The 566,346-nt window shown below is 44.7% G+C and overlaps 5 protein-coding genes, 1 long non-coding RNA gene and 1 pseudogene across 12 annotated transcripts; 3 read left to right on the forward strand and 4 right to left on the reverse strand.

Annotated features, from left to right (window-relative positions):
• Nucleotides 1–14,780: 14,780 nt before the first annotated feature.
• On the forward strand, nt 14,781–66,490 carry CAPRIN1 (cell cycle associated protein 1). Of its 2 annotated transcripts, XM_074401297.1 has the most exons (20): nt 14,781–14,973; nt 15,523–15,738; nt 34,107–34,169; nt 34,281–34,367; nt 38,832–39,070; nt 39,154–39,236; nt 42,808–42,945; nt 44,316–44,426; nt 46,271–46,323; nt 46,402–46,488; nt 49,509–49,664; nt 49,755–49,863; nt 52,481–52,542; nt 53,262–53,372; nt 53,612–53,761; nt 55,266–55,416; nt 61,835–62,029; nt 62,573–62,673; nt 63,061–63,124; nt 64,650–65,838. In XM_074401297.1, exons 2-20 carry the CDS (start codon nt 15,523–15,525, stop codon nt 64,712–64,714), a joined length of 2,241 nt encoding a protein of 746 aa, XP_074257398.1. In that variant the 5' UTR covers nt 14,781–14,973; the 3' UTR covers nt 64,715–65,838. The 2 variants fall into 2 exon arrangements, with proteins under 2 accessions (XP_074257398.1, XP_003920023.1); XM_003919974.4 differs by lacking the exon at nt 44,316–44,426 and having other exon boundaries at nt 14,782–14,973; nt 64,650–66,490.
• On the reverse strand, nt 20,709–20,827 carry LOC120364886 (5S ribosomal RNA; annotated as a pseudogene).
• Nucleotides 66,491–66,580: 90 nt separating the features above from the next.
• Nucleotides 66,581–121,608, forward strand: NAT10 (N-acetyltransferase 10). Of its 3 annotated transcripts, XR_012518145.1 has the most exons (30): nt 66,581–71,076; nt 73,542–73,664; nt 74,036–74,127; nt 77,647–77,818; nt 79,362–79,484; nt 81,436–81,497; nt 83,817–83,931; nt 84,179–84,286; nt 87,947–88,080; nt 89,238–89,331; nt 89,479–89,577; nt 92,893–93,029; nt 95,996–96,120; nt 96,555–96,705; nt 96,978–97,074; nt 98,185–98,301; nt 99,506–99,607; nt 99,699–99,773; nt 100,425–100,541; nt 102,826–102,959; nt 103,159–103,207; nt 106,246–106,342; nt 106,439–106,549; nt 107,425–107,597; nt 108,127–108,246; nt 108,638–108,736; nt 109,184–109,257; nt 110,311–110,394; nt 113,090–114,684; nt 116,066–121,608. XR_012518145.1 is itself a non-coding variant. In XM_003919973.4 (29 exons), exons 2-29 carry the CDS (start codon nt 73,557–73,559, stop codon nt 113,199–113,201), a joined length of 3,081 nt encoding a protein of 1,026 aa, XP_003920022.2. In that variant the 5' UTR covers nt 66,581–71,076; nt 73,542–73,556; the 3' UTR covers nt 113,202–121,608. The 3 variants fall into 3 exon arrangements, 2 of the variants coding, with proteins under 2 accessions (XP_003920022.2, XP_010331596.2); XM_003919973.4 differs by having other exon boundaries at nt 113,090–121,608; XM_010333294.3 differs by lacking the exon at nt 66,581–71,076 and adding an exon at nt 71,083–71,428 and having other exon boundaries at nt 113,090–121,608.
• Nucleotides 117,778–330,638, reverse strand: ABTB2 (ankyrin repeat and BTB domain containing 2). Its single transcript, XM_003919975.4, has 17 exons — nt 329,316–330,638; nt 172,717–172,863; nt 166,275–166,488; nt 140,204–140,356; nt 138,441–138,606; nt 134,703–134,792; nt 134,079–134,180; nt 131,779–131,875; nt 131,194–131,329; nt 129,169–129,398; nt 127,209–127,387; nt 126,636–126,741; nt 126,285–126,387; nt 125,709–125,799; nt 121,537–121,605; nt 121,119–121,232; nt 117,778–119,392 (listed from the first exon to the last, which is right to left on the reverse strand). Exons 1-17 carry the CDS (start codon nt 330,196–330,198, stop codon nt 119,195–119,197), a joined length of 3,078 nt encoding a protein of 1,025 aa, XP_003920024.4. The 5' UTR covers nt 330,199–330,638; the 3' UTR covers nt 117,778–119,194.
• Nucleotides 330,639–332,460: 1,822 nt separating this feature from the next.
• Nucleotides 332,461–397,623, reverse strand: LOC141584878 (uncharacterized). 3 transcript variants are annotated; one of them, XR_012518148.1, is made up of 6 exons: nt 397,456–397,623; nt 397,020–397,159; nt 355,891–355,966; nt 355,084–355,247; nt 337,285–337,339; nt 332,461–336,979 (listed from the first exon to the last, which is right to left on the reverse strand). It is a non-coding gene; the product is annotated as an uncharacterized LOC141584878 (long non-coding RNA). The 3 variants fall into 3 exon arrangements; XR_012518149.1 differs by adding an exon at nt 357,190–357,385 and having other exon boundaries at nt 332,461–337,339; XR_012518147.1 differs by having other exon boundaries at nt 332,461–337,339.
• Nucleotides 397,624–397,735: 112 nt separating this feature from the next.
• CAT (catalase) lies at nt 397,736–433,727 on the forward strand. Its single transcript, XM_003919976.3, has 13 exons — nt 397,736–397,912; nt 408,596–408,767; nt 410,199–410,309; nt 411,272–411,402; nt 412,629–412,733; nt 413,439–413,564; nt 416,304–416,495; nt 416,944–417,096; nt 421,534–421,672; nt 424,589–424,719; nt 429,969–430,076; nt 432,623–432,706; nt 433,035–433,727. The coding sequence occupies exons 1-13, from the start codon at nt 397,847–397,849 to the stop codon at nt 433,098–433,100; spliced, it is 1,584 nt and encodes a 527-aa protein (XP_003920025.1). The 5' UTR covers nt 397,736–397,846; the 3' UTR covers nt 433,101–433,727.
• A 4,369-nt stretch (nt 433,728–438,096) lies between these two features.
• Nucleotides 438,097–472,750, reverse strand: ELF5 (E74 like ETS transcription factor 5). Of its 2 annotated transcripts, none has more exons than XM_003919977.4 (7): nt 472,656–472,750; nt 465,122–465,246; nt 452,544–452,777; nt 448,524–448,574; nt 441,024–441,092; nt 439,161–439,356; nt 438,097–438,712 (listed from the first exon to the last, which is right to left on the reverse strand). In XM_003919977.4, the coding sequence occupies exons 2-7, from the start codon at nt 465,240–465,242 to the stop codon at nt 438,616–438,618; spliced, it is 768 nt and encodes a 255-aa protein (XP_003920026.1). In that variant the 5' UTR covers nt 465,243–465,246; nt 472,656–472,750; the 3' UTR covers nt 438,097–438,615. The 2 variants fall into 2 exon arrangements, with proteins under 2 accessions (XP_003920026.1, XP_010331619.1); XM_010333317.3 differs by lacking the exon at nt 472,656–472,750 and adding an exon at nt 470,458–470,701.
• Nucleotides 472,751–566,346: the final 93,596 nt, after the last annotated feature.

Below are 566,346 nucleotides of genomic sequence, written 5' to 3' on the forward strand. Positions count from 1 at the left end.
ACTATATGCTCTCCTTGTACTTGTCTCTGAATGTGCTACAGCACATGCTAGACCAGCAGCATCCAACATTATCTGGGATTTTGTAATGTAAATTCTCAGGCCCCAACCCACTTACCTGCTTACTTTTATGAAACTTGTGATTCTTTACATCCCCTCTCATTCCCATCAAATAACTTTCACCTCTTAGTTCACGGGGCAGTGGGGAAGAGGGTTGGGGGAAGAATTTATTGTGCAGGAATTCCTTCAGTTTCCAACCACCATATCTACAAATGTCTGTAAATTATTTTCTTCTGGTCCATTCATATTAAAGAGGGATCCTTCCTTCCAACTGTGGCTGAGCCCTCTGTCTGTGCTTACCATTTATGCATGCTCAAGTCTCCACCAAGATATTAAAGCAAATAAATAATTTTCCCTGGCCAAGCACGGTGGCTCACGCCTGTAATCCCAGCACTTTGGGAGGCCGAGGCTGGTGGATCACGAGGTCAAGAGATCGAGACCATCCTGGCCAACACGGTGAAACCCCGTCTCTACTAAAAATACAAAAAAATTAGTTGGGCGTGGTGGCACGTGGCTGTGGTCCCAGCTACTCGGGAGGCTGAGGTGGAAGAATCGCTTGAACACAGGAGGCGGAGGTTGCAGTGAGCCGAGATTGTGCCACTGCCCCCAGCCTGGTGAAGAGCAAGACTCTGTCTCAAATAATAATAATAATAATAATAATAATAATAATAATAATAATTTCCCCTACCTCTGCCTCCAGCTATCACCCTGTCTGTCCCAAAGCAAAACATCTTGGAAGAGTTGTCTACATTCACTCTCTCTCCTCTCTAATCATCTCCCCAGTCTACTTGAACCTGCCTTTGGTTCCTGCCGTTCCACTGAATGATCTCTCACCAGGGTTCCCAATGATCTCTTGCTGCTAAAACCATAGAAAATATTCAGTCATGTCACAAGTATGCCTGTACTCCCTGTTAAATTACTGAAATACTTTGGCATCAGTTTTAAAAAGAGCTGCCACCCCAAGTCCCCTCAGTACCTCCTCTCTGGTCACTTCCTCAGACCTTCCTCCATAGCTTCCCATCATCTAGCAACTAAAGAGCTAATGCCACTCACCGCAAAGGCCTGCCTCATCCTGCTCCCATATCAGGCTAACATTCATTCTGATTGGTTGGTTTCCAAGCCATATCAGTTGTTACATATTTTTAGTGTAGCCCACCCCAGCAAAACTCAGCAAATTTTCCAATCTCCATCTTGACTATTCAGAATCATTTAACATAGTCAACTCTTTGAAACCCTCCCTTTGCTTTCTGTGATGCCATACTCTCTGGGTATTTTTCCTTCTACTTCTCAGTTTCCTGTACTGATCTTCCCCATCCATATAACCTTTAAAATGTCGGTATTGCCCTCAGTCCTCTTTGCTTTGATATCTTGATAGATCTCACTATTCTCACCTCATGTCTTCAATGACTATCAATACATGAATGAATTCCACATTGATTGATTAACCAAGACTTCTCTGAACTGCAGGCTTGACTCAAATGTCTACTTAGCTTATTCATTTGGCGGTCTCATAACCCCTGCAAAGTTAACACGTATAAAATTGAACTTCCCAGCTGTGCACAGTGGCTCATGCTTATAATCCCAGCACTTTGGGAGGCCAAGGCAGGTAGGATCACCTGAGGTCAAGAGTTTGAGACCAGCCTGGCCAACATAGTGAAACCCTACCTGTTCTAAAAATACAAAAAATTAGCCAGTCGTGGTGGCAGGCACCTATAATCCCAGCTACTCAGGAGGCTGGGGGAGGGAGAATCACTTGAACCCGGGAAGAGGAGGTTGCGGTGAGCCGAGATGGCACCATTGCACTCTAGTCTGGGCAAAAAAAGTGAAACGCTTATCTCTGTGGTAAGAGATGGGAATTTCAATTTTTTTAAATTATTATTATTATTAGAAGGATGAATGAATCTAGAAGGATGAATACATTTTTATTATTATAATTCTTTTTAGAAGGATGCTTGAATCTAGAAACCTAAGAGTCTGTGACTCCTCTCCCTTGCTGCCCTCTCACATTCAATCAATTACCATGTTCTATTTAATCTACCTGTAAAATATATGTAATGCATATTAAATCCATTAAAATCTCTCCATATGCCCTGCCAGTACTTTGCTCAAGCCACCATCACCCCTATTATTATGGTGGCCTCTTGTATTCTTACATCCATATTTGCCTCTCTCCAATCTGTTTTTTGTAAAGCAGCCAGAGTTATCTTTTAAAAATGCAAATCTGATTAGACTCATATCCTGTTGCATTCTCCTGGGGTTCAAAATGAGGTCACATTCCTCTCAATGTTCAAATCAGATGACTTGGAGCCTTCAACTTGTCTCCCTTGTGTGGTAACTTCAGATTCCAAAGGTACAGATTGTCTTGATAAACGGAACTGGAAAATTGGCTCATATTCTTTTTGCCTGCTGCGACTGTCAGTAAAATACCCGATTCTATGTGTTCTTCCATCCTTGTGTATTCTTTATCCATTGCCATTATGATGTGCTGTGACTGGGCACAGATGTCTACCAAACAGCCCAGGGTAATCCTTATTCAGTGAAAGAAAGTATTTTGATTACCCAGGAGCCCTACAGTGTTTCAATTCTAGAATTAGGAAAAGATACATATAACTCTTCAGCTATGATGGCTCAATGCCATGAAAGACCTAGGACCCAAATGTTCAGTCTCTTCCCTTATATATCTCTTCTAGCTTACATATGGGGATAAAAAGTGCTGGTGGGTGTCAGAATCAGCTTGTATTCCCCCAGGCAAAGCCTTGATGGCTTTGTGAGTTAGTGCATGTAAGATTTTTCTGCCCAAGTCCACTCCAGCAATCTGCCGGGCCCAATGCATATAGTTCCACAGGAGGCCAGCAGTGTGGGCCACAACACCAGTCAGAATGCACTTGAAGCCTCTGGCGTTAGGGTGTGGTCTACTTCTCTCCAAGCAGCATCTTGCCTCAGTTCATTTTTAACCAAAATGTCTGTGACACTCTAGTTCCTACCTTTGGTAGGTGGCCTGATCACTACCTCAACCATCCATTGCCATTATGATGTGCTGTGACTAGGCACAGATGTCTACCAAATAGCTCAAGGTAATCCTTATTTAGTGAAACGAAGTATTTTGATTGCCCAGGAGCCCAACAATGTTTTAATTCTCGAAGTAGGAAAAAATACATATATGTCTTTCAGCTATGATGACTCAATGCCATGGTAGACCTGGACCCAAATGTGGGAAACAGGAGAATCCCAGAAGCCACCTTCTCACATCTAATTAGTCACCAATCCTTGGTGACTCGATCTATTACTATACTTAGAATTAAGCTGGGACACTGTCTTAGTTAAATGTCTTATCTGTTCTTTTATCATTTTAATCAGTTCCTACAGGTTATCCTGACACAGCTTCCAATCTAACCTCCATATTGAATCCATTTTACTTTCTAAAATGTCAATAGGATCCAGCCTCTATTACAGGCGTAAGCCACCATGCCCGGCCTTTCCTGTCTTTAAGATATCCCAGCACTTTGGGAGGCTGAGGTGGATGGATCACCTGAGGTCAGGAGTTTGAGACAAGACCTTCCAATCTTTTAAAATAGGAAAGGCCAGGTATGGTCTGTCACACCTGTAATCTCAGCACTTTGGGAGGCTGAGGCGGGTGGATCACCTGAGGTTGGGAGTTCAAGACCAGTCTGTCTAACATGGTGAAACTCTATCTCTACTAAAAATACAAAAATTAGTTGAGCAAGATGGCAGGTGCCTGTAATCTCAGCTGCTTGGGGGCTGAGGCAGGAGAATCGCTTGAACCCAGGAGTCAGAGGTTGCAGTTAGCTGAGATCACACCACTGCATGCCAGCCTGAGCAACAGAGTGAGACTCAGTCTCAAAAAAGAAAGAAAGAAAGAAAGAAAGAAAGAAAGAAAGATAGGATCCTAAATCTGACATCTATGAACCAAGCATCAACAGATGGGCATCAGAAGAACTGAATTATATATAGGACTTTACATGTGCATTTTTCCAATAAGATAGTCCATAATTTTAATCAGAACTTCAGGGAAGGCAGGCGCAGTGGCTCATGCCTGTAATCCCAGCACTTTGGGAGGCCGAGGTGGGTGGATCACGAGGTCAGGAGTTCAAGAGCAGCCTGGCCAACATGGTAAAACCTATCTCTACTAAAAATGCAAAAATTAGCCAGGCATGGTGGTGTGCACCTGTAATCCCAGCTACTGGGGAGGCTGAGGCAGAGAATTGCTTGAACCCAGGAGGTGGAGGTTGCAGTGAGTGGAAATCATGCCTTTGCACTCCAGCCTGGGCAATAGAATAAGAGTCCATCTGAAAAAAAAAAAAAAAACAAAAAACTTAAGGGCAATGTATTTCTGTAAGAAGGCTAAGACCTATAGCTCGAGTTCAAGCTATGTAATTGGGATAAAGGAGTTTTCATGACCTGGTCATAGCTTACCTGGCTAGTCTTATTATTTGCCGCTTTCTCCCTGCCATCCCTCCCCAATTAATATTCCAATAATATAGAAACACTTATGATCCCTAAACCATACGATATGATTTTATGCCCTCATGTGCTATTGAGCATCCTGTTCCCTCTGCCTGCAATGTCCTTCCTCTTTCCTTTACCCACTTTTGTCTGCTTATAAAAATTATCTTTCAAAATTCAGCTCTGGTAATATTTCCAGAGAGCCTTTTCTGATTCCCACTCATAAAGAGTTACCCACCTCACTTATGTGTCACCTCTGTTCCTTGTACAGGCTTCTGGTTTGCCCATATTTTTGCCATAAAAAATGAAAATATTTTCAGTAGATTTTTATATTGAAGTATAACATACCTACAGGAGTGTGCAAACTGTAGGCATATTGCTCAATGAACTTTACAAAGTGAACACAGCTATGTAACTATCACTCTCAACAAGGGAGAGAATATTAGCCAGGCACAATGGCTCATACCTGTAATCCTGGCATTTTGGGAGGCTGAGATGGATGGATTGCTTGAGTCTAGGAGTTTGAGATGAGCCTGGGTAACACGGCGAAACCTCACCTCTACCAAAAAATTAGGCTGGTCTCGGTGGCTCACACCTGTGGGCACAGTGGCTCACGCTCCCAGCTCTTCGGGAGGCTGAGGCAGGTGGAACACCTGAGGTCAGGAGTTTGAGACCAGCCTGGCCAACATGGTGAAACTCATCCCTACTAAAAACACAAAAAGTAACCGGGCTTGGTGGTGGCTATAATCCCAGTTACTTGGGAGGCTGAGGCAGGCAGTTACTTGAACCCAGGAGGTGGTTACAGTGACCCGAGATTGTGCCATTGCACTCCAGCCTGGGCAACAAGAGTGGAACTCCATCTCAAAAAAAAAAAAAAAAAAAGAAAAAGAAAGAAAGAAAAAGGAAGAAAGAAAGAAAAATTAGCCAGGCGTAGTGACACACGCTTGTGGTCCCAGCTGCTTGGGAAGCTGAGGTGGGAGGATCACCTGAGCCCAGAAGTCTAGGTTGCAGTGAGCCATGATCACACCACTGCACTCCAGCCCGGGTGACAGTAAGACCCTAACTCAAAAATAAATAAATAAAGTGAATAAATAAATAAATAAGTACAAAGAGAATATTGCCGGGACCTCAAAAGCCTCTCTTGTACTTTATCCCAGTCATTACCTAATGAAAAAGGTAATTACTTTTCTGATTTTTTTTTTTTAATGAGATGGAGTGCTCTGTCTCCCAGGCTGGAGTACAATGGCAGGATCTGAGCTCAATGCAACATCTGCCTCCCAGGTTCAAGCAATTCTCTTGCCTCAGCCTCCTGAATAGCTGAGATTACAGATGCCCACCACCACGCCCAGCTAATTTTTGTATTTTTAGAAGAGACAGGGTTTTACTATGTTGGTCAAGCTGGTCTGGAACTCCTGTCCTTGTGATCCGCCTGCCTCAGCTTCCCAAAGTGCTGGGATTACAGGCGTGAGCCACCTCACCAAACCTGATTTCTTTTACCATAGATTAGTTTACCTGTTTGTGTCTAGTTTCTTTCTTTTTTTCTTTTTTTTTTTGAGACGGAGTTTCGCTCTTGTTACCCAGGCTGGAGGGCAATGGCGTGATCTCAGCTCACCGCAACCTCCACCTCCTGGGTTCAGACAATTCTCCTGCCTCAGCCTCCTGAGTAGCTGGGATTACAGGCACGCGCCACCATGCCCAGTGAATTTTTTGTATTTTTAATAGAGACGGGGTTTCACCATGTTGACCAGGACGGTCTCGATCTCTTGACCTCATGATCCACCCGCCTCAGCCTCCCAAAGTGCTGGGATTACAGGCATGAGCCATTGCGCCCGGCCTAGTTTCTTTGAATCAACATTATGTGTGCTGAATTCATCCATGTTGTTGCTTGTAGCAGTGGTTTGTTCACTTTCACTGCTATATGTATTAAATGAATACATCATATATTTGTCTTTTTCTACTATTGATCGAAATTTGAGTTGCTTCCATGTTTGGTTACTAAGGATAATGCTGCCATGAACACGCTTGTATATGTCTCTCAGTGACCATATCTCTGCTTTTCTATTAGTATATGCCTAAAGCAGAATTTCCGGGTTACAGGGTATGTGAATACTCAGCTTTAGTAGACACTGATAAATACTTTTCTAAAATGGCTGGGCCAATTTATACTCCCATCCTCAGTGCATGGAAATTCCAGTTGCTCTACATTCTTGCCATTCCTTGTACAGTTCAGGTTTTGCTTTGTTTTTGTTTTGTTTTGTTTTTAAGACATGGTCTCGCTTTGTTACCCAGGCTAGAGTATAAGTGAAATAAGCCAGGCACAAAAGGCCATTTATTGTAGAGTTCTATCTATCTAAAATGTCCAGAATAGGCAGTTCTGTAAAGAAAGTAGATTAGTGGTAGCCAGGGACTTGGAGGAGGGGTAAATGGGGAACGACTGCTAATGAGGTACATTTTACTTCCTGGCGTGATAAAAATGTCCTAAAATTAGGTAATGCCAATGGTTGCATTACTCTCAAATATCAAATATACTAAAAACCAGTTAATTGTACACTTTAAATGGATTAATTTAGGATAGATATATTAGAGCCCAATAGAAGTTATACAACACACTGAGCTGTTGTTTGACTTTTGCAGAATTTACTTATCTGAATTATTTGCAATAAACCTGTATTACGCTTGCAGTTTTTTAAAAATGAAGGTTTAAAAATATTTAATTACAATTTAGACTTTTTTTTTCTGCGAAAAGGCTGCACAAAACACATCCCTTGTCACACTGTCACCAAATTTTCTCTCATCAAATCGGCCCTAGCTATCCTAAAGAACAGTCCTCTTTTTGCTATAGGCGGACGTTAGCACAGTATTCACTAGAAGAAGCATCAACAGCTCTAGTTCCAAAGAACACCAAGGAATATGATCTTGCAGTGCTACAGGGCTGCCAGAGTCTGCATTTGGTTTAGACAAGGAGGGCCCAGAGAAAAGGCTGTTGCATTCTTCCTTCGTTGTCCTCTGTAGGCAAAGTCTAAATAGGGTATGACTAGCCCGTCCAATATCCTCTGCTATTTTTTTCTCTTCCAGCCTCTTTAAGAGGAAAACACAAAACAAAAAGTAGCAGCAGAAAACATAGTACACAACCGTCACCTTTGATTACTTTTTTTTTTTTTTTAAGACGTAGTCTCTCTCAACCAGGCTGAAGTGCAGTGGCACGATCTTGGCTCACTGCAACTTCTCTCTCCTAGGTTCAAACGATTCTCCTGCCTCAGCCTCCCGAGTAGCTGGGATTACAGGCATGTGCCACCACGCCAGCTAATTTTTGTATTTTTAGTAGACGCAGGGTTTCACTATGTTGGTCTTTGAACCCCTGAACTCAGGTGATCCACCCACCTCGGCCTCCCAAAGTGCTAGGATTACAGGCGTGAACCACTGGGCCCAGCCACTTTTGAGTACTTTTAAAAATTTCTTCTTACCCTTAGTTTTCTCCTTGTTCCAATAATTTCCCTAGACCTGCAGTACCAGCATCCATAGAGGGCTTATTAGAAACACAAATGATCAGCCGGCCCTCAGTCTTGATTAGTAACTTAGAGGGCAGGGCCCAGCCAGGAGCGCTTTAGCAACCTCACCATGCCATTCTGACTGTCCCCCAGGTTTGAGCACCACTGCTTTAATTATTGAAAGCCCTCAGCTTTACCATACAACAGCGGAAACTACATGCTTGCTAAGTCACCCTTCCTTTCTCTTGGTCACCTTAACCTTCCATTCACCATTCCACCCGGATTCCATTCTGCCTGGATTCTTTCCTAAGCATATTTCTCTTGACATTTTCTCTTCCATCTTCGAATCCGTTTGCCTCTTCCTGAATCAGCACCTCTACTTTCCTGTCCTTTTCCACCTAAATGGCGATTGTCAATGTGCCCTACTTAAGACAGTGTCAAAGCACTACCTGGGAAGAAAGATAGGAAGATACCATGAAAAGAAGAATTTTCGTTTGAACATTTTTGGCATTTATTTTTGTGAAAATGAGCAGCATGTACACTCTACGTCGATAGAGCAGAGATTTCACAAACTTGAAGATGCAAAGGGGAGTTGATTGTTTGTCTGTGATGGAATTTCACTCTTGTTGCCCCAGGCTGGAGTGTAGTGGTGGAATCTCAGCTCACCACAACCTCAGTCTCCCAGGTTCAAGCAATTCTCCTGCCTCAGCCTCCCGAGTAGCTGGGACTACAGGCATGCGCAACCATGCCCAGCTAATTCTTTATTTTTATTTTTAGCAGAGATGGGGTTTCTCCATGTTGGTCAGGTTGGTCTTGAACTCGCAACCTCAGATGATCCGCCCGCCTCAGCCTCCCAAAGTGCAGGGATTACAGTCGTGAGCCACAGTTGCCTGCCTATGGAGTTTGGTTTTTTAAATGGATGTTCCTAGGTTTCAGATTCTGGGATGTAGAGGCAATGTCTGGGGTGGAGTCTAAGAATTTTTATTTTGACAAGTACTCCAAGGTCATTTTGAAATTGATAGTCCTTGCCTACTTTGTGAAGCACTGAGTCAAAATGAGAATTGGGGTGGGGGGCAGGACTCTCTCCTTTGCAAATTCTACATCTACTGGAAATCTATGCAAGAAAAAAAACCAAAACCTGGAACCTACATCTTTTCATGACATTTTTTATGTCTCTGGTGATTTTGTGCTTAGGAGACCTTTAAATCAAGTTCTCCAGCTCTCAAGATAAAAAAAATAAGTTATCATCACACAAAGAGTAAACGGAGTTGTGCTGTTAGGTGTGAATATTATTCTTGAAATAATACACAACCTGACCAGCTATAGGAATATTCTTGAATAAGCTGATTACTTTTATACGTATATTCCCCTAGTATGTTATTAACTGAGATATGTAAAGTTTTATTCCTTCCAAAATTTGTGGAGCAGTTAGTAGCTACCTTGAAAGAAGTTATTTTTCTCAAATTGTTGTTCACAGTGGTTATATTAGTGTGAGACTTGATATATAGAATACTTTGTTGCCTGAAATGACAATGATTATTCATGTTGCCAAGATGCAAGTTCACGCTATGAACAGATCAATTTGTGTCTTGGCAACATACATAATGCATTTCTAATGGCATTTTAAATTCTGGCTGCCCGGGTCATCAGAGTAGTTTTACTTGTAAAGTACTAGAATAAATGACTATTTTTTTTTTTTTTTGAGACAGTTTTGCCCTGTCGCCCAGGCTGGAGTGCAGTGGTGGGATCTTGGTTCGCTCTAACCTCTGCCTCCCAGGTTCAAGCAATTCTCCTTCCTCGGCCTCCTGAAAAGTTGTGATTACATGCACCTGCCACCATGGCCAGCTAATTTTTGTATTTTTAGTAGAAATGGGTTTTACCATGTTGACCAGGCTGGTCTCCACCTCCTGACCTCAGGTGATATGTCCGCGTTGGCCTCCCAAAGTGCTGGTATTACAGGCATGAGCCACGGTTCCCAGCCAGTGACTACATTTTTCATCTCATAAAATAGAACAGTATTTCCCAAACTCAGCGTTATTGACATTTTGATCTGAATAACGTGTGCTGTTCTGTGCATTGTAATCTGTTTAGTAGCATCTTTGGCCTTTACACACTGGATGTAATTAACATCTTCCCCTCAAGTTGTGACAACTAAATACTTCTAGACATTGCAAAGTGTCCGTGAGGGACAAAATCACCACAGGTTGGGAACAACTGAAATAGAAACATGATGTTAAGACAACATACAATTCATATAAATAACTATATGAAAGATTTTAGTGCCTGTGGCCAAAGTGATTTTGCTTTTTAAAAATATTTATTTTTTTGCTGGGTGTGGTGGCTCACACCTGTAGTCCCAGCACTATGGGAGGCCAAGGCAGGAGGATCACAAGGTCAGGAGTTCGAGACCAGCCTGGCCAACAAAGTGAAACCCTGTGTCTACTAAAAGTACAAAAAATTAGCTGGGCATGGTGGCATATGCCTGTAATCCCAGCTACTCAGGAGGCTGAGGTGGGAAAATCACTTGAACCTGGGAGGTGGAGGTTGTGGTGAGCTGAGATTGCACCACTGCACTCCAGCCTGGGTGACAGAGTTGGACTCCATCTAAAAAAAAAAAATTTTTTTTAATTTTTACTTATTTATATTTTTGAGATGTTTTACTTATTTATTTATATTTTTGAGACGGAGTTGCTCACTCTGTCCCCCATCACAGAGATTGCAGTGGGCCAATCACCCCACTGCACTGCAGCCTGGGTGATAGAGCGGGACTCAATCTCAAACATAAATAAGCAAAATAAAATAAAAATTTTATTGTTTTTCTTTTTGTGATGAAATCTCATTCTGTCAGCCAGGCTGGAATATGCAGTGGGGCAATCTTGGCTCACTGCAACCTCCGCCTCCTGGTTTTAGGCAATTCTCCTGCCTCAGCTTCCCAAGTAGCTGGGACTACAGATGCACACCGCCATGCTTGGCTAATCAAAGAAATAAAAGACTTTGTTCCCAGAAAACACAGTGGAAGAGCAGAATATGTTTATAAATGGTTTATAAATCCAAAAACCTTGGTATACTTTAATATATGCTGATATTAAATATATTAAAATAACAAAGTGAATACAATATGCATAGTAATATATTTCAATAACAAATCTTTCAAGCTGACATTCACTTGTTTAATTCATTATATCACAGCACTTTGAAGTCTACACAGTCAAAGTGAATAAACTGTGTATCCTGATCATTTCAGCAAAATAATTCAACTGCTTCAGCTTGAATCACCCAATAAGCTAATGCTAAGCTTATTTGTAGCAAAAGAAGGGAATCTTCATCTGAATTACATGAACCGCCTCTTTGCTTCAGGTTGACAGAAACGTGGCCAAAGTGTGAGCTACACTGTTCACACAGTAAGGCTCTTAAGGTTGCTTAAATTTGTTTTTCAGTCATTTTACTACAAGTCAGCAGTAGGCATTTATATCATAATTTTTCCAGTACACTCTTTTTTTTTTTTTTTTTTTTTTTTTTGAGATGGAGTCTCCCTCTGTTGCCCAGGTTGAAGCACACGATCTTGGCTCACTGCAAGCTCCGCCTCCCGGGTTCAAGTGATTCTTCTGCCTCAGCATCCCAAGTAGCTGGAACTATAGGCATGCACCACCACACCCAGCTAATTTATGTATTTTTAGTAGAGACGGGATTTCACCATATCGGCCAGGCTAGTCTCGAACTCCTGACATCAGGTGATCCACCTGGCCTCAGCCTCCCAAAGTGCTGGGATTCCAGGTGTGAGCCACCACTCCCAGCCAAGATGTTATTTTCTTAAGGATGATTTAATTACCATTGGGAACAAGAGAAACTACTCTTTATTTCTTCAATGTTACGACTCCAAGCTACTGCATAGTTCTATACTAGAAAAAAAGTTTTAAAAAATAAGCATTTAAAATCACATGAACATAACTTCAGTCCTCTTTGGGTTAAGTAGGAAATAGAAAAATTTGGTTGACTGAGACCTTGGCATTGAGCTGGGCAGGGAGTCAGCCTTAGGACACAACTTTGCCTTAAATTTATTGGGTCTTTCTGGACTTGCTGACCTGAACAGACAACCACAGAATGTCAGAACACCAGTAAAACAGGATTGGGTTGATATAGAAGTGAGAGTGTGATGGCTACATATATTCACCAAATATTTCTGGTTCACCTCCTTCCTACCACGCATCTGACAGAATACCAACTCTTGACTCCCTTATGGTTGGATAGGGTCATGTGACTCTTTCTGGCCAATGAATTTAGGCAGATGTGATGCACATCTACTTGTCTAAAACATTTAATTGATTGAGATATTCATGAGTTCTCTTGTGGTACAGTGGTCAGCAACACTTGAGATTTGGCTTCCATCAGCCTGAATCTACTGAGTGCTATGAACAGGCCACTCTGTTGAACTGTGATGTGTACCATCTGTAGTTTTTTTTTTTGTCACTGTCTTGCTCTGTTGCCCAGGTCGGAGTGCAGTCGCACAATCGTGGCTCACTACAGCCTCTACCTCCCGGGTTCTTGTGCCTCAGTGTCCTGAATACCCAGCAATGTTTTTTTCTATTTTTAGTAGAGACGGGGTTTGCCATGTTGGCCAGGCTGGTCTCAAACTCCTGACCTCAAGTGATCTGCCAGTTTTGGCTTCCCAAAGTGCTGGAATTATAGGTGTGGGCCACTTTGCCTGGCCCATTTGTAGTTTTAAGCCAGAGATTGGCAAACACTTTTTATTGTAAAGGCAGAGATAGTATTCTAGGTTTTGCACACCCAGCTACTCAACTCTGCTGTGCTGTAGCAGAAAGGCAGTTATGGAATGGATGTACATAGTTAGACGTGGATGTGTCCCAATAAAAGTTTAGACATTGGCCGGGCGTAGTGGCTGATGCCTGTGTAATCCAAGCACTTTGGAGGCAAGGCAGGTGGATAACCTGAGGTCGGGAGTTCAAGACCAGCCTGACCAACATGGTGAAACCCCGTTTTTTTTTTTAAATTAAATTTAATTTTTTTTTTTTAAGTTTAGACATTGGTCAGGTTCTGAGGAATAAAGCAGTGATTCACACACAAATCCTCTGAAGATCTTGTTAAAATGCGGTTTAATTCAGTTAAGTCTGCTATGGAGTCTGAGACAGCAGTGACTATGGTGGTGATAGTGGTTGGGCTGAATCAACTTTGAGTTGCAAGGAGCTAAAGGATTACGGTCTCCCTTTCTAGCCTCTAGGCCTCGCATAATTGCTCAGCATAGTGCTAAGCATGGTTTAGGTGACTAATTTTGAAACTATGAGTTGCCATTAAATGCAGTAAAAGCCAAGGTCCTTACTGGCCCTACAAGGGTCTTTCTGGCCCTACAAGACCAGCCCCCTTTTACATCTTTGACCTTATCTTACTCTCTGCTCTAGCCACTGTGGTCTCCGTGTTCCTTGACCCCAGCAAGCACACTCCTTCTCAGATCTTAGTACTTCGTGTTTCTACTGCCCGAAAAATTCTTCCTCCAAGGTAGCTGCTTAGCCATCTTCCTCACTTCCTTCAGTACTGGCTCAGATGTAAGGCTTTCCCTGACCACCGTTTATTTTTTCTTTCCTCTATCATTTCACTATTCGACATGTACTTGTCTTCCCTTACTTAGAATGTAAGCTCCGTGTAAATACATTTGTTTTGTTCATAATCCCTAGCACTTACGAGTTCCCATCACACACTAAGGTGCTCAATAAATATTTGAATGAATATATAACAGACTTTGCAGCTACCCAGGATATCCTGAGGTCGAAGGCTGCTGTTGCTTCTCCAGTCTCCCTCAGGATGCACTGTTGCCAGCCAGCATTACTCATTTTATTCCCTAGGGAACAGTGGGTTTGGAAGAACTCTCTTCTAAATCTTTTTGACAGAATTTAAATTATAAATTGGTCATTTACTGTTGTCACACAATATTGCGTTGCTGAATTTTCCATCGATTATGTTCATTTTAATATATTTCCTTCCAGCACTTGGTTTCTTGTTTTTCTGCTCCGTGTCCACACCCACACCACCTCAAGGCTGGAATAATTCTCTAGGAGCAAAAAATCATTTTTTTCTTTGTATTTCATTGAACATTCTCTTTACAGTGTTAGGTAAACCTAAAACAAAAGGAAACAAAAGTCTAATAATTCGTAATACTCAGACATACTGGATACCTAACATCATAGGGTAGCTGAAGATTTTCAGGCCAGAGCTTTAGGATTTAAAAAGCCACCAACCATGACCACGTCCGACACGTTCTACAGATAACTCCTAGGCTACTGGGTGATTGTTTGGTGGGGAAGCGGCGAGTTACCTTTTTTTCAAAAGACCTTTTGGGGTATAGGAGTTTACTCGCTCTGCATACAGAAGGAATTCTAGAAGCTAGAATTGCACCACCCACCCCATGCACCCCTTACTGGCAGAAACCTTTGCCCCCCCCAACCCCCACCCCCACCAAATAAGGGCTCTTCACGGGGCAGTCGCCAGCTCCAGAGCCAGCTGCTTGACACCTATTGTCCCCGTTTGGGCGTCAAGCGATTTCGCCTTAAGGACCCTAGCTTCGATTGCGCTCAAAACTCAGGGCGCCGTTCCTTTGGCCTCGCCGGGGTCGTCCCCACCTGCGTCTAGTGGACGCCCCCCAGCGCAGGGGCCGGGGGACGGCGAGGAGGCAAGCAGGCGACCTCTTCCAGGCAGGCGTTCGCGCCGGGCAGCCCGAGCAGCCGCGAAGGCCCCCGCTCTCCGCTTCTCCCGCCCCCCGCGCCCCAGAGGGCTGCTGGCTGGCTAAGTCCCTCCCGCTCCCGGTTCTCGCCTCACTAGGAGCGGCTCTCCGTGCAGCGGGGACTGGGCGAAGCGGCTTGCGCCCACGGAGCGCGCGACATTGCCCGGAAGGCACTGCCACCCTTGCCCCTACAGCTGCCCACTCGGGATCTCCAGCGGCCTCCGCGCGCGCACGGTGAGCGCCACCCGGAACCGAGTAGCTGCAGGGGAAGAGGGCCGCTGCGCCCGAGTGTCCTTTACCTCCGGACCGGCAGGAGCTTCCGAGGGGCTTGCCCCCAAGTCCCCCCACCCCACCCCAGTCATTTCCCATGCCCTTCTCTGCCCCAGAGCCCCGGCCTCTCTCTTCCTTCCCTTCCTCGGAAGCCGGAGAGCGCTGGCCCTCCCCGGTGGGGACCGTTGCACTGGCCGTTGGCGGCCGGCGCGGCGAGGCCCCGCCTCCGGCGCGAGCCTTGGAGCCCCGGGACGGGTAGGCCGAGTCGGCGGCTCCGCGGGGGAGGGGCGGGTCGGGGGGCGGCGCGAGGCCGGGCCGGGCGCCCCGCTGGCAGGTCGCGCGCGCGCCCGCGCACTCTTCCTGCCCTCGAGGCGCGCGCCGCCCCCTCCCCCACGCGCTCGCGAAGGCTCCTGCCCGCTGCGCGTTTTGTCCCGCGTCTCGCCCCGTCCGTCTTCTGACTCGCCGCTCTTGTCCTTCCTCCCGCTTTTTCTTCTCTCTCCTCGCGGTCTGAAGATGCCCTCGGCCACCAGCCACAGCGGGAGCGGCAGCAAGTCGTCCGGACCGCCACCGCCGTCGGGTTCCTCTGGGAGTGAGGCGGCCGCGGGAGCCGGGGCCGCCGCGCCGGCTTCTCAGCACCCTGCAACCGGCACCGGCGCTGTGCAGACCGAGGCCATGAAGCAGATCCTCGGGGTGATCGACAAGAAACTTAGGAACTTGGAGAAGAAAAAGGTGCCAGGAGTTGGTGGGGAAGGGAGGGGTGGCTGCGGCGGGGCTCTGCGCCCCCTCCGACCCTGTGCGCTGGAGCCCTTGCTGCTTTCCGTCTCCGGAGCGTTACTAGGTCCCCTCCTCCTTCCACCCTTGGCCCCCACGCCCCGTCTCCACGGTCAACGGGAGCTTCGTTTCGTGCCCAGAAAACGGGCTCCTGGAGGAGGCACTTGTCACCAGATTGGGACGCGGCACTGTCCCCCGGGCCTCTTTATTACTCTTCCGCTCTGGGTCTGGCTTTTTGACCTTTGGGAGTGGGACCTGTGAGGGTGGGGGCCTGTCGTCAGGACTTCACTGTATGGTGCTGTTCTCGTCTCCGAGGCCCGATTTCTCTGACGAAGGCCCAAAATGAAGAGATCCCTGCTCGGGGGGGCTCCGGGCTCAGCTGACCGCCAGTTGGGGCGGCCTGCGTCCTGTAGACTTGGAGTCTGTGCACTCGGGTGCTTGTCGAGTGCCCCCTCTTATTCCGTGGGAGAGAAGTGTATTTAGAATCTTAAGCTAGAACTGCCTTTTCGGCAGGCGCATTTTGAATGGGTCTTCGATTTGCGACCCCCGCCCCCATGCGATGGGCTCCCCTGCGTTTCTCTCTTTGTTTCAGTTGTCTGGGCTCCCCTACGAGCCTCACGGTCAGCTCAATCGCGAGACGATTTTCTGCAGCGACTTTTTGTTCCTAGGGGACTCTGAAGGGGCGGGGGAACTGCCACGATTGAGATTCGTTGGGGGCTGGGTCCTGGGGAGACTGGAGAGGATAGCTGGGACTCGGGGCACATGGAGAGAGCGTCTAACATGGCGGCGGCTGCGGGGAGAGGGAAGCGCTTTACAGGAGCTGCATTGTGAGCACAAAGCGAAAGCAGAGGGGGAGGGCAGAGACCAGGCAGCCGCCACGGCTAGCCTCCCTAGTCCCCCTCCCAAAAAAATTCGAGTCACACCCATGATATTTTGGATTCTGTATTTAGTTCTTCTAGATCGCCCTGTTGAGGTGTATCTTCATTTGCAAATCAGCCTTTTGTTTTATGTTTTCATCGCAGGACAGTGTAAACTGTTGAGGGGCATGTGTATCTGTGTAGAGAAAAGATCTGGGCAGAGTGAATAATTGAAATGAGTAAGATCAGAGGTGGAAGGGGAGAAAAATCAGTTGTTTGTAAAAACGAGGTAATTACGTCTGTGACTCATGTTAACTTGAATTTTACCTTATAAAGTAAAATGTAACTTTCTTTTGATTACTTCTGCTTGTCTGCCTCTAGGAAAACATTTATAACATCTTGAATTTCCAGGAAATCATTTTGCAATGTTTGTGTAGCCAGCCACCTGATAGTGTTACTTGAGGTGCTGATACAGTAACTGGCTAAAATTTGGGCTGTGGGAAATAGGTAAACTGTTGATGTTTAGGTCTTATTAATTTTAATTGCTTATTTACTGATTTATTTTACATTTTGAGAGAGTTTTAAAACATTTAGCTTTGATACTTTCCTGTCTCATCTTCAGTACTGAAGGTTGGGAATTTTACTTGAATTTCATGGACTTTATGTGAAATTGAAAGATGCTCTAATCTTGGGATTTCTTTTTTTTTTTTTTTTTTTTTTTGCTAATCCTTTATTTTGGTAAACAAGTGTGTTTTATTATAGGTAATTGGAATAGTAGTTTTGTCAACAAAATAACAAAAAGTATTTTAAGTGTAAGGTAGCTACATTCAAATGTTGAATAGAATAAGCATGCCCAAGGCCAGTATCTTCTGAGTCTGACATGTGATTTAGTTTTTGCTACCCTGTTGAAATTGGTACTATCTTGGGTATCTTAAAAATTTTAATGCAGTAAGCAAGCTTGCTGATCTAGCTGATACTTGAATTTTTGATTCTTCAGAATTTCTTGGAAATGTTTTGTTCTGGTATAGTAATCTGGACATAAATATTAAAGATTATGAACATCAATAATGTATTAATAATTATGAACATTAATGATTAGTGAGGATTTAAAGTGTAGTCACATTAATGACTGAAAGATAGCTCTTCAAAGAAGGTAATACAAAGTTAGGAGCTGATTGGCAGCCAATCTAGCTGTGAGGTGGCTGTCAGATTCTAGTGTTCAAGTATGTCTGAAAAAAAAAATCTAGTTTATAAGCCCCTCCTGAGGACTTGAACCATGACAGGTCATTAAATGTGAATAGGGGTGTGTGTGTATTACTATACTTTGTCATACCTTGTCCTCAAGTTATTTTACTTATTTTTAGAGATGAGTCTAACTGTCATCTAGGCTGGAGTGTGGTGGGATGATCTCGGCTCCCTGCAACCTTCGCTTCATGGGTTCAGGGGATCCTCCCTCCTCAGCCTCCCAAGTAGCTGTGATTACAAATGTGCACCACCACACCAGGCTAATTTTCTGTATTGTTAGTAGAGACAGGGTTTCACCATGTTGGCCAGGCTGATCTCGGAACTCCTGACCTCACGTGATTCACATGCCTTGGCTTCCCAAAGTGCTGTGATTACAGGTGTGGGCCACAGTGCCCAGCGTCCCCTCGAGTTATAAAGGAGAAAGTAATGTAATTATTACATAGATTATTAACTAGACTGATGCATAAAGATGGCCGTGTTAATAATGGAGATTCAACAAACTGCGAAAAATAACTATTTTTCTGTCTTCTCACTGTTTTAAGTGCTAGATAGCAGCAAAAGTCAAGTTACAGTTAAGTGAGACTTCGATAACTGAACTACCTACTTGTTAAGTAGATAAGTTGGCAGTATTGATGTTGACTTAATTCAATTAAAACTGTGTATTTTGCTTTTTGAAAAACTCAGGGCATTTGATTTTTCCTCTAAATTTAAGCACATCTGGTTTTCAGTTTAAAATCTTTTTATATCTAGATGATTGTTAGAAGACTTAACTGTGGTTAGTTTTTAAATATGAGTGCGCATTTCTAATGCACCAAAACAGGATTGCTTTACAAATCAATTTTGAATTCCTCTTTAGAAACCCTTCTGGAGTAAAATAAGATACTATTTAGAATTGGATTTGTTTTGACTTGAATCCACCTAGCAACTTATATTTGAGCTATATTTCAATCTTGACCTATTCTTATTGGAGCCTTCTGGACCAAAATGTCTTTTTTATGGATTTAAAAATCAAGTATCCTGGCAAAAAAGGCTTATGGATATGTAGTATTGCTTACATTAAAACAGAATTGAAATCATTATTGTACTTTAAGAAACAAAGTTATTGAGCCAAGCATCTGCTCAATGAGAATGCATGCCTAACATTGATGAAATATGATCCTATTATGTAATGCAAGTAAAAGACTTGGTGGATTTTGAAATTTGGGCTTATAAGGAGTACACGAATGTTCAGCAAAAACAAAAAAAACAAAAAAACCGAAAAACAGCTGTGATAAAGAGGATCAAGAATAAAACTCCATTTGCAAATCTTACTGATTAAAGTACAGGTTAATATTGAGTTGAGTGATTAACTGCCCAGTTTTCTTTATCAGTTCATTGGTGCCGAACTGGGCCCTAGGCTATGCAAGATATTCTAAAACCAAGTCTTAATTTTAACTGAAGAGAGAGCTCATTTGATACTGTTAGATGTAATCAGTTGTAATGTAGAATAAAGGATGTTTCAATAGATGACATTTAAAATTGCTATATTATTTGTGAATATAATAGGTTTAGACTCTAGTGACTTTGGTGGGTGAAAGTTTAACCAATGTTCACTTTTGTAAAATGCAGAATAGCCTGACAGCTTTTTAAACAATATGTGTGACCAGAACTTACAGCCAGAGTATAGTACTTTTTATACTTCTTCCTGAAGGCTTTCTGCACTTCATCTTAGCAGTTAGTATTATTCTTTGAAAAGAATGCCGTTGTTGTGAGGGTGACATTTCTTTCTAGAGGATTGCAGTGTATCTGTGCTTAGAATTTTCATTGTAGCTGTTGTACAGCACTTATGTGTTTAGTGTTTTAAAATAAAAACATTCTTAACTATTTTGTAGTAAAATCTTTCCTTGAGGCTATTACCTGAAGCCTTCTTTGACATTAAGTTTTCTTGATGTGTTCGCTTCTCCGTGGGTTTGCAAGAACTATTCTGCAATGCAGAGGGTAAGATTATTTTGCATTCACCTTGTCACAGAAAAAGCTGTAATGCTTAATTTGTTTCCCTCTGCTTGAGTGTGTGTATTTGTCTGTGCAGCACTGGGAAGTATTTAAAAAGGCAAAGCTGTGAATTCCCCCAAGTGATAATGGGTACATTTTTCTGGGATGAGAGTAGAAGCCTAAGTATTAATTGAGAATGTATTGTTTTAACTTGATCGAATTAGTTTACTCTAGGATGCTACCCATGTGGCACATGTTTGAATGAGAATACATTTTTTTTGACTTACAGATTAAGCATACAATTCACTAGAATTTTATGTAATTAATTTCTTAGTTTATATTTAGAGCTAGATGAAGACTAGTACTATTTCATCTTCTAGAAAAACTAATACTTTTCTTTAGTGGAAGCGTTAATTTTTTTTTTTTTTTTTTGAGACAGAGTTTCACTCTTGTTACCCAGGCTGGAGTGCAATGGCGCGATCTCGGCTCACCGCAACCTCCGCCTCCTGGGTTCAGGCAATTCTCCTGCCTCAGCCTCCTGAGTAGCTGGGATTACAGGCACGCGCCGCCATGCCCAGCTAATTTTTTTTTTTTTTTTTTTTTTTGTATTTTCTTTAGTAGAGACGGGGTTTCACCATGTTGACCAGGATAGTCTCGATCTCTTGACCTCGTGATCCACCCACCTTGGCCTCCCAAAGTGCTGGGATTACAGGCTTGAGCCACCGCGCCTGGCCGAAAGCGTTAATTTTGCAATACTTTAACTTTTTGCAAATGTTAATTTACAGCAGCTTTGTCATAGCTATAATCTTATACTGTTATAAAATTTAAGAGATTTTAATTTTTTTTTTTTTTTTAAGCCTACAGTACCCGGTATTCCCAGGTTGTCTTCCATCCAAGTACTAACCAGGCCTGACCCTGCTTAGCTTCCAAGATCAGACAAGATGGGGTGTGTTCAGGGTGGTATGGCCATAGATAGATTTTTAATTTTTATTTATTATTATTTTTGAGACAGCGTTTCACTCTTGTTGCCCAGGCGGAAGTGCAATGGCATGACCTTGGCTCACTGTAACCTCCCCCTCCCAGGTTCAAGTGATTCTCCTGCGTCAGCCTCCTGAGTACGTGGGATTACAGGCGCCCACCCCCACACCTGGCTAATTTTGTGTTTTTAGTAGAGATGGGGTTTCACCATGTTGGCCAGACTGATCTCGAATTCCTGACCTCAAGTGATTCACCTGCTTTAGCTTCCCAAAGTGCTAGAATTACAGGTGTGTTATATCGCGTCTGGCCTAAGAGGTTTTTTTAGAGCTTAAACTACCTTAGAATTTAGTCCAGTTCATTTTATAGAAGACGAAATTGACAGAGTGACTTAGGTTGGAATGGGTGATTTCCGAAGTTTCTTTTAATTGTTTCTTTTTTGAGTTGGAATCTTGCTCTGTCGCTCAAGGCTGGAGTGCAGTGGTGCAACCTCAGCTCAGTGCAACCTCTGCCTTCCGGGTTCAAGCGATTCTTGTGCCTCAGCCTCCTGAGTAGCTGGGATTGCAGGTGCATGCCACCACACCCAGCTAATTTTTGTATTTTTAGTAAAGATGGGGTTTCGCCATGTTGACCAGGGTGTTCTCGAACTCTTGCCTGCCTCAGCCTTCCAAAGTGCTGGGATTACAGGCATGAACCACCACACCTGACCTCTTATGTGTTTTATGGGAGTAATTAGAATTTGTAATGTTCTACAGCATAAGTGTAATTTTCATGTTTATTTAGAACCAAGTAAAGCCTTTTGCTTCAAATCCTTAGAGTTTCTCTTATTTTATTTTTTTTGAAATGGAGTTTTGTTCTTGTTGCCCAGCTGGAGTGTAGTGGCACAGTCTCAGCTCACCACAACCTCCGACTCACCACAACCTCTGCCTCTGGGTTCAAATGATTCTCCTGCCTCAGCCTCAGGAGTAGCTGGGATTACAGGCATGTACCACCATGCCTGGCTAATTTTGTATTTTTATAGGGTTTCTCCATGTTGGTCAGGCTGCTGACATCAGGTGATCCACCTGCCTCAGCCTCCCATAGTGCTGGGATTACACATGTGAGCCACCGTACCTGGCCGAGTTTCTCTGTTTTAAAAAAAAGTGAATGCAAAAGAAAAATGTTTTCCATGTATTTATTATTAGACCTTTATTAATATCTCATTGTTAATCTGTGTTTGTATTGTCCGGGTAATGGGGTTCTGAGTGCGTCAGGTATTATTGGGACATCCATATTATAATGAAATAAACTTTTATTAAAGTTTAAACTTTAAAATTTTTCTTTATGTTTAGCCCCAAATGTGTATTTTTCAGTCTCTTCTCAAGCTTGATAGGTTGTAGACCAGAAAAATCTGGGAAAAGCATTAGTAGAGATAAATAAGAAGTGTGACAATTTTTTTCATCCAAATTACTGTATTTCAAGCTTCTGAGTATTTTTTGGTAATTGGTTCCTTTTTCTGGGGGAAATGAATGTTATAAGAGAAATTCAGCCAAAGTTGATACTGTAAATTGCTTGGTTTCAGCTCATTTCTTTCTTTCACTAGCTCTACTACAGTGCTTTTGTTAGATAGACTATCAGTATAAAAACATGGGTGAAAGATACTTCGCTGGGTAGAGTTCAAAATTCAGACTTCCTGAGGGAAGGGGAAGGTATGTTTCTTGACCATGCTCAGCTAAAGTAGTTTGTTTCTTTTTAACTTCTCCTGTTACCTATTGTCTGTACACTTCTTGACATTTTTATATTGCCTTGTGTTGTTAACCTTACACGTTTTTCTAAATTGGTAATAAGCTCGTTGAGGGCAGAGACTATTAACGTCACTCTGCTGTGCCTCCTTGCATGTGGTATATGCTGAATATGTACTTGCTAGTTTGGCCAAATCATTACATAGAAATATCTGTAGCTTCATTAACAACCCTGTTAAAATGAATTAATCCATGGAGTTATGGAAGAAATGCTTTTTGTACAGAGCTATTTACTTGTGGTGTTTTTTATTAAAATGAATTTTTTTTTCCTGAAAGGATTTTTTAAATTTTTTCAGGTAGATAGAGTTGATGAGTAGGCAAGTAGAACACTCTTTTTTTAAAAAAAAAAAAAGGCTGGGTAGCAGTCCTGGCACAATGGCTCACGCCTGTAATCCCAACACTTTGGGAGGCCAAGGCTGGTGGATCACCTGAGGTCAGTAGTTTGAGACCAGTCTGGCCAATGTGGTGAAACCTAGCCTCTACTAAATACAAAAAATTAGCTGGACGTGATGAACCTACAACTGTAGTCCCAGCTACTGCAGAGGCTAAGACAGGAGAATTGCTTGAATTTGGAAGGTGGACATCACAGTGAGCTGAGATCACATCACTGTACTTAAGCCTAGGTGACAGAATGAGACACTATCTCAAAAAAAAAAAAAAAAAAAAAAAAAAAAAAGCTGGGTAGCATAAGCAAGATACGTGAATGGTCTTAGGAGGACACAGATAATTCTTACTATTAGAACCATTGTACATTATTAGAAATTTCATGGCATTCTCAATACTGTTGTAAAGATACTTTAATTTAAATTTTTTAGCAACAGGGTCTCTGTGTCATCCAGGCTGGAGTTCAGCAGGGCAGTCATAGCTCACTGCAACCTTGAACTCTTTGTCTCAGGTGATCCTCCTGCCTTAGCCTCCCAAAGTGTTAGGATCATGGGCATGACCCACTGTGCCTGGCCCACCTCAGTACTGTTATCCAAACGTAGAAATAAGTGAAATATACTTTAGTCATTAAAAAACCCTTTTGGCCTACGCTTTTGAGTTACATTGAACTTCTTTTTACATTGTGGACAGGAAAGATAGTAATGTAAGCAAAAGTTTCCTCAGTTTTTAAAAGGGGGGTAGAAAGAACACACTGCAATCTGTAGATGATCCATAGCAGCTATTTTCAAATGCTGAAAACTTGCTCATGTAGCAGGAGTCTGTGCTGTTTTAGAAAAATGAAAAAGTATTAAACAGTGATGGTGGAGATGTAGTCTTTTTACATTGAACTCCCAAGGAATGTATTAATATAAATAGGTTTTCCAGATTTATACTAGGGAATAGCTTGCTTAAAGCAACTAATATTTCAAAAGATGCCCTGTAAGATTATTTATGATAGTTTGCTTTTCTAATCCACAAGCTTTAGACTTCTTAAGAATATAGTCAAAGTAGGTGATGCTGGAACTTGTTAACATTTCTTTTTCTTTTTCCTGCTAGAGTCAGCTGCTTCTGTTCACTCAGACTTACCTGCATAATTATAGTCTTTGACAAGGAATAAGAGTTTATACAGGATTGGCTTTTATCATTTTTTAAAAAATTGGACAAAAGGCTTGTCAAACTAAACTCCTGGATACTTAACCTGCTTAAAAAATTATCTTACAGTGGAACCTTAGGTAACATCTAATTTAGCATTCTTTTTTTTTATTTTTATATTTTTGAGATGGAGTTTTGCTCTTGTTGCCCAGGCTGGAGTGCAGTAGCACGATCTGTTTACTGCAACGCCCGCCTCCTGGGTTCAAGCAATTCTCCTGCCTCAGCCTCCCAAGTAGCTGGTGTTACAGGTGCCTGCCACTGCCCCTGGCTAATTTTTGTGTTTTTAGTAGAGGCTGGGTTTCACCATATTGGTCAGTCTGGTCTCAAACTCCTGACCTTAGGTGATCCACCTGCCTTGGCCTCCCAAAATGCTGGGATTACAGGTGTGAGCTACCGCACCTGGCCTAATTGAGCATTCTTACACCATTCTTAGAGTTCAGAAATCCAGCATTCCTGACAGGTGTTCATTCAACTTCTGCTTTAACCAGTCTTCTACGTAGAATGCTCATTTCTCAATGAAAGTTTCAGTGGTGTACCACTCTTTTAAGTTCTTGGTGTTAGAAGTATTTCCATACCGGCCAGGCATGGTGGGTCATAATCTGTAATCCTAGCACTGGGAGGCCGAGGCAGGTGGATCACCTGAGGTCTAGAGTTCGAGACCAGCCTGGATAACATGGTGAAACCCCATTTGTACTAAAAATACAAAAAATTAGCCGTGCGTGGTGGTGTGCGCCTGTAACCCCAGCTACTCGGAAGGCTGAGGCAGGAGAATGGCTTCAACCTGGGAGGCAGAGGTTGCAGTGAGCCGAGATTGCGCCATTGCACTCCAGCTTGGGCAACAAGACTGAAACTCTGTCTCAATAAATAAATGATTAAAAAAAATAAAAATATAAAAATTTGCTGAGTGTAGTAGTGCATGCCTGTAATCTCAGTTAAGCAGGCCGAGGCAGGAGGATTGCTGGAACCCAGGAGGCAGATGCTGCAATGACCTGAGATTTCACCACTGCACTCCAGCCTGGGTGACAGAGCAAGACTGTCTTTAAAAAAAAAAAAAAAAAAAAAGGCCGGGAGCGGTGGCTCAAGCCTGTAATCCCAGCACTTTGGGAGGCCGAGGCGGGTGGATCACGAGGTCGAGAGATCGAGACCATCCTGGTCAACGTGGTGAAACCCCATCTCTACTAAAAATGCAAAAAAATTAGCTGGGCATGGTGACACGTGCCTGTAATCCCAGCTACTCAGGAGGCTGAGGCAGGAGAATTGCCTGAACCCGGGAGGCGGAGGTTGCTGTGAGCCGAGATCACGCCATTGCACTCCAGCCTGGGTAACAAGAGCGAAACTCCATCTCAAAAAAAAAAAAAAAGTATATCCTTACCACCACTGTTTAATACTCTTCGTTTTCTGAAACAACATAGACTCCTGCTGCATGAGTGTGCTTTCACCATTTGAAGATAGCTGCTATGGATCAGCTATGGATTGTAGTATATGTTCTCCTTTTAAAAATTGAGGGAACTTTTGCTTACTATCTTTTCTGTCTCGGGGATTTCACTGGCTAACAATACTTGGTTAAATTTGTAGAGGGTAGATAGGAGACAGCTGCCTACTACTGTGGGCAAAGTCGAAACTGCTAATTGTCTAATTGAAGAACAGAGAATGTGGTGGTTAGGGACTTCAAATAATACCTAGAAAAACTGTTAAAGGTTATGGAAAGTTGAGAGGAAAATCTTTTGTCTTTGCAAAAGTTTGTACAGTACTCTAGAAGTGATTTATTTGGCCTAGATACATAAAGTATAGCTAGGTGCTCCAAACTACTTTCACTATTTTGGGCTTCATTTTTAAGTATTCTCTCCTGGTGTAGAGATCTCTTATTAGAGAATAGGAGTTAGTAGCTTTCCTGGATAGCCAAATTAGTTTTTTTCACATGTTGTTTCCTTCTAATCTCTCTTCTGACTATTTATAATTTTCTAGTTGAAGAATTTGGGTTTTTTTTTTTTTTAGTTGATCATCTCTTGCTATTTATTTTTAATTGCATAATTAAAATTTTTTTCTTAAATTTTTTGTTTATGGCATTTGTTGGCTATAACAATAAAGAAGCAAAGCTCAGGAGGACATCTGTCTTGGATATCCCTCTTCTGCCACCCTAATGGCACTGTACTGAACTTAATTTTAAAAATTCATTTCAAGAAAATAACTTTGGTGGTAATGAAAAACTCTTTGGGAAGAATGGAAGATCTAGATGTACTGCAATTCAGCAACATAATAATCTGACTGGAGAAAGGAAAGGAGGAAAAGAGCAAGCAGAGGCAGAACTGGAATGTAACAACAGCTGGAAACCCCAGAGTGACATTCTAAGGGGGGGGTTGTTAAGGCACAAATGATTTTTCTGGGATTTAAGACCTTAGGTAAGTTACTTAACTGTGTCTTTCAGTTTACAGTTAGGTGAAATATGATTGATAATAGTGCCTACCTGACAGGGTTAGCTACCTCTTAGTTTAAATTTGAATGTCTGTTAAATAGTAAATACTGTCAACTATTAAAAGCAATAAAGAAACAGGAAATAGAGTGAGACTGGATTAGCACTTGTTGGGGTAATTATTTCCCAGAGGTATGGTCACACCTCTGTATCACATGATTCTCCCTTGAAGACTGGGTAATCTGGGAAATGGCCTGATTTTTATCGTGCTCACATACGTGCTATAAATGGATTTTTAAATATACTTAGGATACTCAGTAGCTGAAAAGAAACTCTAAATTTAATTTCAAGATACAAAGGATCTAAGAGGGCAGGTTTGTGTTATCAACATTTTAGGGTTGTAGGCTTTTGTTGTAAGAAACTTTTTTTTTTTTTTTTTTGAGACAGTTTCACTCTTGTTGCCCAGACTGGAGTGCAGTGGTGCCATCTCAGCTGACCTCAACCTCTGCCTCCCGGGTTCAAGCGATTCTCCTGCCTCAGCCTCTTGAGTAGCTGGGATTGCAGGCATATGCCACCATGTGCGGCTAATTTTGTATTTTTAATAAAGATAGGGTTTCTCCATGTTGGTCAGACTGGTCTCAAACTCCTGACCTCAGGTGATCCACCTGCCTCGGCCGGCCTCCCAAAGTGTTGGGGTTACAGGTGTGAGCCATTGCACCCAGCCTGAAGATACATTTTATGCTAGGAAAATGGTTTTATTCTCCCAGGAAAAATGCTTAATATTTATTTAATGTGTTTCATGAGCAGTTGACCAGTTTATTGTTACCACTACTGTGTGTTAGCCATGTTCCAGCATAGGAAAGAGTAAAACTGTCTGTCTAGAGCCCTTTATTACTCCTATCTTTACCACTCTGTTCTTGGTATATATTGGATCTGTCAATGTGACAAGCCATTCCTTGTGTATTCATGTAGTTCATGCTGTAAATTTTAACACCAGTGGACAAATTTTCTGGTTGGACTTAATGTAACCCATTTGAATAGGAAGTGACAATAGGAATAAAGACACTTAAGACAGCATTATTTTTCTCTTGAGTAGTCTATGCTTTCAAAGATAAGGCATATTGTATTTCGAGAAATAGAGATACCATATTCTTTTCCTTATGGAAGGCCGCTTAGGAATGAGCTAAGACTGCAAGCTATAGTAATCTTTATAGCTATAGTAATAGCTCCTTTCATTTTGAAAAGTAGAAAATTAGGCCAATTGATTGTCCTAAGAGACTGTTTATAATATGGATTTTGACATTTACCACTTAGTTTAACTTCTGAGGTATCAGCTAAGACTGCAAGATTTAACAAAAGTACTACTTATAATGCAAGATGATAACCCTTTTTTTTTCCCCCTCTCTCATGACTCCTTTTCAAAGATGACAACCAATCATAAACGGGTCTTCTCTTTATGAAATAGTTACTAAGTTAAATAGATTTATAAGCTGGTCTAGAAACCCAACCACAATTCAACAAGTTTTCTGTTGAAAACTGTAAAGAACTTATCTCCAAATTAAAGCTGCCATATAATGGTTTTTAAGATCACTAATCATGTCATGTGTTTGAATAATTTATTTCCAGGTTCTGCTGGGCTATGACAAGGCAATTACACTATATTTGAATGAGATGAGTGTTTCTCAAACTTACACATCAGAATCACCCAGAAGACTGGATAAACTACAATTTGCTGGGTTCCCCCAACCCTCACTGAGTTTCTGATTCAGTAGGTCTGGGGCAGTGTCTGGGAATTTGTGTTTGTAACAAGTTGCCAGCTGATGCTGATGTTGCTGGTTTGGGGCCCACAGTTTTGGGAATTACTGACCTAGACCAACACAGGGTCTCTGCTCTGCAGAGGTCTGATTGTATATAATAGCAAAACAAAGTCCCTAACAGCTCAGATTCCATGGTGATAAAGTCTTCTGTATACCTTAATAGCCAGGAGATCAGGAGATACTATATATATTTTACTGATGAGGGAAAAGCTGGTGTCTTTTAATTAAGTTTTTATTGTCATCTTGCAGTTTTCTTAGTTTTGCTGTTTCCTCCGATGAGTGCTATTGCTTAGAAACTTTGATCAAACTTAGGATGCTCCTTTCCTAAGGCTTGGGCAAGGACAGGGTATAGGATATTTGTAACAGTGTAGAAAGTGTTAACAGCCATGGAAGAACATGTATAATGCTATGATGAAACTTTCTTTTTTTTATTGTGGTTAGAAAAATGTTATATGGATGATCTGTAGTTTTTTTTTTGGTCTCTCACCGTCGCCCAGGCTGGAGTGTGGTGGTGCAGTCACTACTCATTGCAGCGTCAACCTCCCCAGGCTCAGTGATCCTCCCACCTGCACCTCCTGGGACTGCAGGCGCGTGCCACCATGTCTAGCTAATTTTCGTATTTTTTGCAGAGACAGGGATTTGCCATGTTGCCCGGGCTTAAAGTCCTACTCCTGAGCTTAGATGATTTGCTCACCTTGGAGTCTCGAAGTGCTAGGATTGTAGGCGTGAACCACTGTGCCTGGCCAAGACCTATAGTTTCCGTACCTTTTTTAAATTTTATTTTGAGATGGAGTCTCACTTTGTTGCCCAGGCTGGAGTGCATGATCTCTGTTCACTGCAACCTTTGCCTCCCAGTTTCAAGTGATTCTCGTGCCTCAGCCTCCCAGGCAACTGGGATTACAGGTCTGCGCCACCATGCCTGGCTAATTTCATATTTTTAGTAGAGACGAGGTTTTGTTATGTTGGCCAAGGTGGTCTTGAACACCTCACCTCACGCAATCCACCTGCCTTGGCCTCCCAAAGTACTGGAATTAAGGGTATGAGCCATGGCATCCAGCCTTGTACCATTGATTTACTATATTTTTTTGATTGGGTAATTCAGGAACTATGTATGGTCTGCTCTTTGAAAATTCTGTTAAAGGTTTCAGTTATGATTTACATACTTCTTTCCTTCCAGTAAACTCAGTCCACCTTTTAAAAATCTCAGTTCTTCAATTGTAGAGCTAGAAACATGTTAACAGTAATACTAAATCAGAGTAAATAGGTACTTGAGCTTTAATAAAATGCATAGTTTTTTTTGTTGTTGTTGTTGTTTTTTTAAGATAAGATACTGCACTATCACCCAGGCTGGAGTGCAGTCATGCTCCTTGTGAGTTCCAACTCCTGGTCTCATGATCCTCCTGTCTCAGCCTCCCAGGTAGTTAGGAGTATAGCACTAAGTTTAAAAATTTCTTTGCCTGGATAATTTTCAAGTTTTTTGTAGAGACAGAGTCTCACTATGTTGTCCAGGCTGGTCTTTAACTCCTGGCCTCAAGTAATCCTCCTGTCTTGGCCTTCCAAAGTGCTGGGACTGAAGATGTGAGCAACCATGCCTGGCCATAGTGCATAGATCTTTATTTTGGCTATGCAGAGTTCTTTTTGCATACTTTCTTTTGTCAGAGTGTTCTGTGAAGATGTGTACTATGAGGCTGAGTTTCATATACTGGCTGTTTTCCTTTCTTTTCGTTTCCCCTTTAACCTTGTTCCAGTTATTTCCTTGTAACAGATTAATCTCAGACTTTAAGGGATTAAAACCATGATTTTCTTATGCACAAGGATTCTGCCTATCAGGGATTCAGACAAGGCACACAGGAGTTTTGATGTTTCTGTTTGATGACACTGGGGGCCTCATGTGGGAAGACTGACTTGTTCATTCGTTTGCTGCTTGGACTAAAATGAGTAGAACCACAGGGATTGCTGATCAGAAGCTGTGAGGCCTCTCTCTTCATGGCATGGCTTCCTTATGACATGGCAATCTCAGAGTTACTCTATTTGTATGATGGCTGAAGGCTATAAACACAAGTGTTTCGGTCGCCAGCAAATCAGGCAGGGATGGATTGCTTTTATGACTCAGCCTTGGAAATCGTACAGCATCATTTATATAGTACTTTTGGTTGAAGCTTACTCAGGTACAATGGCAGGGGAAGTGGACTAGTTGTTGATTGAGTAGTGCCAGGGTCACGTTGTAGAACGGTATGTGAGACTGCAGATTTTATAGCTATCTTTGGAAAATGTAATCTGCCATAGCTCTCGGTTTGGATGAATTCTAAATTTGCTATTATATAGAAAATTGGAGATTTTCTAATATAGGATAGCTTGTCCTATAATAGGACAGTGTAGGTTCATAATCAAGGATTGTTATTGGTGAGAGTCCTGACAATGTACTGAAGGCTGTCAATCTTAATTTTATATAGCATGGAATTCTAATTGTTTTCATTATACAAACTTCACTGCACAGTAGTTAAGTGTATAAAACAAAGCAAAAGGAAAACACCTCCACGTATAATTTCACCACTCAGGTACCATTCTTACCCTTTTTTTTTTTTTTTATCTTTTTATGTTTATTTTCATCTCTATACAAGCATTTTTTAGGAATTTGATTCTACATCCATTTTGGCTAGATATATAAACTCTACCGATATATAAACTCTACCCTATGAGGGATGTATGGTGTATTTCTAGATTTAGTAACAATTTCCTTGAAAAATGTACAATACTGTAGAAAAAGGAAGATAATAAATTGCCAGTTATAAGTTAATAGTGTTTTTTTCTTTGGTTCAGTATTAATGAACTGTGTACTAGAACTGAACTTTAGGCTCTCCTATTTGCATATTTTCTGTTGGTATATTTTTAAATAGAGGGATTGTGATTATAATACTTATTTTGGAATATCCTAAGTCATAAATTCAAATCTTGTTTAGTATTTTCTTTTGTTTTTTAGATGGAGTCTTGCTATTGCCCATGCTGGAGTGCAGTGGTACAATTCTCCTGCCTCAGCCTTCCCAGTAGCTGGGATTGTAGGCGCGTGCCACCACACCTGGCTAATTTTTGTATTTTTAGTAGAGACAGGGTTTCACCTTGTTAGCCAGGCTGGTCTCGAACTCCGAAAGTGCTGGGATTATAGGCGTGAGGCCCCACACCTGGCCTAGTTTTTTATTTCTTAAAAGGAAAATAGCCTACCCTTTAAAAAAACAAAACTTTTTATTTTAACACTTTTTTTTAGCTTCCCAAGCTTGTGAGTCTTCCCTCTTTAAAAAGAGAATGAACAGTCTGTTGATCCTCAGAGTATTGTGAGATAGTTGGACACATCTTTTGCACCTGGGGTCAGGTCTGTTGTATCAGTGCAAAAAACCTTTTTTTTGTTTTCCCCAAGTCATTAGACTGAAATTTTATACCTGTTTATTTGGAGGCTTAGAGATTTTTGTGAAGTAGTTCATCTAAGAATAAAATTGTATACGTTTAAAAGCCTTTAATGTCTTAATGATTATCTTGGTTTTATTTACTTCAAGTGTTACTTAAGAATTGTGGTAGGCTTTTCAATTTGGGGTTGAATGGCTAGGCAAGTTGACATTTGCTTCTGGTACAAAGAAAATATTTGACCTAAAAGAAAACAAACCTATTATCATTACTTTTAAACTGGCTTCTGTGGTTTTTATGCCGTTTATTAGAATTTAACTTTGTAGGCTGGGCACGGTGGCTCACGCCTGTCAATCCCACCACTTTGGGCGGCCAAGGCAGGCAGATCACCTGAGGTCAGGAGTTCGAGACCAGCCTGGTCAACATGTGAAACCTTGTCTCTACTAAAAGTACAAAAATTAGCCGGACATGGTGGCGGGCGCCTGTAATCCAAGCTACTCGGGAGGCTGAGGCAGGGGAATCACTTGAACTTGGAAGGCAGAGGCTGCCGTAAGCCGAGATCCCGCCACTTCGCTCCAGTCTGGGTGACAGAGTGAGACTCTGTCTGAAAAAAAAAAAGGAAATTGGTATTTCGTTTCACAGTTTTATTGGTAAGAGGGTAAGGAACTATATATGTTCATAATTTATTGGGATTATTTTGGGTATTTTTCCCCTTACTTTAGATTTCTCATCATTCCCTGTCCTCTGACCTTTACCATAATAACAGTTCATGATTCTTTTGCATTACCTGAATATCTGTGGGGTCTTACTTAATAGTAGTAGCCTGGAAAACCTGCAAAGTTTTAATTTTAGCAAGAAAGTATGATCTTAAACCAGATCAGATGTTAGTTTTCTGTCCTCACCCTTCAACTAACAGCAAAGCTGTTACTTGTGTACTATAGTGATGTGGTAGCTATCTTGTTCAAGGTAAATGAAGTACATTAAAGACAATATGCCTGTGAGTTTATTCAGGGAAAAAAATACTCTTTCTTCTTTCCTTTCCTTTTCCTTTCCTTTTTCCTTTCCTTCCTTTCTTCTTCCTTCCTTCCTTCCTTCCCTTCCCTTCCTTCCTTCCTTCCTTCCTGTCTGTCTTTCTTTCTTCTTCTTTTTTTTTTTTGAGACAAGGTTTCACTCTGTTGCCCAGGCTGGAGTGCAGTGGCATTATTTCAGCTGACTGCAAACTCCACCTCCAGGGTTCAAGCAATCCTCCCACCTCAGCCTCCTGAGTAGCTGGGACTAAAGGCTAACACCACCATACCCAGCTAATTTTTGTATTTTTTGGTAGAGATGGAGTTTTATCATGTGGCCACGCAGGTCTTAAACTCCTAATCTCAAGTGATCCACCTGCTTTGGCCTTCCAAAGACTCCTATATCCCCTAGTCACATGAATTCTTTTTCTGGGGAGAGGTAGAGACTGAAATTTAACTTGATAAATGTCTGATATGCTCATTTGAGTATAAGCAGGATCGTAACCAAGCTGTGGCTCTTTACCCATGCGGGTCGGAGCCATATGTCTAGTCTATCTAATACTCTTTTTTTGATTAATCTGAAGAGTGAGTAATGTTGTATCATTGGTTTACAATATAGTCTTTGATGTCATTCAGCAATAGCTCGAGTATATCTAAAAAGTTCTATGTACTTAGGCTGGGCGCGGTGGCTCACACCTGTAATCCCAGCACTTTTGGAGGCTGAGGCAGGTAGATCACCTGAAGTCAGGAGTTTGAGACCAACATGGCCACATGTTGAAGCCCGTCTGTACCAAAAAGTACAAAAAAATTAGCCAGGCGTGGTGGTGGGTGCCTTAAATTCCTTTTTTTTTGAAATGGAGTTTCAGTCTTGTCACCCAGGCTACAGTGCAGTGGTGCAATCTCGTCTCAATGCAACCTCTACCTCCCAGGTTCAAGCTATCCTACTGCCTTCGCCCCTAAAGTAGCTGGGATTACAGGCACACGCCACCATGCCCAGCTAATTTTTAGTATTTTTAGTAGAGACGGGGTTTCACCATGTTGACCAGGATGGTCTCGATCTCTCGACCTCGTGATCCACCCGCCTCGGCCTCCCAAAGTGCTGGGATTACAGGCTTGAGCCACCGCGCCCGGCCGAATTTTTTTTGTATGTAGTTAATGTGGAGTGTATCTAAAAAGTTTATTTAGGGCAAAATTTGAGACAAACTAGAGGATTGTGTGGGTTTTGTCAAGCATGCTTAAGCTGGTATAGATGTTCAACATGGAACTTAATTCTTTTTGTTCTTTTAATGCAGGGTAAGCTTGATGATTACCAGGAACGAATGAACAAAGGGGAAAGGCTTAATCAAGATCAGCTGGTAAAGATGTTGTATTTTTATTTAAGACCTAATGCTCACTATTTTAAATAAAATAGTTTTTTTTTTTTTTTTTGTCTTTCTAGTAAAGTTGGGTTTTATCTGTCATTTTAGGATGCCGTTTCTAAGTACCAGGAAGTCACAAATAATTTGGAGTTTGCAAAAGAATTACAGAGGAGTTTCATGGCACTAAGTCAAGATGTAAGTAGAAGAAAGTATACGTATTTATGAAATACTTTTGTTGTTTCTTTGGGTTTTAGTCCTATTACTATTGTTAAGTGCTCTGCAAGGTGAGAGAGTTGTATCCAGTTACAAAGATGCCTTTGCATTCTGTAAAGTTTATAACACCTGAAAGATGTCTTTTAAAAATACTGAGTTTAAAGCTGGGGGGCGGTGGCATGTGCCTGTGGCCCTAGCTCCTCATTAGGTGGAGGCCAGGAGTTCAAGGCTGCAGTGCATATGATTATGCTTGTGAATAGCCACTGCACTTCAGCCTGGGCTACATGAGAAAACCCCATCTCTTAAAAAAGATACTAAATTTAAAACATTTTTAAAAAGGACTGAGTTCAAGATTTGACGAATATGTATAGTAGCTATGCTAAAGGTCTTATTGGTTTAAAATGTTAAGCTTTGCAAATACATATAAATAAATGTCATTAGTCATTAGATATAAATAAATGTTTTTTATTTATCATGTTCCTTATGTCTAATAACTAACAATTTAGCTGTCAGAAAATGAAGCTTGTTTATTTAATTGGTAATCATTCTCTGCTTTAACAATCTTAAGGGATATGGCAAATGTGCTCTTAATGTCAGCACTGGATCCAACATTATAGTGGGTTTTTCATGTGACAAAAACCTTTGGCAATAAGGACAAAAGTTAAATGCAAGCAAAGTCAGATAATTTGTTGAGGCCAGAAAATTAAGCCATCTGAGTAAGTGTCAGCTTCTTTGGAAAAGACTAATAACATTGAAATACAGGAATATACTATATAATGATGTTTCATTCAACTGTGGGCCACATATATGATGATGGTCCCATTAGAATATAATAACTGTATTACTGTACCTATTATGTTTAGATATATAAATACTACTGTGTTATAATTGCCTACAGTAGTCAGTCCAGTAACATGCTGTACACATTTGTAGCCTAGGGGTTATATGCTATACCATATGGCCTAGGTGTGTAGTAGGTTATACTATCTAGGTTGTATAAGTATACTCCATGTTTGCACGATGATGAAATTCCCTGCTTACGTATTTCTCAGAATATATCCTTGTTGTTAAGCAATGTGTGAATGTATAAAGTTGCCTCTAATTTGTTGAAACAAAAAACAAGTTTATTATATGAGACATTGCAGTATAGGGATGAAGAGATCTGATTCTAGAAGGAGACTGCCTAGTTGAATCCTAATTTTGTGACTTAGTAGTATGACCATGGATGAGTTGCTTAATTTTACTGTTTTTGTATTAGTCACGATTCTCCAGAGAAACAGAACCAGTAGGTTAGAAAAATGAGGCTGATGGGCAGAGGCCATTACAATGCCTCCGTTTTCTAATCTGTAATATGGTGATAATAATTTTATCTACCTCATAGGGTTGTTATTTGATACATAACTAATGTATTTCAAGCACTTATTTTTTTTTTTTTTGGAGACAGAGTCTTGCTCTGTTTCCCAGGCTGGAGTGCAGTGGTGTGATCTCAGTTCACTGCAACCTCCACCTCCCAGCTTCAACCGATTATCCTGCCTCAGCCTCCCGAGTAACTGGGACTATAGACCTCAGTCACCATGCCTGTCTAATTTGTGTATTTTTAGTAGGGACAGGGTTTCACCATGTTGGCCAAGCTGGTCTCAAACTCCTGACCTCAGGTGATCCATCTGCTTCAGCCTCCCAAAGTGTTGGGATTACAGGCATGAGCCAATGTGCCTGGCTTCAAGTACTTAATCTTAGAATTACTTATTACAGTTGATTAGGGAAGGAAAATTTTTGCCTGACAGAAAAACTAATTTAATTTTGTACCTAGTGTCTTAGTCAACTTTGTGTTACTATAATGGAATGCCTGAGACTGGATAATGTGTATAAAGAACAGAAATTTGTTTCTCACACTTCTGGATGCTGGAAAGTCCGAGATGAAGATACTAGCATCTTGCTGCATTACTATGTCCTTACCTGGTGGTAGAAGGCTTAAGGGCAAGAGAGAATGATCACACTCCTGCAAGCTCTTTCTATAGTAGTAGTAATTAATTCTAGATAGCTTCCAAAAGGCCCAGCCTCCCAATACTATTGCATTGGGAAGATTAAGTTTCCAACACTTGAATTTTAGGGGATGCATACAGACCGTAGTACCAAAGTAGGGATTTATTCCACTTAGTTTGATGAACCCTGCCCAATTTCTTTTTCTTGTTTTTTTTTTGAAATAGAAGCAGGATTGCTATACAGTTTAATGTAACATCTATTTTGGAAGTTACTATCACTGTGTAATGAAAATACCTGTATCCTTTTTTTTTGTAACACTTTGATATTTTCAGGACTTTTCTCTGAGCTTTGACTTCATTAGCAGAGCTTTTATTTATCTTTGATCCTTCGGTATACTTTCAACAATTATTAAACACACTTTGTTTTGCATTCAGTAACTTCTTTAGTCTGGCTCAGGCCTACCTTTTCACCTTCTTCCTTCTTGAGCTGTTCATTTCATCCAGAATAGCTTGCTTTCTTACTTTATTTTACTTAACTTCCTTTTACATTCCTGCCTCTTTCCTATGCTTCCTGCCTCCAGTTACTTGTAAAGACCTTTCTGGGCAGGACGTGGTGGCCAACGCCTGTAATCCCGGCACTTGGGGAGGCTGAGGCAGGTAGATCACTTGAGGCAAGGAGTTTGAGACCAGCCTGGCCAACATAGTGAAACCCCATCTCTACTAAAAATACAAAAATTGGGCGTGGTGGCACGCACCTGTAATCCCAGGAGGCTGAGGCAGGAGAACTGCTTGAATTTGGGAGGTGGAGATATCATTGAGCCAAGATCTCCTTGCCACACTGCACTCCTCAGCAGCAGAGTGAGACAGGAAAAAAAAAGGAAAGACCTTCCTGTCCTGGTTGGGCATGGTGGCTCATACCTGTAATTCTAGTATTTTGGGAGGCTAAGGTGAGAGGATTGTTTGAGGCCAGGAGTTCAAGACCAGCCTCAGAAACAAAGACCTTTCTTCAAATTTTTTAGAAGTATTTTTAAAAAAAGAACAGTTGGCAGCTGGGTGCTGTGACTCATGCCTGTAATCCCAGCACTTTGGGAGGCTGAGGCGGGCGGATCACTTGAGGTCAAGAGTTAAAGACCAGCCTGACCAACAAAGAGAATTAATAATAATGCAAAAACGTATCTACTAAATGTCTTTACTAATAATACAAAAATGCCAGGCATGGTGGCACATACTTGTAATCCCAGCTACTCAGGAGGTTGAGGCACGAGAATCACTTGAACCTGGGAGGCAGAGGTTGCAGTGAGCTGAGATCGCACCATTGGACTCCAGCCTGGGCAATAAGAGGAAAACTCTGTCTCACTCTTTCACCCAGGCTGGAATGCAGTAGCCTCATTTCAGCTTACTGCAGCTATCACTTGCCATTTAATGCTAAGATATTATATATTCTGCACACTGTATTACCATTATAGATTTGCCTTGTTTTTATGGCCTTCATCATTCCTCCCACGTCTCGTTCCCCATCTTTGGTTTTCTGTGTCTTGGTTCATCTGATCGAGGCTTGAGAAAAGGGGAACAAGTGGAAAGGAAAACACTGCCGTGGCTCTTGAAAGACGGCCCTTCTCTGTCCTCAACTTGATGTTAGATATGAGAGAGAGGGAGAGAAATAATAAGCGTTTGACTGATGCCTTCCTTTCAGCCTTTCCAGGGAAGAAAAGAAGAATGTGGGAAAAATGTGTTAATAATTAGCTTTATCTGTTTTTCTCCACCAGCATCGCCTTATTCATAAAAACAAACTAGGCACTCTTTTAAGTCGGACGGAATGTCTGAGACTGGCAGTGGATTATGTGGGGCAAAGGGGCACTTGTGGCGTTTTGGCATTTCCTTGTGAGTCATTAGTAGATACCTAAAGTTAGAACTTTGGGTCGTTTGTCCATAGAGGAGCTAGATTGGGGTAAGATTTTTATTGTTGCTGTGGTTAGGTTTCTTTTTTAATCGGCCCAATCCTTTAAATTTCTCTATAATTTCCAAATTAATAAAATTTTTACTTTTTATACTAATCGTGAAAAACTTGAGACATGTATATCTAACTAAAGAAAACAATACAGTGAAACTGTTTGTACTTGTACCCAGCTTCTATATTTATCATCTCATGGTCAGTCGTATTTCACATAAATCTACATTTATTTCCTTTCTCCCTTTGCCCTCTAGATTGTTTTGAAACGGGCCCCAAACACATTGTTTCATGAGTAACATTTCAGTAGTTAAAATACCTTCTAGGGAAAGAGCTGTTATGAATTTTTAATAATTGCTTAAAATAGATCATGTTTAAAACTATTTGTAAGTCAGGAATCGTCCTTCTTTGTATTGGGGTCACATCTCACTCACTGAGTATGTTATGTCTTATTTAAGCTGGACCTGAAGTGGATTGAACTAAGTTTTGGTGTCATATGTTTATATTGTTTTGCAGATTCAGAAAACAATAAAGAAGACAGCACGTCGGGAGCAGCTTATGAGAGAAGAAGCTGAACAGAAACGTTTAAAAACTGTACTTGAGCTACAGTATGTTTTGGACAAACTGGGAGATGATGAAGTGCGAACTGACCTGAAACAAGGTTTGAATGGAGTGCCAATATTGTCCGAAGAGGAATTGTCATTGTTGGATGAATTCTATAAGTTAGTAGACCCTGAACGGGACATGACCTTGAGGTATAGTGGTATTTGATAATAGAAACTTCTGAATATTGCTTTGGCAACTGAAAGGTTATTAATTAGCTTTTTACTATTAAAAGGTTGAATGAACAGTATGAACATGCCTCAATTCACCTGTGGGACCTGCTGGAAGGGAAGGAAAAATCTGTATGTGGAACCACCTGTGAGTATTACTGATAACTTTGATTTCATAGCTTAGAATCTTTAACAATTGGTTTTCCTATGTTCATAGTTCACTTGGGAAAAAATAGTTTTCCTAATTTTTTTTTTTTTTTTTGGAGACAGAGTCTCACTGTGTTGCCTAGGCTGGAGTACAGTGGCACAATCTCAGCTTACTGCAACCTCTGCCTCCTGAGTTCAAGTGATTCTCCCACCTCAGCCTCTCAAGTAGCTGGGATTATAGGCATGCGCCATCGTGTCTACCTAACTTTTGTATTTTTAGTAGAGAGGGGTTTTGCCATGTTGGCCAGGCTGATGTCGAACACCTTACCTCAAGTGATTTGCCAACCTGGGCCTCCCAATGTGCTGGGATTTACAGGTGTGAGCCACTGCATCCAGGTAGTTTTCCTATTTAAAATTAATACTGAAAAAAAATTGGAAGTGTATACATAACATTCATCTACTATTTTTTGGTTTATTTCCTTTTTGTATCTTTGTGTGTTTTATCTGTATTGTGGAAATCAAAACACCAACAAGAAACAACTAAAACTGTGTGAATATGATAGTCCTAGCTTCATATGGTCTTGTATGTAACTAAACTGTGTTTGAGGTGGACAGATTGACATCACATTGACTTTCCGGAGCTTTTGGTATTAGACGGACTGTTTGTTTTATGGCCGAAGTTTATGAAACAATTACTGCATCTCTTTTTTCTTTTTTTTGAGATGGAGTTTCACTCTAGTTACCCAGACTGGAGTGCAATGGCACCATCTTGGCTCACCGCAACCTCCGCCTCCTGGGTTCAGGCAATTCTCCTGTCTCAGCCTCTTGAGTAGCTGGGATTACAGGCACGCGCCACCATGCCCAGCTAATTTTTTGTGTTTTTAGTAGAGATGGGGTTTCACCATGTTAACCAGGATGGTCTCGATCTCTTGACCTCATGATCCACCCGCCTCAGCCTCCCAAAGTGCTGGGATTACAGGCTTGAGCCACTGCGCCCGGCCTTACTGCATCTCATACATTCTACGCATGGTTATTGCCTTAGTCTTTTTTATTTTTTGAGATGGAGTCTTGCTCTGTAGCCCAGGTTGGAGTGCAATGGTGCCATCTCGCACGGCAACCTCCACCTTCCGGGTCCCAGTTCAAGCAGTTCTCCTACCTCAGCCTCCCAAGTATCTGGGATTACAGGTGTGAGCCACCATGCCCAGCTAATTTTTGTATTTTTTCGTTAGAGACGGGGTTTCACCACGTTGGCCAATCTGGTCTTGAACTCCTGACCTCATGATCCACTCTCTTGGACTCCCAAAGTGCTGGGATTACAGGCATGAGCCACCTCAGCTGGCCAAAGTCTTTCTTTAGTTTGTCCTAAACATCTACTAATTTGGGGATGTTAATATTTTTTGATATTTAAAATATGCTGATACTTGGTCTCGTTTTCTGTGTGAGTTCCTTATTCTCAAACATGCAGCTCTGAACTGATTTTTTAAAAAGGGGACATTTAAGTTTCATTCTTTCAGTAAACTAGTAATTTTTCGTTTTAATGGTTAAATCAGAGAATAGATTCTTTGCCATTTATAAGGTTAAATTAGTAAGACAGGTTTTTGAACATAAAATGAAAGTGTCTGTGTTTATGCCTTTTTAGCTGTTGGTTGATAAGAAATCAGATTGGATTATAAGCTTTAATCAGCAAAACGGGATGAGCTTTAATTGGCAAAATTTAGAAGAGTATATTTGCTTTAAGGAAATGAGTGCCAGTCCTTGTCTGTCTTATCTTCATTTAAGAAGTAATTTTCTTGGTTTGTTGACTTTTACTCTGGTCCATGTTTCTTTGTAAAATATGTGTTTACCTTCTTGTTTTTAGTTCTGCAAGTTCTACATATATAAGCTTGTTAGCTTAAAAAGGTAGTTTTAGGTCAAGCTTCATCAGATTTTTATGAGCATTGTTGAAGAGTAACAAAGGTGTTAATAAAAACCTTTAAGCTTATAGCTTGTTTTGGGGTTATTTTCTATCCAATCTTGTTCCCACATCTTAGGAATGTAACATCTTTACAATGGAAAGGTAGTAATATACCCAAATTAGCGTTTTTGTGTGCATTTGATTTGTATCTGTAAGTTGTTGAAAACAGTTTTGAGTCAGGAATCTCTGAAGTGAAATAAGGAAAACATGTGAAGTGTTCATTATTGAAAGACTTGTTGGCAGTTTATTAGGATTAATTTCGCAATGCTTTGATGTAATATGGTCCTTGAAATTTTACTTTTCTTTACAGTGACCTATCAGGAAGTGGACCTATTATATATATATCTATTAATAATATACAAGTCCAGGAAATTGAAAATAATAATTTTATATGTCTCCTCCTCTACCTTACACTTTTTCTTAATATCCTGGTACACCAAATTCTGATAGTTTTTGTTTGTCTTTAAATATCTTTTGACTGTCTACTTCTCTTTTCCTTTGCTTTTATGCCTTTCTCTTGCCTGATGCAGTTGCTCAACTGAGTCCACCCCTCTCCTTTTTAAAATATTAAGTGGCTTCATCTCAGTTATATTTTACGTAAGTTTGTCCTTAACTTCAAGGACATTCATGGTCTGGCTCTTAACCAGTTTTTCCAGCTACATCTTTCCCTGTGCTTTTTCTTTATTCCCTTCATTTCAGCCACAGTGGCTTCTTTTCCTTTTCTTGTGTTTGATACCCTTTGTATAGGACTTTGTAATGCTATTTCCTCTACCTTGAAACACTTCTTCCCCTCTACTCTTCTAGATTTCAACTCTTGTAGCACTCCTAGGAGAGCCTTTTGTGGCCTCACTCTGATTGGGTCCAATCCATTGTACTTCTGTGTAGTACTTTTCCCAAATGTAAGTTTTTTGTATTTGTATTTGATATCATCTCTGTTAGACCATAAGATTAATGAGGGGAGATACTGTGTCTTTACATACCTTTTTGTATTCCTATTGCCTAGCATATTGCCTAATATAGATTAGGCACTGAATAAATGCTTACTGAATGAATAAATGTTAAATGGTATCTTTTTCCCCCTATCTAATTTACTTAAAATACGTAAAGTTCAGGCTGGTAGTGGTGGCTTACACCTGTAATCCCAGTCCTTTGGGCAGCCAAGGTGGGCAGACCACCTGAGGTCAGAAGTTCAAGACCAACCTGGGCAGCTTGGTGAAACCCTGTGTCTACTAAAAATACAAAAACTGACTAGACATGGTGGTGCACGCCTGTAATCTCAGCTACTTGGGAGGCTGAGGAACGAGAATTGTTTCAATGTGGGAGGCGGTGGTTGCAGTGAGCTGAGATCATGCCATTGCACTCCAGCCTGGGTGACACAGCAAGACTGCATCTCAAAAACAAACAAAAAAAACCCATAAAGTTTAATATAACTACATTCTTCTTGTTCCGTGTCATTGCGTAATACATTTTTGTTCTTGGTGAAATTTAATCTTTTTATGTGTGTATGTGTTTTAGTAACAGTTGTTTTTTAACCACAGTATTTTGTAGAATGTTGAATCTTTTTCAAGCCAGGCATCCTCAGATAAGTCTAACGTTATAATTCATGTTCTTTTTTAAGATAAAGTTCTAAAGGAAATTGTCGAGCGTGTTTTTCAGTCAAACTACTTTGACAGCACCCACAACCACCAGAATGGGTTGTGTGAGGAAGAAGAGGCAGCCTCAGCACCTACAGTTGAAGACCAGGTAGCTGAAGCTGGTGAGTATTAGGTGGATGTGAACTTTAGTTTAGGGGCCTGGTTTTATTTGATTTTGCTACAAGTTTAAGCTGTACACTTACTTAGTTTTCATATATGTACATTAGATTTTATTTTATTATATATATATTTATATTTTAAAAAATTTCTTTATTATACTTTAAGTTCTGGGATACATGTGCAGAACTGAAGGTTTGTTACATAGGTATACACATACCATGGTTGAGGTTTGCTGCATCCATCACCCTGTCATCTACATTTGGTATTTCTCCTAATGCTATCCCTCCCCAATCCCCCTACCCCTGCTATCCCTCCCCTATCCCCCTACTCACTAGATTTTATTTTTAAAGAGACTTTAAGCATGACAACATGTTAAGACAGATTACCAAGAGTAATTCCTAGAAGTATTCATTATCAGTCATTTGTCTTATTAGTCTTGATCACTATTATAAACTGATAGTACTTTTGCAGTAGTATTGCTGGGCAGGCGTATGGGTGAGGCCTACTGTTATAAGGATTTTCAAATAGATTTTTGTCTGAAATGCCCAGATTTGCTATTTACCATGCCAGTGCATTGGATTAATAGTATGAGTTCGTTGTTTTGTTTTAATCATGGGGACATTATAACTCCATGATCTTAAACTATAAATTCCTCCAAGGCAAGGAGTCTTTTCCAGTTAATTGTAAAATTAATTAATTAGCTAGACACTTAACTGAATATTTTTATGATAACTCATAAGTTGATGAGTAAAATTCTGAATACAAGGAAACATTGGAGTATAAATTTTGCAATGGTTATGAAAGCATGGGTTTTAGAATCAGAGTGTCTGGATTTAAATCTTGGCTTCAATACTTACTAGCTCTGTAACTTTGGGCAAGTTAGTAGAACTCTTATACCTCAGGTTCCGCATTTAGAAAATATTTCAAGTGTGTATACAGTGCCTGGCACATGGTAAGCACTTAGTAAGTGGTAACTAGTAGGTGGAAACTAGAAGGGAAGATTGCACATTGGTGGAATTAATAGTTGGAGATAAACATAAGACAATCTTTTTCCCTCCTCTTACACTTTACTAAGTAAGATTTTTAATCTGTATGCTGCTTTTTATCCTATTACTTATGAGAATAGAGAGGGATTTCAATATAGTAGCTCTTTGTTTGCATTATACATTATCTGAAATAGCTATCATTGAACTTAACGTAATTCTGGAATAAATGGTAAAGAAAACTTTCTAAATATGTTATAAGAGATATATATATATGTATATATATATATAAAATACTGTTAATTAACTTTGTAAATAAGTTTGTAAGTAAGTTTAGATTATGTGGTGGTGAACTATTTACTTATTGGCAATTTTTTTTTTTTTTTTAGACTTGTTGCCCAGGCTGGAGTGCAAGGGCGCTATTTTGGCTCACTGTAACCTCTGCCTCCCGGGTTCAAGCAATTCTCCTGCTTCAGCCTCCCAAGTAGCTGAGATTACAGGCATGTGCCACTATGCCCAGCTAATTTTGTATTTTTAGTAGAGACAGGGTTTCACCATGTTGGTCAGGCTAGTCTCGAACTCCTGACCACAGGTGATCTGCCCGCCTCAGTCTCCCAAAGTGCTGGGATTACAGGCGTGAGCCACTGTGCCAGCGTACTTACTTGGAATTTAAGTTGATTTTTTTTTTTTTTTTTTTTGCGGAGCATTGGGGGCAGAGTCTAGCTCTGTTGCTAAGGCTGGAGTGCAGTGGCATGATGTTGACTCACTGCAGTTTACACCTCTCAGGGTCAAGTGATTCAACTGCCTTGGCCTCTCGAGTAGCTGGGATCACAGGTGCATGCCAGCACACCCAGCTGATTTTTGTATCTTTAGTAGAGATGGGGTTTCACCATATTGGCCAGGCTCGTCTTGAACTCCTGACCTCAAGTGATAGGCCTACATTGGCCTCCTGAAGTCCTGAGATGACAGGCCTGAGTCACTGTGCCCAGCCTTAAGTTGAATTCTTTTTATTTCATTTTTATTTTTTTGGGTTGGGGTGGGGATAGGGGACTTACTCTCACTCTGTTGCCCAGGCTGGAGTATAGTGGCATGATCTCTTAGCTTGCTACAACCTCTGCCTCCCTGGTTCAATTGATTCTTGTGCCTTAGCCTCCTGAGTAGCTGGGATTACAGGCGCACACCACCACGTCCGCCTAATTTTTGTATTTTTTAGTAGAGCCAGAGTTTCACCATGTTGGTTAGGCTGGTCTCAAACTCCTGACCTCAGGTGATCCCCCTGCCTTGGCCTTCCAAAGTGCTGTGATTACAGGCGTGAGCCATGACGCCCGGCCTAGTTGAATTCTTCACTTCAAAAATAATTTCTTATACTTTATGGCATCATTTCTAAAAATAGACTTTATTTTTATTTTTTGAGATGGAGTTTTGCTTTTGTTTCCCAGGCTGGAGTGCAATGGCCTGATCTTGGCTCACTGTAACATCTGCCTCCCGGGTTGAAGCGATTCTCTTGCCTCAGCCTCCTGAGTAGCTGGGATTTTAGGCCCCTGAGTAGCTGGGATTTTAGGCATCTATCACCACACCCAGTTAATTTTTTGAATTTTTTTTTTTGGAGATGGAGTTTCATTCTGTTGCCCAGGCTGGAGTGCAGTGTTCTCTGGCTCACTGCATCCTCCATCTCCTGAGTTCAAGTAGTTCTCCTGCCTCAGCCTCCAGAATAGCTGGGATTTCAGGCATGCACCACTACGCCTGGCTGATTTTTGTATTTGTAGTAGAGATGGGATTTCGCCATGTCAGTGAGTCTGGTCTCCGTCTCCTGACCTCAAAAGATCCGCCTGCCTCGGCCTCCCAAAGCGTTGGAATTACAGGCATGAGCCACTGTGCTTGACCTAATTTTTTGTATTTTTAATAGAGACCGGGTTTTGCCAGGATAGTCTTGAACTCCTGATCTCAAGTGATCCACCCTCCTCAGCCTCCCAAAGTGCTTGGATTACAGGTGTGAGACACCGCGCCTGGCTGACTTTATTTTTTAGAGCAATTCTAGGTTCACAGCAAAACCGAAGGGAAGGTATAGAGATTTCCCATTTACTTTCTATCCTCACAGATGCACAACTTCCCTCATTATCAGCATCACCCACCAGAGTGGTACATTTGTTAACAGTTGATAAACCTATACCGACACATTATCACCCAAAGTCCGTATTTTACATCTGGGTTTACGCTTAGTGTTGTAATTTTATAGGTTTGGACAAATTGTATAATGACATGTATCTACCAGTATTAACACAGAGTAGTATTGCTTACCTAAAAATCCTTTGTTTTACACCATTTTTTTTTTTTTACCTCTTAGAACCTGAGCCAGCAGAAGAGTACACTGAGCAAAATGAAGTTGAATCAACAGAGGTATGATTTTAATTTAATGGCTGCCTTTACTTTGCTGCCTTTCAAACAAATTTCTCAAATATTTACTTTGCTTTGCAGTATGTAAATAGACAGTTCATGGCAGAAACACAGTTCACTGGTGGTGAAAAGGAGCAGGTAGATGAGTGGACAGTTGAAACAGTTGAGGTAAGAGTTCTCTGTATTGCAAGGTTGCTGTCTTTGTCTTCAGTTAGTAATTTTTATCTTTACTGAGAACAGATTAAGATTGTTTTTTGCATCATTAGCACATTTATTATAGTAACAAACTCATTACATTAGACTGTTACTTCAAAAAAAAAATGAATGTTTATCCCTGTAGATGTTTAATAGGATCACTGCTTTGCGGACCCAGTTTTAAAAAATTTATTTTATCCAAAGTTACCTGTGGATTAATCTATCAATTAACATAATTTGTCTCTTTCTGAAATTAGGTTGCTCTGTAAAAATCTGGGCTCCCACAGCGATAAACTGTGTGTTGGGGTATCATCTTGTACTCCTCCTTTACCCTAATTCTGTTTGGTCACCAGGCTGTATGTAGACTTCCTCTAGTGTTTTCTAATGCTGTCTCTCAACTGAGATGATGCTTTTTTTCGGGTCCTCATGTCTAGTTCAGTGATTCCCTTCATATTACTCCTCTGTGACTGCTTCTGAACCATCCTATTGATTGTCACAACTTAATCATTGGAAAAGTTAGCTTTAAGTTACTTGTACTTGAGGTTCTCAGTGATGCGTTGTTACTTGTAAGCCTTACCAATTGGTCCTGGCCTACCTTTTGATCCTCTTAGATGTCTGTCTTGACACCTCCAAAGTGCAGGAAAACAGCTTTAAGCTGAGGGCAGTATGCTTTTCTTTTTAGTATGTTGTTATTCTATCAAGACCATTCTCATGGCTGGACATGGTGGCTCATGCCTGTAATCCCAGCACTTTGTGGGGCTGAGGTGGGTGGATCACATGAGGCCAGGAGTTCAAGGCCAGCTGGCTGACATGGTGAAACCCTGTCTCTACTTTAAAAACAATTTAACAAAAACCTGGATGTGGTGGTGCATGCCTGTGATCCCAGCTATTTGGGAGGCTGAGGTTTGGGAATTGCTTGAACTGGGGAGGTAGAGGTTGTAGCAAGCTGAGATCATGTCACTGTATTCCAGCCTGGCTGACAGAGCGAGACTCTGTCTCAAATAAAAACAACAACAACAAAAAACCCATTCTCTAAAGATTTTTTTTGTTTGTTTTTATTTTTGAGTGAGTCTCACTCCTACCCAGTAGGGATGGGGTTTCACCGTATTGGCCAGGCTGGTCTTGAAGTCCTGACTTCAAGTGATCTGCCTGCTTTAGCCTCCCAAAGTGCTGGGATTACAGGCATGAATCACTGTACCTGGCCCAAAGATGCTGTAATTGTGCCAGCAGCTTCATCCCTCTATTGGAGCACCAAAATCTCCCGTTGACAGATAAAGAATTAGGTACTTACCCCAGAGAGGTACTTTGGATGAAAATACTGCCCTACAAATTCCCAACAAAATAGTGTATATTTACTGAATTAGAAAGTACATTTCAGAAATGTCACAGGAGGGTTAGAAGAGAAATCAATCAAAAAGATTAATAGAGTGGTGATTTACAGTTGTTCCTTGGTATACGAGGGGCATTGGTTCTAGGACACCCACACACACCGAAATCTGCTCATACTCAAGTTATGCCATGTATATGCGGGACCCACGTATATACAGCTGTTTCATATCTCAGGAGTATTGGTTGAAAAAAAATCTGTGGATAAGTGAACCTGTGCAGTTCAAACCCATGTTGTTCAAGTGTCAGCTGTATATTTGAGGTGTACAAACCCATTGAGCCTTGACTGAGTAGATGGGATAGATGGTTTTAGGGAAGCCATGTAATCGAGATGAATTAGCGTGGATGTAGAAGTAAAAATAAACTATTAGCGTATTTGTTTTATTGAACATTAGAATGAAAGATTATCATTGACATAGTAGGAAAAAGTTGGGAAGCAACGTTTATTGTGTTTTGTAGTTTCGTATTTTTTGCATTTGGAGAAGAGCATACTACTTTGTGCCAGCGTGGTTTGTTCTTAGTGTCTGGTAGGTAGGCCTTTCTAAAGGCTATCCACATGAGATTGCACAAATTTTTGGAGCATCTTGAAGTTGGTACTACACAGTTGTTGGTTTTGCTTTGGTAGCGATTTTTATCTGTGTTGTTTATAAGGAAATAACTGATTTTGCCTAGTTTCAACTGTTATGACGTGTCCAGTTTTAAATCCAGACAAAATAATATAAATTTGATGTAATAAAAGTTAGTGAGGATTTCCTTGCAGAGCAGGGAATAAGAACAATAACCAGAGGAAATTATTAGAGCTAGGAAAAGACTACTTTAATGAGCTTTGGCTTCTGCAGCAGTTCAGATGAGGTGGTAAAGCTTGATCCTGTGGTGCTGGCTGAGAAAGTGGAAGGATGATAATAATAGCTAACATTTCTTGAGTGCTATGTACTAGGTTCTGAGGCAGATATGTTTGACATAGATATGTAAATTCAGTTACTATAGAAAACCTAGCAGTTTCAAGAAAAATACATTATTTTAAGATGTAAACACACACAGGTAATCTTCCTTTGAAAGTAGCTTATAAAATCTGAGGCTGAGCAAGGTGACTTATGCCTGTATTCCCAGTGCTTTGGGAGGCTAAGGCAGTGGTTCATGAGGTCAGGAGTTCAAGACCAGCCTGGCCAGCATGGTGAAACCCTGTCTTTACTAAAAATACAAAAATTAGCTGGGCATGGTGACAGGTGCCTGTAATCCCAGCTACTCAGGAGGCTGAGGCAGGAGAATTGCTTGAATCTGGGAGGCTGAGGTTGCAATCAGCCAAGACCCCGCCACTGCGCTTCAGCCTGGGTGACTGAGCGAGACTGCCTCAAAACAAAAATAATTAAAAAATAGATAAATAAATCTGAAATGCTACATAGTGATCCTGTGGAACTGAAACAGTGTAGAAGTGATAACATTTTTCAGAATGTTATATTTGTCATAAATGTAGTCCATTTGGGTTACATTAAAGCCTGTTCTGTTTACAGTATGGATAGTATATATAGTTCGGGGACCCATCATGATGGTAATGAGTGGAGCTTTTTTGCTCTCCTATTTCTTTTCAACCTTTTTTCCTAACTTAGGTGGTAAATTCACTGCAGCAGCAACCTCAGGCTGCATCCCCTTCAGTACCAGAGCCCCACTCTTTGACTCCAGTGGCTCAAGCAGATCCCCTTGTGAGAAGACAGCGAGTACAGGACCTTATGGCACAGATGCAGGGTCCCTACAATTTCATACAGGTATGTTCATTTTAGTCAAACACTGTATCAGAAAGTTTAAGTGTTTATATTATTTGACTTTATTCTATTCTAACCTAACTTAACCTGTAGGATTCAATGCTGGATTTTGAAAACCAGACACTCGATCCTGCCATTGTATCTGCACAGCCTATGAATCCAGCACAAAACATGGACATGCCCCAGCTGGTTTGCCCTCCAGGTTAGTAGTGGTACATTTTTATGTGAGAGAGAAGTATAAGGCCAGTACTTTCAGGTTTTATAAAGTTTGTGAAAATTAATTTTATTTTAATGACTGTTTAATTTTGACCCTTACCTTTTAATTTGATTTAAAAAATGTTATTATTCCTATAATTTGAATTTAAAACGGAGTCTTGTAATTGTTTATTTTTAAACTTTTTATTGGCATGTAGACATAGAAAAATACACTCAAGTTTAATGAGTTCTCATAAACTGAAAACACCTGCACCTAGATTAAGAAATGAAACATTACCAATACCCCAGAAACCTATGTTGTGTTCCCCTCTCAATCACTAGTTATCCTCGCCCGAATGATGTAAACACTTCCATACTTCTGACTGTAATAGACCAGTTTTGCCTGTTTTTGTAACTTTAACAAGTGAAATTGTGCTTGACTTTTAAAATTTCAGAATTAATCTAGGAGTAAAAATAATAGAGGTGTCTTTCTTTGAATGCTTGTAGAATTCTGGGAGAATTTCTAGATTTTATTACCTTAAAAAATAATACACAGCAGTGAAGTGGGTAAGGGAATATGTAAGAGGCAGTGAGAGAAAACTGCAAGACAGTTTCAGCCTCTTTTTGGACTTAACCATTATTTGAAGTAGTAGCACTAAATAAAATTGGTGTCTTCCATTGGGTTAAGTGGACCTTCTCTCCAGGACTATTAGCGATTGTGAGTCATCTCTGTTTTTTTCCCAGAACACATCAATGTTAATGGTATATAAGTGGAACTAAATAAAATAACCTATTTAATGTTGCATAATCTTTTTTTTTTTTTTTTTTTTTTAAGATGGAGTTTCGCTCTTGTTACCCAGGCTGGAGTGAAATGGCGCGATCTCGGCTCACCGCAACCTCCGCCTCCTGGGCTCAGGCAATTCTTCTGCCTCAGCCTCCTAAGTAGCTGGGATTACAGGCATGCACCACCACGCCCAGCTAGTTTTTTTGTATTTTTAGTAGAGACGGGGTTTCACCATGTTGACCAGGATGGTCTCGATCTTTCAACCTCGTGATCCACCCGCCTCGGCCTCCCAAAGTGCTGGGATTACAGGCTTGAGCCACCGCGCCCGGCCTAATGTTGCATAATCTTAAATATCATAAAATGTTGCTGAGTAAAAGTGTGTTTAATGACAATTATTTGGTGTAAGGTAGTTAGGATTTTTCTGAAGTAAAGGGAGCTCGTATCTCACATTTCTACCAAGAGTTAGGAAACAAAGGTGAAGCCTGTAAGAAAGCCCTCATGGTTTTTAGTGTTCATTTTCTGAGCTCTACTAAAGGAAGAGGTTATGTCGTTTTCTCAGCTGGTAAATTGTGTGAAAATCAGTACACATAGCACTGATGTGACCTGTAAGGCTATTTAGATATTTACATAATGCTAAGTCCATTAGACTGTCCACTACTGAAATGGTTGCTTTCTAAATGACTAACCAAAGATTCTGTAATTTTGATTATCTGTTCAATCATTGTTGGCAAGGGAGGTGGGAGAGTGATGGGAATTGTCAAGAAGGTGCATGCTGAGTTGAATATAGGCTCTCAAAAAGAATATGTCTTAAATTTCCTTTTTCTATGGAAACATTTGAAATTAATTGGAAATTGGTAATGTTATGTTGAGCCAGGTAGCTCACGCCTGTAATCTCAGTGCTTTGGGAAGCTGAGGGGAGAAATATTACTTGAGCCCAGGAGTTTTGATACCAGCGTGGACAACATAGTGAGACCTCACCTCTGCAATAAATTTAAAAATTAGCAAAATAGAAAATTTACATTGGCAGGGTGGCCTGCACCTGTAGTCCTAGCTACTGAGTAGGCCAAGGTGGGAGGATTGTTTGAGCCCAGAGTTTAGGGCTGCAGTTAGCTATGATGGCACCACTGCACTCCAGCCTGGGCAACATAGTGAGACCCTGTTTCAGAAGAAAGAAAAGATGAAAATGGAATACTATGTATCTGAGGTCTGGAGTATGAATAATGCTGCTTTATTATTACAGCTTTAAATGTTTTTCTCATGGTACCGATTATTTGTTAGTGCATTCTCGTTAACACTTTACTCTTAGAAAAAGAGCAATTGTGAAAGTAAAATGTTAAATAATAATCACTGCTAGTAAAGGAGATACTCACTTGAAAGCTAAAATTATATCTGCATTTCCCAATTTCACGATTGCTAAAAAATTTAATCGTAGTTTGAGTATAGAAATTTACCTTTAATTGCCAGGCATGGTGGTTCATCCCTGTAATCCCAGCACTTTGGGAGACTGAGATGGGCAGATTGCTTGAATCTAGGAGTTTGAGACCAACCTGGGCAATATGATGAAACCCTGTCTGTACTAAAAATACAGAAATTATCTGAGTGTGGTGGCACATACACCTGTGGTCCCACCTACTTGGAAGGTTGAGTTGGCAAGATCATTTGAGCCCGGGAGGCAGAGGTTGCAGTGAGCCAAGATCACACCACTGCACTCCAGCCTTCGTGACAGAGCGAGACCCTGTCTCCAAAAAAAAATTGCCTTTAATGGCGAAACAGAAGGTATTTAGACGCTTCTCTAAAAATGCAATTTTGTATGACAAAAATTTTTTGGTCACATTTGCAGTTCATTCTGAATCTAGACTTGCTCAGCCTAATCAAGTTCCTGTACAACCAGAAGCCACACAGGTAAGAGTAGCTATTTTTTCAGGACCAGGTGAGTTAGCTCATGCCTATAATCCTAGTACTTTAGGATGCTGAGATGGGAGGATCACTTGAGGTCAAGAATTCAAGACCAGCCTGGGCAATGTAGCGAGCGAGATACCATCTCTATTTTTAAAATGTAATTTTAAAATATTTTTTCACTTTTGTTTTAATTAGTTCCTTGGTTACTTTCTTAGCTTATGACCAAAAGGTATGAATTTCATCAGTGTCCAAGTGTTCTGTTGGAATTCAACAAATTCATCGTAGTGGATAGCTGTCGGCCTTTATTTCCATATTTAGGTTTATTTTTCTTTTGATGACTTTTAAAATTTTTCTTGTGTTTTGCATTTTAAATAATTTATTATAATGAAAAGCTTTTTTTTTATTTAGAATGGAGATTTCCAGAAGGCATGATTTAGATGTTAATTCTAAAATTTAGTGCAGATATTGCCATCTTAGAAGTACCTGTGGAGGGCTTTTATAATTAGACTTGGGTTTATTTAATGTTGAGCTTCAAAAGTAGGTTTTTTGCAATTTTTATGTTTTATATTATACAAATTTAAAGAGAGATGGTAGTATTTCTGCCTTCTTTAGCAGTTATATCTATTTCTTAGCGCTATGTGTCTTAAAGGTAGCTTGTGTTTTTTTTTTTATTGTCAATTTTGTAAGCAGAAAGAAGCTTTGATTTCTTTACTTATGTCTAGGTTCCTTTGGTGTCATCCACAAGTGAGGGGTATACAGCATCTCAACCCTTGTACCAGCCTTCTCATGCTACAGAGCAACGACCACAGAAGGAACCAATTGATCAGATTCAGGCAAGTTCTGTTACCAGGCTGCATACATTTGATGAGGCACTTACTCATGAATTGGACAGAGGTACATTACCATTAATATAGTGATTCTTCTTGTTGGACCTACTTTGCTTTCATGAAATACTTGAGTTTGTTAATATACATAAGTTTGAGATTAATTTACCACTTTAGTACATCTGTTCACTTTATGTTTGGCTAAGTTTAGTTTACCACTAAAGTGCATCTATTCACTTTGTGTTTAGGCAACAATCTCTTTAAATACAGACCAGACTACAGCATCATCATCCCTTCCTGCTGCTTCTCAGCCTCAAGTATTTCAGGCTGGGACAAGCAAACCTTTACATAGCAGTGGAATCAATGTAAATGCAGCTCCATTCCAATCCATGCAAACGGTAAGCAAATTAACTAATATTAAGTGCTTAGCGTATAATGTAAATCATGCTAGATTTTCTTTTTTTTTTTTTTAATTTTTTTTTTTTTTGAGATGGAGTCTTGCTCTGTCGCCAGGCCGAAGTGCAGTGGCACGATCTCGGCTCACTGCAACCGCCACCTCCCGGGTTCAAGCCATTCTCCTGTCTCAGCCTCCAAAGTAGCTGGGACTACGGGCGTATGCTACCATGCCTGGCTAATTTTTCTATGTTTAGTAGAGACGGGGTTTTGCCATGTTGGCCAGGCTAGTCTTGAACTGACCAGGTGATCCGCCCACCTTGGCCTCCCAAAGTACTTGTATCAAAGTACTTGTATTACAGGCGTGAGCCACTGTACCTGACCTCCTTTTTTAAAAAAATTTTATTCTCTTAGCTCATTCCATTTTGCACATTGATGGAGTTTCAACAAAGGTCTTCATTTAGTTGTACTTGAGTCTGCGTCTTTCATAATTGTAGGGTATATTTAATTGAACATAAACTGATTATTCCAGAGATTAACAGATATTTTAGAGATAAATTTTAGCTTTGTGAGTGATGAATCGCATCATCTTATTTTGTAGTTTTACCCTTTTGATTTGATTAACAGAATTTTAAACATTGAGAGAAATAGGCTAATATAACATCCACAAAATTGTTACCTAGATTTGATAGTTGCCTTATTTGCTTAATCTTTTATTTTACTGAAGTATTTTGAAGTAAATTTCAGATGTTATGCTTTACCCTGATTCTTCAGCAAGTACCTTTACAGAATTTCTGGAAAACAATAATACAATAATCTGTGGGGCACAGCTAAACCAGTGCTCAGAGGAAAGTTCATATGATTAAATACTAAAATATTTAACCTTTGATTAAAATGTCAATAAAAATGAACAAACATTTCACCTAAAGTTCACAGAATAAATTTCTGTAAGTGATACTGCATCAGGAGTTTGTCTTACTGATAATTGATTGATTGAGACAGAGTCTTGCTCTGTCGCCCAGGCCTGGAGTGTAATGGCATGATCTCGGCTCACTACAATTGTATTTTTAGTAGAGACAGGGTTTCACCATGTTGGCCAGGCCAGTCTTGAACTTTTGGCCTCAGATGATCTGCCTGCCTCAGCCTCCCAAAGTGCCAGGATTACTGGTGTGAGCCACGGTGCCTGGCCAGAGTTTATATTTTAAAGATTTCTCATATATGTACAAGTATTTCCAAGGCTGCTGATTTCATGTCTTTTTTTTTATTTTTTTTAATTCTCTACCTCCATTTCACAGCATCTTACTATACTCCCCTTTAAGTGCTATATGGTATATATGTCTTTTTCCACATTGAAGCACTCGAAGGGTTTTTTTGTGTGTGTGTGATGTTTTTGTGTTTGAGACTTCTGTGATGTCTATTTATGTCTGAGGTAAAACCACCATTGAGTTTGGCCATGTTAAAAGCAGAGAATAAAAGGATGAACTAATCATTTACTTTATTTACTAACAGGTGTTCAATATGAATGCCCCAGTTCCTCCTGTAAATGAACCAGAAACTTTAAAACAGCAAAATCAGTACCAGGCCAGTTATAACCAGAGCTTTTCTAGTCAGCCTCACCAAGTAGAACAAACAGAGCTTCAGCAAGAACAGCTTCAAACAGGTACGAAATCCAGTGTCACCTCGTTGGCTCCTTGCTTTCCAGCACAGTTATTGACAGTGTTAGGACAGTGTAGACTTCAGAGTGGTGGTGTTTAAGAGTTTCTGTTTTAGTAGTAGACCGTAGGAATTTTTCATTGCAGATCATGAGTTAAATTGAGTCTGTACTTGTATATGTGAATTATATGCAATTTTGGGAGGCTTTATACCCATTTCCTTTTGTCACTGAACTTTCATAATATCTCTGCTGCATTGTGTAATTTATATGGAATTAAATTCGTTGCTTGAATTACCATAAACTACACTTTTTTTCTTGAGATGGGGTCTCACTCTGTCACCCAGGCTGGAGTGCAGTGCTGTGATAATCGGCTCACTGCAACCTCTGCCTCCTGGGCACAAGCAATCCTCCCTACCTCAGCCTCCTGAATAGCTTGGGAATACATGCATGTGCCACCACGCCCAGCGAATTTTTTGTATTTTTGGTAGAGTTGGGATTTCACCATGTTGCCCAGGCTTGTTTTGAACTCCTGAGGTCATGTGGTCTGCCCACCTCAGCCTTCTGAAGTGCTGGAATTAAAGGCGTGAGCCATTGCATTTGGTGATAAACTATACTTTTAATTGTTAATTGATTAAAGGCTTCTATCATGATATCTGGCATTTAAGTCAGTTAGACAAGTTAAGAAAAAACTCATGGTGGCTGCATTTCGTGGACTGGGTTGAAACGTAATCTGTTTTGTCAAATAAGGTCATAATTTGGCTAGTTACCATACCTGTTATAATAGTAATGTAGGTAGAGACACTTTTATTTATTTGAGACAGGTTCTTACTTCGTTGCCCAGGCTGGAATGCAGTGATGCCAGCATAGCTTACTGCAGCCTCAGACTCCTGGACTCCAGGACTCCAGGATCTTCCTCCCTCAGCCTCCTAAGTAGTTGGGACTACAGGTGCTTACCAACTCCCTGACTTAACTTTTGTGTTTTTTTTGTAGAGACAGGGTCTCCAGGAGCTCACTGTGTTGCCAGGCTGGTCTCCAACTCCTGGCCTCAAGCGAACTTACTGCCTTTGTTTCCCAGAGTGGTGGGATTATGGGCATGAACTACCTTGTCGTCTAGCCCAATAGAGATTCTTTAGATTTTTTTTTATTTTTAAGAAACGGGATCTCTGTCTGTCTCCCAGGCTGAAGTACAGTGGTATAATTGTGTACTGTAACCTCTAACTCCAGGGCTCAAGTGATCTTCCCGTCTCATGCCCACAAGTAGTTAGGACTACAGGCTTTTCTCAAAATTGGGGCCTCAAGTAGTCCTCCCACCTCTACCTTTCAACACGCTGGGATTATAGGCATGAGCCACCATGCCCAGCCAGATTCTTTAAGTCTTCTTAGGTCTTTTAATGTCTTCTTGAGGTCTTTGGTTCTTTAATTATTTGGAATTTAATTGGAATCCCACAACAAACTAGCAATTTCTGCTGAAATCAGAGGAGTTAATACTTTAGTCAGTCTGATTTTAAAAAGTCGTAAAATTTTCTAATTATTCAATTTATTGGTAAACTTGGATTAGCATTATAGATTTTTCAGTAGTAAATTCTTACATATCCTGTAGTATTCAGTATCACTAGTACGAATCTTGAATCTTCCATGCTCTGATAGAAATTACAGAAATTTTCAGTTATACTATGCTCAGCTTTTCAATGATAAAAACTAGTAGCGTGATCACGGCTCACTGTAACCTCTGCCTCTGGGTTCAAGGGATCATCCTACCTCAGTCTCCCAAGTAGCTGGACCTGTAGGCATGTGCCACCTCGCCTGGCTAATTTGTTTTTTTGTGTGTGTGTTTCACCAAATTGTCCAGGCTTGTCTCAAACTCCTGGTCTGGCCTCAAGTGTTCTGCCTGTCTCAGCCTACCATGGTGCTGGGATTACAGGTGTGAGCCACCATACCTGGCCTGCCAGGTGTTTTAAAGCTCTTTCACTGCCATATACTCAATAAGTTGGTTGTGGAGAAGGTATATTTGGAACCTTTGGACATTGTTCTGAATTTTTTTTGTGGTTTTTTTTTTTTTTTTTTTTTTCAGATGGTGTGGTGAAATTAAAAGCAATCAGTCATTTGACTTGGTTACTTTTGCCTTTGTACCCACTGATTTGAAACTGTCTTGCCCTTGCATCCTGCTTGACTTTCCTAATTGTGAGGCACTTGAGCTAGATAAACTTCTGTTACCATTTCAAAATACACATTAATTATAAATAATAATCTGATATTTTCAATGAAAACATAAAATCAGCCCATTTACCTTGCTTTATAAAGCACGTTCATACTACTACTGTAATTTTAGGTAGCCATTACCTCCTATTTGGAATATTGCAGTTGTTGCCTAACCTGACTCTTGACTCTTTTAGCTCACTCTGTTCTCAACACAGTAGCCAGAGTGATTTTTTTTTTTTTTTTTTTTTTTTTTTTTTTTTTGAGACAGTTTCCCTCTTGTTCCCAGGTTGGAGTGCAAGGGCACAATCTCGGTTCACTGCAACCTCCACCTCCTGGGTTCAAGTAATTCTCCTGTCTCAGGAGAATCAAGGGTTCTCCTGTCTCAGGAGATTTAAGAGTTCTCCTGTCTCAGGAGAATCAAGAGTTCTCCTGTCTGAGCTTCCCGAGTAGCTGGGATTACAGGCACTCGCCACCATGCCCAACTAATTTTTGTAATTTTAGTAGAGACGGGGTTACACCATCTTGGCCATCATGGTCTCGAACTCCTGACCTCAGATGATTTGCCTGCTTCAGCCTTCCAAAGTGCTGGGATTACAGGTGTGAGCCACTGCAGCCAACCTAGAGTGATCATTTTAAAATACAAAGTCAGATGTCTTTCCTATTTGCAAATCTTCTAGTGGCTTCCCATTGCATTTAGAAAAGAAATCCAAAGTTCTTACTTTGGTTTACAAAATCCTATATGATCTGGCCCCTGCCTTTATCTTGTTCTATATGCATATACTATATGCTTTTTCTTCCTTATACTCACACCAGTCAGGTATGCAGCAAGTTCTCTTTATTCTCAGGCCTTGATACTTTCCTTCTTGGCAAAACTTTATCCCACTGATAAGTATATGGATTGCTTTTTCTGTTTTATTTATTTATTTATTTAAGTTCATTTATTTTTAATGGAAAAATAGAAACCATAAATATATGTTTTTTTTTCTTTTTTAAATAATCACATACAGCATGCTGTGTTGAAAATGTGTGTACATTGTGGCCAGGCTTAATGGCTCGTACCTGTAATCCCAGCTACATTTGAGGTTGGGGTGGGAGGATTGCTTCAGGCCAGGAGTTCATGATGAAATAATATGTATGCATTGTGGGATGGCTGAGTCAGCCTAATCAACATTTGCATTACATTACATACTTGCCTTTTTTTGTGTGTGTGTGTGGTGTGAGCTCTTAAAAATCTACTCTTTATTTTCAAGAGTACTATAATACATTGTTATTAACAGGAGCCATCATGTCGTATAATAGATCTTTTAAATTTATGTCTCTTGTATTGCTTGCTTCTTGACTTCTTTCAAGTTTGTGCTTAAATATTGCCTCTCTTCATCACTTTTTCAAGTATAGCTCACTCATTTGGTACCTCATTTATCCTGTTTGGTTTTCACTTTGTATGTATACTTTATTCATTTATTATCTTCCATTAGAATAAAGCTTCAGTAGGCAAGATCTATGTGTTGGTAGGGTGAACTATGTGTTGGTAAGGTATCCCTTGTGTCTAGGACAGTGTCTGGCATGTTGTAGGCACTCTGATTTTTTTTTTTTTTTTTTTCCGAGACAAGAGTTTTGCTCTTACTTCCCAGGCTGTAGTGCAATGGCGCAATCTTGGCTCACCGCAGCTTCCGCCTTCCAGGTTCAAGCAATTTTCTTGCCTCAGTCTCTTGAGTAGCTGGGATTCCAGGCATGTACTACTACGCCTGGCTAATTTTGTATTTTTAGTAGAAATGGGGTTTCTCCATGTTGGTCAGGTTGGTCTCAAACTCCTGACCTTAGATGATCCACTCACCTCGGCCTCCCAAAGTGCTGACAGGCATGAGCCACCATGTCTGGCCTTTGTTGGTCTGTTTCTTTTTGAGATGGAGTTTCGCTCTTGGTGCTCAGGCCGGAGTGCAATGGCGCGATCTCGCCTCGCTGCAACCTCTCTCTGCCTCCCTGGTTCAAGTGATTCTCCTGCCTCAGTCTCCCAAGTAGCTGGGATTACAGGTGTACACTACCATGCCTGGCTATATTTTTATGTTGTTAGTAGAGACAGGGTTTTGCCACGTTGAACAGACTGGTCTCGAACTCCTGGCCTCAGGTGATCTACCCGCCTTGGCCTTCCAAAGTGCTGGGATTACAACAGGTGTGAACTACTACGCTTGGCCTGATAGTTGTTGAACAAATCATTTCAGTATATCACATCATTCTGGAAATTTTGTTTTAATTTGAATTAGTATCTAATCAGGAACAACATGATAAAAGAATCTTTGGCTTTTTAAAATGGCCTATAAGTTTATACTTTACCAAAATTTAAGTAGGAATTTGGGTATTTTAAGATAAAATGAAGGCTGGGTTTGGTGGCTCATGCCTGTTATCCCAGCTTTTTGGGAGGCCTGCTTGCTACCAGGAGTTTGAGACCAGCCTGGGCAATATAGAGCCCTACCTCTATAAAATAAATACAAAAATTAGCAGGACGAGGTGGCAAATGCCTGTAGTCGTAGCCACTCAGGAGGCTGAGGCTGGAGGATCACTTTGAGCCTAGGAGTTCAAGGTTGCAGTGAGCCATGATCAGGTGACTGCACTGTAGCCTCAATAACACTGGGTGAGAGAGCTAGACCCTGTCTCAAAAGTAAAAATTAAATAAAGATCACACTTAAGTTGTTCCGCTGTGAGTTCCTTCCTTCCTTTCCTTTTTTGAGACAGGGTCTGGCTCTGTCACCCAGGCTGGAGTGCACTGGTGCCATCTCAGCTCCCTGCAAACTCTGCCTCCCAGGTTCAAGCCATCCTCTCACCTCACCCTCCCAAGTAGCTGGGACCACAGGCATGCACCACCATGCCTTGCTATTTTTTGTATTTTTTTTGTTGTTGAGATGGGGTCTCACTTTGTTGCCCAGCTGGTGTCCTTGAACTCCTTAGCTCAAGCAATCTGCTTGTGTTGGCCTCCCAAAGTGCTGGGATTACAGGTGTGAGCCACTGCATCCAGCCTTGTTATCAATTTCTTACAGTGAGATTTGATCAAAATTAATAAAAGTTGTTATTGACAAAAAGTGATTTTAATGCATACAAGTGAACCTTTTTATATGGAAAATGTTATGTGTACTTGTCATTCACTTATTTTAAATTATGGGAATATAGTATAAGGCAGTCTATATAAAAAGATGACACTGAATGATTTAGTCGGTTTATTAAATAGTTAAAGAGGAGCCATGACTCTCTGTTTTCCTTCTAGATATTCCCTAGTGCTTTCATTGCAAAATAGAATTCTAACAACTATTAATGTATTTGGAGTTTCTTAAGGATGTAAAATAGGTCAGGTAAAGATTTTCAAGGGGAGATTTGGGTTGGCCAACAGCTTCTGACGCTTGTTGTTAATGTGTGGGCCTTCCTTTTTTCTGTTGTCTTCCTCACCTCCCAAAGATACTTTTAGCACCCTTTTTTTCTCCACTTTGAATTATAACATGGTTCCTTAGTATTTAATTTTTGAAAGTTTCTAGATTCTAGAACTCTCTCCATTACGGATGGAGCTTGTATATATGTTAGTGTGTACCTTCTAGAACCTTACCTTCAAGTGGGTTGAGTGCCATGTAATTGTCTTCTAAATTGGCCCTACTTGCCACTTAAAATACTTTCAATTGGAATTTGGCATTAAGGGCTATAAGCTGAAGGCCTCCTCTGATTAAGCTATGTAACTGATGGCATGTTCTATCATATGGCTGTTTAAATATGAGACAGTTGTTTTGCTAAGTACAAAAGGTTATTTAAAAGAATAAGAAAACTTCCACCACTAAGGAGCTTTATAAGGAAAAGAAGTAATTAAATGGTACTAAATGGTAATTGTAGTAAGTGTAAATCTTATTTTGGGTCTCTTGTGCTAAAAGGTAGATGCCTTTCAGGAGACGTTAATATAGCCTTTCATATAATTTGTTGTGAAAGCACCCTGCTTTCAAAGGTTTGGAATTGTGGTTGGAGAATTTTACCCCCATTAGATTAGTCTAAGGGTAGGAGAAAGGTAAGAGACTATTTATGTGTAGTTTTCCTTATTGTTGTATGCAAATTTAAGGATTAAACTTAAAGGAGACTGTATAAGACACTTCATATATATATATATATATATACACACACACACACACACACACATATTTGTCTGTGTGTACATACATGTGTGATGTATACTTTTTCTTTCTTTTTAAAATTATAGTGGTGGGCACATACCATGGTTCCCCGGACCAGTCCCATCAAGTGACTGGTAACCACCAGCAGCCTCCTCAGCAGAACACTGGATTTCCACGTAGCAGTCAGCCCTATTACAATAGCCGTGGTGTGTCTCGTGGAGGTTCCCGTGGTGCTAGAGGCTTGATGAATGGATACCGGGGCCCTGCCAATGGATTCAGAGGTAAAAAATAAAAAAAGGAAGTTCTAATGACCTTTTACTAGTTCAGGTTATTTCTTTATTTGTAACATACATCATGCAGTTTTTTGGGAAGGATGTGTCTGCATTAGCCTCTTATGTACAATTTAAACAAAATGTATAGTTTTGTACAGTTGTTATAATTTGTGTATTTGTATATTTGGTATAATTTATTTAAATAACAAATCATGGAATTTTTGTTCATTTGGTTATGTCAATTTCATGTCTACCACTATCTTGGAGGATAGTGTTTTCCACATTACCAAACCTTATGGGGATTGTTTATTATGTTTGTATGAGTGTGTGTGTGTGTTTACATGCATAGGTAGGTTAAAAGTTTATCTTTGGAGGGACAGTTAGTACTTACAGAAATTTATAAACAGATTGGATCAAGATAGGAAATTGGAAATTAATTTGAATCACTAGCCTGGCTTATAATTTTTTTACTGTTTTCCCATCTTCATTAATAAGAAGGTAAAATTTCCTTGTGAATAAGAAAATTATTTCTTTTCTTGTCCTAAATTTTAGGAGGATATGATGGTTACCGCCCTTCATTCTCTAACACTCCAAACAGTGGTTATACACAGTCTCAATTCAGTGCTCCCCGGGATTACTCTGGCTATCAACGGGTAGGTAAACCAGTTCTAATATAAGCGTGAGCTAAATAACCAATGAAAGTGGCTTAGTGTAGTTGCTTAATGAACCTAAGTAACTAATTTGGGGTTAACTTTATAGTGTCCAAGATACTCTTGAAACAAAAGCTTTTTAGCACTCACTATAAGTACTCCTTCAGTAAAGTCTGTTAAAGACAGTGATTTCCAAGAGCAGAGAAATACATTTCACTTAATGTTCTTGAGAATAGTAGAAGCACAATTACAAAATATGCTGTAGCTGTGATAAACTGAAGTGTCTAAAAGATTAAGGAAGATTTCTGTATTGAGTGTTAGAATGAAAGAATAGATGGGTAAGCATTTTTTAAAAAGTATCTTTTCAATACTAACTAGCTTGTCTTTTAGGATGGATATCAGCAGAATTTCAAGCGAGGCTCTGGGCAGAGTGGACCACGGGGAGCCCCACGAGGTAATATTTTGTGGTGGTGATCCTAGCTCCTAAGTGGAGCTTCTGTTCTGGCCTTGGAAGAGCTGTTCATAGTCTGCATGTTAGGAATACATTTATCCTTTCCAGACTTGTTGCTAGGGATTAAATGAAATGCTCTGTTTCTAAAACTTAATCTTGGACCCAAATTTTAATTTTTGAATGACTTTCCCTGTTACTATATAAATTGTCTTGAAAACTAGAACATATTCTTTTCCTCAGAAAAAGTGTTTTTCCAACTGAAAATTATTTTTCAGGTCCTAAAACCTGCTAAATGTTTTTAGGAAGTACTTAACTGAAACATTTTTGTAAGACATTTTTGGAATGAGATTGAACATTTATATAAATTTATTATTCCTCTTCATTTTTTGAAACATGCCTATTCTATTTTAGGGCCAGACACCCTTTAATGGCCAGATAAGCCATAGTTAACATTTAGAGAACCATTTAGAAGTGATAGAACTAATGGAATTTGCAGTGTCTTTTGGACTTCTATTAGTGATATAAATATCAAGTCTGACTTTTAAACAAAACTCCCAAATTCCTAACTTACTGAACTTTACTTAAAAAGGTTTGAAGAGTTTTTGTTTTTCTTTCACTATTAGAAAACTACTTCCCATTTTGACAGGATGTTAGCCTATTTAACAGTTAGAGCTAGCATTTCATATAGTCTGAAATTCTAAATGGTTCTCTGATTTGAGGGAGGTTAAACATCAAATAGGTTTCCTCTATTTATTGGCCATAATGTGTAAAATGTGTGTTAAGGAGGAATTACAAAGTACTTTGATTTGAATGCTAGTAAAAACTGGCCAGGAAAAAGGTACATTTTTCTAAAAATTAATGGATCACTTGGGAATTACTGACTTGACTAGAAGTATCAAAGGATATTTGCATGTGAATGTGGGTTATGTTCTTCTTTCCCACCTTGTAGCATATTTGATGAAAGTTGAGTTAACTGATAGCTAAAAATCTGTTTTAACAGCATGTAAAAAGTTCTTTTATCTGTTAAAAGTCATTATACAATTTTGAATGTTATGTAGTTTCTTTTTAACAGTTTAGGTAATAAGGTCTGTTTTCATTCTGGTGCTTTTATTAATTTTGATAGTATGATGTTACTTACTACTGAAATGTAAGCTAGAGTGTACACTAGAATGTAAGCTCCATGAGAGCAGGTACCTTGTCTGTCTTCACTGCTGTATCTATTCCCAACGCCTGATGACAGTGCCTGGCATATAGTAGGCACTCAATAAATACTTGTTGAATGAATGAATGAATGAGTACTGGTGGAATACTCCATTAGCTCTACTCTTCTTTTAGCTAAGAGAACATGAGCAAATTTGCGCATGACAACTTCCAGGACAGGGGAAACTTGAACACTGAAGAATTGACCTCTTAAGCCTAATAATGTGGTGACAGCTGCCCACATGCTTCTTACTTCAGATGAAAATCTGCTTGAAGGCAAAACAAATACTATTTGAAAGAAAAATCAAATGCCATTTTTGTCTTCTAGGTCGTGGAGGGCCCCCAAGACCCAACAGAGGGATGCCGCAAATGAACACTCAGCAAGTGAATTAATCTGATTCACAGGATTATGTTTAATCGCCAAAAACACACTGGCCAGTGTACCATAATATGTTACCAGAAGAGTTATTATCTATTTGTTCTCCCTTTCAGGAAACTTATTGTAAAGGGACTGTTTTCATCCCATAAAGACAGGACTACAATTGTCAGCTTTATATTACCTGGATATGGAAGGAAACTATTTTTACTCTGCATGTTCTGTCCTAAGCGTCATCTTGAGCCTTGCACATGATACTCAGATTCCTCACCCTTGCTTAGGAGTAAAACAATATACTTTACAGGGTGATAATAATCTCCATAGTTACTTGAAGTGGCTTGAAAAAGGCAAGATTGACTTTTTTGACATTGGATAAAATCTACAAATCAGCCCTTGAGTTATTCAGTGGTAACTGACAAACTAAAATATTTACCTTGAAAGGAGTGGAGTGTGGTTTGGCAGAACAACTGCATTTCACAGCTTTTCCAGTAAAATTGGAGCACCAAACGTTTAGATGCATACCAGATTATGCATGGGTCCTAATCACACATATAAGGCTGGCTACCAGCTTTGACACAGCACTGTTCATCTGGCCAAACAACTGTGGTTTAAAAACACATGTAAAATGCTTTTAAACAGCTGATGTTGTATAAGACAAAGCCAAGATGCAAAATTAGGCTTTGATTGGCACTTTTTGAAAAATATGCAACCAATACGGGATGTAATCTGGATGGCCGCTTCTGTACTTAATGTGAAATATTTAGATACCTTTTTGAATACTTAACAGTTTCTTTGAGACAATGACTTTTGTAAGGATTGGTACTATCATTCCTTATGACATGTACATTGTCTGTCACTAATCCTTGGATTTTGCTGTATTGTCACCTAAATTGGTACAGGTACTGATGAAAATCTCTAGTGGATAATCATAACACTCTTGGTCACATGTTTTTCCTTCAGCTTGAAAGCTTTTTTTAAAAGGAAAAGATATCAAATGCCTGCTGCTACCACCCTTTTAAATGGCTATCTTTTGAAAGGCACCAGTATGTGTTTTAGATTGATTTCCCTGTTTCAGGGAAATGACAGACAGTAGTTTCAGTTCTGATGGTATAAGCAAAAGAAATAAAACATGTTTATAAAAGTTGTATCTTGAAACACTGGTGTTCAACAGCTAGCAGCGTATGTGATTCACCCCATGCCACATTAGTGTCACAAATTTTATGGTTATCTCCAGCAACATTTCTCTAGTACTTGCACTTATCTTTTGTCTAATTTAACCTTAACTGAATTCTCCTTTTCTCCTGGAAGCATTTATATTCAAAGTGATGATTCCTTCCCTTAGATGCATAGGGAGAGTCTCTAAATTTGATGGAAATGGACACTTGAGTAGTAACTTAGCCTTATGTACTCTGTTGGAATTTGTGCTAGCAGTTTGAGCACTAGTTCTGTGTGCCTATGAACTTAATGCTGCTTATTGTCTCATTCTGACTTCATGGAGAATTAATCCCACCTTTAAGCAAAGGCTATTAAGTTAATCGTATTTTCTGTGCAAAAATTAAATTTTTATTTTCAGCATTTAGCCAAGGAATTTTTCCAGTAGGTGCTCAGCTATTTAAAAACAAAACTATTCTCAAACATTCATCATTAGACAACTGGAGTTTTTGCTGGTTTTGTAACCTACCAAAATGGATAGGCTGTTGAACATTCCACATTCAAAAGTTTTGTAGGGTGGTGGGAAATGGGGTATCTTCAATGTTTATTTTAAAATAAAATAAAATAAGTTCTTGACTTTTCTCATGTGTGGTTGTGGTACATCATATTGGAAGGGTAAACCTGTTACTTTGGCAAATGAGGCTAGCACCTCCCCTTGCGTGCTTTAAATGACATCTGCCTGGGATGTACCACAACCATATGTTACCTGTATCTTAGGGGGATGGATAAAACATTTGTGGTTTACTGGGTAATCCCTAGATGATGTATGCTTGCAATCCTATATAAAACTAAATTTGCTATCTGTGTAGAAAATAATTTCATGACATTTACAATCAGGATTGAAGTAAGTTCTTTACACAGTGATCTCTCTGAATCAGTTCAGACAAGGGATGGGGGAAAATGCCTTCTAGGTTTTGAACTTCTGTGCATTAGTGCAGATGTTGTGAATGTGTAAAGGTGTTCATAGTTTGACTTCCTATGTATGTTTTTCAAAGAATTGTTTCTTTTTTTTGAACTATTTTTCTTTCTATTTTTGGTTATTTTGCCATCACAGTTTCAATGTGTATCTTATGTCTCTACTCAGACCATATTTTTAAAGGGGTATCTCATTATGGGGCAGGGAACTTTTTAACAAGTCTTATTAAGATCTGAATCTTGGTTCTAAGTATTGTGTATAATACGTGAATGCTTGTCCTGGTTGCAGAAGGCCTTTTGTTTGGTCACAGAGTTTCCAGGAAACGATGTCACACGTCACTGTAGCCTCTTGGTGTAGCAAGCTCACATATAAAATACTTTTGTATATGCACAATATAAATCATCTCATATGGATATGAAACTTTAAAAAAAAAAAACTCAAAAAGGTAGAATGTAATTGATTACCTTGATTAGGGCAGTGTTATTTCCAGATCCTAATAATTCGTAAGTACTATGGAAAAGTTATTTCAATCATTGTACCTTGATATTAAAACAAATATCCTTTAAATATTTCTAATCAGTTAGCCTCTACAGTTCTTTTGTCTCCTCTTATATGTAACTCTTACGTGGGAGACTTTTCCACTTATAGGAGACATGAGAATGTATGCTTATTCTCAGAAGGTTCATAACTGAGATGCTCAGTTAACAACTAGTTGAGCAGTCAGCTTCCTAAGTGTTTTAGGAAGTTTGTTCGTTATATTTTCAGTAATATAACTAGGAGAAATGGAATGCAGGTAAGCGCTGAATTCAAGACTTTTCATTTTAAGTTCCTGAATCTGCATCCCACTTGAGTTCTTGTTAAGCATTTTAAGTTTAACTGATTGTAAGTTAGGTTTCAAAGAATCAGTATTGCCCTTGATCTTTTCCTTTTTATGGAATTAATGGGGGAGGAACCCCCTCCCCAGCAAAACAAAAGTAAATTGTTAAAGCTCATCTTCATAACTTTTTCCATTTTGAATTCTACAGAAATACTGGAAAACACTAGTGAATGTTTAAAATTACTTTAGATTAAATTATATGAAAGCCTGTTTTTCTCACTGTCCTTGAACGAAGTCTGCTTAAGTTGTTAAAAACCATCAAGCAAAGCTGTTTAGTGAAGAAGTGCTACTGGTATGAGGAGAGGAAAAGCTTTATTTAAGAAATCTGATAGCCTCATCTATTACACTTCTCAACCTCTACTACTACTACTATCCTACTTTAACAGGCTCTTTTGAAGTCCATTCCAGTTACGTGCAGTAGTATGGCTGTTTTGAGTATAGGGAGTAGAAGATCAGTTTGTTCCTGATGATGTAGCAAAGGCATTTGTGTATTATTGCTTATTTGGAAATACCAACTGTAAGTAATGTGTTTAATAGGGATACACACTGTTTTAAGCCACTGAACTAAGGCTTTATTCAGCAAATTACAGTGTATCCTTTACCCAGCATCGTGCCAAGCACTAGGCATTTATTGGTGTCAAAATCACTGTGGTTTCTGCTTTCCTTGAACTGTCTAATCAAATACACTGATGTGACACCAAAGTGTAGCAAATGCCATGATGGAGCAATGTGTTGATGATAGATGTTAAAGCCATGACAGAGTTTATGCTAGTTAAAATGATGAGAGAGGTAACTGAGCTAGATTTGAAGGATGAGGAGTAGTAGACTAGTCAAAGGGGAGAGAATAAATAGCTAAACATCTGATCACCAGTGACTGATAAAGTTACCACGCTCAAGTGGAAAGAAAGGACTAGCAGAGTTACAGGTTAGAGAAACAGGTAAAGGTTACCAGGGGCAGTGTTAATAGTTGCATTCCACGTTAAGTTTCGTCTCTTAAGGACAGTTCCAAACTATTCTGTGTTTTGGTTGGGCCAGGCACGGTGGCTCACGCCTGTAATCCCAGCATTTTGGGAGGCTGAGGTGGGCAGATCAGAAGTTCAAGACCAACCTGGGTAATACGGTGAAACCCCATCTCTACTAAAAATACAAAAATTAGCTGGGTGTGGTGGCGTGTGCTTGTAGTCCCAGTTACTCAGGAGACTGAGACAGAAGAATCGCTTGAGCCCACGAGGTGGAGGTTTCAGTAAGCTGAGATTGCGCTCCACTGCTCTCCACCCTGGGCAGCAAAGCAAGACTCCGTCTCAAAACAAAAAAAAAAGTGTATTGTTTGGGGTGGGGATGGTGGTTCACTTAATAAAATTGCCATTTAAAGAACACAATGCAGTGTTGAGAACAACATGTGGGTCAAGAGATGGTGAGGCTTGTTGGAGTGGCTCATGAGAAATGGACTGCAACATTAAGGTGGGGATGGGGTGGCGGTGGTGAATGTATTGTATAGATTCCCTGTCTCACTGGACACTACTCAGTATCCTTTGCCGATTTCTCCAGGCATTGGATGTCAGATTAATCTCTAGCTAAAATATTCCCTGGGTAATCTCATCTAGTCCCATGATTTTGAAGATCAACAGCGTTTTAGTCCTAAATATTTCTAGGTCCCAAACCTCTCAAAACTCATATTTACCATCTTGATAGGAATTTCTCAATATTCCAAGTCAACTTGATTACCCAACACCAGTTCTTCATTTGTCCAATTGCTCAAAGTAGATGTTTTGGGTGCCATCTTCAATTTACTTTTGTATCCTATAGCCTTAAGTTGAGTCCATGTGCTTCCAACTTGAATCTCCAGTCATTTAATACTGTTAACCACTACCACGACTACGATTCTAGCACAGGTGACTAAAATAGGTTATAATTGTGGCCCTTGTTTCTACCTTTGCCTTCCTGTGGTTTAATTTTTGCATAACCAAATAAGCCTTTTAAGAGGGCAAAGCAGATTTTCTCATTTCTCTGTTCCCCACAAACTCCAGCGGTTTCTCATCATACTAGAATTAAATTCTGAATGTGGTCCTCATGCCATACTTTTATCTGGCCTGCCTTACTGTTACTTCACTTGCCCACTGCTTCGGCCACACTGACTGCTTTGCCAGGATTTTTTTTCCCCTCTTGGAGCTTTTGTATGTAAATCTTAAGGCATGGGAAAGCTTTTCGCTCAGATATTCTCAGGGCTCATTCTAAATTTCGGGTCTTCGCTCTAACCAGTGTCACTCCCTCAGAGGCCTTAGGTGTTCGCTTCTGAAATAGTGTACCCTTAGTCACTTTACTCACTGGATACTTTTGCTTAACAGCATATAAAACTTAAAACTAGAATTAACCACGAGGGCCAGGAACATTTTGGTCACTATCCCTTGTGAGCAGACTAGTGTATGGCATATTGAAATTTTGCTGAATTAGAAAAGAATTTGGTGATGGATGTTGGACTAAATGGGTGGTGCTGCTGATACTAAAACTGGTAGTGTCTATCTGGGGAAGGGGTTTGGGTTCAGACATTTGCGGTATCCAGGAGGAAACATCAAGCAGCTGATAATGTTTTCTGAAGTTCAGCGATCTGCCCCGAAGTCAAGAATGCAAAACTATGTATAGGTAGCCCTTGCAGTCATGTTCTTGGAGGAGTTCAACTGGAATCCCTGGGGGAGTAACTTCATTTGACGACCATACACAGGCTTATTTAAGGGAGCCTGCAAAGTACAGCGGCCGCAGTCATGAGTAGATTCCAGGATTCCCATCTGTAAGATCAGAACGGTGGGGGTGGAGAGCCCAGCGAGACCAATAAAATAGGGCTGTTAGCCGAGTTTCCTCAACTCAACGGGGATCGGTTCAGTTGAACACAGATTCCTGGATCCGTCGCGTCTCGCGTATCCAGGCTAACGCTGAAAACCCTGGACCTACATGGGCAGACTCGGGGTGCGAACTTCTATTTTTCCCTTCTTAGCCAAGGTACCTTAGTTCGGATATAAACAGTGAAGGGAGGCAAACAGCACCCATCACCGCGGCTTCGGCGAGCAGTGAGACTAAAACGTGCAACTGCGCTGGACGTCTAGGCCGCAGCTCCGCCTCTGGAGCCTTACGTCATTACGCAGCGACAGCGATGAGGATGGTCCCTTCTCGCTCGCCGTCGCCGGCGACTTTAATGCGCTTGCGCACGTGGTACCTACTAGTGCCAGAGGACGCATGCTGCCAAGCGAGGCTAACTCCGAGAGCTGGCTACCAGGCATCCACTAGGGGCAGTCAGCTGTGCCTTGTCTTTCGGATTTGTTCCGTGCTCCCACGTGCTTCCGCTTCTCCACTGGCTGGGATCCCGCAGGGTCCGGGCGCAGGTACCAAACGCGGGAGGGCCGGGTATGGATGCCGATATTGGCATCTGTCTTCTTTTTGGACCAAGAGGGGACCGGCCTGAGGATGAAGGCTCTGCATCCGGATAGATAACTGGCCTACCCCTACTGCCCTCCACCCCTGTTTTGGTGCGCTGCTAGATAACAGAATCACCTCTCCCAAACGCAGCCGTTCTCGGCGCGTGCTTCTCGAGCGTCCTCGGGGGTTGCGTGGCTTGATACCCACCCTCTTAAGTGCCTGTAACTGGGGAGTCGGGGTGAATGGGTGGGTGACAACACTTGCTTTCCGTGGAGCTTGCCCGCAGTGCCTGGTTGCAGCTCTGGGCTTTGAACTGAGGTAATGTGATGCCAGATCCTTCTGCGTTGTGAAATGCTTCACTGTGCGCATTCCTTTATACTTTTTTTTTAAAAAATCAGGAGTCACATCATTCAGGACTTGGTTTTGTTTGCCAATGCACCTAAAGTGGTGCCTGGCACATAGATGTTAGGTGTAGATAAATGAAGGAGTGAGTGAAAAATAATCTCCTTCAAGGCCTTCCCCTCCAGGCCTTCCATGACAACTTCAGCCCATAGTAATCTCAGCCCTTCCTTCATTTGACCCCTCACTGTAGTTATTATTTTTACATCTAATTTATCTGTGTTCTTGTTCCTCATCTCATTCCCTTAAATATCTTCTTCAAGAAAAATGCAAGCTTGAAGTAATGGGCCTTCTGGTATTACTTCTGGGGGTCCCACAGTAGCTAGAGCAAAAGGCAGCCCCCATTAAAATTGGTTGTTGATTGATTTTGCGGAATCTTTATGTGGCAGGCAACACAAGGTTTACAAGTTGAGAAGATTGGTGAACTGGGAAGAGCTCAGGCTCTGGAGTCAGGAAGACTGGAGTGTGAATTCTGTCTCTGTCGTTTTTCTGCCTCGGGTTACTTGAATTCTTTATACTTTCTCCTTTATTTGTAAATTGGGGTCCTTGATAGTGACTTAGTGTGTTATAGTATGACATATACTAAAATCTTTGATTGGATTGGGAGGTTAGAAGGGACAGTTAATGTTCAGTAAATGAGCTTTGTGTTTAGAATGCAGTAGGTACTGGAGTTTCTAAGTTTCATATTACTTTTACATTGTAGTAATATAAGTGATATTTCTGATGGTTTATTGATGTATTGTGATGATACAATATTTTACTGTAGGTAATCACAGAACTTTTTTTTTTTTTTTTTTTTTTTTTAGACAAGAGTCTTGCTCTGTCATCTAGGCTGGGATGCAACAGCACAATCTCAGCTCACTGCATCTTAACGCCTCTCCAGTTCGAGTGATTCTCTTGCCTTAGCCTCTCCTGTAGCTGGGACTGCAGGCGCCCACCAACACTCCCGACTAAGTTTTGTATTTTTAGTAGAGATGGGGTTTCGCCATGTTGGCTAGGCTGGTCTCGAATTCCTTACCTCAGATGATCCGCCCATCTCAGCCTCCCAAAGTGCTGGGATTACAGGTGTGAGCCACCACGCCAGGGGAGAACTTTTCAGGTCTGCCTGTACAAAGGCTTCAGTATAGTTTTCCCTAACATGAGGAAACAGTTGGACACATTACATCATGGAATTATTCATTGATATTTATTGACTTTGTTTACTTGACTTTATTAGTAAAGTGAATTTTTTAAGACTCCTCAAAAACAAAAGAACAAGGTAAAAGTCCCACCATCCAGAAATAGCTATTTTACACTTTGGTATTTTTTTCCAGTCTTTTATGTGTATGTATAAGAAATGGCATCATACTTTATTTTGTCTTGGTCCTGTCATAAACATCTGTATCCATATCCTCAGTTATTAAAAATGCTTGGCCAGGTGCGGTGGCTCACACCTATAACCCCGGCACTTTGGGATGCTGAAGCGGGCAGATCATGAGGTCAAGAGATCAAGACCATCCTGGCCAACATGGTGAAACCCCGTCTGTACTAAAAATATGAAAAATTAGCTGGGCATGGTGGCTTGCACCTGAACTACTCGAGAGGCTGAGGTGGGTGGATCACTTGAACCCGGGAGGCAGAGGTTTCAGTGAGCTGAGATTGCGCTGCTGCACTCCAGCCTGGTGACAGAGCAAGACTTTGTCTCAAAAACAGACAAACGAAAGTGCTTTGGATATTTGGTTATGCCATTATTTATTTTAGTCATTCTACTTTTTTGAATATTTAAGTTTCTGACTTAAAACACTTTTTTTCTAATAGAGTTGAATTGCAGGCTTCCCAGGCTGAGGAAAGATTTTTCTCACTTCCCAAGCCCAAGGTTTTCTAAGTTTAAAACTAGAGGCTGATCTCTTCCCTATGGAGCTCTTTGAGGGTTAAGTAAGACAATGCTTATGAATATGCCTAGCACAGCCCCTGGCCCCACAAGAGGCAGCCAGCTAATGTTCCTTAGACATAATCTAGTGCACATGGTCAGTTGTATTTCTCTCTCTTTTAGTAATATTTGTTCACCATGCATCGGAAAAAGGTGGATAACCGAATCCGGATTCTCATTGAGAATGGGGTAGCTGAGCGGCAAAGATCTCTCTTTGTTGTAGTCGGGGATCGAGGAAAAGATCAGGTATGACCTGGCAAATGCTTCCTGAATTACTTTTTATCTTGTCTAGAGAGTCAGCATATTTAAGCACCCCGGGGTTTCAGGACATAATGGCATTAAGACCTCTGGCTGGTAAGATGCCTAGTGGGAACCTTTCTTTATTTCCTGGAAGTGGCGAATTCTCTGTATTTAGACTTATTAGCAATTTGTTAGCAGACAAGCTAATACCTTTTGAAGCCCGGGATGGTGGGTTGACCACCAGGTTAACTGTCTGTGACCTGGCTTCTAGTCCTGGCTCTCAATTTAGTTTCCACATCTGTCAAATGAGGTCTTAGGTCTGGCAGTCTCTAAAGTCTCTTTTGTGTCTGAAATTCTGTGACTTTTTTGTTTGACAGGTTGTAATACTTCATCATATGTTATCCAAAGCAACTGTGAAGGCTCGGCCTTCAGTGCTATGGTGTTACAAGAAAGAGCTGGGGTTTAGCAGGTAAGCTGGGCTCTTCATGTGTTTTATCCAGCTCACAATTCCTGCTCATTAAATGCCAGGAAATGATTCCTTGACATATTTCTTATGGGTCTTTAGTGGAGCTGCTATCTCTGAGGACATATGGAGTTGATAACCTTTCTTCATTCCTGAAAATAAGTTTCAGATCATTTTCATGCTTTTTAAGTCACCAGTCCAATGCCTTGCCTTTGGCATATGGTTTTCCTTCCTGCTTTTCTAGTCTGATTAAGCCCATCTCATGCAAGTTCCTTCAAATTGTCTTTCCTACCTCAAATTTATTCCACCTTTTCATTATCTCTTTTTTACTTCCCATCCTTCATGGAGGGGATGTGCCTCATCCCATGTCCAAGGAAAACCCCTTTATGTAGCTGTATCTCCCCGCCCCACCTCTTTCTGGACCTTTTGTCTTTGCTTTACTGGCCACTCCATACCCTTTGGGAACTTTCTCCTTCCTGTAAACATGCCCAGATTTTTCTATGATCAAAAGCTGATTAGATGCATACCCAGATTTCTCTCTCAGGTTAGCATTTTCCCCCATTTTTATTGCCATACACTCTAAAACAGAAATCTTTGCACTTAGTAGCCACTTTTGCAATCTGGTTTCTGCTTCTGTAATGGCGATCAAATTGTGCCGTTAGATATCCCTAGCATCTTGTTGCCTAATGAATCAACTTTTCTCTCTCTCTCTCCCCTCTTCAGAGCTCTGCCTCATCTCCCAGTTCACTGCTATATTTGACAGTTGGCTGTTTGAAGCTGTGGCAGTCAAGACTTTTAGTCATAGATAACGAAGTTCCAATACAAACACAATTTGGCACAAAGGGATTCCATTGAAGTATATGGGGTATTTCCTGGAATCCAAGGGGATAAGATTTCAGTCCTGCTCACGGGTGTTGTAGAGCCAGAGCGCTAATGCTCCCAGCTTAATTTGTCATCTCGGCATATCTGCTCTGTGTAGACCAGCTTTCTCACTGCAGATCTGCTTTCCGTTTTCTGTTGTCCCCCTCGCAGAAACAACACTTGCATTTTCCATGTTTCAGGCCCATCCATGAGGAAGTCAGACTTTTCCCCAGAATTCTAGTGGAAAGATGCCCAACCCTGGCCAGAGGAGGGTAGGGTTTGTCATACTATAGTAGGAAGTTGGAAGTTCTGCCTGTAGCTTTGCGTTTGGAGAAGTCTGGGGTGGGTTGGGGAGTGATGTTCCCTGGGAGTGACCCACTGTAGCATCACCTCAGAAACAGTCTCCCTTCTTGGCCTCAGTGTCTTTACTCAGACCACCTTCCTGAGCTCTTCTTTTTCCCTGGATCTTGTCACCTTACTCTAAACCTAGCTGGCAATGTGATTCTATCCTTGGGCCTCTTCTGATTTCCAAATGTGCTCGTCTCTGATCTGACTCTGAAAGCCTGTCTCCAGCTCTGGCTGCTTTATGCTGTAAGTAACCTCCTTGCTTCTGTTTGCTCATGTTGTCTCCTCTGCTTGGAATGCCAATTCCACCTCTCTGATATCACCTATTGAAATTCTCCCCGTTTTTCAGGGCCTGCCTCCTCCATGAAACTTTTCCCGAGCCCCCAGTCATACCTGATGGTTCCTCTACCTTCCTCTGCGCTTGTCCTTCTCCTGTAATGCTTGTCACCAGATGCTGTTGTTTTGGGGTAGCGTCACTTCGTACTGTGACTTATGTTCTTTTTTTTTTTTTTTTTTAAACTTTCAGGTGATAAGCTCATTCAGATTGGAGCCCTCTCCTATTTATCTTTGTATTTTCCTATTTTCAGCTGATTTAGCATGTTGTCATAGGTACTCAGTGTATGTTGAGTTGGGTGTATTGTTAACAGCTCTAAAATTATTTTAATTTAAATTAGTACCAGAGGCTAAACTCTTCCTTGTCCTTTGGGCTTAAAGGAAAGGGATTCTGCCTAAAAGAAACCAGACAGTTAGAGCCTTACTGTCGAAATGTGCGAAGTGCAGAAAACCCAAAGAGGAAAATAAAAAGCATCTTGCCGTCTAGGCATTGTCAGCATCTAGGTGTATGTTACTGGTCTAGTTTTGAACCATAATTGGTATTCTGTTATATGTACATTCATAATTAGAGAGGTAGGCATTTTTAATACAGATTGAGAATAAGGCCTGTTGCCTATCCCAGAATTTTAAGTTTTTAGGCCTTCTGGTTTTCAATATTTTTCATTAGACAAATGTGAGATGGATGTGGAATTAGGCAGTTCAAAGTCTTCCGGGAAGATTTGCCTTTTGAATTTAAACCACCTGGATTTACTTCTAAAAATCTAGTTTTGTTCCTCTATGAGCTGTGAGCTCTTCTGCCCCACCCCTGTCTTCATCTGGCAGAGCATTGTGTTCAAGCTAATGCCTGCTCGTAAGTCATGGGCTTAAGGCCTGAACCAGAAAGGACAGTGGAGATAAACTCAGCCACTGCCTTGGTTCATAGATGAGAAAGTGGAGGCCCGCAGGAGGATGGGCCTTTGTTCTAGCTTTTAAGTTAAAAGAACTACGGTAAAGGTAGCATTTTGATCAGCTGTAATCCTCCATTCTAAAACATTCTAATACTCTGTTTTGTTAAAGGAAAGGTAAATAGCAGCTGGATGTTCAGGGTTTTTAAGACCAAACGAAAATTCAGGGATTCCTTAGAGACGTCCAGATTCCATTCTAATCCCTTGTCCTGTATCATTATTATCTTACGTGAGACCTGCCCTTGAAGACATAATGCCACCTTCTCGGGGAGGAAGTCATCTGGGAAGGATGAATAAAGTAACATGCCATCACCTCGTCTTTCCCAGGATCTCTGGGACACAGCACAGTGTAGTTGAAGCATTGGCTTATGACTGAGGTAATGAGGCCACTCAGGTTTGGTTTCAAGCTCTGGCTTTGGCCAAATGTGAGGGTTAGCTACCCTATTACCCATCTTTTAAAGAAAAGTATTTGTTGAAGGTCACAGCAAAATAGCAGTGTTCACACATGGACTTACCACTCTTTTTTTAAAAAATTTTTTTTGTGTTCTTATTAGAGACAGGACTTCACTATATGTTGGCCAGGCTGGTCTTGAACTTCTGACCTTGTGATCTGCCAGCCTTTGCCTCCTCCAGTGCTGGGATTACAGGCGTAAACCACTGCGCCCAGCTGATTTATCATGCTTACTCCAAGCCCTTAAGCCAGGCATCCCCAAACTTTTTACACGGGGGGCCAGTTCACTGTCCCTCAGACCATTGGAGGGCTGCCACATACTGTGCTCCTCTCACTGACCACCAATGAAAGAGGTGCCCCTTCCTGAAGTGCAGCGGGTTGGGGGAGGGGTGCGGATAAATGGCCTCAGGGGGCCGCCTTAAGCACTCTAATGCCTCTCTACTGCCTTCCACCTGAAAGTGGCCTCACACTTTCAAGTTCCCTACTAGCTCTGAAGGTCTATGTGGGTGATCACTGAACCTGTCCCTGGTTCCAGCTCTTTAGCTTCTCTGGTTAACTGGCTCTCATGGGATTGGGGGCATGTGATTACAGTCACCGGAAGAAAAGAATGCGACAGCTGCAGAAGAAAATAAAGAATGGAACATTGAATGTGAAGCAGGATGACCCCTTTGAACTCTTCATAGCAGCCACAAACATTCGCTACTGCTACTACAATGAGACCCACAAGATCCTGGGCAATACCTTTGGCATGTGTGTGCTGCAGGTGGGTGGCTTCCTCTAGCCTGTGATTGAAGTCAGAGTCTTGAGGGTTGCATGGGCTGCCTGGCTTTCCACTGGGAACAAGCATACAGTAAGGAGAGAAAAGTCCCGTGTTCCCTGTCCCCAAGCATTATTAGTGGAAGTCCTGGCCACTTTCCAAAGTACATTTAATCACCTACCCCATATAAAGAGAGAATTTTCTACTGAAATCAGCACTTGTCTAGAGACACCAGAACTGAAGCGATGCTGTGTTATAACTGGTTCTAACTAGCTAAAGCTGATTAAAGCAAATGCCAGAGACTTGAGTGCCTCTAGGACCCCGTGTCCTTTTTGGCATTCATTGAAGACTTTCTTGTCCAGTGAGCAGTGGGACTTGTTTTCCAACTGGGTACAGACCAATGCACTTAAATGTTCTGTCCAGAGTACCTGAGTATCATACCCACCATGAAAGCCCCTCTACCCCTTTCTAGCCCTTTAGTCCTTAAACACCCCTCACTTTACCTCTCAGAGACTACTTGGCGGATTTCTGCACCAGTGTGTATTCTCTTGCCTGGCAAGTTAATAGACTAAGTTTCACTGTGTGTGTGTGTGTGTGTGTGTGTGGTTGTGTGTGTGTGTGTGTGTGTGTGTGTATGTGTGTGTGTGTAAGCTCTGTGGTCTTTGTTTTATTCTTTGTTTCTTTGACTCCTCTGCCACCTCCCTACCCCATCCTCCCAAAAAAAGACAAGACAAAATTAAGCACAAATCCCCACATTTTTGTGTGTTTATCATATATACCTACGACTGTTTCTCGTATCATATACACCCATTATTATGTCAAGTTACATACCTTGCAAAATATGGGTTGTCTCCTTTATTGCTGGCTTGCATCCCACCTTGGAGACCAAAAAAGAGCATTTTGCCTCATTTTCAGCTTTACTGTGGGGAATGCCCTGGGTGATCACTGATTGGTAGGGAGTGGTCTGCTTGCTACCTTGGTTAGTTTCCTGAATAATGACTCCTGTGAGCAGTAGCTACCCGATGTGGTATAGTTTTGTCAAACAAGTTTGAGCTATAAATGCCAGAAAACGATTGTAAGAAGTTTCTGAAATTCAAGTATGAATCAATGAAGGTTGGAAAATCTGTTTCCAAATAGGATTTTATCAGAGACATTTTGACATATAAAACTAATAATGTCTCACATATATTTTTTTATTTTTGGCATATAAAACCAGGTATTTGTATATTCGAGGGCTGGGCCCTCATCTGTGGTACCCCCTACGTGTGTATCCTGAGAGTCAAGGTGAGAATGGTCTTGGCTTTGTGCTCTGAAGTCCTATTTTTGCCTTATCACTTGGCTTTTGGTTAAGAGTCCCTTCGGTTGGGCCAGGCGCGGTGGCTCATGCCTATAAAATAGCACTTTGGGAGGCCTGGGTGGGTGGTGAGCCAAGATTGTGCCACTGCACTCTAGCCTGGGCAACAGAGCGAGACTCCATCTCAAGAAAAAAAAAAAGTTCCTTGGTTTGCTATTTGAATGACCAGCCCTTTCTAAAGTCCCTTTCTTCCAGGATTTTGAAGCCTTAACTCCAAACTTGCTGGCCAGGACTGTAGAAACAGTGGAAGGTGGTGGGCTGGTGGTCATCCTCCTACGGACCATGAACTCACTCAAGCAATTGTACACAATGACCATGGTAAGCATCTGTCTTTTAACTTAATTTTGAAGGTTCAAGTAAGTCTGTTTTTGCCGTGTTCCGCTTTCTTTGAAGAATTCCTGTTGTGCAGCTCCAGTGAGCAGTCAGCACAGCCTCTGGGCTAAGAGCTCTTTGAAGAAGTCACTGCAGTTAAATCTCAGGGTCCCTGAGTGTGCCTAGGCATCTCTGAATTTTGTTTTCAGGCACTTGCAAATTCTACACCAGTGAGACTCAGATATGATGCAGCTTTTATGTAGTTAAATGTTCTGGAATGATACTGTGCAAGGAGCAGTGCCAGTACCTAAATTTGTGTATTGCAAAAACAGAACCATGTGCAGACTCCTCTGGCCCTCATCCTAATGGATGACTAAGGAACATTTGCTAGTTGTACCCCGAGTTTGGCAAGAATTTCAACTCCAGCAGAGACTGTGTTCTCCCAAAGCAAAAGACATTGAGGACGTGGTGAAGGGTTAGGGATATGTCTCACCTGATGCAGAGCTGGTCTCACTCCGTCAGTGTTGCGAAGTCCACATTCAGAGGCAAATTTTTTAGTCACGCCTGTGCCCAGCAGCTCAGGAATGGTGGTTGGATTGGACTTAGGGTTTCTTGAGCTGCATTTATCTGATGAAATGGACTTTCCTCAAATCTTAGGGGCTGCTTCCTGTCCTTTCTACTCCCATTATCACTTGCACTACAGCCCTTTTGGCCTCCTGGAAAGTCCTCAGACATGCCCAGCACACACTCGGGCGAGGGCATTGGCAGTTCGTGTTCCCACTGGAATGTGCTTCCTCTGGGCCTCTGCCTGGCTCACGTCCTCATTGCATTCAAGTCCCTGCTCAGATAACGCCTCATCTGTGTGATCTTTCCTCACACCCCATTTACAGTAGGCGGCCGTGTCTATCACTCCCGAACCAGCTTTATTTTTCTTCAAAGCAATTGACAGTTATCTAAAGTTATTATTTTTTGTCTGTCCTCCTGTACTAGTCTCTAAATTTCATTGGCGGGCGAGGTGCAGTGGCTCCACTCCTGTAATCCCAGGACTTTGGGAGGCTGAGGTGGGCAGATCACCTGAGAACAGGAGTTTGAGACCAGCCTGGTCAACATGGTGAAACCCCATTTCTACTACAAATACAAACAAAAAATTAGCCAGGTATGGTGGCGCATACCTGTAATTCCAGCTATTAGGGAGGCTGAGGCAGGAAAATCGCTTGAGCTTGGGAGGCAGAGTTTGCAGTGAGCTGAGATTGCACATGTGTACTCCAGCCTGGGCGACAGAGTGAGACTCCATCTCAAAAAATAAAAATAAATAAATTTCACTGAAACAGAGAGTTTTCCTTGCTGTTGCGTTCCCAGATCTTAGAAGAGTGCCTGGCATTTAGTAAGCTTTCCTTAGATGTTTGAGAGTGAATGAATGACTTTGTGCTCACATCAGTTTGTTCTTCTGCTCCCTCTTACATGGCTACCTACTTATCCTTCAGGTCTCAGCTTATCATCTCAGGCCTTTGCTCACTACCCTACATAAGTGACCCCCACTTGCTGTCTGTGTACTCTATATTTCATATGTAGCATTTGCCAAAATTTGTATTTATCTACTTGTTTTTCTTCCTCCACCCATGACACTCCAAGCACCATGAGAACAGAGGTCATGCTTTGTTCACTAGTGTATGTACACAGCATGTCTGGCACACAGCATGTCAATTTTATGAAATAAATGAATACAACTTAGGATGCTAGAAAAAACGTGGAAAAGTAAAAGATTTTAATAAGAATTGTTGCATTCAGTGTCTGATCCCAGCTTCAGCAAATACCATGTGGCACAGCAGGTTATGTAGGAGCGATTTTGTTTCCAGCAAGGTTGCCAGTGTCTCCTTTGAGAGAGCTTTGTATGTGGACCCTGGTCCTCAGCTCTGTGTGCATGCCTTTGCTAATGGATGTTGTCTTTCTTTGTTAGGACGTGCATTCCAGGTACAGAACTGAGGCCCATCAGGATGTGGTGGGAAGATTTAATGAAAGGTAAGTCTATAGTTCCTCCCAATTGTGGGGCAGCCACATTGGGAGGGATATTTTTATGTTGGACTCAACTGAAAGCTTTGCTTTTATACTGGGGAAAGTAGTACAAGATTCCAAAAATGATGAGATTATTGACAGCAGCAGTAGTTGTGAAACTAGCTGGAAGCAGTAAAACGTAGTAGAAAGTTGGAGCTAGGAAAGCTCACTTTGTCTTTGCTAGCCCTGACAGTTCAGTTAAACCAGGTTACTCTCTCTGGCTCTTAGCTTATTCATCTTTTAAAGGAGTGATTTTTCTGGATCACTGTTTCTCAGAGATACTTCATAGAACACTAGTCTTTCCAAACTTTTTGTAGTGAATATGACATGTTGGGATAGTAAAAATGATGATTAAGAGAAATATGGGAGGAGTGAGATGTAATTAGAGGCAGAAAAAGGCGACAAAATGTTTCTTGCAAGCAAAGGAACACCCATAATTTCAAATACGGAAATTTTATTTGTTATCCAAAATTAAATATTTATTTATTTTTATTTTTATTTTGTTTTATTTTTTTGAGACAGAGTCTCGCTCTGTCACCCAGGCTGGAGCATAGTGGCATAATCTTGGCTCACTGCAACCTTCACCTCCTGGGTCAAGTGATTATTTTGCATCAGCCTCCTGAATAGCTGGGATTATAGGCACCTGCCACTGCATTCAGCTCGTTCGGCTCATTTTTTGCATTATTTATTTATTATTTTTTTTGAGATGGAGTCTTGCTCTGTTGCCCAGGCTGGAGTATAGTGGCACAATCTTGACCCGCTGCAACCTTCGTCTCCTGGGTTCAAGTGATTCTTATCCCTCAGCCTCCCGAGTAGCTGGGATAAATAGGAGTGTACTACCATGCCCAGCTAATTTTTATATTTTTAACAGAGACGAGGTTTTACCATGTTGGCTAGGCTGGTCCTGAACTTCTGACCTCAAGTGATCTGCCCGCCTCAGCCTCCCAAAGTGCTGGGATTACAGATGTGAGCCATCGTGCCTGGCCATTTTTTGTATTTTTAGTAGAGGTGGCGTTTCACCATGTTGGCCAAGCTGGTGTCGACTAGCTGCTGACCTCAAGTGATTCACTCACTTTGGCCTCCCAAAGTGCTGGGATTACAGTCGTGAGCCACCGTGCCTGGCGGTAGAATGCTAGTCTTTTAAGAGGGGACCATATGAGAAGGGTTTGGCCATGTATGTCTGGGAAGCACTGATACTGTTTTTCCTTTATGAAGATTTACCCCGGTCTGTTGTAATCTCTGAAAAGTCTTGCAGCAACAGGGACCTGTTTAACTGATTGTTTGTTTGCCAAATTTATTTTACCACAGTCTTTTCGGGGTGGGCGGGGCGGGGGGTGGGGGAACACCAGTTAGCACCATGTGAAACGCCATGAGAAATTTTGACCTAAATCAGTGGTTCTCATCTGGAGCTGTTTGGCCCCCTGGGGACATTTGGCAATGTCTGGAAATGTTTTGATTGCCATGACTTTGGGGCTGGTGGTGGTGGGTGCCGTGGGCATCTAGTGGGTAGAGGCGCGTATGCTGTTGAACAACCAGTGGTGTACAGGACGGCTCCACCCCAAAGAATTATCTGGTCCAAAATCTCAGTAGTGCTGAGGCGTAGAAATCTGGGTCTTGATGAACCCTGGGGGCCTCTCTCATTTTAACCCTCTGTGATGTTCTAACTTGGAGGACTGAGCAGAGCAGGAGGAGCAGCTGTGTGCTACTGAATAGAACAGACGCCTGTGAAATCTTTTTCGTGCAGTGAGAGGATGTTTGAATTTTGTAGTCAAACATTTTTTCTTGCATTCAAGAACATTTGTATTATATTTCTTTGGGGAACCTTCTTGCCCCCTTCTTCCTTTTATATCTTTCTTTTTCCTAGTGACAGCAGGTGATTTCATTTGTGTTTTTTCCCTGTGTGACTGGTGATCATATGGGGGTGGGGTTTGGAATTCCTCATTTAAGGATGGCCTGAAACACCTCAGTGCTAAAGAGCAAGGCTGGGAGGATGAGGGGAAGGCCACGTGGTTTAGGGAATAGTGGCAGTCACGTGGAACAGGAGGGCTTATCATTGATCTCCTGGGACGAGTCCTCGGGTTTTCTGATTTGCTGTATAAAGCATGTTCAGGTGCCTTGTGGAGAAGGTGTTGAATCATCTCACACTGCTGTCCAACTGGGTTTTGGCTTTTTCTGGCTTTCTTAGAAACCCTTGGGGCCAAATGATTTTTTTTGAAGAAAAGTTATACTCTGTGTAGACATTGCGTGCCCTCCTCAACACGTCATTGCAGTGGTTTTGTTTTTCAGGTTTATTCTCTCTCTGGCCTCTTGTAAGAAGTGTCTCGTCATTGATGACCAGCTCAACATCCTGCCCATCTCCTCCCACATTGCCACCATTGAGGCCCTGCCTCCGCAGACTCCGGTGAGTCTGTGCTGGGCTCCAGGAGTCTGGGGGAGGTTTCATTTTCATTTATTTATTTGTTTTAGAGACGGGGTTTCACTGTCTTGGTCAGGCTGGTCTTTGAATTCCTGACCTCGTTATCCACTCACCTCGGCCTCCCAAAGTGCTGGGATTATAGGCGTGAGCCACCACACCTGGCCTGGAAGCTGTGTGTTCTATGTTGATCCTCCTGTGGCAGTGACAGACCTTCCCCTTCTCTCTCTGGTAGGATGAGAGTCTTGGTCCTTCTGATCTGGAGCTGAAGGAGTTGAAGGAGAGCTTACAGGACACCCAGCCTGTGGGTGTATTGGTGGACTGCTGTAAGACCCTCGACCAGGTGAGTGTGGTGTGCAGAACTTCCAACGTAAAGATACAATACAGCATATGGAGTGCAACAGAAACCAACGTACATTGACTCGAGACCTGGACCCTCCCTGGAGAAGGGGGCTTTTTCCTTTGCTCATACTCATGTGTGCTCAGCAACAGTAGGGCTATTTCACATTTTCTGGGTACACAAAAGAAGTCTAGGGATTGCTTCCCCCTAATCAGGGGACAGATGAAGCAAATGAATTATTATTAGTATTATTTTTTTAAGAGACAGAGTCTCGTTCTGTCACACAGGCTGGAGTGCAGTGGTGTGATTGAGTTACAGTGCTCACTGTAACTTCGAACTCCTGGCCTCAAGCAGTCCTCCTGCCTCAACCTCCTAAGGTACTAAGATTACAGGCATGATCCACTGCGTCTGCACAGATTACACTGAAAAGGGAATCCCCTCAGCACTTTTTTCCAAGAGAGGGCAATATACCTACGTTCTTCAATTTCAGCTAAGTTTTGATGATATAAAGGTTTTTGATTACAGCGTATTAAGAAGTGAGAGGAGAACTTGAGGCCCTAGTCTAGGACTTAGCCTGGTTGCAGTGTGAGGCCTGATGAGGGCCTTCTGGGGTGATATGTACCTGGTCTTCGAAGCAAGCAGCAGGCTGGGGAGAGCTGCCAGGATGCATTTCTGTGCTCACCTAGGTGACCAGCGCTGGTAAACTTGGCTTCTCTGGTGGTTTCTGGGTCGTGGTGGGAACTGATTGGGCACAGCCCAGAGGTTTTGAGTTGGGTGTTTTCAGGGTTATAGGTCAGCCTGAGCCAAATGAGCAGCATGGGTCTCTGCCCTCGAGAGGGAAGACAGCTGCAGTGACACTTCCCACTTGGGGCTGAGTCCCAGCAGGCTGGCTTCCCTTTTCATTCTGGAAATAGAATCAGCAGCTACATAGCTCTCTATGCAGCCCAGGCTGCAGGCTGCAGGCTTTTTTGATTCACTTCCTGGTACCCTCTTTATCACAAAAGAGAAGGAGCGAGCGACTGGATGAAGCAGGAGAAACTGATTCTAGTAAGTAGTGTTATAAGAAAACGAATGTCAGCACTCTGGTTAAAAATACAAAGAAAAAAAAGAAGAGTGAAAAAGAAAACAAACGGCCTATGACAAAAAAAAAAAAAAAAAACAGAAGAAAGTTAATAGAAAAGAGTACATAAAAAAATAAGAAGTGTTTCCACTTGGCAGTTGCACTCTGCCGAAACAACTGCTATTAACAGTTTATTATGTATCCTGCTGCATCTTTTTTCATGCACATAAATGAATAAAATGTGAAGGGATCATACTACAGAGTATAAATAGTCCCCTGTTAGACATTTGGATTGATTCCAGCATTTCCGCTATTAGAAACAATGCTCTGAGGGGATTCTTACAGATATGTTTGGGGGTACTATACTTAGGATACATTTCCAGAAGAGAAATTGCTGAATCAGAGATTGTATGTATTATAATGGGCGTTGTACCAGTTGATGGAACTATCCAGTGTGTGGAAATGCCTTTTTCCAAACTACAGCCTTGCAACTTGTCTTTACCAATCTGATATGAGAACATAGGATGGTTGTTTTCATTTGTGTTGCTGCTTTTTTTTTTTTTTCTTGGTCTCACAACAGAGGCTAGAGTGCAGTGGTGCCATCTCAGCTCAGTGCAACCTCCGCCGCCCGGGTTCAAGCGATTCTCCGGCCCCAGCCTCCCAACTAGCTGGGACTACAGGCATGCGTCACCATGCCCACCTAAGTTTTGTATTTTCAATAGAGACGGCATCTCACCATGTTGGCCAGGATGGTCTCTTTCGATCTCCTGACCTTGTGATCCACCCGCTTTGCTTCCCAAAGTGCTGGGATTACAGGTGTGAGCCAGCACACCTGGCCTTGTGTTGCTTCTTTAGGAGAGAGGAAGGCACCTTCTTCGAACAATTATTGGTCATCTATTGGTGGTGGTGGTGGTGGTAGTGGTTGTACGTGGTTTCTTTTGTTGTTTTTTCTTTTTTAGTGAGCCAGTCTGCTTGCTTATGTCCTCTGCCTACTTTTTAGTTTGATATTGGCCTTTTTTGTGTTGGTTCTTCATTTTAGGATGCATTTTAGTCTAGATTTCATACCTTTCTGTTATGTCTTTAGGTTTCTCGGTTTATAACTTCCATAATCTAAAACAAAAGGGTAAAATATAGCCTTCAGGCAAGGTCAAATTAAGACAACTAGGTCCTGGATCTCCTTTGAGTGTTTTCATCTGGAGAAAATCTGGCTTCCTGAAGCCTCTCCCCTTCCATTTACCTGGGCCTGTGTTTCTTCAGTGTCTTAGCATCACTGCCTAGGCAAGCATGACAACTTCCTCGGGATCATCTGGCCTTCTTCCCACCTTCAAAGACCTATTCCCAGCACAGATCCCAGCTGAAGAGCAAAGTTTGGTCCCTAAGTAGTTAGTGGCTCCTGTCTTTCAGTGTCACTGGCATCTTGCTTTTACTTCTAGGCTGTCCTCTAGGGACTGGGGCCCAGCAGTAAACAAGAGGGATGCACCTGCTTCATGGAGCTTGCCTCACAATGAGATGAGACAGACAGTGGAAAAAGACATGAGCAGATCATTTGGTGAAGCAGAAGGTGCTACATACAATGGGAAAAAAGAAAAAGTGGCAAAGAGGGATAGGACATGCCAGCCTGCGGATGGGGTTCTGTGGTTCTGGGTATAGGGGGCAGGGGTGGCCTCATGTAGAAGGTGATTTTGGAGCCAAGCCATGAAGGAGGTGAAGAAACAAGACCTGTGGCTCTTGGGGAGCCAGTGCTTCAGGCAGAGGAAGCAGCATGTGCATGGGCCTGGGGAGCCCTGGCAGGGAGGTTGAGGGGCTGGAGCAGGGTGAGGGGGTGGAGGAGGAGGTTTTTGGAGGATCTTGCTGACCACTGGCAGGGCTTTGGCACTTACTCTGTAAGACATGGGAGCAGTGAGGCTTTTATGTCCACAGTCTCCTTTCAGCACAGCTGCCAGAGGCATCCCCAAGCTGCTTTTTAAGAGGATCTCCTGGCTACTGTGTTGAATATAGACTGGTGGAGTGAGGGTGGTAGCAGGAAGACTGGGCAGGAGGCTGCTGTCATGATGGAAGAAGGATACGGTGGTGGCTTTGAGCAAAATGGTAGAGGAGGATAGTGGTGTAAGGAATGGTGGATTTTATGTGTGTTTTGGAGGTAATAGGATTTGCTGATAAATCAGTTATCAAGGAGGAATTGAGGAGCCTTTGGCCCAAGCAGTAGAACAGTTAACTGAGATGGGGAAGACTAGGTGGAGGAGGTTTGGGACAACATTAAGCGTTCAGTTTCAGGTTTGAGATGTGTAGTGTACAAGCGGAAATATACGGGAAGCAGTTGCATGTGTATAAAAGTCTGATGTGCAGGGAAGTGGTCCAGACTGAAGCTGTAAATTGGAGTTATCAGCATGTATTGATGATTGGTACTGAAGGCCTTGAGACTGAGATGAGATGACCAAGGGAGTGAGAAGTCCAGGTGCTCAGCAGTGCTTTCTGGCCTGCAAGAACTGCCACCCTTTTATTTAGCCTGGCGCCAACCTCACTTCTCTACAGTGGTGGTGATGAACGGCAGAAACTTGGGCCTTTTTTGGAGTTCGCCTAATAATATGTCTCTCTTTCCACAGGCCAAAGCTGTCTTGAAATTTATCGAGGGCATCTCTGAAAAGACCCTGAGGAGTACTGTTGCACTCACAGCTGCCCGAGGACGGGGAAAATCTGCAGCCCTGGGATTGGCTATTGCTGGGGCGGTGGCATTTGGGTAAGGGGATTCAATCCCCCATCTTTAGAAACTCTGGCTCTGAGGGGGTAGTGTGCAGGGTTCGGGTCAGAGGACTGGGATTTCAGGTTCCTAGTCTGAGTTCTGAGTGGGTTCAGTGTGTGATTTCTCTAGGTCTTGATTTCCGGCCAGGAAACAGCAACACTTGTTTCCCCAGCCCACCCTAAAGGTGCACATTTACTTGTGTGTACACACAGATACGTACATACCAGGGCCTTTGTAATCACTATTTACAGTTGAACAAACATGCAGAAGCAAAGAAGTGGAGGTAAGAAACTTTACAACTCTGAGGGATTGAGAATGTGTTTGACAAGCCTTGCAGACTGAGAAAAATACAAGTTTGACATTTTAATGATTTTGGTTAAGGGAAGCTTTCTTTGGCTTCTGAGTAGCTGGTTTCAGGTGTGATGTTAGTTTCTGTTCTTTTCTATTGGGTATGGGAGATACATGCAACTGCCAGTAGAGTATGTTCTTCCAACTTCTCAGCCATAATAAGGAACCTAGAACTTAACTATGTTCGCCTTTGTGCATTATCTTCCTTGGCGCTCTTTAGAGCTCTGTGGGCATTTTATAGATGAATCAGCCCAGGCTAGGAGAGTTCCAGTGATTTACCCAAGATTCCCCAGCAAGTCAGTGCTGGTAGAGCTGGGGCCTGAGCTCCTGACTCCCTTGTCCTTTGTTCTTTCTGCTGCTATAGCTTTAACAGTCAGCCTCTTGGCCCTTAGCGTCTGCTATTAGCATCCTGTATACTCAGCAAGGATCCCTTGGAGGTTAGCTTTGGCCTTGGCCTAAGCACAGATTGAGCTTTCCAGCTTCACCGTTTGAAAGCCTCAGCACAGCTCACGATGAGTATGAAAGTACTTCTTAGAGCAGGGCACTGGACTGGGGAGCAGTCTGTTGTGCATACTGAGAGGGTTGTCCCCATAGTGCTTCTAAGCAGTTTGCTTTCACAGATGTTGGTAGCTAAATGTCTGGAGTTACTTTAGTTTCCTTCCCAAAAGGTATCCTGACATGTTCCCCTGCTGTTACCTCTGGTTATCACCTTCGGGATAGGAGCAAACAAAATGTTTCCTTTTTAAAATTATTTCTTTAAAATGTCCCTAATTTCTTAAAAATCCTCCTTTTATTTTGTTCTGTAGGTACTCCAATATCTTTGTTACCTCCCCAAGCCCTGATAACCTCCATACTCTGTTTGAATTTGTATTTAAAGGATTTGATGCTTTGCAATATCAGGTAGGAAATCTGGTTAAGAATTTTTATTTTGATACAGTGCTGGGTTTAAATCCAAGGGAAGTCTTAAGAATGCTTGCTTACTTTCATAATATTTAGTTTCCAAAACTTGTTTCTAAAGTTTGTCATTGGTTTGACTTTCCCCACCAGGAACATCTGGATTATGAGATTATCCAGTCTCTAAATCCTGAATTTAACAAAGCAGTGATCAGAGTGAACGTATTTCGAGAACACAGGCAGACTATTCAGGTGAGGCTTGTTCTCAGACCCTGATGTGCAGGACCAGGGTCTTGCTGTGTTTAATGCGCTGAGACGCTGCCTGTTACAGACATGTATGTCTTGTGTAATCGCATGTCTTTTAGACAATGGCGGTATTGTATGCTAAACCTGTTCTAGATTTTCAGCCTCTTCTAAAGAAGAACATTCAGGCAAACTAACAAATATATGTAGTTAGATTGAAAACTTGTGTTTTTGTCCTTTGAATATGGATTAAGTGGGATAGAAGGTATGCTGATTAGCTAAAAGAGAATCTTTGTTCTGACATCAGTTCTAACTTGGCTTAGTTACTGCAGTTTTTGAAATGTTGCATCTGTAACTAGAACAATAACCTTATAGCTTAAATGAAAAAAACAACTTTGCAAAATGCGCTCTGAATCTTTGTGGTTTAGCCAGTGGCCTATTTTCTTTTTTAAACAGTGATTTCCCAAAAGTTCTAAAAATTTCTAGCACTCTGGGAGCCTGAATGGTCTGCCCTTGTCCAAAAGCTGCAATTCTGCTGAATCTCTAAGAGAGGCATCTGGTGACAGGCTTACAGAACGGACTGAGACTAATGGGCTCTTACCGGAGGAGGGTCATTAATTATTTTTGGAATCGGATTGGGTTGGGAGGTGAGCCAGGTGAATTTGGCAGTTTATACCCTCACATTTTATGCCTGTCAAAGCACATGTATATGCATGTCAAGAAGTTGTGCCTTTTTATCAGAGGCCAGATTATAAACAATGTTAAGTGTTTATGCCTTTTACTTTTCATTTTTTCTTACTAGTCCCCTTCTATTTTCACTTTTGCTTGATTCCCTCATCTGGGAGGAGGAAAGGCTGCTTTTGGTGTGAGACGAGGGTAAGGGTCAAGCTGCAGGCAATGAGAACACAGAGACCTGTTAAAACTCAAGAAAAATACACAAAATGAGAAGAAAAATATTTCCCTGAAATGCCCTGGCCCGGGCCTTACTCCTTCTTGAGTCTGTAATCAAACGCTCTCATATTCCGAGAGTTCTTTTGTCTCCAGTTTAAGCACAGAGGAGGTGACCTTACTTTATGAGACTCCATTTTTATTCCTTTCAGGCCTCTCTTTGGGCTCAAGATGGAGAGAAAGGAGAATATTAGATAAAAGCTGGCCTCACTTCCCCTGGGGAGTTGCTTTCTGCTGCTTTTATGAGATGCTGGGGCCCTTTTGTGGATGTACCTGCTGCTAGAAATGAGTGGGGTTGGCCAGGCGCAGTGGCTCATACCTGTAATCCCAGCACTTTGAGAGGCTGAGGCGGGCGAATCACTTGAGGTCAGGAGTTGGAGACCATCCTGGCCACATGGGGAAACCCCATCTCTACTAAAATGTAAAAAATTAGCCAAGTGTTGTGGCGTGCGCCTACAATCCCAGGTACTTGGGAGGCTGAGGCAGGAGAATTGGTTGAACCTGAGAGGCAGAGGTTGCAATGAGCTGAGATCACACCACTGCACTCCAGCCTGGGTGACAGAGTGAGACTTGGTCTCAAAAAATAAAAAATAAAAAGAAATGGGTGGGGTTGCCGCCTCCCTGGCCCATCAGCTTGTAGCAAAGCAGTTAGAACATCTTATTTGTAATGAAATACTTCAAATGTATAGGAGAGTGCAGAAACCAGTATATATTCAGGTGCCCAATACGCAGGCTCCCAACACTAAAAATTGTTGACATTTTGAGGTTTGCTGTGTTTGTTTCATATTTTAAATGTCATTTAGATTTTTGTTTTAAAGAGCTAAACCATCACAAATACAGTCGAAGTCCCTCAGCCGCTTTCTATCTTATTTCCTTCTGTCCCTTGTAGGTAACTCATTTCTGAGACTGGTGTGTGTCCTTTCAATTCATGTGTTTACCACATAATTATGTATCCATATGTGATACCATGCTATACTTACCCTTCTTCAGCTTTCCTTTTTTAATGTTTTGTTTTCAAGACCTATCCAGATTAAAGCTTGTAGATCTGGTTGATTCATTTTTAGGTATTGTATGAGTAAATTATATTTACACATATGTTTCCCTAAGTGGAATTGTGTTTTAGAATTGTGTAGTTTTCTGGCTTTCTTAAAATTTGCCAAATTCTCCTTCAAAGTGTTTTATACCAGTTTACCCCCATGTCAGCATTCTTTTAATTTTTAATTTCTCTTAAGACCTCACCAACTCTGGATGTTTTACAGCTATTTAAGTTTTGCGAAATGGTATCTCCCTCCTGTCTTTAGCATTTCACCTATTGTTGGTGAGGTTGAGTAACTTTGTTTATGTTAACTGGTTATTCAGGTTTCCTATGAATACCTCTTCATTGCTTTTCAAACCCCTTTAAAAATAGCAGGAAGCCCTGAAGAAGCTGAAGAGGTTGTTTGTATGCATAAAGATATGTACATATGCAGGTATTAAGAAAATAGTAAGTTCTAGAAATGTCTGTCAGTGCAGGGAGACTTGGCCTTTTATCATCGTGCCGTGAGAGCAGGGAGCACAGTTCCCAGCATGAGAAATCTGACATCTTCCTCTTTAGCCATCAGTGGGGTCCAGCTATGTATGCCTCGAGCTCATCAGCTTCCCTAATCTGAGGCTGGGGAAAAACATAAGGAGACAGGTGAGAAAGGAAAGGGAGTCACTGTCTGTCAGCACTGAATCAGGCACTGGGCAGGGCATTTTTACATATCTACTTTATTTTTATCTCAGGCAGCCATAAGGTAGGTATTTCCTTCATTTTACAGGAGGAGGAGTCTGAGGCACCATGGGATTAAGTGACTTGTCCAACGTCACATGATCAGTGGCTGAACTCTCTGAACCCAGGTGTCTGACTCCAAGCCCATGCCATTTTGCCCTGCCAGGAAAAAGTAGAAAGGAGGAATGAGAGGAGAGAAGGGAACAGAGAGAAAGAGGAAAGAGAACAGTCTTTGGGCCAGGCACGGTTGCTCAAGCCTGTAATCCCAGCACTTTGGGAGGCTGAGGCGGGTGGATCACGAGGTCAAGAGATCAAGACCATCCTGGTCAACATGGTGAAACCCCGTCTCTGCTAAAAATACAAAAAATTAGCTGGACATGGTGGCGCGTGCCTGTAATCCCAGCTACTCAGGAGGCTGAGGGAGGAGAATTGCCTGAACCCAGGAGGTGGAGGTTGCTGTGAGCCGAGATCGCGCCATTGTACTCTAGCCTGGGTAACAAGAGCGAAACTCCGTCTCAAAAAAAAAAAAAAAGAAAAAAGAGAACAGTCTTTATGATGAGTCACCAGTAATCACAGCTGTGACGTTAGTTTGCTATGCTAATAATCCAAATTTTCCTTCTTCATAGTATATACATCCTGCAGATGCTGTGAAATTGGGCCAGGCTGAACTAGTTGTGATTGATGAAGCTGCCGCCATCCCCCTTCCCTTGGTGAAAAGCCTACTTGGCCCCTACCTTGTTTTCATGGCATCCACCATCAATGGGTAAGGCACCATGGGTGGGAGTCCTTAGTCCTGTGGCAGGCTCTTGCAGATTTGGGGGCATGTGGTGGATGTGGCCTGGGTCTGGACAACTAAGTCTGAGTCTCAGAGAATTTCAGTCTTATGTACTGAGTGTCTGCTTCTGTCTGTAGGTGTGATAAAATTTTGAAAAATACGTGGATGGCAGTATCAGTATCTTATATCTTAGAAAATATAGTATTCAAGTAACTATAATTATAAGAAAGCAAGCTTATAATGACATGAGTGTTTTTTAATTTGAAATATTTAATTTTTTAATTTGAAATATCTAGTGTTTGCTGTAGAAAAATTAGAACAGTTAAGCAAAAGAAAAGTCACCGCAATTGAACCATCTGGAGATAGATTTTGTTAGAATTTTGGTGTATATTTTCTCTGCACTGTTTTACTTTTTTCATTTGAACAAGAAAAACATTTTTAATTTGCCTTTAGAATATATATTGTGAAGTCTTTTGAGGTCAGTAAATACATATCCCCAATGTGGGAAAGATTTCTGTATGGAAATCACATCTTGAAGAGATCATTCTGTATTGCAGATTTATTGTGACTGCTCTGCTTATACTGAAAATGCTGAAATAAAATGGATTTTTACTTTTCAAACAGCTTTATTGAGATATAACTCACATACTGTACTATGTAGCCATTTACAATGTGTAATTTAATGGTTTATAGTATGTTCACAGAGTTGTGCAACCATACTCACCACAACCAATTTTAGTTAACGTTTTTACCACCCCATAAAGAAAGCCTGTCATCCTTCTCCAATCCGTCCTCACCCCCAACCCTAGGGAGTCACTAATCTACTTTTTGTAGCTGTAGATTTGCCTATTTTGGACATTTCATATAAATGGAATGATAAAATATGTGGTATTCCATGACTGACTTGTAGCATGTATCAGTATTTCATTCCTTTTTGTGGTTGAATAGTATTCTGTTGTATAGACATACCACATTTTAGTTTTCCATTTATCTGTGGATGGACATTTGGGTTATTTCTCCCTTTTGGCAATTATTAATAATCTTGCTTTGAACATTAGTGTGCAGATTTTTGCATGGATATGTTTTTCAGTTCTCTTAGGGATATATTTAGGAGTGAAATTATTGGGCTAGCTCTGTGTTTAACCATGTGAGAAGCTGCCAGACTCTTCCAAAACAGTTGCACCTTTCTGCACTCCCGCGCAGTGGATGAGGGTCTGACTCTTCTGTATCCTCTCACACACTTGTGACATATTTTCATGATTATAACCATTCTAATAAGTGTGAAGTGACATCTCATTATAATTTTCATTTGCATTTCCTGGTGACTAATGATGTTAGCATCTTTTCATGTGCATATATGGCCATTCGTGTGTCTTCTTTGGAGAAGTGTCTGTTCATATCCTCTGTTCATCTTTCTAATTGGGTTGTCTTTTTTTATTAATGATTTGTAAGGGTTCTTTTTTTTTTTTTTTTTTTTTTTTTGAGACGGAGTTTTGCTCTTGTTACCCAGGCTGGAGTACAATGGCGCAATCTCGGCTCACCGCAACCTCCACCCGCTGGGTTCAGGCAATTCTCCTGCCTCAGCCTCCTGAGTAGCTGGGATTACAGGCATGCACCACCATGCCCAGCTAATTTTTTGTATTTTTAGTAGAGACGGGGTTTCACCATGTTGACCAGGATGGTCTCGATCTCTTGACCTTGTGATCCGCCCACATCGGCCTCCCAAAGTGCTGGGATTACAGGCTTGAGCCACCGCGCCCAGCTGTAAGGGTTCTTTATGTATTCTTGATACCAGGTCCCTTATCAGATGTGATTTACAAAAATTTTCTCCCATTCTATGGGTTTTTTCACTTTCTTTTTTGTTTCCCTTTTTTTTTGAGACAGATTCTTGCTCTGTTGGCCCAGGCTAAAGTGCAGTGGTGTAATCTTGGCTCACTGCAACCTCTGCCTTTTGGGTTCAAACAACTCTCCTGCCTCAGCCCGAGTAGCTGGGATTACAGATGGGTGCCACCATGTCTGGCTGATTTTTGTATTTTTAGTAGAGACGGGGTTTCGCCGTGTTGGCCAGGCTGGTCTTGAACTCCTGACCTCAGGTGATCCACCCAACTTGGCCTCCCAAAGTGCTGGATTACAGGCGTGAGCCACCACACCTAGCCACTTTCTTTATAGTAAGCTTTGATGAGAAGAGTTTTTAAGTTGTAATCCTTGTGCTTACTCTTTTCTCTTAAATAAATAAATTGGAATACTTTTTTTGGGAAATGTTTGTTATGTGGGTTGGAGAGTGGGAATAAAACACTCAAATTCTAGCTTTTATCATTATTTGAGTAAGAGAAAGTATTTTTCAGTCTTTGAATATGATAATGAATACTATGGAATGATGTCATGAAAAAAAGTTCTGTGTGTACCCGGTGGTCACATATGCTTGTGACCGAAGACAAGAAGAGGAAGACAATGAAAGCTGGTTTGAGTTACCAGATTATTGGTGATTTAATTTTTTCCCCAGATTTTGTTAGCTGTTTTGTGTCGCCTTTTAAGTGAGCATAGTAGTGAAAAGAATTTCTGAGGTGGTGGATTTGTTTTATTTTCCAAACTGGAAATGTTGTCAGTTCATTTCCTTGTGCACTGTACTTCCGAGAGCAGCTCCGTTAGTTGACCATTTAACTTTGTTCCAGCTTCCACTAAAACTGCTTAAAGCCTGAGCTCCTTGCCCAAAGATTCTAAGTAGATGAGAGTAAGACGTGAGTCCAGGCCTAAATGGCCCCAAGCTGAGCCACTGTGCCACCCTGCCTCCTTTGGACAGGGGCCTGCTGTGCTGGAAGTTCAGAGATGAGCAAGACTGTCCTCGGGGAAGCAGGGGTCTGGTCTTCCAGCACAGGGAGGAAAGCAGCTCTCTGTTCCCTCCTAGGCAGTGGATTTGGGACCTCATGCCTGATTCCTTTTGCCTTTGTTTCTAGCTATGAGGGCACTGGCCGGTCACTGTCCCTTAAGCTAATTCAGCAGCTCCGTCAACAGAGCGCCCAGAGCCAGGTCAGCACCACCGCTGAGAATAAGACTACAACGACAGCCAGATTGGCATCAGGTACCCCAGAGCCTGACCCAGGCCCTACAGTTCACAGCAAGGCCCTTCAGTCTTGCTGATTCTCACTTCCCCTGTGACATCATGGGTAGCACTCAACCTTCAGGCTGAGAGGTTTAGTCCCCAAGAGGAGAAGTAGCTTTTCTCTGGGGAACAGCTGTCCAGTGACCAGCAGGGAGCCAGACTAGGGCCTTCTGATGACGGGGCCCTTGTTTGTCCCTGTCTCAGGGCATGGTGGCATTGAGATCCCTTTGGAGTTGGTATCGTGGCAACTTGAGTATCCACCAAAACAGTTTCAAACCACCCAGTTTAAATTCTTACCACACGTCTCTGGGCACCGTGGGACAAACATAAAGTGAAACATTTTTCCTTGCTTTTTAGACAATACATATTTAATCATTGTTTCTTATTTTGTGTGTGTGATTTGTGGGGAGCAGCGCGGACATTGCATGAGGTTTCCCTCCAGGAATCAATCCGATACGCCCCTGGGGACGCAGTGGAGAAGTGGCTGAACGACTTGCTGTGCCTGGATTGCCTCAACATCACTCGGATAGTCTCGGGCTGCCCCTTGCCTGAAGCTTGTGAACTGTATCCTTCTCCGGGTTCCGCTGGCCCTGTGCGAAGGAGAGGGCGATGACGGGATTCAAAGGATTCGGGCCCTTTGTTTCATAGGATGCTGCTCTAGAGAAAGGGGAAAGTTGGACGTTTTCTATTTCCTTTTTCTCTTCTTCCTTTGATGTGTTTCTGCTTAGGACACTGAGTTCCTGTTCCCAGTTAGGGAAATCTGTTCTGCTTCCAGAGAACCGTGTGTCCTTTCTTGGGCTGTTTGGTTTGTTTTGGTTTCTTAACTCCAGACCCAGCTACTATGTTAACAGAGATACCCTGTTCTGCTACCACAAGGCCTCTGAAGTTTTCCTCCAACGGCTTATGGCCCTCTATGTGGCTTCTCACTACAAGGTGACTGCAGCTAGCCCTTGGGGGAATGTCAGCAGGGAGCTTCAGCACTTGGCAGTCCCCTTTTACTTGATTTATATCTTTATTACCCGGTGGCGTAGGTGACTGTTGCATTGGGACATTGATGAGGTCCATCAATCTTGCTGTGCCTATGTATAGAGCATGGAGCTCCGTGCAGTAGCTGGACAGGGTGGAAAGCTGTGCCCATTTTTTTTTTTTTTATTTGAGATGGAGTTTCACTCTTGTTACCCAGGCTGGAGTGCAATGGCGCGATCTCGGCTCACCGCAACCTCCGCCTCCTGGGTTCAGGCAATTCTCCTGCCTCAGCCTCCTGAGTAGCTGGGATTACAGGCACGCCCCGCCATGCCCAGCTAATTTTTTGCATTTTTAGTAGAGACGGGGTTTCACCATGTTGACCAGGATGGTCTCGATCTCTTGACCTCGTGATCCACCCGCCTCAGCCTCCCAAAGTGCTGGGATTACAGGCTTGAGCCACCGTGCCCAGCCCAGCTGTGCCCATTTTTAAAGGAGTGCTTTCGTTTCTTACCTGCCTACTAAACTGATAGGATGAAGTGACATCACAGTTGTGACCCAGTGGTGCTGTTTGACCTGAGACCAGCTTTTTAGCTCTGGGCTGTTTTTATGGCACAGTCATTTGAGGGTTTAGAATATCTGAGACTCTTAAAAATTAAAGGGAAAGTTAGAAATGATATTTTTTGAATGTGTAGATAGTACTTTTATGAACAACATTTAATGGAAGGCTTGAAGAGTTGGTGTTAGAAGAAGTGGTGACAGTTTTTCCTGAAATAGCAGCCTCGTATCTGTAAAAAGTTCACTTCCTAGCTGTGAAATAAGTAGTGCTAAATAAATTCTCTTCTGCCGTCAGTGCTCAGGGTGAGAGGACAGTAGGCGTTTGAGGCTAAGTTCCACTTAACCTATTATCAAGAGTCTCAGGCTTGCCAAAATACTAGAAAGTTGGTTTGCTGGACCTCAGCTCCTCACTTGACTTTGGAGAAGGCAATACTCCAGTCATCCTGTGATTCTGAGTCGAACCTCTTGCGTAAAGGGCAAGAGGAAGCGTGCTTCTCACTGTCCCACGTTTGGCTTCCACAGAACTCTCCCAATGATCTACAGATGCTCTCTGATGCCCCTGCTCACCATCTCTTCTGCCTTCTGCCTCCCGTGCCCCCCACCCAGAATGCCCTTCCAGAAGTGCTTGCCGTTATCCAGGTATAGGAGCAGAAGCATCCTTGTGGCAGTGATTTGGGGAACCACTGAGGCATCAGGAATTAGTGGCTCGGTAACTGTGGTGTCGGGTACTGAAACTGTAGAGTCCTAGTCCGAACCAGCTGGCTGGGTCTGCGGATTCAGGGGACTAGGGTGCCCTGGAAGAAGTCAACACTGCTGGAAACCCGGAGCTCCACTGTTCACACACGGGGAAAAGCCAGAACCGACCACTCTCTTATTTTGACTCACAGCTTCTTCCACAAACAGACTTGTTTTCTCCCTTTATTACAAAAGCAGTACATGGTGCTTTTTGAATTAGAGGCTACAGGTTGGGGGAACAAAATTTTAACACCTGGCAGGGATGTATTTATGCATTTCTGTGTCAGTTTTCCTTTTTATATACAGGCGATCGTAGTATTTAGTAATCTGCCTTTTTTTTTTTTTTTTTTGAGACGGAATCTTGCTCTCTCGCCCAGGCTAGAGTACAGTGGCGTAATCTTGGCTCACTGCAACCTCCACCTCCCTGGTTCAAGCAATTCACCTGCCTCAGCCTCCTGAGTAGTGGGATTACAAGCACACGCCACCATGCCTGGCCAATTTGTTTTTGTATTTTTAGTAGAGAGGGAGTTTCACCATGTTGGCCAGACTGGTCTCGAACCCCTGACCTCAGGCAATCCACCTGCCTCAGCCTCCCAGAGTGCTGGGATTACAGGCATGAGCCATTAGTAATTAGTAACCATTAGTAACTGTGCCCAGCCATTAGTAATCTGCTTTTATTTTTAGGCAGTATGTAGATTACTCATAATCTACATAAGTTTTAAAAGCTGTATAGTATTTCATTATATGCATGTACTATGATTTGCTTAACAATTCGCCTGTTAGACATCTGAGTTGTTTTGAACTTGTGCTGTTCTGTAGAGAGCCTCATGAGCATCCTGTGTCTTAATTGACGTCCACACGTGCATGACATGCACAGAGACTCTTCTAATGTGGCTTTCACTTTTGCGTCAGGAGGCTGTCCGTCTTCTGCCTTGTCACATGGGGCATGGTAATTAAGCTTCTGTTAGAAATGGATGCGTCAGTTGGTGTCAGCGTTAAACCTGAACACGGGGGTGAAAACAACTGGCCTAGCCTGAGAAGCTATATTCTGTGAGTGGGCTCTGGATCAGAGCTGGCCATTCTGCCTGCTTTCCCGGTTCCCCCACAGGTGTGCCTTGAAGGGGAGATTTCTCGCCAATCCATCTTGAACAGCCTGTCTCGAGGCAAGAAGGCTTCAGGGGACCTGATTCCATGGACAGTGTCGGAACAGGTAACGGGCTTTCCCTGGCGTGTCGGAAGGAAGCTGGCAGTGTCCAAAGATGTCTGTGTTGCTAAGTTACTGGTTTGTATCTCCCACACAGTTCCAAGATCCAGACTTTGGTGGTCTTTCTGGTGGAAGGGTGGTTCGCATTGCTGTTCACCCGGATTATCAAGGGGTAATATGTTGCTGGCGTCACTTTAGGGCGGAGGTACTTGGTGGTTGGAATAAGACGCTAGTCAAGCAGAAGCAAGTGAAGTGTAGGCACTGCCCCACTCTGGAGAATTCAGCCAGGGTTTGGGGCGGACGGGTGGACAGAATGACGGCATATGCTCATTCTTTCTTTGTGAGAACAAGGGCTTGTGAACCAGATCTGCATACCGAAATTACCTTCTTAGAATACCTCACTGAATAATTGGCTGTGGAAACTTCCTTTCCAGGCAGTAGTACAGGAACTGTCTCTCTTTGGGGCCTCCTTATCTGGAGACCAGAAAGCACAGTTATCCTTACCTTCATGTTGCTGTTCTTTTTTAAAAAAAAAAAAAATAAATATAGACTTTATTTTTCCACATAAGCTCTGTCAAGTCCAAGGCACTTTCCTAAGTGGCTGTTCTTGACTGGCTAGAGCAGTGTTAAGAACTCAGGTCACACTACTTTCCGTCTTCAGTGTCGCTGCTTTGACCTCATTGAGGGATTTCATTGGTTCTCTTACCCCATGCAGTTTGACCGGGAGGGAAGGTTCTCTAGAAGCAATACAGGGGAGTAAACGTGGCTTCGACTGAGAGCAGCTCTCTTCCCTCTGCCTCTTGCCCTTCATGTTTGTTTCTAGATGGGCTATGGCAGCCGTGCTCTGCAGCTGCTACAGATGTACTATGAAGGCAGGTTTCCCTGTCTGGAGGAAAAGGTCCTTGAGACGCCACAGGAAATTCACACCGTAAGCAGTGAGGTAAGCGTCTTTCCACAAACCTCCTGTGTCCTGGTTCTTGGGAGGATAATTCTCTGGCTCTTTAGGGACATCAACAAAAACCAGTCCAGAGCTTTGGGCCCTTCTGTCATTTTCTTCTACTGCTGCTTTCTCCAACCAAACACTTGAGATCCTCAGATCAGTATCATTGGGATCATCTGGCAGCTTGTTAAAAATCTTAAGTTCTTCAGCCCCACTCCAGACCTACCGAATCAGAAACTCGGGTGGACCCCGTAATCTGTAGTTTAACAATCTTCTGAGGTGATTCTGATGCTCATTCAGGTTTGAGAATCGCCGCAATAGATCTATAATTTTTTTCATGTTAAACTCAGACTAAGGGCAATTCTGTGTTTCCTTGATAAGAATGACTAGTGCCGGGCGCGGTGGCTCAAGCCTGTAATCCCAGCACTTTGGGAGGCCGAGGCGGGTGGATCACGAGGTCAAGAGATCGAGACCATCCTGGTCAACATGGTGAAACCCCGTCTCTACTAAAAAAATACAAAAAATTAGCTGGGCATGGTGGCGCGTGCCTGTAATCCCAGCTACTCAGGAGGCTGAGGCAGGAGAATTGCCTGAACCCAGGAGATGGAGGTTGCAGTGAGCCGAGATCGCGCCATTGCACTCCAGCCTGGGTAACGAGCAAAACTCCGTCTCAAAAAAAAAAGAATGACTAGTACTAGTAACTGTTGACAGTCCTGCACGTGCATTCATTGCTTTTCACAGTATGTCTGTTTGGGAGTTAGACAAGGGGCTTTTATTTAAGTTGAACCAGCTGGGCAACATGACGAAACTGCATCTCTACAAAAAGTATGAAAGTTAGTTGGGCATGGTGGCACACGCCTGTAGTCTCAGCTACTCGGGAGGCTGAGGTCAGAAGATTGCTTGAACCCCAGAGGTTGAGGCTGCAGTGAGCCGTGATCTTGCCACTGCACTCCATCCTGGGTGATAGAGCCAGACCCTGTCTCAAGCAACGAAAAAAAGGTTCAAGCTCAGAGGTTTGTCACTTCCCAGGGCTGTCAGGTGATAGAAACTGGACTCTGTGCTGGATCATAGGAGCCTGCTTGTCCCTTTGTAATCTGATCTGTCAGACTTTTTTTTTTTTTTTGAGACGGAGTTTCGCTCTTGTTACCCAGGCTGGAGTGCAATGGCGCGATCTCGGCTCACCGCAACCTCTGCCTCCTGGGCTCAGGCAATTCTCCTGCCTCAGCCTCCTGAGTAGCTGGGATTACAGGCACGTGCCACCATGCCCAGCTAATTTTTTTGTATTTTTAGTAGAGACGGGGTTTCACCATGTTGACCAGGATGGTCTCGATCTCTCGACCTTGTGATCCACCCGCCTCGGCCTCCCAAAGTGCTGGGATTATAGGCTTGAGCCACTGCGCCCGGCCTTTTTTTTTTTTTTTTTTGAGACGGAGTTTCACTCTTGTTACCCAGGCTGGAGTGCAATGGCGCGATCTCGGCTCACCGCAACCTCCGCCTCCTGGGTTCAGGCAATTCTCCTGCCTCAGCCTCCTGAGTAGCTGGGATTACAGGCACGCGCCACCATGCCCAGCGAATTTTTTGTATTTTTAGTAGAGACAGGGTTTCACCATGTTGACCAGGATGGTCTCGATCTCTTGACCTCGTGATCTACCCGCCTCGGCCTCCCAAAGTGCTAGGATTACAGGCGTGAGCCACCACGCCCGGCCCAGGCTTTTTTTTTTTTTTTTTGAGATGGAGTCCCGCTCTGTCTCCCAGGCTGGAGTGCAATGGTGTGATCTCAGCTCACTGCAACCTCTGTCTTCCGGGTTCAAAGCAATTCTCCTGCCTCAGCCTCCTGAGTAGTTGGGACTACAAGCATGTGCCACCACCCCTGGCTAATTTTTGTATTTTTAGTAGAAACGAGGTTTTGCCATGTTGGCCAGACTGGTCTCAAACTCCTGACCTCAGGTGACCCACCCACCTCGGTCTCCCAAAGTGCTGGGATTACAGTCGTGAGCCACCATACCCGCCTCTGTCTGGCATTTCTAAACTCTGTGGCCATCTTCCTGCATTCTGGAGGTCCAGAGCAGTGTGATTCCATGCATATTGAGGTGTTTTGTGTACTTGGGGGAATGATTGCTTGAATTTGGTGTTGCCATAGTTTGAAAACCACAGCATCAAACCAAGAAACCACTTCTCCCAGTTTTTGTTGTGCTTAGTCCAGAGTGCGCTGTGCCAGGGGTGCTTGAAGATGTCTCTCTCCCTCTGCTGAGTGGATTGTGTTCTCTCCTTGGCACCTCCGCAGGCCGTTAGCTTGTTGGAAGAGGTCATCACTCCCCGGAAGGACCTGCCTCCTTTACTCCTCAAATTGAATGAGAGGCCTGCTGAGTGCTTGGATTACCTGGGTGTTTCCTACGGCTTGACCCCCAGGTTACTCAAGTAAGTGCCTGCCCTTCTTCCGCGGCGTCACTCCTTGGCATTGGGAAGGAACCGTTCTGTGGGATGTGTGTCTCTGTTGGTAGCTGGTGTCTGCTAGCCCGCTGTTTGGGGCCTGCCCTTCCTGGCTCTTGCCCTTGTGTGTCTGTCAGCCATTCCCCAGAGGCACACACAGTGACCTACTCTCTTTGTATCTTTGCAGGTTCTGGAAACGAGCTGGATTTGTTCCTGTTTATCTTAGACAGACCCCGGTGAGTGAGGCATCAGCAGAGGAGAAGTTTAGGTTTGCTGTTACAGTTGGTGACAGGCCTGTCCTTGCAAAGAGCCCTTGTGCCTCCTTGCTGCTTTGCTCTGAGCAGGTGGCTGTGCCTCTGAAGAGGTTTATTCTGATGGACAGTGAAACAGCCATCCTCATTGACAGGCCACATCATCACACTTTTCTTTCCCGACTACACAGTGCACGCCTTGTGCTTAGTTATAAAATGGCAGAGGTGCACGTGGACTTGTTCATCAGATTCTGCAGTTCTGTACCCAAAACGACTGGTCTTAGGGGAGTGCCGTTGTGTGCACTCACAAGGCAAGCTGGTATCCGAGAGAGGGGAAATACGTGGATGACGGAGGCACAGAGGACCACGGAGGGAAGCTGAGAAAGTTAGAGACTGTCAGTCATTTTCGAAAAATTTTATTTAGCATCTGTAATCGGTGAATAAGACAAGCCATGAAGCTTATTTTCTAATGGGTGAAAATAGGCAGCAAAAAAGTGAACAAGGCCAGGCACACATTATGGTGGCTCACACCTGTAATTCCAACACTTTGGAAGGCCGAGGGGTGAGGACTGCTTGAGCTCAGGAGTTTTGAGACCAGCCTGGGCAACATAGACCATGTCTCTACTAAAAATTAAAAGAATAACTGGACATAATGGTGTTCACCAGTAGTCCCAGCTACTTGGAGGCTGAGGCGAGGTCACTTGAGCCTGGGAGTTTGAGACTGTGGTGAGCTGCATTCATGCCACTGCACTCCAGCATGGGTGACAGAGTAAGATACTGTTTCAAATAAAATAAAATAAAATAAAATAAATGTTGTGAAAGTAGTAAGTGCCATGAAGGAAACCACACTGAGATTACAGGATAATGAAGGGTCGGGCTTCTGAGGGGTGAACTTGCAAGCTGAAACCTGAATTCAAATTGGACATCCATGTGACAGTCCTGGAGAAAAGGCCCTTTCCCGCCAAAGGGACAGCACGTGCAAGGCCCTGGGGTAGAAATGAAGGTGCTGATTTGAAGGAAACCAAAGACCAGCGTGGCTGGAGAGTCCTTAGAAAGGAAAGGAGCGTGGTTCATGGTGGTTCATGGTGGTTCATGGTGGATCATGGTGGATCGGTCTTGTTGAGGAGGCGGGGTGTTCTTCCCATTCCCTTGGCGGGAGGGACAAAAGGAAAGGTTCTGGCAGCTGTGTGGATGGTGGACAGTGGTGGCCCAAGCCTGGAGGCAGGGAGTGCCGGTGAGGATACGGTGGGCCTCGTGACAATGGAGGGAAGTGGCCAGTTGCGGGATGCGCTTTGGAGGCAGAGCTGACTGGAATTGTGGAAGGAGAGTGGACGGGAGGATCAAGGGTGATTATTAGAGTTTTGGCCTGAGAAACTGGGTGCTGGAGGTGCTGTCAGAGATGGGACTCAGTGCAGGAGGAGCAGATTTGCAGGGAAGTGGGGGAGTTCTCTTTGATACTAATGTGAGATGCCTTTTGGACATCCCAGTGGAGATGTGGACTAGGCATTTATTTGACTACAGGAATAGGGAGATAGGGAAGTTTGGGGCTCGGGATGGAGCTTTGGGAGCCATCAGCATAGTCATAATCAAATGCACTGCATAAGGGCGCAGAGCTCTTGCCTGTTTTGTTCATTGCTGTATGCCTTGCACTTAGAGTAGCAATTGCTCTGTAGTATGTGTTCAGTAAATACTGTTGTTGAGTGAATGAAAAATATCTGGAGCCAGTGAAAGGACATGAGGGGAACTCTGTGGACTCTAACATTTAGAGGAGTGAGGAGGAGGACACAGCACACGGGACTGAGAAGGAACAGCCCTGATGTGCAGGAGAAAGTCGCGGTGTGGTGTCACACGTCGAGGGGAAAAAGTGTGTGGGAAGGGGAGTCGGCCCTGCTCAGAGGATGAGGAGGATGCGGGCAGCTGGCCGCTGGATTTGTCAGCAGCGGTGAGCTGTGGAAGCGGCTGCAGTGGAGTGGAGGCTTTGGCCTGGTCAGAGGGAAAAGGAGGTGAGGAAATAGGTGAACAGGCGATTCTTTCAGGCAGCGAAAGGGAGCAGAGAAACAAGGTTGCTGGAGGCAGATGGGAGCTGAAGAGGGATTGTCGGATAGGAGATTCTAGAGAATGTCTGTTTGCTGCTGGGTTCGATCCTGCACGTAGTGATGGGCTGACTGCGAGAGTGCAGGCCTTGAGGAAGCGGTGTGTGGGACTCGGGATTCAGGATGTGAGGTGACCACCTCCTTCATCCTTAAGAACAGGGAAGGCAGAGAGCATGGGTATGGAAGGCGTCAGTTGGCTGGCTGATTTGGTGCGCTGGTGTTGTTGGGCGTCCGTGCGGGCAGGGAGCCGCAGAGGTGGGTTGGGTCTCTGTCAGTGCATTCCGTAGTGGCTGGGGATGTAAATCTGCCTGTCAGCTGCCAGGAGAATGCAGGCCAGTGAGCTGCCATGTGGTCTGCCATGGGTTCGTAAGGTCTTGCACTTTCACTGTTCCTTTGTGACTTGATGGTGGTGTTTTTATGGTATGGGGCTTTGTTGTTACATAGTAAAACATGTAAAAATAGTCGCAGTGTTAGCACCCAGAGAAGCCTGCACTTGAGACCGGCTGCCAGCACTGAGGTATCGGTTTTGGCTCTGCAGTTCCTGCTGTGAAGCACCAAACCCATGTTGTTCGGATTGTGTAGAGCCTAAGCCCTAATGACGGAGTTCAGCACGTATCTGAGAGGAGCAGCCTTTTCCCTTCTGCAGGTCCTGAGCAAGAGGCAGGTCCAGAAGAGCGAGCAGCTCTGTTCTGTGTCTGTGACACTTTTGAGGAGGTTGCAGGGCAGTGATCTTTGCAAGCCCTTGCGTGTGAACTGAGGTGATGTGAGGAAGGTGAAGGTGAGGGCTGTGTTCCAGAAGGGCGTCTCCCAGCCCAGGAGGGAGAGGGCCACGGAAGCGCCAAGCCTTTCTTTGAGTGTTTGCCCTTCATCAATGATGGGCTGTTCAAAAAAGGGGCTTCTTGGTGTGAGTTAAACATTTGTGTTTCCCAGAATGACCTGACCGGAGAGCACTCATGCATCATGCTCAAGACGCTCACTGATGAGGACGAGGCTGACCAGGGAGTCTGGCTTGCAGCCTTTTGGAAAGGTGACTGAGGAGTGGGGGTTCTGGGGGGACAATGAGGTGATGAGGGGACGGGGGGATGCCTCCAGACCTCTAACTTTGCATGAGGGCGCCTCACAGATTTCCGGCGGCGGTTCCTAGCCTTGCTCTCCTACCAGTTCAGCACCTTCTCTCCTTCCCTGGCGCTGAACATCATTCAGAACAGAAACGTGGGGAAGCCAGCGCAGCCAGGTGAGCCGGGCGGCGACAGGGAGGAGGGTTGGGAGAGGCTTCCTGTGTGGCAGGTAGGAGGTGGGTGTGGTGTCCTAGGAAGGATGTGGTCTGGTTCTAGCCTGCAGTCACTCGTTGGCCACCTCCTGCTTGCCAGGCCCCTGCGCTGTCCCAAGCTGTGCTGTCTTTCATTTTCATGGTCAGACTCTGGCTGTGCAGTTTGACGTCAGGAGTGTCCAGTTAGTTCAAGAAGCTGGTTAGTTATGGAGGCCGATTTACATCTGTGCTCCAAGGGAGTGAGGTGGTCTCTCTCTGAGGTTTAGTTTCCTCATTCATGAAATCGTAATGAGAATATGCTGCCAGCCTTCTGTGGCCAACAGTACACACAAGTGCTTTGTGCATAGAGATTCTGTTTGAATATTTAAAAAGCAAAAAGTGTGTAGGAGATTATTAGTTTTATTGCATATTTTATATATAAGTATGTAGGAGTAATGTGCATATGTGTGTGTATATACTTTTTTGCCCATTATATTTTGATAGAGAAATCAGTATTTCTTGAGCTGGGCAGAGCTTAACACTTTCTGTGATGCTGAATGAAGTGACAAAGCAGAGAAAGAGTGTAGTTGTGTTCCCCTGACCCTAGGGCACAGGGAGCCTGCCTTGGTCCATGTGTTCAGTATGGGAACTGAGCAAGGGTCCTGTGGCAGCTGTCCCCTCCCCGCAAATGGCCTCTATGGCAGGAGTAGGTTTGGTGCCCTTCTGGTCCAGGGCTGTGTGGTGTGGCTGCCAGGCCCTCTGAGATGCTTGTGTGTGTGAGGGCGCCACCTGGGGGCTGTGTGCTATCTTATGAGGGTGCTGGGTGGCCTGACCGGTCTGGCTCTGTGTCCCGTGGACAGCGCTGAGCCGGGAGGAGCTGGAAGCACTCTTCCTCCCCTATGACCTGAAGCGGCTGGAGATGTATTCACGGAACATGGTGGACTATCACCTCATCATGGACATGATCCCGGCCATCTCCCGCATGTACTTCCTGAACCAGCTAGGGGACCTGGCTCTGTCCGCGGCCCAGTCGGTAGGCTACCTGCTGCTCGTGTGGAGGAGAAGAAGTGAGGATTGTGGAGCTGTTCACTTGCTAGGTGTTGGGTTGGGCACTTGGACATAATTTTGTGCCTTTAATTACTCATGGATCTGATAGGTGGGTAGTGGTCTCATTGTGCAGATCAGGAAACCTGGGCTCTGACCCCGAGTAACGCATAGCCACGGTACAAAGTAAGTGAGAGAGCCGTAGCTTCCACCCCACACTGCGTTGCCTTGACACTTAACTCCACCTTAGCAGAGAGTCAGGAGCACCCCAAACTTTGAATGTAGTTGTGAAGCAGGTATTTGTCACCTACATAATAAAAGTTATTTTGGGGATTTCAGGAAGAGAGTATTTCTTGGTGGTCTCAGTAACAGGATGAAAGAGAAGATGCCAGTATATGCAGTGCTAGTCTACCTTTGTACCAATAGCTTTGGCCAAGAGAGTACTCTGGTTCTCGGTGCCATTTTAATGGGCAAGGGCCTGTCCTGGAGGCCACCTCAGCAGATTTTCCATCCTCTAGGCTCTTCTCTTGGGGATTGGCCTGCAGCATAAGTCCGTGGACCAGTTGGAAAAGGAGATTGAGCTGCCCTCAGGCCAGTTGATGGGACTTTTCAACCGGATCATCCGCAAAGTTGTGAAGGTAACCTTGGCCTGAGGCAGATCAAGCAGGGGCTTGATCTCTTTCAAATAGTACAGTATACCCACTCCCTGCTCCTGAGATGAACAGATGGTAGCATTTAGCTGTATTTGCTGCATCTTGTCGCACACACACACGCACACACACACAGAGGACTTCAGCTCTAAAGAATCAGTGAAGTTCTGTGTACTCTCCCAGAGGCGTCCCTTTTAGGATTTGGTACATATCCAGTCTGTGTTCTTAAACTCTTTCTATAAATATCCATATTCCTAAACTGTAGAGTGTTGCTTTGTGTCTTCAAAACGTACACCTTTCTATAAGACACCAAGTGTCTGGGTCACGGATGACTGGGCCCTGTCTTCATCTTCTGCTTCTCTGTGGTTTTCTTTTGTAGCTATTTAATGAAGTTCAGGAAAAGGCCATTGAGGAGCAGATGGTGGCAGTGAAGGATGTGGTCCTGGAGCCCACGTTGAAGACCCTCAGTGACGACCTGGTACATACCTGCTCAAGGCTGCGGGGAGTCCTGGCATTTCCATCAGTTGCCTTAGGCTGTGAATGCAGACTGTCTTCCCCTTCCCCTTTAGAAAGAGTCCTCTGCACTCACTGAGCTAAGTGCTGTTCCTGAGGTTTGATTGTGCAAACAGACCCAGCGTTGTCTGAGCACAGTCAGGCCTAGAGTTGTGCCTCCCACTGATTGTGTGTGAATGTTGTGAATGCAGGATTCCAGCATCTGTTGTAAATGTTTTGTCTTTTTTTGTAACTTCTTAAATGTGTGTTTTATATACACATTTAATCAATCAGAGCTGCCTACAAGGCTTTTGCAGGTAAACGGAAGAGAAGGAAACGTTTTCTTCATTGTGCTATTCCACCCCAGCTTCTCCTTTTCCTGTTTGGTTCAGACCATGACTCTGACTTAGTCTCTATGGGCCCTTAACCACAGGATGAAGCAGCAAAGGAATTTCAGGAGAAACATAAGAAGGAAGTGGGGAAGCTGAAGAGCATGGACCTCTCCGAGTAAGGCTTGTGGGAAGCAGAGGCTTTGCCTTGGCTTCTGGGGCTCTAAGAATCTGCCTGCAGGTTTCTTCTAATCATATCCCAGGTGCCCTGGCAAGTGTCTTTTATGGGATGAGTTTTAGGAGTGCTGTTAGCACTCCTAGATTAATACTGTATAATTTTGGAAGTGTGGCAGGCCAGTGCCACCACTTTGATTTTCAAATTGCGCTCTCCAATCCCTAAGGCTCCGGGTCACATCTGAGGGGTCCTTCCAGGAATGGGGGTGCTCATTGGAAGAGCATACACTTTAATGGCCACTTTGCTCTATTTGGCTTTTACTTGTGACTTTGTTTGAAGAAAGGATTCTGCTGTGAAAACCAAACAATCAAGTAGAACCCTCCCTGCTCTAAAACCCTCTGGGATCCTGGTCCCTTTTGAGCTTCAGCTGTATGGTGTGGCCCCTCCCTCCACCGCCTGGATTGATGTGAATGATAACTCCACAGTCATGGCCTCTGAGCCTCTGTGACCTGTAGTGCTATTTCTGGGTCATTAGTGATGACGGCTGTTGGGTATGTGAGATGGAGGTGACCAGGAGTCCTTGGTCAGAGAATCAAGCTCTAGTTTCTGCCCTCAACTTTGCAATATCAAATCCTTGATTTACCAGGACTGCTAAACCTAAAAGAGAAGGGAGGGAGGGGAGAGGCACAGTTCAAGGGCTTGTGGACAAATGCCTGGGGGTGGGAGTGAGTGGGAAGATTGTGGGGGTGACAGGAAGCTTCTTTGGTGGGTGTTAATGAGAGTCACGTGGGAGAAGTCAGGCAGGCTGCCTTCTGTACAGGACTGTCCTCACTGACCCCTGCCAGCAGGCCTGGTGACCCCCGCTGCTGTGGAGCTGCCATCCATAGAGCTAAGTGCCATGTCTCTCGGCCCTCCTCCACGCTCGTCCTGCTGACACAGCCCAGCCTGGCTTTCATGACAGGAAGTGTCTGATAAGAATATTGTCACTGTCGTATTTTCTCTTACGCGGTCCCCTCTTCTTTCAAGCAGGCTTTGATGGTTCCCTTCTTTTTTTAGATACATAATCCGTGGGGACGATGAAGAGTGGAATGAAGTTCTGAACAAAGCTGGGCCGAACGCCTCGATCATCAGCCTGAAAAGGTGAGGGCCCAGGGTCTGACCTGCATCCGGTGGAAGAGGCATTCCGGCCTCTCTGCTTCTTTTTAACTTTGACTAGAAAATAGGAGGTTGGAGCAAAAGCTTTGAGAGAAAAGTCACGGTTCTTCCCTTTGAGAGCCCCCTGGTCACTACCTTGGCAGTGCGTCTCCCACAGACCAGGAGGCCCGTCTCTTAGGCATGGATCTCTTCACTCTCTGTATTCATCAGCCATGCCAGGGCACTGGGCCTGTCAGGGAGGAGGGCTTGAGGGAACAGTCTAGAAGCTGCCACTGACTAAGACTTGCCTGTGGGCTCTTATCCTCCAGCCCTCAGGAGGACAGCATGAGGGGGCTGTTGTGTTGCTGTCATTGCTTTAAGATGAAATAACCACGGCTCTAAGGGGTTAAGTAAGTTCCCAAGAAGCACATAGCTAGTGAGAGCCGGTTTCTCCATGGCAAGGCCATAGGTTCAACTGTTACATGCCCTTCCTTTGAGCCAGCAGTTCTCAAGGTTTTGGGTCTTAGCATTCCTTTATCTCTTAAAAACAATTGAGGCAGCCGGGCATGGTGGCTCATGCCTGTAATCCAAGCACTTTGGAGGCCAAGGCAGGCGGATCACCTGAGGTCGGGAGTTCAAGACCAGCCTGACCAACATGTTGAAACCCCGTCTTAAAAAAAAAAAAAAAAAAAAAAAAAAAAAATTGAGGCACCCAAAGAACTTATGTTGGTTATAACTATTGAAATTTCCCATATTACAAATGAAACACTGGCCAGGTGCAGTGGCTCGCGCCTGTAATCTCAGCACTTTGGGAGGCTGAGGCAGGAGGATCGCTTGAGCCCAGGAGTTCAAGACCAGCCTGTGCAACACAGGGGATCCTGTTTCTACAAAAAAATTTTAAAAAGAAAATAAATGAAAAACTGAGAAATTTTTAAAAAATATTCATTTGTTCACAAGAATGACTCAGTCATTGTTCTGAAAATCATAAACATTGTGGTGAGAAGAGTGGCATTGTTTTGTGTTTACATTTTCGCAGATCTCTTAAATATCTGGCTTAACAGAAGCAGCTGGATTCTCATGTCTGTGTCTTCATTCATACTCTTGTGCTGTCACATCTTACACTCTGGAAAGCTGAATATTTGTGAGAGAATGAAAATGAAAAAAGGCAGATAACTATTTTCATACTAAGACAAATACATTTTGGCCTCATGGACACCTGAAAGAGTCTTAGGGACCCCAGTAGTCCCTAGACCATGCTTTGAAAATCTTCACTCCAAGCTGCTTATCTGCAGAGTGGCGCATTTGTAAATAACTTAGGCTGGAACCTTCTTCAGTTTTCCGTGGGAACACAACGAGGCCTCCCCTGCCCAGAGCCCCTGGAGTTGAGGCTTTCAGCGCTCATTTGGGGGTTGATGGGGAGGGTGAGTGTTTGGCAGTCCCCTAGTTACTGGTTTCCTTAAGAGTTTGTATCTTGGAAACATTTGGAAAGAGGAAACCTTGTGACTGTAGAAACTATAGATCCCAGAAATCAGATACTCTCTTCCAGAGTCTCATAAATCACTGTGGCATCTTGAAGGATCCAGCATTGATGCCAGCCCCATTTCCCAGATGCTCTGTGGTACAGCACAGAAGCCCACTGTCGGTGTGACCTGCCTCTGGTTTGGACAATATGGCAAATGTAGCACAGGGCCCATGATGGCTTTGGCCTTGAGCATGGTGGCTTTGACTGGAACAGAAGCCCCCGGAGCGGGCTTGCTGTGGAGACGGCCCCGGGGCCTTGCTCTGCAGAGCTTGGCCTCCCCGGCCATTTGTTTGGCCATTGCTGGTATTGAGAAGCCTCTTGAGTCCAACCAGCCGGTGTTGTGTGCTTGTTCATGTGCTTGAGGGTTCTGAGTAAATGTGAAAGCTTGAACTTTGTGAGCTAAAAACACTGGTAGCTCTTATTAAATATTCTCCGAGGCCTTTCTTTTTCTTCCTTTGAGAGGCACTCCATTCATAATGGTCTGTGGATGGCACTCTTCGCTGTCTCCTTGTAGGGGAGTATTTATTCCCAGAGCAAAATTAGACCTATATGTTTCTTAACGGCAGGTGGCTATTTGCTGCGCAGTTCCTGTGCCAGTCTATCAGTGAAGAATCCAGGGGCTGGTCGCAGGGTGTCACCTGAGTTACTGTTATTTGGGTTTTCTTCCTCTCGTGTAGGAAAAATAAAATAACAGTAGCACCTCAGAAAGTATGGCGGGGTTTTCCTTGGAGTCTCGTGGCTTGTATGAGGGACTGTCTGCAGGGTCATTGGGATAAATATGTCTGGTTTCCAGAGTCGCTGCAGTGGTGAGAGTGGTGGTGGGGATTCCTTGTGGTGCCTTAGGAGAGGTCACTGTCTTGGGAGAGGGGAGCGTACCGCACTCTGAGGAGAACCTTGAGGTTCTCGAGGTATTGACTTGAGGGATTAAGATCGAGATTTGTTCTTCCACAGACTGAGAGCTGCCTCAGGGCAGGAACGGGGCTGTGTGGTGTGTCTCCAGCCCCAGCATAATGCCTGCCCCCAAGAGGTGCGCAGAGAACACTGATGTTCAATTGGGCGTCCTACATCAAGTTCCAGACGGTGGGAACCCTTTTTCACAAAGCAAAGCAATGCGTAAAGCAGTCTCAGATGTTCAGATCTGTACATGTTTCATTCTTGCTGTTTTCAATTTTTCTCTAGTGACAAGAAAAGGAAGTTAGAAGCCAAACAAGAACCCAAGCAGAGCAAGAAGTTGAAGACAGACAGAGATACAAAGAACAAAAAAGATATGAAACTGAAGCGGAAAAAATGAAGAGAAACTTGGGCGTCAGTGCTTGACCACGGGAAGGTAGTCTCACTTCCTGAGCCCTCTCTGGCTGGACTGAAGTTGGCCTTGGACTGAATTCAGCCTTGGGCTTGTGTCAGACTGTGCCCTCAACCTGGCTGAAGGCAGATTCTCTCCCGAATGGGTCTGCTCAGAACTTGGTGGCTGGATACTGCCACGTCTGGCATTGCCAGGAGTCTCTCTTGCCCCTTCCCCCTCCCCAGTTCCGGGTCCTCCTTTCCCATAAGTTCATACTTGGCTTAGTGCCAGCTTTTTTAGGCTCCTTCCCACACATGTGGAAGCCACGTTGCCTGTCATCCCTCTGAGGCCCTTAAGTATATTGCTTTCTGGTGGTGCCCAGGGGGCTGCTGCTGGGCCACTGGGTCTCTCTTTGCGGACTTGTGCAAACACCCGGAGGCCTGGAGCAGGAGGAACTCCAGTCCGACCCGGCGTCCGTGGCAGCCCGTGGTTAGGTGTGCGGGGATTTGCTGATGTCGTCTTGCGCTCATCCATTCTTGGCTCCAGCAGAGCTGCTGCCCCACTGTCCCAGAAAAGCCTGAGGCTGTAGTTTAGGTAGGATGCCACATCTGTGTCCTCAAGACCTGTCATCTCATCCATTTGGGAAAAGACGTTGGGAAAGGCCATTTTGCTAGCAGGGGTGAGGGGAGGGATAATCTATTTTTAATAAATAACATCCTAGAAAGACCAGCTGCCTGTGAGTGTTCTGAAATCCACATATGTGGAAGTTTCTCCTGGTTCTTGGCTGCCTGGTAAAATATGGAAGGTGTTGGTGTCAAGGCCAAAGGTAAGCAGTGTGTCTAGGGCCTCCCAGCCCAGGAGTCCGTGGGAGAAGGGGCGGGCGGGTATGGTCACCTCCAGGGGCCTGGTGCGGTGGCTGGAAGCCACCTGGAACTGCCTTGTTTCCTTCCCAGCTCCTGCCAGGTCACTTGGTCCCTTTCATTTGTTGGGGACAGAGATTACTTGGTGGCTTTACACGTACTTTGGTATGTTTTTTAAATGGTATCCAGGCTAATGAGCCTGCAGCTCCAGTATGTTGTCTGGGTTCAGAGAAGTCTAATGGAAGGACAGAGAAGGAAACAGTAACTTCTGAACCTAAGGGCACTTCACGTGTAGCTCCTGGGACTCGACCCCAGAGCGAGAAGAGCAGGTTCTGTGTGCGACCCTAGAGCTGCCAAGCCTTGTCACTGAGGCTGTCAGGACATGAGCCGAGGGGCCTTTCGTTTCTTGGAACTGTAGTTTCCTGGCCACAGACCGCTGTTAGGTCTGTAGGAAATTTTGCTGCAGGCAGGGAGAGGGCATGAAAATAATTTCTATTTATTTTCTCAGGTGGGTACCTGAGCCTGCCTTTCAAAGAGGGTTTTCTTAGAACGTGGTCAAAAGCAGAGTCACATTCTCAAATGGTCAGAGCTGGATGGGATTGTGAAAGTTGTCCAGGCATATCATCCTGCAGGTAAGTCTCCCAGCTGGCTCTGCTTTGGGGTGCAAGGTGAGAGGGCTCTGGAGCCAGGCTGCTCTGCCCTGACCCTCACCGTGGCCTTGGGCAGGTTACTGCATGCTACCTGCTCTTCAGGTCCACTTCTGCAAAGTGGGAGTGGTAGGAATAGCACCCCCCTCCCAGGGCTGTGGTGAGAAGTGGGTGGGTAGAGTGGGAAGCACTTAGAACAGTGCCTGGCACATAGCAAGTGCTCACTAAATCTCTCAGGGTTCTGGGCACTCGTCAGATCTGACTAGAGGAGCTGCTCGAGTTCAGTTACATGCCAGCTCCAAGAATCCTCAGGAAGGACTAGCTGTGGTATTTTTTTTTTTAAATGAGACAGGGTCTTGCTCTGTTGCCCGGGCTGGAGTGCAGTGGCTCAATCATAGCTCACTGCAGCCTTGAACTCTTGGGCTCAAGCCATTCTCCCACCTCAGCCTTCCAAGTAGCTGGTACTGTAGGTTCTCACCACCACACCTGCCCATTTTTTTAAATTATGCAGAAGTGGAGTCTTACTCTGTTGCCCAGGTTGGTATGGAACTCTGGCCCCAAGTGATCCACCTGGGCCTCCCAGAGTATTGTGATTAGAGGCATGAGCCACCACGCTTGGCCAGGACTGGCTGTGTCTAAAACCACAACCTAAGCTAGAAAAAGAGTCTGACTTGGGCAGCAAAGAGCATGCATTTTGCAGTCAGACACGTCTGGCTCTGTGTAATATCTCTGTCCTTGGACAGGCCCTCTTTGTTTGTAAAGCGTGTATTCCTAAACACACGCTTGGGCCTTTGCGTGTTGTGGTCATGATCTTGGTTCTCCTTCAAACCTGAAAAGGCATGCCTCCCTGAGACCCCACCATCTGGCCCCCAGACAGAGTGACATCTGTAAAGCTTGGCTGTCTTAGGAAATGTCACTTGCAAAATGAATTCAGATAGGCCAGCCATGAATGCTGTCACCAGAAGGGGAAGAGGCTGAAGAATTCTGAACAAAGAAGATTACTAAATGGTCGTCCCCCGTACCCCCCGCCAGGCGGGGCTGATGCCGGCCTGCTTCAGTGCTTCCACTGCTCATCTGGCCCTGCAGTCCCCGAGGACTCTGGAGTGACCAGGAGGCGGGACACAAAGGGGGCCGCTGAGGCTGGGAGGTGGGGGAGGGGCAGAAAAAGTGACCGTCACCTTGGAAAAATGTAGACTCATTAGCTGAGGCCGTTAGAGCACCGCAGCCATTCTGCAGGCCTAGGGGGTGGGGGTAGGGTTGGAAGCCCCTTGGGCCCGAATAGGCAATTTCAGACTATAGGGAAAAGGGGCCGCCCTCGATTCTACAAACAATTGGTTCAAGTTAAACATCATCTGGATCCTCAAAGGGGACATGAAAGGCAGCCTGAAAGGAAGAGGCTGGAGGCTTCCTGCTACCTGCCACCTCTGGAGAGGCTTTTCTTCGGAGACGGCTAAGGCACCAGCTTATAATTGTCTGTGGACCCGCTGGAGCGGAGTGAAATCCCTGTGGATGCAACCCATGCTCTCAGCACCTGTGTACTCAAGGGCTCCTGTACAAAACTCCCCCCCGGCCCCCCTGTGGCTGCTCTTCGCTGGCGGAGCAGGGCAGACTGAGCAGCGGTCCTGAGTTAGGAGGAGGCCCACCTCCCTGGGGTAAGTGATCATTTCCGTTCGAGTCCTAGCCCCTTGGAAGAATGTCTGATTTTTTTTCTAATTTAATTGTAAATGTTTATTCAAAAATGTGTTCCTGCTACTTGCAGGCTCAAAGGGGCCTCTTCCTCCCTCCTCCCTCCACTTTCTCTAAACCCGCAACTCACCCTCTCAAAAGAGGAAACGGCTGATCCCACGTCTGGATCTAGGAGCCAACTGGATCTTGCCTTCTAGGCTGGGTACTGACCAAGGCGTGTCCTGCAGGGATGGGGGAGCTTGGGCTGCTTGACACAGACCCGTGAAGGGTAGCCAGTTCGTATGGCAAGTGCTGGGGAGGGACAGCCCTCTCCACCACCTTCGCAGGCCATCGCACAAGGTGCGGGGAGTGTGCTACCTCCCTGTGGCCCCCAGAGGGCACCATGGGTCTGTGTGGCCGCTGGGCCCCGGGCTGGGCCTGAACTGCCCTGCATGGCCCCTGCTGGAATTGGGCCTTCCCAGGGACTGGGATCTTTATGTCATTCCCCCCAACTCCTGAGTCATGGCCAGTCACTGACCCAAAGCCACTTTGGTTCAGGTTCCCAGTGACCTTAGAAATTTCTGTACCTGCTTCAGGCAGGCAGGCGGGCGACTTTTGGGAGAGTCTTGCTGTGTTGCCCAGGCTGAGGTGCAGGGGTGATCATAGCTCACTGTAGCCTCGAACTTCTGGGCTCTCTGATCCTCCCACCTCAGCCCCCACAGCAGCTGGGAATACAGGTGTGCACCACCATGCCCAGCTAATTGGCAGGGAATGTTTTACAAACTAGTATTGGTGCCTGAACTTTGCATCTAGAACTACAGCCATAGTCCCAGAACACTCTTGAGCCTCAGGCGGCGCCTCACCATCTCCCTCCATTACCTCTGCTAGTGTCCTTGTGGTAGCACAGCCAGCTTAGCTCAGCAGGGCCTGGAGGCAGCAGTCACCCAGGGATAGGTGCCTCATATCAGGCCGGGTCGGGCCTGGGTGGAGGAGGCCCTGCCGCCACTTTGGTGGGCTATGCCATTTGGGGATGTGCCAGGGTTTGCAAACACCTCTGAAGACAGACAGCCCCCAAAATAGCTCCCACATAAAGGGCCACGGAGGCGCGTGGGAATGGAGATCAGGAAGGCCTGGTGCTGTCATATTCCGCAGTCATTTGGCTCCTGTCCAGCTCCGTGGCACATATGTGCTTAGTTAAATGTGAGCGAGGATGGGTGAGGAGCAGATCCAGGCTGAGTTTCTGGAGAGAGGCGAGTGTTGTGGGCACAGCAACAGCTTTGGTAGGGTCTTGGCTCTGAGAGGCGGGAGACCTGAGTCAGAGTCAGCTCTGGGATCCCTTCCTGGTTCTAAGGGGTTCCCCCCGCCCAGTTTTGAACTCTGAGTAACCCTCTACAAGGACCCATGAGGCCAAGGTCATTGTTAATGAGTGTTTATTGTTAATAAAACCAGGGTACATTTACAGTAAGTGACAACATTATTGTACAGTTAAAGTATCATACAATATTACAGCAATAAAATAATGACTATTTCTTTGTACATCCAGCCAAGCAGCTAGTCAAAATATTTCCCAGGATTGCAAGCCCCTGGGGGCTTTTCAGGGTGGCCTGAGTGACACCTCCTGAAATGTCCAGGGCTTTTGGTGAATAAATAGTTTCTAAGGTGCGGCCAGACAGCTGAAGAAGCTGCACCCAGACAGGCTGTGCCTGATGCTGCCCCAGTGTCTGGTCCATAAATACAACAGGTGTCAGGGGAGCCCAGGGGGACTACAGAATTTGAGGGCAGTGCGGGGAGGGGACTCAGCAGAAGGGCCTCTTCTCCCAGCACTTGTCCCCCACCAGTACCCTGTCCTTTATCTCCAAGAGCCACAGTCCCCAGTGAGAAGTGTTCACCCAGCTCTCAATCCTACATTAAGGGAACCTTTCCCTTGAGAGACCTGACCAGGGAACTCCGCCTCTTGGCCCCCAAAGGCAACCTAGTCTATAAGCCTGAGGGTCCAGAATCCACCCATTTACTTTGGCCCCTAAAAGCAGCAGCAAAACAAGAGCTGAGGCCACTAGGCTCCTACACGGTACCCCATCCCCTACCCCTTGCCCCTCCACACCAGACTTAGAAACCATCAGCTGGGGAACTGCCCTCTGCCACCAACTGAGCAAGGTGATGATAGTCCTGATGGGAGGGACTCTGGAAGCCCAGGCACCAAAGACAATGGGGGTGGGGGGGACTCTGGGTGGCAGCAGTGGTGGTGGCAGGGGGATCCTCAGGCCACTGGAGGCCCACATCAAGCCTTTCAAACCTTTGAGGAATAAGTTAGGGATTTGGACAACTTTTCTTACGTGACATTTAGGAAGAAAAATACCAGCTTTTGAATTACTATAGAAGGCCGGGGGCCTAGACAGTATACATTCCATACATTCATAAGGATTGCCACACCCCCAGGTACCCCAGTGGGGATGGTCTGAGTTTACTGAGGCCCTAGGGGTGGGTAGAGCTTGGGGGGCCTAGGCAGAGGTGGGTCAGGACCAGCTGCTTCCCTGCAGAAGAGGGGCACGCAGGGGAATGCATGGCCGCCCTCGAGGTACACACTGGGACGGGGAGAAGGGCCGCCAGCTATGTCTCCACTTTGCCCATCACTGATTGAACAAACAGCTCTGGGGCAGAGGAGCTGAGGGTGAGCTGCCTGGTGATGGGAGCTCAGGCACATCTGCCTACCCAAGGACAAATCAATGCCAGAGGAAGCATCCGGGTAAGAAGGAGGAAACAGCCCCGTGAACCTGGCTCCAAGGGGGCCTACAACCATTCCCTGACCTGGTGGGCCCTGGCCTTGGCAGCCTCACACCCGGGAGGTGATGTAGACAGAGTGCACGCGCTCGGCCAGGGTGCTCTGCAGCTCCTGCAGTGGGTCCAGGCCCTGTACCTTGCTGCTGCGGCCGTAGATGAGCTGCCGGAAGGCGTCCTGCTCCAACAGGGCCTTCATGTGCTTGAGGAAGAAGCCCTCGCAGAACAGGGCCAGTTCTGGGGCGTTGTGGATCTGCAGGGCAGAGAGAGGAGGGGTGAAGCCCATGACCTTAGTACAGCCCCACTCGCCCTCACCCCCAAATATTACCTACCTATAGCCACGGCCCTGCTTAACCACCCTGGCCGGCACAGGCATTTCCTGTCCCTGCATCTTGAGGTCGGCTCTGCTATATCTGAATTCCTTCTGTAAGCCTTTCCTTGGAGTGGGACCCATCTAGGTTCAAATCCCAGCTGTGCCACCAGGCACTGTTAACAGCCCTCATCATTTTCCCTGCCTGCATCACACTGTCATGCTGCCTTGTTAAGTGGCAGTCATCCTTGTTGGGTTGGAAGTTCTCTTCCTAAGGGTGGGAATGGGCACTGTCCACTGCTGGGTGTCCTGGAGCCAGCACGAGGCCCGGCATGTAAGCGTGCACGTGGTAAATGCTGGATAAGGACGTTCACTCAACAGATAGCAAGGTTTTAAAGTTGCGCTCTGGGTTTTACGTTCTGAGGTCAAGATATCTGCAGTGTTGCTGATGTCCTAGTTTGGAGGAGAAAGAATCTGAGAACCAAAGAAAAGGTAGCTGCAGATGGCATTGAAGACTGTGAAGGAGGTAAAGCCAGCGTGACAGGATGGCTTGTGGGAGGCCTGGGGACACCAGCTGATGAAGGGCTGGAAGGAGCTTTACAGGAAAAGCCCTGGGGTCGGGGCAAGGAAGGAAGCATGGTGGAGTGAGGGGAGATGTGGGCGGGGCCTTGGGGGCTTTGGAAGACATGGTAAGGGCTGGCTGTTATTTAGCTTGCAGCAGGTAGAAAACCTTTGGTGAGATTAGGTTTGGGAGTAACACAGTCTTTGTACCTTTTTGGGTGGGGGCTGAGTTGAGACAAGGTCTTGCTCTATTGCCCAGGCTAGAGTGCAGTGGCATGATCACAGCTCACTATAGTCTTAACCTCCTGGGCTCAAGTGATCCTCCTGCCTCGGCTTCCTGAGCAGCTGAGACCACAGGTGTACACCACCACCCTCGGCTAGTTTGTAGAGACAGGGTCTTGCCATGTTTCACAGGCTGGTCTAAATTCCTGGTCTTCCTGCCTCAGCCTCCCAAAGTACTGGGATTACAGGTGTGAGCCACTGTGCCTGGCCATGGTTTTTGAACTTTTGAAAGAACCTTATGGATTGCAGGGCTAAGGCCAGGCAAGAGGGAGGCTGGACTGATGCAGTTGTCAAGAGAGTGATGCTCGTGGCTTGGGGCAAAGAGAGGGCAGTGGAGAGGAAGGGAAGTGGAGAAGCCGCTGATGTGTTTGAGGTGGATGGCCTGCATGTGGGAGGGAGGGTTTTTGCAAATCATATAGGATTCCTAAGGTTTGAGTCTGAGCGACTGAGCAATCACCGTGCGGCTTGCTGGGATGGGGCAGCTGGGAGGGACAGACAGGTAGGGAGAAAAGTAAGTACCTGTGGCTTTGATTTGACTCAGAGGCTCAGCAACTTGCCCAGATCCCACAGTCCAGGTGGCAGAGCTGGACTGGGAACCAGCACGCACCTGGCTCAAAAGCTCACCTTTAAGCTACCATGTGGCCACTGGGCAGCAGTGATGCCAGGCTACAGAGGGAGTTGCTAACCCTCCCCCAGCCCCCACACTGCCCTCAGAAGCAACCCGGCCACCTGCATCTCCTAGCTTATCCATAGCGCGTCCACACGGCCAAGGCCCCATGGATCAGACTGTGGTGGGAGGTGGCCAGCAGGCATCCTTGGCTCTTACCTTGGCATATTTGTAGGTGTTCACAGCACTCTCCACACTGAGGGTCTGGGAGCACAGGATCTCACAGTGCCTCTGCAAGGCGTCCAGCTGGAACAGGCTGGCAGCTGACAATAGCTGGCAGAGAGGCAGAGCAGGCCTTGGGGACCCATGGCCAGGCTGGTGGCCAGGGCGGCATAGGAAGCTCCCGAGTGCCATGTGCCCTGCTGCCTCCCGCCCTCAGGCCCCACTGCCATCTGATTCCCCTGGGCCTAACCATCCCTGCTGGGGCATGCACCGAGGTTGGGCCCGGCGGTGTGCACAGTCCCCGTTTCTCAGAACTGCTCTTCCTGTCAGATGGAGAGGAAGGGCCACCTTCCCTCTGTGAGCGGGGTGAATGGGAGAACTGGCCCAGACCCCCTCCTCCTCTCCCAGGTCTCACCTCCAGGATGTCAGCGGTGGGGATCTCCATGGATTCTGTTCCTCCGTAGTACAGATACTGCATCATCAACTGCGGTGGGAAGAGGCCGGTGTGAATGCCATGTGGACCTGACGCCTGAAAGGCCTCACTTGGCCCACAGGGTACTGCCCCAGCTGCTGCTTCCAGGGGACTATCGCTCTGCAGGTCCCCAGCTCTCTCTCCCTCCCTGTCCTGCTCAGGCTGAGACTCTTGTGTTTTCCCCGGACCACTACCTCTAGAAGCCAGCTCCAAGACCCTCTTTCCTGAGTCCCTGCCTGAATGACAAGCTCCCGCCATGGAGTGTTTTCCGTACAATCCTCATAACCCCGTGAGCCCAGAAGGGAATTCTTGTCCACAGTTGAGGAAACTGAGGCCCAGGGAAGGAAGATGACCTGGCTCAAGTCCCTCAGCTCCCCTGATGCCTGCAGCAGGGCTCTCGCATGGTGCTTGCCCCTGTGTGGCTCGCTGCTGGTGTGATCTAGATTCCACACAGGGAGACCAATGGGGGATCTGAAGGAATGTCAGAGGGGCCTGCCTCCTGCCTTCCCCTGTCTGCACTAGGATGCCAGTGTGGAGGTGAGAGCCCCATCCTGACTCTCAGATGTGCTCCCTCAAAAAGAAAGCAAAGAGCCCAGGCCCAGAGCTCCCCTGGACAGGCTGAGCCCCACCTTGGGCTCCCAGGAGCAGGGGAGCCCTGGATACCAGATGAGGTGGCCCAGGACTGGGAACTGTATTTAGTTCTGCTGAGGTTTCAGTTACAAACTCTGCTATCAGGCTGGAGCCTAGTGAGGTTCCCAGTTGGAAAAAGAAAAACAATTCTTGCTGGCTGGCTGAAGAAACGGCCCCAGCAAGGAGCTGGCAAGTGTGTAAGTAAACACAGCTCTAGCCGGCACAGTCGGGCTCTGTCGGAACTGCCCTGAGGCCACAGAGGCACCAGAGGGTCTAGGAGAAGGCCCAGCCTCGGGGAGAGAAGGGGGGAGACCGGCCTGCCAGCCTTGTCCAGGCATAGGAGATGTTGGCCAAGGCCCACCCGAGATACCAGCCTCTCCCCATCTCTAGAGGACTGGGAAACGACCTTCTGCAGCCTCTGCTGGAGCTTGTGTGGTGAGCTCATGATTGCACAGTAAGTGTCCATCTGCTTCTTCCAGACAGTGTGTGCCTTGGGCAGGCCATGCCGGCTCCCTCTGCCCTCCCCATGCAGGGCACTGAGTGGGTACTCAGTAAGGTGTCTGCCCCTCACATAGGGTTGGGGTTGGGGGCCCAGGAAGGCAGGTCAGATCTTCCTGGTGGGATTCTTTGTTAAGGGATGGCCTCAGGGCAGCCCCTTGGGCCAGGCCTACCGGCCACCTTAGGCCACAACTCCTGTCCTGGCCTGGAGGGCACTTCGTGCTGCATTTTGGGATTTGGTGGATCTCCCTAAGGCCACTTAAATGCATGAGGCCACAGAAGTCAGATCAGAATGACTCACCTGGAGCCTTGCCATGGGAGCTGGGCAGCAGGCTGGCAGAGGTAGATGAATTTTGCACAGCCTGGCAGCCCCTATTAGGATACAGGTCATGTGCCTCCTGGAACCAGGCAGCCTGTGGGGCTATACAAGCTGCTCAAGGAAAGGCCCCAGACAGGACCAGCTGCAGAGGGGCAGCAGGGTTTCCTTCTCCCTGAGTGGGCCACATGGAAGCTGAGATGGTAGAAACCATGTTGGAAGAGCAGGGTTGCGGCCCTCTGGCCTCTGTGCCCCCAGTGCCTGGGCTTAGTTGACAGTGACCTTGGCACATCTCTAGACCCACGCTATCCAGTAGGATAATGACTGACCACACGTGGCTTCTGAGCATTTGAAATGTGGCTGGTCTGGATTGAGATGTGCTGTGTCAAATGCACACTGGAGTTTGAAAACTCAGTATTTTAAAAAAGCAAAATATCTCAGTAACTTTTTATATTGATTACATGTTGAAATAATATGTTGGCTATACTGTAAATTCAAAAATATTAAAATTAATTGCACCTGCTTTTTTTTTTTTTTTTTTTGAGATGGAGTTTCGCTCTTGTTACCCAGGCTGGAGTACAATGGTGCGATCTCGGCTCACCACAACCTCTGCCTCTTGGGTTCAGGCAATTCTCCTGCCTCAGCCTCCTGAGTAGCTGGGATTACAGGCACGTGCCACCATGCCCAGCTAATTTTTTGTATTTTTAGTAGAGACGGGGTTTCACCATGTTAACCATTATGGTCTCGATCTCTTGACCTCGTGATCCACCCGCCTCGGCCTCCCAAAGTGCTGGGATTACAGGCTTGAGCCACCGCGCCCGGACCGCACCTGCTTTTTTTTTATGTGACTAGTAGTAAATCTTAAATTACGACATGGCTCACATTCCATCGGACGGTAATGCCTAGAGGTCCTCGGGTCTGTGTTTCCTCCCCCCAAAAACAAAGACAATAATGATCCATCTACACACTCCCACCTACCCTCCCAACATGAGAACCGATGAGATATGTGGGCTGGGCACCGTGGCTCACGCCCGTAATCCCAGCACTTTGGGAGGCTGAGGTGGGCAGATCACAAAGTCAAGAGATTTGAGACCATCCTGACCAACATGGTGAAACTCTGTCTCTACTAAAGATACAAAAATTAGCTAGGCATGGTGGCACGTGCCTGTAATCCCAGCTACTTGGGAGGCTGAGGCAGGAGAATTGCTTGAACCCAGGAGGCAGAGGTTGTGGTGAGCCAAGATCATGCCATTGCACTCCAGCCTGGCAACAGAGCAAGACTCCATCTCAAAAAAAAAAAAAAGTTAAAAAAAAAAAAAAAAAAAATATATATATATATATATATATATACACACACACACACACACATAGATAGATAGATAGATAGATAGATAGATAGATAGATAGATAGATATAGATATATATGGGGGTTGCTGGAAACCTTTCAGGCTTTGTTAGGGAGACCTGACCCCAGATTGATGGCTTCAGGCCAGCCCCTCCAGGGAAGCCCGGAAAGCTGAGGTCTAGAAGCACCATCTGAAATGATGCCCCAGATACGGCAAAGTTCTGCATCTAGGGGACCCACGGGGCAAGGCCAGTGCCCTGGGGCTGGGTAGAACAGTCGGTCAGAACTTGGCGAGAGGCCCAGCGGAAGGCACGTGTGTGCTGTGGACATGCAGCCTGTCCCCTGTTTGCCTTCCCAGCAACCCTGGGAGGAGCCAATGGGCTGCTGAGACTGTTTTGTAACAGATGCCCTCCTTTGGCCTGGCCGGTGAGCACAGGGGGCCGAGCCCGCACACGTCCCCTTATAGGCAGCGGTCACCCGTGGCCACACATGTGCGCTCCGCACTCTCCAATGATCCCTGCAGCCCCTCTAGGTCCTGCCTCCTGACTGATCTGAACATGACTCCACCTCCCACTCCCACTCACCTGCCTATTCTCCAGAGAGTTGGATTAAGGGGTGGGAAAAGAAGGAAGGGGAGACACCACCACTCTGGCCTATGCCAGAACCCTGGGCCTCCCCTCCCCCACACCCATCAGCTGGGATCCCAGCCACGTCTCTTCCTCTGGACTTTGTCTGCCCTGACTTGAGTTTCTAGTACATAACCTTGTATGTTCTGCAAAGCTGAGTGCCTGATAGACCTTTGATCTTCTACAGTCAGGATGTGTGCCTCACGGCCTTTTCTGCCTGACCAGCGTGGCTGGGGTTTGATGTTTGGGAGAAGTGATGCAGCCTCCACCAGCACCTCCCAAACTGTACTGAGCACGCGGCTGCCTGGGGATCTTGTGAAGATGCAGGAGGGCTGGGGTGGGGCCTGGGGCTCTGCATTTCCAGCAAGCTCTCAGTAATGCCCATTGGCTGGAGCCCACTCTGATAACAGGGACTCATAACCTAGGTGTGTGGCCTTGCACATCTGTCTGCAGTCCGCCCAGACCACCTGTTCAGCGGTTAGAGTTCAGGACCAGTGCGACAGGCTCTGAAGCTGCAACCCCACAACGGGACGGCCACCTCTGCACAAGGAGAGACCTGGATGCTCTACTGCTTCAACGAAATACAGAAGGCACTGGGAATAGAGTGGACAATTACAACTAACGTACAGCCGCCCACAAAGGTGAGCTCCTGGGGGAGGGGCACCCCTCCGAGAAGAGGATGGCACCAACACCCACACACCTGAAAAATGTGGTACTTCATATCGCTGATCTCAATGGTCTTGCTGCTGTCCCCATCCTGTTCGGATTTATTGGTCATTAGTGTCTTGAACCTGGAGCAAAGGAGACAGAGCAAGACAGGTTTTAAACCTTTTCTCCACTACTGTGTGCAATGGCATCGTTGTCACCTGACCGGCTACCAGGAGACGGAGCATTTTACAAATTACTGCTGTGCTCCTAGAATAATTTTCAGCGAATGCTATTTTACATCGTCCTGGGAAGACATCTGGGCTGAGCCTGATTCTGTCCCCCATACAAGTGACCTGACACCTGTGGCCAGAATGTTGACCCTTCCTCCCAGAATATGTTTTCTAATAATCAAAAGCAATAACTCAGCCAGAAAGAACACCACCTCAGAACCCCCCTTTCCTGCTACCCCTTGTCCACCCTGCCTCATCCTGCCATGAGGCAAATGGGGCTCTCTCAAGGACAGAGGGGTCAGGGTACAGCCCCAGCCCGTCACTCTCTGTCACCTCGAACCTGAAACAAGCTGCTTCCGTGCCCCTGGGCTGGGAGTTTGTTATCTGAGGCTGCCTACCTGTTGGAAGCTGTCACCAGCAGGACTTTATGTGCATAAAACAGCTTTCCTTCCACTAGGAAGGTCACGTCTGACATCTCCTTATTGTTCAGAAAATGCGGATCTGCGAAAACGGGGGAGACTGAGGGATATGGCCAAGGAGTCCCCTGCTAGGGGTTGCTTGAGTGTGCTGTGAGATGCGTTGTCAGGGTTGGGAGTGGGACACACAGGTGAGGAACAGAGAGACAGGCTGGGGCCTTGGCACTTGGAAATGGAGAAAGATGGCAAAGCGGGGAGGGGGTGAGAAAGGGAAGAGGGGGAGGGGGAGGGGGAGGGGGAGGGCGTGTGGCGGTGCAGGGGGCGGGTCTTCACCTAGCCTGGCTGGCAGGGTCTTCCGGATCTCTGGGATGCTGGGGATGGGGCTGCTGCCATAGCAGTGGGTGAAGATGGCAGCCAGTTGCTGGATGACGGAATCGTTCTGTGGGGAGGGGAGAGAGGGCCTGTGAGCTGCCTGTCTGTTCACAGACGCAGATACATCAGGCGAATTTCAAAAGTCCAGGCCAGGATTAGAGCAGCCGCTGTCTTTTGTTCCTGCTGGATGTGGCTTGGCAAGAAATGTCTGTTCCTTCATCAGTGATTCCCCAATGGCTTTTTTGGCTAAGTTCCAGCCCAGACGCATCCATGGCCTATGACCTCTACAGCCAGGCAGTGCAAGTCTAAGTCTGGGTGCTAGGGGTGGGCGGGTGTGTGTGGGGTGTGTGTGTGTGTGTATGTTGGGTGGGAGATTCCTGTGTGTGTGTTTGTGTGTCTGTGTGTGTGTGTGTGTGTGTGTCTGTGTGTTGGGTGGGAGATCCCTGTGTCTGTCTGCATGTGTCCATCTGTGTGTCTGTCCCATGATCTGGGTCTGGGCTGTGGGCTTGGGAACCGGTCACTGGCCACACTCACCTTACTGGTCTTGAGGATGTCAAACATGAGCTGCAAGCCCTCGGTCACCAGCTCCTCGTTGTACTCTTCCTCTTTGATGGAGCTGAAGTCCCGCAGGAGGCTTTGCACCATCGAGTACCGTGACTGTGAGAAGGAGGTCCTCAGAGACTCAATCCAGATGTGCAGCTTCCAGGGGACCCCTGGCCCAGGCAGGAAAGAGTAGGCAGTCACACACCACAGCTAAGCACTCCCGGCACAGACCGAGACCACAGCCTTTCCCAGGCAGACTCCCAGGACACCCCACTGTTGTCTGTAGAGCACCCTGTCTCCTCCCGCCTGCCCCCTTCTTGTGCGCCTAGTGGCCCTCTCAGGATGGCCATGGCATGAAAGCTTTAATTCATTCTGATAAGCCTTACTGGCAGGTCAGAGTGGAGTTTCAGGTTCTCATGAGATGAGGTGGAGGAATAGCTCCAGCCCAAATGCAGGGAACTCAAGCTCTGAAAGTTAGCCTAGCCCGGGGATTTTGAAGTGTTGGCCCAGCACCCATAGCAGCCTTGTCATTTATTGGGCTCAAGAATTATTTGCTAGAGAGGTCTCAGTCGTGGAGGGGTGGCCAGGAGGGCTTGGATGGCCAGAGAGTATGCCAGGCGCTCAAGGACACAGAGGCCTCCAAGCCTGCGCAGAAGCCCGGAACCAACCCAGTCTTGCAGCTCACGGGAATGCCACTGCACATACCCAGGTGCATAATTACTGTTTACCAGTTCCCAGTGTGTGTCAGTGGGGCTATAACTTAGCATTGTTGTGAGAAGTTCATGACATAAACTAGTCATGTCCCTGGTAATTAGAGAGACAGCTTCTTACCCCCCAGCCTCACTGTGGGTTAAAAAAGAACTGATGGGCCGGGCGCGGTGGCTGAAGCCTGTAATCCCAGCACTTTGGGAGGCCGAGGCGGGTGGATCACGAGGTCGAGAGATCGAGACCATCCCGGTCAACATAGTGAAACCCCGTCTCTACTAAAAATACAAAAAATTAGCTGGGCATGGTGGCACGTGCCTGTAATCCCAGCTACTCGGGAGGCTGAGGCAGGAGAATTGCCTGAACCCAGGAGGCGGAGGTTGCGGTGAGCCGAGATCGCGCCATTGCACTCCAGCCTGGGTAACAAGAGCGAAACTCTGTCTCAAAAAAAAAAAAAAAGAACTGATGGCGTTCGCCAGTGACACAGTGACAGCAGTGTGGTGGTGGTGGCATCCTTGGGTTACTGACTGCAGGTGGGAGTGACCTCTCCATTTCAGTGAGGAACACTGAGGCTGACTCACTACTGTCTTTGCCCAGCCCTGGGGGTTTCTGGTCTTGTGATGACAATGACAGTGCTATCATCCACCAAGTGCTCACAGTGGCCACCACGCCTTGTACTTTAGATGATGTCACCCCAGTTTTAGAAAAGGATCATTAGCACCAAACCCACAGAGAGAGGCGAGAATTGAGGCTGGGAGAGGTGATGTGGTGCACGGCTAACACAGGATCTGACCTGTCTGTCTGTCTATCTGACCGGCCTCCCTAGAGGACACCCAAAGTCCACAGACTCACAGACCCAAGGAGTGAAAGGTTAGCTGAGTGTCAGGCCTGCTGCCTCACAGTGTGGAGTCCTGGGGCTGCAGAGGCTCACAGTGCTCCACATCCCTGGGCTGTGACTGCGGAGGAATAGCAAAGCTCCAGCCAGGCAGAGTGGAGGGCCCGAGGGGAGAGGGCTGGGCCTTGACGCCAAGACGTGGCACTGCTGAGCACAAAGGCCCAGGGCCCCTCCTGACCTGGCCGTAGCAGGAGCGTCCCAGCCTCCACCCTGTCTGCGCTCAGCTGCCCTGGAGCTTGTCTGCCCTGCGGGACCTGGCCCTCTCAGGCCTGCTGGAGAGCAGCACAGGGAGTGACCGTGTGTGTCTGTATGCACGCACAGACATGCGTGTGCACGCCCGCGAGGCCTCACCCAGCGCCCTCAGCTCCATGGTGATGTCCACGTAGCCGTGCTCGGCGCTGTAGTACATGGCCTCCTGCAGGGCCTTGGTGCGGGTCCGGCTCAGCCGCACGGGCCCCTCGCTGCCGCTGCCCTGGCTTGACGTGTCGCTTTCCTCCACACCCTCGGCCAGGATCTCCTCCAGGGACAGCACGTCTGCTTTAGCCTGCTGCGGCTGCGTCAGGAGCTTCCTCAGGACATTCCTGCAGGCCCAGGGATGAATGAAGGCGAGGGCTGAGGTCCCACAGGCAGTGCCCGCCTGAGCTGCCCCCCACACCCCCTTGCCCCGACAGGCTGCTCTGCGGCATCTGAGGGCTCAGAGGTTCATGGTCTTCCTCCTCCAGGCAGGTAGGCCAGGGCTCTCAGGGTCACCAATCCCCATACACCTCCGAGAGGCAGGGCAGAATGCAGGGGGACCCACCCTTCCACCATCCTGGCATTGCTGAGAAGTCCCAGGCTTTGGGGCTGAGTGAACTCTGCCATCCCGGGTGAACCCTGACCGCTTTGGTATCTGTATTGCAGGGTGTCAGTATCACACTTTCCCAGGGTTAACGTGAGGCTGGTGTAAGGCTTTAAATGCAGAGCCTGAAACACGGCAGGTCTTCCTAAATAGCAGCTGACTCTGCATGTAAAAGCGTCTAAAACACAGGAAGAGCCCGGTAAGTGCTTATGTCCCTTCACGTTGATAAGGATGAACTGAAGATGAATGTCATGTAGAACTTCTTCACATTTATGAATGAAGACACAGAATGTTAGACCCGGTGGAGGACACTCCCCTGCGCTGCTGCTTTTAGCCTCGTCAGAGCCCACATGCATTGCCGTCACAGGTGACAAATCTGTCTTGCTCAAGGCCACTCTGGGTGGGGGTACAGACCCAGGACTTCTGGTTCCAAGCCTAGGCTCATTCTGTCACCTTCTGTGGCCTGGGGCTCTGGGATGGATGCAGCATGGGTGGGACTGCAAGATTACTGGGGGGCTGACCTGCTCCGGCACCACCTGGCAGACCCTCATACCTGCCAACCCATGGCCTGGAGGTACCGTTCCAAGGACCCAAGGTCCCTCCCAAGGGAGGGACCTCCTCATGTGTGGACTCTTGAGCTCAGGCAGTTTACAGAGCTGGGCACTGGCATGTGAAGGTGAACTAGCCACCCTGCCTGTCCCAAGGGTCCTGTGCTCAGAGTGGGCAGTCTCTATACATGGTGACGAGGCCGCCACCAGGGGATGCAGGCCCTGGGTGGGGTGGAGAGGCCTAGAGGTGGCGACGTAGAAGATGGATGGTGCCTGGAGGGTCGGGGCTGCTGAGGTGGGTGAACGTGAGGGTGGGTTGGAGATAGTCAGAGAGAAAAGCATTCTAGGGAAGGGGACCCCAGCCTGAGCACAAGCCTTGGGACGAGAACAGTGTCCGGGAATTGGAAGTCAGTGTCCTGCCAGCCAGCCCTGCTTTTCCAGCCCCATTTCTGCCCTGTAATCACCTCTTGTCTGGTCTCCTTCTGCCCCTCTGTGCTGCCTCTGACTTCGGCCGGCTGCTGTCCCACACACCCCTGGGGAGGCCTGGTCCCCACAAAGCAAATGCTACCATCTACACCTGAGGCAGGGTGCAGTTTCATGCCAGGAGCCTCTGCGTGGCTGAGCTGTACGCTGTCTGGACACCCAAGGCCACTTGGGCACTGGTGGACCACCAGCAGGTGTGGGAAGCAGTGTGGTCCTGCGTGGGCTGTGGCAGCTGCAGAGTGGTGTCTCACTGGGAAAGGGGACAGTCTTCCCTGGGCGTCAGGAGGCCCAGGCTCCAGTCCCAGCCCTGCCAGGAACCAGCTGCGGGGCCTCCCCCATCTCCGGCCCCGGCGCTGGCTCAAGGCCCTCATCTTTCTGGTTTACTCGCACACAGGCTTGGAAAGGTCTCCGGGCCTAGTTTTTTTGCTCCCATTGGGGAAACTGAGGCTCCTGTGAGCTTATTTCAGCGCCCTCACATCACATAGGGTAGGAATCCCAGGCAGGTACCTGTGGCCGTGGGCAGCTGAGTGGCTGAAGCAGTTCATGTCCTCATGGAGGGAGGAGCCCATGCCGTGGGCCTCGAGCATGCTGAGAAGCGGGTCGGCACCGCGGCTCAGCAGCAAACTGACCAGCTCGTAGTTTCCTGAAAGGGAAGGCGGGCAGCATGGAGGACACTGAGATAGTGGCTGCCAGGGCAGCTGAGGTGAAAGGGAAGGGAAAGCGGGATTCTTGCAGCTCTGAGTAATGGAATAAATCAGCAAACCCCACGCTCATCTGCATTTGGCAGATGAAGTGGAGGGAGAGGAACAAGGCTGTCCATGCCCTGCCCCTGCGCCCCCTCCCCGGGTCCCCAGAGGGAAGGGCCTCCCTGCTCCGCTGAGTCCTGCCAGATGCTGAGCCCAAGAGAAACTGATGGATGGGGCCAGGGGAAGCCCCCCAGTGGCCCAGAGAAGGGGTTTCAAGGACCGCTCCCCCACCCCCCGCCAGGGTCTGTGTGTGCCACAGAGACCCCTGCACGTCCAGCTGCATGCCTGGCCAGGCTGGAGGACATGCAGGGAAGGGCAGACAGAGCTTCCGGGCAGCAGCACCTACCTGCCGCAGAGGCCAGCTGCAGAGGCGTCTCCGCGTAGCTGTCCTCACCGCCGTTCACTGCCGAGCCCTCCACATGGGCACCAGCGTCCAGCAACAACTGCCAGGGGCACAGAGTGGGAGGGCACTGCTCAACATGACAGGGAGCACCTGGGAAGGGCCAGAGTGCTTTGGGGGACAAGGCCTTTAGTGCTCTCCAAGCATGTGACCAAGAAGACATGGTTCACCCCAGCAGCTGAGGAACTGGAACTTTAGAACTCTGGGTTATCCTCGGGGCTCAAAGTTTCTAGAATCTTCAACTCCATTCTTGTGGCTCAGGACCAAGCCCCTAAGCTGTTAGGACCTCTGAGCTTTTTCTGTCTTTCAAATGCTTTCCCATGAACCGGCTGCGGCCACCTTTCCGAGAACGAGAACTCGTGTGCATGAGCAGCATAGAAAATGTTGCCCTCAGACTGGGTGCAGTGCAGGAGGATCATGAGGTCCAGAGTTCAAGACCAGCCTGGCAAACATGGTGAACCTGTCTCTGCTAAAAATACAATATATCAGCTGGGTGTGGTATTGTATGCCTGTAATTCCAGCTACTCTGGAGGCTGAGGCAGGAGAATTGCTTGAACCCCGGAGGTGGAGGTTGTGGTGAGCGGAGATCATGCCATTGCACTCCAGCCTGGGTGACAAAGCAAGACTCCGCGTCAAAAAAAAAAGAAAAAAAAAATGTTGCTCCCGAGCTATGGGGTAAACCACGGCTCTGGGTGGCAGCAGGTATTGGAGTCAGAAGGAGCAGGGTACCAGTGCTGGCCACTGACCAGTGAGTAACCCCTGGCAGGTACTTCAACTCCCGGAGCCTCAGTCTTTCTCATCCACAGAATGGGAAGAGGGGGCCGCTTCCCTTCAGCTTCTCATGGGAGAGGTACAGCAGCTACCCCAGGATGGCAGATGGTGTGGCTGGAGCATAAAGTCCCAGTCTAGGACAGGAGAGGGCCTCTCCCCATGCTGGCAAGGGCTGACGCTGACAGGGGACAGACGGGGCAGGGTTAACAGATACCAGGCAGTTCCAGATGAGCCGGTCCTGGCTCTGCCTTGGGGCAGGGGTGGGGTCTGCGTTACTCCAGCTGGTGACTTTCAGCTCCCGTTCTACCTTCCCTGCCCAGCTGCTCTGGAGGGAGCAACTTTCCAGCCCTCCCAGGCTCCTGGAGACCAAACCTTCCTCCAAGCATGCCTGGCAGCCTAGGCAAGCCCCACCCGACATTTGCCTGGATACCAGGAGTGGAGTTCGGGCTGACCGTTCAATCCCACGGACTGTGTGGCATGCAGGACCGCCATCACTGGACATGCAGCAGTCAGAAATCAGTCATGGCCCCATTCTCTGCACCAGTGCCAAGGCCATGGAGGTGGGGGCCTGCTCACTGCGGCAAAACTGGGCACGAGTCCAGGCAAGCCCGGGGCATAGCCCCGCAGGCCCAGTCTGAGCTGAGGTTGGGATTTTGCTCCAGTCCTCATAAGGCAAAGGCAGCAGGATGTGGCAGCCAGTGGGTAATGGCCATTCACGGAGCCCTTGGGATAGGCTAGGGCTGTGAATCAGCCAGACATGATCCCCACCCTCAGAGGCCTTGCAACCTAGTGGGGAGTGAGGGCGTCACGCCAGCTCCCTGGAAGAGATGCCATGAAACCCTGTGCGTGCCAGCGATCTGAGGACCTGGGAGTGAGAGTGCATTTGGCTGGGGCGCCTGCTGGCATGGGGAGCTGCTCTGCCCACAGCTTCTGCTTCTAGAACCACCACCTGTCCCGATGCTAGCACAGCTACCTGGGCCGAGGTGGGCAACCTGTGGCTTGGCTCGACAGGTGAGTGGCACCAATCTGAGTCTGAGTCCTCAGGAACTGGGGAGGGGACAGAATTGCACAGACCGCATCACACAAAGCCAGCCCTGCAGTAGAATTCACGAGGGAGGAAAAAAGGGAAGGGTTGGAAAGATGGCTGGAGGCAAGAAAGCCGAGCTGGACCGGGACAGCCCCAGTGTGCCCGACCCGAGGAAGACAGAGGTTCCGGAGGGTAAAACAGAACCCTAGTGCTGCCTGGCCCCAGGTCCTGTTTCCTAAAATTCCACGTGTCCTTGCACTAACCCCTCTCCTTGAGGTAACTCAGGTGGGCCACTGCCTTACTGATCAGGTGAGCCGGCCTGAAGCAGTGCCTTTGGGGTCTCTGATTGAGGGCACCTGCCCACTCAGCTGAGGCTGGGGCTGTGCTTGGGGCCCAGCCCACCTGGTAGGCTGGGGCCACAATGTTCACCTGGACCACAGGAGCTCACCTGGACCACAGAGATGTGTCCATGCAGCACAGCAAATGTCAGCGAGGTCCAGTGCCGGCTGTCGGGGTGGATGGAAGGGTGCCTGGGAGAGTTGCTTGGAACCTGGAAAATACCACAAATCATGTGTGTTTCCTGGGCACCGGAATGAAGGGAGCGCCCTGCAGGGAGGGGGAACAGGAGTCAGGTAATGTTTGCCTGGAGCGCTGAGTGACAAGGCTCAAAAAGAGAGGATGGGTATTTAACTGGCAGTGTCTGCCCTGGGCAAAAGACGGTGGTGGGGCAGGGTGGTGCTTTATGCCTCAGAGGGAGGCAGAGCTAGAAGTATTTGGGGATGGAAGGAATGGCGGGAGATTAGGCTGGTCAAAGGAGAAAGATCTATAAAAACAGTGTCACAGCCTGTCTCTCCACGCAGCTCCCGCCTCAGCCCACTCCCTCTCAGACAGAAAGCCCAGAGCTTGGTAAGACTCCCCTGTGCTAACAGTGGCCTCTGTGCATCTTGTCTTTCTCGTCTTTTGATGCACATCAACTCAATTGCCCAAAACACCACACCCAGTGTTTGCTGGAGACCTCGGGGTGATCCCTGCTGGCCTAGGACCCGTGTGCAGCTCTGTGGGGCTTCCTCACCTGGATGTCCAGGTTGGCCCCGGCATCAATCAACATCTGGACCATCGCCTCGTCCCCCGCAGCGCAGGCGTACATCAGCGGCGTCATACCCTGAGCAAATCAAACACACATGCTAAACTTTTTGCAAATGGAACACAACACTGTGTACCCACAGGCCTCTGCCCCAGAAACCACAGATTGGGCCCCACCACCCTGTGCTCCCCTGGGTTTTGTGCTTCTGGGCTGCTGGGGACAGGGCATGGGGAGGGTGAGCGGGGGCACTGCCATGGGGAGCTGTAAACTTGGTACAAGTTATATGCCCTCTCTGTGCCTCAATTTCTTTGTCTGTAAATGAGTAATGACAGCAGCATCTTATCTCCCTCAAAGGGTTGTTGCGGACTGTGGATTAATATGTATAAAGTGCTTAGTTCAGAGTGAGCTTACCTTAATTAAGAACTACCTAATGAAAATACTCAGCCCTGGATCAGGAGATCATTGAAGTAGATCCTGACACTAAGGAAATGCTGAAGCTTTTGGATTTTGGCAGTCTATCCAACCTGCAGGTCACTCAGCCTACGGTTGGGATGAATTTCAAAACGCCTCGGGGCCCTATTTGAATCAATGGCTGTATTATTTTCAATAAACCTGGGACAACAGCAAAAAAAAAAAAAAAAAAAAAAAATACCAACAACACTCTGACAGCTAGTATGCCATAGAGTCTCATAGCACCATCCCAGGGCTGTGCGTGGAAATCACTGTGCCCGTGATTAGCATGCAGCCTCTCCCTCCATCATCGTAATATCCTGTTCTCCCCAGTTTACGGCTGAGGAGCAGAGAAGGGGAATTAACTGCCCAAAGTCACATAACTAGTGAGAGGTTGAACGCGGGGCAGGACCCAGCCTCCATAAGCTGTGAAGCCCATGCTTTGCGACGTCTCCCGAGACAGTAGAGGAGGGGTTTGACTTCAGCATCTTATGCTCCTGAGCAGTCCAGAGCGTTCCTGCAAGCTGAGTCCCACTGTCTCCCTGGGTTAGGTGGGCAGTTGGTGGGCCACCTCCCTGGCTGGGAATCCTGCTCTGTGACTGGCAACAGCAAAGGCCGTGGCAGCTGTTTATTCCGCGGCTGGGTCCCAGCGGGTGTTTGCCTGGTGCCCCATGATGTTATTTGTTAGGATTATTTGTGTGTAGACAAGATCTCCTTTCCTTATAAACCCTTGCCTAGTGCCCAGAGATAAAGCCATGGCCTGAGATTAATCACGGGGTGAGAGGACTGTTTTCCTCCAGATCATCCTATAAATACTAAGGTTTCTGGAACAAACAGGACTGAGCACTTATTCCTAGACGAAGGCCAACACCACAAAATAGAAATCTGGCTTTGTTTCATCTCCCTGTGGACAGGCTTGACTTACTTTTTTCTCCACACATCTGTACACAATTTGGAGTTTAAACCAAGTGATGAGCCCTGTGAGGAGACACTGCTTTTTCCCAGGTCCCTGTCCCCACGCACTCCAGGCATAGAAAGAGGCCAAATAAAACCAGGCTGGCTTGCAGATTTCAGGCATCAGCATCATATCGACAGCAATACAACTAAAACAATCATCATATTGGCAACCCAAACCGGAATGAACATTTACTGAGCGCCAACTCTGCGCTGGATGCAGGATTCCCCCTAACCCTATGTGGCAAGTGCTGCCATCCCCTATCTTACAGGGGAGGAAACTGAAGTGCCCTGGGGAGGCAGAGTAACTTGTTCAAGATGCTACAGCTTGCCCAGGCGCAGTGGCTCACACCTGTAATCCCAGCACTTTGGGAGGCCCAGGTGGGTGGAACACAAGGTCAGGAGATTGAGACCAGACTGGCCAATATGGTAAAATCCTGTCTCTACTAAAAATACAAAAAAATTAGCCAGGCGTGGTGGTGCACACCTGTAATCCCAGCTACTCAGGAGGCTGAGGCAGGAGAATTGCTTGAACCCGGGAGGCAGAGGTGGCAGTGAGGCGAGATCACACCACTGCACTCTGGCCTGGGTGACAGAGTAAGACTCAAAAAAAAAAAAAAGATGCTACAGCTCTTACATGGCCAGTAAATCGGCTGAAGCTAAAGTCCACGGGCTTCCACACTGTGCTGCTGAAGAAGGAAGACTCCACCAGGACGAAAGCTCCCACAGAGCCCTGGAACCTGTGTCGACGGAGAGGTCCCCAGGAGACCCCACAGCAGCCTGCCACCTGCCGCTGCCCTCTGGAAGCCCAGCACTGGGTCTGTGGTCCTTCCCCAGCCCCTGGCCCGGGCACACACCCTGACTGCCCCACCCCACGTTCTTTACATCCCTTTCCCTGGAATGCCTTGCCCACTCCTCTCTGCACCACCCCCGATCCTGCCCTCCCCCAGGCTTGGCTCAACTGCCTCCAGCAGGAACCCTCCCCTGGCAGCTCGTCCCATCCGTCAGAGGCCACACTGGCCTTATGGTCTGCCTGGAGCTTCATCACAGGCTGCACCGTGCCATCACCTCATCTGAGAACGCTGCCTTAACTGGCCACTGTCATTTAACTGCCCCCGCTCTGCATGGCCTTCCAAACCCCACAGGGCCCCTCTGCACACAGTGAGTGCTCTCAGCGCAGTGTCGAACACACAGGATATTCCACAGCGGTTGAGAGGCTGGGTCCGGCTGCTCAGATTCTCCACCCAGCTCTGCCCCTTACTAGTTGTGTGACCTTAGGTAAAGCAACCTCTCTGTCCCTCAATTTCCTCATTGATACAATGGGGAAAATAATAGTGCTACATCACAGGGCTGCTGTCAAGAGGAGATTAGTTCATCTATGTGAAGCACTTAGAACAATGCCTCGAACACAGTAAATGCTATCTAGATGTTAGCTGTTCACAACAAAAGTAAAAAGCAAAACAGATGCAAAAGTCAAAGCCTATCTGAATCTGTACATCACCTCCCACATCCCTACCCATTTTCATGCTTCATTTCAGTTCTCAGCACGTTCAGTCAGCATACTCTACATTTTTTTTTTTTTTTTTTTTTTTTTTTGAGACGGAGTTTCGCTCTTGCTACCCAGGCTGGAGTGCAATGGCGCGATCTCGGCTCACCGCAACCTCCGCCTCCTGGGCTCAGGCAATTCTCCTGCCTCAGCCTCCTGAGTAGCTGGGATTACAGGCACGCACCACCACGCCCAGCTAATTTTTTGTATTTTTAGTAGAGACGGGGTTTCACCATATTGACCAGGATGGTCTCGATCTCTTGACCTCGTGATCCACCCGCCTCGGCCTCCCAAAGTGCTGGGATTACAGGCTTGAGCCACCGAGCCCGGCCCATACTCTACATTTTACATGTCCGTGTTTCTTATTATCTGTCTGCCCCACCAAAGCGTTAGCTCCATGAGGGCAAGGGTTTCTATGCCTGGGCGAGTAGTCAGCACACAACAGGCTGTAACACAGGGTGGGCAACTGTATCCCTAGCTGGAGAGGAAGCTCACTCTCCTGGACTCATTCCTAGCCTTGCACCGCCTGGAGCAGTGGCCTGCTGTCCAGCCAGGGAAGCAGAAGCCACAAGACAAAGGTTTTCCAAGGGAAACTGGACGTCTCCAAGCTGACATTCCACTTGACCAGGCAGGGCAGGATTCAGGAGGTAGCCCGCCTCTTCAAAGAGCAGAACTGAGCAAGTCTCAGGGTTAGGACCCAGGGCCGCCAAAGCTGAGAGCTGAGAATTCGCAACTCTGGTCCCCATGCCTGGCCTAGCGGAGCTCTAGGGACATACCTGATCATCCATAGTGTTAACCCCATCCGGCCCCAGGGCCTCGATGGCTTGGTTGATGAGGTCTGTCCTCCCACAGTTGAGCATGCGGAAACCCAGGTCCTGGTTGAATTTTTCAGTAGCTGCTCGGGCATCCATCCTCCGGAAGGAACTGAAACAGTGTTCAGGTCTGCCCAGAAAAGACCCAAACGTGTGTGTGACTATGCAGACAGCAACTTTCAATGACACGACACAGATGTGTGAGGCTTACGTGTGGAGTGAGGATGAGGATGGGTGGGGAGAAGGACCAGGGAGTTATGATCAGATCAGCAATGACTGTCCCCATCATGTTCTGTGACATGAAGAGCACATATTTCTGCTTTTCTATAAATCCATTTTAAAAAGTGCCCAGGGGCCAGGTATAGTAGCTCACCCATAATCCCAGCACTTAGGAGGCAAAGGCGGGTGAATCACTTGAGGTCAGGAGTTTAAGACCAGCCTGGCCTACATGGTGAAACTCCGTCTCTACTCAAAATACAAAAATTAGCCAGGTGTGGTGGCGCACGCCTGTAATCCCATCTACTCAGGAGGCTGAGGCAGGAGAATCAATTGAACCCAGGAGGTGGATGTTGCAGTGAGCTGAGATCACACCACTGCACTCCAGCCTGGGCAACAGAGTGAGACGCCACCTCAAAAATAAATAAAAAAAAAAATAAAGACGTACTCTGAGCTCTTGCTGCTTCAAGTGGCAGGAAACAAAGACTCGTGTAAACCAATGTTATGGGGCTGCCCGAGGAGAAAGCAGCTCCCACCCGGACTCGTGCCGCAGAACTTGGCTGTAAACTATTTGTATGGAGCAGGCTGCTCTCGGCCTAGAAACGGTCACTGTGGCCAAGTTCTAGCATTTGGCTCCACATTCTTTCCCTTTCTACTAAAAATACAAAATCACCTGCACATGGTGGCATACACCCATAATTCCAGCTAAAACTGAGGCAGGAGAATCACTTGAACCCGGGAGGCAGGGGTTACAGTGAGCTGAGATCACACCATTGCACTCCAGCCTGGGCATCAGAACAAAACTCCATCTCAAAAAACAACAACAACAACAAAAACAAAAACAAAAAGATAAAAGGCTCTCACAGGCCAAGGATGGCCAGGGAAGCTTCCCTAGAAAAGCTCCTCAGCAAACGGGTCTACTATGAGAGGCACTTAGGGAAGGAAATTAGGAGCACAGGCATGGAGGCCTTATGGACCTGGGTTCAAATCTGAACACAATAAAGTGCTAGCTGAGTATCTGTGGGCAAGCTACTGTTCCTCTCTGACCCTCAGCTTCTTCATCTGTAAGATGGGCATGATCACCTCTTCTCTGCACTTGTCACGAGGACTAAGATAATGCACATAAAGAAGGGCTCACAGCACCTGCACCCAGGAAGGGTCCATGTGGTGTCAATTACAGGAACAGAGGAAAGAGCGGGCCCATTTCTGCCCCTCAGCCCCCAGGTATCCCAAAGAGTCAGATGTGTGGGTCTCCTGCCCCAATCCTAGCGTGGCTCCTCTACGCAGCAGACCAGCGGCTGCAGGCGTTGCCAGACAGCAGCCAAGGTCTAGAGTAGATCCGTTCCCATACTCAGGCTTGGCCTTTGCAGAGAACACCCTTAGAGCAGCTTGAATGCTCTGCAGCCCCTGCTCTCTGACCCCTCGCAGCCACCCGGGAAAGAAGGAACACTTGGGAGCTGCTGGGGGCGGGACATGGATGTTGGGGGCCCTCCCTCCTCCTGGGTTCCTACTTGAGCTGCCGAGGTTCACAGTCCAGACCAGGCAGCAGCAGCCGGGCCGCCTGGCGGATGTCGCCGCTGTCCACAGTGAGGCTGCGGCGGTGCTCTGCATAGGTGATGGCCACACGCATCCATTCCATGAGGGGCGGCAGCAGCATGAAGGGCCTGCGGGGCAGTAGAGAGAGGGTCAGGATGGGGGTGGGGTCCCTGTGGGGCAGCAGAGAGAGGGTCAGGCCTGAGGGGTTGCTCCCTGAACGGAGACCCCTTAAGCACACACCACATGCTCATAGGCGGCCACCAAGGCTGGTCACCCCTTGCAGGAGACCTTCTCCTTCTGCTCACAGAGACCCTGATTGTACCTGCAATGCACAGATGGAGTTTCCATCATGGGGCATTAGCAGAACCCGAGGGCCCTAGGGTGGCCCAGAGAAGGGGGATTTCCCAGTGTGTGGAACTGGGGACCCTTGTCCCCTCCAAAGAGGTCAGTTGGGGGTCCCCAAGTGTTCCTCTCCGCAGAGGGGAAAGGCTGCACAGCTAAGAGTCTCACAGACCCAGGTCCAAACCCAGGGCTGCCACCAGCAGTGTCACATCACTGCCCCCTCTGACCAGCGCACCCGAGCCTGTTTCTCCACCCGCAGCACGCGTGTGATACCTCCCCATTGAGGCTGTCACGAGGCCAAATGGGACGACACATATCACGCTGCCGAGCAGCATTAATGACCACTCCTTCCTCATCTGGCACCTAGGCCAAGTTGGGCCAACACCAATTCCTGTGCCAGGCCAGGGTTGCCCCCAGGTTAGCACTCAGAGAAGAGTAGCAGTCTCAGGCCCCATAGGGAGGAATGGTCCCAGCAGCTGGAGTATCACTAAGAGCCCGTGAGGACAGGGAGAGGTGGGGGCAGGCTCAGAGCTGCAAACTCCAAGGGGCACCGCACACAGGTCCGCTATGTGCCGCCAGGGAGCGCCACACGCACAGCCTGTGTTGGTTCCTGACTGCAGCTCAGGCCAGGCCCACCCCTCGTGGCCACCAACTCTGATTCAGCCAGGGAGGCGGGTCTCTACCAGTCTGGGACGCGTTTCTGTCCTCGGCCAGCTCTGGCAAGGCTCCTGAAACCCCTCAGGAGACCACTTCGCCATCCAAAAGACCTCCCCGCTGCCGAGGAGCCCGGACGGCAGCCTGTGGCTTCGTGACTCCATGGACGCCCACCTGCCCTGCCCAGAATGGATGGAGCTCTTCCCCGCTCTGTCACAGGAGCGAGATAGCCCTGAGGCCCTGTGCCTCCTCCCTCATGCTGTTCTCTCTGATGAAAGCCCAAAAGTCGGCCTCCCGGCTCCTGCCTGTTCCCAACCCCTCCCGATGCCACTCTTGTCCTTCCTTTCAAACTAAGCCAGGGAGCGGGGCAGACAGCCAGGGGCAGGCGGACAGGCCTCCAGCCATCCCAAGTCCGTCAGGGCTCTTGGAGCGTTCCGCCTGTGCTGTCACTTCAGTCTCTCCCCTTGACACGCAGCTAAGTGCTCCCGCCAGGAAAAAGATGCCTCCTTCCAGAGAACTCTCCTCAGCTATGAAGAAAGCCACCTCCAGGGAGTCAGCCAGGGCTGCCCTCGGAACCTCTATCTCAGGTCTCCAAAAACTCAAGTCATCTCCTGAGTTCCAAAAGTTTCTCTCCTCAAGGGCAAAGAATGCTTTTGTTTTAAACATTAGCAAACAAAATGAAATGCTCCTTGACTTAGGATGGGTTTACATCCCAATAAACCCATTGTAAGTTGAAAATATCCTAAGTGGAAACGCATTTAATACACCTCACCTAATGAACAGCCTGTCTTAAACATGCTCAGAACACATATATTTGCCTATAGTTAGGCAAGATTATCTAACCCAAAGCCTATTTTATAATAGGGTTGAACATCAATGTAATTCACTGAATGCTGCAATGAACATGAAACACAGAATGTTCACTGAAGCCAAGTGTGGTGGCACACGCCTATAGTCCCAGCTACTTGAGCCCAGGAGCTGGAGGCTACAGTAAAAAAAAAAAAAAAAAAAATGCTAGGTGAGGTGGCTCATGCCTGTAATCCCAGGACTTTGGGAGGCAGTGGTGGGTGAATCATGAAGTCAGGAGCCTGAAACCATCCTGGTCAACATGGTAAAACCCCGTCTCTACTAAAAATACAAAAATTAGCCGGGTGTAGTGGCACGTGCCTGTAATCCCAGCTACTTGGGAGGCTGAGGCACGATAATTGCTTGAACCCAGGAGGTGGTGGAGGTTGCAATGAGCCGAGATTGCACCAGATATGGGTGACAGAATGAGACTCCATCTCCAAAAAAAAAAAAAAAAAAAAAAGATTATTAGAAGAAAGTTTTGCTGAGTGATTAAAAGTATGGATGAACATCAGTAACTTACTATAATGTACCCAGGTTTTCAGTTATAGACCAAGTCATGTTTCTGCCCAGAAAAGAATGGTGTATAATTTTCAAGAGCCTAGTGTTGACTCATTAGAGTAGTAGCTGCAATTCAATGGGGGGAATTTGTGTAGTCTAGGAAGAAACAACAATCCATTCATGAACTATCCCTCTGTTTACAAGAGTTCTCTTAAACATAAATGTCCAATTCCCCCCAAATATTTTTAGATTTCACATTTTTTTTGTTTTTGAGATGGAGTCTCACTCTGTCGCCCAGACTGGAGTGCAGTGGCACAATCCTGGCTCACCGCAACCTCTGCCTCCTGGGTTCAAGCAATTCTCCTGCTTCAGCCTCCTGAGTAGTTGGGACTACAGGTGCACGCTGCCATGCCCAACTAATTTTTCGTATTTTTTTTCAGTAGAGACGGGGTTTTACTGTGTTGTCCAGGCTGGTTCCTAATTCCTGAGCTCAGGCAATCTGCCCACCATGGCCTCCCAGAGTGCTGGGATTACAGGCATGAGCTACTGCACCCGGCCCACAATTCTTATATTACAAGGCTGGAAGGCAAGCTTAGAGACATGCTTCTATACAACAGTCCTTCTGATTGCAGGACAAGCCTTTATTTAAACCATCAGCATTGGAGACTGAAGTGTAAACAGAAAGATACTCCGCAGACTTGCCAGCCATCCTTCCCTATTGCGGCCAACAGCCAAGACAAAGCCCCATGTGTGGCTACCAGATGTCTAAGAGGGCATCTCCTAGTTGCACTAGGGGAAATCCAAGAGGGAAATCATGAAGTCTAATCATGTGGCATTTTGGCTTATTCCCCTACTTTATGCTCCTTAGAATGCAGCACTTGGAAAATGCAGTATTGATGATTCTGGTGGGTATACACTGGGGATTGGCTCCTTCAGCCCTCACTTTCCATCTTGGCTGGAGACGTGGAAAGTTAAAAACTGCATTTCCTTTGCCAACAGGTGCGGATCATCTGAGGTCAGGAGTTCGAGACCAGCCTGACCAACACGGAGAAACCCTGTCTCTACTAAAAATACAGAATTAGCCAGGCATGGTGGTGCATGTCTGTGATCCCACCTACTTGGAAGGCTGAAGCAGGAGAATCGCTTGAACCTGGGAGGAGGAGGTTGTGGTGAGCTAAGATCTTGCCATTGCACTCCTGTCTGGGTAATAAGAGCAAAACTGTTTAAAAACAAAAAAAACAAAAAAGTAAAACCCACAAAAGCCCTGCATTTCCCAGACTCCTTTGCAGCTGGGATTCTGGATGCAAATTAGGTTTTATCATTAAGACATGCCGCATGAGAGTCGGTAAGTGAATGGGAGGCAGAGGCCATCTTTGTGTGCACATTGTTTTTGCTAGCAAACCAGGTCATGAAAACATCAGGTCTTCTTTTCCTATAGAACATTCCAGTCCAGTTTCCACCTACCTGAGACTTCAGAGGCAGTGGTAGTGATGGTGAAATGATGAAAGCAATAGCAAAGACTTTTTTTTCTTTTAAAAAAGCCTCTCACCTCAGCCTCCCAAATAGCTGTGACCACAGACGTACACCACCATGCCCGGCTAATTTTTTGTTAGAAGAGATGGGGTTTCACCAATGTTGCCTAGGCTGGTCTTGAACTCCTCAGCTCAAGTGATCTGCCAGCCTCAGCCCTCCAAAACGCTGGGATTACAGGCATGAGCCACTGTGCCTCTCGATTCCAGCTTTACTTCTGAATTGCAGCTCCAGAGGTGTTGTTCAAACTCATAGTTCTGGGGACCGTCTTAGAGGGAGCAGCTCGCCTGATGGGCGAGCTCATCATTCCTGGATGCTCAGCCTACACCCTGCTCCATGAGCTCTTCCGATGATTCTGTGAATGCCCAATTCCCTACATTAAATCATCTCTTGCTCAAAATACCTACAATACTTTCTGCTTCCTGAATTAAAAACTGATTAATACTTTCAATATAGAGAAATCTAGATGAGCCCTCTGTCTCTGGGGAGGTGGCTGGTGCCCACATGTATAAACAAGGCCATGCCAGCCCCCAAACTGACCTCTTCAGGCCTTTCTCCTCTGCCCACCGACCTCCCCGGCCTGGGATCTATGGGAAGGTAAAATGAGAAGAAATTCATGGACTTTCTTAGGAACGTGCCTCCCATGGGCTACCGTTTCCTTCCTGGTAATGCCATGGAGTCTGCTGGGCAGGCTGACATGAGCTGGACATGCACGTCTGGCCATTCTGGAAAACCCCTCTAAAAACTCCCATCTGCAACAGCATGGCTGTCAGAACTCCAGGGTGAAAGAGCCTGAAGGAGCAAGACTGAGAATGACCAGCATGTGTGCTGTCCTCAAGGTCCCAAAGAGGTTCTTCTTTCCTGCTTGTTGCCTTTCCCACCATAGGCTGAGCTTGGCCGTTCCATGCCCAAATGCAGATATCTGCAGGGCCAGAACCAGGAGATTGGGTCGAGGCTGAAAAAGCTCCCTTTGTTCAGCCTTTCTGCTGCTGGATTTTTCCTTAGCTGGATCTGATAACTCGGAATAGTGGTTTTCTATTTTTTCCCCTGGTTTCAGGACCCTATACATACCCTTAAAAATTGGTTGGGCATGGCGGCTCACACTTGGAATTCCAGCACTTTGGAAGGCTAAGGCGGGCAGATCACTTGAGGTCAGGAGTTTGAGACCAGCCTGACCAATGTGACAAAACCCCATCTCTACTAAAAATGCAAAAATTGGCTGGATGTAGTGGGGCACACCTGTAGTCCCAGCTACTCAGGAGGCTGAGACATGAGAATTGCTTGAACCCAGGAGGTAGAGGTTGTAGTGAGCAGAGATTACACCACTACACCCCAGCCTGGGTGACAGAGCGAAACTCCATCTCAAAAAAAAAAAAAAAAAAAAAAAAAAAAAAAAAATTACTGAGGACCTCAAAGAGCTTTTGTTTATGTGTGTTATTCTATAGATATTGGCTGTCTCAGAAACTAAAACTGAGAAAAGATTAAACACATAAACATACACACTCATGTCCCTTTTGCCAGAGTGATGACATCATGATGTCACACAGCTTCTGGAAAAGTGCCCTGGATACTTGTGAGAAAACAAGAATAAAAAGACAAATAACTTCTTGTTATGAAAATAGTTTTGGCCCCGTGGACTCCTGGCAAGAGTCTCTGGGACTTCAGGGGTCCCCGGACCACACTTTGAGGAATGCTGCTGTGGAAGACCACAGCTCATCACTAGGACAACACTGCTTGGGGCTGGCAGGCAGCACTGGCACAGGGCTGGCATTCCGCCCCTGGTGGCACACAGTCTGGTGCATCCTAGAGTAGTGTATGGCTCACATGCATGCTCCTGGCCCAGGGATACGAGGGTTCTAGAACCCTTCCCTGTGGCACCCTTACTGGGAGAAAGTTCTAGTTTCTTTGACACAACTGGACTGTCTCTGTAACCTTGGGCAGATCATCCTCCTCTGTGGGCCATATTTTCTTAAAGAAAAAACGGCCAAAGTTCATGGTTTTTAACTCCTTTCGTTGTGAGAGCCCTTTTGCTTTTATTTCACAGACTCCATGTGACAATAGCTGTACCTACTGCATGCTGACCAAGAGCATGGACAAGAGCATGGACTCCCGAGGGAGGTGGCCTGGGCTGGAATCCAGTGTATTCCCAATGAGTTCAGCTGTGTGGTTCTATGCAAGTTACTTCCCCTCTCCCAGTCTCAGTTGTTCCATCAGCAAAATGGGTATAAACAATAGGACCACCTCACAAAACAGCTGGAAGTATGTATGTAAAATACTTAGCACAGTGTTTGGAACATGGTAACTTCTCCATAAATGTTAACTATTATTACTAGTTTAGTGTCTGTTAACAGAAAATACACAATAGCAAAAAGGGCTACAGGAATCTGGTTCTATTACATGCCTCAGCTCCAGCCTTCTGAAAGTCCAGCCAACTCTTTGCCCTCCCCCGACAGCAAGTATAAACATGTAAAGCCTGCAAAGCCTGCCAGCAGGCTGCCCACCACCCACTCCATCCCAGCTCATAAAACAGAGAAAACAAATGCAACCACTATGTCGAGTGTGAGCTGGAAACCTTCTGGCAGTGCAGCCTCTTGGCCTTGGCAGTGAAAAAACTCACACAGGGGAAGGGGCAACAGCAAAGAACAGAGACTCAGAGGCCTTGGGTCATGAACATGTGTGGTGGGGAAGGTGGGTGGGCAGAGAATTACTTCAAGGGATCAGCAATCTCTGATCTGCCCCCAAGTGCTGCAAACAGCCCAAAGGCCTAACCTGAATACCATCACATACACACATGCAGACAAATCCCAGAGAGCGACAAAGCCGCTTAAAAGTGTCACTAGCATGTGTCTTTGCATGCATTAAGGGGAGCACGTGAAATAGACCAATGCAAATGGGTCTTTTTAAACAAGGAGCATGGAAACTCCCTGACCAACTCCTCTCATTGCTAGAGGAGGAAAAGGAAACCCAGCGCGGCTCAGTGCCTCACTCAGGGACACACGGCCAGTTCAGCTGCAATAGGGATGCTAGACCCAGGTGCCGTAACCGTCTCTCTCATCTGTCTTAAGTTAATCACGCAGGTGAGCCTGGCTGTTCAGTCCAATGGCACCAGGACTCAGAAAGCTATTTTCGCCCTTAAAAAAATGGCCGGGCACAGTGGCTCATGCCAGTAATCCCAGCACTTTGGGAGGTGAGTGGATCATGAGGTCAGGAGATCGAGACCATCTGGGCTAACATGGTGAAACCTTGCCTCTACTAAAAATATAAAAAATTAGCCGGGTGTGGTGGTGAGCATCTGTAATCCCAGCTACTCAGGAGGCTGAGATAGGAGAATCACTTGAACCCGAGAGGTGGAGGTTGCAGTGAGCCAAGATCACGCCACTGCACTCCAGCCTGGATGACAGAGCAAGACTGCATCCAAAAAAACAAAATTAAATTAAATTAATTTTTTTTTAAATGAAAGAGAATAAACTTCTCAAGGACTTTTTGTTGTTGTTGTTTTGTTTTTCGAGACGGAGTCTCGCTCTGTCACCAGGCTGGAGGGCAGTGGCACAATCTTGGCTCACTGCAACCTCCACCTCCGGGGTTCAAGTTTTTCTCCTACCTCAGCCTCCTGAGTAGCTGGGATTATAGACATGCACCACCACCCACGGCTAATTTTTGTATTTTTAGTAGAGACGGGGTTTCACCATGTTGGCCAGGATAGTCTTGATCTCTTGACCTCATGATCCGCCCACCTCGGCTTCCCAAAGTGCTGGAATTACAGGCATGAGCCACCACGCCTGGCTAAGGCCTTGGTTTTAAGAGGTCCCTGAAGCCTGGGAAAAATTAAATAAATAAACCTTGTTGCACTCAGCAAGCATATGATTTATTGGGATGACAGTCCTATAAGCGGTGTCTTAACAACATGAACAGGAAACCTCTCCAGTTTCCAGCTGAAAGCAGGCTCTGTTCTTCCCTGGGGTGGGCAGGAGCCTCAGAGTGAGTCAGGATGGCAGACGGAGCATAGGCCTAAAACCAGAGGCGACATGACCCAAGCCCCAGGCACAAGCCTCGGGTCTCTGTTCCCATCCTGGCAGGCCAAGCGTATGAGGCCAGCAGGTTTGTGCCCTTTTCCACCCCCACAGGAGGAGCTAGACACGAGGACTCAGGCAGGCCCTGGACACACTCACCAGCTAAGAAGGGCCTCGAGACCAAGCCCAAGCTTAGCTCTGGGAAAGACAGTGGGGATGTGAGCACACAACGCTCTGGAGCGCAGGTCCGGCTCCCAGGGCTGGGAGGTCCTAAGAGATCTCCTCATTGCCCTTTAAGCCGTGCCCCGCCCCGCCTGTAGTCATCCTGGGAGTCCAGGAAAGGACTGGCCAGAAATGACGATCAAGGGAGAGGGTGGCTCCAGTGGTTCCCATCTTCAGCCCTAAATTCTTCCACTAACTTTGCCCCACCTTCAGTGGGAGTCAGAACCAAGCACTGGGGTTGAATGGGGGCATTTCCCCCTGCACTCAGCCCTTTCATGGATGGGGCCGTGAGACATACTGCTCCCACACCGTCCCTGTCCTGTCTGGGCGTGGGCTGGGGGTGCCAAGTGGCACCATCAGGAACTTGCAAAGATGCCAAGCTTTTCCTAAGCAAGTGACAGCTCCACGAACAGACTTCTTTGGGAAGGTCAGGGCTGGCTCTGCAGTGCTGGCAATGAGACCCTCACCATCACTTCCCCGAGATGTCCACACAGCCACCACCGCCTAAAACCAAGCCAGAACATCCAGGCAGGATAAAACCAACACTGCCCCACTAAATCAGATTCCACTCTGCACAAAGGAAGCATTTCTAGCCCGGCTCACATCTTGGACTCATTCTTTTTCTCGAATTGCTGGGTAAATCGGAATGGTTTGGTGTGGCTTGGAGGCAGCGTTGGGCATCGTTCCCTCTTCAGCCCCCCAGCCTCATCTCCAGCAGCCGAGCTCCCTCAGAACCACAGCTGACCCCACTGCAGAATCGCCACTTATGCCCAGGTGACTTCTACTTGAGGTGGGGCCTTGGGCTCTCTCTGGGGGAAAATACACTTTTCCTATTAAAACTCATCTGGTACAGATTAGAGGCACTAGATGAAGCTTACCCAGATACACATAGGGATACAAATTTAGAGCCAACCAAGTCATGACTAGCTCTGGGTGATTTCTCTAGTCTCCTCCCAGGGGTCGCCCTTCAGGTCTCCATGGGAGCCCAAGGGTTCCTGTTAGCAGTGGGATGGGAGGTCCACTGTGTGACAATCAGGGCCTCCAGGAATAACAGAAAAGTGCAAATAACTGACATTTCCGGAGCGTTTATGAAGCAGCTGCCGCAGTGCCCTGAACATCCAGTGACTCATCTCCTCCGCAGAGCCGCCTGATGTAGCAGGTGCTATTATTATTCCTGTTTTACACATGGGGAAACTGAGGGCCAGAGAAGTGAGGTCACTTGCCCCATGTCATGCACCTGCCAAGGAACCGAGCTGGGATATGAACCTGGGGAGTGTCCCTGAGTCTAAGCTTCTGAAGAGAACACTCTGCAGTCACTCATTCCTCACCTGGCACTGGCCTATCTCCTGCATCTTAGAGATGATGAGTGTTAGGCACAACATAATTTGTCATGCAAACTGGATGACATTTTTCCCCCTTCTAGTCAGGGCCTCGCTCTGTCGCCCAGGCTGGAATGCAGTGGCACAATCACGGCTCACTGTAGCCTCAACCTCCTTAGCTCAAATGATTCTCCTGCCTCATCCTCCCAAGTAGCTGGGACTACAGGTGTGTGCTACCAGACCCAGATAATTTTAGTGTTTCTTTGTAAAGCAGGGTTTCACCATGTTGCCCAGGCTGGTCCTGTCCTCCTGGACTCAAGCCATCTGCCTACCTTGGTGTTCTAAAGTGCTGGGATGGCAGGAGTGAGCAACTGTGCCCAGCTGGATGACTTTTGAGAGGGAAAAAGGCAGCTAGTGCCAGCACTGGGACTACCCGGGGTAAACCAGAACTGGGCTGGGCAAATTGGAACATATGGTCACCGTACTGGCCTCGGCTAGAGAGACTGCCCACGGTGGCCTGCTGCTGGGCTCGTGCTGCCTGCAGGCAGGGGGAGGTGCTCCTGCTCACCCACTCTGAAGCAGGTCTCCTCTGCCCTCCAGCACTCAGCCCTAGCTTAGTGTCGGTGCAGCACTCGCCCAGTTTGTAATTACTTGGTTGATATGGTTTTGTACGGTCTCTCCTCTGGACTGTAACTTCTCTGAAGGCAGAGACGTTTTTGCTTACTTATGTTTCCTCATCTCTCAGTGCAGAAACCTATGTTAGAAACTCCATTTTTAAATGTATAAACAAAAGGTGCATTTCTCACTTTCGGAGGCAAAGTCCTCCAGCTGCTAACATGGTTTCAGGGGCTGCTCTTACTCCAGGAGTGTTTTGTTTTATTTTATTAGTTTTATTTTATTTATTTATTTATTTTTGAGATGGAGTCTCACTCTGTTGCCCAGGCTGGAGTGCAGTGGTGCGATCTCAGCTCATTGCAACCTCCACCTCCCAGGTTCAAGTGATTCTCCTGCCTCAGCCTCCCCAGTAGCTGGGACTATAGGCGGCCGCCACCACAGCCCGATAATTTTTGTATTTTAGTAGAGACCGGGTTTCACCATGTTGGCCAGGATGGTCTTGATCTCTTGACCTTGTGATCCACCCACCTCAGCCTCCCAAAGTGCTGGAATTACAGGTGTGAGCCACCATGCCCGGGCCTTATTTTATTTTTATAAGAAAACAAAAACAAAAGACAGTGGGGGCTCCATCTGTTGCCCAGGCTGGAGTGCAGTGGCATGATCACGCGACACCACAGCCTCAACCTGCTTGCTGGGCTTCAGCGATCGTCCCATGTGAGCCACCATGCCTGGTAACTTTTAAAAAGTATTTTTTTGTAGAGACAAGGTCTCACTATGTTGCGCAGGCTGGTCTCGAGCTCCTGAGCTCAAGAGATCTTCTGCCTCAGCCTCCCAAAATGCTGGGATTACAGGCATGAGCCGCTGCACCCAGCCTCCAGAACTGTTCATGAAGGGCTCCATAGCACTCTCACAAATGGGGGAGCTGCTTCATCTTTCATTTCTAGAAGCTTCAGTTGGCCTGGGTTTTGCAAACAGTTCTTTTCAGGAAAAAAAAAAAAAAAAAAAAAAAAAAAGGAAATAATTCCCCAGTAAAAAGATAGCCATTTCACAGGAGAGTGTTCCAAATGCAACAACTTCCTAGGGGAAGCCCAGGGCCAAGGCGGCTTCTGGGAAGGCAGCTAGATGTAGGGATGGAGCTGTCACCAGGAAAAGGAAAAGGCCACTGTGGTTCTGCAGATGTCACCATGCCTGGGCCTCGATGGAGGGGACACAGCCATCTGTCCTTGGGAACTGGGCCTGGTTCCAAGGCAGCATCTCATGTGGGTGAGTTGCTAGAGATTCCAGTGGAGACTGCGCGTGGGCCTCCACCCCTCCATGCTTTCCCACGCAGCAGGGAGGGCTCCTAGCCCGGCAAGGGCCAGGCCGCCTGCCCTGTTTCTCAGGCCAGAACTCCCCAGCACAAGGGCAGGCAGCTGGTCCTGCAGGCCCGGGCCTCAGTGCTTCCCACACCCCGAGTGGCAGGTGTGAAAGTGGCATATCTGCACCTTGCCAGCAAGCAGCTCCCGGCCCTACCGGCCATGCCCCATCCACGGGGCTCACTGCAGCCATGTGCCAGGGACCAGCTTTCTTCTCCCGTGTGCAGTGTTTGTGGTGGCTCACCAGAGACCACGAGCTTTTACACCACATGGAAGCCAGACAGACAAGGACCTTCAACCTGCTCAAACATACCTCCCTCCTGAGGGCACCTGCCACCACCCATTGGCCTCTCCCAAGAAGGCAGACCTGGGAGGACCCTGAGGTTTATCCCATCTGCTGGGCTGCAGGCCAGGGATGGGGGACTTTCGTTTAGGTCCTTGGGATGGGTAATCCTGTTTGGATTCAGCTAAGTGTAATCACACAGCACTCACTTTCCCCAACTCTCAGAGTTTAAGGCAGAAAGATGACCCATTCAGACTGTCAGGTGAAGAGTTTCTAGAAACTTCTAGGAAGAAACAGAGGCATGAGAGCTCTTGAACCCTGATATGAGGGTGAAATTCTTGACTGGCAAGCAGTGTTTTGACCTGTGCTGTTGATGGGATGGGGGTCATGGAGGGGTGGTGCACTCCAGCCCAGCCCAGCCAGAGAGAAAGAAAGAGATGGTGCCAGCTCCGAGGATGGGGCCTGACTCTGCTTTGTGCATCCACATCCCAAGGGCAGCTGCAGGGAAGACTGGCACTGGCTTTCGAGCAGCAAAGTCACCTTGCCAAGATGCGCTGAGCGTCTGCTGCGTGCAGGTGGGCGTGAGGCCATGTTACATACGTGGCCTCTGAAACAGCCACCCTGCAAGGGAGGTGTACTTATTAGTCCGCATTTTACAAATGCACAAACAGACTTTGAGAGGCTAGGACACATGTCCAAGGTGACACAGCTAGCCAGTGGTGATCAGTCTGGCTCTAAAACAAACCAAACGATTCTAAGTGGTCACTGGAGACTGGGATGGGACGGCGGGGAGAGGTGGGTCAACAGGTATGAAGTTACAGTTAGACTGGAAAAATAAGTCCTGGTATTCCCTTACACAGCACGATGACTATAGTTAATAACAGTGTGTTTCAAGACAGCTAGAAAAGAGGATCTTGAAAGTTACCACCACTAAGCAGCGATGGAAGTTTGACATGCTAAGGACGCTGATTTGATCATTATATAACGTGTATATGTATTTAACCATCACACTGTACCGCATAAACATATACAATTATTATGTGTCAATTATAAACAACAACAAAGAACTCCAGATCACCCTAGGGGTCTTTCAGGATACCAAATTGCAGGCATAAAATGCTCTGAGCCCTGGTGGGTATCCAAAATGGGCCTCATTTAACAAGTCCTCTGATGTGGCCTTCCTGTCTACCTTATCTTCTTTGATTTTTCTATTTTGTGATATGGAATGTTGCCAGGGTGTTGCTCTGCCACCCAGGCTGAGTGCAGTGGTGAGATCATATAGCTCACAGCAGTCTCCAACTCCTGGGCTCAAGCCATTCTCCCATTCAGCCTCCTGAGTAGCTAGGACTACAGGCGTGCACCACCATGCCCAGCTGAGTTTTATTATTTTTGTAGAGATGGGGTCTCACTATTTTGCCCAGGCTTGTCTTGAACTCCTAGCCTAAAGTGATCCTCCCACCTCCGCCTCCCAAAGTGCTGGGATTACAGATGTGAGCCTCTTATCTTTATCACTCACCTGGCTCCCAGCTACTGTCAGGGCTGAGTTAAGACGGAATTAAAAGCAGGGGCTGAAGGAGGAAGGCATGTATGAGAAGGAGAGAAAACACGCATTTTGAGATTTTTTTTCTGAATTAAATTAAAGCTCTGCTGAAGAGAAGATAAGATTTTTAAAGTCACTAATGTTTTTGGAAAGCTGGAAGGAGGTGCGATGCAGAAAGGCTTGCTGTGGGGCCCCTGGCACTGCTCTGCCCTAACTCCAGCTTTTGCTCTCACAGCTTCATCAGACCCTGAGCTCAGCCAGGAACAGGAGGCTGGGCCCCAGTGCCTCAAGGGGCATACCCTAGGTCCCTTGAGAGTCCTTTCCCCGCAAATCTGCAAATATTAAAGCAGCGAAAGTGGGGAGGGGCAAGTCACAGACAGCTGTCGGGCAGCTGGTCTTGTAAGAGGACAGAAATCCCAAGAGCTGCCTGGCAGGCAAGTGAGAGCAAGCCAGGAACCAGCCCGGATCGGCTCCAGAGACTGCCCAGCCCCTGTCCTCCCCTCATCCTGAGGGTCTGAATGCTCTCCAGTTTCGCCTCAGAAGCAGGCTTCTTTAAGAAAGCAAAATCAATTCCCTTTAGAGTTGGGAATTCCCTGCCTTGAGAATCCTGGCAAGACCGCAGACAAAGGGGATTGTTGCTGCCCATGTTACAAAAACACTCCAAATGAATGAAGCTCCCCGGGCCGGCCGGCAGTTCCGTCTTCTTTTCTGTGAGGGCCGGGGGTCCAACAATAGGACAGGAAGTCCCAGGCAACCGCCAGCCCTGGGGGGCGCTTGTCAGAGGCTGCGCCAGGATTCTGTCCTGTCTCCATCCCTGTTATGTGGCACTGACACTTCCTGCCCCGAATCCCTGGCTCGCTCCTTCTCGGATGCTGAGCAGACACCCACCCTCAGGCTGGCCTCCCAAAGCCGGCCAGTGCAAGCCTGCTGAGAAAGGCCCCACGTAGCTGAGAGCAAGCTGGCCACTCTGCTCTGGGAAAAGGAGGTGCTGAGTGAGATCCCCGGCTCTGGGACCTCACCCTCTCCCTCCTGGGAGGGGAAGGGATTTACCACTCTGAGCAATGTGAATTCACTGTATTATCACTATTATTATTTGAGACAGTTTCACTCTTGTCGCCCAGGCTGGCGTGCAATGGCGCCATCTCGGCTTATTGCAACTTCTGCCTCTCAAGTTCAAGCAATTCTCTTACCTCAGCCTCCCAAGTAGCTGGGATTACAGGCGCCTGCCACCACGCCCAGCTAATTTTTGTATTTTTAGTAGATATGGGGTTTCACCATGTTGGCCAGGCTGGTTTCAAACTCCTGACCTCAGGTGATCCACCTGCCTCGGCCTCCCAAAGTGCTGGGATTACAGGTGTGAGCCGCTGTGCCTGGCCCACTGCATTATTATTAACACAACTGACCTCCATGCCTGAGCTCAGATCTGTCTTTTACCAGCTGTGATGGTGCGCATGCCTCAGACCCCCTCAGGGCCTCAGTCTGCTTGCTATAAATGGGAGTGTCATGGCTTCCCCCAAGAGCTACTGTAAGGACCTGTTAGAGAGCTGTGTGCTAAACATGCTCTGTAAACTGTAAAGCTTTGTCTAGACACTTCCAGACCATGTAAAGTTGGATCAGGTCTCTCCCAAGCTTGACCTTCAGCAACCACAGTCGCTCACAGGCACTTTGGCTAAACCAGCAGGCGTGGAGCCAGGGACACCACCAGGCTTAAAGAGTGATAATAGTCAGCTTTGTCTTTGGTCCTGCAGGTAAATGAAATCCAGTTTTTTTTTTTCTTTTTTTTGAGACTGAGCCTCACTCGTTCGCCCAAGCTGGAGTGAAATGGCAAGGTCTCAGCTCACTGCAATCTCCGCCTCCCAGGTTCAACTGATTCTCCCACCTCAGCTTCCTGAGTAGCCGGGATTACAGGGGTGTGCCACCATGCCGGGCTAATTTTTTATACTTTTAGTAGAGACGGGGTTTCACCACGTTGGTCAGGCTATTCTCTAACTCCTGATCTCGTGATCCACCTGTCTCAGCTTCCCAAAGTGCTGGGATTATAGGCATGAGCCACCACACCTGGCCATGAAATCCAGTTTGTAGGGTTCTTTGAAATCCTTGGGTGGTAGGTTGTGATAAGGCTAAACTGTCCAAAATGGGCCTCATTGAACAAGTCCTCTGTGATGTCATCTTCCTGTCCACCTTATCTTCTTTGCTCTGTGTGTGTGTGTGTGTGTGTGTGTGTGTGTGTGTGTGTGTATGTGTGTGTGTGTGATGGGGTGTTGCTCTATCGCTCAGGCTGCGTGCAGTGGTGAGATCATAGCGCATAGCAGTCTGGAACTCCTGGGCTCAAGCAATTCTCCCACTCAGCCTCTTGAGTAGCTAGGACTACAGGCGTGCACCACCACACCCAGCTAATTTTTATTTTTATTTTTGTAGAGATGGGGTCTCACTATTTTGCCCAGGCTTGTCTTGAACTCCTAAAGTGATCCTCCCACCTCAGCTTCCCAAAGTACTAGGATTACAGGTGTGAGCCTCTCATCTTTATCACTCAACTCTGGCTCCCAGCTACTGTCAGGGCTGAGTTAAGATGGAAATAAGAGCAGGGACTGAAGGAGAAAGGGATGTATGAGAAGGAGAGAAAACACGCATTTTGAGAAGATATGATTTGTTTTTGTTTTTTTTTTTTTGAGATGGAGTTTCGCTCTTGTCCAGGCTCAAGTGCAATGGCGTGATTCTGGCTCAGTGCAAATTCCACCTCCCGGGTTCAAGTGATTCTCCTGCCTCAGCCTCCTGAGTAGCTGGGATTATAGGTGTGTGCCATCATGTCCAGCTAATTTTGTATTTTTAGTAGCGACTGAGTCTCTCCATGTTGGTCAGGCTAGTCTTGAACTCCTGACCTCAGGCGATCCGCCTGCTTCGGCCTCCCAGAGTGCTGGGATTACAGGCGTGAGCCACCGCACCCAGCTGAGAAGATACGATTTTTAAAGTCACTGATGCTTTTGGATTGTTTGTTCATTGAACAAAACTTGGTCCCTTTAGTCATTACACAGGTTTATAGTAACAGTGGTTTATACTGATAACGGCGGCTGCCATACATAAACACCTGATTCTCTGCCACATCCTTAACAGCTACCGTATTTGACCCTCACAAAACCTTCTGGAAGTACTTCAAGTCATTTTCTATTTCAAGCTAGGGAAATTGAGACTTGGCAAATCACATAACTTGCCCAAAGTCACACAGCTAGCAAATGGCAGAGTAGGGACCCCATATCACGGCCTTTTTAACTCCAAAGAACCCAACTAGTAGGCTCTACTGCCTGTTTCATTAACTTAACAAAATATTTAACCACCTACTATATATGCTTGGGACTGTGCTTGAAGACACGGCAGGAACAGGGCAGATAGAGGGCACTTATATTCCGGAGGGGTGGGGAGGGAACAGACATGAGCAAGGTGACTTCAGACAGAGGCAGGTGCTCCGAAGGAAATAAAATAAGGTACAGTGAGGGGGGCTCCTGGGGGTGGAGGGGGAGCTCCCCGTGTGCACCCTAGACTGTAAACAAGTCATTTCAGAGGTGAGTGGATATGCCAGCCTGGGGAATATATGGAAACAAGTACTTAATTCACTCAATAGCTATTCTTATTTTCATTTACTTCCATTTTGGGTAAACAGATGGAAATTTAATGCACAAAAAGGGGGAGAGGAAAAGAGAGAAAAGAGCTTAACATTGCAAATCTTGAAACGGTATTTAAGGAACTCAGAAGTCAGTAGCATAAAGCCACCACTGCCATCATCTCTATTATTTGATAAGAAAACACTTTCGCAAGCTGAGCAAAAGATTAACGAGCCCACTTCTTTAGACTGAACGCACAGCCTATTTGTGGGCGCACCGTCTTTATGTAAAGTGCTGTCTGAGGGAAACAGCCTCCCTTCCGCATCTGGAAGGGAACAAAGAGGCACCTCAGTGTGGCACCTCACTCGTGTCAGGGGCATTTCCCCAGAACCTGGGAGCCACCCTAGGAAGCAGGCACGGCTCAGATGTCCACCTTACGCAGGAGGAAACGGAGATTCTGAGAGGTAAGGTGATTTGCTTGGATTATCGAGCCAGAAGAAAAGAGCTGGGGTTTGATCCTCATCCCATAGCCACTCGGAGGATGTACTTCTTTCTCTACTGGGAAACCATGACCTATAGCTTGATCTTGAAGCATTTGCCTAGACAAATAATGATCAGTGATGACTTAAAAAACCAAGTGCTGGTCTGAGTGCAGTGGTTTTCTCAACAAGTTGATCACAACCAGTTAGAGATTTCCTTGTTCCTTCTCCACTCCCAGTGTTTCACCTGACTAGCAAAAGAAAAAACAAACATGCACACACATACACACACACACACACACACACACACACACACACTACAAATGCTTTGCACTGTGGCTCACGCCTGTAATCCCAGCACTTTGGGAGGCTGAGGTGGGCAGATCCCTTGGCCCCAGGAATTCAAGACCAGTCTGGGTGACATGGCAAAACCCCATTTCTACAAAAAATAAAAAAATTAGCCAGGCATGGTGGAGTGAGCCTATAGTCCCAGCTACTCAGGAGGCTGAGGTGGGACAATTGCCTGAGCCCAGAAGGTCGACACTACAGTGAGCCATGATCACACCACTGCATCCCAGCCTGGGTGACAGTGAGACCCTGTCTCAACAACCACCACCACCACCCAACTAATTTTTATGTTTTTAAAGTGTAGATCCATTTCTGTTATAAAATATGGGCTCTAAAACAACGAAAGTCCTTCTGTGACTTTTGCTGCTTGTGCCATTCACCTCTCCCAGTCTTCTATGGCTGTCCTTTAAGGTTCAGTTAAAAATGCCACGTCTGCTCCGACAGGTCCCCCAACTACTCCAGCCGTCTCAGAATACGCTTCAATGTGATGCCGCTGCTGCTGCTTCTTACCATGTACCAGGCACTAGGCTAAGTGCCTTATGTGTATTAACTCAATTGATCCCCACAACACCCCTATGAGGTTGGCACTATTAATCCCCTATTAAGAAGAGACGGTGCTGGGCTCAGTGGCTCATGCCTGTAATCCCAGCACTTTGGGAGGCCTAGGAAGGTGGATCACTTGAGGTCAGGAGTTCGAGACCAGCCTGGCCAACATGGCTAAACCCCATCTCTACTAAAAATACAAAAATTAGCCAGGCATGGCGGCACATGCCTATAATCCCAGCTACTTGGGAGGCTGAGGCAGGAGAACAGCTTAAACTCAGGAGGTGGAGGCTGCAGTGAGTCAAGATTGTATCACTACACTCCCACCTGAGTGACAGAGTGAGACACCATCTGTGCCCCTCACCACCCAAAAAAAGAAGACGCTGAGATGCAGAGGCTAAATGACATGCCCGAGGCCACCCAGCTCGAGAGTGGCAGGGCTGGGATTGGAATCTGGGCAGGCTTCAGAGCCTGAGGGATGACCTCATGCACCATCATGCAGCTGAGCTTCATCCTGCGTTGTCTGGTGGGTTTTGCTCATTTGTTTACTTCCATCTTGCTTTTGCCTCCCTCGTCAGGCTGGAGACTCGATCACATAAGCCACTCTTTATCATTCTCCTAGAGCCCTTCTCCACGGTTCACAGGAGTCCAGGGAGAAATAGGAGCTAGTAAGTCAAGCACTTAAGACAGTATCTGCCTTTGAATGTGTGCTCTATAATGCTCGCTGTAGCTAGCAGTAGTGGTAGTGCCAGTAGTAGCAGTGATCTTGGTAATTGTATTATTATGATTAGTCACAGTGGCAGTGGTTAATTAGTAGTAATATCATCAGTAGTAGCGTTGGTAATTGTATTGGTAGTAGTATTACCGACCCGGATATCACTTGAGAATCACATTTTAGGAAATGTCATGCTACCTCAATGAAGACAGCCTGCTCTGAGTGTCAAACATGTTGTCTAAATGTGTTTATGGCCATTATAATGGGGAGGAGACACCATTTAATAAGCACTTTTAATGTGCCTGGCATTTAGCTAAGTGCTTTACTGTATTATCTCATTTAATCATAGGAGCCATATTACTATCTTTACCCTTTTACCAATAAGGAAACTGAGGCCCAGGAAGATGAGCTGACATGGTCATACTCCTAAAAGGTAGTCAAGATAACACCTCCGGGATGACCCAAGAGGCTCACTGCACCCTCCTCCCCTTGGTTGCCATCAGAAGCCCCAGGTGGCAAGATGGCATGCACCTATAATCCCAGTTACTCGGGAGGCCGAGGTGGCAGGATCACTTGTGCCCAGGAATTCAAGGCTGCAGTGAGCCATGATTGTGCCACTGCATTCATTCCAGCCTGGGTGACAGAGTGAGCCAGTCTCTTAAAGACAAAAAAGCCCCAGGTCTCCATTTCCAACCAAGTGGCTGGAACCGAGAGCACTGACACTTTTGTTGGCTCCAGCAATTTGAAATTCTGTCCAGCCTGGCATGGAACAGGGAAACCAAGAACCAGGCTGGACACACACTTATCTTCTGCCAGGATCTCACCCGGACAAAGGCGTCAACCTCTGAGCAGGTCCTGGTAGCCCTAGCAAAAAGAGCTCTATGGGAACTGGAGAGCAAGATTAGTGTTACGTCAGCACCCTGGTCTCATCTCTCCTTAATCTGTCTGGGGGTGCAGGACCACAAAGCAAACTTCTCCAGGGCAGACCTTTAATAGGAGCATCAAGCATCAAGACAAGCAGCATGGGAGGGGCTTCCTGGACCCTCTGCTGCCCTCATTCTCAGAAGGGTTTAGGCCCCAAGGAGGGAAGTACGGGAAGAAGGACGATAAAACCTGGCCAATCACAAATAGCTGGACCATTTCGGGCAGGCCACAGCCACAAGCTCAGTCCTGTGTGTCTTGGCCCACAAGGTCCATCCATTTCTATGCTCCATCCTGCACCACGCTGCCCGTGTTCTCTTGCTCTGCTCCTCCCCGTCACCCTCTCTCCTGGGTGCCTTGCTTCCTCTAGCAACTTGGTCTCTGTATATGCTGCTACCCTGCCCGACACAAACCACTGTGTTGATCATCATAAGAGCAGACACTCAGTGCATCCTCGACCCTGTTCTAAAAGTATGTCAGGCACAGTCGCTCATGGCTATAATCCCAGCACTTTGGGAGGCCAAGGCAGGAGGATCACTTGGGCCCAGGAGTTTGAGACCAGCCTGGGCAACATGGCAAGACCCTATTTCTAAAAAAAGAAAAAAAAATTTTTTTTCTAAAAAAAGAAAAAAAAATTTTTTTTTTCTAAAAAAAGAAAAAATTTTTTCACTGCAACCTCTGCCTCCTGGGTTTAGGCAATTCTCCTGCCTCAGCCTCCCAAGTAGTTGCAACTACCAGCACGTGCCACCACACCCAGCTAATTTTTATATTTTTAGTAGAGATGGAGTTTCACCATGTTGGCCAGGATGATCTCGATCTCCTGACCTTGTGATTCACCCGCCTCGACATCCCAAAGTGCTGAGATTATAGGCGTGAGCCATTATGCCCGGCCCAAAAATTTTTTTAAAAGTTAGCCAGGTGTGGTGGGCATACCTGTGGGCCCGGTTACTTGGGAGGCTGAGGTGGGAGGATTGCTTGAGCCCAGGACGTCAAGGAGGCAGTGAACTGAGACTGTGCCTCCACACTACAGCCTGGGAGACAGAGCGAGACCCTGTTTCCAAGAAAACCCCAAAAGTATGTTAATTCATTGGGTCTTCATGTCTTAGAGGTGATTAGGAGCCTTGAAGAGGTTAAATGACTGGCTGAAGGTTATAAAAAATGGCAAGGTAGATCTCAAATATACACCTTTGAATAGCAGTGCCTTCCTCAGATGGGGCTATTCCGGCTGGCTAAGAAGCCACAATACCAGATGTTTCTAGCCCGACCCCAAATCAGAACTCTGGGAAGGGCTGGACACTCCTCCTGTTTTCGTGTCCTGGACACACCAGCAGGCTCCAAGCCTCCTTTTTTTTTTTTTTTTTTTTTTAATGGGGTTTCACCATGATGGCCAGGCTGGTCTTGAACTCCTGACCTCAGGTGATCCACCCACCTCAGCCTCCCAAAGTGTTAGATTACAGGTGTGAGCCACTGCGCCCGGCCGCTCCAAGCCTTCTGAGTGTGCCTCTCTCCACAGAGGTGGAGATGTGCCACGCGGGCTGGGGAAGAGGAGGCAAGGGGCCAGGATATGAGGCACACGGACCGCTCTGTGGACCAGTGGCCCTCTGCCATTCCTACTCTCCCTGCCTGACCACCCCTCAAAGGTCTGGCTTTGGCATCTGTGCTGCTGTTCTCAGTAGATGCCTGGGGGAGCCCAAGCCTCCAGCAACCCAGGTTCTGATGCGGAGCCACGGTCCCCTCCTGTCGACCTCAGGCCCTCTGCACCTCTGCCTGCATGGCTTCCTCTGGCTCCTCTGCTTGATGACGCTGCCTTTCAGCAATTCACTGGCAAGCTGGTGGGCCTCCTGCCTGCCTACGTGTCTGTGTAGTCTTTATCCCTACCGCCCCAGACCTCTCATTCCCCAGGAGGGTGATGGCTGAGGAGGTATCTCCTCTGCCAAAGATTCTGTTCCAGCTAGCCCATCTCTCTGCCCCCAGGCACAACCAGCCAGGGCCACGTCTAACCAGATGGTTGTCCATTCTCCTCCAGACCTCAGAGGAAGGAGGCTCCCGATCTCCCTGGGCAACCTGGATCCCTGACAGGAGACTCTTTCACTTTCTGAGCTTGATCTCGGGTGATGACACACCCTGCAGGGCAGCAGCTGTGACTAATTCTGTGTTTTCCACTCTGCCTTGTGCCTGGCTGGTGCCTGGGATGCAAAGCTGCCAGCAAGAAAGGCACCCTGGGAGCGTGTGGGACGGCTCTGCTGCAGAGCTTTCCCAGGATAGCGAGGGGCGGGGCTGGAATGGCCCCAGAGAAGGTGGCCCCAAGGGCCGGGGCTCACCCAGCATGCCTCAGAGCTGCAGGATCAGATCTCAGCAGCCAGCTGGGAAAGCCACAGCCTGGCACCCAGAAAGGTAAGGGGCATGTGAGAGAGACCTTGGGTTTGAATCCTGGCCTTGCCACTTATCTCTGGGTATCCCTCGGCCTCCCGTCTTCACTTGTAAAATGGAGGTAGTGATAGCATCCAACTTGCTGATGTGCTTTGGGCAAAGAAGTAGGTAGAAATGGGCTTTAAAGGAAGGGCGTATGTGATCTCACTTTGTCCTACTGGATAGAATTACTTAGCCCCATTTCACAGGTGAGGAGCTTGAGGCATGGAAGCGCCCTCTGTGGCTCTGAGCCCAGGCTTCTGCCCCAAAGTCTGAACTGTTTCTTGATGCACCAGGCTCACTGCAGCAGTGGATGAAAGCAGGTTGGAGGCTTCATCATTCCCTGCAAAGCTGCCTGCTCGCCATGCTGAGTTCCTGCTGCTTCTGCCACTCCCTCTTCCCATCATCGTCTCTCCTCCCAAAACCAGAGCAGAGAGCTCTGGGGAGAAGGGCCCTTACAGAAAGATATGAATGGAATGCCACAGTGAACTCCATACACAAGAGATGGACACACATCCCTTCCCTTAGTCGGCATGGGCGTGGTCAGACACAGCCCCTAATGGAAGGAATCAGGGTACCTTTCTTCAAAGCAGAAATATGAGTACAGACTTGAGTGGTGCCATCAATGGTGTCCTGCTGCAAAACCCATGTCACCAAACTGAGTTCCTTCTCCCATGTGTGCAAGGCAGTAGACTAGGAGGTCACTTAATCCCAAACAAACCCAGAGAGCCACCAATCCCCACCCAGATGGCCTCTACAGCCAGACAACCACGGCCACACTGAAATCAGGGGCTCTGTCCAATTCTAGCTGGGTGAACACAGTCTCCCATACTTCTAGGCGGGGCAGAGGATGGAGCTTCAAGGGGACGAAGTGTAGAGAGAGGCAGAGATGGAAAGACAGGTGTACATCCCCACACTCACAAAAGCAAAGCTCTCTTACTCTGGAACCCTAGCAAACTCCAGCTGCTTTTCCCATCAGGAGAGGTTTTTCCCCAGAGCTCTGGCGAGGGTATCATGGTGCTTGGGCCTTGATGCGACACTGGCGCAACCCAGCCTGCCATAATGCTGTGAGCTCAGTGCTCCCAGGAGGGATCCCCACAGCCTCTAGGGCCTTCCCTGTGAGAGTGAGCCAGAGGGCAGCAGGTCTGCTCAGCTGCCAGGCTGTTGGCTCCCCAAGTATTTTTAGGGTGTCTTCCTTTTGTGTCAAAACCTAAAAATTTTAGATGCTTTTTTTTTTTTTCTAATGGGGTTCCAATTTCCCATGTGTCTGCTATTCATTTGAAATGATTCATGGAAAAAGATCTTTGCTACCAATTTATTTGTGCTACAGATAGTGTGGTTTTTAAATAAACGGCAATCTAAACACATGCACGTGTGTCTGTTACCATGCAAGCTCAGCTGCTATAACCACATAGGGCCACACAACTCAGATCAGGAAGAAACCGTGATGCTGTGTGTTAGAGTACTGGGGGCTGGGGGCTGGGACCCTCCTGGGGGAAAGCCACAGGACACGACGCAGATGCCCAAGGAGGCTGAGGAAAGTGCCAACAGAGGAACGCCTGCCCCCAGGCCTACAGCCATGACAGTCTGAGGGCCCAGCAGCCAGGACAACCGGCCTGAAGAAGACTCCTGTCCTCTTCTCCAGTCACCTTTGTGTGGGTGACCCGGCCTCAGCCCGGCACCTTACCAAATAGCAAGCAAGCCTCCTGCCTCCTCCTTCCCAAACGTCTTCCCTGCCCTTTCTCCCTCCCAGCCCACTCCTTCAACCACAACACTTCCCCACAAAGCAGGAACAGCTGGGGCTTAGGGCCTGTGCTCTGGCCCCAGCTCACACCAAAAGCATCTTTGAGGATGCCCCGGCTCCACCTCCAGTCTTCTTGCTGTGTCAGGCCCGGGGTGGCCCTCCTCAGACTTGCATTTGCCTGCCAGCTCTCAGAGAAATAAAACAATGATGACATAATAAGGATACTAGCACTGATAACAGCAATGGTAGCACTTACTAGGCTCCTACGAGGTGAGTGCTGGGCCACCACTGTTTTACATTCCTCTTAGTGACAGGAGGTACAGTGTAGTGGTTATGAGGGGCACAGCTGTGTGGTGGGGCCAGTTAGTCTCTCCGTGCCTCCACTTACTCATCTGTAAAATGGGGCTCTGAAGAGCACCTCTTTCCTGATAGTATATGAATTAAGTGAGCATCCACCCGCAAAGTGCTTAGCACAGTGTCAAGCACATAGTAAATACTTAGTAAATCCGCCTTAGTGCCTTTGTTTTCTGGGGCACTGAGAAAGCAGACCTGGCTGTGGAGCCAGCTGTGGATTGCAGAGCTGATGAGACTCAATGCCCCACAAAGACAGCAGGCAGTTAGGTAGGGCACTGCAGAGCCTCCAGAACTTCCAGTGTGGAGGTCTCAGATTGTCTTCCCGGTAGGGTGCCGAGTCCCGTGGGCTCTGCCTCTCCTGGGCCTCACTGTGTAGTGAAGTGTGTGCAGACAAGCCTTCCCAAACCAAGTGCAAGCCTTTCCCACTTCCTGGACCCTCAAACTCACAACTCTTGAGCCCACGAACAAACCTTACCTTAAGTGGCCATGCAGTGGCCTCCATGTGAGGTTCATGCCAGTACATACGAGGTTGTGGACAAGTTATAAAAAAGCACATTTTTGCCCAGCGCAGTGGTTCACACCTGTAATCCCAGCACTTTAGGAGGCCAAGGCAGGCTGATCACCTGAGTATGGGAGTTCAAGACCAGTCTGACTAACATGGCGAAACCCCATCTCTACTAAAAATACAAAATTAGCCGGGCATGGTGGCAGGTGCCTGTCATCTCAGCTATTTGGGAGGCTGAGGCAGGAGAATCGCTTGAACCTGGGAGGTGGAGGTTGTGGTGAACCGAGATCGCACCATTGCACTCCAGCCTGGGCAACAAGAGCAAAACTCCATCTTAGAAACAAAACAAAACACAAAACCAAAACAAAACACAAAACCAAAAACCAACCAAACAAAAAATAATAAAAAAGCATATTTTCCAGGCAGAAAATGTCAAAAAAGCAGCCCTCTGAGAAGACCAATTAGAAAAGGTATCCTGTCCTCAGGCTGACACGGCTCCCTGTGCATCCCCTACTCATGCCCCTCACTGGGTTCTGTTGTGCAGTACACAACCTACACATCTGTTCTTTGTAGCGCTGCCTCCAGCTAGGAAAGTGTTGGGACCCTCTAGTGAAAGTACCTGACTAGGAGCCCACAGGCTTGGGTCCAGGGGCTATTCAACTCCTAACCTGCTGGAGATCAGACAGCTGCCAGGGCCATGATGGTCTCTGTAATGGATAGGGCAAAACACGCCCAAGACCCCTAATAACAAAGATGGCAGCAGTGGTCATTTCATCACTTTTGAATGGGATAACCCCAGGAAAAGAGGTGACAGCTACCACTGGCCAAGGGCCAGTTACCACCCAGCCCCCATCCTACATGCTTTTTCTCAGAACACTAACATTCCTAAGTGTGTGTGGCTATCACATTTTATAACAAGGCAGCTGAATTTCAGAGAGCCCAGTGAGCACGTGCCAGACTGGGCACGAGGCCAAAGCCCATGTTCTGAGCCTCAGTGGTTCCACGGTGCATCAGCTTAGGGTATAGAAAAAAAAAAAAGTCCCGCTGCACACCAGTGCAGGCCTTCATCCGTCGGAATTCCTGGCCGCCTCCTCACAGGCACAGAGCACAGCTCCAGAGCCCCTTTCTCACCCTGTCAGTCAGGCATCAGTCAGTCGGTCAATGCATATTTGGGAGCACGTCTCACCAGGTGCTCAGCCCAAGGAAGATCCCTACCGTTCATTGTTCAGGGTCATTCTCGGGGGGTCCAGGTTGGGGTTCTCCATGGACTCCATCTGTGGACATCGCAGGAAGTAGTAGAGCGTGTGGAGGGCGTCGGGGGACCAAGTGATGGGCTGTGGCGGCTGGCGGGCCTGGCGGGCAGGGCTGGCACCCGGGCAAAGGGGGTGGCGCCCCTGCATGTGGTGCATGGCACGGGAGACCAAGTCACCTGGTGGGGGGAGGGGGCATGGAGGGCAGAGGGGAGGAAGAGGAAAAAAAGAAGACAAAGTCTGAGTTCACAGCCCGTATTCTTCCAAGGATGCTCCTGGCTGAAGCTCCCTAGCCTTAGCGCGTAATTACTGTTTACCCTGCAGCTAACAGGCGGGCGGAGGTGGAAGCTGTCACCTAGATGCACAATAGCAATTTCGTTTCCCTTTCATTTCCCTCTGGCTGAATTAAATACTTGGCAGGGCCTGTCTCCTCCAGAACTTAGGCTAATGTGGTTTCTTTTTCGACATCCCCACTCTCTCCACCACCCCCATGGGCCTCTCCCCAGATCTCTGACCGAGGGAATCTCTCTGGGTCTCTTTTCCCAGCCTCTACCAGCCAGAGCCAGGCTCTGTGGCAATTCTCCCCTGCACTGTCTTGTGCAAAACTCAGACTATTTCAGCAGAGAAGGTCCCTCTGTCTCAGCACCAATTACAATCACCATCACCACCATCATCACCTGCTGAGGACTCATTATGTGCAAAGTATGCAGTTCCCTAGAAATATGATTTAACTTAATCCTGACAGTGCTAGGGGTAAGTATTATTCCCATTTTACAGATAAAGAGCTTGAAGTTTATGGCCGGGCACAGTGGCTCATGCCTCTAATCCCAGAACTTTGGAAGGCTGAGGCAGGCAGCTCATGTGAGGTCAGGAGTTCAAGACCAGCCTGGCCAACATGGTGAAACCCCGTCCCTACTAAAAATACAAAAAATAGCTGGGCATGATGGCACTAGCTTGTACTCCCAGCTACTCAGGAGACTGAGGCAGGGGAGTCGCTTTAACTGGGGAAGCGGAGGTGGCAGTGAGCTGAGATTGTGCCACTGCACTCCAGTCTGGGTGACAGAGTGAGACATCGTCTCAAAAAAAAAAAAAAAGGACTTGAGGCTTATCTGATAAACAAACATTTCCTGACCCCATGCACTCATTCTGGTCACCGATGCCTCAGAGCCCACATATTAAGTTAACTAATCATGGCTGTGTGGCTAGAAAACGGAAGAGTCTAGACTTGAATTCAGGTCTGTTCGACTCCAAAATCCATGGACTTCACTGTGAACTATAGGCTGCAGCCTGCTCTGCTGGAGCCTGTGGGATCCCCATGTCCTGTGTTGTGTCTCTACCCAACTCAAGTCTTTTCAATGTCTCACCAGCCCCAGACAGGAAATGCCTATCATTGTGTGAGGCCACAATGCTGAGGAAGGATGAGCTGAAGCAGCCCCAGAACCTGCAGGCACCTCCGCTCCAAGAACAGCAGCTCCTTCCCACTCTCATGGGCCTGAGCTCTCAGGGAGGCTCCCTGGGGGTCAGCTTCAGCCCCATCCCTGGTGATTCCTTACAGAGAAAGAGAAGTCCCCCCTTACATAGTGATCAGAGCCTCAGTTTCCTCATCTGTAAAGTGAAAATGGTAGTATCTACCCCACCGATTCTGAGGGCTCAAAGAAATAATAAATGGAAAGCACTTTACATTATGCTTGGCATAGAGTCAGTACTTGGTAGGGCTGAACTTAGATTTAACTTACAATTAATGTCCTGTTATTATTACTCCTTTATCCTACAGGCTGCCTCCTGTGGACTCTTCCTTCCAGGCCCACTGCCTGCCATCAAACTCTGCCCCACATTTCCCAGGACAGGAGGAGTCTGTGCCCTGAAATGCCAGATCCCAACCCTGCCCTTAGGCTTCATGGGTGGCAGAAACTGGCATCACAACCATCAGCCAACCTACCTCACAGCAGCCAGTTATACAGCTAGGTTGGCTGCTAATAAGTTGAAACCTGGCTCCCATTTCTCCAGGTCTAAATGTCATAACTTTTGGCAGAATCACAGGACCACAAGGAGGAGAAATCAAAGAGTCTGTGATAGCATCAAAGAGAAATCTTGTTGAAATATCATTTCCAAGGCTCGACAAGGTAGAAGGCATCATCCTTAATTATTTTTATTGTTATTTCATTGTTATCGGTGGAGAACCCTTTGGCAGCATACTTCCTGCTGCATGTAGATAAGAAAATCAAGGAAGAAATGGAATCTCCCTTCCAAACTGAGGGAGATAACCCAAAAGTTCAGAAAAACCATGAAGACAGCTGGAGGTGGACATCGCCCACTGCTTCCATTCAAGCCCTGCTGTGGCCAGTTTCTCTCAAACACCAGAAAGACAGAGGCCTGCAGAGAACTCTGACTGTGACGTCTAAAAACTTAATGCTGTGTGGCAACCCATTTATGGGTAAAAAAAGTAGCTTGCTTTGAACATTCTCCCAGGGTGATTTTTGCCTCCTGCCACTTTGTATTTTCTAGGCTTCATGATAGACGTGAAAAGATAGACAAAATGTCACTTAACTTTTTCAGCCACCCCTGTAAGACCTTTCTACTCTACAGACAAGGAAACCAGCTTACAGGAGTTAAATGATCCATCCCAGTTCCACAACTAGATAACTAGTAATCAATCAGCCAGGATTCAAACCTGGGGTCCTGCTTCCCAAATGCATGCTCTTGGCCATTGCATGGCTGCTACTAAAAGTGTGATCTGTGAATGGGGACAGGTCCACACATTACTGGTTTGTAGCACGTTAATTTCAGAAGAATGAATTTTTTAAAACTTACATAGCAATTGGACAGTAATTTTATGTCTAGCTAATGTAATAATAATTTTAAAGATTGGGCTTGCATTTCACATGTCTTATTTCCCTTTTCTAGACATTCATTTTGATTGTACATTATAAAGGTTTCATTCTGCAGCAGAGTAGGGGAAATAAAATCTCTGATCCTTTACCATAGCTAGTGTGAGAAGTCGTGATCCAGGCTGGGCTGGGCTCTTGGTTTAAGCATGGTGGCAATCAGAGCTTCTTCTGAAACTTCCCTGTACTTGAGAATCAGTGGATCCTACACTCAATGAAACCTTAGTCTGTAGCCCAGAAACACCCACCAGGCAAGGAAAAACAAGTCCTCCCTCCTTGTTAACCATGAAAGACTTGATTAGAGGTGCTAGGTTTCACTCTGGTCCTTCCACCCCTCATTATGAGCCATCAAATAAAAACAGCAGGAGAGAGTCTGGAATTCAGCACCGGATTCAATATAAGGCCTTGAGCATCTGGCTCCCTTCAAAAAGAATTGTTTTGTTTTGTTTCTTTTGTATCCTCTCCCTTTAAAATTTTTGTGGGTACAGAGGGACAGAGCAAAGGCACAAATCCCAAAACTCCCTGTGAAGCTGGACCTCATACAAGAGTGAAACTTCTCACCCTACCTGGCAGGCTGGTGTTGGCGAGGTGCAGGGAGTTAATGCATGTCAACCTGGGGTACACGCTGAGGTCCAAGGGGCTCAGTGCCAAGTATCACTGGCCTCATTAAGTTCTTTAGTCTCAGGGAGAAAAACTGCAATATCTGCCTCCACCTCCGTCTCCTCCCTCCTCCACAGCGGGTTAGCAAAAACCCTGGTTTCAGAGGGAGGGACAGGGCAACGTGGCATGTGACACAGCCTGTTCTCTGGTCTGTAAAAAGATGCTATGAGGGGGCTTCTTCCCTTGGCCCTGAGGAGTGGCTGGGCCAGAATGTGGACCAATCCTAGGTGAGTTTTAGGAGAAAACGTTTGGTGGGACAGACCTCATTATTCCTAACACATGCATACTCACAGGCATGCACGTGTGCACGCGCGAGCACACATGCACTCACGCACACACACATGCGCACACGCACATGCACGCTGCACCTCAGGTACTGTTCTTTGTACCAGGTACTGTTCTAAGCAATGAGGACACAGCCATGGAAAAGGGAGATCAAGTCTCCAATCTCATGAAGCTGACTCTTCTAGTCAGAGGAGAGAGATGACAAATTATTCCTAAGTAAATGCAGAATACATGTCATGTGGTGATCAGTGCTTTAATGAAATCAAAGTCACAAAAGGGAAGACAGTGGAATGAGGGCGTGGTGTTCACGGAAAGCCTGAATGAGAAGGTGCCATTTGGGCAGAGGCTTGAAAGTGTGACGGACCAATGTATTTGGGTATCGGGGGAAAGTGTTGTAGGCAGAAGGAAAACCAGTGCAAAGGCTCTGGAGTGGGAGGGTCCCTAGCCAGGAGGCCAGGTGGCTGAAGTGTAATCCACAGAGAAAAGATGAAGTGATGAGGTCAGATCACATACGGATCCTGGGCTAGAGTGAGGATTTTGGATTTTACTGAGTGAATCAGGAAGCCACTGTGGGGTGATAGAGGGGGTAGATATTGAGCAGATAAGTGACAAAACTCAATTTAAGTTTTAAGTGGGCAGCTTGGGGCTGGGTGTGGTAGCTCATGCCTGTAATCCTAGCACTTTGGGAGGCCAAAGCAGGGTGCTCGCTTGAGGTCAGGAGTTCGAGAATAGCCTGGCAAACATGGTGAAACCTCGTCTCTATTAACAATACAAAAATTAGCTGGGCATGGTGGTGCACACCTGTAATCTCAGCTACTAGGGAGGTTGAGGCAGGAGAATCTCTTGAACCCAGAGGCAGAGGTTGCAGTGAGCCAAGATCGTGCCACCACACTCCAGCCTGGGTGACAGAGTGAGGTTCCATCTCAAATAAAACAAAACAAAAAATGGTCAGCCTGGGCTCGGTTGGTAGCAGTGGGGGTGGTGAAAGGGGCAAACTGAAACTCAGGATCGTTTTAGGTGGTAGAGCCCACAGGTCTTGGCCCCTTGGCCAGTGGTAAAGGTGGAAAGATGTCAAGCCCTTCCCAGGGGGAGGCCTCTGAATGCTCCTCCCTTAGGCTGGCCTGGGGCTGTAACGAGGATAGGGCTGCCATGAGAAGAGGCAAAGGATCAGCCCCTGATCTTGACCTCAGCTGTCCCACGGAGCTAATGGCTGGACTGCTCATTTTATCCAGGAAGCCCACAGCCCTAGACATGTCCAGAGTCAAGCCCCCGGCTCTGATCCATGTGACTCGGAGAAGAAAATCACTTTTCTTTTCTAAGCCTCAGTTCTCTCATCGGGATATACCTTGCTGAGTTGCTCTGAGGAACAAATGAGACAAAGTGAATATGGTGCTTCACAATGGTGCCTCGCACACAGAAGGTGCTCACTTAATGTTCAAGTGTAAAGTAAAACCAAAGTGCTCTCCAGTGGACTGAGGGCTGTGTCCTCGAGGCAGGAGAACTCACCAAACCACGACTGTGCTAGGCCCTGAGACAGTCCATTGTCCAGGAGACACTTCTCAGGGGTGGAAATGGAGCCGTACACCAGAGCCCACTTCCTGTGGGGTCCCTCAGGGGACAGGGGACCCAGGCGACAACATCCTGACCCTGCCTGCTTTCATGTCACCAGGAGACAGGGAGTCAGAAATCCTGCTTTCTCTCCCACCCCTATGGCGGCTCTGCTCTGTGACCTTGAACCAGGCACCTTCATTTCCCGTCCGGAGAGGGGGCAGAATAATGCAGGGAAGGAGGAAGCCACATCCTGAAGAAACAGAGGCTTGCCGTTTATTGCTCAGGGGTCAGAAGACTCAAGGGAATCACGATGGGGAAGGCAGGAGCAGAGGGAAACTCAGCGTGTGCCCGTGCTGTGTGCTGTGGCCCCTGCACTTGGTGGGCTCAACAGAGCAAGGGGGAATGAAGGCAGCAAGGTATGTAGCTCGATTTCCCAAATAAAATGGGTCATGAGAGGGGGAGCTCAGGAGCCAGCAGGGATTTCACCCCTCCTAACACCCTGGAAGCAGCTGTCAATGGTAAAGAGCCACATCAAGATCCAGATGTGTGCCTCAGAGCCCCGAGTCCTGGGAGCTGCCACCCAGCCACACCTGCCTTCAGCCAGAGGAACACTGTTATCTTCCTTTTTCTACACTGAGGCTTTGGGGGTGCTTTTTACTGAAGGAGCACCAGTTGTGAATTCAGAGCCTGTGGGGCCAGGCAGGTGAAATAAGTGAAACTGGCCGCCTGGGTGAAACCCAGGTCTCTGGCAAAATGGGGAACACACGCCGCCCACTTCACTGCTACCTAGCTCCTGTGGATCACTGCTGTGCCGGAATGGGGTGCCATGTCGCTAGATCATCTGGTTTTTCAAGAGAAACCAAAAATCCAGATTTGTGTATTTGCAACCTCTTGATCTTCAAGGAAGGCAAGGCACTCGGAGGAGGAGGAGGCCAGAGCCTAGAGGGCGAGCTCTCCCTGCCTTCCCCCCACCCTGGGGCCTCGCTGTCATGCTGCCATCTAGCTAGACACTGAGGCCACACTTACTCAGCTCTGAGATGCTGCCCACGCAGGTGGCCAGGAGGGACTGCTCCAGGGTCCGGAGCTCCAGTTGGGCATAGGCGTCGGCTCGCTCGTCATGGCCCAGGGACCCGCCATTGTAGGGGCTGAAGTACGCAGGGAGGGAGAGGACACCTGTGGGAAAGAAGGCACACAGGTCACACTTAGGAAGGAGGGGAAGCTTGGTGGGCCCCAGCCTGCTGTGGGCAGGGCTGAGCCCTGCTCCCCTGCTCTTGAGAGCGGTTCAGTAGGCAAAATCTCTTTGAGCCTTGAGGACTTGGGAACTTTGACTGTGGATGACGGTGCTACAGGGACCAGAATGAGAAATAGCTCACTTCTAGCTGTGGTTTTAAGCACGTGGAGGCCGGGCGTGGTGGCTCAGGCCCGTAATCCCTGCACTTTAGGAGGCTGAGGTAGGTGGATCACCAGCCTCAGGAGTTTGAGACCAGCCTGACCAACATGGAGAAACCCAGTCTCTAATAAAAATACAAAATTAGCTAGGCATGGTGGCGCATGCCTGTAATCCCAGCTGCTCGGGAAGCTGAGGCAGGAGAATTGCTTGAACCCGAGAGGCAGAGGTTGCAGTAAGATGAGATTGTGCCATTGCACTCCAGCCTGGGCAACAAGGGCAAAACTCTGTCTCAAAAAAAAAAAAAAAGAAAAAGCACATGGAGACCATCCTTTCTTGGAAGTGCCCAAGAAACTGGCCTGCTTGGGCTCCTGGATCATACAAGCATTCATTCATTCACTCACTTGCTGAATGTTTACAGAGTGCCTGACTCAGCACACGTGTTGTGCTACACACAGGGTTCTGGGGTGACAAAGAGACTGGCTTTGTTTTCATACAGCTCAGGGATGCCCGAGTCAGATGTAAATGCCCATCTTGCTTTCCTGAAGGGCAGTGCCACCCTGAGTCCTGTCTTTTCCCCATGCTGGGAACAACCATTCGAAAGGGATAGTGCCTTCCCCACTCCAAGAAGGGGACGTGTCCTAGCCATGGGCCAAGTCCAATTAATGTTTTTCATTAACACTTCAACAGCAGCAGAGCAGAACTGTCAGAATCAATCCCAGAGGGTGACAGCCTGTAAATTTCTGCAACTCCCTATGCGGCTTCTTAGAAAGCACCAGAAAAGCAAAATCAGACTGGTTTAAATACATGTTGGCTCTTAAGAGCATGTGGCCACAGAGATTGTAGTTGTAGTCAGAACCTAGGTACGGATTCCCAACTTTCGGTAACCACTGTTTCTTTAATGGACACATCTTTTTCCAACACTTAGTCACAACCATTATTTTTTTCCTTTTTTAAAGAAACCCACAGGAATTTAATCACTTTTGGAGAAATTCTCTGAAAACTGCTTGAGATAACTGGAGAGTCCTGGGATGTGGCCATGTCTGGGTTTGAATCCCCCAAACATGTGTGTTGTAACAAGGACAATAGCAGCAACAGGTACAGCAGGCAGGGCTTCGGAGCAGAATGCTGGAGTTTGTAATTCCGGCTGCCGCTTAACCAGTGGTGTGATCTTGGTCAGGTTACTTAGACTCTGCATCGGTTCATCATCTGTTAACTAGTGATAACTAGAGTGCCTAGCTCATAGGGTTGCCGTGAGGACGAAGTGAGTAACTGGAGGTCAGTGCTTGGAGCAACGCCTGGCTCAGAGTACCTGCTCTATCAAGTGCTGTTGCTATTATTTTTACTTTGTGCTGGGAACATAGGCCTTATTTACATAATCTCATTTATTCTTTCAACAACCCTATATAAGGCCAGGTGTGGTGGCTAACACCTGTACTCCCAACACTTTGGGAGGCCAAGGTGGGCAAATCTCTTAAGGTCAGGAGTTTGAGATCAGCCTGGCCAACATGGTGAAACCATCTCTCTACTAAAAATGCTAAAATTAGCCAGGTGTGGTGGCAGGCACCTGTAATCCCAGCTACTCGGGAGGCTGAGGCAGGAGAATCGCTTGAACCCAGGAGGCAGAGGTTGCAGTGAGCTGAGATTGCACCACTGCTCTCCAGCCTGGATGACAAAGACAGTGTCTCAAACAAACAAACAAACAAACAAAACCCTAAGAGATAGGTACTACTGGCTCCATTTGAGATATTGGGTGACTGACATTCAGAGACTTTGAATAACTTGCTCAGGTAAGCGGTAGAGCTAGGATTCACACGTGGGATAGACGGGCTCTACAAGGTATATACTTAACTCCTCTGTGAGCTCACAGTCCAATGAACACACCACCAAAGCTCACTCGTGGCTGTCCCTATGTGCGGCTGGTGCCTGTGACAACATGGCTGTATTATTACTGCCCGTTTCACACGTGGACACCCCCATGCTGAACGCCATGTGTTTCTCTTTCTTGAGCAAACATGCACAGTCGTCTTCCTCCAGCCCAGGGCCTTAGTGCATTCTCTGGCCATTCTGTAGGTTCAGCTGATGGTCAATCTTGCCCTCACAGCTCCACCTTCGCCTGACCCAGGCCTTCCCACTCTCCTCCAAGCTGATGTGGTGGAGCCCCCTCTCCATTTGTCTCTGCCTCTCCTGGACGGCAGCGACCCCTCTCATCACATCCAGCACTGACTTAGCTAAGCACCGCTTCAAAGCCCTTCCTCCAAGCTTTGTTTCTGTTGGAGGAGGGGGAAGCGTTCATGACTGGGCTCTGCCCCGTAACCCCCTAGCAGGGCCCCAGTCCATAAAGCAGAAACTCTCTCTGGCAGCTGAGTAACCAAACACATTGGGAAGAGCTGGCTGTAAGCATTAAAACAAGTAAAACAAAAGGGAAAACCACCCCAACTACAAGCTGAAACCCACGACAGCCCGAACGGCTGGGAGAGCCCCACTGCAGGCCAGACTCCTCCTCCTTTCTCCATTATTAATCTACAGAAACAACACTGGAGACATGTGGATCAAATTTACAGAGCTTAGGACAAGGGAATAGGAAATTCAGCTGATTTGTCAAAGGATTCCCAGAGAGAAATATTATGTCAGTGGAGCTGGTAACAGGAGCTGGCAGCTCCATTAATAATAGTTCCCATTTCGCCAGTCGTCACCCACCCAAAGAGGCCTTCACTTAATACCGTGGCAAAAGTAATTAGAAACCTATTATTAATAATAGTTATTGATAGCACCACAGCTTTTGCCTAGTACCTTTTGCTTTTAAATGACTTTTTACATCGAGTAATTTGTTCTTCCAGCAAGGGAGGTAGGGTGGTCATGATCAGTAGCAACCACAACTGACTTTTATTGAAGGCTTACTATGTGCCAGGCATTTACATGTATTATCTCATTTAACACCCCAGAACTGCAAGAGGTACATTCCTACCCATCTTACAGCTGAGAAAACTGAGGCCTGAAAAGGCACAGTGGCTTGCCCAAGGTCTCTGAGAGTCTGAAATGGAACGGGGACTAGAGTTTCAATCTCTTCATTCTCAAGCTGCTGAAATAAATGACATTCTAACTTTGCTCATTTTGTCCTTTCGCAAGCTAAGCAGTGCCTAGGATACTGGAGAGGAAAGGGGTTCTGTTTGGGCCTGAGGTTTAAGAGGAGGAAATTCAAAATAAGACCCAGAAATAGGACTTTCCCTTTCATGGGTCTCCAGGAATCTCCTGCCAAGGGTCCCTGGAGGCCTCCCATGAAACTCTACAGACAAAAAGCTGTCTGACTCCCTCTGATCTTTGCAGAATGCAGTTCCACAGCTTGTCTTCCAAATCTGCTCCATAAGAAAGTCCTCTCTACGTAAATTCTAAATTCAGTCTCCCATAGCAGCTCATTCCTCAGCAGTTCTCATCAGAGATGGAAAATATTTTCTTTACATTCTCTTAACACCTCGATGTCTTCCTTTTCACATACAAATTCCCAGCTCTAGGATAATGGGCCCAGGGTAAGATCATTCTAGGGAAAAGTGGTCTTTAAAAAAAAAAAAAAAGAAGAAGAAGGAAAGGGCATCTATTTTTTTCCATTCAGTAAAATCCTTAGGAAAAATTCTTCCTTTCAGTCATGATGGAGAAGAAAGCATGCGGGGCCATTTCCCTCTTTCCCTTTATTAGAGGGAGTAGGGGCAACTGCTTTGAAACCCTGTAAAAGCCACAGACAGACCGGCTCGCACCGCCCCGTGCTGTGACTGTGAGTGAGTTGCAGAGTGTGAAGCAGTGAGTATGATCCAGTTACCCTTCACCTCCCGCCTCTAAAACAGCAGCATTTCTGTTCAGTGTGCCACTCAAATGTGCTGCAGACTGTCCTGAAGCTGGATGTTTCTCAATCTCTACACAGAACCCTAATCCTCCATCGCTCAACTTTTCTCATTCTGGTTGCCCAACCCTTGAACCTCAGACTCATTATCTTGTTCCCCAAAGCCTCCACCTTCTCTTCCACCGCCTCTCTCTGCGTACAGCACTGTGACCACCCCGCAGCCCAAGGAGAGACCTGTCAGTCACTCTTACTGGTTCTCTCCCTTCTCAGGCACTTCCCATCAACCACCAAGCCTTGCTGTGTTTACCACCAACATATCTCAAAAATCCTTCACTGCCACCACCCCAGTCAGGGACCATCTTCCCCTGCCCGCTACCCTGGACCTGTGGCAGCCTCCTCACCCATCCCCGTCCTCCAGGCGTGCCCCACCCCTTACTCTGGTCACCTTGCTCTGGCTTTGTTCTCTTCAGTAACTCCCCATCAGCTTCATGAAGAAGTCCAAACTCCTTTGCACATCTAACTATTCTTTAAGAATCGTTAACATCCTGGCCAGGCGTGGTGGCTCATGTCTGTAATCCCAGGACTTTGGGAGGCTAAGACACATGAATCACTTGAGGCCAGGAGTTTGAGACCACCATGGTGAAACCCCATCTCTACTGAAAACACAAAAATTAGCCAGGTGTGGTGGTGCATGCCTGTAATCCCAGCTACTCGGGAGGCTGAGGTAAAGGAGGATTGCTTGAACCTGGAGGTTGCACTGAGCAAAGATCATACCACTGCACTCCAGCCTACAGAGCAAGACAGTGTCTCAAAAAAAAAAAAAAAAAAAACTAGATAACATCCTTCTCTGCTTTTTGAAATTGAAGGAGAAAAGTAAGTCTGCCAGTAAACTGGAAAATTTCCCAGCACCTCCCAGCGTATCAGCAGAGTTAGGCACCCTGTGCTCACTTGACCCTCACTTCTCTAAGCTGCTCTTTAGTCTGCTCTGCTCTATTCCAGAGGGGTTGGGGTAGGAGTAAGGGTAGGGGTGAGGATAGGGTGGGGGTGGGGGAGGAGCAATGGTAGGGTATGGGTTGGGGGAGCGGTGGGACTCTGGAGGACAGCAGCCTGCTTCTTTCCTACGTGATTCTTCACCAGGGCCCAGAGAGGGTGCCACTGAGTTAGAAGAGAAACCCAGTTCTCAGAAGACTGGGAAGCTGCCTTCTTGCCAATTGCCAACCAGGAAGTGAGCTGAGTTTCAGCTTGCAGAGGCGCTGTCTCTTCCAGGCTGGCAGAAGCTGGTGGACTGCACTTTGGGACGACAAGCCAGACTTCCAAAGGGTTTTTAGAAGCAGGGCTTAGCCTGAAGGCCAAATTGATGGGGGTTTCATTCCCTTCTCCGTAAACTGTGGGGGTGCAGTCAGTGGCTCCTCAAGTCCTTTCAGCACCGGGATTCCAGATTCTGACCCCCATGTGTGCGACAGCACTCAAATGCACCCCTGAAATCCTTTTTACCCCTTTTCATTCCACCATTTAGCTTGTGAATTGTCAACAGTGAGAACACAGAGACCTTGTTATTACTATTTCCTATGGTTTAATTTCCTCCGCAGCTATAACAACACCACCTTCCCCCATAACCACACACACAACTTTAAATGTAAAAAAGATGTCCTTTCTGTGTAAAACTGGATAGCTTTATGGTTGAGCTTTTCTGACCAGGCATCAAAAAGCCGCCGAGACTGTAACGTAACTGTCCTCCAAATTCAACAACCGTTAGCAGCGCCCTTCCCGGACTTGTAAATGTTCTTTCTGGGGCAAGGGACTGTGTGCAGCACCTGCTGCCAGTGGCCCCCGCGGACCACCAGCTACCCGGCTCAGGGAGGCTCATGGCCAAGGCAGCCAAGGCCACCGCCTGTCCCCAGTTTCTTTGAAAGAAGAACCGGGAAGCAGAGGATCACTCCTTTATGGCCCTTGCGAGGAAACTTGGCAGGGCATCTTCTGCCAGCCTTCTTAGGCGCATGGGAAGCTTGGGTGGGGTTCAATCCATAAGCTTCTGAAAATAAAAATTATACTGCCCCACTGAATGGTTTCCAAATAGCCCGCATAAGCCAACTCCTTTTTTTTCTTTTTAAGTGTTTCCATTCTCCGATCTGGAATCTTATATATAGTATATTTAACGCCCAGTTGTTACATATTAGTCATGCCAGAACAAAGTGCAGAAAAGTTGAAGCATGAATAGTTTTCAGGGAGACCCAAAAGGGGTATAAGGATAGTCAATTCTTTCTTCCTGTTGGTTTGTCTTGAGACAGGGTTTTTTACTCTGTCACCAAGGCTGAAGTGCCACGATGGGATCACAGCTCACTACAGCCCCAGTCGTCTGGGCTCAAGCAATCCTCCCATCTCTGCCTCCTGAGTAGCTGGGGCTACAGGTGCACACCACGGTGCCCAGCTAATTTTTGTATTTTTTGTAGAGATGAGGTTTCATCATCTTGACCAGGCTGGTCTAAAGCTACTGGGCTGAAGTGATCTGCCCACCTCAGCTTCCCAAAATGCTGGGATTATAGGTGTGAGCACCATGCCCAGCCAGGACAGTCAGTTCTTTAAAAAAGCCTCCAAACCCTTCACTGGATAGTATTCCACCTGAAATTTTAAGTGCAGAAAGGCTGGGGAGATGGGTGTTGAGACATGAGCAAGATGAAGGAAATAAGAGGCAAAACCTGAAGTGGAATGGGATATGCCCCAGGAACTGTTCAACCACCTATGTAAAGTGATTCATCAAGAATAATCAGGCCAGGTGCGGTGGCTCATGCTGGTAATCCCAGCACTTTAGGAGGCCGAGGCAGGAGGATCACTTGAGTTCGGGAGTTCGAGACCAGCCTGGCCAAACTGGCAAAACCCTATGTCTACTAAAAATACAAAAATCAGTCGGGCATGGTGGTGTGCGTTTATAATCCCAGCTACTCAGGAGGCTGAGGCAGGAGAATTGCTTGAACCCGGGGGGCAGAGGTAACAGTGAGCTGAGATCACGTCACTGCAGTCCAGCCTGGGCAACAGAGCCGGGGTAACAGAGTGGACCCTGTCTCAAAAAAAGGGGGGAAAAAAAGACAGTCAAAAGCTCATCTAATTTTTGGACAAAACCCATCTCAAGACATGGCCATGATACTGTGAGGCCCAAAAGTTCAAGTAGGGAGAAAATGCTGGGAGGCAGGGAGAGATATGGGGGAGTTTGAGAAGCAGGTTCTATTTATTTATTGAGACAGTCTCACTCTATCATTCAGGCTGAAGTGCAGTGGGGCGATCTCAGCTCACTGCAACCTCTTCCTTCTGGGTTCAAGTGATTCTCCTGCCTCAGCCCCCCAAGTAGCTGAGATTACAGGCATGCTTAGCTAATTTTATATCTTTAGTAGAGATGGGGTTTCACCATGTTGGTCAGGCTGGTCTCAAACTCCTGGCCTCAAGTGATCTGCTGGCCTCGGCTTCCCAGAGTGCTGGGATTATAGGCATGAGCCACTGCACCTGGCCAGAGAACAGGTTTTAACCATGGCCAATAATAAACTGACCTGGACCACCATGCATTGAATAGGTCTTCTCTGTCAGGGATTGGATGAATGAGCAATTGAAACCCCAGAAAGACCCTTGCAGTGGAATACTATTACTAACCCCACTTGCCAGAGAGGGACACTGAAGTTTAGATGGGCGGAGTCGCTTGGCCGTGGTCCACAGCTAAAAATGGCAGAGGTGGGATGCAGACTCAGTGTGTCTGACACTGGAGTCCACACTGGCTCAGTCTGGAGCAGGAGAGCACTAGGCTCTCCCCAGGCCAACTCAGGGACAGAACATTTCCTTTAGCACTCACCACCCGTTAAAACTGCACTTTCCTTCTTTTTCTAAGGTCAGGAAATTAAAAGCAATCATGTTCCGGTTAACACCTCTTTCTGGCTAAGTTATCAGAACACCACTGGCAAGAGGTGGTCTTCTGGTGAAGTCAGCCCGGGAGCCCAGGAGCTCACTGTTAAACAGTAAAATAATAACACATACAACTGCCTAAGAAGCTGGTGGCCACAGAAGCCAGGGTGAGATAAAAGGCTGGCGAAGGGTGACATGCTCATGGCCAGCAATCCCAATTTCCCTATAAAAAGAGTGGCACAAAGCAAATCTCACCCTGAACATCAGGCTGGCTTCACTTCCCTTTGGAATCTTTGGGCCTGCTAGGAGTGCACCTGCTGTTGAGTTGGTGTGGGAGCTGCCTCTCTCCCCTCCAGCTGGCTCCTCCAATTCTCAGAGGGCTCCAGAGTGGGAATTTAGATGGACAGAAGAACCACCATAAAACTCAACGGCCCTGGCCAGGCTGGTGGCTCACGCCTGTAATCCCAGCACTTTGGGAAGCTGAGGCAGGTGGATCACTTGAGGTCAGGAGTTTGAGACCAGCCTGTCTAACATGGTGAAACCCCTTCTCTACTAAAAATACAAAAACTGGCTGGGTGCGGTGGCTCACACCTGTAATCCCAGAACTTTAGGAGGCCAACACAGGTGGATCACGAGGTCAGGAATTCAAGACTAGCCTGGCCAAGATGCTGAAACCCCATCTCTACTAAAAATACAAAATTAGCCGGGTATGGTGGCACGCACCTGTAATCCCCGCTACTGGAGAGAGAGGCTTAGCAGGAGAATCACTTGAATCTGGGAGGTGGAAGTTGCAGTGAGCTGAGATCATTCTACTGCACTCCAGCAGCCTGGGCGACAGAGCAAGACTGTCTCAAAAAAAACTTTGGGAGGCCGAGGCGGGCAGATCATCCAAGGTCAGGAGCTCAAGACCAGCCTAGCCAACATGGTGAAACCCCATCTCTACTAAAAATATAAAAATTAGCCAGGCACGGTGGCAGGTGCCTGTAGTCTCAGCTGCTCAGGAGGCTGAGGTAGGAGAATTGCTTGAACCTGGGAGGCAAAGGTTGCAGTGAGCTGAGATCGTTGCCACTGTACTCCAGCCTAGGCAATAGAGCGAGACTCCATCTCAAAAACAAACAAACAAAAAAAACTCAACAGCTCCACAAGTGTGGCAAATCTGGAATCCCCACTGGGAATGCTGGCTCACTGGAATTTTGGTGATTCATCTAAGGTAAATATCAGTTCTGACATAGACCCAGCGGATGCCTATTAGGTGCCTGTAAGAAAAAAAAAAACTAGCAGAGATCCTGCATCGCTGTTTAATTTTTTGAAGCAAAAACCTAATAAAACACCGTCTGTTCACTGCCATTTCTCCTCTTTGCAAAAGAGTGAAAATAAAGCCAGCGTAGCCAAGCAGATCAATTTCAGGAAATTAAACCTAAAGGTGAACCCTGGAAAAACCAGTGCAATAGTCACAACATCGGGCAGTGTGGGGCAGAAAACTAAGATTCGAGCACTGAGCTTTTTCCTGTGGAAAAAGATCTCTGTGTTATTCAGAATGCTTTTTAAGAGATTCTGGGTGGCCTCTCTCCAAAGTATTGATGTAACACATCAAGAACTTGAGTGACCCGGGGGGCACGTGTCCTGGAAGCACAGCCTCTTTGAAAAGAACAGTCTGCCACGTGACCAGGGTCCTTTGTCATACGCTGTCCTTGACCCACAGTGGGTGAGCACACTAATTCCTGTGAGCCAACAACACAGAGCCACTTTTATATTAAGGCAGCACATTCAAAACACACACACACACACACACACACACACACACACACACACACACACAGAGTAAATGGAGAAATTAAGGATGGAGATGAAGCTGGCACAGAATCAGTACCTAGGGTCATAAAAACGCTTTCTGGCCTACTATGCTTTCCAAACTTTTCATAATGAATATGACATACTGTCATAAGAAAAAATGTTTTGAGAAATATGAGAGGGTGGATGAGATGTAATTAAAGGCAGAGGAAGGTGACCAATGTTTCTTCTGAGCAAAGGAACAAACATAATTTGAATTATGGTATAAAATTTGTCACCTGAAATTAAATTTTTAGATAAAGGAAAAAGTAAATGTTAAAAATACCACTTTTTTTGTTTGTCACTACCTTGGTAGAGAACCACTTCATTTTTTTAAAAGTCAGGTTCTCACTCTGTCTCTTAGGCTGGAGTGCAGTGGTGCAATCTCAGCTCAGCACTGCAACCTCTACCTGCTGGGCTCATGTCACCCTCCCACCTCAGCCTCCCAAAGTGCTGGGATTACAGGTGTGAGCCACTGCGCCCAGCCAAAACTACCACTAGTATCTTGTTACCTATAAAGAGCCTAGAATTTAATTCTTCATGGTATACTTTTAGATGATTCTTCTCCTATTATTCTTCATATTTTTAAACAAAATATTACAATCACTGTCAGTTCATGGAGGTTAAAAAAAAAAAAAGGTACATGAAAGGAAAACCTGGTTGTTTTATAGAAATTTTACCAAAAAATGAGGGGGTACTGCTTTTGGAAGAAACTCAAGGAGAACCCATTCTAAATTGCTAACCAGTAGATGAGACACTGTCTGCATGCCTCATTCCAAGTATCTATCAGCTGGCCCCTTTACCTGGCCCCAGGTGGTGGTGACTCAGGCACTGCATCACCAATGGGACTTTCTGTGGCATCTTGCTGATGCTCTGCCTTGTCATGTACCTACTGCTCTGAGCCTGTGTGATCATTCCACAGCGACAGTGGCCAAATCGCCTCTGGTGGGAAAGGCGGCTGGCTGCTGCCAGTGCTGGGCAGGGGGTGAGGGCGGGAGAGGAGGCAAAGCCGGCACGTGGAGTGACAGCTGAGCTGCGTCCTTCCCCTGCTAGGGATCAGTGCTGCCAGGGAGAGAGAGAGGGCAGTGGACGCGGCCTCTCAGTGCCAGCTCAGAGAGGAAGAAAGGGATCAAAAGAGCACAAACACAAGTCACTCCTTGAGAGTTTAACGAAAAGATGCAAACATCACAAGGCCCAGGGCAGATGGCCAAGCTGTTTATTAATAGAACATGAGTATATTCATCAGAGATTTACTGCACTGGAGTCCTGCTTATAAACATAACCTGCTTCATCCGGGCGTGGTGGCTCATGCCTGTAATCCAAGCACTTTGGTGGCCAAGGTGGGCAGATCACCTGAGGTCGGGAGTTCAAGACCAGCCTGGCCAACATGGTGAAACCCCGTCTTGAAAAAAAATAAAAATAAAAAATAAACATAACCTGCTTCTATCAGCTTTTGTTCCAATTCCAAAAGGGATTGACCATTAGACAATTTAAGGGCATGAGTCAGAAAGATGAGATTCAAAACCCAGCTCTGCCACTTACTAGCTGTGTGACTCTGAACTAGTTATTTAACCTCTCTGAGCCACAATTTGCTCCTCTATAACAAGCCTAATGATACTTCCTAATTCTCAAGATTGAGCATTAAAATACGTAAATAAGCACTTAGCAAAAGTCTTGGCACACAGTAATGCATATAGTAAATAGAAATATTTTTATTAATAGCCTGATTCCCAGGGCTGATGGCTTTAAGATAAAGTTGTCACATACTATGTAAAAGCTATTATCACTATTAGGAGGAAGGGATGGACCCAAGGCCACTCTATTCTGTAATTTTCTTAAAGGCCGCTAGGATCCACAGTGATTAAAAAAAAACTCTGCTTACTTACCACAGATGGGTCATTTATTCCGCATTCATTCACTCATTTATTCAACAACTGTGTAATGATTACCTAATAATGCGCCAGAAGCAGAAGCGAATGAGTCAAGGTCCCTACCCTCATGAAGTCTGCAGTATAGAGGAGGAGGAAAGACAGTATGCCAGCCAAGTAAATATTGGATACAATGGGCTGTGATGCAGTCAGCACAAGGAGTGCAAACTAAGGATCTCTACGTCAGACTACCCAGGCTTGATGGTCAAGGAAGGCTTCCCGGAAGAGGGGACATCTCAGTTGATGATGAGTAGGTATCAGTCTGCTCTAAAAATCCTCTATGCTCTGCCTGTTCATCCCTCCCTGCCCAACCCCTGGCAACCACTATCTTTTTACTACCTCCACAGTTTTGCCTTTTCAAGAATGTCATATAGTTGCAATCATACTATACATGGCCCTTTCCAATTGGCTTAGAAATAGACATTTAAGGCAGGGTGCAGTGGCTCACACCTGTAATCCCAGCACTTTGGGAGGCAAAGGCAAGTGGATCACTTGAGGTCAGGGGTTCAAGACCAGCCTGGCCAAAGTGGTGAAAACCCATCTCTACTAAAAATACAAAAATTAGACAGGCCTGGTGGCAGGTACCTATAATCCCAGCTACTCAGGAGGCTGAGGCAGGAGAATAGCTTGAACCTGGGAGGCGGAGGTTGCAGTGAGCTGAGATCATGCTGTTGCACTCCAGCCTAGGCGACAAGAGAGAAACTCCATTAAAAAAAATAAAAAAAAGAGAGAGAGAAAAGAAATATATATTTAAGTATTTAAGTTTCCTCCACGTCTTTGCATGGCTTGACAGCGAGGTAGGAGGCGGGACTCAATTCCAGAGGCAGGGCTTGGACATCGGCCCAAATTGAGGGCTAGCTAACACAAGTCCTGGGCAGAAGCAGCTTTCCATTAAGACACGCCCACCAGTGGGCCATGGTCAGTTTACCATTTCCATGGCAACACTTAGATGTTACTGCCCCTTTCCATGGCAATGACCTGATGACCTGGAAGTTACCAACTTCCTCTTAGAAATTTCTGCATAAGCCACCCCTTAATTTGCACATAATTAAAAGTGGGTATAAATATTACTGTACTATTAGTATGGAACTGCCTCTAAGCTGCTATTCTGGGCACACTGCCTATGGGATACTCCTGCCCTCAAGGTACCTCTGCTGCTGCTATACACTGCCACTTCAATAAAAGCTGTTTAGTAGCACTGGTTCACCCCAGAATTATTTCCTGCCCTCCCAGCATATGCCCTAATTTTGAGGTTTGCCTATTGCACATCATCAGCTCATTTCTTTTTAGCTCTAATAGTATTCCAGGGTCTAGATGTACCACAGTTTATCCATGTACATACTGAAGAACATCTTGGTTGTTCCTGAGTTTTGGCAATTCTTTTTTTTTTTTTTTTTTTTTTTTTTGAGACAGAGTCTCACTCTGTCACCCAAGCTGGAGTGCAATGACGTGATCTCGGTGCTTACTGTAATCTCTGCCTCCCAGGTTCAAGCAATTCTCCTGCTTCAGTCTCCCGAGTAGCTGGATTACAGGTACCCACCATCATGCTAAATTTTGTATTTTTAGTAGAGATGAGGTTTCACCATGTTGGCCAGGCTGGTCTTGAACTCCTGACCTTGTGATCCGCCCACCTTGGCCTCCCAAAGTGCTGGGATTACAGACATGAGCCAACACACCTGGCAGCAATTCTTAATAAAGCTGCTATAAATAACTGTGCATAGGTTTTGTGTAGATATATACATATACACACACATATTCAAATATATATATATATATATAAAATAGTGTGTGTATATATATATATATATATATATATATACATATATATATATATATATACATATATATATATATATATATTTTTTTTTTTTTTTTTTCCCAGATGAAGTCTCACTCTGTCACCCAGGTTGGAGTACAGTGGCACAATCTCAGCTCACCACAATCTCTACCTCCTGGGTTCAAGAGATTCTCCTGCTTCAGCCTCCCAAGTAGCTGGCATTACAGGTGCTTGCCACTACATCCAACTAATTTTTGGGAGTTGTTGTTTTTTTTTTTTTTTGAGATGAAGTTTTGCTCTTGTCACCCAGGCTGGAGTGCAATGGCACGACCTTGGCTCACCACAACCTCTGCCTCCCACATTCAAATTATTCTCATGCCTCAGCCACCTGAGTAGCTGGGATTACAGGCATGTGCCACCACGCCCAGCTAATTTTTTTTTTTTTTAAAGTAGAGATGGGGTTTCTTCATGTTGGTCAGGCTGGTCTCAAACTCCCAACCTCAGGTGATCTGCCCACCTCAGCTTCCCAAAGTGCTGGGATTACAGGTGTGAGCCACTGTGCCTGGCCTTTTGTGGTTTTTGTAGATACAGGGTTTCACCATGTTGGCCAAGCTGGTCTTGAACTCCTGACCTCAAATGAGCTACCCACCTTGGCTTTCCGAAGTCCTGGGATTACAGGTGTGAGCCAGCATGCCCAGCAGATATAAGTTTTTAACTAACTTGGGTAAATACCAAGGAATGTAATTGCTGAATTGTATTGGTAAGCATATACTTATGAGTAGATAAGGAATGCCAGATGATCTTCCAAAGTGGCTGCACCATTTTGCATTCCCACCAGCAATGCAGGAGAGTTCCTGCTGTTCCACACTCACCAGCATTTGGTGGTATCAGTGTTCTGGATTCTGGCTACTCCAATAGGTGTGTGGTAGCATCTTATAGTATTGTCATTGTAACTTGCAATTTCTTAATAATGACAAATGATGTTGAACATTTGTTCACACATTTATTTAGCATCTACGTATCATCTTTGGTGAGATGTCTGCTAAGATCTTTGATCCATTTTTAAACTGGTTAGTTGTTTTCTTAGGGTTGAGTTTTAAAAGTTCTTTGCATTTTATTTTGGGTAGCAATCCTTTATCAGATGTGTCTTTCGCTGCAAATGTTTTCTCCCAGTTGGTGGCTTGTCTTTTCACTCTCTTGACAGTGTCTTTTACAGAGTAGAAACTAATTTTAATAAAGTGCAGCTTACTGATTCTTCCTTTCCTGGCTTATGCTTTTGGTGTCTGGTGTTGTATCTAAAAAGTCATCATCAAACCTAAGGCCATCTAGATGTTTTTCCCATGTTATCTTCCAGGAGTTTTATAGTTTTGGGTTTTACATTTAGGTCTCTGATCCATTTGAGTTAATTCTGGGAAGGGTATAAGGTCTGCGTCTACATTCTTTTTTTTTTTTTTTCTTTATATGTGGATGTCTGGTTGTTCTAGCACCATTTGTCAAAAAGACTATCTTTGGCTGGACGTGGTGGTTCAGGCCTGTAATCCCAGAACTTTGGGAGGCTGAGGTGGGCAGATCATCTGAGGTCAGGAGTTTGAGATCGGCCTGACCAAAATGGAGAAACTCCATCTCTACTAAAAATACAAAATTAGCCAGGCATGGTGGTGCATGCCTGTAATTCCAGCTACTTGGGAGGTTGAGGCAGGATAATCATTTGAAACTGGGAGGCAGAGGTTGCATTGAGCTGAGATCATGCCATTGCACTCCAGTCTGGGCAACAAGAGTGAAACTCTGTCTCAAAACAAACAAACAAACAAACAAAAACTATATTTGGTCCACTGTTTGCTGTTGTTCCTCTGTCAAGATCAGTTGACTATGTTTATATAAGTCTATTTCTGGGCTCTCTATTCTGTTCCACTGATCTATTTGTCTAGGGAAATTAACCATGCTATTCTCATCATTCATTCACTTATCCAGATATTTATTACATGCCTACTAATTACACTAAGTGTAGTGCTAGAAATATAAAGGGAATACCTAGTTTTCTGATCTGGAGGAGGGGAAAAACATGTACACAAATAATTTAAGTAAACCATGATAAACACTAGAGGAGGAGCCTGTAGTAGGTATAGACATGTGCTGCATAATGACATTTTGGTCAGTGACAGACAGCATATATGATGGTGGTCCCATAAAATTATAATGGAGCTGAAAAATTTATCACCGGCCAGGCATGGTGGCACACACCTATAATCCTAGCACTTTGGGAGACCAAGGCAGAAGGATTGCTTGAGTCCAGGAGCTCAAAACCAGCTTGGGCAACATGGCAAGACCCTGTCTCTAAAAAAAAATCTAAAAATTAGCCAGGTGTGGTAGCATGCAGCTGTGGTCCCAGCTGTGGGAGGCTGAGGAGGCAGGATTGCTTGGGCCCAGAAGGTTGAGGCTACAGTGAGCCACAAACATGCCACTGTACTCCAGGCTGGGCAACAGAGTAAGACCCTGTCTCCAAAAAAAATAAAATAAAATAAAAAGAGAGAAATTTTATCACCTAGTGATGTTGTAGCCAACGTAAGATAATAGGGCAATGCATTACCTTTTCTATATTTAGATACACAAATATGCACCATTGTGTTACAGTTGTCTAGTGTTCAGCACAGTAGCTTGCTGTCTAGGTTTGTAGCCCAGGAACACACAGCTATATTATATAGCCTAGGTGTGTAGGAGGCTATGCCATCTATATTTGCATAAATATGCTCTATGATGTTCCCACAACAAAATCGCCTACCCATGCACTTCTCAGAACCTATCCCTGTCATTAAGCAATGCATGGCTGTAGTAGAAACTTGGAAGGACAGCCTGAAAAGAGGACTTTTGCTATGCGCTGTTATCATCAGCAAGAGAGGAAAAATAACAGGATGTTTCAGAAAGCCCCCATTTACTCAAAGAACTCCAAAGGGATTTTACAGATCATATGAGAAGTAATCACACCCTGGTTATCTCATGTCTGAGCGACAATATGCAATACCAGAGGGACTGAAGGGGTGGAGGAGGTATAGAGAAGGAAGCAAATTTATTGTCCCCATAGGACACTCATTCCCAGATGGGTACATCCCTCCCAGAGTTCACTATGTCATTCCCAGCATCTTGGAGGACACTACGATCTTTCCCTGCTAAGAAGTAAGAAAACCATCACTGGACACTTGAAACCGGGCTGACCTCAGTGACCTACCCAGCTCCATTCCTCCTCCTTCCTGGCTGACATGCCATTCTGTCTAGAGTGGCTGTGCAATATGCCAGGAGCCCCGGTGGGCATCCTCCCAGCCTCTCTTAAGGTTGTGCCACACAGTTCTGGACAATGATACATCAGTTCAAGACTTCAGGGTTTCTGGGAAATACTACTTCTCCTGATCAACAGGGATAATCAGCTGCCTGGCTGGCAGGGCTTTTGCTCGTCTTATTGCCTCAACTGTGACACAGTCTTTGCAGAAGGTGCAGCAGCAGCCACTGTGTAACAAGGAGTAAAGACCCTGTTGCAGCTGAAGCTGTTCTCAGGGAGTGAGGCCAGAGCCAACATGCTGAGGATGGCAGAGCAAAAGGCAGAAAGAGCCTGGCTCTTTCATGGTCTCACCAAGTAGCAAAATACCACCAGGAACTGCTTGTCCCTGAACTTCTTGTTGCAAAAATAAATAAATAAATAACACCCTGTTGGTCTATCAATTTGCTAGGGGTGCCATAACAAAATACCACAGACCAGGTGGCTTAAACAACAGACATGTATTTTCTCACTGTTCTAGAGGCCTGAAGTTCAAGATCAAGGTGTTGGCAGTGGTTGGTTCCTCATGAGGCCTCTCTCCTTGATTTGCAGGTGGCCCAAGTCTATGTCTTCACATGGTCTTTCTCTGTGCATACGCCTATCTGCATCCTACTCTCCTCCTCTTCTTTGTTTTGAGATGGAGTCTCACTCAGTAACCCAGGTTGGAATGCAGTAGCACGATCTCAGCTCACTGCAACCTCCACCTCCCAGGTCATGGTTCAAGCGATTCTCCTGCCTCAGCCTCCCGAGTAGCTTGGATTATGGGTGCCACCACCATGCCTGGGTCATTTTTTAATTTTTAGTAGAGATGGAGTTTCACCATGTTGGCCAGGCTAGTCTCGAACTCCTGACCTCAGGCTATCCACTTGCCTCAGCCTCCCAAAGGGCTGGGATTACAGGCGTGAGCCACTGCGGCCAGTGGTGTACTGACTTCTAACCCTGGGCTTGAACGTAGGCCTACCCCCAAACCAGTCCTTGCCTCCCTATGGGAAAACTAGGCCTTTCAAGTCCTTTGCACACAGAACCAAAATAGGAGGGTATCCCCTCCCTTAGTTGGGGAGACTCCCACTAAGTCTCCCCAGTTTCTGGGGGAATGACAGAGCCTGCGGCAAGCTCTCCTAGGAGGGTGGGCCTTTCCCTGGGGAGCACCTTCTTGCTGCCCTGGGCACAGAGGAGTCTCAGAGTCTCAGCCTGTCTGCACAGCCCTAATGTGACCCTGTGTATTTAAACTGAAACTTTGGGCTTTTGCCCAACGCCCCTTGCTGTTTGTTTTACAAACTCCTATTTACAGTCTCAGATTAGGCTCATTAAAAAGCCAGCTCCCCGTGGGGCTATAAACGTCACATGGACAAGCGGAGAGCGAGTTTACGAGGCTGGCGTGTGATCTGCCCACCAACACAGCCGAGGACGCAGTGGAAACAATGAATCAGCCTGTTTCAGCCGAACCTGTTTCCTCAGCCCTCCCGACTGGAGCAGGGCTGGCAACACCCCAAAGAGGCAGCCCCATCTGTCCTTCCAGGACAGCTGGCCTGGATCTTTCCTGGATCTGTGCAGCACAACCGCCAGAGAGGAAGGCTGTACCCCCAAATTCTCTCCTCTCCTGCTCCCCTTAGCTTTTTCTTAGTTCTTGATTAGGTCTCCCCTGCACCACCCCATTCCATTCACAGTTGCTCCATAATCATCATTAGGAGCATGGGCCGCTGCTCCCTCCCTCCCAGCCACACACACATTCACTTATGCTTTGAGCAGACTGACCCTATCTTTGCGTGGGATGTTGCTCCTGCTTGGGTGGCCCACGCTCTCTAGCTCTGGGAACGGTCACCCTTGCTTTGCAGCTTGGGCCTCGCAGGCGGCAGGCGTCGGGGATCGTAGTGCAGAGGAAAGGGGTCTGTCTCCCCTACCCCAGCATCAGTCTCATTACTCAAATCACTGACCCACCAGTATGTCTCCAGTTACATCAGGGCTGAAACACTATGATGCCTACAGCGAGATCTGACTGTCTACCCCTCAAGCCAACTGCCAGAGGGTAAAGGTGAGAAAGAATTAAAATCTTTCTTTTTTTATTTTTTTGAGATGGAGTCTTGCTCTGTCGCCAGGCTGTAGTGCAGTGGCACAATCTCGGCTCAATGCAACCTCCGCCCGCCTCCCGGGTTCAAGCAATTCTCTTGCCTCAGCCTCCCAAGTAGCTGAGCCTACAGGTGCATGCCAACACGCCCAGCTAATTTTTGTACTTTTAGTAGAGACGGGGTTTCACCATGTTGGCCAGGATGATCTTGATTTCTTGACCTTGTGATCTGCCCACCTCGGCCTCCCAAAGTGCTGGGATTACAGGCATGAACCACTGCCCTCAGCCAAGAATGAAAATGTTTGAATACAGAGCCAGGCGCGGTGGCTCATGCCTGTAATTCTAGCACTTTGGGAGGCCGAGGTGGGAGGATCAAGAGGTCAGGAGTTCGAGACCAGCCTGGCCAACATGATGAAACCCCATCTCTACCAAAGATACAAAAAATTAGCCAGGCATGGTGGCGGACACCTGTAATCCCAGCTACTCAGGAGGCTGAGGCAGGAGAATCGCTTGAACCTGAGAGGCAGAGGTTGCAGTGAGCTGAGATCATGCCATTGCACTCCAGCCTGGGTGACAGGGTGAGACTGTCTAAAAAAAAAAAAAAACTTAATAAATCTTTGAATATCTCTGAACTACTCGAAAGTCTCCTTATTTCTGTCTGTTTGCAGTTTCCACTCTCCGGTACTGTGTCTATACCCTGTGAACTCAGCTCCAATCTCAGCCTGTTCACTACCCTCTTAAATCCAGGAGCCCAGGAACTCACATACAACTTCAGGCTATGCTGTGTTTGTGTCCATCCCAAGTGGTTCAGAAGAGACTAGGAGGATCATGCCCCTATTTCTGTTTTTGTTTGTTTATTTTGAGACAGGGTCTTGCTCTGTTACTGAGGCTTGGAGAGCTCTGGCACTCTCTGCTCACTGCAGCCTTGATTTCCCAGGCTCAGCCTCCTGAGTAGCTGAAACTACACGTGTATGCCACCATACCCAGCTAAGTTCATTTATTTTTTTGGAGAGATGAGGTATAGCCCAACTGGTCTCGAACTCCTGGACTCAAGCAGTCCTATTGCTTCAGCCTCTCAAAGTGCTGGGATTACAAGAGCAGGCCACCATGCCCAGCCTAATTTTAATTTTTCATAGCGATGGAGTCTTGTCCTGCTACCCAGGCTGGTCTCAAACTCCTAACCTTAAGCGATCCTTCCACCTCAGCCTCCCAAACTGCTGGGATTACAGGTGAGGGTCACCAAGCCCAGTGTACCCTTTTCTGGATACTGCAATGCTGATGACTGCAGTCTTAACACTGGCAGCCTCTCCTCTCTTTGACCATCCTTTCTTTCTACCAAGTGACTGGCTGGTACGGTCTTCATAAAGCCTTCCCCAACAATGGTGTGTTGGTTAAAAGGTACCAGCTCATGAGTTAGGTGGACCTAGCCTGACTTACAGGGTGGCCTCTGACAAGTAACACCACCTTTAAGCCTCAGTTTGCGCATCTGCACAATGGAAATAGCATCTACTCTCAAAGACGGAGGGCGAAGAGCAAATGAGATGACACATATATGTACTCAACACAGTCCCTGGCAAAGACTGGGCACACAAAAGACAGAGGGCACCATAGTCTCTAATCACCACTGAACTCTGTCCCTCTCTTCTGGTTCTCAGGCTTGAGGTAGGAGTGATTTGAGACAGTGGTAATCTTTTTTAATACGACTTTTGGCTCAGGAAGGGCAAAAACTAGGCTGGGCGTAGTGGCTCACGCCTGTAATCCAAGCACTTTGGAGGCCAAGCTGGGTGGACCACCTGAGGTTGGGAGTTCAAGACCAGCCTGACCAACATGGTGAAACCCTGTCTTAAAAAAAAAAAAAAAAAAGTAAGGAAGGGCAAAAACTATATTTTTCTTTATACTTTCTTCTTGCTATCATCTCTGCAGTTCACACAGTTCCAAGAACATGGTAGGTGCTTAATAAGTATATTTAAAAAACCCATGTTCAGAGAATGTGGATTTATTTTAGCTTTAAATCCAAAATTGAGGTATGCAGTCAAAACTGAGATACTGAGATACTCTCAGTATTAAAACAAACGAGAATAATGGCTCTGACTTCAGATGGCATTACAAGTTAAAGGAAAAGCAATGTATTAATGACACCCGTCTTCTCCAGTTGCACAGCTAATGAGGAAGTGGCCGTCAGGGAGGGCAGAGGGCAGAGGCTGACTGCTCCAGCACATTAGAGTAGAAGGAAAAGAGTGGATTTGTCAGCCTGGCCTCCAGCTCTGGCCCTGGTCCTGGGCCAAAAGCCAGCCCAGGGAGCAAAGCATCAAAGCGTCCTGCTGCAAGACCCTGCCACTGTTATGGCTGAAGTCACCGGCTGTAAACAATAACTCAGACTCCAAGCAGGACTTGGCAGAGACTGCAGAGCCCACCCTCTTGGGCTCTAGCTTTCCCATTTCTTTTCCTTGAAAAGAAAGGGCTGGCCAGGCATGGTGGCTTGGGCCTCTATCCCAGTACTTTGGGAGGCCAAGGTGGGTGGATCACGAGGTTAGGAGTTCAAGACCAGCTTGTCCAAGATGGTGAAACCCTGTCTCTACTAAAAATACACAAATTAGCTGGGCGTGGTGGCAGACACCTGTAATCCCAGCTACTAGGGAGGCTGAAACAGAGAAGTGCTTCAACCTAGGAGACGGAGGTTGCAGCGAGCCAAGATCACACCACTGCACTCCAGCCTAGGTAACAGAGCAAGACTCTGTTTTAAAAAAAAAAAAAAAGGCTAGTGGGGGTGCGGTAGCCAGAGAAAAAAAAGAAAGAATCTGAACAAGAAACACCTGTGTTATATGAGTGCTTTGAGCTTAGAAGTCCCAGATATTCCAATTAACTACAGGTTTTAGAAGAAGCCACTACCAAGCCAGGTGTGGTGGCTCACGCCTGTAATCCAAGCACTTTGGGAGGCTGAGGTGGGAGGATCACCTGAGCCCGGGAGGCAGCGACTACAGTGAGCCAAGACTGTACCACTACAGCTAGTGCTCGACTTACGATCACGATTGGTTCCGACAGACCGGTCGTAACACGAGTTGGTCGTAAGTTGAGTAGGCTATATGTACAGTACTGTGAAATGATGTTATAAAAATCTTTAAGTCATATTTTATCATAATTTTCTTTCATTATTGTTATATATCATAATTTTCTTTGTTCATTTGATGCCATTTGTATCATCTCTACACCATTTTGTTTCTTATTTTACATTCGTCAGGTTTAAGTAAATTACCAGTACAACTGGTTTACTATTTGCAAAACATACAAAATTACAAAATACAGGTGTAAAAAATACCATAGGAAACATTTTCCCAATTGCAAAACATATAAAAATATATAAACATGTACAAAACACAAATGGCTGTACCGAGTCTGGGATAACAGCTGAAATGGTGCACGTGGAGATGGTAGTGCTGCCGGAAGCTGGTCCACACTGTCGTCCGCCCAGCTGGGCAACGTTTGCACTGCCAGATGCGGAGCAGTCGTGGCTAGTGATTGTGGTCGTAAAGTCGAATGGTCGTAAGTTGCATAGGTCGTTAAGTCGATCAATACCTGTACTCTCCAGCCTGGGTGAAAGAGTGACAGTCCATCTCAAAAAAAAAAAAGGGCAGCCGGGCGCGGTGGCTCAAGCTTGTAATCCCAGCACTTTGGGAGGCCGAGGCGGGTGGATCACGAGGTCGAGAGATCGAGAGTACCCTGGTCAACATGGTGAAACCCCGTCTCTACTAAAAATACAAAAAATTAGCTGGGCATGGTGGCACGGGCCTGTAATCCCAGCTACTCAGGAGGCTGAGGCAGGAGAATTGCCTGAACCTAGGAGGCGGAGGTTGCGGTGAGCCGAGATCGCGCCATTGCACTCCAGCCTGGGTAACAAGAGCAAAACTCCGTCTCAAAAAAAAAAAAAAAAAAAAAAAAAGGGCACTAACTATTTGACTTTTATTTCCTCAAACAAGCATTGGGAATGGCTTGGCAGGATGGACCACCACTGCCCCTCCTTGATTCAGGGCCCAGTCTCCTGGAAGGAATGTTTTAGAAGAGGGCTCTCTTATGGAAATGGAAAGCAAAACTAAGATCCCCTAACACAAATGACGAAGCTGTGTCCTTAAGGAGCAATGAACAAGTACAGACGAGAGGCGGGGTCAGTACAAACTGACTAAGGACTCTGTGACATGATGGTATCACCACTTTACAGTAAAACCAGACAACACCCCAAAAAGTTAAGCAACTTGCCCAAGACCATGCAGTGGGGCCATGCTCCCCACAATCCATTATAGAGAAACTGGGCTCCACGGTTATGAGTCCCAGTAGGCTGTTTTTTAAAAATGAGATATAATTCACATACTATAAAATTTACTCTTTTAAAACACTTTATTCGCTGTTTCTAGCATATCAGAATTGTGAAACCATAACCACTATTTAATTTCAGAACATCTTTATCACCCCAAAAAGAAAACGTATACCCAGCCTGGTATGGTAGCTCACACCTATAATCGTGGAGTGCTGGGATTACAGGTCAGGAGTTCGTGACAACATTGTATCTACTAAAAATACAAAAATTAGCCAGGTGTGTGGCAGCCACCTGTAATCCCAGCTACTCAAGAGGCTGAGGCAGGAGAACTACTTAAACCCCAGGGGCAAAGGTTGGGGGGTGTGGACGCTGCAGTGAGCTGAGATCGTGCCATTGCACTCCAGCTGGGACAACAGAGCAAGGCTCTGTCTTGTGGGGCGGTGGGGAGGAGTGGTATCTCACTATGTGATCATTCTTTAAGAAAATTATTTATTCTTTGCTACCAGACTGGCAGTAACTTCTGTGCTAGAATGGGTTTCCTTAAAAGAAGTGCCACCACAAAGGCCACAGAAGAGACACATAAGAAATAAAACGGAAGCACATTAAACATGAAGTTAGGATGACCCTTAAGGATGCAGCTGTCTCACTAGCTTCATATTAAATTACTTTAGAACTTTAAGATTAATGCATGTTTTCTACCGAAAAATATTAAAACTACAGTCAAATGCAAGGTAGACAATAAATATCACCTATAATCCCACCACTTAGAGAGAAGTATTGCTACTTGCTAAATATCGTTGATATATTTTTAAACCTACAGTGTAGTTTCATTTCACTTATAACACCAAACAGCATTTTCTTAACGGCATCAGCTATCTCTGGAACCGGACTTTAAGTGTCTACCGAGTTCTCGACACTGGTTTCAGTTCTGCCAGCCACTTTCCTCTGGCTCTTGTAGATATGTTCACATTCCCCTCTCCTGAAGCTCACTGTTGCTGAATCTCAGCAGCATGACCCCTAGTCAGATACAGCTACCTGCCAGGTGGGGCAAGAGCTCTCAGCTGAAGCCCCCAGAAAGCCTGTAGGGTGGGAGGCACACGCACTATTGAACACATCCTGCCTCTTTCCAGCTCCCTGTGATGACTGCTCAGATCAGAGAAGGCAGAGAAGGGGGACGGTGACCTTGAGGACACCACAGTCCTCGCCTGCACTGACATCTACATCTCTATCAAAGGGGCAACATTGAATTTTGAAGCTAACAGGTTAACAAACCATGCTAAGAGGCAGTCAGCTCAGTGAGGGAGAATTGGAGGGTTGTACCGGGATTGGAATACAGGGTTAGTCCCTTACCCAGAACAGTCCTCAGCCTTTCTGCAGTAAGAGGGGTCAACAATACCTACAGGGACTTTCAGGGAGCCCTGAGGGTTGAGTAAGAGCCTAGGGCAGTGCCTGAAACAAAGACTGGGCTCAAAAAACGGTAGCTGGAACAAGGGTGTGGGCAGGAAAGGCTCTGTAAGCTGAAGATGGGGAGGGCTGCCCCTTTGCAGTCCCTAAATGCTGATGGCCCCTTCCTAAAGCCTCTGTGGCCATTTACTCGACTGTTTATAAGACCCCTCCCACCAGGCCCTTCCACAGGACCTTCCACTGTCTGCCTGAAGTTGCTGATATGACAAGAGGCTTAAGAGTGCCTCTTTCAGTGCTTTTCCTCTCTGATCTCAGTATGATCTCTAAATTCTTTCCTAGTTTCTGAAAACCTTCCTTCAAAAGGAATGTCCCAAACCCTCCAAGGCCAATCCTCCTGCCTTGGCCTCCCAAAGTGCTGGGATTATAGCAGATCCTGGAGTCTTTTTTTTTTGGGGGTGGGGGGGAATAGCGTTTCACTCTTGTTGCTCAGGTTGGAGTGCAATGGCGCGATCTCAGCTCACCACGACCTCTGCCTCCTGGGTTCAAGTCATTCTCCTGCTTCAGCCACCCGAGTAGCTGGGATTACAGGCATGCACCACCATGCCTGGCTAATTTTGTATTTTTAGTAGAGACAGGGTTTCTCCATGTTGGTCAGGCTGGTCTCGAACTCCCGATCTCAGGTGATCTGCCCGCCTCAGCCTCCCAAAGTGCTGGGATTACAGGCATGAGCCACTGTGCCCAGCAGATTCTGGATTCTAACAGTGTTCTTCAATACAATGAACCAGAATTCCTTCGAGAAACGACTGATTTTAGGAATGGGGCATGGAATACACAAAATGAGCTTGGAGCATCTTGTGGTAGCAGAAAGTAAGAGTGTTCAGCTCAAAGAATCCTAAAATGATGAAACAGAAGCCAACTGAAAGGCATTCAATGGGCAAAGCTGGAACAATTTGCATAACAAAATAAATAATACAACATTGCATGATGACTCAAAGTATAAAATAAATACCCATTTATCCATGCTGAATGAAAAAATAACTACGGGATAATAAACTAATCAATCTTCCAATTAATCTATGTATATTTATAGATACCCCCCACCAGGAGGCAGAGCATAAGGTCCCACCCCTTAGTTGTGGAATGGACATGGTGACTTCTCTCTAAAGACCACAGCGTGGAACTGGCCTGAGGGGCGGGAGTGGGGAATAATACTTGACAGTAGAAAAACCACACAAACATTATCAGGTGGTCAAGGTTAACATCATCAGTGACAAGTCATGTTGATAGTGTGTATTCTTGGTATGATGAGTATACTACTTTACCTCTGTGGGCTTCCCCCGCAAAAAAACCTATAACCTCACACTAGTCATGAGAAAAACTTCACACTGAAAGATATTCTGCAGAATATCTGATCAGCTCTCCTCTAAACTGTCAAGCTCACCAAGAACAAAGAAAGTCTTGTCACAGCCAAGAAGAATCTAAGGACATATGACAACTAAATATGGTGTGGGATCCTGAGACAGAAAAAGGACATTAGGTAAAAACTAAGGATTTTATTTTTATTTTTTATTTTTTGAGACAGAGTTTCACTCTTGTCACCCAGGCTGGAGTGCAATGGCGCGATCTCGACTCACCGCAACCTCTGCCTCCTGGGTTCAGGCAATTCTCCTAAAACTAAGGATTTTCTAAAGCAGCATGAACTTTAGTTAATAATGCTAATAGGGGAAACTAGGAGTGGGGTATCTGGAAACTTGCTGCAATATTCTTGCAACTTTCATGTAAATCTAAAATTGTTCTGTCAGGCGTGGTGGCTCACACCTGTAATCCCAGCACTTTCGGAGGCCTAGGTGGGCTGATTGCCTGAGGTCAGGAGATCGAGACCAGCCTGGTCGACATGGCGAAACCTTGTCTCTAATAAAAATACAAAATATTAGCAGAGCATTGGTGGTGCATGCCTGCAGTGTCAGCTACATGGCAGGCTGAGGCATGAGAATCACTTGGACCCAGGAGGCAGAGGCTATAGTGAGCTGATTGCACCACTGCATTCCGGCCTGGGCAATGGAGGGAGACTCCGTCTCAAAAAAGAAAAGAAAATAAGCCGGGCGCGGTGGCTCAAGCCTGTAATCCCGGCACTTTGGGAGGCCGAGGCGGGTGGATCACGAGGTCGAGAGATCAAGACCATCCTGGTCAACATGGTGAAACCCCGTCTCTACTAAAAATACAAAAAATTAGCTGGGCATGGTGGCACGTGCCTATAATCCCAGCTACTCAGGAGGCTGAGGCAGGAGAATTGCCTGAACCCAGGAGGTGGAGGTTGCGGTGAGCTGAGATCGCGCCATTGCACTCCAGCCTGGGTAACAAGAGCGAAACTCCGTCTCAAAAAAAAAAAAAAATAAAAAATAAAATAAAATAGTTCTTAAATGAGACATTTAAATCCTAAAGACAAGGAATATCCCAGAAGCAGCCTTACCAGGCCTACCCTAATCCCCAGCAAGTGACCTCTCCCTTTTACAGCCCCACCACAATCTGCAGCCTTCTCTCACAGGGGGCTTGGTATCTACTCATTTACAGATCCATTAGTTTGCAAAGTATTTACTGAGCCCTTGGTTGGCGGGCCGTGGTTGGTCAGGAGGCATGGTGGCTCACCTCGGAACTTTGGGAGGCTAAGGTGGGAAGATCACTTGAGACCAGTTTGGGCAACATAGCGGGACTCTGTCTCTAAAAGAAAAGCCAGGCGTAGTGGGCTTAGTTTCTTGGGAGGCTCAGGTGGGAGAATCTCTTGAGCCTGGGAGGTCAGGGCTGCAGTGAGCCATGATGGCACCACTGCACTTCCAGCCTGGGCGACAGAGGAGACTCTGTCTAAAAAAAAAAAAACCCCGTAACATGCCTGCAAAAAACCCCAAATGCCTGGCAAAACATATGCTAACCCCTCCGTCATGCTGGGAGCCAGTGAAGAGAGACACCCTGTCAGAGTGGTTTGGTCCCCCAGTGGCTGGGGAGGTGGCTGTTTGCTGAGTGAATGTAAGTCCATCCCAGTTGCTTTCTGCATTTAATGGTATGCCACTGGAAAGTTCGCCATTTAAGAACGCAGACACAATTAGGACCCTTGGGCTTGGTGCATATGAATTTCTTTTTCTTCCTTTCTTTTTTGAGACAGAGTTTTGCTATTGTTGCCCAGGTTTGAGTGCCATGGTGTGAACTCAGCTCACCACAACCTCCACCTCCCGGGTTCAAGTGATTTTCTCCTGCCTCAGCCTCCCGAATAGCTGGCATTACAGGCATGTGCCACCACACCCAGCTAATTTTGTATTTTTAGTAGAGACGCGGGTTTCATCATGTTGGTCAAGCTGGTCTCGAACTCCTGACCTCAAGTGATCTGCCCACCTTAGCTTCCTAAAGTGCTGGGATTATAGGTTTGAGCCACTGCGCCAGGCCAAGTACATGAGGATTTCTTTTCTTTCATTTTTGAAGACAAAACAAAACAAAACAACACTTTTTTTTTTGAGATGGAGTTTCCCTGTTGCCCAGGCTGGAGTGCAGTGGTGTGACCTTGGCTCACTGCAGCCTCCGCCTACCAGGCCACTGCAGCTTTAAACTCCTGGTCTCAAGCAATCCTCCTGCCTCAGCCTCCCAAGTAGCTGGGACCACAGGTATACACCACCACACCTGGCTAAGTTTCTAAAATATTTTTTGTAGAGACAAGGTCTCACTATGTTGCCAGGCTGGTGTTGAAACCCTGGGCTCAAGCAATCTGCCTTGGCCTTGCAAAGTGCTGGGATTAGAGGCATGAACCACTGCACCTGGCCCTGTTTTTTATTATTATAAAGGTAAATATGATTTTTTTAAATCAGGAAGGAATAATGAATAAAGTTTTCTTTAATACTACCTCCCAGAGATAACTATTATTAATATAGTATAATTTTTCTTCAGATAGCCTTTTTCTGTTCTATCAAATTTTAAAAATCACAAACAGAATTTTAAAAATAGGATTATAATGAAATTATTTTTCATCTAATGCAGAAGCCCATATTTTGTGGACATCTTTTCAGGTCAGTGTGTTTGGTTACACACACACACACACACACACACACACCCCACACACACATATTTAACACCTAAACAGTTTCCAGGGCCATCACTCCCCAAAATTTGAATTGTCAGCTTGATCCCTCTCAGGAGACTGGAGAAGCCATCCCTCCCAGGGCACCTGAGGCAGGGCCAAGCTAGTCTACAGGTATTTTCTACAGTGCTCTGGCAAGGCCTTCTCCTCTGTGGCTCAATTAGGGTTTTTTCCTTCTCCCCTCCCTGCCCCTGCTGGGGTGGGAGCAAGGGTAGAAGCTTCTCCCTGGAGGAGGTACCCAAAAGTAGGCTGTGAGTCACTCAGATGAGCTTCCGGGGTGAAGTCACACTGAGAAGCAATCTGCAGACACCTTACTCAAGGAGGTCTAAGGAAAGTGTAGGGGGATCCCATCTCAAGCGAGAAACGGAGAACTTTCAGGTTCTCCCCTTGCTGGGTTTTCTAAAGCAGAGGCTGTAACCAGAATATCAGAGTGACTGTAAATTACCTGGGGTTTCCCCATCAGGGAGATTCCTGGGTTACTCTCACTGATAACAAGACTAACTACTCACACCCAGGGTGAGGCTAGAACAGGGAGGCACCCCGGCTGGTTCCACCGCTCACAGGAGCCGTGCAATTCTCTCCTGCGCCTCAGAGTCCCGCATTGTGGGAGGGAACACGTCAGATGCCAGCTCTGGCTCCGCCTCTCATGAAACCTAGGCAAAGTGCTTTGTGCAGAATCTTTTCCTTATTAAAAGGCAGGGCTACCAGGCAGTGCCAAGTGCTGGGACAGTCAGATAACTAATTGCCAGTTGCGACTCCCAGCTTACAGGGAACACTGTCTGCTCCTGCTTAACCTCAGAGACTTGGAATCATGGCTTTGCCACAGACAGGGGCCCTTTTAGTTTCTTTGAGGCATTTATACAGAGATTGCTGTGTTTATTAATTTGCTGACTTGCTCAGTATCTGGTGCCCACACCCCCTCTAAAATGCAAGCTCTGCATGGCAGGGATTGCCTGAAAAATGTCACTCACATAGATGCTCAAGACATTTCTAGGAAAAAAAATGCCGTCAGCATTATGAATGCCCAGTAATTGCTGGGCAATTTATTTAATCTCTAGACCTCAGTTTCTTCATCTGTAAAGTGGTTCCTTCTCTGTAGTGGTTACGCACAGATTGCATAAAGCACTAAACCCAATGCCAGACACATAGCAAGAGTTCAATAAAAGGGCTCTCTCTGTTGTCATCATCATCAGAGATGACAAGGATCTTGAACCCCACCATAAACCGCTGCATCCCCAGTACTGAATGAATCAGCCTTTGTTCAATAAGCCCCACAGAAAGGGGAGAACGGAAGACCAAAAGGAATTCGTGCCTGTGATCCCACCTTCCTAAGAGGATTTGCGTTATCAGAGCCATCCAGGTCCTGACTGGGGATCCCCTTCTGCCTTTTAAGCCACAAGCCGTGAGTCCTGCTGACACCACTCCTAGTAAGCAGCAACAAGCGATCCATCACTAATTGCCACTTTGCAGAGCTTTTTCTGACCCATGCTAGAGGCACTAATTAGCCGAGGGAGGTCAGCGTTAGCTAATTGAACAGTCTTTGTGCCCCAGGTAAGGAGACCAAGCTTCGAAGTCCTGTTCCTCCTTGAAACAAACTTTCAGCCAGCAAAGCCCTAAACAGAGACAGCTGTGTGGTCTGGGCAAGCACAGCTCCTGGCTTTCCTGCTGTCCACGCTCAGAGGCAGGCTGAGCGCCAGACAGGGAGAAATGGCTGCTGGGTGGAGGTGGGCAGACATCGTGGACATCCAGCACAGGCTGGTGGGGACACCCCTGAAAGGAAGAGAAGGGAAGAGGCCAGGTGGGAAGTCCATAGAGATTCTTGCCAGGAGAGGGAAATTAAAAATAGAAAAAAGAGGACTGGAGAAAGAGGTGGAGAGAAAAGAAAATAGAGTTTTTTCCCTGGAAAGAAGAGGTCATTTGGAACAGTCACTTCATATGAAAGGTAAAAAAATGCGTTTTGAAAAAGCTGAGAAAATACGGAAAATTTCTCCTTCCTTTGCTCTTGTCGTAGAAATGTAGAGAATCCATATTTGTCTTCTGCCTTCGGAAGACACAGGGCAGAAAACATAGGACTCTCTTTAATGTACCTTTTAAGAAAAAAAAAAAATCTGATTTGGCTGGGTCACTCGATGCGTTTCAGAGAGGTTATTTCTGGGGCTGGAAAAGGACCCTGTGCCTCCAGTTTTTGCTAACAGCAGCATTTTAAGCAGCAGATTGTAGGTAGCTAGAAGCCAGAGGACCCCATCTCTTTTGATGCCTCCCCGGCACCCCTCCCCACAATCTACTGATTCACTCCGGGAAGCCTCAGGCCCCAAGGCCAGGCCTTGATCTCCTGGGGAAGCAGAAGTGATTGAGATGCCGATACATCAGGCCTGTTGGCCAGGCCGGGAGGGAGACGGAAGGATAAAGAGACAAAGAGCCGAGGAGGGTTGATAAACGAAATCACATCAGCCGCAAAGCCGTGCTCCTTGATAGATTAGCACCTTCCTCTGCCCTAATCATTCCAGACAGCCTCTGCAGCTTGGGTGTGCCCAGCCATCTGGGAACCCTCAGGGATTCGGACTCCAATTTGGCAGCTATTATCTGTGGGGAAAATAATATTCTCTCCTTGGTGAACCTCAAGTTTCTGAGAAGGTTGAATGCATGCAAAAAGAGTTAAAATCATTTAAACTGTACGAGGGAAGCAAGCTGTTTAGAAGTATTTTATGGAGTCATGGCCAAGCGTGGAAACTGGAGACGGAACATGCACCTCTGGATCTTGGACGAGTTACTGAACCCCTCTGTGTGTGTTGGGGTTTTCTCAACTGCAAAATGGAGCCCACAGTACCATTTTGTTGTTATGAAGATTAAATATGCTAATATGTACACAGTAAACATTCCATTCTGGGGGCTTTCATACTGATTACCACGGCTGTGTCCTCATGATTTTCCTGGATCTTCGTTCTTTTTGAGAGAGAGTCTCGCTCTGTTGCCCAGGCTGGAGTACAGTTGCGTGATCTCAGCTCACTGCAGCCTCTGCCTCTTGGGTTCAAGCAGTTCTGCCTCAGCCTCCCAAAGTGCTGGGATTACAGGTGTGAGCCACCATGCCCAGCCTTTCCTGGACATTCTGATTTCAAATTGTTTTCCTGTTATCTCCACAAATTAACTTGCCAGATTTATGATTATGATCAGAATATACTCTTAAAGGTTAGTCCCACTTTCTGAATCATTATTTGTGTAAGTCTGGCCATTCCCCAGTTCAGGCTGGCTTCAATAAGAACCCACTAAAGGCCGGGTGCAGTGGTTCACTCCTGTAATCCCAGCACTTTGGGAAGCCAAGGTGGACAGATCACCTGAGGTCAGGAGTTCAAGACCAGCCTGACTAACATAGTGAAACTCCATCTCTACTGAAAATACAAAAATTAGCTGGGCGTAGTGGCAGGCACCTATAATACCAGCTACTCGGGAGGCTGAGACAGGAGAATCACTTGAACCCAGGAGACAGTGGTTGCAGTGAGCCCAGATCGCACCACTGCACTCCAGCCTGGGGAGGGGGTGCTGAGAAAAAAGAACCCACTAGACAAGAGCCGCAAGCGACACAATGATAAGCCAGAGCATGCTCTTGGAGGTAGTTCAGGATCTCCATCTTCTTCTCTAAGACACTATTATCTACCGGGAAAGGTTCTGACACAGGGCTACTAGGGAGACTGAGGCGGGACGATTGCTTGAGCCCAGGAGTTCAAGTCCAGACTGGGCAATATAGAAAAGAGAGTACCCTCTCTTTAAAAAAAAAAAAAAAAAAAAAAAAAAAAAAAAAAAAAGTCTGGCCTTGTCTAGGGTGTCCTTGTTTAAGCTACTCTGGCTAACTCAAGGGGAAGGGGTACTGGCAGGGAGTCAGGGAACCCAAGGGTCAGGGCACTGTGGTTGCCATCAACTTCCTCTAGCATGTAAGGCGGCAGGTCAGGATGAGACAGAGCAGGCCACTAACGCCCTGTACTGTCCTCCTGAGGAGGTCAATTTCCATCTTACTGTCTTCCCTGATACCACGTGGCCCAAGCTGTCATCACTCACCAGTCTTCCTGCAATAACCTACCTATCTTCCTACTTCTACTTGTGGGCTCCATTCCTAATGGAACAAAAACTCTTTAAAAAACCTCTTAACATCAAGAAGGAAGCCGGGAGCAGTGGCTCACACCTATAATCCTAGCACTTTGGGAGGATGAGGCAGGAGAATTGCTTGAACCCAGGAGGCGGAGGTTGCAGTGAGCTGAGACTGTGCCAGTGCACTCCAGCCTGGGCAACAAGACCAAAACTCTGTCTCGAAAAAACAAAAGCCAAATCTAAACATGCCACTCTTCTAGTCAAAGCCCTGCTATGCGGCCGGGTAAGGTGGCTCACCCCTGTAATCCCAGCACTTTGGGAGGCCGAGGCAGGTGGATCACCTGAGGTCCAGAGTTTGAGACCAGCCTGACCAACATGGAGAAATCTCATCTCTACTAAACATACAAAATTAGCATGGTGGCGCATGCCTGTAATTCCAGCTACTCGGGAGGCTGAGACAGAATTGCTTGAACCTGGGAGGTGAAGGTTGCGCTGAGCTGAGATCATGCCATTGCACTCTGGCCTGGGCAACAAGAGTGAAACTCCATCTCAAACAAAACAAAACAAAACAAAACAAAACAAAACACACACACACACACACACACACACACACACACACACACACACAAAACAAAAACAAAATACAAACAAAAAACAAAGCCCTGCTATGTCACCTACCACCACCCTGATGACATGCTCACTAAAAGTCTTTACATTGATACCCCACTTGCCCTGACGTATGATTATTATTCATTGTATGCCCGTATCAAAATATCTCATGGACCTCATAAATATACACACCTGCTATGTATCCACAAAATTTAAAAAAAAAAAAAACAACTTTAAATTGGCTTCAAAGCCCTGTATTATCTCCCACACTCCCAGCCTCTCTGGCTACACCACACTAGCTGCCTCCTTGCTGTTCTCAAACATGCTAGGCATGCTGTGGCCACGGGGCCTTTGAAGTTACTGTTCCTTCTCCTGAAGAGCTCCTTCTCCCAGGGATCTGCAGGGCTAGGTCCCTCACGAACTTCAGGGCTTTTCCCAAATCTCTGACCTGTTGCCCACTTCTAGCTCTCCCTAGTCAGATTCTATGCAATAACTTCTCCATCATACTAATCATCAAATATATGATGCATTCTATTATTTTTTTATTGCCTGTCTTCCCAAATCCTATGTAATCTCCATGAAGGCAGGGCTCTTTTGTCTGTTTTATTCATTGCTATATTCTTAGTATCTAGCACAGGACCTTGGATACAGTTGGTACTCAATGAATATCTGCTGAATGGAGATGTGCCATGACTTATTCATGTGCATTTGAACAAATACCAATCCAGTACCTGCCATGTGCCAAGTACTCAACATATATGAGCCATTAAGTTTTGCAATAGCTACTTTGTAAATGATGAAACCAAGGCCCGGAAGCAGAGTGACTGGCCTGAGCTCACAGCCGGAGCTGGGATTCAAGCCTTGCTCTCTCCCAAGACTATTCTTCCCTTGTGTTTGATCCCATTCATCATCACATTCTTTGTGTAATCTCTGACATCTGTTTTCCCTGCTAGACTGGAAGCTCCATGAGAGCCAGGACTGTCTGGGACCCAGGAGGTACCCAGTAAGTATCTGTGGGATAACAACACCTGGTAAGGACAAGGGGTGGGAGGTGAGGTGGGCTCTGAGTGGGTGTTTCACTGTCTTGCCCTTTTCCCAGCACTGGGGTTTGTGTACCCACCTTCTGAACTTGTCAGGGATAGGTAATTCAGTCTGCCCTGAGGCTGAGCCAACCAAGGCTTCATTGATGCTGCTGACTTTTAAAATTTTTTTCAATTTTTTTTGGAGATAGGATCCCCCATGCTGAAGTGCAGTGGCATTATGATCACAGATCACCATAGCCTTGAACTCCTGGGCTCAAGCAATCCTCCTACCTCAGGCTCCTGAGTAGCTGGGACTGCAGACATGCGCCACCACACCCTGGCTATTTTTGTATTTTTAGTAGAGATGAGGTCTCGCTATGTTGCCCAGAACAGTCTTGAATTCCTGAGCTCAAGTGATCCTCCTATCTCAGCCTCCCAAAGTTCCTGGATTATGGATGTGAGCCACCACCCAGTCTGTCTCTGCCTTTTTTCTACTCCCGACCCTGGGCTTTCTGCCAGCAAGGCACAACTATGCAAACAGATTGCAAAACAGGCCTTTCTCGGTAGCCCTGACTTGTACCACAGTACGAGGTAAGCCCTTTGACAAGAACCTACAGGGAACACTGACATTTAGGGGGCCAACTGGAGCTGTCACTCTGCCCCTCCCCCACCTCTTGACAAGGATCCACAGGAGACCCACTCCTGGCAGGAAGACATTCTAGTTCATTCAAATGGACTGTCTTCCCAAAAAAGCAACACATCTGTTTCCACGGAGGCATTTTTCCCCTAAATACTGGATAAAGAGCCAAGAGGCTGGGGACTGAATTATCACTTAATAGTCAGGTGGAGTTTCTTATTTCACTTCCACAATCAATTTCCTCACCACAAAAGATAGTTAATGGACACAGAAGATTCGATGATTCATATGAAAATCATCATAATTGCAACTCCTACTCATTACAGCCCATTTTTTCCCCCTGGGTTTATGAGAACGGATGAGAAGAAAAAGGTTGTGTGTGCATTTGCCCCACTGCCCTCTTTAACGTGTAAAGCCAAGAGAGCTCGCAAAGAATGCCCTCCTTCCCACAGTGTCGAAACTTTTCCATTTGATGAACTGACTCCATCGGCTGGCGGTGAAGCCAAGCTGCCAGCAGGAGCAGCTCAAAGTTGGAGGCAGCAATTCCAGGAGTCTCAAGCAATCCACCTGGCCACTGTACATGCTATGGCTTCACTTACTGAGTGGGTCCCAAGAAAGGGCTTTGCTTCCTTCAGTGCTGCCCTGCTGCCTGACGAGGATCCCACCTGTCAGCACTCAGTAAGCCAGCGGTAGAGAAGATCTAATAATAGATGTCTGGGTCGCTCATCTCCAGCACCCTGTTCTATCAGAGGCCCCAGCTCCTGAGCACTTACGCCGACATCTTCATTCTCCTCCCCACTGTTTTTGAGACAGGGTCTCACTCTAACACCCAGGCTGAAGTGCAGTGGCATGATCTTGGCTCACTGCAACCTCCACCTCCCCGGTTCAGGTGATTCTCCTGCCTCAGCCTCCTGAGTAGCTGGGATTACAGGCATCCGCCTGGCTAATTTTTTTTTTTTTTTAATTTTTAGTAGAGAGGGGCTTTCACCATGTTGGCCAGGCTGGTCTCGAATTCCTGACCTCAGATGATCTGCCAACCTCGGCCTCCCAAAATGCTAGGATTACAGGCATGAGTTACCATGCCTGGCCCTCCTCTCTTTTTAGGTTATTTTTCTTCTTTTTAACTTTTTTTCTCTTTTTGCCAAATTATTTCTCACACCTGAGAGAAGAGCTTAAATCTTCAGAGGCTAAGGTCACAGGGTTTTTAGAGCAAGGGGGAGAGGAAATGGGAGACTTTTTACTCAAGATGCCCTTTTTCTGTTCGAGTTACATTGGGGCATGGTGGCTAAAAGGAGGATTTGAGAGCCTGATGGTTTGAGTTCCAGTCCCAGCTCTAGCAGTTACTGTGTGGCCGTGGGCAAATTACTTAATTTATTTTGCCTCAGTTTTTTCATCTGTACAGTGGGAATAACAGATTACAGTAGTGATCTCCTTCATGGGGAGTTGTGAGGACTGAGTTAATATCACTGCTTCCAAGGCCAAAGAGGGGAAAGGAGAATGTCATCAACATCCCCACCTGCATCTAGAGAGCTGGGAAAGGGGGTGGGGAGAGGAGGTGACATTTAACCAAGGACGGTCCAAGGGTGCCTGCCTCATCCTCTGGATTTCCAGCCAGAGGACATCTCTGCTGCCTGAATATCATAAGTGGGGTGAGGAAATTGAGGAGTGGAAGGAATTGAAAAGACATAATGATCCACAGGGAATCTCTCCCAGGAGTCCAGGTTTGAGATGATGACCAGCAGGACTGTCTTGCATTTCCCACGTTCAGAGCTCCAACGCTGATTATTTACGATGATTATTAAAAGTCTGGCTGGCTAGGGTGACTCACACCTATAATCCCAGCACTTTGGGAAGCCGAGGCAGGAAGATCACTTGAGCCCAGGAAATCGAGACCAGCCTGGGCAAGACGGCGAGACCCCCATTCTCAACTTTTTAAAAAAGTTGAACAAAAAGATAACACCCATCTTGTATTCCTCTTTAGATAGAATATACAGTTGGTTATCTTTCATTCTAACATGTAAACATTTCCCCCCCATTCATCATCACTGAACCATGTCAAGAATTTAGACTCTAATGGTGAGTTTGAGTCAGAAACAGGCCATAGCCCCCAAGGCTGCTGGGAACAGCTCAGCTATTCGAGGAGTCTGTGAACGTTCCACAGGTTGATTGGGCCTCCCAGCCCCTTGCCTGCTTAAACAAATGAAAGAAGCAAAACACAGAAGCTGTGAGGACACGGCCCAGGCCATGCGCTGGAAATATCTCTGCATGGTCACTGCCCACCTTGACTGTGCCCTGGAGTTGCCCTCACTTCTGGGGCCCTGCAGCAACTCTGCACAGAAGGGTCGGGTTTTGCCTTTTATAAATAGAGTCAGGAACCACTCATGCTTGTGATGACGTGTGTTCTGCCGGGGGATCTGTGAAGTGCCTCTGGGCCCCCCTGAGTCAGACCTGGCCACACCCTCCTAAGGGGTTATCACTGAACCAAGAAGGCAGGAGGGTGGGAGCCAGGGGCCAGGACGACAGCCAGTTCCCACTGCGAGGACACCCAGACTACTCCAGGACTCCGGAAATCGTGGGGTGTGAGCTTTATGTGAGATAGCGGCTCCAGGGCGTGTGGTACGCAGTGTCTCACACACGGCCACAGGAGGAGCAGGGAGGATAGTGATCCAGCCCTTACCTCATGCTTGTCACGCGGCCCCATACACACCACCCCACAGAGCTGAGTGGTTGCTGGATCACGACATTTCTGCCTGGGGATGGAGGGAGGTGGCTGGGGGGGTAGGAATGCGGTGAGAAAGTTCTGGAATAGTTGTAACTGCATTAACTCTGAAGGGAGAAGAGGCATTGGCGTCCTAGGGGAATAGAGGATTGTGGGGAAAAGAATGACCGGCTGGGGTCTTCCTGGTCATAAGGTGTGTGACAGATCTAACTAATCGCCACAGGATGATGTCCTCTGGGCACCCATGTGGCATCGAGCTAAGCAATTCATGTGGGCATTGCCTCAGTTAATCCTCGGCCAGGTGCAGTGGCTCACGCTTGTCATCCCAGCACTTTGGGAGGCTGAGGCGGGCAGATCACAAGGTCAGGAGTTCAAGACCAGCTTGGCCAACATGGTGAAATGCTGTCTCTACTAAAAATACAAAACACTAGCCAGGTGTGGTGGCACATGCCTATAATCCCAGCTACTCAGGAGGCTGAGGCAGGAGAATCACTTGAACCCAGGCTGCTGTGAGCCAAGACTATGCCAGCCTGGGTGACAAAGTGAGACTATCTCGAAAAAAAAAAAAAAATCCTCAAAGTCTCTACAGGACAGGTGCAATCCTTGTCTTCATTTTCAAGAACAGGGAGTTGAACCTTAGGAAAACCCCACAATGGGCCCAGTCACAGCCAGGCAGGGGTAACCTAATGAGGACTTCGCCTCAGGCTAGGCCCGCAGTAAATAGCTGTGACAGGACCTCTCCCCTCTACAGCCCTGCCCACCTCACTGACCGTCTGCATCTGGGAGCCTGATAAGAAAGCTGAGACTCCAGGAGGAGACGCCTGCCAGTGGAACTTTCTACCTTCCAAAGAGCATCACCACGCTAAAGATAACCCTGCCTTCTTAAGAACACTGTAGGTGGGGAGAGGGTTCTTTATCTCTTCCTGGGAACCCTGACAGGGGAAGGGACATGGGAGAGGGTTCTTTATCTCTCCCCGGGAACCCTGACCAGGGAAGGACGTGTGAGAACACACAACCCACTTCAAATCTTGCTTCTGCTCAAGGACTAGAGACTAGCCTCTTGACCTCCGGCAAATATTTTTTTTTTTTTTTTTTTTTTTTAAGAGTCTCGCTGTTGCACCCAGCCGAGAGTGCAGTGGCACAATCTTGGCTCCCTGCAACCTCTGCCTCCTGGGGTCAAGTGATTCTCCTGCCTCAGCCTCTTGAGCCATGGCACCTGGCCTCTGGCAAATCTCTTAACCCTACTAAACACCACATTCCTCATCCACCACCCTGCCCCTCCTCTAACAACAGAAATCACTAACACTGCAAGCACCCTTGCTCCTGACGTCCCATTCAATATCACCTTTGATCCGCAAGGATAATCCTAGGAAATACATCCCAGTCTTACGCTGGAAATAAATTTTACACATTTATTATCTACCTGTGAAAATGGGAACAACAACATTGATTCTCTTAAAAGCCTTCTGGAAGAGTCAATTAGATCATTTATGGAATGTGCTTGGCACTGACTCAGTGACTGAAAGATAAAAGCTTAAAACCTAGACCTAAGGTCAGGCACCCATACCCAGCCCTGGATGTCTAGAGCAGGGTTTTTTCTTCAGACACACACCCCAGCCTCGGGTATCAGTGTGGTGACTCAGCAGAGGGCATTCCTCAGGCTTATAAAAAAAGTTGTCTGGGAAAGGCCCATCTGACTGTGGCCAAGATCCTTCAGTACTCTAGGAGAGCAGGGGACCTGTCTGGAGGAAGGATAGGAATTTCAAAGCTTTGGCTCTGAAGTCCAGAACTGCAAAACGGCCCCCCTGCTGAAATCCACAAACCACCACTGTTTCCTTCAGTGCCTGTCCCGAGCTGGGTGGGCCCTGCACTGGCCCCAGAGATAGAAAGGAGACTTGGTTCTCTTAGCAGCCAGCCTGGACTCAGCGGACCGAAACCTGCCCCAGGAGGGGATGCTGACCTCTGGAGATGTCGCTGCTGACCAAAGGAGGGAATTGTTTCTTCTTTAAAAAAAAAATCACTTTCAGTTGTTAAATGAATAAATCAGTCTAAACACTTAGGAGCTAAGAGGGCAATCTATCAGGACTCCTGTGACCTTTGAAAACTCAAAGTGAAAATGGAAGCAGGCCCAGGCTGACCGGCAGTGGAAAAAGCATATCAACAGCAGTTTCGCCGCAATACAAAGAGACTGAAAACCCTGCACATTTTTAGCATGTGACTAGAATAATCCACATCAGGGCCCCTAGCACAAAATGCAGGACAATAAAATATGCAGAAAACAGGGATATCTCATTTTAACTGAGTGAGCACTTACTTCGTGCCTGCACTAAGCCTTTCATGAAGATCATTTCATTTAATTTCATTTACTCTCTTCCCCATGGTGAATACGAGCTGGGCTTAGAGGAGTCGGCCTGGATTGTTCTAAATATTCACTCTCTCGACCCCCCCCCCCCCCCCCCCGTACTCGCTGTTTGACTTTGCGCACTTTGCTTTACGGCTTTGGGCCTCAATGTCCTCATCTATCAGACTGTGATTCTAGGGTCCGTTATAAGATTGGTATAATCCCAGCACTTTGGGAAGCTGAGGAGGGTGGATCACTTGAGCCCAGGAGTTCGAGACCAGCCTGGGCAATATGGCAAAACCCCATCTCTACTAAAAATACAAAAATTAGCTGGGCCTGGTAGTGTGTGCCTGTGGTCCCAGCTACTCAGCTACTCTGGAGGCTGAGGTGGGTGGATCACCTGTGCCCGGGAAGTCGAGGGTACAGTGAGTAGAGATCGCACCACTGCGCTCCAGCCTGGACGACAGAGCGAGACCCTGTCTCAAAAAAATTTTTAAACAGAAAAAGATTGTTGTAAACACTAAATGAATAAATCCCCATAAAACACTTGCCTTAGGATCTGGAATACAAGTCCTCCATAAATGCCCGCTACGGTTACTTTATTTTATATACATTTTTTGAGACAGACTTTCGCTCTTGTTGCCCAGGCTGGAGTGCAATGGCACAATCTCGGCTCACTGCAAACTCTGCCTCCCAGGTTCAAGGAATTCTCCTGCCTCAGCCTCCAGAGTAGCTGGGATTACAGGCATGCACCACCACGCCTGGCTATTTTTTTATTTTTATTTTTAGTAGAGACGGGGTTTCTCCATGTTGGTCAGGCTGGTCTGGAATTCCCGACCTCAGGTGATCTGCCCACCTCGGCCTCCCAGAGTGCTGGGATTACAGGTGTGAGCCACCGTGCCTGGCTACTGTTATTATTAGAATGGCTGATAACAGCCTCTGACTGACACATGCCTCATCTCTATTTCACATATGTTAAAACCAAAACTTCCAAGGTCTGAAGGGCTCAGGCTCAGCACCGTTTCCTCTCTAGCTGCTGCCGTGTGCCCACCCCACCGCACTGGCACCCTGGTGAGAGCTGAGGACCAGCACAGCTTCCGCCCCACCAAACCTTCCTTGCAGGCAGAAGGCTGTGGACTCTTTTGTTTTCCTCATGGAGGAAATCACCCCTACAGCCAACCACCCAGGATGAGGTATCCGCTTCTGGCATCTATCTATGGAAGCAGACTGCAGACCAACCTCAGGCAGCGCTTGGCTGTGCAGTCCCAAGTGGTTTTTTCCAACATGGGACTGCACTGGTTTTTATTTCTAGTTGTGTTAATTTTCATGAATTTGCTTTTGTCCTCTGATCCAGATGAGATGAGGGAAGGCATGAGATGAACAGAAGCTGGTGTCTGGGTGGCTAACGGGGCTGCCACCTTCCTGACCACGGCACAGCCTGCTCCTGGGGCTCATACCCTCTTATGTACCCTGGGTTCCCTTCCAAAGCGCAGTGTTTTACAGTGAAGGGTAAATGGAAGCTCTTTGGTGGGCTGCTGCTTCCACACTGAGCACTGGTCCAGGTGAAAAGCCCATCTCACCAGCTCCTCTCCAAAGCTGTCCCCAAAGTATCTGGAGCCACTATTCTGTTCAAGACTAAATGGTAAACTGAGGAATGAACTCCGGCCTTGAAGCTGTAGCCACAGAAACACATGGGCGAGAGACCCCCCTCATCCTGTGGCCACAAATGTCTGTCACTCAGGAATTGGCTTTGCTGCCAGCTCCTGAAACGTTCAGGCCGATCCCTGGCATAAGCCCCTGTCAAGATAGGAGGGCCGTGGGGACCATGCTGGAAGAGCCAGGAGACACACCTCACTCTTATTCTTTTTCTCTCTTCCTAAGAGAGAATTCTATTCAAAGGGAGACTCTTCAGCCAAACAAAAAAGCAATGACAAAACCCCACTAGGCAATTCTGTGGGTTTCCTAAACGAGTTCAACAAAAGTGGCCAAGGTTGGATAGGTTCTTAACCAAACTTAGACATAAGGGCTTTTTTGTTTGGTTTTAAAATGACAAATCTTGAGCTGGGCACAGTGGCTCACGCCTATAATCCCAGCATTTTGGGAGGCCAAAGTGGGCGAATCACCTGAGGTTGGGAGATCGAGACCAGCCTGACCAACATGGAGAAACCCTGTCTCTACTAAAAATACAAAATTAGCCAGGTGTGGTGGCGCATGCCTGTAATCCCAGCTACTCGGGAGGCTGAGGCAGGAGAATCGCTTGAACCCGGGAGGCAGAGGTTGCGCCACTGCACTCCAGCCTGGGCAACAAGAGTGAAACAAACAAAACCTGTTTCTTGATAATTGTACACTTTGCCATCTCAGTTTGCTTTGACTCCTTCCACAACACAAAACCTCACTTTGGTGGTTTTTTCCAAAGTTCCTATCTACACAAAGGAATTTGTGTTGAGCCTCAGAATACTCAACAAATCACTTTTTGCCAGAAGTTCCATTTTTTAAGCTGGCCAAGGCCGCTGGCATGCAGCAGTCTTGGCCTGTTGGCGATGGAGCCATGGACGCCACAGCTACAAGGTTCCTCAGCTTACTTCTCATGCCAGCACCACCCCTCTCCCAACACTGCGAAGGAGAAACCCTGGAGAAAGCTGGTCCCTGACTTAGGATGTCCAACTTTACAGTGGTAGAAAGCCATACACGTGCAGTACCAGCAGTACTTCTGGTATCCATACCACCATTCTGTGCTTCATGTTCAGTATTCACTATGTTACACGAGATGGTTAACACTTTTTTATAACTTAGGTGTATGGGTTAGTCAGGCGTCCCCAAACTTTTTACACAGGGGCCAGTTCACTGTCCCTCAGACCGTTGGAGGGCTGCCACATACTGTGCTCCTCTCACTGACCACCAATGAAAGAGATGCCCCTTCCTGAAGTGTGGCGGAGGGCCAGATAAATGGCCTCAGGGGGCCGCATGCGGCCCGCGGGACATAGTTTGGGGACGCCTGGGTTAGATGATCTTGTCCAACTGTAGGCTAATGTTTAAGTTTTCTGAGCACATTTCAGGTCAGCTAGGCTAAGCTATGGTGTTCAGTAGGTTAGGTGTGTTAAATGCATATTGATTTATATTTTCAATTTACGAAGGGTTCATTTGGACATAACCACATCTTAAGTCAAGGAGCATCAGTACATATATTGAGGAGTCAAGGCTCAGCCAGGGCCAAAGAGCATGCCAAGAAATCTCAGCACACCATGACACCACCAATTATATTAATAGCTGACACGGATTGTGCATGACTACAAACCAGGTACCCTGCTAAGCACTTCACAGGTACCATTTCATTTAAGCCTCCTAATAACTCTATGTGGAAAGCAATTATTGGCACCATTTTGTACACGAGGAAATTGGTTCAGAGGCATAAAGGAGAAAGACACATCTCTGTTGAGCATTTATGTCTGAATACGAGGAAGAAGGCATGTGTATGCTCAGTGCATTATGCAAGCACAGGGAGAAGGAATAGCCACATCTGGTGGGCAAGGTCCTTGCCCAGCTTATGGATCCACTGTCAGAAAACCCAAAGGGAACATCAGGTAGCAATTGTTTAATTTACTTATGTATAATTTTTTTTTTTTTGAGAAGGAGTCTCTCTCTCTCTCTCTCTCTTTCTCTCTCTCTCTCTTTCTCTCTCTCTCATCATCCAAGTTGAAGTGCAATGACAGGGTCTTGACTCACTGCAACCTCCGCCTCCTGGGTTCAAGTGATTCTCCTGCCTCAGCCTTCCAAGTAACTGGTATTACAGGTGCCTGCCACCATGCCTGGCTAATTTTCTATTTTTAGTAGAGACAGGGTTTCACCATGTTGGCCAGGCTGGTCTTGAACTCCTGACCTCAGGTGATCTGCCCTCCTTGACCTCCCAAAGTGCTGGGATTACAGGTGTGAGCCGCCATGTCTGCCCAGTTTTTTTTTTTTTTTTTTTTAAATTTAGAAAAACAGGATCTTGCTCTCTCACTCAGGCTGGAGTGCAATGATGCAATCATAGCTCATGGCAGCCTTTGGGCTCAAGTGATCCTCCCACCTCAGCCTCCCTAGTAGCCTGGGCTATAGGCATGCACCATCATGCCCGGCAAATTTTTTTATTTTTTGTAGAGATGGGGGATCTCATTTCTTGCCCAGGCTGGTCTCAAGCTCCTGGCCTCAAATGATCCTCCTGCCTCAACCTCCAAAAGTGCTAGGTGTGAGCCACTGCGCCTGGCCTCTGTTCATTTTTTAAAGGGTTAACTGCAAGTGTCCTATTTTAAAAAAAAAAACACATTAAAAAAAACTTCCTTACTACCTTTAATTATGACTTCATTTCCATTCTACATTCCTAGAAATGAGGAAGGCTGTTACTCAAAGTAGGAATTTAAAAAGCAGAAAGTAAAGTGGATTTCAGCGTGATCCATTTCACAGGTGATTCTGCCTTCAGAGGGAAACCAAAGGTACTGCTTGGGCCTTTGATGTGGTCACAACTCCCTTCCCCTCAGCTCCCTTAAGAATGTAAAACAAGTAAATTAGTTGACAGTGTGGTTTTCATAAGTGAACACAAACATACAACGTTTTAAAGAAGGACACATTGAGGTTGTGGGTATTTCACCTGCCAGATCTATGGAAGCAGTCAGAATCTGATGTCTACTAAAAACAGGAAAACGATCACACACTGCATAAATAGAAAGACACTCACAACATGAATTTGCAATTGCTCACGACTTGCACCCCCGTGAGTGTGCAGCCTTGAGGGGAGCTGGGGCCAATGGGACCGCCACTGAATCGATGACTGAAGCTCATGCCTTGAAGGACAAGTCTCAGAATCTGGCCCTGAACTGCAGCTGTGGTCAATGTAGGACTATATATATATTAATAAAAATTTGGTGAGAAGTGGTGAAATAGTAGCTTCACATAAAAATATCCATAGCTGGGCCAGGCGTGGTGGCTCATGCCTGTAATCCCAGCATTTTGGGAGGCCGAGGCAGGCGGATCACCTGTGGTTGGGAGTTCAAGACCAGCCTGGCCAACATGGAGAAACCTCGGCTCTACTAAAAATACAAAACTAGCCAGGTGTAGTGACACATGCCTGTAATCCCAGCTACTTGGGAGGCTGAGGCAGGAGACTCGCTTGAACCTGGGAGGTGGAGGTTGCGGTGAGTCAAGATCGCACCATTGCACCCCAACCTGGACAACAAGAGTGAAACTCCGTCTCAAGAAAAAAAAAAAGAAAAATCCACAGCTGGCTGCAGGTTCTACAAAAGCAACAACTACAAAGCAGCTTTGTCAAGAATACCCCCACCGAGGCTTCTCAAATAGTAGACAGCACTTGGGGAGTATCCTCTAATACAACAGGGCCTAGAATGTTTACAAGAGGGCAGGCCACCTGGCAGAACTCCATGACCTTCCAGAAAGCGGAAGGTCACTTGAGCTTGACCCCACTATCCCACTTGAACATCTAACTCAGAGCTTTGTCCCAGTTAAGTAAATATACTAAATGTCCTTTCTTTGTGGCTAGAGACAGAGTCTTGCTCTGTTGCCCAGGTTGAGATGTAGTGGTGTCATCATAGCTCACTGCAGCCTTGAACTCCCAAATTCAAGCGATCCTACTGTACAGCTTCTGAGTGGCTGGGACTCCAGGTGTGCCACCATGCCTAGCTAAGTATTTCTTGAGCATCCATCACTACACAGCATCAGGAGGACTGAAGAAGCCAGTTCGTAGTCCTGTTCTCACAAAGCTTGCTGCCTGGCTGTGAAATGAGACCTTGCTGGGATAGAGAGATCTACATGGCTCTGGCAGACTAACCCTGATGGTGCTCAGTGACTACAAAAGCGTCCCTGGGGACCTGGTGACACTTTGAGCTGGTCCTGGAAGATACAGCTGGGAAACTCAGGCAAAGATAGATGGGAGTTGGGATTCCAGGGAGGATCAAAGGCAGAATAGCACAAGCTGCCTTGGAGCTGTAAGAACAGTGATCTTGGGGGGCTGGGTGTTCATGAGAGAGCAGAGGAGGGAAGGCTGGAGAGGTGGGTGGAGCCTGAGGGTATCCAGGCAGTAAGGACCTTTTATCTTCTGGCAATAAGGAGACACTAAAGGTTTCAGTGCAAGAGAAGGGGCAAACAAAATCAAAGACTCCCCAGGTCTTCTTAAAGGGCCATAAGAGTCCTCTAGTGCAACCAGATGTAATCTGTAGGGCCAGGAAATCATCCCCAGCACCCATGAAAATGTCTGGCATGTAGTACCTATGGAATAAATACTTGCTGAACAAAGTTATGATAAATGAGAATCTTGAATCTCTTCCTTCCTTGCCCAAATAGCTTAGTTTCTCAAGGGAGAACACAAATGGAATTTATTGCCATCAAATGGCAGGGTTTTGGCCAACCGCAACAATTTTTCAAACAAACCTTAGGATAAACTTTCTGCAGAAACAGAGTAAAACTTCATTCTGAAAGAGGAGTGATGCATGTAAAAAGTGAACCGACATGGCAGAAAGACGCTTTATCATTCTAGTCTCCAGACCAATTCCTCCCAATTCTCAGAAGCCTTGACTAAGTTTCTGTCCCTATGAGGGACAGCACCAACCCCAAACTTCTTTCTGCAGCTACAAATGCTCTGCTTCCTTAATAAAGCTGAAGTTGCCATTACTGAGATCTTGCCAGGTGTGTAAGGCACTTTGCAAATTACCTTCTGCCCATTTAATACTCAGAATAACTGGGGGGGGGGGGTAAATTCCATCATTGCCATTTTACACATAAGAAGACGGAGGTTCAGGCCGGGTACAGTGGCTCATGCCTGTAATCCCAGCACTCTGGGAGGCTGAGGCGGGTGGATCACAAGATCAGGAGTTCGAGCCCAGCCTGGCTAATATGGTGAAACCCTGTCTCTACTAAAAATACAAAAGGGCGTGGTGGTGGGCACCTGCAATCTCAGCTACTCAGGAGGCTGAGGCAGAAGAATCGCTTGAACTTGGGAGATGGAGGTTGCAGTGAGTGGAGATTGTGCCACTTGCACTCCAGCCTGGGTGACAGAGCGAGATTCTGTCTCAAAAAAAAAAAAAAAAATTGAGGTTCAGAGAGGTTAAGTAACTTGCCCAAAGAAGCACAGCTGGGTAAGGGCAAAGCAAGACTCACATTTGGGTCTGTCTGCCATCAAATGTGTTTTTACCCCTGTATTTACTCCTCCTCCTGATCTCTTAGGCTATACCCATGGAGCTGGTAAGTAGAAGCTGGTGGGCTGGGCTAAGAAGTAAATCTTCTACCCTGGCTTCTTAAGAGGGGCTGGCCCGGCTGTTGTAAAGGGAAAGTAGGAGGAGCCTCTCAGAGGCAAGGAGAATGACTTCTCCCATCTTCTGCGACAACCAACACTGAAATAGAGCTGGTGAGGCTGCCTGTGGGTGTGGGCTCTGCACCCTGACTTCAGAGGGCATCACTCAGCTGTGAATCATGCCTTAGTGACGGGCAAGGAGCTGCTCAGACAGCACTGACACTGATTCTGCTATGGCTGAGGGCCCCAGGGGAAGAGGCGGGGCTCATCTCCCAAGGGGAACCACGAAAAGAAATACAGCCAGAAATACAGTCCCCGACACTGTCCCAGGCACCAGGGAAATGCTGGGGTGGCTGGCTTTGTTCAAGGAACCCTGTCCACCTCCTTCACCTCGGTCACTGTAGACTGATGTCCCTGCCATGCCCAGCAGGATGTCAGCTGTGCTGGGGGAAGCCAAAGTACGTACTCTCTGAGCTATGAGAGAACAGGAAGTTTCTTTACTTACTTCATCTCGTATCTGACATGCATTTGTGTAAGACTCCTTAACTTTTTTTGTTTTGTTTTGAGTATGTTCTTCAAGCCAGAGCACTACACTGATATAAGGAATGACGGCAAAGAAAGTAAAAATGGAGTGGAGGGCAAGACTGTTCCACAGGAAGCGACTAAAGCGCAGTGCGAGGCTCTCTACGGTGACAGGAGGAGTGACTCACCGCAGACTACAAAAAATAGGAGTCTGAACGATGGAAAAAGATCCAAATAGTGCCTGGGATTGTTTTCTTCCTGGGCTCATTGGAAATCTGCAGCCAGCAGAGAGACTTTCCTCACCTGGTCCTATCCTGGGGGTCACAGTGTTTCAGGCACTCAGGGATCTGAGCCACCAAAGTCAGCCCCACCGCACTCCCAACCCTTCCACCCAGGGGCTTGCAATCCCAGGGAAGAGGAGAGTTTCATGAAATATGCAACACTTGCCGGGCGCGGTGGCTCACGCCTGTAATCTTAGCGCTTTGGGAGGCCAATGCGGGCGGATCACGAGGTCAAGAGATTGAGACCCTTCTGGCCAACATGGTGAAACCCCTTCTCTACTAAAAATAGTCCCAGCTACTCAGGAGGCTGAGACAGGAGAATCACTTGAACCCAGGAGATGGAGGTTGCAGTGAGCCAAGATTGCACCACTGCACTCCAGCCTGGGTGACAGAGCGAGACTCTATCTTAAGGAAAAAAAAAAAAAAAAAAAAAAAAAAGATGCAACACTCATGGCAAGGCCCGTATGGTGGTTCCGAGTTTAGGCTCCAGGAGTTCATGGGGCTGAGCTGAAAGGAAAGTCACCTGACACAGCATGAGCCCCCACACCAGAGCTGGCCAGAGCTCACCAGGCCTGGGAAAGCCATGGCTGGAGGGACAGCGAGGAGGCCAGATGCATGAGCGCCTTCCTGAGTCCTGGCGTTTCCTCACTTCCTATCAGCCTCCTCTTTGGAGTGGCCACATCTCTCCCCTCGCTTGGGGCTGACTTCCCTTTAGGAATAGGTGTCTTTTAGAGTATCCAGGCAGCTGATAATGGCCACTGCTTAATCAGCCCTCCTCAGTCACAGGGGGAGAGTGCCAACGGGACATCATGAGCCCACCCCCACTGGGCATGACCCTAAGAGAATGAACAGATTCCTAGGCTATGGATTTAGGGCGTCTCCTGTGCCAACCCCTCCAACCCTCCAAGCTGCCTGAAAGAGGAAAGCAGGGAGAGAGAATGCCGGGAGGTCCTCCTGGTCCTGGTCCCGCACCTTCCTGTGGTTCAGAAGCTCTCCTGCCCTGGGCCTCCCCTGCTTCAAATAATCCCCTCCTGTCTCATTTTCTGCCTTATCCTCAAACATGTTTTCATAACGTGCAAGCACCAGAGACCTCCCTAACCTAGGCCAACTAGACTCCCAGCGGGGCCAGAGGAGGATGGGGGACCTCCTGAGGGCCTGGACACCTAGGCCTCTCCTGCCCAACCCAGGTGGCTGTCACCTGGCCCATACGTGGCTCAGGGCCCAATTCCACCCCTCCACCCGCAGAAGGAAGAGCTGCTTTGGCAGCTGCCATCGGTGGAGAAACCTACGTGGGCTAGCCTCTAGGTCCCCTCCTCCGTTTTCCAGCAAATCCCCACCTCCACCGGAGCAAGGCCCAGTCGACGTGATCTCTCCTCAGTGCCCCTCTCAGATGACTGCAAAGCTGCTCTGCGCCACTTGAGAAGCCCTGGCTCCTCCAGGCGGGAAGCACAGGAGAGTCTGGCAGAATCCCTGCCCCCTTCTCCCAGCTCACAGCTGTCCTCGGGTCACCTGCCCTCACCACAGGCCCAGGGGCCTCACCTGGGCCAGGAGACACACTAGAGGCCTGGGATTCTTCTCTCTTCTTCCTTCAGAGTGACAGGGAGCACCGCTCATGTCAGCAATCCCTATGGCCCCTGCCCTGTTGCAGACAGATCTGTGCAGCACTGAAAAGCCGGCCGTAATTATTAAATTTATTAAATTCCTGCTTTCAAGGGTGGGCACGGTGGTTCATGCCTGTAATCCTGGCACTTTGGAAGGCCAAGGTGGGCAGATCACAAGATTAGGAGTTCGAGACCAGCCAGGCCAGCATGGTGAAACCCCATCTCTACTAAAAATTTAAAAATCAGCTGGGCATGGTGGTGGGCGCCTGTAATCCCAGCTGCTCAGGAGGCTGAGGCAGGAGAATCGCTTGGCCCTGGGAGGTGGATGTTGCAGTGAGCTGGGATCGTGCCACTGCACTCCAGCCTGGCAACAGAACGAGACCCTGTCTCCTAATATAAATAAATAAATAAATTCCTGCTTTCAGGGGAGCCTAGCCGGGAGCCACAGAGGAAGCAGAATGCCCGTGGTTCTCACTGCTTCTTCCTACCTGGAAACAGTGTCTCCTCCTCCCTCGTCACCCACTGGAAGGGAGCAAAAACTCTTCATCCTCCTAAGGAAGGGATCTTTCTTTGGTATGCAGAGCACTGAAGACATAACTTCCTTGTTTGGCCTCTGGACTTAAAACTACCATGTGCCCTGCTCCAACCCTCCCTTAACGAAATTCTCTGGTCCCTCCACAGGTGGGCCGTGAACGCACTGACCACGTAGCTTTGTAGTTTCCTATGTGGTATAGCAGAGGCCGTGTACCACAGCTTAAGTCATGACTTAACTCATCTGAGCACTTATCAAGGCCAGGTACTGAGTCAAAGGCTTTGCAGACACTACTTTATTAAATCCTCACAACAACCCCATGAAAAAGGTTATTATTACTTCCATATCTCCTGCAGAACCTTCTGCATGACTGTAAACTGGTAAGCTCCTGTTCTTTCTGACACACAGGAATAAAGGGAAGCTTTTAAAAAATTTTTTTAAGACAGACTCTCTCACTCTGTTGACCAGGCTGGAGTGCAGTGGTGTGATCACAGCTCACTGCAGCCTCGACCTCCTGGTTAAGCGATCCTACCACCTCAGCCTCCCAAGTAGCTGGGACTATAGGCATGTGTGCCACCAAACCTGGCTAATTTTTATATTTTCTTTTTTGTAGAGATGAACTTTCACGATGTTTCCCAGGCTGGTCTCAGACTCTGGGCTCAAGTGATCTTCCCATCTCAGCCTCCCAAAGTACTGGGATTTGGGAGCCACTGTGCCTTGCCAATGGAACGTTTTATTAAAATTTATTTCCTTACATTCGCGTATGGTGGCACTGCTTAATATAGTAGCCACTAGCCACATGTGATTACTTGGCACTTAAAATAAGGCCAGTGAAAATTAGATACTTTTTTTTTTTGAAAAAGAATAATAAGAAAAAGAATAAAGAAGAGGAAGAAAGAGAAAGAGGAAGAGGGAGAGAGAATGGGGGTATTGCTTTGTTGCCCGGGCTAGAATGCAGTCTAAATATGGGTATGCCTATAATTGTCCTTAATAATGGAGACATGAAAGAAAATGAGGGAAGAGAGTAACAAACAAGGAGCCAACCAACATTTCGTTTAAACTTCTAAGTTGATATGATGTGGTACTGATAAGAGTGTATATTTTGTGTAAAGTGGAGAGTTCTATAAATGTTAATTACGTTTACTTGTTCCAGATCTGAGTTCAAGTCCTGGATATCGTTGTTAATTTTCTGTCTCATTGATCTAATATTAATGTTGAAGTCTCCCACTATTATTGTGTGGGAGTCTAAGTCTCTTTATAAGTCTTGTATGTCTGGGTATTCCTGTATTGGGTGCGTATATATTTAGGACCTTTAACTCTTCTTGTTGCTGCATTGATTCTTTTATCATTATATAATGTCCTTCTTTGTTTCTTTTGATCTTTGTTGCTTTAAATACTATTTTATCAGAGGCAAAAATTGTAACTTCTGCTTTTTATTTATTTTTGCTCTCTGGTTGGTTGGTAAGTCTCTCCATCCCTTGTTTTGAGTCTTTGTTTATCCTTGAATGTGAGATGGGTATGGATGCAGCATACAGTTTTAGTTTTTTGTCCAAATTGCCTGTCTTTGAATTGAGGAATTTAGTCAATTTAAATTTAGAATTAATAATGATATATGTGAGTTTAATACTGTCATTTAATATTAGCTAGCTATTTTGCCCATTAGTTGATATAAATTCTTCATTATATTGATATTCTTTACTTTTTGGTATTTTTTAGAAAGGCTGATACTGTTTGTTCCTTTCTATGTGTGGTGGTTCTTTCAGAAGCTCTTGTAAAGCAGGCCTGGTGGTGATGAATTCTCTGAGTGCTTGCTTGTTCACAAAAAACTTTATTTTTCCTTCACTTATGAAGCTTAGTTTGGCTGGATGTGAAATTCTTGGTTGAAAGTTCTTTTCTTTAAGGATGTTGAATATTGGTCCCCACTCTCTTCTGGCTTGTAGGGTTTCTGCTGAGAGATCTGCTGTAAGTCTGACAGGCTTCCCTTTGTGGGTAACCTGACCTTTCTCTCTGGCTGCCCTTAGTATTTTCTCCTTCATTTCAACCCTGGTGAATCTGACGATTATGTGCCTTGGAGTTGCTCTTCTTGAGGAATATCTTTGTGGTGTTCTCTGTATTACCTGGAGTTGAATATTATCCTGCCTTACTAAGTTGGGAAAATTTTCCTGAATAATATCCTGAAGCATATTTTCCAGCTTGGATTCATTCTCTTCGTCACATTCAGGTACACCTATCAAGCGTAGATTAGGTCTTTTCACATAGTCCCATATTTCTTGGAGACTTTGCTCATTCCTTTTTATCCTTTTTTCTCTAATCTTGTCTTCTTGTTTTATTTCATTGAGTTGGTCTTCGACCTCTGATATCCTTTCTTCTGCTTGATCAATTCGGCTGTTAAAACTTGTGCATACTTCACGTAGTTTTCGTATTGTGTTTTTCAGTTCCATCAATTCACTTATTTTCCTCTCTAAATTTTGTATTCTTGTTGACATTTCGTCAAACCTTTTTTCAAAGTTCTTAGTTTCTTTAGATTGTGTTAGAACAAGTTCTTTTAATTCACAGAAGTTTCTTATTATCCACGTTTTGAAGCCTGCTTCTGTAATTGGAACACACTCGTTCTCCATCAAGCCTTGTTTCGTTGCTGATGAGGAACTGGGATCCCCTGCTGAGGAAGAGGCGTTTTGATCTTGGGTATTCTCAGCCTTTTTTGACTGTTTTCTTCCCTTCGTTGTAGATTTATCCATCTGTGGTCTTTATAATTACCGTCTTTGTAATTCGGTTTCTGAGTGGATGTCCAACTTATTGATACTCAGCACCGAAATCTGAGCAACCCACTGGGCCGACCAAATCAGCGGCGGTAAGATTGATGGTGCTTTTCTGACTCTGCACCTAGAACCGACGCTCTGAGGCGCCGGCAAAACCGCCTCGCCGGTCACAAGAGTCATGCTGGCGACCCGTGGGGCTCCTCCGCTGGGAATCTCCTGGTGCGTGAGCAACAAGAATTCATGTGAAGGTGTGGCGTCCTCTCGTTCTTTGCGTTTTCAGTGGGAGCTACAATCCCGAGCTGCTAGTGATCAGCCATCTTGGATCTCTCTCTCTGAATATTAGATACTTTTAAAAAACTTTGATTCCTCTGTTTTTTGAGACAGAGTCTCAATTTATCACCCAGGCTGGAGTGCAGTGGCACGATCTCAGCTCACTGCAACCTCCACCTCCCAGGTTCAAGCAATTTTCCTGCCTCACCCTCCTGAGTAGCTGGGACTACAGGTGCCTGCCACCATGCCCAGCTAAGTTTTGTTTTTTTAGTAGAGACAGGGTTTCACCATGTTGGCCAGGCTGGTCTCGAACTCCTGACCTCAAGTGATCTACCCATCTCAGGCTCTGAAAGTGCTGGGATTACAGGCATGAGCCACCATGCCCAGCCTTGATTTCATGTTAATTAATTTAAATTTAAATAGCCACGTATGATTAGTGGTACTATACTGAACAACAAGGGCATAAAGTCATATTTTGCACAAATTACTTTCCTCTATACCATATCATTCAATGCTCAGGACAGGCAAGCATAGCAAATAGACCCCATTTACAGATAAGAAAACTGAAATTGAGAGATTTGGCTCACGCTGAATCAGATCAAGCACTTCACTCTCTAAGCTCCCAAACTATTTCCATTGTATGATCTCCTAAACTTGACCTCTAGCCTTAGGGCCTGGGATAATTGTCCTGCCTGGGAGTCCTATCAAGGTCCATATCACTTTCTCATCTTTCCCCTCCTCTACTCTGGGAAGTAAAAGGGAAGAATGCGCCCAGCAGCAGAACTCTGCAGAGTCCAGGGCAGGGATCTCCTCAAACCAAAAAGGACAAGGTGCTCAGGATTCAGAATCCTCTAAGCTGCTCTGTGGTTTTAAGCTATTTTTCTAAAAATTAGAGGAGTCAGAAAAAAATACCTTTTTTTTTTTTTTTTTTGAGATACATTTTGGCTCTGTTGCCCAGGCTGGAGTGTAGTGGTACAATCTCAGTTCACTGTAATGTCCACCTCCCAACTTCAAGTGATTCTTGTGCCCCAGCCTCCTAAGTAGCTGGGATGACAGGCACTTGGCTAATTTTTATATTTTTGTAGAGACAGGGTTTCGCCATATTGCCCAGGCTGGTCTTGAGCTGCTGAGCTCAAGTGATCCACACTCCTTGGCCTCCCAAAGTGCTGGGATTACAGGCCTGAGCCACCATGCCCACCCAGAAATTAAATACATTTTTTTCACTCCTCTACCAGTCTTATCTGAGGAGCCATAAAAATAGAGGGGAAAAAATGTGATCCTACAATGGCCTCAAGGACATTCCAAATGCTTTCTTACATAAAACCCAACTCCTGATCATTTCCTTTCAGGCATCACTACCCAGCCAAGTGCTCAGGATGTCAGTATTCAGTCCAAAATGGTGCAGAACCCACCAGGTAGGGATTAAGTCCTTGCAAAACACCCTGGCACTAGCCCAACACCTAATGCTGTTCCTATGTAAAATCCAACCAATGAATCTCAGCAACTGTGCTGTCCACACTGCAGTCGGTTTATCATCTACTTGTGGGGGGTGGGTACCTAGAGACAGAAATAAATCACGCGAGAAACAGTCAGATGGAAAACAAACTTAATAAAACACAGACAGAAAATAAACCACTGGCCTGGCCACTAGTGACCAGTGCAATGTTTTTTTTTTTTCCCCTCTCCCCTTCTGGTCCCTGGTGAATGCCCCTAATTCTGGGAAAGGCTCCCTTTCGTCTTCTGAGTCAGGCTTGAAGGAATACTGCAGTATTTCAGCCTTGGGTTTCTAGCACAGAAACAAACCCGGTTTTGTCATATAATTTTCTGCACCTCCACTGTAATAACACATCATTTGTGGATCCGTGCTAAAGCAAACACCATATGGTGGCTGTGTAAAAAGCTGTCCGGGGTTCTGACCTTCTAGTGGTAGGGGGTTTGTTTGGGAAAAGGAGGCAGGGTTGGGGGAGAATCAAGTCGCTAATGAGACACGGTGTCGGCAACCTGTACGGTGTGACATTTCGGGGCTCGCTAGAGGAGAACGAGGTTGGTGTCAGGTTCCAAGCACTCAAGACAAAATCGCCAATGACTTTTTTCTTTCCCAAGTGAAAAATGGTTCACGAAGTCTATTTCCCAGTCTCTTATCTCAACACTCTCGCTCTTTCACTCCAGAGGGGATGGATGGGGAGCCACTGGCTATCCAAAAGGAAAACTGCATCCTAAAGAAATCTCCCTAGTGAATTCTCTGCTTTATGGACTGTCACGGCTGTTCAGCTGCAGGGATGAGACAGAGTCTGCCCTGTGTCGGGCCCAAGATTTCTTAGGTTGCTCTGAACTGCCACCCCACCAGGGCTTAACCAGACACAGAGCCACTCACAGTAGTCAAATGCCTTCTGAGCAGCTTAGCGGCTAAAACACAAACTTATTTAAGACATTTTAAAGTTCTGAATATACAATACAACTTCATTATTCCTCACAAATGACCCCAGGTGTTAGTACAAACAGCAGCTGGCCTATGATTCCATGAGGTGGGCTTGTCATGAAGATAGGTCTTAAGACCGACCTCTGAATTCTGACTTGTCCATTCTGAACGCCATGGGGGAAATAATGAAAAGAAAATGAACCCAAGGGCCACATGTGGCTCAGGAAGACGTGGCTCTATGGCAGGTCTAGAGAAGGAAGAATTGGTGACTGTAGCATTTAGAATTGGTACTTAATGGCCAGGTGCAGTGGCTCATGCTTGTAATCCCAGCACTTTGGGAGGCTGAGGCGGGCGTAACGTGAGATCAAGAGATTGAGACCATACTGGCCAACATGGTGAAACCCTGTCTCTACTAAAAATACAAAAATTAGCCGGACGTCGTGGTGTGCCCCTGTAATCCCAGCTACTCGGGAGGCTGAGGCAGGAGAATTGCTTGAACCTGGGAGGTGGAGGTTGCGGTGAGCCGAGATCGAGATATTGCACTCCATCCTGGGTGACAGAGCAAGACTCCGTCTCAAAAAAAAAAAAAAAGAATTGGTACTTATCAAAAGCAACCCTGAGCACCACACCTCAGGAGGCCTTTAAGAGGTGAAGGTGGAGGAGAGTTTTTACACTAGAAAGGGGCAATAGAACCCAGTGAAGGAAAGAGAAGGTTTGCTATCATATACTCAGATGAATCAGGTAGCCTCTAGAATTTCTGTCATGGTGACAATGCTCTTTATCTGTGCTGTCCAACACAGTAGTCACTAGACCACACAGTCATTGAGCACTTGAAATGCAGCTAATACAACTGAGAAATGACTTTTTTGAGATGGAGTCTCACTGTGTTGCCCAGGTTGGAGTGCAGTGGTGCAATTTTGGCTCACTGCAACCTCTGCTTCCCAGGTTCAAGCAATTCTCCTGTCTCAGCCTTCAAAGTGGCTGAAATTACAGGCACCTGCCACCATGCCCAGATAATTTTTTTGTATTTTTAGTAGAGATGGGGTTTCACCATGTTGGCCAGGCTGGTTTTGAACTCCTGACCTCAAGTGATCCACCTTCCTTGGCCTCCCAAAGTGCTAGGATTATAGGCATGAGCTTCCACTCCCAGATGGCTTTTTTTCTTTTCTTTTTTTTTTTTTTTTTGAGACAGGTTTTGCTCTCTTGCCCAGGCTGGACTGCAGTAGTGTGAACACGGCTCACTGCAGCTTCAACCTCCTGGATTCAGGCAATTGTCTTATATCAGCCTCTCTAGTAGTTGGGACTACAGGCATGCATCACCACATCTGCTAATTTATTTTCATTTTCTGTAGAGGTGGGGTCTTGCTATGTTGCCCAGAATAGTCTCAAACTCCTGGGCTCAAGCAATCCACCTGCCTCAACCTCCCAAAGTGTAGGGATTACAGGCGTGAGCCACTGTACCTGGACTTGAGGAGGTACTCTCTACCTAGGAGTTGTTAATAATCACAGGGACCTACCCTATCCCTCCAAAGCACATCCCAATCAGTCATGGGCCAAGCTGCCCCAGTCTCCCTGAGTCCTCAGCCCAGAGCAGAGCCTTCAGGCAGTGCTCTCTAATGGCCCCTCCACTTTCAGGACCCACCTCAATAACCCCAATCTGGTTTGTCCCCATAGAAATCTCAGGACTAAGGGGTCCAGGGAATACTTTATGGATTGTCCTGTTGGCCCATAAACTTTGTGTCACTCATCCCAACAGTTCTCCACTATTATTGTGTATCCCTCACAGGCCTTCCCCACGGGTCATTTGAATATGGAATGGCAATTTACAAATATCTATGCCACTTCATTACTTTTTCCCCTTTCGTCCTCACAATGAGTGAGAGGTAGAAGGAGGCACCATCACACCTGTCTTACAGATGAGAAATACCCCTGTCAAAGATTTACAAAGATGGAATTCATGACACAATTGTAGACTGCAGACAATCCCGTGTTGCTTTAGGCAAGTTACTTAACCTGTCAGTGCTTTGGTGCCATCTACAAAATGGAAACAGCAGAAGGACCTGCCTCTTAAGAGTTGCAAGTTAAGCCGGGCGCGGTGGCTCAAGCCTGTAATCCCAACACTTTGGGAGGCCGAGGCGGGTGGATCACGAGGTCGAGAGATCGAGACCATCCTGGTCAACATGGTGAAACCCCGTCTCTACTAAAAGTGCAAAAAATTAGCTGGGCATGGTGGCACGTGCCTGTAATCCCAGCTACTCAGGAGGCTGAGGCAGGAGAATTGCCTGACCCCAGGAGGCGGAGGTTGTGGTGAGCCGAGATTGCGCCATTGCACTCCAGCCTGGGTAACAAGGGCGAAACTCCGTCTCAAAAAAAAAAAAAAAAAAAAAAGAGTTGCAAGTTAAAATATGTACAGTTCTTAGAACTGTGCCTAGGGAGCACTACAGAAGTGCCTGCATTTTTTTTTTTTTTTTTTTTTTTTGGTTGTTGTTGTTGTTAGATAGAGTCTTGCTCTTGTTGCCCAGGCTGCAGTGCAATAGTGTGATCTCAGCTGACTTCAACCTCTGCCTCCCAGGCTCAAGCGATTCTCCTACCTCAGCCTCCTAAGTAGCTGGGATTACAGATGCCCGCCACCATGCCCAATTAATTTTTATATTTTTAGAAGAGATGGGGTTTCACCATGTTGGCCAGGCTGGTCTCGAACTCCTGACCTCAGGTGATCCACCTGCCTTGGTCTCCCAAAGTGCTGGGATTATAGGTGTGATTCACGGTGCCCGGCCAGAAGTGCCTGCTCTTGTTAGGGAAGTGTAGCATGTATGTGTGTTTGGTGGGTTATACTACTTCATAATTATACACCTGGTTGTTTTTTGCCTGCTGTTCTGCTCACATTATGCTATGTGTGAGGACTGAACATTTGCCTGGTGAAATCCAAGTGCTCAACATATATTTGCTGCTATGGTCAATCCTTGCTATTGCTACTGTTGCCATTGCAATTGTTCTTGGGGTCAGGCTTGTTAGCATTTTGGTCTAATAGCCCAGGACAGTCTCTCCACCCTAGTCCGACCTCTGCTCTCCACCTGTCCTCAACAGTGACGTCATAAGCTCATGTGTCTGACATGGTCTCTTGCGAGTCAGCACCACCAAGTCTGAATGAGGCCGGGTGGGGTGGATCCAACAACTCTGGTTTGAATTAAGTGTGGTGATTTTATAGCAGGAATAAAGCAGGGAAGATAAGGGAGGAAATGCACCCAGCAAGTCTAAGCTCTTATAAGTAGTTTGGGGAATAGGAAAGAACCACCACAGAAACTTGCAAACAATGAACAGATTTTTGTTTTGGTGGGGAGGGGAGAATGAAGAGGAAATATCAGAACTCTCTTCAAATCCTTCCCTACCCAGCTGCCTTCCTTCTCAGAAACAGACAGACAGCTATCTCTCTTCTGGGATAATGTGAAAGTTCAGCCTTTTCTTGACATTCAAGGATCTGTGGGGTATCACTGTCTGCCTCTGTCTCTCCCTTTCAGCAGCTAGGATCTGGCCTGTGGCCTTACAGAAAGGTGGCTGGTGGCATTAATCAGAAATATAACCAGTCAATGGATTTTCAGAACGGCTGGTTCACATTCATAGCTGTCCTCAAACGCTTAGCACCCCTAGAAAACTAGGACTAGTCAACAAATCCCTAGAGACCTTCCCCTAAATAAACTTTATTATTATTATTATTACTGTTATTATTTGAGACAGGGTCTCTCTCTGTTACTCAGAATGGAGTGCAGTGGCATAATCACGGCTCACTGCAGCCTCCACCTCCTGGGCTCTAGCAATCCTACCTTAGCCTCCTTTGGAGATAAGCTCACAGGTGAACACACCACGCTTGGCTAATTTTTTGTTATATTTTTTGTAGAGATGGGGTTTTGCCATGTTGTTCAGGCTGATCTCAAACTCCTGGGCTCAAGCAATCTCCCTGCCTCTCAAAGTGCCAGGATTACAGTCATGGACCATTACGCCTGGCCTAAATGAACTTAAAAAAAAAAAAGAAAGAAAGAAAGAAAATCTCTACTAAATGTAAAGTAAGGCTTTGGAATAATTGCTTTCCTGAGTGCCCTGCCTAAGTACAAAGAGGACAGAATTGTACCCACTGTCCAGAGCTTGGAGGCTTCTTGCTATGAAATCCCCAAGGGCCCTGAGAGTTGATGAGGAACGTGATCAAGTGGAACAGGGAGAAGCAAGCTGAATACAGAATGAAGATTTTCTGAATTCAATAACCCATCTGATCCCAGCTGATAAAGTACCTGCATTCTGCAGGGCAGAGGGTGGTGTTCTGCCTCCTGAATAATAAATATGCAAGGTCCCAACTGCTGATCATGGTGTAATTCAATGAGGGGTCTCTGAAGAGGACATGTCAGCACACACTGCAGCGCAGGGCTCTGAAAAGGTAGCGGAATTCCTGGATAGAGTTACTCCTCGGGATGTTGTCTAGAAACACGCGCCTCCCTCCTTCAAAGGAGAAATTGTATTGGTAAGGGATTAATAGTTTTTCTTAAATGGACATTTGGTCCGGGATTGCCCCGTTGGAAGAATTCTGAAACACTTACTTCACAGGTTTTCTTCAGGCATCCAATCGGTATCCCTCCTTTTACAGATGCAAATACGGAAGCCCATGGAGACTCAGTGTCCTGCCCAGGGTCATGCAAAAGGTGAGGGCAGAGCTGAGGACAAACTGAGACTCCATTTCCATTTCAGGTTTTCTTCCACCCTGCTGTACAGTCACACATCCTTGTCCTGTGGGGTGGATAGCATTCTTACATCTAAATGACACTTTGTAAGGCTGGGCGTAGTAGCTCGCACCTGTAATCCCAGCACTTTGGGAGGGCAGATCACCTGAGGCCAGGAGTTTGAGACCAGCCTGGCCAACATGGTGAAATCCTGTCTCTACTAAAAGTACAAAAACTTAGCTGGGTGTCGTGGTGGGCGCCTGTAATCCTAGTTACTAGGGAGGCAGAGGTGGCAGAACCGCTTTAACCTGGGAGGTGGAGGTTGTAGTGAGACGAGTTCGTACCACTGCACTCCAGCCTGGGTGACAGAGCAAGACTGCATCTCAAAAAAAAGAAAAAACAATGACACTTTGTAAGGCACTTCCACATCTCTCTCAGTCACGCTCACCTAGGTTTAATAAACTGGAAGGTTTTATAGAAGAGGATATGAGTTAACGTGAAAACAGAAATGCTGCTAGAGTGACCGATGTATCGGTCTGAGTACACAGTGTCACAGCTGTGGACAGGAAAGACCCAGGCTTACCTCGAAGGCAAATATGTGAACACGTCCTCATTTGACAAAACTATTGACAACGGGATTCCTCAAGGTAGTCTGTTTTTCTTATGCATTTGAAAGAAAATTTAGCTTATAGAAATCCTATTTACCAACATTTTCGGGTTTATTCCAATTATATTAAAAAGCACTTTTTTTTTTTTTTTTGCCTGATTTTAGTTCTGAGGAACCAAGGGGGTGATAACAAGGATTCTGAAGGACAAACGATGATTGGCATCCTACCTTATAAATTAATAGAGAGATAAGAATAGAATTATAAACCCCAGAAGGGAAAAGGCCTTAAGAAAACCTGATGCTCACTTCGCTGTAATGAGTTAATCCACTTAGACCTCATGCAATAATAGGCATTATGGTAAATTTATAATCATCAACATTTTTACTCTTTTAAAAGCGATATCACACATTTTCCTCTGGCTTCCCCCACCCAAGGCATAGTCAGTTTCACAGTTTGGTGAATAGGCTGTATTCTTCTGGCTTTTAACAAACACCACAGTGCTGTCTCTGTATCACCCCCCAAATTAAATCAGGCTTGTTGCAACCCAGCTGCAGCTCCTGGCTGCCAGCGTTTCTGGAGGACAGCGGGGCCTCCAACTTGGCAGGGTGGGATGCTGCTCTTCATAGAGGCCTTCCAGCCCTGAAATGCCACCATACCCTTCGTACAGTGAGCCTAGCACCCAACAAGGAAACAATGCCGACTCACATCTCAGGTGGACAAGGCGGGAGGCAAGCATTCTTGTAACCGTTCTTTGATAGAGAAGTAAATGATGTCCAGAGATGCAACAGGTTTGGTTCTTGGCACATGGTGAACCCTCAGTAAATGGTCGCCTCAGCTAGGTCCAAGCATGGCATTTGGATCCTTTCTCTAAGGAACGCAAAGACACTTCTAGCAAGTCCTCTTTCCTCAATACTCTTGTCATCTATTTTTGGCAGCTATTATTCCTTTAATAATTTAAGGGGCTTGGACTCTCATAATTTCCAACCTGGGTGCCTCTCCTGCTGATGAGGAATCTGAGGCTCCGAAGCAAAGGAACCCATTTGAGATCATGCTGCTGTGTCAGATCCAGGACTTAGACCTCAATCTGCCTTCAAGGGACTCAGATCCAGTGGAACAGACAAGACAAAGAAGGGGCTGAAAACGCAGTCCTGTTGCAACAAAGCAAATGGGGTTGCATAGCTGGCTAGGCTGTGGGTATCGTCCAATTACACCTCCAGCAACGATCAGATCTATCCCCAGCCCTCCCCCGCAATCTCTTTCCAGCGGATTTTTCTTCCTCCATTAGCCTTGATAAATTACAAGGCCCCACAGCAGGGACCGTTTCTTCCTCTCAGCTTTGTTTAGAGCATTGTCCTAGCAAAGCTCAAATAAAGGGCCATTATTAATGGTGACAATAATGCAATACTGTTTTCTCAAGGGCTTCCACCAGAGCTTGCCAGATCAACGCCATCCTACTTCCTGCCACCTCTTGCAGGCGATTTTCAGCTGCAAACCCTCAGGTGCCCAGGGGGTCGGTACCCAGCACTGCACTCTACTTCAAGCTGCCCAAACACTGTCTTGAAAATTGGACAGAGGAGAAGGACCCGACAGAACATGTCAGAGTGCCAGGAAAGGACTAATAGGGCAGCCACAGGAGACAAAATTAGGCCAGGAAGATAATGGGCCCCAGATTTGTTTTGAACTGAGCTCACTCGCAGCCCAGGGCCCGGATGCTCAAGGACGCCGTGGACTGGGTTAGCATCAGAAATGCTTTGGTGGTGGCTCTGGTTTTCATTAGGCCCTTTGGGACTTGGATGTGCTGAGATTAGGGGTCTGTCTCTGGAGAAATGCTGCTTTTGGTGTGGGTTGGGGGGGCACAGAGAGGAGCCCTGGAGTGTTTGGTCTCACATGTGAGAGTCCATGTGTGTGCACATGCTTGCATGAGGGCCACGCTCCTCCCTCCATATTCCCTAACTTTAGGTTCTGGTTAGAAATTTATTAACAAAGTCTCTGTGGGGGAAATAAAATGGGCTTTTTATTACCAAAAAAGCAACCAGCAGGATAAGGCAGGGCGGATGTGGAGAGGAGGTAGGGTTTAAACCTAAGTGCTTTTGCAGGTTCTCAGCTTTTAATTAGCATACCTCTGAGTGCAGCCCCCTCCCTTATGCTTATAAACACAGGGCTGCTCAGGCATTCCTTTTACCATGGCTTGTCATAGGCCCAGGTGGCCAAAGCTTATCTGGATTGGAAGCTCTAGGCTCTTCCCTGAGGCTCTCCTGCAGGTGGCTGACTCATTCTTGCAGAGGCTGGAAAGCCAGCCAGGTGCAGCAGTGGGTTAGGAGTTTCTATTACCAGCATAGGGCTCATTCCCCAGGCATGTTGTAGGCACCCTCTGGGGACAGAGCTCAATTCTAGGCACACTAGGAAAACAAGGATGAATGCGCCCATCTACCCCCAGGAGCCCTATCTCCTAGTCCACAAAGCGAGACCCATCAGGCATGCACAGTGCTGTCCTCTGGCCTGACCCTAGGCGCCCCCATCCCTTGACATCTGCTAGGGAGGTTGCAATTTGGGGTATGGGAGGCAGAACATAAACCCATCTGCTAACAAGGCTGGTGTGTGTGAATGCTAAGGGCCCAGGCGGTTCTCCTTAACATGCTGACGTCTTTATGGAGTCTGACGTTTGGCTGGTTTTGTGCTGTGAGATCAGTGGTCTTCCCGGGTAAGTTTCCCAATGTTTTCTCTAAGGGAAGTAACACGGGCCTTATTACCAGGCTTCTCCAGCAAGAGAAAAAAGGAGAGTTTTAGGGCCATCAAGAGAGTCTCCAAACACATCTGCTCTTCTAGAAGCAGCTTGGAAGGAAGCACTAAATAGGGAATACAGTGAACAGGCTCAAGGCTGAGAGTTCAAAGCAGGGTCTCCCTAGCTCTCTCGGCCTCAGTTTCTTCCGCTGTGAGATGGGCTCTTCAATTCACACCACCCCTACGATTCAATGGCAGGGCATCAGGCACATGGCAATGTGTCCCTGTGCTGTGGACAGGAAGAAGAACAGTCGGGGGCCTGGATAGAGCCAATGTTTCTGCCATAACACAGAGGAAGCAAGAACAGACTGATGCCTTTGGAAATGGCGCTTCATGGCTCAGATCCATGGGAATTTGCCCAGCTACTCGAGGGAGACCTTTCAAACTTACTCAGAAAATCTGATTTTGTTTGACTTTTTGCTGCCAACAATTTAGCTACGTTGGGTGGTTACTTTGTCTACTTTTTTCTTTCAGTTTTCTTCCAAGCTGATCAAAGAAACCCAAACGGAGACTACAAGCCAATATAATAGTCAACTACAATGCTCTCCCTGTTCTGGGACCAGCGGTGGGTGGCAAGGACTGGCCACACCTCAGTCCCTCCTGGAACACTAAGCTGTTCGAAGTGTGTCCCACAGCTAGTCCAGGGTGAATGCCACATGTCTGCCTGCCCATGCCTGTGCTGCCTGCTGGCCCTGGCCAGACCCTTCCTCATCCTGGCCCCACTTCCTCATCCTCAGAACAGGGGCTTGGCTTCATTCTTCTCTAAAACCTCTTCTAGCTCAAAGATTTCACAATATCTCCTGCATTCAACATCCTTGGTCACCAGAAAGGGAGATCTTAATCAGCGTGGAGGGCAGGGAAAGGGTAGATGTGAATTGCACAGCCATTCCTTTCCCTGTCAACTCAGGACTTTACCAGGTCCTCTCACTTCCTCATTACTCAGTTGCTTCATCTAAAAACAAAGGAGAGGGAAGTCTGGTCTATTCTTCTAAGGAAGGTGCAAGGATCCAAGGAAAAATAGAACGAAAGCAACAAGCTCCAGAGGCAGGCCTTCGAGCCCTGGAAGCCTGAGCATATAAGGCAACTCGCAAACACCCAGGCCCTCTCACTGGCCTAGCTGGGGGAGAGGACAGATGGCGAAAGGCCCACCAGCATTGCTGCAATGTCACTGAAGCAGGTACCCTCAATGGGGTGAGTTCTCTGGTGCCTTGGGAACACCATGGCAGTTCTCAGCCTAAGAGCTGATGCTCTTAAAACCCATCAGAACCGGCTGGTGCAGTAGCTCACTCCTGTAATCCCAGCGCTTTGGGAGGCTGAGGTGGGCGGATCACCTGAACTCGGGAGTTTGAGACCAGCCTGATCAATGTGGAGAAACTCCATCTCTACTAAAAATACAAAAATAGCTGGGCATAGTGGCACATGCCTGTAATCCACCTACTTGGGAGGCTGTGGCAGGAGAATCGCTTGAACCCGGGAGGCAGAGGTTGTGGTGAGCCAAGATCGCACCATTGCACTCCAGCCTGGGCAACAAGAGAGAAACTCTGCCTCAAAAAAAAAAAAAAAAGGAAACAAAAACCCCTATAAAATACCCAGAAACTCCAAATAGATCTGCCTGAGTCAGTAGGAAAGGATGATTGAGGGGATCCAGTCCCATCTCTACCATGAATTCATTTTTATTATTTCTGTACTTATTTAGAGACAGGGTCTCACTCTGTCACCCAGGCTGGAGTGCAGCTGTGCAATCATAGCTCATCATAACCTCAAACTCCTGCACTCAAGCAATCCTCCCACTTCAGCCTCTCAAGTAGCTGGGACTCCAGGCACGTGCCACTGTACCTCAATAATAAAAAAAAAAAAATTTGAGGTGTGGGTTCTCACTATGTTTCCCAGGCTGGTCTTGAGCTCCTGGGCTCAAGCAGTCTTCCCACCTCAGCCTCCCAAATTTGCAGGCATAAGCCACAGCACCTGACCTCTACTTATATAACTCTAGAGAAGTCACATCCCTGGCCTCAGTTTCCTCATCCATGAACAGAGCTGGCCGATCAGACCAGTCCCTTCTATCCTCGACACTATGCACTCCGCTGGCAAGCAGGAAGACAGTAGTGTGTCTTGTTAGTTCTGAGCAAAGGCCCTAATTGTTCTCTACAGCATGGACTCCGCTATCTAAAAACCACAACATCTCTCCTCCCCTCCATCCCCTGCCACCCCCTTCCTCCGCGAGCCACAAGACTGTTACAGAACATTCATTTATTTTTCTTCGGTGCTTGGGCTGAAAACTCTGATGACTAAGCCATTGAATTTTAATACGCTACTGTGCTCCTTGGAGGGTTTCTCCATTTCCCAGATCCCCCTCCCCCACCCCCGTGCCCTCTGTAGACATGTGGTAGTCGTTAGGAACAGTTTGATGAAGTTTAGGTTTTCAGAGTAGAGGAGAGATGGGGGCCAGTGGGCGGGAGGGGAGGGAGGAGAGGCATGATAAATGGACACTACAGTCCAGAGGCCACTCAGAAAATAAACATAAAGCTTGTTTTGAGCGAGCCCACTCAAAACAAATTCCCCAAAAGCTTTTTCCTTTTTGTGTCGGGTGGAGTGGGGTGGGAGGAAGTGCTGGTGGAGGTAGGAGAGGAAAATGCTCTCAATGTAAATGCACACTGTTCAGAGAAAGAAACAATTCTCTTTATTGGCGGCAGCCAGGTCTGTACATCAGACGCTGCCAGCCATGTGTCACGACAGTTAAGTCCTCTGTAGCTGTGGCCAGGCATTCAACTCCTGGGTGCCCGAGAGGCAGCGGCCCTCAGAAGAGCAAGCCAACGCTGGTGGAATTCCATGGAGAAACCGGGGTCAGTCACCATGGCAAACAGGGACAGAGTCAACTGGCCAGGAACACCCCACTGGGTGAGCTCAGTCTGGCTGACTTTCTGAAAGCCCCTGGCATTCCCTTTACTGGACCCCGACCCTGGCCTCTTCCCCACCCTAATGGCATCACTCCCTGCCCCTCTCCCACATTTCCATCCCTGTAGTTTAGAAACCCCAAACCTGGGCCCTGAATATGTGTCTGCATGTTTTCTGCGTGAAAATAGTTGTAACACAGAGAAAAGGCAATCTTTAAAACGAAAAATATCCTAGACTTTGAATAGTAAGATTTTACTTGCAACCTGAGTTTCTTCTCCAGTGGGTGAGCTGGAAGTTTGAAAAGGAATCACCCTAGTGGGGGAAAGGGCACCATCTCCAGTTTTCGGTGAGGATTTAATTTATGTTTGTTATACAAGGGCTTGGCCAACCAGGTGCTATCTGAGAAGGAAGTATCGGTGTTCTTATGCTTTCCAGGAGGGCACTGGAGACTTCCCTTATTAAATTGCCTTGCACATGGGGGTTTTATTTGGGGTCCCTCCCCAAGGATCACTTAAGTGCATTCTTCAGATGCACTGCAAGTGGCTAAGAAAATGATAGCTCACTCTTCAATTTTTATTGCAAATATTGCACAAAGGTATGCAAAACATACTCCTTTTTTTTTTCTTTTTTTCTTTTTTTTTTTGAGACAGAGTTTCGCTCTTGTTACCCAGGCTGGAGTGCAATGGCGCGATCTCGGCTCACCGCAACCTCCGCCTCCTGGGTTCAGGCAATTCTCCTGCCTCAGCCTCCTGAGTAGCTCGGATTACAGGCATGTGCCACTATGCCCAGCTACTTTTTTTTTTTTGTATTTTTAGTAGAGACGGGGTTTCACCATATTGACCAGGATGGTCTCGATCTCTTGACGTCGTGATCCACCCGCCTCGGCCTCCCAAAGTGCTGGGATTACAGGCTTGAGCCACCGCGCCCGGCCTCTTTTTTTCTTTTTTAAGACAGGGTCTGGCTCTGTTGCCCAGGCTGGAGTGCAGTGGCTTGATCTCAGCTCATTACAACCTCTGCTTCCCAGGCTGAAGTGATTCTCCAGCCTCAGCCTCCTCAGTAGCTGGCACTATAGGTGCCAGCCACCATACTTGGCTAATTTTTAAAAATTTTTTGGAGAAATGGGTTTTCACCATGTTGCCCAGGCTGGTCTTGAACTCCTGGGCTCAAAGTGATCCACCTGTCTTAGGTTCTCTTGGGTTCCCAAAGCGCTGGGATTACAGGCATGAGCCACTGCATCTGGCCTGATTTTTTCCCTTTACATATGTGAGAGCTCAAGTAAGTTCAGATGCCCACAATAAAAAAAAAAAAAAAAAAAAAAAAAATTCTTCAGAGCTCCTGGAATGAGGAACATGAAGCAGAAGATACCATCAGTATGAGAACCTGCTCTCTCCTCTTTAGTGATGCTAAGGATGGGGAGAGGCTGGAGGTCATTTACAGATCATCCATCGCAGAGGCGTGGAATCAGAGGGCCTGGGTTTGAATCCTGCTCTGCTACTAGCCAAAACCTCAGGAAGGTCACTGGAACTTGCCGTGCCTTTACTGCCTTATTTGCAGAACGGGGATAATGCCAGGTGCTGGAAAGGTGCTGGAATGCTGCACCAGCAGGGTAGGCCAGCTACTGTATGAGTTTCCTAGGGCTTCTGTAACAAAGTACCATGAAGTGGGAGGCTTATTTTTTTGAGACATAGTTTCACTCTCCTTGCCCAGGTTGGAGTGCAATGGCGTGATCTCAGTTCACTGCAACCTCTGCCTCCTCCTGGGTTCAAGTGATTCTCCTGCCTCAGCCTCCCTAATAGCTGGGATTACAGGCCTCTGCCACCACGCCCAGCTAATTTTTTGTATTTTTTTTAGTAAAGACAGGGTTTCACTATGTTGGCCAGGCTGGCTTCAAACTCCTCACCTCATGTAATCCACCTGCCTCAGCCTCCCAAAGTGCTAGGATTACAGGCATGAGCCATCACTCCCGGCTCGAACTGGCAGGCTTTAAACAGCATAACTTTATTCTGCTACACTCCTGGAGGCAAGAAGTCTGCAATCAAGGTGTCAGCAGGGCCACGCTTCCTCTGAGACCCTGGTAGATTTTCCGTTGCCTCCTCATCTGCTAGATGGAGATCTCCACATCCCATTCATCCTCTGCGTGTGCCTGACCTTGTATTCAGATGTCCCTCTTACTGTAAGCACACCAGGCATGTTGGATGGGGGGCCCACCCTACCCCAGTAGGTCATCTTAGCTAACTACATCCACACGTACTTATTTCCAAATAAGGTGACATTCTGAGGACATGTTGAGACTTCAACATGTCTTTTGAGGGACATGATTCGGCACTGATGCCGCCCCCCACGGCCTTATCAGAGCAGCAGCTGCCCTTTGTGTTTCTTGCCAGTCCATGGCCAAGGAGAGGAAGCACCACTGACCAGGCCCCTGTGGTGGTGGACACGATGCAGAAACGTTCACTGTGACAGGAACAGCCCCTTTTCTTTTTGTAGTTGTTGCTAAAAGGGGGATTGGTTTTACAAAAAAAAAATGCTGTGGTTTTCATCGGGAAGTGCCTCTAAGCCAGAGCACAGAGGATGGAAGCACTCTACAGGAATTAAACTGGGAGAAATTCCTGGCTTTGTTGCTTAGGGCAGATTTGCTGTGGGTCACAGCGGATTTGTCTCTGTGGTCTGGGATCTGAAAGTATTCCTTGGGCCACCCATTTGCAGTGGCACCTGTATCTGGGTGGCAGAAGAAACAAATGAAAACAAGGGAGGGGGTTGGGCCACTGCCCCTCCATGACCCAGGCCAGAGCTTGGCAGGCTTTCTCTCAGGGTCAGATAGAAAATACTTTTGCTTTGTGGCCCACGTGGTCTCGGTCACATCTCCCCACCTTGTCTCTTGTGGAGCAAGAGCAGCCACAGACAACTCTCAGCCAAATGGCGAGGCTGTGCCCCAACGGGCCTTCTTCATGTATGGACACAGAACTTTAAACTTTATGCAAATTCCATGTGCCATGGAACATCATTTATCTTTTGATTATCTTTCAACCATTTCAAAGCACAAAAACCATTCTCAGTGGAAGGGATTTGGCCCACTGGCCCTGGCGTGTCACCTCCTGATCTCCACACTCAGAGAGGTTATGTGTGCTTCCACAGCCTACCATAGCTGTCATATCACCTAATTTTTCTTTTCTTTCTTTTTTCTTTTTTTTCTTTTTTTTTTTGTGAGACAGAGTTTTGCTCTTGTTGTCCAGGCTGGAGTACAATGGTGCAATCTCGGCTCACTGCAACCTCTGCCTCCCAGGTTCAAGTGATTCTCCTGCCTCAGTCTCCCAAGTAGCTGGGATTACAGGCATGCACCACCACACCCAACTAATTTTTTTGTATTTAGTATTTTGTAATGTTGGTCAGGCTGGTCTCAAACTCCTGGCCTCAGGTGATCCACCCGCCTCGGCCTCCCAAAGTGCTGGGATTATAGGTGTGAGCCACCGCACCCGGTATACCACCTAATTTTTTAATACAACTCCACAATTCGTAGCATTCTCCTACAATCACATGACTTGATTCTCTCATCCACCCTGTTGGTAGGCACAGTGGACATTATCCCCATCTTACCAATAAGAAAAACAAGTCAAACGCCCACTTAGCAAGTGGTCTAGCCAGACTGAAACTGACGTCTCTGGTTCCTTATCTGGTGACCCATTACCCAAAAACACTCCAGACCAGCTCCTTTCCCATGGATGCTTCCTGCACGGATGCACAACAACCCATGTCAGAATGTCATTCCCCAGATGGTGCTTTCAGAAATCCTGCCACAGTCAGGGTGTTGATGAAGGGCTGAGAATTCTCTTCTAGAATCCCAGCTCCCGATCAAGAAGACTAGGTCTAACGTTGGCCTCGGAAGGGTAGGTGGGCAGATTCCCGAAGGGTTTCAGGACCAAACGTGGCTCACATAGCTTCTAAAGCGTCTAATCTGTTCCACCACTGTAGATGGTTTTCCTTCCTTTTCTGTTTTTGTTTTTAGAGATGGAGTCTCGTTCTGTTGCCCAGACTGGAGTGCAGTGTCAGAATCTCAGCTCACTGCAACCTCTACCTCCTGGGTTCAAACTATTCTCCTGCTTTAGCCTCCTGAGTTTAAGGCAGATTTGCTGGGGGTCACTGCGGTAGCTGGGATTACAGGCGCCTGCCACCACACCTGGCTAATTTTTTTATTTTTAGTAGAGACAGGGTTTCACCATGTTGGCCAGGCTGCTCTGGAACTTCTGACCTCAGGTGATCTGCCCGTCTCATCCTCCCAAAGTGCTGGGATTACGGGCATGAGCCACCATGCCCAGCCTGAGGGCTTTCCTTCTTCCACGTCAGAGGTGGACAACTAGATGCTCTTGGGAGCCAGGCATGCAAGGTAAACCAGTAGAGTTTGGGGAATGGGGACAGCATTTGCCTATCTCGAGGGAACAGATGCTACTCAGCTCTAGCCAGCTGTTGCCAGATCAGGGACTCTCCCAAGTTTTAGATGATAGCATATCATTTTTGGGTTTTCTTTGTTTTGTTTATTTAAAGAGTGGTAGGTTAAAAGATGTCCCTAGGCTACTGTATGCAGCCTTCTGCCCAGAGGGCTGCCTCTTGACTTTAGGCAGCTGATACTGCCTAGTACTACATACACAAAGCTGATTCTCTTTCCTGAAAACACTCATTTACTAGCAACCAGAGGTGGAGATGGGTGGGTTTTTGATGAAGAGGAGACAGGGAACAACAAGCAGCCCCATGATCCTGGATAAAGCAGTATAGGGATGGGAGGTGGCAGGGAGGTGAGGGAAGCTTGGTGTTTGGAAGTAGATGATGAACACTGAATTATTCAAGACAGGTTCAGCCCAGGGCAGAAATAGAAAATAAGTCCTTGCCATGTCCTGATTCAGACGAAATTGAACTTGACGATACCCTTTCACAAGACGCCTTTGATGGAAATGAAGATAATAATCACTGATGCCATCCAACATGGTGATTGATAATGCTCCCTATTCTAAACCCTCGCTGTGTCCTTGAGTCCCAGGAAGGTGCCTGGCTTGAGTCCAAGCATCCAGACTCCGGCACCAGGGGAGGGAGAGCTGAGGTAAGAGGGTACTTCCTCTGGGTTCATACTCCAAATACACACAAGTAGGCCAGGCATGGTGGCTTACGCCTGTAATCCCAGCACTTTGGAAGGCCAAGATGGGAAGATTCCTTGAGCCCAGGAGTTCGAGACTAGCCTGGTCAACATAGGGAGAATCCATCTCTACAAAAAATAATTAGCTGGGTATAGCGGCACACCCCTGTGGTCCCAGCTTCTTGGGAGGCTGAGGTGGGAGGAGTGCTTGGGCCCAGAAGGTTGAAGCTGAATGAGCTGGGATCGTGCCACTACACTGTAGCTTGGGTGACAGAGTGAGACCCTATCTCAAATACATACATACATACATACATATATAAAACTTGCCTTTGGAACCATGGAAGTCACTGTGTCCCCCCCCCCCCCCACTACATGCCCCCTGATGGTGGAAACATGTTGTACTTGTTCTTATATCCCTAGCATCTTGTGGTCCAAACCATAATATTCAGCTTTACTTTTATTTTATCATTTGTAACTATTATTATGTTTACTATTTTTACTATTCCTGGGTCCCAGAAGGGGAGGGGAGTGAGGAAAGTCTTGGCCTGACTTCTGCCACAGGAATCAGGCCTTCTTTTCCTCTGGTTAATGGTTGTGATGCTTTATGGAAGTGAGCCAAGGATACACCAGGGGTCTGCTTTTGTTGTTTTGTTTTGGAATAAACTCATGTTACTATTTTGAGAGAAAATGCCAGGCTGTCCAGGCCTGCTCTTGGAAGGCCTGGGGTCTCTCTATTGGGGAACCTCAACTGACTCCAGGTTTGCTGCTTCAGAGAGGAAGCTGGCAGTGGATGCAGAAGGGACACAATGGGCTGGTTCTGCTCACTTATCCATCAGACAAAGCCAACAGCATCTATGCTTGCTGAGCAAACACATAGAAATCAACAGCATCCCCAAGCATGCCATCTTCCTCTTAAAGAACTCCTCCTCCATCTGAACCGTGGCCCCCTTGATGGGCTTCATGGCTCAGTAACACTGGCAGACCTCTGAGGAGATGGAACAGGGACTGATCTGACAACAGCCTCCCAGAGAGAAGTGACAGTGACTACACAGTCCGGCTTCAAGGTCAAAGTTCCTAAAACCTCACATCCCCTTATGTCCTAGTATTGGGGCAATGATCTAGAAAAGTGAAAGGAACTCAGACACCTTTGGCTGCATCATGGACATCACTCTAAAACAGGCTGGAGAGATGGAATAACAATAATTATGATAACAAGCAAGACCCTGCCTTAAAAATAATGATATTTAACCATGGTAACAGCTACCACTTACTAAGCACTGACTTCGTGTGATGTGCATTCAAGTCTTAGACTAATTCATGATGTGGTACTATCACTCTATCTTACAATAAGTAAAAGAATGGCAGACGACAGAAGCCAAGGTCACAGCTAGCAAGCCACAGAACAAGGATTCAAACCCCGGCTGATGGGCCTCCAGGTTGGAGCTTTAAACCAGCAGGCTGCACTCCCTACCCAGACGCTGCAGTTCCTCTCACCTGGACTCTGAGTTTGCCCTTTATTAATGCTATGATTCCTTTAGTTGGCTCATTTCTGGTTATAGCTTTTTTTTTTTTTTTTTTTTTTGAGACGGAGTTTTGCTCTTGTTACCCAGGCTGGAGTGCAATGGCGTGATCTCGGCTCACCACAACCTCCGCCTCCTGGGTTCAAGCAATTCTCCTGCCTCAGCCTCCCGAGGAGCTGGGACTACAGGCATGCGCCACCATGCCCAGCTAATTTTTGTATTTTTAGTAGAGACGGGGTTTCACCATGTTGACCAGGATGGTCTCGATCTCTCGACCTCGTGATCCACCCGCCTCGGCTTCCCAAAGTGCTGGGATTACAGGCTTGAGCCACCGCGCCCGGCTTGGTTATAGCCCTTCTAATATGATCTTTGCATCCCTGCATTAAGTAGTAGATTGGAATGGGGATACACACACACACACACACACACACACACGCGGGCATACATATATGTATGTATATGTATTTAAGGCACACCTCAGCTGGGTAACATTAAAAAGGAAACGAAAAGGACAGGCCATTTTTTGGTTGGCCGAGAAGATATCATTGTTTCTGGCTGGGAGGTATGAGGTCACACCAACGGTTCTGCAGAACCCCGTTTCAGACCTGGGATCCTATTTGGCATGCGGGTCAGCCACACAGGCTTGGCCGAGTGCAGTATTGCGCAAACGTGCCTTGAGTTCCCAATGTGGAAACGTTTCCTGCTTTTCCACTTCCAGCCAGCTCTCATCTTCAGGCAGAGGCTGCCAGGCATTCCAGACCAAGTGGGGGCGGTGACGTCAGCAGAGAGGACCCGACCAGCAGCCTGGATGCTCTGACTCCTGCCTGGGGCCTGGATCCCGGCCTCTGAAGGATGCTTCTGAGGTGGTTGTGACTCACCTGGGCTCCATGCTGGCAAAGCCGCCTCAAGAGTCCTCATTGCGCTCCCTGCAACCTATCTCTAAATTAAACCTCGGGGGCCTAAGCCCACACCACATTGACTCCCTGTCCTCAAACCCAACAGGAAACGTCAGATTCCATCATTTGGAATCTATTTGGCTTGTGTCCATGGCCGCATTCTTTACACAAGCCCTGACTTGGGACAGGGCTGGAGCCCACAGGCCGAGGCTGTGCTGGGGAGTCTGAGTTACAGGCACCATCCTCCTCCCCTCCTGGAATGAGCCCTATTAATGATGGCAGACGAAAAGCAAGTAAATACCCCTCCCACCCCAGAAAACCATCCAGCCCTGCTGTGGAAACGACACACACTTGACTTTCTCCAGAGATGTTTAGGGCAGGGGAAACGGGGGACCAGGCATGCCACATGCCTCCCCTGAACACAGGGCTCCCTTTTTTTTTTGTATCCTGCCCTACAAGGGGGCTGAAGCAGCAAGCTGACCCTTGACATCCTGCCTAGACACAGCCACAGATGACACTGGTACCAACTGTAACCACAGTTTTTATGAGCGCCCTCCTCTACCATCAGTCACCTCCACTTACGTGGATCCTGACTCTGTGCTTACCTCGAGATCATTTTCAACCTGCTTTCACTAGCTGGTCTGACCAGTTTCCTTGGGCTACCAGGTCTAGTTAAGCGTGGTTGTTAATTATGCACAGAACACTAAGGAATAATAATATGCTCTACCAACCTTTCATGTCAAGAACACCAAAATTTTTGACCAGAACTCCGTACGAGATAGAGCACTTGCACTGTTCTCATTGGGTCAGCTGGACATAGTCCTGTGATCCCACAGGTGGAAGAGGTCATGGCCCGAGAAGACAGCTGTCTTGCCAAAAGTGACACAGCACAGCCATTGCTAGAGGGTAGAGACACTCCAAGCAAGGCCACTGGCAAATACCTAAACACAGACCTTTTCACATTCCATCCACCTATTCACTGAGCTCTCAGAAAATAGAAATGGCATTTGGGTATTACCAGTGTGGGTGGGCTTTGAACTGACCACTCAGGGGTCGCAGTCTTTGTTTCTTAGGGGGGACTTCTAGTGATATGCTCATATAGAAAAAAAATTCAACATTAGAGCACCATGGCACAAATCCTGATTCACCCGTGCTGCTTGGTTGGTTAAGAAAGTTCTGATTTGGTGTGACAAACAAGTCCCAAGACCGCCCTGTTGAAGGGCCCTAACTAATGTAAAAGCTTTAAAAAGCACTCAAATCCACTCCCATTGCTTCACTTGACTAGCCTTAAAAAAAAAAAAATTAAAAAAATAAAAAGCACTCAAAGTAGATTGCCTTCCTTCTCCTCAAAACTTAATCAGTTATTCTTGGCTGCAAATAAAACCAATACTGGTACTTACTTGAAGCTATACTTCATAATCCAGCTACTATTCTTAAGGGCAAATATTAATTCACAAAATCCTGCTTGGCTATATACATGCCATGTGGAAAAAATATAGGGCCACAGAATTCTTCCCCACACATACTCCCCCCGCCCCCCGGCCCATCCCTCCCCAACCTGGGCCTGCCATTTCATCTCTGCTTCATTGGCATGCACATCTGGATTACATAAATTTCAAGTATGGGTTTCAATATTAGTCCTGCTTAGGGTTACAATAGTTGACAAATCTCGAATGCCAGGACATCAAATCAAATTAGCTTGACCAGTAACAGAAGACAAGAGGAGACAGGGATGGACAACTAGGGACTACAATAATAAACAAGCTGTGCCGCCAATCCACGGTTCCTTCTTTAGCTGGCACGGAGGCTTCAAACACGACCTAATAACCTCTCCGATCCAGAAGAATGGGGACCCGCAGGTCCATGTCTCCATCCTTTAGCAGAACAGTACGTGCCCACTTGGCTGAGACGTATGTATGTATGTAAGTATGTATGTATTCGAGATGGAGTCTCACTCTGTTGCCCAGGCTGGAGTGCAGTGACATGATCTTGGCTCACTACAACCTCCACCTCCTGGGTTCAAGTGATGGTTTGCAGAAACAAACCATCTTCTTCAAAATGAAACCTCAGCAAATGCATGAACTATCCAGCTCATGAATAAGATAGAATGAGCATTACCAAGGTGCTATTTATTCATTAGCACCACCAGTTCCTGAAAGTTCACTACTGCTACATGCTTTGCAATGTGTTCTTTATATATTTATTTTTTAAAATAGAGATGGGGTCTTGGTATGTTGCCCAGGCTGGTCTTGAACTCCTGGGCTTAAGCCATCCTTCTGCCTTCAGCCTCCCAAAGTGCTGCGATTATAGAAGTGAGTTGCCATGCTTGCTCTGTTGGGATTACATGCGTCCATCACCACGCCCTGCTAATTTTTGTATTTTTAGTAGAAACGGGGTTTCATTATGCTGACTGGGCTGGTCTTGAACTCCTCACCTCAGGAGATCCACCTGCCTTGGCCTCCCAAAGTGCTGGGATTACAGGCATGAGCCACCATGCCCGGCCAGAAGTATGTATTTAAAGGCTCAAATCAAAGAATTTGGATGCAACCCCAGTCAATCCAGGGTTAACTAACTTAGATAACTAAGTTAACTCAGTTAATCTAGGATTAATGAAGATGTTAATCATAAAGAACATCTTTGAAATTTCAAATTTTACCTTTGTTACTAAAGTTCAGATCTTAGCCCCTGGAGGCATCTTTTAGCATGTCATGACCCTGATATTTCAAGAGGGTAGTGGATTGGTGAGACCTGGAATTCTTCATGATAAAATCTAAAAGTGAGTGGACATGAAAGACATTATCAAATACTTTTCACTTTATTTCCGAAATGTCCTATTAAAAACAAAACAAAACAAAATAACAGATTTAGCTGGGTGTGGTGGCTCATGTCTGTAATCCCAGCACTTTGGGAGGCCAAAGTGGGCAGATGACTTGAGGTTAGGAGTTCCAGACCAGCCCGGCCAATAGGGTGAAACTCCATCTCTACTAAAAATACAAAAATTAGCTAGGTGTGGTGGTGCATGCCTGTAATCCCAGCTACTTGGGAGGCTGAGGCAGGAGAATTGCTTGAACCCAGGAGGCGGAGGTTGCAGTGAGCACTGTACTCCAGCCTTGGTGACAGAGCGAGACTGTCTCAAAAACAGATTCTTTCTTTTTTCTTTTTCTTTTTTTTTTTTTAGAAGGAGTCTTGCTCTTGTCACCCAGATAGAAATGTAATGGCACGATCTCAGCTTACTGCAAGCTCTGCCTCCTGGGTTCAAGTGAGTCTCCTGCCTCAGCCTCCTGAGTAGATGGGATTACAGGCGCTGGACACCATGCCCAGCTAATTTTTGTGTTTTTAGCAGAGACAGGGTTTTGCCATGTTGGCTAGGCTGGTCTTGAACTCCAGACCTCGCTACCCACCCGCCTTGGCCTCCTAAAGTACTGGGATTATAGGCATGAGCCACCATGCCCAGCCCAGATTCTCCTTTCTTAATATTCACATATCACTTGTTATAAACTTTTGGGATCTACAGAAGGAGCAGGATATAATACAAAATAAAAAAGAAAAGAAAAACATAAAAATAGACGTTGGAGATAATTAGAACATCTAGAATTTCTTCAGTGTTTTTCCTAGCTCCTGGGGATGTTAAAGGGAAAAAAGTGCTCATGGGAATCTGATTTGGGTGCTGCTGGATTGAATGAGGTTAAGTTTGTTCCCTTACTGCAGGATTTCTCAGGGCCTTGAATATGCAAATTGTGTATTATAAAATGCCAAGAAGACAGGGCATTGCATTTTCCAAACATATTTGGCCATGGAACCTTTTCCTGTGATAAATGTTCATAGTTTTCTGAGAGCCACTTTGGGGATTACTAGACCCTAATTCCCCTGGTTAGTAATTATCACCCTAATCTTTGATAGAGAAACAGGCTATACAATGTGCTGGCCTCCATTTTGAGGCACTGAGGGAATGGCTGAGCATTGCCATGAGTCCCTGTTCGGGTACAAGGCACAGAATCATGCCTCTCTAACTTCCCACAGTCCCCTGCAGGGCCTGAGTTTGTCAATAACACTGCTTACTTCTTTCCAGGTCTCTAAGATGTCCAAGACCAGGGTAGGAGTGGGCATTTCACAGGCGCCTTCATAAGAGCTAAATCACTGCATGCACAAAGCTGGATGCTGGCATTTCCAAGTCAGAGAGACTCAACGCCAACTTGGAAAACACTTAAGAGATGTGCTCCAAGTCAGACTGCCCATAAACAGGCTGGGAAAGTGCTCAAAGATCCCAGCCACTGTGGAAGTGCAATGGCCTCTGGAGACCACAGTTAACCTCTGGGGCAGTATAGTGTCTGATAATAGCCTGTGAAAAGTACATGCAGAAATGCAGCTCCATGGGTGTGGTGTGTATGCACAGGTGTTCTGGTTTCTTCCTGGGGTTCTCAGTCACTGGGGAAAACTAAGCAGAAACAAACCATCCTCTTCAAAATGAAACCCCAGAAAATGCATGAACTATCCAGTCCGTGAACGAGAGAGAATGAGCACTATCGAGGTGCTATTTATTCCTTAGCACCAACAGTTCCTGAAAGCTCACTACTGCCACATGCTTTGCAATGTGTTCTTTATATATTTGTATTTATTTATTTTATTTTATTTTTTTATTTTTATTTTTTTGAGACAGAGTTTCGCTCTTGTTACCCAGGCTGGAGTGCAATGGCGCAATCTCGGCTCACCGCAACCTCCACCTCCTGGGTTCAGGCAATTCTCCTGCCTCAATCTCCTGAGTAGCTGGGATGACAGGCACGCGCCACCATGCCCAGGTAATTTTTTGTATTTTTAATAGAGACGGGATTTCACCATGTTGACCAGGATGGTCTCAATCTCTTGACCTCCTGATCCACCCACCTCGGCCTCCCAAAGTGCTGGGATTACAGGTGTGAGCCACTGTGCCCGGCCCTATATTTGTATTTATTTTTTAAAAATAGAGATGGGGTCTCACTATTTTGCCCAGGCTGGTCTTGAACTCCTGGGCTCAAGCTATCCTTCTGCCTCAGCCTCCCAAAGTGCTGGGATTATAGGAGTTAGCCACTATGCCCAGTCTATTCTTTACTTTAATCCTCACTATAACTCTATAAAGAGCCTACTATTTTATTCCATTAGACAGATGAGGAAATGAGGCCAGAGAAGTCAAAGATCCAGAGACAGTTAGGAGCAAAGCCAGAACTGAACTCAGATCTATTTGGTGTCATAGCCTGAGCTTCCCCAACTTATCTGTCTCATACTTATTTATAAATCCTTGGCTTTATACTATGTATGGTGGAGGTTTAGTTGACCAGACAGGGATTCTACTCTCAAGAATAAATCAGATATTAATATGAAAGGCTCAAGACATAAGATCTAAACTCTAGAAGGCACTCACTAACACACATAGAGAAAATACCTTTTATAGCCAGTGACTCATCTAAATGCTTTTCTTTCTTCCTTTTTTTTTTTTTTTTGAGATGGAGTTTTGCTCTTGTTGCCCAGGCTAGAGTGCCCATGGGGTAATCTTAGCTTACTGTAAACTCAGCCTCCTGGGTTCAAGCAATTCTCCTGCCTCAGCCTCCCAAGTAGCCGGGACTACAGATGTGCGCCACCACACCTGGCCAATTTTGTATTTTTAGTAGAGATGGGGTTTCACCATGTTGGCCAGGCTAGTCTCGAACTCCTGACCTCAGGTGATCCACTCACCTCAGCCTCCCAATGTACTGGGATTACAGACATGAGCCACAGCACCCAGCCTCTAAATGCTTTTCATAAATAAACATTTAATCCTCACAAGGACCCTATGTGATAGGTGCTATAATCCCCATTGTACAGATGAGAATATTGAGTCACAAGGTGGTTGGGGGCTTGCCTGAGGTCACACCAGCAGGAAGAATGGAGCTAGGATGGGACTCAGCATGTGCATGCTTTACCACTACATAGCACAGCATTGCAAAGAAGGGAGCGGGGTGAGTCTGGACAGTGAGGCCGGCCCAGGTTCCCAGGCCATGCTTCTGCTACCCGCCTGCTGCACTGGCTTGGTTCCCAATAGGTAGGTTTAAGGAGAGATCAGCACCCAGTCCTCACTGTACCCATTCAGAAAGTCCTCCTCTGATGCCTGTGGTGACTCAGCACCTTTCTAGCTCTGACAACTGCCTTGGGGCCCCTCTTTCTCTCTGTTTCCCTCCCAGGTCTGGGAGGCAGGATAGCTGTCCTAAGGACCTCATGGCCCCTACCACTAACATAATGAGCATGTCTGGAGGATCTGCCACAATTACCTGTCAACCCTTATAGACTAGACCACATGAAGTCCTCAGTAATAACGGACAATCTCAACACCTGCCATCTGGCCAGACACTAAGGGGTGGGAGGGGTACTTTATATGTCATTACTTCTAATCCTTACAACCACCCTTCAAGGTAGGTATCTAATCCTTGTTTAATAAATGTGGATGCTCAAGCTAGAGAAACTAATTAGCTTATCCAAGGGTGATGCAGTAACTGGAGGAGCCAGAACATTAAGTGAAAAGCAGTGGACTCAAAATCCTTGGTGCTTTCCTCACACCATACTGCTTTTCCTAAGACATGTATAGAACTACCCGCAGCATAATGAAGAAAACAGGAAGCCCCCTGACTGTGGCACAGATGGAGCAAAGCAGGAGAGATTGTTTTAAGCTAGGAGGAAGTGGTAGCATTGAAAGTGGTCATAGTTGCCTTAAATGGGGGAGCCCAGAACATACTGAGCCAAGCAGCTAAGTTCTAGGCATTCCAAGAATGGGAACCTCCACCCAAACTATGGTCTCAGCAAGCAGCACCCCCAGCATGATCCCTTCTGGCCCAGGAACATGTACCTCCAACCAGTGCTCAGGTGTGCACATCATCTGGGTGAACGCCTTGCAAGGGTTCTGTAAGACCTTCCCACTCACAGTTGATCCTGGTTCCACTATCTGCTTCTCCGTGTGTGTCCGCTCCGATCCTAGATCCCCGGCTCCTAGCTCTGTACTGGCTTGAAAGCACCCCGGGTTCCCTGTTTAGCACAGCTGCCCACACCCAAGCGTCAGAATTGTTCTGGCTCCTACTGAAATCCAGGGTGTGGCTCAATACGTACGCACAGCATCATCCCTTCTGCCCACTAACAGAGCCTCTGTGCCTCCCCTGGGCCCTCTTGTCTAGACAATCCTGTAACCATCACCAACGCTGTGCCAACCATGCTCTGAAATTGTAGCACAGCCCTTTGGGGACTCCCACTAGGCAGGGCGATGAGGGCCAGAACCCAGTTGATTTGTCTTCTTCAGAAAATCCAGATGATTCCTAAGCCTTTTGCCGCCAGGAAGCTGCACCACCGAGTTCTAGTATGTTGACAGCTTATTCATCTGAAGTTGCTATTCATAGACACGAAGCTATATCACAAATGGAAGCAAGGCCTACCTTCACCTTCTAGCTCTTGGAACACTGTGCCTCTTGTCTTATTCAAATGTTGCATTTTTATATTATTCAAAAAATTATCCTAAACAAGTTATTGAGACCATATGCAAATGTTTTGGCACAGATGAAGTTCACAGCAGTACTGACGTAACAGAGGACAAATAAACTATTCAAAATGCCTAGTAAATGTGACGGATTACATAAATCCATTATCTGTATATCTTAGTTCATCTGAGCTGCTCTAGCAAAATACCATAATGTAGGTGGCTTAGAAACAACAGAAATTGGGCAGGGCGCAGTGGTTCACCCCTGTAATCCCAGCACTTTGGGAGGCTGAGGCAGGTGGATCATGAGGTCAGGGCTTTGAGACCAACCTGGCCAATATGGTGAAACCCCGTCTCTACTAAAAATACAAAAAATTAGCTAGATGTGGTGGCACACGCCTGTAGTCCCAGCTACTTGGGAGGCTGAGGCAGAAGAATCGCTTGAACCCAGGAGGTGGAGGTTGCAGTGAGCCGAGATTGAGCCAAAATAAAAAAAAAAAAGAAACAACAGAAATTTATCTCTCATGGCTCTAGAGACGGGGAAGTCCAAGATCAAGGGAGATTACCGTCTGGTGACGGCCTTCTCTCTGGTTCACAGATGGCACTTTATTGCTGTGTCCTCACATGGTGGAAGAGCCAAGGCAGCTCTCTGGGGCCTCTTCCCAAAGGTCCCACTTCCTAATACAATCCCATTGGCGATTAGGTTTCAACATATGAATCTGGGGTGGAGAGGAGACACAAACCTTCAGATCATTATAATATTATATAACATTTTATATAATGAAATACTTTCTAAGGCATTAAAAAATGAACATGTAGAAGAGCTGTATTTATTGATTTGGAAAGATATTTATAAAACATCGAGAGAAGAGCAGGTTTTCAAATAGTATTGAAGTGAGATCACGTTTTTGTAAAGAAAATATCTATATGTACTTCAACATCTTGACACAAACTCCAAGCAGTGAGATTATAGATTAATGTAATGTAATTTTTTTTTTTTTTGAGATGGAATTCTGCTCTTGTTGCCCAGGCTGGAGTGCAAAGGCAAAATCTCGGCTCACCACAATCCCTCAAGACTGAGGGATTCTCCTGCTTCAGTCTCCCGAGTAGCTAGGATTACAGGCATGCACCACCATGCCCAGTTAATTTCGTATTTTTAGTAGAGACGGGGTTTCTTCATGTTGGTCAGGCTGGTCTCAAACTCCTGACCTCAGGTGATCCACCTGCCTCGGTCCCCCAAAGTGCTGGGATTACAAGTGTGAACCACCATGCCCGGCCTTGTAATGTACTTTTCATGATCCATATTTTTTAAGTTTGTCCATGTTAAATGCATAGAACAGGCGTCCCTAAACTATGGCCCGCGGGCCGCATGCGGCCCCCTGAGGCCATTTATCCAGCCCCCTGCCGCACTTCAGGAAGGGGCACCTCTTTCATTGGTGGTCAGTGAGAGGAGCACAGTATGTGGCAGCCCTCCAACGGTCTGAGGGACAGTGAACTGGTCCCCTGTGTAAAAAGTTTGGGGACGCCTGCCATAGAACTTGTAAAAAAAAAAAAAGTCTTTTTTTTTTTTTTTTCTTAGAGATGGAGTCTCACTCTGTCGCCCAGGCTGGAGTGCAGTGGCACAATCTCAGCTCACTACTCTGCCTCCCAGGTTCAAGCAATTCTGGTATCTTAACCTCCTGAGTAGCTGGGATTACAGGTGTGTGCCACCATGCTCAGCTAATTTTTGTATTTTTAGTAGAGATGGGGTATCACCATGTTGGCCAGGCTGGTCTCGAACTCCTGACCTCAAGCGATCCACCAGCCTTAGCCACCTAAAGTGTTGGGATTACAGGTGTGAGCCACCGTACCCAGCCTGTAAAAAAGTCTTGATTAAAGAAGCAGCATATGTCCATTTTGCAAATATCAAAGTATATATTAAGAAAAAATGCTGGCCGGGCGTGGTGGCTCAAGCCTGTAATCCCAGCACTTTGGGAGGCCGAGGCGGGTGGATCACGAGGTCAAGAGATCGAGACCATCCCGGTCAACATGGTGAAACCCCGTCTCTACTAAAAATGCAAAAAATTAGCTGGGCATGGTGGCGCATGCCTGTAATCCCAGCTACTCAGGAGGCTGAGGCAAGAGAATTGCCTGAACCCAGGAGGCGGAGGTTGCGGTGAGCTGAGATCGCGCCATTGCACTCCAGCCTGGGTAACAAGAGCGAAACTCCGTCTCAAAAAAAAAAAAAAAGAAAAAATGCCATCTCGTAAATCTAAGCTTCAAAGTTCCAAATTTAATCAAAGGCAATTTAAAGCATGGGTCAGGACAGAATATTATAACTAAATGCCAGCCAGCATAGAGGGTATCATCACAGGGTGACCCTTGGGGCATCTATTTTTTGTAGGTAGTCTTTCAACTGCAAAATATTTCCCCTAAAATAAGGAGAAGCAGCTGCCAGGAAACTTAGTCTCAGGGGCTACATTTGGCCCCTTATTCTCAGCAACCAGGCTTCCAACTGGTTTTCTTATCTCCTAATAAGATCCTTTCTAAAGCCAGAAGGAAGGGAGAATGCCTCACTAGCCAGTTCTATAGAAGTAAGTTGCTGAGTTCTCAGCTTCTTGGTAAATCTAAAGGAGGGCTTTCCTACCTGGATTTATAATGTCCAGGTGCAGAGCATCTGAAACTGTGCCATGCACAGGAATCCCTGGGAGCTTGTCCAAACAGGGCTCTGATACAGGAGGTCTGTGGGGGTCTTCAGATTTCTAACAAGCCCCCAGGTAATGCCGATGCTGCTGATGCAGAGATCTCACTCTGAGCAGTGAGGCTCAATCCACATCTCAGATAGAAGACCCAGGGATGCTGAGCTGAACTGAGAGAACGGGCCACGTCACATCATCCTGTAGGGCAGAGATGGCTCAGCTTTGGGAAACCTTTAGCTTCTCAGGCCACTGGTGATGAATAAGCAAATGACCCCTGTGAAGCCCTAAAGGATCTGGATGATTTAATGTTCTTATCAAAATGGGCCATTTGCCACAGAGACAAGAAGGATTGGCCGCAGTGTCTGAGCTACCCTACAGGACCTCTTTGCATAACCAAAATCACCCTTGGGTACCTGGAAAAGGCAGGCAGCACCAAAGATTCTAATCAGAAACAGAACCTTAATCACATTAATAAATCAGCCTGCAAAGAGTAATTATTGACTGGCTTCCATGAAAGCTGACGCTGGAAGAAAAGGTGTGAGGGTGGAAGACAGAGGCGAGGAGGTCATACTTAGGGTGAGTCGGTGACGATTGAAGAAGAAGCAGGGAATGGCTAACTGTAACAAGAAAGATGGAGAAAGCAGAGGGCTTAAAAATATGTAGATACATTCATAAAATAAATAAATATTTGTAAGTAAATTAAACTGGTAAGAGATGGACCCAAGTCCAGCGCTGCAGCCAGAAATCTGTCCCGAGGCCCTGAACACTGGCAGCAGGCCGTGTGCCTGCACACATCCCACCTGATACCGCCTGGACCCAGAGGGGTGTTAATGAGGCCGGGTGGAGAGGCAGATTCCATTTTTCATCCCTGACACTCGAACTGGCTGTCCTCAGCCCAGGACCCTGGCCAGTCAATCAGATGCCAGCTCTGCTGTGTATAAACACCTTGCGTCCTCAGCAGCAAAAGAGGCAGGTGCTAGAGATCTGGTCACAGTCTGCTGGACAATCTGATAAAGCCTTCCTGGGGTCACTGTGGCCCGAGAGCAGCTCTGGCATAATTAGACCAGGCGGAGAGGCTGTCAGGCAATCTAAGCGGAAATCACAGGGCCTCTGCCAATCAAAGGGAAACCCAACCGAGGGGACGGGTTGGGAGGGGGACCTGCTGAACAAGTGGACGGTGGGGGAGGGGAGGTTTCCCTGAGGCTGGCTGATGACTCTGGCAGGGCTATGCAGCTCATTATGCAAGCCCCAGAGCTAGGCGGGTGTTATCGATCACTATCGGGGGTCCCTGGGGATTCATCGTTATGTAGCAGGACCTGGTACGTGCTTTGCTCTGGTGGTAACCAGAGTAACATGGCAATGCATCCCTGCAAATGGAAAACAGGGGGGCTTCCCCCTCCCCTTTTAATTATCTTGCAGCCCTCTTAATCACCAAGGTGCAGAAATGGACAGTAATAATAAAAACACCTCAAAAGGTTTGTAGTTTACAAGGCCATTCTATACGTGCAATCTTAGGGAGGCCCGGTGAGGGTTCATCCTTAAGTTACCATAGCTGGGAGCACAGGGGCCTGCTGCTCTACCCTGGAGTCCTGTCGCACATGCACAAAATACTAGATTCACTCAGGGATATCAGGCTTTTTCAGAGCTGGGTAGCGCTCTCCAACCCATCTCCCAGCATGGGCCTCTATGGCATCTGAATTGGCTGGGCACTTCTGACTGCTTTTTGGGAACAGGTACCCAGGTTACTGGGAGACAATCACCTCTATCATCCTTTTATTCCTTTGTTTCTTCTTTGACTAAGCTAAAAGCTGCCCTCCTGTATCTTGTGTCTGTAACTGGGATGGTCTAAACTTGATGGGCAGCCTCTGTCCTGGGCCCACGTGCACCTTGGGACAGGAGCCTCTTGGTACATGTCCCAAATAAACTCAACTCGGTGACCCAATACTACAGTTGGGGAAAAAAAAGAGATTTACACTGCACATTTACAGGAGAAAACTTGGGAGGCAGAGATAGGACAACTGCCTGAGCCCAGGAGTTTGAGGCCAGCCTGGGCAACATAGAAAGAAGCTGTCCAAAAAAAAAAAAAAAGGAAAAAAAAAATCGGTAAATAAAAATTTTAGGTTAGATGTGGTGGCTCACACCTGTAATACCAGCACCTTTTTTTTTTTTTTTTTTTTCTGAGACAGAGTTTCACTCTTGTCCAGGCTGGAGGGCAGTGGCACGATCTCAGCTCACCACGTCATCTGCCTCCCAGGTTCAAGCGATTCTCCTGCCTCAGCCTCCTGAGTAGCTGGGATTATAGGCATGCACCACCATACCCAGCTAATTTTTGTATTTTCAGTAGAGTCGGGTTTTCACCATGTTGGCCAGGCTGGTCTTAAACACCTGACCTCATGATCCGCCCACCTTGGCCTCCCAAAGTGCAGGATTACAGGCATGAGCCACCATGCCTGGTCCAATCCCAGCACTTTGAGAGGCAAAGGCAGGAGAATTGTTTGGAGCCAGGAGTTCAAAACCAGCCTGGGCATCATGATGAGACCCTACTTTATTAAAATATTTTTTAAAAGATTCCCCTTTCCATGCCTAGGTTCCTTCCCCAACATCCTTCTTCCAGCATCCACCTCTAGATCTCTCATTCCTGTTTTTGGTTCTCATCATCTATCACAATTTTCATGCTGTTTCTGCCCATCTCATCACTTCCAGCAAAACAAAAGCCTTTTAGCTATGACTCTCAATATGTCTCCCCTTGGAAGCATAGACACATATTCATGGACATTATGCCGAGTGAAAGAAACTAGTCTCAAAAGCTTCCATACTACATGACTCTATTTATATGATATTCACACAAGACAGAACTACTATCATGGAGAACAGACTGGTGGTTGTCAAGGACTGGGGGAGGGAAGGGTGTGACTATCCAGCATAGCAGGAGGGAGCTCTGGAGGGATGGATGAAACTGTTCTGCTTGCTCATCATGGTGGTGGTTGCACAAATGTATACACGTGTTAACTCATAGGACTTGGGCTGCGTGCTGTCGTGGCTCATGCCTGTAATCTCAGCACTTTGGGAGGCTGAGGTGGGAGGATTGCTTGAGCCCAGGAGTTCAAGACCAGCCTGGGCAACATAACGAGGCCCCATCTTTCCAAAACATAAAAATAAAAATACTCATAGGACTGTACACACACCCCTAAAAGTCAAATGTACTATATGATAATTTTAAAAATATACGCAGCAAAAGAATAGATCTCTTGGCTTCATGTGGTGGCTCATGCCTGTAACCCTAGCATTTTGGGTGGCCAAGGTGGGTGGATCACTTGAGGCCAGGAATTTGAGACTAACCTGGCTAACATGGCAAAACTACATCTCTCTTAGAAATACAAAAATTAGCAGGCATGGTGATGTGCGCCTGTAGTACCAGCTACTCGGGACACTGAGGTGGAAGCATCACTTGAGCCTGAGAGGTAGAGAGGCTGCAGTGAGCTGAGATCACACCACTGCACTCCAGCCTGGGTGACAGAGCAAGACTCTGCCTTAAAAAAATACATATATATATATCTCTTTGTATGTCTGGGGCAATTCTGCAACTATGAATGAGCAATTGGTCCTAGTCACCAAATAGAGCCACTTCTTCAGAATTCTTCCAATTTTTGAAGACAGTTTTCTGCATGACAGAGAACCTTTCTCACAAGCTAGGGTTTCCCCATGTATTACTTGACTTCAAGGGCCCCCTTCTATTACCTTGGAGAGGCCTTTCCTCAGCCCTCTCTATAAAGCAGCTCAACCCTCTCCTCACTCTGTTTCCGTGCTTTTTTTCCTTTTTTCTCTTTGAGACAGAGTGTTGCTCTATCACCCAGGCTGGAGTGCAATGGCACAGTTTCATCTCACTGCAACCTCCACCTCCCAGGTTCAAGCAATTCTCCTCTCCTGCCTCAGCCTCCTGAGTAGCTGGGATTACAGGTGCCCACCACCACGCCCGGCAAATTTTTATATTTTTAGTAGAGTCGGGGATTCACCATGTTAGCCAGGCTGGTCTCGAACTCCTGATCTCCGTGATCTGCCCACCTCAGTCTCCCAAAGTGCTGGGATGATTACAGGCTTGAGCTACCATGCCCGGTCATTTTTTTTTCTTTTTTATGGAACATCTCACTATTGCTTAACTGTCCCCCCACCCCCCCACCCAGAAAAGTGAAAGGATGTGTACTCCACAGTGAGCCAGCCACCCTGCTACACCATCGTAACCACATCACTTAGAACATGATAGCCACAGATGCTCAAGACCAAACGAATAAACCACGAGGAAGAGAGAACGTAAACAAAATGGGGATAATAATGGGGCCAGGGGTGGTGTGTTGAATGCCAAACCCATGAAAATTTTCTCTTGCCATTATCTAAGTTTTATTTTTCCAGATATTTCAACTCACTTCCCCTAACATTTTATTACAAAAAATTTCAGACATACAGGAAAGTTGAAAGCATTTCTTTTCACATACTCCAGAAAAAAGCCAGTAAGTCAAAAGCTTATTAGTGAACACCTTTATAACCACCATTTAGACTACAGTCTATCATTTATATTTTGCTACACTTATCTTACCACCTATTTAGCTATCTGCCTATTCTTTTATAGACTTTTTTTTAATCCATCTTACCTTTTCTTTACCAATTTCTATTCAATCACCTAAAACCACCCCATTACATAAACAAAGAAAACAAACAAAAGATGAGGTCACTCGTCAGAGTTATCCTAAGTACGAGAACTATCAAAGATTTCCAGTAGCCAGGTCCCCTAGAAGCCATGCGCCTCTTCCAAGGTTTCTGAGCACTTTAAATCAGGTCTGAAGAAACTGTAACAGAGCAGACAGAGCCCAGAACAGAGTGTGAGTCTTCCATTGCCTCATTAGTCTCTTGGTCATTTTTGGCCCAGGAGGAGGGTAGGGGTGGGAGGGGGTGGGAGGGGAGCTCACAGGCCCACAGGGAGATGACAATGAAGGATGACCCTCAGCCACGTTTCCAAGGTCACTCTCCTACAGGCCAGGCTTCTGTGCTGTTGCAGAAATCACTCCCGGGTGCACAAGGAAGGTATAGGGGCTGTGACGGAATATACATGGAAACGCTCTGCTCTATGGCCCTGACACGAAGCATAGCCATCCTGTGGACATTCCAGCATCTGGTCATAACATCAGCAGTGACCTTCATAGTCCCTCTGGGTTTATTAATCACACACTCCCAGTCCCTACCTCTGCCTTCAAATGGAGACCAGCAACTTGCCTGTTCTTACTGAGATCATGTTTGTTAAATGAGAATCTGCTTTTTCAATTCTGGCATGGGCACTGCCTGAAAAACTCCCTCTGCCCTTAAAGAAAAGTGGGTCAATAACATAAATCTGTGATCGGTTAAGTTCTGACAGGGGCGGCAAGAGCTAATCTAACACAACTATTGTACTTAGGTCCAGGAGGACCTGCTTGTCAATTCTCAAACATCTGAGGACTGTAACAACTTACACAGCTTCCCTTAACATCAAAGTTCCTATTCTATCTTGGTCCTTATTTAGAAGCTGATGAAGGGCAACACAGCAGTGAGAAATGAAGTACACATCAACACAACATTTTGCAATTAATTTCAGGAGTTCGCCATAGCACATATTCAAAGTCTGTAAGTCCCATCAGCCATGGTTAATGTTAATGTCGTGCTTACTATGCACTGGGCACTGTGCTAAGTGATTGACCTACATTGTTTTATTTAATCTCATGACAACCCAATTATCATTATTCCATTCTCAAAGGCAGAAAATGAGGCTTAGAGAGTCCAAGCAAATTGCCTCCTAAAGCTGTAAGCAGCAGAGTTGGAATTTACCCAGGCCTGACTCCAGGACCATAAGAAGGAAACTCATGGCATTTTTCATGAACCATAAACCAATTCTGCTCAGGCCATAACTTGAAGCCACCCTGACCCCAAGTCTTCCTTCCCATCCAAATGGCTTCTTCTGGAGTTCATTCAATGCATGAGACACCCTCCCGGGCAGGCTGGACAGAGTGGGTCTTGCCCTGAGCACAAGATCCTCAGGTCAGAACAAAGGAGGCCAGGGGACAGGTAACCAAATCATGAGAGATGGTAAAAACACATCCTCTAGACAAAGACTATTCCAGAAAGAACCAGCTCCTGAGCCTAATCAGATGTGTGTTGGTTGACTCACACAGCCTTTTTGTAATAAACCTTAAGGTTTATATTTGAGTAGCTTTTAGGCGAGGCCTGTAACCAGGGTCCTCACTCTTCCCTGTTGTATTCCTGATTGTTTCACCACAAGTTAACATAGATAAATGGCCTAGTCCCTGAAGACATTTGAGAGCGATTCCTAAATTGCAGTAAATCAGTTGTATTGGCTGTAGGATGAAATTTTGGACGTGAAAAAAATCATTAGATGAAACAGAAATAATCAAATGATGAAATACAGAAGAAACAGAACCCAGCACATGTCTTTCTAGATTACATTTGTGTTAAAGTAGCTATCTTCCCTTGCATAATCCCATGAATAATTTGCATTTTCAAGACCCTTACTTGAATTCAAGGTTTACATTGTGGCAGGGGAGAAGAGAAGGCCAAAAGTTTCTTTTGCCAAAATTGTATCTAATTCTTCCCTGACCTCAGTAGTCTGTGACAGTGCCAGTAACCCCAGGAAAATACTTGCTAAACTTTAAATGTGTGGTTCTTCTTTGTAATAGGTGATAGTAATCAAAGATAGCAGATAGTTTAAGAAGCTCATTAACCACATATGGCAGATATGAACATCATCTAGACATCAAGGGCAGGATGACTTCAAGAAAAACCACAGTGCCGGGTGCTGTGGCTCATGCCTGTAATCCCAGCACTTCCCGAGGTCGAAGTGGGAGGATTGCTTGAGGCCAGGAATCCAAGACCAGCCTGGGCAACATAGCAAGATCCCCACTGAATGAAAAGAAAGAAAAGAAAAGAGAAAAGGAAAGAAAGGAAGGAAGAGAAAGAGAGAAAGAAAGAAAGACCAGAGGAAGAAACACCAAGGAACCAAAGAAAAGTGTGTGCTGCAGAGGAGAGAATCATTTTGTCCTGAACACAGATGGATAAGTGTCTCCGGGAATTCCACAACCAGGACTAATAGCTAAAATTACCAGCTTAAACTATTTCTCATGTTCATTCTCTGAAGTGCTATAAATGGAAACGGTTATAAATTATTTTCCCAATAAAGTGTTCGCATTCTTCTTTCTGAGACACAAGAGACTAACATTCATTTAAGACCAACTGAGGAAAAATAGCATTTTACAGCCACTGTGCAAATCCTGAAAACCTTCATCTGCCAGTGGAAACAGAGCAAGTGGCTCCCAGGCTTCCCAGGCGCCCTGCACATATGGGGGAATGGGGTCTGTCATTATGTGTGAATATCAATGAGCTTCAGATCTAAGTCAATGCCACAGCAATCCCCAAGGCAACTGGCTAAGTGTTCATAACAGCCTGATAACTTCGGGAATTAAGGGGACAATAGTATCTTTTTCTAATTGGATCAGAATCAGCTTTGATGTCTTCATCCCAAGGGGACCAGTTACCGCTTCCCGGCCAGCCTCCCACACTGGGATGAAGGGAGCTGTAAGCACATTCCCAATATGGAGGAGGGAAAGCTGAAGACCCCTCCATCAGCAGAACACATGAGCTGTAAAACTGGCAGTTCTGTTCTCCAAGATCACGGAGTAGAACAGAGGTGGCACAGTGTTCTCAGGAGTGGGGCACAGGACTGAAAACTATCCCTCCAACCAATATGCTTATTTTTATTTATTTATTGTGAGATGGAGTTTCACTCTTGTTGCCCAGGTTGGAGTGCAATGGCGCAGTCTTGGCTCTCTGCCTCTTGGGTTCAAGTGATTCTCCTGCCTTAGCCTCCTGAGTAGCTGGGACTATAAGCATGCACCACCACATCTTGCTAATTTTTGTATTTTTAGTAGAGAGGGGTTCCATCATGTTGGCCAGGCTGGTCTCAAACTCCTAACCTGAGGTGATCCACCTGCCTCAGCCTCTCAAAGTGCTGCGATTACAGGCATGAGCCACCACACCCAGCCCGATACAGTTATTTATTTATTTTGTTATTAATTTAACAATTTAACATAAATGGGCTGCTTTTGGTTGGGCAAAAGAGTCTGAAACATCCCTGCTTATAGCCAATAAGAGTTTTTATTTAAGGCTTTTGAAGTAGCTTACACCAGTAATACAAAGGTATCATTTAAACGAATGCACTAGGAGCCTGAACTCATCTGATTTACACATTTAAAACATAAGCCATATGTACTAATTTGCCAAGTCCCGACCCTAGCTCATATATTTTCGAGATCCACTGAAATAGGGGAAGGGAGGAGCAAATCTAAATAGACCTTAAGTCAAGCATACAGCGTATTTCATTCTGCTTGAGACACTGGCCTAAGTCTGCTGGATCCAAGGCTGCATTCCTTCTGTTCATCCTATAACCCCACTCCCTCCCCAGTGATGAGGGAAGGAAAAGCCACAGTGTTCTCTGAGAGGACTGGGAATGATTTGGCAAAGACTCACTCGGAAACTTCTAAAACAGCTGCAGAAGCTACATGCCTTATGGCACAAAGACGATCTTTCCTACTTTGCAAAGTGGTAAAAAGTTGGCTTTAGCCTGAAAACAGCTAGTTTTCCTTGGGTTCTTTTAGTCATAGTCTGTGAAGATGGCAGCCTGGCCAGGGCCACTGGTCTCTGCTGTGGTCAGAATCCAGTCAGTCATCTCGCCCTTGCCCACTGGTTTGTCCATGTAACAAATATTTATGGAATACTTATGTGCCAAGGTACTTATTTGATATGAAACAGACCAAAGTCCTATCTTAAGGACCTTATATTCTAGTGGGTGGACGATAGACAATAAGATAATACATGGGCCGGGCGCAGTGGCTCACGCCTGTAATCCCAGCTACTCAGGAGGCTGAGGCAGGAGAATCACCTGAACCTGGGAGGCAGAGGTTGCAGTGAGCCAGGATCACACCACTGCACTCCAGCCTGGGTGACAGAGCAAGACTCCGTCTTAAAAAAAAAAAAAAGGAAATACGTGTATGGCAGATAGCAGTTGTTGATAGGAAGAAAAGTCAAGCCACAAAAGTGAATGGAAAAAGACAGGGGAGTGGAGCTCCCTCATAGGGAGGTCAGAGAAGGCTTCTTGGAGGAGGTAGCAATGAAGCAGAGACTTGCACTAAGTCAAGGAGCCTGTGATAGGGGCACCTGGGTAAAGGTAACAGCAGGTACAAACCCCCAAGGGGTGGTAATAATGGAGTCACTGAGGAAGGTGGGGGACCCAATCACAAATGACTTGGTCCATGGTGGAAGGGCTTTAGATGTTATTCTTAGTGTAACAAACCATTAGCATGGTAAGAGCTGAACTTTGAAAACCTGGCTCTGGTTTTGTGGAGCAAGAGCGGGGTCAAGGAGACAGGTTAGGAGGTCAAGGATGCAGTGGAAGAGTGAGGGCTGGGACTGAGACTAGAGCAGCGGCAGTAGAAGCAGAGTGCTTTTTGAGAGCAGTTGACAGGCTGGCTCACAGACTGGATCTGGTGTGTAAGAAAGAAGAATTGAGGATAACCGCCAGGTTTTTAGCAGAGTAACTATAAATCGTGCCATTTACTGATGTTGGTGGAGGGGGGCGCCCGAGAGCGAAGCAGGGGAGGTGAGACCAGGACTACAATTCTGGGCAGGGGACACCTGATGGGACATGAGGAGGCTGGAGGAGAGTCGGGGCTGAGGGCAGCGTCCAGGCTGGTAGTGCCTGTGATGTGACTCTCAGAGCCAGATGGCGTCACCTAGGTAACTGGAGCTGATGAAGAGGCCCAGGGTGGAGAGGCCCAAGGCTGGGCCTAGAGAGGTCTCTCAACCCTCAGGAGAAGGAAGAACCCTCAAAAGTAGCTGAGAAGGAGATGCCATTGAGGAAAGATGAGAATCAAGGGTGTGATGCCCCAGACGCCAAGTGCAGGAACTGTCCCAGGAAGGAATGAGTGACCAGCTGTGTCAAATGCCACCGAGAAGCCCTTCCAAGATACAGAAAAGAATTAGCATGTGCGGACACACACGCACCTGTAAGAGAGACGGGGGTAAGGGTAAGGCAAACTGGGTAAAACGTTAATACTTGGGGATCTGCGTGAATGAAGCATGGAAATTTTGGTCTATTCTTGCAACATTCTCTACATCTGAGATTATGTCAAGTAGCTGTAGTCCCAGCTACTTAGGAGGCTAAAGCAGGAGTATTGCTTGAAGCCACAAGATCAAGGCTGCAGGAAGCTATGATCATGCCCCTGTACTCCAGCCCGGGTGACAGAGCAAGACCTTGTCTCTAAAGAAGCAAATAAAAATAAAGTGACTCCAGTCAGCATGGTGTGTGCATATTCTCCAGCCACACGGAGCTGCCTCACTGCCAGCAGGGAGAGGGCAGAGTTGGGTCTAACCAGGGTTAGGATTTTCCAGAAAGGGTGAGAGAGAGTGAAAGGCAAGGCTGTGGGATGGGCATAAAATCTAAGGAGGGGAGGGAGAAAGGAGGAGGATGGGAGAGTTCATGGACAGTGGAAGGTCCCACTGGAGTGTTAGGACCAAGAAAATTAAGCTGGAAAGATGGAAATAGTAGTCAGAGAGAAGGAAGCTTAAAAAGATAATTTCAGAGATGATGCAGTTACTGGCCACAAGGCCCAAGGTATAACCCTGAGGGCAGGTAGCTTAAGTCAGATAAAGGACAGGGCCATTGGAATTGAGTAGGTCAAGCAATCACGAGGCCAGTGTGCTCCATGGATGTTGACATTGCCGAGAACGAGGTAGGAGTTGTGCAGAGCAAGGCAGTGAGAGAGGCCAGCATCTTCCAGAAAGGGACAGGGACGGGAATCTAAGACCTGTACACCACTGAAATAAGGAGAGACAGCAGGTGGCATAATCTGAAATGCTATATGCTTAAAATAAAACAAGTTTTTTTAAAAGAAGTAAACACAGGCCAGGCGCAGTGGCTCATGCCTGTAATCCTAGCACTTTGGGAGGCTGAGGTGGGTGGATCACCTGAGGTCAGGAGTTCAAGACCAGCCTGACCATCATGGTGAAACCACATCTTTATAAAATAAAAATAATAATAATAATAATAAAGAATTAAACAGAGAAATGGTCTGGAAATGGCAATAAGGGGGGTCCTGACCTACATCTAGACCTTGCAGAAATAGATAACTACAGCTGGAGAAGGCTATAGGGACAGGGATGTCCTCCAGGATTCAGTTACAGCAGGATGGAGAAGGCAAGGTTTTGCTTTAAAAAGGCCCAACCTCCAGACAACTCTGATTGGTGACTTGCTCAAAGACCGAAAGAAATTTACCACCTATCCTATTGATGAGTTTTCTTGTTTTTTTTTTTTTTTTTCTTTTTTGAGATGGAGTTTCGCTCTTGTTACCCAGGCTGGAGTGCAATGGTGCAATCTTGGCTCACTGCAACCTCCGCCTCCTGGGTTCAGGCAATTCTCCTGCCTTAGCCTCCTGAGTAGCTGGGATTACAGGCACATGCCACCATGCCCAGCTAATGTTTTAAATTTTTAGTAGAGACGGGGTTTCACCATGTTGACCAGGATGGTCTCAATCTCTTGACCTCGTGATCCACCCGCCTCAGCCTCCCAAAGTGCTGGGATTACAGGCGTGAGCTACCGCGCCCGGCCCGCTCTATTGATGAGTTTTAAGAAAACTTTCAATAAGCTAGGCACTGATTGATTGATTGAGATGGAATCTCACTCTGTTGCCAGGCTGGAGTGCAGTGGTGCGATCTCAGCTCACTGCAACCTCCACCACCCGGGTTCAAGTGATTCTCCTGCTTCAGCCTCCTCAGTAGCTGGGACTACAGGCGTGAGCCACCACGCCCAGCTAATTTTTATATTTTTAGTAGAGATGGTAGGAGGGTTTCACTATGTTGGCCAGTGTGGTCTCGATTTCTTGACCTCATGATCCACCTGCCTCAGCCTCCCAGAGTGCTGGGATTACAGGCTTGAGCCACTGCGCCTGGCTGCCAGGCTTTTATTTATACATACAGCGTAGCCAGAAAAGGACTTATCATGCAAAGGAAACGCCTTTTAAAAGTACTTCACGAAGGGAATCTAGATTGAGTCTTGGTGCTTTCTGTGCATATTCATTTTATATCCCCACTTCCTAGCCTGGTACCTGGCACATAGTAGGTGTTCCATGGATTTATGAATGATTTGCTTTTCCTTAAAGGTCCCCTGCGTCTCTTTAGTCTTTGTACCTACAGCCTGCTCTCTCCAGTCTTCTCAACTACATATTTTTTAAGTGGTTAACTTAAAGAATGCCAGCCAAATCCTGGTGAACTTCTCTTAATGTGCTTTTACATAGAATATCTTGAAATGAAAACATATCCCTACTGGAGGATTTCCAAGCTGGATATAACCAGACAATCTATCCAATTTTTATCATCTTGCTCAGACTCAGTGCTATGGTTTTAATGTGTCCCTTTCAAAATTCAGCTGTTGGCCGGGCCCGGTGGCTCACTCCTGTAATCCCAACACTTTGGTAGGCTGAGGTGGATAGATCACCTGAGGTCAGGAGTTTGAGACCAGCCTGACCAACGTGGTGAAACCCTGTTTCTACTAAAAATACAATATTAGCTGGAGATGGTGGTGGTGCATGCCTGCAGATACTCAGATACTCAGGAGACTGAGGCAGGAGAACTGCTTGAACCCAGGAGGCAGAGATTGCAGTGAGGTAAGATCGAGCCATTGCACTCCAGCCTGGGCAACAAGAGCAAAACTTCATCTCAAAAAAAAAAAAAAAAAAAAAAAAAAAAAAAAAAGAGAGAGAGAGAAAGAAGAAAAAAGAAAAGAAAAAGAAAAAAACCAAAATTCAGCTGTTGCCATTGTGATGGTATTAAGGGGTGGGGCTTTTAAGAGGTGATTAGGCCATGAAAGCTCCTCCCTTGTGAATGGGATTAAGGCCCTTATAAAAGAGGCTTCCCAGGGCCATTCAGCTCTCCTGCCTTTCTGCCTTCTACCATATTCAAACACAGTTTAACTCCCCTCTGGAGGGTGCAGACCTCACCAGGCAACTGACCATGCTGGCACCTTGATCTTGGACTTCCTAGCCTCCTGAAATGTGAGAAATACCTGTCTGATTTTTTAAAATAAATTACTCAGTCTCAGGTGTTCTGTTATAAGAGCATAAACAGACTAAGACACTCAGAGAAACCAAACTGACTTGCCCAAGATCTCACGTGGTGACTATGAAATGAAACCAGAACCCAGGACTCTTGGCTATCAACTACTCCAATACACACCACAAAATACATGTCCACGTCTCATTGCCAATTTCCAACCAGACTCAACCATTCATGGCATAGCCTTAGCATTAAACTAAGGCCCTAATTTCTAATTTCAAAATGCAAAAAATTACAGAAAGAAACCTGCGGTGGGGGTAGGGGGATGATTTTGTTTCTTTTCTCTTTTTTTAAACCAATTACTTTTATTATTTTTTTTTTTGTAAATTCAAAAAAAAATTTTTTTAAGTTAAGAGTCTCACTCTATTGCCCAGGCTGGAGTGCAGTGGCGTGATCTCAGGCTCACTGCAACCTCCACCTCATGGGTTGAACGATTCTTGTGCCTCAGCCTCCCCAGTAGCTGGGACTACAGGTGTGGGCCACCACGCCCGACTAATTTTTGTATTTGAGTAGGGATAGGGTTTCGCCATGTTGGCCAGGATGGTCTCAAACTCCCGGTCTCAAGTAATCTGCCCGCCTTGGCCTCCCAAAGTGCTGGGATTACAGGTGTGAGCCACCATACCCAGCCTAAACCAATTACTTTTAAAAGTCATTTTATTTGTGATCTTCTCACAGAAAACTGATGAGTTTTGGGAACAGCAAAGCAAAAGAGTTCAGTGTTTCCTATGTACAACTGGGCCTGCATAGATGTTCAAATGAATAAAGATCCCTTACCTAATTTCATTCTTGGTACTTCCTCACCCTCTTTCAAATTCTAGCCCTTGAACAGTTTGAGTGATTGAAGACACAGCCTAAGGTTTCATAGGAGCTTTTCAGGGACGTCTGCATTAATTCTGTGCTCCATGCAATGTAGAAAACATTAAGTAAAATTGTCTGAAGTTAAAATATGTACTTAATTCCCACTGCAGGGAATGGATCTTTTTAGCAGATGTTTTTCTGGAATGGCTGGTGATTGTAAAATAGGAAGAACTAAAAGAATCAAAGTCAGAGTAGGTAAAAAGGCTAGATTGGGCAGGGGTTTGGACTAGGAGGCAGGAATGGCATATCAATTAAATTCTCCAGACTGTTGCTTATGAAAAATAAGCTGTCTTTGGATCATTTCTAGGACACGGCTATACATGATGGTCATGGACCAAAGAAAATGAAACCCAAATTGATGTTTAAAAAAAATAATCATTTAAGCAAGACATTCCTCTGATGTTTAAGCCAAGATCTCCAAAGGTATCAGGTTCCCTTATTTGGAGGAACTGTGTGTTTGGAAAGTCACGGTAGTATACTCCTCCCAGAAAACAATGAAGGTGGTTGTTTGCAAAGCCCAAGGAGGCTGCTGGAGATGGCAGCTGGGCCCATCCTGCTCCACTAGGAGCCTGCCAGCCTACCACTCCTGATGGGACATTTTAGACCAACACATGCACCCTCACTGAAATCTTCAGGGGGATGGACTTTTCCATTTGTTAACCGGCTTTTCTTTTCCCAGGCTCAACTGACAGCAACTACTCTCGGGGCCTTCGTAGCCAAGGCATTTGGAGTTTGCTCATCTGGGGCTCCCAATCTGCACTGCCCTTATCTTGGAAATAAGAGGTCTACAAAGCCAGAAGCAGCGGGTGAGCTGGACAGGAGCAGAGTGTTGCCTGGGTTGGCAGCCTTGCTCCGCCACTTAGCAGCTCTCAGAACATGGTCAGCTACTTCGTCTCTTTGTGCTCCAGTTTCATCTCTGTAAAATGGGAATCATGCTGCCCCTTCATAAAGGCATACAGAGGACTGAATGAGTCAAGAATAAAGTAGTTAGCACAGTGCCTGGCACGGAGTCAGAGCTCTCTGCCTCCTATGCTTGGTTGGCAGAAGGTGAGGGGTGAGAATACCTTCAAGGTGAGGAAGGGGTCTCTTTTATGGCTCTTAAGAATATATTGTTTTCTTTAGAGGAGCTATTTTACAGCCCGCTGAATCTAACTGCTATGCTAGCTCAGCATGAATACCCTCCATTAAGAATCTTGTCACACCCTTGCTTCACAAGTTGTGGAAACCCAAATCAGACTGCATTCAGCGCTGGGTAGTGGGAGACATACTGAAGGCCTTTCAATTTCCAAAGCCATGATCAGAATGAAATGTTCCCACATCAGGCGTTTCACATTTTAGAATTCAATTACAAAACCCTAGCATTTAGCTTGTTAGGCTGGCTGCTCCACCCCAGAAAGAGTGACAAAAGACAATCTTTACAGCCAGGCTGCAAGTTCCAGTGCTATAAATCACTGGTTATCGGATGGAGTGGAACTCATTAATATAAACGAGAAGCCTGAAAGGCACCCATTAGCATGCTATTAATTTGTTTGACGATCTACGGCATGGCAAGAGCTAAAATAGTTAGGCTGGGCAATACTGCATCTCACGCAGAAGAATAATCTGGTCCCATTAATTTTTGTCTTAGGCTTGCCAAATGTAATTGGGCATAATCAGAGCTCATACATCTCATAGCGTTTTCATCTTCTGTTCTTTTCAAAAAAGAAAACTGGGGGTGGGGGAGGTGCTCAAAGTCTTGGTACTCAATAAAGATAACCAATGAGAGGGGGTTTTAGGTTGGAGCAACCGACTAAGGACTGCAAATGCTCCCCCTTTTGTTTTCCTTCCTTTGCTCTGCATTTTGCCTTTGTCTTTCATGAAATGAAAGTGAATCACAAACTACTTTCCAGTTTGGTTCACTTTACTTAAACATCCATCCACCCAATTTATTGGGAGGCTGGTGTGGAGGGCAGAGGAAGATCCATCTAGTTCCCGTGGGTAGATATAATTGTCTTTAATCTTTGCCATTAATGAGGAGGCTGGGGGAAGCAGAGGATAAGAAGCTTTATCTACATCTTTGTGGTCTCATGTCTTTCTGTCTGATTGCCAGATGTTTCCGTGGCTGGTTAGCCTTCCAACCCCAAAGCTGTTACAGAAAATGGTCTTTCAGCCTTGAAGGCCTCTGACAGCATCTTGGTTCACCTGGGTCACTTGCAGTTAGGAAGGAAGTCAGAGAAGGGAGCTGCCCACATGCTTCGAAACATCTCTTCCTTCTTTTCCGTAGTTAGTGTTTTTCAAATAACATCATCTTGCCATCAAATGAATTAAAGAAAAAAAAAACTGTATTTCCAGATACTGAGATAGCAGATAAGACCCTGTGTACTTGAACTAGATTATTTCAAATGATCACTTGACTATAATCAAGACTTCAAAAAAAAAAAAAAATCTAAATCAATGAATGTGTAATTTTCCTGCCAAACAAAAAGCTAGCATAAACAATGAGCTTACATAAATTGGGGCAATCAGATCTACCAACAAAGCATGAAAGCCTAGCCTCAACACTGAAAGGAGAGAATAGGGAAATGCCATAGAATTTTGTTCTCTGAATAACACGTTTTAGCATCTCCCTCTGCCTGTGGCCCAGAGAGGGATCCACCTTTGAGTATTCAGAACTCTTCAGTTTCCTCTTGCTACAGGAGGCTTAACATTATAAAACATTTAGACATAATACAGGCAAGACGCAGCAGCTTGCGCCTGTAATTCAACACCTTGGGAGGCCAAGGCGGGAGAATGGCTTGAGCCTAGGAGTTTGAGACCAGCCTGGGCAACAGGACAAAACTGCATCTCTACAAAAAAACACAAAAATTAGCTAGGTGTGGTGGTGCACGTCTGTGGTTCTAGCTACTTGGAAGGCTGAAGCAAAAGGATTGCTTGAGCCCAGAGGCTGAGGCTGCAGTGAGGCCAAGATGGTGCCACTGCACTCTAGCCTGGGCAACAGAGTGAGATCCAGTGTCAAAAAAAAAGAAGCATCACAAGCATGATACATGTTAGTGTGTAATATTTAGCAAATATTAAAAAATACATAGAAGATAAAAATCACATGTGCATACATCCCCAAGATTATCACTAGGTAACACCTCGCTGTATTTCTACACCTCACATATGTGTATGCTTTTACAGAACTGGACCACAGCACAGTATCATTTGTCTCCACCCTCTTCCCTACCACAACTGGATACTTCATGAGCATTTTCCTGTGCTATTACATATCCTTCAAAGATGTAATGTTTAATGAGGGCTGCATACGTTTCACCACATCCAAGTGCTATGATTTATTTAACCATTCTCAGACGATATGTAGACAGGATTTTAATCTCTCCCCAGCATCGCTACTAAAATTAAACTCTTACCTCTTCCTATCTCAATCCCATGACTGGCCAGATTCAAATTCATCAAGGAATTTGATTTCAAATTCACCTGGGAAACTTGAGAGCTGAAATTCTTGCCCTGAGCCTCTGGTATGAGAAGACCCGCTCATTCCCCAGGCCACAGAGGGGCTCAAGCTGCAGCCAGAAAGGTTGCCAAGCCCTGAAATCAAGGGTTGACCTGGGCCAGCTATTTCTCTTAACAGTTTGTTGGTCACTGAGGCTGTGGCCCTTGAATGAGTCAGTGTTTGTGGCTTTAAAAAACGCCTCAAGGGCAGCAAGCAAAACAAGATGTTCCTGTGATCAGCTAAGGCTAAAGAGCCTCACTCCCTCCGAACCACAACCACTTTAGAGCTTGCGAGAAGTATTAGGCTTAGGTGATATAATCAAAGGCCCAGTCAGAAGAGCAGCTGGGCAATCTTAGCATTTTAGTTCATTACCCACATTTACCAGGGCGTTGTGAGCTACTCAAGGGTCTGGGGCTGCAAAGTCCCCAGTTGTAAATGGGAACCAGATCTATATCTAGGGTAGCTGGTGCTTCACTGGGAGGATGGGGTTAAGATAAGGACCCGGTAAGACACCTCTAACCCAGTTTCCTGGCTCTGGCAGATTTATTCATGATGGCTTTCCTTCTCAACATTCCTGTCCTTCAGGCCTTTGGTTTTAGGCAGAGGCCACAGAACACCTTCTCAGGTAGGCACCAAATAGACCGCACAATTAGCATCTCCCGCTTGCCATGCTGCTGCTGGATTTATGGTACTTAGGAAGATGGCAGTGGTCAGCTCACTTCATTGGTCAAGAGAAAGAGCCACAGTAAGGCTAGGAAGAGGTAAAAAGGTCACTTCCTGTGCTGAGCACTTCCTAGAGCAGTGCCCAACCACGGGCCAGCCCACCAACCACCGGCTGTAATTCCAGGCCGCCCCATCGCACAGCCTACAAATGTTTTCTGGCTCTGTCTTCCGTTTTTATTAACCAGTCAAGCATGTTTTACTTCACACTCTGATAAGAGGATCAGAAACAGCTTCCCCATATCTAAGGCACTCTTAATCAATTGCAAGGAATACAAGAACAGCATCACGTAAAGGCTTCTATCCACAGGAGGAAGAAATCCAATGTTTTCTTCTTTAACTGCCAATTCTAACGCATGCTTTTTAGCCTTTACATAGAGCTGCACTTTGAATACATTTAACTTAAATGAAAAAAAAAAAAAAAAAAGTAAATACTTATACAGCTGTCCCTCCATCCACAAAGAACTATGGGTACTTTTTTTTTTGGAGACAGAGTCTCACTCTGTAGGTCAGGCTGGAGTGCAGTGGTGGTACAATCTCGGCTCACTGCAACCTCCGTCTCCCAGGTTCAAGCAATTCTCCCACTTCAGCCTCCCAAGTAGCTAGGATTATAGACACCTGCCTTCACGCCCAGCTAATTTTTGTGTTTTTAGTAGAGACAAGGATTTCACCATGTTGTCCAGGCTGGTCTCAAACTCCTAAACTCAGGTAATCCATCTGCCTCGGCCTCCCAAAGTGCTGGGACTACAGGCATATGCCACTGTGCCTGGCCTGAACTATGGGTACTTTCTGTGGTTTGAGTTACCGGAGGTCAACCATGGTCTGAAAATATTAAATGGGAAATATACAGAAATAAACAACTCCTAAGTTTTAAATTGAGTGCCACTCTGAGTAGCATGGTGAAATCTTGCCCTGTCCTGCTCTGTGGTGCCCAGGACTGAATCATTCCTTTGAACAGCTGGTCTATGCTGTATATGCTGTCTGCCCATTAGTGTATAGGAAAAAACATGGTATACCTAGGGCTCAGTCCTATCACAGTTTCAGACGTCCACCAGAGGGCCAACATATGCTCTGTGGACAAAAGGTTGTATTTTTTTTTTTTTTTTTGTCTTTATTTTTTCTTTTTGTGGAGAATAGGGTCTCACTATATTGCCCAGGCAGGTCTTGAACTTCTGAGCTCAAGCTGTTCTCCTGCCTCTGCTTCCCTAAGGGCTGGGATTACAGGTGTAAGCCATTGCATCTGGCAGTTATTGTATTAATTATGTACCAATACTGTTACAAGTGCTTCCTACAAATAAATGCATTTAATCTTCTTAATAACCCATGAGTTGAGTATCTTTCCCATTTCACAGATGAAAACAGACACAGAGGCTGGGCACAGGGACTCACACCTTTAATCCAACACTTCAGGAAGCCAACAAGGGTGGATCGCTTGAACCCAGGAATTTGAGACCAGCCTGGGCAATGTGGGGAGAGAAGCCCCATGAGAAAAGAGAAGAGGAGGAGAAGGAGGGGAGGGAAGGAGAGAGGAGGGGAGAGGGAGAAATTAAAGAAGTCAAGTAGTTTGTCCATGGACATATAGATAGGAAGGTGGGGCCAGGATTCAAACACGGGCAGTCCACTGCAGAGGGTTCTTCACCCACCAAAAGCCACAGTGGCCCTGGCTGACATGGCATAGGGATTTTGGCTGCCACTCTCTTTCAAGGGCACAGACCCAGAGTGATCATGTGTTCCCTCTGCTAGCCTCAGTTCCCACGTGCCTGTCAGTGTAATTCACAGGCCACTCAAAGTGTTTTCAGGAGCGATTTTGGCCACATGCAATTTGTGCTGACATCCAAGCCTAACACCTAAGCAAGTAATAGTACTCAGAGTAGTGCCTGCTTCTATGTGGGCCAGCGGCTTCCACATCAGGGCACACATCTCAGCCTAAAGAAAACATGGGCTCTAAATGAAGACCCCACATTGGCACACTTGATCTAAAAGAGGCGCATGCATCCCCAGCTTGAAATCAAAACATTAAGCTAGGTCTCCACACTAAACAGCACATGCCTGAGAGAGCTTGCACAGGCCGTATGCTACTTCTTGGCAGTGTTTCCCTAAGTGTGTAAATGGCAATGGCTTTATGGGACAGGCTTGCTTCCATAGGCACACATTTGTCCTGATACCTGGCACACTTCTCCCCTCAAAGAGGAAAATCTTGCAGTTTGAAACATTCATGACGCATGAAGGCATCACCAGAGGGGCAGTAACACCACCTGGGCCTTCCAGAAAACTAAAATATCCAGTCAATGGAGCAATTGTTGAGGTTTCGCCTTCCTGGCAGAAAACCATCTTGCACATTGTATAAACATTCTACTGGTGGCTTTGAGCTTGACAGGAAATGTGTAGAGAGAGAGAACCAGAGGCAAAAGATCTGATATCTTAATGTATTTCATTCAAGGTGATTTCCACCTTCAGAGAGAGAGTTAAGAGAGGACAATGGAGTAGAATTTTACTTTTTCCTTCTCTAAACCTTCATTCTGAACTTGTTAAAACTTAAAGAAACAGGAAGGATAATGCAATAAATGCTCATATACCCTTTACCTAGACTCACCGATTGTTAACATCTTTTATTTTCTGAATGATTTGAAAGTTGCAAACACGTGGCTTCCTCTATCAATATTTTAACAGGTATCACCTAAGACAAAAGACATTCTTCTATATCACATTGCCATTCTCAAGAAAGTTAATACTTACTATGGGAAATTCCCGTTTGTTATATTAAAAGAAAAAAAAAAAAGAACAAACAAACAAAAAAACTTAATACTGACACAGTAATGTTACCTAGGTATCATTCCATATCATTATATTCACTTTTAATAATATTAAGAGTCAGCCAAACATCAACTAAATGAAATGATACAATTTGGATTCAATTCATTTGTTCGTATAAGAAAAATTCTAACATATACCAAAGTCCATTCTCTAAGAACAGGACATTAACAGTCATATTCTCTAAGAATACAATTAGGTATTTACAAGGTCTCAGCACCACAACTCTAAACTAATTTTCTCCATATACAACACTGCAGACCCAACAGGGGAGAACAAAGCTTGAAGTAAAGGCTCCCATCAGACAGCTAGAAAGTGGTTTTTTTTTTGTTTTTTTTTTGTTTTTTTTTTTTTTTTGAGATGGAGTCTTGCTCTGTCACCCAGGCTGGAATTCAGTGGCATGATCTTGACTCACTGCAACCTCTGCTTCCTGGGTTCCAGTGATTCTTCTGCCTCAGCCTCCTGACTAGCTGGGATTACAGGCATGCACCACCATGCCTGGTTAATTTTTGTATTTTTAGTAGAGATGGGGTTTCTCCATGTTGGTCAGGCTGGTCTTGAACTCCTGATCTCAGATGATCTGCCCACCTCAGCCTCCCAAAATGTTGGGATTATAGGCATGAGCTACTGCACCCAGACTGGAAAGTTGTTTTTTAAAAAGAAATTCCAAACTGGATGTGGTATTGCATGCCAGTAGCCCCAGCTACCCAGGTGCCTGAGGTGGGAGGATGGCTTGAGCCCAGGAGTGTGAAGCTGCAGTGAGCCATGACTATACCACTGCATTCCAGCCTGGGTGACAGAGTGAGATTGTGTCTCCAAAAATAAATAAGTAAATAAGTAAAACATAGAAAAGAAAGGCTAGAAGGTACACCACTTTCTTTATCATCTTTTCCTTTTTATAGACAAATATCATAAATTCTTCAAAGAAGTAATTTGGGAAATTCTGCCGTGTGAACGTTCTGATGAGTTCAACACATAGCAGGTACTTAAAGATGCCTCTAGGCTGAAGTGAAACTTGCTTACTGGTTTTCCAGCCATAGCAAGCGATGACAGCTAGCAGCATGTCAGGAGAGTTTAAAAAAAAAAAAAAAAAAAAAAAAAAAAAAAAAAAGGAAAGCAGACAGACTTCAAGAAGATTCAGTATGGGGTCACTGAGTATGGGGTAGACTTCCCTGAGTGTCTCCATGAATTAATTTCTCTGTTAGATCCCGGTATCCTAAGTTATAAGGACAACCCAAGTCACCTAGGGGCCTGCAGGCCTGTGCTGCTGTGGGTTAGAGCCCTCCCTCCTGGTATTGTGAGGACTGTTCAACAGCAACCAACGCTCCCAGAAGGTAACAGGTTGCTAGGTCACAAAAAGGAGGAGTCCAGAGCACTTAGGTCACTTCTGTAAAACACCTGTGAGATCGGAACCGAGAAGTGGCCAGCCATGTTCTACCAATGAGATCACATGTTGATCCCTACATCTTCCCTCACCTCCTCACATGCATAACCTGTATTACTACTACATCCTAAAATGCTTGGAGAACTCAAGAGCTCACACCCCCCACACACCCAGCACGAGTTCTTCAGCAGTCTCCACCATCCAGAATGCAGTTAATGAGCAGGAAATGAGGGAAAGAGTTTGAACAGTCAACAGAAATGCCAGGGACCCTGTTCATGGCTCTCCCAAGAAAGGACACCACAGATTCTTTCCTTTCACACATTTTCCAAAGTGCAATTTCCTTGGGGACACAGATTGTGCTCTCTTGGTCTGATTCTTACATTAATGGCTTGAGTCTGGCCCCATAGTTTGATGACTCTCTTAAGTCACAACATGGTGGAATCAAAAGGTGGATTTTTTGGAATCTGGATCCTTTGGGCAAGTTACTGAACTTTTCTGAGCCTCCATTGCATTTCTAAAAATACAATATTTTCACTTTCTTTGAGGTTTTTGTGAGATGAGAGATTACACACATTAAAAAGCCATGGGGCCGGGTGCGGTGGCTCAAGCCTGTAATCCCAGCACTTTGGGAGGCCGAGGCGGGTGGATCACAAGGTGGAGAGATCGAGACCAACCTGGTCAACATGGTGAAACCCCGTCTCTACTAAAAATACAAAAAATTAGCTGGGCATGGTGGCGCGTGCCTATAATCCCAGCTACTCAGGAGGCTGAGGCAGGAGAATTGCCTGAACCCAGGAGGCAGAGGTTGTGGTGAGCCGAGATCGCGCCATTGCACTCCAGCCTGGGTAACAAGAGCGAAACTCCATCTCAAAAAAAAAAAAAAAAAAAAAAAAAGGAAAAAAAAAAAGTCATGGGGCTCAGTGGTTAAGAGTGTGGCTTTGGGGCCAGACTGCCTGGGATCAAATCCTAGCCCTGCCCCCTCTTGCTCTGTGTCTGGACCTCCTCATCTGCTAAATGGGGATAACAACAGTAGTGCCCATCTCCTAGGTTACTGTGAGGATTACATGCACGGACACATGTGATGAGCTTAGAATACTGGATGCAGGGCAAGCGCTCAATGGATGCTTGTGATTAGTAGTCATTGCTACTATAAGTACATTTCCAGCCCATCACCTGACACATAACAAGTACTCAAAACAGCCCACAGACTGAAGGAAGCTGGCTGATTTTGTTTCTCAGGCCACAGCTTGTTTGAAGCAGCAAGAAATGACAGTTAACAGCATTAGAAGGGCTTAAAAGTTTACAACACAAAAAGCAGGCATAAAAATTTGAGACTGTAGTGTGGGGCCATTTAATATAAGGACCAACATTTGATCACATCTTGGGGTCACTACCTGAGGGCACAAACACTGTAAGAATACTCATGGATCTTGAATCATCAAGAATATAGGCACATCTGCTCAGCTCACACGCTGTTACTGGCTGGGCACCGTGGGTCATACCTATAATTCCAGTACTTTGGGAAGCTGAGGCAGGTGGATCATCTGAGGTCAGGAGTTCGAGACCAGCCTGGTGAACATGGTGAAATACTGTCTCTACTAAAAATGCAAAAGTTGGCTGCACCTGGTGGCAGACACCCATAATCCCAGCTATTCAGGAGGCTAAGGCAGGAGACTTGTTGGAACCCAGGAGGTGGAGGTTGCAGCGGACTGAGATCATGCCATTGCACTCCAGCTTGGGAGACAAGAGTGAAACTCCATCTCAAAAAAAAAAAAAAAAAAAAAAAAGAAAGAAAGAAAAAAATAGGAAACTAAGTGAAACGCTTTTCAAATGCTTTGGTCTCAAAGAGTTTAAGTTTTATTGCAATGGCAAAGTTTTGGCACTTACAAGGCACGAATGTGCTACAATCCTGAATGGTTCGTGCTTCTATGGTCCGATAGGCTGAGATTTCAGCAGAGGCATATTTGCTATGAAGCCAAAGAAGCAGCCTCTATTTATACAGGTTGCTTCCAAAACTTCTGGAGGGGGCCTGGCAATGTGTTCACATGGACATGTGTTTTTACAAAATTTGCCAAAGTAAGATTAACCACTGTCAGTTGACACCACTGTCTCTTTCCATTCCAACTGACCACATGTCCCCATGCTTTGGGTGGGCATAATGGGGACCTTGTTGAAGGAAATTGAGCTGGTGATACAGTCAGCTGGGTTTAGTGGTTAGCAGTCATGTCCACATAGAGTTAATATATCACTAACAATCCCTTATACCAATGATATCCTAAAGGACTCCTATTGCAAAATGTGTTATATATGACACAAGGGTGCAGGGCCAGAGGTTATATCAAGATATGAATGGGCATTACTGTGCTCAGCACCAGAGGCAGGAGCAGAGGAGAAAAGAAACTCATGACGGACAGAGTCAGAAGTTAGGCTTGTGGTAAGGTCTTCCAAATCTCACTGCTCAGAAATGAAAGAAACGTGGCCATGATTTCCCCAAACTGGACAATGATCCTTACTTGGCATCACCAATAATGAGTTATGAGGTTAAAAGAACATTTTCAAACCCATTGGAGAAACGAAAAACAAATTTGGTTAACTATTTTAAAGGGAAGACTGAATTGTTCCTTTAGAAAGTAGTACAGAATGATTGTCATAGGAAGAGGTGATCAGAGTCAAAAAAAAAAAAAAAAAAGGATGGGAAAAACAGTATTGTCAAGGTGTGTCAGGCAGTTAAAGTTATTGATTTGTGATATGTGTCAGCTTTAAAATGTTTTCACATTTTAAATAAATATTCACCTTTATATCTTATTGTGCATTTGTAGCTTTGGATTCTTTTCCTTAACTGTATTAACTTCAGGTATCAGGAAACCCGGATTGCTCCTGACAGTGGCCTAGTGATCACTTGGGCTTGACCTCGACATTGAGTATTAGTGATAGCAACTTCTATTACATTGAGCAACCATGCTGCCTCTACAAGGGAGAGGGACACAGTATGTATGTCTCTTGCTCATCAATGACATGAGCTCAGGGAGGAAAGAGCTGAGAGCCCAGGAAGAACTCAAGAAGTAATCCCTCCTCCATACACAGATGACTTTCAAATCCTTATCTTCAGATCCATCATCCCATTTTTACTTTACCACTTTATTATTTCAGATACCCAAACTTGGCCCTCGTCCTGTGTCCCTCCCTCTCTCAATTAAAGCTCTAGCATCTACCCTGCTGTGAGTGCCAGAAATGTGAGTCCTGGTTCACCTACCCCTCCCTGCTACCCTCCCAATTCCAAATCAACTTCCAAATCTGTCACTGTTGCTTTTCTCCACTGCCACCCTCATGCCCCGAAGTTCACCTTCCTCTCCCCTGGAGTACTCCATGGCGCCCTACGGGTCTCCTCCTCACGCACCATCCCTCCAGCCAGAGGATGCCCTCCTTTCAGAGCACAGTTCTGACCACATCAACCTCCACTGCATCAGTCCAGCCTTTAAGTTCAGGTTCTTTTCGGCCTCAGGGCCCTCACACATGCTGTTCCCTTCCCCTGCACCTCCCTCACCCTCCAGCACCTCTGCTAGTCAAGTCCTTCTACCCAACTGGGTCACGGGCCCGTTTCAGAAGGCACATGGCTCTCTTCCATGGGTGGGCTGTACGGAGGTTATGCTGTTTAATGTGCATCTGCCCCACTAATCCACTGATGGTCACCTGCATATCCTCAGTCCCTTGTGCAGCTCCCCTCAAGACACATTCCAAAGCAGCTGTGAGAGCAAATGTGTGCATTTGTGCTATTTTTGGAAGGGAAGCAATTTCCCGTGGTCCCTTTTTCGGCCAGGGTCCTGATGAAGGATACCAGTTAGACTTATGGTGCTGGTCCTGGGGAAACCACAGAGATGTCATTTCTCCATTTTGAGGGGGCTCTACGCACAGCCTGACCCCTTCCACTGCCCTCAGTTTCTGACCTTCCTGGTCTTGGGAGAAGAGGCGGCTCCTCAGCGCTCTGGCTTTCGCTGGCTTCGGGACACTCCATCTCTTTCCAGTGGACCCTGACAGGCCTCACACACACCCTGACTTGTCAGGCCCCGGAAGGGCTGTCTGGCCCCCTAAGAGCTGCCACCTGTGAGGTGAAGCTGGACAGGAGCACGACACTTCCATACAGCAGACCCGGAAAAGCACAACGCAAGGGCTTCTAAATTTATCTGCTGCAGAGAAATCTAAAAATACCGAAGGTGATGTTTAGTTCTGAGAACACCAGAGTGGCTGGGATAGGCCTCAGCTGCCCTCTTCATTACCTTCAGCTCCAAGTCGATCCAAATAAGCTCACTCTGAAAACATCTTATCCTGCAGCACAAAGGATGCTTCAAACCGGTCCCTCGGCCATTCCCAAAACCAGATTAGGGCAGAGCGCCTCACCTAAATAGAAATTCCAAAGCCAGTCCTAATATCTAGAGAGAGAGAGAGAGAGAGAGAGAGAATGAGAATATACATTACTTTCAGACATAAGCTGAGGTTGTTCTCTAGGGCCAAGTATAAAATCATAAAATCTTTTTTGAAAAGAAGGTGTCCATTTATACTGAGAGGCACTTATTTAAGCCCAGACCCGGTTACTAGCATTCTGCCCTAGGGTAATTATTACACCTTTTCTCTTTTGAGAAGTGATACAAGAGATCAATCAAATACCACTCTGCTGGAGCAGGACTTTTTTTTTTTTTTTTTTTTTTTTTTTTTGAGACGGAGTTTCGCTCTTGTTACCCAGGCTGGAGTGCAATGGCGTGGTCTCGGCTCACCGCAACCTCCGCCTCCTGGGTTCAGGCAATTCTCCTGCCTCAGCCTCCTAAGTAGCTGGGATTACAGGCACGCGCCACCATGCCCAGCTAATTTTTTGTATTTTTAGTAGAGACGGGGTTTCACCATGTTGACCAGGATGGTCTCGATCTCTCGACCTCGTGATCCACCCGCCTCGGCCTCCCAAAGTGCTGGGATTACAGGCTTGAGCCACCGCGCCCGGCCCTGGAGCAGGACTTCTAATTACCTGTTCATTCAGAGAAAGCCAATGGGGACCGAGGGTGGTGGCTCAAGCCTATAATCCCAGCACTTTGGGAGGCTGAGGTAGGCAGATCACCTGAGGTCAGGAGTTTGAGACTAGCCTGGTCAACATGGTGAAATCCTGTGTCCACTAAAAATACAAAGATTTGTAGGGCATGGTGGTGCATGCCTGTAATCGCAGCTACTCAGGAGGCTGAGGCAGGAGAATTATTTGAACCCGGGAGGTAGAGGTTGCAGTGAGCTGAGATTGCAAGACAGCACCAATGCACTCCAGCCTGGGGAACAGAGCAAGACTGTCTTAGAAAAAAGAGAGAGAAAGCCAATGGAACAGCAGGTGGTTCTGCCTGGAAGAGAGCATCTTCAACCTGACAACAGCATCTCCAGATACCCTTAAACAGTCTCTTTTTGATTAAACACTGAATCCCAGAAAAACACACGTCCATTCACTTCAGAGGCAAGCAATGCTGGACTTAGGGCAAGAAGATTGAGGCTCAAATTGGGCAGGTTTTCTGCACTGTAAACTGGGGGTGGCGACTGCTGTTGGGGGTCGCCTTGAGGATTATAAGGGATAAACAAGATGACAGCACATTGCCGGGCATTCCACAGGGCTTGACAGGGAGACACAGCACCAGAACCCAGTTTCTGGCTTTTGTGCCCAGGAAAATGTTCAGCACTTTATTATTTCTGGATCAGAAAGGTTATTCTCTAAACTGTTTCCAGGGTCAAATTGGTTTGCAATCCTCAGAGTTTCCATTTGTTCTTTCATCTCTCAACTGGTCTAAGAGTAAATAAACCTACTCCCCTGAACAATGCTGTGTATTAGGTTCTGCTATTCTTTTTTTTGAGACAGGGTCCCACTCTGTCACCCAGGCTGGAGTGCAGGGGTGCAATCATGGCTCACCGCAGCCTTGACCTCCTGGGCTCAGGCAAGCCTCTCACCTCAGCCTCCCAAAGTGCTGGGATTATAGGCAGGTGCCACTGTGCTGGCTACTGTTCTCATTTTACAGGAAAAACTGCCTCAGAAGGGGTAACTTGTGTTAAAGTTACAAAGCTAGCAAGTGGCAGAGCTGGGTCTTGAAACACGGGCCTAAATGATTCTAAAACCCATGTTCTTAAAAAACAAACAAACACTACTTGGTATATTCTCAGAAGTTTTGGGTAAAAAAACAAACAAACAGAAAAGGCCCCATTTCAAGGCCAGGTACGGTGGCTCAAGCCTGTAATCCCAGCACTTTGGGAGGCCGAGGCGGGTGAATCACGAGGTCAAGAGATTGAGACCATCCTGGTCAACATGGTGAAACTCTGTCTCTACTAAAAATACAAAAAATTCGCTGGGCATGGTGGCACGTGCCTGTAATCCCAGCTACTCAGGAGGCTGAGGCAGGAGAATTGCCTGAACCCGGGAGGCGGAGGTTGCTGTGAGCCGAGATCGCGCCATTGCACTCCAGCCTGGGTAACGAGTGAAACTCCGTCTCAAAAAAAAAAAAAAAAAAAAGAAAGAAAGAAAGGGCCCCATTTCTTAGCAAGTGAAACTACATGCACTAAAATTAAACCTATATTCTTGATTTAGAAATGGTCCAGGAACTGAAAGAGTTAACAATAGCTCACTGTCAGTGGAACACTTTATATAGGAGCCCATGTGCATTTTTTTGCTCAAGAGGTTCTGGAACCTTCCCTGCAATTAGGTCAGCAGCTGGAGAGCAGCTAGCAGTGGAAAGAGGAGTAACAAACAGAATGACCAGATACCCCAAAGGCTTCTGGCACTGGCTCTGAAGGGCTAGTGCTCGGACGGATGGAGCATCCCATTGGGCCGGCTCTTGCACACCTCAGCTATTTCCCAGGTAGGATGTGGTCTGACCACATTCTTTGAAGTATATGGTAGCTCCCTATAAGCCACCTGGCTCAGAAGGCAAGCCAGCACCCCAGCAGGACCCACCCCCCAGAGTGTCACCTCCTACCCCATGGGGCCCAGGCTCCCTGGAGAAGCCGAGGCTCTACTGGCCTCATATACAGCCCAGTCACTGTAACCCAGGCCACTGGACAAGGAGGATGTCTAGAGAGTATCTCAAACGCCCTGAGAGATGGAGTCCTTACAATACACACTTCACGTAGACGGTGATATCAGTCATGCCATCAAAGTGGGAGAGATGCCACTGGGAGGGCACACCTGCCTCAGTTTCTTCATCCATAAAATAGAGGTTACAATAGGACTTTGCAACTCTACGGAGAAACGAGTGGATCTGTGTAAAGCACTCAATGCCTGGTGCTGAACACATGCTCATTATGTCCAGCTATTATTACTACTATTTATTACCACCTTTATAATGAGTAACAAGAAATCATAGATTCTCTGTGTAAAAGCCCTCCCCACTGTCCTCAGCAAGGGACTTCCCCCAGCACTGCTGACATTAAGGCCGAGCTCTCCTCCAAGGTGGGACAGGTTGGAGGGCACAACCCAGCTCTCACACAGTGCTAGGGTGTGGGTGCTGCCTGTTATGTGGTAAATGGATAAACATGCTCTGAAAACTGAGGGGGCTTGAGGTCCCCAAATTTACAACAGCAAAGGGGAGGGGCTGAGGCTGGCCATAGATTGATGAGGGAAAATATTACCTGAGATACTCCCATGCACAAGGCTTTAATTCCCTGATCTCCAGCACCCCAAAACCCTCCAGGGCCGTGTGGAAGGCTGGACCAATGGCCATGTTGCCTGCCCTAGAGATCTTCCTAGATCTCTAGGAAGACCCTAGAGGTCTCACCAGACTTGAGACTGTTCTTCCTGGAGATGCTGAGACAAAGCAGAGGCTTCTGCAGCCTGTTTACTAAGCAGCTCTGAGATTAGACTCTAACCTCGATGAGGGCAGGGACCAGGTCTATTTTTCTTGCTAGGGTATCTGTATTCCAAGGCTGAGCCAGCACTTGGCATGTAGTCCACCTTCAATAGTATTTGTTGCATGAAGAAGGGAATGGCTAGAAAAGCCAAATAGATGTGTGTGCTTTAAGGACCTGCTATGTGACATACCTATGCTAAGTGCCACAGGGGCAGGATCTTTTCTTCTCTACACACAGCTGCAAGGGAGAGGTGCTAGTTGTTCTCCTTTGAGACAAGTACATTGAGGCTAGGAGGTCAGTGTCCCCTCAGTCCAAGGACTCATGACTAGTGAGTAGCAGAGCTCAACCTTCCCCAGGTATCTGATGCTGGTGCCCAGATCCTCTTAGAAGGACTGGCTACATCATTTTCAGGGTCCAGATCAAAATGAAAATGGGAGGTTCCTTGTTCAAAAATTAAGAATTTCAAGGCAGTGATAGCTGCTCATTAAGCCAAACGTGGAGCCCTTCTGAGTGGGAGGTCCCGTGTGACAGCACAGGCTGTGTGTCCCTGAGGCTCACCCTACTCTTGAGAGGCTGAGGGTGATGCTGCACTTACAAGGTAAGTCAGCCCCCATGATGGCCCTAATGGTTTCCATGTTGCCAAGCTGCAGCCCAACTCACCAAATGACTTCTCCAGAAAGGCCAATGCAGATGATCTTACCCTCCTTTCAAAAAACAAAGACTGGAAAAATACCCGCCAGAAGAGCTCAAAATTCCGTATTAAAAAGAGGCCTGGCACTCGTGTGAGCCTGCCTTCTGGACAGTGCATTTGCATGAGGCCACGTGAGCGCAGACACTGTGAAAACAAGCTCGCCTGGCATTTGGAAACCTAACCGGGACCAGATCCTTGGTCAAAGAGCCCCAGTTATCACAGAGCAAGTCTCCTGATTAAAACCAGGGCACTGAGGTTCCTGGATTTCACTGAATAAATATGCCCAGTTCAGGCTGACTGGTTTCAGCTGACAGGGAGAAATGAGTCTATTTGAAATAACCTGTGTCCGGGTCAGTCCTGACGCAGGCTCTGAGGGGTCTGGGGCTTGGCTCTCCGGGATTTAGAAGCACATCTTTGGGAGACTTTTGAGACAAAGGAAAGCTGTATTTGGGCAGCTAAAAAGCTCTGGGGAGTACAGGCCCCAGTCATTCATGAGGGGGAATGGAAACAATTAGGTTGAATCCAGGGGTGTGTTCTGGGTTCCCATTCTCCTCTCCTGGCATCCAGTGCCTGTCTCCTCACGCCCCCTCCCCCACCCCAATCATGGCTCACCCTCGGCCCTGAGCAGACACAGGCAGGGAGAGAAGGGCACATTCTGGCTGGCCGTGGCCCGGAGGCTTTTCTGTGGTGAGTATAGTTCTAAAATGCACAGGTCTCCTTAATTTCCCCTTTCCTATTAGAAATGAGACGAGCGGCCACCCTCCAGGTTTCCGGCTGCCTTTCATGGCAGAGCTCAGTGCTTCTGACACACAGACAGAATTCCCAACCCCTGTGCCAGCCAGGTGCTGGGCATCTACCTCTCACAGGGGAGAAACCGGAGGTGGCTTAGCATAACTTCTTCAAGGTGAGTTTATGCAGCAATTTCTAACCAGTCATCGTCAAACTGCTGATTAGATGTTTGCAGTTAAAATGTTAAGAAAAGAGGCCAGGAGCAGTGGCTCATGCCTGTAATCCCAGCACTTTGGGAGGCCAAGGTGGGCGGATCACCTGAGGTCAGATGTTTGAGACCAGCCTGACCAACGTGGTGAAACCCCATCTCTACCAAAACTACAAAAAAATAAGTTGGGCATGGTGGTGGGCACCTGTAATCCCAGCTACTCAGGAGGCTGAGGCAGGAGAATGGCTTGAACCCTCGAGGTGGAGGTTGCAGTGAGCCGATATTGTGCCATTGCAATCCAGCCTGGGCAACAAAGAGTAAAACTTCGTCTCAAAAAAAAAGAAAAAAAAAAAAAAAGAAGAAAAGAAAAAACGTTTTGCTTTATTTCACCCAACACTTGACATGACAAGAACTAACTTTGGGGCCAAGTGGCCAGGCTTGCTAGAACAAGGCTAAAAATGCCAGTGTTCCTCTGCTTCACTCACTCTGCAGCAAGGAAACTAACATTCCAGACCCCCCATCCCTGGCAAGGAGGAGGGGAGACAGCCCTCACTGATGGCACCTAACATGAGGCTGTGTTTTGTGGACAGTCCCAGATTCCGGTCATCACAGTGGCATTGATCACATGGACACTAGAAAAGTCACATCCTTTCTTTTCAACCATCAGCAAACTGGGTTTCTCTGGATAGACAAGAACTCCTCACAGCAGGTTTCAGCAACGATTTCATTCTAAAGCCAACTTCAAGTGCAGCCCAGCTCTGACTAATCAGAGTGGATGGGCTGAGCCTTCTGCTCCTCCGGGAGGTAAAAGATAACTCACTGGATCGTCTCCTGCACTCTGCTCTTTTGCTTCCCCAAAACCCACAGGCTTGTCAATGACCGACTACAAACATGTGTTTGCCGCAAATATTTCATCATCAACTACCAGGCTGAGCAGTGGAAACAGCAAGGCCAAGTTACCATTGCCACTGGTGCTGCTGATGCCCAGTTTTACAGATAATCTATGAGCCCCAGAATGTCTTTTCTTTTCTTTTCTTTTTTTTTAAATGCAGTGTGTACTTGAATGTGATAAAAACTGCAACAGTAACAACTGCACACACAGTTTCCAAGAATAAACAAAGCCTGGCTGGGCCTGTCCTAATTGACTACATTAAGGGTACACAAAGGACCTGTGTGTGCCCGAGACAGAGGTGGCACAGAAGATATGTGGGAACCTTGTGATGCAGCTCTTACCCTGGACACACGAATGACCTCACTGGGGAAGCCCGGGGAGGTACATGGGAAAGAATGGAAAGATCCGGACAAAACATTCTGGCTCCATCAGTGTCTGCTTCAAAACTACTGTGCCTCGGGTACTCAGGGCAGGAGAGGCACAAAGCCTGTTTGATTCCGTTAGGCTCATAGGCATCTGACTACAAAACCAACAGAACTGAACAATGCCAGCCAGAGACACATGCAAGAACCCTTGGTACTTCACGGGATAGGTTTCTAGATGTTTAATAAAAACATGACCTGTCTTGGGTAAGTTAAACACGTCACCAGTGTCATCTGTTTATATTCGAGACATGCCTGATGAGCCTGGCTTAGGCAATCCTGCCCTCTGATTCCACTGCCCTCTGCTGAGATCCTCATCACAATCATTAGCATGCTGTTTACAGGTTTTCTACCCTTGAAGAAGGACTATAATCTTCCTGTGCAAGGAAGCTGGGGTTTGTCTCCTCTCCCTCTTCTTGTATTTTTTCCTTGATTGCAGTCAGCCCACAGACTGCTCAAAAGGAGGTGCTGGCAATAGAAGTGCAATGAGGAATAATAAGAGAAACCCTTGGTCAACAAAATTAAGAATGGGCCAGGCATGGTGGCTTACACCTATAATCCCAGCAGTCCAGGAGGCTGAGGCAGGAAAATCGCTTGAGTACAGGAGTTCAAGACCAGCCTGGGTAACATGAAAAGACTCCATCTCTACAAAAAATACAGAAATTAGTTGGTGCCTGTAGTCCCAGCTACTGGAGAGGCTGAGGTGGGAGAATCACTTGAGCCTGGGAGGTGGAGGTTGCAGTGCACCAAGATAGTGTCACCACATTCCAGCCTGGGTGACAGCAAAACCCTGTCTCAAAAAGAAAAAAAAAAGATTAAGAATGGCTTATTTCAGATTTGGGAATACATGTGCATGTTTGTTACATGGGTATTACACACATAACAGTGGGGATTGGGCTTCTAGCATACCTATCATTCAAATATCGAACACTGTACCTAATAGGTAATTCTTCAACCCTTGCCCCTACTCCTGCCCTCCCCATGTCCCCCTTCTGCCTTTTTTTTTTTCTTTTTCTTTCTTTCTTTTTTTTGGAGACATAGTCTTGCTCTGTCGCCCAGGCTGGATGGAATGCAGTGGTGCAATCTTGGCTCACTGCAACCTCCAGCTCACAGGTTCAAGCAATTCTCCTGCCTCAGCCTCCCAAATAGCTGGGACTGCCCAACTAATTTTTTTTCCATATTTTTAGAAGAGACAGGGTTTCACTGCATTGGCCAGGCTGGTCTCAAACTCCAGACCTCAGGTGATTCATCCATCTCAGATTCCCAAAGTGCTAAGATTTATGGGCATGAGTCACTATGCCTGGTCCCCCTTTTTGTAGTTCCGAGTGTCTGTTTTTAGCATGTTTATGTCCATGCATATCCATTGTGTAGCTCCCATTTATTAGAATATGTGATATTTGATTTTCTGGTTCAGAGTTAGTTCACTTAGGATAATGGCCTCCAGCTCCACCCATGTTACTGTAAAAGACATAATTCTAAGGAATGACTTATTTTATAGGCAACCCAGAGACTATCTAGAAAATTCATGCCCAACACTTTCCCAAGGAGGAAGCATGGGCTCTGAGGGACCAAGGGACTGGTCTAAGGACACTCAGTTGGCTTGCAGCAGGGTCAGGATGGACTTGAGTCTCAGCTACTAAATATACAATGACATCATCGTCAAAATTCCAATTTAGATTTCTCGGTAGTTGAAAGAAGGTGGTTTTATTAAACTGTGAATCAGCCAATAAGTACAGAGTCCAAGAGTACAGGGGTTTATTTTCCATTTAATGCCAGCTGGGGAGTCAGAACTCAATGTTCTGAGTTGGAAGGGGACCCATAATGTGATAAGGATCCAGCATATTGCTCTCAGGTCATTCTTGGGCAGCTTAACCACTAGTCCAAGTAATCCATAAACCCCACTGTTTGGAGAAACAAGATGTTTTAATGGAGAAATACCAAGAAGTGTCATCTCAGGGCTAAGGAGGGAAGCTTGCATGCCTTTCAAAGGAACTGCCCAGTTTTTAGCCAGAGTCAGCTGTAATGTCAAAAGCACCTCTTTCCAGCCAGAAATTCTAGACCCAGAGACTGGGACTGTTTTAGCAAGGATGATGGCCAAGGCCCCTGCAGCTGGGGTATAACATCTTGTCAGCCCCACAGAGTTATATGAACAGCATTGGAGTAGACACCACCTCAAACTCTAATACAGGTGACCCAGGGCAAGACAATGAAATGAAATAAAATGCTTCTTGGATCTGACACACAGGAAGCCTTGGCTCAGGCCTTCTTTCCCACAATCCCATTGACTTCAGGTGGTCACTCTACAGCCAGGTGAAGAAGAGACCTGCCCCTTTATGATAAAGTCAGAAGAGACCCCAGTAAGCTTTGCGGTCTCTTCTGGCTTTTTCATAAAGGGGCAGATCCCATTAGGACCAGCTGATGCCTGCTCTGGCCAATATCTAGGTAGCAAAGGAGGACAAACCTAAGTGCGAGATAGCTCCAAGCCAAGGACAGGTTTGGGACAAGAAGGGAACAGCCAACATACGGCAGGCAGAGGCAGTGCTGCCACCTCTAAGTCATTACCAACGCGGGCTGTGGAGTCGGCTAGACCTGAGCATGAGCTTCCTGCCATCACTCTTCACACTGTTGGTAAGTTATTTAACCCTTCCAAACCTCTGTTTTATCATCTGGAAAATGAGACACCATGACTTTTATTGATTGATTGATTGAGGCGGAGCCTCACTCTGTTGCCCAGGCTGGAGTGCAGTAACACGATTTTGGTTCACTACAACCTCCCCCTCCTGGGTTCAAGTGATACTCCTGCCTCAGCCTCCTGAGTAGCTGGGACTACAGGCACCCACCATCACGCCCAGCTAATTTTTGTATTTTTAGTAGCGATGGGGTTTCACCATGTTGGCCAGGCTGGTCTAAAACTCCTGGCCTTGTGATCTACCCACCTTGGCCTCCCAAAGTGCTGGGATTACAGGCATGAGCCACCGAGCCTGTCCTTTATATTTATTTTATGGAGTCTTGCTCTGTCACCCAGGCTGGAGTGCAGCGGTGCGATCTGTGCTCATTGCATCCTCTGCCTCCTGAGTTCAAGCGATTCTCTTGCCACAGCCTCCTAAGTAGGTTGGACTACAGGCATGCAGCAGCATGCCCTAGCTAGTTTTTGTATTTTTAGTAGAGATGGTTGGGGGGCAGGGGTTCACCATGTTGGCTAGGCTGGTCTCAAACTCCTGAACTCAGGTGATCCACCTGCCTCACCCTCCTAAAGTGCTAGGATTACAGGTGTGAGCCACTGTGCCCGGCCTCGAACTCCTGACCTCAGGTGATCCACCCACCTACCTCGGCCTTCCAAAGGGCTGGGAATACAGGCATGACCACCGCACCTGGTCACTTTTGAGAGAGCAGGTCCATTAAAATAAGCTAGTGGGTATAAAGCATTTAGTTCAGTACTTGGACATACTAATCCCTTAGCACACATTACTTAAATTTATTTTTATTCTTAACACACAGCTCACTCCCTGAGATCTGCTAACAGAGCTGTATACGATTTATGTCTCCCCCAAGTACGTGCACAGATGACCCAAATAGGAATTTAGTTCTGGCTTTGGAAGGCACTGGGGTTTTGGAGAAAAGAGGAGATTTTATTTCTTAATGATGTTACCCTCGGGCTAATACTTGAATATTTTCTATTTCTGGGGAATTAAAGTCAAAAGGCAGGGTCCTAAAAATGTACTCAGTGGCCGAAGCAGTCCAGTTGATGATTAAAACCCCATCTCTGGACAATCTCCAAGCTGAAAAGGCCACTCTGGCCGTAGACCATTTCAATGCCTCTACAGGTGTGCAGAGATTGATGACAAAAGTCACTTGGATGGCTACACCTCACCACAGCAGAATCTCTTCTCCAAAAGCAAAGCAGAACTTGGAAGCCCAAGATGCCATTGGGTGGGCTGGCTGCCTCTTGCATTCTCTCACCTAACCTTCACTGAGTCTCACCCCACAGGCAGGCATATGGGTGCCGTGTGTCCACGTTGGAGGTCTGCGGAACTCTCCGGAACACACCAGACTAACTTTCTCTCTCCTGGACAAGCCCAGCTTACTGCTGGGAATGCCTTACGTCTGGTTAGCAAGCAGCATATATTCAAGCTTGCCAGTCTTCCCCAACACCATTTGTATCCTTTCAGCCAGTGTGCAATAAGATCTTCCACAAAGTTTTACTTTGTGCCATTTAAAGATATTTTACTTTGGGTCAGGTCACTGCAAGGGAGAATGAACAGCTGCATATTTCCTATTCCACAGAAGCCAGAGCTTCTTAAATGTTTCTAGACAACTTATGAGAGTGTGCCATGTTCAACAGGAGCTCAACAGGAAAAAGAAGAAATATTCACCAACCAATTGGAAAAAATAAAAACAATGGTTTAAGCAAGACAATAAGGAGAGTTTAAAGGTTGCTTCTTCTTTTCTGTCTCAAAGAAAATGAAATCTATTAGAGACAATATTGCTTTATCCAGAAAGATGCTTGTGAATTGGGTGTATATGTCACTGGGATGCACCTGGATGCAAAGCCAACAACAAAAAGTGGCTTAAATAGCCAGGGTGTTACTGTCTCCTATAAGAAGACCTGGGTAGGGTAGTTTCAGGGTTGGTTAGTTCTGTGATTCAACAGTGTCATCAAGGACCCAAGTTATTTCCCCTCTCCCACCTCAGCCTGCATCAAGATGGTGGGTTTTGCCTGATTTTTCCTGCAGTCATGAGACGGCAGCTACCACAGCTCCAGACATGACATTCCCATATACCATGCAAAAGTCTCAAGAGAAGACCCCAAACCGAGGGAAAAGAAAGCTTTCTAGAAGCTCCACCTAGCATCCTTCCCTCAGGCCCTGATGGCCTGAATTGGGTCACATGCCCACTCTGAGGCTAATCACTGTCAAGGAGACTGGAATCATGACAGCCTTCAGGACAGTCGAGACTCACCTCTGGGCCAGCAGAGAAAGCCCAAACTCATACACCCATTGCTTCTGACACCAAAAGAACCACAGTTTAGTTAGCAACAATGAAGGAAGGGCAGAGGATTTCTGAATGTCCCTCTGGGAAATAACCCAACAGTATCCACAATGGTTCATAGCCCTTCAGGGCTCCTAACAATCTAAACTACAGATCTGGCCAGAAAGGCATGCAAAACCCACCCAAATAAAGTAGGTCTGATGTCAAATTCCTTTTACATCATGAAAACACATGAGAGTTAATAACTAGATGCAACACACAGACCTTGTTTGGAATCTGATTCAAACTAATTTATATTTTTGAGGTAAGCAAGTAAATTTGAGTATGGACTAAGTACTAGGCTGTAAGAAATTATTGATCGCACTTTGGGAGGGTGAAACGGGTAGATCACTTGAGGTCAGGAGTTTGAGACCAGTCTGGCCAACATAGTGAAACCCTGTCTTTACTAAAAATACAAAAATGGTGGCATGTGCCTGTAATCCCAGCTACTTGGAAGGCTGAGGCAAAAAAATCACTTGAACCTGGGCAGAAGTTGCAGTGAGCTGAGATTGCGCCACTGCACTCCAGCCTGGGTGACACAGCAAGACTCCATCTCAATAAAATAAATGAAGAAAGAAAGAAAATAAAGAAAAAAAAATTATTAATCATGGCAATGGCATTGTGAGAATTAAATGTAAGAAATTACATTTGCATGCAAGGAAATGCTTTTTTTCCTCTGTCACCCAGGTTGGAGTGTAACGGTGTAATCTTGGCTCACAGCAACTTCTGCCTCCTAGGCTCAAGTGATCCTCCCACTTCAGCGCCCCCCACCCCTTGCCACCCTCACAGTAGCTGGGACCAGAGGTGCATACCACCCCACCCAGCTAACTTTTTGCATTTTCTGTAGAGATGAGGTTTCACCATGTTGCCCAGGTGGGAACAAATGCTTATTATTTTTGAGACTGAGTCTCACTCTACCACCCAGGCTGCAGTGCAGTGGCATGATCTCGGCTCACTACAACCTCCGCCTCCCAGGTTCAAGCAATCCTCATACCTCAGCCTCCTGAGTGGCTGGGACTATAAGCGCCCACCACCATGCCTGGCTAATTTTTGTATTTTTAGTAGAGAAGGGGTTTCACCATGTTGGCCAGGCTGGTCTCAAACTCCCGACCTCAAGTGATCTGCTTGCCTTGGATCTGTAATCCCAAAGTGCTGGGATTACAGGCGTGAGTCACTGTGCCTGGTCACAAATGCTGGTTTTTTTTTAAAGGATATATACTGAAGCATTTAGGGATAAAATATCATAATCTCTGGGATTTGCTTTAGCCAAACACAGCCAAAAAAGGGAGGTGCAGATACCAAGAGTCAAATCAGAGCTAACAGTTCAATCTATGTGCAGGATATATAGAGGTTATTTCACAAATATACTTTTTTAATGTTTTTAAATTTTCATAATAAAAGATTTAAAAGTATTTGGCAACTAGGGCATGGTATCTCAGGCGTGCCTTCTGTAAGCTCACTGTGTCTGAAACCTGTTCCTCCTTGAGTCTTTTACATTTTTTCTCCTCTCTCCAAGATCTTTGCACTATTGGTTCCTTCTCTGTTCAAATGCCACCCTGTCACAGGGGTTTCCTCCCCCTGCATAGTCCTTCTGTATTGTATTAGCCTAATTTTTGTTGTCCTTCAATGCTATTATCACTATGTGAAGTCATCCTACATGTTTGTTTACTAATTATTGTTTATTTCTTCCATGTAGAACCATCTCTGTGAGAATAGTGACCTAGTATAGCTTGCACAATCTTTCTCCAGGGCAAAATCAGCACCAGGCATATGGAGGGCACTCAAATATTTGAATGAATAAACTGAACTTTCTTCTGAAAAGCCCTCGCCAATACAAAGCAAAATGACTACAAGCTAAGGAACACTTTACATCATAAATTCTTTTTTTTTTTTTTTTGAGATAAAATCTTGCTCTGCCACCCAAGCTAGAGTTCCATGGTGTGATCTTGGCTCACTGCAACCTCTACCTCCTGGATTCAAGCAATTCTGCCTCAGCCTCCCAAGTAGGTGGGATTACAGATGCCTGCCACCACACCTGGCTAAGTTTTGTATTTTTAGTAGAGACAGGGTTTCACCATGTTGGTCAGGCTGGTCTCGAACTCCTGACCTCAAGTGATCTGCCTGCCTCAGCCTCTCAAAGTGCCTGGATTGCAGGCATGAGCCACCATGCCCAGCCACTTTAGATACATTCTTATTTAGTCCTCACAACAATCCTAAAAGCGCAGATATTATTACTGTGCTACAATTAAAATTCCAGGCTTACTATAACCCTCACAATAGTGGTAAATACCTGCCAGACAGGTTTCCAGCCCCTACTTCCAGGCCCATGATAGGCATCATCAATGGATTTCTGAATTGTTTTTTCTGAGCCTGAATTCATCACTGTGCTCCAGACAGTGATGATTGATCAGGCCTGGTCCATGAGGTGATACCTACTTGTCATTCCCACAATAAATCATGCTGTTAAAAAACAGGTGCCAGTTAGGCTGAATTACCCACTCCAACAGTTCTTCCTGGGGTCCACTCCTGCCTATTCCGGAAGTACAAAACCCAAGCCTACAAATAAACCTCAGCATTGGTCAGTAATGCTGCCAGACCACCGGATCAGCCTCCAGAAGGTTATTAAATAGCACAGCCCAGCTGCCAAAGCCTTCTGAGGTTTGGCATGTAAGTAGGGGCTCCCCTGTGGGGACTGCTGGCTGTCCCGGTTCAGTTACAGATCAGAATTTCCAGCTCTGCTACTCTTTAGCTTCCCCTATCCTTCTGCCAAGAGAGCACACAGAGGCACAAAGACACCAAAGCAGGAGTCAGGGGCCTATGTCCAGCCAAGCTCAGCCTCTACGAGAGTGCCTGTGGCAGGCTGCATCACCTCCCTCTACCTCAGAGTCCACATCTGAAAAGTGCACTGATGCAGTCACAGTTAGAGTGCTTTCCAGTTCTTTTTTTTTTTGGTTTGTCCTTTTTTGTTGTTGATGTTGCCTGGGCTGGTCTCAAACTCCTAGCTTCAAACAATCCTCTTGCCTTGGCCCCCTCAAAGTGCTGGGATTACAGGTGTGAGCCAATGTAGCTAGACACTTTCCAGTTTTAGCTTCAGATTCAAAGTCAAAATTTTCAGAGCTCTGGTATTATGTGCATAATCCCTGGCACAAAGAAGGTATCCTATGAATATTTACAGGGGGATAGGAAAAAAGAGCCTCTTCAATGACCCATCAGTCGCCTCTATCAGAGGAAGGTCTGAATGTGGTGGAGAATAAATGCTCTCCAAGACAGAACTAGTGCTATACCTTCCGTAGGTGTTCTTTCACCATGGAGGCCCTGTGACAATGCAGAGATACAATCAGTGGGTCCAGAGTTCTGTTCTTGCTGGCTAGGTGACCTTAGGCAAGTTAAGCTCTCTGTTCCCTAGTTTCCTCGCTTATAAGGTGCAGATAATCATAGCACCAACACCACAGCATTGCTGAAATAGCAATATACTGCCTGTGAGAAAGTAGAACAGTGCATGGCACATGGTAAGTGCTTAATGAAGTTAGTTATTACTATTTCTACTCTTACTACTATACCGATCTATAGATTATCCAGCCCAGGAGAAAAGAGATTCTGCTGCCTGGTCAAATGCTGGATAGGCCGGGTGCAGTGGCTCACGCCTATAATCCCCGCACTTTGGGAAGCCAAGGTGGGCAGATCATTGAGACCAGGAATTTGAGACTAGCCTGGCCAACATAGTGAAACCTTGTCTCTACTGAAAATGTAAAAATTAGCCAGGCATGGTGGCACATGCCCATAATCCCAGCTACTCAGGAGGCTAAGGTGGGAGAATTGCTTGAACCCAGGAGATGGAGGTTGCAGTGAGCCAAGATCGCACCACTGTACTCCAGCCTTGGCAACAGAGTGAGACTGTGTCTCAAAAGAAAAAAGAAAAAAAAAAAAAAAAAAAGCAAAGCTGGATAAATGTTTACTAAATGAATGAATGAACTCTTCATTCCTTCCAGGTCTTTCTCCTCTCTCTGTACTCCGATAAGCTAGCACAGTCTCTTACAATGTTAGATTTTATACAAAGGGTAAAGGGATAGTGCTGAGCTTTCTATACATTCTACTTAAACATCTAGGAAAACACTGAGTCTAAGTTGACAGTGGAAACTTAAGTATATAGTTTTTAACCCTTAGACCACCCACCAAAAACCCACAAAGATATAGTCAAAACACATAATAGATACATTAAAACAGAATACTAGAAAATGTTCTGGCCAGGTACAGCGGCTCAAACTTGTAATCCCAACACTTTGAAAGGGCAAGTGGATCACTTAAAGTCAAGAGTTTGAGACCAGCCTGGCCAACACGGCTAGACCCTGTCTCTACTAAAAATATTAATACAAGAATTAGTTGGGTGTGGTGGCCCATGCCTGTAGTCCCAGATACTTGGGAGGCTGAGGTATGGGAATCACATGAGCCTGGGAGGCGGAGGTTGCAGTGAGCTGAGATCACACCACTGCATTCCAGCTGGGTGTCAGAGTGAGACCCTGTCTCAAAAAAAGAAAAAGAAAAAAAGGTTAAATAATCTAAAGGTAGGAGAGGGGAAAGAGAGGAGCAAAAAACAGAACAAACAGAAACAAATAATAAAATGGTAGAACCTAGATCCAAATATGTAAAGAATAAGATTCAATGTAAATGTTCTAAACATACTAATTAGGGCTGGGTGCGGAGGCTCATGCCTATAGTCCCAGCACTTTGGTAGGCTGAGGCACGCAGATCATTTGAGGTTAGGAGTTCCAGACCAGCCTGGGCAACATGGTGAAACCCTGTCTCTACTAAAAATACCAAAATTAGCTGGGTATGGTGGGTTCCTATAATCCCAGCTACCCAGGAGGCTGAGACAGGAGAATTGCTTGAACCCAGGAGATGGAGGTTGCAGTGAGCCAAGACTATGCCACTACACTACAGCCTGGGTGACAAAGCAAGACTCTGTCTCAAAACTAAAATAAAATAAATAATTTTTTTAAAAAAAACAGAAGATAATGGATTACAAGAACATATAAACAACAAAATGTGACTAATTGCTTTATACAAGAATATGATTTAGGCTAGCTAAAATTAAATGTGTGGAAAAACACACTATGCAAACATATCAAAAGAAAGCTGGAGTGGCTCTAATTAATATCAGATAAAGTAGACTTCACAGCAAAGAAAATTACTAGGGACAAAAAAGGACACTGCAGTGCTAGTTTTTATATAAAGCATCAAAGAAGGTGGTATTTCTAGTGGAACGGAGTAGGAACAATTCAAGAAGATCCTCTGTGTCCCACCCTAGGAATCCGCCCCCCAGCCACTTGAGGGCCCAGTAGCAGGCGAAACACGGCCTGGCTCTCACTCCCAGGCCTCAGGCACATTTGGTTATCTTCATTCCTCTGGGTTCCTTTCCACTCTCAATTAGCTTTTGAAGGAAAGCAGCCCCAAAAGTGACAGGAGTCAGGGACCATGTTGGAAAAGTCATCCCCATCCCAGGATTACTTACGCCTTCCTTGGGGGTAAATTCTTAACTCTATAGCATTGTCCTATAAATGGGATTCCACATGTCTATTGTTAAGGATTTAAAAGAAAATTCCCTTATTCCACTCTTCCCCCTCTCCCAGATATGTTTCTCCCAAAAGAAATTATATAGAGAGAAAAAACGTTAGGAACCAAATGATCCTGCCTGGGAGAAAGAGTTCTGGATTATGTTTTCTGTGTCTATGACCTTGGCAGAATCTGGTTTAAACAAGCCGGCAGCCGCGTGTGCACAGTTAGAATGCACTCTGTCTGCCGTCTCACTCCCAGACCCAACTCTTTGCTGGCTGTTTAACACTTCCAACCCTCATTCTGCCTGCACTCTGAAATGTGTCATCTAGCTCTGTGTGTGAAAATATTGAGATTAAGGTGGCCTCAACAGCCCTAAGCAACTCTGACTCTGTCCAACTCCAGAATAAAGATTTGGTTTGGCCCTGCTGTCCGGGCTGCAGACAGGCTGGATTGGCAGTGAAAGTCAGACAGATGGAGAGATCACGTGGGTCAGACAGGTTGGAAGGAGGCCCACTCAGTATCCCCTCTTCTGGAAAGTCACTGGCCTCGGCGTTCAGGCAATCTTCCTTCTTCCCAGGCTTCCAGTTTCAAGAGTGATGAAATCTGTTATCAAGGGAGTATTGGCTTTTTTGACTGTGAGAAATCCTGCAATGACAGTCTCTATCCACGGCATCGGAGTGAGGGACGCAGGCTTTGCAGCTGGAGAGAGCCTGGCGTGAGGCTGCCTTTGATGCTCACTTGCTTGGTGACTTGGGGCAGGCTGCTTAACCTCTCCAAACCTCTGCTGCTTCCTCTGAAAATTGAAGAGAACAGTATCTGCCCTTCTACTGGTGTGATGAGGATTAAATGAGACAACGTATGCAAAATTCTTAGCACGGTAGCTGCGCTGGTAACTGCTGAATAAACAGTTTCTGTTATTACTGAAACAGGATCATTCATTCCTCCAGAGTAGAAACCACCTTTTTATTCTCCATGATGGCTCTAGAGATGCCGGCTACAGGGCAGGCATTCAAGGAACCCTTATTGGCTCAATATTCACACTATCTGGATCTAGTTAGCTGTAGGTACTTCAAAAGGAACATTTTATAACACCCCTCCTTGTCTGGTTTAGTTCTGAAATGGAAAGCAAATTGGCCACTTAGACATCCAGAATCCTGAAAACACGTGGCCTCTCATATGGTCACACCTTCTATTTGCATCTGCAGCTGATTAAAAGCAAAAATCTATGAGATGAACTTTTCTATAATAATTGTCAACACTCAGTTTAGACCAAACAGTCTAACTAAAACTTCACCCAGTGTCAAGGTGGCACTGGGTCAGAAATAGACTAGAAGAGAAGTAGCATTTTAATTCAACTGGCACAATTTAAGATCCCACTAAGACAGAAATAAACCCAGCCTGCAAGCTATTCAGCACCTAAATGGCTCTCTCTTTCAAACCTGTAATCTGAATATTTAAGAGATACTCTAAAGAAGTGCTTCTCTTTCAGAGAGCAAAGGTTTCATTAGAACAAATAAACACTGAAGTCGGTGAATATAACAAATAATTGCTCCAACAGCAACAACAAAAAGATACTCTCATTAATGGTCTGTTAAAACTCTCCAAATTAAGAAAGTATCCTTGCCCTACCTAATGTGGCGATGTATTTACCTAGAAAATTGATTTTTCCATTCTACTTGTCCTTCCGGATCCATCTCCCATCCCATATCCTACTCCATCCTTCTGCCTAGATCACCCAGCAACTTGTCTCCACAGCATCCAACCTTCCTCTTCTATCCACAGCCCACCTATGGTTCTCACCCCATGAGAGCTCCCAACCTTCCCTCCCAGCGTGGGGTTGGGCATGTGGCCATGGACTTCAGTGACTGATTTAATGATGGGGCACATGACCCAGGCCAGGCCCATCAGAGCCCATGAGACTCAAGTCCAGAATCTGTGAACTATCAGAAGAAGCTAACTTATCCCCTTTCCTACTCAGCTTCAAAGCTGAGGCCGCTGTAGCCAGTTTACAACCACAGGAGAAAGGCGGCCAGATAATGGAGCCAACCCAGGAGCAGAATCCGGAAGGAAGAGTAAGCAAGAGAAACGGGGTCCCAAGGTACCAGTGAACCCGAGTCAATGAGTACCTGAAGCCAACCCTACTTTGGGACTTTTAAACAAGCCAGCATATTTCTTCTGCTTCAAATGGTTTGAACTGTGTCTGTAGCCTGCAGAGCTCTAACACAGAAATGTTAAACACAAGAGTACTTAGAAGCAACTTTATGGTTCCCTAGCTTTAAATTACTTAGAAAATGAGAATGATGCACTGGATTCCCAGAACTCCTTCCCATCACTGTGCCCTAAAATATGTGTTCAGGATTGGCCATTCCTGACCAAGTGATTGCTGGCTAGGAAGTGCCAGGGACTTCACTTGGGGAATATTGCTTAGATAAACAGCTCTTGGGTAATGATAAAGCACTGATCTCACAGGACTTCAGACTTCTGGTCCCTGCTGGGTCACTCCTTGGCCATGTGAACCCTCCCACTTTATTTTCTTCTACAGGAAAACAAATCCCTCGGCCTTTAACACAGGGAAAATTGGAGGTAGCACTGCCTGGTATTTAGGGCTTCGAGTTGTGTAGATCTAGGTTCAAATCCCTATTCTACCCTGGAGCTGAGATTAGGATTTGAAGCAAGACGCCTAATCTCTCTGACCCACAGTGTCCTTCTCTGTAAAATGGGAACAAATCAGAGTATTGTTGCACAGGGTCATTTTAAGGATTAAATAGGGTAAAGTTTATAAAGTGTTTATTTAGCAAGGTGCCTGACATATAGAAAGACACAATAAATGGCAGCTATCACAGCTGTGAGATCAAATGAGAAAGAACGTGAAAGTGCTTTGTAAAAACCATGAGAAACTGTACCTCTGTGAGGGATTAGTCATCATCTCTCATTCCTAAACTGGCCATGGTCATAACATCATAATGTGGGGTAAAGGAAATAAACTTATGAGATAAATTCAATTGATAAATTATACTCAATTTAGCAGAGAGAGAGAGCCATCAATGAGGCATAAAGGTGTGAACCCGATGCTATAACTGTCATTCCATCAACAGTTCATCACGCTCCCAAGAAATATGTCAGGGCAGTTCATGGAAAATGGTATCGATAGTGACCTGGTAAACGTTCCGCTGGAGGCCTGGAACTGTTCCCAAGCTGTGTGCAGTCACACCCCTTTAGAACTTTTCCAGAGTAACACGTGCAAAAGTACAAGTCAGATCCCCGTCCTGATTTTCCAATTTCATTTAACAACTTCACAGGCAGGATGCAAATGTGCTTCTTTATGAATGAGAAATTTCAGTTGCAGAGCTTGGCAGCAGAGATTTCCAAGAAATCCAGCCTTCCAGGGGACCCCTACTGTGTTCTACCAGCACATCCCATAAAACAAGGGAGTGCTGGGTTTCAAATGGGCTGCTTGCAGGAAAAAGACAGCCCATTTGGTAAAACCAAAAAGATACTCCTCCCAGGTGTTGCAGCATAAAGCCCTCCTGACTGAAGGGACTTTGGCTCCTTTCTGGTTTGGAGGCATTTTAAAACGCATACACGACAAGCCTAAGAAGTGCTTACCATACACATATCAAAGGGTCACTTCAACTCATGTAAGGATTGCTTAACGTGGAAAAAATTAAAGCTAGAAATATCAAGACCATAAAATGCAAGGAGTAAGGAGTCGTGGAAAAACCACCCCATCTGACGTTGCAATACTCCTTCAGGAAAATAGATACACTGTTCTCTTATACTGTTTTCTGACTGTAGCCTGTATCCCAGCCATGTGTATTTTGGACTCCTTCCCATCCTACCATGATTTCGTCTGGGTCCCCTGGTAACTGGAGCAATTTGGCATACTGGTCCCATACACCATGACTGGCCACGTGAGGGATGCCAAGAGGGTATCTCTTCCATGACAAACATCTCTCTCTCTCTTCTAGCTCTGTAGCAAGGTTACCCTCTTACTCGTAAACTCATACTAATAAAGTCTTCAGTTGATAAATAGATCTTCCCCTCCAGCCTCTTTTGCTCGCCTCAGAGGGAAATGAAAATCTTTTACAGAGCCAGAAGACCCATGTATTCAAGATTACAGTGCAAGAGGTAGAAGAGTTGTAAGACTGCTGGAAAAAGAAAAATTTAAAAACTCAGCTTTGCCGCTAGCAAAAGTGTTAAGTAGTTCAGTAAAAGCCAAACCTCATTTATGGAGTGAGCTGAAGTTATCCTTGGAAATGTATTTCCTGGTGAGAGTCCCAAGGATATGGTGTTACGAATCACATGTTTTACAGATCTGTGAGCTAGCTTCTATTTATGTTTCAGATCTCAACACAAATGACCACCTCTGGGACTCAAAATCAGATTGGACACATGTGACAACTCCATGTGCCACCCCCCCCCCCATTTGATTTTGTGACCGTGGTCTTCTCAGCATAGTATGCAATAGGCTGTATTACAACTGCCTGCCTGATTCTTACTCTCTGACCTGGAGGTCCTGAAGGGTAGGACTATAGTTTCACTTCTATCCTGATGCAACACTTGATGCAATGGAGGCATCTGTAAATGCATCTGATGTGGCTGTAGGCAGACCCAGCCCTAGACCACTTCACAAATTCAGAGCACTCACCCTCTAGCCTGTCTCAGCCTCCTGCATCTTCACTGCCACCTACCCACTGCACAGTTCTCCCTTCTCCTCTGTGAAGACTTACCTTAAGGAAAGTCTACACAGCTAATCATTCAGACTATGGTCAAATGGAATCCTACATGCCAAATTATTCCCTCCAAAACAGTAACCCCCCCACTCACACTCAGGGTATTATGGCCCCATCCACCCTTGAACTAAAGGAATTAAATTATAATTGAAGAATTTTAGCCAATCACAGGGCTAGATATTTTGGTTGGGTTTTTTGAGGAGGAGCTAGAAACACTGGCTCCTCCTGCTGCTCCTGAAAGCACACAGTGACTCACTCCTGATCCTCAGCAAACCCAGCGTGCAGGGACACCTCCAGCCCAGGGGAGTTGGTCTAGCCTAGCCTGCTGTCCAGCAATGCCTCTGTTGATTTTGCTAATAGAGCAAACAGATCCTCTTTGAAAAAGAGGCAAAGGCAGCAGAACTCTGCTTTCCTGCCCATTTCCTGTGCCTTATTAAGCAAGAAGAACTGGTTTCAGTAAAAAAAGAAAGCCCTGAAAGCCACTGACAGAACAGTGTTCAGGGAGTGTTCTGAAGTGTGTTGAGGGAGTCACAGGACATGGAAGGAAACGGAGGGCACAGGAAACATGAATTATGGTGAGCACTGGGGAAATGGCTGCTTTGTCTGGGTGAGAAACAGGCAAAGACTTTGGGGTCAAAAATGGCCATTCATAAACAAACGTCTTTACCTTATTAAGTGTTCAGGGTTTTACAAATACTTCTTGAATGATTTTACATGTGTTATCTCAGCTGATTCTCCTAATTGGACTCTAGCACAGGTACTACACTTTCACTTTAAAAAATAAACTGAGGCTCAGAAAAGTTTAATAATTTTCCCACCCCCTGAAGTTCAAGAACAGGCAAAAGCAATTGAAGGTGGCAGGAGTCAGAATAATAGTTATGTGGGGTAGACACTAACAAGGAACAGCCATGAGGGTGTCTCCTAGGCAGTTGTGTTTTAAATCTTGATCTTGACCTGGGTAAGTTACACAAGGGCATGTCTGGGTAAAAATTCACCAAGCTGTGCATTTAAGACTCCAGACTTTATGCACCTCAATCTAAAATGAAGGAAAACCAAACCAAACAAACAAAATTCCCGAAAACTGAAAATAAAATAAAAACAGGCCAGGCATGGTGGCACAAGCCTGCAATTCCAGCACTTTGGGAGGCTGAGGCGGGCAGATCACTAGAGGTTAATTTAAGACCAGCCTGGCCAACATGGCAAAACCCCATCTCTACTTAAAACACATAAATTAGCTGGGTGTGGTGGTGCTCACCTGTAATCCCAGCTACTTGGGAGGCTGGGGCAGGAGAATCACTTGAACCCAGGAGGCGGAGGTTGCAGTGAACCAAGATTGTGCCACTGCACTCCAGCCTGGGTGACAGAGTGAGACTGTCAAACAAACAAATAAACAAAACGCCGGGCACGGTGGCTCACGCCTGTAATCCCAGCACTTTGGGAGGCTGAAATGGGTGGATCACCTGAGGTCAGGAGTTCGAGACCAGCCTGACCAATATGGTGAAACCCCATCTTTATAAAAAATAAAAAGTAAAGAAAGAAAAAAAAAAAAAAAAAAAAAATATATATATATATATATATATATATATATATATATATAATAAAATAAAGGAATAACAGGTAATGCCTCCACCTCAGATCACACAGTGACGATCCCAAAATTGAACCCAAGTCTCACAAATTCCAAAATCTATGTTCTCAGCTCCTCTACTTTGTCAAATTCAGGAGAAAGGAGCAGGACATGAGAATACGTTATACCCAGATATGGGGATCAGTAAGCACATGACTGAGGTGTCTCAAACATCTTGGTGCTTCCCCTTTCCACTAAGGGAAGGAAGCCACAGGAAGAAAAAAAAAAAAAGCCACAGGTAAAGGTCATGATGCGAGTGGTGACAAAGGCACCAGAAACATTTAAAATCACACCAAGGCAAACACTATCAGATCCAACCCAAAGGTTTCCTTATCTTGGAAAACAAAAACAAAAAACAAAAAACAAAACCTCCTGGCTAACATGAATGCTCTTAAGGTGATTCTAACGAAAGCTTTACGTCTGGCACAGCAAGGACAAAAACAACCCTGTCTTTGTTCAGCTTTTTTAGATACACACGTGAGCTTATGCCTAAGACCTGCCCCAACCTAAGAATCCAGGCAACTTAAATATTCCCACTGTTCTGTGTTTCCCATATGAAAGCCACTGTGGCTGGAGGAGAAAAAACTCAGTTCTCAGGGCATTTTGCACAGATGAGAGGCAATCGGAAAGGGTATGAATGGTGGCCTGTGGCATGGTCCAGGTGGTTCATGGGATAATAAATAGCTACCACCTATTGAGAACCCACTAATTTTTTAACCTCAGGTGCACAAATTGGATTTATCAAAATCTTTGGTTCATGACCATTTTTAATTAGTTATAATGTGAACTCAACTCCCAAACAAAAGCTAGAGCCTTGGCAACCATCTACATGCATCTAACCCACATGAGCCTCCCTTCGCTAATCCATCCCCTCCCCTCTTCCCATGAGGCGTAACCACTATCCATGTTCCCCATCCCCTCACTTTCTCTCTTGTATGTTATTTATTGTACCAGTATTGTACTCCTTCAGCACATCTTCATATTTGTTTTTATCTAAATTGTATTGTGCTCTATATAACATTTGAGCTGATTTATTCTCACTTATTCAACTCATATTTTTCCTCCTATTCATTCAATGTCAGCTGAGCCCATGCACCTTATGAGAAGCATTGTTTATACTTTTGCTTTTCACCTTTACAACACCATAAGGCAGGTACTACTGTCATTCCCAGTTTATAGATTAAAAAACAAACAGGTTGAGGTACCTGCCCAGCATCACATTAAAAAAGCAGCCAGGCCAGGCACAGCATTTTGGGAGGCTGAGGTGGGAGGATTGCTCGAGGCCAAGAGTTCAAGACTAACCTGGTCAACATAGTGAGATTTTATCTCTATAAAAAATAAAAAATTTTTAAAAAATAGCTGGGCATGGTGACTTGTGCCTGTAGTCCCAGCTATTTGGGAGGCTGAGCTGGGAAGATCACTTGAGCCCAGAAGTTTGAGATTGTAGTGAGCCATGATTGTGCCACTACACTCCAGCCTGGGTAACAGAGGGAGAACCTGTCTTAAAAAAAGAAAAAAGAAAAAAGAAAAGGCAGTTTACCTGGAATTAAACCCAGATTTTTTCCCAAGGTCCTTAACTCCCTACTGTGGGACTCAGGGTTAATACTCCATATGGGTGGGCTCCCTCTCCATGCCAAGGGAAGGGTCACCAAAGATAACCCCCCACTAGTAATCATCATCACCATCATGACTGACTGACTGGAGACTCATGTGCCAGGCCCTGTTCTAAGCATTTTAGCAGGTGTAGTTCATTTAATCTTGTCTGTAACTATCATATGAGAGGTAAGTAGTAGTATCCCCGTGTTAGAGACAAGTAAACTGAGGCACTGAGATATGAAGTAATTTGTTAGAGAAGAAGTGGATCCAAGATTCGAACCCAGGTAGTCCAGCTTCATAACCACACCATCAATCACAAGCCTCTACTGCTTCTCAGTTTACCAAGGAGGACGACCATCTGAGTGCAAGTGAGCGGACTCGGATGAGTGCTGGCTAAGAGGAGGCCTGTGCTGGGCTTGCACCTGGGTGGTGACTTCAGCACCCCCAGAACCTGGCTTATTTGTTGAAGAAGGCCCTGATTCTGGGCCTCTGTCTGGGGAGAAGAGTTGCACACAGGGGCTGTGTAGGGAAGGAGGCAGGGGCTGAGGAGGAGGAACAGCAGACTGAAACACAGGTAGCTCAAGGATGCGTGCAGCGACTGGCTGCTGCTCTCAGCCTGGAGAAGTAACAAGGTTCTCCAAGCCAGGACTGGAAGGGCCAAAGGGCAGTACCTTGAGGAAAGATGGCACAAGCGTCTTTCTGGAAACATTCGGACACTGTACTTATAATGCAAGATTCTTATTTGACCCAGTAGCCTAATGCTTTTCATTAAAACTTTCAGCATGGAAGGCATGGGCTTTGAAGTCTGACAGTACTAATCTCAAACACTGGCTCTGTCACTTCTTGTGTAAGTGTGACCTTGAACACGTCACTTCAACTCTCTCAAGTTTCCTCATTTGTAAAATGAGGATAAATAATGTGACCTACAGCTGGTAGGCTACAGTGAGAATTCGACAGAATACCGCATGCAAATCACCAGTGTCCTGCTCACCTCAGAGTAGCATTCGACAAATATCCACCTGTATTTTTACCACCAACAACTCCTCACATTTGGTTGAAAAGATTAAACAAGATAGCATCCAGTAAATATCAGTTACCTTGTCTAACACCTCACCACCATCTCTCCCTACTCAGATCACCCTGACCATGATCTCCATCTTACCACACACAGAGAAGACCCTCAAAGACCAGCTAACTCTCTTCCTGGCCTTTCCCAAACTGTACATCCTCAAGAGGGTCCTTTGCCCCATACATACTCTCAGAGAAGCACAGAACAAAACCCATCCCCCCAGTGATGTTGGAATTCCCAGACCTGACTGTTTCTGGAATCATCACAGGAGTGGCTTTAAAAATACACATGTCGGCTGGGCGCGGTGGCTCAAGCCTGTAATCCCAGCACTTTGGGAAGCCGAGGCGGGTGGATCACGAGGTCGAGAGATCGAGACCATCCTGGTCAACATGGTGAAACCCCGTCTCTACTAAAAATACAAAAAAATTAGCTGGGCATGGTGGCACGTGCCTGTAATCCCAGCTACTCAGGAGGCTGAGGCAGGAGAATTGCCTGAACCCAGGAGGCAGAGGTTGCGGTGAGCCAAGATCGCGCCATTGCACTCCAGCCTGGGTAACAGGAGTGAAACTCCGTCTCAAAAAAAAAAAAAAAAAAAAAAAAAAAAAAAATACACATGTCAACCAGGTGTGGTGGCTTATGCCTGTAATCCCAGCACTTTGGGAGGCTGAGGAGGGTGGATCACCTAAGGTCAGGAGTTCAAGACCAGCCTGGCCAACATGGTGAAACCCCGTCTCCATGAAAAGTACAAAAATTAGCTGAATGTGGTAGTCCATGCCTGTAATCTTAGCTACTCAGGAGGCTGAGCCAGGAGAATTGCTTGAACTCAGGAGGCGGAAGTTGCAGTGAGCTGAGATTGCACCATTGCACTCCAGCCTGGGCAACAGAACAAGACTCCTTCTAAAAATAATAACAATACAGATGTCCTTGCGGGGCGTGGTGTAATCCTCACACCTGTAATCCTAGCACTTGGGGAGGCTGAAGCAGGTGGATCACTTGAGGTCAGGAATTCGAGACCAGCCTGGCCAACATGGTGAAACTCAGTCTCTACTAAAAATACAAAAAAAATTTACCTGGCCGTGCCTGTAGTCCCAGCTACTTGGGAGGCTGAGGTGAGAGAATCACTTGAACAGAGGCGGGGGTTGCAGTGAGCTGAGATTGCCTCACTGTACTCCAGCCTGGGTGACAGAGGGAAAGTCCTTCTCAAAACGAAACAAAACAAAACAAAAACAGATGTCCTAGCCCCACTTTTAGAGGTTTTCACTTAATAGACTCAGGGTGGATTCCAGAATATGAACCTTATTTTTAAAACTTATTTATTACTATTACTTTTATATACAGACAGGGTCTCATCATGTTGACCAGGCTGGTCTAGAATGCCTGGCCACAAGTGATCCTTCCACCTAGGCCTCCCAAAGTGGGTAGGATAACCCACTAGGTGGAAGGTGTGAGCCACTGCACCCAATCCAGAACATCAATTTTTAAAGTGCCTCAGGATGTTTCTGCAACCAGCCAAGGTCTGGCAATGAGTGACTTAGGGAAAGGGGAAGAGGTATGTGGACTCATGCTACAGGTCACCATGTGCCCCCCTTCCCCTCTGGTTCATCCTTTTGAGGTCTGAGAGGCTGTGCTGACAAGGAAGGAGACTGTAGCACAGATAAAAAACAAAGCAACTATTTGGCAAGATGAGTCCAAGTTACCCATTAACCATGAGTGATCTGTCAGTGCCAGGAAAGCCTCACAAAAGATGATGGTGTGGTCTGCCTCGAAGGGCCCTCAGTGGGGACCCGGTTACCCCAATGGCAGCACAAGAATGCAATATCCTGGCCTCATGTCCTTCCTGTTTTCTCCTAGAAGTTTCTCTCTGAGATTGGTGCCTGAGTAGAACCGTTCCCGGAAAGTAGGGATATCATCATTTCTTGGTGCCATTTGGATTCCTCCAGTTTAAACTCCCTTGTAACAATGGTGATGAAAATTACTGGATTTCCTACATACGGTTCCAAGTTATTTCAATTTCATCACCAGTGGCAGCTTTAGCACATTCTGGATGCTGGCAAATGAGTGGCAATTGCATAAATACACAAGCACTTCACACCACAAATTAATCCTATAGAAATAATCCAGCTCTGATTACACTGTTTGACTGGGTGGTGCTTGTTATACAGCTTGAACCAGCAGGAAGTGGCGGGCTGGTCACCTCGTGGGGTACTGAAATGATAACTGCACAGAGTCATGCTTTTTACCACCTCTGCCCTCACCATCCTAAAAAAAAAAAAGAAAGAAAGAAAAGAAAAAGAAAAGAAAAAAGGACAGGAAGGAAGGGAAGGGAAGAAGGAAGGAAAAAGACCACATGGAGTCCATAATATACAAGTTTAACTTAGACACTCACTTTACATGCTAACCCCCTTCTGGGTCACTGTTTCTGACTAGACAGATAATACATTCTCAAGGAGAAAATGCAAACAACGCATGAAAAAATAAGTGCACCAAATACCATTGCTAGGAAGCAGCAATGATGAGTTTGGCAGCAGTAGCTCATACCTGGTGGTATGCGCTCACACCTACCTGCTATGTGCTGGGCTAAATGTTTACTTAGCATCATCTCATTTAATTCACACAACCAGCCTGTCAGGTAAGTTTTAATAATCTCTGTTTTGCAGATGAGAAAACTAAGGTATCACAGTTAAATAATTAGCTATACGACCTAGCCAAGTGAGGAGTGGAATGTGAACCCAGGACCCAGGTGTGACCAAATATCTTTTAGAAAGCATTCTTTCTACAGCTCAAGGGAGGCCTCTCTTGGTCCTACTGTTCTCAAAGACACTCCTCCCAAAGCCACTCTTGGCTAAGGTCTCACTGAAGGCTCTGTTAGGCTCAGTCCTCATGGCAAAGGATGCCAAAGGACCACAGGGCATGTGAAGCACTAAAAACCTTAACTTCAAGTTCCAAGAAGCCCCAGTCCTTGCAGTGGCTCTCCTGGTGGCAGCTCTCCAAGTAGATACCAATAGGCCAGCTTCAGGCAAACATCTCTGAAAAGAGCTCACCTCCCATGGTGGAAGGAACAGTACCTGAATGAAAGCTCAGAAGAGCTCCTAGTTCAAACAAACAAACAAACATATATCCTCTGATTTACGACAAAGGGCCAATCAACAAGCTCAGTAGGAAAGATGAGCCTCGGAGGAAAAAAGCAGAACCCAAGCCTAGGAATATCAACAGCAGGAACAGTGGCAGTGACGTAGCAATAGCACTCCCAAAGCCTGTTCCCTCATCTTGAAATTGGCAACAGTATCCACCTCTGCAGGATACTGTGTGGCTCAAAGGAGAAAACACATGTAAAACATTGTAACACATCTAAGTTCTTACTATGTATCAAGCCTTATGCTGTTTTATATACATTTTGCTATTTTGTTTAAATAGTTACATCATCCCTGGGAGGTTTTTTAAAACACCATTTCACCAACAAGGAAACAACTTCAGAGGGGCTAAGTGACTTGCCTTAGGCCATGGAGCTTGGAAATCATAAAACCTGACCTTGTGTCAAGGGTCCAGAGGTTAGAGCCACAAGAATCGATGGCCTTAATCTCCACTACCATGAATCTTCTTGTTTCTGCAAATAGAGGGCTTCTGAGAAGCTGGGGAATGGTTTAAATTTTTAGACCTGTGAGAACCCAGAAAACTGGCCCCAAGTGACCCACCGCTGACCCACTCTAACGGCTGTGTTGTTGCACAGAACTGTCCATGATGATGGAGATGTTCTATAGCTGCATTGTCCAATATGGTAGCCACAAACCACATATGAGGAGGGAGCACAAGAAATGTGACTTGTGTGATTGAGGAAATGATTTTTTAAACCTTATTGAATTTTAATACATTTAAATATCCACATGTGGCAAGTGGCCGCTGTATTGAACAGAGCAGCTCTGTGGCTCCTCTCACTCACAGCTTGTCAGGTCTCTTGGGCACCATAAGATGAAAGTTCTAAGAAAACTCATGACTTCCCAGGGCAGGCCTCAGTGTGAATGGAAAAATAAATTTTTCTCACTCCCAAGCAAACACCATTGCTCTGATCTTGGAATGTTTTCAGCTGGAAGAGAGAAATGGCCATTTCCAAAATAAATGACCTCTCCCCATTCCCCCCCCCCCCTTTCAAAAGAAAAAGACTAAACATGTAAAGAGTCCCCCACTAAATTACTTAGGAAATCCTGCCACATTTTCTGGTGACAAATGCCTTTGGCTTATGATGACACGAGGACTCAAACATGGTAGAAAGGAAAAGCCAGAAGGGTAAACAAGAAGAGGCCCCACACCCTCCAAAGTATCATAAATCAAGGAAATTGACTCAAGGAGCTAACAGCTTCCAAACATTCTTCCTCTTGAGCTATTTTAAGCAACCAATACACACAACCTTTCAGAGACAATTTCATTCACACTAACAGAAAAGCAGCAATGTGCTTCACAGGGTATTATCTTGAAACACACAGAGAAACAAATACCTACCCCACAGGTCTCAGCCCCAGCTGGCTGGCTACCCCACTGGGCAATGTCACTATTTTCAGGCCCCTAATGGCTCAGTTGTTGAGATGTAGCAAAGGATGCTTTGGCCTTGCTTCAGTTACTCTTGTCCTCTCGGGCCAACCCATTCATTTCTTTGCTCAGGAAATCACCGCATGTGCTTCGTCCCCACCCAGGCCACTCCTGAGGACGGGAGGAGGAGACCACAGGGCACACAAGGACTTCAGAGCTCAAAGAGACTGGCGGCGTCATTGACTAGCTATGTCCCTGAACTTCTCTGAGCCTCAGTTTTTTTCAGCTGCAAAATGAGAGTAAGAGTATATATGATGGTAAGAATCACATAATAGGCATGAAGCACATGGGCTGGGGCCTGGCGCTTTGTAAAAGTTCAACCACGGTAGGTCTGTGCTGGGTATCAGAGTTGAGAATTCAGTCTCTTGGCTTCTCTGGCTGTGAAGGGAACATACGTGGTTGAAGAGAAGAGAATCAGGGGGGTAAGGCTGCCTAGGTTTGATCACAGTCTCTACCACTTATTACCTGTGTGACCGTGAGCTAGCTACTGAAACTCTCCGTGCCTTTGTTTCTTCCTCTTAAAGATGGGAATCACAGTAGTCACTTCATTTACCAGTGGGGCAAGTAACATCATATGGTGTCACTCCTGTTTTTTTTTTTTTTTTTTTTTTTTGAGACGGAGTTTCGCTCTTGTTACCCAGGCTGGAGTGCAATGGTGCGATCTCAGCTCACCGCAACCTCCGCTTCCTGGTTTCAGGCAATTCTCCTGCCTCAGCCTCCTGAGTAGCTGGGACTACAGGCACGCACCACCACGCCCAGCTAATTTTTTTGTATTTTTGGTAGAGACGGGGTTTCACCATGTTGACCAGGATGGTCTCGATCTCTTGACCTCGTGATCCACCCGCCTCGGCCTCCCAAAGTGTTGGGATTACAGGCGTGAGCCATCGCGCCCGGCCCCACTCCTGTTTTTTTAAAATTAATTTATTCATTCATTCATCCATTCGTTTTTTGAGATGTAGTCTCACTCTGACATCATTCATTTTTTTGAGACAGAGTCTCACTCTGTCACCAAGGCTGGAGTGCAGTGGCACAATCTCAGGTCACTGCAACTTCTGCTTCCCGGATTCAAGTGATCCTCTTGCCTTGACCTCCCGAGTAGCTGAGATTACAGGTGTGCGCCACCACTCTGGGCTACTATGTTGCTCCCATTTTAGATCTAGCCATGCCCTTTCCCTATAAACCTAACAATTCAAGCTTCTCTAGAGTGTTCTTTGGTGATCCCTCCAGATGAGTAAGCCAAAGCAGCTGTGGCTGTGAAGTGAAGGAAAGTCACCATCCTGGGTGGGGCGAAAAGACACACTCCAGAACAAGGATGCTTTTACCACTAATAATAGCTAATGCCTGCATGCTCACTATGTACCAGGCTCTCCCAGGAACGCTACCCACATGGTCTGGGCCCTACGCCAGACCATTTATCCATTTATTTCAGAATTTCTGGAGGTAGGGCCTTAAGACAGACAGACAGACACACACACACACACACACAAACACACGCACACTTTTATTTTTAAGCTATCCAGGTAATGCTAATGTGAATCTTGGATTGAAAACCACTGAAACAACAACCCTATGAGCTAGGAATTATGGCAACCCCATTTAACAGAAGGGGAAAACTGAGGGGCAGAGACAACAGGTATCTAGCTGGCAGTCAGACAGTGGCAAGCCCTTCAGACCCCATCTCTTAGCATCCCCATGCACCCTGCCCCTCCTGAACAGCAGAGGTCAAAGCATCCAACAGGCACTTGGATACTCCCAAACCATTTGGACACCACTCCAGGCCCCCATGCCTTCTCAAATCATCTAAGAGTGTTCTTTTTTCGGCCAAATTTCTGACCCAGAGTTAACCTCAAGGAATTCAAAGCAGCCTGAGAAATGGAGTCTTGCTTTCCCAGAATTGAAGGACACAGACACAAAGTCACAATGATCCACAGAACAATTGGACTAATTAAACAGGCCTCATTTTGATGACAGGAAACAACAGAGTTGATGATCTTTATTAAAGCCTGCTGGCTGCCTACAAAGAAGCTAGAAAGCAAAATTCAGGGGCTCTTATGGCCATCAGCCAAAGATTATAAGACTGAATATTAAATCTCTATTGTCTGAATCTGTATGCAGCCTTGCTGTACTGAGCCCACCCTCTGGAAGGGCAAAGAAGGGCAATATTTCAACCCATCATATGACTAATGAAGTTCAAGGTGGCCTGTCTCCCAGCCAACCTCCTTTTTTTGGAGACAGGGTCTCACTCACTCTGTTGCCCAGGCTGGAGTGCAGTGGTGTGATCGCAGCTTACTGCAACCTCTGCCTCCTGGGTTCAAACAACCCTCCCACCTCAGCCTCTGAAGTAGCCAGGGCCACAGATGTGTACCATTATATGCAGATAATTTTTGTATTTTTTGTAGAGATGGGGTTTCACTGTGTTGCCCAGCCTGATCTTGAACTCCTGATCGCAAGCAATCCACCTCCCTTGGCCTCCCAAGGTGCTGGGATTACAGTTGTGAGCCACTGTGCCTGGCCCAACCTATTTGATATCTGTATGTGATTTGAGATAGACAGCCAAAACCACACTGGGATGCAGTCCTGCTGCTTCTGTACCTAGCTTTTCCCACTTCAGCCAATGGCCACTCCCTCCTTCCAGTTGCTCAGACCATGGCAACTTGGTGTCACCCTTGATTCCTCTCTCATACCTCATACATCCAAGCTGTTGGCAAATGCCAGTGGCTGGTCCCACTACTTCCACACTTGATACTAAAGTCCATTTCCAACACAACAGAGAGAGTGACCTTGCTGAAATACAAGTCAGATCAAGTCACTGTGCTTAAAAGTCCCTCCAACGCCTTCCAGCTTACTCAGAACTAAAAGCCAGCCAATCGATACATGATGGCCTACCCCACTAACCACCCCACCATTTCTTCTCCTGCCACCCTTGCCCCAGCCACATGCAAGGAGCATCTTGGTGCTCCTGGAACCCACCAGGAATGCTTGCTATTCCCTCTGCTCAGAGCTTGTCTTCTCCAGCCAGGCTGGCCTCATGTGATTCCCCTCCCTCTGCCTCATCATCCACGGGGCCTGCACGCTGCCCTCCCTCAGGCCCCTTTTATTCATCTGTTGCATCATCAGCTCCTGGCACAGTGCCCAGTACACAGTCCTCAACAGATATTTGTTGGATGAACAAGTGGATGTACCCCAAACAGAACTCCTGGCCTCTCCCCTACCTAGTCCTCAGGCTCCCACCCCCACCACTATCATTTGTCTCCTTGAAGACCAGTGTGGTAGAAAACACTACTTAGGATACCTTACAAGCACCCACTGGACAGGTAGGGGACATTTCCAAGCCTTCTCAGAGGCAGCTCTACCTCCGAGGCCTTCTCACCTGCTACTGAATTGGGTCCCGGCATAGTCCTGGCCTGCCCAGCTTAGACTTCAGAGGATTAAGTCCAGAAGAACAGCTGCAAGCAACTTGCTTCCAAATTGTGTCCCCATGTAGAACTTTAATTACCCAGCTGCTGAGATGGGTTGAAGAAGAAACAACCAGGTCCCTGGCTTTCACAAAACCAACTCTTTTTTTGCTGTATGTTCTGCCTCTCCAAAAGGTTTCGCTGATTTTTCAACTTGCGATTTGAAGGTGGATGGGCCGACAGGGAAAAGAGACTGACAAGCCACCCCATTTCCCTAGCCTCTCATCCTGACCTGCCCATAGCCCCATTCAAGCTATGTGACGGTGAAGCAGAGCAGGTTCAGAGCCTGTATACCTCGGAGCATGGAGCTCCACGTCTCAGCCCTCAGCATTCCTGGCAGCTTGTCATCCTCAGTTACTCTCATTTTCCCTCCTCTTTGAAACACCGGCCCTGCCAACTGCAACAAACAGCATTTAAAAATATCCTGCTGGATTATACAGCTCTGCCTTCGAAATTCCTCACAATGCCTGTCTCTGTCCCAGATCGTATAAAGAAGGGTGTAGCATATTTAATTCTTTTTTTTTCTAGCTGCTCCCCTGCTATAAATACCCAAGTCTGGGTAGGCGGGCTTCAAGCACAGGCTGTATGAAGTCACCTCGAAGCTGGATCTCACCACAGTGCCGGCCTGCCAGGGCCTGGGCGCAGCTGTCAAGCACCAAAGCAAGAGGTCAGCCAGAAGCATGTAGCACTCATCTTTCTGGGGAAAGGGGCACAGGAAAACCTGAGTACAGTCATCACAGTTAATTTTAATATTAAATATTAAAAAGACAGTGTCTGGCCCTATTACCAAGCCAGGTCTTCAGAGAGCTCGTCCAGCACCACCCTGGGCTGTTTGTTTCCCAAGGATACCAATTACAGTGCTCGACCTTAGGAAAATGACTGCACGGTGTCCACGTGGGGTCTAGAAACATTATCAGAGACAGAAAGGCCCTGGGGAGTGTATTCCAATGTCTCCACACCACGGATAAGGAAACAGAGATCCAAGAGATGGAATGATTCACTCCAGGTCACCAAGGGGGCAAGCTCCACCCCAGGATTTTCTGGACCCAAATCCTTACCTCTCTGTACTGGATTGTTCCGGATGCTTGTGGATGTACACCCGCTTGGTGGGTGAGCCTCGGGCTTGTTTATTAATAGCTCTCCACACAGCAAATACTAATTTTCATATTTAAAAAGGTACAGACTAAAAAGAGTTATAAAGGTTTCAATAAAAGCTTGGCCTCCACTGCAGGGAGGGTTTTCATGCACTGAGAGGCCTGTTTCACATGCTTTGAGGTCCAGTTTAATGTCTCTTTGACTCTAACCTTGTATGTTCAGAATTCCAACTTTAGTTTTCCTGTTTACTTTTTCCATCATGGGCCTGACTCACCTGAGCTTACTTTAAGAAAGCAAACCATGGGCTGGGCGCAGTGGTTCACCCCTGTAATCCCAGCACTTTGGGAGGCTGAGACGGGCGGATCACTTGAGGCCAGGAGTTTGAGACCAGCCTGGCCAACGTGGTGAAACTCCATGTACTAAAAATAACAAAAATTAGCCAGGTGTGGTGGTATGCCTATAATCCCAGCTACTTGAGAGGGTGAAGCAGGATAATTGCTTGAACCTGGGAGGTACAGGCTGCACTTAGCCAATATTGCACCACTGCACTCCAACCTGGGTGACAGAGTGAGACTTCCTATCAAAAAAAAAAAAAAAAAAAAAAGACCCCAAACCATGGGCCTCAAGTCACTAACTACAAATGACTATGTATGTATTTCTGCAGTGTGTTCATGGAGTTTACCTTTGTCAAGTGGCAAGAACATTCCTTCATAACACTGGAGTCAGGAAAAAGACCAATGCCTGAGTTATTAGCTAAGCCATTGATGACCTATCACATTTTATTATTGTCAGCAGAATTCAGCTGCACCTTAGGGACTCCAATTCAGATGACAATTGGCTATAAGGTGGTTCCATGATATTAAGCATTTAATATGCTTGAAATCTTTATTATCAATGCTCTGGAAACACATTTACTAGGAGTTAAGTTGTAAGCATCTCTGAGATTGAGCTCTTAATTGTCCAAAATCGTAAACCCTAAACTGGAAGTTGAATATTGTATATATTCAGTCAGACTTAAAAAAAAAAAAAAAAGTTCTGGTACTCTTATCTCACCCTGTTTTATGCAGCTTTCTCCTTCCATTAGTAAGAGTCCTGCTTTGGCAAGAGTCGATCTCACGGCCTCAGTTAACAAGTTTGTCAGTCTTGACCTTCACTCTGTACTGGGATTGCTTTGGCCTAAAATGCTGTGTTCAGGGCCATGGAAGAAATGCGAAGTCAGAGCCAAATTCAACAAGAAAAGAAGGGTTGATAGAAGCCTTGTTCTTCATCCCCTCTCAACCCAAGTTTGCTCGGTTAAGGTCTTCTTTTATTATTTTTACTTCTAGGGCAGCAGATGAGTGCATTTTTGAGGTGAAGTTTTCAATCACCAAGAGGAGTAATTGGAGGTCTGGGGCCATGGTTAAGATGAGCTAGGGAGAGGATACACTCAATTTCTGAATTATGAAAATAAGTTTTGGAAAACTCTCATCCTGTACTCTGGCAGGCTTCTTAACATCTGGATAAAAGATGTGGGAAAGCTTTCCTTTTTCCTGTGTTATCTCCGCTGTTCCTGCTTGTCATGTATCTGAACCTTCTCTCCAAGCAGGAGAACTTGCTGCTCTCCAACATACACGCATTGGCTTCCAGGTCTTCGCTCACACTGTTCCCTCTGTCTGGAAGCCTCTGGGAGCTCTGCACCCCTCCCCCCTCTGCAGTTGCAGCTTTACCTGCCTGAATCACTAGCACACCTGCCACATCCTCCACAAAGAAACTCTGACTTCCTTCCACCCACCCAGCCAGGAGTCATCTCTTCCCTTTAAGCTCCTTAATCACCAGAAGCTTCAAGGTCCCCCACTATGGCATGGAAGTTATTTATATCTACCTTCCAGAGGGGCTGGGAGAATCAAATGAAACAGCTCCAGAAAAGCACCCACGATGGGGAACCAGCGATGTAGACTAGATAGTGGAGTCTACCTCCAGTGCTCCCCTCTTTCTTTGAAGTTAGTGACCACAAGCTTCTTTGTAACTAACTATATACATGCTTTGCTTTCCCTCCTAGATTCTAAACACTTCTAAACTTTTTTAAACAGGCAAGAGTCTTGTCCCCAGCTAATCTGTCTCTATTGCCTCGGATGTAGCTGGCGCTCAGTGAGTGAGCAGCTGATTATGATGCCGGCGTGGCATTTCTCGGACATACTTGGGCTGTGTTCCCTATGTATCTCCTCCCAGTCCTGCATGCAGCTCCAAGCACACAACCAAAGCTGCAAAACCATTTAGGCCTTTTTTAAAACAAGCAAGAAGACCGCAAAGTGTGTTTACATGACAGGCCAGCAAAACACAAAACACCTGCTGTGTCTGCGGCTGAGGGCTTGGCAGCTGCCACAAGTGGGGTCCAATATCCACAGCAGAATTGTTCTCTGGGGGCCTGGAGCTTTGAATGTGCACTGTTGCTGTCATCCTGGCAGAGGTGGGCTTGAGCTCAGAGGGAGAGATCTCATCTCTCTGGTCACTGCCAGACCACTTGGTGTTGGGGGCAAGAGCCATAACTGAGCAGGGTGCAAGGGTGCTTTTTCCAGATTCCATAACTTCCTTCTACCTCCACAAACAAACTGTTAGTCACCAAGGAAAGCCTTGTGAATAACACCCTTCTCCCTGAGACCTGGGTCATGATTCTCCTTGCACTAGAGACTTTGGCAAAAATCAACACAATCAGTGCAACCAACACAAATTTGTTGAAAATAAGATTTGGAGGCCGGGCACCATGGCTCATGTGTTATGCCTAATTCCAGCACTTTGGGAGGCCAAGGCAGTGGATCACAATGTCAGGAGTTCAAGACCAGCCTGGTCAATATGGTGAAACTCTGTCTCTACTAAAAATATAAAAATTAGCTGGGTGTGGTGGTGCACACCTGTAGTCCCAGCTGCTCGGGAGGCTGAGGCAGGAGAATCGCTTGAACCTGGGAGGCAAAGGTTGCAGTGAGCCAAGATTGTACACTCCAGCTTGGGTGACAGAGTGAGACTCCATCTCAATAATAATAATAATAATAATAATAATAATTTATGTGCCAGACAGAATGCAAAGTCCCTTATAGAGACTCTTATAAAATCCTCACAGCCATCCTATGAGTTGGGTACTATTTTCAGTCCCATCTTATAGAGTGGTGTTCACAACCAAGGGTGAATTGGCTTCCGAGGGAATATCTGGAAAAGTCTGGAGACATTTTTGATGGTCTCAACTGGTGGTGGCAGAAGGGTGCTATGAAGCTTTCTACAATGCCCCAGATAGCCCCATGACAAAACATTATCCGGTCCAGAATGTCAACAGTGCCCTGTGATGGAGGAAGAAACTAAGGCTCGGAAGTGAAACAACTTGTCTAGGGTCACACAGCTCCCGAGTGAGGTTATGAGGAATTACAGCCAGGCAGCCCCACCCCATGCTGTGCTCTCACCAGCAAGCCCGGCTGCATCTCTCACATCCCAGGGCACTGAGTAGGCACAGAGCACAACAGCATGTGAATAAGCCCTTCATTTTACAGTAGAGGAAATAGAGACTGAGAGTGAATTACTTAAAGGCCTGGGTCAGTAAGAAGCAAGCAATTTGGGACTCAATTCAGACTCCAAAGCCTGGGCCTTTCAGTGCTTTATTAGGTCACTGACTCATTCTCTCCCTGTGTTCTCAACACTTAGATGGAGTCAGCAGCCAGATACCACGGGAGACTCGGAGGAAATCAAAGCTCCCTTCATAAAGGCCCTTCTGCCAGCTCCAGGACAGGTATGCCACGCTCCCCAAGACCAGTGATCTACACTCAAATCCCTCTTGGTGCCTTCTGTCCTTCGTGTATTCACCTTTGCTGAGCGGACTCACCCCTCCTTTAGAAGAGCATCACAGCGGACTCTGCTGCTTCTCTATTCAGCTGAGCTTATCGGTCACCAACAGGTGACACTTGCAAAGACCTCCCTGGCTCTCTGTGTCTCCTTCTTCCACCCCCAGGAGCAGCAATGATGGCTCTTTAAAATCAATGGCACCTGCAGGGTGGAAAGAGCCAGCAAGCAGCATTTAAACAGAGTAGCAGCATCCTTTGGAGGAAGATACACCCCTGGGTGTCAGTGCCTGCTCTTTCACTGTGGTCGTGAACACTCACTGGCCTAACAAATGTAAAGGGTCTGGACACCGTAGGCCATCAACAAACAAGATCTATAACAAGTATTGTTCTTGCTATGAGTTTGACCCTAGCTGCCGTTTGAAGGGGGCCAAGTATTGACCTGTATTTGCTGCCTTGGATTCTGCAATTCTTTACAAGAAAATCACAGGCTTAGAGCTTGAGCAAAATGGAAGTTAGTCCTGGCCCGGCCATTACTGAGCTGCGAATTCTGGACTCACACAGACCTCTCAGTGAAAGGACACACATTCACAGGATTCATATGGGGAAAGCTCACGAATGAGACTATGCTTGAGGTGCTGCAGAAAAGTCAGACCTATTACTACAGCTGCAGAAGAGGAGAAATAGAGGCAAAGCATCTACCCCTTGTCCTGTCTGACAGAGGATAAATACTAACAGTGAGGTGGCATAAGGACAAAGCTGAGGATGTGCAGCAAAGTGTCTCTGGTTTGTTTCATCCCATTCCTGGGATGCCAACCCAGGAATGTCTTGGCAATTGATTACCTTGGTTCACTTCTCAGACTGGAGGCAGATGGAGTGGGACACAGATGTAATCTCTTCTGAGCAATAGTCATCAACATAAATTGTCCTTCGGGGCAGCTCTGTTGGCAAGGGGGCCATTGGTATTTCCATTCTTAAGGAAAGCTTCAACTCAATCCTCCTGTTGACTTATCTGCAGCCTGCTATACTAATCGTCTGTTGCGAAGCCCTTCCTCTTCGAGTATCATACACTGAAGGCATTCTCCTAATCTGAAAACTCCCTTACCTCACGTCTTGTACATCAAAGCCAGACTTAAGAACCCTGCTAGAAATCAGGGTAGCCAAAGGTTTAATGTAGCCCCAAATGCTGACTCTCTTCATCAATAACAACTTGGAACTTTTCTGCGTTGGTAGAAATGGGGGATGATTCTTCTGATGTATCAAAGGAGTTCAAATGTAAATTTTAAACTTGTATGGTGGAATCTACCATTTGCTCAGCATTTATAGCGCACTTATAGTAGATACTGTGAGAGGTACAGGGAAGACTGTGAGCCCACAGTTGGATGGGAGAGACAGACACAAGCAGGAAATGGTTTAAGAATATGTCCTGGATGCTAGGAAGCATCACAGAGGGGTGGCTCTTCCAGTTTGGGGAGTCAGGTATAGCTTTCAGAAGGAGGAAGTGGAACAACCCTACCTTGTTCCTCTTACTACTTAAGGCTGGGATTGCCTTTCTCAGGCATGCAAGAAAAAAAAATAATAAGTTTTCATTTCCAAAGCTTGCTTTGTTTCAGTTTTACCAAGTCTCTTGGCTTTAATAAGATAATTAAAGAAATGGGAAGCTGCCCTCATCCTTCAGACGACCCAGGTGTGAAAACTGATTAAACAACACCTAACAAACTCAATCGACCCTTGCTGCTTCAGCTGATTCTCTCAGTAGAAATTCATCCTACAGTCTCATCACTAAATGAGTCCCACAACTGGAAGAGGTTTTATCCCTGCTCTACATGCAGCTCTTTTCTTTCTCAGCTGCAGGTGAGATACTGAGACTTGTCTCGGCTGGTGAATAACTGAATAATTTGGAAAAGACTTCACTGTTTTTGGCCTAAAGGTCCTTAGTAGTACTGATATTACTGGCTATCACTAATAAACCTTCAAAAAAACCTTCCTTGACTGTCATTTAAATTAGTCCTGTCACACCATCCCGTTAACTTGCCCTTAAAAAAATTTTTTTAAACAACATTTACTGCTAAGAGTAAATCCTTACTTGTTTACTTTTTCTCATTTCCTCCACTGGATTATAAGCTTCATGAGAGGAGGGCTTTCCCCCCCGTTCACCACTTAGTCCACAGCACTTTTAACAGTGGTGGGTACAGGGTCAGTGCTCAATAATTGTTGAATGAATTTACTATTTATTGAGCATTTACTATGTGCTAAGATCTTTAAATCTATCTCCTAAGTTAATTCTCATACCAACCGTATAAGCTACATGCTCTTATTACATCCCATCTTGCAGATGACAAAATTGAAGGTTAGAATGGTTAAGAAATTTGCGCCAGGCCACTCATGGAAATGGCAAAGGTATGTATGGTCAGGCATGATGGCTCATGCCTGCAATCCCAGCACTCTGGGGGGCTGAAGCGGGAGAATCGCTTGAACCCAGGAGTTTAAGGTCAGCTTGGGAAACATAGCAGGACCCTGTCTCTACAAAAATAAAACTTAAAAAGTTAGCTGATGTGGTGGCTAACTAATGTTCCAGCTACTTGGGAGGCTGAGGCAGGAGGATTCCTTAGAACCCAGAATTTCAAGGTTGCAGTGAACTATGATTGTACCACTGCACTCCAGCCTGGCTAACGTAGCAAGACCCTGTCTCTAAATAAATAACAAAATAAAATAAACGGCAAAGGTAGGCTTCAAACCCTCATGGTGAAGCCAAAGTCTTGTGCATGTTACCGCTAGGATACAGCAATCCTTTTGTACACCCTGGATACTTCTTTGGAACAAGAATATTCTCACCAATATCCCATCATTTCATTGAGAATCTAGAAATTGAATAGGATTTTCTAAAATGCCACAGACACTCACAAAAGCTTAGTAAGAAAAATGACCAAGAAGAAACCTGGCAGCAATACTCAGCATCAAACTCACATATGGGGAGTGATGGGGGAGGAGAGGAAGAGAGGAGAATAGGGAGAGAGATGAGTGGATAGGAAAAGTTTCTCTTTTTTGGAAACTCCCTGTTTATAAATACTACTCTACTAAATTGGTTTCCCTACCTCCCTAAGGAAGTCATGAAGATATCATTTAACAGCATTGCCATGGGATTGGGGACATCAATACCAAATGAGCAACAATACATAACTCCTGCTGCTCTACGGAGCTGGGATCATGTTTTATAAACACTGCAGAACTTTTATTATCCATCTTTTGCTGAGCAAAACCATATTCATTCTGCATTCTGAGTAATGGACAGGAATAGATGGATTAGAGCCCTTAAGTTCTTAGTTGGAAGACATTAAGTTTAAAAGCCCTATATAGCTGAGTCAAATGCATGTGCCCATGCTGTATAATTAGCAGGCATAACAACAATAAATATATAATTTAAAGGGAAGACCAGCAGGACAAGAATTCTAACCAGCACTCTCCCTCCCATATGCAGTCATTCCCAGTTGGTCTTCAGCTGTGTAAACTGTAACCTTGCTGGCCTTGGGGTAATTTTAATATAACAAAGGTTTGGGCCACTCCATTTTGTTCCTCAGCAGTTTATGCTTCCCTCTGAAGCCAGCTTTCAGGCATAAGTAATTCATTGCCCCTCTACTAAACATTCATTTCACTTTGTCTAAAGGGACTTAATAAATCAGCCTGGTTATTGTTTAGTGTGGCCACCCCCTGGTTTTCATGTATAAAAAATGAGCATCCAGTTGCTAAGTGGAAGTGAATGGTCACCTCGCCTGCAAGTGAGTTCCCTGGAGACTTGAGAATGTACAGAGGGAGACGCTTTGGCTCTGAGCATCCAGGGAGCTTTGTTGTCTGCCACAGAGAATCTTGCTGTCTTGACTACCAAGGCTTAAGGAGAACTGTTTGGAAAGGGAAGTGGGTAAGGAAGAGGTTAAAACATGGAGTCGTGGCTGGGTCTGGTGGCCCACACCTATAATCCCAACATGTTGAGAGGCTGAGGCAGGAGGACTGCTTGAGCCTAGGAGTTTGGAACCAGCCTAGGCAACATAGCGAAACCCTGCCTCTATTAAAAAAAAAAAAAAAAAAAAAAAAAGAGGGAGGTGGGTCAAAAGCCCAACTTATAAAGGAAATCCCAAGGAATGCTGGCCCTAGATAAGAAACAGTTATTTGGTTGGAAGCCCTTTAGCAGAAGACACCTGTTTTCTAGCAGTTTCTGGCTACTTTGCATCTTCAGGGTGTCCTGGGCAGGTAGTTGCTCTTCCTTCCTTCAGTTTGCAATTAGAAAAGCTGAGAGAAGCTTCTCAATGTGCTGGGCACCTGCTCTGTGTGAAAGATGTGTTTTTGTTTTGTTTTGCATCTACAGTTCCGCCCTTATTCTTGTTTGTCTTATAGGGTTAGGTCATCAGTCTTTTCTCCTAGGAGCCTTTGCTTCTTCGAGTTCAGTTTGGGCCTCCCCTCAGCCAAAAGTATAGAATTCTTTCCCTCAGTTATGACAACTGGATGGAAATCCCCCTGCCCGCCACTTCCTGCCCTGGAGCTGGTGTTCCCAGTGCTGATGCCATAAACCTGAAGCACAGCAAGCAGCTGTGACATCATCAACTGAGATTCGGGACTGACCTTAGCTCTGACCTAAGAGGAAGAAAATTAACAAGCAAATGCTCTTCAATTCCCAGCATCTCCTTTGGCAGTGCCAGAATTTAAAAACAAAATCAATAAATGTCAAAGTAAGCCATGCTGGGTATATAGAGTGTCTTCAAAATGGGCCTAACATGTCAACTGTTCTCGAAAACCGAACAAGAAGATCAAACTCACATAAGGGGAGTTATAGAGATCTTATGCTTATCTTATAGCATAAGATCTCAGAGCTATAGTCTAGTAAGAAAAACAAAACAAAACAACCCTCCCCCCCCAAAAAAAACTGTTTCTTCTCCACCAGTGGCTAAAACCTTAAAGGAGCCTACCTGAATTCAAATTCCAGTTTTGCCATTTAACATCAGTATAATGTTGGGCAGATTATTTTGCTGGGTACCTTGCTTTCCTTATCTGTAAAATGGGCATAATACTATACAGTAAGTACCTATCTAATAGGCTTGCTAGGAGTACTTGAGTTAAATATAAAGTGCTACGAACAACGATGACACATCAGGTGTTATTTTGCATTTCAGCTATTATGATTATGTTAAACCACATTTTGACTTCTTTTATCCCTTTCCATTTTATGCGCCCCAAATGACCTTCCAATCAGATTGTAAGACTGTTTAACCGTAATACTATTCTGAACAGTTTATGGTGCTGATTCCTGAAATTGAAGTCTCGTTGGCAGTTTGCAGTTGAATGCAATGTCACACCCCCCCCCAACATTGTCAGGGAATAGGTCAAGTGCTTTGCTTCCATCCTTTGCACTAAATCCACACCATCTTCAGAGAAGTGCAACTACCCAACGGTTCCTTTCCCAGATTTGACACCGTGCAGTTACCTATCCCTCCATATCTCTTCCCCTTGATGGGCCATCACACTTTTCTAGAAGCAACATTTAATACAACGTAAGGTTTTAACCAATGGCTCATTTGGTTGGTGACAGCTTGGAAAATCAGACCCCAGGAGACAATCTGTGTTACTTTCCTAGGAAAGGGGGTCAAGGGTTCCCAGGTTTCATCATTCCTGGTCACAACTAAGAGCGCACCACTACCCTTCCATCCCCCAAGAGAGAGCCTGACGGCTTCCTTCAATCCAGCAAAGCACAAGGCGCAGCCTCAGATCTTAGGCTTCCCACTCCCCTCCCCCATCTCACCAAGGCTCAGATCTTTAAGTTGGGACCCTTTGGCTACTGCCATTGGGCTGTGGAAAACTAGGGGGCGGAATCAGTCAATCTGCACAGCTGCTGGGGAAAGACAGCAACTAGAGACCTAGTCAAGCCCGGCAAAGAGCTACGGGGCAGTAAGTTTCACTTCAAGAGAGGTTCGGGAATGGCTTGGTCAAGAGGTTCAATCTCTCCCAATTAACGAACAGCCCCAAGATATTAGTCACAATGCCCCGCAGAACAGGGTGGAGATCATTCACGACTTTACCCTCCGAATATCAGTTACGCTTAGGGCAATCTCTGACAAGTGCCATTAAATGAACCTCATCCTCAGACCAAACGCTTTCTCCCAAGGTACTGGCACGGCCACCAGCTTTGTCCTAGGAAATGCACTGCCCCAGTAGCCCAGGGCGGGATTTCTCGCCTACCCCCGTCTGCCAGTCGGAGGCCTGCGCTCTTACCATTGGCGTTCTTGCCGCAGATAAGATGCTCATAGGGCTGCAAGACGCCCCAGAGCTCGGCGTCGTTGTTGATGACCATCTCCAGGGCCTCAGCAGACACCTCCCCGCCTCCGGCCCCTCCGCCTTCAGGGCTCTGGCTGGCCAGAACCCTGGCCCGGATCTCCTCCACCAAGTTCTCCATGCAGGCGGTGAGCGAGATGGCCGCGTACTCGTGGATGCGCACGGAGATGCGAGTGTCCACCATCCAGCGAAAAAAGCGGCCCACTGAGAAAGTGAGGCCGCAGCGCGCGGACTTGCCCCGGCGCAGCCCGTCGCCGGCGCTCATGCTGTACAGGGACAGCGCCTTGACGGCGGCCAGCGCGCAGCTCTCGGCCAGCGCCCAGCTGTGCACCAGGCGCACGGCGCTCTGCACCTCGAAGCGGGTGCACTTGGCGTGCAGCACACTCAGGCGCTGCGCCTCGCGGGCCACACGGATCAGTGCCCTGCGGAGCAGCCCCGCCAGGCGCCTCACCGCCTCGGCGGAGAACTGGGGCAGCCTCCTGCTGCCCGCGCCTTTGCGGAGTACCCGGGCCACGTCTCCCTCGGTCCAGGGGAACTCCTCCAGCTCGGGGAGCCGCGGGCAGCGCGAGAAGAGGTCGGCCACTTCGGGGTCCTCGGGCAGCACCGTGTTCACCGTGTCCCAGCTGTTGTGGCGGCTGTTCATGGAGCCGGAGTAGCACCACCAGGCCGCCCCGCGGTGCTGCTGCGCCGAAGAGTTGAGCGCCTGCGAGTTGGACTTGGAGGACGAGAGGCTGAGCGAGCGGCACGAGTCCCCGGCCCCATACCCGGAGTCCAAGGTCAAGTCCTCCAGCGTCTTCAGAGTCGAGCTGTACGTCCCGGCCATGGGGAGCCTGCCGGGGGCGGCGTCGCCGAGCGAGGGGCGCTCACAACTCCATGCCCTCTTCTCCAAGTGGGCAGAAACAGTCTCTAGGCTCTCCGGGCCGCCCTCCTTCCTCTCTGCGCCGCGGGGCTCGGCGTCCGCATTGCCTGCCCGGAGGCCGCGGGAAGGTGGGCGAGATCTGTGGCCAGCCGGAGCCCCACGCGCCCGGCGTCCCAACACGAAGCTGTCACTGGAAAGACCCCCGCCGTTCCCCCTCGGGTCTTCCCCTGTCCGCCTCTAATTCCCGCAAGCAGAGTGTCAGTCCTCCACAGAGAAGGAATCCCGGGAGAACAGGGAGGCGGCGGCGGCGGTGGCAGCAGAAGGAGGGAGGTGGAGGCGCAGGGCGCAGCGCGAGTCCGGGACCAGCCGGCGAGAAAGCGCTCGGCAAACTTCTCTGCGGCGCCGGCCCAAGGCACAGCTGGGTACCCGGGGGCGGCCGACATGCAAATAACCCCGGGTGGCTCACCAATCGGCGGCCGCGATGGGCGGGGATGCACCAATGATCTCCGAGGGGGCGGTCACTATGCAGATTTTACTCTGCCGCGGGTGAAACCCCGAGGCGGCGGAGGCGGGGCTGGAGGCCGAGGGTGGGGCGCACGGCTGGTATGGGGGTGGGGAAGGGAGTGGGGCTGGGGGAGGGGAAAGGGCGAGCCGGCGAACTGGGAGGTGGAGGTGGAGAAGGGAAAGCAGCGGTTGAAACGTTAGCTCCGGAGCTCACAATTTAAAGAAAAATGCAAAGGAAAAGCCACAGTGCGCTGCCACCTTCCCGCCACCCAGGCTTTGGGCGTTCGCTGCTCGCTTTCTAGCCCTCCGCAGCCAGACGTCCCGCGGTGGGGGCCGGGACAATGGGGAGGGCCCCAGCCAGGAGCTCCAGCTCTCCCCAACCTTCGCCAGGCCCCTCCCGCAATCCAAGAGGAAACGCTGGCTGTGTTCGGAGGGAGGAGGGACGTCCCTGCCTCTCTTCCCAAGTTTGTCTGGTTTCTCTGCGCGGCTGTCCAGGCTCCAGTCGGGACAGAATTTCTTCACCTGGGATCTGATTCACGGACGAGTCCCAGGAGGCCTGTGAGGGCTTCCGTCCCACTGTAGTTTCACCTGCAGTTTTCTGAGAATCTCAAGAGGATCCGTGACTTCCCTGTTACCGCTGCGTGAAGATACTACTTGCTGTCAGGTGGATCCTTTTTGTCCGAGGTAGAGAGCGTTCTTACAGGAAGAATGAGAAGGTGGGAGCGCGGTCCCTAGCCCTGGCCTGCTCTCAGAATCGCTAGCTGGGTGCACGTGTTCGCCTCCTAACGCGTGCCGGTGGGCGAGCCGTATGCCTCAGCGGAACCCAGTTTATCCTGGGGTACAATGAGCAGCTCTGGTGCCAACCTGCCTCGGGGTGGGTGTCCCAAGCGGGCCGCCAGAGCGCTGTTGGTTCAGCAGCCGCAGGCCCGGTCCAGGCACGTCCTGCCGCTGCCCTGTGGCTACTCACTCGCACCTGCGCGAACGGACATATGCCCCCACCAGTGGAACCGAAGACTCAAGGAGGGGATTGTGCGTTTGCTCTCCCCAAGTCAGCCTCTCCGACTCCTGAATGGCTCCTTTGTGTTGTATTTTACATAGTTCTGACCTTGGGCCCTGAGTTGGATATGAACTAGAAATGTCTGGTTTGTCTCTTTCCTTAAATTAATGCTTTACCCCCAGTGAAACTGCTTTTTATTTGGCAGTTTCGCTTAATTTTTTTCTTTCTGTGGGTCTTTATTTATGCAATGTCGCCGCCTGATGGTTAGAATTGGGAACAGAGTCAAAGATGGAAGTACTGTAATCTCAAAGACAGAAAAGTTTGCAGAGATCAAATTAACAAAAGAGAACACAGTCACACTTTGCAGACGTGAAATCAGAAGTTAAAGCAGGCGATGAGGTCCAACTTTTCAAAAATACAGAAGCAAATTTTATGCAATTAAAAATTTTATTGGAGAAATATAATATTCAAGGAAATGTCGCCCTCTAATGGATATATTTAAAGGAAATGAATTTCAGAAAGTTTTCCCTGCCCTCCCTTTTCTTCGTTCTGCGCACCCATCAAGCATAAAGAAAATTACTTAACTGGAAATTTACAACGGGGAACTTACTGAATGGAAAGGTTATTTGAGGAAGCATCTGGAGTACTTCTCGGGAAAACAGCATATGTAATTTATATTAATAAATTCAAATTACTTGACGACTTAAAGAGTAGATAATTAAACATGCCTCAAGCTGAATCTCAGAATCCTGTGAATGTTGACCTGCACCACGAAGATATATTCTGCAAAATTCAGCCGTGGGAAATGCTGCTGAACAAACAACTGAGTTTCTTTAATAAATAAGTTGCAACAAAAGAAAGAGGTGGAGAGGAAACCTATACATTTAAAGCGACTTATAAAACATAATAACCAATCACAAGGTGATTGATTTTGTTTTAAAAAGACAATAAACATTTGATATTATGAAACCATTAGAAACACTGCCTTGATGTTTGTGATTACAAAATAACTTTTTTTTTGGATGTGGTAATGGTAGTGTGGTGATGTTTAACAAATGTTCCTATCTTTTAGAGACACATGCTGAAATAAGTGTTTAGCAGCCCTCTGGAGTGGGCTTCTTCAAGGAAAAAAGGAAGAAAAATCCTCATGGAAAAATCTGGCAAAAAGACTAGGAAGTTAGGAAAGACTGTAGATAGATCTCTTGTCTTTCAAATTTTCCCCAGTCTTCTAGACAACCTGAGGACTGGAGGTACAAAGTAAACCCAGAATATGTCTGTGTCTGTGTGACACGGGGAAAAGAACAGGAGGACAGTAGAGAATATACATACATCTTCAGCCACCTTAGAAATGAACCAGTTCTTTGATTTCAGTTAAACGTTTGGGAGTTGGCCAGTGTGGTGAAATACAAAACTTTGGATCAAGAAAAGAAAGGACATGGTTTCTTATATATATGTGCATGTGTTCAATTAAGCCAATCTGCTGGTAATGTGTTTGATTTTAAGAATGCAAATTAAGAGAAAATGTCATCCCAACTCGGGCCTTACCCAAACATTATTTTATTATTATTATTATTTTTTAAAACAGCTGTCATTAAGCTGGACAAGTGGAAAAGAACATAATAGAACACTGGCAAACACTGGGACAATTCCAAGTGAAGTTGGCAATTAAGAAGCAAATCTGGAATTGTCCATGCAAAAATCATATAAGGGAGGTAGCTTGAAATAAACTTTAGAAACTTTACCTGGTGTGAGGTCTTCTAGGTGCTTACACAATCAGAAACCCTCTGGAAATTAGAAGATAAAATACCCTGGAATTTATCTTGAAAGTGAGGGCATTATAATCCCAACTATTTAAGTATAGACAGAACTGTCTTATGAGAAAGGTAGATTATGGCCTTGACTTTGGAGAGTGGCTAAATTTTAATTTAGTTTGTGTATCACCTTCGGTGCATTTGGTATATGTAGATATTTAACTCCCACAGGTTATTTTAATCAACTCTGCTAGTCAGGAGGAAATGCCTTTAAGCAGAGAATTGACGTGTGCCGGCTTGCAGAAATCTGAAATTTATTGGAGAAAACTATAGAGCAGAGAGCATTACTTGCTTGTTTGTTGATTGTCTTTCTGTCCTACAAGAATATAAGCTCCATGAGGGAAGGGATCTTCTCCATTTAGTTCACTTTTGTATCCCATCTGCCTAGGGCAGTGTGAGCATAAAGTAGAAGCTCAATAAATATTGAGTAAGTGAATGAAATAAACTAACTGGATGAATGGGGCAATGTAATGAATGGCTAGGTTTCTTTTTAAACTCTCACAGAACCCGCATGTGCTTAAGACTATGTGTTGGCCAGGCACGGTGGCTCACACTTGTAATCCCAGCACGTTGGGAGGCCAAAGCGGGCAGATCACCTGAGGTTGGGTGTTTGAGACCAGCCTGACCAACATCTGGTCTCTACTAAAAATCCAAAATTAGCCAGGTGTGGTGGCACATGCCTGTAATCCTAGCTATTTGGGAGGCTGAGGCAGGAGAATCACTTGAACCTGGGAGACGGAGGTTGCAGTGAGCTGAGTTCATGCCATTGTACTCCAGTCTGGGCAACAAGAGCTAAACTATGACTCAAAAAAAAAAAAAAAAGACTGTGTTAAGGGAAAAGAATCACTGATGTCTGAACTGAGATTTTTGTGATACCTGCTTCCTCCATAGACTTCAGGATAGCTGTGTGCTCCCCATCCATGTTACTATTATTTTATTGAGACAGAGTCCCACTCTGTCACCCAGACTGGAGTGCAGTTGCACTATCTTGGTTCACTACAACCTCCACTTCCCAGGTTCAAGCGATCCTCCCACGTCAGTCTCCCAAGTAGCAGCATCCACAGGAGTGTGCCACGACTCCTGGCTAATTTTGGATTTTTAGTAGAGATGGGTTTTACCACGTTGGCCAGGCAGGTCTCAAACTCCTGACTTCAGGTGATCTGCCTGCCTCAGCCTCCCAAACTGTTGGAATTACAGGTGTGAGCCACCACGCCCAGACCCCATTCACATTAGAGAGGGGTTTCTAACAACTTGGGGAGGTGGGCTTAGAAAGCCGGGGTGTCTGTGAATCACTTAAAATTGCCTGCAACTTTTTTTTTGAGACAGAATTTCACTCTTGTTGCCCAGGCTACAGTGCAATAGTATGATCTTGGCTCACCACAACCTCTGCCTCCTGGGTTCAAGTGATTCTTCTGCCTCAGCCTCTGAGTAGCTGCAATTACAGGCATGTGCCACCATGCTCAGCTAATCTAATTTTGTATTTTTCAAAGAGAAGGGATTTCTCCATGTTGATCAGCCTGGTCTCGAATTTCTGACCTCAGGTGATCTGCCTGTCTCAGCCTCCCAAAGTGCTGGGATTACAGTCATGAGCCACCGTGCCCGGCCCAATATTTTTAATATAAGAACAAGTTCGCATATTCTGGAGAGAGGGTCTGTGCATCTATGCAGCACTGTTGGATAGAACTTTCTGAGATAAAGAAAAGGTTCCATATCTGTGCTATTCAATACAGAAGCCACTAACCACATGTGTCTGCAACTTGAAATCTAGCTATTGTGACTGAAGAACTGAATCTTACATTTTATTTAATTTTAATTAATTAAATAATTATTTTTGAGATGGGGTGTCTCTGTCACTCACGCTGGAGTGCAGTGGCATGACTTGACTTACTGCAACCTCTGCCTCTCTGGCTCAAGCAGTCCCCCCACCTCAGGTTCCTGAGTAGCTGGGATGACAGGTGCCCACCACCATGACCAGCTAATTCTTTGTAGTTTTGGTAGAGACAGGGTTTCGTCATGTTGCCCAGGCTGGTCTCGAACTCCTGAGGTTAAGTGATTCTTCTGTCTCTGTTTTTAATTTAATTTTAAACTTGAATAGCTACAAGTAGCTAGTGCTACCATAGTGGACAGCACCGGTCTGTAGCTTTCATGAAGATCTCAACGAGGCCAATGATCCTAAGAGGTGAAAAGCAAGAATGATGGTTGTTAGAGAAGTTTTTCCAAAATGGTGGCAGAACACAGTGGCAACATTGTTAGGAAAGGAGGCAAATTTCAGGGCCTTGGACAAAGAAAACCATCTGGAAAAAGGCATATGTATAGCCTTAAATGGGATGTGAACTCAGCCCAAGTGTAGGGAGTAAAACATCCTTCCATTGTCAAGACATCACATTCCATGTTGAATTGGTAGGAGGGTACATGGGGAGGAGGTAGGTTTGTCCCTAACAGTGTCAAGTCCTGGGGACATAGAACCAGCTCTTGTGTATGCAAGGTCCAGGGTCCATTGTCTGTTCAAGGCTCAGGGAATAGGAGGCCCTTCTATTTACATAGATACATATACATTTGGATTTTAAAGACAATCGAAGTCTGGGCTTGGCAGAGACAAAAAGCTTCTAAGATGAGAGGTAAGGTCAGAGGAAGAGCATGGCTCAGAACCAGACATCAAACAGTGCCTAGCCCTGGCAACTGGCAAGAACATGGGTGGTAAACAGCATTCAGGGAACAGGCCCCTCCCAGAGTGAGTGGTAGAAGACCCCGGTTTCCAGAACCCTGGGGGAGGGGGCAAGGAAAGCCTGAGCCTGTAGGAACTGAAGAATGCTGCAGAGAGTCAAGACAGAGACCTAGTTATCAGGACTGTGGGTTTCCAGGCAGGGCTCTGGACACTAGGTTTTCAGAGCCAGGTCAGGAGTAGCAGGCAGCGCAATCCAATCCTAAATCTCTGAGTTACTTACTTGTTTGAGACTCCTTAACTATTTATTTGCCAACAAGTGCCAGGCTTGTCTCTGTATCCGGGATGGAGTGGGGCTTCCATAGCTCCTGCTGCAAAGTTTAGAGTCACTAAGCAGAGAGCCCAGAGATGATTTCAAAACTTTGCTTGCTATATTGCAGTATTATGCAAACTATCTAGGTTGTTCTTGGGACACTTAACAAGATATATCTGAAAACAGGAGATAATTTAAATGAGTGGATTTCAAATTGCTGAGTTGAGAAATTCTTTTTTCCAGTCTTACACAGGCCATGATATGAAATACAAAGAAGCAGAAAGCTTGATTTGGGTGGGGTGGGGGGTGGGGTGGGTGGAAGGGTCTAGAGCCAGTTCATGGATTTTCAGGCAGCTTCTGAGGAACTTGGCAGACGCCCAAAGCTTTGCAGAGCTACTGGAAAACCACTGACCAAAAGCCATTGTCCGTTCTTTGAGTCGCTCTGTGGGTTGGTACATCTGTGGGAGAAACGGGTCAAATGTAAAAAAGGAAATACTGTGGAATGCAAGGGAAAGCTGAGAAAGGTGGTAGGTAAATAGGCGTGCATGGTCAGCAGAGCTGCTTTGCAGTTGATCAAACAGAATGCTCAGTTGTTGAAAAAGAAACCAATGGTGTGGAAACTGTAAAGTCTCCTTCCATCCTGTGCAACCTAGATTAGCCCATTCCCGACACAGGTATTGGTTCTGAATCTCATGGCTAAAGAGAAGCACAGACAATTTAAAACAAAGCCCCAAAGTTGTTATGAAAAAGAAGAAAATAATACTTCCTGAAAGCATGTTCTGCAGGACGGTTAGGGATAGTTAGTCTCATAGGATGGCCTACAAAAAAAAAAAAAAAAAAGGATTTCGTGGTTAACTTTGGGAAATTTCGCATTCTGTTTCTCCTTCTACAATATTCATAGCCTATGATATGTATTTAAGGTTCTGTTTGTGTTTCTTTTAACCCATGCTATCCTGGGTTTAACTATGCAGCTAACTTTTTTTTTCTTAAATCCCACAAGGTTACTTTAAAGTAACTGGGACTTTTTATTTAACTTGAAGAAGAGAAGATAATTATCTCCTGTGTCTTAGGAAGAGAATGACACATCTTATGTGTCTGCTCAAATAGTTGTGATAGGGTAGGACCTTGGACCAGATCCAGATAGATCTTAGGACAGGTCAGTTTCAGCATCTGACCACTGCTCAAAGCTGGAATCTGGTTATTTTGGACACAGTGAAATTTCAAAGGTAGGTCCAAACCTAGGTCGCTGATTCACAGGAGAAAATTGGGATGAGTGGAGGCCAGGTAATGGGTTGGTACTAAAGTAATTATGGGTTTTGCCATTATTTTCGATGGCAAAACCGCAATTACTTTTGCACCAACCTAATAAAATGGTTTACAGAGCAAACAAGATAGGTCATGGGAGAGTTCTCCAACAGAAGCTCTGCCTATCAGGCAGTTTTGGTACCACATATGTGTTAGCTGGTATCAGAGGAAGCCATTGGGAGCCTGGGTTTTTGGTTTCTTGTTTGGTTATTTGCTTTGGTTTTTTGAGATGGAGTCTCACTCTGTTGCCCAGGTTGGAGTGCAGTGGCACAGTCTTGGCTCATTGCAACATCCACCTCCCAGGTTTAAGCAATTCTCCTGCCTCAGTCTTCTGAGTAGCTGGGACTACAGTCACAGGCCACCATGCCCAGTTAATATTTATATTTTTAGTGGTGATGGGATTTCACCATGTTGGCCAGGCTATTCTTGAACTCCTGACCTCAGCTGATCCACCCACCTTGTCCTCCCAAAGTGCTTGGATTACAGGCATGAGCCACCATGCCCAGCCCGGGAGCCTAGGGTTTAATGGCAAGAATTTTAGGAAATGGGATGGAACTTAAGACTACAGAGCTGAATTATGGGACAGAGAACCCAGGGACAACCTGATGTGGTAATGTTGACAAATCCCCAGACCTAGATGTTTCACATACTAGTTATCAATTATCTGCTTAAACAACAACAACAATTGTGTTCTTCTTCACTGGTATAGAGAATCTATTTCAGCTTTTTAATATTCATCTGATGGTCTTATACAAATCTCAAGCCCCAGACACCTTTCTTGGAAATATGAATTCAGTAAGCCTGTAATGTAAATCAGAGGAAAAATATTTTAAACAAGCATTCTGGCTGGGCCCAGTGGCTCATGCCTATAATCCCAGCACTTTGGGAGGCCAAGGCCAGAGGATCACTTGAGCCCAGGAGTTCAAAACCAACTTGTCAACATAGCAAGAGAAAAATACAGAAATCAGCAGGGCATGGTATCGAGTGCTTTTAGTCCCAGCTACTTGGGAGGCTCAGGTGGGAGGATCACTTGAGCCCAGGAATTCAAGGCTGCAGTGAGCTACGATTGCATCACTGCGCTCTGGGGTGCGACAGAATGAGACACTGTCTCAAACAAAGAAACAAAGAAACAAAAATTCCCATGTGATTCTTATCAGGCAAGTTTGGGAACTAAGACATTTGTTTCTTAAACCTCAAGGCACCCCAAAACTGTTTTAAAATGCAAATTCTGTAGCCCTAGAGCCCGTGAGTCCTCATTTTTAACCAGAGGGTCCCAGTTCGATTCAAATGCTTTGGGTTCAGGAAACTTGCAATTCAATATTCAAGTTCAGAAATTTCAAGTGTTCCTGGCAGGTGGCGCTCTCTTTCATTTAGCTAGGAACTTGCACATAAAAAGTCAATTTTTTAAATGCATGAGCAGGGTTTAAACTGAAAAAAGTTTTGAATCTCCCAAGAGGATAGATCTGGTACCAAATAACTATTCCTAATGATAAAATCTTTTAAAACTCTGAAACTGTCTCTGTCTGCCCTTAAGCAAGGATGCTTAATATTAGGAATTACTATAAACAGCCCCAGCACAGGGATGGGACAGCTGAATTGCAGATGGGACTGGAGGAAGTGGTCTTCAGAGTTCAGACAGTAGCCTTTAAAAAAATTATTTCTGGCTGGGTGCGGTAGCTCATGCCTGTAATCCTAGCACTTTGGGAGGCCAAGGCAGGTAGATCACCTGAGGTTAGGAGTTCGAGACCAACTTGGTCAACATGGTGAAACACTGTCTCTACTAAAAATACAAAAATTAGCTGGGCATGGTTGTATGCGCCTGTAATTTCAGCTACTCAGGAGGCTGAGGCAGCAGAATTACTTGAACCCAGGAGGTGGAGGTTGCAGTGGGCTGAGATCACACCACTGCAGTACAGCCTGGGCAACAGAGTGAGATTCTGTCTCAAAAAAAAAAAAAAATTATTATTTCCATAGGTTTTTGGGTTAACAGGCAATGTTTGCTTACCTGAATAAGTTCTTTAGTGGTGACTGCTAAGATTTTGGTGCACCCATCACCTGAGCAGTATATATTGTGCCCAATTTGTAGTCTTTTATTCCTCACCTCCCCACACACACTTCCCCCCAAATCCCCAGAGTCCACTGTATCATTCTTATGCCTTTGCATCCTCATATATTAGCTCCCACTTATGAGAGAGAACATACAATGTTTGCTTTCCCATTCCTGAGTTACTTCACTTAGAATAATCATCTCTCATTCCATCCAGGTTGCTGCAAATGCCATTATTTTCTTCCTTTTTATGGGTGCGTAGTATTCCATGGAGTATCTATACTACAATTTCTTTGTCCATGTGTTGATTGATGGGCATTTGGGCTCGTTCTATATTTTTGCAATTGTAAATTGTGCTGCTATAAGCATGTGTGTGCAAGAATCTGTTTTACATAATGACTTCCTTTTTTTTTCTGTGTAAATATCCAGTAGTGGAATTGCTGGATCAAATTCCTATTGACACCATTCCACAGATAGAGAAAGAGGGAATCCTCCCTAAATCATACAAGCCAGTATCACCCTAATACCCAAACCAGGAAAGGACATACAAAGAGAAAACTGCAGACCAATATCTCTGATGAATATAGATGCAAAAATCCTTAACAAAATACTAGCTAACTGAATCCAACAGAATATTGAAAATATAATCCATTATTATCAAGTGGATTTCATATTAGGGATGCAGGGATGGCTTAACATACTCAATAAATGTGCTACAACACATAAACAGAATTAAACATAAAAATCGCATGCTAATCTCAATAGATGCAGAAAAAGCATTTGACAAAATCCAGCATCGCTTTATGATTAAAACCCTCAGCAAAATTAGCATAGAAGGGACATATCTTAATGTAATGAAAGCCATCTATGACAAACTTAGAGCCAACATTATACTGAATGGGGAAGAGTTGAAAGTATACCCCCTCACAACTGGAACAAGACCAGGATGCCCACTCTCACCACTTCTATTCAACATTGTACTGGAAGTCCTAGCCAAAGCAATCAGACAAGAGAAAGAAAAAAAGGGCATCCAATATGATAAAGAGGAAGCCAAACTGTCACTGTTTGCTGACAGTATAATTGTATACCTAGAAAACCCCAAAGACCTCCCCAAAAAGCTTCTAGAACTGAAAATGAACTCAGCAAAGTTTCAGGATACAAAATTAAGGTACACAAATCAGTAGCTCTGCTATACACCAACAGTGACCAAGCTAAGAATCAAATCAAGAACTCAAGTCCTTTTACAATAGCTACAAAAATAAAATAAAATACTTAGGAATATACCTAACCAAGGAGTTGAAAGACCTCTATGAAGAAAACTACAAAACACTGCTGAAGGAAATAACCAACACAAACAAATGAAAACATGTCCCATGATTATGGATGGGTAGAACCAATATTGTGAAAATAATTATACTGCTAAAAGCAATCTATAAATTCAACGCAATTTCCATGAAAATACTACCATTATTCTTCACAAACTAGAAAAAAAATCCTAAAATTCATGTAGAACTAAAAAAAGAGCCTGCATAGCCAAAGCAAGGCTAAGCAAAAAGAACAAATCTGGAAGCATCACTTTATCTGACTTCAAACTATACCATAAAGCCATAGTCACCAAAACAGCATGGTGCTAGCTTAAAAACAGGCACATAGACCAATGGAACAGAATAGAGAACCCAGAAATAAACCCAAATACTTACAGCCAACTGATCTCTGGCAAAGCAAATAAGAACATAAAGTGGGGAAAGGACACCCTATTTAACAAATGGTGTTAGGATAATTGGCAAGCCACATATGGATGAATACAACTGGATCCTCATCTCTCATCTTATACAAAAATCAACTCAAGATGGATCAAGGACTTAAATCTAAGACCTGAAATCATAAAAACTCTGGAAGATAACATTGGAAAACACTTCTAGACCCTGGCTTAGGCAAAGACTTCATCACCAAGAACCCAAAAGCAAATGCAACAAAAACAAGATAAATAGATAGGACTTAAACGAAAAAGCCTCTGCACAGCAAAAGAAACAATGAACACAATAAACACAACCCACAGAGTGGGAGAAAATCTTTACAATCTATACATCCAACAAAGGACAAATATCCAGAATCTGTCTACAAGGAACTCAAACAAATTAGCAATAAAAAGCCAAACGATCCCATCAAAAAATGGGCTAGGCCATGAATAGACAATTCTCAAAAGAAGATACACAAATGGCCAATAAACATGAAAAAATCTTCAACATCACTAATGATCAGGGAAATGCAAATCAAAACCACAATGCAATACCAACTTACTCCTGCAAGAATGACCATAATCAAAACAATCAAAAAATAATAGATGTTGGTGTGGCTGTGATGAAAAGGAAACACTTTGACACTGCTAGTGGGAATGTAAACTAGTGCAACCACCATGGAAAATAGTGTGGAGATTCCTTAAAGAACAAAAAGATAGCCGGTCCCGGTGGCTCAAGCCTGTAATCCCAGCACTTTGGGAGGCCGAGGCGGGTGGATCACGAGGTCAAGAGATCGAGACCATACTGGTCAACATAGTGAAACCCCGTCTCTACCAAAAATACAAAAAAATTAGCTGGGCATGGTGGCGTGTGCCTGTAATCCCAGCTACTCAGGAGGCTAAGGCAGGAGAATTGCCTGAACCCAGGAGGCGGAGGTTGCGGTGAGCCGAGATCGCGCCATTGCACTCCAGCCTGGGTAACAAGAGTGAAACTCCGTCTCAAAAAAAAAAAAAAAAAAAAAAAAAGAACAAAAAGATAGTAGTCTGTTTAGACGTTTGAATGCATAATTAATTTAAAGATAATCAAACCTACAAATATAGTGGAGGTATGTCTTAATTCAGTTAGAAAAGGTAAACATTGAGGCCCCAGTTAGGACCTTTTCTTTAAACATTCCTAATCAAAGCAAGGAGTCAAGTTGGAATTGAAGAGTTTTAGTGTGTTTAGGGGTGATCCTATTTCAACAGATGAATGCTGGAACACAATTTTCTTTTTCTTTCTTTCTTCTTCTTCTTCTTTTTTTTTTTTTTTTTTTTTTTTTGAGACAGTCTGGCTTTGTCACCCAGGCCAGAGTATGGTGCGATCTCGGCTCACTGCAACCTCCACTTTCCGGATTCAAGCGATTCTTGTGCCTCAGTCTCCCAAGGAGCTGATATTACAGGTGTGTGCCACCACTCCCAGCTAATTTTTGTATTTTTAGTAGAGATGGGGTTTCACCATGTTGGCCTGGCTGGTCTTGAACTCCTGGCCCCAAGTGATCTGCCCCTCATGGCCTCTCAAAGTGCTGGGATTATAGGAATGAGCCACCAAGCCCTACCTCTGATTCGTTTTAGTGGTACCTCTCAGAATTCATTTCCTCTCTGAAGTTTCCCACAAGCCTCACACACCCCTCCACCAACTCCTTGGTCCCATTTCTGCTGTTATCATCCCTCCTCACAGTTTAACTATTGTTTACTTCTCTGTGTTTTTCCATTTGCCTGTGTGTACCTTGAAAGCAGAGTCTATTTCATTTAATTGTGTATCCCCAGTTCCAACTCAGCACGGGCCCTGATTCATAGAAAATATTCAATATTTTTGTTGAGTAAATAAATGACATTTATTATGTAAAGCTAGTAATTTGTTTCATGGGTGTATGTCTTTCTTTCCCACTGTCCTGTGTTTCTTGAAGACAGGAACACTCTTTTCCCACTAGAGCTTAGTACACTTTAAACCTAGAGTAGACACTGAATAAATATTTGTTGCATTAAATTCAATTGAGTTTAACTGAATTATGTAGTACTCATTAATCAAAAATAGAAAGCTCTATTTTCTTGTAGGGCCACACACATTTTACTTCTGAAGATTCTTGGCAAAGGATGTGTAAATACTCATAAAACATCACAATTTGGGACATTTAGAAGACTTCTTCTTCAAAACAAAGAAAAGTCAACATCAGGTACGTTAGCTAGAAAAAGGCCTGGATTGCAGTATGGGACATTTAGGCCAGCAATGGGTAAAAGTAACCTCAAACATTTAATCTACAATAAAAAAATAACTTAATGAAGTAGCGCTCTCCCATGCCATATAATCCCACTATAAAGGCTGTATTTTCCAGGGAGTGAAAGATGTTCTTTATTCCTGGCCATTATTTGTGTAACATTATGTAAAATGATGACTCAGGCTGTGGCTGTTTTAGCGAACATTCTGGCTCTTAATGATGAGCAAATGCCACGTGACTCAGCCCATGAGTCTGGTTAGAGCCTGCTTTCTGAAATTCTTCAGAAGCAATTGATGAAATAATACTGATGATGCAACTCTGTCTCTACTGTCATTTGCTTTTTCAAAGGGTTGAAGAGAGGAAAACAATTGGTTCTTGTTCAGACTTAGCCTGAAAACTGGTAACTAAAGGGGCCTAGTGGAACTCTCGGGGTGTAATTTTTTTTTTTTTTTTTGCGATGTCGTCTTGCTCTGTCACCCAGGCTACAGTGCAATGGCGAGATCTTGTCTTACTGCAGCCTCCATCTCCCAGGTTCCAGCGATTTTCTTAACTCAGCCTCCTTGGTAGTTGGGATTACAGACATACACCACCATGCCTGGCTAATTTTTGTATTTTTAGTAGAGATGGAGTTTCATCATGTTGACCAGACTGGTCTTGAACTCCCGGCCTCAAAATTCTACCTACCTCAGCCTCCCAAAGTGCAAGGATTACAGGCATGAGCCACTGTGCCTGGCCTCTTGGAGTATAATTCTGAGTACCATTTTGTTTCATTTTCCATAATCTGATTCCGAGATTGTTTCTAAAGTTGATAACTGGGGTCTTGGGTTAAATTTGGTAATTCTCCAGACACGCTGGACACCAGCAGAGTGAGGCAAGCCATGTTGAAAGCATTGTACCAATATGCCCAGCATAGGGGCTGCTGTGGAAGCCCTGGTTCGTTAGTGTTTGTCATTTAAGGACTCTCCCACTTCATCATCTTGTTTCTCACTGTCTTTGAATAAGAATATGGTTGGGCACAGTGGCTCACACCTGTAATCCCAGTACTTTGGGAAGCTGAGGCAGGCAGATCACCTGAGTTTGGGAGTTCGAGACCAGCCTGATCAACATGAGGACACCAGCCGGATCAACATGAGGAAACCCCGTCTCTATTAAAAATACAAAATTAGCTGGGTGTGGTGGTACATGCCTGTAATCCCAGCTACAGGGAGGCTGAGGTAGAAGAATCGCTTGAACCCAGGAGGTGGAGGTTGCAGTGAGTCAAGATCGTGCCATTGCATTCCAGCCTAGGCAACAAGAGCAAAACTGCATCTTAAAAAAAGAAAAAGAAAAAAGAAAAAAAAAGAATATCAGTCCCAGAGAGTAAGCTGTTCTTTGAACAGAGGTAACATGCTGACAATCATCTTGAAATCGACCAAGATCATGTACAACTTTCCAGCAGGGAAAACACCCATGATGTCTGGTAGGCCACATTGAGTGTGCTCCAAGTAGAACCCCCAAGTAGAACCTAGGGTGCACTTAGAGAACTGAGATACAAATGTTGGTATCAGAGAACTATTAGGAAGAAAGAAACACCTGGGAAGGTAGTCTGAAACATATTCCAGGGAGCCTGCTGATCAGGCTTCAATTTGAATATTTGCTACTAGGACAGCTAAGAACTGCATCACAGCTCCACCCAGACCCATACCTAGGCTTCAAGAAGACATTATAGGCTGCGCACGGTGGCTCATGCCTGTAATCTCAGCACTTTGGGAGGCTGAGGAGGATAGGATCACTTGAGGCCAGGAGTTCAAGACCAGACTGACCAATATGGAGAAACCCCATTTTAACTAAAATACAAAAAAAAAAAAAAGAAAAAATAGCCAGGCTTGGTGGTGCACGTCTATAATCCCAGCTACTCAGGAGGCTGAGACATGAGAATTGCTTGAACCCAGGAGGCAGAGGTTGTAGTGAGCCAAGATCACACCACTGCACCTCCTACCTGGGTGACAGAAGTTCGACGAAGGAAGGAAGGAAGGAAGGGAGGAAGGAGGGAAGGAATCTGAAATCAAATATTGTAGTTAGATATATCTGCCTATTTTATGTTTGTAACAATTTAACTTTAATTATATACAAAAACTATACACTTTTGTCCCTCCCACATACATTCATACTTTGTGTTCTTGTAGCCAGCGTTTGCTTCTTTTTATATTGTGTATCATTAACAGATATTTGTGATTATATTTATTCCTTTTTTTTTTTTTTTTTTTTTTTGAGAGAATCTTGTTCTATCACCCAGGCTGGAGTATCGTGTGACAAGATCTTGACTCATTGCAACCTTTGCCTCCCAGGTTCAAGTGATTCTTGTGCCCCAGCCACTTGAGTAGCTGGGATTACAGACATGTGCCACCATACCTGGCTAATTTTGTTGTTCTTTAATGGTGATTTGTGAGATTTTGGTGCACCCATCACCCAAGCAGTATACACTGAACCATACTTGTAGTCTTTTATCCCTTGCCCCTCCTCTTCTGTCCCCTCTCTAGTCCCCAAAGTCTATTGTATCATTCTTATACCTTTGCTTCCTTATAGCTTAGCTCCCACATATCAGTGAGAACATGCAATGTTTGGTTTTCCATTCCTGAGTTACTTCACTTAGAATAATGGTCTCCAGTCTCATTCGGGTCACTGCAAATGCTGTTAATTCATTCATTTTTATGGCTCAGTAGTATATATATTCCATCATATATATATATACACACACATATATATATATACACATATATATATACACATATATATATATTTATACATATATACCAAAATTTATCTACTCATTGATTGATAGGAATTTGGGTTGATTCCACCATTTTACAATTGTGAATTGTGCTGCTATAAACCTGTGTGTACAAGTATCTTTTTCATATAATGACTTCTTTTCCTCTGGGTAGATGCCTGGTAGTGGGATTGCTGGATCAAATCATAGTTCTACTTTTAGTTCATTAAGGAATCTCCACACTGTTTTCCATAGTGGTCATACTAGTTTACATTCCCACCAGCAGTGTAGAAATGTTCCCTAATCACCGCATCCACACCAACATTTATTGCTTTTTGATATTTTGATTATGGCCATTCTTGCGGGAGTAAGGTAGTATTGCATTTCTGCTTAGTCTTGCTTTGGCTACTAGGGCTTTTTTTTTTTTTTTTTTCTGGTTACATATGAATTTCAGAATTGTTTTTCTAATTCTGTGAAGAATGATGGTGATATCTCCCTCATCATTAGTGACGTTGAACATTTTTTCATATGTTTGTTGACCATTCGTATATCTTCTTTTGAGAATTGTCTATTAATGTCCTTAGCCCACTTTCTGATGGGATTTTTTTTTCTTGCTGATTTGTTTGAGTTCCTGGTAGATTCTGGATATTAGTCCTTTGTCAGATGTATAGATTGTGAAGATTTTCTCCCACTCTGTGGGTTGTCTGTTTACTCTGCTGACTCTTCCTTTTGCTGTGCAAGAGCTCTTTAGTTTAATTAAGTCCCAACTATTTATCTTTGTTTTTATTACATTTGATTTTGGGTTCTTGGTCATGAAATCCTTGCCTAAGCCAATGTCTAGAAGGGTTTTTCCAATGTTATCTTCTAGAATGTTTGTAGTTTCAGGTCTTAGGTTTAAGTCCTTAATCCATCTCAAGTTGATTTTTGTATAAGGTGAGAGATGAGGATCCAGTTTCATTCTCCTACATGTGGCTTGCCAAGTATCCAAGCACCATTGGTTGAAAAGGGTGTCCTTTTCCCACTTGATGTTTGTGTTTGCTTTGTCAAAGATTGGTTGGCTGTAAGTAATTGGGTTTATTTCTGGGTTCTCTATTCTGTTCCGTTGGTCTATGTGCCTATTTTTATACCAGTACCACACTGTTTTGGTGACTATGGCCTTATAGTTTGAAATCAGGTAGTATGATGCCTCCAGATTTGTTTTTATTGCTTAGTCTTGCTTTGGCTATGTGGGCTCTTTTTTGGTTCCATATGAATCTCAGAATTGATTTTCTAATTCTGTGAAGAATGGTGGTGGTATTTTGATGTGGATTTCATTGAATTTGTAGATTGCTTTGGCAGTATGGCCATTTTCACAATATTGATTCTACTCATACATGAGCATGGAATGTACTTCCATTTGTTTGTGTTGTCTATGATTTCTTTCATCAGTGTTTTGTAGTTTTCCTTGTAGAGGTCTTTTGACTTCTTGGTTAGGTATATTTCTAAGTATTTTATATTTTATTTTTTTCAGCTATTATAAAAGGGTTGAGTTCTTGATTTGATTCTCCATTTGGTCACTACTGTTGTATAGAAGAGCTACTGATTGGTGTACATTAATCTTGTATCCAGAAACTTCGTTGAATTTTTTAATTCATTCTAGAAGCTTTCTGGAGGAGCCTTTAGGATTTTCAAGGTAAACAATTATATTGTCAGCAAACAGTGACAGTTTGACTTCCTCTTTACTGATTTGGATGCCTTTTATCTCTTTCTCTCATCTGATTGCTCTGGCTAGGACTTCCAGTACTGTGTTAAAGAGGAGTGGTGAGAGTGGGCATCCTTGTCTTGTTCCAGTTCTCAGAAAGAATGCTTTCAACTTTTACCCATTTGGTATTATGTTGGTTGTGGGTTTGTCATAGATGGCTTTTATTTCATTAAGGAATGTCCCTTGTATGCCGATTTTGCTGGGAGTTTTAATCATAAAGGGATGGTGGATTTTGTTGAATCCTTTTTCTGCATCTATTAAGATGATCATGTGACTTTTTGTCTTTAATTCTGTTTATGTGATGTATCACATTTATTGACTTGTGTATGTTAAATCCTTGTGTATGTTAAATCCCTGGTATGAAACCTACTTGATCATGGTGGATTATATTTTTGATATGTTGTTGGATTCAGTTACGTAGTATTTTGTTAAGGATTTCAGCATCTGTGTTCATCCTCTTTGGTTTTGCCCTTTCCTGATTTTGGTATTAGGGTGATACTGGCTTCATAAAATGTATTAGGGTGCATTCCTTCTTTCTTTATCTGTGGAATAGTGTCAAAATGATTGATACCAATTTTTCTTTGACTGTCTGGTAGAATTCTGCTGTGAATCCAACTGGTCCTGGGCTTTCTTTGGTTGGTAATTTTTAAATTGCCATTTCAATATCACTGCTTGTTATCGGCTGTTCAGGGTATCCAGTTCTTCCTGATTTAAGCTAGGAGGGTTGTATTTTTCCAGGAATTTATCCATCCCTTCTAGATTTTCTAGTTTATGTGTGTAAAGGTGTTCATAGCAGCCTTGAATGATCTTTTGTATTTCAGTGGTGTCAGTTGTAATATCATCTGTTTCATTTCTTAGTGAAGTTATTTGGATTTTCTCTCTTTTTTTCTTGGTTAATCTTTCTAATAGTTTAGTAATCTTATTTATCTTTTCAAATAACCAGTTTTTGTTTCATTTCTCTTTTGTATTTTTTTTTTTTCAATTTCACTTAGTTCTGCTCTGATCTTGATATCTCCTCTTTTCTGCTGGGTTTCAGTTTGGTTTAGTTTTGTTTCTCTAGTTCCTTGAGATGTGACCTTAGATTGTCTGTTTGTGCTCTTTCAGACTTTTTGATGTAGGCATTTAGGGCTACAAAATTTCCTTTTAACACCACCTTTGCTGTATTCTAGAGGTTTTGGGAGGGTGCATCATTATGGTTGTACAGCCTGAAGAATTTTTAAATTTCCATCTTGATTTCATTTTTGACCCAATGCTCATTCAGGAGCAGGTTATTTAATTTCCATGTATTTGCATGGTTTTGAAGGTTCCTTTAGGAGTTGATTTCCAGTTTTATTCCACTGAAGTCCAATAGTGCTTATATAATTTCAATTTTCTTAAATTTATTGATGTTTGTTTTATGGCCTATCATATGGTCTATCTCGGAGAAGGTTCCATGCATTATTGAATATAATGTGTATTTTGCAGTTATTGGATGAAATGTTCTGTATATATCTGTTAAGTCCATTTGTTCCAAAGTATAATTTAAATCCACTGTTTCTTTGTTGACTTTCTGTCTTGATGTCTTATCTAGTGCTGTCAGTGGTGTATTGAAATCTCCCACTATTATTGTGTTGCTGTCTATCTCATTTTTTCAGTCTATTAGTAATTGTTTTATAAATCTGGGAGCTCCAGTGTTAGGTGCATGTATGTTTAGGATTGTGATATTTTCCTGTTGGACAAGGCCTTTTACCATTATATAATGTCCCTGTTTGTTTCTTTTAACTTCTGTTGCTTTAAAGTTTGTTTTGTCTGATATAAGAATACCTATCCCTGCTCACTTTTGTGTCCAGAAATGCCTTTTTCTACCCCTTTACTTTAAGTTTATATGAGTCCTTATATGTTAGGTGAGTCTCCTGAAGGCAGCAGATAGTTGGTTGGTGAGTTTTTATCCATTCTGCAGTTCCATATCTTTTAAGTGGAGCACTTAGGCCATTTACTTTCAATGTTCATATTGAAATGTGAGGTACCATTGCATTCACCATGCTATTTATTGCCTGTGTGCTTTGTTTTTTTGTTTTTGTTGTTGTTTTTGCTTTTAACCTATATTTTTGTTTTATAGGTCCTGTGTGGTTTATGCTTTAAAGAGGTTCTGTTTTGATGTGTTTCCAGGATTTGTTTCAAGATTTAGAGTTTCATTTTTTAGCAGTTCTTATAGTGGTGGCTTGGTAGTGGCAAATTCTGTTAACATGTGTTTGTCTGAAAAAGACTGTATCTTTCCTTCATATATGATACTTAGTTTTGCTGGATACAAAATTCTTGACTGATAATTGTTTTGTTTGAGGAGGCTGAAGATAGGGCCCCAAATCCCTTCTAGCTTGTAAAGTTTCTGCTGAGAAATCTGCTGTTAATTTGATAGGTTTTTCTTTACAGTTTACCTGGTGCTTCTGTCTCACAGCTCTTAAGATTATTTCCTTTGTCTTCACTTTGGATAATCTGATGATAATGTGTCTAGGTTATGATCTTTTTGTGATGAATTTCCCAGGTGTTCTTTATACTTCTTGTATTTGGATGTCTAGGTCTCTAGCAAGGCTGGGGAAGTTTTCCTTCATTATTCCCCTCAAATGTTTTCCAAGCTTTTAGAATTGTCTTCTTCAGGAACACCAATTATTCTTAGGTTTGGTCATTTAACATAAACTCAGACATCTTGGAAGCTTTGTTCATATTTTCTTACTCTTTTTTTCTTTGTCTTTGTTGGATGTTGTCTTTGAGCTCTGAATTTCTTTCTTCTGCTTGTTCAGTTCTATTGCTGAGATGTTCCAGAGCATTTTGCATTTCTATAATTGTGTCAAATATTTCCTGAATTTTTGATTGTTTTTTCTTTAGATATTTATTTCCTTGAATATTTCTCACATCATTTCTTGTATTTTTTTTTTTTTTATTTCCTTGCATTGAGCTTTGCCTTTCTCTAGTGCCTCCCGGATTAGCTTAATACTAAACTCCTGAATTCTTTTCAGGTAAATCAGGGATTTCTTCTTGGTTTGGATCCAGTTCTGGTGAACTAGTGTGATTTTGGGGGGTGTTAAAGAGCCTTGTTTTGTCATATTTCCAGGGTTGGTTTTCTGGTTCATTCTCAATTGCATAGGTTCTGTTAGAGGGAAGGTTTTGGGCTGAAGGCTATTGTTTAGATTCTTCTGTCCCATGGGGTGTTCCCTTGATGTAGTACTCTCCCACTTTTCCTATGGATGTGGCTTCCTATGAGCTGAACTGCAGTGATTATTGTTTCTCTTCTGGGTCTAGAAACCCAGTGAGTCTACCTGACTCTGGGCTGGTACTGGAGGTTGTCTGCACAGAGTCCTGTGATATGAACTGTCTACAAGTCTCTCAGCTGTGGATGCCGGCACATGTTCTGGTGGAGGTGGCGAGGTGGTACAATGGGCTTCATGAGGGTTCTTAGCTTTGGTGGTTTAATGTTCTATTTTGTGCCAGATGGCCTCCTACTGGGAGGTGGTGCTTTCCAGAGAGCATCAGCTGTGGTAGTATGGAGAAGGAGTATGTGATGTTATGGACGGGGCCTTAGAACTCCCAAGATTATATGCCCTTTGTCTTCTGCTACCAGGATGGGTAGATAAGGACCATCAGCTGAGGGCAGGGCTAGGCGTGTCTGAACTCAGACTCTCCTTGGCAGGTAGTACTGCGGCTGCTGTGGCAGATGGGGGTGAGATTCCATGTCCCTGGAGGTGTATACCTAGGAAGATTATGGCTGCCTCTGCTGAATCATGCAGGTTGGAGGAAAGCCAGCCGTCACAGGCCTCGCCTGACTCCCATGCAAATTGAAGGCCTAGTCTCACTCCATTGTGCCCACCCCACAACAGACCTAAGTCTGTTTCCAGGCGAAGGGCGGAGGGCGAGATGGGCTTGAAAACTTGCCTCAGGCTACCCACCTCCCAGCTGTGAAAGGAAAGGGGTTGGTTCTTCCCCCGCCTGGAGTCTGCACACTGGATTTGCACCCTCCCTCAAGTTCTGGCCAGGAGGCTTCTTGCCCCACTCAAATTGTTGCACAGTTCAGCTAGAGATTTCCCTCTCCCTGTGTAGTTTTACCCCCACAACCCCACTCCTCTGGCTGCCCTGCTGATGCATTCCCATGGTGCCAGTCAGAAATGGCCTGCCTGGGGACCCAGTGAGCTCGCAGGGCCTTTCTGCCACTTCCACTACCCCTGTATTTTGCTTGGCTCTCTAAATTGAATCAGCTCCAGGTAAAGTTGGAAACTGACCTTCAGTTTCTCCAGTGGGGGTGTGTGTTTGGGAGAGGAGGCTCTCCCTTTCCCACTTCCACAGTTGGGGCACTCACAATATTTGGGGTGTCTCCTGGGTCCTTCAGAAGCAGTCTGCTTCTTTCAGAGGGTCTGTGGGTCCTCTAGGAATTGTTGGTTTGTTCTTGCAGTCAATCTGGAGCTAAAATTCACAGTGCAAGCCTCTGGATACTGCTCTGCCTCTAGTCTTGCCTCCCATCTGCCATGACTATCCTATTGCCCCCTAAACACCAAATTCTAAAATACAAGAATATTGAAGTTGGTAAATGTGGCTGAGCATAGTGGCTCATGTCTGTAATCCCAGAACTTTGAGATGCCGAGGCAGGCAGATCACCTAAGGTCAGAAGGTCGAGACCAGCCTGGCCAACATGGTGAAACCCCATATCTACTAAAAATACAAAAATTAGCTGGGCATGGTGGCTCATGCCTGTAGTCCCAGCTACTCAGGAGGCTGAGGCATGACAATCACTTGAGTCCTGAAGGCAGAATTTGCGGTGAGTGAGATTGTGCCACTGCACTCCAGCCTGGGCAATAGAGCTAGACTCTGTTTAAAAAAAAAAAAAAAAAAAAAAAAGAAGTTGTGAACTCATAATTGGATGATAGTAAACTTTTATTCTTCAATAATAGTTCTTTGATGGTATCATTTCTACCAGACACTGACAATCAGAGAATAAAGAAGGTAGATCACACTGAGACACATAAGGATCTGATTTATGAAGGTCCACAAGGCACTAGATGCTGCAAAATCTAGCATTTCAAGCAGCAGCATTGAAATAGTGAAGGCACAGATATTTTATACTGTGCCTGGGGCCTTTTACCCTCACTATGCCATTGTTGCCCAACAAATAATGCACCAACTTCCTTTATGTGAGGTTCTGGAATTAGGTGGCTATTTATAGGGAAGCTAAATTCAGAGATGGCCCCATGCCACTGTGGAGGGCTGAGCAACTGGGCAAGTTGGTACTGATCCTTGTTTTATTTAGCTTTCTTGCTGACTCATATTCTATGTGACAAATTGTATACTCTTCTACTTGTGTGTGCCTCTGGGGCATGTTCAATTATAAATCATTATTTAGGGATAATGCTTCAAAAGTTCTACTGGGATTAGATATAAGGTCTTAAATTTAGGAAATTATATTTACCAACTTCTTTTTTTTTTTTTGAGACGGAGTTTCGCTCTTGTTACCCAGGCTGGAGTGCAATGGCACGATCTCGGCTCACCACAACCTCTGCCTCCTGGGTTCAAGCAATTCTCCTGCCTCAGCCTCCTGAGTAGCTGGGATTACAGGCAAGCGCCACCATGCCCAGCTAATTTTTTTTTTTTGTATTTTTAGTAGAGATGGGGTTTCACCATGTTGACCAGGATGGTCTCTATCTCTCGACCTCGTGATCCACCCGCCTCGGCCTCCCAAAGTGCTGGGATTACAGGCTTGAGCCACTGCGCCCGGCCTTTTTTTTTTTTTTTTTTTCTTTTTTCTTTTTGAGACCGAGCCTTACTCTATTGCTCAGGCTGGAACGCAGTGGCACTATCTAAGCTCACTGCAACCTCTGCCTCCCATGTTCAAGCAATTTCTCCTGCCTCAACCTCCCAAGTACCTGAGATTACAGGTGACCACCACCACGCTCAGCCAATTTTTGTATTTTAGTAAAGATGGGGGTTTCACCATGTTGGTCAGACTAATCCCGAACTCCTGACCTCAGATGATCCACCTTCCTTGGCCTCCCAAAGTACTGGGATTACAGATGTGAGCCACCGAGCCCAGCTGCATATTCATATTTGCAATCACTCATCAAATCCAATACTTGTTTTATATGTAAGAGAAGGGAAGCAATTTACACAAAATCACATAGCTTAGGACACATTTCTTGGTTGTCTACCAAGTGATCATTCCCTTTTCCTCCTTTATTTCTTTGTTTTTTTTTGTTTGTTTGTTTGTTTGTTTGTTTTTTTGAGATGGAGTTTCGCTCTTGTTACCCAGGCTGGAGTGCAATGGTGCGATCTCAGCTCACCGCAACCTCCGCCTCCTGGGTTCAAGCAATTCTCCTGCCTCAGCCTCCTGAGTAGCTGGGACTACAGGCATGTGCCACCATGCCCAGCTAATTTTTGTATTTTTAGTAGAGACGGGGTTTCACCATGTTGACCAGGATGGTCTCGATCTCTTGACCTCGTGATCCACCCGTCTCGGCCTCCCAAAGTGCTGGGATTATAGGCGTGAGCCACCGCGCCTGGCCCCTCTTCCTCCTTTCTAAGTATACCCAGGCTTTTTTTTTTTTTAGCACGTAAGCCATCCATGGAAGCCAGTGCGCTTTGGAGGAAGCTGAGCAACACCCAATTCAACTTCCAGGGTGTCTCCTGGAGGACATATTCCGTTATTTAGGAAACAGTAATTGGTTCAGACTCACACTAATTCGATTAGGGTAAATGTTAGAATTCTTACTTGGAATGCTGACATTCAAACACACTCTCTTTGTAAATGACCTGGGATGGTTTCAAAGCCTGGAACAGTTGCAGCCATGTTGCATCCACAAGGGAAGCCGTGTGTAGGGTGAAATTCACAGGGGAAAGCAGATGAGACAGACAGGCCGTGATGATGTCATTGAGCTGTGGAATAAAGCCAACCTTGAGTTAGACCGTATTTTTGGACCTGCCTGTTAGTTATGTGATTGATAATTTGCCTTCCTTATTTAAACCAGTTAATTTAGATTTTCCATTATTTGCAATTGAATATGTCCTAACGGATATATTAAGGTGTTCAAAGCCAAAAAGTAAAAATATTCAGCTGTGTTTTAGTTTTATAATCAGTAAAATTAATGGATTGAAATATAGCAGTGATTTTAAAATCTAGTTTTAGCAGCAAAATGCATGTTTCTAGCAGTCTTACATAGAATATGCAATGAATAAAATGTATTTTTAAAAATCATTAAGTATGCTCCTCATTAATTTTCATAATTAGTGACAAATATTTCATTGTCTATAGATCACATGAAAACCTTTGTTTCTTTGGAGCACAATTTGAAAGCAACTAGTGCAGATAATAAAACATATATTATGCATAGTAAGAAGGAGATATGCATAATATACAGATATAAATATATATATATGAATGTATATAAAATAGCTAACATTTATTGCTTATTATGTACCAGGGATCTTGCTGAGTACTTTTTTATGCATGGTTTTGTTTTAAATTCACAACTTCATGAAGCAAGTACTTATATTTATAGAGGGGAATAAAAATACTTACCTTATGGGGGTCCTTGGGAAATTAAAATAAGATCCTAGACTTCAGACAAGTAACTGAGAAGGGCAAGCATCCTCTTCTGTTGAATTAAACAGAGGAAGAAGCGAATCTAAAAACCTTGCTTATCCATGGACTTTCTAATTGCAACTCAATAAATCATAACTGATACAGATTCCTTCTCAACTCGTTCCAATATCACCCCCAGTAGAAATAAGAATTGGCTTTGTGTCCTCCTTTAATCTGTGATATTAATGTCAGTTCTTTTGGTGATAGAAAATAATGCCATTAGCAGCTTTACTTAAAGAGAGGAAATAATAGCATACTCATATATTCCATAGAATCCTTATGCCTAAGGCTTAATAATCAGGTTCATTTAAAGATGAAGGGCTGGGCACAGTGGCTCATGCCTGTAACCCCAACTTTTTGGGAGGCCAAGGGCAGAGGATTGATTGAGGCCAGGAGTTCAAGATCAGCCTGGGCAGCATAGAGAGCCTGCCCTCCCCATCTCTGCAAAAAATTAAAAAAATTAGCCAGGCATGGGGATGCAGGGCTGTAGTCTAGCTATTGGAGGGCTAACAGGGGAGGATGGCTTAAGCCCAGGAGTTTGAGGCTGCAGTGAACTATGATTGTGCCACTGCATTCCAGGCTGGGCAACAAAGTGAGATCTTGTCTCAAAAATAAAATAAAATAAAGATGAGTCACAGAGAGGTTTCATGGCCTCCTAAGGTCACAAAGCTTGTTAGAGTTCAGAGTTGAGACTAACGTTCAGGGAGTTTGGCTTCTGTACCAATGCTCTGTATATTGCATGCTGCCCACAATTAACCTGGCCGAACTTGGTCTCTAATTGCCACCAAAGTTAGCCAATAAGAAAAAAAATCTGATGGGCACTCAAAGCAAGTATAATCTAAATTTGGCTGGTGAGGACTTCCTATGGCCTTGTGAAGAAAATATGGCACCATGGTTTTCTTTGTACATGGAGGTGTGACTGTGGTATCATAATTTCATCTCATCTAACCCTTTGAGTTGAAAATTCAGGGACAAACCATTGAGATAATATCTGGCAATTCTCTGTTTTTTACCATTTCTCTATTAGCTGGAAAACTAAAATAAGATGTAATACGCTGGATGTTTTAGGTGTTACGTAATTTGCTTGTGCATTCAATAGTCCTGCTCATCCTTTAAAATATAAAATAAGTTGTTGTGAATGTAGTTTTGACTTTGTTTACATGTTCTTTAATTCGATTGCAAGTTTTCTGGGGATGAGGCCATCTTTTTATGGAGTACAGTGTTATCATACTTTACCTTCTCTGATTTTGATATTTTCCAAATATTTAAATGTAACCGAGATGTCAGCTAAACCACACATTGCACAGCCTTGCCAGAATTTCTGCACATTCCTGCTGAGATTTCATTCTGTCCAGTTCCAGCTCCCACAGGACTCTTGATCTCACTTAAGGTTTGCCTTCCTTGTATAGATCTGCCACTAACATTTGTGAGGCTAGGGGCAGGGCAGGATAAAAAAAAAAAAAAAGGATTCTCACATACCCATTGTCTAAACAGATAATAAACTATTCAGTAAAATAGGTACCATTCTCCTGCATTGCCAAATTTGCCTTCATAATGACCTGGAAGGCCAAGTAAAAATTTACTATTTTGAGGCTTCTGGTTTTCCCCTGGAATTTGGCAGTGTGGGGAGAGCTAAACTCCCACCTCCAACCCCCACCCACAGTCCACCCCTTATTTTTCTCCCTGCTCCCTCCTCCATTGTCTCACAATATGAAAGGCCTCACATGCATTCATGGACATTGGGGCATGTCTAAGTTTTACCATTTGCTTTCAAGCAGTCACCCCTTAGGTAAACCTTAGTCCTAATGATATGCCTACCAGCACTGTAGGCTACAATTAGGAGGACGGACCCAGGGACAAAGGTGGTGCAGCCATGCACAAATGCCATTCCCCAAATCCTAGGGCCCTTAAGAATGATGCTAAATCTACTTGGCTTGTGCTCTATAAATGGAACAGCCAAGCCTGGAGGACAGAACATCTGTTTACAGCATGATTTACTGAATATTTTAGGCCCACTGTTAAGACCTACTGCTCAGAAAAAAAGTATTTTTTTCAAAATATTACTGCTCATTGACAATATAACTAGTCACCCAAGAGCTCTGATGGAGATATTCAAGGATATTGATGTTCTCTTTATGCCTGTTAACACATCTCTTCTATAGCCCATGGATCAAGAAGTAAATTCAAATTTCAAGTCTTATTATTTAAGAAATACATTTTGTAAGGCTATAATTGCCATGAATATTGATTCTTCTGCTGAATCTGGGTGCAGTAAAATTGAAAGCCTTTTGGAAAGAATTCACAATTTTAGATGCCATTAAGAACATTCATGATAGGCTGGGTGCAGTGGCTCATGCCTGTAATCCCAGCATTTTGGGAGGCTGAGGTGGGTGGATCACCTGAGGTCAGGAATTAGAGACCAGCCTGGCCAACATGGTGAAGCCATATCTCTACTAAAAATACAAAAATTAGTCAGGCGTGATGGTACACACTTGCAATAGCAGGAGGATTGCATGAACCTGGGAGGTGTAGGTTGCAATTAGTTGAGATCATGCCACTGCACTCCAGCCTGGATGAGAGAGAAAGAGAGAAAGAGAGAAAGAGAGAGAGAGAGAGAGAGAGAGAGAGAGCGCTTCTCTCAAAAAAACAAAAAACAAAAAAAAAATTCATGGTTCATGGGAGATGGTCAAAATATCAACATCAGCCAGGTGTGATAATCCTAGCTACCTGGGAGGCTGAAGCAGGAGGGTTCTTGAGTCTAGGAGTTCGAGACTGCAGTGAGCTACGATCCTACCTCTGTACCCCAGCCTGGGTGACTGAATGAGACTCAGTCTCTAAAAACATATATATGTATATATCTATATCTATATATCTATATCTATATCTATATATCTATATCTATATCTATCTATATATCTATATCTATATCTATATATATCTGAATATTAACAGGAGTTCGGAAGAAGTTGATTCCAACTCTTATGGATGACTTTGAGGGCATCAAGACTTCAATGGAGAAAGTAACTGCAGGTGTGGTGAACTAGGAGGAGAACTAGTATTAGAGGAGCCTGAAGATGTGACTGAACTGCTGCCATCTCTAAATAAAACTTTAATGAATAAGAAATTGGCCAGGTGCAGTGGCTCATGCCTGTTATTCTAGCGCTTTGGGAGGCCAAGGTGGGTGGATTGCTTGAGCCCAGGAGTTCAAGACCAGTCTTGACAACATGGTGAAACTCTGTCTTTACAAAAAATACAAAAATTAGCAGAGCTGGTGGTGTGCACCTGTTGTCCCAGCTACTCAGGAGGCTAAAGTGGGAGGATGGGAGGTGGAAGTTGCAGTGAGCCGAGAGTGTGCCACACACTGTACTCCAGCCTGGGCAACAGAACAAGACTCTGAAAAAAAAAAAAAGAAAGAAATTGTTTCTTATGAATGAGCAAAGATGGTTTCTTTAAAACATTTTTTTAATTTTTTTTTAATAGAGAAAGGGTCTTGCTTTGTTGTTCGGGCTGGTCTCGAGCTCCTGGGCTCAAGCAATCCTCCTGCCTTGGCCTCCCAAGGTGTTGGGATTACAGGCATGAGCCATTGTGCCCAGCTGATAGTTGTATCTTAAAATAGAATCTACTCCTGGTGAGGATACTGTGAATGTTGTTGAAATAAGGATTTAGTACAGTAAATAAACTTAGTTGGTAAAGCAGTTGGAAGGTTTGAGAGGACTGACCAATTTTGAGAGAAGTTCTACTGAGGGTAAAATGCTATCAAACAGCATCTCGTGCGACTCTGTCGCAGTAATAATAATAATAACAAGGGTTTTTAAAGAAGTGCTTTGAAGTTTGTAAAATACATTAATATTATATAACTTCAGTTCAGATCTAGATCAGTGGTATCCCACAGAACTTTCGGCAGTTATGGAAATGTTCTAACATGCTGTCCAATATCTGCTATGGGCTGCATAAAGGAGGGGAAGATACTCAAATAAATATTAGGGTATTTCTACCTATAGGTAAAATGGATACTTGGGCAAAAATGGCAAAGTCTAGTATGACAGACAAGACATTCTAAAATATAATGAAAGCTATTTTTGGTCACTGCTCATTGATTTATAAAATTTAATAATTACATGAGAATGGAGCAAACGAGCCTTAGTGAAGTTTATAATTTTATAATGTTTTGTTTTTGAGACAGAGTCGTACTCTGTTGCCCAGACTGGAGTGCAGTGGCACAACCATGGCTCACGGCAGCCTCAATCTCCTGGGTTTAAGTGATCTCCCACCTTAGCTTCCTGAGGAGCTAAGACTAAAGGCATGAGCCGCTATGCCTACCTAACTTTTTCTTTCTTTCTTTCTTTCTTTTTTTGGTAGAGACAGGGTCTCCCTATAATGCCTAGGTTGGTCTCTCCCAGAATATTGGGATTACAGGCATGAGCCTCTATGCCCAATCTTTTAAATCATTTTTTAAACATTGCTTTCAATTGTCTTTGTATTTTCTTTCTTTCTTTCTTTCTTTCTTTTTTTTTTTTTTTTGGCTGCTGAGACCTCATATATTGAGCAATCATGTTATCTAATTTTTAGTGCAATGGTCAACCCAAGAAATAGCTTGAATTCAGCTCCCCTTATGACTTTATGCCATGTGATTGTCTAGCACTTTTCTCTATTTAAATATTGTTGAAACTTCCTTTGTACATTGTACCTAGATACCAGTTTGCCTTTAGCTGGTATGAACCTAACAGATATTAGGTACAAATGTGAGAGCATTGCTGTCATTTTGACATCAGGATATGCTGACCTAATAGCAACGAAACATGTTTGCCAGCACATTAAAAGTTAGACACTGTTACCATTAGTATCAATAAACGTCAGTACAAAGCCCACACTGAAACTTTGCTGCACTGCTTGGCTATCCAAAATAAGCTGCTATTAATTTTTAAGTATTATCTTTTAAATAAAAATATAAACTGTAAAAGCCCTTGAAGAGAATGTTCAGCCTTCTAACAAGAGAACTATTTTAAAATACCAACTGCTTTTTGTTATTGAGTTTCAGAACCCTTTCACAGGATGGTAAAAAAACAAACAAAAAACGTTACAACCACAACTAATGTCATTTTTTCCATTGTTCCTGCTGAGCTCCAAACTCATTGTATACAAAGCCTACTTTTTCCACCCATCTAAATGATAGATACAGGCTATGAGATTCTTTCTTCTGTCTGTAGCAGCTTATTCAGGTGCAGCCAAATGCAAAGCTTTAGGATAAAGTGTACAAACTTTACAATACGGGATTTGAATTTAAAATATGAGACATAAAATCTGCACAACGCTGATGAAAATCAAGCACAGATATCAGGATCGAAACATATAACCTACATGGGAACGGGAGCTTTATTTCTTTTCAAGTGCTTTATTCTGCTATGGAACAGCTGAAACGAAGATACGAAGCTTTGTGGTTAAATTATACGCCCTGTAGATACTATACCAATTTTAAAAGTTACACTCAGACCAATGGATGTTCGTCAGTTCGCCTGGATTGATGGGACACTCCCGCGGGATCGCTGAGAACAAATCAGGCAGGTGTGGAAGGAAAGCCCACCTGTGCAGTTCATTTGCAGAGTTTGCGGATGGGCAGGCACATCCTTCCAGGAACAGGAGGGCTGCGGCTTTCTCCCTCAGAGCTGTGGTTTCCTTTAGTCTTTGTCTCTGACCAACCTCCTTAGCCTCAAGTGTGAATCACATTCTGGAAGCTCTACCTCCACTGTTTCTCCAATTATGTTAGAAATGTCTACTCTAGAAGGCAGAGGATCTTCTAGTTGAGAAAGTTTATTTGGGTTGATCCAGGTGTTTTCAGGACACTTCACATCAAACTTTGTGTAGAGATCATCTTTATAAAAGAGATTAGGACAGTGTGGCATTTCTTCACCTCGAATCCCCAGAGTGTGTTTGGGGAACACTGAAATAACAAAAAGGGCAGAGCTTTGCTCTCACTTATTTGCTAAATGCTCTCTCTTTTTACTGTGAGGCCTTATGCAAAATGACCTAACCTCTTTGAGGCAGTTTCTTAATTTTGACATTGAGATTAACATTTATTTTCTGGGGTTGCTGTGAAAATCAAACACAATAATGGATATTCCTGGCACAGCTGAAAGAGTAGCAATGCCTGGGTAAAAGAAAGCACATAACATTTCTAATTAGGAGAATATGAGTCAGATCAGGCTTTGCATTTCTGGTCATGTGACCTTCAGCAAGTGACAAATGTGAACTTCAGTTTTCTCATCCAGGATATAGGAATGATATCAGCATCTTCCCCACTGGATTGAGAGAAAACATGAACCCAACTTCCTTTTCTCTTCTTTACCATCTCCCACTTCTCTCTCCCTCCACCCCTCCCATCTCCCCACTTATCTCCCCTTCCACCCCTCCCATCCCCCCACTTCTTTCTCCTTCCACCCTCCCATCTCTCCACTTCTCTCTCCTTCCACCCCTCCCATCTCTCCACTTCTCTCTCCCTCCACCCTTCCCATCCCCCTGCTTCTTTCCCTCCACCCTCCCATCTCCCTACTTCTCTCTCCCTCCACCCTCCCATCCCTCACTTCTCTCTCCACCCCTCCCATCCCCTATGTCTCTCTCCCTCCACCCTCCCATCTCTTCACTTCCCCTTCCCTCCACCCTCCGATTTCCCCGCTTCTCTCCCCCTCCACCCTCCCATCTCCCCACGTCTTTCTCCCTCCACCTTCCCATCCCCCACTTCTCTCTCTCCACCCCTCCCATCCCCTATGTCTCTTTCCCTCCACCCTCCCATCTCTTCACTTCCCTTTCCCTCCACCCTTCCATCTCTCCACTTCTCTCCCCCTCCACCCTCCCATCTCCTCACTTCTCTCTCCCTCCACCCTCCCATCTCTCTACTTCTCTCCCTTTACCCTTCCCCTCCCCCCCAAACACTTTCCTGATGTTGCCTAAATTCCTTATAAACATTCAATTCTTTGTATTGATAGTGTTTTCCTTGGATCTTCTTTTTTAAAAAAGAAATCTTTTTGAGACAACTAGAATATTGACTACTTGCCAATTTTCTCATGTATTCAACTGCTCTACCTGGTACATTGACTAGACGACATTGAACTCATTGGATTCCTGAAGGGAGAAAAAGGAAAAAAATAGGGAGGTCAGCCTGTCTTCCCACTCCTAAATATATTTCACAATGTTGTCTTAGCCTAGCACAGTTTTTAAAAAATCTCTGGTACAAAGTTCTTTTAGTAATCTGATAAGCCAACTTAAAGGATTATTTCATGCATATGAAATATAAACTTTGATGAGGCTTTCTTGACATATATAAAAGAATAAAGATTAAAGCCATTATTTAATATTTGCCCTTTAAATCTGTCCATCAAATACAATTTTATGTGAAATACTTTCCACGAGTTCAGTAGTTTTCTGTTGGACTTTGGTTTTAGAAATAAAGTTTCATGAAAAACAAATTTATGTCATTACTGTGTTCTAGCAGTTGGTAAATACACTAGACAACGTATTGCTTTCACCAGAGTTAATAATCATCCACTGCTGCATGTGTCAGCAGACATTTTCCAGCGTAAGGACTCTACATGTGAAACTAGGCTTGTTTGGATAGTGGGTAGAAAGGAGGGTAGAGTATCACCAAACAGGGAAGGTCTGGGAGTCGGTAGACCTGGGTTCTAGTCCTCTCTTGAAATTAGTTTTGAACCTTATAAACACAGATATAATCTTTTCAGAGTTATTCCTAAATTGATAAATGGAGGAGATTGGGCAGTTCCTTCCAACTCAGTCAGTTGGGAACTGTTGATTGATTCTTTTATTTATTAATTTTTTTTTTTTTTTTTTTGAGACAGAGTTTGCTCTTGTTGCCCAGGTTGGAGTACAGTGGCGTGATCTCAGCTCACCACAACGTCCACCTTTTGGGTTCAGGAGATTCTCCTGCCTCAGCCTCCTGAGTAGCTAGGATTACAGGCATGTGCCACCACACCCAGCTAATTCTGTACTTTTAGTAGAGACAGGGTTTCTCCATGTTGGTCAGGCTGGTCTTGAACTCAGGACCTCAGGTGATCTGCCTGCCTCAGCCTCCCAAAGTGCTGTGATTACAGGTGTGAGCTATCACACCCAGTGATTGATTCTTGATACTGTGATATTTCTTTTTTTTTTTTTTTTTTTTTTTTTTGTATTTTTAGTAGAGACGGGGTTTCACCATGTTGACTGGGATGCTCTCGATCTCTTGACCTTGTGATCCACCCGCCTCGGCCTCCCAAAGTGCTGGGATTACAGGCTTGAGCCACCGCGCCCGGCCGATACTGTGATATTTCTAATAGAAGGACAACTAGATCATAAGATCTATAGCGCAGGGATCATGACTGTCTTATTAACCATTGAACCCTGATGTTTGCATGCGTAGATACCCAATAAAAACCTATTGAATCTGGAACAACTGAGGGCTGGCTAGCCAGTAGAATTGCATTATCTTCAATTCAGAGCTAGATCCTCCTATAGTTCGTAAGCTACAAATTTAAAAGTTAATAATCAGTGTACATTTAGGGAAACCACACAGGGAACAAAATTCTGCCATGACAGATTCCACTGACAGTAGGAATGAGGATTCTAATACTCCAGCCTACTCTCTGAAGGTCAGGTCATTTTATGACAAGCCTAAAGAGCATGACTTATGCTGACAGCTCCATCGGTTCAACAGAGGTCTTTTTTCTCAATGGAACAGATGTCTATTGTGTTGATGTTGCCTGACCTAACAATAACTGACTTCTTCAGTGGATCCTGATACTTTTTCTTCCCACTTACCCTTGGAATTTATCACCGTCAACTCCCACATGTGCCAGTGGTAGTTTTCTGTGGATCCTGATAGAAGATCAAGGTCCAGGAAAAATTAAGGAAAATCAGGGATTGTGTTGGTGCATCCTGTTCTTAGGTTGATAAAGTGCAACTGTAGCTCCACCCCCTCCCCCACCAGCAATCCAGTTTAACTGGATATTCCAGAACAAGGCTGCCCACTGCGCTTGACACATCCCAAGAAGGGTGGGGAGATTTACTAAAAACCAGGCCCGCCCTTAACCCAATCCAGCCAGCAAGCAGCAGAGGGGCTTGTGTTCCCTAAATTCCATTCGTAAAACAGATGAGCTTCACTCAGCATTTAATAATATTGTTTTGCCCAAAATTACTTTTCTTGCTGAGAGCTTAACATATATATGTCAAGTATCTTTGTGGTTGGACACATATTCGCAACTCTTTACAGTCCTAGCTAATGGATAATTTTCCTAGGATGCTGTAAGATCCTTCATCATAAACACATCCTGTGTTTGAATGATGGTTGGCAATGTTGGGATTGAGAGCTTCAATATGCACCTTAATTTCTCAATAATGTAAGTCATAGTTATCTAACTATGTTACATTATAATTACACAATTACATTATAATTTTTTTCCTCCTATATTTTTCTGCTACCTGCCTTCAGAAGTGAAGTTCAACACTAGAACAGCACTTGCCCTCCATTAATATTTAGGTGGACCATACTGACATCTCATTAACTAACTTCCAAAGTGTCACATGTTATTTGTTACAACATGGATGAACCTGGAGGACATTATGGTAAGTGAAATAAACCAGACACAGATTCAGGTGAAGAGTGCTGGGGAGATACTGGTCAAAGTATACAAAATTTCAGTTCATCAGGAAGAAAAGTTGAATAAATTGATTGTACAATATGGAGACTAAGTTAATGTATTCTCAAGTATTGCTAAGAGAGTAGATTTTAAGTGTTCTCACCACAAAAAAATGATAAGTATATGAGGTAACACACATGTTAATTGGTCGATCTAGCCATCCCACAACCTACGCATATTTCAAAACACATTATGTTCTACACAATTAATATATACAATTATTCGTGTCAACTAAAAAAAAAGACTCATGGAGTACAGGTTAGGATGTAGGAGGATGGAGATTAAATCTGGAGGAGCAAGCAGAAAATGTTCAGTTGTCAAGTGAAATAAGCTAAGCAATGACATGGAGACACACTGCAATTGATCTGTAATTGATCCAGCTCACAGTGGAAGCTGCAAAGGATGAAAGGTCCTGGCAGGGAGCAACAGAGACTTGGGGAAGGAAGGGACTTTAATCTAAGGAGAGACACAGCAGTGCGTGCAGGAGATGGGGGGTTACGTAAGAGCCACTGGAAAAACCACATCCATTATTGGATCCCTGAAGGTTCTCTAAGGGCTTTGTTTTTTCTTCTTACTTCTGTTTCTTCTTTAGGGTTCTCTAACAGGTCTGCTGATTTGGCAAAAATGTCTGGTAGCTCTAGCTAGCTCCTTTCACTTACTTTTAAACTTGAAATACTCATTCTCATGAAAATGATGATATAAGCAATAGATTTCCAGATCTACCCATAAAAATCCCTTTTCAAACAAATGTGAGTGGAATCTTAACAGGATATTAACATTTCAAAGCCAGCCTCAAGCATAAAAAGTGACGTTACCTAAGAAGTAAAAGGAGAAAAGAGTGACGGCCTGTCTGGAGTTAGGCAATCCCTGGCCCCACAACATGAATGGAAATAACGGAGGAGAAGATGAAAATAATTTGAGGCTGGGCATGGTGGCTCACATCTGTAATCCCAACACGTGGGATGGCCAAGGTGGGAGAATCACTTGAGGCCAGGAGTTTGAGACCAGCTAGGCAACATGGCAAAACTGTAGTGTTTTTACAAAAAATGCAAAAATTAGCTGGGTGTTGTGGCATGTGCTTGGGAAGCTGAGGTCAGAGGATCACTTGAGCCTGGGAGGTCAATTGATCCTCCCAGTGAGCTGCAGTGAACTGTGCAGTGCACTCCAGCATGGGTGACAGAGTAAGACCCTGTCTCTAAGAGAGAAAAAAAGGAATGAATTTGAGGGATAAAAGAGGTCCCCTACTCTTGAGGTTCACAGAGTGGAAGAAAGATTAATGCTAGGGCTCTAATAAGGTAAGTTGTAGGAGCACGAATTTCTGTTGAGCTCGAGGAGGCAGGAGTTAGGAGTGGTCATTGTGGGGATGAGAGATTTTGGAGGGTTTTTATAAATGACACTGCACTCAGATGGAGGAAAAGCAATGGCACAACACCCACCCGACCTGACAGCATCAAGGACCATTTGAGAACATGAGAACAACCGGAGCCACCTATTTTGCAATAGCCCTGCACCGTCTACAGTAGCTGACACTCAGGGGCAGAGCAGAACTAGCTGCCTACAAGAATCAAATAATTTTGGGATTTGGATTCAAAGTTTCTTTTCCTGAAAAGCAAGTCATCGTATATTAAAAACAAACAAAACAAACAACAACAACAAAAAACATGGGGCCAAACCTGAAAAGATGAAATGTACTTGGAAAGGAAAATGTGATGGCTTAGTCCATTTACATTCGTTGTCACCCTGTCACATAACTCTAGTCAGTGAATGAGGTGTCCTCTGTATATATGACAAAAGGATAAGGTTCCCCCATATACATGCATGCCAATGGGCCAGATGCTGAAAAGATGGATATAACGGGGCACTTGGTGAGACTAATGGTTTTTGTTCTTTAGATAGTGAAATGTCACTTAAAAAATGCTACTAATATCTGTTTTTGGAAGTGATTATTATTATTATTTTTTGAGACAAAGTCTTACTCTGTGACCCAGGCTGGAGTGCAATGGCACAATCTTGGTTCACTGCAACCTCTGCCTCTGGGTTCAAGTGATTCTCCTCCCTCAGCCTCCCATATAGCTGGAATTACAGGCACACACCACCACACCTGGCTAATTTTTGTATTTTAGTAGAGATGGGGTTTCACCCTGTTGGCCAGGCTGGTCTCAAACTCCTGACCTCAAGTGATTCACCACCTGCCTCGGCCTCCCAAAGGGCTGGGATTACAGGCTTGAGCAACTGCGCCTGGCCTGGAAGTGAAATTTTTAATTTACTTTGGGGCAGATGTTTTGAAAAAACTTTCGAATACATTCTTTTATTTATACAATGACCTGAATGTCGATACTCTAGATTAAGATGTCAACTAATATTGTGATATTGTGTTATAATAAGAAATTTGTATTTAGTCTCTGTTCTTGGTTCCTGACACACAACTCCTAAAACCCCTGGAATCATAGTGATAACAGTTTCTTTGGTATGCTAATGAGTCGATTAGTGGCTAGCAGTCACTACAGAGCTTCAGGATGTGAGCTGGTCACTAGAAAGACCAAGATGTGACTAGACGGTTGGGACCACCCCACCAACTTCCAGGGAGGGGAGGGGGCAAGGGACTGAAAGTTGAGTTCATCACCAATGGCCAGGGATTGTAATCAATCATGCCTACATAATGAGGCTTCTGTAAAAACTCCAAAGGACTGAGTTTAGATTGTTGAATTCATGGAGGCACCAGGAGGGTGGCATGCCTGTTGAGGTCATGGACTCTCTCTGCACTCCTGCCCATATGCCTCACCCTGTGCACCTCTTCTGTATGGCTGTTCGTCGGCATCCCTTATAATATCCTTTATGATAACTGGTAAGTGTTAAGTGTTTCCTTGAGTTCTGTGAGTTGTCCAGCTAAATAATCAAACCTGAGGAGGAGATTGTGGGAACTCTGATTTATAGCCAGTTGGTTAGAAGTATCAGTCACAACCTGGGGTTTGCAATTGGCATTTGAAGCGGGACAGACTTGTGGGACTGAACACTTAACCTGTGGGATCTGATGCTGTCTCCAGGAAGATAGTGTCAGAATTGACTTAAATTGTAGGACACCCAGCTGGTATTCTTTGGAGAATTTCTTGATATATGGAGGAAACTGTCCCCATACATCTGGTGTCAGAAGTGATATGAGAATGACAGTGAAAGTAAGAAAAACACTAGTTTTTCCTATCCCAAATAGGTATTTGGAAATATAATTTGGGTCCTTCTTTAAAGCCATGCCTCTTTACACATATATTTTATTTTTCATTCTTCAGTCTGAATATTCCACGTCTGACAATTTCTTGTTCTTAGTGAATATTAATACCTTTGAGTCTAAATTGACAGGAGATTAAAACCCAGGTTAAAATCTGAAACGAGCCCACGTAAGGAGGGACTGTAGTCTGATTGTTTCCATTTCACACTGCAGAAGAGACCACGACAAAGATTTGGCTGCTCTTATAAGCTCAACCTGCACTGAACTAAGAATGTTCTGCATGAAGCGTTAGTTAAGACTAAACAACTTTGAGAAACTCACTCTGGATTATCACTCACTCTGGACTCATCATTTTCTTGTCTGAGTCATGGGGGCAGATTATGCCCCTGAAGGGAGAAGGAAGTGAATTTCCCTCTTCAGGAAATGCTTTTTTTCCCCCCACCATTGATCATTCCAGAGTAGAAAAGGGATGCTGGATATGGGAGGGAAATATTTCTTCCTTTTTTGGGGAACTGGGAAATGAAGGGGAAAAGAGATATTCCTCTTGTGTAGGTTGAGTAGTTTTCTTTGCCACATGAAGGAGTGAGGGCAGAGCCTATAAGCCTATTTTAAATCTGTGGCCCCAACTACTAGCAGTATTTGAAATTATTGTTGAACCAGATTATTATGGCAAAAGCCACAAGCAACTTCATTTTTGTCTCTGAACCTTTTCAGTGAGAGTGCCCTTTCCCTAATCCTGGTTGAAAACTTGGGTAGTCAATGGTTACAGATATAAAATGTTATGGACTAATCACCATGGCTCACACCTGTAATACCAGGACTTTGGGAGGCCAAGGCAGGCAGCTCCCTTGAGTACAGGAGTTCAAGACCAGCCTGGGCAATATAGTGAAACCCTGTTTCTAAAATAAATAAATTAGCCAAGTGTAGTGGAGCACCTATAGTCCCAACTACTCTGGAGGCTGTGGTGGGAGGATTGCTTGAGCCTGGGAGGTTGAGGCTGCAGTGAGCTGTGATTGCACCACTGGACTCCAGCCTGGTGACAGAGTAATACCCTGCCTCTAACAAACAAACAAAAATGTTAGGATCACATTAAGGTGAAACTTCCATCTAAATGTGGTATTTTTGTTTTTGCTCTTCTTCCAGTTAGAGTCTGCTGCAGACAAGAACATGCCATCTGGGAAGGAGAGACATAATGAGCTCCTTGTCTCTTTCTTGCTTTCTTCTTCCTGAATATCCAATGTTCTTGCCTTCCCCACCTGTACTGAGCAAGAGGAGGGAGAAAGGAAATGGGGATTGGAAAATTCTTGACCAGAACTATTAAAAGATTGTTTTGGGCTCTCTGGACCTGGCAGGTATTTAAATACAAATCTTTCTCTCATGAGCACTTCTACAGGCTCTTTGGGGACTCCCCTACTAATTCTGTTTGATTTTTGCTCCCTTGGTAGAGCTGTTCCAGATCCCTTTTTAATCCCTAGGATTCATGCACCTCTGTCCTATAGTTAGAGGTGAGTCCATTGCTTCCCAGACCCAGCCTTTACTCTGCTGCCACAGGCTACTTTAGCTTTCTCATATGTGAGTTAGACATCTATGAATTTTAGAAATCAGATACCAAGTTTTCTGCCTGGTTTCACTGACAAATCTCTCATAGGCTTTATTTGCTGTCCATTGCATTCCTCTCCGAGGGCTCACTTTCTTTTCCTTGCTAAAGTATGTCTTTGAGTAGTTCTTTTATCAAGCATCAGTGGAGTTTTGTAGGTTTTAAATTTCTTTATTATGTAAGTGCTCTTGAATGATTTTTAGCTAGATATAAAAATATATTTTATTAGTAATATCTTTTCAGCACTTTGAATACCTTACTTCACTGCCTTTTGGCATGTATTGCTGGGAAAGGAGAGTCTGCTATCAGTATAATTTTTACTTTCTAAGACTTTCTATCTTCTCTTTCTGTTAGCTTTTATAATTTTCTTTTTATCCTTTTGTTCCACAACTGTGCTACTTTTGCTTTGTTAAGTTAGGTTTTATTTCATTTATCCTTTCTATCATTTAATAGGCACTTAAAAATCTGACATTTTTCTTTAATTCTTAATCCTTTACCAGTCTTTCAATATTGTTCTATTCTTTTGGAGAGCCTCATAAATTATACATTTAGTATAGTCCTTTAATCTAATCTCTATTTCTCTTCATTTCTTATTCATATTTTAATATCTTTATTGGTCTGTATTTATCAGCAAATTTTTGTGCTAGTTTCCAGTATTCACTAATTCATTTTTTGATTTTGCCCAGGCCAGAGTTCAGGCCATCCTTGGTTTACATGATGCTATGTTAAATGAAACCTGTGCATATCAGAACCCTGTCATCAGTTATCACAGAACCATGCAAAGTGAAGTCATGGTTGCATGAGGTTGGCTAACCCAACACTATGCAAAGTGAGGGCCAGCTGTGTATTCAATTCATTAAGTGTTTTTATTTCCATGACTGTATTTTTCATTTACAGAATTTTCAATTGGTTATTTTTCATGGCCATTGGTTCTTAATGTAATGTGCCTTTTCCCTACATTGTCTTGTTAATTGTAAAGCATGTTATTACTTCACTTATTTTCTTGAAGTTCTTAAATGTACATATTTAAAGTAATTTTCTGAGTGTAGTTTAAATTTTTTTTTTTTTTTTTTTTTTTTTTTTTTTTTTTTTTGAGATAGAGTCTTGCTCTGTCATCCAGACTGGAGTTCAGTGGCATGATCTTGGCTCACTGCAACCTCTGCCTCCTGGGTTCAAGTGATTCTCCTGCCTCAGCCTCCCGAGTAGCTGGGATTACAGGCATACACTACCACGCCAGGCTAATTTTTGTATTCTTAGAAGAGACGGGTTTCATCATGTTGGCCAGGCTGGTCTCGAACTCTTGACCTCGTGATCCACCCACCTCAGCCTCTCAAAGTGCTGGGATTACAGGCGTGAGCCACTGAGCCACCATGCCCAGCCTACAATTGTATTTTGAGAGTCATGAATTAATTTCTCCATAATTCAGTTTGTTGGCTGGTTCTTTCTGTTCATTCTCATTTATTTACAAATTTTTCTTGAGTGGAAATTTCTTGTCTTCTTCCCTATGCTAATTCTATCCTGTCTGGCATTTTTGAAGTTATCTTCCACTAATCTCAGGACCTGCAATCTAGAACTAGGTGTACAGCTGGGAGTTCAGGGTTCCTGTCCTGCAATGGTAGTAGAGACAACAGATGAAGTCATTCAGTTGGCAAAGAGCTTGTCAGCTCCTGTCTGCATGGCAATCTTTGTCTCCAGCCACCACATATACACAGTTAACAATGCCCCCTTTCCCTGTGGGCAAGGTCTGCCTCAGTTCTATTTCACAGTGTGACATTTGATCCGATTCCCTGCTATGCATGGGGATGATTTTGGTTCCTGTTATTCAGCTCTTCCTCTCCCCTGAAAGAAGACCACCTAAAGTATCATCAACTTACTCAATCTAACTTTGACACAAGGATTCCTGGTGTTCAGCTCTCTCAGTTGGATCTGAATGTTGCTTTTGTTGCTCTACACGGTTAGATGAATTACTGATGAATTATGTTTGATTATCCCAATGTAGAATGATAGAAAACGAAAGAGTAACTATAATAAAAATAATTTAAACTCATTTGGAAAAAGGGAACATAGGAAACATTACACAGTGGCCACCATTTTATAGCACATAATCTTAACGAACAGAAGTAACAAGATTCCCTTTTCTTGCCAGAAATCTGAGCTCTGTAATCAGCCAATCTAGTTACTTATGGTGTATTTACTAGAGGGTATACCTTGTTCATTGGCAAATGTGGCCATGTCTAAAAAGGGTTTTGGGGAGACAGCTATCATGGAGGCTGTAACAATTACAAGCCTGTTTTATATTTCGTTGGTTTAGGAATCTATGGACTGCCTTAATGGACAAGTAATCCTGGGCTCTTACAGTTTGCCAAGCATGAGTTTCTCTAGAAGTACACATTTCTTAAAATGAAGTAAATTTCAACCTATTTTTGTTTGCGGAACTCCAATGCCAAATAACCAATGACTAGGCAATCACTGACTCTCTAATCCAGACTGAAAATTTATCTCTCTTAAAAACAGGATAGTGCTTTGCCCATTGTCCAGACCTCAGCTGAACTTGGCTTCTGCCTCCACATTCTATTACATGCTGAAAAGGGTGAGCTTTCTGAGGCAAAGGTGTATCTTCTTCAGTCTTTACTTTCACAAGGGCCAGTTCCAACTCAAGCTTTTCTATTTCTTACTGAAACTTTACCAAGAGTTGGGCGATCTATTCTAACTTCCTGCGTGTTTCCTATCAAAAACAGCAGCGCTGTAGTTTAGATGGGTTTAATGGATTCCACATCACCTCAGTTCAGCTAATTCTACATCTTAGAACCTGTCATTTAAAAATGCCCTACTTCTGGGTATTTCTGTGTCACTTAAGACTTTTACAGTTGCAAGTGAGCAAAAGTACCAGCTCAAATTTGCTTAAACAAAAAAGGAAATGTAATGGATAATATAAATAATGAACCCAGGCTGAATACCTAGGTAGATAGGATGAAACTAGGCTTAGGACTGGGAACAGATCATCAGAATGTCTTGGTTTCTTCCCAGCTCTTGGCTTTATTTTGCATTTCCCCATGTGTTAGTTTTATTTTTAGATTCTATGTGGCAATAAAATGGCTACAGCTGTTCTGGCCTCACATCCTCTCAGAATCAAGTCTGTTGAGAAAGAAAGTCTGTTTTCTTTTTCTTTGAGGTGGAATCTCGCTCCGTTGCCCAGCCTGGAGTGCAGTCACACAATCTCGACTCACTGCAACCTCCGCCTCCCAAGTTTAAGCGATTCTCCCACCTCAGCTTCCTGCGTAGCTGAGATTACAGGCACCGGCCATTATGCCCGGCTAATTTTTGTGTTTTTAGCAGAGACGGGGTTTCACCATGTTAGCCAGGCTAGTATGGAACTCCTGACCTAAAGTGATCCGCCCGCCTTGGACTCCCAAAGTGCTGGGATTACCAGCTTGAGACACCTCGCCTGGCCAGAAAGTCTGTTTTCTCATGAAAAGTTACAGAAAAGTCCTGTAATTGAGCCTCTCTGGTTCTGACTGGACTGGGTTAGATCATGTGTCTATTTCTGAATGTATTGCTATGGCAGGAGCAACGGAATGCATGCATTGGCTCAGGTTTCATTCTGACTTGGTGCACACAGACTTCAAGTGTAAATAAAAGGTAGAGTACAGGAGGGAATAACTCCTACACAGCAAAATTAGGATGATATTACAAAATGTAGAGTGCATAGAGTTGCAAAACCAGCACCTGTCTATTGCATTACTGGATAGAGAACCTCAAATGCCAAAGCCAGTAAAGGGAATACATGTGGACATAAAAAATATCATTCTGGCCGGGCGCGGGGGCTCAAGCCTGTGGTCCCAGCACTTTGGGAGGCCGAGGCGGATGGATCACGAGGTCAAGAGATCGAGACCATCGTGGTCAACAAGGTGAAACCCCGTCTCTACTTAAAAAAAAAATACAAAAAATTAGCTGGGCATGGTGGCGCGTGCCTGTGATCCCAGCTACTCAGGAGGCTGACGCAGGAGAATTGCCTGAACCCAGGAGGCAGAGGTTGCGCCATTGCACTCCAGCCTGGGTAACAAGAGCGAAACTCCGCCTCAAAAAAAAAAAAAAAAAAAAATCATTCTGTCCCAGACCAATGGTATTATCAGTCAGTTTCACCAAGAGGCACTTACGAGGGGAGGGAGCATGTGGTAGTTGTTCTTCTTCTTGTCAGTTTCTGTTTATGTATAATAACCAAGAAATTCTTGGTTTTTTTTTTTTTTTTTTTTTTTTTTTACCCAGGCTGGAGTGCAATGGCGTGATCTCGGCTCACTGCAATCTCCGCCTCCCGGGTTCAGGCAATTCTCCTGCCTCAGCCTCCTGAGTAGCTGGGATTACAGGCACGCGCCGCCATGCCCAGCTAATTTTTTGTATTTTTAGTAGAGACGGGGTTTCACCATGTTGACCAGGATGGTCTCGATCTCTTCACCTCGTGATCCGCCTGCCTCGGCCTCCCAAAGTGCTGGGATTACAGTCTTGAGCCACCGCGCCCGGCCCCAAGAAATTGTTAATATCTTGCTTATAGTTCTTTGTTGAAGCTGTCATTCTTACTTGTATCTTAATCTTTCTTGTATATACCTACATTTTGCCAGTATAAATTTTATGACTTTGTAGACTGTGAATCTCAACTCCTCTTATCTTCTATCCTTTTATCTGCCTATAGAGGGGATCTGAATTCCAACAGAAACAAATAAATGCCAATTAGCCTCTAGGGGGCACTTTCTATGTCCAGTAGGGTGTTTTTCTAGTAATTAGAGAAAATGGGTACTAGGAATAATGAAAATTTAATCCCTAAATCTAGAGCAAACAACTTCAACATTCTCTTCCATTGTCATTTTAAAATCAGCTCATTAAAAAAACAAAAGTAAAGAAGTCACCAATATTGTATGAGAGTAAATAAAATGTTGGGACAGTTACCCACATCTGAGCAAGATGAGGAAGAAAATACATCAGCAATGATTCAACAATATGGCAAATAATTATTAGAAATAAATGCAAAAAACAGACCAAGAGTTCAACTCAGAAATAAAATGCTATTCTCTCTTTTGGTTCCTTCCTTATCCTAGGGAGGAGCTGCATCAGTAAAAGATTGACGACTTACTTGGAGAAAGTGGTCTGGGCGAAGACTATGACACTTTTATCAAATAGTGAAAGAAATATTGGCTTTGTTATTGGAGTGACCTGCTTTAGAATCCTCAGCCTCATTCAATAGCAGGCAAGTCACCTAATCATTGCGGAGCCTCAGTTAAATCATCTACCCCTTCCCAGGAGTGTTCTGAGGATTAAGTGAGATATGGTGTCTATGGTGAATACTTGGTACCAGTCCATCTGTTTCACCTGGTGAAAATACCAGGAACAAGTTGCCCAATTTAAAGAAATCTATCAGTTAGGAAAGATAATCTACCAAAATATGTAGAAATTCCTCCTTCTACCCAGTAAGCATTTGAAGCAATGAGGCAAAGAATCAAAACTGAGAGGTAATGGGGACTATATGAAACCATTTATTCTACTTTGTGACCTAAAGGTACCTATTTCATTATCTATTATTTCTCACTAGCCTGTTTCTGAGATCATTGTTTTGAAAGCTGGTTTTATATTCATGGCACTGATTCTTGCTTCTTTTTGCTCAGCCAGAGCCCCTGCACATAAAACTAGTAGGCTGTGAAACAAGCTGCCTCAAGAGAGACCAGCTAGTGGCAGCATGCGGGAGAAAGTAAGAGGTGGAGGGAGAGTGGGGAGAGAACTAGTGGATGCCTTGCTTTTAAGGCTGGGACAATTAACATTTGGCCAGTATGGGATCCTGTGGATAAATCAGAATGGAGTGTTGTTCACAAAGGAGGAGAGCTTTGCAGTTCAATTTTTAGGAATCTGTCTTATAGGAATACTTACAAAAGTATGCAAAGTTGTCCCTGCAAGGGTGTTCAGGGTAGTATTGTTTGTCAGAGTGAAAACTGTAGAAAATCTAAATGTCTGTTAATAATGGAAATGTTAAGTAAATAGGATGGGCTCATACTGTAGAATGTTATCTGGCAACTCAAAAGAATAAGGTGGAGTTGTATATATTAATAATAGGCTGGGTATGGTGGCTCACACCTGTAATCCAAGCACTTTGGGAGGTTGAGGCGGGTGGATCACCTGAGGTCAGGAGTTCGAGACCAGCCTGGCCAATATATAGTGAAATCCTACTAAAAAATACAAAATTAGCCAGGCATGGTGGCACATGCCTGTAGTCCCAGCTACTTGGGAAGCTGAGGCAGAATTGCTTGAACCCAGGAAGCAGAGGTTGTAGTGAGCCCAGATTGCAACACTGTACTCCAGCCTGGGTGACAGAGTAAGACTCCGTCTCTCAAAATAATAATAATAATAAAATACATAGATAAATAAACAGATAGACATAAGATATTTTTGAGTGAAATTAGCTAGTTTGCAGAACAGTAAGGGCCACATGATAAAAGGTGGGGGGAGAGAGAGAGAGGAGTTTGGGGATGAGAGTGGGTAATAAGTTTTTGTGCATTTATATTTTGTTGTATTCTATTTTACAAGAAGCGTATTTACCTATAAAAATGAAAGTAAATAAAAAGATCCTTGGTTAAAAAACACATTTACTTATAACTCTTAAAGTTCAAAGAAATTAGAAGAGTTCCTCCTCCTTCAGTTTGTTACACAGCGGGTCGTCTCACCACATTGGAATCCTGGGACACAGGTTACGGGGATGCTGCCCAGCAAGTGGGCATCAGTTATTCTGTTAATCTTGGGAATGGTTTTCCAACACGAGAGAAGCACCCTTTGAATGGTGTAATTATTAAGTTTATGGGAGAGGCCACTTTCTTCATCTTCTTTTGGAACCACTTAATTGAAGAATGATTTATTCAATTGATCCCTTTTCTCTGAACAGGGGAAACGGCCTTCTCAAAACAGAGCCAGTGGTCATCTTTCAGGAAGATTTGAGGCTTGCCCTCATTCTTAGCCTATTCACAGGGCCGTAGGTCTAACAGCCAGTATATGACAGTCTCATAGCCTATAATATCATGAAATCTACAGTTCTTACCCCCAGATGTCTCATAGATGTGTGATTAGGGACCTATTCCAACTCCCACTGCAATCCCTAACACACAGAATCTGGAGAAATGACACTTGAAGTCTGACTACCTAGATTCTTTAGAACGAAATACCCGTATAATTTTCAGATTTTTCTTCATTTGACCATTGTAGCAATCTGAAAATCTGGAAAATGACATGTTTTTACCTCTCTTTTAAGAACCCTTCTCATGTTTGCCTTCCTTTTCTTATCTCAAGGGCTGCTCTGCTGTTTTCTCTTGTGATTTCCCCTGTACTTCCTTCCTGATTGCTAGTTTCTTTATTCAGCTCTTGTGAATTTGTTTTTCACCTCTTTGGATTCCACTGCCAGTATTTGGCAGTTCGATTACTTTCACCTCTTTATTTTTGTTTTCTGGAATCGTCTACTTACAAGAATCATGGCTATTAGACCAGAGTGCCTCTGGGTTTTCTGTTTCCTTTATTTGGTGATGTTTGATAACGATGCCATTTCAGATATCTTACTTTATGGGCTACTCTGTAAACAGCTGTGGGAATTGGAGTTATGGCAGGCTTTTAAGAGATGTCAGCACTGCAACGACATAGAGGCAGCTCCTAAGAAAAAATGCTTTCTTCAAAGCTTCTCCTTGGAGAATTTCTGCTGCTATCTACCCCAGCTAAAGAAGGCCTAGAGTAAACATCCATGGAATACTGTAGAATGCATAGGATATCATGTAGCCATTAAAAAACCATCATGAAGATTTTTATTTATCAACATGGAAAGATGTTTATGACATATTAAGTGAGAAGCACAAGTTATATAGTATGTATATATGTAATATTTGTAAATAATATATATGATCTCATTTTTATTTAAAGCCTTCTATATTTAAGTGCATAAATATTCATAGATAAAACTAGAAGATTATACATCAAATTGTGAAAAATATTAGCAATGGTTATCTTGGGATGGTAAAATTTGGGGGTGATTTCGGGGTGTTAAATTTACACGATTTTCTAAAGCACTTGAAGTGACTACATATCACTTTATAAAAACCAGCATATTAATATCATTTCAATTTTTTTAAAAGGGGCTTTTGGTGAGGTTAAGAAGTTTTTCTTTCTTTCTTTTCTTTTTTTTTTTTTTTTGAGACGGAGTTTCGCTCTTGTTACCCAGGCTGGAGTGCAATGGCGCGATCTCGGCTCACCGCAACCTCCGCCTCCTGGGTTCAGGCAATTCTCCTACCTCAGCCTCCTGAGTAGCTGGGATTACAGGCACGCGCCACCATGCCCAGCTAATTTTTTGTATTTTTAGTAGAGACGGGGTTTCACCATGTTGACCAGGATGGTCTCGATCTCTCGACCTCGTGATCCACCCGCATTGGCCTCCCAAAGTGCTGGGATTACAGGCTTGAGCCACCGCGCCCGGCCAAGAAATTTTTCTTTTAAAGATTTCATTTCTTTTGAAAAAAATTATCTAAAAGTATCATTTCTCCACACTTTAGCACTTAGCTTAACACATGAGCAGACTTTTGTTTTTGTTTTTGTTTTTGAGATGGAGTCTTGCTCTGTCACCTAGACTGGAGTGCAGTGGCATGATCTCAACTCACTGCAACCTCTACCTCCCGAGTTCAAGCAATTCTCCTGTCTCAGCTTCCCAAGTAGCTGGGACTACAGGTGTGTGCCACCATGCCTGGCTAATTTTTGTATTTTTAGTAGAGATGGGGTTTCACCATATTGGTCAGGTTGGTTTTGAACTCCTGACCTTAGGTGATCCACCCTCCTCAGTCTCCCAAAATGCTGGGATTACAGGTGTGAGCCATTGCGCGTGGCCTGAGCAGATTTTAAAGTTAAAAATCGTGAGTATTCTGAGGCAGGCAGATTACCTGAGGTTAGGAGTTCAAGACCAGCCTGACCAATATGGAGAAACCCCGTCTCTATGAAAAATACAAAATGAGCTGAGAGTGGTGGCACATGCCTGTAATCCCAGCTACTCGGGAGGCTGAGGCAGGAGAATCACTTGAACCAGGAGGCAGAGACTGCAGTGAGCTGAGATCATGCCATGGCACTCCAGCCTGGGCAACAAGAGTGAAACTCTGTCTCAAAAAAAAAAAAAAAAATCGTGAGTATTCTATAAATTTTATTGGTGCACACGTATAGACAACTGCAGTAAGTTTTAAGTATAGCTTGCCTTCCTCAGGTTGTGTGGTGAAGGTCCTCCTCAGAGATAAGGGGGCTGGTGAGATGGGCAGATTCAGCCTGGACCTAACATCACTGAGGTGACAGTGGGATGGACGCAGAGCTGTTATCCAGAAATGGCCTGAGGGAAGGCAGTGCGGCCTCCTAGGTTGGCTTGGTTCCATCCAAGGAAACGGAGATGTGTGAATTTCCCCTGAGGGCCTGATAGGGCACTCAAGGTGGAAGAAAAATCTGCCCTAGCACTTTTTCATAGGACACAAGTATGCTCCACTGTTCCCACCTAGACTCTAGAGACACAGTCAATGGCAGTGGCAGTTGTGGCAACTATGGTGGTAGGGTAACCAACTATCCTGATTTGCTAGAGACTGACTTTCCCCATTTTAACACTGAAAGTCCCACATCCCAGGAAACCCCTCTGTCCCAGGCAAACCAGGATGGTTGGTCTCCCTGTACTGTGGGCACATCAACAGTGATTGGGAGAGGTACCTCACTGGGGCAGCAAAAGCTTGTGGAGGCAATGGCAACTAAATGACAGGAGGCAACAGTTGCCATGGTGACAATGGTGTGGTGCTAGGAGAGATGCCAGGATGTGGTGGTGCCCCTGGCAGTAGAAACCTGGACTCCAAGTGAACAGTTGAGCTGAGAGCTCTGGCAAGATCGGCTTTTCAGGCCAGGCATGGTGGCTCATGCCTGTAATCCTAGCACTTTGGAAGGCCAAAGTGGGTGGATCACCTGAGGTCAGGAGTTCGAGACCAGCCTGGCCAACACAGTGAAGAACCTGTCTCCACTAAAAATACAAAAATTAGCTGGGCATGGAGGTGGTTGCCTGTAATCCCAGCTACACAGGATGATGAGTCAGGAGAATCGCTTGAACCCAGGAGGTGGAGGTTGCAGCAAGCCAAGATGGCATCACTGCACTCCTGCCTGGGTGAAAGAGCGAGACTCCATCTAAAAAAAAAAAAAAATGGCTTTTCAGTTTCAGTTTTCCCAGTGCTGTTGTAACTGGAGTATCCAAAGCATTGGGACAGAGGTAGGGACTGGTAGTGGTGGCTGGGACTCCAGGAATTACATCCACAGAGGTCTCGTGTCTCTTAATGATCCTTGAGTACTCACATCCCTTCAATTGTCCTTGCCTCACACTAGGGATGGGAAGCATTAGCTGGTACTTTCCAAACTCTACCCTTCTTTATACAGCGTTTAGGGGCTGGAGTCATCTTTAGCTTTCTACACACATCATCCTTTATCTTTCTTGTTCATATTCCTCTTTTTTTTTTTTAAAAAAAAAGATCTTTGATTAAAGACTTAAATATAAGATCTGAAATCATAAAAATTCTAGAAGAAAACCTTACAAAACTCTTCCAGACATTGGCCTATGTAAAGAATTTACTACTACAATCCCAAAAGCAAATGCAACAAAAGTGAAAAAGCTTCTGCACAGCAGAAAAAAAAAAAATGATCAGAGTAAACATACAATCCACAGAATGAGAGAAAACAGTTGCAAACCATGCATCCAACAAAGGGTTTGTATCCAGAATCGACAAGGAATTCAAACAAAATCAGCAAGAAAAAGCAAATGATCCCATCAAAAAGTGACGAAAGGACATGAATAGACATTTCTCAAAAGAAGATATACAAATGGTCAACAAACATTTTTAAAGAGCTCAACATTAGTAATCATCAGGGGAATGCAAATTAAAACTACAATGAGATGTCACCTACCCCAGCCAGAATGGCTATTATTAAATAGTTAAAAAACAATAGATGTTGGTATGGATATGATGAAAAAGGAATGCTTATATGCTACTGGTGGGAATGTAAGTTAATACAACCTCTACTGAAAATAGTATGAAAGTTTCTTGAAGAACTAAGGTAGATCTACCATTCAATCTGGCAATCCCACTACTAGCTATCTACTCAAAGGAAAAGAAGTCATACAAAAAAAGATATGAACATGTATATCTTTACTGCAGCACAATTTACAATAGTAAAGATGCGGAATCAACCTAAATGTCTGTCAGCTGATGAATGGATAAAGAAAATGTGGTATATACACAACATGGAATGCTACTCAGCCATAAAAAAGAGCAAATGTCTTCTGCACCAAATTGGATGAAACTGGAGGCCATTATTCTAAGTGAAGTAACTCAAGAATGGAAAACCAAATACCACATGTTCTCACTTATAAGTGGGAGCTAAGCTATGTGTATACAATGATATACAAAATGGTATAATGAACATTTGAGACTCAGAAGGGGGAGGGTGCAAAGTGGAGTGAGGGATGAAAAACCGCTTATTGGGTACAAAGAATAGAACTTGGGTGATGGATACACTAAACTTCACCTCTATACAATTCGTCCATGTAACCAAAAACCACTTGTACTTCTAAAGCTATTGAAAAAATATATATATGTGTAAAGATCTTCAGTGTTTAAAAAAAAAATCAAGTTTTTTAAAAAAAACTTGCCAGACAATGGAACATATTTTAGAGAAAAAAAAATGATTGAGTAGTTTCGCTGAGGGGGGAAAAACCAGGGCCACAAATTAAGGATTGAAAACCAGCACTGTGGATAGGGAGGAAAGAGTCCACAGGCCTGTCTGTGGGTAAAAGCAAGTCCTATGGTTCACTAGTTAATAAACAGTTTTCAGTTAGATTCTTTGAGGGTCTAGGATACCTGAATTACTCAAAATGTATGGTCCTAACCAGCCACAGCAGATTAGAGCCGGTTATGATGAAACACAGTGTTCGGTTTTACTGTTTCCTGAGTAACTGTTGCTCTAGAAATACTTCCTTTAATACTTTACAATCAAAGGCTGAATTTGCTAACTGAGCACAAAGGTTTCTTGTAGCCAGGCCTCCCTCCCTCCACCTCTGGATAAATGGGCTTCTACGGAAGCTGCTATTGTTTGTTTGTTTGTTGTTTTTGAGACAGGGTCTCACTCTGTCACCCAGGCTGCCGTGTAGTGCCACGATAACAGCTCATGGCAGCCCCAGCCTCTCAGGCTCATGCAATCCTCCCACCGTAGCCTCCAGAGTAACTGGGACTACAGGCATGTGCAACGATGCCCAGCTAAGTTTTTACACTTTTTTTTTTTTTTTTTTTTTACAGACGGGATCTCACTATGTTGCCCAGGCTGGTCTCAGACTCCTAGGCTCAAGTGATCCTCTGGCTTCAGCCTCCCAAAGTATTGGGATTATAGGAGTGAGCCACTGCGCCTGGCCTGAAGCTGTTTTAATCCATGCCTTATCCACTATTCTTTGGATTTTGCAAATTCCTTCCCTTTAATTAAGGCAAATTCCACTTTCCGAAGAATTTCAGAGCCGAGATCTAGTCTTGATCAATATGCGTTTTCTGTAACACCTTTGTTTCTTCTTTTTTTAAAACTGATGAAGGCAGACTCTCTAATCTCAATACACCCTTATCTCTTTAGTTTCCTTCTAGGCCCTCCTTCACAACCAGGTCCCCACAGTGAAACCTGTCCTTAGCCCATCTGTGCCATTTGGGGCTCTCTCAGGGAGATACTGGTTTTGCACTCCAGGTCATTGTTTCTTTTAGGTGCATAATAGTATAAAATGAAAGCACGTCTGCATTTAATTATGATTCCGTCTTCCTGGCTCCACGTTCACAAATTTCTAAGCCTTTGGAGAGAAGGAATATTTGCTACAAACATTGGGTGCAGTGACGACATTGTCATCTGCTTTTGATTTCCTAGATGTAGCCGTAAACAGATGCAAAGTGTGGCTAAATGTTTGGGATGGAGTGTTTGGACCACCTGACAGGGTGTAGATAGGACTCTCCACATGTCTGCAGTCATCATTTTGCCCATTTTTTTTTTTTTTTTAGTTTTTATCTTTAAAAATATGCCTCCTCACTTCTTTTTTTTCTTACACTGGCACAAAACAAACAGAACCTTGACTTTGGTTTCACAATATATGTGGTGGATTTCATAGACTTTGTGTTTCACCATACATAAACTTTTGACCGTCACAAATAATTTTTTTTTCATCTCTAGGTCACAGAGCTTTCATGTGGATGTGTTTGAGAAGGGCAGAGAGTAATTACACGGGGGAATCAGATGTAAGTAGGGTATGTGGCTTTTCTGCTACAAACCACACACCTCCTCTGTCTCCAGCCAATGCCATGCTTTTGACCATAAACTTATGAGGAGTCTGTCCATGTAGCCTAGGGTCAGCAACTGCTGAATCACTCTTCCAATTATGATGCTCTCTGGAAGGTTCATTACGGCACTCAAGAGTTTTAATGACTGGCTCTTGCGGCATCTTTCGTTTGTCATGGACTTCAGCTGCTCTAGATCCTTTCCAACAGACCCTTTCTAATATTCTACTTTCCCTTGCTCAAGGTTTACTTGAGGACACTCAAATAACAGAAGCTCAGATGTTTGAGGAATGCAAGTTGTTATAAGATAGGGTGCTTTCTTGCACTTAACTTCAGACATCAAGACTTGTGTTGTTAGGGTTCTTGCCAACAGAACAATATACAGAATAATCTGTAAACATAATAGCGTGATCCTACAGCAAGAGATGGCGTGTTCCAAACACCGCTAAAGGCAGCCATAAAATCAGGGCCTATTTTGAAAATTGTGACTAATATTTATTAAACTAATATCAACCAATGATACACTAATAAAAAAGTCGGAAATGATGTTCATTGTCAAGTAATTCCTTCTCTTAGGATAATAAAAGGCAAGCTTAGAGTACTTTTTTTCAGATGACCTCAGGGTTTTATAAGTATTAACACATTAAATTTAATAATGTATAAGGGTTAAGAAAATAATCTGGTCATTTCTCTGTGTAGCCTGTCTGGTTAACTGTTTATATATTCCTACTTTTTAACTTATTTATTTATTGAGACAAGATCTTGCTGTCTTGCCCAGGTTGGAGTGCAGTGAGCTATCATCAGCGGACTGGTCAACCTCCTGGGCTCAACTGATCCTCCCACTTCAACCGCCCCAGTAGCTGGCACTACAGGTGTGCACCCCATGCCCAGCTATTTTTTAATTTTTTTGCAAAGATGGGGTCTCCCTATATTGCCCAGCCTGGTCTCAAACTCCTGAGATTAAGAGATCCTCCTGCTTCAGCCTTCCAGAGGTCTGAACTTACAGGTGTGAGTCACCACCCCAAGCCATCCATCTGTCTTTCTTTTCTTCTTCCTTTTCTTTCTTCCTTCCTTTCTCTCTCTCTTTCTTTCCTTCCTTCCACTCTCCCTCCCTCCCTCCCTTCCCTTTCTTTTTTCTTTTTTCTTTGTTTTTGAGACAGAGTCATGTTCTGTCACCCAAGCTGGAGTGCAGTGGCACGATCTTGGCTCACTGCAACCTCTGCCTCCTGGGTTCAAGAGATTCTCTTGCCTCAGCCTCCTGAGTAGCTGGGATTACAGGCACACACCACCATGCCTGGCTAATTTTTTGTATTTTTAGTAGAGACGGGGTTTTGCCATGTTGCCCAGGCTGCTCTTGAACTCCTGAGCTCAGGCAATCCACCTGCCTTGGCCTCCCAATGTGTTAGGATTACAGGTGTGAGCCACCGTGCCTGCCCCCAAGCTGTATTTCTATCTTTAATCTGTTTATCTTCTCTGTGTCTCAATGTGTTCCTACAAAAAGTCACTGGGTCCAAGGCAAAACTGTGGTATAGGTGAAGCTTGAATTTGATGGCTTCCACCTCTTCCTCATCTTCAGTGATGAAGGGGGTCCTCAGGTTGGGATGAAGAATGAATGTAGGGGTCCTCAGTTTGGGGTGAAGAGAAATGACAGGACCCGATTCTGGCTCTCAGCTACTGAATAACTTGTAATGAAGGTGTTACCTGAGATTCTTATGTATGATCCCACCTAGGAATATATGTATATTTATTTATAAATTTTTACTTTGATATAACATTAAGTTGCAGAAAGTTACAAAAATGGTATAAATAACTCCAGTTTACCCTTTACCCAGAATTTTGCCCTATTTAGTTTGTCATTCACTTGCTCTCTTTATTTACATGTGTATATGAATGTATATAATATATATTTTTTCTGGCCCATTTCAGAGTAATGCAGACATCATGCCTCTTTACCAGTAAATACTTCAACATGTATTTTCTAAGGCAGAAAAGAAACCTCTGATGTAAGAGATTACATAATTGCAGTCTAATGATCAAAACAAGGAAATTTAACATTGATACAATATTCTTATTTATATTGTTTATGATCCATATTAAATTTCATAAATTGTCTCCATAGTTTATGGCTAATTTTTTGTATTTTTAAGCCTTTTCTGTCTGTTTGTTTTTTAAGCCTTTTCTGACTGTTCTAAGACCCAATCCAGGAACACTCTTTATACTTAGTTGGTGTGTCTCTTTAGTCTTCTTTAAACTGGAACAGTTCTTTAGTCCTTAACTTTCATGATCTTGATATTTTGAAAAGGCCAGTTGTTGTAGATTGTTTTTCAGTTGGAGTTTGTCTCATGTTTCCTTGTGGTTAGATTCAAGGTACACGTTTTTTATAGGAATGCCACAGAAGTGATGTTGAGGCTTTCCTGGTGTGCATGAAGGGGGTGATATATCTTTTTTTTTTTTTTTTTTTTTTTTTTTGAGATGGAGTTTCACTCTTGCCCAGGCTGGAGTGCAGTGGCGCAGTCTCGGCTCACTGCAACTTCCACCTCCCAGGTTCACGTGATTCTCCTGCCTCAGCCTCCCGAGTAGCAGGGATTACAGGCACATGCCACCATGCCCAGCTAATTTTGTAGTTTCAGTAGAGACAGGGTTTCTCCATGTTGATCAGGCTGGTCTTGAACTCCTGATCTCAGGTGATTTGCCCTACCTTGGCCTCCCAAAGTGCTGGGATTATAGGCATAAGCCACTGTGCCCAGCAATACAACTATTTTTTAAAACTAATTTTGAGAATATGAGAAGGTACTCAAGTCCTAAAGGAAAACATATTTAAAAATGAAATGGAAGGGTATGTGCATATGAGCCAGGGATCTGATCAAATTCTCTCTCAGACCCCTCAAGGCAAATCGTCATTTACTCTGCTTATTGTAATATGGTTTGTCCTGGTATTAGCTCATCTATTCATTCACTTGCTTGTTCAATCATTTAGTCAAATGTTGATTGAACACCTTCTGGGTGCCAGAAAATTGTTGCAGGTGCTGAGAATAAGCAGAAAATACAAAAACAGAAACAAAACCCACCAATCCTCATGGGCTTCTATTCTAGTAGGAAAAATATACAATAAACAAATGAAATCAGTTATACGGTATGTTAAAAGGGAAAAGGGTCATGGAGAAAACATAAAGCAGGGAAGGCATGACAGGAAGTGCCAGAAAATGCTGTAAGGTTAAAAGAGGTGGTCAAGGAAGGTCTTTCTGAGAGGATAGCACGGGCCCGAGGTAAACCATGGGCCCCCAAGCTGAGCCATGTGACTTCTGGCTTCTTTTGAGGATGCAGAGTTTAAAAGGGCATTAAGAAAAACATGATACAAATTCTAATATTGTGTCATCTATCATTTATCCAATCAGTAAGTTGTTTCACATATCAGGGGCCAGCCAGACAAGAGAAAGGTAACAGTGCTTATTATTCATTGATATTCTAATACTGGGTGGGATGGGATTGGAAAAAATGGAACCCCAGTACAAAGCTTCAGAGAATTAAGCCAGTGCTTGCTACTTAGCTAAGCTAGTGCCTGCTACTTTGTTTGTCCCTTATGACAAAGATAGGATAAGGGACAAAAATGTGGAGGGCTAGCAGGAATCATCTGGGCAAATTTTGAACTGCTAGCAGAAAGGAAGCTATACAATAAACATATAATGCCTGTGTTGTATCTTGTAGTCTTACAATTTTATACTTTAAGAAGTAAAATACTTTGTTTATGTTGCTTACAGAGCTACCACTGCTTTCCCCAGGTCTGGCTCAAGGATGGGAAAATCCTCTGCCAACGTCCTGTGCAAGAAGGACGTTCCTCTCACCTCCAAATCCAACATTAAAAGGGATTACAGGCTCATACCTATAATCCCAGCACTTTGGGAGGCTGAGGCGGGCAGATCACTTGAGGCCAGGAGTTCGAGACCAGCTTGGCCAACATGATGAACTGTCATCTCTTATAAAAATGCAAAAAATAAGCCGGGCATGTTGTCATGCTCCTGTGGTCCCAGCTACTGCGGAGGCTAGACAGGAGAATCACTTGAACCCGAGAGGTGGAGGTTGCAGTGAGCCAAGATGGCGCCACTGCACTCCAGCTTGGGTGACAGAGTGAGATTCTTATCTGAAAAAAAAAAAGTATGAATGGTAGAACAGAAAATATCATATGATAAGAAGAAACAAGAAGAATGAATGTAGCAGTGTCTTAAAGAACAAGAATCATATGAAAATAGATTGCTTATGGGAGATGAATGTGTGAAGAACAGTCTTAATTTCATGTATGGGGCCCCAGCAGGAGTTAAAAAAGGAAACAGAAGAAAAAGAAAACAGGAGAGAATGAAGACAAATTTAAATGGCAAACAGAAGCCCCACAAGAAAAATACGCCAAAGATGACATAAACATAAAAAATCAGCCCTTTGGTATTCAGGTTAGAAATCTGAACTGCATTAAGTGTGACAAATGGGGTCATGTCAATGCAGACTGAGAATGTCCTTTGTTTGGTCTTTCAGGAATCGATGCAAGTTCAGTTCCTATTGAAGACACAGGTAGGCACTAGACGTGATTTGTTTGTTTCAGAATTTATGTAGAGTACAAAGAAAGAAATAAAATAACATTTCTCTCCCTCTCTCTCTTTTTTTTTTTTTTTTTTTTTTTTTGAGACAAAGTCTCACTCTGTCACCAGGCTGGAGTGCAGCGGTGCAATCTTGGCTCACTGCAACCTCTGCCTCCAGGGTTCAAGGGATTCTCCTGCCTCAGCCTCCTGAGTAGCTGGGACTACAGGCATGCACCACCACGCCCAGCTAATTTTTTTTTGTATTTTTAGTAGAGACGAGGTTTCACTATGTTGGCCAGGATGGTCTCAATCTCTTCACCTTGTGATCTGCTAGCCTCGGCCTCCCAAAGTGTTGGGATTACAGGCATGAGCCACCACACCTGGCCGTGTTTCTCTCTCTCTCTCTTTTTTTTTTTCCAAAGGAAAAAGATTTAATATAAAGATTCAAGAGTCACATCATGACAAATGATACAAATTTGGGAAATATCCTTTTCTCTTCCTTTTTGTAGATGGTTTTACCACGTTGCCCAGGATGGCTTCAAACTCCTGGACTCAAGCAATCTACCTGCCTGGCCATGTTTCTCTTTATTTCCTCATTTAAAAAAAAAAAAAGAAGTAAATAGATTTTAATTTTCAGATTGCCTGGAGTAATTGCTTTTGACATTTGGCACAAGAAGGAGACTTTTGCTTCATGTCACCATGCCTCAGAACTGAATCTGTTTATGTCCACATATCCTGGAACAGAAGCTACATATAGGATGATACCGGTCAACAGATCCTCTTGCTTGGTGGAAAATTAATCTTTCAGTGGACTTGTTTAGCTAAGTCTCGCCTGCCTTTTGCTGTCTGGAAGGAGAGGCAGTTAGAGATCTTCCTCCTCCTCCTTATCCTTGCTGCTCTGCAAGCTGCCTCTTCCCCGGCACTCTCATTCCTGCCTTTGGCTGTTCCTCAATCCCATGTGGCTCTCTAGGCCTGTCATGCTCTTGTGTTACAAATCCATAGCCACTTCCCCCCTTTTTTTTTTCTTTTGAGATGGAGTTTCACTCCTGTTGCCCAGGCTGGAGTGCAATGGTGTGATCCCGGCTCACTGCAACCTCTGCCTCCTGGGTTCAAGCGATTCTCCCTCAGCCTCCCGAGTAGCTGGGATTACGGGCATGCGCCACCACGCCCAGCTAATTTTTTGCATTTTTAGTAGAGATGGGGTTTCACTATTTAAGCCAGGATAATCTTGATCTCTTGACCTCATGAACTGCCCACTTCAGCCTCCCAAAGTACTAGGATTACAGGCATGAGCCACCACACCTGGCCAACTTCCCACTTTTTGTCTTTTAAATCCTGGGAAGAATTATCTCTTAAAGACTGGGAAGAATGTCATTTTCCTGTGGTTCTTCTGAATTATGTATGTACAAAACATGGATGTCACAGTGGTTTATGCAGGATGCATCCCATAACACTGGGTCTTCAGGTAGGCAGAAGGTGGTGCAATGCTGGAATTGAATTCTAAGAATGTAGAATACTCACTCCAGATCTTCCTGTATTCCTGTTCACTTTGTCACAGGCAGAACAGTGCAGGAGTGGAGCTGTGCTCTCCAGAGCCACACTGCCTGGTTTGATCCTGGCCCCATTGTGAACTATCTGGGTGACTTCGGGAGGTTACTTAACCTGTCTGTACCTTAGTGTCCTCAGATGTAAAGTGAAGGTGGTAGGAGATCATTTCCCCTTGTAAGCTTGTTATAAGGACTAGATGGGTTAATATTGGAAAATCCCTTAGTGCAGAGCCTAGACGTAGTAGGAGCTATACTGTTTGCTGATTATACAAAATTTGTTTTGAGAGGATGGTTTGTGGGATAGAGGGATTTGGTTTAGGGTAGCGATTGGTCCTTGTTCATCATAATGTGACCTTGGAGCCAAACTACAGTGTCCAGAGGCAGCCTCTTAACTACAGCACAACCCACAAGGATGGGTATAATAGAATATCCTACAACAAAGTTCACCGAATTTTCTGAACAGTGTTGCAACTCACACAAGAGCCACATGGCACAGCAGAATAAATGGAAATACTAATAATCAGAAAATACAGATAACTAACTCATACGGTTCATGTAATCTTTCCTAATCCTCCAACAACCCTTGGAGGTTGGTGTGGCCCATGCTGCTGATCAAACACTGATATTCATTTTCCCTTTCTTTTATAATAGAATGCCTGAGTTTTGCCAAGCACATGGTCACCCAGCCAATGACTACATCTCCCAGTTTCCTGTGTAGCTAGGCCATGTGACTAAATTCTGGTCAATGAAATGTGAGTAGGAATAAAGTGTGCTATTTCCATGTTGTGCCCTAAAAAGAAAAGGACATGGGCTCCCTTTGCTCCTTTGTCCCCCTTCCCACTGGCTGGCATGCAGTTATGATCAAGTGAGCTGCTGTAGCTCCCTTGGACTCAGAGATGGAAGCAGAGTATTGAGGATGGCAGAGTTGCCTAACCAGCCCTATACCATTTAGGTCTGAGATGCTTTATTGTGAGAGAAATAAGCTTTGATCTTGTTTAAGCTATTTTGTTATTTTTTGGGGGGGCTGTTTTTCTTAAAGCAGATTAGATGATACCTCATAAAGAAGGTGTTAGTATCTCCATTTTACAAAAGCAAAATGGTAGCCTAGAAAAATTGAGTGACTTGCCCAAGGTCACATAGTTTGTAAATGTCTACGGTGGGATTTGACCCGTAGTGCTTGGGTGCTAGCTCTGGGGCTGTTAACCATATACCATGCTATTTTGTCTCTTGAGCCCTGCTAGGTAAAGATCTGGGTTTATGGGAAGGAAAGGGAGAAAAGAGACATCTGTTCCACTCCCCCTAGTTGACCATTCCTAGCTATGACCCATGGTTCCACCCAAACACATATATTTTATAACTTTTCATTTCTCCACAGATGCATAATTGTGTGCTCTCAGTCCATAACAAATGTGTTGATTGTCTATGAGATTTGACTTTTTTTTTTTTTTATATTGTCAGAGTGCAAGAACCCATGTCTGGTTATTGCAAACCGACTTAAACCCAGGGTCAAACCCAGGTGCAACATTTAACAGCATACACAAGAGAGGCAAGCAAAATACCTCTAAGACAGCAGCCCTGGAAAATAACTTCAGTCCAAGCATGTCAATCCCAGTAGTTAAACCTGACTGGTTGACGCACGCCTTGCAGGAGCTCAGCAGCAAGGAGGGAATGTGGGTGAGCCACAGGAGTTTAGTGGAGAGGCTGCTAAGCCGCAGAGGCCAATGGACCTGCGCAAACTTGAAAAAGGCTCAACACCAGTTGTAAATATTTGCTTGCTACCGAGTCCTACTTAAGCCATTGCCATACCAACATTAATGAAGTCAGACTTTTAAGGAAAAGTGGTAACAATCAGTTTCGATTTTTGTGGTAACAGGGTGGATCATGTAATGCTCACTCCTGACACCACACCTACCACCTATTCATTTTTTTCAGCTTCACTCAAAGCCTCCAGGACCCAGCAGGTTCAGGTTAGGTGACCTTCTTAGGTCACCTAACAACAGCTGGCCTTCCCCTCTCTCAGCACTTTTCCCCTGTGTTATTGCCTCATTATTTGTCTATGTCCACCTTCTTCCCTGCTGTACTCCCAGAGCCCAGCAGGCAGGGGGCCCAGGACTCAGTAGACATTCAGTAGATTGGATGATTGATGAGTCCCATGGTGTGGTGGTTATGGCTGAACATAAGAGGCCTTCTCTGTCAGAAGAATGTGAAGAAATATGCAATTGATAAACATCTAGAATCCAGATATTCACCTGTCTTGAAAACTGCACTTCCAATCCACACTCTTAGTGCCAGTGAGAGTATAAACTAGCTTGAGCATTGCAGAAAAAAATTGACAATCGGTCACAAGACCCTTAAAACGTTCCAACAATTCGAACCAAAAATAACCTCTGAAAATAGGTCCTGAGGAAACAAATACAAATGTAGAGGAGGGATGTCATTATACTGTCATAGAAGAAAACAGTTTAAATGTTCTTAGTAAAAGGGTATGTAAATAAAGGAATATCCTTTAATTGCAAATTGTGTAGGAGAAAAATATCACCTTTTGGAAGAAGATTTAATGACCTGCAAATAATTTTTTCTGATAATGTTAGGTGGAAAAAGCAGGATGTAAGATTATATATACTGCAGGATCCATTGTAAAACTCTCTCTTTTCTCTCTCTCTCTCTCTCACACACACATACACACATACACACTCCTTTACATACATATAAGAGAGAAAATATTGGTAAAAATGTTATCTATTTATAATCATTTTTGAATGATTGTTTGATATTTTATCCTGCATTTTCCAAGCCTCCATTAGTAAGTATAAAAAGAAAGGAAAAAACAAATTCCCAATTCTTGTTTCTATTTTTTTTTTTTTTTAATTGTTGTTGTTTTGAGATGGACTCTTGATCTGTCACCAGGGCTGGAGTGCAGTGGTATGACCCCAGCTCACTGCAACTTCTGCCTCCTGGGTTCAAGTGATTCTCCTGCCTCAGCCTCATGAGTAGCTGGGACTACAGGTGCGTGCTACCACATCTGGCTAATTTTTGTATTTTCAGTAGAGACAGGGTTTCGCCATGTTGGTCAGGCTGGTCTTGAACTCCTGATCTCAAGTGCTCCACCTGCCTTGGCCTCCCAAAGTGCTGGGATTACAGGCATGAGCCACCAGGCCTGGCCTATGTTTCATTTTTTGCAAACCCCAGATCAGTAGCATGGCACGCAAGGCCGAGGGGGAAAAAGGCACATCCATGTTCTTCCCCTCAGAATAGCTCATGTTATGGGCATCACCAGACACCAGGGACGTCTAGGCTGCCTCCTCCCAAGTAAGTAACTATTCATATTAAAGCGGGAAAGATATGGTGCAGCAAAATAGGCAGAGCATGGGGTATGTGCTGCTACTGGATATAACACCACTGCTACTTTGTAAAGCAAATTCCACCTTCTTCTCTTGCCTGCTCAAGCCTGTTCTACAGTCATGGAGCTGTGGTGACATTTACTCTCTTCTCTTAAAGCCAACAGCCGATACTGAATTGTAACTCTCTTTTTTAAATTGTTGTGTTCTTTTTTCCTCCTTTTTGCCTAACTCTGAATTTGCCTCACAAGGCCACTGTGAAGAGGTTGAAACTGAAATTTGTAGAACATTCTCAGCTTCTCCAAGGATGGGTGGAATCAGAACAGAATAATTACCCCTTGTGCTGTTTTGTATGCCTGTCATCCAGTAAAACATAACATTCATTCTCTCCATTCTTTTCTTGCAATACTAATGAAATAAAATTTGTCTATAAAGATTCCTAGTTGAGTACTCAAATGTTGTTCTTGAACATTTGTTACATGGTCTACTTTGTAAGCTTGGTTTCAAATTTGGTGATATCAGGATTAATAACAGTATGTCTTGTGCCAGTACATTTTATTTCATTGAGTTCTGAAAATCAGAGAACAGCATTTTAAAAATAATAATTTTATTCATATCAATAAAAACACCCATGAATTCATATGACTAAAATGTTAAAACCTAGAACTTAATTTATTTACTTAACCAATCACTTGCAATTACCTTTACGTAATCAAACAGGTTTGGTTTCAAGTATTTTTAAACTAGGGCTGATTTTTAGAAGTGTTTTCATTTAAACTATAATTAAAGCATAGTCATAAAGCCAATAAAATTTCCACCTAATATGTGACTTTTTTTTAATTTTTAATTTTTTTGAGATGGAGTCTCACTTTGTCATACAGGCTGGAGTGCAGTGGTGTAATCTTGGCTCACTGCAACCTCTGCTTCTCAGGTTCAAGAGATTCTCCTGCCTCAGCCTCCTGAGTAGTTGAGACTACAGGCATGCACCACCATTCCCAGCTAATTTTTGTATTTTTGGTAGAGACGAGGTTTTGCATGTTGGCCAGGCTGATCTTGAACTCCTGGCCACAAGTGATCCTCCTGCTTTGGCCTCTCAAAGTGCTGGGATTACAGGCATGAGCCACAGTGCCCAGTCTCCTATGTAACATTATAACTTTATTGTCAGCCCACACAGCCAAGACAATTCTAAGCAAAAAGAACAAAGTTGGAGGCATCACGCTACCTGACTTCAAACTATACTATGAGGCTATAGTAATCAAAACAGAATGGTACTGGTACCAAAACAGAGATATAGACCAATGGAACAGAACAGAGGCCTCAGAGGCAATGCCACACATCTACAACCATCTGATCCTTCACAAAGTTGACAAAAACAAGCAATGGGGAAAGGATTCCTTGTTTAATAAATGTCGTTGGGAAAACTGGCTAGCCATGTGCAGAAAGCAGAAACTGGACCCCTTTCTGACCCCTTACACTAAAATTAACTCCAGATGGATTAAAGACTTAAACTTAAGGCTTAACACCACAAAAACCCTAGAAGAAAACCTAGGCAAAACCATTCAGGACATAGGCATAGGCAAGGACTTCATGACTAAAACACCAAAAGCATTGACAACAAAAGCCAAAATAGACAAATGGGATCTAATTAAACTCCAGAGCTTCTGCACAGCAAAAGAAACAATCATTAGAGTGAACTGACAACCAACAGAATGGGCAAAAATTTTTGCAATCTACCTATCTGACCAAGAGCTAATATTCAGACTCTACAAAGAACTAAAACAGATTTACAAGGAAAAAAGCAAACAAACCCATTCAAAAGTGGGCAAAGGACCTGAACAGACACTTCTCAAAAGAAGACATTTATGAGGCTAACAAACATATGAAAAAATGCTCATCATCATTGGTCATTAGAGAAATGCAAATCAAAACCATATTGAGATATCATCTCACACCAGTCTGAATGGCGATCATTAAAAAATCTGGAGACAACAGATGCTGGAGAGGTTGTGGAGAAATGGGAACCCTTTTACACTGTTGGTGGGAGTGTAAATTAGTTCAACCATTGTGGAAGACAGTGTGGCGATTCCTCAAGAATCTAGAAATAGAAATTCCATGTGACCCAGCAATCCCATTACTGGGTATATATCCAGAGGATTATAAATCATTCTATTATAAAGACACAGGCACAAGTATATTCATTGTGGCACTGTTTACAATAGCAAAGACCTGGAACCAACACAAATGCCCATCAATGATAGAATGGACAAGGAAGATGTGGCACATATATACCATGGAATACTATGCAGCCATAAAAAATGATGAGCTTGTGTCCTTTGTAGGTACATGGATGAATCTGTAAACTATCATTCTCAGCAAACTGACACAAGAACAGAAAAACAAACACTGCATGTTCTCACTCATAGGCGGGTGTTGAACAATGGGAACAGATGGACACAGGGTGGGGAGCATCACACACTGGGGTCTGTTGGTGGAGAATAGGGAAGGGACAGCAGAGGGTAGGGAGGTTGGGGAGGGATAACATGGGGAGAAATGCCAGATGTAGGTGATGGGGGGATGGAGGCAGCAAACCACATTGCCATGTATGTACCTGTGCTCCTGCATGTTTTACACATGTACCCCAGAACCTAAAGTGCAATTATATATATGTGTGTGTGTGTGTGTGTGTATATATATATATATATATATATATATATATATATATATAAATTTATTGTCATTACTTGTAAGCGTGCCGTTTATTTTAAAATACAAGATATGATAAGATCAGAAACCAATCTTGTTTCTCCATTTCTTTCTCTGGAAATAATTCCTTAGGAGTCTAAACCCATAGTAACAAAAACACAGGAAAAAAACCACACATGCTGAACAGTGTCTATATAATGAACAAAGGTTAATATAACTCCAGGTCTCTTCTTATTTATTTTGTTGATATTTGCCTTGGTTAGTTAAGAAGATGATTTGTTTGATTCTTTCAACATTTGTTTATTCAACAAACTGTGAGCTTTGGAGATCAGCAGCTGAGACTAGAATCCCGGCTGTATCCCTTAATAACTGTGTAACTTTGGGCAAGTTATTTAACCTCCCTATACCTGTGTTTCCTAATCTGAAAAATGAAGATAATATTAGCATCTAACTCATAGAGTTGTTGGGAGGGTTAACTATGCAAATACACGAAAAGCTTATACTCGTCCCTGGTATCTAGTAAGTGCTCAATAAATTATAAATGGGAGGATTCCGACCCACATGGAGTTTACAGTCTTGGCAGTACAGATCTTGTAGGTAGAAAAAGACACCAAATCACACAGCTAACAGCATCTTTACAATTGTTTTAAGTTTAATATAGGAAAAGTATAGGGTGTTAAAGATCAATTTGTGGCGTTCTTTTCCAATGAGCTGCAAAAATTCCACTTTTATGCCCAAGATTCTTATTATACTGTTGTAAGATCAAGAACAATATGTGAAGTTTCCACTTTTATATATCCACCCATTATATGTAGTTGTACTGGAAAAAATCAAAAGCTGATTACTTATATAGTATTTATATATATCAAGGTGCTTAAAGATAAATCCTAGTACCTGAGGAGGTGTAGAAATCATTCAAACTATTTGATTACAATGACAAATCAGTAACTTATTAAATATTGTACTAAATATACTAAATACTTTACTCTTCAACGTAAGTTTTTAAAGACACAGAGCTTTTCAAAATTTCTGCTCACCTGGAAGTAAAATTTGGGGAAGCAGGTTTCTCCAGTGTTTAAAGAAGCCAATTTGGCACAGTGTTACAGGGGTTGAATACATTTTTACCATCTCTCAGTTAAGTTGTTTTTCTCTGGTAACGGAGGAAATCAACGGCCATCTGTAAGGAGATAAACGTTTCAGAGTGTTTTTATATTTAAATAATTAGTATACTAGACTAGTAAGTGATAATCCACAAATAAGAAGAGCTAAGAGAGAGAAAGAAAAGTGTCCATCCATTGGTTGCAAATAATACTTATATTGGGATATGGCAAAATTTAATTCTGCACAGAGGAATTTAACCCAGGATTGCTGACTTTTTAAGAGCTGAGAAAGCAGTTACAGAGTGCTAAGGCCCCATCCAGTGGGGTCTAAGATTCCCTCTGTAAAACTGGCAGGTCACCAACGGACGCGTACCGGGGCTGCCGGAGGGATGACGATAACCAGGATCCCCGCCCTGGGTTCGGCTATCGTGGGCACCCGGGGCCTGCTGGGCGAGGCTCTTCAACAGCTGGGCCAGCGCAGGGCCCCTCCTTTCCGCACCTTCCCGGGTCTCTCCACGTCCCCGGGCGTCGCCTCCCTAGGGGGAAGCCTACTCCGCGCCCATTGGGTTTCCAATCCCGGCCCGCCTAGCACCGAGCGGCCAATCAGGAGGTAGCCTTCCCGAGGGGGCGGGACGAGGGGGCGGTGCTGATTGGCGGCGCCTGAAGTCGCCACGGCCGCGGGGCGGCAGGCGCATTTGCCTTCCTAGCGTGGAGACCCGCCAGCCGAGGCCGCCTGCAGCGTTCTGCACCGCCAACCGCACGCCATGGCTGACAGCCGGGATCCCGCCAGTGACCAGATGAAGCACTGGAAGGAGCAGCGGGCCGCGCAGGTACACCCTGAGCTCCCCGAGCGGGCCAGAGGGTCCGCGGAGAAAATGGGAGCGTCGGCGAGTAACGGCCCGGCTTCCCGCGGGGCGGTGCTTGGAGGGACTGTACCGCGTCTCGCGGAGCGGGAGGGTCCCCTTCGGTGCAGAGGGACTGTTACATTAGCGGGAGCAGCGGAGGGGAGTCCGAGGCGTGGGGCGTGGGGCCTGGGGCGCGGGCCTGGAGGACTTGTTGTCCGCTACAGGCTCGGGTGGTTGCTTCAGAATTTTGCACTTTTGCCAGCTGGGATAGAGGTCGCAACTTGAGGACAGAATGAGGGCTCATGGGGAAAGAGGCAGAGAGCTGCAGCTGCAAGGAAGTCCGTGAGGGGAGAAGGGTAGGCTGTAACGCTGCTCTTCCTGAAATGCTATTTACACGCTTTCGCTTTCATAGTTGTGGGGTACCAGCAGGGCAGGCATTGTGTTTTACCATCTTGATGTCTCCAGCACCAATCACAGTGACTGGTACGTACTATGCACATTATTAAACAACTAAATAAACGAATTTTGACATCCGTTGTCTCATTTGCACTTCAAAATATCAAGCCTAGCATTTTAGAGCTGGGCGGTGACATTAGGGATTGGTTAATGCGTTTATTCTATTCTTTGAGTGCCTGCAGGTGCTAGGCACTGTTCCTAGGCAAGGTGTACAGATTCCAATGAGGCAAGAACAACACCCTTGAGAAGCTGAGAGTCTAGTCTGGGAGACAAGACGCATGAACACATGATTACACTCCAGCGTAGTGAGGGCTCTAATATAGGTTATCTGTAGAATGTAGAGGCAGTGACCAAGTGGGCCGGACAAAGCAGGTGACATCTGAACAGGAATTTTTTTAATGAGTAGGATTTTAACTTGGTGGTGGGGGAGGCATTCCTGGCCTGTGTCCCGGGGGTGCAGGGTTTCAGAGGGCATCTATGACAGATGAGACTGCATCTGGTCTGAGTCTTCTGTTGGCAGATTGGCCTAGAGAGTCTAAAGGTCTTGCCCAGTTCCCTGGCTGCTGGTTAAATGGTAGAGAGAAGACTGTAACCCTGTTTCCCCCATTCTGCCTAGTGTTCTTTCTCAAAACTCAGTGTTCATGAACTGGGGTATTAATGCTAAGTGCTCATGGATTGCTTTAATGGTTCCCTGTTTGGGAAAAGGCTGCCATTCTCCTCTAAGAGCCTGGAAAATCTCCCCTCTTGGTCCTGTTCTTTGTTATATAGCATTAAGATGGTTCATGAGTTCTTGTATATGTATAATAAAGTGAACCAGAGATACTTAGAGTCTTAGTGAAGGATGTGCCATTAATTAATGGCAGAGACAAGGTTAGAACTCAGCTTCTTGGGCCCAAGACTTTTTCCATACCTAGGGGGTGCTAAATCCTGGTTCACACTGAAGTTTTCATGAATACTCGGTGAATTGAGAAAAGTATGGACGAGGTAGTGTGATTTTTACAAAACAAAATATTTTCATTTTTAACGGACTCTCCTTTATTCTGAGACTAACTGCCTTTCTTGTTTGGGAGAATCATGAACTGTTCAGTCACGAAGTCCCTGCTGTTGATTTGCCTTATGTAGTTGCCCATGTGAGAAATGGTTGACTCACAGAGCGCATCCACAGTTGGGAAGTTCATACCTGAAATACGGCAATCTCCTTTGTCCACGGCATCTCTGTACACTGTGTCCATCTTCCTGATTGGCAGTCACATTGATACCTTGTTGTTCCTCCATTTTAGCCCCTCTGAGTGAAAACTCCTTACTTCTTTGAGGTACTTCTTCCTCCCCACCAGGGCCTTCCAAAAGGAATTATGCATATGCCTCATAGTCTATATAATTTTCAAACACTTTTTTTAATTGAAAAATTTCAAACATTCAGAAAAGTGGAAAGAATTTTGCAGTATATACCTGTATATCTGCCATCTAGATTCTACAATGAACATTTTGCCCTGTCTTTTATTACATGTTACTCCGTTTGTCTGTCCATCCTTTCATTGATCCAATGATCCATTAATTTTTTTTTCAGCACATTTCAGAATAAGTTGTAGGTATCAGTATACTTGACCCCTAAGCACCGAGCATGCAAATTAACAGAGTCCAGTGTGTATGCTTTTAAGGTAATATTTACATTCAGTGAAATGCATACGTATTAAGTGTACCATTCCATGAGTTTTGATAAATATATATACTTGTGAGTCCTAAACCCTTATCAAGATATCGAAGATTTTTATCACCCTGGAGAGTTTCCCAGTCATTCCTTGTAACCCCCACAATCTTGCGCCAGGCAAACAATGTTTTGAGTTTTTGGAATCATTTATTTATGTACCTTTTTGGTATAAGGCTTCTTTCATTCAGCAAAACTGTTGTAAGATTCATTCAAGTTGTTTCACATATTAGCAGTTTGTTCTTTTTGTTGCTGAATAAGGTTCCATTATATGAATATATCACCATTTTGGATATCCTGTTGCTGGACACCTGGGCTATTTCAGATTTTTTCTGTTATGAATAAAGCTGCTGTGGCTGGGTATGGAGGCGCATGCCTGTAATCCTACCACTTTTGGAGGCTGAGGTAGGAGGATTGTTTGAGCCCAGGAGTTTGAGACCAGCCTGAGCAACATGGTGAGACCCCATCTCTATGACAAATAAAACAAGTAGTCAGGCATAGTGACACATGCCTGTAGTTCCAGCTGCTCGGGAAGTTGAGGTAGGAGGATTGCTTGAGCCTGGGGTGTGGAGGCTGCAGTGAGCTGTGATTACACCACTGCACTCTAGCCTGGGTGACAGAAGGAGACCCTGTCTTAAAAATAAAAAACAAAGCTGGTGTGAAAATTCTTATACAAGTCTTTTTTGTGCACAGATGCTTTTATTTCTCTTTGGAAATACCTAGGAGTAGATTTATTGGGTCATAAGATAAGTGAATGTGTGCCTTTTCCCAAAGAGGTTGTACCATTTTATACTTTATCTCAGCAGTATATGGGAGTTCCAGTTGCTCCACATCCTACTGACTTTTGGTGTTGTCAGTCTTCTACTTTTAGTTGTTGGGTATGAAGTGGTATCTCGTTATGGTTTTAATTTGCTTTGCTCTGATGACTAATGATGCTAAGCATCTTTTGATGTGCTTATTGGCCATTGGTATATGTTCCTTTGAAGTGTATGTTCAGATTTTCTGTCTTTCTAAAAATTGAATTGCTTTTAAATTATTAATTCATAGCCCATATATTAAATTAAATCATGTGGAATCATGTGTAGGCTAAGTGTTATAATAATAAATCCCAACACGTGTAATGGTATAAACATATTAGAAATGTATTCCTCTTTTACATGATGGCCCAAAGTGGTTTGAAGTTGAAGGAGGTAGGTAGGTTCTCTGCTCCCCACAGTTATTGAATAGGGCACCAGGTTGAAGGAAGCTCCCCACTGGTCAACACATGGCTTTTAAGGTTGCCCTTGGCATCACTGTCCAGCATAGAAGGCTCAAGAACATGGAGAAGGGTATATGAGTATGGGGAGGTTTAGGGGCCAGGGTCACTTCCACTTACATTCTTTTGGCTAGAACTCTGTTATGGGCCACACCTGGGAAATGTGGTCTACCCCTGTCCAGGAAGCTGACTCTACTCTGTTATCCAAAATGTACATTTCATATTTGGTGAAAATCTGTCCACCCATTTTCTCGTGATGTGGCAATGGACCCACAACATAATCTCTTTTTAAAGAATATGTCATTTTACTCTCTGACATTAAGATATTCTGTTAGAAAATTATGATAGTAACAGGTGGTATTTTAAAAAAATCTCCCCTTGCTTTGTAAATGCTTTTATATAAGTGGGCAGCTTTGTGCTGACATCCTCTCTTCTATTTCCCAATTAGTTTTTATGCTTTACTGAACTGGGAGAGCTTTACATTTTGGGACTACTGTAGGAGAGCACTCTGTTGCCTCCTCTCTCAAGAATCAGAGCATCCTTTTTGGAAACACAGTCAACCAATGTGAAAGCAATTTACTGGGCATTTCTTCTGTGGGTCAGATTTGGTTTGCTGACAAGTGAATTGGGAGTTTGTAAGCTTTAATAATTGGTCATTGAGTCAGATGTGTTCATGAGTATGACTTGGATCCACTTAAAAGTCCTTATCTCTTTCTCTCTCTTGGCGGGAGGGAGGTGGTTCTGCAGGTATTCCGTCATTTTGAAGGGAACTTAAATGGGAACTTCATTGCTGGCTGCTTAGAATGCCATGGGCTTTTCTTTTGAGATACTTACCTTTAACTCATTTCCTTTTTTTTTTTTTTTTTTTTTAAGTGAAGTGCAGCTTGCTGCCAGTGCTGTTTTCTTGGGGTAAAGAGGAAATGTTAATAAGTAGCCTCTGATCCCTTTAAAATGGGAGAATTTTAGCATTTCAAGCCTTACCTTTTTTTTTTTTTTTTTTGAGACAGAGTTTCGCTCTTGTTACCCAGGCTGGAGTGCAATGGCGCGATCTCGGCTCACCGCAACCTCTGCCTCCTGGGTTCAGGCAATTCTCCTGCCTCAGCCTCCTGAGTAGCTGGGATTACAGGCACACGCCACCATGCCCAGCTGATTTTTTGTATTTTTAGTAGAGACGGGGTGTCACCATGTCGACCAGAATGGTCTCGAACTCTTGACCTCGTGATCCACCCGCCTCAGCCTCCCAAAGTGCTGAGATTACAGGCTTGAGCCACCACGCCCGGCCAAGCCTTACCTTTTTATAGTTTTCTTATTACCTAGGAGAGAGGTTAGGTCTTACGCTATCCATTTCTGTCAGTGAGTTGCCTATGTATTATAGCCTGTGAGGGTTTATATTTTTTAGGGTAACCCTGGTAATATCTGCATTGATGTTACACTGCCAGCATTTGGGATGGAGAAGGGGTGACTGAGTGAATTAACCCTTTGTTCATATGTGCTTTCGTGTCTCCTGAAATATACCTAGGCATGGAATTGCTAAGTCATAATGTGCAGTGGGAGAGACTATGGGAGATGGAATAGAACTTTTTAAGGTCTAGTTTCTTTTTCTTAGCTTTTCGATGGTGGGTAGGTCAATGCAACCCTGCCCCCAATGTCTGAGGAATCTGAAAGGCCAAAGAAAGAGGCTGACAAATCAAGTTTCTCAGAAAGAAATGTTTAATAGGGACTTACGACCAGAAACCACGTCTGTGTCTTGGGTGTTGTCGAGACAAGATGGTGGATCCCACATCATTACCCCAGACCTAGGGCTTAATGCCATAGGGAAGGGTGATTCAGAAGGGAAGTCTGTGATGGCTGAAGTATGATAATGTCAAGGTTGCTCGACCTCATGGTGGGATTTATAGTACATAGGTGCTCTTACACAGGGAACAATAGATAAACTGGAAATCTCAAAACTGAAGTTAATCAGAAGTCAACATGGTGGATCAGTAATTAAGATGGAGTTGCTTTAGCTTCCACAGCAGCCTATATCTAGACCACTCTTATTATTTTCCCACAGAGTAAGAAATTTGAGAGTCAGGACAGTCTTTGGTTTCTTGTACATGGGTGTACACATTGTAGGCACTTGAATCTTTGTTGAATAAACGGAGAATGTTAGGCAGTTATTTGCTAGAAAACGCTAGGCACATTCTTTATCACAGAATCAGAAGACATCATTATGACTCCTCTGGGACTGACAGGGACAATTTGCATTATCAATCTTTTAATTAAAAGTGGAAGAACACGTTTAGGTTCTTGAAACTGCTGTGAGTGAAGGGAACTACTAAGTGTAAAGTGTAATATGTTGATAAAATATGTTGTAATATGCTAAAAGTGTAATATGATAAAATATGTTAATATGTTGGTTTCAACAGATGAAGCCAACCTTACTTCTCTCAGGAAAATTTCTTCATTTATATATTAGCTCGGGTCAAAAGAAGCCTATAAAAGCAGCAAAGTTAAAACTGAATTTTACTTTAAGTCCCTACTTTTAATAATTGTGCCAGTTTTTAGCCAAGCTAATTTCTGTGGCAGTTTTCATAACAAGTTTGTCTAAAGGTGTTTGATCTGAATTTATATATTAAAATATTTCTTTTATTTTTTGGAGGGGAGATGCAGGGAGAGAGAGAGGCTGTTGCTGCTTCCTCCTCCTCCTTAGAAAGACTCTTGGCTGATCGAGACCATCCTGGTCGACACGGTGAAACCCCGTCTCTACTAAAAATACAAAAATTAGCTGGGCACGGTGGTGTGCGCCTATAGTCCCAGCTACTTGGGAGGCTGAGGCAGGAGAATTGCTTGAACCCAGGAGGCAGAGGTTGCGGTGAGCCGAGATCAAGCCATTGCACTCCAGCCTGGGTAACAAGAGCGAAACTCTGTCTCAAAAAAAAAAAAAAAAGAAAGACTCTTGGCCATGTCGTATTGGTCCATGGTTTAGTTTATTTGCACACTGAATCCACACACATTTGTTGTGCGTTTATTAGTATATTGAGCAGTGTATTAGGGATCACGGATATAGTTGTAAAGGAGTATATGGTCTAGAGAGGAAAAGCAGTGACAGGCCGGGTGTGGTGGCTCACACCTATAATCCCAGCACTTTGAGAGGCCAAGGCGGATGGATCTTTTGAGGTCAGGAGTTCGAGACCAGCTTGGCCAACATGGTGAAACCCTATCTCCACTAAAAATACAAAAATTAGCTGGGCGTGGTGGTGGGCGCCTGTAGTCCCAGATACTTGGGAGACTGAGACAGAATCACTTGAACCTGGGCAGTAGAGGTCATAGTGAGCCAAGAATATGCCACTGCACTCCAGCCCAGGTGACAGAGTGAGACTCCATCTCAAAAAAAAAAAGTAAAAAGAAAAAGAAGATGCCCTTGGCCCTGCTTCAGGGGTGATGTGGAGCGTAACAGAGAGAGGAGTTCAGGAGAGGCATGTATGGATGCCACAAAGAACTAGCAGCCAGGAAGATATAAACATGTTAGCAAGCACCAATGCTACTTTTCCAAAGATAGGTCAGAAAGTTGTCCAGCCATAGAAAAGCTTTTCTATCTTTAAAAATATTCTGACTCAGCCGGGCGCGGTGGCTCAAGCCTGTAATCCCAGCACTTTGGGAGGCCGAGGCGGGTGGATCATGAGGTCAGGAGATCGAGACCTTCCTGGTCAACACGGTGAAACCCCGTCTCTACTAAAAATACAAAAACTTAGCTGGGCGTGGTGGCTCGTGCCTGTAATCCCAGCTACTCAGGAGGCTGAGGTAGAAGAATTGCCTGAACCCAGGAGGCGGAGGTTGTGGTGAGCCGAGATCGCGCCATCGCACTCCAGCCTGGGTAACGAGAGCGAAACTCCGTCTCAAAAAAAAAAAAAAAAAAAAAAAAATTATGACCCTAAAGTTATTCATTGAATTAAAAACAGTAATTGCAAGTTGGAAGAAATCTCTTTGACTGTCCTTGTTATATGTAACAAATAAACCTGTGCCACTACACTGACATCTCTGCAAAGTTACTTAAGTTTTCTGTTTATGGTATCGCCCATTAAATGGGATTAATAACATCGATGTCTGGAGTATTGGGAAGCTTGAGATAACTTGTGTGGTCCATTTTCTAGCCCCACCCTCTCTTTTCATCTAGTAAATCTTCATTTGCATTGATTATTTTCATCTTAAATATACTGCATCCTGTTTCTCACCTTCTAATATTAATACATACTCTATCTTTCAGTTAGGTCAGTTCCTCTTATCTGATGTTGCGATAAATGTCCCCTGAAGTTGGGGGATCTTTTCTTTTCTAGTTTTTGCTCCCTGGCTTCCTTTCTCTGTTGCTGACTGTTGAAGCTTTCCTGCCACACTGGCTTTGAAGGTAAATTGTGTATACATGAGCTTGTGTGAAGAAAGTTGTTCTATAATTAAGGATAGTTGCTCTATTAGAATGAGGAAATGGAAGAGATTCTGAAGCCTCCCTTTGTGACTTAAAAACTCAGGTTTCATTTCTTAACAGGATTGATGTTATAGAGGGGATTCCTGCATTGGGCAGGAGGGAGGATTAATGGTGCCATAATTCCAGCATTCCCACTCTTAAGAGTTAGTGTCATCAGGAAAGACCATCTTGAGCTTTAGTACCTTTTTTGTTTATCCAACTCTGCACCTGCCTCCTTTAGGTGTGTTATTCATTCTTGATCGCATCGCCCTGACCCAGTAACCAGAAGGGAACATGTGATATGCTCTCATCTCTTTCTTAGGGGAAGCTCCTTCCCCACATTAAGGATGCCGGCATGCAAGTATCATTCTCTGGCCTGTTTAGCGTTCCTTTTACTGAGCTTCTTGGTATCCTTTCTCATACTTTTTTTCTTTATGGAATGTCCCTTTATGTTTTAAAGGCTTCTTTAAATGCCTTGTTTATATGATTAAAAGAGCACTTAAAGAATAGACATATTTGGTTTGCTCTGACTCTTAATTATTTTACTTTTGTTGTCACCCAGAAGTTCCAGATCAGTGATTTTCAATCCTGATCTAGAACAGGAACCATTTAAAAATATCCCAGGTCTCACCGAGGCCACTTGTATCAGGTTATCTCTAGGGGGGATGACCAAGGTATCAGGAGGCTTTAAAAAGCTCCCCAGGTGATTCCAGTGCACAGCCAAGGTTGAAAACCAAGGCTTTAGATTTAAACTAAAGCTGAAGTTGCTCTTTTTCTGGTTCATTTGATACTTTAGATTAAAAATAAAACTACAGAGGGTCACATGTACTAGCAACATATGTATCTTCAAAAGAGTGGTGTGATTGGGTGGTACGTGTTGGTTAGATGCTTAAACTGATGGCTTAGAAGGGACTTTGCTAGATGGGCTTAGGGACAGAGATGGTAGAGTGAGAGTGTGGATGGAGGAGTACGCATCTGTCATGATTACTAGAAAAGTAAAACTTCAGATGCTTTGCTGCTTTTGCTATCAGGTCATGGTCTCACAGCCAGTGAAGTGGTAGCATATATGTGCTGAATGTGTGGCCTGCATTTTACATTTAGCTCTTTTAATTCATGTCTTAACTCTAGGAGGTAGTTATTATTCTATTTTGCAGATGAAAAATGGAGACTCAGAAATAAGTAACTTGCCAGCAGCTACATAGCTGGTAATTGGCAGAACTGGAAGTTGGACCCAGGCTCTGATGCCGACACCCATGGTTTCTCCCTGGTGCCATGTTGGCCTCTTCCCGTTTGGATGAGAATGTACCTTTAATGTCAAGGGCATTTACTAGTGTGTCAGAGAGTCTTGTTTATTAGTTTTGCAAATTGTAGGGTCTCCTTTATTCAGTGTCTTTTTTTCAAACAGCTCACAGGTCTTTTATTTTATTTTATTTTTTTCCTTGAGATAGAGTCTCGCTGTGTCGCCCAGGCTGGAGTGCAGTGGTGTGATCTTGGCACACTGCAACCACTGCCTCCCAGGTTCAAGTGATTCTGCTGCCTCAGCCTCCTGAGTAGCTGGGATTACAGGCATGCGCCACCACACCCAGCTAATTTTTGTGTTTTTAGTAGAGATGGGGTTTGACGATGTTGGCCAGGCTGGTCTCAAACTCCTGACCTCAAGTGATCCACCTGCCTCGGCCTCCCAAAGTGCTGGGATTTTGTGTTTTTTTTTAAAGTGCCTACTCCCCACCATATTGCCTTCTGGAGAAGAGGCAGGAATTTATTTTAATATGCAGGACAGACATGCATGGGGAGTAAAGCTACATGCTCTACTCCAGGTGTGTGGAAATACTAAAAATAGTGCTTTTTCTGTGTGTGAAGTCGGTCTGTTGAATTTTTTCAGTAGACGCCATTGAGTTCCTCTCCCAGGTGGAGGTGGCATAGTTTTGCGTCACCTCCATGTCTCTCTCAATTCCCAGTGATCCAAGGGGAAGACACTGCAGAGGCAGCTGCCTGTGGTCAGAAGTCTTCTCTGTCCATGGAACTAAGTGAAGCTAAGCTTCCAGGATCACTGGAGCTAGAAGAATGCTGCTCTCACCGTAGAGGAGGAGGGACAGCTGAGTGTCTTCTGATATAACGGAAACTGGAGAATCGGGTGGATTAAAACTAATTCTTCATTACAGTAAAATAACCTATCCCATTTCAGAGACATTTCATATCTTTAAAACATCAATACTATAATCACCTTATCAGTAACAGTTTTCTTTTAGTGACAGTAAAAGCCATTGATGGTTTTTTTTTTTTTTTGAATTGAAAAGAGACATTGCAAATAGCTGGTGAACATTGCTTGAGGTGCACTAAACAGGATAGCACACTTGAGCATCGTGGCAGTAATGAAGCATTTGTAAGTTCTAAGTAAAGTCTTGACCAGCACAGCTTCCCCACAGACCATCTTCTCACTGGTGGGTTGGGTATTCACTGTTGAGCTTGTAGGACTTTTTTGGGTACCTTTCTGTGTGAGGGCTTTGCAGAACCCAGTGGCTCTCTCTAGAGCAGATGCTGAGCATATTTTCAGGCCCCACAATCATCTTTTTACTCTTCAGAGCAAGTTTCTAAGCAGATTGGTGTTGAGATTTGTCAAGGATTTCTGAGGCATAACTGTAAGTTTCAGGCAATGGCCTATCTTGTAGGATTTCAGGACTTTGGATATGGGAAATTTAAAACGAGTTAGGACAGATGGTATAAACATTGCAGAGCTCTGTACCTGTGACAGTGTAAATGAAAGGTTTGATTGCACTAACTCTCCTGCACTTTCTTTCTGTGTTCCTGTAGAAAGCTGATGTCCTGACGACTGGAGCTGGTAACCCAGTAGGAGACAAACTTAATGTTATTACAGCAGGACCCCGTGGGCCCCTTCTTGTTCAGGATGTGGTTTTCACCGATGAAATGGCTCACTTTGACCGAGAGAGAATCCCTGAGAGAGTTGTGCATGCTAAAGGAGCAGGTAAGTGCTATGTGTATTTGCTATAAAAGAATTGTTTCACAGCACCTCGGTCAAGTATTATTTCCCAAAGGATTGGAGGACCTTTAACACAAGTGCCAAGTCTCTATTCGTGGGAGAAAGGAAAAACATCCATCAGTAGGGAAATTAGCAATTAAATGATGGTTATTTCCTCAGATTGAACATTATATAAAAAATAGTTTCTTTTAAAAATAGAAATCTTACATTTCTTCCATCATGCAGTTCATGGAAGGAATAAAAATAGATTAAGTCAGCACTTAACGTCGATAGGTTCTTGGAAACTTTGACTTTAAGCTAAACGACATGTAATGAAACCAACTTTACAATAGGCTGATTGACATAAGCAGAGTTAAGTTTCTATGGTTGGTAAAATTTCAACCATTTTGATATTTCTGGTTGGTAAAACATCACCAAACTTCTAAATAAAGACTCAACATACTTACGATATTAAACATTGAAATAAATGTGAGCCATACATATCTTTAAGAAAGATTAGTAAAAATAAGATAGTTATTTACCAGATTATTCCAGTTCAAGGTTGTGAGTGGCCAGAGCCTCTCCTGGCAGCTTAGGGTGCAAGGTGAGAACCAGCCCGGGACAGGATGGTGTCCACTGCAGGGTGCACCCACACACATAGCCGCTCACACTGAGGCCAGTGAGATATCCCAGTTCACTTAACGGGCACATCTTTGGGATGTGGAGGGAAGCTGGAGTACTAGGAGAAAACCTACCTTTACTTATTTTTATTTTTTTCTTTCCTTTTGTCCAACAATTTCTGTGAAACTTTCTTTATTGCTTTTATGATAGACACAAAATATGGGGGTGGTATTTAAAAGAAAGTGAAAAACTGAGTCGGAAAAAGAGCTCCACAGAAAGGAAGTTTTTCTCTTTGCTTTTCTCTTGGACTTCCAGTTAGGACTTCTGCCTTTCTTCATCTTCTTGTTCCTGGATAAGGTTTCTTCCCATCTTCTCCAGCGGTTTTTGTGTATTTTTCCATGGTGACTTGTTTAGTTTGTTGCTTGCTTTGTATCATCCTTGCTAAGTGTTGAAAAGATTCTTCTTTTCTGTTTTCCTCTCCTCTTCTCTCCTCTTTTTCTCCTAGGTCCTGCCCGTACTTCAGGCCCCTCTGAGGCCCTGTGTCCTTGGGTCAGTCTTGACTACTTCCAGCCCCACTCACCTCCTTCTCTTGGCACCAGCTCTGTGGCATTCAGCTTAGCACTGAGTGATAGAATAAGGCTTTGCACTTCACCCTCTTTATTTTGTGTTTGGGCATTTCCCCTTCCCCCGTCATACTGGAAGCTTCCAGAAGGCTGGGACTAACCATCAGTTTCTCTTGTCACCCAGGTGCCTGTTGAGGACCTGATGGTCTGAGTAATGGTCCCATGGTAAGGATTTCTGTATCTTTCTTGTTAGGGGCCTTTGGCTACTTTGAGGTCACACATGACATAACCAAATACTCCAAGGCAAAGGTATTTGAGCATATTGGAAAGAGGACTCCCATTGCAGTTCGCTTCTCCACTGTTGGTAAGTTGGTTTATTGGCACAATTGGTGTTGCTTAACTCAACTTCACCTTTTTGGGGACGTTTATAACTTAAAGAAAAACTTATTAGAAAATAGGAAGCATGCAGTTCTCCAAATGATGGCAAGAAGAAATATTTGGAGATATGTAGGAAGTTACTTATATTTCTGTTTGTTGAGGTCTTAGGAAATCACACTTGCACAGAGGCTACCTCCGCAATTCTGTGATGTTGGGAAAGAGCTTCTCTAAAAGTGGTTGCCTCTAACAGAATAGAGGGGAAATCTTATTTAATAACCATGCCTACAGCTGACCTTTATTTAGAATTAACTCTATGCTAACTGTGGTTAGGTGTTTTACAGATATAGTCTATAATTTGTAGATCTACTTTGCAGAGTGGGATTATTTTCATTTTTGAGAGGTTAAGTGATGTTTCTCATGTTACAGAGCTAGTGTTAGATCTACCATGCTATATTTCAGCATACCTAATGCTTGACTAGTTCTGTTTCTGTGTCAGTCTCTGCATTTAAAAAATACTGTGGAATGTAAAAATAAATGGCATTAGAACTAAGAACCAATATTTTAACTCATTTTCTTAATGTTAACCTCACCATTTTGGCAACTCACTTATTCCTTTGTCACTACTTTAAGACTACTAATTATTCTCTTCCCTTATTTTAATTAAAAGTTTAATTACCTGTTTGAACAAAGTTACCTTATTATGTTAAATGAATTACCTTATCAGCTATTATTACATATGTTCTCTTATTACTCTCAATTAATTCTTTTGTTTGATTTGTGGACTGAATTACCTGGTGGGTAGAAATAATAACCCGGGCATTTAAATACCTAATTTAGTTTTGAGAAGTGGATTGAAAAGGATGGATCTAGGTGTTTCATTATGACTTTAGGCTTCCTGGGTGCAAAGTGCTGTGGCTTATGCTTCCTGTTTCCATTTGAATATTGTAGCTGGAGAATCGGGCTCAGCTGACACAGTTCGTGACCCTCGTGGATTTGCGGTGAAATTTTACACTGAAGATGGTAACTGGGATCTTGTTGGAAATAACACCCCTATTTTCTTCATCAGGGATCCCCTATTGGTAGGTAATAGAGTATTTTGCACTCAACAACTGTTTGTTGATTTAAGTTGATTTCAAATAGGTTGACTTTTGAGGGGAAACCCTAGGAAAGGCAGAAAGAAGAGAGTTGCCTGGATTACTTTTTTTCAACACATTTTTCTGTATATTTATATTATATTATATTATATTACATTACATTATATTGAGATGAAGTTTCGCTCTTGTTGCCCAGGCTGGAGTGCAATGGTATGATCTTGGCTCCCTGCAACCTCTACCTCCTGGGTTCTAGGGATTCTCCTGCCTCAGTCTCCCAAGTAGCTGGAATTACAGGCATGTGCCACCATGCCTGGGTAATTTTTGTATTTTTAGTAGAGACAGGGTTTCACCATATTGGTTAGGCTGGTCTCAAACTCCTGATTTTGTGATCCACCCGCCTTGGCCTTCCAAAGTGCTGGGATTACAGGCATGAACCATGGCACACAGCCTACATTTTTCTATATTTAATAAGATCAAATAACAACAGTTACCATTGGTCTTAGATGGTCATTTTAAGATTCATTGACTTAATGGGAAGTGAGCTTAGTTTTCCTTGCAGAGCATCTAAGATTAGCAAAAGAGGGACTTTACTTTAGAAACAAGTAGAAGGTGTCTCTACATGCTCTAAGTCAGCACGAGGGTGTGTGTGTATATATATATGTGCGTGCCCACATGTGTGCACAGGAAGGTAGATACATTTTTTCCATAAAGGTGACTGCATTTTTTCCATAAATAAATACTATAAATCCAAGCACTTTGGGAGGCCAAGGCAGGCAGATCACTTGAGTCCATGAGTTTGAGACCAGCCTGGGCAACATGGCAAAGCCCTGTCTCTACAAAAAAATACAAAAATTAGCCAGGTGTGGTGGCTCACATCTATAGTCCCAGCCACTCGGGAGGTTGAAGGGGGAAGTTTGCCTCAGCCCAGGAGGTCAAGGCTGCAGTGAACTGTGATCATGCCACTGCAGTTCAGCCTGGGCTATTACACAAAAAAAGACTATAGTTTTGAGTGTATTTTTGAAATACTTTAGGGTATCTTAGATGCTAGTTGTCTATGTTGAATCAATTTCATTTTATGGTTTGGCAGTTTTAAATTCTAAGATTGTATTTAGAATTATAATCCATAAACCTAGTAATAGGCATGTATAATGCAAGACACCATAATTCCTGTAAACTTAGTTTTTGGATTTTTTCTCTCTTTTTCTATTTAGTTTCCATCTTTTATCCACAGCCAAAAGAGAAATCCTCAGACGCATCTGAAGGATCCGGACATGGTCTGGGACTTCTGGAGCCTACGTCCTGAATCTCTGCATCAGGTTTGAACCCTTTTTTTTCCTATTGTATTATATCACCTGGGCTGCTGTGTTTAATTATGCCTCCTCATAAAGTATCTCTCCAGTTTTGCCTATTTTATTGGAATTAGCTTCCTCAGATTTCTTGATCATGAACAATTTTGTGATGACTGGCTTTATTAATCATCCCCCGTTCATCAGCCTTAAATGATGATAATGATAGATAGCTAGCAACATTGTCAGTTGATATTTAGCATTAGCAGGGATGAAAGTCTGTAGTATAAAGTAAAGCTCTGTATTAGGGCAGTGAGGGGAAAATAGTACCAAACAAATTTGCTGTGAAAATAAATTTTGAATAACAAATTAGGCTAGTTTTCAGGTTGTTTTAGCTTTCCTTCATAGAATATTTTTTTTTCGTGTCCACACATCACAGAAACCTTCAGAGAATTTTGAGTTAAACTTTTGAATAACAAATTAGGCTAGTTTTCAGGTTGTTTTAGCTTTCCTTCATAGGATTTTGAGTCATAGTATTAGTGATTTACATATCATCCTGGTTTAAAATTTTTGTTTTTCTATAAGTGAAATAATAGTGGTAACCCTTCCCATGGAAAATTGGCTAGCATGTTTTATGTCACTGAATAACTTTTTGGAAATGAAGGAATATCTTTAAAATCTAGGATGTTTTGATTTAAGTGAAAACATTTTAGGCTTCGTATTTCTGTTCCTTAGGTTTCTTTCTTGTTCAGTGATCGGGGGATTCCAGATGGACATCGCCACATGAATGGATATGGATCACATACTTTCAAGCTAGTTAATGCAAATGGAGAGGCGGTTTATTGCAAATTCCATTATAAGGTACATGTTACCTTTGGGGCAGAGGGTACAAGGCTCCTACAACACAGCTGCTTGTTTTTCCTGAAGGATTGAGCAAAGATTAAGGCTTCTTCCACTTTTGATCAGTCCTGTGAGTATTTTGTCGGCTACTACCAAGGAGATAACTTCATACTGTCCAATTAGAACTGTGTGCGATTTTTCTTTAGTCTCTCTTTTACATGTGGCCAGAGGTAAGGCACGTGGCTGTGATCAACAGTTTAAGTTTCTTTTTTCTGGATCCCATGTCTCTTGCCGTAAATATTTAGAAAATGTGCTTCTTTTGTGCTGCCAATGGTTTAATGTTTGTGTACTGGCAGCTTCATGTTGAATACAGCTTTCCCCCTGAAGTGGGAATATCTAAGCTTTTGGTTTGGGCTCAAAGAGGATGATATAGACCTTTTGGCTAGGCAGAAGGAAATAATTTCCACCTAGTTTAGCCTAGCACATTTTTTTTTTTTTACGACTGGAGTGCAGTGGTATGATTATAGCTCACGGTAACTCCTGGGTTGCAGTGAACTTCTTGGCTCAAGGGATCCTCCTGCTTCAGCCTGCTGAGTAGCTGAGACTATAGGCACACACCTCTGTGCTTTGCTGATTTTTAAATTTTTTTATAGAGATAGGGTCTTGCTGTGTTGCCCAGGCTGGTCTCAAACACCTGGCCTCAAGTGCCTCTCCCACCTTGGCTTTCTAGAGTGTTGGGATTAGAGGTGTGAGCCACTGTGCCTGGGCCTAGCCTGGCTTTTCTAGAGTTCTTTTTGGAGTTTGGAATCAAACTCTAGAAAATAATAAAGTGCTATGATGTTTTGCCTTTCTTAGCTCTGAGTCATTATCCTGAGCATAGATACCTTTTAGGGCCCATAAGGGGGCTAAGACAGCTTGGAGCATATCCTTGTCACTTCCAGCATCCAGTAGCATCTTTCCAACATCATTTCTTCTAACCTTTTAAGTCATCCATCTATTTACTTAGCATTTATTGAGGTTGTATTATGAACAAGGCATATAAGTAAAATATTATACTATTTTTTAACATTTGCATTCATATAGCCAGATCAAATCAGTTACCTCTGGGGAGGGTTTTGAGAATGTTTTAATCAACTGAAATATTTTAAAGGACCCTCTTTTGGCATAAGTGTGGCATTTATTACAATGAGCGATATTACCAGTGATCTCTGGCATGTTAGTGATAATCCCAGAGAACTCCTGAGGGCTAGTTAAAAACAAGCTGAGAACCTCTGTTTCCAAATACTGCTGCTAAAATAAGCAGAAAGAAGTGGGCTTGTGACCAGTACTGGATAATCCCTGTCTTAATGATACCAAAAGCTCTGCTTTCTTCTTTATCTGAACAACTTAATGTAGGTGTATCAAACAGAGAAACTGTCACCTCTTTTTATATTCATAACTTGGATCTATAATCTTTGACAAGGAAAAATTTTATGAAACAGTTGACCCATTGGCTTGTAATTGCCAAAGGGAGCAGTTTAGTGTTACTTAGAGCAAGACTAAATGTTTATATCTGGGACAGCCAGTCTAGTTGGTAGCTTTGGAGTTACATCAACCTGAACTAAAATTTTCACTCTCCTAGATAACTGTGGCCTTGGCCATAGTATTAAAAGTTCTTTGAGCTCCAATTCTTGTCACTGTAAAGTTGGCAAAATATTACTAGCTGTACAAGTCCTGGAAAGATTGGATTGCTTGTGGGTCTGTTATCCTAGGGCCCTGTAGCCTGAGATCTATATGAATTCATCAGTCTGGATTATTCTGACCTTAGATGATTCTTTTCTAAACCTAAAGGATTCAGTTAAAATCAGAAAGATATTGCAATATTATTGTACAACTTAATGTATTAGGTCTGGGTGATCTACAACATGGTGACCTTCATTTTTTTAAATCCTGAAGGTGGCTTTACTTCTGGTTCAGTAGTAATAGTTCAAACCTTGTCACTGACTAGAGAGCTGGGATTTCTGTGGTAGAAATAGACTAGGGTTCAGAGTTGATTTTTGCTAAGGAAATCTTTCCACAGCATTTGGCTTGTTGGGAGGTCTTTCAGAATAAGATTACATGGTCAGTCCATCAAAGAACAGTATGATATGATAACAGGAGCACTTATGAAGGGAAACAGCTTCTCTGAGTTTTAATGGCTTGCTTGGAAAGTCAGAATATTAATTTTGCCTGCTCATAGTCAGAGAACTAGTTCCAAATGGCTGTACTGAAGTTCTTTTCAGCTCTATGAGCTATGATTCTATGGTTTATTTAAAAAAAAAAGGAATAGGGCAGGGGTGAAGGGATACTAGGTGAGCACAATCTCAGTAACTGATTTGAACGATCATAAAATGGGAATTAAAACTACTTAATGATAAAAAGGAGATCCTTTCATTTTATTAATCCTTTGTTTACTTTTAAGATATATTTTGATTTTTCTGGTTTGGAAAGTAACATGAGTATAAAAATTCAAATATAGAATACATAAAGGGAAAGATAGGATTAATTTTAAACATGAAATGTATAGATGGGACTCCCTCGACATTTAGAAGTATTGGGATAAGCAAGTAGAATTTCTTGTTGATAAATTTGTTAGTATCAGATTTGAACAATGGAAGTATTGTTGTAAAGAAAGTTTATTCGTTGGGGTGTGTTACTCATAAACCTTCAATAAATTACTGATTAAATGTTGATAACTTTGCCAATAAGTTTCCATTGGAGCTTCTTTCTTTCATTTTGTAGACGGACCAGGGCATCAAAAATCTTTCTGTTGAAGATGCAGCAAGACTTTCTCAGGAAGATCCTGACTATGGCATCCGGGATCTTTATAACGCCATTGCCACAGGAAACTACCCCTCCTGGACTTTTTACATTCAGGTCATGACATTTAGTCAGGCAGAAACTTTTCCATTTAATCCATTTGATCTCACCAAGGTGAGTCAGTAACAACTATATTGTTTTCTTTTTGAAGTCTCTTCTTACCTAATTAGAAAAAAAATCTAGTCAAGCGATTATAATGATGGGGAAGTCATATACAAAATATGTGGGGTACCATCTCAGAGTGCCCTAAGCTGTGAATGAGTGCTTATCAGCATCTTACTTCCACATTCCCATTTGTAATTTCATTGAATATGTATATTGTTATTAACAGGGAACAGATTGTGGAAAGCTGATGTACTTTTGCCTGGGGAAAATGTCAGTATTTACCACTTAACTATTGTGAAAGATTTAACTAAGGCACTCATCTTAAATTCCTATGTTTTATTGGATTTAAAAATTATTTTCATTGGCTTGATTGTATTTGATTTCTGGTATTTTTATGGGTAGCTTTGATTTCCTTCGGTTGATTGCCTGGTAATTGTGAATATGACATCATTTTCAGATTTGGCCTCACAAGGACTACCCTCTTATCCCAGTTGGTAAACTGGTCTTAAACCGGAATCCAGTTAATTACTTTGCTGAGGTTGAACAGATAGCCTTTGACCCAAGCAACATGCCCCCTGGCGTTGAGGCCAGCCCTGACAAAATGCTTCAGGTGAGCCTGGTGGGTTGAGATGTTCTGAGGCTGGTGTCCACGTGCATATGCACACACAAAATGTGTAGTTTGGCATGATCTTTATATGAGGAATTAACAAGAACATTACTTAAACTTTAATCTGGGTGCTTAGTTACCTTGTGGGACTCACTGAGGTGAGCTATCCTTCAGTGAGAATTCCTTGAATAAACCAAGGAATTCTCATTCAAGGAAAATTCTGTGATAGAGTCCTTATGTATGTGAAGACAAGAATGCTTAGTCTCTTAATTAAAAAAAAAAAAAAGATGTAATAGAAATACCTTAAGTGTTGGTAAAGCATCGTTTGTTCAGTCTAACTGATGGGAGGGAGTATGGTTAATTAATTATAATACCTTGGTAAGCCTAACTTTATTCATTTTCTTCTTCTTCTTTTTTTTTTGAGTCAGTGTCTGGCTCTGTTGCCCAGCCTGAAGTGCAGTGGCGTGATCTTGGCTCACTGCAACCTCTGCCTCCCAGGGTCAAGTGACCCTCCTGCCTCAGCCTCTTGATTAGCTGCAATTACAGGCACCTGCCTCCATGCCTGGCTAATTTTGTATTTTTAATAGAGACAGGGTTTCACCATGTTGTCTAGGCTGGTCTCAAACTCCTGACCTCAAGTGATCTTCCTGCTTCGGCCTACCAAAGTGCAGGGATTACAGGCATGAACCACTGTGGCCAGCCTCATTTTCTATTTCACAATGATGCTTGAATTTTTCCATTTGTAAAAAGAAATTTAGAGATGATCTTTATGAACTGAATGTATGCTGCCAGTGATAAAGGCAGTGGATTAACTATTCACCTTGCTATGTTATTAGGCCCCATCAGTATGTTTTACATTACTTTTAAATATACTTTTTCAGGAGTACCAAGAGTAAAAAATTCTACTTTGGATCAGAATCAGTAGGAAAATAATTGGCTTAATAATTACCATATAAATCAATCTTTTGTGTTTTTGGACTGTGACCATGAAACAAAGGTTAAAGAATGTGCCATAAATTAGATCACAGTGACCGAAGGTTACTTCTTACATAAGTGTCTGATGCCAGTTGAGGTTTCAGTCTACATAGTGGACAAACTAAGATTCTCATTTTAAAAAAAATAACTTTTTTGTTTATGACATTGGGGAACATCTGAGGCTTTCATAGAAAGTAAGGTTTTCATTAGTTTTTAGTTCAATTCAACTATTAAAAATTGAGTGCCGGTCTGTCATGTATGGTGGACTGTCTTGGGTGCCCTAACGTAAGGCAGAATGCCATGGTGAGTCCGAAGGCAAAATTTTGTCTGATAGGAAGTCGACCATGAAGTTTCATGAACAAGGTAGCATTTGAGATCATTTTGAAGAATAAGTAGGATTTGATTTTCAGTAGGTAAAATGGGGCAGGAGAAGGACATGAGCATAGGGACAAAGATGGACCATGTTAGGTGTGTTGAAATTATAAACAGTGAATCTTTCCTGAATGAGAAGAATAGAGTTTGGATAGATTCGTTGAGTGTATGTCAGAGAGGACCTTAAGTGCTTGAGTAGGAGTTTGTACAGTTGTCCCTTCTAGGAAAAGGAAAGCTTTCTTCAGTTTTGAGAAATGTGGTCTGGGGTAAATTGAGTAGAATCACTCTTCTTGGTGATAAATAGAAAAAGTGGGACTAGGGGGTGGGAATAGAAAAAGGAAAGTTAGGCAACTCTCAGAGGAAAAGCAGAAGTTGCATTGAAACCCTACAGTAGAGGAAGCCAAAACAACATAACCCTGGGCCCTAAAACTCCCTGCCTGGTAGCTGAACTAGATGAGGGTGGCCTAATGGGATTTGCCAAGGCATGAAATTGTCATGGGCAGAGCTAAGGCTGCATAACCCTGCTTATGTAGGGAGGGAACAGATTGAGGAATACAAGGTTACCTAAACTCTTTTCACAAGAGTCCAAGTCACCATGGGTCTCTGGGACCTCAGTGGGACCCTGAGGCAGTCAGCAGCACTGGGTCATAATTTGAAGAATAATGAAGATTTGAATGGAGAAATAGGCCCCTGCAAAGCAAATAAATGTTCTCTACATCATAAGAAAGCAAATGTCTAAGGCAGCTATTTAGACAGTGGGGAAGAAAGTCCTGAAAAAGGATGACAAGTAGAAATTAATATAATTTCTATTTGTATTAATTTCAGTTCTGGCAAATATATCTTTTAAATTCAGTGTACTCTTTATAGTTTTTTAAAAATGAGTTTTAGAAAGTGTTTTAAAGGGATTTCGTTAAGTTTGTGGAGTTATCGTTTCTAGCCTAGCTTTTCCCCTCTCTTCTTAGGTCATTTAGGTATGAATTCCAATATCATGGAGCCTATGAGGGTCCATGTAATTGGGGAGGGACTGTTGTACTTATTGAGGGGGGGGCGTATAATTGGGGAGAGACTGTTGTACTTATTTAGCCATTTGGTGACCACTAAGGAATGATTTGAGATTTTTTGAGTAGGTGAGTAGGGAGTATGTGGATTGTCTTGTTGGACTGGAAGTGGAGAGCCAGTTAGGAGGGCTTTGGAGTTATTCCTGCTGAGAGCTCATGAGTGCTGTAGCTTAGGCAGTGGCAGTATATTAATGGAAAGTGTTTACAGGTGCCTTTTCACAAGGTCATGTTAATAAGTTTTGTAACTTTATCCAAAGTGGTGAGCCACATCACAGTGAAATGGACAAATAATATAAGTCATAGAGAGATTATCGACAAATAATGTAAGTCATAGAGAGATTATCCCCCGAGGACCAGAGGATGCAGGTGCAGCCTTTCTTGCTCTCATGCTCTGCGGTTTATCAGGAGTTGGAGAGCTGGGCCTATTGCTTGAATGGGAAAGCCTTTCCCACTCACACAGGTCGAGCAAGGGAATTCAGGCACAGGGCCTTGGGGAAGGCCTAGATTTGAGCTGGTGTCAGGGTATGGCCTCACTGTGCCCATTTCCCAACCTTTGTTGGTCTCCACCCAAAGGTGGGGTAAGGTTGCCTGACAAACACAGGGTGACACAAAATTAGAATTATATGATAGAGACCACATCCAGGAGTTGCCCAGGGTGCAATTGGTGCGATTATATCTCGTATCCTGTTGATAGAGTCAAGAGCACAATTTTTTGAGCCAAAGGAAACAACCAGCTTCCAACATATAGCTGAGTTTTCGTCATGGCTATGTGGCCGATCATCTAAATATGAAATGATGATGGGAGGGAGTCATTCAGCCAAAAACAAAATATTGACAGAACAGTGGGACTGGATTAAGTCTGTTGGGATCAGTGATTTGGTACAAGGTTATTGCTTAAGTTGCCCTATTCAATTTGGCTTTTATTTTACCTCATAGAATTAGGGATATAAAAATACTTTTAAGGTTCAAGGCCAATGATATATTAAATGGTAGAAAAAATTGCTCATAGAACTATGAGTAATGAGAATAGTTCAATAATTAGATATTAAGATTAATGCAGAATTTATCATAAAGCTTTTTGTTTCAGCATTAACTGAAAGAAATTTCAAAATGCTTGCCACCCTGCCTTGGTTAACAGGGAACATAATTTAATCATAGATTCATTACCTTTGGCATTGTAGGGCCTTCATTTTGAACCATAGCTTTTTTTGTTATCTAGAGTCTCAGAGCTCGAAGTGTATCTGAGTTAATTCAGAAGGCAGCATGGGAGGTACTTTTTTCTGATCTTGCTCTGTTGCCCAGGCAGGAGTGCAGTGACACGATTGCAGCTCACTGCTGCCTCCCCATTGGGTTCAGGCAGTCCTCCCATCACAGCCTCTTGGAGTAGCTGGGACTACAGGCACATGCCACTGTGCTTGGCTAATGTTTTAAATTTTTTTCTAGAGACAAGTCTCGCTGTGTTGCCCAGACTGGTCTCAAACTGCTGGGCCCAAGCGATCCTCCCATCTTGGCCTCCCAGAGTGCTGGGATTATATATAATAGGCATGAGCCACTGCGCCCAGTGGGAAGTGCTTATTTGAAGAATTTCCTATACTGTTGGTTTTGTAGAAATCTGTTGCTTTTTGTTAACAGCAAATTATTGGTTCCTTCCCTGGAGTGGGGGTATGAGGAGGAATAGAATTAATTCGATATTTCAGTTAGTGAATGTTCTAGCAATATTTATTTTATAATGTGACACTTCCTTGGGAATAGCAAGTAATACTGTATGACAAGATATAACTTATGCAGAAATTACCTAGAACAGATGTGAAGATTTATGGTTGGCCATAGGGCCTGGGAAATTAAGAACTGTTTAGTTAGGTAGAACTCATTTCATAAGGTAGAGGCTTGACTCTTAAGTAAGGGGATAGGCAGAATTTTGTGGTAAGCATGTATAGAGTGCTTTGTACTTCATATTTCAGAATGAAGTTTACAGCCCATGCCTGTGTTATATGTTACTGCCCCTAGTCAGTGTCTATTGCATTTATTACTGCAGGGCCGCCTTTTTTCCTATCCTGACACTCACCGCCACCGCCTGGGACCCAACTATCTTCAGATACCTGTGAACTGTCCCTACCGTGCTCGAGTGGCCAACTACCAGCGTGACGGCCCCATGTGCATGCAGGACAATCAGGGTAGGCCTAAAGACGTTGGGCTCCCCCTGCGTGGGCAGAGGGCATGTGGAGCAGATGGGTGGGATGCCAGGCCAGTGGCACTCAAACTGGCCAGGCAGGACCAGGACCTCCTGCTTGGTGAAGGTGCTCCCTAGGTGCTGCTTACTGGGCATTTCCCCCACGCCCCCGCAGTGAAGATGTAGGCTGCCTGAGGACTCTCCATGCTTTTAAACTATTTTATTGAGAGTTCCCACCTCAGATGTTACTTGTATATCTGAGTAGTTAAAAGCAGGGAGGAAGATCTTTCACACTGGATAGAGCAGGCATCCCCAAACTACAGCCCGCTGCCCCCTGAGGCCATTTATCCGGCCCCCTGCCGCACTTCAGGAAGGGGCACCTCTTTCATCGGTGGTCAGTGAGAGGAACACAGTATGTGGCAGCCCTCCAACGGTCTGAGGGACAGTGAACTGGCTCCCTGTGTAAAAAGTTTGGGGACGCCTGGGTTAGAGTGTAGTGGCATCCAGCTTGGGAGTTCGGTTTTAGAGACACTTCACCCAAACAGACAATTTCTTAACTCTCTGTGAAATCACTGAGATTTAGACCCTTGGAAATGCAAAAGCCAAGAGTTGGAGTTTTTTGTTTCTCTTTGCAGTTCTGTTGTGGGCTGGAGGAGCAGGTCTAGCATAATTTGTAGGGAGCTGGAATTAGCAGGGAAACCTGGGGAGAAGGGAGTAGGGGAGACAGAGCAAGTCAAACGATTATCCTCCCTTCATTTTTTCCCAAGTGAATAAAGTCACGGGAATCAACTGGGGAGATGAAACTCCACCACATTTCGGATTTTTGGAACTCATTTATCAAACTTATGATATTTTTCTTTTAACTACTTTTTTTTTGGTGTCGTGTACAAACAGCCTCTAGTTCTAATTACTTATTCCAGTAAGTCAAGCAGAATACTTGATTAAAGTTTTTTCCTTTTACTATTCCACAGTTTAATATAGATCTTAGTTATCTTCTTTTCCCATTTGGGACATGTGTTTTAGTAATAGACTGCATATGTTGATCCCTTCAGAAATTTTACTGATGATTTCTATTTATAGCCACAGGTGTCTATATTCAAACAAAGTTTACTTTTCTATGATAAAAATAATACATGTGTCCTAAAGAAAATTTGGAAAATATGGGAGAAAGAAAAAAAGAGAGAAGAAAAATTCCCTTATAGTCCCAACAGCCAAAGGCCACAGCTGTTACATTTTGCTTGCTTGCTTGCTTGCTTTATTTAATATATTGAGACAAAGTCTTACTCTGTTGCCCAGCCTGGAGTGCAGTGGCATGATCTTGGCTCACTGCAGCCTCCGCCTCTGGGTTCAAGCGATTCTCATGCCTCGGCTCCCCAAGTAGCTGGAATACAGGCATGTGCCACCATGCCAGCTAATTTTTGTATTTTTAGTAGAGACAGGGTTTCACCATGTTTGCCAGGCTGATTTCGAACTCCTGATCTCAAGTGATCCACCTGCTTCGGCCTCCCAAAGGGCTTGGATTATAAGCATGAGCCACTGCACCTGGCCTGATTTTAAAAGTAGAGCATTTGGGCTGTGACCCTGAAGCTCCCTGAAAGAGCTTACTTGTTCCTATGGTCAGTGCCTTAAAGATAATCCCACTTTCAGTAAAGGTCAGAGCTCATTTGGAAGTAGGATTTTAAAAATTAACTAGGCACATTTCAAAGAGCAATTCTTAATGAAGAAAACACCGTGATGGCTGGCTGTTGGAGCATTTTGCTTTTCATACAGATGTGGCTGATCTGTTGAATTTCTTGAGCTGATAATTGGGCTTCATAATAGTATGATGTCCTTCCTTCCCCTGCACACACACTTGATGCCTTGATGAATGCCATACATAGGTATCTCTTGATTATCCACTGTGGATAATCTATTATGACAGTGAGCTGGCTAAAATTCCAATCCCAGTGTAACTGGTTTGCTCAAACCACTTCATATGTTTCTGGGCCGCTCCTGTTTAAGCAATGTGTGCTCAGGTAATGAAAGCTTCTGCCAATGTCAGCCCAAGCAAAGTATAGTTGAGAAAATAAATATGCCAAAATGAAAAAAAAAGAAAAGCCACATAATTTATTTCAGAAGTCATAGAAAATGTTTTGATTGTATTTGTCACTGTTTCTTCTTATAAGTCCAGATAAGTAAGTGCTAATATTAAAAAAAATCTTTTTTTATTGATCTGTGGAGGGTATTAAAGCAAAGCTACAATGGAATAAAGTCATCATTGTCAGTAAAGGAGAGATACCCTGAGAATCCTAGAAGAGTTTTGTAACGGAAATACCACATATGCTGTACTGGAGGAGACAATAAACCCAGAGTTCCAATCCCATATCTGCCACTGGCTACTGTGTGACCTTGCAGCAGTCAGGTCACACCACAGAGCTCCATGCTGTGTCTGTAGATTCAAGGAGCAGAACCAGAACTTTCAGATTTCCCTCAAGAATTTTGTGATGCAGTGTTTGAATTGAGCCCAAGTCCAAATGAAACAATTTTACAAGTTAATTTTGAAATGTGTCTTTGGGTCTCATCCCTATGTGGTGGCCAAATCAAGCCTGGATAAACTTCTACATGTGCTGGTAAGCCTCAGAGGACTTGATGGGTAAGTCTCTTTGATGTATTGGAAGGGACTTTGAAATTTATTCATAAAGACTCAGAATGTGGCAACCTGTGCAAGCATTTAGCAGATGTCAGTGTTCCCTAAGAATCTTCATACTACCTGCAGCTAAATGTGGGAAATTAAAAATAATGTGTGCATTGTGTTTATATGTGTGTATGTGTACGTGTGCATCTGATTAAGACTTAAATTTATTTCTCATCACAGTGATTACTTGCAGATTTACTTGACTATTCTTATTCCTAAGTGAATCTGGGTGGTTTTCTTTTGAAGGTGGTGCTCCAAATTACTACCCCAACAGCTTTGGTGCTCCGGAACAACAGCCTTCTGCTCTGGAACACAGCACCCGATGTTCTGCAGAAGTGCAGCGCTTCAACACTGCCGTTGACGATAATGTTACCCAGGTAATGACTTCTTTGTCTGCTACAGGAGTCACTTGCTAATTCTCCTTGTCAATGTCTGCATATTCCCTCCCCTCCCCAGGCCACTGCCCAAAGTGTCTAGTATGTCTTACATTGAATTCAAGGAAGACTTGTCTATAATACTAAATTGGGCCCCTTATTGGGTGGAGTTGAAGGGTTGTATTACTCTGCTCTTTTGCCTCAAGGTATGGAGACTTGTCTCAGTTCCTGCAAACTTTATTGAAGGGATATAAGGAGGGGGGCATTGGGGAAAGAGTGATCTCATGGGAATTTAAGGAATGAGCATGTACAGCTTATGTGCAGCCAAATCTAAGAATCTGAGCAGGACAGCCCAGATTCAAAATAGCTCCAGGAGCCTTGACCACAAGAGTGTGAGCATTTCCACTGCAGGGCTCGCCCTTCACATGGCTTAGTTATTTTCCGTCTGTCTGCTTCTGCTTGCCAATGCTAATTGATTATTTTTACCACATCTTCCTGTTTTCTCCTATCTGCCTCAGAGCTTCTGTTTTATCATTGTTGTGGCTTTTCCATGACCATCGCCTAACTCTCCCTTATGGCATCTTTCTTCATGTGTTGTTTTATTTTTTTGGACCACCTTTTACTCTTTCTGTCAACATGTCTATCTCAGATTCTAGAGAGACAGAATCGTATTGACTCGGCTAATCTTTTCACCCCAGGTTGCACCACTGGCCTTGGTCAGCCTCTAGTTAACTGCCCCAGGTCAAGTGCTCATTCTCTTCCCAGTCACCTATGGCTGCCCTAAGGGCTCTTTCAGTACATGCTATGAAGGAGAACCTTGGACTTGGAAGGGCCTGTGGGTGGGCAGGTGCCTCATTATATCACACACAATAAAATAATAAAGGTATAGTGGTTCTAGAGCTCTGTTTGAGCAGTTAGTGTTAAACTTAGTATTTAAATTAGATCAGAACCTATTTCTGATTTCTCGGTTTGTGAATGTGGGTTCCAAGTAAAATATACTTAAATACATGAATTAATTCACTTGTGAGAACATCTTTGTTTGAAAAGCATTTATGTATATACATATATGTGTATATATAAAAATGAAATTACATTATTGTAGGATAGAAATCATTTTTGGAGGCTCTTAAAACATTTCCTACAAATCTTTTATATAACTGCTTTATTTTTGGTGACGCAGATGACACCAAATATATTACAGTATATTCTCTGCCTCTCAAGAATTTTGCCTATGTGAGGTCAATACAGGTATAAAATCAGTTCATACAACCCCTGCAAAAATTAATGAGGCTATTGCTTACATATGAAAACTTATTATTTGCTCATCCTTATTTTATCGAGAGAATTTGTCATCACTATGTAGGGTGTAGTGTGATTTTTAAGTAATAACAATACTGTTGTTATAATTCTGTAATGATGAGTCACATGGGAAATACATAAGAAGGTCAAGATTTATTCTCTTAAAAATGATTGGGCTTACATCTGTCTGTGGCACACTAGCTTGTATCACACTTACTCTCTCGTGGAGAACATTGAACATGTAGGTAAAACACATAAAGCCTTTGTCTTGGAGAGCTGACAAAACAACAAGAATTTAAGGGACCAAGATCAAAGATAGAGAAGTGCAGAGAAGTAAGCTTGACATTTGGTTTCCTTTCTTCTTAAGGTATTTGTTAACTTGTAAGCACTGATCCAGAAGCTGAGTGGTGTTTACCACAGTCTCGTGAGTCTGAAGGGACAAAAATTGGAATTCAAGGTCTGTTAAGAAGCATAGCCTCTAGTTATACTCTAGTCTTTCAGTTGAAATACCTGAAGAGCCATGCCTATGAGTAAAGGCAAACATGAAATAAACTTGCCCTCAGAAAACCTGGAACACAACTTTGCCTCTGCCGTGTCTCAGATTGGATTAAGGTGATCTATCTCTATGCCATCTGCGAGAAGCAAACAAAATTTTCTTTGGTGTAAAATAGAACCTCAAATGATCTCTAGACCTTTTATATGGAAATGTTAAGCATTCAACAATAAATGACCAGGCACCTAACACATTAACACCTTATGACTGAAAATCAGGAGAGAGAAAAGACTCCCTGCAAACTGACAGTAGAAACAAACCTAATGGAGGCTTAAATAATGGAACTTAAATAATGGAACAGGTTTTAAAACGACTAATAGGTTTAAGAAAATAAATGAGAGCATGAAGAATTTAGTAAGAGAGCTTTAAACTATAGAAAAAGAGTTGAATGGACATAACTAGAAAATGCAACAACTGAAATTAGAATTTATTATGACTTTTAAAGGAGGTTAACATGGCTGAAGAGAAGATTAGTGAATTGGAAGATAGAACTTTAGATATTATCAAGACTACTTTATTTGAGAAGTTCAGTGCTACAGTGAGCTGTGGTTGCTCCACTGCATACCACCCCAGGTGACAGAGTATGTACACATACTTTTTTTTTAAACTTTAAAACTGTAGGCTGGGTACAGTGGCTCATACCTGTAATCCCAGCACTTTGGGAGGCTGAGGCAGGTAGATCACCTGAGGTCAGGAGTTTGAGACCAGCCTGGCCAACATGGTAAAACCCATCTCTACTAAAAACACACAAAAAATTAGCTGAGTGTGGGACCTGTAATCCCAGCTACTTGAGAAGCTGGGACAGGAGAATCGCTTGAACCTGGGAGGTGGTCTCAGCAAGCTGAAACCGCACCATTGCACTCCAACCTGGGTAACAAGAACAAAACTCTGTCTCAAAACAACAGCAACAACAACAACAACGAACTGTGGATTAACCGAGTCTCTGAAAAAGAAAGTTTTTTTGTTTTTGTTTTTGTTTTTGTTTTTAATGGATTTTATTCAGTGGTGTGTTGATAAATATTTAACAGCTGACTCCCTGGGGAGAAAGCCCTGGTTTGTAGTGTTTATCCATTTTCATGGTGGAAATATTTCACAGGGCTGATTTCAAGCCACCAATGTGATGTCACTAAACCTGTGGCATTGCAAAATGGTGTACAATATCATATCACTGTTATATAGTATTTCACCCATAGCAATACAGTAGACACAAATGACTTCAAAAACCTAACTAATATCTATTAATTAGGAACTGATGTTTTGAGTATTACTTTTGTTTGCACTATACTTAATTGTAAGTTTATGTAATTTAATCTTTATAATGGCTGTATTTAATAACTTGCTCACAAAATTCCTGAAAATTTGACAGTATTCTACTTTCATAAGCAAGCTGGCTGTAACATTCCACTGGAATTGCAGGAACAAATTCTTACAGTTCAAGATGTTCAAGATTGTAGATTGAGGTGACAGGCTAAGGTATAGATTGAGGTTCAAGATGGCAGATGGAGATGGCACGAGAGGCCTTTCTTCTACTTCTAACATATGGACTTGCTAAATTTTTGTTTTTTTAAAAAAAATTTTGCTGCCCTAGTTTTCCCATAGAAGGGTTAATTTTTTTTTCTTTTTAAATAATGAAGCTGGGCTAAAGAAACAAAGTTTAATTTCCAAATCCCACAAATGAAGAAGGAGAGTAGTGAGTGAACTTTGAAAGCAAGTATCTCATAAGGGTAACCAGACCTGATTTGTATCTTACAAAGATTTTATGCCTCTAGAGGGTTAGGAGTTGAAGCCATAGGCTTTACGTCTTGCCCAGAATTAGAGCTCAGCTCTTTGCATAATGGTGAGAACCAGGAAAGAGCACCTCAACTACCCCTCAGACTGAGGATGCAGCTTGGAAGCATGTGGGCTCTCAATGGAAGCAGCCAACTCTAAGAAATTGGGAGTCCTTCCGCTATGCTGTGCTCAAACGAGGTCCCTGCGTTCTTATTCCCAGTTGGAACCATGAAAGACTTTAACTGAGAAACAAGTGAATCAGTGAACCCTGTTAGGCCTTTGCAGAGATTATGAGAAAGCCACCACAGGCAGACACTTACAACTAGGGTACATTTGGTACTTTTGCAGAAGATACCTCCTGTTGAAGGTGAGTCGTAGTGAAAAATTATAATGCATACAAGGAAATCCAATGAGAAATTACACATGCAATAGATGGAAGAATCATAGACATGATAATTTGAAAGAGGCTTTAAAATGAACATATTTAAGGAGATGCAGAAAGGAATATTATCAAGACAATAGGATATGAGGAGAAAAACAAAACAGGTAAATTTGAAAAATAACCAAATAACATTTTCTAGAAACAAAAATTACAATCTGTGAAATAAAAACTCAACAGATAATAGCAATCTAGTGGATGTTTTCACAAACGACATGAAATACAGCTGAAGAGAGAATTAGTGAATTGGTGATAGGTCTGAGAAAGTCCCCAGGATATAGTACTTTGATTAGATTGTGTTAATCCAAAATATCAGGTGTAAACTTTACTCAAAAATTTAAAAACATAATTATAGCCTGATATTTGACTACTTAGGGAAATGATGCATCTCTTAATATTTATGAAGTTGATACTTTGGATAATTGGATATTATTGGACTTTATAAATATTAATAGAACAGTGCATAGAACAGAGTCTGGCGCATTATAGATACTCAGTATTTGTTGAATGAGTGACTGAATGAAATGTAAGAATAAGATCAAAGCTACAACCTTTTGATTTCACGATTGGGCAGAGGCTGCTTGGATTCACATACCTGATACTAAGCTCCTATTTTAAATTTATGGATATTTTAGAGGTAAACCCAATAATCTAGTAAAATATCACTATTAATATGTCTTATCTAAGAAATATTGGCTTCTGAATACAGATATACATGTATAAATGAAGTAGTTTTTTAGATATATTATCTATCTATAGTTAGTTATCTATCTAATTATATCTCTAGCTAAATGAATTAGTTTTTATTTTTCTCCATGGTTCTGGGTGAATTGAACAAAGGTTGTGTTGTTCTAAGTTTACATTCAAGGGCAGCGTACACATTTTAGACTTGTCAGTATTAAGAATGTGGTGATGTTTTCAATTGTAGATCTATTTATAAGTGATATATAGCAGTTACGACAAGACATTATTAAAAAACAATTATGAGCTATTAACAAATGAATTTTACTTATTTTGCTTAAAACAAAAAGTGAAGAACACAACCCAAATGACAATTTTAGTTGTAATTTAAAATTATTCTTAAATTCTAAAGTTTTAAAATCATTTATTTTTTAAGTGTTGTAGTAGGTGAACTTTGTTGGTGATAAATTGGTGACTTAATTCTCTGCACTTGCTCTTTTCCCTGAGCAGGTGCGGGCATTCTATGTGAATGTGCTTAATGAGGAACAGAGGAAACGCCTGTGTGAGAACATTGCTGGCCACCTGAAAGACGCACAACTTTTCATCCAGAAGAAAGCGGTGAGTCTTTGTAAGCTGAAGGGTGCCCTCTGCTGGCCTGGGAAGACAGTGCAGCTCTGTGGGAGAAGCCTAGAAAGGAAGTACCATTTCTATTTTACTTGACATAAGGGAACTTAAAAAAAAAGTACTAGTAATCCCCAACCAACTTCTGATTATTTTCTTTTCATGTTTTATCTGGTCTGGCATATCCATCAGTCCTTAGCTGTTTGTCCAATGTGTACTCATTTAGTTGTATTCACAGTGAATTTTATCCTATGCTGTTTAATTCGGCTGCAGCCAAGTTCCATGCAGGATAGTAAATGACCAATTTCAAAATGTGAGTCCTCCCGCAATTCTACTTACACGTTGGATGATAAGAAATATATCAGCTGGATGTGATGGCATGCACCTGTAGTCCTACCTACTTGGGAAGCTGAAGTGGGAGGATTGCTTGCCAGCCTGGACAACATAAGGGAACCCTATCTCTAAAATCAGTCAGTTAATAAGTCAGTCTGTCTTTCTTTTCTGCATTTTTATGGTTTGAAACCTGTCTAAAGGGTTAATGTCATGATACCTCGATCCCTCTTCAGATGCAAACTAGAAACTTGGCATGATTTCTGGAATAAGAACTGCAATGCTTCCAAAAGGCAGGCTGGACTTCCGTGCTAAGGTGCTGGGGTATTTCTGATGGCCACTCATGTAGCTGCATGAAGCCCTCTCACTTCTGGTTTCCTGGCCTGTTCCAGAGCTAAGCTTTTTGCAGATCTGAAATCCCCCTTTTTCCTTGGCCCCTAGTTGCTGCTTCTCTGTTCCTAGGGGCAGCTGGGCTAGCAGCTATCTGGGCTGTGTCCGAGGGCCTGCGTTCAAGTATCAGCAGAGAGCCTGACGGGTGCTTTGTGTGGTAGGCAGGGCAGGATTTATCTCATTTTACTTGAGAGAATGGATAAGACAGCTTGCAAGTAGCAGACTGGGCTGGAACCCTTGGCATTCTCCTTCCACATATGCTGAAACTGCAAGGCTTTTATGGGTTCCCAATACCCTGCCTCCTTTTGCTATCCGCTGGGGAATTCTTGCCTGAATATATGGAGTTGTGCTGCAAGTACCAGTGTTCTTGTATCCTTCACATTAACTTCAGGCTGTGTTGGGGCCTGTTTCTTAATGTAAATCACTGTAATTTGTTAAGTACTTACTCTGAGGTCACTCTTTCCGTGCAGTAAATGCAGCTCACATCCTCAGCATTTTTCTCACAGTATCCTGTGAGGTAGGTTGTGTGGGTTTTTTTGTTTGTTTGTTTGTTTTTGAGATGGAGTCTTGTTCTGTCACCCAGGCTGCAGTGCAGTGGCATGATCTTGGCTTACTGCAACCTCTGCCTCCTGGGTTCAAGTGATTTTCCTGCCTCAGCCTCCCTAGTAGCTTGGACTACAGGCATGCCCTACCATGCCTGACTAATTTTTCTATTTTTAGTAGAGTTGGGGTTTTGTCGTGTTAGTCAAGCTAGTCTTGAACTCCTGACCTCAGATGATCCGCCTGTCTCAGCCCTACAAAGTGCTGGGATTACAGACATGAACCACCGTACCCAGCCTAGTAGTTGTATAGTTTTTTTTCCCCAACAATGAACAATTCTCTAATTCTTTGTCAGCGACTGGGTATCCTATAACTCAATTCAGTTCTAACAGTAACTCTTGGAGCTAGAGTCAGAACCCAAACACTTCCCACTTCAGATGCCAAATGAGGTGCCTTGGCTATGCATACTTCTGCAGATTCTGACTGCAAATTAGGGGTTCACACACCCTTTCCTCAGTTTTGATAATTTGCTGGAAAGACTCATAGCACTTAGGAAAATGATTTACTTATGATTACTGATTTATGATAAAGACAACTCAGGGATAGCCAAATGGAAGTGGGGCACAGAGGAAGCCCTCGGAGCTTCGGTGCCTCCCTGGGGGGACCACCATCCCAGCACCTGGATGTGTGCACCAACCCAGGTGTTCCCTGACCTTGCTAGTTGCAGGCTTTTCTGGAGGTTTTAGGACATAGGCATACTGGATGAAATCATTGGTTATGGGTGATTGAATACAGTCTCCAGCCCCTCTCCCCTCACTGGAGGTTTGGGGGTGGGCCTGGAAGTTCTAACCTTCGAATCGCATGCTTGGTCTGCCTGGTACCAGCCTCCATTGGGAAGCTATCTCGGCCCCCATGAGTCATCCTAGTAGGATACAAAAGGTAGTACATTCCAAGAGTTTTAGGTGTGTGTCAGGAATGGGGACAAAGACCAAATATTTATTTAAAAAAATTATACCAATTAGGCATCATTATCTTGCTCATTTAGGCAGAGGGAGCTTTAGGGAGAAGCTCAGTTAAGTTGAGTGACCTATCGGAGGCTGCTCAGCCAGGACATATCAGAGCGTTCACTGGACCTGCGTCTTCCTCTGAGGCTGGCGTTGTTAAACACCCCATGGCGCTGCCTCCTGCCAAAACGTCTTTCCTCCTCTGTGGAATAAACTCTGGGAAACTGCAGTCACTGGGGAGTTTGAGTAATGCTTGCATTTATTTTCCTTTGGCTTCAGGTCAAGAACTTCAGTGAGGTCCACCCTGACTACGGGACCCGCATCCAGGCTCTTCTGGACAAGTACAATGCGGAGAAGCCTAAGGTAAGCTTGGAGCAGCCTGACCATGCAGAGGCTGTGCGCTGGGTTGTAGTAGGCGTGGCTCAGTTACCACTTAGCGTTTAACAGTCTTCAGGGGCCATTACCTGCCACTGTTAGATTTCTTAAGCAGCTGTGTAGAAATTCATTTGAGAGATAAAGAACTCACCGGCAAAACACATACTCTTCATTTTAGCCCTGGGCAATTTAAGACAGTTACTAAGTGAATGAATTCTGAATTATTATTTTCACTTGCATACGTATTAAAACTAAGTAAACACCATGTTGCTGCCTATGAGGTGATTAACCTGTCCGTCTTATTCTCTTAAAACAGAACGCGATTCACACCTTTGTGCAATCCGGGTCTCACTTGGCTGCAAGGGAGAAGGCAAATCTGTGAGGCTGGGGCCTGCGCCAGTGCAGCAAAGCTTAGCGTTCCCCCGTGTAACCCACTCATCATTGCATGAAGCTTCTCCTGGGCTAGATGCGCAAATGCAAGCAAATGGCATCAAGATAGAGAATCCCGCTTTCTACAGCAAATCGTGTCACAATTTTAACGCTATTTCCCCAGGGGAAAATGAAGGTTAGAATTTAACAGTCATTTTTAAAGGAAATATTTGTTTTGACAGTTTGTTGGATTATTCATTTAAAATGACTAGAAGAAAAGTTTCTAGCTACAAATATGGTTTTATTTGATAAAACTTGTGGAAATTATATATGTTTACATATCACCTCACGGCCTATTATATTAAAATATGGCTATAATTATATAAGAAGAAAAGATAAAGATGATCAACTCAGAAATTTTTATTTTTCTAAGGTTCTCATAGGAAAAGCACATTTAATACACTAGTGTCATCAGAAACTAACTTGTGCACCATCATGGCTTCATGTTTATTCCTGCTTGTAATTGATCAAATTCATTTTTTTCACTTGGAATTACAATAATCTTAATTCAGCACTAATTTAACAACAGATCAATTTGTAATTGCTTACATTTTTACAATAAATAATCTGTACAAAAGAATAGAGATGGTATTTGATTTCTTTTGATTCCATGTATAACTCCTGAAGTACCACCAGATTCTTAATTTGAATGTCATCATTTTCAGATGTTTTACCCTTAAAAATGGAAATGTCAGTATCTCGAGGACACCATGTTATGTATTTAAATCTATAGCCTTTGGTAAGCTTTCTGAGACACTGATAAAATAGCAAATGCTCTAACTTTGAAGATTACTTAAATCTCTTGACCATTCTCTCACTTACCTATGATTGAGTTTTTAAAATTAGGGCTCAGAACCACTAGTTATTTTCCTCCTCCTCCTCCCCCCCCCCTTTTTTTTTTTTTTTTTTTTTTGAGATGGCGTCTCACTTTCTCACCAGGCTAGAGTGCAGTGGCATGATCTCAGCTCACTGCAGTCTCTGCCTTCTGGGTTCAAGTGATTCCCCTGCCTCAGCTTCCCGAGTAGCTGGGACTACAGGCGCTCACCACCACGCCTGGCTAATTTTTGTATTTTAGTAAAGACAGGGTTTCACTATGTTGGCCAGGATGGTCTCGATCTCTTGACCTTGTGATCAGCCCACCTCGGCCTCCCAAAATACTGGGATTACAGGTATGAGCCACTGCTTCTGGCCTCCTTCTTTTTAAAACCGGTATTTGCCTATCATGGTTTAAAATCACATGAAACACTTTAAAGATGCATTCTAAATGCTAAATAAAAATTTATTTTCCTTGAAAATCTTTATTTTGTTCATATTCGAAACCAGTTTGTGCTGGGTGTGGTGGCTCATGCCTGTAATCCCAGGACTTTGGGAAGCCAAGGCAGGAGGATCACTTGAGCTCAGGAGTTTGAGACCAGCCTGGGCAACATGGCAAAGCCCTGTCTCTACAAAACATATAAAAATTATCTGAGTGTGGTAACACATTCCTGTAGTCCCAGCTACTGAGGAGGCTGAGGAGGGAGGATCTCCTGAGCCCAGGAGGTTGAGGCTTCAGTGAGCTGTGATTGTACCACTGCACTCCAGCCTGGGCAACAGAGTGAGACCTTGTCTCAAAACAACTCACAGCGATAACAACTAAAAACAAAACAAAAAAGCAAATCAGTTTGTACTTTCAGGAATTCAGGAAACCATTAGACCACTAGTAGACAAACTCATTCTTGATCTTTTAGCTCAGATTCCTTTACTCCTCTGTCAGACCCTCCTGCCTAAATTCCTGCTGTGTATGAGTATGCATTGAAACCATTATACTTGTAGACATTGAAACTAGATTTATCGGGCTGGGCATGGTGGCTCACATCTGTAATCCCAGCACTTCAGGAGGCCGAGGCAGGCAGATCATCTGAGGTCAGGAGTTCGAGACCAGCCTGGTCAATGTGGTGAGACCCCATCTCTACTAAAAATACAAAAATTAGCTGGGTGTGATGGCAGGCACCTGTAATCCCAGCTACTCAGGAGGCTGAGGCAGGAGAATCGCTTGAACCCAGGAGGCGGAGTTTGCAGTGAGCCAAGATTGCGCCATTGCGCTTTCTATCTGGAAGGGTGAGAACTTCTGGAGGTAGTTGTTGGCAGTGGTTGCACAACAGTGTGAATGTATTGAATGCTACTGAACTGTACACCTAAAAATGGCTAAATGTAAGTTTTATGTATATTTTACCACACAAAAAAATCCAACAGTTCATTCTTAGTCCTTGTCTTATGTGGCCTCTCAGCAGTGTTTGACACAGTTGGTCATTCACACTGACTTCTTTATTTATTTATTTTAGAGATGGCGTATCATTATGTGGCTCAGGCTGGCCTCAGCCTCCTGAGTACCTGGGACTACAGGCACACGTGACCCCCCTTTTTCCTTTTCCTCTTTCTTATTCCTCCTCCTCGTCCTCCCTCTTCTTCTTCTTGTCCTTCTTGCTCTCTTCCGCCTTCTTTTTTCTCTTCTTCTTTTCTTCTTCTCTCTTTTTTTAAATAAGAGCTTTATTGAGATATAATTTACTTACCATAAAACTCACCCATTTAAAGTATATGAGTAAATTAATTTTTTTGTATATTCACAGAATTGCTCAACCATCACCACAATCAATTTTAGAGCATTTTTATCTCACAAAGAGAAACCTGTACCTATCAGCAGTCACTTTCCATTTCTTTCTTAACCTTGCCCCCAGCCCTAGGCCATCATGAATCTAAGATTTGTCTACTTTGTACTTTTCAGTTAAATAGAATCATACAGTATGTGGTATTTTGTGACTGGCTTCTTTCACTTAGCATAATGTTTTCAAGATTCTTACATACTTAGCATAATGTTTTCAAGATTCTTACATATTGTAGCATATATGATGCTTCATTTTTTAAATTGCCAAATAATATTCCATTGTATGGATTTACTATGTTTTATTTATCCATTTATGATTTGATGAATATTTGGGCTCTTTCTACTTTTTGGCTATTATGAATAGTGGTGGTATGAACATTTCTGTATACATTTTTGTGTGGACATAACATTTTTGTTTCTTGCATCCTCATCTTAAAAGGTGTTTTTCATCTACACTCTGCCACAGCACTATCTAAAAATGTAAATATTAGAATCCTAGTTAAAAATCTGTTCATTTGCTCCCCATTCCCCTACTATTAGCTAACTTCTCTTTTCCTGGACAGTCTTTCCTTTCATCCTGACTGTGGTCCATTAACATGGTACTTACCTCTTCAGATGGCCAGGACATGGGTCCCAAATTCAAAACGTAAAGGCATTCTGGATGTGTTAACAACAACAACAACAACAAACATTAGTGCAAGAACAAAGTTGAACGGCAGCTGACAAACTGCATGTCCAGAAGGCAGTAGGACCAGATCCTCTGTCCCAAGGTGCAACTTCAGTTTTGCTCCAGGAAATTAATGCCACAAGAGACTGAGAGATACTAGTGTTGCCAGATATGATTTTTAAAAAGAAGCTAGAAGTCTGGACTTTTAGGTGAGTCTTTCGATTTCTAAATAAGGCAATGAAGTCACAGTAAGAAATAAAAGAAAACCTCAAAACAACAGACAAACAATACTGTATGCACCAAACAAAAATGCATCTGTAGGCTCTGCGGGTCAGTGAGCTCCGTTTTGCGAGGGGAACCTCCGTCTTGAGATATTAAAGGTGGAGGGTAAGATTACTTCATATATTTCTTGCATCTTTTTGGGCTCTTTAAAAATCTCCAGCCTGCCAAGTGTGGTGTGGATTTAGCAAAGGTTCATAATAATCCAGGCACTTGGGAGGTTGAGACAGGAGGATTGCTTGAGCCCAGGAGTTCTAGGCCACCTTGGGCAGCATAGCAAAACCCATCTCCAAAAATAAAAAAATAAATCTCCAGCCACAACTGCTAGGAAATGGGAGAGTCACCAAAGGTTTTCCAAGCTGTCAGTGCTTTGCTGAGCCTACTATGCTGAATTGAATGATACGCAGACAGTTGAACACGTTAAATACTTTTATTCACATTGTTTACAAACTATATCCACCTGGAAAACACATGAATCCAAAAATAGATTATTTCACAGTCATTCACATTTTTAAAAACAAGTTATTTTGAAGTTAAACTCTAAGTATGGAGGTCTTCAGCCTGTACAGCGGTTCAGTGCCTCACCACTTGATTGCTGCTCAGGTGAAATAGAAGTCCTAGGGGCAGTCTACCTAGTAGTAAGTCGCCAATGACTCACATGCCAGTGACTGATGAGAAAATGTCAGTGCAGACTTTAACCCATGAACATTTATTGGTGTAAATTCACTGTCACTATTTTTGTCAAGGAAATAGGTGTTTTAGGGCTTGAATACACATCAGGTAGGAAGACAAAACAAAAAAGACTTGCCATTTAATTGGCCGTTACAGAGTTGTCAGGACATTTCCGATTCTATAAATGTTTAACATCTGGACCAGAGATGGAATCAATGAATTACAATTTTATTGTGTTGACAGCTTGAATCATAGAAACAGCAGTGATTTGGTAATTGATGCCAGTGTCTGTTGACTAACTCTGCATATCAGATGCCAGCCATCAGTTAGAAGGGGGGATAAACCCAGCAACAGTTAATAATGTGGTTAATGTTGAGTAAGTCCAGAAAGGCCTTCTGTGGAAATTTTGCTGAGTGGTCAGAAAGATGCTCTGGTTAAGAAATTACTATGAACCTATGCTAAATCCAATTATGTCCCAGCTTGATGGCTTAGCTCTTTCATTAATTAAGATACTTTTCTGGCCAGGTGCCGTGGCTCACAGGTGTAATCACAGTACTTTGGGAGACTGAAGCAGGAGGATCGCTTGAGCCTGTGAATTCAAGACCAGCCCTGGATAACATAGCGAGAACCCATCTCAAAAAAAAAAAAAAAAAAAAAAAAAAAAAAAAAAAAAAAAAAAAAAAAGGGATGATTTTCTATGGATTTTTGGCTATAATAATTTAAAATCTAAAGTATGTATGCATTATATCTCACCCTCTCCTACCATAACCTGCAAACTAATCATGCTTTCCCCTGCCTTTGGTGAGCTGCCACAGTTACCTATTTGAAAACTTTTGAACCTTTGGGATGGGAGTATTGGATGTGTCTCCAATGGCAGCATTGAATCATTTTTCTCTGATCAGCACCAATGGCATTGGCTGTCACTGTTCCACAACTCTAGGAAAATAATGTTTGATCAAGGCACCACAAAAGATCATCCCCTCATCCCCTTACGGGGAAGAAAGGATTTCTTACGAGTTGCCACTGTCACCCGCTGGTAGACAGCAACTCTGAATCCAAATGTAAGCTGAGATGTGGAGAAATTTTATCAGCACGTTTGCAAGTAAAAAAAAAGAAAAGAAAAGAAAAAGAAGCCTTTCCAAAGTCTATGGAAATCTGATTGTTTTAAAGGACAGAAATCCGTAAAATGAGCTGGATGCCTGGAGCAGATCATAGCTTGTCTTCCTGCCACCCGTGTGCATTTTTTCCAAATTTGTACACTAACCTTCGGTCGACCCGCTCCAAAATTCCCGTTTTATAGTAGTATCTGAAAAAGCAAGCAGAAGAGAAATTCCGGGAGGGCTTGCACCCTAGGGAAACAACAGAACACAAACTCTCTCCTCATTCTTCTCAAGTGACAAGGCTGGACTTTGGTTACCCTGGTATTTTCACACCCTGTTATCAACTTACACTTAAACCTTTCCCAGACATCTCGAAGACCGAACCTCACCATTCTCAGTTCAAAACGTGTTTTGTGCGTGTGTGTGCGAGATGGCCTGGATTCAGAGTGATCCCTGGGGAATACTGCCAAGAATGCTAAGGACGGCGTGTCAATTTGCAAACCATAATCCTACCTGTAACTAAGAGCCAACGTTTTGTCTCATGACCTTTCCATTATCAGGTTAAAAAACTGCAAAAACAGTGTAATTTTCTACAGCCATCCATTTTATATAACTCTTCTTGAAGGCTCATGGTATTTTATGCTATTAACTTACCTCAGGGCTCTGCTCAACTTTTCATATGTCATTCTGTCATTTTTCTTCCTTTGTCCCCACATCTTTGCCAGGGCTTCTGATTTAACCACCCGAAAAATTCCTTGTTCCCTATCTTCCCATTCCAGAATTCCACAGTTTTCTTCAGGAGATAGAAGTAGATCTCGCACAAATTCCCATAGATGAGAACTTTGGAGGCCTTTTGAAAATGGAAAACATTAGCAATTTACAGTTGTTTTTTAAAATTTTTTTTTTTTTTTTTTTTGAGATAGTCTCACTCTGTCACCCAGGCTGGAGTGCAATGGCACAATCTCAGCTCACTGCAACATCTGCCTTCTGGGTTCAAGTGATTCTCTTGCCTCAGCCTCCCAAGTAGCTGGGATTATAGGTACCCGCCACCATGCCCAGATAATTTTTTGTGTTTTTAATAGACATGGGGTTTGGCCCCATTGGCTACACTGGCCTCGAACTCCTGACCTCAGGTGATCCACTCACCTTGGCCTCCCAAAGTGCTGGGATTACAGGCATGAGCCACCATGCCCGGCTTGTTTAAGAGAACAGATGTGCAACTTCTCACTGATCCATGACTGATTGCTCCACCTGGAAACTTACTGAGTTGTGACATGTGTCTGTCTTTGATCAAAGCAATTGTGAAACAAACACTGTGACTCACAGATGTTCTATGGAACTACAGTTTAATTCTTTTTTCTGAGACAGAGTCTCACTCTGTCACCCAAGCTGGAGTGCAATGGCGCGGTCTCAGCTCACTGCAACTTCTGCCTCCTGGGTTCAAGTGATTCTTTTGCCTCAGCCTCCCTAGTAGCTGAGACTACAGGTGCATGCCACCACACCTGGATAATATTTGTATTTTTAGTAGAGATGGGGTTTCACTATGTTGGCCAGGCAGATCTCAAACTCCTGACCTTGTGATCTGCCTGCCTCAGCCTCCCAAAGTGCTGGGATTATAGGCATGAGCCACTGCACCTGGCCTACAGTTTAATTCTTATGGAATGAATGAAATGACAGTCAAATGATCTTTTGATTTTTCTTTCTGACAGGAAGCATGGTTGTACTGATTCCGTAGCCACAGCTGTCTGGGTGGACTGATCCTGCAATTTAGTTTTTCATGAAAGGCTGGTATTTCTCTTATTCTAGGATATGGTGGTTAAGACCAGCTCTGGAGTCCCATTGACTGGGTCTGGGTCCTGAATTCATCTCTTCCTACCTTTATAACTATAAACTCTTACAGTTACTTTACCTATAAAATGGGATAATAAGAGTACCTGTCTCCTAGGATAGGTTAGAGTATTTAATGATTTAATACATACCAAGTAGTTGGAATCATGCCTCGAGTATAGCAATTGTTTTCTACACACTCATTTGTGAAATTACAAGCTTGCCACTGCTCTGCGCAGATCTCTTAGTGCTAGGAAAGCTAATAGAATTGCCGATTCCCAGTGTTTTCTTTGTTATCCTCCTCTGAGAAGAAGCCACAGTGGACCCAGGATTGGACATGGCTCCAGATGGTGGAGCCATAACTTGAACCCAGAGAGTTTTCATTCCAAAACTAATGTTCACAACTACAATCATGTGTTTTATAGTAGCTGTTCAATAGACATTGAATGGATAATTATTAGCTATGATTTGTTAAGTATTTCCTATTGTCAATCTCACCCACTCTTAGAAGAAGAAATAAATCTGATTTTGATAATACATATAAAAGCAATCATTGATTTCTTTACTACCTTCCTTGGGAAGTAACTGGTCCAACTCAAATGTTTAGTTCCAAAGCTTATTAAAATAGATGACTTCGTTTTAGGAATGGTTTTAAGAAAGTGGAAATGAAAACCGGCCTCCTGCACTTACTTGTTCTACTATGACTGTGACAGTCTTGACTTTTGAGGCCACTTGTTTTCAAGCAGTTGGAATCGGCATCTGAAAAAGAATAATTTATAGCAGTGGAAAGGTATACAGACCTCAAGTCATACCCAAATGAGCAAACACTAATTGAATGCCTTTGTGGTAGAAGCTGTTAGGCACTTTGGGGGTGATTAGTAGCTGGCAGGTGTCAGGATGCTTTAAGATGTGCCTTAACACCCCGATGAGAATAAATAAATCTGGTTTTGATCAAGGCCCATGCTGGGCCTTCCTGGGAGGCCATGGTAAGGACTTGGGACTTTATATCAAAGTGCAGAGCAAAGATCCACGTTTTAAGATCTCTCTTGCTCCTATGTGAAGAACAGACTGGAAGAGACACAAGTAAAAGCAAAGAGACCAGAGCTTATGAAGGGTAGAAAGCAAGACATTAACTCTGTGCTGATTTAAATGGTAACTCGGGCTGTGAGTCACAACCTGAGACACCTGGATAAGCACTGTCCCAAAGTAGTACATGAGTTTTTAAAATGGTGGCACCAGATCTGCCCCTCCAGCTCAAATTCAGTTTCCACTGCTTCCCGTAACCCCCCGCTTGCTTTGCCCTCGCCACCCTGGCTTCGGACTCTCTGGAAACGTGCAGGCACATTCTACATTGGGGCTTCACAGTTGCTCTTCCACCTGTCCAGCACGCTCTTCCCTTGGATACTTGTGGTGCACGCCCTCATCTCAATCCTGGCTCAAAATCACCTTCCAGTGAGGCCTCCTCTGACCACCCAAGTTGGGACTGTACATCCTCCCCACTGCTCCGCATTTTACATAGAATATTCAAGTATATTCTATGATGTATATTTATTCATGTAGTTCACTGTCTGTCTGTGTCCACAAGAGGGCAGCAATTTGTGTTTCCAGACGTAACCCTGCAGAACCTAGCACACTGCCGGGGCACATAGTAGGTGCTCAGTGAGTATCATCGAGCAGCCACTGTACTATGCTATAGTAACTACTGCACCATACTATACTAACTGTACTGTATAATGCTGTACTATACTAACTCTACTGCACTATACCACACCATACTGCACTGTACTATACTAACTATACTATACTGTACATACCATACTATACAAACTATACTGTACTAACTATACTCTATTGTACCATACTATACTAACTACACTGTACTGTACTACACTATAGTAACTATGCTATACTTACTACATTATATTATACTGTACTATACTATACTACCTACACTGTGACTATACTGTAGTACACCATGTTAAGTATTCCACACCATACCATACTGTGTGATACTAACTATACTATCACTGTACTATACTGTACTATGCTATACTATGTACTATACTATACTAACTATACTATATTGTATTATACTATAGTATACTATACTAATTATACTGTACTGTGCTATACTAAACTGTACTATTCTATACAAACTATACTGTACTGTGCTATACTATATTATACTATGCTAATGACACTATACTGTACTTACCATACTAATTATATTGTGACTGCACTGTAGTATACCATGCTAACCATACCCTACAATACCATACTAATTACACTGTACTGCACTGCATATACTAACTATACTATTACTGTAATAACTACACTATACTGCACTATACAAACTGTACTGTACTAACTGTACTATATTGTATTATACTGTAGTATATTATACTAACTATACACTGTGCTGTACTAAGTATACTGTACTGTACCAACTGCACTATATTGTATTATACTATAGTATACTATGCTAACTATACTATACTGTACTGTAATAAGTATACTATACTGTGCTATACTAACTATACTGTATATTATACTATACTGTACCCACTGTACTATACAAATTAGACTATACTGTATTAACTACACTGCACTATACTATACTAACTATACTATACTGCACTAACTATACTCTACTGTACTACAGTGTACTAACGATACCATATTGTGCTGTACTATATGAACTATACTATACTGTACTACATTATACTGTACAACAATTCCTGCTGCATCATCTAGTATGTACACTGTCATTGCTAAATGCAGGAAGGGCAGGAATGACATCTTGTGCCCCACACTGCTGCTCAGGGTGACCTCTCTCAGTGCCACTGGGTCATGTCACTCCCTGGCTGAACATCCTGCAGTGGTTCCCCATTTCTTCCAGGATGAAGGCTGCACGTTAGATAGGCCTTTCACAGACTGACCCCCACCCAAGTTTCCAGTCTTATCTCATCTGTCTCCCAACTTTTTCCCCTTCCCTTGGGTCAAATGGTTCCACTGGGGTGTGGCTTTCTCCTGCCTCAGGACCTTTGCACAGACACCCCACTCTCTACTTCTACCCAGCTGACCTCTCACAAGACCTCTTCAGGAAGGCTTTTCTGAACTTACCTTCTGGGTCAGATCCTTTATGAGCCCCATAGAGAGCACCTGTGTGTTCCTTGGTATCACAGAACTGGACCCACTTACTGGAAAGATTCATCTCATCTCTTTTTCTCCTCTACTATTAGCTGATATTCACAGAGCACTTACTAAATGCCAAGTGCTTGTTAAGGGCCTCCCACAGAGTATCCCATTTAATCCTTGTAACAACCCTATGTGATATTATTAGGATTTTTATTTTATTGAGGAGAAATTTGACACCCAGAGAGTTTAAGAATTTTATCCAGATGATGGAGCCCGGAGGATTTTTATTTTATTGAGGAGAAATTTGACACCCAGAGAGTTTAAGAATTTTATCCAGATGATGGAGCCCGGATTTGAACCCAGACAGTTCTTATTCCAAAGCTAATACAACTACTACTTTATCACAACTTCGCAGCAGGTGTTCAACAGACATTTAATGAGCTATTATTAGCTAAGATTTGTTGAGCATTTGCTGTTGCTGGATGCTCACTCAACCTCCCCCACCCTTATGATATATGTCTATTACTATCTCCAGATCAATCTGTTGTTTTGATTTAATCTTTTAGAAGAGAAAACAAACGGAGTCATAAACAAAGGTGAATTATGAATAGACAGCAAGTGCAGAGAATAGACAACAAGCTTTCACTGAAATGCAAAATGGCAAGAAGTGGGAGGAAAAACATTGCCCTTTGGATTTTATGATTTCTGGTGTGTTTTGGATGCAGGGGATCTGGCATGGTAGGACAAACAGCACAGATCAGCATGAGAGGGGTTTATTGGATGGTGGGAGTTTCTGCCGTGGGTCTTGCCAGAGATAACCCTGTTCTATCTGTTCCTAGCTCTGCAGTGATAGCTTTGAAGGTACTCATTGGTTGACTAGTCAAGGCCTCGCTTGGCTGGTGGCGGCAGAGGCAGGGAGCTAGTCATTACTGCAGTGTTAATATTGAGGCAGGTTCCCAAATCAACCCGCACGAGGGCTGGCTGGTGGATCTGTAGCAGCACCGTGAACACACCGTATTTCTCTGTAGATGCCAGTTGTATTTCAGGGTGCAGCTCTCCCTGGCTTACAACTTTCATCATCTTGCCTGTGTCCCTGTAGCTAGTGGGGCATGAGGGGAGACACAGCCCAGGCTCTCTACTGTCTGTGACATTTAGAGAGGCTTGGTTGGCCTTGAGACTGGACACTTTTAAAATGTGGCCAAAGGATAGATTCTCAGTCTGGCAGGGTTTGCAAAGCAAGTTCATCATATCCCCATGACACCAGCAGTCCAGCCATGGTGCCCATATCCCATGCCAGGCTGGTATAGAGAAGCTCTGAGGCTCAGGAGCAGGGAGGTGACTGGCAGTGAACCAGGACTGTAGACTTAGTTCCTGGGCCCAGCATACCCTCTACTGGCATTGCTGCAGTGGAGGTGGGTAGGGAATGGGGCAGGTGGAGAGAAGAGAACAAGCAGAGAGGGAATGGGTTGCTTCACTTTGGCCAGCTCTGTAGCTTGTGTGCCTGGACACCTTCAGCGGGCACCAAGTCGAAAACGGTCTTATTGTTTGAATTACTGTCAAGCTAGACCCGGACCCTGTGAGGTTCCTGGGCCTTGGATCTTAACTGAATGGGCAGCCGAGTGAATAGAAGGGTCTGGGAGCGTGTGTGCATATGTCCGTGTGTGTGTGTGTTTGTGTGTGTGTGTGTGTGCGTGTGTGTGTGTGCGTGTGTGTGCATAACACAATGTATAAAAGCACAGGCTTTGAGGAAATGTGTTGGAATCTCAGCCCTGTACTTACAAGTTATTACACGTCCAGTTTCCTCAGATGCAAATGGAGATAACAACACTACCTAACGGATCTCGGACAAGGATAAAATGAGATAATATAAGCAGAACACTTGGCACAGTGTCATGCTTAACACATAGTAAGTGCTTAATAAATGGTAAAGAGAGCTATTCATTTTTGTTGAAGACCCGATGGGAACATTGCTGAAAGCCCCAGGATGCCACTTTGTCCTCACTGGCCAGGTCTTGGTCTTTGAATGGCACATCAACACTGAAAGGTGGCCTCTCATTTTTGGGTCAGGGAATATCTGAGACCATGAAACATCACCCGGGCCATAGGCACTGTGACCACATGCCCTGGACTTTCTGGAATGGGCTCATTGTATAAACTACCAATGTGTTGTCTTCATACCTCTCCTTTCGCTCATCAACTGTCCATTAGGGTTTCTGTTTGGAGAAAGCATGGTCACAGGGTTGCGGGAGAGCCAGAGATGGGCCTCAGGGGATTTGGGGGATGGTCATAGTGTCCTGGCCAAGGTATTGAGGCTGGAATATGGCAAAGGCTCTGGGGTGGACTTAAGCTTCTTAACCCTGAGTTCAGTTTAGTTCTAGCCTCCCAAATGCAGCAGACTGGGCAGAGCACATGGCACCCACCGTCAGCAGAGGGCTTGTCTCCACGAGTGCATGCTCCAGAGATGCTAGCCCAGAGCCCTTGCCCCACCACTTCTATTTCTAGAAACTTCTCTCCACCTCTTCCCCATCGCTGGGGACCACCATCATTATCACTCCTCTGGGCAGGAAGCTCCTGGCTAGACTGCTTTCTGACTCAGACAATAGCAGCTTGAGAGATCTTAAAATGTAAATAGGATCTGATCACTTTCATGCTTACGACCTTTCAGTGGCTTCCCAGCTTGCTCAGAATGAAATCCCAACTCTGCTGCCCACAGAGTTGTGCGTGATCTGGCCCTGCCCTGCTCTTAGCCTCAGCTCCCACCCCTCGTTCTCCTGATGCTGCTGAGACTCTACTGATGCCCTGTCTGAGTGTTATACAGGTTATTATGCCTCCACTATCACAGAATTGAACTGCTCAGTAGAATCTGAGCCACCTGCGGCTACTGAGCACTTGAAATTTGGCTAGTGCAATTGAAGAGCTGAATTTTAATATAATTTAACTTTAAGTAATTAAACTGGCCCCTTTTGGCTAGCAGCTGCTGTACTGGCCAAGCTAGTGCTAGACCCACTGGCTTTCTTTGGTTCTTTCTCTAAGACACCAAGATTGTTCCTGCCTCAGGGTCTCCGTGCTGGCCATTCACTCCTTGGAACCTTTTCCTCCCTCTTTTCCTGGCTAACTTCTGCTCATGCTTTAATTCAAATATCTCTTCCTCCAAAAAGCTGTCCCTGGACCCAGTTTAAATGCAGTCTTTCCCCATTACACACAAAGCATCCTGATCTTTCCCTTTATAATATCATTGTCATGAGCAGCTATGAATTTATCACTCGGGTTATTTGTTTAATATCTCTACCCTGACCCTGCCTCAGTGAGAGCAAGACTCAAGTAGTGCTCATCATGGCAGCTACATTGCCTAGCTTTGGGCCTGGCATATAGTAGGTGTTCAATGAATGTTTGTTCAAAGAGTGAAGGAAACAGGAGAGAAATAAATAGGTAAGCAGAGCAAAGGTGTCAGGGGCTTCAGATTTAGACACAACTGGGTCATCTGTTGCCTTCTAAGCATGTCACCTTTAAACGCTAAGCTCCGGCTCCTACCCCTAGAAAAAGGCTATAGTACTAGGGCTTGTCTCATATTGGGAAGATTACCTGACACAACGTCTATAAAGATTTTAGCACAGGGTCTGGTTCATAGGAAGCACTCAACAAATGCTAGCTGCTATTGTCATCCTCATCCTCATCCTCATCATCATCATCACACTGAATCTAACTGTGGCTAGTTGCATATTCAGGTAACACCTACTTGAAAAGAACTGACTGGACACACCTTCCCTTTCTATTGCATGATCTTCCTTTTGCCGTATGGAAGGCAGGCTGGTAAGTGATTCCATTTGTAGGTAAAGACACTGACCCCTGGAGAAAGGGCTGGTCAGGTCCAGGTCACCACTGCTTAGAGAGTAAAGCAAATGCCTGCCTGTGGCTCAAGCCTTTGGCCACAGTAATGTCTCATTTCTTCCAGGGCCTTTGCCTGGGTTAGGTGGGGCGGTGAAAGCTGGGATTTGTATCCCCATGGCTGCTGCAGATGGATCACAAGGGATTCTGCCAGCACCAGGAAACTGTGTGAGCTTTGTTCACAGATGGGTGAGATGCTACACCCGGGGGCCCTAAGTGATGAAACCTGGCAGAATGCAGAGCGGCTCGTGAAAGGGTCGTCGCGGTCTGTGGGGCAGAGTGCGCCTGCTTCATTCAGTCTGTAGCATGTGGTCCACAAACTGGCTATTCCTGTGCTAAAGCACCAAAAACAAAACAAAAAACAGAAATCTAAAAACTTTTGTTAACTAGGAGCCAAATAATATGACTCCTCAGTTGATTGCTTGGGACTTTAAGAAAAAAAGAATCATAAACCATAAGAACAGTCCCTCTGTGTCTGCCCCTCCAGCTTGCACCCCTCAGAGGCCTTGGAAATCACCATGTGCTCTGCTCCCTCTCTGCAGATGACTGAGCTGAAGCCCATGGGGGAATGGGGTTTGCCCAGGACCACATCTCCTGGCCTCTCGGACTCAGTAACTAACAGCAATCATCACTGTCATCTTTAAAAAATGAAAGCACCACAGATCCCTTTCCCTAGCCTTCTTCATCTGCCAAAGTGAAACGGGGAAGTTTAATCATCAGCATCCTCCATCATCTTGTGTTTACAAACCCTCCGTACTTCGTGAGCTCAGAGTCTTCTTAAGCACCATGGACCACAGGCTTCTAATGGTATTATTAGTGTTACGACTAATAGATACTGGTTTTGGGGGCATCTACACTGGTGGCACGTGCTGGACCCTTTGTGTGTCATTTCTCAAACTCACCATGACCCACAGGGGTCACACTATTTTATAGACAGGGGAATGGAGTCTTGGAGGACAAGCAATCCATAGACTCAAGCCGTGTCCCACAGGCCCACGCCCATGCTCTTGCTGTCACACTTTCCACCACACTTTTCCCCACTGGCTTCTCCAGGTCTGGGATGTTTTAGTTCATCAACTTTTCAGTAGGATCCTAAAAGAATGCTCAAGCCCATGTGCCAATGACAGCCTTGACAGAGCCTCAGGTGGCTTGTGCTTGGATACTTACAGTCTTTGATGGTGGCCTTGCTCTCTTCAGCGTCATTAAAAAAGGAGTAACCTGGGAAAGAAAAAGAAATCCACAAACCATACCATACAATCCTGGTTTCCACTGGCCAGCCCAGGAGAGGGGGTGTTGGCGGGAAGTGGAGTGACTGTCCCTCTCAAGGTTGGTTACATTTTAGAGGGAACCTTGGAGACCATCTGGCCATAGCGTGCCACCCTGAAGTCATCCCTGAGAGGTAACAGTGTCCTCATTTTTAAAGGTCATTTGGAGGGAGCACCCAGAACCAGGCATCCCAGCAGCCTCTGCAGATGCTCTGTCACTCAGTCTCTGGGCTTATTGGTGTTTCTCATTGACATCATGAGATAAAATACCCACTCAGCTCCCCTTTGGTGAAGAGTCGATAGTCTCTGACATGGCCTCTAATCCCTCGGGGACTGGAATGGCTGTTATGTGCCGGTCAGCAGGGAGAATGGGCATAGGAGATTGGAAGAAGTACGAAACCCGAAGTGAACGCTGAGTTTAATGAGGGTGTGGAAGATGAGGCCAGGGCCTTGGCTCTCTCCCCTGTGGGGAATGGGGTGGGATGGGGCTGAAATAGGAGTTTCCGATCTTGTTTCTACATAGCAGTGTAGGCTGAAGGATACCTATTTCCTAGCTTGGTCCAACCCAAGGACTAATTTCTATTTGCTAAGCAGACTGGAGCAGGGCGCAGTTGTGATTGTTTATTCCTGGTGTCATGTTCTCATTGGTTTTGGTCAGCCAGGTACCCCAGCTGACACTGCCCAAGGGCCGACTGAGAGCAGGATGGGAGACTGAAGAGGGGCTCGTATCTCTCCTAGGCTGTGGAGCCACCCTCTGACGTTGCCTCCCAGAACCAGTGTCCCCAGGTTTCTGGGCCCGTAAATCCTACCGTAATACCTAGATGGAGCTGGAGCTGGATGGTGCGCGGCCTTATAGCCCCTTTCCAGCTCATCTCCTCAACAAAACTGCCTTGTTCGGTATCCTGTTCTGCCAGAGTCCTAACCTATGGGGTAGCATACATGAGGTAATAACCCTGAGTTCACTACATAATTTATGATCCAAATGGAGACGCTTTTGAGAATGAAAGGTAGTGCTATAGCAATAATTACCGCAGGATAACAGGTGAAAACGGTGTTTCTTGGGCAAATGGGGACAGTGTGAACTTTGGTCACAATAAACACATCTCCACAATCTACAATCCACATACCTGCTTGAGAAACATTAGAAAAGGAGTTTCAGAATGGAGCAGATTGGTGGAGCAGACAGTTTTACTGCTCAACATGGAACCCTCCTGGCTAAAGAGTGTCTGAAATCCCACCATTAAAGGCAGCATTGTGACTCCAGGAATTCCTTAGAATAAGAAGAGGTAATGCATAGTCTATTAAAAAGCAGTTGGCTTTTTAGGTTTAGCCTACCCATTTTGCACAGAGCCCTGGGGTAATAAAACCAGGGACAGTTTTTTTTTTATTTTTTATTTATTTATTTATTTTTTTTATGGAATTTCACTCTTTTTTTGCCCAGGCTGGAGTGCAATGGTGCAATCTCAGCTCACTGCAACCTCCACCTCCTGGGTTCAAATAATTCTCATGCCTCAGCCTCCTGAGTAACTGGGATTATAGGCACACACCAGTGTGCCTCGCTAATTTTGTGTTTTTAATAGAGACGGAGTTTCATCATGTTGGCCAGGCTGGTCTTGAACTCCTGACCTTAGATGATCCACCTGTCCTAGCCTCCCAGAGTGTTGCGATTACAGGCATGAGCCACTATGCCTGGTGACAGGTATATTTTTTTTTATATATGACAATTGCCAGGGAAGAGAGGTGCCTGTGGTGGGAGACACCAGCACTGGGGCTGCACAAAAGCGTGGAGACAAATAATGTTGACTTGTCATTTGGCCAAGCTGGCATTGCCAGGCTGCATCTTTTTTCAGAATGAAATTCACCCCTCTCCATGGCCCTAGGATTTTCGTGCAAGCCTGTTCCCTTGGGAGGATCCTAAATGGAGTCCCAAGCTCCTTCTGGAGCTGTTGTGACTTGTTCAAACTTGTCCTCTCTCAGGGAGTGCCCACTCCAAGCACAGGACACAGATCCCAGCTCTTGGCAGGTCACTGTCACTGGAGTTGTGGCTCCCAGGACCCAAGCCATGAAGCGCCCAAGGGCCACCGTTCTTAGCTTTTCTGCCCTCTGGAGCTCATGATGGATGAAGATCAGGAAGAGGTCTAAGAATCACAGAGCAGGAAGGTCCTCTGTGGGTCTTTTGTCCAAATAAGAGTGGCTGTCATAGCCTTCAAGCAGGGGGCTGTTAGACTGCTTGATTATCTCTGGTGGTGGGGAGCTTCCTATTTCTTGTATCTTCTGAATTACCTTTTCAAAAGAAGGTGCTATCTTTTTTTTTTTTTTTTTTTTTTGAGACGGAGTTCCGCTCTTGTTACCCAGGCTGGAGTGCAATGGCGCGATCTCGGCTAACCGCAACCTCCGCCTCCTGGGTTCAAGCAATTCTCCTGCCTCAGCCTCCTGAGTAGCTGGGATTACAGGCCCGTGCCACTATGCCCAGCTAATTTTTTTGTATTTTTAGTAAAGACGGGGTTTCACCATGTTGACCAGGATGGTCTCGATCTCTTGACCTCATGATCCACCTGCCTCGGCCTCCCAAAGTGCTCAAGCCTCCAATTACAGGCTTGAGCCACCGCTCCCGGTGAAGGTGCTATCTTTTAAAAAGATCCTTCTTAAAACCGAGGTGAGATACGTCTCCTTTAGCATCCTTCAATGCCTCTTGATTATATTAATGATGATGGAAATAGCTGCCATTTACTGCATTTCCATCTTTATATGCTGTGCTAGGTAATATTTCCCTCAATCCTCTAAAAACAGCTCATGGAGGTGTCATTATCCCATTGGACAGATGAGGCAATGGGGATTCAGACAGGTTAAGCCACTCGCCAGAGGTGCTATGGTTCGAGAGTATTGGAGCGAGGGTTGGAATGCAGGTCTTTGAGATCTCCAAGCCCTTGCTTTGTACTGACCTTCTGTGAATCAGCTCTGTATGCTGTGTGACCTTGAGGAAGTCACTTAATGTCTCGGGATATCAGTTCCTTTCATCTATGTGTGACTTTGAGACATGAGAACTCGATGTTCTCAAAGAACCTTTCTGGATTGAAAAAAATGTGCTTGGACGTTCTGCATGCAAAAGACCTGTTGAAAAGTTAAATAATGCTATTGGCGCCACCTTCTGGCCACTTGATCCTCAACCATTAGGAATGTGGAGAAATGGTAATTAGCTGGACTCCTGTGGAAATGAGAAGGGAGAGGGTCTGTTTAATTTTATTCCCCTTCTGCTTAATGAGAGATGAAGCACAAACCTCTTTTTTGTCCATCCTGTGTGGTTTCAAATAGTTATGAAGACACTGTATTATTATAAGCCTGGTGCCTGGGCAGTCCCTAAATGTGGTGTTAGTTTTTCTTTTTTCTTTTTTTTTTTTTTGAGACGGAGTTTCTCTCTTGTTGCCCAGGCTGGAGTGCCATGGCGCGATCTTGGCTCACTGCAACCTCCATCTCCTGGGTTCAAGCAATTCTCCTGCCTCAGTCTCCGAGTAGCTGGGACTGCAGGTGCATGCCACCATGCCCAGCTAATTTTTGTATTTTTCATAGAGACAGGTTTTCATCATGTTGACCAGGATGGTCTCCATCTCTTGACCTGGTGATCCACCCGCCTTGGCCTCCCAAAGTGCTGGGATTACAGGCACGAGCCACCGTGTCCAGCCGGTTTTTCTTTTTTTTTAAATGCACTCAACTTGCATTTCTGTAACTTGCTCCCTTTTCCCTAAAATCCCCAATTCTGGCATGCTAGCTTCCAGTTATTGAAGGTTTTGGTTAACAGAGAACTCCAGTTAGTAAAATTTTGCTGTGCATGTCACATGGTGAAAAAGGACTTCTCCAGGTTGTTTGGTCCTAATCCTTGTCCCCGCCCGCCCCTCCCCGGAGGCCCAGTCCTCTGAACACTGACCTTGTGTGCGGATGTTCTGAAGGATGAAGTACAGGTACTCCCCGCAGAGGCCGGCCGCCTCGACGAACTCCTCCTGCGTCATGCTGCACAGCTGCAGGCCGCTGACGTTGAAGTGGCAGAAGGAGATGCAATTGGTGTCCAGCTTGTACTGATCGCAGCAGAACTGAAGCCACTCCCACACATGGCGCTTAGTCCAGTATTCAGGGTGGACTGACGTCCAGTACGAGTCACAGGCTGCACCAAAGGAGAAAGAAGTGAGGAATGATAGTCCCAAGATAGTCTTCGAGAGGGCCCCCGAAGGCCACATCAGTTAAGTAACATCCTCATCCATCAGCCAATGAGTTGAAAAGGGCCTTCATCCCTGGGTTTTCTGTAGGGCCCAGGTCACCTTCTATTCTGCAGAGAAGATCAGAAGGATTGGATCCTGCAGATAAGCTTTGGGGTCAGAGAGGGAATGACAGGGGCAAGAAAGAACCAGAGTTAGTGCTGGTGCTTAAAAAAAAAGCATTTAGTGGAAAAAGAAAGAAAACAGCCCTTCAGTTATTTGATTCCAGACAATATGATGTCAAAAGCACAGACTCAGCTGTTTGACAGGCAGAGTTGAAATTCTGATTCTACCACTTTCCAATTGGGCAAGGTCTGTGGGCATTGAAATCTCAGTTTCCTCATCTGTAAAATGGGGATAATATGTTCAACACCCAGGACTGTGATGGAGTTTGGGGTTAATGTATGTAGATTGGCACATAGAAACTTAGTAACCAGTTCAATAGTCACACATGTCTACTGTGTATCAGATGCCATTTGAAGCTGGTTTGAGTCCCTATACTTTAAAGGGCAGCTGCCCAATGCAGGTGACTTGTTTCTGCATGGTTACTGGCCATTTTGTGGCAATAGCCTTGGTTTCTTAGACATTGCCCAGAGTCTGACTGTTCTTGGGTCACCATAGTAGGCGCCTCCAGAGGAAAGTGGTCATGGGAGAGCTGGTTATTTTGTTGTTCTTGTGTTTTTGGTGGTGTTCAGAGTAATTTCTATCCTGAGATCAGAGTCCCTCACTCCTTTAGAGGCGTCGTGTACATGCCTCAGCGTTGTGAGTACCATCTGTCTGGGAGGCTGGGATGTGACTGTGCGTGGCCCAGGGATTTGGTGTTCAACAGTTCTGTCCTACTGTTCCTGGGAGAAATGGAAAGTGAGGCGGACACAAGGTATGCGAGAGGTGAGGTATTAGGTACTTGGTCAGGCTCTTTGACATAAACAATTATTGTATCTGCCATGGAATTTATTTATTCATTCATCCATTTATTCATTTCATTCAACAAATGAAAGCTTTAGTTTCTTAACTAGTAAAACCGGAATAATCATAGCACCTACATCATAGTGTTGTTCTGCAGATTAAATGAGTTAATATACATAAAAGTACCTGGAACAGAGCCTGGAGGATTTAAATGCTATTACAAACGTTAGTATTGAATATCTACTATGTATGCAGCAACACACTGTGTGTTAAGGATTCATGGTGGACAGATTTGGTCCCTGTCCCCCAGGAGGCCACAGAAGAGGAACTTGCAAGTCATGAAGGACTTTCTCAAGAACCCACGCCAGTGAGTGGCAGAGCTGGATTTGAACCCTAGCCTGAACTGGAAAGCCATTGCTCTCCCCATGCCACCATAGCGGTCCTCAGAGGGTAGGGCAGAGCAGAGATGAACATGAAGAGTGGCTGAGACGGGGCAGAGCAGGATAGAACACAACGCAAGGGCCTGAGTAGAAAGGCAGACAGCAGAGAGTGACATGCAGAGAGCAAGGTGACCATGACTGAACGGGTCCCTCACATATTAGACCCCCACAGCAAATGGCAGTGGTGCGATTTGCAGCATTTAAAGGCGAGTAGCAGTCACACCATTGCCAGTTGCTGATGAATCCAGGCAGGAGGTGGGTTCTGTGCGGTCAGGTGCTGCTGCTCACTCAGCACCCTCTGACTGGCAGCCAAGGTGCTACGTGTTTTTGTCGTCTCAAGTTTCCCAGGTCGCCCCAACAATCCTATCCAGTAGGTGTAATTGGGCTATTTCACAAAGGAGGAAATAGAGGCTCCCCTTAAAACTCAAAGCTCTTCCAGAGATCTCTTTTATATGCATGCGGATCAAAGCGTCAGCATTGTGCCAGGCTGCTTGAGGCTGATGTCTTAGCCTCTACCTGGCGGATGGGAAGAGCCAGGGAGCAGGTGAGGCCAGGTCTTGATCACTGGCCACTGGCTGGAGCCGGCCCACCAGGCCCGTGGGGGCTCTTCAGGGCAGGCAGGGGCTCCTGGCAGAACAAGGCGCCATTCCTGAGTTCGGCCTGCGCTTTCATCTACTGATTTCTGGCTTGAGTAAACCCGAGGGCCCTTTGGACTTTCCTGGCGTTCCGCGAGAGACGTTTATGAGCCTTGACATTCTCCAGCCGCGGGTCCCGCCCGGGCCCTGCCCGAGATGGCTATCGCTGCGCGGCGGCCGGCGGCCACAGCTGATTTCTTTCCACGGAAAGGTTTCGCCAAGGCGCTGTTCCCCTGTTCCCCTCCCCTCCCCTCTCCGCTTCCACCCCGTTGCTATTTTCTTTGGCACTGGAAGAGGGCCATATTGTTTGCGGAAGCCGAGGGGGCCTCAAGGCTTCGGAGAAACGGCCGGGCGGCAGTCGGCCCCACGCGGGGAAGGTGCTGCTGGCGCTGGCTCCCTGCTCCTCGGCGCTCGGCTTTGAAGCTCACCCGCAGGGCGGCTGTGTGTGCGGCCCCGGCCCCTGGACGGGAGCCAGAGCCCGGCGGAGGCCCCCTCTCCTCATCCGCAAGCGCCTTCCCCAGCCCCAGGGCTGGGAGGAAAATGGCTGCTCTGGGTGCCGCGGCGGGCCTCCGGGGGCGCTTTTCCGGGGGGCAGGGGGGGGGTCCCATCCTCAGGACGGAGGCTGCCCCGGGGCGGGAGGGCAGCGCCAGCCCCTCCTCGTCCGCTCCTCTCCTGCTCGCCTTGCCCAGGAGGCTTCGCAGCCCGGGGTCTCCCCACGGGGGCTTCTCTTTGGATGGAACGTGGTCCCCGTCTGCCTTCTCCTGAGGAATCCCTGCTCATCCTCACTCTCCCTTGCACAGATTCCCCCCCTCCGCTCACTGGCCCTCAGGCGCCCTCCTCATCCCTCCCCTCCAGACCAAGGGTTTTGCTCGCCCGGAACCAGGAGTGCCTGGAGCCCAGCCTAGCCCACCGCAGGCCTCCCTCAGTGAGGGGGTCTGATGGACCAGATGACCGGCAGCCACTCTCCCCACTTTACACACGAGGGACTGAGGGACTCCTGCAGGGTCAAAGGGCCTGCCAGTAAGGGCATCCCCATCTCTTCCTGAATGTGGGGCTTTTCCCTCCCACCACGCCCCCACCCTTCTTGGTTGAGGAGGACCAAGGTGGGCACACATCCCAAGACTGACTAAAGCAAGATTTGGATGAAGGTAGATATGTATAACCCTAACTATAAATAATGGATAAGCAGAACCTGGCTAGAAAAAATAAAAAATACAACCTAGGTTTGAAAAATCAGACGAGAATGGAGAGACTGAAGATGACAGTGTTTATACTCTTAATGAAGACATGAAGAAGACCCTTTTGCTACTTGGAAGAAATGAACTCAGGGCAAATAAAATAAGGGTTTATATACCAGCAGAATATATTATTTTTAATGCGTTGTGTTGTCTGGAAATGTGAAGTGATTTTCCCAATGCTTCTATCATTTGTAAAATAATCTCAACATTTTGAAGTTGAGCCATGAGCCCTTCTGCCTATGTCGCCCAGTAGAGGCCCTTCCTGTGCCTGGTAGGCTTACTCCGAATGCCCATAGGTCACTATTATTAAGCAGCAGACTCTGCCAGCTCCTTTGAAGTCTGAAGTGGGTTAGGACACTTGTTTCAGGGCCAGCTGCATTGGAAGGAAGAATTGAGCTAGAGGGAGTTTTCAGAAATTCTGGGGGAGTTTTCACAAGTGATGCTATATATAACCTGGGATGCATTTAAATTCAGAAAGAGGACTAACTTTCAGAGCTGGGTGGGTGCACCAGATGCCCGCAGGGTCAGCGGATAATGTCTATGCCAGAGCCCTCACGTGGAGACAGTGGGGACCGGAAAGTTCACGCCAAAGTGGGAAATAGCTACCTGACCCCTCGCCTTGTGGAAAGGTGGGCCTTGTGTTGCCAGGACCAGATTGCTAACTGAACTCTCCTGATTTCTGTTTTCAAGTGTGGCACCTAACTTGATTTTTACAAAACAGCACGGGAAGCCCAGTCAAAATGTTCTCATAGGCTGGATCACTCCTGGCCATCACTTTGTGATGTAGAATCTCACGGGTTTTGGACACTTGTCTCCTTCAAGATTATTGTTTAGAGTGGGCATGCTAACAACTTAGAAGGATTCTTTTTTAGTTGAATACTATTTTCTTTTCTTTTTTTTTTTTTTTGAGACGGAGTTTCGCTCTTGTTGCCCAGGCTGGAGTGCAATGGCGCGATCTCGGCTCACCGCAACCTCCGCCTCCTGGGTTCAGGCAATTCTCCTGCCTCAGTCTCCTGAGTAGCTGGGATTACAGGCACACACCACCATGCCCAGCTAATTTTTAGTATTTTTAGTAGAGACGGGGTTTCACCATGTTGACCAGGATGGTCTCAATCTCTTGACCTCGTGATCCACCCGCCTCGGCCTCCCAAAGTGCTGGGATTACAGGCTGGAGCCACCGCCCCCGGCCTGAATACTATTTTCTTCAAGTTAAAACTTATCTGGAAAAAAGCAACCCTGCTTTTCTGGGAGTGGAGGTGGAGGTACTAGGTCCAGGAGGCTCCCTGAAAATCACTGTTCTTGAACTTGTAACCAGGATTCCTATATTTTGAATTCCCCTTCAAAGTTGAAAGAGGACATGCTCTCTGACACTTAGTGGTCCTGCCTCCTCAGACTCATCTGCAAAATAAAAATAATAGGACCTATTTATTTGGGCTACTAAAAGGATTATGTAAATTAATACACAGAAAGTACTTAGAACAGGGCCAGGCATATGGTGAGTGCTCGTTAAGTATCATCCGCTTATATTTGTCAATATCAGGGTTACTTCCTGGGCTTCCCAAGCCACTACTTTAATTACATTCCTTCAAACACTTCTAATTTTTTAAAAAAATATGTAGGCCAGCAGCTTTGTCCCTTTCTAGACCCTTGGTTTATTTTCCTCATTAAAACCGTAGGAATTATATTAGAAATCAAGCTTAGAAACCAAACCTAGCTAATTTGTCTTTGCATTGCCAGCCTGGGTTAGGTGCCTTAATGCTGCCATCCCATCTTCGGTTTAAAGCATGGGGACACAGGTGAGTCTGTCTGACTTCGTAAAACTCTTGATCATCAGGACACACACAAGACTCAAGCCTCTGAAAGTGAGCAGAGGAGAGGGTGGTGGCGGTGGTGCTGTGTCCCCAGGGTGGTGGAGAGCAGGTAATTGAAAGTCACATAATATTCATTGTGTATCTTCAGTAGAAAGGCCAGAGGGTGGGTCCATTAATCCCCCAACTCTATTCTTTGTTATAGATAACTGAGGTCTTCTCAATCTTACACAGTGTTCTTAAAAATTTATTTCCAGGTCAGGTGCAGTGGCTCACACCTGTAATCCCAGACCTTTGGGAGACTGAGGCAGGTGGATCATGTGAGGTCAGGAGTTCGAGACCAGCCTAACCAATAAGGTGAAACCCCATCTCTATTAATAATATAAAAATTAGCCAGGCATGGTGGTGCACGTCTGTAATCCCTGTTACTTGGGAGGCTGAGGCAGGAGAATTGCTTGAACCCAGGAGGCAGAGGTTGCAGTGAGCTGAGATCATGCCATTGTACTCTAGCCTGGGAGACAGGAGCAAAACTCCATCTCCAAATAAATAAGTAAGTAAGTAAGTAAGTAAATAAATAAATAATTTCCAGACAAGTCCTTTGGCCATGTCTTCCAAATGGATTGTTGTCCCTAAGCCCTTCCTATGTAAAGATTCTGGAACCCACTGTTGATTTTCTTGGAGCCTCACTCAAAGCAAACATTTTGGGGGTAAGTTTTAAGTTTTTTTTTTTTTTTTTTTTTTTTTTGAGACAGGGTCTTGCTTTGTCATCTGGGCTGGTGTGCAGTTGCTTGAACATGGCTCACTGCAGACTCATCCTCCTGGGCTCAAGCAATCCTCCCGCCTCAGCCTCTTGAGTAGCTGGGACCACAGGTGTGTAATACCATGCCTGGCTGATTTTTGGGATTTCAGACATGAGCCACTGCACCTGGCCTGATTTTTATATTACAACAAAATGGATATGCAGCAGGATGCAAAATTTGCAGATTGTGAAAGTAGTTTGAATTTAGAGCTTTCAGTTATGTCCCTCTGGAGGAGACCTTGGTCTTTCTTCTCTACTGATTGGGGAGCAGAGATAAGAAAGTTTGTGAAGCTAGATGAACCTGCCAGCTACAGGAATTCAATCCATTCTTGTTTCCAGCCTCCATTCTAGGATTCTGCCAAAGAGCCTGTTGGAGTGGAAGGACCTTCCAATGGAAGTCACAGGGTTGGGTGGGGCAACTGAGTCTGGGCTGTGGAGACGGACCTTTCCGATTTGAAATCTTGGCTCTTTGATGTATTAGCTGTGCAACTCTAACACACTTTCCTAACCTCTCTGGACCTCAGCTTCCTTCACTGGTAAAATAAAAATAACAGTAGTACCTATATCTCAGGAGGTTTGTTGTGAAAAGGAAATGATGCATGTAAAGAATTTAGCGCATGTCGGGCGCGGTGGCTCAAGCCTGTAATCCCAGCACTTTGGGAGGCCGAGGTGGGTGGATCACAAGGTCAAGAGATCGAGACCATCCTGGTCAACAGGGTGAAATCCCCGTCTCTACTAAAAATACAAAAAATTAGCTGGGCATGGTGGCGCGTGCCTGTAATCTCAGCTACTCAGGAGGCTGAGACAGGAGAATTGCCTGAACCCAGGTTCAGTGAGGTTGCGGTGAGCCGAGTTCGCGCCATTGCACTCCAGCCTGGGTAACAAGAGTGAAACTCCGTCTCGAAAAAAAAAAAAAAAAGATTTTAGCGCAGTATCTGAATGACAGTAAGTTTTCAGTATAAGTCACCTGGTAATGGTTATTACTTTGGGACTACATTTGTTCTCAGGGAAACAGGGCTTTCTTCAACGTAGCTGAGGAGCGACTACAGTCAAGCAAGCTCAGGGCCTGTGACAGTCTGGGTCACAGGAGGCCCGAGTTAGACACCCGTGGACCATAATTAGCATGATTTACTAGCACAGGGAGTTGGGACAGTGTTTTGCCTGGGGCAGCACTGAAGAGAGGTGGAGAACGAACTGGGTAGCAGGGGCACCAGCGGCTGCAGCTCTGTCACTGAAAGGAAGGACTTTACGAGGGAAAACCTGGAATGATAACTGGCTTTCAGGTTTCCTCCCTGAGCCATTCCAGCTCTGTCCCATATCCCATCCTGGCTTTCCAGCACAGCCTGTGGAAAGACTTTAACCATGAGATGGAAAAGTAAAGTCCAGTGCAGTGTAGGAAACCGGATAGAGACAAGAGGAGACGGGCTGGCTGCGGAGTAGCCGTGGCCCTGGGAGCGTGGAGTTAGGGAGGTGCCAGGAGAGCCCAGCCCTGAGCCGTCCCGGGACCACAGCCACACGGACGGCTCAGGTGCACGTCGAATGGACTAGAGGTGGCTAACGGGGTGTCCTCCTGTGGTGGGGCGCTGCCACAGGGCTCACCTCACACTTTTAGCTGATTTTGTATTTGTTAATCTAGTTTTGATATAGAAGTTCTTAGCCTCTTTCCTTTGCATCTGCTTTCAAACTTCTGTACACAGCACATGAAGGTTGCATAGAAAAGCCCATGTGGGGATCTAAATGCCTCTTTCTCTGACCAGTGGGTTTTACACTTTTTTTTCCTTACAAAAAGTGTTCTTCAAATAAAATCTCACATTGTGCAATAATATTATAGCTAACATATTTATTGAGCACTTAGTACGTGCCTGTCATCATGCTAAATGCTTTGTGCTTTCTCATGTTGTCCTCAACACAATGCTATAAAGTCCTGTATCATGTCACCTGTTTTACGAAGGGAGAAAGAAAGGCACATGGGTGTGACCCTTTTCAAGGTCACAAAACCCGTAAATGGCAGAGCTATGAGTGGCTTATCTGGGCCTATTCTGGCTCCTGCAGCCCAGAATTAAAGTGGAGGAGCCTGCTTAGGGATGGAGGTGGAGAGAGAAGGACTGAAGCCCCATCTTCTCAACTGTCACTTCCACTCCCTTCTCTGGTGGTCCCTGAGGAACCTCTGCGAAACCCCTAAAGCCTCTCGGGAACCCCAATTTAGAAGCCTCTGCAGCATGACAAAGTATCAGCAAGATTCCAAAGCAAAGGAGGTGCCGCATGTGCGCATGGCACATTGGCTGTTAGGGGAGGGGTGTGGGCCATGGAGGCTAAGGAGCGAACTCCAGAAAGAAAGTAGCGGCCAGGCCAGGGTGTTCAACGACTATCCGAGGGTTGGCTCCTGGAGCTCAGTTGGAGAAATCATCTTTTAAAAATATCATCTGCATGTGAACTACATGCAGCCTCCCCACCACCAACCCTCCCTCCCACTTGGGTACATCATTCTTTACTTGGAAAAAGCCACAGACCAGGCAGGGTGAGTTCATGAAATTCTAGCGCATTTTGCAATCTGTGACTGTCCACCTTCCAGCCTGCAGTGCAGCCAAGCAGAAGTCCTGCTTCAAAGAGCAGGTCAGAGTCGTCTGTGGTTAGCACACCACGGCAGATTCAGCAGCACTCTGCTCAAGCCATTTGAAGGGTTTTTGAGAACAGCTGGTTTTCCTAAATAGGCTGAGTATTCCCCCCTCCCTCTCCCAGTCATCATTTGTCTAGAAGGCACATCATTTTTTTTCTTCTTTTCCTTCCCTTCCCTCGGGTCTCAAAATATCTAAGCTGTTAACAATTCTGAACTGGGAAGTTTGAGATGGAAATCTCTGTTATTTTTGTTCAATAAGGACAATAAAAAGAGGAGAGGGAAGGCTGTTTTTCCACTCAACAGGGAAGGTGAGCAGTTCCTGGCTAGGGTGAGCTCTTCCCAAGTGCCAGGCATGTGACTAAACACTTTCTACACAAAATCTCATTCAATCTTCCCAACTCCAGGGGGCAGAGGAAAGCATATCTCGAAAAATGGGCTGCAGGTCACATGGCTGGTAAATGGCAGTGCCTGCCCATGCACCTGGGTGAACAGGAAGCTGCCACTGGGACAATCCTTAGGGGGACCCCCGAATTCAAGATAGTATTTCCTGGGAGGGGGGTAAGAACCTCAAGAGAGGTGTCTCAGAGCCTGTTGGCCACGGAACAGGGGAAGTTGGCTGAGCAGTGCCCAGAGGCAAAGCTGGCTGTTCCCTGATGCATTCCTGTCTGAGAAGGCTTTTGCAGAAACTCAGTCAGATGCGCTGTCTGGGGCATTTCCTCATTGAAAAAGATGGAAGGTCCCTCCTGCTTTTCCTCCCATGTGTGGGACACAGAGGAGAGCAGGGGCTATGAGGCTCACCTGGTGCCCGGGTAGCTCCAAGAGAGATGTTCATGCCAGGTGAACGTTTTGCACCTAACTTCGACCTTTTGGAGGTCAGAGGTACTCAGCTTCCCCTGAAATCCTGAGGGCCAGTGGCTACTCAAAAGCCTGGTTCCATCCCTCAGGGAACCTTAGGAACCTGGGCCAGTCTCGAAGGATATTTTATTTTCACTGGCTGCATGCTTTGGTGGGAATTTCTGTTCTCTCAATGGGTGGTGGGAAGAGAAAACTGTGTCTTCAATATTGCCTGATGTGGGAATCAGAGAAGCTTCTGGAAGGGATTCTAGCAATGACCTTGTCTAACCTTTCATGGTGCTGATGGGAATGCAGAAGCCTCTGGCTGGAGAGCTGGGTCTGAGTGGCCAAGGGTTGGCTGGACTGAAGTAACTTGGGCAATGCCGCTGGTGATCACCTGCTAACTTCATTCTTTAAAATTGTGGTAAAATATCCATAACATAAAACGTACCATTTTAACTCTTCTTAAGGGTACAGTTCAGTGGCATTAAGTGCATTCACACTGTTGTGCAGTCATTGCTGCTATTCACTTCTAGAACTTGTTCATTATCCCATACTGAAACTAATACTTTTTTTTTTTTTTGACATGGAGTCTCCCTCTGTTGCCCAGGCTGGAGTGCAGTGGCTCACTCACAGCTCACTGCAGCCCGGACCTTCTGAGCTCAAGGGGTCCTCCTGCCTCAGCCTCCCAAATAGCGGGGACCACAGGTGGGTGCTACCACACCCAGCTAATTTTTGTATTTCTTTGTAGAGACAGGGTTTCTCCATGTTGCCCAGGCTGGTCTCAAACACCTGACTTCAGGTGACCTGCCTTGGCTTCCCAAAGTGCTGGGATTATAGGCATGAGCCACTGTGACTGCTCCCTGACCTTTATTTTGAGATAGTGTCTCTGTCACCCAGACTAGAGTACAGTGGCATGATTGCAGCTCATTGCAGCCTTGGCCTTCAGGGCTCAAGGGATCCTCCTTTCTCAGCCCCCCAAGTAGCTGGGACTGCAGATATGTGCCACCATGCCCAGCTAATTTCTAAACAATTTTTTTGTAGCTATGAGGTCTCACTGTGTTGCCCAGGCTGGTCCCGAATTCCTGGGCTCAAGTGATAATCCTGCCTCAGCCTTCCACAGGGCTAGGATTACAGGTGTAAGCCATGGCGTCCAGTCAGTCCTTCTATTTTTTGAAAACACTTATGTGTGCTTACCAGGTACCAGACTCTGTCCTAAACACTTCCCATATGATAACTCATTTCATTTGTGAAACTACTCTACAGGGTAGCATTGTGGTCATTCCCCTTTTACAGATGAGAAAACTAACTGGGACGTGAGAGGTTAAGATGACACAGCTAGTGTCAAAGCCAGACTTCCCTTTTGGAACACACCAGGTCTTTATGACACAGAGCTTCACTGCCAAGGCCATTGCCTGGGGCAGGTGGTTGTGGCCCACCCCTCCCACCACCACCCCAACTGCCTCCCAGCAGAATAGGCAGAAAGAGGGGGCTCCCACGATGGCAGGTCTGGGTTAAGTGAGGCCTGGCCTTCTGCATGGGCAGGGAGAGGCCCTGGAGCTGGGCCCTACCACCGGGGGACACATAGGGAGGGTATGGGGACTTGAAAGTTTTCATTTTCCTCCTTCAGGTTTAACCTCTTAACCAAATTTCAAGGGAAGGAGATGGAGTACATTTTTCACATCTTTCTGGGAAATAAGGTGCTTCTTAGGCCTAAAGGAGCATTGGACAATGTATCTGCTTGATTCAAGTCCAAATGCAATGATCTAGACCTTGCAGATAAGGGTAAGAGATTTCACGTATGTGTGTGTGTGTGGGGGGGGTTGGGGGCAGGTGTGGGGTTGCATTATGCAGGTAAGTGCCTCGAGTCCGTGTGTGCGGCCTGGCCCCTAGCCCCAGAAGCAGGGGCTCCTGGTAGTGGACATGTTGCAGCCCCCGAAGGCATGGCCCCTCTTGCACACTGCCTGCCCCCAGACACTAAAACACTCAGTGAGGACTGACAGCTTGATTGGCACTTGCATACCGCGGAGCAGTGCCTGCTCCTGTTGTGCCATCAGTCAGCCAGGTTTGCTGTGATGTGTGGTCACCCAAGTACCTCAGGGACAGAGGCCCTCAAAGGGCTTCTGGGGCAAAGCTTGGCTGGCCTCCCTCCGGCATGGGATTTTCTCAAGGTCCCATGCTGCCTTCTCGGGTGGAGACATCTTGGCTGAGAGAGAGGAGGAAGGGTAGGAAGGGTGGCCTGGGGGACATCGAGGGGCTCATATTCACCAAGCACTTGCTTTGTGCCAGGCTACATATTTACATCCGTTGACTCCCTTAAACCTTATCATAGCTCTTATCGCCGCTGGTTTAGGGAAAAGGAAACAGAAGCTCAGCGAATAATGATATAGTCATATCAATTACCACAGTGGGATATCAATTATAAGATGGGTCAACTTGCATGGAGCTTAACTGTGAGGCCCAGGGCAAGTCACTGAGCCTCTCTGTGTCTCAGTTTCTTCATTTATAAAATGAGGATAATAATTGTTCATCACATAGGGCTTAGGCAAGGATAATGCTTGGCCCAAGGTTTGGTGCACAGCTTGTGTTCAATAAATGTTGGCCCAAACCTCCATGATCCAGCAACCACCATATACCAGGGCCTGGGCTAAGGGCTTGCTTTCTATTACATTGTTTAAATATCATAATAACCCCAGGAGACTGACATTTTCTTTGGTAGAAAAATGAGGCTCAGAGAGGTTAGCTGAGTTGCACACGGCCGCAAAGCCACAGAACTAGAGAGTTGGGGGTGGTGAGGATTGCAGCGCCTTTTATCTGCAAGAGACTGCCCTTCCATCCAGGAGCCCTCCAGCCCTCTCCCTGAATGCTGCTGTTCCTAGGCCCCAGCACACTGTTGTTTTCCACCTGAGGCCAGCACCACCTCCCACTCCAGCCGATCCAGACTGCGCTCGGATGGGCTCCTTTAAATCTACGCACCTGTCTGATGCTCAAAGGTGGGGTAATACTCTTCATTGCTGAACAGATCAGTCCACGACATCAGGGGATCGCAGAAGGATGCGTTAGGCAGGAAGGTGCTGTGTGTCACCGAGTCCAACATCACCCTGCAACAGCAGGAGAGGTTGTGAGGAGGCTGGGGTGAGGGACATCTAAAGCCACCCTCTGCAGGAGCCCCTAGCAGGGAGATATTTGTTTTTGTTTTTTTTTTTTTTTTTTTTTGAGACGGAGTTTCGCTCTTGTTACCCAGGCTGGAGTGCAATGGCGCAGTCTCGGCTCACCGCAACCTCCACCTCCTGGGTTCAAGCAATTCTCCCCCCTCAGCCTCCTGAGTAGTTGGGATTACAGGCACGCGCCACCATGCCCAGCTAATTTTTTGTATTTTTAGTAGAGATGGGGTTTCACCATGTTGACCAGGATGGTCTCGATCTCTTGACCTCGTGATCCGCCCGCCTCAGCCTCCCAAAGTGCTGAGATTACAGGCTTGAGCCACCGCACCCGGCCAGTTTTTAATAATAACAAACACACCACTCACTAGGAGCAGGCATCCCCTAATGTCACCTCTGAGTGACATTATTTCACCCTCACCACATCTTGTCTATCCCCATTTTAGATGAGAAAACTGAGGCAAAAGGGTTGAGGCAATTACCCAAGTGACATAACTAGGAAGTGTCAAAGAGAAGACTTGAACATGGAGACTCTGACTCCGCAATACTGCTCTTTATTTATGCTTCCTGTTTGCTGACACCTGACCCCTGAACTCTGACTTACAATGTTCAATACTATGCTCCCAGAAACAGGGTACGATGCAGCCATAAAAAAGAACAAGATCATGCCCTGTGCAGCAACATGGGTGCATCTGGAGGCCATTATCCTAAGCAAATTAAATCAGGAGCAGAACACCATATACCTCATGTTCTCACTTAGAAGGGGGCACTAAACATCCGGTACTCCTGCACAGAAAGATGGGAGCAACGGGGGACCACTAGAGGGAGGAGGCAGGGAAGGGGCCAAGGTTGAAAAACTAGCTACTGGGTACTGCGCGCAGTATCTGGTGATCAGATCAACAGTACCTGAAACCTCAGCATTATGCAATACACACAGGTAACACACCTGCACACATACCCCGAATTTAAACTAAAAGTTGAAACGATAAAAATAAAATAAATTTTTTTGGAGAAAAAAACAAAAAACAAAACAAAAATCTGTTCACGTGAATTCTTTTTCTGATTCTTGACATAATGTTGAGATAGAGTAGTTCTTCCCTCATTTTGCAGAGGGAACATAGCAGCTCAAGATCACCACACTGGTAAGTGTGTTAGGATAGTAAACACATGGAAGTTTAAGACTGGCAGGAGCAAATTCTTTGTCTAGTTCAGTGTTTCTTATACTTCAGTAATTTGTGTACCACTGTGATACTTTCACTCAATCCATATAATACAAGTACTATTATTTACTAAAATATTTTTAAAAAGTCAACTCTTTTTTTGTTTTAATATAAACATGCTGATTTAAAAGGAATACCTTATATTAGCATTATAAATTGAAAGTCGAGATTTTTTTAACATACGTAAAAATAAATATTTAAGCATTTGAATAAAAATAGTTCACGTGCCTCCTAAATCAGGGGTGAGCAAACTACACCCTACAGGCAAAATGCAGCCCCCCACCTGTTTTTTGTAAAGCCTGTATTACAAATAATTTTACTGCTGGGTGCAGTGGCTCTTGCCTGTAATCCCAGCACTTTAGGAGGCCGAGGCAGGTGGATCACCTGAGGTCAGAAGTTTAAGAACAGCCTGGCCAACATGGTGAAACCCCACCTCTACTAAAAATACAAAAATTAGCTGGTTATGGTGGCATATGCCTGTAATCCCAGCTACTCTGGAGGCTGAGACAGGAGAATTGCTTGAAGCCAGGTGGCGGAGGTTGCAGTGAGCTGAGATCACACCATTGCACTCCAGCAACATTCTGTCACACACACACACACACACACACACACACACACACACACACACACTTTACATTTTTAAGTGGCTACATTTTAAGTGGTTATATAAATATTTACATCGTATCCTTGCTTTTGCCTTTTGGCCTGCTAATCCTAAAATACCTGGCCCTTTAAGAAAAAGTCTGCAACCCATAACCAGATTTATCTGGCATATTACCAGTTGATGTGAGTACCAAGTGTTGGAAAATACTGAGTTAGCCCAATTTCCCTCCTCAGCCTCCACCATTTTACAGTTGAGGAAGTTGAGACTCAGTGAATTTGTGTAACTACCTCAAGGTCACATAGCCAATGGATGCCAGAGTGAAGTGGCAGGGAAGTCCTTAGTTTTCTGATTCTCAGCCCATCTGCTTCTCTTTCTGGAAACACAGTTGAGCCCCAAGGCACACTTATACAGCAAATCAAGCCTCAGCACTAAGAGGGGCAGGGTCGTGTGATTCTAAAATCAAACATTAATTCTTTACAGTGCTTGAAAATCTGCCACCACCACCACCATCATCATTAAATATGCATGAGAGGCTGGGTGTGGTGGCTCATGCCTGTAGTCCCAGCACTTTGGGAGGCTGAGGTAGGCAGATCACTTGAGATCAGGAGTTCTAGACCAGCCTGGCCAACATGGTGAAAACCCGTCTCCACCAAAAATACACAAATTAGCTGGGTGTGGTGGTGCACCCCTGTAATCCCAGCTACTCAGGAGGCTGAGGCAGGAAAATCGCTTGAGTCCGGGAGGCAGAGGTTGCAGTGAGCGGAGATCATACCACTGTACTCCAGACTGGGTGACAGAGTGAAACTCTGTTTCAACAACAAACAACAACAACAATAACAACAACAACAACAAACGTGCATGAAAACTCCTCTCCAGATGTAACTATCTAACCGAGTTTGAATTCTGTCACTTAGGCACCTTCTCTGGGCCATCACTCAGGAGTTTCCACCCTCTGCTGGGAAGTCTTCTCTGATGCCTGGAGAGGGTTAATGTGCTCTGCAGATTATCGTGGGCGTGGATCTCCTTCTGGGAGCCCTATCAAACAGACTTCAAGGCTGCCTGGGTTTGGACTGTGATTTTCTCATGGATTGGCTGGTTTTATATCCTGATGGTGGGGGGCAGGGAGGGGGAGGGATGCTGAGGGATGGGGTGAGAGGTTATGAGGGAGGGAAGGGCCCCAGGAGCTGAAAGCGACTTCTGTATTCTGGACTGGACTTCAGAAAAATTCCTCTAAGTGAGGGCAGAAGACAAATATATCCCTTTTTCTTTGGGCCAGAAGGCTCAGAAAACTGAAGAAAAGGATGGCAGGCCTGTGATATGACACTGGGTTGGGAGAAAGGAGAGGTGAAATCTACATGGAAGAAAACAGAAAACAGTCCCTAGGTTTTCATTGTCAAATAAGGAATCCATCAAATACAAAGTACCACAGTGGGAATGAGATCTTTCTCGTCTATGCCTGACTAATTGCTCTCAAATGTCATTTGGTATTTAAAAAAAGGATCATTTGGTGAACTGAATGGAATTACATAAAAACTAGGAATATTTTTCGATCAATAGGATTTTTACCTCCTTGAATATTGTTATTCTTTCTCCTCTTTACGCCGGCCCACTCACTTGATTTGTAATCTCTCTAGTGATATATATGTCACTGATTCTGATTCCCTCTAGTAATTCCTTCTAAGGCAAATTATATCCATTAAGTTTTCATAAAGGGCCTTGTGAGGTGTGCAACATGCTATTTTTCTTCTGTAATTATTTCCTGCTTTTGGAAAAAATATCTTTTAGAAAAGCAGAAAAAGGTGGTTTTTTTCCCCCATTACAGTAGGAGCAGGTATTATTAACTCTGGGCTCTCCACAAAAGACCCTGGCTACTTAGCCAGCATGCAGTAGGTGTGGGAGTTCAGGAATAATGGCTGCTTTGTATTCAGCAGCCCCTCTTTCCTAGGCCCTCTAAAGTCCTTGCAATAATTGAACATTTCAGCGCTTAAGGACTTTGTCAGTGGAGGTAGAGCAGGATAGGTGGGAAAAGGCCTGTGTTTGAAGCCCCCTTTCTCAGCAGTAACACTGAGGCCCAGGGATATGCAAACACAGGCCTGAAGTTAGGCCAGGCCTGCTGAAGGCAGGTGATATTGCCCCCCTCTTCAGGGGACAAAAATGGGTTCTTGGGGGTCAAAACACTGAGATTTTTTTTTGAGACAGAGTCTCATTCTGTTGCCAGGCTGGAGTATAGTGGCGGGGTCTCACCTCACTGCAACCTCCACCTCCTGGGTTCAAGCAATTCTCCTGTCTCAGCCTCCTGAGTAGCTGGGACTATAGGTGCATGCCACCATGCCCAACTAATTTTTTTTTTAGTAGAGACGGGGTTTCACCATGTTGGCTAGGATGGTCTCGATCTCTTGACCTTGTGATCCACCTACCTCGGCCTCCCAAAGTGCTGGGATTACAGGTGTGCGCCACTGTGCTCAGCCAAACTGATATTAATTACAGTGTTTTATCACCCTCCAAAGGTCTACAGTAGGTGTATACTATATCTCTGGTATTCACATTTCTGGTGGGGAGATGATTAAGAAAAAATGATCTAAAAAGGGTCCTTAGGAAAAGTGACACAGAAAAAAGGTGGAGGAGAGCTGCGTTAGCTAAACCTGGCATCAGCGGCAGGACTGATGGGGGTCTCCAGGGAGGTCTCTTGGCCTGCTGTTCTGGCCACACTTTTCATTTTGTGAGGGACTGGCTGGTTCATTCTGGAAGTAGCCCCAGGCTTGGAGTTATGATTCTGCCACTTGCCCCTCTCCGTATCTTAGTTCTTCAACTACTAAACAGGAACACAAATAAGACAGCCCCCAAGCTCTGCCCTAACTCTGTGACTTTCTGCAGACACCCACCTGATTGAGCCAACACATCCAAACCTGGGCACTCACACACACATATGCATCTACATTGATTATATTTGGATTTTTTTGGATCAAGCAAGTCCAGCAAATTGGAGGAAAGTGCAACCAGTACACACACAGACTGAAGTTTTAGTGCAGAAAAAGCCCCCTGACTTCCTCTTCCCCCTTTTCTCCTGTGCCCACTGCCTTCTACTACAGTTGGATGTAGATATCTCAAGACAGCCGGACATTCTTCGCCCGGGCTAGCTCGGCACCTTAAACACTCTGGACCCTCACTCACTGCCCACCAGTAGATTCATGGCAGTTGGAATCAGTTTCCCCCAAAGTAGTCACCGTTCTAGCTGTCCGGTAAGTAGGAAAGGCTCAAGAATGGTTAACACAAGGTGGAAGAACCAGGTGGGCTCACTTCACACGTAAGAAAGTCGGCTGCAGGTACCTGTGGGAGTGAGGCAGCGATGGCATGGAAACTGAGGTCCCCGGGAACCTCCGGTGGCTTCTGAACCCTTCTCAGAGCCGGCTCACGCACCAAATGCACACAGAGAGGGTCCACCCAGTTGGAGGGACAGGTCTGTGGGCTTCTCAGTGTCACACAAATCAGAGGCAGCAATAACAGGTGTGACGCCCATGGCCTGCTCAGCCTCCCAGAGAGAGGGGAAGGAGCAAACCACTCAGCCTTGGCCAGTTTGCCAGAGGAGGAAAATTCCTTCCTGACTCCGGTGGTGATCATCAACTTCACTCTGGGCGTGTGACCAAAAATCGACCCAATTAAGCATCTACACATTGGCTGTTTACGTGCCAGATCATCACTGGGCAGAACAAGGCCACAAGGGTGCAAAATATAGAAAAAAAGGGGCCAAGAAATGGATTCCTTAATTCCTTAATTCCTCTGGGTTAGGTATCACTAGGAAAAAAATCAGTTTTCCTTCCCCAAAGCCTCAGCAACACCCAAATGTTCACTCCATCCCAAGCCTTTTGAGCAAGGGAGGGTCAATTTCCCAGCCATTGGACCTCCCTAAGAAGGGGCCCATTGAGGAGAACCCAGTGGAGTATTTCAACACTCACTGCTAAAGAAAGATTGAGGGTTGGGTGCTTGAGTGTTTGTTCTTCTCGCAAGAACCCCAGCAGCCATGAGAACCAATTTGCTGACCTCTTGTCAAGTGACTCCTCATTTTTCTTTAGCTCGCTTAGGGAGTTTGCATGTTTGTTTGTTGATAGCTATTTTTCTGAAGGTGCAGTGAAGATCCAAAAAGGTATCCCATGTAGTTTGCTGTGGGCTTCGAAGCAAAGCTTACCAGTTTTGGATTAAATACATCAGGGGTTAAATCCTACCTCTGCTGCAGCGGGCATGGGGCACATTTCTGCCCAGCCTGCAGAAATTCTTAAGCTTTTTTTTTATACAGGTGTGGTATATAAACATTCATGCTCCTCTTTGAACTCTGGTTTCCTCATCTCTAAAACGGGGATTTTTTTTTTTTTTTTTTTTTTAAAGCATGCAATCCTCAAGATGTCTTGAGGATTTGAGAAAATTTATTAATATATGCAGAGGACGGGGCATAAGACATATATTCAATACTGTTTTAGAGGGAAAAATCAAACAGCCATCAACAATGTATCTAGAAATTTGCCACTCTGGTGACTTATGAAAAAGGGAGACGATCAAACTGAAAACCCCAGTCCGAGACTACTTTAGATTAGGAAAAACATTCTCGCAGAGAACTCGAAGACAAAACAATCAAGCCTTCACTCGGATGGGCAAACCACCCCTTTCCCTGGGTCTCTGAACTAGGACTGAAACACAGAGCTGCCTCCCGAAGTCACCTAGCCTTTCTGGCCTTGGTTTCCTCATCTGTCACACGAAGCGGTTGCACCTAACGATGTCTGACACGCTTCCGGGCGTACAAAACGCTCATCCATCCACACGCGGCCCGGCTTCACCCTGAGAAGAGAGCTTGTGCTACCGGTGGCCGTCAGCAGGGGGCAACCCCGCAGAAACCCGCACACTGCAGAGTCTGGCAAGACCTGAGAGCACAGTGGAAAAACCCTAACCATTGCTTTTCTGGAAGCATTCTCTTCTGGGGAGATGTCGGAGGGCAAATGGGTTTCTTTTAAAACTCTTTGGTACAGACAAATTCCTGAAAAAAATACCCCAAACTATTATAAAGCAGTTCTCTGTATTGAGGGGGTGGGGGACAGTGGGCAGGCCGGCCGGGAAAGGAATTCAATCAGGGAGAAGGGTAGGCGGGTGGAGGCGGGGGGCTGGGGGGGCTTTCCTTGAAACTGAATGTTTTTCTGCGTAAAATCCAGCTTCCCTTCCTAAAGACAGCTTAAGGGAGGGCAGAGAACTGCGCGCCTGGGTGCCTTCTCTTAGTTCCCCTTGGTTCAGCTAAGGGATCCAGAGGGAGCGGGGTCTGTGAGGAGGGTGGGGGGCCGCACGGCCTGCGGAGGCAAACAGGTCTCTCCCAGACAAGCTGTCACATCCGTGTCAAACAGCTCCCGGGAGGCCCCGGGACTGCACCCAGCGCAGAGGCCGGCCCTGGAGCTGGAGATGGAGGAGCAGATCCAGGCCCCAGGCGGAGCCTCTGAGCCCCAACACCCCCTAAGATTCATCCAAAAAAGCAAAGAAAAGGCGCTTACGTGAGGACAGCGGTGGCTAGGTCCAAAGAGGAGGCTTTCAGGGCAAGAGAAGGCAGGCGCTCCCAGCACCAGCCTGCAGTGGAAATAAAGGCACCTGTAGCCTTGTGATATAAGTGACACCTACAGACAGGTCCGTTTGGTTTTTCAGGTTTATGCACAGCCCCTTTGATGACGGTGACATACAGTGTGACACGGCTCCTGGAGGGGGGGAATGGCTCTCATATGCAGAAAGTTTACCTTTATCCTGCTTTTGTGCCCAGCTCACCCCTGCCCTGCAACCCCCCACTCTCAGCCCAGGGGACTCAGTAAACAAGCAGAAAATTCTTGTCCCTGGGAGCTGTGCGGGATAGTGCGTTTGCTGAGGAATTTTCCTCTGTGCAGGCTGGAGGGGAAGCGCAGAGCATCTCGCCTGGTGCCAGTCTCCGCTGCCTCCCACCCAGGCTGGCTGAGCCCAGTGCTTTCGTAGATCACTCATTCTCTGTTTTTTCCCATGTGCTGAGAAGGAAGAGCATTATAGGGCCAGTGTTAAGACCTCAGCATTTGCAGCTAGATGCCTTTGGATTCAAATTCTGTGTCTGTCATTTCCAAGCTGTGCTACCTAGAAAAACGTAGCTAACCTCTCTGGGCTTCATGAGTCTAATGTAAATGATGGGGCCTCTCCTCATGACTGCCGTGAAATTCACATGAGACCAGGCAAGCCCTCCATTAGCTAGGACGACTGCAACATGGTCCGTGATAGAGCACGTTCGGCAGGACTCCCCCTTGCTATTTCTTCCAACCTATGCCTTCCAACCAGGTGAAGGGAACAGGCAGCTCGGAGAACTGCTTTGGGGTCTTTTCTTCCACTTTTTATCCCTAAGCACCAACAGGGCATCAGACACATTAACTTATTAAACTTCTAATGCTTGTATGTAATGAGCCGTGCAGCGGCTTCCTTTCCCCTCCTCTGTTTTGCCGACGGAGAAACGAAGAGGCTTAGTGGCCCAGTCAGGTGTCCAAAGCTAATAGGCCAGGGGGCCTGATGTGGATGCCAGCTTACAGGTACCTTGCTGAGAACTGCCCGCTTTTTTAATACTTCTCTGTGACAACAGAAACTCTGCCTAATTTAGGCTGCGAAGCACAGTGTCCCACGTTACTGCTGAGGCAGGTATTTATAAACAGAATGCTGTTTTGCATTCTGCTTCTAGCCATCTTGGGCAGCCGAGATGTTGTATTCCAATGGCAGACTCTAAGCTTAAAAGCAAAAGCAGGGACTGGTTTGTTAGGTTTTCTTGGGATCACTGGGCATGGGTACAAACACACAAATACAAATACACATATAGTCTGCAGAAACAAAAGGCAGTTCATGAGAGCGTTCAGGGTGTCATCATGGAAAAATTGTTGAAGAAAGATAGGTGACTGCCTAGGCCGCTGTCTTGGCTGGGTCACCGAGGCTTCATTTTTCCCCAGTGGCAAAAGGAGGAAGTGGGATTAGAATAGTGATTTTTTCAAACTGCGACTTTAGGAGCCCCAGGAGTTCCCCCAGAGCCCTTACAAGGACTTCTGGGGGTGAGAGGCTGGGACTGGAGTAGAATGGGTTGGGCTCTAGACCACCCTGGGCCTTCCTGACTCAATAAGAGCATCTCAGCTTCTCTGTAAATCTTCTGGGTAAGATTTCATTTGAACAAAAGAATCTGCTCTTAGAAAAGGTTGGCAAGCAACTGGATTAATGGTCTTTGGGCCTCGCTTACGCTTTACAATTCTGTGACTTCTCTTCCTTTTTAGTTACTCGGGGACTGTGGGCTTGATAGTTGTACACGCTAGGTTTTCCACTGTGGGCACTGGTGTATCTTGTCACTGGTTTCTCAGATGTTAAAAATGTTTCTTTCTGAACACATGCATTCTTCTCAGTGGAGAGGTTTTTAGGGAAAACATGTTATTCTCATACTGTTTTTAGAAAAGAGCCTTTTGGCTAAAACAGTAACAGAATAACATGTTTTCCCTAAAAGCCTTTTTCTATACTCTCTTGACTCAATTTTCCCCCCAGAGGCTGTGGCTGCCCAACTGGCTCAGTTATCTGAGTGTAAAAGTCTTCTGACAATGGATGTGTAAGACCGTGAACTCTGTCTCATGGTCCCGAATGTATAATAGAGCATTTCTGGGTGCCTGTGTGTGAAATTACAGGGTTCTGAACCAGTGGATAAATGGGGTGATTAAGATAAACCCAAAATAAAAGAGGAATCTGACCCTAATTAAGTTTAACTATCACTTTAAACTTAAATTTGATTGGAGTGGAGATTTTGGATGATATTGAACATGAAGCATCTAAGAAGTGAGTGTTGAATGACAAGAAGAATGGGGACTGAGGACGGAAGAGGAAGGTAAGAGGACCAGGGTGCGGGGATGCGAACAGAAGAAGGAATGAGACGTTTTCGAACTCTCAGCCTATCCTGCTTCCAGTGTCCTGGCCATACAGCAATAATGAACACTAATTGGGCTCCTAATCATAACACAGTGGCTAACAAAGCAGATTCTAGAAGGAGACTTCCTACGTTTGAATCTCCGATCTGCTATTTGCTGTCCGGGTGAGTCTGGGAAGCCTATTGAACATCTCTGCATCGCGGTTGCCTCATCTGTAAAATGGGAAAAAAGGAATACATTTTTTTGTAGGGTTGTTGTGTGAATTAAATGAGTGAAAACTTGGGGAGTAGATGGAAGCCCTAAGTGTGACTTATCTACATTTTGGCCTGTTACATTCTTACATTAAATTTTCATACATTTTCGACAAGGGAGTTACTGATCATCTCCAATTTACAGATGAGAGACTGAGGCACAGAGAGGTTAAGTAAGTTGTTCATGGTCACACGGCTAAGTGGTAGAGCAAGTATTTTAGTCTAGGATGACTGCCTCTGGAGCCCATCCTCCTAACTGCTGTGCTAACCAGTTTCTGGGTGCTCCTGGGGCAATTCTTTGGAGATAGGGAGGAAACAATCACACCTAAAGAGCATCTGTGATATGCCAAGTATTGTGCTAGGATGAGTCACCTGTATTTCCTTGGTTATTTTTCACAGTTATCGTACGAGGTAGCTATCACGACTTCCTTTTTTAAGACAAAGAATCAGAGGTGTTATGCTTGCTGGGGGTCACCCAGTTGGTCGGTGGCCAAACCTGTGTTGAACTCAGGCCTGACCAATGTTAAAGTCAAGCTGTAGAAACAGGAGCTGAAGTTGGCCTCTCTTCTTTTGCACTGGCCTCAGCATGGGCCTAAAAGAGGGCCGATCCCTCTCTGTTGGCTCAAGATATCTAGGATTCATGGTCTTTGCTGGCACAATCTGTCTCTTAGTATAGAGCAGAAATTCTGATGCCTCACGGCATATGGTGCCTAGCATGGTTCTTGAGGTCAAGAATGCACTCAATACCTACATGGATCATAAAATCCACATGACTTAAAGGGCATGCCATTTGACAGAGGCTAGAGGCGCCCATCCAGTTCTTTTCTCTACATATAACAGGTTTCACGTCTCACCTGCTTTTCCTAAAACCTGCTCTCTTTAACCAAGGTCAACATTTATTTGTCATTTACTTTTCCCTCAACATGCCACCTTCACCACCAGCCCAAGAGGCAGCACAGGCTGAAGACAAAAGCGAGTCAGAAAAACAAGTTTAGATAAATTCGTAGATGATGCAATTGGAAGGAGAGCTTTACAGTGTGACGGTGAAATGCACTGGCTTTGGATTAGACCCCTGTCACTATTATTCTGATATTATTTTTAGAAAAGAGTCTGTTGGAGAAAATGCAGTTTTCTATGCTCTATTGGCTTAAATATTTAAGAACAAAAAGATTTCTGTCAGTGGTTGTGTATGACAATCTCCTAGCACCTGCCACCTGGGAGACATTAGATGAACTCTCAGCTTTTCAGGGTCACAGTTTCCTCACTGGTGAAGTATCTACTATGATTCTTGGTGCATGGTAAATTTCAATAAATGGCAGTTATTGTAATGGGCTATGGAGAGAGACACAGATATTGGTTGAGATCCCCAACCTTTGGGCATTACCATAACAAGTAGGATAACGCCCTTCCTCTTCCACAATGAATAGCTACCATCTGCTGAGCATCTACTGGGTGCCAAGAACTGTCTAGGTATGCTACAGGTATTAAGTCATTTAATTCTTACATCATTCCTAAAAGGTAGATACCATTATTATCACCTAAAATTTACTGATGAGGAAACAGGAATACAGAGTTGAAGTGACTTGCTCAATATCACACAGCAGGTGGAACACAAAGCAGGATTGGAGCTGCTGTAGGGTGCACCCATGCACCATGTATGGAGCCCATGCACCAGAGTTCACAAGCTTTACCATTATGCTACCATTTGGTATCTCTTGGCAAGGCAGAATCTAGGTTGAAGAGATACCAATTTTCTTAGACATCCAAAATTGCTAGTAGGATCCTTGAAAGCAAGGACAAGAGTCATAAATCTTTTGTCCCCCAAAATGCCTTGCACAGACTTGAGCAAAAGCAGGTGCTTAAGCAATTCTCACTGGTTGTGAATTGGTTGATTGCGAATAGGTGTTTAAGCAACTCTCATTGGTTGATTATTGGTTCGTTGATTGGTCAGATTTCTTTTTTTACTTTGTTTCCTCTTTGGGTGCCTTGCCTCATCCTCCTACATCCAACTTACTCTTTAGCTGTTTGTGTCGACATCCTCCTGACCACAAGTCCCAATTCAGTTGAGAGCAATAGTTAGGTGGTTCCCTTAATAACCCTTCCTTGGCTATGAGTCTAAGAACAGTAAAGTTCTCTGTTATTTCCAGTTATGAAGTCACCCTGGAGGTTAAACAATGGCAAAGTCAATGGGAAATATTGTAATATAAAAATGACAGAATTTGATTTCATTAAAATCTGTAATAAAAATATTAATTTTATAGTTATAGGTTTAATTATATAATGTTTGTGAAATAGTTGATGTAACTGCATGACTGTATTGCTGGTCTTTCTTCTTTCAGTAAAGACACTGGAAGTCAACCTATTAGGGGTTTCTATATTTTGGGTAAGCCCAATGAATTTGAAGCTATAATGCCTCTACAAAGGCACAGATCTGAGAGGCACAGCCAAGGGGACCCTTCTCATAAGAAGGGTTCCTGAAGACAGGATTTTCTTTAGATGTTTTCCTATCACACATAAGAAATGGCAAATATGAGGTGTGCTTTCTGAGAGAGCTGTTTGGGAGGGTAGTCTGAGGAATGGATGACTCCTGTGGCTAGTCCACACTGTTGTTTAGAGGGTGGGTTGGGCTAATGGTGCTGCCATTGGAATCTTGGGCAGTGAATGAGGTGGTCCCTCCCCATCAAGCTAATTAGCTTGATGAATCTGGGGTTCACACTAATAAAAGTTATCGATAGATTATCAATCATACAATTATTAAACACTCTTTCTGAAGGCAAGTGAACACTGGACTTGCAGTGAGAACTTAACTTTCTGAACCTGTTTCCTCACCTTTCCAGTGTGAGAGATGCAGTTTGATAATGTGTGTGATCGCACACAGTGGCTTCCATAGCTCTAGACTAAACACCTCACTCCTGCCGATTGTCACCCATAGGCATATCTTTGGTCAAAAGATGGGAGTGGAAGAATGTGAAGATGAAGCATGGGAGGTGAGAAGGGCTGCTGGATCCACATAGATCTATCCTCATCAGTCAACCAAGTCTTAATGCTAAGATGTTGTTGGTTATAAGACACGTCATTGATTTAAATAATTGCCTTAGAGGAAATGCTATGTTAATTATGCAGATAGATAATAAAGCTTGTCCTCATATCAGAAATGTTAAAATGTCAATTTGGTAAACATAACAATAAAAAAACCGAATAGGGCAGTATTTAATATCAATAAGAGGGATGTGAAAAAGAGCAAGACCTAGTTGCGGCCTTCAAGGAATAGATACCCTAACAGAGAATTCAAGAAGAAACATTTAGAGGTATTATGTAATTCCAAGCCAAATTTTGAGTTAGGGGCTGCAGGACTTCAGAGAAGAGGAGCTAATAGGGCTGGAGCAGCCAGAAAAAACTTTCTGTAGGATTTGGTATTTGAGTTGGGTGATGAAGGATTGGGATCACCTGCTAGAACTGGATGCTTATTATGTGCTAAGCTCAATAGCTATAGGAGTAGGGGCTATTATGATATCCACTTTACATAAGAGAAAACTGAGGCTCAAAGAACTTCAGTAATTTGCCCAAGGTCACACACCTAAGTAGCAGAGCCAGGATTCAATCCTAGGATAACCTAACTCAAAGCTTGGGCCATTGACCACTGGGTTCTGCAGTGTCTGGGTGGGGGGGTGGGGGTTTCAATCAAGAGGAATCCTGGCTGTGAATGGAAGGAAAGAACAGGCATGGATAGCCCATGACTGCTACTTCTTACTCATGGGAGGTTGGTTCAGTCTTACATGTGTCACTATGTGACAGTCCTGAGTAAGTTTTGAATTATGTGTCTGGAATATCGGCATCTATGACCAAGGGGACCTCTGACCCGTTAATGGGGACCCCAATATTGAAAAGGGTTCTGATTTTGTCTACTCTTTAGGGACAAACTTGTGCAGGGAAGCAAAATGAGACTTGGTCTCCAGCTTTGATTCTGCTCTTACTCTTGCCCCATTAAAAATAAAATATGACTCCTACATTTTTCTGGGATTCATATTGTTGTGTCTCTTCTTTTCTCCTCTCCTCTCCTCTCTTTCTTTTCTTTTTTGACAGAGTCTCACTCTGTTGCCCAGCCTGGAGTTCAGTGTTGTGATTTCGGCTCATTGCAGCCTCTGTCTCCTGGGTTCAAGCAATTTTCATTCCTCAGCATCCCAAATAGCTGGGATTATAGGCTCACACCAGCATGCCCAGCTAATTTTTGTGTTTTTAGTAGAGAAGGGATTTTACCATGTTGCCCAGGCTGGTCTCTAATTCCTGGCCTCATGTGATCTGCCCTTCTCAGCCTCCCAAAGTGTTGGGATTACAGGTATGAGCCACCGTGCCCAGACTGTGCTGTTGTGTCTTATGGAGATTTGCTTGATTTTCTTCTTCCATCAACTCTGAAATAATCTTTTTCCCCCTTGTCTTTACAATCTTTTACCATTTCCCACAGTTTCATCTGCCATTAAAAAGTTTACATGTCCAAATTATACACTGAAATTTCCTGAGTTTGATTCTGTTTGGCAACTTGTTTAGAGAAACAGCCTCTGTTGCAAACACAGAATGACAGAATGGCATAAGAATTTAGGCATTATGATTTTACAAAGCTATTATGAAGTTTTCTGATGTGTCACTTTATTACAGAGTTTAATATCATATCTCAACAGAAGTCCAGTGATTCTGGTACTGTTAAATCTGAGGGGAGAGGCCTCAAGACTCACCAACAGGTTCATGTCAACATGGGCTCACTTGTACCCCAAGCCCGCAGGCCTAAGAATGTGCCCATCCCTAAGGTGATTGTCTGGGACTGGAATTTTTGGAAATTATTGTGAAGCAATTGGAATTAAAGTGAAGACAGGTATCTTTAATGTCCTGGACATCACTGTTACCCACATCCCTGTTCATGAAACTATGTTTTAATTCTTTCTGTGTGTGAAGGGAGATTGGCAGGATTCTGTTTCATTTTGCATGGACAGCAATATCTCTTTGGTTCCAAAGAACCAGTGAGATGTGGAACTTGGCTGAATATTTTTGAGTGATACAATAATTTAAAAAGATATCCGTCTGGGCGCAGCGGCTCATGCCTGTAATCCTGGGACTTTGGGAGGCTGAGGAGGGTGGATCATGAGATCAGGAGTTCAAGACTAGCCTGGCCAACATGGTGAAACCCCATCTCTACTAAAAATACAAAAATTAGCCGGGCCGTGGTGGTGTGTGCTTGTAATCCCAGCTACTCAGGAGGCTGAGGCAGGAGAATTGCTTGAACCTGGGAAGCAGAGGTTGCAGTGAGCTGAGATCATACCACTGCCCTCCAGCCTGGGCAACAGAGTGAGTCTCCATCTCACACACACACACACACACACACACACACACACACACAGAAATGAAAAGAAAAAGAAAAAGATATCCATGATTTTGCAAAGAACATAAGCCACATAAGAAGGCAGTTAAAGAAAACCAGTAACAGAAAGAGCACTGGGCTTTGAGTCTAATTGATGTGGGTTCAAATCTCAGTTCTATCCCTTGGTAGCCAAGTTACTTATCTCCTTGAGACTTAGTTTCCTCATCTGAAAATAAATTGTCACTTCATATGGTTTTGGTTACAATTAAATGAGATAACATATTATATGTAATATTAGAAGCACTTAGCCCAGTGCCTGGTATATATTAAATGTTCAATAAATGATTTTTACTGTAATGTCTGCATTTCTAAATTAGAAAAATAAAAATAATATTAACTACTCACTAGATAAATTGAAATAATAAAGGTGTATGTGTCTGGCACATGGTAGATATTTATCCATCCATTTATTCATTTTCAGTTTATTTAGAATTCATCAAAAGTTTAAGAACCCTGGGAGTTAGGAGAAGGCCATTATATTTGGCTGACAGTCCTCTTTTATCTTAAATTTTATAAAACTAAAAAACATTTTAGTTTTATAAAATATTTATTTCCTTATCTAAATTGTTACCCCCTCCACCGGGCTCTAATGTGCCCTTCTCGGAGCAAAGAGGCTCCAAGAATCCCAGCAAATCACTCTGCAGAGTGGCCAATGGGTGTGACATCAAAAGTCCTAATAGTGGGGCTTTGATGAGTTCACCTTTTTGCAGTGCCCATGGAAGAATGGAGTCTATCTACCTCTGTGGGACGGAAACAGCCACTTGGTGTTTCTGGCTTTCAGGTTGGCTCCACCCCAGGTTTCAGCTGTCATTTTTGGCCAAGTTAAAGGCAGAGGGCAGATTTTGCACAAGGCCCTCTGAAGTGGAGAATAATTTGGGTCAAGTGTTCCAGCCAGGGTGAGCAGCATGTTGCACAGTCAGCCAGCAGAGAAAGGCTGTGTGTGGAGAGGGCTGATCCAGGCATTAATGCTCAGGTAGATTGCCGGGATGGGTAGAGGCAACCAGGCTGGTTGTGCCTGTTCCACAGTCTCTGGGCAGTTGCTCAGCCCTCAGCTTCACTGTAGGGGAACCTAGCCTCAGAGTGTTACTGGACACCCACCTCCCCACTGATGCCTGATCAAGTTTAAATCAAACCTGCAGTTCGGGGCTCTGCAAATTCATTTCTCCTACCCAGTGTTGAGTGGAGTTGACTTCAGGGCAGACCAGACAATATTCAGCAGGAGCCCTACCCTTTCAAGATCCTTTGCAACTGGCAAACAGGTTGAAGGTGATGGACATTTAAGACAAACCATGATAGGTCTGGAGATAAGATTTGAAAATCTGGCTGAGAGTTAGCAGCCAAGGAGGGCACCTGCGGGTGGAATTTGCAACTAGGAAGCCTATAGACTCTAGCCAGTAACTGTACAGACATGGAAAATCCTATTTTTTTGGGAAAAGAGTGATGACAAATCCAAAGCATAGTGGATAAAACCGGCACAATTTCAAATCCAGCTGAATAAACCTGAGCAAACACACACACACACACACACACACGCACACACGTGTGCATGCTGTCAGTGCTACCATATACACTCCCACCCCTCATGCATAGAGCTCACCTAGCACCTAGCACACTCCGTGCATCCACCACGCTCTCCCTGCAGACACCCTGTCCTCCCCATCGTACAGACCAACCTCACACAGCACAGACCCCTCCCCCTTTTCCCATGCACACATTATACACACAGCCATCAGATAAACACAGTCCCCTTAGGAAGCTGATTAATAAACTATTTTATCTATAATTACACTTGACTGATAATAATGTCCTCAGAGCCTGCACGGTTAGATTGGCTCAGATTGTAACATCCAGATTACAGCTGAACTCCCTTTGAACTCTGGCCACAGTGCTGGTCTCTCCAGCTCAGAGATTACAAATGGCTTTGGGTGGATTCACCCCATGGAACCAAGAAGTAGAATTCCAGCTCTCTTTGCTTTGCTTTTCTCTGCAACCCTGTACAGATGATGTGATCTCTGAAAATACATGGCCAAATACAGGAGGAAGGCTGAAATCAAATGACCTCCTCCAAACCACCCTTGTGTATCCTGGTGGGTCTCCTCGCAACCCAGTGTCAACCTCAGATTCCATAGAGGAGGTTGCCCGGCATGCTCTCTTGAAGATTGACACTTGAAAGCCATCAGTTTAATTTCTGGGTCTTGGGCTCTTGGGGACGGGCTCCAGTGAGCCATAATTAACTCTTTAAAGTCTTCACCATGTGCTGCAAATAGTAAAATATCTTATTCTTTATGATGTAATGCTGAATGGAAGCAGCAAGGAGGCTTTTCAGGCTAATTACATGTTGGAATGAGGTTAATGACATGCCGGAGATTCTTTGCGTGGCCGCCCTGACATTGACAAGTCACTTGGTAACATGCTAGGGCTAAAGACAGCAACTACTTTTAAGGAAGACATGGGGACTGGAAACTCAGCTAGACAGGCCCCGGACGTCATTCCCTAATCTAGCTCCTCCCTCTGTCCGCCACCTTCTAGCTCGGACCCCACTTCCCAGTTTTCGATAATTAAGAAATCTTGATTTTAAACTGACGTTCAATACCAAGGGCCTGGAGATTTGAATTGGCGTCCTCCTGGGTCTGAGTTCTATCTTACGCTTTTTACAGCAGCCGAATTTAGCCAAGTACGCAAACAAAAGCCCACTATCTAAGGGGATGCTTTTGAATCATGCAAAAGGCATGTCTGTACAAACAAGCAAGGTATATATCAATATGAATGACTAGGTCACAGCCAAATGCCCAAGACACAGGAATGAGTTCCGATTCCAGCCAACTGAAAGAGCTCACATTATGGTCCCATTCTGCAGGTGGGTACACTGGCATCTCAAAATCATACAAGGAGACCCGACATCCTTTTCCATCCTTCTCTTTGGGGCCAGGCAATAAGTTAGCTACATGCAGAGCTGTCTCCAAGAGACTCCGGCCCAAGCTCCGGTGTGCTGTGCACAGCTTTATGACTCCCGACCTTCCCTATCTAGTTGAAATTTGGTAAAAGTAAAAATGCACAGCACAGGCAGACTGGACGGGACATAGCAGCTACGAAGGACAGTCCTGCTTCCTAAGGAGAGTTGTCTCACCCCTTAGGAGGGCAATGGAGGCTGGCTGGCAGGCTAAGTGTAAGGATAGGGCCTTAGTTTCCTTGGCACTTGCTGCGGGAGCCACCTCTTCTTCTTCCCTGGCGGAAGGGTTGGAGCACGGGCAGCTTTGCCGGCTGGACCCCAGCACTTCCTCTCCTCCCCCAGGTGCCCTTTCCTCTCCCTGCACGCTCAGACCCACGCAGCACCCACCTCAGCTCATTCGTCCCACCAGGCTGGGCCGGACTCGGGTCCTCGGATGTTGTCATCACCCGGCCCTGCGAGGGCCCCGGCTGGATCGGCCCCTCCTCCTCAGCGAGGACACTGCATGGCTGCCTCCAGGCAGGGGACGCCGCCCCTGGGTGTCCCGGCCCCGAGCAGCCTCCCAGGCACAGCAGGGTCCTGGAGGACCTGACAGGTGGCTCTTCCACCTCCACAATGCCCAGGGGTCAGCAGAGGCTTAGGCCAGTCTTTCGTTTTGACATGAGCTACCACAGAGAGAGACAGCCGGAGAGACTCCTGCTCTGCGGTGAGTGGCTGAAATCTCAGCGTCCTGCTGATGGGTCTGTGGTCTCCAGTGGAGGGGAGGTGTGCGGTGTCCAGAGGAGCCAGAAAGAAATGTGTCAGACAGGGCTTGTCAGCACCTCAGTACCCTGCCAAATAGTAATTACCAGAGCCTCGTGCCACTCAGGGGAGGGAGGGCAGTATTTGTATCCCCGTTTTATAGAAGGGCAAGTGGAGGCCCGGGGAGGTCAGACAACCACTTTAGCCAGTCGCTCAGAGGCTAAACTTGGCCTTGAGTGGGGCTGACTCAGAAGTTACCACTGGAGCTTGGGCGAAGCCAGGCCTGCGGGGACAGCCACAGGCACCTTTGCCGCATGAAGCTGTGGAATCCAACCGCTGCCCTCCTTGGGGCTGTGCAGAAGGCACCGAGGTGGCTCCCTTATCTCTGCTGGCTGTGGCTCCCCTATATCCCTTCTCTGAATCTTTTCCATTCTGGCCCACTTGACATTTGCCTACAGCCCAGTTTCCCTCCCTGGTAACACAGACCTCCTGAAATACATTACAAAGAGAAATTTCCTTGGACAGCTAAGTTAGGAGAGGCTGACATCCATATCCCTGCTTGGGGTTCACAAAACACATTAGCTTATTAAAAGCTCCAAGAAGCTTTCAGTAAAGAAACCTGTTTAATTTTGCTTAGCCCAGCATTTTCCACACTTATTTAGGCCAGTCTTTCTCATAACACCCATTAGCATACCACCCAGCTAGTGTTCCACCAGCCGCACATTGGGAAATCTTCATTGAGATGGTCCACTCCCCAAGAGAAGGGACTGTGCCTCTTTCACCAGCCAGCGTGTTCCCTGCACCACCCACTCGTGGCAGGCTTGGTATGTTGCGCAGCACTGAGCAGCACCTTCATTTCCCTAGTTTCCCAGGCATGAAGCTTGAGGTCCTCTTGAACACTCATTCCCGAAGTCCTTGCATGAAACCAGCCACCATGTCACATTGACTGTGATGTTTCTCTCATATTTATCCCTCTTTTTTTATTTTTAAATTATTTACTTATTTATTATACTTTAAGTTCTGGGGTACATGTGGAGATTGTGCAGGCTTGCTACATAGGTATACGAGTGCCATGGTGGTTTGCTGCACCCATTCCCGAGGTCATCTACATTAGGTGTTTCTCCTAATTGTATCCCTCTCCAAAACCCCTACCTTCTGCTATCCCTCCCCTAGCCTCTCCACCCCCCGACAGGCCCTGGTGTGTGATGTTCCTCTCCCTGTTGAATAATGTGTTCTCATTGTTCAATACCCACTCATGAGTGAGAACATGCGGTGTTTGATTTTCTGTTCTTGTGTCAGTTTGCCGAGAATGATGGTTTCCAGCTTCATCCATGCCCCTGCAAAAGACATGAACTCATCCTTTTTTATGGCTGTGTAGTATTCCATGGTGTATATGTGCCCCTGACCCAGCAATGCCATTACTGGGTATATACCCAAAGGATTATAAAATATTCAGTTATAAAGACCCATGTGCATGTATGTTTATTGTGGCCCTCTTTTCTTACAGCCAGTGTCAAATTATCTGCCAGCTCCACAGGGAGGCCTTTCTTCACCACCCTCTTTAAAATAGCACCTCCTATCAGTGTGACCATGTTGCTCAACCTCAAGGGCACCATTTCCATAGACCACAATGCAATGGGTGCCTTTTGGAAGTATGCACATTGGATGGCTGCCCTCATCATTCTCAGCCCCCCAACTTCACTTTAGTTTTCTTCATGGTACTTACCATGATTTGACATTGTATTTGCTTATGTCTTTATTTGCTATTGATCATCTTCTGGACATCAACTAGTTGGTATGCAGGCTGTTCACTACATCTAGGGATAGGCCAGTCATAGCCTTGTGTCTTTTTGTTTCATTCCTGAATCCACACCTAGATTGCAAATCCCTGCACCTGATAAGGGAACGGAGGCAGAAAGGCACACTGAGCTCTGCCTTTCAGGCTGAGCATTCCATAAAAAAGTCTTTATTCACTTTGCACAAGAGGCATATCTACTTGTCCACCTGCACACCTGTGAACTCTGTTGGCCCAGAGGAGGATCCTCTAATTTACACAGAGGCGCCGGGTGGGCTAGCTTCATGATCTCTTCTACAGAAGGTAAGCTCCACGAATTAGGTGACTGTTTATTAACTGACCCCAAATACTTTTGAGAATAAATATGGCGCCATTTAATAGTTCGGTGGGGCCAACGAACAAAAATTGGGACTGTCCTAGGTGAAGCAGAATATGTGTTTTCTTGTCTGTGTTGGGAGGACTTTGTTGTTCTTTTTACACTGTCCATTCTCTAGAACAGTACCTGGCATATCATATTTGTGGCTTACTAATTGAGGTACTGACTCCTGCTATGTTTCCCAAACTGGGCTCCCTGTTTCAAGTCCCTCCCCTTTGCCAGTCTCTCCTACCAGATTAGCCATAGCATATCATTGTGTATGCATAAACCTCCCATTCCAGCAATTTAAAAACTTCCCATTTCTGCAGCTCTATCTTCCAAAGTGTCGTCAGAGAAGCACTAAATCCAGAGTAATGTATTTAAAAAAAAAAAAAAAAAAAAAGGGCCGGGCCTGGTGGCTCCTGCCTATAATCCCAGTACTTTGGGAGGCTGAGCGGAGTGGATTGCTTGAACCCAGGAGCTGGAGACCAGCCTTGGCAACATGAGGAAACCCTGTCACTACTAAAACCACAAAAACTAGCTGGTCGTGGTGGTGTGTGCCTGTATTCCCAGCTACTTGGGAGACTGAGGCAGTAAAATCCTTTGAAAACCCAAGAGGCAGAAGTTGCAGTGAGCTGAGGTCGTGCCACTGTCCTCCAGCCTGGGTGACAGAGTGAGACTTGGTCTCAAAAAGAAAAAAAAAAGAAAAAAAAGTGTGCTACGGATTAGTACCTGGGCACACTTGGATATCCACAATTATATGGTGAATGTGTATGAAAGAACTGCAGAAAAAAAATTTTGTTAAACTTTGTTTAGCCCCATGTTCCAAAAATGTACTTAACATGACATTCCTGTTTTTGACCTAGTACCTCCCATGGAGTTGGCTGGGAATACTCTTCAGTAGGTCAAAGTCCTTCGTTTGATATTCAAAGGCAACAGTAGTTGAGCCCACATATTTCTCCATACTGAGCTCCTGCAAGCGCCCCTGCAAAAGCCCTTAGTCCCTTCACTCATTCAGGGAATATCTTCTGAGTAGACCATGTCCCAGGTGCTGGGAACACTCTGGGGAATGCAATAGAAAAGGTCTCTGTCTTGGTGGAGCTCCTAGTTTAGATGACCAGGAAGAAAAACAAAGTGTCTGTTTTAGCTGGGCTGGTCAGGGAAGACCTCTCTGAGGAGGTGAACCTTTGACCTCTGAATGACCTTGATGTTGACTAAATTGATTTGCTTTTGATTCCCAGAAGATACCCCAGGCATTCCTGTCTGCCTCTGAGCTTTAGATCACATTCTCTTTGAGGTCTGGATTCTTCTTTTCATTTTCCTCCATCATCTTACTTTATTTTTTATTTTATTATTATTATTTTTTGAGACAGAGTTTTGATCTTGTTACCTAGGCTGGAGTACAATGGTGTGATCAGCAACCTCTGCCTCCCGGGTTCAAGCCATTCTCCTCTAATCCAAGATACTCCTCCTGAGTAGTGAATGGCTGGGATTATAGGTGCCCACAACCACACCTGGCTAAATTTTTGTATTTTTAGTAGAGCTGGGGTTTCACTATGTTGGCCAGGCTAGTCTCAAACTCCTGACCTCAGGCAATCCACCCGCCTTGGCCTCAGCCTCCCAAAGTGCTGGGATTACAGGCATGAGCCACTGTGCCCACCCCATTTTATTTTATTTTAATTTTTGTATTTCAGTAGGGTTTTTGGGAACAGGTGGCATTTGGTTACATGAATATGTATGCTAGTGGTGATTTCTGAGACTGTGGTGTAACACCCCCTCCACTCATCTAAGTCTTATTCCCATACAGCCCCATGTTCTTCTTTAGTTTGACTTTCCCAGCAGCTTTCCTGGAGCCCTCATGGTTGCCACTGACATCTCAACAGCACCCAAACTTTGAGTGCATCACAATTTTGGCCCTTATCTCAGGCCACCTGGCTTGCCTTGTGTCTCTTTATTTATACGTTCCCTGAATCCATACCTGGATTGTAAATCCCTGCAGGCATTAGGAGCTCAATCCATTTCTGTTTGTTGATATTCTTCTCCACAGGCTAGATGAGGAACGGCAAATCTCACATGTCAAATTGGACCAATGGCCAGGGATGCCCAAGGAGCTGTGTTTAGAAGACTCTTGTTGCTATGTGCAAAGATTGTCACAATCAATTCTCAATGTGCTTGTGTGTGTGGCAGGCAGAGCACAGTCGCATCAATTCGTCATTCTTAAGTGAGACCCTGTAGAGATTCAGTGCTATTTTTGTAAATGGGATTAAGGGGTATGTAGTGTGGAAGGGGTTCTCAGGTGGGAGACTAGGCAGCAAATCTCACTCTCAGGCTGGGCGCAGTGGCTCACACCTGTAATCCCAACACTTTGGAAGGCAGAGGCAGGTGGATTGCCTGAGTTTAGGAGCTTGAGACTAGCCTAGAGAACACGGTGAAACCCTGTCTCTACTAAAAATACAAAAAATTAGCCAGGTGGGGCAGTGTACACCTGTAATCCCAGCTACTTGGGAAGCTGAGACGTGAGATTCGCTTGAACCTGGGAGATGGAGGTTGCAGTGAGCCAAGATCGTGCCATTGCACTTCAGCCTGGGTGACAGAGTGAGACTCCATCTCAAAAAATAAACAAAAATTAAAAAAATAAAAAAAATCTCACTCTCAGATGCGCAGCCTCTGGCTCTGGTGCTCAGCAATATTCCCAGTACCAGAAGGGAGAAGAGCAAAATGACAAGAGATCCCTTCTTGAAACGTCAGTGTCTGGCTTCACGTTGCTGTGAAGTGGCTGCAGAAGTGAAAGTGGGCGGGAGGGCACTGAGAGTGAGAATTCTTCATTCATTTACCCTTTTGAGATGCAGACAGGTCAAGAAAACTGGAACCCCCTCCTGTGCTATACTATTGGACTCTAGGAAAGTTTTAGCTCCCTAGCTTTAAAGGGAGAAGAAAATATCTTTTTTGGCATCTGAAAACAGTAGTAATAAAAAATTACAAAGAAAAATTAGACAGGAAAGAAGCCACTTATAATTTCTCACCCTGAACAAAGTGCCTACTCTGGGCAGTTCATTCATCCTTTCAACAAATATTTACTTTGTGTCTGTCATGAGCCAGACAGTGGGCATTTGGCTAAAATCATGTGTGAGCTAATGAGTCTTTAAAAGGAAGACATGAACTTTCTTTTTGTTGATTATAAAGTGAATCGAGCTGAAAGATCTGTCTATGTCCTAATCCTTTAGAACCTGTGGAACATTACATTATGTGGTCAGGAGTAAGTAAGATGTGTTTAAATTAAGGATATTGAGAAAAAGAATTTATCCTGGATGATCTGGGAGGGTCCTACACGCAATCACAGGTATCCTTATAAAATCGAGGCAGAAAGAGTGTAGAGACAGACACTTGGAAGAGGAGAAGGTGAGGAGAAGCCGTGTGATGTGGAGGCAGAGACTGGAGTATGTGGACACAAGCCAAGGAATGCCGGCAGCCAACAGCAATGGAGGAGTCAAGAGGCTAGAGGCTTTGGACGGAGCATGGTCATGCTGATAATGGTCATGCTGATACTTTGCTTTGGGACTTCTGGCCTCCAGAAATGTGAGAAGATAAATTTTGTTTTTGTAAGCGACTAAATTTGTGAAAATTTGTTTGGCAGCCCTGAGAATCTAAGAGAAAAAATGCAGGCAAGGCCAAAGAAGACAAGAAAAAATCACAGTAATTTTGCTTCACGTAGTGAAGGTTCACACACACATACACACTTTCGCGCTCTCTCTCTCTCTCTCTCACACACACACACACACACACACAATGGGATTATTCTTAATACCTTTCCATGCTTTTTTGCTCTTCACCATAATTGTTATGGCTTCCAGGCTATTCTGTTTTATGGGTGTGCTCCATTTATTTAATTTCTTAGTGTTAGATGTTTAGGCTGCTTCCAGCTTTCCGCGATTACAGGAACCACTGCACAATGTGTTCCATGATAGCTCCTGGGGGCAGGGTGCGGTAGGGGTACAGGGTGAGCCTCCCAAAGCCCAGCCAGTGAACAAGTGATGGGTGAGTCTCTGGGGTTGGGGCAGGGGTGGTGGGCAGGCCAGGCCAAGCTTATTAGCATGAAAGAATGGCTTCAAACCCCAAAAAACTATCTATTTTTAAAAAATTAATAGGATTAATGAAATATTTATGTCCCAAATGAAAAGAGCAACAGGGTGTTTTCAACTTTGGGAGAAAGATAGGAGACACAGTGAATGTAGATTTGTGGATATGCAATGCTGTTGCTTGGAGTAAACATTGGTTAGAAGCTGCCTGTTGTTTCAGCCCTGCCCCACCCTATAGGATGAGAAACTAACAAAGCCATTCCCTGCAAGAAACACATTTGTCATCGAAGGGGCCATGGGCGATGATGATGTGGCCTTCAGAGAAATTTGGAACTGTCATCAAATGCTCCATAGGAAAGAATATGCATTACGTTTTTAGTCAGGAAAAAGACATGTTGTGTTTCGTTTGTACACAGATACTGTCTTGTGTGTCATTATGTCTCCATATTTCCAATTGGCAGAGGGGTGGCCTGAATTGGGGGAGGGAACAACAAATAGACTTGAACTTGAAAGTAAAGGATCAGAGAACAAAATTTGAGCACAGGCTACAACATGGATGAAACTTGAAGACATTACGCTAAGTGAAAAAGGCAGCCACAAAGAGACAACTACTGTATGATTGCACTTATATGAGATACTTAGAAGAGTCCAGTCCACTGAAACAGAATAGAATGGTAGTTGTTGGTGTGGGACAGTGGAAGGAGTATGGGGAGGTATTGTTTAATAGGTGCAGAGTTTCAGTCTGGGTTGATTAAAAAGTTCTAGAGGCCAGGCACGGTGGCTCATGCCTATAATTCCAGCACTTTGGGATGCTGAGGTGGGTGGATCATGAGGTCATGAAATCAAGAGCATCCTGGCCAACATGGTGAAACCCTGTCTCTACTAAAAATGCAAAAATTAGCCAGACATAGTGGCATGTGCCTGTAGTTCTAGCTACTCTGGAGACTAAGGCAGGAGAATAGCTTGAACCCAGGAGGTGGAGGTTGTAGTGAGCCGAGATTGCGCCACTACATTCCAACCTGGGCCACAAGAGTAACACTCCGTCTTAAAAAAAAAAAAAAAGTTCTAGAGAGGGTGGTGATGGTTGCACAGTATTGTCAATCTACGTCATGTCACTGAAGTGCATATCTGAGAAGGGTTAAAATAGAAAATTGTATGTTTTATATATGTGTGTATATATATATATATATAATGACAATTTAAAAAAAGAAAGGAAATGGTCAGAGCTCACCTAGGAATCCCAGACAAGAAGGTAGGAAAAGAACAGGAGATAATAGCAAGAGCCACAGGGCCATGTAGACAGGAAAAACAGAGCAATGACTCGCCTTTATGTGCTAAGTGTTTTATATATTTATTCTGTGAATCTCACAACAACTCCATGAGGCAGATCATTATTTTCCCTATTTTATGAAGGGGGAACTGAGGTTTAGTGAGGTCTAGTGGCTTCCCAAGGTGGCATTGAGCAGAGTTGGAATTCAAATCCAGGTCTGATGTGTCCAAAATCTGCTTTTGGGACATTTATAGAGCCTTTTATACCACAGGATGTGCTTTGTGTATTTGTTTCACCCAATCCACATAAGAACTGGGCCAATTTGTTGTTATCATCCCATTTTATAGATGAAGAAACTAAGACTTAAAGATTAGGAGATTTCCCTAACTGCACGTAGCTAATGAGTAGTAGACTCTGTATCGGAACCCAGGCTTGACTGGATTTGAAACCCATGTGAAGTTTTTCTGTGGCTTTCTGGCTTAGACCAAGATCCAAGGTAGTGTCTCAAGCATACTCTTTTCAGTCTGGCTCTCTGCCATACCAGGAGCAGGGAGATTATTTGCTGGCATTCCCTTGTATTATTATAGTTTGATGGTTTTTTGGGAGGTGGAGTCTCCCCCTCTATTGCCCAGGCTGAAGTGCAGTTGTGCGATTACAGCTCACTGCAGTCTCAAACTCCTGAGTTCAAGCAACCCTCCTTCCTCAGCCTCTCGAGTAGCTGGGATCACAGGCAGGTACCACCATGACTAGCTAATTTATTTTTATTTTTTGTAGAGACAGAGCCTTGCCATGTTGTCCAGGCTTGTCTTAAACTCTGTCGCAAAAAAAAAAAAAAAAGAAAAGAAAAGAAAAGAAATAATAAGTTCAACTCCTGTTTTTTAAAAAGATTACAGTCTAGTGATATAATCACTAGATGAAAAATTATATACAAATCCCATAAACAGTGTCCTGAAGAGAGATGAAATTTCTGGAGAAAAACAATAACAGAGACATAGTGAAGTTGTTAAGACCCCAGGTCTTAGCATCTAGGCTGCCTACTGGCTTTGTGGTCCGGGAGGATTACTGAAATTCTCTGTCTCAGTTTCCTCATGTGAGAAAAAAAGAGGTGTTTAATAGATTGAATCACATGCCTCCCAAAAGATGTTGAAGTTCTACTCTCAGTATCTGTGAGAGTGAAGCAGGGTCTTTGCAGATGATCAATTTAAGAAGAAGTCATTAAAGTAAGTTCTAATCCAATATCAGTGTTGTCCTTATAAAAAGGGGAAATTGGCTGGGCTTGGTGGCTCATGCCTGTAATCCCAGCACTTTGGGAGGCCGAGACAGGTGGCTCCCGAGGTCAGGAGTTTGATACCAGCCTGACCAATATGGTGAAACCCCGTCTCTACCAAAAATACCAAAAAAAAAAAAAAGTAGCCAGGCATGGTGGCACATGCCTGTAATCCCAGCTACTTGGGAGGCTGAGACAGGAGAATTGCTTGAACCCAGGAGGTAGAGGTTGTGGTGTGCCGAGATCACGCCATTGCACTCCAGCCTAGGCAACAAGAGTGAAACTCTGTCTCAAAATAAATAAATAAAATAAAATAAAAAAGGGAAATTCAGAAACAGAGACAGACATGTACAGAGAGAAGACAATGTGAAGAAACAGGGAGAAGATGGCCATCTCCAAGCCAAGGGATGCCTAGCACTTGGGGAGTGGCCTGGAACAAACTTTCCCTCATAGCCTTCAGGAGGAACCAGCCAGACTGACACCTTGACTTTGGACTTCTAGCCTCCAAACGGCAAAAGAGTAAATGACTGTTGTTTAAGCTACCCAGTTTATGGTTCTTTGTTATATGGCAGCCGTAGCTATCAAATACAGGGGGAAATAACTGTACTTATTTCCGAGAAATGTGAGGATCTGGGAGGTGATGTAAGAGCCCAGCACCATCACTGGCCACAGTATGTCCTTGACAGTGGAGGCAGGATGACTACTTTTGATCTTAGAGAATCAGGCAAGACCTCACAAAGGTAGCAGCATTTGGATTGAGGCATGAAGCTGGGTAGGGTGTCGGGACTGGCCATATGCAGAGGAAGGCTTCATCGCATTGTCATCTGCAATAACAGTTTTGGTCCCAGAGAGGACACAGGCCCAGGGCCAAGTAGCCACTGGATAATGCAAGAGATCTCAGTAATTTTTGCCTGGTCAGTATTCCTTTTCTTGTCTTCTGGCAACAGACACTCATTTTTCCTTTATCAAAGTCACTTCTCCCTGATCCAATCACTTCTTGGCCCTTCCCCAGGCTGGCCTGTGAGAGTTCTCCAACTTCCTGGGTCTCATGATGGGCCCAGAAGGGAGCATATGCCCCAACAGGGCCAACTAAAGTTCTCACTAGGGACAGACAGAGGTCTTGAAAAAGGGAATGTTTCTCTCCCTCTGGGGTAAGAAACATTGAGGACAATAAACCTGGTGATTCTTGGGGACATTTTCCCTGACTACCTGGAGGAAGTCATTATCAGATGAGGGAAGGAGGCAAATGTGCAAAGAGAAGAAAATATGAGAGAAGGAGAGTGATGGAGATGTGGAGATGGATGGGGGGGAGAGAGAGAGAGAGAGAGAGAGAAGATTCTCTCTTATAAGGGCACTAATCCCATCATGAGGGCCACTCTCATGATCTCATCTAAACCTAGTTACCTCAAGTCCCATCTCCATATACCATCACACTGGAAGTCAGGGCTTCAATATATTAATTTTGTGGGAACACAGTTCAGTCCATAGTAGGCACGTATTAAGCTTGCAGAATTCATCGTGACAGTGCCTTTACAAAGTGGTTTTAACTACACGTTCATATAAAACCTAGTTAGTGACTTGAAGCCTAGTGATGAATTCTGCTCTTTTATTGAACACTCAAAATGTATGCCCAGAACAGTGCCTGGCATAGAGTTGACATCCAGTAAGTAGCTGGTGAATACATAATTGGATTTTTTGTAGTGGACTCTATTTTCTGTCTCCTTCAACAGTCCAGCTTTGCTGGACTTCTTTTTGTTCCACACTCTTTCTCTCAAGTCCTGTGCACATGCCAGTTCCCCTGCCTGGAACCCTCTGCGTTCACCTAACAAATATTAATTGAGTGCTTTTTATGTGCCGGGCGCTTGCATAGGTACAGGGGACACTACAAGTGAGAGACACAAATTTCCACCCTCATGGAGCTTACATTCTAGTAGGGATAGAAAGACAATAAAGAAAGACAAATGCATGAACTATATGTTATGTTAGATGAAGAAAAGAGATATAGAGAAAACTGAAGTCAGGAAGGTGGATGGTATGTGTGAATAGGTGGGGGCAAGTGGTGGGAATTTTAATAAGAAGGTGACAGCTCACCAGTAACTCCCACTCATCCTTCAGATCCTCCCTGAACCCCAAGACAAGGTGAATGCTCCCCATTTTAGGTTCCATGGTATATTATTTCATTTGCCATTATAATCATTATAGCTGCAATTACTCTACAAAAACTGTGTTTCCTGCTGGACTAGAGCTTCACAAGACCGGGGACCATGTCACCTTGTTTATCACTCTATCCTAGCACCTGGGACTGTGCCTTGTCCATGTAACTGACACTCTGCAAACATTTACTGAGTGAATGGACAAGTGAAAATTGGAGATTACTTTAAAAAATATCCTCTTTTCCTACTTGCTATGTGTACACAGAGGGAGCATTTGCAATATAAATAATGTTCACTATGTTTGTTTGGTTGTTGTACATAATAGGAAATTTGGAAAACTTAGTGTCCAATAAACAGTGAGCCCAACACTGTTGTAGTGCAGGGCTTCTCAAAGTGGAATACGCACACCAGTCACTGGCAGATTGTGTTTTTCAAAGATGGTTACAACAGTAGGTCTTTCCCCATGGACTCTTCTTTTACATGCCAATGATTTAAAGCTGAGTTCTATCTCTCCAGTTGCCCGAGTCTCCCCACTCTTCCACCATGACTACAGTGGAAGTGACATTATGTAGCTTTTTTGAGATGTTTGCTTTGGAACTCAGCTGCCAGGCTGCAAAGAGACTGATTTTGGTATTTTTCTTGGAGCTATTTAAAAGAATTTCTTTTTCTCCTGGGTTTGAAGCAGGGAAGGTGAAAGCCTGGAGCTGCTGGGAATGTATCATGTGGTAGGAGGAGACTGCTCAAGAGTGAGACCCACACAGGAAAGCAGAGCTGACACACGGAGAGACCAAGTCTTGTCGCTTGTTTGAGATCCTTGACCCAGCAATGCCTGAAGCCCCCTTAGAATTTTCACTTGGATAAGTCAATCATTTTTCTTTCCTTCCTTCCTTCCTTTTTCCTTCCTTCCTCCTTCCTTCCTTCCTTCCTTCCTTCCTTTCTTCCTTTCTGTTCGAGTTGAGGCTCTGTTACCTGTATTAGAAGAGTCATGACCAATCAAATGGACAATATTCTTGGAAGCACAGAGTTTGCAAACCTAGTCTTTGAAATTGTTTGGTGCTATAAAGAAACAAGGTCTCATTAATTCTCCTTCCCTAAGAATATCCTTGAGGAGCCTTGTCTGTCAATAACTATTAATGAGCACGTCCAAAATGCCAGCCCTTTGATGATCCAGGAACCCTAATCAACTATTTCCACCCTCTTCCCTCTGTGACCTCTGCAGTTTCCCTGGCTGCCCCGGCTGGAGGATAAACACCTTACACCAGCTCCCAGCATCCCCTGCTGGGGATAGGACTGGCTCAACCCAGAGGAACATCTTGGAGATCTCAAGTGACTCATCCTGAACAGAGCCCCAGGTTTGCCTGGGGACCTCAGGGAGTTGCTGGGTGAGAAATTCTAGAATAAGTATGAATAAATAAACTGGAACTCAGTGCCAGTTTAGAGTGATTAAAGGATCCTGTGAAAGCGAAACCTCTGGGGAGATATATATGCTTCTACTGTATAAACTCCTAAATTCAAAAGGGCAGAGGAGTAGCCTCTTTTGATCTGAGTGCCTGCGGGTATCCGCTCTTGACCCTAGGGTTGTTGGCTTGAGCCAAGCTTCTCATCATGGTGGCTGGTCTCAGACTTTTCCCTGTCACCCTGTAAAAGCCTTTTTAAAAGTTCCTCCAGAATTTGGGTGCTGGGCTTGTGACGATTACGCTCAGTAGGTTGAGGTCTGGCCCCTGGGTCGTTATTAACAGCAGGAATGAGAAGGCAGGAGAGTGAAATTCTTCCTTTGAGATGGTTCTTCCCATGCCTTTGTTTTACAATGGGAAAAATCGAAATTACTTTTGCACCAACCTAATAGTGGGAAGTAGTGATGTTGGAGGCTAGGGGTTTCACCATGTTCTTCCCTCTGTCAGGAATGTTCTTCCTCACATGCCTACCCTCACTCCTCAAATTCCATTATGCTCCAGGGCTGCCAGATGCTACCCTCTCAGGGAATCCATCCCTGACCCTACTTCCTCTCAGGCCTGTTTAGTTCTTACAGCTGTGGGGTTTCCGGAGCTCTTTATCCATCTTTTCGTTCTTAATGAGTTTTCAGCACACTGCCTGCCACTGTGCTCCTCAAGTATCAGGTTTCAGAATTAGCTTCTTCAACTCCCATTTCTCTGGGACAGCCTGTAAAAACCGTGGAATGAGACCTGTTGAAATCCTATGGGCTTTGGCTAATTGAAGGCAGTAACTCCCCTTTCTCTCCTCCCAGAGGGCAGAGTGGCTAAATTCTGGAGACAAGAGATCAGGATTGGAAACCTGTTCCATCACTTTCTGGCCGTAGCATCTTGGGCATGTAGGTTAACTTCTCATTACCCCCTCACTTTTCTTATCTGTACAGTGGGGATAACGTTGAACCCTACTGCTTAGCATTGCTGAGAAGATTAAATAAAATGACACAGAATTAGTTCAGTGGTTGGCATATAAGAAAAACTTAGTTAGCTGTGGTTGCTATTATAAATCAGTAAAAATCTACTGAATATTTAGTAGGAGATAGGGCAGAGTTTTAGGAACCCCACATGGAATTGACTTCTAGGTAGCTCGAGGCAGCATCCAGACCTCACTGTGACCCAGTGTATGCTGTTTCATCATTTTATTCATTCACTTAACACATGTTAATTGCCTGTCTATTATATATAAGCTACTGCAGCTTTTACAGTTCTGGTGTGGGAATCAGGATTAATGCTGGGAAAATATTTTGTAGTTTTGGCTGACTGATGGATTAGCATTCTAGACTGTTTATTTCTTCACTGGAATTTACTTTGCCAGCTCCCAGCCCTCTGGTCAGGGACAAGAGATCCTTTGCTTCACTTTAGGGGAATGCTAAAGGTGAAAATAATACTTCTGTTTCTGCTATTTCTTAAACAGAGCGACTGTAAAGGAAGCTTAAGAGAGAAGCCTATGGGTTCAGACAATACTTTCTGGCTGGTAAGGCATAAAACCACAAGGATTAGGAGGTACGCTGCACTTAAAAAAACATACACAAACCAAGAACAAGCTAGGGACTTAACTCATTACGTTCTGGGCTGAAATTCAGTATTCGTGACCCACACTCTTTGGTTGGTAGTAGTAGAGTGTCCAGTAAACATGCATGTATTTTTGGATTTCTAAGTATTTTGTTCAGAATATGGTACCCTTTGCCTGACTCCAGGTGGAGGAGCATTGGTTATATGCAACACTTTATAGATCTTTTCCTTGTTAAATTCTTTTTGCCCCTTTGATTCTTAGAACTTTTGGCCCCATAGATTCTGCCCAATTTTTGAATGTTGAGAATCCTAAAAAGAAACTTCGGCAGGTGATGGTTTGACATGCAGAACATTTTGTTGGATAGCTGTTTCGTGTTGATTGATTCTAATTTTTCCTCTAGTAAATCTGAGTACTATTAGCATTTTGAGGAGGACAACTTTTCTTTTTCTTTTCTCTCTCTCTCTCTCTCTCTCTCTCTCTCTCTGTTTTATTCCTCTTTCTTGATGGAGTCTTACTCTGTTGCCCAGGCTGGAGTGCAGTGGCGCAATCTTGGCTCGCTGCAACCTCTGGGGAAGGGCAACTTTTCTTTTTGTGAAACTGTTCTTCGCATTTTCAGTGAAAGCCAATAGCACCTAATTATTACAACAGCTGAAAATGCCTCCCACTTTTCTAGAAGCCCTGGAGAGGGACTGCACCTGCCCTAGCTGAGAACTACTAGCTAATATTGTACGTCTCTAGGAGGTTTCCTTGTTTGGCAATGGTGTGGAGTCCAGCCTAGAACTTTCTCCACTAGAAGGGAAGCCACAAACCCTGCACAGACCCATGCCAGATTTTATTCCCTGTCATTGTTGGTGCTTGGGGACAGGGCTTGACCCTCGTGGATTCTCAATAGATATTTGTACTGGGTTGGTGGAAAGAGTATACATATAGTAATTATAGCATTAATTTCACATAACTTACTCAAAATGAACTGCAGAGTTTTTTGTAAACAGAGGTAATATTCAAAATATTTAACAAATAGTACTTGCAACAAGCATGGACCAGTCAAAACTTATTCTGGAGAATCTGGAAACCCCCCTGATGGAACAGGCAATCTTTACCTGCTGGCTCATGGGACAGTCCAGGGGGTTCCAGTGATGGGAGTCAGAAAAGCAGGGCACAGTGAGAGATGGCATGTATTTGTTAGCAAAATTTTAGTGGCCAGCAAGGCAATCCTAGAACATGCTTCTGAATATTAGAAGACCATTTTGCAGAGTACAGTACACAGAATGTTTTTAGGACATCCTGGTGAAATTTCCTGACAAAAGTTTCTCTTCTGGTTTCGACCTTTCACCACTTATTTTTCTAGAATTCTCTTCCCCTTGCTCAGTCAGTGGGAGTCCACATTATTCAAGAAAAACATGAGAAAGGATTGGGATTCATCCTGGACTTCATGGGAGTAACCCACAAATGCCTGTTCCTCATGAGCTCAAGCGAGGTTTGCTACACTCACAAAGCCTTCTAACCCCTCTGCTCCTACCCTTGAAGCTGCGACCTTTGGAAGAGTAGTTTTCCCTGTGACAATCCTAAACGTCAGTCTCCAGAACTTGGCTGAGAAATTGCTCCTGTAGGAAGAAAGGGCTAGTGACAAACATTTGGATCGCAGGAGATCAGAAGCTCTAGAGTTTAGTTCTGCTTCTCCTCTTACCAGTAATTTTAGGCAGAGAGAGAAGTACATATTAGTGTTGGGTGTCTGTGGGCAAATCTCATAGCCTCTCTCAGGTTCATCAACTATAGAATGAGGAATCTGCACTGACTGCTTTCTAAAGCTTGTCCAGCCAGGAGTTCTTGAGTCCCATCTCCTTTGACTATCTCTGGGTCATGGAGGTGGAAGACTCATTTCTCTTTTAGTCTCATGCCTACTGCCCTGGCTGCTGGTCAGCTCCTCCCTTGCCTACATGGCTGGCAGCTTTGGGCTCTACAAACGGGAATCTGGGGCTTGGTTCATGCTCCTTTGGTGTTTGCCAAAGGGTCAACTGGGCAGTGGGGCCTCCAGCCCTAGGTCTTAGCTTAGGGGGTCTCCCACGGGAAACTGTGGCAATGTCTGCACTTCTCTCTGTTTCACTGACTCTCATTGATGCTCTTTCTCTTTCTCTCTCTCCTCCTTTCATCTCCTTTCCTTCTTCACACCCTCAGACCTTTGCCAGCTCACCTACTTCCACTCCAAGGAAGCCAAAATGCTAAGGTCCCTGTCTCTGTTGTTAGATTGGTGCTTTCTTTCTCTGGGTCTTCAAGAAAGTTACTTAACCTCTCCTTGCCTCAGTTTCCTCATTTTTAGACATAATGTTAATTCCTAGTTTGTTGAGTTAATTAAATGAGATGATCCATGTCAAGCACTTACAGCAGTGTGTCTGGGAAATGGGAATTGCTCGCTGCTAGTGATGTCTTTTCTCCCCTGCAGCAAGTTAATTTGGCTCATTAAATACATATGGGTGTGATAAAGTTAATTATTAATCTACTCAGGGAAATTTGCATTATCTTTCCTTCAAGCATTTAAAAAATAGGTGAGCAATTTGCTAACTTAGTTTTCTTTTTAGATTCAGCTGCCATTCTCATCCTTTCCCACAAGCACACACATACTTCAGCTTCCCTGAACTATCTGGGGTTCCCAGACTCGTCGAGCTCTGCTATGCTTCCTTGATTTTGCATTTGCCTGGCATGTCCTTTCGGCAGTCTGTCTTCTTTGTCTTTGGTAGTGGTGGGACAGAGGGACTTCCTGTCAATGGATGTTTCAGGAATTGGCTCACACGTCACCTCCTCTGAGAAGCCTTTCCTGACCACACATCCCCTCCTTCAGGAAGCCATCCCTGACTGCTACCCTGCTTCACAGCAAAGTTAAATGCTTTTTTGTGCTCTGTAGACATAGGGCTTATAGCATGGTGGCACCGTTATTTCTACTTACTTGTCTCTCATTCTAAATGCAATCCTTGAAGGCAGGGACTATGTTTTATCATCTTCTTGTTCTCAGCAGTCAGCCAAGTTTTTTTTTTTTGCATACAAAGTGCTTAGTAAATGTTGAATGAATGAAGAAGGTGGAAAGAGACCTCCTAATACCTCAATAGAGAAGTCACAAGTCATTATTCTAAAGGACATTCAGTTTACTAAGATAAAAGCTTCTGTGTCCTATTCTTACCTTAGGCATAATTTTAACAATTTTAAAAAAATCCATAGCTGATTAGAAAGAACAGATTAGAAGAGGTGGGGAAGAAGCTGTTAGAGGTAAGAATACTGAAAGCAGAAATGATACCTGAACTCTGATAGTGATAAGAACAGCAAAATTACAAAACACCAATGGAGCACTCAAGTATGGGCTTGTTTCATGTATGGGAAGCAACTTCAGGTGGCACAGGACATTCCTGCACAGTCCAACAATTAATATTCAAAGGAATGTCCTGAGTTACAAGAATGTTAAATTATACTTTGCATACTCTGCTTAAGAAAAAGCAAAAGCGTTGAAACCTATTGGTTTTTTCATGGAAGAAGCTACAGCCATCTGGAAATGACATGGGGCTCATTAATCGTGAAGATGCTTGGACATTGTAACACAGAAACTGTCTTGCTGGGTGGAGGATATTCTGCAGTCTCACCACTGCATTTGCGTATGAAGGCCATCTTGCCAGTGAACAGCAGGATGGCAAGCAGAAGACATCATCTTAGGACATTGCTTTTCATGCTCTCCTCTTCAGAGCCCTAGGGTTTCCTTAGCATTCTCTTGTAGATGGTGCTGGGGGGGTGACAGGTGGTGGGAGTTGTGTTCTCTCTGTCTACCATGATTAGGCCCCTATTTTCCGTGCAGCTGGTTGGGTGTCAGAGGAAGATTTTGTTTGAAGGAAATAGTCCTCATCTGAAAAACATGATAATAGTTTTCTTAGGACAGGTAATATGTGTATTGGATATATGGTCTTAGGAGGCAGTGGGTAAGAGCATTATCCAAGGGAGTTTGAGTCCCAGCTCCTGGGATTCACATCTCTGTACTTTAGTTTCCTCATCTGTAAAATGGGGATAATAACAGTACTTGTCTCACTGGGTTGTTATGAGAATTAAATTCATTAAATAAAATATGTCAGGTGCTTAGAAAAGTGCCCAAGATATAATAATTGCTATGTTAAGTGTTTGCTGTTTATTATTTAAGAAACTCCTTGATCAAGCATGCCCCATGTAGGGGGAAGATGAAACTCTGAAAACTGGTGCTATTTGAGCTTTGAAAAATAGGCAGTTACACAGCCATAAAAAAGAATTAGATCTGGCCGGGCATGGTGGCTCACCCTTGTAATCCCAGCACTCTGGGAGGCCAAGATGGGTGGATCACCAGGTCAGGATATTGAGACTATCTTGGCCAACAAGGTGAAACCCCATCTCTACTAAAAATACAAAAATTAGCCAGGCATGGTGTGTCCCTATAATCCCAGCTACTTTCAGGAGGCTAAGGCAGGAGAATCTCGTGAACCAGGGAGCTGGAGATTGCAGTGAGCCAAGATCGCTCCACTGCACTCCAGCCTGGCAACAGAACGAGACTTGTCTGAAAAAAAAAAAAAAAAAGAAATATAAAAAGAAAAAAACAGAATGAGATCCTGGCCTTTGCAGCAACATGGATGGAGCTGGAGACCATTATCCTAAGCAAACAGGAACAGAAAACCAAATACTGCATGTTCTCACTTATAAGTGGTAATTAAACACTGAGTACACATAGGCACAAAGAAGAGAACGAAAGACTCTGAGGCCTACTTGAGGATGGAGGGTGGGAGAGGGTTAAAAAACTACCTGTTGGTTACTGTGTTTATTACCTGGGTGATAAAACAATCTGTACATCAAACCCCCGTAACACATAATTTATCCATGTAACAAACCTGCACATATACTCCTGAAACTAACATAACAATCTAAAAAAAAATCTTGGGTGATAAAATATGAATTTTTTTATGTTATTATTTGCTTAGTACTTCACTTCGTAATTCCTAAAAATTAAAAGATCACCAAATTGAGAAAGCAAAAAACATAAATAAAGATAAACCTTATTTTGCCCAAAAATTTTGGAAAAGGAAAATACATAGGTACTTGCCACATGGAGAGGGGCAGTGCATTTCAGATGGAAGATCAAGGCAAGGAGGGTGAAAGATTGTATGTCCATGCACTGTCAGGAGCTAGCACACAGAAGATGTGTGGCAAATGGCAGATGGGTCCCAGGTCAGCCATTGTGGTCAGAATGTAAGGGTGGGAGGGAGGTGATGAAGAACAACCAGGGCTGTGCGTGTGCCATTCTGGGAATGATCTGTCTCTCTTGTTTGCCTTGCCAAGGATCCGGAACTTTCTTCCCAGTGACATCTTTATTGTTTATTTATTTATTTATTTTTGAGATGGAGACTTGCTCTGTTGCCCAGGCTAGAGAGCAATAGCTCAATCTCGGCTCACTGCAAACTCTGCCTCCCAGGTTCAAGCAATTCTCCTGCCTCAGCCTCTTGCGTAGCTGGGACTACAGGCCTCCACCACCATGCCCAGTTAATTTTTGTAATTTTAGTAGAGTCAGGGTTTCACCATGTTGGGCAGGCTGGTCTCAAACTCCTGACCTCAGGTGGTCCACCTGTCTTGACCTCCCGAAGTGCTGAGGTTACAGGCTTGAGCCCAGCCCCAGTGACATCTTTAAATCTGCATTCTAGGAAGGTGCTCTGGCAGTGCTGTGGAGAATAAATAAATCAGAAAGGGAAGAGATAGATGAAGACAGTGGCTGTTTTAAAGATAAAACTCATAGGGTAGGGTATGAGACAAAGAGAGGGAGAGGTTGAAGATGATTCTGGAGGTTCCTGGTTTGGGCAGTTAGGTAGATGAGATGCTGTTCATCAAGATAGAGAAGGCAGGAGGAGGAGCAGGTTTGGGTGGGGCAAGGGAATGAGTTCATTTCTGGGACAGGTTGAACTTGAGGGGCCTAAAGGGAAATTGAGGGGGATATACCCAGTAGTCAGTTGGATGGCTGAGTCTGGACCTCAGAAGAAAGGGAGCCAGAGATACTGATTTGTAAGTCAGCAGCTTGTAGATGAGAGCTGAAACTTCAGGAATGCTTGAGTTCACTCAGAGAATGAGTACAAAGTGACAGAAGAAGAGGGAGAAAAATGGAACATGGGAGAACATGGACAACAGAGGGGCAGGCCCAGGAAGCGGTCAGCGTGAGAAAAGGAGGGAAAATGTGACAAAGGTCTTGGCTTGGGAGAGTGGGATGAAGAGCAGCTGTCCAAGGGGACCCTCCCAAGCCTTGCCCACGCTGGTAATTGATCTGAAAAATACTATTGCTCTCAAAGGGTAAGAAGGGATTTATGGTCTTGGGAACAGTGTGTTTTGGAGTTGGAAAGAATTTCGAAGATTTTATGGTTCAGTGGTTTAAAAAAGGTTTAAAGGAGACAGTCCTTTTTTTTTTTTTTTTTTTTTTTTATAAAAAAACTGAAACCTTGTGCTAAATCCCAATAGATGGTTCCTAAACAGAGCTACTGTGACCAGGCATGGTGGCTCACACCTGTAATCTTAGCACATTGGGAGGCTAAAGTGGGGGATTACCTGAGATCAGGAGTTCAAGACCAGCCTGGCCAACATGGTAAAATCGCATCTCTACTAAAAGTGCAAAAAATTGGCCAGGCATGGTGGCAGGTGCCTGTAATCCCAGCTACTTGGGAGGCTGAGGCAGGAGAACCACTTGAACCCAGGAGGTGGAGGTTGCAATGAGCCGAGATCACGCCACTGCACTCCAGCCTGGGTGACTGAATGAGACTCTGTCTCAAAAAAACAAAAACAAAAACAAAAAACAAAAAAAAAAATCCCCCACAGAGCTGCCATCATTGAGGCTGGAGCTGGACAGCTCCCAAATGTCTTGGAGCAGCCCACAGATCCCATCGTTTCACAGATATTTATATGCCAAGCCCTGTGCTTAGCTCTGGTTGTAGCTGTGGATAAAAAGACAGTTCTTGCCCCTGGGCTCAATGGTTTTCAACCTTGGCTGTATCTTAAAATCACCTTAGGAGCTTAATAAAGTTCCCAATGCCCACGTTGTGCCCCATCCCGTGAAATCAGAGTCCCTGGGCAGATACCTCAAGCATCAGTAGTTTAAAAACTCTCCAGGTGACTTCAATGTGCAGTCACATTTGAGAACCAGCTGAGTACAGTGTAGACAACCTGGTGAGCTAAAGTATTTCTACCGAACCCAAATGGTAGAATCTTTAACCTGTCCACTCTCCTTATTTTATTCAAGAGAGTCCGGGAGTTAAGTTGGCCAATGTGGACAGAGAAGGGGTTGAGCCTGGAACCTCTGTCCCCTGACTTCTTAGCCCACATTCCTGTCTTCCTGCACACTAGTGTGGCCTCAGCTTGCTGGGCGCTGTGTGGCCCTTAACCCGGTTGGTCACTGGGCTTGGATGTTAAGTAAAAACCTGGTGAATGATCTCCATTGTTCTCTCTTTTCACCAAGGCTGTCTTCTTTCTCTGTGAAAAACTAGTTGAATTCTTTCCCTAAATGGGGTATTCTTCATTCAGAGGCGGCACAATGGGCCTCTTTCACTGACAATTCAGTTTCTAGTAACAGAGACCGTGGCACCTGCCAGCAATCTCCTTGTGAAACTGGCATGCTCTCCGTTCTGAAAATGAACCGTGAGCACCAACACCTGGAGAAACAGGGGGCCCCTGTTTGAGCTGAGAAGGACGCTCGAGGCACCTGTGTGATGTTGGGTCAGTGGAGGAACTTCTCTGAGCATTAGTTTCAGATGGAAATATTGGGGACATAGGATTGCTGTGAGGATTAAATGACTGGATGTATATAAAGGGTGGGGCATCCATCATGGGCCAAGTGCTAAGCTAAGGCTCTTGTATACACAATATGCAATTTAATCCATAGGACTAATTCAGCAAATTCGATGTTATAGATTGTTATCCCAGTTTATAAATGAGGATATGGAAGCCCAGAGAAAAGAAGTAACATGTTCAATGCTACACAGTCCTTGAAGGAGCTAATCTTGGGCTTCCCCACAGTGAGAGGTCAGTATTGTATTAGCTGTTACATTTTATGAGACATTGTTTAGAATTCAGATGGGAGGAATGAAAAGATGGCATGGGAGGTAAGATTTTTCTTACCACTTTGGAGATGGTGCTGAGAACCATAATATTTAAGCTAGAAGCTGAGGGGTTTCATACTGGGGACAGAGGGAAAGACACTAATTTTTGCTGGTTGCAATTTAAGCACCATCCCATACCTGTTTTGTGTGCATTATTTAATCCACAGGAATAAACTTGCAAGGAAGGTGTTGTGGATTTTTATTTCCACTTTGGAAATGAGGATTCAGAAGCTCAGAGAACTTAAGCAACATCCCAGTGTCACAGAGCAAGATCAAAGCCAGACTTTGGACCAAGATCCATCTGGCCTTGGAAGCGTCTCCCCTTTGGCTTGGGCTTTGCTCTGTATGTCTTGTTGACCCCAAAGAATAAAGTCACCTACATGTTCCAGTTGACTTTTTAACTTCCTTTTGAATGTCATCCCCACTCCCTAGTTCCCACAATAATCAGAAAGGGCGGTTTCCTAGGCTGTTTCCTTGGTAGTCAGATTGGGAGGAGAATGGAACTAATACTAATACTATTACTAATAACCATAATTATGAGTAACATTGATTGAACACTCTGTTCCAAGTGCTCAATATGTTCTGGACACTGTTGCAAGAACTTGACAGATATTATCTCATTTAATTCTTGCAATGCTCCTATACAGTTAGAACAGTTGCTTCCTCTATTTTTGTAGATGGGAAACTTGGCACAGATCAGTTGAGCAACTTGTTTAATATTACACAGCTGGGATTTTTTTTTTCTTTTTTTGAGACAGCTGGGATTTTTTTTTTTTTTTCCCAGATCTTAGATAACTGCAACCTTCACTTTCCTGGTTCAAGTGATCCTTCCACCTCAGCCTTCCAAGTAGCTGAGACTACAGACATATGCCACCACACTCGGATAATTTTTTGGATTCTTCTGTGGGGACGGAAGTCTTGGTATGTTGCCCAGGTTGGTCTTGAACTCCTGTAATCAAGTGATCCTCCTGCCCTGGCCTCCCAAAGTGCTGGGATTATATGTGAGAGCCACCATGCCTGGTTGAACCAGGATTTTAACCATGTGGTAAAACCCAGAAACCACTTGGTAGAATGTGCTGGAAGCAGATATGGTGGTCCTCATGCCTCTTGACCTGGCTTTCTACTGGCAGCTGCCAGGTGTTTGGTCAGGAAGTGCTCACTGTGGAATGAATCTGCTTCCACCTGATTTTGAGGGAACAGGGGATCCTGGTATGTGAGTTTCACAGTGAGCCCGAAAGGAAGGTATCTGACTGTTTGCTGCCCGTAGTTGTCCATGGACTTGATCTCCATTTAACTTGGCTCCAACCTGCTCCCTCAGCTGGGCTCCCAGGCCTACCACATACCTCTGCTCTCTGAGAACCCAAGGCGGAATTCCTTGCCTCCTTTAAGGAGGGGACTCCCTTCCAGGAGTGGGTCTCTTGTGCTTTCTTGCCTTGTTCTCATGCCATACTCTCTGCTTCAGGTCACCTTTGTTTCCCCAACCGAGGATCTAGGAGTCAGATCTGCATCCTGTCTTGGATGGCTGGAGATCCCTTGTGTGTCTCTGGCCTTGGCTACTGTATTCTTACATTCGAACAAACTTAATGTGGAGAGATTAACTTGCTCCAACGCACACAGTAAGAAGTAGCCAAGCTAGGATTTGAGCTCAGCTGTCTGACCCCAAACCTTCTAACCGCTATCCCATGTGGCTGGCTTTCCATGTCTTTTTTCGCCCCTCTCTCTCTTCATTCTGAAGTCCAAAGTGTCATACAGGTGGGGGAGCACTTAGGTCAGGCGTCCCCAAACTATGGCCCGCAGGCTGCATGCGGCCCCTTGAGGCCATTTATCCGGCCCCCTGTCGCACTTCAGGAAGGGGCACCTCTTTCATTGGTGGTCAGTGAGAGGAGCACAGTATGTGGTGGCCCTCCAATGGTCTGAGGGACAGTGAACTGGCCCCCTGTGTAAAAAGTTTGGCGACGCCTGACTTAGGTCATTTGGGTGAGGAGGGTGGCTCTTCTACTTGCCATTTTCTCCCTGCCCAAACTGTGTGCCCTGTGATCCCTCACATCTGGAACCAGGAGGATCCTACACAGTTTGTCTGGGGCCGAGTGTAAATAAGTCACTTGTCTTTCTCTCTGAGTGTGACAGGAGTGGCTCCGTCATGTGTGAATATGTGTGTACATTTGTGCGATCCACCCTCCCTTACTTGTTCCTCTTGACAGATAGCTGGTCCTGTGCCTGAGTTTGATTCATTTTTGGTGAGAAACAACCCCAACTTGAAGATAAGAAAGATTGGAGGTTGAGATAATGTGGCGCTTGAAATGAGTTCATTTTAGCTTGTGACTTCTTCCCCCTGAGTTCTCATGTAGGAAGAGTGAGTCCCGGTGTGGGGAGGCATGCTGGGGGAAGCTAAAAATTCAGCCAAGTTCTCTAAGGAGAGCTGAGGTCTTCCCACTGTGAATATTTAGGAGACCAGCCCCTGGACCAGTTGCAGAATATGGGGCGGGGCTGCTGGTGCAAACCTCTGGGTACCGTGCATTCTGTAGTGAGCATTTCCCAGGCTCGTGGCAGCTGGCTGTTTCAAATACCCTTCTTCAGTTTGTTTCTGCTTTCTGAATCTTGGTTCCCCAACAGAGGAGCCAGACTCTTGGCTTCTCAGCCCCTTTACAGCTGGGTTGGGGAATAGGACTTAGGCTCCTTCAGTGAGATACCCCCAAAGCGGAATTTGATTTTGAAGTGGGGGTTCTAGGAAAAAGCCCCCTTTTCATAGTACCCCATACAAGGAATAATTTTCAAGCATCCCTGCAAGGGATCCATTTTCAAGGGCAGCAGTGGTTGGGGTCCTTGCACAGTCAGTGTGGAGTTTGTGCCTAACGGTGCTGGCAGGTCACCTCTGCAGGAGCAGGTGGGGATTGGGTGTTATTCTTGGTGGCAAAGTTTCCAATCTGATTCTTTTGGAGATTTGTGAGATGCTCAATATGTTTTAAATATTTTGAGGTGTGTTAAATGGCCTAGGCTATGGTCTATCTTGGTATATATTCCACAGATGCTTGAAAAAATGTGTATTATTCTGTGTCTGAGTGGAGTGTTCTGTAAATGTTGATTAGACTCTTTTGGTTGATGGTGTTGTCAAATTCTATATTCTCATTGATAAAGTGTCTAGTTGTTCTATCAGTTGTTGAGAGAGGGGTACTGAAGTCTCCAACAGTAACTGTGAACTTGTCCATTTCTCCTTTCAAGTTTTTGCTTCATATATTTTGCAGCTCCATTGTTTGATGCATACCTATTCAGGATTGTTATGTCTTCCTTGTGAATTGACCCTTTATCCTCATTATGTAATGTTCATTCTGCCTGTGGTTATCTTCTTTGCTTTGAAATTTACATGATCAGATATTGATATAGCCACCTTGCTTTCTTTTGATTAAAGTTTGCATGACTTTTTCTTCCCATCCTTTTTTACACTCAACCTACCAATATCATTTGAAGTGAGACAACATATAGTGAAATCATATTTTACAATCCAGTCTAACAACCTCTGACTTATTTGTGTGTTTAATCTGTGTATCTAGATCATTTACATTTAATGCAATTATTGGTGTGTTAGGCTTTAAATATGCTATTTTATTTTTTGTTTTCTGTTTGTTCTCTATTTTTGTTTCTCTGTTTTATTTTACTTGCCTTCCTGTGGTTTAGTTGAACATTTTTAAAATTAAATTTTGATTTATCTGTTATGCTTTTGAGTGTACCTCTTTGACGGCTTTTATAGTGGTTGCTCTAAATATTATATATGTGTGTTTATATATATGTACGCACATATATAAAACTTTTATATGTATATTAAAAACTATATATGCTTTTATATATACATAAAACTTGTTAAAGTCTATTGGCATGGACGTATACCAGTTCAAGTGAAGTGTAAAAACTTATCTCCCTTTATATCCTTTTACTCCTTTCATTTATTGTAATTGTTTCAAATATTTCCTCCAAATACACTTAAAAACATATTAGGTAATGTTATAATTTTTGCTTTAATTATCAAATGTAATTTAGAAAACTCAAGAGAAAAAGACCATAGATTTCACTTATATTTTTGTTGTTATCATGTTCCTTTTTCTTCCTAATAAAGAAAAAAGATTTCTTTTTTTTTGGTCTAAGATTCCTTTTTTGTTTTTTCCAGAGAAATTTTTCCACCCAATCTTTTAGGGTAGGCCTGGTGGTGACAAATTTTCTTGTTTCATTCATCTGAGAATGTCTTAATTTCTTATTCATTCCTGAAGAACATTTCTGGTGGATATTGGATTCTGAGTTGACAGTTCTTTTCTTTCAGCATTTTGAGTAACGTTTTTGTGCCGCTCTCTTTTTCCTTCCATAGTTTCTGATGAGAAATACTCTGTTATTCAGATTGTTTTTCTTTTATAGGTAAGGTGTTTCTCTCTAGCTGCTTTAAGATCTTTGTCTTTGATTTTCAAAAGTTGACTATGATGTAACTTGGAGTGGATTTCTTTGGATTTATCTTGCTTAGGGTTTGCGATTCAGCTTCTTCAATCTGTAGATTTATGTCTTGCAAATTTGGGAAGTTTTCAGCCATCATCTCTTCAAATACTTCCTCAGGCCTGCCCTCTCTCTCCTTTCATTCCCAGGACCTGCATTTAAATCTTTTTTGATAATTCCATAAGTCTCTGAGGTGCTGTTGATTTTTTTTCATTCCAGTCTATTACCTCTCTGTTATTCAGACTGGGCTATTGTTATACTAGTATAAAGTGGACTGTTTCTTTTCACTGTGCCCTCCATTCTGTTGGTGAGCCCATTCATTAAATTTTTAAATTTTTGGTCATTATATTTTCCAGTTTAATTTCTATTTATTTACTGTGACATTCTATTTCTTTGATGAAAAACTTTTTTTTTTTTTTTTTTTTTTTTTTTGAGATGGAGTCTTGCTCTGTGGCCAGGCTGGAGTGCAGTGGTGCAATTTTGGCTTATTGCAACCTCTGCCTCCCAGGTTCAAGCAATTTTCCTGCCTCAGCCTCCCCAGTAATTGGGACTACAGGTGTGCACCACCACGCCCAGCTAATTTTTGTATTTTTAGTAGAGATGGGGTTTCACCGTTTTGGCCAGGCTGGTCTCGATCTCTTGACCTCTTGATTCACCCGCCTTGGCCTCCCAAAGTGCTGGAATTACAGGCATGAGCCACCGCGCCCAGCTGATGAAACTTGCTATTTCTTCACTTGTTTCAAGCATGTTTATAATTTGTACACTGTAGCACTGTTATGATATTTGCTTGAAAATCTTTGCAGATAATTCTAACGTTTTTGTTATTTTGATGTTGACATCTATTGATTGTCTCTTTTATGTTCAAGTTAAAATTTTCTTGATTCTTGGTGTAGAGAGTTATTTTCTATGGAAAGTGGACATTTGGGTTATTATGTTATGCTATTCTGGATCTTGTTAACACCTTCTGTTTTAGCTGGCCTTTATTTTTTTGACACTGCTCGGATAGAGGAAGTGGAGTGCTGCCTTGCTGTCTACTGACACCTGAGGTGGGCAGGGGCTCCTCGTTACAAGTGCAGAATTGGGAGTTTTGGTTCCCCACCAGGCCTTCCTGATACCACCCTTGCTGGGAGGGGTAGGAGTGCCTTGCTACTGCTTGTCACATGTTGTCCACTGACACTGCAGTAAAGGGAAGTGGCCTCATTATGTCTGGGTGATGGTGAAGCCCTGACTTCTCCCTTAGCTCCACTGACACCATCTTGCATGGAAGCAGAAGGGCACCTTGATGTTGCTGGCTGGGGGTGGAGGTCCAAGCTCCCCATGAGAGATCTACCTACACTGTGGTAGGTGGGTGCTTGTTACCTGGGTGGTGATGGAAGTCCCAGCTCTCTACTTGGCCTTCTCTGACACCATGCTAGCAGGGGTGTTAAGAAGTCATAAGACAGCCTGGCAAGAGTGGAGGTCTAAGTTTTCCACTTGGCCTTTGCTGGCCCAGGTGAGGGTGGGCACAATTTTTTCTGTGGCATTTGGCTGGACTACAGCAATTATTGCCTAAACATTTTCTGTCTTGCTACCTTTCCCCTTTCTGGTCCTTGGCTAAAGAGAGTTGTCTTTTATTGGGGCTTTTAATGTCTGTACTCATTTGCATTTCTAGGTTACAGAATACATGTTTCACTTAAGTCTGGGATATACAAAACAAAAAGGAAACCCAAAAATCTCACATCTCTGACTTTCCTGGGGTTCAATCTTGTGATTGTCTATGGTTTTCAGACATACTTAGTGGGAGAAAGAGTGTGAAGTACATCTACTCCATTTCCCTAGGAATGGAAGTCCCAATATCCTTTGAAAGTTACTTTTCTGTAGAAACTAGCCATACTGAGGTCTGTTGTTTGCAACAAAGAACCCCAGCAGATACCCTTTCCCTTTATGAAGGTCGGGAGCACAGATGAACTGCCCTCTGAAGCTGAGAACATTGATCTCATCAATAAGTTCCCAGAAGTGGCAGCTCTCTGCTTTGCTTATGAGTGGCTTTCCTCTGTTTTCTACAGATCACAAAGGTTATCTTCAGAACATGACCAAAAACACTCTTGTGAATTTTTTCCTTTTTTATTTTTTCAGATCTAGACCCTCAGATACTTTTTATTTTATTTATTTATTTTTTATTTTTATTTTTTATTTTTTTGAGACGGAGTTTCGCTCTTGTTACCCAGGCTGGAGTGCAATGGCGCGATCTCGGCTCACCGCAACCTCCACCTCCTGGGTTCAGGCAATTCTCCTGCCTCAGCCTCCTGAGTAGCTGGGATTACAGGCACGCACCACCATGCCCAGCTATTTTTTTTGTATTTTTAGTAGAGACGGGGTTTCACCATGTTGACCAAGATGGTCTCGATCTCTTGACCTTGTGATCCACCCGCCTCGGCCTCCCAAAGTGCTGGGATTACAGGCTTGAGCCACCGCGCCCGGCACTTTTTATTTTTTTAATTCCCAAAGTAATACTTGTTGCTTATAGCAAATTTAGAACATATGGGTAAGTGAAACATAGAGCACCCACATCAGAATAGCTACTGCTAATCTATGACATACAAATATTATGTATACATGTGTGGTATATAAATATAATACAGATACCCCTTGACTTATTATGAAATTACATCCAGATAAGCTCTCTGTGAGTTGAAAATATTCTAAGTTAAAAATGCATTCAAAGAGCCTAACCCACCAAATATCGTAGCTTCACCTAGACCATCTTAAAAGTGTTCAGAATACTGACATTAGCCTACAGTTGGGCAAAATAAGCTGACAAAAACCCATTTAATAATAAAGTATTGAACATATCATGTAATTTATTGAGTACTATGCTGAAAGTGAACAAAGGATGCTTGTATGAGTACTTGAAGTATAATTTCTACTAAATGCTTATCATTTTTGCACCATTGTAAAGTTGAAAAATCATAAACCATTTTAAGTCAGGTATATTATTATATCTATGCAAAAAAATACAATATGCTCTGTTTTTGTTTAGAAACTTGCTTTTTCACTTAACCAGATATCTTAACATCTTTCCACTGCAATAAATACAGTTTTAGATCATCATTTTAATGGTTACATAATATTCCATTGCAAGAACAGTTCTTTACATATCTGTTCTGTTGTAGAATATGGAGATTATTTCCAAATTTTTTCCACTGTAGACAGTTCTGCATGGAACTTCTTTGTAGATAGTCATTGTGCACTTATCTGATTATTTTGAGATAACCCCCTAGGAATGGAATTTCTGGGCTGTAGGGAATGTACATTTTTGAAAAAGTATCTTTTGATATGTATCTTTACCTAGCCTCCTATCCTGCTTTTAGTACTAGTCCCATTGGTTGGTTGGCTCTCATTAGGCTCCAGAGTGATCTCATTCACAGAGCAGCCATGGTGCCACCTCCAGCCTCCCCTCTACTTCTTTGTGTCCACAAGTGCTAGCTTGCAGTAGTATGACATGTGAGAAGTTAATGCAGATACTACCACACCTTCCCTCTTCCACTTTACCACATCCTGAGGGCCTTTCTTCATTCATGACATGGTGGAACTTCTGCACAAAGGTGGCAAGCATTTCATTTTAGGTTCAAGTGCTTGAGGATCCAGATGTAAGACAGCAAGACTTGGGAAGTAGATGTGCTCAGTCAGTTCCTTCCCCTACCACTGACCTCTGACCTTCTGGGAATAATAGAGGTAGAGATGAAGTAAGGGAGTTAGGTATGAATGGGAGTGGCCTTACTTTGTGTCTCCCTCCAAAGAGGAAGGTGTAACTTGGCAAGGGGGGGCATGGTAGTCGTATTTTGTTTGAACAAAATTTTCAAGGATGGCCAATATCATGTAAAGCCAGTAAAAGTAAAAAACAGCTGGTGGGATAGGGAGGAAGTTTCCCATCAACTCTGAGATTCATGAGGGGCCTCCAGGGAACCCTTATGGTTGTATAGTGTGCACATTAAACAAACATGCTGGCCAAAGGGTCATGGAGTTGAAATCCACCACAACTTTCATTATCAAGAGTTGGGCTCTGGTAGAGGGCTGTGGCCATCTAGGTGAATGGGTGCACTTTTCTTTTCACAAAGTACAATCTGCTTATAAACAGTGTACCCAAAGAGTAGCATGTACCCAGAGGAGGTTTCTTTAAAAATTCTTCCACCTAAGTGGGGCACCATTTTTATACAGGCCATGTAAAGGCAGATGATGCTCCTGCATGAATATACGTTGAGAACCACAATAAATATTAACCAGTACATAGAATTTGGCCTTCTATATTAAGTCCCCAGTTTGCTGGTAAATTTCAAAACAAGTTCAGTACATTTCCTTGTCCCAAACTTAGAACATGACTGGTTGGGTGTGAGCAAGAGGCCAACAGCCTGTTGGAAGAGCAGTGACTGATATTGCCACTAAACTATGGAGAAACGTGCTAGGCAAGACCTTATCTTGGCAGAATCTTCTGTTGTGACTTTTTTGGGATCTATAAATCTCGACACAAGGAGACCAAGGGGCCCCTCCAGTGAAACACCCTTATTTTATAATCAGAAGATGATGACCCTGAGAAATGATAGCCTATTGTCAATGCTACAAGGTGGTGGAACTGGAACTCAAATCTGAAGCTTCCTGGCTGTGTTCCCAGGATTCTTTAGTTGGCTGTGTGATTACAGGGACCATATTGCCAAAGAAATGATGGGGTCTTCCTCACTGATCTCTTTCCCCAGAAGTCAGATACATACTTCTTGTAAATGTTCTAGGCATGGTCCTGCCTCCAGGGAGGAGTATGCCTCAGACCACATGGGAAGTCTAGGAATGTGCCCTTCTGTGATGTCAATGAAAGGGGTGGTCTCTATATCAATGGCTTCTGCAGTATAAAATGCCTCCTCATTCTTGCTGTGGTGCTGACGCAGCTGTAAGAGTCATATCTAGTTCCTGGGCTGCAACATGGCCACTCCACACAACAAAAACAATAATGATAACAACACTAATGATGGTAAACACCATCATCATCTTGCTTGGTTGAGGCAGAGCACCTTTGATCTGGGGATCTCCGAGCATGTTACCAATGTGATCCAGCAGCTAGTGTCATTATCTCCCTTTTACAGACAGAGAAAATGAGACACAAGGAGTTTAAACCAGAAACTCAAGGTCATGTGGGGTATTATTAGTTGGGACATATGAGGAGCTCGGATTGTTAGCTCTGAAGTAAAAGGTCAAGGCACTTAACAGGCTTTTGGTTGGCAATGGCCGCTGTTTATGAAGACTTTATATTTTTATAAACTATGCCATAAAGATAAATGCTAATCATTAGATTTTATTTCAAGCATGTCTTCCACAATCTTAAATGCAGTGAGCATGTGGCAGAACTTCCCCGGCTCTAAGTAACCAGTTCCACACATATCACCTCTCTAATATTCAGGTAGGTCTCCAGTAGTTCAGGAAGGTGAGCCTAATCTTCTCTACCAGGACTCAAAGGGGGGGGAATTATGTGGCAGAGGAAGCACTAGTCAGAGTCTTGGGGACCTCAGTTTGAAACACAGTTCTGCCTTTATTAGCTGTGCCACCTTAGAGAAGGCACTTAGATTCTTTGGGCTCCCTCCTTCTACTGTTATGTGAAGAATTTGCAAGAAATGATTTACGTCATGTTTTTAAAATGAATTCATGGCTTTGTGAAAATTCATCCTACTACTTTTTTTTTTTTTTTCAAGCTTTTTCCCAGAGGCATCAGAGAACCTGCCTTCTCCTAGGTTTGAGCCTTTGGAATATTCCACATCTTCTTATATGTTGCTCTATTATCATTTTTCAAAGAGTTTCAAATTTTTGAAAGCAACAAAGATTCAGTCATAGTTCAGTGAAGGAAATAGACACCAATCCAGATAATTCGGAGCATACAGAACTGTTGTTAAGGGCTGGTAGAGTGGACATCTGGATAGATATTGCACTATCTCAAAGTCATTCCATTGTAGCTGCGATCTAAATGTCAGGGAACTGCTGCGCCTGCTGTTTTCACTAGTGACTGGACACTGAAATGAGGACTCTCTAAGCACTTGTGTCTCTATTGTTGCTTCACACAAGGGCATTACTGGGGGAGTCTAATTTGCCTCCAGAACCATGCCTTTAGGGGTATCTCAGAAATGTTGATTTTTTTTTTCTAGCTCCCAAGTTACAGGGAATGGGAAATTACTGCCAACAGTCCTAATTAGCACAAACACTGCAAATGTCACATTCCCTGGTGTATTAGTCAGGATAGGTTTTGATACCCTGTAGTCATAAACAACCCTAAAATTTCAGTGACTTAATACAACCAGTGTTGATTTCTCACTCACCAAATACCTGATGCAGGATTGGTAACCTTCATCCTTCTTATAGGCATATCATCTTCTAGAACAAATGACCTTCAAGACATCAAGGAAGGAGAAGAGAGAGAGATAAAGGAGGCACCTGTGTCATTAACCACTTCAGCTCAGGAGTGGCACGTGTCACTTATGGCTGTAGTTTGTGTCCAAAGCTAGTCACGCGGCTCACCTAGCTGTGAGGCAGACTGGGAATACAGGGAAGCACATGGAATATTTGGTAAGCACTCACTCTTTCTATTACTCATGGTAAGAAGAGGAGCTGTTTTGGTTTCAAGTTGGGGTTAGCCTGTTTCTCAATCTCTCTTTCCTTCTCTGAAAGTGATAGAAGACACAGATTTTAAGGCTCCAATTTAAATTCATTTCTTATTAGAGGTTTTGGAACCATAACCTATAGATCTGTGTGGCATCTTTGGAAAATCAGAAAAAATGTTCTTTCTCTATAAATAACTCTCTGATTGATCTAATCTGGCACCTAAAACTTCTACCATTAATTTGATCTTTTAGAGCTACCTTAAGGATACGTGTATTTCAGTAAGTTAAACAATGAGTCCTCTTGGATTATATTGGCACACTTTCAGGGAGCAGCATGTGGGATGAATGTGCTGAAGGCACGTATGGAAGGATGAGAAAGGAAAATTGGTGTTAGGGCATCCTCTAGATCAGCAAGAGGGCTCTGTGGACATAGAGCTGAGGATCAGAAGGGAGAGGACTGGATACCCCAAGGAAGAGAAGGAGGCTTCACAAAGATTCTCTATATCCCCTATTTGCCAAGGCATGGATGTGCTGGGTCCTCCAGGGCAGCTACATCTTTACCCAACTATATCCAATAAGGTCACAGGTTCTCTGGACTGAGCCTGCTTTTGGAAGATAAACTCAGAAAGAGCTATCCAACTAAAGTGTAGTGAAGAGAAGTGAAGTTGAAATATATTCGCTGATTAATCTTCCCTGGCTTAGAAACCAGCAGGTCTGCCCTTGAGATTGGAAGATGGATTTTAAATTCTGACTCAGCCACCTACTCACAGGAGCTCCCATGGACTTGTAAAACAGCTGTGTGGCCTTGGGCAAGGCACTTAATGTTATTGCACTTCTGCTGGAAGAATTCAATGAGGAATGCATGATAAGGCCAAAGTAGAGACTCAAAGCTCAGCGTCTCTTCCCATATTTATTTCTGTAAAATAAGGTATGTGAACCAGATCTGTCTCCAGGGTCCTGGATCTCCATGGTTTTCTTTTTTCTTTCTTTCTTTCTTTTTTTACATTAGAAAATCCTTTATTTTTTTAAAAATATTTTTATTTTTTTAATTGCATTTTAGGTTTTGGGGTACATGTGAAGAACATGCAAGATTGTTGCATAGGTACCTAGAAATAGAGATTCCATTTGACCCAGCAATCCCATTACCTGGGATATATCCAAAGGATTATAAATCGTTCTACTATAAGGACACATGCACACGAATGTTCACTGCAGCACAGTTTACAATAGCAAAGACCTGGAACCAACCCAAATGCCCATCGATGATAGACTGGACAGGGAAAATGTGGCACATATACTCCATGGTTTTCTTAAGGGACAGAGGAGATGAGGAGGAGGAGGATGAGCTGGGGAACGGCATCTGGACTCTCCAGTCCTGTTTAAACCAGAGAAATCCAGGTAAGATTTAGTTTGGAAAAAAATGTGTTTTGCTGTGAAAATGAACCCTGAAATCCTCTGGAGTGGGTGATCACTAGAATTTCTTCTCACTAACACATTAACATCCCAAGAAATAGTAATGTTTGTGAAAATGCCTTAAAAATGATAATACACTATACAAATGTAAAGCTATATTATTGTCATTATCATTTTTCATTGTGAGTTTAGCTTGAATTTTGGTCAGAACAGGTCATGTATAAGCCTCCATAACTCTTCCCAATAGCTCCACTAAATTATTGCAAAGTCCATTTAAAGTGAGATTGCTCAGATGAGATGAGAGGCTCCTATAGTTTCTTAGGAAGGAGAGTGTTTTTGCAATTCAGTTCAATGCATTTATTGATATTACCATATCTAGTATAGCGATAGAGTATTTCTCTCTGTCTCTCTCTTTCTTAAAAACAAGATTATCAGCATGGTGGTGTGAACCTGCAGTACCAGCTACTCAGAAGACTGAGGAGGCAGGATCATTGGAGTCCAGAATCCAGAAGTTCAAGACGAGCCTGGGCAACATAGTGAAACCCTGCCTGTGAAAAAAAAAAAAATCAAAACGAAGTTTCAAAGGATTTGTAAATATTTTACCATTTGTATAAAATTTCAAACCATGCGACTAATGCCAAATATTGCTAATGGATACTTGGCTGTATGATAAAGTATAAAAAATCAGTGTAGAAATGATGAACCCATGATTCGGGAAAATGCTTAAAACAATTCAACATCTGGAAACCATTCATGGCAAAGAGTAGGTATTTCATGACATACTGTTAAACAAACAAATAACTGGCACTTTCTGGGGAAAGTGGAAGAATAAAAGTAAGGGAGGTGTGCTGAGACTTTGATTTTAATATCTCATTTCTTAGGCTGAGTGTTACACAGGCATTTGTAATCACATACTTTTGTACACTTGAAATGTGTGTGTGTGTGTGTGTGTGTGTGTGTGTGTGTGTGTGTGTCTCACTCTGTTGCCCAGTCTGGAGTGCAGTGGTGTTATCTCAGCTCACTGCAACCTCTGCCTCCCAGGTTCAAGTGATTTTAGTGTCTCCGTCTCCTGAATAGCTGGGACTATGGGTAAGCACTACCACACCCAGCTAATTTTTGTATTTTTAGTAGTGAAGCGGTTTCGCCATGTTGCCCAGGCTGGTATCGAATTTCTGGACTCAAGCGATCCTCCCACCTCGGCGTTCCAGAGTGCTGGGATTACAGGCGTGAACCACCATGACGCCCGGCCTGAAATATTTCATAATTTAAAAAACTAAACCCAAATTCAGATGTCTGCTTCTAAGGTGCTCACAGGCCAGACCTAGGATGGTTACTACTAACTGATATTTATTATCCCAGCACCAGCATGTTTTGGCTGTGTGTCGTGGGTAAGTTACTCAGCTTCTCTGAGACAGTGTCACCATTGTAAAATAGGGATAAAAGAGTTTAGACCTTGCCGAGTCCTTAAGATTAAAGGAGATAATCAGTACGTGGCACTGAGTACCTGGAATATATTAAATAGTGTGTGCTCAGAGATATGATCACGTACAGTATCTTGGATCTCCCCAGCAACTCTATGAAGATGAGGAAACAGACTCAGGCAGGTCAGAGCCAGAACATGATGTTGCTGGAATTTGAACCCAAACGTTATCCAGGCTGACTGCTAAAGGAATTGTAAAAATAGAATTAGCCTGTTGCCTGTGTCTCCCTCTCTCTTTCTTCCTCTGTGTCCTCTGACCTGCTAGCACCAGTGGGAACTTTATAGTGTTGGCCTCAATGCTGTGTGCACACTTGTCTTCAGCTCCCTGAGTTAGCAGAGCATTGCCCCAACTCTGCCCTGTGGCAAGCCCATGTGCCTTACAACTTTCTGTTGCCAAAAGAGAGCCCTGCTCATTCTCTAGACTCAACCAGCAAAAGCTGCCTGCCATTTTTAGAACACCCATAGGCACTGAGAAGTGCAGAGCTAGTGTCCTGAGTTAGTAGCCATCTTGCTTGGTGTTAACGAAGAGTAATTAAGTCATCTCATAAAACTCAGTGGCGGAGGTTATAGTTCAGAGCAAGCTGAGTCAATGCCAAAGCTATTTTGGCTTCATCTGGTTCATAGCCCTATGTTTCTCTTCTGATGGTTCAGTTCAGGGGAATGCGAACCAGTCTGGATGTAAGAAGACTTGAGTTTGAATCTATCTCCTCCAATCACTAGCTCTGTGACATTAGAAAAGTGACTGAACCTCCTGAGCCACTGTTTCCTCATCTTAAATGGTGATAGTAATCTTTCCTTACCTTAAGTCTCATCATACAAAAAGCTTTCAACTCATTATATTATTTAAGCTGTTAAGCTGTTGAGCAGCTTAAATAATGTAATGAGTTGAAAGCTTTTTGTGTGATCTATCATTAGGCATGCAGATAGTGTTTTATAAATAGGAGAATAGAAATCGGAAAAACAGGATTCTGAAGATTGGACTCATCGCATTCCTTGCAAACTGCCCCTGGAGCCCCACCTCTTCTGTAGGCCCAAAGTCACTTCTCAGAGCAAACCAGATTGTCTTGAACCCTGCTCTTGCCAACATCTCCTCCTCTTCCCTGATGTCAGATTGGGGCTGAAGTTGTGGTGGGTGAAGGGAAGGCAGGAGAAATTTAAAAAATGATGTTTTAAGAAAACCTATGGTTTTCTCAGATGCAAAAGCATAAGAATCATACACTGGACTTTGGGGGCTTGGTGGAAAGAGTTGAGGGTAGCGAGGGATGAAAGACTATATACTGGCTACTCATCAGGTGATGGGGGCACCAAAATCTCAGAAATCACCCCTAAAAAACTATATATCTATATCTATATCTATATATCTATATCTATATCTATCTATATATATATATCTTATTGTGTTTTAGGCTTTGGGGTACATGTGAAGAACATGCAGGATTGTTGCAGAGGTACATACATGGCAGTGTGGTTTGCTGCCTTCCTCCCCATCACCTATATCTGGCATTTCTCCCCATGTTATCTCTCCCCAACTCCCCACCCCCTGCTGTCCCTCCCCTAGTTCCCCCCAACAGACCCCAGTGTGTGATGCTCCCCTCCCTGTGTCCATGTGTTCTCACTGTTCAACACCCACTTATGAGTGAGAACATGCGGTGTTTGATTTTCTGTTCTCGTGTCAGTTTGCTGAGAATGATGGTTTCCAGGTTCATCCATGTCCCCACAAACGACATGAACTCATCTTTTTTTATGGCTGCATATTCAGGTATCCAAACACCACCTGTTCCCCGAAAACCTATTGAAATAAAAACAGAAATTCTTTTAAAAAAAGAAAACCTACGGCAGTCTTGGAAGAAGCACGGTGGTGAAGTGGAATAGACGCAGACGCGGAAGTGATGTGAACTTCGGTAAGTTGCTGAACCTCTGTGCATTTCCCTTCTCTGTCAATTCAGGAAACAAAATCCCTTACTTGTACAATGAGTATTATAAGGATCAGTTCAGATGATGCATGTAAAGGTGCAATGTGGGACTGGCAGGTAGTAAACATTCCAAAAATGGCAGCTATTAATAGCTAATAATCACTGAGTGGTGGGCTGCTTTTCATGAAAACATTCCCAGCAAGCTGCTCTTTGGAGCCATCTCTGTCCAGTTCTTTCCTTCCAAGGCTTTTATGGATATTCATTTGCCCCAGATTTATCCTGTGTACAAAGCTGAGGAGTGAGGACCCCCACAGTGGGGCTTGCACAAAGATAGCCTGAGGGGGCTCTTTTTTTAAGAGCTATGACTTTGAATGTTCTCTTCATCGATGCTGACAGATGAGGGCTGGTGAAAGTGGTCATGTTTTAAAATGTCTGATGTCTGGAAATACAGATGTGCACATAAAACGTTCGTTCATGCAAGATGGAATCAGTATTCCAGACGCAGAGGCAGGGGCTGGGGGTAAATAGCACACAAGGCTTGATTCCTGCCCTCACAGAGCTTACTGTCTTGTAGGGGAAACAGATAGGTAAATTCAGCAGAATAATGGCTCTAATTGGGTAAATGGGGGCTGGGCTGCCTGTGTCTATGGGTTGGTATGAAGGCTGCTGATCTGGGGTGCCAGGAGACCTGGGCTTTTGATGCAGGCTCTGTGACTTTGAGCAGGTCATTTCCAACTTCTGACCTTCCATTTCCCTGGCTGAAATTGAGGGCTTGCCATATTTGATGCTGTATTCTGTGGGTCTTCGCAGCTCTGACATTTTTTTTTCTTTTGGTCACTCAGGGACTCCAGGATTGGGAGAACAACCTGTATTCTGATTTAAAGTGTGAATCTAATAATTTCAAAAAGAAAGGGACTAAAAGGGACAAACTCGTTTCTATTTACTTTCCATCCTTCTTTGGGAAACTGTAACATTTGAAGTCAAACTCTCGCCGGCTTAGCCAATGTGGAAACTTCCAGGGGAAATTCTCACCGCTCAGAGAAGTGACTAAAAATGACCATTGCAACTGAAAGGAGAACAGTTTTTTTTGAAATCTTTGTAAAATCATCCATCTCTACAGATGGATGATGTGCTGCTGCAAATGGACAGAGTGGATCTGGACATCCAGGGTGAGCCCAGGGATCCAGAGAACGGACTGGCTGAGCATAGACAGAGTGACCTATCAAGATTAACTGTGGTCCTGATCTATGTGGCCTCTTCCTAAGGGAAGATTTTTTTCATGGTTGTTTCCTTTTTCAGCAGATGTTTGTGAAGAAACTGTATCTGTAGTCTCATTTGGTCCTTGCAGTGACACTGTTGGAGGGATTATGATCAGTAGGAGCTGGCAAAGCACCAGGAACCATGAGAGCAGGAAGCCTTTTGCACCGCTAGGTAGATGGACCTAGTGACCGCTGGCACCATGTGTAAGGGGGCTGCCTGTCAGGAGCTGTGCCGTAGCTAGGGGGTTACAGCTGCCACCACAACCCTGGCCCTGTAGGGAGGGAGTGGCGGAAACAAAGAGTTCACATCACTCCCCTCTTTCCCTGGAGTCTCCTGCTGGTACCTCACATTGTCTGAGTCTAACTGGAAGCCACAGGGTAAAGGAGGTACCTTTCTGGCTCTGCTAATTGTCTTCACATAGGGCCGGGATTTCTGGAGAAAATTTGCAGAGCTGGAAAGCAGAGCAGAATCAATGTCAAGCAAGAGACTCTGCAGACTCTCATAGTCTTGGGATCTGAGAAACCAGGTCTCCAGTGAGCATTCACTTAAGCCTGTGCACCTGGCCTTTTCTTGCTTTCTCTCCTACAGCAGCAGCAAAGGAACCATGGGCCAAAGGGCTTGTTAAGTAGAGGTGGGCCAGCATTCTAAAGAGGAATGGAGGAGAAACCTGATTTATTTGACTCACCCTGTCTCTGAAGATGAGGGGCAGGTGCAGACCAGCCCTCTCCACAAAGACAAATGTATTCTTCCATTCACAGGAGGGGTAGGAGAGACTAACATTTGTTAAGTATCAGGTTAGGGAGGTAGGCCCTTTGTGTATTTGCCTCTTTTAATTCTTTGTTGATCAACTCATGAAAATAAACAGCTCTAGAACCAGCTGTCTTTGGAGGGCGCAGGCAGGCTTGGCTCTAGGAAATCTGGTGATACTGACCAAGTTTGACTTCAAAGTCTTCCCTCTTCTCTGATTCTGGTGAGCCCCACCCTAGCCCCATAGTATGGTCAAGCACCCAGATATTGCTTCTATCAGGAGGAAATAAAATGCCTGATGAATTTCTTCACTCAAGATGTTAGGAACTTAATGTGTTTCCCCTCCCAGGAGAATTTGTGTTTTTCAAGACAGTCAGCGAGTGGGTGGTGCTGAACTCAACTCAGAGGAGTGAATCACTAATAGTGGAATCTCAGGCATCCAGGGAGGTCCTATTTCTGGGGTAGGTTCCTTCCTGGCACTTCATTTTCTACAAAGGTGGCAGCCACTTATTGTCTCTAGAAAGGAGGCTGTCCCTGTGGGTGTGGTGATGGTGGGAGAGGAGAGGCACCTGCAGGGGAAAGCCGAGGTCATCTGATTCTCAAAACCAAATCTGTCCCTTCAAAGGAGAAGCGGCTTAAAAATCCACACAGCCTCCCGAGTTGGGGGAAGAATTCCCGCTCTCCTCTCTGAAACAGGGTTTTCTTCACCCAGAACACGGTGCTGTTGTTATGCAATGTCCCTGTTGGCAAAGATATTTGAGCCCCTTGTTTTCAGGTCTGTGTCATTTCCAAGAAAGAGCAGTGGCCTTTGTGTAGGACTGGGCTCCTGAATAGGGGCCCTGGTGCCAAATGAGGGAGCCAAGAAAAGGCAGAGAAGAGGAAAGTCCTGACTTTTACTCGAAGATGAGACAACCGGCCCTGTGGCAGCCAAATGGCAGCCCTGTTGTTCTGCAGTGGTCTTGGGGTCAGAGTAGGGGCAGAGCTGGGCTGAAGGCAGAAAGGCCAGGACAAGCCAGGTGGGAAGGGCAAAGTCTCCTGCAACCTGGTGAGAGGATGTGGGCTAAGCCACTCTCATCTGGAGCTGAAGGCTTGGTGGAGAATGGCCCTCAAGATTCAAGTTCACACCTATGGATTTATAAAGGGCAGGGCTGGGGGCAAAGGTTTTTCCCATTATACTTAGTAACATTTTCCCATTATACTTAGTAACAACAATAATCGCTACTACCATTTATTGAGCATTGACTCAAAAGACAGGACCTTTATGAAAATTATTTACTTAAATCCTTACAAAGGTTCTATTCATTCACCCACACGTTTATTGAGTTCCTACTGTGAGTCAGGCACTATTCCAGGTGCTTAGTTTAGATCAAGGGACAGGATAGACAAAACCCCTGTTCTGGCGTCAAGGTTACTACATGCAATTAACAGCACACAACTCTAGGGGGCATCACACACAGGGGCCTCCTTATGAATGGTGCGCTCTGGTGTTGAGCATCCTGGTAGCCCCTTTCTGGGGCGTTTGCATTCTAGTGAAGGGAGCCTGATACCAGTGAGGTAGATGGTATTATTCCCTGACTACAGTTTAGGAAAGAGAGACATAGGAGTTAAGTAGCTTGCTGAGTTTTTCAGCCAAAAATGACTGACCCATGATTTATACTGAAGTCAGTTTTTGCAATTCACCTGTGCCACATTCTTACCTTTCTCTCCCTGGTGGGCATAGGGAGGAGGGAGTAGCCAGCCTGGCCAGGTGAGTGCTGGGCTGACTGGCCCAGCAGAGGCACCATGTCCTGACTGGATGGACAAGGACTGGGTAAGGGGTAACAGAGAATCCCTTGGTGAGTCTAACTTAGCTATGGGAAAGCTTGCTGAGAGCAGCTGCCTCCATGCAAAGGTTGGGGTGACTGGCCTTTAATTCTCCCCAGCTGAGGATTTATTCAAAAAAGTCTGTCTCTGGGGATACCTCCCTGTGGTCTTGAAGGGCCAGAGTTAGCTGTTAGTTCATCCATTTATTTATAATTCATTCGTTATTTTTTTAAAAAAGTCCTAGCTATGTCTGGGGACAAAGAAGTGGGTCCAGAGACCTAGAGAATTGCAAGGGTATCTTCTAAACTGTTTTGGTTCAGAACAGAATAGAAAGGATCCTCGGGTGGCCTTGGGTCTGCTTCCCAAGTATAGTGAGTGTATGCAGCAAGAACAAAGACTGCACTCTACTCTGGTGAGCTCAGCCTGCTAGGGTTGGATGGAGATTTTATAGCAATGAGCTTGGAATCTCTCCTTTGGGCTACACAGAGTACTACCCCAGACATGATGTAGGGAGAGCCTTGTCTATATTTCTCTGCCTTTGTCCAAGCCTGCTTTGTCCTTCCTCTTGATGAGGATTAAAGATAGCCTCTGGGTATGCATCCCCTTCCTTCTTCCACCCCCCGATATACCTGTGTGTGCAGTGGGCTTCTGAGACCTGGGTGGGGATGCCAGAGACTGCATGCCAGATGTTTGGGATGCCAATCCTTGGGACTTTGAGGAGGAAGAGAGGTTCTGAGGGGTATCTCTCTATGGGACAGAGTCAAATGGAACACATGCAAGTCCCTTAGAAGGCTGGTATCTAAGTGGTGGCTACACAATGTCCATTCCTTTTTCATTGTTTGAATTTCTTCTTCTCTATCCTGTCATCCTAACTGGCATCTTGAGCCCCGGTCTGGGGTGAGAGGACAGATGGTGTAAGTGAATTAGCAATTGTTTCCTGAGGAAGGCAATAAACCCAGAAAAAAGGCCATGTGACTTCTGTCTTGGGCCCGGTGTGATGCTTCTTGTGAGGCTAACGTGAATCCTGGGACTCTTCCCGAGATTTTGTGGAAGAGTCTTTGTCTTTGTGCTGGTAACAGAGGAAGGAAACCAGAGTTAGAGCTGGTGGGATGAAGCAGTGGGAACACCGATTTCTCCTTTTCTCAGATTCAGGGATTTCTTCCTGTCAGCGACATCTATGAGGGAGGGATGGGACTGGGAGTGAGGAGAATCCCTGCCCTCTCCTCTCATCCAGTGGTTCCAGTGCCCACACACCAGCTCTAGATGGACATTTTGATTCCCCTGAAGATGTACATTCTTTAAACCATTGCTTGTCATTAGCTCCTGGGAGAAAATGGAGGGGCTGAGATATTAGTGAGAAAACATGAAGTTAATGGAGTGATAGAGACTGGGAGAAGGGGAATGTTAGAAGGAAGTGAGTGAGGTCTACTAAAAGCAAACTTTATCTTCTTCTCAATTTTTCCTAAGACTTGTGTTGCCTGGGCAGTCTCTTTTTGGAAGAGAAATTTTCATGACAGTTTGGGCCAGGGATGGCAAATAAATGTCTGACAAGGTTGCTGCCAGCCCCTGTCTCCTGACACGTTAGCAAGGACACACCACTTCTCCTCCTCTCTGTGACTATAGACTCAGACCCGTCGCAATCCAGCATCCTGCATGGCCCCATTGGTCAGAATTGACATTTGCAACGAAGACACTTCCCTATGCCTGGTTAGGCCTTTTGCTATGAGTTCTCTGGAGTTACCTATTTCCAAGGAGCTCGTCTTATTCTTGTGGTTTCCATAGGACCTGGTGCCCCGGAAGACAATCCCGTGTGGATTCACAAAATGCCCTCTGGATTTGATGGCTGGTGCATACTAAGCCTGACTGACTCACTGGTATCTATTTGTTTCCTCCACTGACACAGCTGGTTCTTAGGCTCAGCCAGAGTTCGGGCTGAGACCTCTCATTGCACCATATTCTCTCTGTTACTAATGAGGCGTTGTTCCTTAATTACTAGGTGCCAGATACTAGAATTGCTTTTCTTTGTTTCAAGGGATTTAGCAAAGGGCTTATAAATATTTGTTTGGTCTGGCATAAACTGCCTGATTTTTTCATTCTTCAGGTCACTGAGCAGGCAATCAAGGCAAATCCAAGTTAGCTGGGAATCAGAATGAAGGGAGACCAGGAAAAGTCATGCCTAGAACACCAACAGGTGTGGGATTTACCCTCATGGTACCTTTCAGAGCCTTAGATAAAATCCCTCTGGATATACTCTGCTTGTTTATTTAAAGGAAAAAAATCAGAATGTGGGAGAAATGGGTGCTTTGGGTAATTTTGTATTCCAATAGATGAACATTAATGAAATTATAATATTAAACTACTAATAGCCCTTGCTGTAAAAAACTGTTCCAAAATAGCTGAGTCTAAGTTTCCTGCCTCAGTGTGTCCTACCTCCTGCTCTCGAGTCCTTAATGATCCAGTTTCAAGGCCCCAGAATCCTAGTCTTGAAAAGCAGAAACTTCAAAAGTTTAAATATATGATCCATCAAGAAACTGTCTTTTTTGAATTAAATTCAAGATAGTTAAAAAAAATATCAGTTGTTTGTTTGTCATGAAAGCTAAAAAATTATCTGAAGGTAGAGGCTAGTTGGAATTCCAGTTAATGGATGGGCTCTTTTTTCCTTCTTGAAGAAACTTGTGTCCAGGGCAAACTGAATCCTGGTGGTCTGTGCTGGCTGCCTTCAGCAGAAAATGGTCTGAGGTTTTGATAGTCATCATTCTCAAAACTGTTCCTGCCAACACATTCTGTAATCGCAGGAGGTCACTTGACCTCTATGAGCCTCAGTTTCCTCCTCTTATAAAAAGAGCAGGGTAATCAAGCTAGGCAAAACATTTAACCTAAATAAGGAAAATGTATTATTAGTGCCCTGAAAACCATGTAGAAAGACATTAGACATATTTTATTCAATATCATGTTGAAATTAGTTTTTTAAAAGAAGACTTACTAGATTTTCCAAGAACAACTAAACTGAATCCTTGTAGACAGTTTAGAGAATACAGAAAATTGGAAATAGGAAAAAACAAAACAAGCAAAACCACCAAACAAAGTCTACTCAAATACATGTACTCTTAACTTTTCGTTTATTTCCTTCTAGTCATTTTTAGGTACATTTTAAAATTGTAGTAAAACATATGTAACACAGAATTTACCATTTTAGCCTTTATTTATTAATTAATTAATTAATTAATTTATTTATTTATTTTGAGACAGAGTCTTGTTCTGTCACCAGGCTGGAGTGCAGTGGCATGATCTTGGCTCACTGCCACCTCCACCACCTGGGTTCAAGCGAGTCTCGTGCCTCAGCCTCCTGAGTAGCTGGGATTACAAGCACATGCCACCATGCCTGGCTAATTTTTGTATTTTTAGTAGAGATGGGGTTTCACCATGTTGGCCAGGCTGGTCTCAAGCTCCTGACCTCATGATCTGCCAGTCTTGGCCTCCCAAAGTGCTGGGATTACAGGTGTGAGCCACTATACTCAGCCTCATTTTAGCCATTTTGAAGTGTAGAGTTCAGTGGCATTAAGTACATTTATGTTGCTGTGCAACTATCACCACCGCCCATCTCCAGATTTTATCACCCAAGACTGAAACTCCATATCCACTAAACGATAACTCTCCATTCCCCTCTTCCTACCCTGGTGACCACCATTTTACTTTCTGTCTCTATGAATTTGACTTTCTTGGTGACTCTTTTAAGTGGGATGACTTTCAATCACTTTTATAATAGGTTGTCTTAAAAAATATGAATGGAGCCTAATGAATATTGAATTTAGTATACTGGCTTCTTTGAACATTTCAGCATCATAAGCATCTTTTTGTATTCTGTACTCTTCTTGTACTGCTATATTATCTAAATGAACATCATTTTTTTAATTTTTTTGAGACAGAGTCTCACTCTGTTGCCCAGGCTGGAGTGCAGTGGCACAATCTTGACTCACTGCAACCTCTGCCTACCAGGTTCAAGTGATTCTCCTGCCTTAGCCTCCCCAGTAGCTGGGACCACAGGCGCATGCTACTATGCCCTGCTAATTTTTGTATTTTTAGTAGAGATGGGATTTCTCCATGTTGGCCAGGCTGGTCTTGAACTCCTGAATTCAGGTGATCTGCCCACCTTGGCCTCCCAAAGTGCTTGGATTATAGGTGTGAACCACTGTATCCGGCTTTGAACATCATCTTTTCTTTCTTTTTTTTTTTTTTTTGAGACGGAGTCTTGCTCTGTCATCAGGCTGGAGTGCAGTGGCGCAATCTTGGCTCACTGCAACCTCCACCTCCTGGGTTCAAGTGATTCTTCCACCTCAGCCTCCCGAGTAGCTGGGACCACAGACACATGCCACCATGCCCGGCTAATTTTTTATTTTTTATTTTTAGTAGAGATGGAGTTTCACCATGTTGGCCAGGATGGTCTCCATCTCTTGACATAGTGATCCGCCCACCTCGGCCTCCCAAAGTGCTTGGATTGCAGGTGTGAGCCACCGTCCCCGGCCTTGAACGTCATTTTTAATGGCTGAACATTATAGAATCCAGTGGGTGTACCAGCCATTATTAATCTTCTGTTGTTTCCAAATATTTGCTGTTTTAAACAGTGTTGTGAAAACATATTTTTGGGTTGAACTTTTATCATACTGCAAGGCACTTTCTCTGTGCGAATCAATAAATTAATTACTGGTTTATAAGGAATGTGAACCTTTCAGGCTCATAATCTGTATTGCCAAATGACTAGGAAAAAAATGTCCAGAAGGTGCCTTTCCCAGATGGAGTGGGCTGCCAGCAGGGCCTGTGAAGCTCTAATCTTAAAGGATGTTGAGTACTGGTAGGGCTGATTCAGGTGTTAGATACCTAGTAAGGGTGGAAAGGACAGAGAAGCTTCTAAAATTCCTATGTAGGAGAGGCGTAGGGGTGCTGATCTCTTCATGAGGGGTGATGGGAGTTTTCCTTGAAACAGCATGCACAGATCAAGCACTGTTCTTTCCTTTAGATTGTGTGTTTATTAGGGGTGACTTGGAAGGTTGCTAGTGGAGATTATGGGTAATCTAAAGCCAAACCCCAAACCACCCCTTCCCTACCTGGGGGAGAGTTGACACTAGTCAAACCTCTCCCATCTCTGAGATTTTGTGATTCGAGGACTCTTGCCACTGCACAGACTCTAGCCGGACCCAGAGACTCCAGCCACTCACATCACCCTGGCTCATCCATGACTGTCTTTTGTTTCACCTCAGACATCACTGAGAGGTGGCTGCCTCCTCTCCCTTCCTAGGAAAGCCCATGTCACAATAAGCATGCCTGTGCTTCTCCTCAGTGCTTTCTTGGTAGCACCATCTGACAAACACTGCTCCTGGCTGCCTTCACTTGCTCTCCAAGAAGACGTCATAACCACGAGAGATCCGAATCAGCCCGTTTTTTTCCCCTGTGGCACTGTGTGCTTTGGCTGCCTGGCCAGAAAGTTGGGACTGTATTTACCTATCATTTTGATATTATCTTGGGGTGTAATTGGAATTGAGCTCTTAGTGTGGAAATTTTTACTCAGAACACAAAGGACTGAAGAGTGCTTGAAGGCTGAGCTCTGGAAGGATACTTCCCTGAGGCCTCTTGGCGTCTGGCTCTTGTTTCTTGGAGCAGTGGTATGGCCAACAGGTGGATGTTTCCTTTGGGAGCAATTTCTTGCTTTTTCGGTAGCTCTGGACTGTCATTGAGCCTACTGTTCCTTGTCTTCTCTGCATTGCTTGGTGACGATGGAGTTACTCCACTGTTCAATTCCAGTGACAGAGCAGTCACCATTTGTTGGTTCTAATTGTCCCTATGGGAACTCTGGTCTGCATTGCACTGTGTTTCCATTGAATGTGTCTGGGGTCCTTCAAACAGCTTCATGTCCCTCTCAGTGTGGACACTGAGATTCCAACTCAGATTCTAAGTCAATGGTCTCAGCCTTTAGAACCACAGAAGGAGGCCAGGCATGGTGGCTCATGCCTATAATCCCAAACTTTGGGAGGCCCAGGTGGATGGATCACCTAAGGTCAGGAGTTCGAGACCAGCCTGGCCAACTCGGTGAAACCTCATCTCTACTAAAAATACAAAAATTAGCCGAGTATGGTGGCATACTCCTGTAATCCCAGCTACTCGGGAGGCTGAGGCAGAGGCAGGAGAATCACTTGAACCCGGGAGGTGGAGGTTACAGTGAGCCGAGATTGTGCCGTTGCACTCCAACCTGGGCAACAGAGCAAGACTCCATCTCAAAGAAAGAAAAAAACCACAGAAGGCACAGAAGAGGGAGAGATCATGTGATCCCGTGTGTGTGAAAAGTCCTATCATGGCTATCCACACCAACAATATTAGTGGAAAAATGTCTTCAAAGGACATTCATTTCAGTGATACAAGAGATCTATTTCTTTTCTTAATTTTTCCCTGTACAACTATGTAATGATTTTTTAAAATCACATCCTCTCCCCCTCTCCCGATTAATTGTATTTATAGGATGAGATTAATTCTAACACAATAGCAAATGATGTATGCACGTTTAACGCATTTCATGAAGGCATGAAAGGGTACACAATACATTTTGTGAAATCCACACTAGATCATTCCTTGCCTTTCTCAATTGAGAGGTGGGCTCTGACAGTGCCCAAGAGAAGAAAAAAATCAAGTGTGACAGTTTAAAAAAATATTTTAAGCATTAAACTCTTTATTATAGAACTTAAAACATACACAGAGCTTGGCAGAATGGCATCATGTACTCTCAGTATCTATCTCCAAGCCTCAACAGTGATCAACCTGTGGTCAGTTCTGCCTCTTCTGGCTCCCATCTGCTCCCTGACTCCAGTTTATTTTGAAGCACGTCTCAGACATCCTGTCACTTCAGCATTGCACTCTGTATCTCCCAAAGGTAAGCATTCCCTTTAAAAAAAATATTCACTTTTTAAATAAAGAAAAATGAGGGGCATTTTCGTAAAGGTCTTAGAAAGGGAAGAAACTTTATTTCTTTAATTTAAAAATGTATCAGACAACGAATCCATGTTTACTGCTTCTAACATGGATACCATAATAATAGGATCATTCTGTTATACGTAGTCTAGTGAGATCAGTTTTTCAGATAAACTTTGAAGGGTCATTAAGAAAGATATGTCATAGTTTTTAGTCACTTGCTGAAACAAAGACTTTAATTCTGCAGAACATCATACCACAATTCCAAATTGTACACACTGAATGTATTTGTTCAGAGGTAATCTCAGATCCACTGTATATAAGTTTCCATTTGCCTAGCTATGGGGTTGATCATGCCGGTTTTGTCCAGATCAGGGGTCTCCTAACTTTTCTTTCTTTTTTTTTTTTTTTAAACAGTCTCGCTCTGTTGCCTGGGCTGGAGTGCAGTTGCATGATCTTGGCTCATTGCACCTTCCACCTCCTGGGTTCAAGCAGTTCTCATGTCTCAGCCTCCTGAGTAGCTGGGGCTACAGGCACCTGCCACCACACCCGGCTAATTTTTTTTTTTTTTTTTTTTTGTATTTTCAATACAGACAGGGTTTTGCCATGTTGGCCAGGCTGGTCTTGAACTCCTGACCTCAGGAGATCTGCCTGCCTTGGCCTTCCAAAGTGCTGGGATTATAGGTGTGAGCCACTGTGCCTGGCCTCCAAGCTTTTTTTGGGTGCACACTTCTATCACTAGATAATTCTTCTGTCACTGGATAATTAAGCATGTACTCATACTATTTTCCACAATATAAGTTATTTACTTATAAAATGCATTATGCACTCTATTATGCTGGCAAATTATATATATTATAAAATAGAAACTAAAAGGATGAAATGAGAAGTAAAAATGAATAGCAATTCTAATATCTTCATCTTCTCTCAGTGGATCCTCTTGCACATACCCCCATTTGCAGACCACTGGAGAAGGCTGTGGGAGGCAATATTACGTCCCATCCCAGTGAGGTGTGTGGGCTGTAAAGCTGAGCAGTCTGGGTCCAAATCCCAGCTCCACCGCTCTTTTATTCTGTGATCTTGGAAACATCACTTAACTTCTCTGCATCTATCTTCTTCTCACCTGTAATATGAGGGCATTAACCTCTTATAGGTTATTGTAAGGTTTCTTACACAGTGCCTGTGGTAAGCATGCAGTACATTTTAGCCAATAATAATAGTAATGATAATAATGCATTTCTAACTGCAATGGGTCTAGGTTTTTCTTCCCCTTTTAATGAGGACCACAGCATTATGCATGAATTTACACTTCCTCAGGCATTGCTGTTGACGATAATGATGGTGAGGCTACGATGATGGTTTCCGGAATGGGTGTGTTGGGTGTGATGAATAGCATGACCTATATTGCCATTCATTTAGTTTATCTGCATTGATGAAGCTGCTGATGATATGATGACTGTTACAGGGCTGGTCATGTGGGGGTGATGAATATGACCAGAAATGGAAGACTTTCACAGTCCCTACCCGAACTACATCATCGATATTTTCATTTGTCTTTCCTAGGAACCCTTACCTTATCACCTGACCAATGTGCTGATGACTAATGTGTTGTGGCCTGCCTCCCTTCCAGGCCTCTCTGCCTTGTTGATCTGTTTTGCTAGTGTGTCCTCCACTGTGCTCTTGGGTCTCTGTCTCTCAGTAAAGCCTAGTACTGCAGTTGCTGTGCACAAACCCAGTAGATGGAGTAAGATCTCTGTTCCCTGCAGGGCCATTCATCTCCCAGCAACTGTTTTATACTTATTTCAAGAGACTTGCCTCTCAGCCCCTGGGGACCATGGAAAGAGTGCTAGAAACTTACAGAGTATGACCCTTTGTGGCTTTATGCAGGAAGTGACCTGTGTCTTTCCTGTCATGAAAGAGATCAGATATTGTAGGACTCAAATGCATAACACATGTGCAAAACCGGGGGTGATGACCAAACCTAGTTAGACAGAGGCGCCTGGAATATGGTTGTCCAGGAAATCTTCTACTCAGTTCTGCCGCCTCCATGTGCCAGATCATCACAGAAGCCTCCTGGGAAGGGCTGAAACTGCCTGGGCTGGGGATCCCAAGAAAGCTGCAGAGGAAAGACTTTCTTTTCCAAGATCAGAACAAAGGAGGGTTAGCATTGTGCTCAGTAGTACCAAAAGGAAAGACTGGATTAAAGTAAGAATTTGCATTAAGCTCTTTTTCTGGGGGCTTGTTTTTATCGTTAACCTTGTTGACTGGACTTGAGGGAAGTATGCACCATCTTCTTCAGAAAGGGCTTCGGATTTTATATTTTTAAGAAATTCAAGAGTCTGAGATAGGCACTTCAGTGTAACCTCTCCAAAACTTTTGTTCTAGGAATTGACTTGGGGATTAATCTTTTTAGCAAATTCTGACACAGCAGCATCTCACAACTTTTTATTTTTTTCTACAGACCACATTGTATCCACCTGGGATATTCTGAAAATGAACAGTGACACCTAAGAATGTACCATTATCTCTTCATGCCAGTTTTCCAACCTGGATGTTGCCCATGTCTTGAAATTACTTGGGTCCAATTTTAGGACATGAAGTGTGAGATTCTGTAGCATGAGATATGTTCTTTTTTTTCTTTTTTGAGATGGAGTTTTGCTCTTGTTTCCCAGGCTGGAGTGCAATGGTGCGATCTTGGCTTAACCACAACCTCTGCTTCCCGGGTTCAAGTGATTCTCCTGTCTCAGCCTCCTGAGTAGCTGGGATTACAGACATGTGCCACTACACCCAGCTAATTTTGCATTTTTAGTAGAGACGGGGTTTTCCATGTTGGTCAGGCTGTTCTTAAACTCCTGGCATCAGGTGATCCACAAGCCTCTGCCTCCCAAAGTGCTGGGATTACAGGCATGAGCAACCTTGCCCAGCCGATATGTTCTTAAAATACTAAGTATATATGAATTATTCCTTAACATCTTTAACATGCATTTATTTATTTATTTTAATTTTAATTTTTTTTTTTTTTGAGACAGTGTTTCTCTGTGTTGCCCAGGCTGGTCTTGAACTCCTGGGCTCAAGAGATTTTCTCATCTCGGCTTCCCAAAGTGTTAGAATTACAGGCGTGAGCCACCACACCTGGCCTAACATGAAATATTCTTTAACTGTATTCCTTAGGATAATATATTATTCTACAGATTTAAAATGATTTATCAGTTCTATACTTAATTATAAATACTCTTAGGATTAAAACATACTTGTCTAATAAGCAAATAGTCATGCTATTCCAAACAATTTTTGAATTGCCTTTCCAAGCATCTTTTTGGAGGATTCCTTCAACTGATTAAGAAACCCCAGGCCAGGGAAGAGGAAGAGAATTTGATTTGTGACATTGGTGGAATGAACTACATCCTTTTGGTGGTGACTCTACTGGGAACTTGTCACAGAGCTTATTTTCTAAACAGATGTGAAAATGAAAGTCAAGCTGCTGTCTGATTGGTAAGATAAAGCTTGCATTAATACTTGGCAGCATTATTTTGGCCAAAGTGTCAGTTCAAACGCTCACATTATCACCTCCCCTTCCCAATTCCAACCGCCCATGATAGGAAAGAATTTATAAAAGACTAGAAATAGGTCCATCAACTGATGAGTGGCTAAAGACAATTAGGTATATACATACAATAGATTGTTACTGAATCGTAATAGGGGATGAAGCACTGATACATGCTACAATATAGATGATCCTCACAAACATCATGCTAAGTAAAAGGGGCCAGATGTAAAAATGTCACATATTATATCATTCCATCTATTTGAAAAATGCAAAGTAGGCAAATCCACAGCGATGGAATGTAGATTGGCAGTTTCCAGGTGCTGGGGAGAAGGCAGACTGGGAAGTGACTACTTAATGGGTGTGGGGTTTCCTTTTGGGATGATGAAAATGCCTTGGAACTTAAACAGAAGTGATGGTTGCACAACATTGTGAATGTACTCATTGCCATGGAGTTGTACACCTCCAAATGGCTAAAATGAATTTTATGTTATGTGAATTTTATCTGAATTAAAAAAAAAGAGTAGAAACAGAAAAAGACCAAGGAAAAGGGAGGAAAGGAGACATTATTGAACAAGACATTTCAACAAGTTTTGGAATATGGAGAATATATGGAGAAGTGGCAACTGGCTTACCAGAGTGGCAGAAGAAATAGTCTACATGACTGTGAGGAATGGGGTAGATGTGGAACCAGGGAGAAATAAGCCACTTTACTGGGAAGAACTATGGAAAGACAGAGGCTTGGAAGTAGCTGGTGCTACTGCAGGTAGCAGTTATCAGGGAATTTGTTGAACTTCAGAATACGGAGAATTTGGATGTAAGGGGCTTTTTCCCCCTCATCTCAACCCAGGAGACTGTTTTTTCTTTTTTTTGTTTTTTTTTTTTCTCTGTGTGGGAGAGATCTAGAGACAGCCAAATACAGGGTACAGTATCATCTAGAAAATAAAGAAGAGGTTCGAGTCTGCAGGTGAGACTCTTGCTCTCTTCCGGGAATGGCGGCAGCCAGGCTTAGATCAGCCTCTCCACCCTTCCCCAGGAAGATGATGGGAAGATCCTTTTCTGGAGAAACTGACTCATCCACGAGTGAACAGCTCAGATTCATACTTTTTAGAGCTCCCCAGTAAAAATGTAGCTCACCACTTGATCAGTTTCCAGTGATGACCCCTGATCAGGCCCTTACTACAAACCTCTGGGTTTTAATTTGTTGTTTAGTATCTCAATTTTAAAGCTCAAAAGACAGGGTTGCTTTTGAAGAAACTTCCAACTTGAATAAAGGAATTTAAAAAAAAAAAAAGGAAAAAAAAACCTGGTAGTGTAAAGAGCAGAGAAATGGCAGGGAAATGAAAATTAAGTTAAAAAACAGAAACTTTTATATAATTGTAATCCTTTGCAGAGATAAAGAAAGATATTGCATACCTAAAACAAGTATAAGTTGCCATGGAAACAGATTCATTAGTGAAGAGGAAAGAGATCTTGGAAATTAAAGACATAAAAGACAACATAAAAATTAAAAAAAATTAAATGTAACTTAAAACATAATATTGAAATGATAAAACGTTAGATTTCAAAAACAGCAACAGAGAATCAACCAAGGAGATTGTGTGTGACCAAAAGAAGTCTCAGAAAGAGAATAGAGGAAAGGAAGAAATATTATAAGAAAAGTTTCCAGAATAAAGGGTCATGGGTCTCCAGATGGATAAAAATCTATCTTGGACCCAGAAAAAAATGGACTTTTATGAATTACATCAGAACCCATCCCTGTGAAATTTTAGGACAAGTAGATCCTAAAATCTTCTAGAGGGAGTCCATACAAAGGACTTGAACGGCATTAGACTTCTCTATAGCAATATTGGATACTGAAAGAAAAAGAGCAATACCTTAAACTTGCTAAAAGAAAATGATTTTAAACTAGAATTCCATTTCCATCTCAATAAAGAAAAAATTCGGTGTGAAGAAACGATTCAAATCTTCTCAGGCATATAATAGCTCTAAAACTCTACCTCTTGTGCACCTCATCTTGGCAAGTATCTCAGGAAGGTGCACTTTGTCAGAACAAGGACATAGTTCAAGAAAGTGGAAGAAATGAGATCTGGTAATGAGGAGGATCACATGATACAGAGACACAGCCAGAGGGGTCCCAGGGAGAACATGGCCAGGGTGACAAAGGGATGGACAGCTTCAGAAGGGACAGCACCAGGGGAAAATGTGAAATGAATATCTGATCGGCATAAACATGTGGAAAGTAGTATGGTTACATAGTGTGTTGTTACATTTGCTGAAAAAAGAGTAAGAGGCACAAAAATTCCCAAGCAGACGAAAAGTAAAGAAGGCAGTGGTTAATTCCTGGAAAACCAAAAAACAGTATTCAAGAAAGGAAATGAAATCATGGTGTACCTCTGGACTAATGGGTGAAAAATGAAGATGTATGTGGTTATTAAAAAGCAAACATTTATTATGGATTTAACCCAAAGTTGTGACATTTGGAAGCAGGGGTAGGGACAGTGGGGTGTAAGAGACCTAAATCCTCACTTGCTGTAATGCCTAAAATTGCCATACCAAAGAATAGCGGCATAGTATATTATTTAGAAATGTGGATGCAAATGCCAGAAGAAAAATTGAAGTAAAAAATGCTTTCCTCCAGGAATAGGACATAGTAGGTAATAGTTAGGGAACAGGTACTCATCATCATCGCAATTAATTCTCACAGCTGTGGCTGAAGCTCTTTTGCTCTCCTTGTTTTACAGATGAGCAAACTCATGAAGGGATGCAACTTGCCTAGGGTCCTGTAGCCAGCAGCTCCTGAGTGTGGAATGGGAATTCAAACGAGGTCCAGGAGACTCCAAAACCCATGTGCTTAACTATGAAGTTTTACTAACTCTTCTCTGCTTCTCCATTATTTTTAGTGTCTAATTGCCCATGCTCTGTGCTGGGTGCAGTAAAAGAGGATTATACAGGTGCAATATGGGCCATGACTCTTGTTGATATCAGCACATCAAAAATCAAGGCTAATGAGCACATGAAAAGATGCTCAACATCACAAATCACTCGGGAAATGCAAAACTTCACTGAAATACCACCTCACATACATTAGGATGGCTACTGTCAAAAAAACAGAAAATAACAAATGTTGGCAAGGATGTGGAATAACTGGAGCACTCATGCACTGTTGGTGGGAATGTAAAATGGTGCAGTTACTGTAGGAAACAGTAAGATGGATCTTTAAAAAATTAAAAAAATGGATTTATCATATAATCCAGCAATTCCATTCCTGGATACATACCCCAAAGAATGTGGGAAACAGATCTTGGAGAAATGTTTGTACACCCATGTTCATAACAGCATTATTCACAATAGCTAACATCTGGCAGCAACCCAAGTGTCCACCACCAATGGGATATTAGCCTTAAAAAGGAAGGAAATTCTGACACATGCTTCATGGATGTACCTCGAAGACATTATGCTAAGTGAAATAAAGCCAGTCACAAAAGGAAAAAATATTATATGATTTCATTTATATAAGCTACTTAGAGTGGTCAAAAATCGTAGAATGGTAGTTGCCAGGGATATAAAGGTGGGCATTTTTCAAAAACTGAGAACTACAGACAAATAAAAATCACTCAAACACTGTTTGCCATACTTCTACCTCAGTAACTCTTAGTTCCTTTTAAATATATTTTTCTTCTTTTTTTTCTCAAAGAAATACATATTTATAGTTTAAACACTCAAATAGTACTATAGGTTTGTAATAAACAAGAGCAGTCTAATTCCCCTCCTCCCAACCCTGTGCTCCAATCCTTTCACATGTTACTTCTGGTCTTTATATTTATCAGTAATATGCCTAAATGGCTTCTCTGGCTCCTTGTATTATTTGTTTGTTTATTATTTGTTGAATTTACTGCTATTGAAAAATAGGGATTAGATCACTTACAGGGCCTTCCTCACACCGTGCTCACCCTCCCCACCTATATGCATAATTCTCCTTCCCTGTCCTCCTAGAAGCAATATTACTCTTTTAGTTAAGTCACAGGTCAGTATTTGTGTTATAACTGTAAATATTGTTTATGTAATGTGTTAGGGTCACACACACACACACACACACACACACACACAATATGTATATATTTACTATTCCTTATTGTCTTTCACCCCCTCCCCAACCCCAATCTCATCCCAGAGTTCAAAATTACCTTATTTTTCCTTTGCTTGGTTTTCTAAAATCCATCTCCGGACTCCTTCTCCAGCCCTTCTCTCAGCAAGATCGTTTCTCAGCTCCACCTTTTCTCTTTGTTGACATTACTCCCGAGCCCTCCAACCTGACCAGGTGGCTATTCTTCTTGGTTGCTCTCTCATCCTCCTAGGTTTTCTTATCTCTGTCATCCTGGGAATTCTGGTCTTCAATTTCCTGTGTTGGACCAACTGTGTCTTGGATCCCATATCTTTCTGTCCCTTGGTTTATTGCTTTGCTTTGATTGAACATATTACCTATGATGTTCCTAAGAAAGAATGAAAGAGAAATGAGTTTTTGAGTTCTTGGATGAATATTGAAGTCACCACCCTGGAAGCATCATTGTGCCTTTGTCTGTACGAGAGATTCCCCTTGCACTTCTCAACCATAGATAACTCTATTCTGTCTGTTGAGCTCATGGTGAACCCATCCCCCAGGACAACCTTTCTGTGTGTCCTGGTCTGGCATGAGGTGACTATCTATTCCCAGCAAATGCCAATCAACACTTGTCTTAATAATACCTTAGCCTCAACACCCGAGGTTTAAGTTGCATTAATCACCTAATAAAAAAACTGTCACAAGTGCTAATTACTAACCTAGTCCTTAAGCTAGACTCATTTAAAGAGGTGGCATCTTAGAAGTTATAGTGTTTATAGTCATTCAACAAACATTTATTGTCAGCCATATAGAAGACACCATGCAAGGGCTTTACATGGGTTATCTGATGTAGTCCTCATGAAGGTCCTGTGAAGTGGGCATTATTGCCATTCGTAAATGAGTTTCAGAGAGATAAAACTTCTCCAACCATTCACACAACACATTTGCCGAGTATCTACTATGTGCTAGAAAATGAGGATATTGCAGGGGGCAGATGCATGTGTTCCTGGCCTCCTGAAGTTTCTAGTCTAGTCTAGTCTGTTTCCAAGGGTAACGGATATTAAGTAAATAATTTCACAAATAGTCTCTTAAATATATTTGATACAAGTGTCAAGAAAAAGAAGTGCAAAGTGCTATGGGAATGTATAAAGGCCATAAACTATCCTAGCCTGGGGACTCAGAGATGGTTCTCATGAAGCAGTGCATTAAGTCTGCAAGATAAGAAAGAGTCAGCCAGATGAAATGAGGTCTATGGTTGGAGAGGGGGAGGGAAGAGCATGAGCAAAGTCACAGGGGCAGGAAGGAGCTTTGCATATATAAAGAACTGAAAGGCCAATGTGGCTGTAACAAAGAATGGAATAGTGTGGCATAAGGTGCAACAGAGACCAGGTCAGGGAGAAGACCATGAAGCATTTGTGCACTCTGTTAAAGAACCTGTATGTGACCTTGGCAGACGTGGAGACGTGACTTAGAGTTTTGTACAATGGAAAGAAACAATGAGATTTATTACATAAGCACTCATTCTTATTTTTGTGCATGCTCCATTGGAGGGGACATGAGTGCACATGTGGAAGGCCAAGAGCAGGCTGCTCCAGACACCATGACCAGAGGCAATGACTGCTGAACTTGAGGGGCATCCCTGGAGATGGGGATAAATGGAGGAACGCAGGAGGTATGAAGCAAGAGCCTTGTCCGTGGTCAGAGTCGACATCTGAACCCAGCTCTCAGGACAAGTCCGCTGCTTTTTTTGGTACACCTGTTTCTTTCTCTGTGTGAGAATGAACAAGGTGCCTGCATGTTTTTCTCTCCCAGTGCAGTGTTTGGGATCCTAAGTTTTACCTCAACAGCTGTGTAAATCCGTTTCTGTCCTGTGCAGTGATGGAGGCTGTACATTATATTGTACAATGTGCCAGTCATTTGGGAAATTAGAACAAAACATAGTCACTGCCTTTAATAGCACAGAACCTAATAAAGGCAATAGGAATGTAAACAGGGTCCCAAGCCAAAACTAAACATGAGGAAGTTATAAAATCATATACAATTCTTAGCTTAGGGTCATAATTCTAGGGCTACATTTTTTTTTTTGACTGTTTAACCACACTATATGCAGCAGCATCGTTAATGGTCCTGGAACTAGGCAGCATTTTCTAAAGTAGACTTAAAATAACATCATTCTTAGACTGGCCTGATTCTCTGTCTTGGCTAGGAATTGTGTTCCTCAAGAAGAATAACTAAACATTTGAAATCGTCTTTATTTTTTAAGTTCAGCTATTCTGCTAAATAATTGATTTTCATGGATTCATTGGTCAGTATTTTAAAACCTTCTCACGAATGAGCTTATTGGAAATGGAGGCAGAAGATAAGCTCTTCAATAACTGACCACATGGCCTAAATTTCCTACAGTATGCTTAGTTTATATCTGCAACACCTTTGTCAGACAAATATCCAGTTTTGGTTTGAAAATAGTGTTTACTTCCCAGGAGTGGTGTATAGGGACTTAAGGGTGTATGTCTGTAGTGTAAACTTTGAGGTTCAGTTTGAAAAGGCAGTGGATGTCATGTGGATCCCTCTGATTCTCAGGGCTTCTAGACTAGGGGAGTCTCTGTGGATGCCTGGGGAAGTTGGGCTGTGATCCTTAGAGACCTCTGAGCTTCAGTATGGATGAGGCAGGGGGTGAATGATGGAAAAAGAACAAATATTACTGATGATCCATGATGCATCCTCAAAGATTGTAAAACCCTGTGTTCCCTGGCTTATGTCTTAACAAAATAGCTTGAGGGACATGAAAAAAGTAGTATTCCCTGGTGTGCTGGCAAATATTTAATGATACAAATATTGCATCATCACAATTTAAAATATACAGTACTCTTGATTGTAAATTCCTTATAACCAGTGGATCCCCATAGAATGCTCTTCTTGAATTTTGCTTGAGGCTCTTGTATCTATAGTGTAACCAATCAATTACTGCAATTGAGGAATAAGTGCCATTCTGATAAGAATGCAGGCTGAGATTTCCCTTTATGTTAACGAGTAAGAAGAAAGGGAAACGAAAGAGCTAGACATTGGGCTTTCAATTCTTTGTTAACAACATGAGCAACATTTTTGTTGAACTGGATGATAGTTTTTGAATACCGGAAGAATATTTCCTCCATTTTTTTCTGCTATTCACCATGCATTGGCTACAGAATTTTAGAATTAAACCTGCATTATTAACATTTCTCCATCACTTTTTATAAGTCTAGACTAGGGATTATTGAACTATGGTCCAGGGGCCATATGTCCCCCAACCTGTTTTTGTACATAAAGTTTACTGGAACACAGCCATGTCCACTAGTTTTATATATTGTGTATGGCTGATTTTGGGTTACAATAGGAGAGGCAGAGTTGAGTAGGTTGAACAGAGAATGAATGGATGCAAAGTCAAAATTATTTAATATCTGGCCCTTTGAAAAACAAGATTTACCAACCCTTGGTCTGTATAGTCAACAAATCAATAAATCAGGCCTTGATCTACAGTGTCTGCCAATTTCTGTGGTGTAAATAGTCCCACTGCAGCCAATTTCTATCTATCAATGTGACATAACAAAACAGAGTTGGGAAGAGATGTGTAAAGTGCACCATTATAGAGTACATTCGCTCTATAGTGACAGTGGCCATAAATAACTTCCAGAGCATAGACAATAGTAAAATGCAGTAATAATTAAGAACTGGTGAGTTTCAAGTATTTATTACCTTTGTTGTTTCTAATATAATTTATTTACTTGTAAGTTTATATTTTAATTTCTAATAATGGCTGGGCTTAACAAGTGGTTTGCAAAATCTCTGAGAACTTAACAGTCAATTGTCATAAGTTGGCACGATTGCTTTCCTTTAGTGCCCAGCTGTCTTCTTTTTTCAGCCATTTCCCTGTCTCCAGGAGATAATCCCTTTTTTTCTTCTTAGCCTGTCTGCTTCCCAAAGTATCCTTTGCTGTTTTCATGGCCCTTTGGCTACACAGGAACCCCACTTTTTGCCAAACTAGTCTTTGAAAACGTTTGTCCCACAGAGTACCATTTCCTTTCATCTGCTTCCCAACAATACTCTTATTTCCACAGTAGGGTTGATACCAAATGGCCAGCAACAATTTATAATAAGGTGTAAATGATTAATGGCCTGGGAACACTTGCATTTTTTTAAAAAAAGGAGTCTTGCCGACCCAAAGGTTATAGGGTTTGAATGTCTGGCAACACTGCAGGTGAGGAATGTCTTTGGAATTCCTAGTTCCCCCCAAAAGGTTACTGTCTTCTCCAGTGGCACACCACCAACCCAAGCGTGTACCTTGATGTTTCTCATTTCTCCTGAAAACTTTTCCTTCTTCTCTCTTTTTCATTTTAGCTCTTTCTTTCCCCTCCACTTTCCCTCCTTATTTAAACCTCTCAGTTGTGACTGAGGCAGATGTTATATGAACTTGAAGAAAGGGATCAAGAAATCATTTGGCTGATTATGCTTATCTAGAACTGTCAGCCCCTGACCTGTGTGGTCTTGGCTGGTATCCGAGCACGCCTGTGCATCATCAGAATCAATGTGTTCTCAATTCCTGGTTGCCTCTACCGTCTGGCACCATTCGGCTGTTTGTACTTATCTAGAACTGCCAATGAGAAGATCACATGGTCATTGAGAAACTGCACCCTGAAGAGAAGGCTAGAAGCCTGGAGGGCATGCCCATCACAGCCTTGCTGGGAGTGGGAAAGGTGGTGTGAAGCCCCTGAGGCTCCCGGACTCCCTCACCATGGGGCACAGTGTAAGAAGATCCAGGGTGAAAATTTAGTAGGAGGCAGTTACATCAGGCTCTGGACTGATGAGGTTAAGGAACAAATTGGGCTGAGGGAAAAGGCGTTTGTGTTTCAAGAACGATTTATTGAGCCTCATCCATGCTTCAGACTTTGTTTAGGCACTAGGTCACAGCACGGAATAGAAGGACACTCCTGTTGTTTTGTTTCTTACACGTTGAGTGGGTGAGGTAGAAAGCAGCAATATGGTCACCAGTGAGAGTAGGGGAAGAGTGGTAGGAGGTCAGGTTAGAGAGGGGAGTGGGCTAGATCATGGAGCAACCGGGTTTTGGGCAAGAGGATGTTACATTCTGACCTACATCTTAAAAGAGCAACTCTAGTTGCTGTACAAGGAGACCAGGTCAGAGGCTATTGCAATTGTCCTGGTGAAGGTGGCTGGGTAGCGATGGAGGAGGAGAAGTAGAAAGGCAGAGCTGACAAGATTTACAGATTGATTGGCTATAGGTCGTGAGAGGAAAAGAGGGACCCAGTGATGATGTTAAAGTTTTTGGCCTGAGAAACTGAAGGAATGGAATTTCCACTTACTGTGATGGGAAGGCTGTGAAAGGATGAGTTAGTGATTGGAGAAAACCAGGAGTTTGGATGTGGGCCTTAGACATTGCCATGCAGATGTGGAGTAGAGAGGTGCACATATGAATCGGAAGTACAGAGGGAGGGGCTGGGGTTCTGAGTATATGAATCATCAGTGTTCATATGGCATTTAAAGCTGTGAGACCAGATGACCCCTCCACCCCCTCATAGAAAGAGATCAGATCCAGAAGAGCAGTGGTCTGAGGAGTGGGCTTTAGGCCCTGATGCTTAGAGGTGAGGATCCAAAGGCATAGAGAATCCTCTTTGTCAGGTTATTATGAAAAGGCTATTTGGAAATGGTTTAGGTGGTAACTGGGTGAAAAGTCCTTTGAACAGCCTCAGGGACCTAGGCTGGTGGCCTCATAGGCTGAGTTCTGTTGTGGCTCACAGGAGATGTTGTATATTTGGAAAAATTTCTCCAAGTCAAATATAAATTAAAATGAATGTCAGCTGGGCATGGTGGCTCACACTTGTAATCTCAGCACTTTCGGAGGCTGAGGTGGGCGGATCACAAGGTCAGGAGATCGAGACCATCCTGGCCAATATGGTGAAACCCGTTTCTACTAAAATACAAAAAAATTAGCCAGGCGTGGTGGTGCATACCTGTAGTCCCAGCTACTTGGGAGGCTGAGGCAAGGGAATTGCTTGAACCAGGGAGGCGGAGGTTGCAGTGAGCAGAGATTGCGCCATTGCACTACACCTTGGGCAACAGAGCTAGACTCCATCTCAAAAAAAAAAAAAATGTCCTATGGCTTTTTAGTATGTTCTACAGTCAAGCAGATAACAATTGGATAGGGTAGCTGCAGGAAGACTGGGCGCCTCTACAGTTGTCAGGCTGGAAGAACAAGGAATGAGTGATTGATCCCTCACTCCTCACCAAGGGGAGAAGGCACTGAGAGCTTCCTTGGAAGCACTTTGTACCTCATCTGGCCCAGAGTAGATTAAATATCAAGTTTCCTCCCTTTTTTCAAGTCCTAGTGCTGCCATTGCTAGTGCTGTGACTTCAGGAAAGTTGCTTAACTTTTCCAAAACCTCGATTTCCTCATTAGTAATGAGCAGTAATTCCCACCATAGGGTGTTTATAAAGATTAAATAATTTTAAATGCATTGAAGCATGTTTGAACTCCAAAGCAATATGCAAACATAAGAGGTGGGAATGACTATGCCTATGATAACATGGCTCAATTTACACAATAATAGATTTTCACACTTTGCATAAGTAATGAGGGTTTCTATACTATCACTGAACTTACTGTCTTCAGGATCCAAAATCTCCAAGCAGAAAGCATCCCCTACCGTTAGGTCAAATATCTCTTGCTGGTTTAGAGAGTTAATGCGAACCCTGCTGCCTCCTGGGCTGGAAACATGAAACAGAAATGTCTGTTTCCTAATCAACCCATTCTTTCTTCCCCTGGCTTCTGATAATCCTTCTCATCTCTGTAAACCCTCTCGCTGGTTGCCAGTTACAAGCGCCTCTTATCTTCCTCTTCTGCCTCCCATGACGTTGATAAAAGGCACAAGGGAACAAGCAGGATGAAAACGATCCTGGTCCTGTCAGCCTGAATTATTAAAGCATTGCAGGCTAAAGTATGAGGTGTGTCTACGTTGGGGTGCGGAGTGAGTTGTGGAGCTGGGAAAGAGCTGAATTACTCACATAAAGGTGAGAAGATCTGGGTTCTAGTCTTGAAATTCACAGGCCATCTCTCTACAGTATTTCCATTACTCAGTAAAGTAAAGGCATTGGATTTAAGTTTTAAGGACTCTTCTAGTTCTTTCCAATTAGAATTCTGTGACCTCATCTCTGGTGGATTAGAAATTTATCACTCTGTTCAGTTATTTCTATATTATGCCACCAGATGGCAATGTTTCCTTAACCCCAAAGAAAGTTTTCGTTCTGGTAAAAAGTAAAGTTTTGTGGCCAACTTTCCCCCCTCTGAATGTGCAAAAGAATGAATTCTCTGAAACTGTGGAGGAAAGAAAGAACTTTCCTTCTGAACTTCTCAGGTGGTTTATGCTGGAAACAGACAGGGCCCCTGTTTAGAGAAGATCTCTCTTCTCTGAGGACTGGGCGCTCCAGTCAGAATTGTATCTTCTGTGATTGTATGTGGTGGGAGCCAGGAGATACTGGAATTGGCGAGTCCTCAGGAGGCTTAGGAGGCAGGGAGATGTGCCCTAGGTGGTGGGCCTGTGTGAGCCCTGCAAAACTCTGACTTATAGAGGGGCATCTGATGCCAAGTTTTTCCAGACCATGCAAAACCAGGAGTTGCAAGATACACTCACAGGGCAGCTAAAATAGTCCTGGCAGAATCAGACTCTTTTCTCTCATAAAGGTCAGAGTTGCAAGGGAGCAACATAAAGTCCAGCCCTTTTCTTGGGCAGATGGGGAAATTGAGGCCTAGAGCAGGTCAGTTCTCCCGATTCTATCTCTTTGCCAAATTACTTTGTACTTAAACATTTCAAGCAGATTTTTCAAATGTCTCATCTTGCTGTGTTCAGCTAGCATACCGTGTTAAGCCTGCTGGCCTCTGGGCCTGCCAAACCTCCACATCTATACACACCAGGGCATGCTGCATACACTCAGTGAGACTCCCAACGTTGACAGATTGGTTCAAAGCCATCCAACAGTAGATATAGCCAGCTGAGTAGAAAAGTCTTTAAAGTAATTGCTTATTAATCTGCAAAACGAATCTCATAGCAGGTTTTTTTTTTCTTGCATTTAACAACAACATAATAACAACAAACATTTATTTAGTGTTTCCTATGGACCAGGCTCTGTGTTAAACACTTAACATCACTATGTCATGCACTTTTCCTAATAAAGCTGTGAAATAGTTATTATAGAGGCTCAGAGAAGTTAGGTAATTTGCCCCAGGCCACAGAGCTGGAAGTAACAGAGCCAATAGTCACACCCTTTTTTGCTTAATCCAGATTTGATCTTCTAGGCTCTATGCTGTGTTGCCTCTTCATGACGGTTTTTCTCATTCACAGGATCTGATGCAGAAACTTACCAGATTCTTACGGGAGCACCAGTCGCCTCTCATCATTTTCCTGTTGTGACATGAAGTCTCAACGATAGCGGGTAGGCTTAGGGCCTATAAAGTTGGTGATATCAGCATCACACCTACAGGACATTTAGAATGTGGACTCCAGGGATATTGAGAGATACGCCTGAACAAAGCTGCCAGCACCCACGTCCAAGAAACACTCAGAATCTAGGTCTCCTTGGACATTTTCCCCACTGCCTACAAAGGCAAAGAGGAACAGGCAGTGCTGGGGACCAAGGGGGCGAACAGTCCTAATGGAAGCTAGTGCTTTGGGAGTCCTCTGTGCCATGCTCTGAGAGAAGTGTTTTACATGCACAATCTCATTTGGACCTTGTGACAGTGTGAAGCAGCAAGGACCCCATCCTCACAGGGGGCAATGTCTGCAATGCAGAAAGTCGTCCTGAAGAAATGGATGCCAGATAAAAATGGTTTTCATAAATCAATGTTCCTGTTTTACCTTAAAAGGGTGTGAAATGGAAATGGAAAGATCTTATGAAGATGTAGACAGATGACAGTCAGTGCCCAGAGCAGCTGTTACTGTCAGAAAAAGAGGCAAGGATTTCCAGTCTGACAGATTGGATTCCTGGCTCAGCAACACCCGCTTCTAACCATGTGACCTTGGGCAAATTACCTAACCTTTTCTGAGTCTCAATTTCTTTATCTTCAAAGAGGGATAATATTATATATTTCCCAAGATTGCTGTTGGTATTAAACAAGATGATGTATGTAAAGTACCTGGCCTGGCAGTTTCTGGCACATAGTAAGTGTTCAATAAAGACTAATGGTGTGGATGAGTGTAGGGGCTACTAATGCCCACCCTTACCCCAGAGCCTTCTTTCTGACCATTGTGAGGCAGTTTAGAATCTCTAAACCCGTTTAAAGTCCAATTATCTCGAGGGCTGGCTGTTTCTACCTATTGACAGCTCATTTGCCTCATCCTACGGACCCCTTCCATGTTGCATCAGACTCCAGAAATTAGGTATTAGATTCTCAGGGCTTCAGGATCCATGGTCTATGAGGAGTTTACTACCTGTGTCCAGTAAATGTTTAAGGAATAAATAAGAGCCCATATAACTATAAAGACCAAGAGCCAAAATAAGTCTCCTTGCTTGTGCTTTAGATCTTAAGAGTCCTTTATATTCAGGCTGCTCAGAGTCAAACATGTGCCTAAGAAACATTTTACAAAGGGCCTGGTGTGGTGTGACCAAAGGAAGAGAGAGGGCTCCAGTGTCTGCTACTGGAAGACAAGATGGACAGCCACCTGGGGCAGGGCCAGTGGGAGCACATCTCTAGGTCTGTTATGCTCCATGAAAGACACCTGAGTCAAAATGTGTTTCTATCGAAGAAAAGAGGCCATAAATGGAAGAGGGAGAGGGGAAGGGACCTCTCAAGGGCATCCCCCTCTAGAAGTAGCGATTGTGAATCTACAACAGAAAGGTTTTAAACAAGGGATAGCAAGATGCCTGGATGGTGTTCTAGTGCCTGAATGGAAAAAGGCCACAATGACCAACAATTCCCACCTCCATCCACCTTCCTCACTGCCTGAAACCCCGCCATTAAAATTTTTTCCTTGGGTTAGCAACCAAGAAAGAGTAAGGTCTGGAAGACTCTTATTCCACATCTTCACTTTGGGTCGCCTCTTCTTGATTACAAACACAAACAAAAACTAACAACTTCCTAGTTTTTTCTTCTTCTTCTTTTTAATTACAAAAGAGATCTATGTTCATCACAGAATATTTGGAAAAAAGAGATAAAATCAGAAAAATAAATTCAGCCTGTAATCACCCAGAGATAACAATTACTAAAATGTAGTTATTCACTTTTCCTTTTTTAACAAAACTCTTTTTCTTGTGAAATTTAATACAATACAACTGAAGAATCTTTTACTTTATGGTTAATGATTCTTGTTTCTTATTTAGGAAAGTGTTTCCTGAGTCATAAACAATTGTCTTATATTTTCTTCTAAAGCTTTATACAGTTTGCCCTTCATATAAGGTTAATAATCCACCTGGAATTGATTTCTGTATATGGCATGCAGTAGAGACAAGTTCTGCTTTTTTCTCTCCGGTGAATATTTGGTTGGACCAAGGCTGTCCTGGCTCCACTACTTTGCAGTTTCACTGTTTGTTGAAAACTGAATTGTTTACACATGGGTGGATCTCTTTCTGGGCACTCTTGGAGTCTATTGGTCTGTCTGTATGTTGGACAGGATCAGATAGGCTGTGCTTTGTTTCAGGTAACAAAGAACCCCAACATCTCATGAATGAACACACTAAAGTCATTTTTGTTTTTCATTGGCAGGTGACTGCAGAGGATGCATCAGGGCAACAGCCATTTGCAAGATGAAGTGTCTATATCATTAGGAGTACTCTTCATCCAGGGGACAGAGACTGGAAATGGTTCATGAGGTTTTCAGTGACCCAGTATGAAAGCATCAGCCATCATTCCCTTCCTCTTACAGCCTATTTGTCAGAACCAGTCAGAGTTCCACCCACCTGCAAAGGGGTATGACATGCTGTTTGCCATTTGCTTGGAAGGGAGGAATACCCCGATGCTGGAAAATACTAGTGACGTGTGCTTCCATCTAACTATCACTGAATGAAAATGACAGTCTTAATTACTGCAGTAAGATAGGAAGACTCTCTACCTGTTAGAGCAAGTCCTCTTACCCCCTTCCTTCATCAGGAAGGTCTTGGCTAGTTTGGAACCTTGGCAATCCCATATAAACTGTAGAAAGTGCTAGTTAAGTTCTTTCTGCTGAGACTTTTATTGACTCCATAGCTTCATTTAGAGAGAGCTGACATTTAAAATAGGGAGTGCTCCAATCCACTAACAGAGAATTTCTCTCTTTGACTTCAGGTCTTCTTTAATTTCTCTCAAGAGTGTTTTATAATGTGTTGCTCAAAGGTCTTGCACATCTTTTGATAGATTTCCCCCTGGGTTTTGGATATTTTAAGATGCTAGTATAAAAGTTATCCTTATGTATTTTTCATTTTACAAATATATGTGTTTAGTATATAGAAATTTAATTCATTTTTCTGTATTGACTTTATTCAGTAACCTTATGAAATTTTCTTAAATTCTAAAAATTATCTGCAGCTTCTCATAGATTTTCTGTATAAATAGCAACATAATCCACCAATAATGGCAATGCTATTTTTTCCTTTATGGTTCTTATGCCTTTATTTCTCTTTCTTGAATTTTCCATGTGGGGAAATGCAACTTTACAATGGTGTGAAAGCAATATGCATTCAGTATGCTTCATGACTTATGACGGGGTTATGTCTGGATAAACCCATAGTAAGTTGAAAATATCTGTGGGCTCCTCCAGATGTAACTTCGTCACAATTGGAGAAGCAGCTGTATATTTACCATGGTGTGCAACAGATCTCAAAAAAATACTTCTTCCTCCTGAAATTTTGTACCCTTTGGCCATCATCCCTTCATTCCCCTTATCCCCAGCCCCTGTAACTATCATTCTACTTTCTGCTTCTACAGGTTTGATTGTTTTAGATTCTACATCTAAGCGAGAACATGTGGTGTTTGTCTTTCTGTGTCTGGCTTATTTTACTTAGCATGATGTTCTCCAGTTTCAGGGACATTTCTGCAAAGGACAGAATTTCCTTCTGTTTAAAGGCTGAATTATCCCATTGCACATATATACTACATTTTCTTTATCCACTCATCTGTTGATAGACACTTAGGTTTATTCCATAATGTGGCTAGCATGAATAGTGCTGCAGTAAACATGGAAGCAGGGACATCTCTTAGACAAACTGATTTCAATATTTGGGTAAACACCCAGAAGTGGAATTGCTTGGCCCTATGGTAATTCTAGTTTCAGTTTTTTGAGGAACTTTCATACGGTTTTTAATGATGGCAATATTAACGTACACTCGCAACAGCATACAAGGGTTCTCCTTTCTCCACAGATGTTCTCTTTTTCATTACTGACATGAGTTATCTGTGCCTTTCCCGTTTTTTGTCTTCATCTGTCTCAGCAGAGGTTTATCAATTTTATCAGTAATTTAAAATTTTTATCTTTTAAATCTTATCTATTGTATTTTTTTCTGTTTCATTAATTTTTGCTCTGATGTTTTGTATTTCCTTTCTTACATATTTTTAGGAGATGACTTTGCTGTTCTTTTCACTTCTTTTTCTAGGTCTCCTAGAAAGACGTTAAGTCTGCTCATTGTATTTTTCTCATCTTTATATTTTCAATCATTTATCTCTTTTATTTATTCTGGGTAGTTTCTTCTCATCTGTCTTCCAGTTCATTAATTCTCTCTCTACCAGTGCTGCATTTGCTATTAAACCTATCTGAATGACTTTTTCATTTATTTTATTGGTTTTTAAATGTTAAAATTCTGTCATTCTCATTTGGTTTTTCCTCAAATTTGCAATAATTTTGTTTCAGCTGATTGCTGAAACATTTTTAGTTCAAGTTCATCTCTTTGAGCATAGTGAGCACCATTGTTTTACAGTCTTTATGTAAAGACCTTCTCTTTTATTAATCTTTCCACATTTCTGGTGGAAGATTGGCCATGAGAGACAAATACTTTCTTTCAGGTGCCTTTAGGACTTACCCACATTTCTTTCATGGTGTTTTTTATTTTCTCATCATTTAGATATTTTTCTCCTCTACTAAACTAATAGCTCAAGGTTTATCAAAGGTAAGTTCTCTGTCTTGTTCATCTCTGTGTCTCTTATGGTACCTAGCAGACTTCCACCCAAGTTACAAAGACACTATGACTAAGTGAATGATTTTAGTCTTACCCTCCTACCTGTTAACCTACCTACTTAACATCTCACTTATAGTTTGTAGCTTGGCTTCATCCCTAACCTCAACTACCCCACTCTTCCCATGGCTCACTGTGCTCAGTCTGCTCTGGCCTCCTACTATTCCCTAAATGAGGAAGCCTGCCCTAACCTCAAGGCCTTTGCACCTGCTCTGCCCACTGCCAGGAATGCTCCTCTCCCCAGATACCCATCTGTTTTAATCCCTCATCTTATTCCCATCTCTTCAAATGTCACTTCTAGAGAGGGGTCATCTCTGACCACCTTATCCAATAACCAGCATTCCTTCTCCCCTCTGCCATTCTCCATAATCTCACCCTGCTTTATAGCACTTATCACTAAGTGACAGAATATTACAGGTGTATCCATTTGTCTACTGCCTGCCTCCATGACTCATGTATAAGCTCTCTGAGGGCAGGGACTCTGGTTTTTCTGTTCACTGCAATCATCTCCAGTGCCTTGAATGGTGTCTGGCATGTAGAAGGAATTCAAGACATACTTGTAAGCTAGGTGCTGTGATAACTACTTTATATGAAATTAAGTATTTTTTTCTCCAGCAGCTCTAAAAGTTTAGTATGGTATTATTGTCTTCAGTTTACTGATGAGTGAACTGAGGCTCAGAGAGGTTATTTAGCATGCCTAAGGAGACAGGACTAGTGAGTAATTGACCTGAGATTTGAACTGTGCTATGCTGTCTAAAGCTAGCTAAGGAGGCTCACATATATGGAAAATGCTTACTGAGACATGAATATGCAACTAAGAGAGGCAGGTTGGGATCCCAATCTGTTGGGAAGCATAAAAGAAAAACACTAAAGATGTGGGAGTGTAGGACTTTTTTTTCTTTTCTCGAGACGAAATCTCACTCTGTCTCCCAGGCTGGAGTGCAATGGCAGAATCTCAGCTCACCGCAACTTCTGCCTCCCGGGTCCAGACGATTCTACTGCCTTAGCCTCCCATGTAGCTGGGATTACAGGCATCCACCGCCACGCCTAGCTAGTTTTTGTATTTTTAGTAGAGACGGGATTTCAGCATGTTGGCCAGGCTATTCTTGAACTCCTGACCTTGTGATCTGCCTGCCTCAGCCTCCCAAAGACTAAAAAAAAAAAAAAATAGGCCAGCAGCCCTCTCTGCAACCCTTTGAATGATCAGCTTAATCAGAGAATCCCCTACCCCAGCTTCTGCCTCAGCCAGTTTCTATCTGGCTGTTTCATCAGCTGGCTGATCCAAATAGCAATGTCAACAAAAGAATGGTGATCAGGCATGTAAAGCAATGTATCAGAAAGAAAGAAAAGGCAGCTCAGATGATGCAAGATTACCCAGATGTCAAGTACTGTGTGCTTGCACACTTGCCCATTCATGTTGTTGATTTTTTAAACATTTGTAATGAGAACTACGGTTTAGCTGCCTCCTTCAGGTCCTGTATGGATTAGTGCAGACATCTGCTGCTTCAGGCTTTCTGATTGGTTCCCACTGGTTTGGGGCAAAACCAGAAGCTTCTGAGCCAAGTGCAAGGGCAGAAGAACTCCCAAGAGCTCCTGAGAAAAACTAGAAAGGACAATCAAGAGACCACTGGTTGCTCCACTTTCAGGATCCCATCCCGTCAGGGGGTGGTTCAGAAGAAGGGATTGGAATACCATTCACCTGTCCCCTTTGCAGATACACTGATGTCTTGTTCAAGAACAAGCAGAAAGGAAACACCAGACCATCCAGAGAACAGGATTAGGACATATGATATAGAGCCAGCTCAGCATATAATTGTTCAACTGATCATCTGGGATTGAAGCAGGCTCCATTCTGAAGGGGTGACCTGATTAGAGAAGGCTCTGACACCGGAGTCAAGCAGAACTTGGTGATCCAGAGACAGTTATTTAATCTGAGTCTCAGATTTCTTGTCTGTGAAGTGGAAATTACAGTAGCTGCTTTACAGGATTGCTATAAAGAGTACACAAAATCATGCAATGTGCAGTGCTAAGCCTGACAAAAAGCAGGGTGTCAGTAAGTGCTACCTCTTATTGGGAATGGAAGCCAGAGGAGCTGGACCCTTATTCGACGGACCAGAAGCCAGCACTCTAGTCACCTTCCTGATCCTTCCTTCTTCTCTGTGGACATGGTCAATGTTTTTCTATCTCATGGAACAGTGGTCCTCAAAACTTGTTTTCATAAGAATTATCTGGGTTGCTAGTTATTATTACTAGTTTTCTAGGTTGCAAGTTAAAAATACACTGTCCCAGTTCCCATTCCCCAGATTTTCTGTTTCAGTAGATGGTAGTGGGTCCTGGAAATGTGTGTTTTTACCAAAATATCCCCTGCTATAGAATTAATTTTTGTGTTCCCCCCTAATTCATATGTTGAAATCTAAACCACCATTGTGATGCTATTAGGTAGCTTTGGGAGGTGATTAGATGATGAAGATGAAGCCCTCATAAGTGAGATTACTGACCTAACAAAAGAGACCCCAGAATGCTACCTTGTCCCTTCTGCCATTGAGAAGATGGCATCTATGACCTAGGAAGTGGGCCCTCACCAGACACTGAATCTGCCAGTGCCTTGCTTTTGGACTTCCCAGCCTCCAGAATTGTGAGTAATAAATTTCCATTGCTTATAACCTAGTCTATGATACTCTTTTGTAGCAGCCCAAATGGGCTAAGACCTTCACCCTCATGCTCTATAGGGAACTGTGACTTTGAGAAATACTGCCATAGGATTTACAGAGTACTGACAAAGCCTTGTTGACTCAAATGCAAAATATTCTTATAAAGACCAAAATAGAAATGAATACTCCCTTGAACTCCTTTGGATGTGCACTTTGCATAGTTATAGCACCTTTTCATCATGTGCAAATGAGACCCAAATGAATCCTTATTTTGACCCAGAAAGAATGTCTTTGCCGGTAGGGACTCAGGGAGAGAGAGAAGGGCCTGAATACTGTAGGAAAATTAACACTGGCTGCAAGACACCTGGCTGTTAGCTTGGTAGCTGTGCAATGTTGGCACGTTACTTGAGCTTCTATAAATTTGTTCTTTCTTTTCTAAAATGAATGTGGTCTGGAAAGTAAAGGCCAGTCACCTCCTCTTTCAGTTAGAATCTAACCAGGAAGAAACCTAAGTGTCTTCAACAGAGGGAATTTAATGCAGGGAATGGGTCACACCAGTGTCAGAAAAGCTGCAAAGCCAAATAGGGGATGAAGAGGTAGCTCAAAGGTTGGTAAGAACAGAAAGTCACTAGTATTCGCAGGTTGAAAAGAGAAAAAGAGGAGGCAGTGTTACCAGAATCCCTGATGGGCTTGTCTGGGGGAGGCTGGGGCCATGGAGGAAATGTATTAGCTGCTGGAGGCACTCCCAGGGCAGAGGTGGAGCAGAGAAATACACTGGCTTCTCATTTCCTCCCACCAGTCCTTGAAGGCACCCCACTGGCTGAATTCAGGGGAGCATTTCTCCTCTACAAAACAGAGTTTCCTTGCATACAACAAGAGGGTCAAACAGAGGTTGGCTCAATTTTTCCTTCCATTTCTCACTTCTATGATTCTTTCCTGCAGGGTAAGTAAGTGAGGGTAAGTAAGCTACCCATTAAGCAAACACAGTTTTCCAAACAAGCCACAGCACCACCTCTATATGCAGCAACTCTGTTTACCAGCGCTGCATTAATCAGGACTAGGACTTCCAGCTCCTTAAATTTCAACATGGTTCCTGTGTACTCCCAAAATATCTTCATCAAAGAAACATTAAGTTATGCTTAGAGACCATTTCCCAATTGAATATAGATGATAGATTTTAAGGCCTTGAAAAAAAGTCAATACATGCGTATTAGATATCATAGCTATAAAAGCCAGACTGATTAATTATGTGACTGTATAAACTGTTTGGACAAAGGTTGGGTAAATTCCCTACAAATACTTACTTCTCTACTTCTGTGGACAAGGAAAAATAATATTGACCAAAGGTTCAGATAAAAGCTTGATTCAATTTCATCTCTTTTCCACGAATCTTGGTCATGTGGGGAAGTGACCCAGATCTAGAAACTTAGCCTTTGGGACTTTAAGAAAAACTTTTGAGTTGAATCATTTAGTGTTATTGACGGACAGGATGGAGGAGGGTAGCTTTCTCAGTTCCAAGCCAAATTCTGTTAACAAAGATCTGTGGGTAGACCTGTGTCTGGGCAAAAGATCAGAAGATGTGCTGTTCTAGGCCTCTTTGCCCTCAAACTCATTCTCTACCCTTTCCTCCCTCACTGTACCTCCCCCTGCCCATCTCTTCTTCTGCTCTTTTCCTCTGGGTTTGATGCCTGAGGCTCCAGAAGTTTCTCAGGCTCCCATGTTCTACCAATCCAGGCAATTCAGGACTCTTTCCTAGTAAGTGATGAGTACAGGGGCCACATGTAGCACCACCAAGTTTAGTAATGCAACTTGAAATCGACTTGCAGAATGAATAATTATATATGATGTGACTCAAGGACACCACATGCAGTTGTGTCACATATTCTCACAAAAGGTCCTCATTTCTTGGACTCATTCCCAGGCTCAGTTTTTCTGAGGGTAGGACCAGGAATTCCGCCTTTTTCACAATCTTCCCAGGTGATTCTATACATATTATAATAATACAAACTCATGGAAATGTATTGAATAAAAAATGAATAAAAGAATGAATGAAGCAGCGGATGAGGATGGCTAGCACAATGTATGTATCCATTCTCCTACTGCACTTACATTGCTTCCAAATGTTCATTTTATAGATAGTGATGCATTGAATATCACCTGTGAGCATGCAGTAAAGGTTCCATAGGCTTGTATTTGCTAGATTGTGGCCATATGCATCTTCCTCTTTTCTAGATATTAACAAATCACTCTCCAAAGTATTTATAACAATCCACACTCCTGAATCAGCAGTGGGTTAGAATTCCTTCCTTATCACATCCTAGCCCACAATTATTATCATCAGATTTAAAAATTTTTGCCAATTTGAAGGAAATACAGTGGCTTCTCATGTGTTAGTTTGTGTTTCTCTGATGATCAGTGAGGTTGAACATCTTTTTTTTTTTTTTTTTTTTTTTTAAGATGGAGTTTTGCTCTTGTTGCCCAAACTGGAGGGCAACGGCATGATTTCAGCTCACTGCAACCTCCATCTCCCGGGTTCAAGTGGTTCTCCTGCCTCAGTCTCCTGAGTAGTTGAGATTAAAGGCATGTGCCACCACGCCTGGATAAGTTTTGTATTTTTAGTAGAGACGGGGTTTCACCATGTTGGTCATGCTGGTCTCGAACTCCTGACCTTAAGTGGTCTGCCTGCCTCACCCTCCCAAAGTGCTGGGATTACTGGGGTGAGCCACTGCACTTGGCCAATTGAACATTTTTTGTGTGTTTAATGATGTTCATTTTTTATTGACTTTCTTCTGTGTTTTCTCTTTTTTTAAGCAGTGAATTTGAGTTGTAAGAATATATGTTTCTTTCACTCTGGGATTTACCTCCGTAAAGTAATTTTCATTTGAATGAAAAAGAAATAAATTGCATAAACATTTGTTTTTTCTGAATTTTGCTGGTGTAAAAATGGCCACTCAGCCCTGGAAAAAACAAAGGCGCTTTACAGACTGAAGGTGCAGATGGGAAATTTTAGAAAGGTTCTGTGCAACCTCTGCAAGGGACAGATCACATCTGAATGTCAGGGTAGTCCACCTAACCCAGCTGTTTCTTCTACTGCAGATTCTGAGGATTAGTCCACCTGTTTCTTCTGTTTTGCTGCCATCTATCTGATTTTCTTTGCTAGGTTCCTCTTGCTACCTGGGCTACAAAGAGGTGCTTTGTGGCGCAGAGTCTTTGCCTCACCTTCAGTCTTGTGGTCCCTTAGGAGTTATTGGTATTTGCCACTGGAGGTCATTCGAACAAACGCAGGGAAGGCACAAAGAGATAGAAAGCCTTTAGCCAATATGGTGCCAACAAAAACAAACAGAGCGTAGAGCCCAGTCCTCTTCTGGTTGCCTTTACTAATATATCAGTCATACTTCTTCTGCACTTGATCTTAGCCAAGAGGCGGAGAAGCCATAGTCATACTTCTTCTGAAATTAATCTCTTCCTGCCCCACCTCCCCATCATCTGTCTTTGAATTCCCAGGGCTAGTACTCATAAGATTATCTCTTTCTTCTCTTTTGTAAGGAGACCCATTATTTTTCACAAACCGGCCACAAAAGTGAGAGTCATTACCCCTCACTGGAAATACCAGACAGAGAGTTCATCTGGGATCAATTTCTAATCAAGCCTCCTGCCTGGGTTTTTCCTACTCCTGTCTTGAAGCTACCACAGGGAAATGCAGTCTCCAAATATAATCCCTCCTTTCCACTGTCACTTGTCCACCCCAGCCCGCTGTCATTCTTCTACTTGCTTCTTCCCTGGGCCAGCCAGGAGCCTAGGTCAGTGACAGGGCAGGCAGAGGAGACAGGGGCTTCTGGAAAGGAGAGGGGGCAGCTCACAAAAGTGGCAGCAGGGCAGGAAGGCGGGCAGGGGCTGAGAATCCAATACATATCTAAGTGCATTTTTCTAGGATGGGCTTCTATACTCAGCCAAAGCGTATCTTGTTTATTATTATTATTTTATAGGTTTACAGATCTCCCTGTGGAATTATAAACCTCTAATAAAAAATCCCAGGGTTAAAGAAAGGAAAAGATGAAGGAGAGGCCCATACTCTGAATGAAATGGTCCAGTGACTCCTGGAAGGTTCCGGATGGTGCTTCCTGGACCAAGTCAGCTGCTTCTTCTACCTGGTATCCTTTGCAGTTCAGCTGGGGGTGGGGCTTGCTAGAAAAAGCTGTGGGAGGTGGTTGCTCCAACCTATGGGGGCTGTGTGTAAATGCAGGTGTTATCTGATGAAAGTGACCCAGGGTCAGGGTTTGTACAGAAAGCTCCCAGTGGTGGGGAGATAAAGTCAAGCTTCTCTCTCTCTCTCCAAGATTCTGGTTGTATCCCCTGTCTCGTTTCACACCCACCCACAGACTTCCAAGGAACCGGCGCCTGCAGACATGCCTCTCTGGTGCCCTCCCAGTAACCCCTGGCAGGCAGCACAGCGCCAAAACTCTTGGCCTTACCCCACTGGGCCCATGACCCAGTGGCTGTGTCTCTGGGTCCTCCCTGTCCTGCAAAGAGAACTGGGCCCTGAGTCAGGTTCTTCTGCTCCAACTCAGTGGCCACCTGTGCTCCTGGGGAGCTCGGGGGAGGCTGGGAAACTTTCAAAGAGCAGTTAATCACTAACTAGCTGGAGATAAGAGAGAGAGAATGAAACAATTGAGAAAATGCCCAACCCAGAGCTTAGTGCTTCCCTGCCTGCACACGCCAGAACTTGGCCCGCCCAGAGAAACCTGTGATCAAACTGAGTTTATTCACTCGAGAGAGCTGACATACCAGTCTCTGGGGGGCTGCAGTACCCCAGGCTGAGGGTCCAATGGTAGTTGCTGCCCCTTTCCTTCTAGGACCCTTTCCTTCAGCCATGTCTCAGCCTGGAGGACAAACAGGAGCAGTTGCTCAAGGAGCCCTTCCCTTATCTCTAAGGTCGGGGCCTGGAATTCAGCTTGTCCCATTTACTATGCCAGCTCTGTGCGGGGTGCAGAGATCCAAGATAAATCAGACAGGGTCTGAGTTATCAATGTGGTCATGGAAAGAAGTTTTAGGGGAAATGAAGGTAAATGACTGCCAGCTGGAACTTCGACTCTGCAAGGGGGCACCGTGCCACCTCTGCCTGCTGGCACGTTTTCATCTGCTGGGCTCACGTAGCTGTGGAACAGCTGGGGCTAGGGGCACATTCTGGGCTAATCTAACCATTATCTTGACTAGGGTGGGCCCATCCTTTTTGGTTGCAGGAGCTGTTCAAGGGTGGTCTGGTGGTTTGGATGAAGACTAGCGAGATTCCAGAAAAGAATACGTTGACTTTTCTGGGGTGGGGTCTGGGACAGAAAGCAAGAAGTCTGCCTTACTTTAAGGAAGGAAGACTCTCCTTCCATTTTCTGCCCTCCGAGTGCCTAGTATTAGCAAGTGACATTAGAGAAAGTGCTTAACACGTATTACCTGATTTAAACCTCCCAAGGATCCTGTAAAGCAAGTACTCCATTATCATCACCACCCTTATTTTTACAATCAAGGCACAGTCAGTTTAAATAACTGGCTCAAGCCTGCACGGCTAATAAGTAGCAAATTTGGACTTTGAATCTAGGCAGCCTGGCTTCAAAATGTGCTATACATTGTTCAGGTTCTGGTCTGGTACTGCAATGTCGGCATCACCAGGAAGCTTGTTATTAATGTCGAATCCTCAGCCGACCCCCAAACTCCCCAAATCAGCACCATGATTTTAACAAGATCTCAGGGATTGGTGTGTACATTACAGAAGCACTGCCCTTTCCACATTATGTGCCTCTATGCTCGGTACAGATTTAGTTTTCAAACTATTCATTCCACCTTCCAACGATTACTGAGCTTCAGACGTGGTGCCAGGTGACTGATGGAGGTGCAGAGACACATGTCCTTATGGAACTTGGTTACACCCTTCACGCAGGCAGTGTGTAGAGTGCAAGTCAGGACACTTGGATCTAAATCCAGTGCTACCACTTGATGGCTGCAAGACCGTAGCTAAGTCATTTCACCTTCTTGGGTCCCAGGTTCCTAATTGGTAAAACCAGGAGGCAAGCCAGAGATGCGCCTGGCCCCCAGCAGCATATTCTATGTGCACAGGATGAGGTGCCCAGCAGGGACTCAGTGGGGAATCTGCTGAATGAGGGAACCAGTAAATGAGTGAGTGAACTGATGATCCACTACAAGGAAACAGCCCCCCATTTCCAAATGAAGAAGTATGTGGCTGGGTATGGTAGCTTACGCCTGTAATCCCAGCACTTTGGGAGGCCGAGGCGGGTGGATCATGAGATCAGGAGATTGAGATCATCCTGGCTAACTTGGTGAAACCCTCGTCTCTACTAAAATACAGGAAAAAAAATTTGCCAGGCGTGGTGGTGCATGCCTATAGTCCCAGCTACTTGGAAGGCTGAGGCAGGAGAATCACTTGAACCTGGGAGGCGGAGCTTGCAGTGAGCTGAGATTGTGCCACTGCACTCCAGTGCAGCCTGGGTGATAGAGCAAGACTCTGTGTCAGAAAAGAAAAAAAAAAAAAAGAAAAAGAAAACAGAAAACAAAAGAAGTATGCTAGCAGAGGGGAGACAATGTCAAGCATATCTGCTGTGTGTCAGGGAAGGGTAGGGCCTTCCCAAGCTCCCCTACTGTTAACATTACACAGCAGTCCCAGCTTGCCCTTCTCAATGGTCCACTCAGTTGATTTCTCTTGGTGAAAGTCTGCCCCACATCTGTGGGTCACTCAGCAACTTTGGCCACTTATCTAATGTGGGATCTCCAGATCAGAAGGTGGGGAAAGGGGTGAGAAATGACCTAGAATCCTGGCTTCTGACCTTAGAGCCTCACATGTTAAAGGGACAGGGACAAATAAGATCTGCACATCAAAGATTATTTCAGCTTGCCTTCCTTCACACTCTTCTCTGTCCGCTTCTCCTCTTGTCTTCCCTGCAAACCACTTTGAGTCCCCTTTGGTTACCAAGATAAAACCAATCCACATTAATTATGGCCGGTATTTAGCTTTTACTCCAAGCCAGTGCATAATGCATTTTGCATATATAATATTATGGAATCCTTCAAACGACCTGAGGATGAGTAGGAGCCATTGGTACCCCCATTTTATAGCTGGGATAATTGAGGCTCAGAGTGGTTAAGCAGCTAACTTGAGGCCACTCAGTCACTTCCTTGTGGTGGGCCCATGATTTGAACCCATTGGTTTGCTCAACTCCAAAGCCTGTGTACTAAACGACACTTCCTGCCTTGATAAGATAATTGTGGGTTGTTACTTGGCCAAATAAAGAGCTTATGGAGAAGCTGTTTCCAGTCAAGAATATCAGCTCCCAAATCTGGCTGAACATTGGACTCTCCAAAGGCGCACAACATGCAGCTTTCCAGGCACCATCTTCGAGTGCCCGATTCAGCAAATCAGTGGTAGGCAGTGAGGCAACTGTATTTTGGTAAAGCTCCCAGGTGATTCTGATATTAAACTTGCGCAAAACCCATTGACCTAAGGAGAACATAGCTTCAAAGGGACTGGATGGCTCCTCCTGATTTATAGTAGGAGACTGTTGGCTTCTGAGAATGACGGGTAATTAACTTTGGGGAGCTTCCTGGAGTGACCTTTGCCCTCAGTGAAAGTGTGGAGATTGAGATAATAGACAGAAATCCTTGGTGGCCAGGAGGAAAGGCAGGTGTTTGCTGTCAGGCTCCAGGCTTAGCCCTTGTGGTGTCCCACCTGGAGATGGTGCACATTGAGCGCAGTGGCTGCTGGAGAGTGGGTGGTGAGATGGAGGTGACAGGTATGGGATTAATTAAAACATGAAGCAGTGTAGCCGGGCACAGTGGTTCACACCTGTAATCCTAGCACTTTAGGAGGCCAAGGCGGGTGGATCACCTGAGATTGGGAGTTCGAGTTCAGGCTGACCACCATGGTAAAACCTCATCTCTACTAAAAAAAATACAAAAATTAGCTGGGCGTGGTGGTGCACTGCAATCCCAGCTACTCAGGAGGCTGAGGCATGCGAATCTCTCAAACCTGGGAGGTAGAGGTTGCAAGTGAGCGGAGATCACACCACTGCACTCCGGCCTGGGCAACAGAGTGAGACTCTGTCTCAAAAAAAGGAAGCAGTGAACCTTTAGACCATCCTGCTCTAAAAGTGAGGCAACCTTAGTTTGTCTGGGTCTTTAGAAGCAGAAGTGCTCTTGGCTGTTCCCAGACTGAGGGCCCCACCTAGTTCAAGTCTTCTAAACATCCAGTGTTTTGCTATATTCATTTACCACTCGTCCTATTAGCCTCTTAGGTTTCTTTCTTTAATGACTCACTTATTAAAGAATGTGCATTTATTTACACAGCAACAATATCATTACCTTTAATGGAAAATTAGCAACCCTGGCTACACCTAGAAGGTAACTGGTAATAAATAGGATGAAACCCAAGGCTGGAATTAACTTCTCCCTGGATCCTGCAGCTGCGCTCTTTTAGTTGAAGGGGGCTATCAGCCAGCTGAGATCTCCTCTAAAGTCTGTGAAGGATTGAATTAAGAGAATTGGAAAGGGCACACATTTCTCATGATGTGATTCAATATTGATTAATTCCAGCTCCACCTATCATCTAAAACCATGTCACTTAAAGCTGCTTATAAACACCACATCACCAGAATGTAAGCTCCATGAGGGCGGGGTTTTTTGGTTTTGTTTTATCTTTTAAAAATCTGTTCATTGCTATATTCTTAGACTCTGGAACAGTACTTGGAATATAGTAGGTGCTCACAAATTTATTAACTACATGGACTCTTTCTAGACTGAGAAGCAGAAGGTAAAGTGCAGAGGGTCCGAATGGTGATCGAATGTCTTTGTTCCTTACTCTGAGCCCACTCACCCACTTGGTTTTGAGAACTCTGGTGACCTGAACTACAGCCTGTCCCACCTTTAGCTTCTTCCCATTCCTTGGGTACACATGTTACTGTGAGGATCAGACAAGGTCGTGGATGGGCAGGACTCTGAACTGCATGCCCTCTGCACAGGGAAACAGCTGGGCTGATTGTAAATAGCAAAGGGGATGCCTGGCTGTGGCCCCACGACTTTGCACATGCTTTGGGCTGCTGTGAGAGAGAGCACCCAAAGCCTGATTCTGGAACATTTTCTTTGCTGTCTTCTAAAGCAGAACCTGCTTGCTTCAGTTCTCCCACTGAGCAATCATCCTGACATGAGGGAAATGGAGTCAGACCTTACATTGTTGAGACAGAGTCTGTGTTCTACTGAGTACTGGGAAGGGTGATACAGGGAGGCACCCACATGTTCCCTGTGAGTGCTTATTTTTAATAAAAACCTTGCTATATTGCTATTAATGGTAATAATAATTACTTCTGCTAATAATATAAGGAAACACCCACTGGTCTGTGACTGAGCCAGCCCTGCCTGAAGGAACGGGAATTAATTCAATGACTTCTTGACGTTGGTCTCAACCCTTTGGTTCTATTACCACCTTGTAAACCTGAGGGTGTTCTGTTTTTATCCCTAGGAGTTGTGGTTAGAACCTGCCAGAAATTTCTCACAATGGACCAATCTTCCATTATGCACTGTCCTTTCAACATGCCTTGTCATTCATGACAGAGAGAAACTGGCCATGTGGACCAAGGCAGTGGGATTTACGTGACACCTGCCAAACCAGTGAGGCTAAGTTCCATTGCTGAAGTCTGATACCTGTCATCTGCCATGGGGTGACAACCATACTGTGTCATTCTGCATTCATTCAATACATATTTGTGGAT

This window comes from Saimiri boliviensis, chromosome 6 (genome assembly GCF_048565385.1).
Source record: "Saimiri boliviensis isolate mSaiBol1 chromosome 6, mSaiBol1.pri, whole genome shotgun sequence".
NCBI lineage: Eukaryota > Metazoa > Chordata > Mammalia > Primates > Cebidae > Saimiri > Saimiri boliviensis.

Bases quoted from the DNA above. Each gene is read 5' to 3' on its own strand.
- CAPRIN1 (XM_074401297.1), top strand. From the start codon at position 15,523: ATGCCCTCGGCCACCAGCCACAGCGGGAGCGGCAGCAAGTCGTCCGGA. The intron at 15,739-34,106 runs GTGCCAGGAGTT...CTTTTAATGCAG, and splicing joins GGAACTTGGAGAAGAAAAAG to GGTAAGCTTGATGATTACCA. The intron at 39,237-42,807 runs GTGAGTATTACT...TTCTTTTTTAAG, and splicing joins ATCTGTATGTGGAACCACCT to ATAAAGTTCTAAAGGAAATT.
- NAT10 (XM_003919973.4), top strand. From the start codon at position 73,557: ATGCATCGGAAAAAGGTGGATAACCGAATCCGGATTCTCATTGAGAAT. The intron at 108,247-108,637 runs GTAACCTTGGCC...TTTCTTTTGTAG, and splicing joins TCATCCGCAAAGTTGTGAAG to CTATTTAATGAAGTTCAGGA. The intron at 109,258-110,310 runs GTAAGGCTTGTG...TTCTTTTTTTAG, and splicing joins AAGAGCATGGACCTCTCCGA to ATACATAATCCGTGGGGACG.
- ABTB2 (XM_003919975.4), bottom strand. From the start codon at position 330,198: ATGGCCGGGACGTACAGCTCGACTCTGAAGACGCTGGAGGACTTGACC. The intron at 140,357-166,274 runs GTAGGGATCTTC...ACTGCCCCGCAG, and splicing joins ATGACCCTGAACAATGAACG to GCCCTTCATGCTGCTGCCGC. The intron at 119,393-121,118 runs GTAAGAGCCAAG...TCTGCCCTGCAG, and splicing joins ACACCTACAAATATGCCAAG to ATCCACAACGCCCCAGAACT.
- CAT (XM_003919976.3), top strand. From the start codon at position 397,847: ATGGCTGACAGCCGGGATCCCGCCAGTGACCAGATGAAGCACTGGAAG. The intron at 411,403-412,628 runs GTAGGTAATAGA...TTTTCTATTTAG, and splicing joins TCATCAGGGATCCCCTATTG to TTTCCATCTTTTATCCACAG. The intron at 430,077-432,622 runs GTGAGTCTTTGT...CTTTGGCTTCAG, and splicing joins TTTTCATCCAGAAGAAAGCG to GTCAAGAACTTCAGTGAGGT.
- ELF5 (XM_010333317.3), bottom strand. From the start codon at position 470,483: ATGCCATCGCTGCCTCACTCCCACAG. The intron at 465,247-470,457 runs GTACCTGCAGCC...CTGCTGTTGCAG, and splicing joins TCGCTGCCTCACTCCCACAG to GGTGATGTTGGACTCGGTGA. The intron at 438,713-439,160 runs GTAAGTTAATAG...TTGCTTTTTCAG, and splicing joins AAGTTGAGCAGAGCCCTGAG to ATACTACTATAAAACGGGAA.